Source organism: Fringilla coelebs (assembly GCF_963513975.1).
Source record: "Fringilla coelebs genome assembly, chromosome: 22".
Lineage (NCBI taxonomy): Eukaryota > Metazoa > Chordata > Aves > Passeriformes > Fringillidae > Fringilla > Fringilla coelebs.
In genome coordinates this window covers 4,064,009-4,543,270 of record NC_140048.1, presented here as the reverse complement: position 1 = coordinate 4,543,270, position 479,262 = coordinate 4,064,009, and the positions used below count along the sequence as shown (strand labels likewise).

The window sequence follows — 479,262 nt, the reverse complement described above, 5'->3', positions numbered from 1 at the left end:
TTTGCTGTGCCTGGGGCCACGTGCAGCCTTGCAACAGCTGTAGGGTGGAGCCTGGGGACCAGGAGGCTTCAGCCCAGAGGATCCTGCTTGGCTTTCTTCAGATAGTCAACCTGCAAGGAGCCATTGGAGGAAAGCCAGCAATGGGCAAAGAACAGCAGCAAGAGATTGATTAACTCAGCTTCCAGCAGTGTGACTAAATCACAATATCCAAGGAAACCTCAGGTTGTCTACCCTTGTATTTTTCAAGGGGCTCCATTTGCCACCTTTGGTGAAGTATTGTGGATCTGCTGTTTGCTGAAATAACTCCTACTTCTTTAAACGCTGCTGTAGGGATGCTGACTGTGGAAAGCTTTGTCATGTGGCACCAGCTTCTCTTTCTCATTTCCAGCTGCTAAATTGTGCTGAAACGGCAACAGGAATAAAAGCAGCTCCCACTCCATTCAGTCCTTTCCATAGGGGAATTTGTCCAAGTTGCTGGCCCAGCTGCAGGGATGGATATGCTGTGGCTACAAATGGGAAAGAGGGGAGTAGGCATGGGGAAGGCAATAGATGCTGCTGGTTGGGAAATGTCAGTGTTACTGAGTGAGGGGAGAGAAAGCACTAAAGCTCTTGGCTGTGCTATTGCAGCGCCCTGCAAGAATTAATGGCAGATGTTACCATAAGGCAGAGTTTTACTAAGCTCCCAGGGTACAAAGCATTAGTGAAGGGAGCAGAACCCTGTTAGAAGTGGTTTATCACAGCATTTTGGAGAACAGCTGGAAAGGAGCTGCAAAGATCATCTTGGCAGGTGCAGCTGGTGCATTCAGGTCTCACCTGTGAAGGGAAATGGGTCATTTCAGCACGCAGGGTGAGCTGTTCTGAAGTAACACCTAGTACAAATGCTCTGTGACATTACAGATGGCATGAAGTGAATAATCCATTGGCCCTGGCCACTGCCCACTCATGTGAGAGTGCAGGGAATCACTCCTATGAAGGGAGCAGGCACTGAGCACCACCACTGCATCAATTTATGGACAGGGACTGAGTTCACAGCTCTGTCCCAGACAGGGTGTTCTCTTACACCAGGATCATAAACACAGAGAATTTGACTCATCTCTGCAAAACAGGATTTGAGTGTTTTATCTGTTCTCCAAGGAGATGCATCTGATTCTCCAGGCCTCCTGCAGCATCACAAGGTGGATGTTCTGAGCAGGAGCTTGAGCTGCAGCTGAGACATCTCAAAGAAAAGCCAATTGACAGGATTTTCCACAGAGCAACAAGTGAGCCAGCTCTAGAGCTCTTCCAGCAAGAGCCATCACCAAAAAAGCTTTAAATTCCTGTTCAGTTGTCTTCACAGCAAGACTCACAAGCATGGCACTGCTCTCATACACCACAGAGGCCGGAGTCCAGCCAGACTACTTATGGTAGGGGAGCGAGTGCACATTAGGCAGCCAAAAGAGCTTTTGTGGCTGCAAAACTATTCCAGCCAGGAGGTCTGGCAGCAAGTTACTGCCTGCCCAGGTGAGGGGAGCAGCCCCTGCGTGCAGCTCACTGGTTTTCATCCAAAACGCTGTTTGGTTCAGAGTTAAGGAAATTCCCGCTGCCAGATCTCTTACCTGTGGGGATATGTGGCTTTGGGAGAGCTGTCCCTGTGTGCAGTGTTGACTTTGTGGTCTTCAGCTGCTCTTTGCTTAGTGGAGGTGTCACTTCATGTGCCTGCTTTGGGTAAAATTACTGTAATGCCAAAAGTGGTGTAGAAAAAGAATCACAACTTCCAGCCCCTGGTCCTCCAGTGATGACAGCACCCGCCTCGTTAGCACTTGGGATCTGTTTCAAATTAGGGTGTTTCCAGAAAAGCAGCAGCCTGTGGAGGCTGCTCAGTCCATAACATTTTCCTGCTCCAAATTCCTGTTGGCTCCAGTGGTGTTTCTATTCTACACTTGAACCAGAACAAAACCAGCTTTGGTATATTTAAGTGCATTTTTATTCACTTGCTAGATCTGATGTAAAAAAAGGGTTGTTTGGTTTGAAAGTGCATAGAGAAATGGGATACCCCTTGGAAAGGGGGAAATGTTTGAAAAGATAAGAAAGTAGAACCTTAAGGGTGTGAGAGGGGCAGCTAGGGAGATCAGCTGGGAGATGGTGTCAAGTGACACTGGGAAAAATACGGAGAACTAATTATTAGGAAGCTGATAAGGAATAAAGAAATCAAAAGTGATATCTTGAAAGCCATGAAGAGGCAGAGAATATGCATTTTGGGCTTGAAAGCAGAAAAAGAGTGATTTTTGCATAGAATTAAAGGAGCTGCAGGGATGACAGTAAGACTCTGCAGCTGAAAAAAAGTAAAGATGAATTGGAAGAGAATTGTGAGTTGTTCTGTTGGTCATTAGAGATGTCTTCGGTGAAGTGAACCAGCAACAAATGCCATTTAAAGGACTAAAAGTCCCTATTTCTACAAGACATGTAAAAGGGAGGAAAATCCCTTAATAAGTAAAGTAGAAGAACTAAAAAAGCAGTTCAGGCATAAAGACAAGGATTATGTGTGTGTCTGCAGGAAGGGCAGCACCACCACGTAACAGCTCCTTGTGGAATGCTTACTTTACTGTGGGCAGAAAGCCTCTGGAAGTTTTTGTGTGGCTCAACAAGTGAGAGACCCACATGAATTAAATGTTTGGTTCAGTGATGGTTCTGGGATTGCTGTGCTTGGCATCACTCCCTGTGCAGATACACAGGGTCAAGCTGAAGAGAGCAGTGCCCATCCCCTCATGGCTGGGCACACAACCAAAACAGCCCCCTTGGATACATATTCAGGGATTATGAGATCTGAAGGTAAAGACTTTCTCAGGGAATACTGAATTATGTGTATATTATTATATATGATACTAGATTGCTTTTTCAAAGCACAAGAAGCTGAAGAAGCAGCAGTAGAATATGGAGTTTTAGGGATGAAAGAGCAGAGTGACAGGGAAGAGCTTCCCAGTCTGGTAATGACTAGACATGGGCTGGGCTGGGCTGGGCTGGGCTGGGCTGGGCTGGGCTGGGCTGGGCTGGAAAAAAGGCTGAAATTCCCCCTGAGCCAGGTGGGACTGCAGGTTAGAAGGGGATAAAAGGCCTTCGAATATAAATGTAAAAGCTGAGGTAAAAGTGAAAAAGGAGAAAATGGACAAAAACTCGGGGTCACAACACCAGAGGCAAGGCCTGAATGTATTCAGAACTGAACTTTGGAGCTGCAGGTCAATGTAGAAACAGCATTTGGCAACAGAGATGCAGCAGGATTGAGAATGTATGGGGAGTAGATGATTTCAGCAGGTGCACAGTCTGACAGAGGTAATAAAAAAAGGTAATAATGTGGCAGATAGCTATTAAGCCTCACAGAAGGGTGCTTATTAAATTCAAAAGTGTTCACTTTAAAGAAAATATGTGGTAAACTGGGGAAAATGTGAGTTGGTGTAGGGTAAGAAAATCAACAAAATAACCCCTGGAATGGAGTTTCCATGGGCAGATTTAAAACCTAATTCTAAGCTGTATCTAAACCAGAAACACAAGAGGTTCTGTGTTTGTAGGAGAAGAACAACACTGTGGCATTGCTCTGGACACTGGGTGGAAACAGTGAAACCCTTGACTGCAAATTGTGCAGTGACTCTTTGGGAACAAAAGCCACGTGTCTGGATGATCTGCGAGCAGCACAGCCAAAGCTCAAAGCTGTGGGGAGGCTCAGGAGAGCTCTAAGGGACAGCAAGGTGGAATCACATGGAATTATTTTCAGGGGAAAAAACAGTTGGAATCTTACTAGTCCATGGCACCTGGGGGCAGGAAAGGTATTGAGAAGGCTTAGTACTTATTAACAGTGCTTAGTACTTACTAAAAGTGTTTAATACTTATTAGAAGTATTTCTGACTGTGATAGTGCTTGACACCATCACAAATAACTCTGGCAGCAGCTCCCTGCTGCAGTCTGATTCCCTGGCCATGGATTTCCCTGTGCCTTCCTCCTGTGTTGGCTCTGATCTTCCCACAGCTTCATTCCTGTGGGAACAGGAAGAGGGACACAAATGACACAAACCTGCCCAAAAAGTTGAGCAGAAGAGAGAGCAGTGGGTGGTGATCCTGCAGTGTAAGGAATGTGAAGGGTCTGCTCTTCCCCTCTGGGATGGATTTTAAGGTAAAACTAGAGAAGGAGACAACAACAGCTTTTCTCCTCCACTTGTAGCTCTGTGGCTCAGCCAACACAGGTGCTGGGGCACATCCTTGCAGTGGGCAAAGGGAGAGCTGCTGGTCTGATTCCATCTTTTCCTTCTTGGTGTCTTAAAACTCAGTAGTAAAGGAGCACACACTGCCTCTTCTTCCCCTCTGCTCCACCTTCCCCTCCTGCCAGAGAGGCACCGCAGGGGGAAAAAAAGCCAAAGAACACATTTTTCTGCAGTTGCACAGGGTTTGTTTCACACTCACAGGCAAGACAGGAATGTTCAGCAAAGTGGAGCCATCTGTCTGCAGTGCTCTCAGGGCTGCTCAGCTCCACATCACGGGGATCCTCTGGAGTGGAGACTGAACGGGGCCAGGCTTTAGAAGGTGACGTTCTCAGGGGTAGCAAACTTAGAGTAGTCACCTACAAAGGAAAGAGTGGGAGAAGCTTGAACAAGAAACAGACAAGAAATAAGACACCTCTGCAGTGCTTTGAATGGTGTAAATGCTTCTAAATGTGCTCGCAGAGGGGTTTCCCATCACAGCAGGGACAAAAGTGCCCAAATAAATGGGTAAGTGCCCATATGGTCTTCAGATCGTAAAAACACAGATGGGGAGAGAGGCTGGCAGGAGGTGGGTAAAGATTATGTGCAGAAAACAAAAATGAGAAAACTGCTCGGACAAGAGACAGCGGATGAAATTGCTGTGGTGTGCTAGGAGTCACCATCCCTGGAGCTGATCAAAATGTGTGGATGTGGCACTCGAGAACGTGGTTTAGTGGTGGCCTTGGCAGTGCCATGGGAAAGGCTGGACTCAATGATCTTAATGTTTTTTCCAATTTTAATGATTCTGTGATTCTAAGCATGCTTATGGCAGAAAATAAGAATAGGTAGGGAATTGAGGAATTCTACCTTAAACTCAAGGTTAGGTAAAGCAGTGGGTTTTGAAGGAAGGGGGATAAAAAAGAACATCCATGGGTCTAGCTAAATAAAGTAAACTTGGAGCAAAACTGTAGCAAGAGGTACACAAGAGAAGCTCGGTTTTTACCTCTCAGTGTATCTGCACAGCTGAGATTACTGTGGCAGTGAAGATACAACTGTGGGTCACACCTCAGCTCTGCCTCGCCTTGATAATCCTCACCCTGAGCAGTGGAGGCACAGGTAAAAACTGCCTGAAACAGCAAAACATCATCAGGAAAGGGATCCTTCCCACATGGGAGAACTTGTGAGCGTGTTGTGACAGAAAATTCCCAGCTTGCAGCCAGACCTCAGCGCTGGGACTGGTGTAATTGCGGCAGGCAATAATTACACAGCTAATGAGGGATGAGGCGAAGGGAAAGCGGCACTGGGGATACCGCAAAGGGTGAGAAGAGCACGCGGCGAGAGGCTGGAGGTGAGATACAGGCTGGAGTGCTCCGGAACGGGAATTCACGGGTACGCACAGAATAGCTGGGGTTGGAAGGGGCCTCTGGAGAAGATCCAGTTCAAACCCCTGCTTAGGCAGGCCACCTGCAGTAGGTGACACAGGAATACGTACACACGGTTCTGGCAGAGCTGAGGAGGCGGCGGCGTGATCGCAGCCTGGGGGGGTGTGGTGAGGATCCAGCGGGGCTGAGCTGAGGGCCCGGGGCCGCCTCTGGCCCCTCAGCGACCCCGCCCGGCGGGAATCGCCTCAGCGCCGTAGTGGCGGGAAGCGCGCGCAGCCCCTCCCCGCGCCCGCGCGCGCTCTCGCGCGACGTGGAAAGGAGGGGAGGGGGGAAAGGGGGCGGCATTCGAAAAATGCCCGCGGCCTCCCATTGGCCAGCGGCACCACCCGGCCACACCCCCCCGCCGCGCGCCCGCGGCCCCGCCTCCCCCGCTCAGTCCCGCCCTTCGGCCGCCCCCCCCCCCCGGTCCCGCCGCCGCCGCCGCCGCCATTGGAGGCGCCGCCGCTTTGTGTCCGCCGGGCCCGGTGAGTCCCGGCCCCGCCCGCCCCCGGCGCCGCGCCGGGCGGGACACGGGGCAGCGCCCGGGAGGCTGCGGGTGCTGCGCGCGAGGCGCGGGGGCGGCCTGGCGGCGCCGCCGAAGGGGCCCCGGAACTGCCCTCAGCGCGTCCCCCCCGCCCTCCCTGCCCTGACAGGCCTGGGGGAGCGGGGGTGTCGTGACGGGGAGTCGTGACAGGCTGCGCGGGCACGGCTCGATGTCGCGGTGGACTCGGCCCGGCACAGGCCCGAGGAGGCGGCCCCGGGCCTCGGGTGTCCGCGGCCCCGGCGGGGCCTGGCGGGTGCGGGCCCGCGGGCCCTCACAAAGGAGCTGCGGGTCTCAAACACGCCTCAAGCACGCCTCCCCTGTCCCGCCGACACAGGGCGAGCCCCGGGGAAGGTCAGAGGCGGAAGGGGCTGGCAGGGCCGCGACACAATAAATAATCGCTATTTATAAACTTAGGGAGCGCCTTGGCTCCCGCCGCGGCCTTCCCGCCTTCGGCCGCTCGGCTGTGCGGTTGTTTGGGGTTTTGCCTGCCCTAAGTCGCTTCCTTAACGCCCGTCAAGTGCCACCGCTCGAGGGGAACCTCAGTCTGGCTCCGCTCTGCTCCGCTTCCTAAAAGAGGTCCCTAACCGCCCCCGGCGCTGATAGCGATGGATAGAGCCCTACGTGTGAGGCTCCCGGCACCTCCGGGTGCCTCCCTGCGCCCAGGTGCTCGCTGCCTGCTCAAGGAATGTTAACCACCCTCCTCCCCACGGTGCACAGGTTCTTTATGTAGAGAAAGCTCTTCAATTCCACTCTGGAGCGGGGCTGTTCCAGGCAGGTTTCTGGTCCTGAGTCGTTGTCCTTCTTGCCGCTCGAGGTTGTGGGGTGTTTTTGGGTAAAACATCGCAAAGATTTAAGGCGTGAAGGAACAGTTTCTGGGGTGGCTCTTGCCAGGTCATGGGGCCCCATCATCTTACCTGCTCCACCCGAGGACAGCTCCAGACTGGGAACACTGTTCAGAATAAATCCTTACCACGTGTATTCAAATTGTTTTCCTACTAGCCAGTGTCTGCAAATCACTGGGGAACTGCCCAGCCTGTGCTGCAGACGAAAAGTTGGATTATGTGAGATTGTGGGTGTGATCGGTCCTTTATACAGTGTAGCAGACACTGATCGCTTGGCTAGTTTGTTTATAAGTGTGGTATTTCTCAGATACTCGGGTATTTCTCACTTCTTAGGAGCCCTACGGAATTATTTCTGGGTTAGTAAGTGTGTCACTTCCCAATTCTTAACTAACTGTTAAGTGTTGCACTGATTTCCCAGCACGTGACTTTTGTTTGCTTTGACCATAAATAGTATTTTTAGCATCTTCAAGAAAGAGTTGGCTAGCAATCTTTGGCAGGCAGCTCCCATTGAGGCGGGAAAGGTTGGAAGTGCTTGTGTTTGTAAACAGCGTCCCTTCTCCGTGAGAGCAGAGGGACGGGAGTTCAGTTCAGGAGGAGAGCTGTTTGATGGACTGGGCAGGAGAGCACAGACCTTCCTCAGGTGACACTTCAAAAGATTGTTGGCTAGAGTGGGAGATCCTTGGAAATCAGGAATGAATAGATTAAAAAAAAAAAAAAAAAAAAAAAAAAAAAAACCAACACCAAAAACCCACCACATCATTCTTGTTGGAGGGAAGAACCCCCAACAAGGTATAAATACCTTGAAAAAAGGTGGCTTTTGGAGCTTTCTCTTGTTTACCTGTGTGAGCTTGCTAATTAATGATCTTCTCAATTCATCATGCACGTTGGTCAGGGAGAAGCTCCTTGAACTGTTTTTATCTTCAGAATATATTTTCCTGCATTTTGTCCCTTTCAGCAGAAAAGGATGTAAATCTCATCTTTTCGGCAGAAAGATGTAAATCTCTTGGCAGCGTTTTGTTACAAGTGACCTGGGGTCCTCAGAGGATTTAAACTTCTGTGAGAGGGAATAAAAGTGTTACATTGATGGACTATAATGGGAAGTGTGGGTAGGTTTCTTACAGACTGCAATGAAATAATGGCTTTTATCATGTATAGTTTTGTCTGTAGAATAATAAGTGATAGCTGAATAAGTAGTAGTTGGGAGGAGTGTTTATACTGTTGTTTTAAATTTAATCTATCTAGGCAAGGAGGAGATGGCCTATAAAGGGTTCAAACCCTGGTATGTAACACTTGCAGCCTAAATTTTCATTCAAGTGTCAGCAGTTTGTCAAAATTCATGAAGTTGGATCCTGAATGAAGATATTTTATCTGAGGCTATGAAAACTTTCAGCAGGGGATTTTCATGTTGGAGTTGTTTTAACTTTGTGACCTGAACTTGTTTTAAACTTAAAGCTAAACCCTGTGCAAGCAAATGGGGGTGATTTCATTCCTCAGTGGCCATGTGGCATAGACAGAGTGTGGAGAATTTGGATCAAGGGCCATTCTAGCCAAAAACTGTTCAAAACTTGTAACTGTTCCTCAGAGCTTGTCACCATCCATGATCAGTGTGGAGATGGATTATTTTCAGACAGCCATGCAGGCAGAAATTCTGCTTCATATTAATCCCTTGGCTGAAGTTTCTGTCAGTTTTAGGTATGATGGTGTAATTTAAGCTGCTTGTTGACTGTGGCTGTTTGGGGACATGAGGAAAAACGCCTGGGTGTAGAAATGGAAAATAATCCAGGCAATGGAAACGATCTGTTCCTACTGCCTTCTGTGCAGGTCAGAGATTGCTGGAGAGAGAATCAGAACCTGTAGTGGTTTTCTGTTGAGCTGGTGTTCTTTGTGTGGAGAACAGGGGAGGTGAGCCACTGGGTGGTTACTTCTGTTTTAATAAGCACATGTGGGGATTGAGCTGGCTTGGGGCTGCTGGTGTTGGATCCTAACAGAGACAAGTGCTGAGCTCAGCCCTGGGTGGGAGCATCAGTCTTACTCTACTAATGTATCAAGTTGGGTTTTTTGGTTGGTTTGGTTTTTTATTTTGTTTTGGGTTTTTTGAGTTTTTTTTTTTTTTCTTCAGTGAAAGGAGCATCTGTGTGCACAGAAGGGCAGGGTTTAATTTTTGCTGTGCTCTGTAAAACTCGGGACAGGCAAGGTGCAAGTTGGGTTGCATTTGTGGCATTTGGAGTCAGAGGCTCAAATTCAACGCTGAATGAAAATGTTTTCAAGTGGAAATACATTTTTAGGCTTAAAAACCCCTCCTTTGGGTCTCTGAGTGTAGGAATTCCTGTGGTTGGATGCCAGAAGTGTGAAGGATTTTTTGCTGTGTTGCCCTGAACCCTGAGGTACATGGGGTTTGTTGTTCCCCCATACCCCATGCAGGGAAGAAGGGGGTGGAAATGGACACTGTAACACAATTCCTCAGTTCCACTGAGGAATTGCTGCCTGGCAAGTGGGGAGCTCTGGGGTGTGTGTGCTGGACCCTGCTCCTGCTTAATTGAAACAAGCTGCTTCGTGCAGGGCTCAGGTAGCCTGGAGCAGCCCTGGGAGCCTCCACTGCAGGAGAGCTGCAAATGCAGAGCTTGGAGCTGAATCAGGGGGAAATTCCAGGGAGCTGGGACACCTCCTGGGGAATGGTGGCCCTAAGGACCGGGACAAAACTTGTTGGATGCAGCAGGAGTGGGAATGCCAGCTGTGCTCAGCACATGCGGGGAGTTTCCAAGTGGGTTGACCAATAAGGATCAAAAGTTGGAAGTAACTTTGTATTCTTTATTCAGCAACATATTTTATTAATCTGAAGAACTTTAGGCTGGTTTCAATGACTAAGTACTCCTGGGCTGACTTAGCCAAGACCACAGGCAGCTCCATGAGCTGGAAAAGCCAAAGGCAGAGGGGCTGAAGCACCTCAGTGCCCAGGGAGCAGCAGCCCCAGCTGGGAACTACTGACAGACACATTTGTATCTGAGATGTTGCTGGGTGATATACTGTGACCATGTAGATACTGAGGGTTTGACAAAGTGACCATGTAGATACTGAGGGTTTGACAAAGTATCTGCTGCTGCCTGGGCTGGGCTTTTAGGGAACAGCTTGGAGGATTTAAGGAGCACAAAGCCTTAAAGAGTTGTGCAGCTTACAATTTAGAAGGTGATGCATTTTGGCATGTTTGGATTTGCAGAAGTATTAACATTTCCTGTGCTTTTTTCTGCAGTTTCCAAGTCATTAAAATACCCTTGTGTATTTCAGAGTAGTAAATAATTGTCAATAATCTCTAGCCTGGTTTTTAAACCCAGTTTTACTTTGCTTTCTAAGGCTTTTGGATAACAAACAGCTGTTCTTGCTTGCATCACCTGTCAGGTTGTTGGATTTGTACCCCTTGACGCTCTGCCTTCTAACCTGCAAGTGCATAAAACCTTTTTTTAGCCTTTTTTTGACCTTATTTCTAGGCCAGTGTCGTGTGCTTTGTACCCAGTCACATCTAAGTGCATCAATCACCTGTAGGTGTCGTGTGGCAGTAAGGGGACACCCCACTGGCCCAGGATTGGGCACACTTCCTCATTTTTCCATTGCATATTTGTTTTCAGCCTGCTCACCCTACCCTGAGTCCCTGTCACTCAGAGTTTCTGCCAGCCTGACACTTGGATTGCCACATTCAAAACCTAATTTATCCTGAAGCATTTTCTCTCAAAGGAGATTGAAGGCTGAGATAACTTTAAAATCTTACAGCCAGCAGAATTTTTTTCTTTTTTTAATTCTTATTTTTCTTAAATTAGTGGAGGGACTCCACGCTTTGGAAATATTATCAAATATGTGTCTCACCTGAAGCCTCTCTTTAATTATCCCTAACAGTGTGGTAGTTCAGGAGGAAATTGCTATGGGTGGTTCAGAGTAGCTCCTGAAAAATTCTCTGTACTTTTGGATTTTCCATTGGCAGCTACTCCCTGAGCTGGGAGAGTGAACACCTGCTCATCAGAAATCCAGGAGTTTGGGGGGGCTTATTGCTTATCAGCTCCTTGCTGGATTGCCTGCTTTGGAATAGCCAGTTCATTATAGTCTGGGAGCCTGTGAACCTGCAGTTTTCCTGTAGAAAAAGAGGTGTAATTCTGTGAGGAGTGACTTTCTGTACTTGGGTGAAGGTTAGTATCCTGGTGGTGTTTTCACTGCTGATGTGATTATATTTTTCTGACAGTTGATCAGATTTAAACATTCATTAAAATCACCCAACAACCACCTTGAAAACTGCATTCTCAGCTAGTGGCCTCTATCTCCTTTCAAGGCAGTGTTTGTTTGGTGTTTGTGTAAATGCAAAACACAGTTGTTACTTTCATTTTTTTATTGAGTGATGGTTGTGATTGTAGCTGTGGTTCCCGTTTTAAGCTGTCTTTTGAAATAATGTATCCAGGTAACAGTTGGTTTGGGTGATTTGATTTCCCCTTTACACAGATCTGGTTTATTTGGAGAGAGGAACGAGGTTTTCTACATTGTCATTGCAAAACTTTTTCCTTTTTTTGCTGTATCTTATTGATGAACTGAACTCAGGGCTGTTTGTGGTTGGTACTTCACACTCAGTGCAGAAAACCACTTTTGATGCCCCTGTGGAAAGAACTGGGCTGAGCAGGCACAGTCCCTGCAAGGATGCTCTCACAAGGTGGGGCTTCTGACCTTGACCCTGGAGATCAGTGCCTTGCAGTTGGGAGGGGATTGTCCTCCTACCCTTTTGATTCCCTGGGAGATGATCCATGCCTGGGAATACAGAGGCAATCAACAAGCCTGAATTTCTGCTGGATCCCAGTTTGTTTGCATGTATTGTAGGCACAGAAGTGAGGAATTGTGCTAAGCTGTACTCTTGAGAGCAAAGTCTCCAGTGCTTTATACACTCATCTAAACAAAAGGGTTTCCAGAACCTGGGGAGTTTTAACTCAAAGCTGGGAGTACTGTTTTCATGCATGTGTCATGCAAGTCACACAACTTAAAAATAACTAAGCCCCAGGATCATGTCAGCCACAGTGTGACTTGTGTGTGTTTTTTAATCCCAGGGAATGCATCTTTTGTAGCCCCCAACTGATTTCCCTGAGGGGAAATCTGTAGTTGGTTATTTTAAGACTCACTTCAAATTTCTGGCATTTCCTTAAAGGGCTTTAGACTCTGCTTGCTAGAAGAAACGCTGGATATTGAGCTGGAGCCTGGTGAAAATTTTCATTTCTTTTTCCTTTCACTCTCCACACATGAGGAAGAAAGATTCCTTAAAACAGGCCAAATTTTTTTTTAAGTGCTGTATTCTGTATATTCTAGTTGGCAATTAGTATATTTTCACATCCTGACATTTCACAAGAAAACTTCATGCATCTCATTTTTTTGTTTTGTTGGCATGTGCTGTATTTTGATCTTTCTGTTTTGTCTCAGAAGAAAACATCCAGTGCCGTTGGGCTTTGCTTTCCCTGGGGCTGGGGCAGGACCAGTTCCAGAGTGGCTGTTCAGTTCCTGTCAGAAGTGCCTCTGACTGATTAGGGATCCCCACTGCTGAGTAATGACAGGACTGTATTTTTGGGCAAGAAAATGTTGGTGTGATACAGAGCTGTGCAATGGGGAGAGCAGTACTGAAACTGTGCTGAAAGTCAGCTTGAAAGCAGGGCTGGGGCTGATGCTGGGTCTGTTCAAAAGGAAAACAGGCTGGAGAAATACCTATTGAAAGAGAAAGTTTAGGGTAAGTGCCTGCCTTCTGAGCAAAAGGAGACCCCCAGAGGAGGTGAAAACAGAGCATTTGGTTGTCTGTCTGTCAGGAGGGGAGGAGGGCAGGCTGAGCTTGATCTTTGGATGCAACAGGGACAGGTGCAGCCGGGGTTTGCTGGAAGTGAGGCTTTGCCTCTGAGGTTTTTAAAGGAGATGCTGAGAGGAAGTGAATGAGCCAATGAATCCCAGTTTTGTGATGGAATTAGTGGAGCCCCTCTCCTTAGGAGAGGCCAGTGCAGGCAGGTGGCCAGCAGGTAAGAAAGGCTGTAAAAGCATAAGAGTGGTAGGGGGTGACACTTGATGAGGGTTAAACTAAGCTTAAAACATTTTTTGTCCACAACAGTGCATGTGTTTGGAGCAGAGCTTTGGCAAGCTTATGTTCTCTGGTAGAAGGCATGGAGACTGCACTTCTGATTGTCTTTTTTTTTTTTTTTTTTGTCAAAAGATTCCTTAATTTCTTTAAATTGCATGGGGTTTAGTTTGAGGGGGCATGGCCTGTGTTCCCAATGCTTGTATCTTCTGCCTGACAGATGTAATAGTGTAATGCTTTAGCTCCAAGTGCCAGCTCCTGCTTTGACCCAGAGTCACTGAGTGACCACTTCCCTCACTCAGGGCACAGTGCAATGGCATCAATGCTTGCCCTTAACTTAAAGAGCTTTTTATCTTTCAGCCATCTTCTGATGGAGCAGGTCTGGCTTGCACCTTCCCCATTTCTGTTCCACCCATAGCTCACCAGTTTGCATACATGTTTTAGCACCTTTGTTGAATGCAAGTGCTGCTTGTCAGTTGTGTTAGTCATGAGCTGTAAGTCATTTATCCTTTTCTTTTTAATCTTTAATTTGATAGATACGTGGACGTAGATGTTTTTGTTTTGTTAATTTTCACACCACATCTTTTCTGTACTTTAGGTTGACTCCTCACTGCACTGTGAAAACCATTAGGAAAAAGTCCTTGGGGTTAAAACCTGGGGCTCCACAGTTACCTGAACTTGGGTCTAGAAATTAATTTAAATGTCGACTGATCTGTCTGAAGCTGAACCCGTGCATCATAAGGCGCTTCCACTCTTAACGGGAGCTCAGCTGATCCACACGGACAAGTTAAGTGAGGTAGGGGCTGGCCCTTTCTCCAAGCTTGCCCTTGGATCAGTCCTTGACTTCCAGTCCTGCTCAAGGTTACTCAGTACTCTTTCTCCCCTGCTTCTAGGAAACTCGACTGGGAGTCTAACAAACTCTGTTTCCCCTTCCCTGCTTTCCCTGAGATGATGTGTCTGTCAAAATCCTCAAATGCTCATCTCATTTAATTTGGAATTGAAATTATTTCTTTTTTAACTATAAAATGTGGAACTATCTTCTTCTAGTATGCTTTGAAGAAGCTGGTTTGAGGGCTACTGTCTTTTAACATCCTAAAAAATCCAAACCAGAATATTTCTACCTATGCTGCTTTGATTTACTTTAATCCCATTTCAAAACTTTCCAATTCTTTCCAGCATCTGTGCTGATTTTCACGTGCTTTTTGTAGAAAGTGGAAGACGACACGATGCCAATCCGCCGCTCGGTGAACGCTTCTTCCCGAGAAACTCCTCCCAAAAGCAAACCTGCCGAAGGGGAAGAGGTCAAAGCAGGTACAGTCATGCTTCTAGAGGGGGTTCCTGGATATCCAAACACAGGCTGGCTCTGAAACCCCTGGAAACCCTACAGCCAGGATGAAAATATTATTAATGTTTGGCTCCCTGTCACAGGCTTTTCCAGGAGTTGTGTTTTGCAGAGATTGTTTTTAGTCTTGTTTTGTCTTTTATACCCTGTGTCACTCCAGACATGAAAATATGGCTAAATATTGTCCCTTTTAAGTTTGCACATCCTTTAGGGTAAAGAAATTATGAAATTTCAGTAGCATCAGAAAGATGGTTTGAGATCAAAAGGTTCAGTTAATGAATGGAAAAACAGAGAATTCAATTTTTTTCTCAATTTTTCTGAGCAAAAATGTTTTACCACAACGTGTCATGCAATCTGATATTAACATGACTGCTCTTAGCAGCTTGGCCTCAGTTGTCCCAGAATGTGTCTTTTCACTACTACAGTCAGTTGGTTCCACTGACTTTGTCCTCTTTGCTGTCACAAGTAAAAAAACTACCTACAAAACTGACTCTTAATTCACTGTGTATTTTAAAGGCCTTCATGGGAAAACTGCACAGGAATGTATCAGAAATTCTTAAGCTGCTCAGAGCAGCATTGGTGGGCAGTTATTTATCCAAAGAGTGTAGAATTTCAGTTTATATGCATTTTATCTAGTAGGCAGCCCAATCTTTAAGGCCTGTTTTCAGCTAAATGTACTTTTATGGAATTTTTTATTTCCTTGGTAAGTTGATTTCTGACTGGATTTGATCCTTCTGATATACAAGTTATACAAGTGCTCCTGCCAATGCATGTGCCACCTAAAGCTTTGCCAAGTTTGGGAAAATGTGATGGAATTGTAATTATCCTTCAGGTGCTTTTGTTTTTTTGAAAACAATTGGGTCATAAGCAAGGCTAATTCTTAGGATCCCAGGCCTGTCTGCAACAGCAACTTGTGGCGTTAAGAGGAGAGCACTGCTGGAACTGGTTATTTGTGAAAATGTTGCATGATGTTGTTTGCAGTTATTCTGGTATTTGAGGGCTGATTGCACCTTTGTTGAATCTCTTTTCAGTACTTCACTTTTTTAATTGGTTTTAAATAACACATTTAAGTTCGTGAAAATAAATTGTTGGGAAATAATTAATGGGGTGTGTTCTTAAGTTTGGCTTTTGTTCCCTCTATCTTCCTAAAGAATAAAAGCTGGGTTTGGATGGTAATTTGATGCTTTTTTACATTTTCTAGATGCAGAAGTCACCTCTGAGGAATCTGCCTCTGTTGGAGAGGAGCAAGAGACTGAAACCCTGCCTGCTGCATCCAGTGAACCAGAACAGCCAAAGGAACCTGAGAATGAAGGGAAGGAGGAAACAAAGTCCTCAGAAGAAACCAAAAAGGAGTAAGGTTTACTTGATGCTGAATTTGGGGAATTGGGTAGGATTCTGAAGGAAGTCAGGCTCTACAGAGAGAAAAGGATAATGAGTGCCTTAAGGTGCCTCTCCTTAAGATGCTTCCAAGGAAAAGGCTCCTGATCATGTGGAGCTGCTGTTCTCAAACATGTGAAGCTGAATACCAATACAAGGTCTCTCTTTTACTAATAGAAACATCAAAGTAGTCCTTAAGCTACATTAAATAATGTCAGATATTCTGGGCTTTTTATTGTTGTCGTTGTTCTTGTCCTGCTTGTTGGCTTGTTTTAGTGCATTTTGTCTTACTATTGCTCTGTGTTTTCTCTAAGGGAAAAGGATCAGACTAAGGAGAAGGAGAAGAAGGTGAAGAAGACCATCCCTGCGTGGGCCACGCTCTCTGCCAGCCAGCTGGCTCGGGCACAGAAGCAGACTCAGATGGCAGCCACCTCCCGGCCCAAAATGGATGCCATCTTAACTGAGGCCATCAAGGTGGGCAGGACACTAATGGGGTTTTTATTCCATTTGTGTTCTAAACCACACAATTTCAGCTTGCTGAGGTGCAAGTGACGGGGCTGTGTGTTAGCAGAAAGCTGAGTGTGTAAGATGGGTGTGCTTGTCCTGGAAGCCTGACATGTGAGTCCATGAGGATGATGAGGGGCCCTGTAGCTGATTTCTTTGTTTAGAATTTGTTTCCCTTCCTAATTACATTATGAGGAACAGCTAGGATGGCGTAACCTGGTTGATTGCTGTCATAATTTTGTTTGCTGTGCCTCCTAGCCACATTTAACTTTGTTTACCTGGATTCATCCATCTATTTGATGCATGTGCTTTCTTTTAGCATTAACTTACTCTAACTCAGTACAGACAGAGGTACTGTAAACCTGCATTCCAAAGTCTTGGTTTTCTTGGTCTTGGTTTACTCAATCCCTCCTGTCTGTAAGAGGAGATCTCTGCTGTTGCAGCTGTGCTGCTGCTCTCCCCGCAAGACCCCTTGGTCACTTGCTTCAGAGGAGGCCTGGACCCACCAGCCTTAATTGCAAGATGGCCTTTCCATCTATCTTCAAAAGATAAACTTCACCTAGGTTTTGCTAGTTTACTGATGTCAATCCTCCATCTTAAAAAAAAAACCAACAATTGGCATGTTGTTCTGACTTAATGATTACTCAGTCTGGCATTAATAAAGTGTTAGTAAATCAGTTGTGCAGTGTTGCCAAAAGGAGACTATTTTGTATTTTAAGCCATTCTATGTGAGGGCTTCAGAGCAGGGCAGTAGTAGATATGTTCTTGCTGTGCTGCTTTTGGGTTGTTTGTGTTGCTCTTTAGCTCAGAAGAGAAAAGTTAAGTATTTTGTTAGTCATGTTTTATACTTGATTCACAGTGGGGAAAAGGCCAGCCCTGGCATCCTGTGGTGCCCTGTGTGCAATCTCTGTTCTTCCACCCCACTCAGGATAATCCCAGTGTGGGTGGTTTCTAATGTTTTGTGTCTGTTTCAGGCCTGCTTTCAGAAGAGCGGTGCCTCGGTGGTTGCAATACGGAAATACATCATCCACAAATACCCTTCCCTGGAGCTGGAGAGGAGGGGATACCTCCTGAAGCAAGCACTGAAAAGGGAGCTGGAGAGGGGAATCATTAGGCAGGTAAGAGCTGCTTTGTGGAGCAGCACTGGAGATGGCATTGCTGAAAAGGGACTATTTCCAAGGGCCTGGAGTGCCAGGACAAGAGGGAATGGCTTCAGAGTTCCAGAGAACAGAGTTAGATGAGGTATTGGAAAATGATCCTTCCCTGGGAGGGTGGGCAGGCCCTGGCACAGGGTGCCCAGAGCAGCTGTGGCTGCCCCTGGGTCCCTGGCAATGTTCAAGGCCAGGTTGGACAGGCTTGGAGCACCCTGGGATAGTGGAAGATGTCCCTGCCATGGCAGGGGTAGAACTGGGTGATCTTTGAGATCCTCTTCAGCCAAAACAATTCCATGATTCTGGGAACTGCATAGGAATTCCTTAACTCCATTAGAAGGTCTGTGGAATGAGCATGTTCTCCCTCATGGAGGTTCCTCAACCTCTGTCACTGCTTTGTTGGACACTGGCAGGATTTCAGCACTGTTGTGTCAGTTGCATGCTTGGCACTGTTGGTTTTTGTGCAATTCCTGCCATTTGTGGGTGTTGTGTCACACAGCATTGCAGCAGCACGTGAGTCCAGTGCCACTTCTGCAGCAGTGTGGGTTTTAACACTGTAATTTTTGACTGTGTTATCTGTGAGGATCTCCTGGTCAGCACAGCAGAATATGTCCTAATGTCTGGCTGCAGTTTCTGATCTTACTGAAGTTTCAGTGGGTTCAAGTCAGGCCTCTGCTGTAAAAACCCACTGCAGGGTGACAGTGCATTCAAAATCTGCATCATGATGAGTTCTTCTCAGGTTGTTAATATTCTGAGTTACTCTGTTAAGGACTGAAATTTACTTTCTCTTGAACCAGGTGAAAGGAAAGGGAGCTTCTGGGAGCTTTGTGGTGGTGTCTAATGCAGGAAAAACTGTTCCAAAATCCAGAGACAGAAAGGTAAGATGGATCATTTTAAACAACACTCTGAAATGTACTGCACTGAAACACGTGTACCTTACCCCACGTTCTCAACCCAGTGTTCTCCTCCTTCCTGTGCTTTTTCTCTCCAAGTACACCAGTTAAGACACCCATGCCACTGGTATCAGAAAGCTTCTGTGAGAAATTAAACCCAAGTCAAATGATCAAAATCTCAGTTTTAAAATGTTTACATTAACTCCCTAGGCTTTGATTCAGAGACAGAAAACTGAATAACAATGAAACTCTTCTTCTGTCTTTACTGGGCAGAGAGAAGTTCCTCTCAGGTATTGGAAGAAAGTTTTATGCTACTGCTGTGTGTGTTTATCTGTTGTGTGGATAAAGGGAAGACTCCAGTCTTTAAAGACTGAGGGGGATGTTTTCCCATCAGCTGTGAGGTCAGAGGGAGGAAGAAGAAAATATCCTAAGGCTTCTGGAAGAAAGCTGCTGATGCTCAGTGTTGTTGGGGAAGGGGATGATTTATTGAGCTTCACAGTTAGCTGTGGTTCCAGCACTTCTGATCTCCACTCCATGCTGTGTTGGGTGTGGGAAACACATTCCTAACGCTGCAGTTACAAAATGTTTAGCTGGAATTGCCAATCCCTTGGGATTAAACAGTTGACATTAGACATGTAACACCTTGGTGGTCATCTCCTGCCTCCTGGGGAGACCAAAAGCCCTAAAACTGAACTTGGAGTAGGGCCCTGGAGGAAACTGGCTCCACAAGAAGTGTGAGCAAGGCAGCCAATACCTGCTGACACATCACCTCTCTCTGCAGCACATGGGTGTCTTTGTTTCCAGTTACTTTCTCTACAGCAAAACAAATGTTTTGGATTAATTTGGCTGGCAGGGGAGCAGCTCCCTCTCCCATTGCACTGTTTGCAGAGCTGCTGTTCAGCATCAAATCACTGAACTTCAGCACATTTTCTGCATAAAGAACAGATCATTTTTCCCTGATTGTCCCCTCTCATAGTAACAAAAGTGGTGGAGGAAAACTCAGAATGGAATGTTGGCTTCAATCAAGATTTTATTGTGTTATTTCAAAAAAAAAAAAAAAAAAAAGGACTCCTGTTTAGCTGTTCATTTTGGGGAAGGGGAAGATTTGATTTGATTTGTGTAAACAGGTTCTGTCTTTGATGAGTTTTAAGTTTTGTGTCAGCATGTATCATCACCTTCACAGAAAGGGTTGTAAAGCATTGGCACAGGGGATCCAGGGGGTCACCATCCCTGGAAGTCTTCAAAAAACCTGTAGACGTGGCACTCTGGGACATGGTCTGGTGGTGAATATGTCAGTGCTGGGTTAATGTTTGGACTTGATGATCTTGGAAGGCTTTTGCAGACTGAATAATTCTGTGATTCTATGATTTTTCTTCTGTCTCACTGAAGTGTGGCAGAGGAAAATGTCCATAGGAAGAAGAAGGAAATAAAATACAGATGTTAGGTACTCAGCAATTTTTATTTGTAAAGCCGTTCTAAAACTCCTATGAAAATTCAGACATATTTTCTGTATATCTCTTAAGCTGCAAACTGGTTTAAGTTGTTAAAGAGCTGCATTACAGCTCCTGAGTTTCCAGCTCAGCAGCCAGTGTCAGGAGCACTTATCCTCACATTGCTGGTTCAGAAACCCAGAGTTTTAGGCCCTGCTGATGCATGCAAATCCCTGTGTTCCAGAAAAGCACTTCGGCCCCGAGCGCAGAGCAGCAGGTGAAGCTGGAGGACGTCCTGCCACTGGCCTTCACCCGCCTGTGTGAGCCCAAGGAAGCTTCTTACAGCCTGATCAAGAAATACGTGTCTCAGTATTACCCCAAACTCAAAGTAGATATAAGGTAAGTGCTGGAGTTGCTTTAGCAAGCAGAGGACTGGGGAAACTGGGCCTTCCTCTGGTTCTATCTCGCTTCTCCATGATTCAGTCTGGTATTTAAGCCAGCTGCTGCTCTGAGTTGCAGGGTCTGTGGGAAAGCTTGAGGAAAAGCTGTGCCTTTTCTTGTGTCCCTGACACCACCAGCAGTGCTGCTCTGTACACCTTAACCATACCCACATCCCTTTACTGCCTGGATGTGAAGGGCTCTCCTCAGGGTCTCATGCCCCTTGGATCTGGATGCTTTAGCCAGCACATACGTACAGCCATCTCTGAGCTGATCTGTATGGAGCAAGTTGAGACTTGACAAGCAAAACTAGGAAAACCCTGAGTGTCATCTCTATCAGAATTTTGTCAGCCCTTGTTTGCCTGTGAGCTGAGTGCCCACCACGTCCAAATGTGCTGCTCAAGGTGAGTGGGTTCTTGCCAGGGCCACGTGCCTGGAGCTGCCGTGACACCGAGCCCGTGCCGCCGCTCTGCTCCCAGCGTGGTGCCACCTTCTGCCCGGGCAATGAGCCTCGCTGACAGGTCTCCATTTAAAGTGTCTGCATGTAGGCAGACACTCTAAGTGCTGCTCTGCTCACATGCTGCAAGTGCTGTTTCTCTGTTTGTTTTTGGAGCTGTCAGTGTGTGTCAGTAAAGCTTTCTCCTCCTGTGTTTCAGACCCCAGCTGCTGAAGAACGCCCTGCAGAGAGCTGTAGAGAAGGGCCAGTTAGAGCAGATCACAGGGAAGGGAGCATCTGGGACATTCCAGGTCAGAGACTGGGTTCATCCTTGTTGACCACAAGCCTCGGATGTCAGTTACTACGCCCTGTCCCCTGGTTTCCCTTCAGCAGTCTGGCATGCTCAGCACTTGTCCAGCTGTGAAGCAGTAGGACTCTTGTTCTCCTCTTGGTCTCCGTCTCAGGAGCAGACCCCTGTTCCCTTGCTGAGCGTGCTGCATGCACTGCTCAGCTCTGACTCACCAGCACAGTAGGGAGCTGGTGGGGTAAGCTTTCCTTTCCATCCCTCACTGGAAGTGCAGCAGGTACCCCAGATGCCTGCAACATCTTTTACTCATGTGTGTGCCACGGAAGTCTCTTGAGTACATTTGGTCCGTGGGATGGAGGGAGATGTGATTTATTTTGCTTTTCCTCCCCTGAGCAATAGGCCCTTAGACTGCCACATCCTTGTAGTGTATTTGGGGGCTGGGGTGAGGTGTTGCTGATAAAGCCCCCCAGGCCAGCTGACTGACTAGGCCTGTCCTCCCACCTACAGCTGGGAGAGCAGCGTTCCCTGTGCAGTGTTTTAATATTAAACGTATCTGTGCTAATGCAGGAGCGCCGACCCACCTGGTGCAGAGGAGCTTGTCCTGACCTGGTTTGGGAGAATTTTGTCTTGATGCTTTTCTCTTCCTCCTTGGAAAATAGCTGAAGAAATCAGGGGAGAAGCCCCTGCTGGGTGGGACTCTGATGGAAGATGCCATCCTGTCTGCTATTGCGGCCATGAACGAACCGAAGACCTGCTCCACCACAGCGCTGAAGAAGTATATCCTGGAAAATTACCCAGGGACCAACTCCAACTTGCAGGGTAAAGTACTGATCCCAGTACCACTTCTATTCTGCATGCTGAGAGAGTCCTGCAGCTGCAGATGTGCCTGTGCAGCACCTTTAAACTGCTCTGTTGAGCTTGCAGGGAGCTGCAGCTGCTCAGCTCTTTGTGCTGCAGAGATGTTCTGGGATTTTAGTTCCCATCAGTCGCTTTCAAGCCAGTTCCTGAGACAAAATGCATGATTCTCTTGTCTATAGCCAGGAAGGGGGAATAGTATTTAAGTACTTTACTGTTCTTAAATCACCAAGTTGATTTTGTATCTCTCTGCTTTGAAAGGGACAGCAGCTTGGTATCAATGCAGTTCCTAATTGCTTTTTATTGAGATAACTTGTGTAGTTTGACTTCTTTAAAAAATTCACTAACACCCCTCTTACTGATTTGTTTGAGGCCCTACTTTGCGTCTGATTTTTAAAAGGTCAAGCAAATAAGGAGAAAAGCCAATTGTATTTTATTTGGAAGGGAGATTTGGCATGTCTTTGTTCCCAGGAGTGACACTAATGTCTGGTTTGACTTTTGCCTGAGCAGAGGCTTTCAAGCTGATGTTCTGGTGGCTTATTTGGGTTATTTGGGCTGAGGGCCCATGCAGTTGGTTGGTACTGGAGGTCTGTAGGGACAGGCTGAGGTCCCAGTGGTCTCTGCTCAACCCTGAACATTGATCAGTTTTTTCCTGTGGTGTCACCGAGCTGGTGCTGTTCCTCAGGAGCAGAGAGGAGATTTCTGATCCCACAGTCTTTACCTGGAGCTGGAGCACAGCATCAGCACAGCTGTTTGGTGCAGGGTTACTGACACACAGCACAGGTTCCAGGACTGAAGAAGCTGCCCTGAGCCCTTCTGCCAATTAGAAATTGATGCTGAGTGAGACTTCTTAATCTCAGGGCAGGGAAAAGAGGTTCCAGGCTTCCTAAGCCCTTGCATGGTTTATTTTCAGGACCATTGGAAATGTCCCTGGTCCTTAGGTCCTGTGCTGAGCCAGCCTCCAGTGCTTGTCGCTCCTGCAAGGCCGATAAGGAAATCTCAGCTTGCAATCTGTTGTTTTCTTTCTCCTTCTGTTACATAAAAGGAATTTTGATGATCTCTGCTTTGTTCTGAGAGAACCGGAGGAAGATCTGGTGAGATGTGAAAAGCAGGCGGGTACACACTGCAGAGCAGAGCTCTGCTCTCCTCCCCAGTTTATGGCTCATTGCAGAACTGGAGTTGACTGGAGTCAAATCCCTTACGTGCTGTTTTTGACCTTTGACACCCAGAGTGAAACCAGCCTTGTGGTCATAAAAACTTTGGAACGTGCTAGAGACTGAACCTTGTTTTTTCCTGGGAGTTCAATATGTTAATGGCCCCTCTAATTCAAGCTGAAAATGGTTCTGAACTGACTAAACAACCCAAGCCCTTTGAAGGAGACAAAGATCCCCTGTACTTGCACAGTCTGAGGTTCAGTTCTTACACAGTACACAATAGAATGGCTGGAATAAAAGTCTGGAATAGAAGACTGGAATAAGAACTTCATTTGTTGTATTTCTAGACTAAATATTTTACCCTTTAAAGAACAAAACAAAAAGCAAACCACAGTATGGGTAAAGATGCAGCACATACAACATTTAGAACATGAGGAGATCAAAACCAGGGTAAAAGGCTTGTTTTAAAACACACTTTAGAGGACAATCTGAGACCTGGCTAAATTTGGACAGAGGTAGTTTCACAGTGCTCTTGAATGACTTATGAAGGAGCATCCCATGATCAGGACATCAGAAACATTCAATGTTCTCAACTCCTTCCTTTGGAGAGTTTAAAGCCACTCTTACCAGGTGCTCAGGAACAATATTTTGTATCTTCCTCAAACTGACTGAGAGGATTTCCCATCTTGACTCTAGCTCTGATTTCAGAGGGCACAGTAGAGAGCAGTAAGATCAGACAAGAGGATAAAGATAGTAACACAACCTTTCTCTGATTTCTTTTTCACAGTGCATCTACTGAAGAGAACCCTGCAGAAATGTGAGAAGAATGGCTGGATGGAGCAAATTTCTGGGAAGGGCTTCAGTGGAACCTTTCAGCTTTGCTTCCCTTATTATCCCAGGTAAAGAGCTTGTCTGTAAAATGATGTTCAGGAGTTTTGCACAGCTCAGGTATCAGGGCTGGAGTTCATGAGCAAACCTCCTATTTACAGGGAGGTTGTGAAGGGTTTACTCACTAGTGAACTGCCACATTGTCACCCATGCTCTGGATAATGGCATGACTTGGGTGAACAGAAAGCTGACTTCATTAGCAAGGGAAGCTTCTAAGGGTGGTAGAAACACTGGGCTCCCTGTTCTCAGGTAGTCTGTTGTGCTGCTTTTGTTGCAGGCTGGGCTATTTGGGTGTTCTGTGCTAAAACCAATTCACCTGAGCAGGGAGCGGGGTGGGTTCTCCATGCCAGGATGCTCCTAAGGAGCAGGACCCAGCTGTTCCTTCCTTAAGGGAAGAGAGGAGGGAGGATGACCTAGATTAGCTGCTCTGAGTCTAAACCAGCCTTTCTTCTCCTGCTGTGAGCTGATACTGTGCTGGGCCATGTGGAGCCCTGGGATGAGGCCTTGGTGTCCCAGGAAGAGCCAAATGGCAGCACAGTCATTGAAGTGTCTGCTCCCCAGCTCCCTTTATTGCACAGGTGAGCCCCCACAGCTTCAGCCATGCTTAGCTGTTGGAGTCCAGTCCTGCCCCATTGCTGATCCTCTCCCTGGGTTTGCAGGGATAGGAAAAATAGGGAAATGGAGAAGAGACAGCTTAGGGCTGGTACATTCTCAGGCTGTCATGTTTCTGCCATTGCAGAGACTAAATAACCTTGGTTTGGGACAGCAGCAATCACAGAATTCCTGGGGGTATTTCTGGATTGGGCTAAAGCTGTAACCTTAGGGGGAAGCTGTAGTGCCAGAGGAGAGCCAGGGTCACCCAAGGCTTGCCTACCCTGGAGTTGTACCTTAGAAGCAAATCGTGCTCTGACCAGACCACTCTTGTAGCCCAGATGTGCTCTATCCAGAGAAGCAGCAGGATGAGGATTCTGAGGAATCTGATGAGGAAGAAGAGGAGGAATCTGAGGAGGAAGAAGAATCTGAAGAGGAAGAGTCTGAGGAGGAAGAGCCACCACCAAAGAAGAGGTATGGCAGCATGAAAGATGAGTGGGCTCCTTTGGATGAAATAAGTGTCTGTCACAGCTGTAGAGTGCTCAGGTGTGTCTCTTGCTGTGGTCACCTATCCACAGGGCTGTTGCTCACAGGTGTTGGCAGAAGTTTCTAGTCATTCCTTATTCCAGAGATACTGACCTCCCCCATTCCATAATTTGAATTTTCTCCTCCAGATGAAAGAGAGCCTGTGTTTATTCTTTGTGTTGCCTTTAGTCTCCTGCTTTAGAAAGTGTGATGTTTCACATGAAACTTTTTGTATTTATTGTTTCCTTCAAAGAATTCTTCCCTGCAGTAATTATTTGCAGCTCTGTAGCCAGATATGGGACCTGCCTCACTCAGAATTTGGACTTAATATGAGTGTTTGTTAAGTAATAAAATCCCATTTAGAGAGGAGAGATAGTGCTTAAGGTTCTTAATTGTTCTGACAGCTGACTGATTCACTGTCATTATTTATATGTTTATTTGCCTAACAAAGGGGTTGGAAGCTGGCAGCTCTGTGGGGATAGGAAGTGCTCAGTGTAGAGCTACCAGAGGAGCTCTTGTTCTTTGGGATTTAGCTCATGGAATGTGCTGGCAAAGGACAGGGGTGCCAAGATGTGCTTCATTTATGCAAATTGCTGACAGCTGCTCTGCTCTGGGTACCGTTTGTGCCTCCACTGAGCTCCTGTGCTGTCTTTTCCTGACAGGATGCAGAAGAGACCACCCCCCAAATCCCGGAGCAGGGCCCCTCCCATGAAGCGAAGAGAGTCCAAACCCAAGCCAAGGAAAACCCCCACCGCCCGCCGGGGCAAAGCAAAGCCCCCTCCCAAGGTGAAAACCCCTGCTAAGAAAGCCAAACCAGCAGCCCCAGCCATCAAGAAAGCCTCCAGTGGCAGCTCTTCCAAGAAACCAGCAGCCAGTGGGAGGAAGGAAGTGAAACCCTCTGCCAAGGGCAAATCCACCATGAGGAAATCTCTCCGGGCAAAAAAGTAAAATGTTTCCAATGTCAGGGAATCCCATGGTCAAATCCACAATCTTGTTTTATAAGTCAACGTGCATTTGTATTTTAGTTCTGATGCTTAAACACTTCTTTAATTTTTTTTTAATTTTTTTTTTCTTGAATGATGGGGAAAAGCTGAAAACTAAATCAAACCAACCCAAGCATTCGTTAGATCTCGATGCTGTGCCTCGTGCCTGCCCCCCCCCCGGAACGAGTCATCTTTACTTTCTGCAATAATTTTAGGACTTTTCTAGGACATCTCTAATCTGTACATTTATGGTATTCCACGTGGGTTTCAGGGGGGGAGGGTTGGCTTTTAAAACAATTCTTCAGAGAAGACCTTTATACCTTTAGACAGCAGGAACAGGATGATCAGGGGAATGAGATTCTTTACTGAGAAGGTGGCAGAGGAGTCCTCCCTAGATCCCTGCATGCCGAGGTCCTTGGTGCTCCCGTGAGGGAGCTGTGTACAGACAGCACTTGCACTGAGCCCCGAGGTGCTGTTCTCCTCAGCCACAGGCCCAGGGCTGGCTGCTCAGTCGGATCCTTGGCGACTCCTGAGGGTCTGGTGCCAGAGGGGCTCCAAAAGGGGCAGCTCTCGGTTAGGCGGGTGATTTGAATTAGTGTTTCCACACCACATCTGTTACCTTAAAACCAAAATATATCAAAGTCTTCTTGAATCCAACTTTCAAATGTTTTTAAGAGATGAAAAGCCTGAGTTTGTCACCTCTTGTTTACCCTTTTTTAAAGAGAAGTTGGAGAGCTATACAATTGCTAATGTAGAGATGTTGATAAGTGAAGAACATGCGGTTTGCTAAAATAAAATGAAACTAGATTCCAGGCCTGCCCTCTGTGTCCATTCTCTCCTTGCCCCAGCTTCTCCTCCTAGAAAGGTAGAGAGGAGGGAATGTCACCATGGATGGCTGCAGAGGCAGGTCTTTGGTCAAAGCCAGTGTGGTTTAGCCCGAGCCACTGCCAAGCTCTGTAGTTGGACCAACTCCTGACCTTTTTCTTCCCTGGTTTCTCTGGAGACAAAGGTGAGTGGGAAAAAAAGCTCTGTTGGAACCTCCTGCTGATCCTCTTCTCCCCTTGTCAGTGATCAGTGAGGACAAAAATCCCAGCTGAAACCTTCTCCCCTGGCCCTGCTTCCCATAGCAGCACCTGCCTTCACAGCTCGCCACCTCTCCACTCTGCCGTGCCCAGGACAGCGATGCCAATGGGACCTGACAGTCTCCAACGTGCTGCTGCAAAGAGCTGTGAGGAGGGGAGTCACACAGAAAGGGAGGAAACAGCTTCATTGAATTTATTCTTTTCAGCTGCTGTCTTAGTGTGTTACCTCTAGCTGGGAGTTAAAAAATTCATATAGAAATGGCCTAAATTGTTCCAAACCCTGTTAGAAGGGTACAAACAGCAGGTTAGAAATCACAGCTGATGGGAAACAGAGTGAAAGCTCTGATCAAAGAATGATCCACGGGGAGGTAAAGCAATTAGAAACATTAGTTAATGGCTTGTTCCTGGGGCTGCTTGTACCGAAGCCGTGGGGTTTGTTGGCGTTGTGGTGAGATGAATTGGAGAAACTCAGTGCTGGCTTATTTATGGGGACAAGGAGTCTTCACCCAGGTGCTGGGCATTTTTCAACCTCCCTCCTCCCAATGGCATCCCCACACCAACAATCCCATGGGTATTCATTAAAACACTGCTCTGGATGACGCAGATTTCTCACATCTGAGCAGGAGCACCTGGAATTAAGAGTTGTGCCAAAACCTTGGTCATTGCCAGACTCTGGCTGTGGTTTGAATTAAGTGAACCAAAAAAATTGAACCAAAAAAAAAGTCACAGGGTAGGTTGTATTTAATCCAAGGGAGTGGTGGAGCAGTGACTGGGATTGAATGGGTGAATCTTCACTGCCAGCAGAGCAAACGCCTTCTGGGGCGTTTGTGCCGGCTCTGCCCCTCGCTCTTCCCTGGTCTCTGCTTCCTGGCCAGACTGGGCTCCGTTCTGTTGTTTCTTCAGCCCCATCTGTCCCTTTTTTTTTCTTTTCTTCCACGGTTTCTCCTCTATCCATGATGGGGTGGCTCTGCCATCACAGCTCATGGTGTCTTGAAGCAGCTGGTGCTGGCAGTGACCCAAGGGCTGAATGGTGCTGGTGGGACCCTTTTCCTCACACCCTCGGGGTTGCTGGGGCATGAGACAGGGGTGTTTGGGTGCAGTGCCGAGGGTTAGACCCCATCTCCTCCCCAAACTGCTGCTTTCCCATTCCGGGAGCCAAGCTGGTCCCTGGGACTGGGGGCAGCTTCCTGGGGAGGGTGTGAGGGAGGCTCTGGGTTATGTGGTTGCTCTGCAGTGAGGCCAGAGCCACCCCTCTTCATTTTTATTCCAGCAAAAGCAGGCAGCAGTGGGCAAAACTCCACAGGGCATGTAGAAATTGGGGTGAAAAGGGTCTGAGCATCAGGGCAGGGGGTGGCGAGCGAGCAACCACGTGTGTACGTGTCAGGGTTAGAAATCGCTGCTCCGCTGGGCACGCCGGAGGAGACGGGAAAAGACGCAGAGAAAATCAGTTGCCGCCGCGTTTTCCAAAATCCCGAGCGAGCGTTCCTGCTCGCCGTCGCTTCCAAGAAACGGAGAGAACCGAGGAGGAAAATTGCGGTGATTCATCGCGGGCAGATCGGAGGCAGGAAATGAGAGTTTGCTGCCTGCCCCGTGCCCGGCGTGGGCTCCGTGGGCTCGGGCTCGCAGGGGCCTGGCTGGCGGCGAGGGCCTGACACCCACGGGTCGAGCATCCCTGCGCCGCGGCCGGAGCTGCCGGAGGAGCCACCGGCGAGGGAAAAACAACCGGCGGAGGCCGAGAGCCGGAGCAGCGGGAATTTTTCACCTGCGTTTCTCCGGAGCCATCCAAGCGAGAGCTGCCCGTGAGCCGGGGGGGGGGTCCAGCGGGATGCGGGTCCCAGGGGATGCTTGGTGCCTGGTGTCACGCATCACCTAAATTTGGGGTGGGGGCAGCATGCTTCCTTGGGAACCGGCAGGGTGGTCGGTGGGCTGGGGGCTCCATTGAGAAATGAAGCGTGGGAAAAGGGGGGCGGGGCTTGGGGGCTGCCTGTCCGCGGATTGGCTGGGGGAGGGGGGAGACCCCCAAATTGTGCCGGGAAGGAGAGGGGCCAAGCTGCGCTTGTGACGGGGAGACGGCACCGCAGGGACCCCCCCACACCGCCAGGATGCGATCGGGGCAGCCGGACCCCCTCCCCCCCTCCCGCGTTTGCAGCAGGCGGCTGCGGCGGGGCCTCGGTGACACGAGCGGCGCCGGTCCCAGCCCCGCCGAGGGCTGCGCAGCACCAACCCACTCTGGGTGGCCGGAGAAAGGTCCGGCGCACTCCTCCATGGCTACTCTGGACCGAAAAGCACCCCCAAATCTGCTGCCTTCGTCGCGGGTGTTTGGTTATCACCCCTGGAGAGCCCCGGGGGTCTCGGTGCTGCTGCGTGGCCGGCGGGAAGTGGGATGGAGGATGGGAGGGGGAGGATGTGGGGGGACCCCAAAACCTTGCTGGAGTTCGGGATGTGAGACTGCATGCACCTCACTTGGGGTCCAGAGTGTATGTTCGGCATGCCGGGACTGCCTGGGTTTCATTTGGGGATGGAATATGGGCACTGCATCCGTCACGTTTGGGGTAAGGATTTGGGGACCCTCACATCACTGTCAGGATCGGGACATGGGGGACTGCCTGCATGCTGCTTAGAGTGGGGACATGGCAGCCTGGACTGAACCTCAGGAGCAGAGGATGGGGACCCTCACATCACCCGTGTGATCAGGAGGCTGGAACCCTTGTGCTGGGGTTGGGACCATTTTACTGGGGCCGGGACCTGAGGACATCTGCATTGGCCTCAGGACTTGGGGAGCTCCGTGCAGGGGCCGCAGCACCTTCCCAGGGCTCAGCGGGCTGGAAACAGGGGACAGTGGGGGTAGGTCGTGTCTGTCCCCTCCCTCCTCGCAGGGACAGTGACCGGGGACCGGACCCAGGCTCCGCGTGCTTGCTCCAGCCCCATCACCCTGGAGGGCTCCGGATAATTCAGATGTGGCATCGGAGTTGCTTGTCCCCCTCCTGACCCGGCCTTCACCCGCAATCCCCGCTGCCATGAAGAGGAAGCCGGGGAATGGGCGGGGGCCGGACCCTGCAGCTCCCCAGCAGCGAGCCCGCTCTGTCACCAAGCCAGCAGAGGTGACTTACCCATGGCGGGGGGCGACACCCCGAGATGAGATTTGGGTGCTCATGACTCCCCAAACCATCATCTCAGTGGGGGCCTGTTGCCCTGGGCGGGGGGGGGGGGCACCGTGGGGGGCTGTAGCTGACCCGGGTGGGGTTTTTGCCCCCCAGTACGTGGGATCCTTCATGGTGGAGGAGCTGGACCTGCAGCAGCAAGCGGGGCGGGTGGAGGAGCAGCTGCGGGCACTGAAGGTCGGGATCGACCACTGCTCCCCTTGCTGGGAAACACAGGGGACCCCAAATAATCGGGGCACCCACAGGGGCACAGCCCAGCCCCCAGTGCCACCTCTCCCCCGGACAGGATTGTCCCCGGAGGAGGTCGGTGGTGCTGAGGTTCAGCTTGCAGGGGCTGAAGATCTACGGCGCTGATGGGGAGGTAGGGGGCTGGGGGGGATCAAGGGGGATGGCAAGGGGTGCTGGGGCTCGGGGGGGGTGAGTAGGGGCGTCAGGGGGTTGCGGGGCTGTTGGGAGAGTCGGGGTGCTGGGGAGGGGAGTCAGGGATGCTGGGAGGGGTCAGGGGTGTTGGGGGGCTGGCGAGGGGGCCAGGGGTGTTGGGGAGACAGGTGGGGGTCTGAGCAGTCAGGGTTGATGGGGTTGGAAGGTCACGGGTGCTGGGGAGGGGAGTCAGGAATGCGGGGAGGAGGGGTCAGAGGTGCTGAGGGGGCCAGGGATGCTGGGGAGGTGTCAGTGTTTAGGGGGGCCGTACCTCTCTGAGCTCTGCTTTTCTCTCGAGAAGCTGTTTTGTGTGTGCAAGCGGGGGTACCCCTGGGCGGGGGGGGCGGGGGTCTGGGTGCCCCTGACCCCCTCCCCGTCCCGCAGACGCTGCTGATGGCACACGCGCTGCGCCGCATCCTGTACAGCACCTGGAGGCTCCCCGACCGCCAGTTCGCCTTCGTGGCCCGCAACCCCCACAGTCCCCCCAGCACCCTCTTCTGCCACCTCTTCGTGGGGCTCCCGGGAGAGGTAGTGGCCCAACCCCCCCCCCCCCCCCCCCCCAAAAAAAAACCCACCTTCATTATTATTTTTTTTAATATTTGCACACTGCATCTTTCACCTCCCCCAGGTCCAGACCCTGCACCTCCTGCTCTGCCGCTCCTTCCAGCTCGGCTACCTCCTGGCGCACCCCGAGGAGCAGGCGGGCGAGGGGGAGCTCCCGGGGCCGGGGGTGCTGCGGGAGCCCCTCAACCCCGAGGAGGTGTCACGAAATGTCAACGCCCTCGTGTCCTTCCGGCGCCTGCCCGCGCCCGGCAGCCTCGGCCCGCTGGGCACCGGGGTAGGTGTCCCTGCCCTGCCCTGCCCTGCCCTGCCCTGCTGCTGCTCACACCTGGGATTCTCACACCTGGGGCTCTCACACCTGCGATTCTCACACCCAGGGGTCTCACACTCGGGGTTTTCACACGGCGTTTCCTGGCTCGGGGCTTTGGCACAGCCCGTTTGTGCGTGGGGTCTCGCGGAGCTTTTCCCCCGCACGGCATTTCCCAGAACATTCTGGGCTGGAAAGGACCCACAGGGATGATCAAGTCCAGCTCCTGGCCCTGCACAGGACAGCCCCGTTTCTCTCACAGCACTCTGTGTACGGTGCTTTAGCACAGGGGCGTTTGCACAGCTCCCAGGCAGCTCTTGCGTGGCCTTTTCTCGCATTTTGAGCAGCCCCACACACGCTGTCACTCCACACATCATTACCTGGTGCCTTGCATGGTTCCCTTGCATTTCCTCTTTGTGCAGCCTTTCCTTGCACAGTGCTGTGTGCACAGTGTTCTGCACAACCTTTTCTTTCGAGGGTCGCAGGGCCCATCCTGCATGGCCCGGCCCCGCACGCTGCTCTGCTCAGCCTGCTTGAAACCTCCTTTCCCTGAGGGCTCTTCCTGCCGTCGTCCACTTTGCACATCTATTTCTTGCACAGCGATTTTTGCAGGAGGTTTTACAGCACATTTTTCCCTTGGCGTTTTTGCACAGCACTTTCTTTCCTTGATATGTTTTTGTAAACTTTTTTTACACAGCATTATTTTGTATAACTTTTTTTTTACATGGCACTTTTTGCACAGTGGTTTGCATGGCTGTTTTGGCGTGGCATTTCTTGCAGAAATGTCTACACAGTAAAAATGCTCTTCACAGCTCTTTTGGCACTGTGGTTTTGCACAGCGCGGTGATTTTTTGCATGGAATTGTTCCACGGTGTTCTGCATGGAATTTCTTATGCACATCATGTTTTGCACAGCATTTTTTGCACTGCATTTTCTGTACTGCATTTTCCCCACGGTGCTTTGCACAATTTTTTTTTTTTTTTTTTTTTTTTGGTGGTGTTTTGCAAAGCTTTTTCGGTGCTGGATCCTTTGAGCAGCATTTTTCCACGTGGTGTTTCACCTGACATTCCCCACTGCCAGAGCCCCCAGGCCACTCTCACAGCCTGTCCATCCCCCAGGACCGGCGGCTGGAGGCAGAGGGCAGAGCCTGGCGCCCGGGGAACCCCTACTGCTCGCCGGTGCTGGTGCGCAAGAAAGCCATTCGGAGCAAAGTGCTGCGCTCGGGAGCCTACCGGGACTGCGGGGGGGAGGGACAGCCCCACCAGCAGCCCCGCGACGCCGGTGAGTGCCGGGGGGAAACTGAGGCACGGGACACACGGTACCACGAGTGTTTGGGGGCGAAGAGGGGATTAATGGGCTCCCGCAGCGGCGGCGGGAGGGGAAAACAAAGGGGCGAGGAGCTTGGCCTTCCTGCCCGAGAACGAGAGCGTCCTCGCCGAGAGCGTGTGGGCCTTCGCCGGCATCGCCAGGTGAGCGCGTGTGTGCGAGCACCTGATCCTCGGCACGCACAGCCCTGCCCCACCCCGGGCCCTGCTCATCCCCGGCCCCTGCCCCAGCCCCAATCCTCGGTCCTGCCCCACCGCGGGCCCTGCTCATCCCCGGCTCTGCCCCATCCCCAGCCCTGCCCCTCTCCCGGCTCTGCCCCAGCCCCATCCCCGGCCCGATTCCTGGGTCCTGCCCCATCCTCAGCCCTACCCCATCCCCAGCCCGGCCCCATCCCCGGCTCTGCCCCATCCCCAGCCCTGTCCCATCCCCAACCCTGCCCCATCCCCAGCCCTGCCTCATCCCCGGCTCTGCCCCATCCCCAGCCCTGCCCCACTCCCGGCCCCATCCCCAGCCCTGCCCCACTCCCGGCCCTTGCCCCAGCCCCAGCCCCATCCCCATCCCCGGCCCGATTCCTGGGTCCTGCCCCATCCCCAGCCCTGCCCCATTCCTGGCTCTGCCCCATCCCGATCCCCAGCCCTGCCCCATCCCCAGCCCTGCCCCACCGCCGCCTCGCCCGCAGGGCCGCCGGGGTCGCGCTGCTGCGGCGGGACGTGCCCGGCTCCTTCCTGCTGCGCGCCGAGCCCGGGCTGCCCAAGCGCTGGTGCCTGTGGGTGCGGGCGCCCTGCGGCGTGGTGTGCTACGGCGTGCTGCGGACACAGCACGGCCGCTTCTGCGTGGAGGTGAGCCCGGGCTGCGCGGGGGCGTTCGGTGCGTGCGGGCTGCGCGGGGGAGGCGCAGCGGGTGCGGGTGCAGCGGGGTGCAGGCGCTCCGGTCCGCCCCTGCACCGCTGCGGCGCGCCTCGGTGCATGGGTGTGCCCATGCACGGATGCGCCGGGGCTGTAAATGCATTTGTGCCTCGCTGCGCTGGTGTTGGTGCACCAGGACAGGGATGCGCTGCTGTGTGCATGAACCTAATGCACGCTCTAAGTGCACTTGCTGTGCTTGTGCATGGCTGCACTGGCGCCTTGGTGCAGGAATGCACCAAGGTGGGCTCGGGTGCAGGTGTGGGTGCACACAGGGGTGTGGGTGGTGGGCACATCGATCTACAGGTGCCTCGGGGCACAGGTGCATCTGGGCACAGCACACAGGTATCCCTGGGTATGGGCGCACTGGCCCATCCACCCTTGGCCATTTAACACACCTGAGTTTTGGGTGCACTAACGCCCAGGTATGTGATGTACGAGTGCCCTGGTGTGTATGTGGTCCCCCAGCCAGGCCAGGGCGCTCTGGTCTGTGGATGTACCTGGGCATACCTGGCACACACAGTGCCCCAGCCCACGCAGGGCATGCACGGCTGTGTGGCACTCATGCCCTCACCTGTGCCTGCTGCGTGGGTGCCGTGGCTCCGTGGGTGCCTGCTGCAGAGCCCAGGGTGTGTGAGGTGCGGTGGTGTGCTGGCACTCGGGCACGCCGGGATTTGCTGCGTGGGCACTCGGTGCAGGGGTGTGGGGGGGCACAGCCTGAGCGGGGGGCTCACCTCTCCCTCTCCCCTCTTTCCCCACGGCAGCACTCCAACGCCGAGTTCGCCAGCATGGCCGCCCTCCTGGCACACTACTCCGGGCCACCGGGGGGCTGCTTCTGCCGCCTGGCCCCCGGCCGACGCAACCCCGGCTACGAGGAGCGGGACCCCGGCGGCGGGGCCAGCGCCGGACCGGGGGAGGCCGCCTGGGCCCCCGCCGCCCCCACCGGGGTGCAGCACGAGCGGGGGTAGGCTCGGCCCCCCCCGCACGGCTGTCCCCGACACCCCCGGCTTTCACTCGCTGCCTGCCTTATCCCCCGGCCGGGCTGGCCGCGCCTCCCGCAATAAAGGCTCTCGTGCATCGGAGCGGGGCTCGGCTGGCTGCTCACACGCGCCGCACGCCGGTGTGCTCACACCTGCGGACTCACACCTGTCTGCTCACACCTCTCGGCTCACACGCTCTCAGGCCCAGGCACCGCACTAACTCGCACTCACAGGACTGCACCGTGCGTTCGGGCTCCTGCTCCTGCACGCTGCAGTGCTGCTGCGGAGCTGCACTGGCGCTCACGGGAGGTTGCACGGGTGGGGCAGGACCGACGTGTTCACTCACCCTCGCCTGCACACGCAGAGGCCACAGCTGGGCGCCGGTGCACGCACAGTCTGCGCCCTCCTGCACCTCCCCTTGCACACCTGTCCTCGTGCACACCTCCCCTTGCACACCTGTCCTCGCGCACACCCCCCCTTGCACACCTGTCCTCGCGCACACCGCCTGCACACGTGCGCGACAGTCACGTGATGCGGTGGGCGGGGCCTCTCTCCCGGTGCGGCCCCGGTCGCTCTGGCGACCGCGCGTGGCCGCTCGCGCATGCGCGTGGCCGCCTCCCGCCGCCTCAGCGCCGCCGTGCCCTCGGGGTCGGCGCGCGCCTCCGGCCAGCGCGGCACCGGCGGCGTCACCGCAGGTTTTCCCTTGCTCAGTCCCCTTTGGGTGTGTCTCGGCTCCCAAAAGTTACTTCAGGGTTCCTTACCCTTGGGTTTCCCGCCCTTCAGCTTCCCCCAGGGTTTCCCTCACAAACCCTTCCCCCTTCAGGTTTCCTCCCCGCGACCTGCCCTAATTCCCCCTCAGACCTGTTCCCAGCTTCCCCCTTTCCCTGCGTTCCTCCCCAGCTCTTTTTCTCAATACTTTCCCCTTCTCTCCAGCCTCCCTCGCTCGGGGGTCCTTTCTCTGCGTGCCCCCAGTGAGGGGTAAGGGCTTCCCTCCCACAGGGGGTGCAGATGTGTAGGATTAGGCTTGCCCCCGCCTCTTCCCAGCCCCCGGTGCCCCCCAGTCCCGCCGAGTGAGCTGTGGGGCTGGTCTGGATGGGTGGGGTGACCTGTGGGGGCAGTCGCACCCAAGTGTGTGGGGCTGACCCCGGTGTGTGTCGCTGACCCCCATGTGTGAGGCTGATTGGGTGTGTGTGGGGCTGACCCCATGTGTGTGTGTCACTAACCGCCTATGTGGGACTGACCCCGGTGTGCGAGGCTGACCCCTGTGTGTGTGTGTCACTAACCCCCGTGTGTGGGACTGACCCCTGTGTCTGTCACTGACCCTGGTGATTGTCACTGACCCCCGTGTTTGGGGCTGACCCCAGTGTGTGTCACTGATCCCCATGTCTGTCACTGACCCTGGTGATTGTCACTGACCCCCGTGTCTGTCACTGACCCCTGTGTGTGGGGCTGACTCCAGTGTGTCTGTCACTGACTGACCCATGTGCCTCTCACTGACCCCCGTGTCTGTCACTGATCCCCGTGTCTGTCACTGACCCCTATGTCTGTCACTAACCCGCTGTGCGGTGGCCGGGGCAATGACTGCAGAGGCGGTGAAGGTGGCCGAGCGCTGCCAGCCACTGAGCACTGAGCAGGCACGAGGCGGCCCTGGGCCACCGGGCCATCGTCGGTGTGGACAGCGCGCGGGGCCGGTGCCTGGTGCGGAACCCTGCTGCCCCCGCCGAGCCCCCCCAGCAGTTCTCCTTTGACGGGGAGCACAGCACCGAGCACCTGTACAACGAGATCGCCTGCCTGCTGGTGGAGGTCAGTGGGCACCCAGGGCAGCCCACACAGCCCGGGGCCATGGTGGTTTTGGGCGCCACAATGGAAGAAGGAGTTCCAGAAGCGTTTGGACAATGCTCTCAGGCACAGGGTGGGATTGTTGGGGTGTCCATGCAGGGCCAGGAGTTGGACTGTGATCCTTGTGGGTCCCTTGCAGCTGAGCATATTCTGTGAACACATAGCTTGGTACAGGGGCTGAGGGGTTTTACAGGTGATCCCTAAGCCAAGCAGGATCCACTTGACCTTCCCCACGCTGGAAGGTGTCCCTGCCCGTGGTAGAGTGGTGGAACAAGATGAACTTTAAGGTCCTTCCCAACCCAAACCATTTGGGATTCCTGATTTATGGTCAGAAAGCCCTGTCCACTGCTTCAAGAGGCTTAGCTACAAGCCTGGGCAGCAGAGGAGAGCAGACAGTGTCCCAGCAACAGTCTGAGAAATTGGGAAGAAACAAAACTTTGTTAGCAGCCAGCAGGGCACCAAGGAGAGAGTTACATTTAATTGTTTTAGGTGGATGTTTATATCATAGAATCCCAGAATGGTTTGGGTGGGAAGGGACCTCATCCCGTCCCACCCCCTGCCATGGACAGAGACACTTTCCAGGCTGCTCCAAGCCCTGTCCAGCCTGGCCTTGGACACTGCCAGCTGCTGGGTATAAAACTGAGGATTTTAGGGACATTTTTACTGTCAAGTGAGAAACCTTAGAGAAGATGGGGAACCTCAGCCTGGATTAGTCTGGCAAAAGGATAGGGGATCCCTTTGTTTCCTCATTAGCAGATCAGAACAGGAAACAGCTGAGGTGAGAAATGAACCTGTTAAGCAAAAAAAGACCAACCTCCCCCTCAAACTTCTTTTGTTAGAAGAATTAACATAGATTAAATGGCTCATGATGGTTTTAAGATGGAAGTTCCTAATCATGAGAAGAAGCAGGGCTAGAAACAGTAGATATTAGAATAATAGTTAATTTTTTTTCTTATTTAAACCTTAAGAAATCCAGTTATTTTTTCTTCCTACCAGACTTCTCTGAAACAGGGACAAGTGACAGTGAGCAGTTTGCCAAGCAAAAATTATTCAAAGCTAGAGACCATCCCCTTGGCCACCCCACAACCAACTATTGTTCTAGTTGTCTCTTTGAATCTCATAAGATTTTTGTGCCCTATGGCAAAAATATTATAGTTTGCCAAGTGTTAGTGTTGTCAACTGCTCTTCAACACCTGCACCGCTTCAGGATTCCTTGTTTTGAGAGAAAAACATTGATTTGTATGCTAATTTTGTAATTGCTATACTCTGATGGCGTGTGAAGATTAAGCAGCCATTTGATGTTTACTTCCAGCTCTTCCTTTAAAACACCTTTTGGGGGGTGGGAATGAATGTGGATTTCCAGTTAGGCAAAAATGATGGCTGTTTTCTCTGCTGTTCCCCCATTTCCAGGGTGTGATGGAAGGCTACAATGGCACCATTTTTGCCTATGGTCAGACTGGCAGTGGGAGGTCCTTCACCATGCAGGGAGTTGCAGATTCTTCCTCACAGAAAGGGATCATTCCCAGGGCATTTGAACACATCTTTGAGAGTGTACAGGTGGGTGTGAAAGAGATCCTGGTAAAGTTTTGCTAGAAAGACTTTGGTGTCCTGTGCCAAGAAGTGAGTGCTTTGGGGTGCACTGCTTTGCAGTATTGTCAGGCACCCCAGCGAGGGGAGAGAAATGATGCATCTGAGTCCATTGATATCAGAAGGCTAATTAATTACTTATTATACTACATTATTCTATACTATGTTACATTGCATCTAAACTGAATCTGCCAAGCACTCAACTCTGCACACACTGCCCTGAATCTCGTGACTGTCACCTGACATCCTGACACACACACACACACCTGGCCCTGACAGGCCAAGGAAACAAAACACATCACTGTGGGTAAACAATCTCCATATTGCATTCTACTTTGGCACAAACACAGGCACAGCAAATGATGAGAATTGTGTTTCCTTTCTCTGAGGTTCAGAGAATGTGAAACCCAGAAATATTCTTGGGAAGAATTGTGCCTTGCTTTTCCCTGTGAAGAGAAATGTGGCTACACTGCTCCTTGTCCTTAAGCTGAGGCCTGTGCACAGTCAGATGAACTGCCTCCTCATGCCAGGTGACACTGTGAGCTTGAGGTGGGGAAGGACCAGGAGTCCTGTGCAGTGTGTGCTGAGTGGTTCCACCTGGAGTGAATGGCCAGGGGGTTTGGATGAGGTGCTGAAGGGTGGGGGGCACCCAGCTGTGGGAGGGGCTCCCTGGGCTGCGTGTGCCGTGCGGCCTCACCCCCAATCCCCCCTGGCTCTGCAGTGTGCTGAGAACACCAAGCTCCTGCTGAGAGCCTCCTACCTGGAGATCTACCACGAGGACATACGAGACCTTCTAGGAGCTGACACCAAGCAGAAGCTGGAGGTGAGGTGGGCTCAATGTGCCTTAATTAAGTGCTTTAATTAGCTCAGTGTTACCATGTGTTACCGTGACTTACAGAAGTGCAGCAAAGGTCTGTGCCAGAATATGAAGTTACATATGAAAACTAAGAGGGACTTTTGAGGGATTTTAGTGAAAGTTTAGGAGCAGGATGCAGTTGGAGACATGTCCAATGTATCCCATGTGATAGTGGCTGGTAGCTCAGCAGCAGCTCTGTGAAAATCCTTCACTGGACAAGCATGGAATAAAGTGCTCATGGGGCAATTTCTCCCTCATCCTCTTCATCTCTATAGCAAGAGGATTCTGGGCCTTATAAATGTTTAATCTGATCTAGTGGAGCCATGGATGATCTCTTTATCTGCCTAAACAAAAAAGGCTGATCCTTTTTGAGGGCACACAGCAGATATTACTCCCCATGCAAACACCTGTGACATTTACAGGACCATAGGAGGGTAAACTTTCCCAAAATCCTAACCAGGGGGCTGATCTTTATAAAATTTACCTCCTGGTGGCTTTGCAGATCCTTTTGTATGTATTCCTGGAGGGAGCTAGAAATCTCCTGTCCCAATTTACCTCCTTGCAGGACTGCCCTGGTGTATAAAGCCAAGTCAGTAGCCCCTTGCAACACTCTGGGATGGCAACAGACCCAAACTGCCTTACAGGACAGGTATTTCTGACAGATTTCTGGCTTTAAGGCAGGCAAACCCATCTCTGCTCCGTGTTCCAAGCGTGCTTTGCCTGTCTCCTGCAGAGGGAGAGTGGGAGAAGGGGACTTCTTGCCGCAGTTTCTCTTCCTTTGTTCCACACCGGCGGTGACAGGGGTTTCCATGGCGATGCGGTTGGCACTGGGCGGGCAGGAGCTGGGCAGAGCAGTTTCCAGGGTAACTCTGTCACGCTGCCTGTTGCTGCCTCCACCGAGTACTTGAGGGAGTGTGTCCTGTGGAAACAAATCCCAGGCTGCCCCACTGCACACCTCTGGGTCCCCCAGTTCCCTTAGAATCCCAGTTTTGTTCATTCCTTTGCCTTTCACCTCAGTGGCTACAGCCATGTCTTTGGTCAGGTGTTCCTCAGGGACTCTGCAACACCCCCAGACAGAGCCAGGCCAGTCCTGGGGTTCTCAGCAACACAGACCAGTCACAGTGTATGAAGACTGCCTGTGACTGTACCTGGATTCATCCCAGGCATCGTGGCTTTGGAACAAGGATAAATCCCACCCAGTTAAGTGTTCAGCCACTTCTGCTCTGTTCTGTGGGATTTTTTTAACAGCAAACGCTGTTTTACATCATTTCTTGTGAACGTCACTGAGGTATCTGAGCCTCCTCTTTGGAAGTTGCAGTGCCAAATGTGGTCTCCGTTGCTCTATCATGACAACCATATCTTGATATCCCAGCTGACATGATAAAGATAGTTTTGGTGATGAACTTAGCAGATGTGGGGTGTAGCGGAGCTGTGGAAAATTAATTTAGCTCATTTAAAATTCCCAGTGTGGAGGGGGCTGGTGTAGGAGTGCAGGGATCTCTGGATTATTTTGTATTTTTTATGTAGGTTTGATGGGTAACTCAAAATTTTGGATAAATTTCCATTGCTTATTAACATTCTGTATGAAACTTTTCATCTGTGCAATTGATAATTGCTGAGAAGATGCTATTGGGTATTTAATGCTCTGTCTCAACGCAGAGTCCCAAATAGGACTTTTGTTCATTTAAAATTAATTAATCTAGAGAAAAATGGTGACAGTTCACCTCTGTGTGATGGGTGGTACTTTGGGAATGTTGTCAGTGAGCTCAAGCCACCCACTCAGAGCAGAGAGTTCAGCAAAGCACTGGGAACAATATCTGGGAATATTGTATCTATGCTTTGATATTAAAAAAAGCTTCCTATGGCTGAGGAGATCTTACAGCCTTTGCCATAATAGGTGAGATGTATTTTGATTCTTGTTTAAAATATGCAGCTTAATAATAGAGAAGGTGGAGGGTGGATAGAAGCCGGGTTCCTCATGGCCTGGGGGATGTCTGAATCAATCAGCAACTTTTAGCTTGAATTCTCTGAGCCATGAAAGGGGTTGGTTCCCTCTTTTCCTGTGGTTTTTTTCCTCCTTCAGAAATCAGGCTTTCTGGTAGCAGTCAGATGTGTTTTTCTCATACTGCAGTTTAATTTCACATAGCCCTCAAGGTTCTGGGCCATTCCCAGTGTAATTTTCCCTGGTTTCAGTGCCCCTTGTTGTGACCTGGCTTGCATTGTCCTGTTGGCAGCTGAGGAAGCACCCGGAGCAGGGGGTGTATGTGCAGGGGCTGTCCCTGCACGCTGTGCACAGCGTGGCCCAGTGTGAGCAGCTGAGGGACACGGGCTGCAGGAACAGAGCAGTGGCCTTCACCCTCCTGAGCTCCTCCTGCTCCCACTCCATCTCACTGTCTGCGTGGAAATCTGCGCTCTTGGTGTGTACCCGAAGGCCCTGGCAGGGCACAGGGTCTGTGAGGCCACTCATCATCCCACAGCTACCCTTAGATCCCAAGTGATGGTAGGTGCACCAGAAAAATCCTCTTCCCTGGCACAGGGTGCCCAGAGCAGCTGTGGCTGCCCCTGGATCCCTGGAAGTGCCCAAAGCCAGGCTGGAGATGGCTTGGAGCAGCCTGGGATAGGGGAAGTGTCCCTGCTGTAAAATAGAACTCTGACTCCTTTCAAGGCCAGGATTTGTAGAAGTCTGCCTTGAAAAGGGTGGATTCAGTTAAAATCTCAGTTCTTGCTTTCTGTACTTGGAATGCTAAAGGAGCTCTTCCCTTGAATTTGGGTTGCAATTTCATGGAATATTTGGGATGTGGACATCCAAGAGTGTGGTCCAGCACTTAGGACAGCAGGAATGTGTGTCCAACTCTGCTGTGTATGAGGGTGGGAATGGTAAGGAGCCACTGAAAGTGCAGGGCTCCTAAAGGAACCAGATGCACTCCTTCTTCCTCACAGGGACCCTGTGCCATCACACTGTTCCAGCCTCAAATGCAGACCAGGAAGAAGGTATTCCATGTGTGAGGTATTCCATGTGTAAGGTGTGTGTCCAGGCAGCTGGGCAGCCTCAGCTCAATCTGCTCCTGCCTTAAAGTGATGGGAATGGCACCAGCTCTCTGGGTTCGACTCCTCACCAGGCTCCATCTCCTCATCTGGGGGGTTTGGGCCATGGGCAGGGACACCTTCCACTATCCCAGGCTGCTCCAAGCCCTGTCCAGCCTGGCCTTGGACACTTCCCAGGATCCAAGGACAGCCACAGCTTCTCTGGGCCAGGGCCTCCTCACCCTCACAAGGAAGGATTTCTATACATCTCATCTAAATTTCCCCTCATGAAACAAAGTGAGGAGGAAAAAAAAGTTGTATAAACTCATGCTCTGATCATGTTACTTGTAGAGGACTTTGGCAGAATCTGTAAATACTGTTGAAATATGTGGAGGGTGTGTGTGTGTGTGTGTGTGTGTGTGTGTTCAGAGCTCACTGAGAGAGCAAGAACAGACATGAATTTTTACTGTGGATCCTGTTGAGAAAAGCACTAAACTGTGCAGTGTTTAGATTAAATTGATATTTACTTACTTCAGGGAGTCAGAGCCCAAAACAGACAAAGAGCAGGGCTGGAACAGGACATAGTGCCAAAACAGTCCTGGTTCTTGACTGTTGAGATGCTTCCTCCTAAGAGCTGACTGGGAATTGTTTCTGTGCAGATGACCAAGGGCAGCATCACCTCAGGGCTGCTAAACTCAGCTTGGTGGATCTGGCAGGAAGTGAGAGACAGGCAAGGACTGGTGCCACAGGGGAGAGGCTTAAAGAGGCCACCAAAATCAACCTTGCCCTGTCTGCCCTGGGCAAAGTCATCTTGGCCCTGGCGGATGGCAGGTGCAGACACATTCCCTACCGAGACTCCAAGCTGACCAGGCTGCTCCAGGATTCTCTGGGGGACAGCACCAGGACCCTGATGGTGGCATGTGTGTCCCCAGCTGATGACAGCCACGAGGAAAGCCTCAGCACCCTGTGCTACGCAAGTCGAGCCACAAACATCAGGAACAAGCCCTGCACCAACGAGGACCCCAAGGACACCCTGCTGAGGGAGTACCAGGAGGAGATTAAGCAGCTGAAGGCCATTCTGGCTGAACAGATGGGCACGAGTGACTTGTCAGGTAGGAGAGCCTTTACTGGCTGTGGAGATGGCAAAAAAGGGAGTTTTACACATAAAATGTTGGCTAAATTTTACCTCAACCTTTCCTTTACCTATTGGAGAAAGAGTCCTCCACTCTGGTTACAGACTTTTCCTTCACTGCTGCCAAATTGACCTTATTCTACTGAGATGGCAAAGACCATCTCAATAATCCAGTGTTCTCAGTAGTGGCAAATTCTGTTAGAAAAGGCTGACATGATTCAAATCCTTGGTTATTTTTGGTGAATGTGGCTAGAATTTGGTCAGTTGCAGAAGAGGGGTTTCAGCAGGAAGAACAAAAATGAGCTGCAAAAGAAATAAAACTGTAAAATTCTTTTTTGAATATATATATGTATGTTTTCAAAGTAAGCATTCAGCCCCTTTTCTCCTACAATGTATATTTTTGACACTACAAGAGAAGTTTTGCTCTCCTTAGGGCAGTGCCTGAGGACTCCGCCCAGCCTCTGTCCTCTAGAGCAGGAATAGGAAATGTAGGAACAAATGTAGGGAAGAGCAGTCTTTAGGGAGCTGATCACCTTTGGAAAATTAACCCCTAAAAAAGGGCAATTTTCAGCACGGGAATAAGGCTTTAGGATGACTGTTCCCCCCCTTCCTGCCCTCTTTTGGAAATAGCTGTGAACAAAGAAGGCAATTTCCTTGCACTTTTCATCTTCTCGGTGTCTTTTATCTCCCAAATCTGTAGCTGTTTTTCTTTGAAAGAGATACTTGTATGTATAAATACCACACAATTACATTCACTTCCATTTTTCCCTGAAGCTGGAACCTCTCCCTCTCTCCCCACACCTCTGGAGCCCCAGGCTGGTGGTGTTTTGGCAGAGAGTGCTGTTTGAAGGAGAACAGGGTTGCCATGTTCTTTCCTGGCACCCAGCTTCTTTGTTCTCTCTCCAGGAATTCTGTAGACAATCCCACCCTGTGACTGTGAGTGATTTTTATTTCTACTTTGCTTTGTAGAGCTTCTACCTGCTGAGGCTGCTCACCTGGAAGCAAATCCAACTCCCTGCTTCAAACCCCAGGTGGATCTGGAAGCAGTGGGCAGCCATTCTCCCTTGTCCTGGCACTCCAGCCTCTTGTCCAAAGTCCCTCTCCAGCTTTCCTGGAGCCCCTTTAGGCACCAGGAGAGGCTCTAAGGTCTGCCTGGAGCCTTCTCTCCTCCAGGCTGTTGTTACCCCAAAACTAACTTTGCCCTTTTTGGGTGGATGAAGAGCTGTTCCCTGCAGTGCTTAGTGAGGCTGAGTGCCAGAATTATGAGAGAAAAATGGAGATGTTCAAGTCAGCAAACATGGATGCCAAAAAGTGTTCCTGGTAACAAATCCTGCCTGGAGCTGCAGGCAGGGGAGCCTTAAGTGCCCACACAGGTTATGGAGATGCCTCCTTTTCCTATTGAAAGAGTGCTTTGAAGGGCACTTGGAGCCCTCTCATGTCTTACAGGTAAGGCAGCAGCTGTCCTCTGGCTCATGGATAGACTCTTCCCATCACTGAGGCCACTTTTGCCTCCAGCTCATGCATTTCACGGTGTTTGCAGCACATCATCCACAGCTAACAGCAAAATTTCCCAATAATCCTATTTCAGGGGCACTGTCAGGGCCTGGAGGACAGGGCTGGGATATGAGGGATGCAGGTTTGGATGCTCAGCCCAAATCAAAATCAACCTGGCTTAAGGTTTTCTCTGTGTGAGAGCCCAGAGTACACCACCACATACTAAAGCAGCATGGTGGCTTGGGCTGCTCCAAAAATACATGATTGAAGCAAATTCTTCTGATTTTTCACTTACTCCATTGTGTGGAACTATATACAATTAGAAAAGCTCAAGCCAGGATATGCTGTGACAGTCTGATTCTGAACAGTTCTGTGGGTTTTAACCAGTCCTTCTGTGGGTTTTAACCAGTCTTTCAGCTTCCCTGTGGTGTGTGCTCACTCTGTTGGGTCTCTCCTGGCTCAAAAAGGAGCTGCTATGAAATGCAGAACAGCAGTGTCTGTAATTTGTGGGCAATTCTGTCTGTTAAGGGAGAGATCTCCAAAGAAACCCTTCATTTGGATTTGATATCAAATGTTAGTGGTCCTATTGCAAGAATGAATCCTATTCCTTTTGTGGCAAACAAGGGAAAATGCCCTTCTAATCACATTGTTAAATCCAGGTTCTGTGCAGATTGGGCAGGAGGGATTGGTTCCACAGGTGTGGGGATTTCAAAGCCACCTGCTCAAGCTTTACACATCAGGGCAGCTCAGCAGAGCAAGGATTGAATCCTTGGATTCAGTGTGTGTTAAGCAAAGGAAAGGGAAGGTCACCTGGCAGGAGCAGTGCAGCAGAATAGCAGGTCAGTTCTGGGGAGAATGAGCCATTTCACAGGGTTTGGAGATAATTAGGAGGCTTTTATCAGTAAATGGGTTACCAGCCAATTTGAGACAGTGCTGGCCAACCTGAGCTAGACGAAGGAATAGTTCTGGAGCATGGCTTTATTTTCATGCCAGAGCATGGTTTCAGACATAGGCCTGTGCAAGTGCTGCATTAACAATGCTGAGGTGACACAAATCATGGCTGATACTGCCCCAAAATGGAAACCATACTGTGGCTTTCACATCTAACACTCCCACATCCACCAGTTAAAATAATTCTCTGTGTGATTTTGGCACCTTTTGTGCATCCTTGAAAAAAACATATATTCGATGTTTATTTAAATAAGAATTTAAATATAAAGTACACAAAACAAGGGTTTTAAAGATAATTTTGTGAGCTTAGATATGGATTTCTGGACATCCTTGTTGTCAGAGGTGCTTGGAGTAACACATGTTTTGCCTTTGTGGAATATTTTGCCCAGAGAAGCTGTGGCTGCCCCATGATCCCTGGAAGTGTCCAAGGCCATGTTGGACAGGGTTGGAGCAACCTGGGAGAGCGGGAGGTGGCCCTGCCCATGGCGGGGGGCGGGGGCAGTGAGATGCCCTTTAAGGTCCTTCCCAGCCCAAACCACTCTGGGATTCTGGGATTCTTTCTATGACAGAAAGTGTTAATAATAAGTAGAATCTGCTACGATTACTCAGGGCAGAAAATCTTATCATAACTCCCAATTTCCTGTCTTCCCAAATGTCACTGGTGGAAGGATGTGCCTCCTCCACGCTTGTGAAGCTGGTTCTTGAGCTCAGCGTTCCCTTCTGCAGGCTGCAGGTGCTGCAGCAGCAGGTGCTCAGGGGGGAGCAGGCTCAGAAGGACCTGAAGGAAAAGCACAAACGCCAGAAGAAGCACGCGGATGAGCGGAGGCTGCAGCTGGTGGCCGCCCTGCAGGAATCCAGCGAGGACAGCAGCGAGCAGGTTCTCCTCAAGGTCTGTGACTCCATCCAGGAGGAGGTTCGAGCCAAGAGCAAGGTGCAGGAGAAGGTGAGGGAGCAGCTCCTTCTCCTCCACATCCTCATTTTTTGTGTTACAGGGCTGTGGGTTTAGAGAATGACTCTGGTTGTGTCAGTATTTCATACACCACATTGTGCATGTGAGCTTTTATGAAATCCCTCAGGTGGGGGATTAAGCTTTTGAAGCCCAAACCCCTCCAGTTGTAAAGGCTCAGTGTGTGACACTTGGAGGGAGGAGCACGTGTTGGGATGGGAGGGGATGCGACTCCCTCTGCCGACCTACAGATCTGCTGCAGCTGCTGCCAGTTCTGAGCTCGCTTTCTGGGGCAAGAAAAAAAACATAAAAGTAATGCTTTTAAATTTTACGTTTAATATCTTAGTTTTCAAAACACTTGAAAATCAGTTTTGCTCTGATATTTTGTGGTAGAATCAGAGGGTCTGCAAAAAAATTGATATTTGTGTGTACAGTCCTAGACCTGCACATGAAGGACTTGCTTTATTTGGGTATTTAGGTTATCAAAGAAATATTGCACATTTTTAACCAAAGTTAGGAAATTCCAGGAGTTCTAAGACCACATCAGTGAGATTAACTTCAGGTTCATTCAAAAATCATCCCTGTGGAGAAACATGAGAAGACTTTCTTTAAAACAGACATGGAATAATCTCTCCCTTGGGCAGGAACACCTTCCACTATCCCAGGCTGCTCCAAGCCCCAATGTCCAGCCTGGCCTTGGACACTGCCAGGGATCCAGGGGCAGCCATAGCTGCTCTGGATTTATTTAATCTTGCTCTGAATTAATTTAATTTATTTAATTTAAATCCTAATTTGTACCTAAATTAGAAAACTTTCCAAATATTGAAGCTTTCCTGAGTGTCTTTCTCTGCCTGGCAAATTCCTGTACTCATGCTATCCATCGGTCTCTCTGCCTTGGAACCCTGGTGTTTTGTGTGCAGCTCCGAGCTGCCAAGACCGAGATCCAAGACCTGCAGTTGGAGTTTGGGCAAGCCAGCCAGATCCGATCCTTCAGCTGGACCAAGGTAATCCCCTTTTCCCAGATATCGCCAGCACTCTTCGTTTTCCTCCTTTTTCTTGAGAAATCAAAAGGCGACCCACCCAGGATCAATTCTGCCTTAACCTCTTGACCTCTCAGGGTTTTTTCGCAGGACGCAGCCGCATTTTGGGGTCCTGCACTGACCCACCACACCCCTTTCCTCTCCTCTTGCAGCTCCCGCGGGCTCCGAGGGGTCTGCGGGCCGCACCGTGCCCCAGGCCCGGCCCTTCCGCCTGCACTCCCTGGCCCTGTCGCCCAGCGCCGACACCAAGCGCAGGAAGGGCAACGCCAGCTCCAGCGCCCGCCGCTTCTGACCCACCGTGGGCATTGGCGGCCCGGGCCGCCGCCGCGCAGGAGGGAGGGGACGGCGGCGGGGCCCTCCCTCCTCCGCGGCGATGGCGGCCGTGCTGAGTCGCGACAGCGCTGTCGCGACACCGGCCGCGACGGGGCACGACGGCGCTTGCGCTGCGTCCTAGCGTCGCGGATCTGTCTGTCGCTGATTGGCTGGAGGTCTCTCAACGCTGGCGCTGATTGGCTGGAGGCCGCTCGGCGCTGGCGCTAATTGGCTGGAGGCTGCCCGCCTCTGGGGTAGTTCGGCGACTGGGAGCAAGATGGCGGCGGCCGCTGTGGCTGTGTGTGGGCTCCTGGCGGTGCTGGCGGCGGGCGCTGAGGGCGGGCCCCGCACGCTGGTGCTGCTGGAGAACGGGAACCTGCGCGACACGCACTCGATGTTCTTCCGGAGCCTCGCGGGTACCGAGCGGGCCGCGGCGGGATCCCGGGAGGGGTTGGATGGGGCGGGGGGAGCGGGGTTGTGGACCCAGGGTCAGGATGGGGGAGGAGGTTGGGCTTACCTGAGGGAAAAGGGGATGTTTGGGGTCTTCGGGTCAGGCTGAGGGAGGAGATTGGAGTCCCCTGGCCGGGCTGAGGGCGCAGCCAGGGGTCCCTTGCTGGAAGGGGCTGTGTCAGGACGGGGGAGAGATGAGGGTCCCCTAGGGGAGAGGCGGGTGTTGGGGCTCACTGCTCAGGATGAGGGAGGAGATTTGGGATGCTGCAGAGGGTGGAAATTAAGGATTCCAGGCGAAAAAGGGGGGTGTTTTGGGTTCCCATGTCAGGGTGGAGGAGGAGATTTGGGTTCCCTGTCAGGCTGAGGAAGCAGATCGGGGTCCCCTGAAGGAGAATGGGGGGTTTGAGGTGACCTGGTCAGTCTGTGGGAGGTGATGGGGATGCTGCACTTGGATGAGAGAGGAGATTGGGTTCCTCATGTCAGAATGGGGGAGGAGATCAGGATCCCCTGATCAGGCAGAAAAGGAGACTGGTGTTGCCAGGAAGAGGGGGTTATTTGGGTTCTCCTGGTCAGAATGAAGATTTGTGTCCCTTTGTCAGGCTGAAGGAGGAGATTGTAAGGGAGGTGCTGTTGGAGTTCCCTGGGCAGGCCGAGTGAGAAGGAGACCCCAAGCCAAGAGAGGAGATTGGGATTCCCTGGTGTAGGGGGAGGTGCTGGGGGTCCCCTGGCCAGGCAGAGGGAGAGGATTGGGAACCCTTTGCCAGTCTGAGGGAGGAGATTGGGGTTCCCTGGAGGAGGGGGGTGAGTGTTTGGGCTCTTCTGGTCAGAATGAGGCAGGAGATGGGGATTGTTTTCCTAGCTGTACCTGTGTTGCGGTCCCCTGCAGCCTCAGTCCCTGTTTGATGGGTGAGAGTGAGGCATCCTTTGACATCAGGGCTCTTCAGGGGATCCACTCTTTGGGTTTATTTGGGAAGTCTCAGGTGCTGCTCTTAAAAAGCCCCTGCTCGTAAAAAGCAGTGTTTCCAAACTGCTCCTTCACTGGGGAAATAAACCTCTGGCTCCTGCTGCAGTTGTGCTGCTCCATGTGTGGTTTCATGGCATGCAGAAGTTGTCCCTTTTGTGTCCTGGCTGCAGACAGGGGCTTTGACCTCACCTTCCGGACAGCAGATGACGCCGGCCTGTCCCTGATAAAGTACGGGGAGTTCCTGTACGACAACCTCATCATCTTCTCCCCATCCATAGAAGGTAAAGGCGGAAGGGAAACCTATGGAGCTTGATGATATCTTTGGAAGGGCATTTCCAGCTCTTCTGTGAATTTTAAGTCCTGTGCTTTGGATGTACTCAGTAGCAAACTGCAGCTCTGTCCAAGCCTTTATTGGTTGTTCTTCCATTGATTTGGTGATTTGTCATGGTTTAATGCTCTGGGGGGTTATTTCTGAGCTCTAGCCATGAATTCCTGCTGTTTGCTTTCAGACTTTGGTGGGAACATCAATGTGGAGACAATCACCGCGTTCATCGACGGCGGCGGCAGCGTCCTCGTCGCTGCCAGCTCAGACATCGGTGAGCGCAGCTGTTCCTGCAGAGAATTAATTCACTGCAGCAAAGCCAGCTGCTCCTTGTCACCTCAGGGCTTGCTCCAGGAGGAAGTGTGGGATTCATGCCTTTAGTAACATGTTCAGTGGGAACTCAGCAGGGAGGTCATGTTGTTCCCTGGGGTATGGCTCATCTCTCAGCTGAATTTACTGTTGAGTTCCTGTGTCATGTGACAGAGGATCCACTGTCCCTGCAGGTGACCCCCTGCGAGAGCTGGGCAGCGAGTGTGGCATCGAGTTCGATGAGGAGAGGACAGCGGTCATCGACCACCACAACTATGACATCTCTGACCCCGGCCAGGTAAGGGCCTTGCCTGCTCCTTCTGGCTGCTGGGGTGGGTGCAGAGCTTGAGGGGTGAATCTTCTATCCTTGTGCTCCTGTTTTCCCTCTATCCTTTCTCTCCCCCGCTCCTCCCAGGACAGTGGGAAATAATCCCTGTTGCAGCATTCAGTTCTGCTGCTGTCAGGATGCTTCAGGCTCTGGTTTCAGATGGTCACCGTGTGCAGGCAGTGGGGCTGTGATTAATGCTGGCTCTGGATCCCTCTGAAGCTTGGCGGGGGGGATTTCACCTGAGGGTGAAGCATGTAAGACACCAAGTGCAACACTTCAGATGTGGGAAGGGAAAATTTCAGTCCCAGATTTTCAGATCAGTATAGAAACACACTAACATTTCTACAATTGTGCCTGCCTGGTGTAATTCAGCATTTTAAAATTAAAACATGTATTAAAGTCTGAACTAAATATACTCTGGTAATGTTTAAGGTAAGCTGTTGAAGCCGTACATACGTGCATGTTGTCCTGGTTTGAGGATGAAGGTTGCTAAATGCAGGGAAATAAAACACTGGAGGTGTTGCTCTTCATCAAGTGGAAGTTTGTATTTCCTTGAAGATCAGTATTAACCTAATTTGATCATAAACACAAAAATACTGTTGTTTTGCTTTTTAATTGAACTACAACGTTCACCCAACAGTTGTAATTGTCTGTAAAATAAACTTCTAACTGAGAAGCTGTTGTTTGTCATTACACCCCGACTCACCTCACACGGATCTCTCTTGTTTCCCTAGCACACGCTGATCGTGGCCGACACTGAGAACCTCCTGAAGGCCCCCACCATTGTGGGCAAGGCAGCACTGAACCCCATCCTGTTCCGAGGAGTTGGGTGAGCAGCAGGGGTGAGGTGGGGGAAGAGCAGTTGAACTTGTGGTGTTGCTGTGAGGTGAGTGTGGGGTCAGCCCCTGGGGCTCTTAACATGAGCTTAACAAATCTCTCTTGATTTCAAACAAAAGTAGAAGGAAATCCTCCAAGGTAGTTTAGATGTTGACTTAGGAAGGGTTCCTAACAAAATAGTGGAAGAAATATTTAGTTTCTCAGCAGGTAGAAGGGTGAGAAGGTCCATGGGGTTGAGCAGGTGGCCCCATGTTCCTTTGGGTGTGGGGACCCTGGGCGTGTTCGTGCTGCTCACTGTGGCTTTCCCTGCAAGGATGGTGGCTGATCCCGACAACCCGCTGGTGCTGGATATCCTCACTGGCTCTTCCACTTCCTACTCCTTTTTCCCAGATAAGCCCATCACTCAGGTACGCTCCCTTCCTTTCTCTCCTGTTCTGAGCTGTGCTTCTGCAATTTAGTCCCCGTGTCTGCTTGGGAAAATCCTGGAGTGTTTGATCTCCTGATTGATTTTTGGGCTGTTGGCTGCTTCCTGATGTTGCCTTCCTCTGCTTTCTGAGGAGGAGGTGTTCAGCGTGAGGGACACATGTCCTCCATGCTCTGGAGGAGAGGCCAGCCTAGATCAAAGCATCTCTTCCATTCCATCCCAGCTGGAGTGATACCAGAATCCTATTCCTGCTTTCTCTGAGCTTCATGGTTACTGCTTAACTGCAGCTGGTGCTATACAGCCAGCCTGTCCCACCGCACAGCAAACTGCTGTGGTGCATCCCCGGTGGGCTGAGCCCTGTGCCCGTTGCTCTGCAGTACCCGCACGCCGTGGGGAAGAACACGCTGCTGATCGCGGGGCTGCAGGCGCGCAACAACGCCCGCGTCGTCTTCAGCGGCTCCCTCGACTTCTTCAGCGACGCCTTCTTCAATTCTGCCGTGCAGAAAGCGACTCCTGGCTCCAAAAGGTGTGTTGGCTTCCCTGGCTGAGGAACGCTTGGGGAGCCCTTTGAGGACAAAACTCCTGGGAAACAGGCAACAAATGTTTATGCTTTGGGAAGGAGCAGAAAGCTTGAATTGAATTGGGGTGACACATCCTTTACCGTGGCAGAACAAAGCACTTTGGAAAGCAGCTCCTTCCTTTAACCTCAGCTCAGTTTGTGTTGCTTTTACCTCAGTTTGGTTTGGGTGTGGGCCATGGGATATTTTCTCGGCTGTCTCAGCCTCCCTTGTTGCACAGGTACTCCCAGACAGGTAACTACGAGCTGGCCGTGGCCCTGTCCCGCTGGGTGTTCAAGGAGGAGGGCGTTCTGCGCGTGGGCGCCGTGTCCCACCACCGCGTCGGGGAGCTGGCGCCGCCCAACGCCTACACCGTCACCGACCTCGTGGTGAGGCTGCCGGCCGGGCGGGGCGGGGCACGCAGGAGCCGTCCGGGGGAGGAGTTGGGCAGCGCTGGGGCTCAGAGTGGGCCGGCGCTGGTTTTCAGGCATTGCTGGTTAATTTGTCCCAGGAGTACAGCATCGTGATCGAGAAGCTCGCTGACGGAAAGTGGGTGCCCTTTGACGGGGACGACATCCAGCTGGAGTTCGTGCGCATCGACCCCTTCGTGCGCACCTTCCTCAAGAGGAACGGTAGGTCCTCCTGTCAGGAGTAATGGGAGCTTCCCCTCTAGAGGAACAGCAGGTCCCCCTCAAGAGGAACAGGGTGTCCTCATCGCTGCCCTGGCCCCACACTAGGGGTGTTTTCACCTTCCACAGCTTCTCATGTCCCCTCAGTGTCACCCCTGTCTCTCCCTCAGGTGGCAAATACAGCGTGCAGTTCAAGCTGCCAGACGTTTATGGTGTGTTCCAGTTCAAAGTGGATTACAACCGGCTGGGATACACCCACCTCTACTCTTCCACACAGGTAAGCGTGGGGGAGTGAATCCCCACTGTCCTGGGAGGAAAGGCTGCCCCGGGCTGCTGGACTGCAAGGGCTGCTCTGTCCCCTGCCAGGTGTCTGTGCGTCCCCTCCAGCACACGCAGTACGAGCGGTTCATCCCCTCGGCGTATCCCTACTACGCCGGCGCCTTCTCCATGATGGTCGGCCTCTTCATGTTCAGCATTGTCTTCCTGCACATGAAGGAGAAGGAGAAATCCGACTGAGCTCCCTGTGGGAGCCTTTTCCCAGCGCCAGGAGGGCCGGGCAGTGTCAAAGCCTCCCGTGTATCCGTGTCAGGACTGGTGGGTGCCAGATGCGCTGTGGGGCTGTGTTTGATCTTTTTTATTTTTACACCTGGGGGGTTATTGAGAATGACAATTAAATTTCGGGGGGTGAATCTGTTTCCAAAGTGTCTGCAAAGCCAGGACCAGGATGCTTCCAGTTTTTACTGATGAGTCGCAATGTTTGCTCACTCCACTGTTGGAATGATTGGGGTTGGGGTTGGGCTGGAATGATTGGGGTTGGAGTTGGGCTGGAATGATTGGGGTTGGGCTGGAATGATTTGGATTGCAGATTAACTGACTCCCAGTTCAAAATAAAGTCTCATTCCTCTCACCCTGGATGGGAGTGAGGTGAGTTCATGGCCTGTGGCATTTGGATGCAATCCGAGAACTGAGGGCTGTGTCCCCACCTCGCCTGCTCCAGGCATTCCCTACGGTGGGAGAGCAGGGAGCAGTCGGGTGGTGCTGAGGCTGGAGAATGCTGAGAGGCAAAAGGGGGAGTCTGGGGCGCACAGGGGGACTTGGGACACCCCAAAAGCACAACAAAGGGTCTGGGGTGTCACCAAAGGCACCAAAGGTGGAGGAGGACATGGCATGTCAAAACCCCCTCTGTGCCCCATAATGCAAGCGGGTGAGTTGAGGGACACACCGAAGGCTCAGCAAGGGCCAGGGATTGCCCCCAATGCACACTGAAGGGTCTAGGGGGAAAAAAACCAGCTGGAAGATGTGATCCCAAGAAAACCAGAGTGAAGTGGAGGAGCTGAAGGGGGGGCAGAGGTGTAAGATGGAGTGAGTGGCTCTGGGGGTGTGCACCTGGGCTGTTTTGAGAGGGCAGGTGGGGAAATGACAGTAGGAGTGATGGGGTCAGAGGAACCAGTGAATTCAAGGATGAAGGTGATGGGGCCTTGGGGGGCAGCGGGTGAGGCACAGGGACCCATGGGGATCCTTGGGACACAGGGACCGCCAGGGCACAGGGACACCCAGGGCGGGGCACATGCCGGAGGTCACCTAGGGACAGCAGGGACCGCCAGGGGCACAGAAGTCCCTGGGGAGACAGGAGAGGTTGGAGGACATCTGGGGACAGCGGTACCGCCGGTGACACGGGAATCGCCGGTGAGCTGTGACGCCCGGGACACAGGGCCCCTAGAGGAGCCCCGGGGTCACGGGGAGCCTGGCGGCGCCCTGGGGACTCGGGGACCGGCGGTGACACCCGGGCGCCTCCGGCCCCGCCCCCGTGCCGGCGCAGGGAGGGGGCGGGGCCTCCCGCTCGGCGCTCTCTGATTGGTCGGGTGGTCCCGATTGACGTGGGCGCCTGACCGGCGGGGCGGGCGCTTTGCGACGGCGGCGCTTGACGGCGGTGGCGGCGGCGGGTGCGGGTCCGGGCGGGGGCGGCCATGCTGCTCACCGTGTTCTGCCTGCGCCGCGACCGCTCCGAGATCACCTTCAACCTGCAGGTGGACGCCGACTTCGAGCTGCAGAACTTCCGCGCCCTTTGCGAGCTGGAGTCCGGCATCCCGGCGGCCGAGAGCCAGGTCAGGGCCTGCCCCCGCCCCGAGCGCCGGGAAGGGCCCGGCCGGATCCCCCGGGCTGGGAGCGGCCGTGCCCCTTCTCCCGCAGGGTCGGCGTCTCCCGGGCTGGGAGCGGCCGTGTCCCCCCCGCCCCACGGGGCCGGGTCCCGGGATCCGCCCCGGCCATCCGGAGTTTGGGGTTGTTTGGGGCGGTGAGTCCCTCCCGGTCCCTCCCCTCGCGGACCTTTGGGGTTTGGGGAGAATCACCTCGCTTTTCCCTCAAAATCCGCTCGGGAGAGGGCTCCGAGCCCCCGGTGACTGAGGGTGGTCTCCCCGCGAAAGGCTCTGTCTGCGCCCGCCGCGCAGCTGAAAGAGAGAAGCTAATGTGGGTTTGTTTTGGTTTGGTATGTTGAGGTTTCGGAGGAATTTGATGCTTCAACGGGGCAGGAATTGGAGCGAGGGGAACAGGAGTCAGGGCGCGGGGAAGGTGAGGGCCCGTGGTATCCTCAAACCCCGGGAAACGGGGCTGAAACGTTCGGGAAAGGGTTTATTTATCGCATCGAACCCCTGCCCGGTCTGGGGCGGAAAGGGCACATTGAGTCTTTTCCTCCCTTTTTTCCACACAGGTGTGGGGACCGAACAGGCACGTCCGTGTAGTTTTCCCAGCAAATATCCCCCTCCAGCCCGGATTCAGGACTCGCTCGTGTGCCAAAACACGGGGGAGGCTGCGTGTGGGGGCGGCTCTGGGCCATCTGTCTGGGCTTTGCTCATGTTTTGGGTTCAGTCCCGCGTGTTTGGCCGTTCCTCCCCGTTTGTCCTGGGCAGGGCGGTGTCGGCTCCTTTTCTCAGCGCCGGCCGTGCCTGGCAGAGTTTGTGGAGTTTAGCGGTGGTGGCTTTTGCTTCCCGAGCCTTTTCCCGGTCTAAATTAACAAAGTGTTTCTCCAGCCAAGCCAAGATTAGTCAGCGCTGGAAGAGCTGGTGCACGGGCAGCCCTGGGGCTGTGGTGTCCCTCACCCAGCAGGTTCCCGACGTTTGGCTTTCCCTCTGCCGTGGGAGAGCCTTGTTTTCTGGAATGGGAGGTTGGTGGTGACAGAGAAACAGTCTCAGAGCAGGGGCAGGAAATCCAGGTAGGGTGGATTCTCTTTTAGGAAAAACCTCTTGATTTTGGGTAGGTGTAAGGGAGAACTCACCTCAGACAAAGGTTCCCAGCAACACTCCCGTGGCTGTCACAGCCACCAGTGAGCTCCCAGGTCTAGGGACAACCCCTGCATGGGGGACTCTGCTGTGGCTTCAACATCTCCAGGCATGAACCGGAGCATAAACTCCTCACTGTCACCTTTGTCCCTTGTGTCATGGTGACCTGCAGCTCCGGGTCGGTTTAGGGTAACAAGGAGTCACTTCTCTGTGTATTTTTTGTCAGGAGTTCCCTTGTTTGAGTTTTTCCAGCCCAGCTGACCTCTGTGAGGTTTGGGTGCTGCCAGCCCCAGGCGAGGGGAGCAGCACTGCGCTTTTGTAGCCACCTCTGCTTCCTTCTGCTCATCCATCTGCCACCCGTGCATCATCCTGAGCCGCGTCGTGCCGTGCTTGCCAGGCTGTTATTTGTCACTCCTCTCTCTTCTTTTACTGTCTGGTGTTTGTGAGGTGTTTTGAGGACCTTCAGTGGGGAGAACACGTTAGGCATCAGGAGGAATTTCTTCACGGGAGAAGGGTGGTCAGGCCTTGGCAGGGCCTGCCCTGGGAGGTTTGGAGGGCCCATCCCTGGAGGTGTCCAAGGAAAGCCTGGACGTGGCGCTCAGTGCTCTGTGCTGGGGACACGGTGAGGATTGCACCTGATGATCTTGGAGGGCTTTTCCAGCCTCAGTGATTGTATGAGAAAGTTATAAAGATACAAGTTATCAGAGCAGCAGCTCCTTGTGTGGAAGGATTTTGCATTTTTAAATCACAAATAAGCAGTTTTACATTTACCAAGCTTGGCTGTTTTCTGCCCTTTTTCCTCAGCCAAGGTAAATGTTGCATTGAAGGTGCTGTGTTGGCACTAGAGAAGATGAATTTCAGTGTAAGGGTCATGCAGGATGGCATAAACCACTCAGTATTTGGAGGAGGGTTAATCCCAGCCTTGTTCTCTGCTGGTTTGGGCAGTGAATTCCAGGTGCTGCAGTTTGGGGTGGGGCAGGGAGCTGTGGGGTGTCCAAGGGACGCTGTGGGCACAGGTCTGAGATAACAGAGGTAGCTGGTGGTGGCTGTGGTGATAAGAGGAGCTGGGCGAGGCAAGTGGAAATAATCTGACTTTCCAGTCTCCTCCACACGCCAAGGCCATGGCTTTCTGGGAGAGGGGACAGGAGGCTCTCATCAGAGCCACGCTCTTCATTCCTTCCCCTCATTTATTTTCTCTGCGTGCCCTCCGTCTGTGCCATGCTCAGGAATATTTGATGGGCCCAGGAGTTGGCTTGATTGATGGCTGCAGGTGGTATCCAGCACTCCTGGCTGGGGTTCCCTGCTCCACAGGAAGGTTCTACCCTCTGGCATTGTGCACAATGAATCCATTGGTGCCTGCATCCCTGTCTGAGTCACCTCCAGAAGAACCCGTGTCTGGTGCCTGCCTGCCAGCAGAACTGCCACCAACCAGACAATCAAAAGGCACCAAAATCCAATCAGTTTGTTTTAAGAGTGGGGCAGAATGGGTCAGGAGTGGATTAATCTGTGCTGCTAATGGACGTGGCGGGTGCCAGGCGCTTAATTCATTGTCTGGGATGTAAGGCTGAACGCTCATAAATCCAATCCCAGCAAGATGACAGAGGTAAAGCCTCACTTAAACTGATTAACTCGTCTCTTCCAGAGTGTCTGCGCAGGGAATGTGCCATTCCAGATTTGGGTGTGCAGCTGGGATTTATGACACGCTGGCTGTGCTGCAGCGGCACCGCCTCAGGCCCGTAACGTGAGAGGCTGTGCCGGGCTCTGCCAGCACCAGCTGACCTCGGTGGTGCCTTGTGGGGTGTGGGGTGGAAGCCACTCACTTTGAAATCACTGCCCATGGGCCCTGGGAGGGACCTGGGGTGTGAGGCAGCGCTGAGGCTGCGCACTGGTGGAGGGGAGGAGGCAGGAAGCTCGTGCCTGGTTCCATCGTGTGCATTTCCCTGAATCTCTGATTGCTGCCCCACGAGGTTCTGGTCATTTGTGTTCTTCCCGCCTTGTCTTGCCTTGCACTGCTGCTGCTGATGGGTCTCCACTGCTGAGTGCCGCAGGGAGAGTCTGTGTAAGATGTTGGAGTTGCTGGAGTGAAGCAGTGAAAGTCTGTAGTGTCAGCCAACCTGAAGACAGGTAGTGATTGGGTTTTTGGACCTTGTTGGATCTGCTCGCTGTGATAGCATCAGGCAGAGCCGCAGCCCATCCCTGCCAGGACTGCGAAAGCTGCTCCCACGTGGCTCAGCCAGCCCCAACCTGTGGCAAACGTGTTGTTGCTGAACTGGCCTTTACCAGCCCCAAAGAGACTGAGGTTTGACTAAACAAGGTGGTATTTGTGAAATTTGATCGGGTGCCTCGGGGGTTTAGGCCAAGTTCTCCATACTCTGGGCTGCTTCCAGGGCAGGAGGTGGCTGGGCTGATGTTCCTGGTCTTGCTGTGCACCAGTGATGGCACAGAAACCTTAGTGTGATGGCACAGAAACCTTTGTGTTGCCAGATATCGTTTCTGGGAATTTCTCTTCCAGCTTTATGTTACATTTTGGGCTTTCCCACAACTTAGGGCTTCTGTAGGTATTACAGATCTGATGTTCATGGAAATGTTCCTTGGGGATTATTCACCTTTATCTCAGTGTTTTCATGTTTATTCTATGGACCCCTTGTTAAACCAGGTTATCAAAGTAGAAATGGATGTGACTTAGTGTTTTGTAGTCACAAGAAGTTAATTTCCTGCATGGACTGATGGCAGTGTTGGGAGCAGAGCCTTTGAGTGCTCTGGGTCTGGAGAGTTGCATCACTGGAGTGAACTGAGCTAATAAATAAGGTCCCTGTAAAACTGGTTATTCTGGGGAGCTGTGTTGTGGCAAGAGGCAGAATGATGGATGTTGGGCTGGATCTACCTGGGTTGGTGCTGCTGGCATGTCTGCAGTTGTCCAGGGTCAGTGGGCGCTGACTTGGGGCAGGGAACGCTGCAGAAAATGCCTGTGGTTAGTGTAATCATGGAGTTTGGAGTTTGGTAATGTGGACAGACAGTCCTGGTCAAGACTTGCTTCCCTCTAATGATCTTGGCCTCTGATCAGGGGAGACTGGCCCTTCTCCATGGTGCCACAGCTGGATTTTGGCAAGACCAAGCCCGTGTTGTCCAGGCAGGAATGTGTCGAGGCCCTACTGTGCCTGAGGCCAGGCCCATGAGGACATCACACCTTCCCTTCTGAAGCTTGAGATGGATCTGCAGGATTTATCAGAATGTGTTTTTTTTCTTATCCTATAACAAAATAACATCTTGCTTTTTGTTTTAACTTCTCTGCCTGGGGTGCTGGTGGCTCTCCTGGCACAGATCGTTTATGCCGAGCGGCCGCTGACCGACAACAACAGGTCCTTGGCCTCCTATGGCTTGAAGGACGGGGACGTGGTGATCCTGCGCCAGAAGGAGACGGTGGAGCCACGGCCTTCCATGCGCTTCCCAGGTGAGACAGGCTCCATGCCAGCTCTGCCTGAGCCTCAGGGATTCATCAACACCTACCCAACACCAGCTCTGTCAGTGTTCTTTAGCACCTTCTGCACAAAGTGCTGTGGCTGGGGTGAGTCGGGGGGCTTGTAAATGACCCAGAGGGCTTCTGATTCAGTGTTTTATTCTGAGGAAGCCAGCACCATTTTACTGTTCCTCTGGGGAAGAGTGGAGGCAGTGAGGAGGTGCCTGGTTCAGAACAGGCTTGGTAAAGGTGTGTGAGTTTCCTACAACCGCCGGTTCCCTTCCTGCTGGATGTGATGGCACTGACGTGCATGGTTCAGACCCAGGAACAGCCTTTATGCATGTGTGTCCTGAAACGTGTCCTGTGGCCGATTCCCTGAGAAGCCACATCTTGCCAAACCCCATGGCTTAATCATGTGTGCATGCCAAAGGCTCCTCTGGGAATGCCTGAGTGGAGCCTTGTGCCTCTGTCCTCCCTTCCACAGCCGTTCCTAGCAAATCCCTGACATAAAATATCCCTAGGAAAGGTGCCACAGGCTGAGAAGGGCGTGGGAGCATTGCTGAGGTCCTCATCCTGCCTCAGCTGGAGGATGGGTACCTGCAATGCAGGTCTGCAGGAATGTTACTACTTTTTTTTCCCCCTGCTTTTATTTAACCCAGGAGACTCTGAAGTGCCTCAGAGCCACTGGGTTTAGCCCTGTAGTCCTTCCATGAGGAATTCACATTTGTGAAGCTGGGAATAACTAGTCAGCAAGTGCATTTCAGGGGATTAGAAATGGGGCAGACCGACGAGACCAGTTACATAAATGCGCCAGCGTTGCTAACCCAGTAACCCGGGGACGTGGCTGTGCTTCCATCAGGAACTGCTGCTCGGGAATCTCGTGCGGCATTGAGGGCAGCTCTTCCTTCCCGTGCTTTTCCCAGCAGAACTGCAACCATGAAGCACCGACACCTGTGCCCTTCCTTTCAGGTCTGCCCAGGATCGATTTCAGCAGCATCGCAGTTCCCGGGACATCCACGCAGCAGCCGCCGCCCCCGGCGCAGCGGCCGCGCCCCTCGCCCCCGGACGGGCCCTCGTTCCCTCAGGGCCTCGACAACCCGGCGCTGCTGCGGGAGATGCTGCTGGCCAACCCCCACGAGCTGTCCCTGCTCAAGGAGCGAAACCCGCCCCTGGCCGAGGCCTTGCTGAGCGGGGACCTCGGTGAGCTGGGCTTGGGGCTGGGCGGGGTCAGGGGCAGCCCCGGGTGTTTAAGGAGCTGGGATGTGCTGTGCATTCCTTGATGGTGCAGATAAAAGGTGCCAGTTGGGAGCACTCAAGGCACAGGTCCTCCATTTCTGGGTGTATTTCTCCTGCTTGGCATTTTTAATATCCTCTTTAATATCTCCTACTCAGAAATATCAGAGGCACAGACAATTTGGATGTCTGTGAACACAAGTGACTCAGCTCCTGATTTTTACACTAAGATACTCCTTACTGCACATTTTCCAATAAAGGTGGTGTGTTTGCTGCATCCCAGCGGGACTCAGCAGAGAGCAGCACACTCCAAACCCAGCTCTGTCCATAGTGACCTTGTGCTGTGGAAGTGAACTGCAGAAAGGGAGAGGGGAAAGAACAAGGAAATGGTATCTTTTAGGAACTTTCTCAATAGAAATGGTCATAAATGTGTACGTTTCTGTTAATCTTGGAAGTGTCTGTGTGTTTTGGGCACAGTTGAAACCTCGTCCTTCACTTCCTTGGTAGCTGATGTTGGTCCCTTCTTCTTCCTGTGTTGAAAGATTTGAACTCTGGTGTCCTTTAGGTGTGAAAAGAGAGGAGTTTTGGGCTGCAGCAGATGAGCTCCTGAACCTCTGCAGGATGTTTAGTTGGGAAATAAATCATGTTGAGTGTGGCAAAATAAATAAATAGAAGGAGCTTCTAGCAGGAGATTTTATCCACTCTCAGGGTTAACTCTGAGTGATTTCTCTCTGTTAGAGGAAACCAGAGAGGAACTTCCATGGACGTTGTCAGCCTGTTCTGTTTTTAGCTCTGCCTTTAGTTCATATCCAGAGCTGAAGCTTTCTTTGTACTCTCAGGCTTTTTCATGCATCTTGCTGGGAGCTTTTCCCATCACCTTAAGCAGGGGTGCTGCTCTTGGCACAGGAAACCAAGGTTAAGCCCAAGACACCCAGAACTGGCTGCTCTGCCTGGTCCATGGACATCAAGCTTTGACCCAGTTATGCATTTTCAGTCCCAAATTGCCGCATTGGGCTGTCAGGGGGAAGTGGTTTGGGCTGGTTTTCCCTTGCCGTGCTGCACTGCTGCTACTGGCAGTGTTTGGGCACAGATCCAGCTCAGCTCCAGCTTGGATTCCCAAATATCTGCATAGATCCGTGCCCTGTGGCTGTGCTGGATGAAGGCACCTGCTGTTCAGAAGCCTGATTTCAAAAATCCAACAGTCAGATATACCCAACGCCTCCCTGAGCACATAACAGCCTTTGAGCCAGAGCTGCTTCCTGGGAACGGCATCTCTGGAAGCAAACCCAAACCTTCCCTGTGTGCAGACCTGCATGGGCTGCCAAGGCCTTTTGGGGACGTAGGTGATCCCATTCAAGTAGTAAAACATGGCCAGAGGCCATCTGGAAAGTGGGAATCTAAAAACTGTGATCTTCAAATGTGCATTTAGACCTCCTGGTTCCAGTGGTAGGCATTCAGCTTTAGGGATTGTGATCTCTGGTTTTGCCATGTTCCTTGGCTTTGAAAGGAGTTTTGTCATTAGCCTTTGTGTGGTTTTAAATTTTTTTTTCCCCTATAAAAACGTATGTGCCAGGAAATTTAGCTTGATTGTGCAGTGTTTGGGTAGGAACATGAGGAGAGCAAGCTCTGTCCAGTTGCTTTTCATCTCGGCAGGTTCCCAAGTTTGCCACTGATCCTCTGAGGTCCTTCCACGCTGCCCTCAGAGGAAGCTTTTTTCTGTGTGCTGCTGAATCGATTCCTCAGCTGGCATCAAAAATAGCATTTGCTGTGCCAGAATTTGATTTGCAAGAGTAATTTCCAGTAAAAAGCATTTCTTTATCTCCCCGTTCCCGCAGAGAAATTCACCAGGGTGTTGCTGGAGCAACAGCAGGACCGAGCCCGGCGTGAGCAGGAGAGGATCCGGCTCTATTCTGCTGACCCCTTTGATCTCGAGGCACAGGCCAAGATAGAAGAAGACATAAGGTAACAAACCAAAGTGGCTTGTATGCATTGGGGTCCTCTCTGGGGAGAAAAAACTGCTCTGGGGTTCCATCCAGAGAAGGCAGAATCTAAGCACATTCCTTGTACCAAGGAGTTTGTTTGCAGGGCAGTGCTTTGGGCCACCTTTGCACATGAGGAGGTTGGGATTTGGGAACATGGAGGTGCACCCCATCCTTGAGATGTGTCCCACTGAGATTGTGGAGTGTTGTTCCCTGTGAGGATGGGAAGGCCCTGGCAGAGGCTGCCCAGAGAAGCTGTCACTGCCCCTGGATCCCTGGAAGTGTTCAGGGTTGGACAGGGCTTGGAGCAGCCTGGGACAGTGGAAGGTGTCCCTGCCCATGGCAGGGGATGGCACTGGGTGGGCTTTAAGGTTTCTCCCAGCCCAAACCATTCTGGGACTGTGTGATAGGAGGTGACAGCACTGTTGTCTGTGCTGTGTGTGCCTGTCTGTCTGTGTGTGTGGTGTCTTGGAGCTGCCTGAGCTACTTCATTCTTGAGACTGGAGCACTTGTGGAAAGCACATCTCCTCTTGAGGCCGGTGCCTGGGGCGTGCTTTGAACCCAAGAGCTGGTGCTGTCTCCCAGCTGAGCTCTGCACAGCAACGCGGCATTGTTCCTCCCAGCTGCCCTCGAGATTTGGTTTTGCATCCTGCTAATTGTTCCATGTCTGGCTAATTCACTGATGAGAGGCTCTGCAGAAATGCATCCTGCTCATCAGCTCGCACCCTCTTGCTGTCTTCCAGATGTAATTGTGTTGGGCTGAGGCTTGATTTCTTCAGCTGAGTGGTAAATCCTGGAGTCGGTTCATGGCTGGTGGTTTTCCCCTGAAAACAAAATGTCTGTCTGCTACAGACCCATTGTTGGTCAGAACCAGAATTCACTGCTGCTAGGAATGCTCTCACATTGCAACTGACAAGGTGTTGGTGCCAGATAAACACCCAGAAATGCAGAAAATAGATATTTGTAGGTAGTGAAACATTGCTCAGAGGCACAGGAACGCTTCCCTTCTTCCTTAGATGAGGGACAGATAAAGGGGATGTGCCTAAGGTTCTGCAGCTGCTTGGGCTGAGCCGTCCCCAGATTTCACACCCCACTCTGCAAAATGAAATGGCATCAGAATTGAAGCCTTTTCCCCTTTTTTTGGGAGATAAAGCAGTTTTGGATGCAGTCACTACAGATCCCCATCACTTCCAAGATTATTCTGGGGCTGTGAAGGATTTCTTGAAGAGCATTTTTTCTGTCGGCTTGAATTTGCACCAAGGGCTGGTGCTCGTGGTGGTGTTCTTTCTGCTATTTTGCTCACCTCCCTCCTTTCCTATGCCTGGAAAAGGAAAGATACCAGGGAAACCTGAGGATTTTAATGTTCAGCTGCTGTGTGGGATTCCAATGATGTAGCTATTGGCAACACCTCCATGTACCCTCAGCATGACTAATGAATCCACAGGTTTTTTGCTCTGAGTTCTCCAGGTTAACATGGACGTGGGGTTCCTGTTGGCAACACAAGGCTGTCAGGAGCTGAGGTGTGAGTTAGGCAGGGGTTGAAGGGGCAGTGGCTTCTGGGGAGTGACTCACTGTCTCTGGACTCAGCTGAGATCATTCCTAGCAATCTTCAGCTCCCAAGTCTGTGTTTCACTAAAGAAGCAGCCTTTGCTGTGGTTTAAATGTGTGTTTGTAAGGTGAGCAGCAGCAGGTGGGATTTCCAGGTCTGTCTGTGAATCAGAGGGATGTTACAAGGTCTGGGTAACAGAGATTTTGGTCTTTCTCTCTCTTCTCCACAAAATTTAGGCAACAAAACATTGAAGAGAACATGACGATAGCGATGGAAGAGGCACCCGAGAGCTTTGGGCAGGTGGTGATGCTCTACATCAACTGCAAAGTCAATGGACACCCTGTGAAAGCCTTTGTGGACTCAGGTGCTTTCTCCACACTCTCCATCGCTGAGGGCCACAGTAAACATTCCAGTAGTTTTCCCAAAAGATCCTACCATAAAGCAATGCATGACAAGATTTTGGAGCACTTTACTGAACCATGAGCACAGCCTGGGCAAGCAGAGCAGATTGTTGGGAGAAGCAGTGTGGGAACACCCTGGATTAGGGCTCCTGGGAGAGTTTCTGGGACTTCCATGCCTGGAAGGTCTCTGCCATGTGCATGTGTCTTATCTTATTTTACATACAGGGGGATTTCACACGCCTTTAACGTGGTAGTTCCCATCCACATCCTGCAAGGAGAAGTTCTTGGGGTTGTTCCATCCCTACAGTAATGGTCAGTGCTGACCCATGTATGGGCAGCCAGGTCAGCACGGTGGGATTCACAGGAAGCCTTTATGCCCTGGGGCAGGTGGGTTGGTTTCCCAGCCACTGAGTGCCAGATCTTAAGCTCTTCCAGGAGAAAATAAAAGTTTGTGCTGAGCTATCAGGATTTAACACGAGTTCTGTTGCTGGTAGGTGCCCAGATGACCATCATGAGCCAAGCCTGTGCTGAAAGGTGCAACATCATGAGGCTGGTGGATCGGCGGTGGGCTGGCATTGCTAAGGGTGTGGGGACACAGAAAATCATTGGCAGAGTGCACTTAGGTAAGTACTGGCATTTTTGGGGCAGCTTTAGCAGGGGTTTGACTGCATTTCCTGCAATCTTGGCACTGAGGATTGGTGCTGTAATTGCTAGGAGCTCCTGCAGTGTAAAATCAAAGTGCATCTGCAATGTGTTTGTTTGGCTTGGGCACAGAATTCTGTCTCATTTAATGCTGTAACACTTGGAGGCGAGGGAGTCCCAGCTCCTGCACACGTAGAGGACACGTTCTCTGTGGGCAGAACCCAAAGTGAACGTGAAACACCACAACCTTCCCTGTTTCAGGTGGCACTGCTGGGCAGGGTGAGCTACTCAGGAAGGGTTCCCACACAGTGCAGTGTTTGCTGTTCCTTTGGAAAGAAAAGCCTCTGTGCTCTTGTGCTGCTTTTCTAGATGGAGGACACTGCCCTTATTACCAAAAAATCGATTCTGTTTGCTGTTGCTGCTACTTAGACTTGTGCTCTAATAAACTGTTTGCAGCCCTCAAGCTTGGAGGGTCAGAGAAGCAGGACAGGAGGTTCTCAGGCACATCAGCTTTTAAAATAATTACTCTGGGACTATGGCAGGCCTGGCAGTCCTGGGGCTTGCACAGGCCAGACTTTCTGTGACCAAAACAGTGCATCAATGCTGGTTTCAGATTCTCCCAGACCTTTCCTTTCCCAGATGGAAGAGCAGAAATCAGATTGTTGTGCTGTAGTGGGAACTTCTCTGCCTTGTGTTTCAGCTCAGGTGCAGATCGAAGGGGATTTCCTGGCGTGCTCCTTCTCAATCCTTGAAGAGCAGCCCATGGACATGCTCCTAGGACTGGATATGCTTAAGAGGCATCAGGTATCAAAACCTCTTTTGAAACAGTTACCTGGCTTTTGCAGGTTTAGTGAGAAGTGCAACATAAATGCCTGGCCTGTGAATTCATAGGATTTTCCTGGGGAGAGTTGATGGTGGATTATCTTCCAGCCTGGAAGCACATCCATCACGGACAGCTCTAGGGTATCTGGCTGCTGCCTGGAGCTTTTTGCTCTGATCAGAGATGCTCAGAGCTTTCCAACGGAATGATTTATTACAAATTGAGTCAGACTGGGCCCTTTGGTGAGAGCTGATACTCCTGGCCCACCCTTACCTGCTGCAAGCCGTTCCCTTGGAGATGGATTGCCCGACCTCGTGTCTCTCTTTTTCCCTGGGAGCCGCCTGGCTCTCCGCAGGCCCTGACGTGTGGATGCTCTCTTGCAGTGCTCCATTGATCTCAAGAAGAACGTGCTGGTGATCGGCACCACGGGCTCGCAGACCTCGTTCCTGCCCGAGGGCGAGCTGCCCGAGTGCGCGCGGCTGGCCTACGGCGCGGGCCGCGACGACGTGCGGCCCGAGGACATCGCCGACCAGGAGCTCGCAGAGGCAATACAGAAATCCGTAGAGGAAGCAGGTACCAGCAGGAGCCCGCTTGAAACAGGAATCTGTGCATTTTTTTCTGCTGCATGTCAGGATGTCTGTGAGCAGTTCCCCTTCCGGCTCCCGGGAGCAGCACCAGCCAGTAAAGGGTGGAGAGAAGGGGCTTTATTCTTGCTTGTGGCCTCTGAGTTCACTTCTCTCTTCCTTTCTGGGCTGCAAAACCTGCATGGAGGCATTCAGGGCTGTTAGCTGTTTATTTGGTGCTCTCCCTGCAGCTTCCCACCTGCTCTGGTTTCCTGGCCTTCAAGCTGTGGAGGGTGATGGTTGTCTGCGGCCGGGATCACGTTGTAGCGCCCGGCAGGGACGTTGCTCAGCTGTGCTGCTGCTGCAGCCTCGTGTGAGCACAGCTTTGGGGAGGCTCCCAAAACCCTGCTCTTATTGGCTGCACCACATAAAAATAGAGCAGCTGTAGCAGTGACAAAAGTTCATGACAATTTTTAGAATTTGCACTATTTCAGCATTTTTCCCTGGAATGGTGCTCGCGCCCTTGGAGGGGGAATTGCCTTCTTGCAGTTGCTCAGAAGTTCAAAAGCTGAATTCACATCCTCAGCTTTAAATATGACCTGCAAAGAGAACTTTCACCCTCCTGCAGTTTTGTTCCCAGTGTCCCTAGAATCCAAATGCTGCACAGATGGCCACATGGAGTTTTGGTGGCTGCAGAATTGAGTGAAGCGATTTTATTTTCAGCCAAATGGCTGAAAGCTGAACTGTGAGCCAAAACCAGTCTGAAACTCGGTTTTTCTGTTCAACTCCTCCATTAGTTCAGCTATTAGGTGAAGGGGAAATTCATTATTTTTTCCCTGCTGTTCCAGAGAAGCTGTGAATACCTCAGGGTGTATTCCTTAAGCCTTTTCCAAAACTTTAAAGATAACATTTTATATCCGAGAGCTCTCTAGAGACCTTTGAATTTTACTGCTCATTTTTCCTCTGAAAGAACACAGTAAATTCTGCTTCCTACACACATGTAGAACTCTTTGCTGGGTCAGGTTTAAGCTGATCAAGTTTCAACATTTTTCTTGCTAATTTTTGAAGACTCTAGCGTGCCCATATTTAAAATTGAAATGAGAAAAAAAGATTTAACCATATATTATATGTTTACTTATATATCTATTAGATACTAAAATTAATATATATTTAACTATATACATGTATCTATATCTATCTAGTTGAAATGCACTGAAATTTTTCTTTAACGCCTCCCAGTTACTGTTTGACAATCCAAAGAGTAAGCAGTTGGTTAGAAATAACAAAGTTGATAACATTAAGGAGAGCACAGGACTGCACTTATTGCTCCCTTTGGCCAATTTTCTTCCATCCTAGGAATATAAGTTTTCCAGAAATGTAAAAAACCTCAGAAGGAAGGTCTGGCTTTAATGAATCATCAGTATGAAATAGTTTCCATGTGTGACTTTTCTAGCCAAATTTGAATGTTTATTAACTGAACTTGCAGCCAGCAGAGAGAAACACAAACATGGGCTTAACCTTGTGTTGGGGTTTTGATGTCGCTAAAGGTCAGGCTCAGGAGCTTGGGCTTTGTCTGTTCCCACAGCCTGGCAGGTGTAAATATTAGTTCTTTTCCTGTGAATATTTGGAGCCTGGTGGAGCCTGGGTTAGCTTTCAGAATGTATTTCTGCTTTGGATGAGGCTTTGCAGATATTATGGTTGGTTAAATTTAGTTCTCAGTTGAAAGAGAACTAAATAACAAGCAAACCTCAGCCCAAACGATGAGTCTTTACAATAAAAGTATTTTAGATAAGTTTTTTAAACAGAAAAGTGCCTGAAATTACTTAAATCCAAGCTGCTTATGTTACCACATATGCTTCTAAGGACCATGAGGCTTTGTTGGGGCTAGTCAGCACTCGGGCACTTTCTGTTGATGTTGAGCCCTAGAGGAATGTAAAAGATTTATGGGAATAGGAAATCCATTTTGTGTGTTCACTTAGTGCCCATAGAACACCGAGGCACAGATTGACTGTGACAGTCCTGACAGTTCTAGATACAGTACTAGCCTCTGGCCCATAGGCTTTTGTTGGCTATATCCTAAAATGTCAGCACATTCCTTTTTTCTCTCTTCTAAAACTTGAGTTGCTGCTAGGTGGTACCAAGAAAACCAGGAAAGGAAAAAACAGAAAACGGAAGAAGGACAGAAAGAAAACGTGATGCAGCCCCAAAGAAGCTCAGCTCCCCACAACACGTGTGTTCTCTTATAACTGGAGAAATTTTTGCTGGCTTCCAGGAGATGATACAACACAAATGGCTGCCTGCACCTGGAGGCTATTAAAGTGCTTGTTTTGAATGCACCTGGATTATCCTTGAGCTTTATTTAATCCCCTGAAGTCCACTTTAGGGAGCCTCATGATTTCTGTCAGCTGCTTTGCTGATGGTTCAGCATTTATGGAAGGCAGCTGAGGTGGTGGTGGAGTGCTGGTGGGGTTCACTGAGATCCAGGACCTCCATGTCTTTATTTATTTATGAGGGCTTGATGCTCTGTTGTGCCAGTTTCCCATCACTGGGGAACTTGGTGATCACGGAGGATTTACAAACCTGGCAGCAAAACTGGAGCTGTTTTGCTGAGGAAGTGTAGCCAGGCAGTTCATCCCACACACACCTTTTCATCCAGGCAGCCTCAGTCCAAGTCACTGCCACCACAAACAGCTCAGGCTGTTCCTGGTACAGAGAGGAATTTAGCCCTAATGGTGCACTTTGTGGGGAAGAGTTTGTTCCTGGTTTTAGCTGGATCAATATCCCTGGTGGGGCTGGGACTCAGCTCCTGTGCCTGCCCCAGGAGAAGGATGGCACTGAGGAAAGCTTGGTGGAAAACCAACTCCTGCTGCTACCTAGATGCAAATCCCTGATGTGTCTGATCATACCCTAATTAGTGATCCAGCAGGTCAAAAGACAGTTGTGCTTCCTCCCTGAAGGGTTGGTTTGGAGCAGAGACATGAATGTAATCATTCCACATAGAAACAGAAAGGATCCCTCTGGTTTTTTCATCCATATCCTATGTCACAAAGCTCTTTGCCACCCTGAGGAAAGATGAGCAGTGGGGTGGTGTCACAGCAGGTCCTGCACTGGTTTTAGTTAACAGAGAATAAAAGGCTGAGGCCAGAAAGGCAGATTTCTGTCATGTTGTGGAATTTAAAGGGAATTGTGGCTAGAGGTGTAGGTATGGAAAGCTGTGCCCCAGTACTCCTGTAAAAAGAGACTCCAGGCAAACCAGCAGTTGTGTTTAAGACCACTGAGTTTGGGAAGGGAAAGGGCAGCAAATCACAGAGCACAGAGCCTGGGTGTGTGATCCTGGGCTGTGGGGTCAGGATAGGAACTCCTGCAAAGGTCGTGTGAGTGATTTAACGAGCGCAAGAGCGCTGATACATCAGCGAGATCAGACTGTCAGCAAGATAAGGTCACTTAATCTCCCCTGATAACCACAGCCAGTGTTCAGTGCTTCTGATAGAGATCTGCAATTCATCTACTCTCTGTGAGGACAAGGAAGCAGCAAGCTGGGCTTGACTTTTGGGTGTTTCTCCTTTGGTTTGCACTTCTCAGCCTTGGGCAGCAGTTCTTTCAGGGGTTTTCTTTCCCTCTACAATCTGTATGCTTCCCTTTTGCAGCCAGCTGGTGTTTGGACACCTTTTCTCAGGTCTGATGGCACTGCTAGGAGCACAACCCAAGAATTGTGTTGCCATCTCAGTTCCCATATCCCTGAAATGTGTCTCCTGAGTATCGCCAGCCAAAGGCAGAACAAATGAGTATGGCACTAGACACGTGTGTTATATTGTGTAGAGTTTACCAAGGGTCTAGTATCACCCACAGACTGCTCTGTGGCATAGACAGTAGAGAACAGCCTTTATTTTAAATAGAGTTATTCTTGCCTTGATGTGCCAGATTTGCCAGGCAGAATCTTTCTGGGAGGCAGGAGCTCCTGCAGCCTCCATGCTGTTGTGCCGGACAGTCAGGAGGGGAGCTGTGCAGGACTGTTCCCGTGCATGGTGTGTGCTCTGAATGCTAACACGAGTTTGGTGTGTTTGTTTCCTAATCCAAACAGAACGTCGGAAGCCTTGATGCATGTAGTGTGTGTTTACTGCAGCTGGAGTGGGCCACAGACCAGGTATTTAGAGCCACCCAATCCAGTTTGTGCTGCCATGGTGCTTCTGCTGTGTCCTGACTGCTCCTTTCCTTCTGTCTTCCATAGAGAATAGTGACAAAGAAACTACCTCACTGGAAATGCCCTCATTACCAGCTTCTGATGGGTTTCAAAATCCAGTCCAGTCTTCAGGACTAAATTCCAAGATCTCTAATCCCACAAATCAGTTACTTGATCGTTCTGTCTCTGCCCCTGCTTCAATTTGCTCATCCGAATCCAGCCTTGCAGAGCCCATTGATCCTAGAGCCGTCAAGACTTCTGACTCTTCACCTGAACAGCAGATAACCCCAGAAAAAGAACATGCTCTGGTATTACAGCATCATTCCAATAGCTCTTCCCTGGCAAATAATGACCCCTCTCCGCACACCAGAGATGGAACCTGCTCCAGTCCAGCTTGCCTTTCACAGAAGACACTCAAAGAAACATTTAGTGCTGACATTTTAAAGGAATGTAATGCTAAAGAACAAGACCATGGTCAGGAACATCCTCTGGAAGTGACAAAAGTCCATTTGGATGACACTGCTACCAAGCACAGGCAGAATAAAGATGTCTATCTGTCTTCAAAGCAGGAGCAAAAACATGAGCTTCCCACAGACCATCAGATGTGCAAAGAGCCAGAAAAGGAACATCTTGAGGAGCAAACTGAGACAACTGACCCAGAACCTCCTTGCTGTGTTGGTGGGGTTGAGAAATCTGCTGTGGCAGAAGCCAAACAGCCAGAAAATCCTCCCATGGCAATGAGAGATGGACTGGAAAGAGCAGGTCTTTCCTGTGTGAAAGGGAGTATCCAACTGCTAGCCTCCTGTAGCCATGTACACATGGAAGCCTCCATGGAAATAGATGCAGTGGAGCAGGCTGCAGCTGAAGCACAGAGCTCAGCAAGGCAGCAGAAGCAGCAGACTGAGAACAGAGGTATTTCCAACCCGAACTCAGAGGCCTTCTCCATGGAGGTGGAGTTGCTCAAGTCTCCGTCCTCCTTGAGTGATCCACTTTCCACCAGTGATGTCCTGCAGTCTAAAAGCACTAGTGAAATTCCTGCAGAGTATCACAAGTTGGCTAATTTGGCAGCAGACAGCTCTTCCCCCTCCAGCACCCAACAACTGGACACAGATGCAGGAAGACCTTCAGAAGAGCCATGTTTCCCTCTAGCATCAGCCTTGAAAGAGCTTCACGAACTCTTGGTTATCAGTCGGAAAGGAGAATGCAAGATCCTTGCCTCGGAAGAAGTCTCACAGCTGGAAATTGTTCAGAGAGAGCCAGCAGTGCAGCAGAAGGGACTTCCTGAAGGTGAGCAAAAAGGCTTAGATCCAGCCAGCCAGGAACAGAGCTGTTCTTTCCCTGAGACGAGGTCTGAGGGTGGAGAAGCAGAGGGGAGCCAGCCTTGTGATTCTGGCAGAGAGCACATCAGCACTGGGCCTGTCAGTGCTGGGCAGCCTGTGCTTGGGGGAGGTGCTTCAGAGAGGCAGAAGGGTTCAGGTAAGAGTGATGTGGCCGTGCTGAGTTCTGCAGCCACCCCTGGCCAGCAGCAGAGCCCAGAGCAGAGGGAGGTTTTGGCAGGAGCTTCTCAGAGTGCACCTAGTCCAACTTTGGAGCCGAGCACGCCTGTTTCCTCCACACCTGCTTTGGGTGGAGAAACACCACAGGATACTCAGTGCCTGTCCACAGGAGCACCTGGGAGAAGTGGCAGTGCTGCTCCTGCAGGTCCATGGCCGCTGGGTGGGAGTGAGGAACCACTGCTGAGCCCCCCAGCTGCCTATACAGGACTGACTGAAGCAGGGGCTTCTTCACCCCCTGCTTTCCCTGTGGCTGATGTCGACCGGATCCTTGGTGCTGGTTTTACCCCACAGGAAGCTCTCCAGGCCTTGGAACAAGCGGGTGGAAACGCAGATCTTGCTCTTCTCATTTTGTTAGCCAAGAGCATCGTTGTTCCCACATAACTGTGGAATAGGGAGCTGACTGGGGGATCTTTTCTTGTACAGGAGTATCTCAATTACACACCACAATGGACAAGCAGAACGTTGAGCCAGATTTTTTTAATTATTTGCAGCCAAAGTAATACATCTCTTCTGTTTCAGTCATTAGATTTGGGCTTTGAAAGGAAAGAAAACGTCCTTGCATTGTGTGGACAGGATAGCTTTTAATCATGCATACTGGATTAAAACTACTGGCTTTATTTAAATGTACGATTTTAGAATAACCTCCAATGCTACGAATAAAAAGCAGCAGCCACTGCGCTCACTGCCCTGTCCGGCACAAAGCAATTTGTGATGGGAATTGGCCGCACGTGCACAGGAGGGGAGGTGCACACTGAGTCCAGTGTGGACTCTGGATGTGTTGCAGCTCCTTGGAACCCAACATCCAGCTGTTGAAATTATTCTGGCAGCTACTAAAGGTGTGTAGATGTTCCTGGATGTGTAAGGCTTTTGCCAGAGGAGCGAGGGGGTTTTTTGGGAGCGTGGATTTTCGTGTGTGCATGGGGAAGGCCGATGCTTATTTTTGCCAAATCCTTTTATGCTTTGATTCAGAGTTGGACTCAATGATCCTTGTGTGTCCCTTCCAACTCAGAATATTCTGTGATGCTCTTGGGCCAGTGTGTTCCAGTTTACAACATGGGGATAGAAGAAGGGAAGGGATAGAATTTGGTGCTACCAAAACTTATAAGATATGTTTAACTTATTTGGAGATGTGCTGGTATTAACTGTAGGGACAGGGGTGGGGGGGAGGGAAAAGGAGTATTTACATTTTTTTCTAGCCTTGCCCATATCATGTTTTTCCTCATGCAAAAAGAACAAGCTCAACCAGTTTAAGGCTAAACCTTAATGATGAATTTGTTTAACAAACCAACTGTGTGTTACGGCTCTAAATCTCCCTGTGCCCAGGGAGGAATGAGCTTCATCTCAGTGGCTCCAAGCAGGGCTGTGATTGGAAGAAGGAACAATCTGCTTTGTTGTGGTTTGTCTGGATGTCTGGGGTTGGTCAGCCTCGTGGCTGTGAATGCCGTGGCTGGGGGTGCTGATCTGACAGCTCCTCTAGAGCGAGGGCTCCCCAGCAGGGGTCACGGAACAAATGCACTGATGTGGCTTCTGCGTTACAACCATCGTGGCCTTCTGGGATATCTGGTGAGTCACCTGAGCGGTGAGGCCTCACCGAGGCTGTGCTGTAGATGCTTTTTTGAGGGGGAAGAACTCCTTTACAATGCTCTGCAAAGCCCCAAAACTCTCTCAGGGCTGGGGAAGGGAAAGGAAAGGCGTGGCTGAAACAAAATTTTAAGTAGGAGCTTTGATTCAGTCCCACTTACAAATCTCAGAAGTGGCTTTGTGTTTGGTGTTTGTCTTGAACTTGACACGTTGAGCTAAACCTGGAGTGACGGCTCGCAGCACCACACACACTTTTGTTCATGGCTTCCATGTGGTCTTGTGGTTGTCTCAGGCCTGTCCTGGTGTTTGTGTTCCCTGTTGCTTGAGCAGGTCTCCTATGTGTGTGCTGGGCTGTTTTTATGCAGGTGGCATTTAAAAACAACACCGATTTGGTTTCATCTGTCACCTCACAGGAGTTTGTGCTGTCATTGAGTGCTGGTGTCAGATTTGCCTCAGACACTTGGGCAGCCAGGAGATCCTTTGGAGTAATAAAGGGCTTTAAGGCATGCTGCTGTCAAATGGAGTTTCTCCATGAGCTGGGACGGTACCATCCAGACCTGGAGCTCCCAGACAGGTTTGGCTTACATCCCTCTGCTTGTGATGCCAGCAGCAGGCACTGCTCCATGTGGGAAGCAGTGCTTGGCTCTCTGGAGCAGCATTCAGTGATTCACTTGAGGCTCTGCTCAAAATGAGTTACAGGGGCCAGACTGCAGCTTTCTCATCTTTGCCAGGCAGGTGGTAGAGGTACCCCTGCTGAAGGTTTGGTTTAATACTCTCCTTCCAATGAGCACCTCACATCAGCAGAAGCCCCTCTGTGAAGGGCAAGCTTGGGCTGGTACAGGAGTACAGTGTCAGCAGGTCTCCTTAGAAGCCTTAGAAAATAGGATCTATCAGACCCATTCCTGTCTGCTGGCTTCCAGATCCAGAGCAACTTCAGATGGCTGAATCTGCTCCTGATTCACACTGCAGGGCTCGGTGAGGTGGCCCTGGGAGCAAAGCAACACAGGAGGGCAGGGGCAGGTCGGCTCTCTTGGACACAGGAGAGCTGAACCTGCATCCTTTGCCTATGGGTGGATGTACTGCCAGCTGCTTGGAGCAGCAGATGTTGGCTACTCAGTGTTGGCCACTCAGTGTTGGCTACTCAGTGTTAGCCCCCTTGTATCACTCTCTCTGTTTCAGAAGCCGTTGCTCAGCTGGCCCAAGTGGTGCTGCTCTGCACCAAGCTGGTGACAGGCTCTGCTCTCACGGCCACGCTGACTTAGGCTGCGCATACAGAATTTATGCTATAAAAGCTTTAGAGCATCAGCCAATCTGCTTCAGTGCTCACTTTTATTCCTTGTCAAATATAAGTTTTGAATCCCGCCCTTCTGCCAAAGCTGTATGGAAGCATTTATCCATAGTGCTAGAATTCCGTGGGTAACTCTCCCCAAACTGCTAGAAACAAACCCTGACCCCCAACTGATAAATATTTCTAAAACTCTTTTTATCAAGTAGGCCCAAGCCTGGTGATTTAAATCTCTTCATTTCTAAGCCTTGCTTTGAGTGAATGGCTATGTGCTGCTAAATTAGTGAATAATTTTTTTAGGAGCAAGATCTAGTATAAAATTGGGGCAGTGGTGAGTACTTCAGGTCAAAATAAAATGTAATAGAATGTGTGTTTAGCCAACGCTGTCTGAAAGTTGTCTTTGTTTCAATGTGTATCCTCTCTGCTGCATGCACACGCACATCCTCTGTTCAGCCTCCGGCAGTCCCTTCGCTGCTCCCTGTGCTGACCTGGCCCACAGAGTGGGAGTATTTATAGGAAAGGAGGGATGGCAGAGTGCTGTGGCTTACTGGCTACAGCAGGGGATAGAGGTACCACCAACAGCTGTTCAGGTTTCCAAGGAGCCAGGTGTTCCGGCCTAAAATCAGGCACTTTGTTCTTTTCTCTTCTGCCTCCTCATTAACCACTGCTGCAGTATCCTAAAGTCACATCACTTAACAAAGGGATTTCACCACAGCAGTCCAGCTCTAGAGAGTAAAGCAGTGCTCTGAAGCTGATTTGTAAAGCTGCCAGCACCTGTGGGGACCCATGTGGGTCTGTAGAGCTTCTTTCTGGGTGTGCCCTAGAACCACTCCTGGTCTCTGAGATTTACTTTTTTCCTTAAATATTCTGAAGGAATTCACTTGGCCTCTTGGTGACTGCGTGTTTGTGTACACAAGGCCACAGGTGAACACAGGGGTGATGTTTAGTGGAATTCCAATATATGGAAGTTTCTGGGCATGGGTAATTCTTACAAGAGGGAATATTCCTGGTGACTGTCCCTGGCACATTTACCTGCTGCAGGACAGAGCTGAGCTATGCTGTTACCGTGACCATCTCTGCCTCCTTGCTGTGTATGTTTAACTTTCTATGTAGACACTCGGTCTCCAGGACTGTTAACCTTGTATGTCCTCCATGTTCCCCTCTTCTGTGTCTCCCTCTTCTCAAAAGTAGCAATATTTAAGTGTACTTGCTGAATGCTCAACTTCAGATCAGTTTTCTGTAAAACTATGCCATTGATGAACAAAAGGAGGAGGAAGTCCTAGAGGTTTCTTCACCAGACTTGGACTTCCCGCCAAACGGCTACCCAGATCTCTAACAGAAATTCAAAGAGGAGAAATCCAGAGGTATTTCTGCCTGCCTCTCTCGGAAGTCAGCTTGGGAAACGAGGTCAGTTTCATGTACATCATTCCCCTCTGAGCGCTTGAGATTTCTTCCTGCACTGTGTAGATGAGGCTTAGTCCGTGATCCAAAGCGCAGCGGTTTGGGTCACACTTTGACTGATGCTTCAGAGTTTTACAGACTCACTTAGGCAACTTGAGGGAATCAATACTCAGGAATCCTAAAGCTGGTTGCGTTTTGTGTCATTGACTCTTGTGGGCTGAACACGCTGCGGCCTCGCAGGCGGCTGAAGAGAGGAGCGGGTGTGTCATCAATGGGATGTGGTTCTGCCCAAAGTAATACACACTTGATTCTTTTTTTGATTTTTTTTTTAATATTGGGGGACTGTTTATCAACAAATTATGTGTAAAAAAATTTGATATTTAAAAATAAAAAAGAATAAACACTTTATCATAATGTTGCTTGGTTGGTCTGTCTGAATTTCTGAGGTTGGCAGCTCTGCACTCAAATCTTTCACGGCCTTTTTTCCCAAAGCCAATGGATTTTCCGTAACATAAATGCTGCCATTTTGAACAGAATGAGTAGAAATCTGTGGGTAAAATTATTAAGATTGGGAGGGCCTGAGAACAGACTTGAGAAATTCCTGTATTCCCTTTCTTTGGGATGGACCATTGGGTCCTTCATGGAGGACTTAGAAAAGCATCAGAGTAAACATAAAATGTAGCACTTGGCCATGGCACTGTCTGCTGGGAAAGTGAACTGGACACTCCTTGTCTCCTACCTGAATACCTCACTTCCAACCCAGTAAGCAGATGGAGATTTTTCTGGAGGTGGAAGCTAATTTCTTGGGACATTAAAAAAAATTGGCATTTAAAGCCCTGGAAAGCTCATTAGAGTTTTAGTTAGAAATAGCTTTTTTGAAGTCCCATTCTCTTAGTGTCATGTAGTAGAACAGGTTTTGGTAGGGAGGTGTAGAGGATATTCCTCCTCTGAAACTGGGGGCATAGTCACTAACCCTAAGGTCCTCTCATGGAGGAACGGTTCCTTTTTCAGACCTAGAAAAACTTCCACTTTTCCTTGTCACAGCACTGAGGTTTTGGCCATTTTAAATCCCTGCAAACCAGAGCTGTGGGTGCTGGTGCCAGGTGAGAGACACAAACACAATGGGTTATGATTCAGTGACCGTGACAAACTGGGCAGTGGTTTCCTCCTCACATGTTCAGAGCTCTGCATGTGATGCTGGTGTCTCTGTTAGAGCTGAGTGAGGTCATTAATTATCATGCAAACCTGCATTTTGAATGCAGCTCTCAGGGTGGGAAAAGGGAAGGTTTGATGTGTGGGCTGCTACAGGCTCATCATACATTGGCCAAAGGGTTGCTGCGATTTCTTCTGCTGGGAGATGATTTAAGGATTGAATGCTCTGGTTCAAAACTACTTTAAGCTCTTGGGTTTTGTCTGTTCTGCTTGATGAAGATGGTTTATTTTGGTAATGTGTGAAAATTATGATTAATGGCACAGTTGTATTCATGTTTAGGATTGTCCTGATGTCCTGAAGCTTAACAGGGTTAGGTTGTGGCAGCCCCTGGATCCCTGGAAGTGTCCAAGGCCAGGCTGGACAGGGCTTGGAGCAGCCTGGGACAGTGGAAAATGTCCCTGCCCATGGCAGGTGGCAGAATGTGATGAGCTTTAAGGTCCCTCCACCCAAACCATTCTGGGATTCCATGAATGGGGGCATTAGCACCCTGAAATCTGCAGCCTTTATACAGCCAAGAGAGGGTCAGGTCCCGTGCAAGAAATGTGCACTCCAAGTTGGTGTTTTCCTTGGTTATCTTTTGTGGGCCTTTAGGAGTAGAGGTCTCCTAAAAACTACCTGCAGAATCCTGGAGTTTAACAATAACAGCTGAAGGTTCTTTGAGCAGTCACGTGGATGCAGCGCTGCATTAAGAGCAGGAGTGGCATGCAGAGAGAGGTGAGTGTTCTTCATGCAATTTCCTGCCTCAGAACAGTTCAAGGAATGGTCAGCAGAAGGAACATGACTGAGCCATTGCTGAGGAATTCTGCAGTGCCTCCATCAGCCCCTGTCTGAGCACGTGCCCAGTGTGGCTTTGCCAAGGTAAGTAAGCACTTTTTGGGCCAGTTTGTCACCAAAATGGGATTTGGGAAATACTGCTGACCCACCTGGCTTTTGAGTCACTGTGACCTTACATTGATTATCTGCTGTGCCTCATTCCCTGGGGGTATGCTCGGGGTGCTGGGACCCCCGGAACTGTAACCACTAGACTGTGACATAATTACCTCCAGCAACCACGTGTGCTAATTACAAGGTGCTGTGTGCTTGCCCATAAAGCACTGAGTCAAACACAAGGATGTGATTGGTTGGTGACTGAAATCCCTCCCAACAGCCACTGCCAAAGGAATGTCTGGTTCCCAATCTCTTTCTTAACAAATGGAAATGGGAAGGAGTTTAAAACCAAACCACTTGTGCCTGTGGAAATGGAGGTGTGCTCACAGGGCTTACCGTTGACTTAGCCTTATAACCTAGCAGTTTCTTCCGTGGTTTTCCTAATACTATTTTTTTTTCCCTCCTCGAATCCATATTGCAATTCCTGAAGTGTTTCTTGTGCCTCTTCAGTTTCCCCCCACATCACTGGCAGCATTACTGAGGTGTCCTACAACTGTGCTGCATGGGGTGGTATCTTGGGAGTATCTTGCAGGTAACACACCTTGCTGCAGGGGGTGATTCCCCTCAGTGACTCACTCTGTGCTTCCTCTCTCTCCATCCATGACAAGCACCTGATGGCTCTTCTCCTTGGGGATCATGTTCTCCATGCCAACTTCAGGCTGCAAATATTGAACAAAAACTTGGGAAGAGGGTGGGAGTGAGATGGATCCTCCCAAGCTTTTTTAAGGAGAAGGGGAGCTGTCTAAATACTGGGAGCAGGGAATTTTCCATGTAAATCCATAATTGTGTGGTGGGTGCTTTAAGGGATTATAACCAACTCGTTTTACTTGAAGTAAAACAAATACTTGGGGCATTCAAAACATTCAGGAAAACAGCAGGACACCAGGAAGTCTGTTCTACCATAGAATCCCAGAGTGGTTTGGGTTGGAAGGGACCTTAATGCTCCCTCCAACCCCCATGGGATTATACAGGTATAAATGCTGCACCAGGTGCCTCCAGAGCAAGGAGGAATGCAAATGGATGCACCAACCTGCTGGTGCTGTACAGCTCGTTTGCCTTATACTTTATGCTTTAAATCCTAAAATTCACCAGAAAAGCAAGAACTGGTGTGTGGGATCTGTTGGGCTGCTTTACAAGCAGCTGACTTTAGTCTTTCCAGGGAGTTGTGGAGATCAGGCTTGGGTGTTTCAGGATTTGCTCCATCCCCCCCTCCCCCCCAACTTCAGCAGGAGAGAGTTACCTTCCTTCCCACATGCCAAGACAAGCTCTGATCCTTGTGATCCCCTTTAATGCAATATTTCTGCATCTCCAGAGGCTGGTGGGGAGCTGGGATAAGTTTTTTGTTTGGCTCAGTTTTAACACATGCTTCCCTTCCCTTCCCTTCCCTTCCCTTCCCTTCCCTTCCCTTCCCTTCCCTTCCCTTCCCTTCCCTTCCCTTCCCTTCCCTTCCCTTCCCTTCCCTTCCCTTCCCTTCCCTTCCCTTCCCTTCCCTTCCCTTCCCTTCCCTTCCCTTCCCTTCCCTTCCCTTCCCTTCCCTTCCCTTCCCTTCCCTTCCCTTCCCCCATGGTTTCCAAAGCTGTTAAACTGGCTGGGCAATTCCTGCAGGGAAAGAGCAGGCTTGGCCTGGCGTGGTTTTTCCATCTAAGCCCGTGCTCAGCCCTGTCCTTCCCTGCCAGCAGGTTATTTATGGAGGAAGGGGTGGGAATGGCAGGGAATGTGCTCCTGGAAGCTGCTGGCTTTTACATTTTTAATTGCTTTTACTTTCAGTTCCATTTTCAGTTACCAGGGTTGGGTGATGCAGGCGCTAGGCCAGCCCCAAGTCACAACCCCTCACCTCAGCCTCAGGTTTTATTTGTAATTTATCTTAAGTCTTTTCATCAACTCCTCTCTCTGTCCTGTGACAGCAAATGGGGCTTGTACTTGAGGTTTTTCGGAACTGTTCCCACCAGTGGAGGGTTGGGCTGGAACAATGTGGCCCATTTTTGGATCCATGGTGCCACCAGTACAGGGACCCCAGCTAAGAGCTGGAACCCCCATTTTGGGTTGCTGGAGCAGAACTGAAGGAAGCACTGCTGAAGCCTGAGGTGGTGGGGTGCCATATGGGGTGCCATTTTTCCCTGCCCACTGATAATTTCCTTTGAAGCCAGCACCCCAAAGTGCAGCAAAGCTGCAGGCTGGGCCCTGGCTTGGAGGGCTGGGTGGCTGGTGAGCACCTCATGTCCCCAAACCCACTGTGTGTCCACTCAGCAGGCACCCAACAGCACTGTCCCCTCCTGTCCCCCTGGGCTGTGAGGGAACCAACTCCCCTTATCCCACTCACATCCCTCCTTGCTGAGAAAGAACCAAGGCCACCTTCTCTTGTGTCCCCTCACTGTGTCACGGCAGTCTCCCAAATGCCATCTCCTCTCACTGAGGTCAGACCCAAGGCCATCTCCCCTCATGCCCCTCAGTCCCCAGTGCCATCTCCCCGCACATCCCCTCATTAATCCCAGGGCTGTGAGCGAGCCAGTGCCACCTCCCTCTATGCCCTCAGTGTCTTCAGCATCATCTTCAACATCACTGAGCGGCGGGCTGAGAGGGACCCAGTCCCACCTTCCCTCACTGTCCGCACTGGCACATCGCCTCGCGTCCCCTCACTATCCTCTCCCATCCCTTCAGCTGTCTCCAACGCCATCTCCCCTCAGGGGCTCATGAGGGATCCACCGCCATCTCCCCTCACGGTCCCCTCGCGGGCTCACGAGGGCTCCCCCGCCGCCGCCGCGGGCGCCATTCGGGGCGGGCTGGGTTCGACCCGGCTGGGTTCGGCTGGGTTCGGCTCCACTCGGCTCCATTCGGCCGGGGTGGGCTCCGTTCGGCCCTGTTCGGCTCGGCTCGGCCCCGTTCGGCTCGCCCGGGCTGCGCCGGGCCCTCATTCCCGGGCGGGGCGGTGCCGTTGCCGGCCCAGGGCGGTGCCGTTGCCGGCCCGGGGCGGGCAGCGCCGCTCGCTCCCTCCCTCCGTCCCTCCCTCCTTTCCCGTGACCTCAGTTCTCGGCGGAGCGCGGCCCCAGCGCGGCTCGGCTCAGCTGTGCTCCCGCGGGGTCCGCTCGCCCCCGCGCCCGGCCATGGCGCGCTGAGCGCCGCGGAGCCGCCAGCCCGGGGCCGGCCGGGGCAGCCGGCAGGACGGAGCCGGCAGGACGGAGCGGGCCCGGCGGGCGGGACGGCGCTCGGCCTGCGCCGGGCGGGCGCGGCGGGCGGCGGCGGCGGGCGGAGGCGCCATGGAGCCGGCGGAGGTGAAGGACCGCATCCTGGAGAACATCTCTCTCTCCGTCAAGAAGGTGGGAGCGGGAGCACGGCGAGGGCTGCGGACATCGACCCGCGGTGCTGAAAGGACTGGGCCTGGAGACACCCCTGGGCTGCGGGGGTTGGGGACAGCCCTGGGGAACCCCAATGCCGGGGCTGCGGAACTGGGGACTGCCCTGGGGACCTCGCTCTGCAAGCGCTCTGGGCCTCGAGACATCCTTGGGGACCCCCCTCAGCTGGTGCTGGGGACAGCTCTGGGACCCCTGACTGATCTGTGGCTGAGGGTGGGGCTGTGGGCCTGGGGACCACTCCAGGGGTCTGTGGCCCTGGGGACTCCCCTCTGCCCAGGGGTGCCCGTGGGGGCTGTGTCTGCAGAGGTGCAGGGCTGGCGGACACTCCTGGGGACCCCCCCAGACACACACCACTGCCGTGGATGTAGGGTTGAAGGACGGGTCCCTATGGACCTTCTGCCTGAGGCTTGGGGCTGGGGGACAACCCTACAGACCCCCACAGCCAAGAAACATCCCAGGGATACTGATGAACACTGGGACAGGAGGGTGGGGTCACGGGCACACAGAATCCCCTTTGCCAGAGGTAGACACTTTCAGGAGTGTCCTTGGAGACTCCCTATGCTGACGGTATGATGTTGGACACAGCTCTTCTGGTGGTGGGGGTGGCACATCTGGGATGTGGAGTCACCCTGCCAAAGGGACACTGCCAGGGTCCCCCCCTGGGCCCTCTGTTTTAGCTGGCTGGGATATACTGGGATTCTGCCTGGGATTCCCCGTTTCAAAGGACAGGATTGGGGGGACCTTTTTTCCTGGGGCTCTATTCAGGAGGGATTTGGAGTCCAGCCTAAAACCATCTTTGTAGAGGTTCTCTCTCCAGCCAGGCGTGTCCTGCAGGGGGCACAGGATAGAGGGACATTCTCCCCACGGATACAGGGAATGTGTGGTTCATTCCTGTGCCCTGCTCTGTGCCCTCAAAGCAGTGCTCTGAACATGTGTTCTCTCACCTTCTCCTTGCCCCTTGTTTCTCCTTGGGTGGTTCCTTAAAGCCCATCCTGGTGGTGGAAACGTCCATGAGCTGGCACAGAGGGCACCGGGATGCTGAAATCTTTGGGAAGGCCAAAGGAGAGAGTTGTAAGGACATGCTGGAAGTTTTGGTTTGGCCCACACATGAGCTCCAGCCAACCTGGAAAAAGAACCCCTGCTCCATTTGAGGAGGCAACAGGAGTTTCATTTGTGTTTGTCCCAAGCTTTGGGGCAAAGGCTGTCTGGACTTGCTGTTGTTTCTACAGTGGTTGGGTTTCCTCTGTCTTATGGAATAGGAGTTTTCCTGTGCTCTGGAGTGTGTCCTGACACAGATTCATCCATGAAAACTTGTTTTATGAAGACCAGCACGAGCGAATTCCTGGTGCTATTAAGAAAGGGATGGCTTGGACACTGCCTCTGGGATGTAGGATGGATGTGCAAACCTCTCCCAGCTTTTTTCTTCCATGGATGACCCTGATCTCTGGTCTCTTGCCTTTTTAGCCTCTGAAAATTAAGGATAATCTTATATCTATCTGGAAATCAGTGGATGTTCAGCCCGCTCTGAGCTCTGTCACAATGCTCTGCAATGCTCCTGCCTCAGTTTACCCATATATATAAGGAATACAACTTCCCACACAGGATTGGTTGGACCTAATTTATTTGCATTCAGAAAATCCTTGGAAGATCACGTTTGGAAATGCTAAAAAATCAACATGTTTATTTTAATTACTGTTGTGATTGAAGAGGGCTCTTTAGCTCCAGCTCTGCCAGCACACCTTGGCCTTCCCAATCCCTGCCAACTCCTGTCTTGGTCCAGCAGTGAAAATTTTGGGATTTTCTAATCCTGCCTGTTCATCCTTGCTCAGAGCAAAACTCAGGGAAGTGTAGGAGCCTACTTCAGGCTGATGGATTAATTTCTACCGTCCCAGTGAAACCAAACTCAGGCCTTGGTGAAATTCCACTCTGCTTTTTTACCCCCAGGATGCAGTTCTCCTTCCTCAAGGAAATCACTATGGAGCTGCTAATTTTTCCTGATGCTTACCTCTTCCACTTCAGCCTGAAATCCCTGATTTTCTTTTTCCCTGTGAGTGGCAAGAGTGAAGTACTAGGTTAAGGGAGCAAGTGGCTTTGTGCTGGGAAATCCTACTCTCCGTCACCCTCGTCTTGAGTAACTCCTTGGCACTGGAATTGTGTCATGGGGCTTGGAGGAGTTTTCCAAGCATCCTGCCTCTGATTTCAGAAGCTTCCTCACGGTGTGGGTTGCTCACTCCTTGCTTTCAGCACCAGTGCAGGTGTTCAGTGGAGGATTTGGATGTGTCTGTGGGGATGGTGGGGGTTTTCTTTTCCCAGCTGCAGACCCAAAGGGAAGGAAACAATGCCTTATTTTCATGGAGCTGCCCAGGGAAGAGCACCTTGTGCTTGGCAGCCTCGGATGGGGAAGGAGAGGAGCAGTAGCACAGCCCTGGGAAGGGTTTGACACTCAGGGCTGGGACTGTAGCTGGCTGTGATTTCAGTTTTTGCCAGGTGCTGCTGGATTTTAGGGGTGAGGGATCGGTGCATGTTGGAACCCTGGCTGATGAGAATTTTAGATTTTCTGTGCTGGCAGGCACTGATCCCTAAGAGAACACTGCATTTGACTTGAGGTTGTGGAGAAGGCTTCTAAAATTGTATGATACAACTGGGATTATGGGTGTGTGGATTCTGTACAAATCCACAGCAAAAAAAATGCTTCGATTCCAAGCAAATCCCTCAAACCTCAGTGAACAGGTCTGTTTCTCTTATTTTCCTAGAAAGACTTGAGGGATAGAGCACAGATGGAAAAGTGGAACATGTGCTTGGAGAAGGTAATTCCAGCCTGTGGGGTTCTCTGTGTGGTTCCCAGGTACCAGGGGTGAAGATCAGTGATAGCTCTGCTGTGGGTTTCAGAGGTGTGAGGTTGGAGGTGTGAAGTCAGCCTCCACTGAAAAAGTGAGGCAAAACACCTAACTTAGACAAAACAGACTTCTCTAACCAGAGACATGTCAGGAAGTTTCTGCTTTTGGCTTCAGGAGAGGCTGGGAAAGCCCAGCACTGGGGAGCTGGGTCCCTGCTTCAGTTCCAAGGGAATTGGGAGCGTGGTTTTGATTTCCCATCTACAGCTTGTCCTCTGTGTCCTCCCTGGGAGCTGTAGATTAATTCACAGTGTGATGCTTTCTGCACACATGGACAGTATTGTGACTGTTTAATTTCCCTTTTCCCACTCAGTTCCCCTTCTGCTAAGAGGGCTGTGCTCCAGCTCAAATTACTGCACAGATTGCTGCCTAACCCTTGTTTTTTTGTGAAGATTTAGGGCTTTTTTGGGGCAGAAGGCTGGGGATAGTCATGTTATGGCTCAGGGTGCAGGCTCTTGTTCACTCAAGTGGTTGTTTCCTTCTAGGAGATGCTGCTGTGTAGGGTAGCAGTGGGATGAGGGCAGCTTCCTGCTCCTGCCCAGGTGAGCTCTAAACATACCAGAAATGCCAGCAACTTCAAATCCATCCTTGGCCAAGCATCTCCTGGTAGCCAGGAGCTGTCACAGGTTCCCTGGTCCATGAAGCTGGTGGTTTGTGTTCTCTTGGGTTTCCCTGAATATTCCCTGGGCTCAGGAGGGGTTCAGTGCTCTCCTACCTGGGATTAAGTGGTGAAAATGCAGTCCTTAAATAGTGTTATTGTTGACAATTCCAAGAGCTGAATGTAAAATCAGAAAAGAGGTTAGAATCCTAGATTTTGGGACTCCTCTCTGGTTTTCAGGCAATTCTGCTGCCTTTGAAGGACACACATTGCTATGAACTCTGGAGCAGCCGATCCTTGGTGCATGTCAATCAGGTGGAGCAGTGGGTTTTGCTGACATTGCAGGAGTTCTTGCCAAAAGCTCTGGCTCTGTTCCGTTTCTGCATGACTTTGGGAAGGTTTCCACTGCCCTCACAGCAAGTTAATGCTGAGCCTTTGCTGCCTGTCTCCAGGTTGGATTTTTAGCCCTGTACCTTGGAAATGCCTTTGCAGTCTCTTAAGCTGCTGAGCTCTGCCTTGTGACACCTCTGCTTCTCCTGCATGGTGAGGGAGGGTGGGTTTGGGCATGGATTAGAGCCCCTGTGTCCTGGAGAGGAGCAGGGAGTGCTGGAGTGGAGCATCCCTACTCAAATCACGTAGGGAATGTGCTTATCTCTGCCTGGCTGAATTTATTTAGCCCAGCACAGAGGCAGCAGCTCTGGAGATGTGAACACAGCCAAACAATCTCTTGCCTTCTGCTCCCTTTTGAGAGGCACCTCTCTGGCTGAAAGACCACAGGGGTTTTATCTCTGCCAGGGTCTTTCCTCTCCTTCACTCTCACCTCCCCAGGCCACATCTGTTGCTGCTGCAGGAACCACATGAAGAGGGTAGCCCTGCATGTTCCTTTGCCATGTGTACCAGGTTTGCCAGCTGCCAAAAGCCTGTGGGTGAAGTAGCAGCAATCTCATGAAGCTCCTGAGTTTCCATGAAGACAAGACACATGGTCACTCAGGTGCTTTCAACAAGTCCACAGGTGTGCCTTGGTGGGCCTCCAAGGGCTTTGTCTCTGTGGTTCTGCTCTCATCACAGCTGTGTATTGCTTGGGTTGCTTGAGTATTTCAAGGTTTGTCTCTTTAGAAATTCCTCTTGCCTCATCCCATTGATCAGGAAACTTCCCTGCCTGGCCATCCAGGAGCCACTCTGGTAGTCACACTCACACCACCACAGGGCTGGTGGTGATCCAGAGTTTGTCATCCACAATTTCAAGGGGATTGGGTTCTGCGGGTACCTAAACTGATGTTTGCCCTCCATAACACCCAAAATCAGCTCTGGAGCTGAGGGTGGACAAGCCTGTGGTAACATTTCAGGAATTAAAAAATCCCATTTGTTCTCTCTCTAGCACAAAGCATTTTGCTGGGGGAGCAGCTGGTTTAGGAGGGTGAATTTGGCTGTGGTTTTCCCAAGGAGCTAAAGGAAAGCCTCCAAGCCTCTCTGCTTCTGGTTGCACAATTTTGGTGGCTCTTGAGTGATTGCAGCTTTCCCCACTTCTGGTGAACTGGTCCAAGAGGTTTAACTGAATTAAGCAGGGGCTGGAGGCCGTGGGTGGTGGGGAGGGACTTGGAGCCATGGGACCCAGCGTGTGAGGGAGCAGCACTTTGCTTCCTTCTGGTCTGTTTGCCACTGGACTTGTTTTTTTTTTTTCCCCATAAAATCTATTTTTTCTGTTATGTTGAGCCTGTGACCTTCCCACCTGCCTTGGTTAGCTCAGGGACCCTGTTCTGCTGCAGCCAATTCTGTGCTCAGCCCCTGCTCTGCTCGCTGTGATAGAGGAACAGGATGCTCCCTAAAAATTCCCACTGGAAAAAAACCTGTCCTCGTCTGAGTCACACATGGGTCCAGGCTGGTGTAAGCTGGTGTAAGCTGGTGAAGGAAAGCCCCAGAAAAGCCTTGGGGGGTGTGAGCTGAGAAATGTATGTGTCCCAGGAGGTGGCAATCTTGCTGGCATTGGATTGGGAATGCTTCAAAGCTCAGTGTTTCCAGCAAGGAGCAACTTTGCTGTGGGTTTCAGCTTCACCTGAGTTAGGTTCCCATCTCTCCACATCTCCAGGTTGATCCAGTGGCACTCGTGGTGTCTTCCAGGTGCTGATGCTCTGAATGTGCCTGGTGTGTTTTTTCTGGAAAAACCCCCAAGATCCAGGCAAGGTGCACAAAGGGGGAAGCTGAGCACTGAGGCCAGTGCTGGTTTGTAAGAAGTGTTGAGTCAGATCATGTGTGTGACCTCCAAAATGTCCTGCCAGAAGCTGGAGTTTTAGGGCTTTACTAGTGCCCCTGCCATGGCATTCAGCCTGCTTTTATGGATGGTATGGAAAACCAGGAGTTTTCCAGGCACAGGAGTTCAGCCTCCTCTTTATCCATTTGCCATTGCATGTCTGTACCCCCTGAGCAGGTGTGAAGGTGAGTTCTGAAGTGTCTGTCCTGGCCCTTCCCATGTGTCTTCCCATGGCACTGAGCTGTCATTGCCTGGGACAAGGTCAGTTGCCCTTTCTTGCGCTCCCTGGAGCTCCAGGATTGCTCCTGAGGGTGCTCAGCTCTCCATGCAGGGAAAACCCCTCACCTCACTCCATGTGCTGTGAGTGGGAATGAGGGTTTTGAAGCACCTTTCCAATCCCAATTAAGGAGCTGAGGAATGCAAAGGGTGTTTGTTGTTCTTCCGCTGTGTTTGTCCTGCCAGGAAAATACCAAGCAGAGCAAGTGAAATGGAATTGATGTTGGAAAGCTGCTGTGAAACATCTGCAGGGCAGATTTACAGAGGGGAGATGTGGACTCAGTTGGGTTGAGGCCAGCCCTGAACAGGTCAGGAGACTATTTCAGTATTCCAGTGAGGTTTTAGAATTACTGAAGGGATTTCACAACCACCACAAGAATGATTAGATTTGGGAATGGGCTTTCCAGAACACCTCCCTGATTATTTGTTGGCTTCCCTTGCAACAGAGAAGCTCTGCAGATCAGCCTGGAAATCTTCACACTCATTGAGAACCACTGCAGTAACAGGTTATAAAATTGTGCAAGGAAGAGCCTCTCTCATGTGTGCCAGCGTGGGGTGGGGTGTGTCACTGCTAGAAAATGAACTTGTGATTGATAAACAGCAATTAAATCCTCCTCCTCCTCCTCAGTGGGGACTAGGTGTGAGTTTCCCAGTGGCAGCCAGGTCTCTGCTCCTGTTGGACAAACTCCCTTCTGCTCCAGGCTCTCCCTGGTGCTCAGACCTGGCCAGGGCTGCAGAGTGGTCCCCATGGCTGGATGGCTGGGATGCCTTCTGCATGCCAGCAGGGCTTCTTTTGGCCACAGGAATGTCTATAAATAGCCCTAGGTCAGGGCTCCAGGCATTGCTGTGCCCCTCAGGAGCATAAGCCCTCCATCCGAGCCAGCCATCAGCCCTTCCTTCTGGATTTGGGGCGCAGAGGAGGTGAGGGGAAGAGCATCTCTCCAGAAATCCAGGGATGGTGTTTTTAACCCAATTATTTGCCTCCTTCCTGATCTCCCTGGCTCCAGCCCAGCTCACTGCCCAGCTGTGTTAGGGAGCTGCTTTGTGGATGCCTCATGAAGTTGGTCACCACTTCCCTGACAGGTCTGACTGCAGGAGGAGAGGCTGGTTCAATTATCCACGTGTGTTTTATAATGACTTACAGAAGACTTCATATAAACACTCTATAAAATGCCATTTTGGGGGCAGTGCCACATCACTGCTGCCATCACCACATGGATGCTGGGATCATCCTTCATGATGCTCATGATTGTAATTCCTACAAATTTTCAGCTAGGCACTGAATCTTTGAGAAACGGCACAGCTGGACTTTGTTCCCCAGTTGGGAAAGCTGTTTCATCCTAACTTTTCTCCTTGTGTCTTCACCCTTCTTCCCAAGCCAGAAACACCTCCCCATCAGCTTTTGCAAGTCCTTCCCCACCCTGGCTGGAGGGATGACTCCACCCAGGAGATCCCGAGGCTTGCTGTGTCTTGTTTCCTCCCTGGTCAGGGTGGCTGGGCAGGGATTCACCTGGCTGGTCTCTTGTGGGAATTGTGCTCCAGTGAGCCGTGCCTGCCCTTGGCTGCGTGCTGGAAGCCTTTGGCCATGTTTATTTTGGAGGGATGCTGGGAGTGGCACCATCCCTGGGTGCAGTGCTGTATGGGAGCTGTGCACTGGCTGCAGGAAGGAGCGTGACAAAGTTCTGGGTTATTCTGGGAGAAAGGAGAAAAGAAAAAAGAGGAAATACTTCTTATTTCCTCATCTCTTTTGCTGCCCAGGCTTGGAGTGTCTCTGTCACGAGGAATTCCTCCAGTCAGAGGCACAGACAGGCTCCAAGTTCCCTCCAAACTGACCTCCCCAAGCTGTGTCTCCTTTTTTTCAGTGGTGAGCTAATGAAATGCCTGATTTATTCTTGTTCCCCCCAGCTGTCCCCCACAGCTGCATTTCCCCAATGCAGCACAGAGCCTGCAGAAATACCCAGAACATCCTCCAAGGGTGCCCCAACTCCCTGCAGAACCCACAGTGTGGCTGGGACAAGTTGGGAATTTCTGCCTTGGAGTGCTGGCTCGTGTCTGTGAGATCTTTGCCTCAATTTTCCCAAAAATGGGATATTTTAGTGAGCTCCAGCTCTTGGACATCATCCCCATGACTCCATTTATCCATCACCTGAAGGATATGGCTCTAAATTATAGGTTTGTTTCTTCCTCTGATTTCCTTGCTGCAGCTTCAAACACTAGCTGCAAGTACCTCCTGAAATTTTTCTTAAATAGTGGTATTTTAGGACATTTTCCTCTCTGCTTCAGTCTGGGCTGCCTACAAAGAGTGGGAATCTTCTGGAAAAGCTTCCTCCCAAAAATGGATAGGAGCTGTTGAGCTGAAATGCTCCAGGTCTCACCTGGTTGTTGTGAAAGCCCCTGAGGATCTCCAGAACACTCACAGGTGCCCCTGCAATCACCACCTGGTTGTGCATCTGCTTCTGCAGGGGCCTCACCTGCTGGGACAGGGACAGGCAGAGCAGGGCTGTGCCATCGTCAGGGGAGCTCTGGCTGCCATTCTCCACGCTCAGCAGTTTTCTCTCACCTAAGGGCTGGGACCAGCTCCATGCAGGAGCATGCCTGGCTCTGCCATCTTACCTAAGAGCTCCAGAGGGATTCAAGGTCTTTGAGCTAGGAGGGTGTTGGAGCTCAGTATGTTCATATTCCTAAGAGTGTTCCCAGGGGCCCTGAGGTGTTTTCTGAGCCCTGGGTAACTGCACATCAAGACTGGATGATTTTTCCAAAAGGAGCTTCTCTAGAAATAATTCTGGAGGAAAAACCTGTTTTGGGGGACAGGTCAGATTTGACAAGCACACTAATGTCAAGTTCTTGGGTTTTACACATCTGTCATCTAGTGAGGTTTGGCAAAGAGATGTCAGGTCACTAAAATAACATATATATTGTCTCTAATATTGTTGTGGCTCAGCTGAGCTGTTCTTGCACATTGCCAGCAAACAGCCATGGCCTGTCCAGCTGAGATTACAACCCGGGAGAGTAATCTCCCTGCCTGGATGCCAAGGGTGTGTGAGACAGGACCTAAATAGATCCCTAAGCTCTGGGGCCAGGAGGAGGCCTGTGGGTCAGCTGGGAAGGGATAGAGGATTTGGGTGCAAGGGGATTTCTAGGATTTCTAGCAAAAATTAGGAGAGGCCTCATCCATGTCAGACCCAGAAGCAGAGCAGAGCTGGGGTTTATTTCTGCTCTGAACCCTTTTGTGGTGTCTGCAGAGGAGCCACCAGACCCTGCTGTAATGTTGGCTGGAAGAGGCTGCTCACCATCGGGGAACTTGTCTGTGCATCCACCACGGCACTGCTGGGCTGTGAGATGTGGGGACCCTGGCAAGGTTCTCCCTGTAGTTACTGCCTTTAGGGTCCCCTCAAAACCATCAGCTACACCCCTTAAGTAAAACCTGCAACAGGGTTTAGCAAGCTGAGAGATCACAAAAAGCTGTCAATGCTGAATATGAGTGTTTTGGCACCTCCACCTGCTCCTTGTGGGCTGGAGAAGCTGGAGAAGGGCATTCAAGCCATCCTATGTCTTCTTTTTGCAGCTGCAGAGCTACTTTGCTGCCTGTGAAGATGAGACACCAGCCATCAGAAACCACGACAAGGTCCTGCAGCGGCTCTGTGAGCACCTGGACCACGCTCTGCTCTACGGGTGAGCCTGGAGCCCCCTCTGGGGTGCTGCTTTCCCCATGGAAGAAGCCTGGTGTGGAGCCTCAGTGTGGTATTTTGGGGGTCCTCCATCATGGGGAGGAAAGATGATGAATCTGACTCCATGTTCTTAGAAGGCTAATATATTATTTTACTATACTATACTAAAACTATGCTAAAGAATAGAGAAAGGATACTTACAGAAGGCTTAACAAGATACTAATGAAAAACTCAACACCTTCTCCAGAGTCTTGACACAGCCTGACTGTGATTGCTCATTAAGTTAAAACAATTCACATGAAACCAATCAAACAACCACCTGTTGGATAAACAATCTCCAAACCACATTCCAAAGCAGCAAAACACAGGAGAATCAAATGAGATAATATTGTTTTCCTTTTTCTCTGAGGCTTCTCAGCTTCCCAGGAGAAGAATCCTGGGCAAGGGGATTTTCCCAGAAAATATGACAGTGACACCTTAGCATGGGGAAAACATCTAGGCAGGCATTGGGGTGGAGCTTTTGCTTAATTTTCCTCTGGGATTTTTCTTCCTCCAGACTGCAAGATCTTTCTTCAGGGTACTGGGTGCTGGTGGTTCACTTCACACGTCGGGAAGCCATCAAACAGATCGAGGTGCTGCAGCACGTGGCCACCAACCTGGGACGCAGTGAGTATTCAGTGTCCCCAACTCTTGGTTTGGGGACACCTGGGGAGGCCCAGGTTGTGCTGAGGAGTTGGGGCTGCTGGTGGATCAAGGGAGCCATTGGGATCCAGGTCCCAGGCAAAGGAATCGCAGAATTGTTAAAGTTGGAAAGGACCTCTGAGATTATTGAGTCCTACCATTAGCCCAGCACTGCCATGTCCACCGCCAAGCCACGTCCCCAAGTGCCACATCCACATGTAGTTTGAACATTTCCAGGGATGGTGATTCCACTGCTTCCCTGGGCAGCCTGTGCCAAGGAGGTGGGAGTCCTGCCATAACCTTGTGAGGTCTCTGGAAATAATGTCACTGTGCCTCGGGGTCAGGTGCTGAGGTGTAGCCTGGCTTCTGCTGCCCTGGAAGCCAAGAGGCTGTACCCTCAGGAAGGGTTTCAGACAGATGGGAGTCCTGTGGGGCCATGACCTCAGGAAGAGTTCCTGGCAGAGGGTAGCACTTGGGAAGGATGGAGTCCTGCAGGGACCCTTGGGAAGGACTGGCAGATGGGAATCCTGCAGGGCCATGCCCTTGGGAAGGGTTCCTGGCAGATGGGAATCCTGCAGGGGCATGCCCTTGGGAAGGGTTCCTGGCAGATGGGAGCATCCCCTCTCACCCCACATCTTGCTGTAGCAGTCATGTGTGTGATTCTGCATTTTCCCTGCTCCGAGTTGTCCATAGCAGATGTTTGGGACCATCGAGGCCACTTTTGATGCAAGACCGTGCCCAGATCCTCTGTGCCTGCTTATCCAAACACTTGCCTTGTCCTGGGCCTGTACTGGTGAGAGCAGAGCTGAGCACAGGCTCTACTGTCACCTCTCTCTGTGCCAGAATTTGTGTCAAATCTCACCTGGGCTGATTCATGGCAATTCTCCCTCTGCCTCTCCCGTCTCCACACATTTCTGGCAGGGCTCCCATCTTGCTGGAGAGACACAGTTGTGTGGCTACTTCTTCACCTGTCTCTCACCAATATTTCTTCAAATAATGAATCTCTCACTGGCATTTCCCCCTCCCCCCCACCCCAATTTCCCTCACAGTTACTCCCCTCAAATGATACAAATGAATGATCTGAGGGGTTTTAACTAATTTGTGACTATTTCTAGGCTTGTGTCACTTCTCAGGTGTTTCCAGGTAAATCTCTCTGCTATTCTGTTTCCAGGCCGGGCCTGGCTATACCTTGCCCTCAATGAAAATTCCTTGGAGAGCTACTTGAGGCTGTTCCAGGAGAACCTCAGCCTGCTGCACAAGTACTATGTCAAGTGAGTATCCCAGCTCCTTCTTTGGGCAACGTTTGACATCCCTCCTGGTCAGAAGCCAGCCTGAATTTGCCAGTGGGGAACAAGCAGTTGATCAGGGTTTGATTTTTTTCCTTGTGGGATTTACGTGGTTAATTTAAGGGTCCTAGATGTGAATGCAGCATCCTCTTATTTCTATGAGGCCCTGCAAGCATGTCTCCTAGTTCCTGCTTTTACTCTGCAGTCCCCTTTATATTTTTCCATGATTTCCAAGGAGCTGCTGAGCTCCTGTCCAGGCACCAAGCTTTGCTGGACACCTGGAAATGTGGCTGTAGCTCAGTTTGGGGACAGCATGCAGTGACTGCCCACAGAGGCAAGGAGTGGGCTGCCAGCTCCAGGGCCGATCTGTGGCAGCTCGGAGACGCCCCCAAAGAAACAGAAGGGCCCTTGTAGCTGCTCCTCCTCTTTCCCTCATCTGTAAAGCTCTTTTGTTCCTCCCTGTGGCAGGAACGCCCTGGTCTGCAGTCACGACCATCTGACCTTGTTCTTAACCCTGGTGTCTGGACTGGAGTTTATCCGCTTTGACTTGGACCTGGTGAGTGTTTGATCTGTTCTCCCGGCTCTGGGAGAGTGGGAATGTGGAGCAGGGGAATTCCAGGGTGGGACAGATCCCTCCACTTGGTCCAGAGTGGACTTTCAGCTGAAAATGTGACACTGATGATTTTGGGAAAGATTTCTTTGGGGATCCAACAATGGGATTTATTCCTGTTGCTCAGTTCTTCACTGCTTGGAGGAGGAACAAGGCAGCTGCAGGGCAGATCCATGGGGATAAAGGAGCTGAGCTCTGCAAGTGTGTTACAAAACCCTGGTGTCCCTCCAGAAAACACAAATCCACTGGATAACCCTTGGTAAAACCACTGGGTTTCCTCTGAGATGGACACTGAGAAGGGACCTTCAAGGGGCAGTCCCACCGTTTAGATGGGTGGCATTTCCCCCCAGCTGTGCCGGTAACAGTGACTGCAGCCTGACTCTGAGCGCTCCCTGCCCTGCAGGATGCTCCATACCTGGATCTGGCCCCGTACATGCCGGATTACTACAAACCTCAGCACCTGCTGGACTTCGAGGAGCGCCTGCCCAGCTCCGTGCACGGCTCTGACAGCCTCTCCCTCAACTCCTTCAACTCTGTCACCTCCACCAACCTGGAATGGGACGACAGTGCCATTGCTCCATCCAGCGAGGGTCAGTGGGGTTTGGGCGCAGTGTGGGCAGGGCTGTGTTCTTCCCACATTCCCTTCACATAAGGCAGCAGATTTTAGACTGGAAGAGACCAAAGCAGGAGACCCAGCAGCCAGGCTGGGAGACTCTCCTGTCTTACATCCTTGGGAGACAGGACAAGGGGGAATGGGTTTAACCTAAGAATTTTAAACAAAAAGATGGGAAATTTAGATAAGATATTACAAAGAAATTCTTCCCTGTGAGGGTGGTGAGGCCCCGGCACAGGCTGCCCAGAGAAGCTGTGGCTGCCCCAGGATCCCTGGCAGTGTCCAAGGCCAGGCTGGATGGGGCTTGGAGCAGCCTGGGACAGTGGAAGGTGTCCCTGCCATGGCAGGGGGTGGAATTAGCTCAACTTTAAGGTCCCTTCCAACCCAAACCATTCTGTGCTGATTCTATGCCCCAGACTGGGAGAGAAGGACATTCCCTGCAGGTACCCCAGGCCACATTCCCATCCTGAGGGTTTTAGCAGGAATTGGAGGGCTCTTCTCACAGAGTAAAGGCTGTGCCTGTATCTGAATGTGTCTTCCAGGTCAGCAGGGACACAGGGCTGCAGGGGAGGTTTTTAACTGTGTGTTTGGCAGTCCAGAGACCCACATGTGCTGGCCCTGGAGGGGAGTAGTTTCCAGAGTCTTCTCTGTGTCTTCAGTCTGGGAGAAGGGCAGCCAGTAGTCTCAGAGGTGTCGGTTTTTCCCCTTGATACATCTTGAACAGCCTGACAAATTGTCCTACCAACCCCCTTATCCCTTCAGAGAGGCTGGGTGCTGTTCCTGATGAACTGGGCAGACACATACCTTGTGTCTGCTGCAGCCAGAGCAGGGAGCTCCTGTCCTGCACCCACCATGTTCACATCAAGCAGCAGCTCTGCTGATGCTGTTCCTAATCCCAAATGCATTGGTCCTGTCCTGGTTTTTATGTCAGTTTGAGCAAAAGGGATTGTGGAATAGAGTTGGAATGGAATGAACTGTTAGATGGATGCAGAGAGTTTGGGCCTGAGCCCACACATAGGTGAGTTTCCTCAAGACAAGGGTCACCAGGTGCCTTTTATGAGCAAGACAGAAGCAGCCTGGGATGGGCATTGGAGTTGTTTTAACAAAAGACTTGGAAGCACAGCACTGGTTTGGGCTCACCACATGTGCACTCAGGGAAGGGTTTGATTTTAGGGACTTGCTCCTGCCAAATCTCCAGCGTCCCAGGGAAGTTGGAGACAGCACGAGGAGCCTAGAAATAAAAATCACAGAGGAAAGTTCTCTGTCCCCAGAGGTTTGGCATCAGCAGTTGTTGTGCTGCACCCCTGGGTTTGCATTCCTGCTTCTCCCACAGCAGAGCATGGCTTGTGCCAGACATCTCCTGCCTGTCCCTACCACTGGGTGTCCCTGGCCTTCTGGTGGGTGGCTGCTTAAAGCTTGAGAGAAGAGGGCTTTGGAGTAAAGATCCAGGAGATTTTGGAGATGGATTTGGGGTTTGGCATCATCTCAGCCTATTCCATCTGTCCAGGCAGTGGCTGTGCTCTGTGTCTCAGTCTCCCTGTGCACAGAGGGATTTGGTGCTGATGTAGGAATGCTGGACCAGGCCCCAGGAGGGCAGGAATTGCTGCTGCTCCTCTGGTGTGGAGGAATTTAACTTTTCCCTGTAACTATTACCCTGCTCATCATTTCAACAGGAGCATGTCTCTACCCTGAGGGTGTAGGTGGATCTGGGGATTGTAGGATCAGAGGACAAGTTTTCCCCTTTAATCAGATCCCTGGCTTTGCAAACACTTATGAGTCAAACATCACAGTATCTATGGGAGGTAAGTGTGAAGTGGGGAAACTGAGGCACAGAGAGATTAAATTGCTCCCCAGTGAGGATCAAGCCCTAGGTGACACTGTTTATCTGGTTTAGCTTCCCAGCAGCTTGAATAATGGGGCCTGCACCCTTCCCTGGTGCCTTTGTAGCTCCCATAACACTGGGTGTTCCAGAAGGAACAACCACTAGTGCAGCTGGTTTCCATTCACATCCACATTCCCTATTTTCTCATGTGTTTCAGATACCAGTGGGCAATTGTTTTGTTTCTCCCCATTCCCATCTCCCTCCCCAAATCCCCTTCACACTCTCCCCTCTCCCCATTTCCCTCTCCACTACCTGTATTTCTAATCCTGAGTTTTATCCCTCATTCTTGTAGATTATGATTTTGGAGATGTCTTTCCAGCAATGCAGACCATGCCCAGCAGAGACTGGGAAGGTGGGACACGCTCATCTCTTACAGCATTTTTGTTTTCTGTCTGCATTGCTGCCCCCTGAGCTTGCTGCATGTTCCCATGTTTGTTTCTTTAACAATCAACTGCCCTGTCCTGATGGAATTCTGTACAGGCCCAAAATGTGGGATGTGCCAGCTGCCCTCATGCCATGGATTTCCTCTTTGGGGTAAAGCACACAGCGTGCTGACTGAAAAATTGATCCACCATCATTGGTTTCCTGAAAGCCCTGGAAAACAGCTGAACTAATTCTGCTGCCTTTAATTTTGGGCATTTTGCAGGGATTTATTTGGGAGGTTTTGTTTTCCCTGGATCATCCTGTCCTGTGTCAAAACTACTCCCATGAAGCCACAATATCCAGCACATGGGTCAATTTGGGGTCACTACATTTGTTACTTTTATTAATTTTACCACTTTTTAAACCCACTTACCAGCTACCTCTGGTCTTTATGGCCAAGAGCACTTGCCCAGATTAAAGGAATTTATTCTTCTTCCACATGCAGCCCCTGTGCATATCCTGCACTGGAGCAGCATCCTCTCTGCTTCACCCCCAGAGGAAACACACCACACTCCATCCTTTGCACATCAAAGCTGGATGGAGCCTGATGGGACCACCTGAATATTTGGGGACTATTTGGACAAATCTGCCTGAATTCCATGTGGATTGCTCTCAGGCTCTAACACGCTCCCTCTTACCTTCTTTCTTACCCCACACACAGGGATGTCACAGAGGTGGTTTAACCTGTCCCTGGAGGGTACAAACCAGATTTCCAGACCCAGGGTGCAGCCAACAGCTCCAGTGGGGGTGTTGGGTGGAGGCTGAAGCCCAGGGATGCTGGGGGAAGGCAGATCCCTCTGGATTTGAGAATATAAAACCCGATTGACTTCCCTGGCAGAGCTCACACTGACTCTCCCTGCTCCAGGGCAGCTTTTTCAGGGAGAACAAAGTGGAGTTTTGGAATCATCCAGCAAAAACTGCCTGGATTAGAGTTTTACAAGAGGTTTCATTTTCCTCCTCAAATCCTACACCCAAAATCAGTCTGCCAGGACTGGGTTCTCTTCCCAAGGGGTCTTTTTAGCTGGCTGTGGAAAGGAATCAGAATCATGGAATGGTTTGGGTTGGAAGGGACCTTAAAGATCATCTTGTTCCAATCCCTTATCATGGGCAGGGACACCTTCTACTAGACCAGGAATGGTGCTGGAGAAGAGAAAGGCATGGATAACTTTCCTTTAACCATGATTTTGGATGGACAATAGATAAGAATAATCCAAGCATGACTCCTGCAGCCCTTCTCCTCTGCTCTTTTTCCCTCTGAAGACTAACACGGGCCCAGCTGTTTGTGCTCTGCCCCGTCTGTGCCGCCTGCTGAATGCTGTGTCCCCTCTCCAGCACACTCCAGCCCCCACATGTGTCTCATGTGAGCAGAGGAGAGCAGCCAGCTCTGTCAGGATTGCTGCTCCATGGGCTGGCTCTTTGTCTGCCCTTCCAGCTGAGCAGGCACCTTCCCACAGCCACGGCAGGGGAGAAGCAGCAGCCTCATGGCTCGCTGCCACCTTGCTCAGGAGCAATGGCCCCAGGACCCCTCAGCACCTCCCACAGACACCACCTCTGCTCTCCATCTGGCTGCTGGCTCCTGGGTGACTGAGCTGCTGCACGCAGGCATTCTCTGAACTGCAGAGAGGGTGCAGGGTCTCACGCTGGCCTCCCTGTCCATCCTCCCCAGGAGCTGCTGGCAGTGCCAGCGGCGCGGTGCCCACACAGCGCCCCGAGCCCCCGGCCTGTGGCTTGGCTTTGATCTGGCTGCATCCAGGAGCCCGAGCCGGGGCTGATCCGCTCTCCCTCCCTGTCCTGCAGACGGGGACCTGACGGACACGCTCAGCTGCCCACGCTCGGCTGCCTCGGAGCCCAACGGCGGCAGGGCCGCGGCGAGGAGCCCCACGCAGCGCCACAACCCCTTCAACCAGGACAGGGCCGAGGCGCCGTCCTCTGCCGACACCACGCCGGTGCACGCGGCTTCCCGGGACAGGGCAGAGGCCACCCCCGAGGGAACGGACCAGTCCGAGAGCTGCACCGAGCTGGAGGTCATCAGGTAGGGACACAGCTGCTGGCCTCGGAGAGTGGCAGATGTTGAGGATGTGCCACCTCTTCTGTCCCAGCGAGGACAGGCTGTGCTGCAGCCTTTATTCAACCCTGTGGGGCTGGGCTGGGTCCCTTGGGCTGATTCCACATCACCCCCTTCCCCTGTCAGTGTGTGTCAGAGGGTTCAGAGTAATCTATGAGCATTTACTTGGAGCTCTCTCCAGCTGGTGGCAGCTTTGCAGCACCTCTGGGGCTTGGATCTTGTCTCCCATCCTGTTTCTCCTCCTGTTTGTCAGTGAGCTGTGGCCAAACCTGTCGTGGGAGATGCCTCTGCAGAGCTCCTGGTGGGGTTTGGGTGTTTGATTCCTGCAGGGGAGATCCCCAAGGGATCCCTCAGAGCCCTCAATCCAGACAAAGAGCTCAAGGCTCTGTCTGCTCACACCCAGCCATGGGGACTCCCCAAACCCGCCCAGCAGGGCTGTGCTGGAGCAGAGGAGCTGGGTTTTACACATCATCCCACATGGGAGACACAGGGAAGGGGAGCACTGGGCTCGCTTCCCAAACAGGGCTGACCTGGCAGCAGTTTGGGTTCTGTGGATGCCAGAACACTTCCGCAGCACATCCTGGTGTGCTCCAACCTGCATTTCCCTCTCCTGGCAGGTGGGGACACGGCATTGCCACCTCCAGAAGCCTCCTCCCTTCCCAGCTTCTTGATCTCAACCAGGGATTTCTCCCACGTCACTTCAGCGCCACAACCATTTGTGATCCCTTTACAGCTGAAAGAAAGCCCAAGGTGCTGTGTCAGCAGTGACACCTCTTTTTGGGATAGGTAGGAGAAAGTGCCCATAGCTTGTCTCATGAAAACTGGCACAGACATGGGGGCTCTACATGGCTGCACACTGAGCAACGTTCCTGATTAGAAGGATTTCTCTGCAGTAGGGAAAATTGCGAAGGAATGTTGTTGGACCCCCGTGGGTATTGCAGAGTCTAAGCAGGCACAGTGGGTGACGTTCTTCTCTCCCACAGGTTAGCCAAGAAGAAGAAGACAGGCAAGAAGAAGAAGGTGAAGCCTGAGGAGGCAGTGAACAGCCCGGCGCCCGCCGCGCCCGAGGCCAGCGGGGACAGCGGCGTCAACGGGCTCAGCGACAGGGAGGAGCCACCGAGGGACGGGGAGGGGGACAGGGAGGAGCCGCCAAGGGACGAGGGCTCCGCTGCCCCGGGCGGGCCGGAGGAGGGCGGGGAGCGCGCTGCCCTTGGCCCGCTGGCCCTGCGCATCCCCGAGATGAAGGACACGTCCATGGAGAGCGTGGGGCAGCCCCTGAGCAAGGTCATGGACAGGCTCAACGGGCAGCTGGACCCCGGGGGCTGGAACGCCGCCCTGGAGCCCCCCGGGCAGCCCTTTCGGACCGGCACGCCAGGGGAGACCCCGGATGGATCGTCCTCTGGCGACTTTAGCGAGGGGATTTCAGCCCCCATGGACTTCTACCGATTTACCATTGAGAGTCCAAACGCTGCTGCACCAAGTGGTGGCCACCATGACCCTCCAGGGCCTGGCCAACCGCCACATGTTTCTGGTAGCTCTGAGGCTCCTGAAGAAGAAGAAGAAAACAGAGAGAGAGAAGCAGCTGGGGCAGTAGAGGAGTCTGAAAGGGCGAGTGATGAACCTCGAACTAGCCAGACAGAAACCACCAACCCACAGGCTCCCTCTGAGCCCAAGAAGGAGCAGCCCAGCCCTTCCCTGAGCAGCGCTGAGGACTCTGGGGTGGAGGAAGGGCAGGGCAGCCCCTCGGAGCTGACCCATCCCTCTGAGTTCAGGTGAGGATGGGTTTGCAGGGAGAGCATCTTCAAAACAAAAGTTGACGCCTTTCCCTTTGTCCTCGGTTTGGGGGGCAAAGCCCATCCTTTTCCCGGATGAAGAAGAGTCACAAAGGGTCAGGAAGAGAAGGTCTTGGGGAGCTAACAAGTGCCCAAATCATGGATATGTTCAACAACGAAGGGGATTGCCCTTCCTGGATTCACCAAGCCTCGCATCTGTGTCCATCCTCTGCTGTCTCTCTCCACAGGGTGGATAACAACCATCTCCTCCTGCTGATGATCCACGTCTTTCGGGAGAATGAGGAGCAGTTGTTCAGGGTAAGGGGTCTCCATCAATTAAAGATCAGCTCTGTGCCTCCATCAGCCCAGGGCTGAGAGCTCCTTTCTTTCCATGCAGATGATCCGAATGAGCACGGGGCACATGGAAGGGAACCTGCAGCTGATCTACGTCCTGCTGACAGATTGCTACGTGTACCTGATCCGGAAAGGTATCTCATCCCGACAGCCTCTGGGCTCAGTGGCGGGGAGGGAGGCTCCATCCATGGCCTGTCTATGGATTAGGCCATCATTGCCTTCACTGTCAGTTCCCTTGAGTCCCCTGGTCACAGCAGGGAGCTCAGATTGACTTGTCCCCCAGGAGCCCTGGGACGTGTGTCCCGTGGCTCTGTGCTGCCTGGGCCATGGCTCGGTTTGCAGGTGTGTCGCTGCTGCTGCTGCAGAGGGGGTGCAGTGCCCCCCTTCACGTGGCTCTCTCTGTCTGTGCCAGGGGCAGCGGAGAAGCCGTACATGGTGGAGGAAGCTGTGTCCTACAATGAGCTGGATTACATCTCGGTGAGCCTGGCCAGGGGGGCAGCTCTCATCTGTCCAGGGGTGAGGGTGTGTTTGTGTCCATGGGGAGTGTTCTGGGCAGTGAACTGGGAGAGTTGGCAGTGATGCCCCTTCCAGTTCCACCTCTGTAGGTGCCCATGTCTTTGCATGAGCAGCAGTGACCACTGACCCTCTCCCTGGGGCCAGAAGCCCAGTCAGCCCTGCTCTGTTGCCCCTCATCCTGTGCCTGGCTTCCCTAACCATTGCTGTGTGGCACAGGTTGGGCTGGATCAACAGACAGTGACCCTGGTGTGCACCAACCGGAGGAAGCAGTTCCTGCTGGACACTGCCGACGTGGCTCTCACCGAGTGAGTGGGGAACTGGAGTGCAGAACTCCGGAGTTCTTGGGCTTGGGGATAGTGGGAGACTCCAGAGACAGCCCTTCATGACAGTCCTGCCACCTGTGAGGGGGCTGGGGGCTGTTGGGGGCTGGTTTGATGCCACTGGCTGAAGCCATCTGACAGCTGGAAATACCTCAGGCGTGGATACAGCCAAAGTATCTTCCCTGGATCAAGAGTTACTCCATCCTTCAGTCTGAGCTTTGGGACTCTGGGCAATGCAGACCATGTGTCATTTGTGTCACTTGGCATGAATAGAGATGAGCTCCAAGACATGTCCCAAGTCTCTGTGTGTGCTGGCAGCTCAGGGAGGTGACCATCAAGACATACTGGGATCTGTGCTGGGATGAGTGACCACCTCCAGGTGTCACCTGTCTCCTTTCTGGAGTTCAGACTTTGCAGCCTCCCATTACCTTTGGTGTGGAGGTTGATTTTGCAACTCTTTGGTCTGGAAGACCAGAGGTTCATGGTTAAGGGGAGCCCCTTGGGCACCAGAGTGTATGGGGGAGACGAGGGGCTGTTTGCCCCAGATTTGTCAGAGATGTCTGCCTCCCTCTCAGGTTCTTCCTGGTCTCCTTGAAGTCAGCCATGATCAAAGGGTGCCGGGAGCCCCCTTATCCCAGTATCCTCACAGATGCCACCATGGAGAAACTGGCACTTGCCAAGTTTGTGGCACAGGAGTCCAAGTGTGAGGTGAGTTTGGATATCACCACCATCACTGCAGGTGACGAAGGCTCACAAGGAGACTCCCTTGACTTCTCCTGGTTCTTACAGGCCTGCAATGTGGTTGTGCGTTTCTACGGCCTTGTTCACTGGGAGGACCCCATGGATGAGGCGCTGGGACCCTCCAGCAGCAGCTGCTCCTCTGCAGAACACGCCATCACCAAGGATGGCATGCTGCACTACAAGGCAGGCACCTCCTACCTGGGCAAGGAGCAGTGGAAGCCCTGCTTCGTGGTGCTCAGGTGGGCACTGTGGCTGTGGGGCAGGGCTGGGGTCAGACAGGGCTCTTGGGAGAAGGTGCTGGGAGCAGTTTGCTGCCCAAGAGCTGCCTGGGAGGTGGAGAGGACTCATCTTGCCACCTAAAGGGGCCAAGCCACTGGGTTGGTGGCTAAAAGCCACAGTTTGTGGGTGCCCATCAGCGGGAATGTGACCCCACAGGGCTGCATGGGTGGAGGGCAGGGCAGAGGTGGCTGTGGGACCAAAGGCAGGGGATACCAGAGCTGGGCTGATTTCAGTTACCCCCTCTCTCATCTTCCCAAACGGCAGCAACGGGATCTTGTACCAGTACCCAGATCGCACAGATGTCACCCCTCTGCTCTCCATCAACATGGGGTGAGTGGCTGGTAGGATATGGCAACGAAAATCCATGGGGATCTGGGGAGCAGGAGCTACTTGGGATGTCTAGGAGGGGTTCCAGGCTGGATCATGGCCTGGTCCATGCTGCAGGAATCCCAGCTTCTCCTGCCTGGGGGCAGGTGCCCGTTTGTTTTGGCTCCAGTGCATGCCACTGGAAATGGGCCCATTTCCTTCCTTGGAAGGGGCCATGGCCTCTGAAGGGTGATGCATCCCTCCAAGAGCCCTGCTGGTAGACCCACTGTGCTCAGCTCCAGCTTTCCGGTAATGTGAAGAGCCTGGAGATGGTCCTTGGAGCAATCCCAGGGGATGTCACGGATGGGGAATGAGTTTGTTGGGAACAGGGATGAGGTGTTGCCCAGGGTGGGCAGTCGGAGGCTGTTCTCAGGCTCGTGCTGGCCCATCCATCCCGCTCATCTCCATCCTCCCCCTCTCTCCCAGTGGCGAGCAGTGTGGGGGATGCCGGCGTTCCAACACCACCGACCGGCCCCACTCCTTCCAGGTGATCCTGACGGACCGGCCCTCCCTGGAGCTGAGCGCCGAGAATGAGGAGGACATGGCAGACTGGATGCAGTACTTCTGCCAGGCTGTCTCCAAAGGGGTGAGCTGGGGATCGGCCCCAAGCGTGGGTGCTTCGGCCCCCTCCTTTGCCCAGAGCCCCTTTGGTGCTGCTGAAGGGAGCAGGAATGTCTGTCAGGATGGAGCAGGCAGCTTTATCCTGAGCCAGGAGGGTTTCCCCACAGGGCACCCCATGGAGATGGGGCTCCTTCATGCCAGGTTTTACACCCCTTCCCCACCCCACACAGGTGATCCCCCAGGGTGTTGCCCCAACGCCGTGCGTTCCCTGCTGCCTGGTGCTGACAGACGAGAAGGCTTTCACGTGCCACGAGGACTGCCAGACCAGCTTCTTCCGCTCGCTGGGCACCGCGGAGCTGACCGATGTCACTGCCGTCTCCACGGAGGCCGGCAAGGAGTACTGCATCCTGGTGAGGGCAGGGCTCTGAGACCCGCTGGCCTGGGGCTGGGAGAGCACCCAGTGCTGACACCTGACTTCTCTCTCGGTGTTTAGGAGTTTGCTCAGGACAGCAAGGAGTTCCTGCCCCCCTGGGTCCTTTATTTTAGTTGCACTACAGAACTGGAGAGGTTCCTGTCAGCTCTGAATGTCGCGTGGAGGAACATCTACCAGGTGAGCATGTGGGGCTGCCTCACACCCTTATCGAATGAGGGAGAGCAGAGGGATGAATTTGTCCCTTGAGGATGAACCCAGATTTCCCACAAAGGGCAGGAAAGCCAGGGAGCTCCTTTAGCTGCATATAATCCCAGGATGTGGGATTTAGAGACCAGCAAGACAAGCCATGAGCACCCAGTGCTGGCAAGGGGAGTGGGAGGGATGTGGGTCAGCCGCACTGGCAGCATATCCGTGACACAGGCAGCCTGCCCATGTGGGTTGAGGTGGTTTTACAGTGAGAGGGAGAAGATACTGTTGTCTGTTCCTCTCCTGCCACCCCACACCTGTGTTTCAGGTCGATCTCCAGCACAAGGCCATTCTGGATGCTGCTGTGAAGAAGAAGTGTGAGGATGCCCAGAGCCTCATCGACAGCGCCTGGCAGCGCAGTGACAGCCTCTGCCGGGGCCGGGCCGAGCGGGACCCCTGGTGTTAACCCTGCCCAGGGGAGGACAGCTCACGGGGGCCCATTTTTGGGGATCAGGGCCTGTATCTGGGCAGCTGGCACCCCAAACCCTCCTGCCATCACTTGGTCCCCATCAGGGTCGTGCCTGCAGCGTGGACCCCGCACTCTCCACCGAGCCAGGGACATCCGGCGTGGTTTGGGGAGCAGCCAGATGCTTCACCACCTGCACCTTCCTCCTTGTCCAGCTGCCACGGGGCAAATAATTTGCCTTTCACGGAATAATGTCCCAGTAGTAGTGAGGGAGAGGGTGGGAGCGGGGCGGGCTGGGACAAGCATCCCCGTTCTGGTGGTGAGCAGGACTGAGGACTTGCTCATTTTCGAGCAGGGTCAGGGCAAGGTGGGAACACTCAGTCGCTACCGTGCATGTTTTGTTGCTCATACAATCACTGCTGTGTTGGGAGGAGGAGTCGGCACCGCCCCGCCTCCTCCTCCTGGAGAGCTCGCCCGGGGCCTCCGGACTCTACTGAACCACTCAGCCTGTCCAGAAGATTTGAGGCTAAGGAAGAAGGAACAAGGCCAAATATTTGGCTTAAACATGATTTTAGGAGATCTCAGCAGCTAGTTTGTGGTTTTAATGCTGACCATGTGCACTGGGGGGGAAGAGATGGAGTCCCACGTTCTTAAGGTGTCCTGAGGGACATTGTCATGTGGCTGCCACCAAACATGTCCCCATCTCCTCAGCTCACTGCATCTGAGGCCAGCGAGGACCCATCGCCACTTGCGCTCCACAATGAGCACTTTGGGGCACAACCCCAGCTTTTAAATAATATTAATAATAATAATAATAACCTTGAGACCTTCTCATGTAATATAAGTTCATGGGGCCTTTTTCTGGGAGGAAACATACGTGACTGAATGTATATGTACATACATTTGCTTCCTTTCCCCCCTCCCCAAATAAATAGACCTTGGTAACTCAGCCTTGGCTCCACACCCGATTCTGCCACTGGGGCTGCTGCTCCTCCTGCCGTCACTTTGGAGCCTGTGGGATGGCTCTGGGCAGGCAGAAGGGGGGATTTGGAGGAAAGAGGGGAGGACTTGCACCTGGAGCTCCTCAACAGCGTTTGCCCTGCGGTAGGACACATTTGTGGCTTCAACTGGGACTTAGCCATCAGGACACAGAGTCTTCATGCTTTGTCCTTGCTTATCCCTGGATCCAGGAGATATTCCCAGTCCCCTGGATCCAGGAGATTTAGTCGAGTCTAGAAAAGAAAGAAACAGCCATGGGGCCAGCCCCCAGCATCACCCACTGTCCCCGTAAACCCTCCTTGACTTCTGACATCGAAACCAAAGTGTTGGGGGATACTGGGACAGCCACTGACTGGCAGGGGAAGAGTCTGGGATATGGGGGGGGGGGGGGGGGGGGCGCAGTGCCTCGGCCGTGGGGGTAGCAGGGAGTCACTGCGCGGACCTAAAATTAGGAGTCCACGGCGGGGGGCGGGACACCGACATCCCCACCCCGCGCAGCCTTTTTCCGCGGGAAGCTCCAATTTCAAACCACAGGGAGAGGTGGGCGAGACCCTCTGCCAGTCCCCCCCCGCACCGCGGCCACAAGCGCAGCGAGTTTTCCAGTCCTCATCCTTCTCCCCAGACTGGCTGGGGCGGGGGGGTGACTGCGTGCGCCCCCAAAATTCCTCTCTCTCCGTTTCTATGTCAATGTTACCCGCCCTTTTTTTTTTGCCTGCTTTTCCCTATTTGCGCCGGGGCAGCACCATCACGTGAGACCGGGCCCGGCTGGACGCGGCTGCCGGGGGCGCGCCGGTGTCGGGGGGGGGCCGGACACGCACCCCCAGGCCCGACCTTTGCCCCACATCCCTTCCCCAAATTGGGGGCTGGATTTGGGGGGGGTTGTTTGCAGGAGGCGGCGCTCGCTCGCTCTCGCTCCCCTCGGATTTTTTTCCCTGCGGTTGTTCGGGGAGGTGGAGCCTGGGGCCACCCCCGCGGGCAGGTGCCGGATGGCGGCGGGGACTCTCGCCCCCCGCCCTCCCGACTCCCTGCAGGAATTCCAGTACCCCCCCCAAAACAGCCCCCCGGCCGGGGGGGTGCCCCCGGCCACCGACCTGGTGCTGGGGGCCACGGCCGGCTGCTTGGCCTGCTTCCTCACCAACCCGCTGGAGGTGGTGAAGACGCGGCTGCAGCTGCAGGGCGAGCTGCAGCCCCCGGGCACGTACCCCCGGCCCTACCGCGGGGTGCTGCGGGCGGCCGTGGCCGTGTGCCGGGCGGACGGGCTGCGGGGGCTGCAGAAGGGGCTGGCGGCCGGGCTGCTCTACCAGGGGCTCATGAACGGCGTCCGCTTCTACTGCTATTCCCACGCCGAGGACGCCGGCTGGACCGGGTATCCCGGCGGGACCGTGGCCGCCGGGGCCGTGGCCGGGGCGGTGGGAGCCATCGTGGGCAGCCCCGCGTACCTGGTGAGTGCTGCTCCGTCCCAAAGGCCGTGGGGTGTGGAGGGGGTTGTTTTGGGGACCCCCCCAAAAGGTTCGGCATCTCGGCTGCATCTTATAAACACTGGCTTGGTGCATTCTCTCTTGCCCTGCTTTGCTTCATCCCCCCCCCACCCCAAAATGTGGGGCTGTGCTGTGCATGCTCTCCCCCTGCTTTCTCCCCCAAATCCCCCTCAGGAAACCAGCAGAGAACTCCCTCATAAGGAAATGACCCCAAAAGAAATTGCAGAGGTTTCCCCCCCCGCCTCCCATCTCAGAGGGTTTCCCTGGTTTTTTGGGGTTGCAGAGCTCCAGCAGTGGGAGTTTGTAGGGTCCCTTTGCCCTGGGAGAGAGGGGTAAAAGGAATGGGAATTAAAGTCTGGAGTTATCACTTGGCTACTCAGCTGTGTCCCCCAGTCTGTCGGAGGGGCTGAAACTTCCCCTCAAAATCTGCCAAGAAAATGAGGGGACCACAGCTGGTCCCAGTGGGGCCATTGGAGGGTTTTGTCACCTGGCATTGTCCCCCCCAAGGTCAAGACCCACCTCCAAGCCCAGACACTGTCGGCCATGGCCGTGGGCCACCAGCACAACCATGAGGTGAGTGGGGACAGGGCTGGGGGGGGGACACAGAGGGTTTGGTGGCACTTTGTCCGTGCACGCTCTGGGCCCCAGCGGGGGCCATGCTATTTTGGTCAGCAGGAATTTAAAGCTGTTGTTTGGCTGCTTGGCCCTGTAATGATGCTAAAAATAACAGTGCGAGAACAGAGGGGGTGTGACAGGCACGTGGGGCTGCGATACCAAATCCGGAGAATCCAGACCCCCTGAGATCTCTCCAAAGCCAGTAGTGGCTTTGTGCCACCAAGGACCAGCAAGGGTGGGATATTTTGCCAGGTGGGATGCACCATTCCCGTTTTTCCCATTTTCCCCAATTTCCTCTCTTCCTCAGAGCATCTCCGGCGCTTTCAAGAGCATCTACCAGCAGCACGGGGTGGTGGGGCTGTGGCGGGGGGTGACGGGCGCCGTGCCCCGCGTGGCCGTGGGCTCGGCCGTGCAGCTCGCCACCTTCGCCTCCGCCAAGGACTGGGTCTGCGAGCGCCAGGTGAGCGGGACGTGTGCCGGATCCGGCCGCCACCGGCCCCCCCGTGCTCCCCTCATTGTTGGGAAGAGCTGATGCCGGCGCTTCCCGCAGTGGTTCAGGAAGGGCAGCTGGGCGGCGGTGCTGGCGGGGGGCATGGTGAGTGGTGTGGCTGTGGCTGTGACAATGACACCTTTTGACGTGATCAGCACTCGTCTCTACAACCAGCCGGTGGACGCCGACGGCACGGTAAGGCCAGTCCGGGTACAGCATGGGGACACACGGCTTTTCCCATCCCACAGGGGTGCAGAGCTGGCTCCTCTCTCCCCAGGGCAAGCTCTACCGAGGTTTTTTGGATTGTATCATGCAAATCTCCAGCAAAGAGGGGCTGCTGGGCTTGTACAAGGGCATTGGCGCTGTCTACCTCCGCCTTGGCCCCCACACTGTGCTCAGCCTCTTCTTTTGGGACAAGCTCAGGAACATGGTTCAGCACTAGCAGCCCCCAGGGCTGTAGGACAGACTCCTGCCACCACCACTGATGTTAATAAAGAGGTTTTTCTATTTTTGGTGTTGTCTTGGGGTCTTTGGGGTGGTGCAGATGGGGGGGCAGGACCTGAAAGCTGCGATGCCTCAGGGTGGAGAGGAGAATGGCAATGCCGGCGTGGGGGGAGGTTAAAGGTGCTGGTGGTTCCTGAGCCCTTCCATGTGCAGCACATCCCTCTTCTCCTAATTTTCACCTCCATGGGGCAGCTGGAGCTCATCTCATCTGGCCAGGGCTCCAGCTGCCCTGGCTTGCCCCAGTAATGATTTACTAGCCGGGGAAGCCACTCCCCACCTCCACCCCACGGACCTTGGAGCCAGGGCCAGGCTACGCTGTGGCTCCTCTCCATAGAAAATGTTTTCCCTGGGGTCCTGGCTCCCGGCGTTGCCCGGGCTGGCGTGGGGCTGGTCTCTGCTGGATGCACTCCTGCAAGGTGAGATCCCCGAGGGTGGCCTGGGGACAGCCCAGGGGACACCAGTGACCCACTGCTGCCTTTCCCCACAGGGCTGGTGGGTGCCTGCGCCGTCTCTGTGCTCTGCAGCCTCCTGAAGGTTTATCTCTACATCCAGTGTGCGAAGTAAGCGCCAGCCCTTTGTCCCCTCTGAGGGGGAAGGTTGCTTTTGGGAATCTGGTTTTGGGATCTGCTGTTGGGCCGTGGCTCTTGGCACCGAGGGGTGCAGGGCAGGGGCTGCAGCCTCTGCTGCACAGCACAGAGGGGGATGTCACTAAGGCTTGTCACCCCATTTTGGGTGACATGCCCCCTGCTGTCCCCAGTAACCCCGAGAGGCAGGCGGAGAAGGAGGCGATGGCGGCGCGGCGGCCGCTGCTGGAGCCGCTGCACGTGCTGGTGCTGACCGCTGTCCTGGCCCTGGTGGGCTCCCGCGTGGCCGCGCTGGTGGTGCTGGAGTTCTCCCTGCGCGCCGTCTCCACCGTCCTTTCCCTCGGCAAGGTGAGACGGCATGGGGGAAACTGAGGCACTGTGCGCTACGGTGTGGGTGGAACTGGGAAACCGGGTGCTTGTTCAGCACCCACGGGGGATGGAGGGGCTATGGGTGCAGGGGGCCATGGGTCCCTCTGCACCTCAGCCAGGTGTCCCCAGGTGGGTGAGAGGCTGATGGCCCCTGGCTGGTCCCTGTATGGGCACAGGCCCAGAGCAGTGCCTGTCCCATGTGCTGGCACTGCTGGGACATCTGCAGTTCTGGGATAGTTCTGGGGCCTCTGTGGCGAGGATACTGAGGGGCTGGAGCATGTCCAGATGGAAACAGAGCTGGGGAAGGGACTGGAGCACCAGGAGGGGCTGAGGAGCTGGAAAGGGGCTCAGCCTGGAGAAAAGGAGGCTCAAGGGGGCCCTTCTGGCTCTGCACAACTCCTGACAGGAGGGGACAGCTGGGGGGGTCGGGCTCTGCTCCCAGGAAACAGGGACAGGAGCAGAGGGAATGGCCCCAGGCTGAGCCAGGGAACATTTAGATTGGATATTGTGAAAAATCCTTCATGGGAAGGGTGCTCAGGCACTGGCACAGGCTACCTAGGGCAGTGCTGGAGTTATGGTCCCGGGAGGAGGTCAACAAGTGTTTGGATGAGTCACTTGGGGACATGATGAGAGGTGAACTTGGCAGTGCTGGGGGAACGGTTGGGCTTGTTATCTTGGAAGTCTTTTCCAGCATCACCAATTCTATGATTCCATGACTCCCCCTCTGCTTTGCAGGGCGCCCACAGCAGCCAGCTCTACCTGCTGTGCCAGTACTCGCTGGGCTGCGGGGTGTCCTGCGGCCTCAGCTTCCTGCTGGAGGGGGCTCCGCACCGCACCTGGAACCTGGTGCTGGCGGCGGGGCTGGCGGGGCTGCTGGCGCTGCACGCCCGGCGCCTGGCCCGGCACGTCTGCGCCCTGTACGAGCTGCACAGCCGGCAGCGCTACTGCGGCGTCTGCATCCTGCTGCTGGCCGCGGGGCACGGCATCCCGCGCCTGCTGCGCAACGCCCTGGCCATCACCTTCGCCGTGGCCGACCTGGCCGCCGTGGAGCTCATCAACCGCGACTTCCTCTCCACGGGCGAGGCCGTGCGCTTCTGGACCCCGCTGACCATCTGCTACACCCTGCTGGTCGTCTACATGCAGGGTGGGTGGGGCTGCCCCAGCACGGGGGGCTCTGAGGGGCGTGTGGGGTGTGTTGGGGGTGCAGTGGGGGTGTGTGGGGCCACTAGGGGCCACCTGGGGCTGTACAGGGGCAGATAGGGGGTCCTGGGGGTATATGCAGGGTGTCCTGAGGCTGTATAGGTGGTATGTATGGTTCAGGCTAGGGGTGTATAGGGGTATGTGGGGTGTCTGGGGGTCTGTAGGGGGTATATGGTACATTCTGGGGGGGTACAGGGGTATGTGGGGTGTCCGGGGGTCTGTAGAGGGTATATGGTACATTCTGGGGATGTACAGGGGTATGTGGGGTGTCCGGGGGTCTGTAGGGGGTGTGTATATATATATCCTGGGGGTACACAGAGGGTACTGGGGTGTACACAGAGTATATGGGATGTCCTGGGGTGCCCTGGGACTGTATAGGAGGTACATGGGATGTGCTGGGGGTGTATAGGGGCTACATGGGCTATACGTGAAGCCACGGCATGCTTGGTGTCCCCGTTGTGGGGCTGAGGAGGTCCCAGTGTCCCCGTGGTGGCTCCCCAATGCCGTGTCCTCGCAGAGGAGTCCCGGCAGAGCACAGGCAGGGGGCCGGCGTTCCGGACCGTGGTGGTGCGGATGGGCGGCCTCTTCATCCTCCTCCTCACCGTGGGCCGATGGACCGACATCCTGCACGTCTTCTTGTCGCTGCTGGGGGAGTTCTGGTGCCTGCTCCGCTCCGGGGTGCTGCTGGAGTCCTGCTGCAGGCAGGTGAGAGGGGGACACCGCCGTGCCACGCAGGGTGAGGGCTGGTGACAGCCCCGGGGCCATGCTGAGAGGTCTTTGGGCTCCTCTCTTCCATCCCACACAGGATTTTGCCCAGCAGCCTCGCGGGGATCGTCCGACGGGATCCGGATCGGAGGAGACGTCCCAATGAGCTGCGGGGTGGAAGCGGACGGCAGAAACTCAGGGTGGCATCGCTGGGCACCCCAGAATCCCCCACCACAGATCCCCCGTGGGGACTAAGGAAAAAAGGGCTCCTGGAAGGCGTCCAACCCCATCCCGTGGGGTGGAGGAGGTCGGGGGGAAGGCTCACATTGCCCCTGGTTTTTGGGGGCACTCTGCGAGGTTGCAGCACTGCTGGGGTTTGTCCTCTGGTCTCAGTGGGATTGCAGGCTGCTGACGGATGTCCCATCGTTGCTGGCAGCTGGGCCACACTGTCAGGGGCCTCCAGGGGTTCTAAATCTCAGAAAATAAAGGTGCTTTTTCCCAGAAAAATCCAGGGCAGAGCAAGCTGGGTTCCCATTGTGCTGGAAAGTGGTGCAGTGGCGGTGCAGCTTGGTGGCGGTGCAGCTTTTTGAGGGAGGTGGGTGGAATTCCTCCTTAGGAAGGGAAACTGAGGCACAGAGTGGGGTGATCCTCTGGCTGGGAGGTGCCCCTGTGCCTCAGTTTCCCCCTGCCTGCAGCCTGCTGTGCTGTGACAGGGGACAACAAGCCCTATGAAGGTGGGGTGCAGTTTGGGGAGGGGGGGTTCTGGCTGCCTGGGCATGGACCCCCAATGCGGGGGGGAACAGGAGGGGGTCCGGAGGTGTTCGGAGCACGGGGGTTCTGTAGGGGTTTATGGGGCCTGCTGGGGCTCTAGGGGGGCACATGGGTGTCCTGGGGGTGCGCAGAAGAAATATGGGACATTTTGGGCATGGAGCTGAATGGGGTTAACTGGGGCTGTGTTGGAGGAGAGGGGTTATCCTGGGGGTATATGGAGATATTACAGCTGTCTTGGGGTACACAGGCACCCCGGGGGTGTATGGGGGGCTCACGGGGCACCCCTTGCGGTTGGGTGCCCTGAGGGTGTGTGGGGCTCTCAGGGGTCCATGGGAAAACCTGGGAGGGGGCAATCCCAAGCATATAGGGCACCCATGGGGCGCCCATGAAGCACTTTGGGGTGCTTGGGGCAGTCGGGGGGTGAATGGGGCACCCTAAGGACATGTGCCCCCCTCTTCCTCCGCCCGGGGCTGTGGGGCAGGCAGGGGGGAGGAGGAAGAGAGGTGGAAGAGGAGGAGGAGGAGGGAGGAAGGGGCGGTGATGCCGGGCGGCTCTGCCTTCCCGCTGCCCCCGCCGCGCCCGCGGAGCGCACGGAGGGACCCGCACCGGCTCCCCAGGTAGGGGACAGGGACGGGGACAGGGTCACCCCCCGAGAGGCTGCAGGGCCACCTCCGGGCAGGCCGACACCCCTCTCCCCGGCAGAGAACCTCGCCCGCAAGGTACGACCCCCCCAGGTAGGGAACAGGGGCCACCCTCAGGTAGGGACCACCCCAGGTGTGGGAGTGGGACCCCCCCCAGGAGGGGACAGGGGACACCCCAATATGGGACACGTGATGGGAAAAGTCGTCCTGGGATGAGACAAGGGGACCAAGAGCCACCCCCAAGGAGGGGACTGGGGCCTCTCCCAGGGAGGGAATGGGGGCTCCCAGGCAGGGGGACACGGTGGGGCCACCGCTCCATAGGGGACAGGGCACTGCCAGGTAGGGGACTGGGAGCGGTGGGGCTGCACGGTGGGACACAGGGGATGCCGGGGGGGCTGCAAGGCCACCCCCCAGGTGAGGGACAAGGGGACAGTGGGACCACTCGGGGTGGGGGAAGATGGGACACCAAGCGTTGTGTACCCCCATCCTATCCCTTTTGCCTTGGGCGTCCTCGGAGCACCTCTGAGAGGTCCTGGGACAGGGGACAGAGTTGAGGTGCAGTTCTAGAGGGCTGTGTCCCATCCCAGTTTTGGGGGTTGTGGGGATACCCCGTAAGTGGCCTTATCCCCTCAATCCCACCTGAGCTTTCATCCCAGGAGATTTCAGGGAAACCGGGGGGGTTCCTTTCCAGTGTGGCCTCGGCCACCCCAAACCAGGATGGAGCTGCATGGGGAGGGGGGAGCCCCGTTAATGCACCCCTCGAGCCTCGGCCACCCCGCCGGCCCCGGGCCGGGGGCTCTGGGGGGTGCCGCCATGGGGCCGCCGGGATCCCGTCAGCCCCGGCACAAAGAGGAATGCGATGAGCACATGGTTCCCATTAACCCCGGAGATTTTTTTTTTCTTCTTTTTTAGGTTGTTTTTTCCTTTTTTTTTTTTTTTTTTTCTTTTTTTTTTTTTTTTTTAATGATTGTTCCTTTCTTTTCTCCCCAGTTTTCCGCGGCTCTGCTGGGGAGGAGGAAAAGCGGCGGCTGCGGCGGGTGAGGAGCTGGGCACGGCCGGTAGCGCCGGTAGCCGGCGGGGAGGGAGGGAAAGACGGAGCTAAGTGCTTCGGGTTCTTTTTCCTCTTTAATCCCTTCCCTGCTTGAGTCAGAGGCTGAAGTCACCGGCACCTCGAAGCTTTTCACCCACCTCGGGGAGTCTGTCTGCCCCTCAAAGGATGTGCTGACCCCCGTGAGTGGGATTTTGCGGGACCAGAGCCGCATGAGACCGGGAACTCATCACACAGGTATTTTTTTAAGCTGCTGATTCACCTCAGGAATGAATTCTGCTTCACTCACACAGCACCCTGACTAAAGCTGCAGGGTTCCCCCCTGCAATCTATTCCATTTAGGAAGGGGAAGCTTCGCCCCAGCTGCTTTTCCCCTTGGGAAGTTGGATAAACAGCCCTTTTCCTTCCTGAGCAGGGTTTCTCGGGGTCGGGTGCATCCTGCCTGTGCTGCTGGGTGCTGCTCAGGGGATGTGTTAGTGTCAGGGACGTGGTAATTCACAGCACTGCACCTCAGTTTTCCCACCTGGAAAAATAAAAGGGGGGATGTGCAGAGCTGGTGATTGGTAGGGAATTGGGGGTAAGGAGAGAGGGAGTGGGGATGTAGAAAGATTTCAAAAAAGGGGTTGCAAAAGCAAAATCCTATAGCAGCTCTGTTTTTTAAAAGGAAAGGTGGGTATTTCCTGCTGCCCATGGGGAGTTTAGTCCCAGGTGGGTGGGAGCAATAAGAGGAAATACAGGAGATGCAAATGCTTATGAGAAGGTGGGATTTGGCCACAGAAGTGTGAAAATGGGAACTATCAGCTGCTGCCTCACCAGGACTCTGTACCCTGTGTCCTCCCAGGCATGAGACCATTTATTGCTGTGACGTGGGACGGGACGCTCGTTCCTTCTCTTTTTCCGGGAGGAGGGAGGGAGTTGATGCCGAAGGGCAGCACGGCTGCAGGAGCTGCCAGTGTGCCTGCAAGTTTTACTCACTTTCTTTCTTATTTTCCCTAGAATCAACCCCCGATCCGGCCCTTCCATGGCTTCAGCGATGTCGCCAGGGAAAGCAGAGAAAAGAATCACTTCATCCATCTTCATCACCCTCGTGCCACCGCGGAGGGACGTGGCCACCAAGGAGAAAACGCAAGGGGAGCCGCAGCCAGGTGCTGCCGAGGTCCCTGGCACCCACCAGCCCCAGATCCTGCTGTCACCCCCCCCATTGCCCAACGGAGGTGAGGGGCATCCATGGGGGGCTGGAGTGGTGTGGAAGGATGGTGATGGGGCTGAGGAGGCTGTGGAGATGCTTTGCTAAAGGATGCACGTGCGGAAGGGATGTGGGGGTATTTTATGGGGGGCTATTCCCCAAATCCCTGCACGCATCCCAGCATGGATCCGGCTCCTGGGGACGGGCTCTGTTTGCTCTCCATTGCCGGGTGCTTATCGGTGCTGTTTGTCCCTCCTGCTTCGATGGCGTTTGCTTTTGGGGCAGGTCAGTGAGCGCTGCTGCAAAGCTGTTGGGGTGTTATTGTGACAGGGTGTTATTGTGATGGGGTGTTACTGGACATTATTGATCCCCTTAACCCCCACATCTGTCTGTTGCTGCAGAAACCCACACGGTGGCCCCTGTACATGCATCCCCATCAGTCCTGCCCCTCTCTGATGTGCCCCAGCCCTTGTCTGTGGAGCCACTGGGTCTGGCACTGCAGCAACTGGACCTTGCAGCACCCACCACGCTCCAGGTGAGGATAACAGAGTGCAGTCCCCCCAGTGCCTCAGTTTCCCCACCTGCAGGGTATAACTAAAATGGCTTTGCCCCTCCCCACTTGCCAGGCCTCTTCCACCTTCCCTGCAGAATTGAAGCCACCCACATTTTCCCAGGAGCACGCAGGCAAGCGGCAATGGCAAGATGTGAATGGGGACCTGGGGAGGGACAGCTCCAGAGGTAAGGGAGACCCAGCTGTGCATGGGCTCATCCCCACTTAGGGAAACTGAGGCACATAGCTCCCAGCTGCTCTCCCTGCTTCTTGCAGACATCTGTGCCTTCTGCCACAAAGCGCTGGGGCCCCAGGAGCCGACGGTGGAGGCGATGCGGAAGCAGTACCACCCTGACTGCTTCACCTGCCGCACGTGCCACCGACTCCTGGCTGGGCAGCGCTACTTCCAGAGAGACGGGTGCCCCATATGTGACATCTGCTTCCAGGTACCCATCCTCCTTCAGGGAAAACCGGCACCTTCAGAACATCCCTCGGGGCATGGACTAGTGTCTCATGGCATGTGTTTCCTAAATTCCAGGCCACGCTGGAGAAATGTGCCAAGTGCCAGGGGCTGATCACGGAGCACATTGTCCGTGCCCTGGGCAAGGGCTACCACCCCAGCTGCTTCTCCTGCGCTGCCTGCGGCCGAGCCATCGGCACTGAGAGCTTTGCCCTGGACGAGCAGGGTGACGTGTACTGTGTGCCCGACTACTACAGGTTGGCCAAGGGGGAGGGTCTCCCACACTGGGAGCTGGGTTTTGTCCCCCCCGTCACCCCACAGGGCTCACGCCACCCCCCTTGGCTCCCATCAGGAAATACGCCGTGGTGTGCAGTGCCTGCGAGCGCCCCATTGTCCCCCGTGAGGATGAGGACACCTACAAGATCGAGTGCCTGGGCCGCAGCTTCCACGAGAGCTGCTACCGCTGCGAGGTACAGCCCCTGGGGATGGGGGGCCCCAAAGCCAAGGGGGTGGCACTGAACCTTAGCTGAGCATGGACACAGGGATGGCAGCACCCACAGCTGGTTTTTAGCCCCCAGTTTATCTTACAGGTCATGGGGAGGGGGAAAATAAATAAATTGGGTGGTGGTGATGATGAAGATGTGTCTGGAGAACTTCAGAACTTCAGCTTTGCGTGCTTTTGATGTAGTTTATCACTTTTTCGGAGTGCTGGTGGGTTTTGCAGGGAAAATAGGATGTAACACACACAGTGACCCCTAAAAGGTGGCTTCCTTTTCCCCTCTTGCCCCCAGAGCTGCAGGATGCCCCTGTCACCGGAGCTGACAGAGAACGGGTGCTACCCCCTGGACGACCACCTCCTCTGCAAGTCCTGCCACATCCACTGGCGCAACGAATCATCCTGCTGAGACCCTGCAGCTCATCAACCCCTTCTAGTGCCAGGCACCAAAAAGGGGGTGCCCTCCGTGGAATGTGTCCCATGGCTGATCCCGGGTGCCTGATGCATGCCCAGATTACTGCAGAACTGGGTTTTTATCACCAAAATGTCTCCAGGACCCTGATCTGGTGGGTTGGAGGGGTGGAGAATTGTGGGTATGTCCCAGCACAGCTCTGCGCTCATGATGATTATAAAATGCCCTGACAGAGCAGCAATGAGGAATGGAGGTTTTATTCCTTATTTCTTTTTTTAAACTCCTTTTTCCAAAGGCCAGTTTGGTTTTCTCGGGTGGTGTTTCTTTCTTTTCAAGCTTCCTTGGGGTTTCACTGAAATGTTTCTCTCTGTGGAGAGTGGGCACTGATTTAGTTACTCGCAGTTAAATAAAACCCCAAGTTTAAAAACTCTCATTCCTTTCATCCACCCTGCATTCCAAACCTGTCAAATCCTAGTTTAAAAATAAGGAAGAAAAGCCGGTTTTGGATTTTCTAGGCATGGCAAGAGTTGGTGCATAAAAGTTGATTTTAGTGCGTAGCAATGTGGCAGATGCTGCTGTCACCTGGGGGAGAGCCGAGTGTTGTTTTTTGGGGTGGATATGGGATCTGGTGATGTTTCGTGGTGTTGATAAAAGGGGTTTTGGTGTGGTTTGGGGTTTTTTTGCTGACTATCTGTCCCGGAGCCGGCAGAGGGCAGCCGGAGCACAGTTTCCTTCATCAGGCAGCAAAACTCCAGCTAAAAGAATCCCGCAGGGCCGGGACGCTGGGAAAGACGGACAGCCCCCTTTCTGCATATTATCCAAGATTATATCGCTCTCCCAGTGGAAGCTTTTCGATCTCCTCTCAGTCCAGGCCTCAAACCAGCAGAAATTAGACCATTTCTCTGCGTGCCCAACATCTGCACAACCGATGTTGCCGGTGCTTAGTGGTTTTGTTTGCGAGGGCGTTGCAAACCAGGCGGAGAAACTTTTTAACTTTCTTTTTAACGGAAAGTGTTTAAAAAGCCACAAATCAAGAGCAGAAAATAGCAAGAGCATGTGAGATGCTTAATGCTTTCCTGATGGAAAATGGGAGCTGTAAACAAAGAAAGCAACCACCAGACCAAAAGCTCCTGGATCACATATAACGTCTCTGGTGTGTGCTGTGTTCATGAGTGAAGGGGTTAATGATGGTTAATTAATCACATCAATAACTATTTCCTGATGACTCTTCCCTGTCTACAAAGCTGATTACTCAGTGTTTGTTAATGAGCATCTCCGGGCCATCAATCAGGTCACAACTTGCTTTAAAGGTACTTATTTGTAAGTTGTGGTTTGTCCCAGTCACGTAAGTTGGTGGCTTTGGGTCCAGTTGGGTGGGAACTCCTTGTCCCATGCCAAGGAATTCCTGTGCTCCAAGTCAGCTCTCACTTTCCAAAGCTTCTTGCACTGTGAGGGAAATCTGGCATCAAAATGATGCTAAAAAAGTAAAAGGATGTGGCAGTGGCCAAAGGGAGCAGGAAAAAGCAGGCCCAGAGGGCAAAGGGCTGCTTGCTTTTTGTAATACGGATATTTTTCCACTCGAGGTTTTTGGGGAGGACGGAAGTGCAATGCTGAGTGGTGTTTTGGATCTGTTATTGCAAGTTGCACTACCCTTTCACAAAGGAATGGTGGGAAGGAGTTGGGTATTTCCCCCTTGGAGCGTTCCAGGATGGGCTGTTGGCACTGGGACTGCAGAATTTTTGGCTGGAGACAGGCAGGGAAATGCTTTTATTTACAGGCAGCCTTGGAGAAGGTCCTGGAAAGCAAGGAGAAAGAAAAGGCACCACTGGAGAGTTTGGCAGCACGGTGAAGGGATGTGGTGTGGTCAGATTTGACGTGATATTTCAGGAGTGGAGGGTGACAAGGGACAGGGATACATGGACACAGGTAAGAGGACAGAAAGGCTGATTTAAGGCATCTTCTTCCCAGATAAAGGGAGAAGCACTACGAGCTGAGGCGTGGGGAGCATTGTGCCTGGAAAGCACAGCCCCGTGTTTTCCCTTGGGAGGAGCTCGAGGAATTCTGAGCCGCATGCAGGAGATCCTGCAAGAGCTGGATCCTGTCCCACTGCCGAGCAAACCCAGATTGGCTGCAGTGGCTCAGCCTGTCCTTGGGCTCCTCACCCTGTCACAAGCACTTCTGCAAGCACCCAGGTCTGCAGAAATAACCAACCACACATCCTGCCTTCAACAATAACATTTTGGGGGGCTGGGCCCACCTCGGGCCACCCAGGTGTAAACCCCTCTCCAAGTGCCTCCTCTTGTCCCTGTGGCAGTGGCAAAGGGCAGAGAGGATGGCAGCGCTCCGGATGGCTCCAGCCCTTCCCTTGGCTGCCGCAATCGGCTCTTGCAATCCCTCTTGGCAGGCTGAGGAGAGCGGGAAGGACCTGGCTGCCTTCCAAGGAGCAGCAAATGCAAATATTTCCTCACTTCAGGCTGGGTGCGGCCCGCGGATAAAATTTCCTTGGGCTTTCCCAGCGAAGGCATCTGATCTCTCCCTCTGCTGCGAGGCCAGCTTGCTCCCAGGAATACAGCCGTGTGTCCCATAAAAAAAGCCTAAAGGTCATCTTTTCACAACTCAAAGAACTGCCTGATTTTTAAAAAGAGGTTTTAAATTGAAGGAGGAGCTGCCAGGCACAGCTTGTAGTGGTTTTGAATCAGTGGTTAAAGTGTTGCTTCATGGAAAAAAAAAAAAAAAAACACAAAAAACCAACCTTTTTGCAGGTTTCTTTGGAAAATTGAAGATTTGTAATGTGGTGCAAGGAAAGTGGGATGATAAAGGGGGCAGGAAAAGGAGCTGGGAGCAAGGTTGGGTGCTGGCAATGGTTTTTCTCAAATAAGATAAAAAGAGCTGCAGGAAAACTGGGGTGTTTTTTGCTTTCGATCCCAGGTTAATGGCAGTCACATCCCAGCCAGCTCCCTGCAGCGTTTTTCTTCCCCACAGAGTATTCAGACCTATTTTCTACACGTTCCTTTGAGACAGCCTAAAAAAAAAAATTATGTTTCTTAAATGAAAAGTGGTCTGAGCCTGCTGATTCTGGAAGACGCAAAAACCAGCAGGGATTATACAAGGAACAGCCCAAAGCGCGGATTTCTCCAGGTCATGCAACACAGGTGAGATATATATTAAAAAAAAAAAAAAAAAAGCTGTATGCTAATATTCTCATTTATCCCCAATTTTCCTGGCAAAACTGAACCACCCACTGCCACAGCATAGTTTGAAAACACATTGATTTTGATAGCATGAGGGGAAAGGGATGAGGCGAGTGCGCAAGCGCGTTACCAGGCTGCGAGTGCTATACTGGCTTCTTTATAAAATAAAGGATAATAAGCCCAACCCACCCTATTTCTGTGAACAGACACACAGCACACACCTGCGAGCTGGGTTTTGCTATTTCATATCCCAGATTTCCTTAATTGTATCAGTGATTACAGCATCCTGAAGCCCTAGTTCCTGAAAATCACCAATTTTCACCCAGATTTGGCTTTGAGTGGTTTAAGTTATATGTTTATTTTGATGAAATGTCCAGTAAAGCAGTGTGAGGTGTTTTATTGAAATAAAAACATGGATATTTTTGGAAGAGGTTATCCCCTTTGTCAAGAGGGATTATTGACATCAGGGATTTATCACTGGGGGGAAAAAAGTGGAGAAGGAAGGGGAATAAATATGTATATAATAATATATACCTTAATTCTCCGTGCTGCTAAACTTCTCCTCACAGCCAAGCTGGGGAATATGCTTTACTCTCATTTATTGGACTGCTTCATCTGACTATGTTGGTTTTTTATTTTATTGTTTTTTTTTTTTACTGAAGCGATGGGGCTCCAGGCGGGGAGTTAAGCACGAAGTGTTTCGTGAGGAAAAAGAGAAACCCCTGAAGAGAAAAAAAAATATAAAATGAGGGTTTGGGGTGACAAAAGGCGGCGCCGGCCGGGGCTGCCCCTCACGGCCCCTCAGGCGCTGCCCCCCGCGCTCGCTTCACAAAATGGCCGCCCGGCGGGGCCGCGGGAGCGGCTCTGAGGCGACAAAATGGCGGCGGGCGGAGAGCGGTGTGGGCACAGCGGAGGGCTCTGATCCTGTGGGAATCCCCTCCGGGCGGGCGGCGAAAGCGCTGCGGGTGAAACCTGACCTTCTTCTTATCCTCCCCCCCCCGCCCTTTTCTTCTCGCCGCCTTTGCGAAAGGATGTGAAAATAGCCAGAAATGCGAATTTTTATTCGGCCATGGCGGAGCCCCCGGTTTCTCCCTTCACCTCATCTCCCCCCCCCCCCCCAATCCCCGCTCCCCCAGTTATACCCCTAAAATGTTATGTTATTTTTCCCCCTCTCAGCTGAGGGGTTTTGGCCCTGTATTGCGCTTTCCACATGCCCGCCACCCCTCCCTTCATCATCACCACACACACCCCCAAGGTGGGTAGTTTTATGCCTAATTCTTCGCTTTTCCACCGCTTTTCTCCTTCGCAGGGGTTGAAGCCGCCATCTCCCGGTCTCCTCACGGCATGGAAAATCCCCAAAAGTGCTTAAGGAAAAAAAAAAAACAAAACAACACAAGAAAAAAAAAAGTCCCAAACGCACGAGGATTGATTTATCATCGGAGCCGGAGCGGTATGGGAAGAAGCCATCGCTGCTCGCCTGCTCCACACGACAGCTCGCCCGCCATTTGCTTAATTAAAATCATATATTGGTGTGATCAGACGTGGTAATACCATTAAAAAAACCCAAATCCCGTAACATCCACACGCTCGTTGTTGGAGGCTGTAGCCAAGGTACTATGCGCTTTTTTTTTTTTTTTTTTTTTGGTTTGGGTTTTCTTTTTGTTGTTTTAAATACTCTTTTAATGTTGCCTTACCCTTTTTTTCCTGCATCAGTGTTACAGGCTATAATATTGCCTCTTAATTCTTAAAAGCTACGTACCTGAAAATACTATTTTTTTCCCATAGAATTGCAGATTTTGGCCCATACAGATGCTCTTTTATTTCTACGGATACAGAAATACTTCTATATGTTTATTAAATATAATATATACATACTGCTATATATTTAACATTTTTACATATATTACCTTTTCCCAGGGGGTACTTAAAATATAAAATAAGCACACACACCTAAAAACTATAATTTAATTATATATAATCACTATAACTTTGGCCCAATATATCTTTGATTTTATATATATATATATTACCTTTGTTTTCCTCCATGGGTTTCCTACTACAATGTGTCCTAAAAGCAGGAGAAAAAAATGCCATCAAAAATAAAAATAATAGAAGAAAAAATAACAAAAACCAACCCATCTCTTTTTTTACAGTCCATGATGGAAGTTTGTGCCTGAATGTTTTATTTGTTCCACAGAGATGTAGATTTTCCTTGGGAGATTTGGGAAGGATTATTTTTTTAATGAAAAAGAGGAAAAAAATACACCCAGAAAAAAAAAAAAAAAAAAAAACCAAACAAACCAAAACAAACAATGAAAAAGAAACAAAAAGGAAAAAAAGCACAGCAGAACCAAACCGCAGTAAGTGAAGCTGCAAAGGCAACCCAATAGTCCGGATCAGACAATTCACTGCACAAAAAAAGGATAAATGGAACTGCAATGGCCGGCTTTGCTGTAGATCCAGGAGGAGGGATCAGCTCCTTTATCCCACCATCTCGCGCTACAAACACCACCATTTTTTTTTCCTCTTTTTTTTTTTAAATACGCTTTGTTGGGGCGTTTTGTTTCCAGCCGAGGCGGCTGCACCACCCCCTGAGCCGGGGCTGCCGGAGCCGCTCGGGGGCTTCACTTTTACAGAGATCTCTTATTTTCCCCCGGCCTTGTGCAATCCTCTCCCTTTTATTACACGGGTTTGGTTGTTTTGGTTTTGTTTTTTTTTTTTCCTCTCCCCTCTGCGGGTAGAAAGGTTTCTCTCCTCTCTCCAGCTTGGCTGCTTGTTCCAGAAGTTTCCACGGGGGCGGGGAGCCCCCACTGCGGCGCCTTTGCCGCAGCGCCGGGCAGGAGGAGGAGGAGGAGGATGCGGATGATGCGCCACCTCTCCCTGGCTGGGAGCCTCATTCCAAGCCGCTCCCCCTTGCTCCGTTCCCCAGCCTTGAAAACAGCGCTGGGAGGTGTTTGCGACTTGGTGGAGGGGTTTGGGGATTTTTTTTGCGGGTTTGTTTTTTTTTTTCTTTTTTTCCCCTCTAAATAAATGGAAAGCAGAGCTGTCGCTGATGGAGATGGATGGGGCAGGGTTGGCAGCGCCGCAGCTCTGCTCCGGCGTGGCCATGGCACCGATGGCATAAGTGACCTTTCCCAGGCGGTGGGAGAGGGGATTCCCCCTCCGCCCCAGCATGCTCCTGCTCGGAATTCATTTTAAATAGCAGGAGTATTATTTTTTATTTTCCTTCCCCCCTCCCATTTCTCCTTCACTGTTTTGTTTTGGTTTTGTTGTTTGGTTTTATTTTTTTTTTCCCGAAGCTTCCTCATGATCTTTTATTTTTTTCCTCTGTGTGTTTTGAATTGCATTTTAAAATTGCCCAGCTGGAGACAAGGCTTGATTAGAGCTGGAACAATAGCTCCCTTTTATTAATAACGGGAAGGATTTACAATCGTACAGCACCTTCCTTGGAAAGCTTTCCAAACCATTTGCAAACACTCACAAATTTGAGATTGTGCAGCCCTTGGCTGTGAGGTGGGTAAGTATTTAATGGTGCCACCACCCAAACTCACTTTGGTGGCAAACCTCAATTTCTGAGTGCTTAAAAAGATGACAAATTTGGTTGGCTTTTTTTTTTTTTTTTTTTGGTGGGGGTGGTGAGTGGGATGGGGTGGGGTGTGGAGCTGGCTAAAAGCTGTAACCTAAATCCGTACATGCAGAGTATTTGCTGCGTCCTGGGAACTGGGCTGTTCTCCCTCCAGCCACGCAGCTTTCCAGAGCCGAGCTGTGGATTTGCTGTATGTCAGTAAACATCTGCTGATGGATTTTTCTAATTTTTTTTTTTTTAATCCATCCCCTTTTTGCAGTCCCTAAGTGACCTCCTGCAGTGCTGCCTCCACTGCGGTTCCAGCACAGCCTTGCACTGGAGCACGAATGTGTGTCCCTGTGGGCCAGAGTGACCTTGCTGGGGGGACTGGGCCCACCCAGCGATTCAGGTGCTCTGCTTTCATCCCAAATCCCTGCACCCCGTTTGTTTCCAGCACCCAGGGAGATGCTGCAGTTATGGGTTAAAGCTGTTTCATGCCTTATTTTTTTCCTCTGTTTTGTTTGTTCGTTTATTTTTCCAAGGGAAACAATGTATTGTTTATGAAACCCTTCTCCACAGCAGATCCCTGCAAACCATGCAGGGATCCATGAGTCACCCAGGCAGTGGGATCTGGCCTCGCCAGAAACATGAGGGACAAGGCTCCAGCCATGTCCGCGTGTGTCACACACGGGCCAGACAAACCCACAGTGTTCCTGCGGTTACTTCTCTCTGCAGAGCATGAGTGGGTCCCAGGGCTTCCCTTTCCCACTGCTTGCTGGTTCACAAAGGCTGATGCTTCTGGAAAAAGCTCTGCCTTGTGGCCTTTAAAATAAATAAATAAAGCAGCGCTGCTGTGGATTAGTCATCCTTATTTTTGAAGGAAGCTGTTTGCCAGCACTGTCCGAATCACGCATGTGCGTGTGAGATGGGAACTCCAGAAGGCTGCTAACGTGCTCTGCTCGCTGCTCCTTGGAGCTCAGCCACTCGGCCTTCGTTGAGCTGCTCCTGGCAGGTGGAAAAACTGACAGTCCAGCTTTCCAGACCTTTCCCTCCTTTTTTTTTTTCAGTGCTGGAATCTGCATTGGCAGGTGTGCAAATGTGGAGACTGTAACAGGCAAGTGAGGATGGATGAGCTGTTTTCTGGGGTCACATCCAACTCCAGAGAAGAAACCCTGGTGATTTATAATTTTTTTCTTGTCTCTGGTAGATTTTATTCTGAGCTCCACTGTATCTTGTGAGAAGACTAAGTTTGACCCTTTTGGCTACTAAAAATGGTTCTGTTTTTAAACCTTGGTACTTTTTCCCTTCCCTGTGGTCATGCAGAAGAGCAAGCAGTGCAATTAAACAGTACAGCAAAGGGCAGCTCCCTCCCCCTTTCCCTTTCAAAAAATCCAGAGTTGTGTGTCTTGAACTGCTGCATAGGCAGAAAACATACAAAGCCCTTGTCAGCATTGTGCTGATGTGTGGCACGTTAAAAAAAATACACACAAAAGGGGTGGGGAGAGCGGGTGCCTCCAGGGAGCAAAACTGTGGGGCCCCTTTCCCTCCAAGCCCACAGACCTACGTGGGATAGTCTATTCCTCCTAATTTTGCTCAGGCAAAGGCAGTGGAGGTCGGAGGGAGTGTTGAACATCTTAAATGGTGTTGATGAAGATCAGGGTCCCTTTGAGTTACATTTTTTTTCTCTGTGAACTTGCTCCTGTGAGATGCAGCTGGTTTATTACTCCATTCCTCAGAGTCCTGCTCGCTCACCGGGAAGGAGGGCAACGCTTCCTTGCTGGGTGTCCTTTCTTTTGTTGTGTTGCAAAGGTAATAACCAGAGACCTGGTGCTGGTCTCTGCCAGGTCACACATGGCTCGGAGGCGCTGCTTCCCGCAGTCATTAGTGCACAGGGAGTGCTGGGGGTCGTTAGCCACTCTTAATGAGAATATCGCATCGGGATTCCATGCATGCCGCTGGCTGACCCGGCCCTGGAGAAGCCCCTGAGGAGAAATTATTTCACTGACTGGTTGCTGCAGGGATTTCTAGCACAGCTATGGCTTTATCCTTGTTTTTGGCCAAAATTAAATTTGGGTGGGGATGAGGTGGCCAGGCCAGATTTCATACCCTGCTCTCTGTGGTAGGTGTGTGAACAGTGTGCCTAAAGCCTTGCTTGGAACAAGGCAGTGTGGACAGGGATTTGGATTTTATTCCCTCGTAGGGCTGTGCCGGTTTGGAGATACACCTTGTACTCTTCATAGGTCTTTGCTGGCAGGGAGGTTCAGAGAAGCAAGAAGCTGCCTGTTGGGATGATTCCACATTTTTCAGGCTGGCACACCCTGTGGGACTCTAAATTACTTTCCTTTGGCAGTTTAGGATAAACGACTGAGAATTGCCTTGTGAGCACTGAACTTTTACCACCCTGAAGAGTTACTCGAGCTACCTCCATGATATTTCCAAGCTAAACAAAACCTGAATTTCCAGTGCCAAAAAGCGATACAAACCTCCACTCCTCTGTTCAGGAGAAAACCACAGTCTTTCAAGCTTTGCTCTTAGCCCAAGGAGTTAAAAAGCTGCACTGTGAGATCTGCAGAGGTGAAAATAAAAGCCAAAGGCAGACGAGGAACTTCTCCCATGCCGTGTTGGAGGAGAGACTTTAGAGTGCAGCAGGTGTTGATGCACAAATATTTCTCTTTGTGCTTTCTCTGGAGTGAAGGAGTGGTAACTCCACAGACATGGGGTCACTCCTCTTCATTTAAACACCCTCACGTTGCTGTGGTATCAAAATGGTGTTTGATGAAACCAAAGCTCAGATGGTGGTAGCTCGGAGTTTATTTTGTGCTGGCTGTGCTGCTCAATCCAATATGGAATGTGGGAAGAGCAGCCTGTAGCTTGCAGGTTTGGACTGTGGGGATTGTGTTAAAGCCTTGTCCTGTAACATCTCCAGTGTAATTTCTGAGATTTTTTTTTTCTTTCTGGGCATTGCACACAGGTAAAAATCACATTTGGATGTAGAGTTAATACAACAATTTGGTGTTAAAAATGGCAAAGTATAGGATTCGGTGATCTAACCAGTCCTAGGGGATTTATATCATTTGTGGTTGTCCTGTTTGGGTATCAAATCACATAGAGCTGTCTTTTTTACATTTGTTTTCTTTGGTTTTCCCTTAAAATATGATCTTTTGCAGCCTGGATGGCCATAGTCCTGTCTAATGATGAAAGCCCTGTGTTTGGGGAGAACCCTTGTGAGGTGAGCAGACAGAGCTCTCTGGCACGTGGTTGCATAGGACTTTGGGGGCAAGGGGAAGCAGGGCAGAAGCTGGCACTGTGATATTCCTGTGATTTCTTTTTCCCAACAACAGGATAAAAAACGGGATGTTCTTTCTAATGTATCTACCACACCATAAGCAAGAGTAAACTCCTATGCAGTCCTGTGTTGGCATGTAGGTTTTGATTGCGTGGCTTAACCATCACACTGGGTTCTGCTGCTGAAGAAACCTCTGGTTCTTTGTAGAGGGAATTTTAAAAAGAGAAATGTGCTTTTCTACAGAGATAAAAGGGGGTTCAATGTCAACTGAAGTCCAGGGGTGTGGCTGGTGCTAAGCCACTGGCTAAAATGGTGGCATTTTGTGGTAGCTCCCATCCCTGGCGCCGTGGATAAGAACACCACAGGGAAGAGCATCAGAAAATAAATTACTAAATGTTGCATTTCAAAAACATGAAGGGAGTTTTCTGCACAGAGTTGTCTCATCAGGAAGATTTGGAGCACTAACCCTCAAAAAGAACCAAAATCAAGAGCTTTATTAATATAAATCCTGTGCTTTGTGTTGCTAAGGCTCCAGAACCTGGGTCTGTGCTCCAAGTGTTTTCAGCCCCTAAGCCCATAGCCTCAGTCTTGGCAACAAATGGGCCTAAAAATCAAACAGCATCAATTCTTTCTTGAAGAAAATGAGCATAAAGCAGAATGGGTAAACTATAAAATTAGGCCAATAATTCAGGCTGGCTCAAAAAGGAGATAAAAGCCTAGCTGGGAATTTGATATTCAGCTGTCATAGTGTTCTTTTAATAAATTCTATCAATGAGCAAGGAAGACATGTAAATATCCTGACAAGATGGTGGCTGGAGCTGGCTGGCTCAAACAAAGGAAGTGAGTGTTTCTTGGGGCTCTTTGCTTTGAAACCTCCTGCTTTTTTACAGAAAGTAAAGGAACTGGCTGTGCACTGGTGGTGGGGAGAACTCTCACATTCCTGCTCAAACCCCCTTGAATCCCAGCTGATGTAGCCAGGGAGAGGTGCAGTGTCCCCCCGTCCCAGCACACCACACAGAGATGTTGCTGAGCCAGACCTGAGGGTCGGCAGTTACAGTCTGAGCCAACAGAGTCCTGGTTGCTGTCCTTGTTCAGTATCTAATCTTTACTTTTTCAAGCGTTTGGTGAGCAGTCTCAGCGATGCGTGGCAGCTCTGCCGCTCGGGAAGGGCGCCGTGTTCAAAATGGATAAACCTGCCTTTTGAAGCATTGTGTCTGCCCACTTCTATTTATTGTTTTTTCCTCCTCAAAGAGAGGCTGTTGTGTGGACCCCAAGGATGTTTTCCGCTTCTCCTGCCTTTTTTTTTTCCTTCAAACTGGAGAGCTGCTAACTTTATTAGCTCCTTATATGGCAGCCCCATTTTCTCACGCCTTTAATGGCTCTCTTTTGATCTGTCCTGTTCTTGCCTTGCTTTTCCTGACATGAACGTGGTGTTCAAGCTGAGATGGGTTTATAACCTGCTCCCTCACTAATAAATGGCCTGGCACTTTAATCCTCTCCAAGCACTGATAAGAAACATCCAAATGTTTTAACTGTGGGGCTGGCAGAGTTGTCCGGAGATAGCCGGGCTCTCAGCTACACCCTCCCAGGAGTAATTTAAATTGTTCCTTGCAGTGTGTATCCCAAAGGCCTAGGGTCATGGAGAGAGCAGCTTAACTCCCCTTGTCCTCAGCTGTTTGGCCCCAGGGAAGGGCAGCACACAGGGCAGTGCAGCCATGTCTCACCCCTGGGTGCTCCTCACGCTGTTGCTCATGGCAGGACACTGGGCTGGCACAAATGTGTGTCTGTTCTGCAGAGACAAAGATGGTGTTGGTCTTTCATCACAGCCCCTCTGGCCTGCTGAGGGGAGGGTTATACCTGCTCTGTGTCTGTGGGTCTGTGTTCTTTAAAATCTTCGACTGAGCTGGGGGGATCTGGTTACAGCTGCATGGCTGGTGTGGTTGCAACTAGGAAGAGCTTCCCTGCAAAGCATTTGAAGAGTATCACCATGGTCCAGAGCTTTGTTTTGTGTCACCACCCGAGCTTTGTGCTGCTCTTCCAGCTGGCTGTTGTGTAAATGGAACCCTCCTGGCACTCGTCTCAACCCTCTCCTGTCAACAGAGTAGATGGCTTTGTTTGTGACAGCTCCCAGCCCCTGCATGTCCCGTGAGATGGCCGGGTGACAGCAGCGACTGCGTGTGAGATTCTCTGGAAGGACCTGGTGTGGTTTCCTTGTGTCCCTTGGACATGCCACCCCAGCAGGGAGAAAGAACAGTTGGGATTGCAGTTGCAGCAAGTGTACTCCATCAGAGAGGGAGAATTTGTCATGGAAAAGCTGTTTGATTTTTTGGCAGTTTTGGTTTGGACTCTCTGAAATGGAGAGCCTCTTAAAGGTAGAGATATGTACAAACTGCTCCTTGGGCTTCCCATCAGGTAAAAAAATGGAGAGCTGAGCCCAGTTCCACACTGGAAGCGCCGGTGGAGCGTGTTGGCAGCGCATTTTCTTGTGTGCACGTGGCTCCATCACACGTTTTGAATAATAGATGGTTTGCGTGCAAGGAGTTGTTGGGGCTTTTAATTAATCAGTAGATCCCAGTTTGGCAGAGCCCATCATCACTGGGGAAACTGAGGCACGGGGCTGTCAAAGGATGGGCTTGCAGTCCCTGGAGTCGGGGATAAGGCTCGGGGCCACCACAGATCGAGTCCATGTGCGTCAGAGATGTGATTAAATCAGGAGATTTGCATGTTTGTTAAGCCACTACAGCTCGGTGACTTTGACCAGTAGCAAGGTGGACTTGTTGCCGGAAGGTTACGGTGTCCGGCTGGACTGGGTGGCAAGAGGCAGCTCTGACAAATAAAACATGGCTTTGATCAATACCAAAACGTCATCAGCAGACTTTGGCCATGGAAAATAATGAAATACAGGTTTGCTCTGTGGTGAAAGCAGCGAAGGCTTTAAACACCAACACTCCTGGCTGTGGGTGTGTTTTATCCTGACCTCAAGCTGCTCATGGTCTCACAATGGGATCTAATTTTCATTTTGGGTCATAGAAATAGGTGTCTTATCAGTGCAGTGGCATATTTTGGTGGAAACGAAGATCTTGTGGGTTAAAAAATGTCTAGTTGTACGTTGCAGAGTTGGGGTGTGACATGTCAGGCAACTAGAGATGGGTGATACTGGCAACGGGCAATTTCTTCACCTCCTGTTAATTAAGGAGCTGTGCAAGTCCCTGTGGGGGAGCGGGAGGTGAATCCTTCCCACAGTGGGAGTCTCTCCTGTGTGGTTTTCAGGGCAGCCTGGTCTCCCTTCTGTTGGAGGAAGTACAACTCAGGACACCCTGCTTTGGTGGAGGGAGTGTCTCAGGGTGACACCTTGTCCCTGCGTCAGTGCAGGGGAGCATGTGGAGCAGCCAAGGGGGTTTGGGGATCCCCCTACAGCCACACCGGGATTCCTGCTGCTCTGGCCTTTGGAGCCATTAGACACCAGAGCCAGGACACCATGGGGCTGTCTCTGCCATCACCTCAATTAACTTTTTACCTGTCTGCCCAGTGGCCACGGCTGGGTGTGTACTCACCTGGGGATGAAGGTAGGTAGCTTGTGCCCCAGGATTTTGGAATCCTTATGGGATTAGGGGGAGCTGTAGGTTTGGGGGTCAGCAGGGCCCCCTGGCTGGGTGAAGCCCCTTTGAGCTGTGCCAGCAGGATCTTGCCCTTGCAGTGCAACCCGTTCTGTCTCTCACAGCTCCCCGTTCCAACTCTCCCAGCCCCTTTTCTCACAGCCCCATCACGACTCCCAGAGCCCCCAAACATTTCTCACAGCCCCTCACTACAATTCTTGCAGAGCCTGTTACATCTCTCACAGCCCCATTACAATTTTCAAAACCCCTGTAATGATCCTCACAGCCCCCAATAAGAATCTCAGAGCCCCCTGTTTTACAACCCCCCATTGTGTCTGATTCTCCCACTGTTTCACAATCCTAATTCTCTCATCCCTGTTTCCCGCACCCCCACCCCAATTCTCTCATCCCCCCAATTCTCTCACACCCCCCACCCCAATTCTCCCGTCCCCCCGTTTCTCACCCCCCACCCCAATTCTCCCGTCCCCCCGTTTCTCACCCCCCACCCCAATTCTCCCGTCTCCCCAATTCTCTCACACTCCCGTCCCCCCGTTTCTCACCCCCCACCCCAATTCTCCCGTCCCCCCAATTCTCTCACACCCCCCACCCCAATTCTCCCGTCCCCCCAATTCTCTCACACCCCCCACCCCAATTCTCCCGTCCCTCCGTTTCTCACCCCCCCACCCCAATTCTCCCGTCCCCCCGTTTCTCACCCCCCACACCAATTCTCCCGTCCCTCCGTTTCTCACCCCCCACCCCAATTCTCCCGTCCCTCCGTTTCTCACCCCCCACCCCAATTCTCCCGTCCCCCCGTTTCTCATACCCCCACTGCCCCCGCCCGCTCCGCGCACGCGCAGTCCCGCTCACCCCCCCCCCCGCGCGGGGCGGTGCGCGCTCTCGCCCCGCCCCCCCGCCAACCCCGCGGCGCGCGCCCCGGGGCGCAGTGCGCCTGCGCGGGGGCCCCCGTGTGGCGCTGCGCGAGGCGCGGGCAAGGGAAGGGAAAAGGGAAGGGGAGGGGGGGCGAGCGAGCGAGCGCGGCCGGGCCGGCGGAGCAGCGGGAGCGCGGGGGGGAAGGAGGAGGAGGCGGCGGCGGGGGCGCCGCGCTGCCGCTGCCGGAGGAGGAGCAGGAGGAGGCAGCGGGAGCGAGCGAGCGGGCGGCGCGGCGGGGGGAGCCGGCGAGGGAGCGCAGCCGCGGCGGAGAGCGAGCCCGGCGCCCGGCAGCCGGCCCGGCGGGCAGGGGGCCCCCCCGGCGGGGATGGTGCGGTCCGGCGGCCGGTGGCGCTGAGGGCGGCCGGGCCCCGCGGCGGAAGGGGCGGAGGGCGAGGCGGAGGCGGCGGCGGGCGGCGAGCGGCGGCCGGCGGCGCGGCGCGGGGGCAGGCGGCGGCCGGGAGCCGGGGCACGGGCGGCGGGCTCGCCCCGCGCCGCGCAGCATGGTCCGGGAAACCAGGCACCTCTGGGTGGGCAACCTGCCGGAGAACGTGCGCGAGGAGAAGATCATCGAGCATTTCAAGCGGTGAGTGGGGAGCGGCGACGGGGCCCCGTCCGGCCCGACCCGCGGTGTGGGGAAAAACGAGGGGAAAAACGTGGGAAAGGGGGGGAGGAGTGCGCGGGGACGGCGGTTCCCGTGGAGAGGAGGAGGAAAACAGCGCTGTAAATAACCCGCGCCATGGCGGGATCGGCGGCGCGGCCGGAGCGGGGAAATACAAAAATGGCTAAAAATGGACCCGAAACGACGGAGCAGCAGCGAGTGGGGCTCGGAGGTCGGCACGGAGCGGCTCCCATGCCGAGGATGTCGGGAGGCAGCGCTGAGCCTGGCCGACTTGTTTTCCATTCCGTTTTTGGTTTTTTTTTTTTTTTCCCTAAAATATTCAACGCTCGGACTTTTTTTCTATTTATTTTCGCCTATTTCACTGCGTTTCCCTCCCACCTGGAGCCGTGGAGGATGCCCCCCGAGGTGCAGCGAGCTGTGGGAACCGAAGCGCCTGCAGCTGCGAAAACGTGACTCTGGGGGAAAAAAAAAAATCACACAAACCCACGGAGAAAACACGGGATCCTGCACGCGGGAAGCACTCTGGACTCCTTATATCGTGCTGGGTTGTTTTTTTCCTAGTGTTTTTTTTTTTTTTTTTAATTGCATAGGTTAATCCCGCTCATAAGGAAGTAGTAGCTGTTTGCATGGTTGGGTTTTTTTTCCTCCTCCCTCCGTCTTTCCCTGCGAGGAGGAGGAGGAAGAGACTTCTTCCCCACCGCCTTTGCAACACCTTTTTCCTGTGGAAATGCTCTCAAGTTGATGCACCCTGCGCTGGAAGCTGGTTTTAAGGAAGAAAAAGAGTAACAAGCCCTGCTCAGCTCATGGCCCCTCCAGGCGCTTTGCTTTAATCCCACCAGCAGCAGAAAAAAATGGATTTTGAAGCTTCCTTTAATCTTCCTGTGCTGGAAAAATGACGGAGCGTCCTTAATAATGAGTCACCATGGGAAAAATAGATGCGGTGACACCGAGGGGGAGAAAGGAAGGTCCCAGCGCTTCTTCCCTGGTTTCTGGTCGTCTGTTGTGGAAGGACTGGGGGTCTGACATCCCCCTCCATCCTCCTGGCCTCAGCTGCTGCAGCAGCCAGCCCCTATCTCTGCATTCTCATCGCTCGGAAATTGCCCTGTTTTAATCAAGCTTCACCTTTTTTCACCTTTATTATCCCCCTGAACCAAGAAGTCGGCGCTTGGTGAAGGCGCGGGATGGTGGATGTGTATTCAGGGTGGCTTGTCGTGTCCCTCAAGTCCAGGTTACGTGACCCGGTGCTGTTTACAAAGCCAGGTTTGGGGGGGAAAAGGCTCGCTCTAGAGTTATTTGGTTAATTCCAGCCATAACTAGCTGAGGGAATAGGCGCTCCACAGTGCAAATCTGACATTCCTCGGTTTTATTTTGTCCAGTCCTCCTCCTTTTATAGAATGTATTAAAGGAGGGAAAAAGTTGCCATGGTACTGTTGCTTGGAGATGGATGGGAAAAATGGCAGGCGCTGAATTAATTACCTTTTTTTGGTTGTTTTTACCTCCGCAAATTGCGATTGGAGGTTTGGGAAGGAGCTTTGTAGCCAGGCATTTCTCCCTGTTTTTCCGAAGTGATTTTTGCCAAGGATTTGTGTGTTTGGATGAGGCTGATCTCACGGCAGTAAACAGTTAAAACACGCTTCAGCCCTTTGGCTGCAGGTACTAAAGCAGGGGGAGGGAATGACACGCCGCCTCCGAATGCTAGTGGGATGTACCCACTGGAATATTTGTGGCTGGAAAAGGGGCGAGGGGGTGAGCGGGGAGCCGGCTCCGAGGCTCGGTGTGTAGGTGCTGTAGGTGGACAATGGAGCAAGGCTTCCTTTGTATGCCCGTGCTCGCCTGGGGGAAGGGACAGGCGCTGCACAAAGCTTGCACGGCGCGGTGGGTTTCTCCAGAGGGAAGGGAAGCGGCTACCCGGCCGTGGAGGTGGCAAGGGGAAGGCTCCCTCCTTGGAAAGAACGCTGTAGTCGGGAGAGAAAGTCTTTTCGGAGGGAGCGGGGCTTGGCAGAGCCCGGTTCCCACCCATCCCCCAGCCTGGGAATAGGGCGAAGCGCGTGCGGGGAGGCTGAGCCATGGGAGCCCTGGGAGCGGGGCGAGGTTTGGGGCAAAACCGCCGAAAACCTCGACTGGGCTGCGAACGGGAATCGCCTTACCCCCGCAGCCTCCGAGCAGCTCACCCGAGTGTTTGTTTTTCCACTGGGCTTGGGAAATGCTGTCCTTCCCAGATGGAAGCCCGTTGGCTGGGCTGTTGTGCGGTCCCTGTTTGAGAAACAACCATCTTGTTTCCAAAGAAGCAAAAATTCAGGGAAAACTCCTAAAACTTAGAGCTCGGCAGGAGTATGGAGGGTTTGCTGCTTCTCCTCCCCCACTTCACGTTACCATCTACTGTGGGAACCTTGCTGGGATTTGCAGCCTCACAAGGGATTCTATAAAGAGATGAATTAAGAATTTCGAAGAAATACATGTTTTTATTCTTTTTCCCCAAATGCTCCTGATTGGTTTGTTTAGTTTACTGAGGTGAATGGAAATAACACTCCCTGCTGTGAATTCTTCTCTCAAATTAGAGAATACTGAAGCTGGTCTCAAGAAGCACTGGCTTACATGAGCAGTGCTGTTTTTTTCCTCAGAAGCCCTTTTAAAAATCTGTTTCCTTGGTATTAAAGGGGATTGCAAACGAGAGATTCTCCATGCATTTAAATACATTGAAATTGTCTTTCAGTTTCTTACCCAAATACTCCCCTTTCAAAAACCAATGCTCTGTATTTCCTTTCAGCTGAGCTATTAAGGCACCCTGAAATAGAAACGCAGCCGGTGCCAGGATTGGAGATCCACTGTTCAGGTGAAATAAGTAGCAAATCCAAGTTATGATCTGGGAGATGTGAGCTTGGGGAAGTGGTGGGAGCAGTGGTTTGGGTTCACCTAATTAATGCTGGAAAAAACCCGTCGTTCACCATCACTGAAACAGATGCTCAGCAGCTTGCAGAACAAGGCGACTAAATATAGTAACAGTTGTCCCCAACACAAGTGCTGCCCTTCCATATTTTTTTTCCTCCCTGTGTTTTCTTCCAGTTATCTGAAAGAGCATGGTTTTGTCCCTTTACTGGTGTTTTAAAGGGCAAAGAGGAGTAAAAGCCTCTTAATGATGGACCATGTGACTGTTGTGTGCAATCTCCTGTGCTGGGGGAGAATTAAGACATTCACAGTGGCAACCAAGTCCAAGAGAAACCCTGGATTTCAGGAAACAAAGGTGCTCCTTGAAAATCAATAGAATACACTGCAGATCAGGGCAATCTTGGAGAAAATAAATAATTTAAGGGTTTTTTTGGGGTGGGAAATGGGCTTTGTTTGGCTTCACTGTGTTTCGGTGTCTGTCTCGCAGGAGATGCTTTGGATTGCTCCTGGAGAAGCAGTTGGCATTTTAAACATAACTGCAAAAAACCTGCCCTGACCGTGAGTGTCTGTTTTCAGTAATTCCTAGAGAATATTTGGCCAGTTTGTGAGTAAATGTTTTGTCTTGATGGCTTGGAGTGTTATTTTGGCCTGGGAGGGTGAAATTTGTGCCTTCTGCTCTGTGTCACTGCTGTGGACTGAGGTGGTGTAGAGGAATTTTGGTAGCTCTGGTGCAGGCTGTGACCTGGGGAGAATGGTGACAGCCACTGCTGGGGTTGAACACTTGGAGGAAAAACTCCTCTTGTCAGACACTGGCAGGTCTTGCAGTGCCTTTCCACACGAACTGGCTTGAGTCAGAAGAAACAGTGCTCCTGGTTTTCTAGTAAAGCTCTTAAATGTGTTCCCTGGCTTTTTTTGGTGATCACTGATCAGTAAGTCCTTGGATATCACTTGGGATGGTTATCCTAACTCAGCTCAGCCCATACAGATCTTTATCCAGGTGTACTTTTATTGTAGGAAAACACAGAAGTAAGGCCACATAACTATTCCTGTTTCATCACTCTGTATCACTTTAGGCATTTTCACAGATGAGGTACTGCCTTTTCCAGCCTGGAGCTGTGAAGGAGGGGAGGGTACAGTTTACACCTGTGTTTTACTGGAGTGATGTCTGGAGTAATGGGCAGCACCAGAACTACTTGGTGCTGGTTTTACAAACACTTCCAGTAATGTAATCCAGAGACCATAGTAGGATGTTTGGTTGGCAGACTGGGCAGGGGATTAAAATAATTGCCCAGACTCAGAAGGGGAGTACCTGAGGCAAGTTCTTTTGGTGGGTTCCAGTGGGTGTCAGCCTCGCACGGAGTGTGGGCTCATTGGTCAGTCAGGTGGCTCATTGGGGTGATGGTGGCACTGGCTCTGGTGCCTTCAGATCTTTAATAATTCTGTTCCTGGTACTGATCCCAGGTGCCCTAAAGCAGCACAGGCACCACCTCGGTGGCAGTCCGGCTTGTTGCCCAGCAGTGTCTGCCTGCAGCTGCCTCCTGGTTCCCCCAGGCTGAGTCCAGAGGGTGGCTCCTGAGCAGGCTGAGATCCACGGCTGCCCTGGATTCTGTTCTGTGCCTGCACTTGAGGTGGCAGCTGGTTGACGCCACACTGGCCAAGACTGGGTAATTATTTCAAAGAAACTTAATGAAAAGCCACAAAGAGTGTAGATTTGGACTAAGCTTCTATTAAGTGGTTTTATATGCTGAGCCGTGGTAGAAAGATAAGTTGATGACACTTGGTCACAAAATTCTGTCATCTGCTGAGCCTGGCTGGCATTGTTTCTTCTCTGAAGTTTCTTCAAAGGTCCAGGCTGTGTTTAGTTGTGATTATTTGTATCAGCAGCTTCTGTTGTTGCTGAGCTGTCCAAGAACCATGTTGGCTTTTGGTATTTCTTGCCCTTACTGTAAATTTGTTTGGTACAACAGTAAAATAATCCCTGCAGAGTACAAGAAAACAGATTCCCATGTTGAGAACTTACCAGTCCAGTGAGGCATACAAAGGTATTAAATCCATTCATCAGGTCAAAACAGGAGATGAATAAAGGCTTAAATTCATTTTGTGATAGGCTTGTTTACTGGTTTTTTATTCCTCCTTGCTTTTCATAGGCCAGAAAGTCATGCCAAGTTCCCTGGCAGATGACCTTATTGACGTCTTAAGGTGTGTCCAAAATTAGGTCCTTGTCTTCACTGAGGGCAAGGAGGCACTCACTGGCTTTCCATAAAAAAGGAAGTAAATATCCAAATGAGTGGAAGGCAGATACTGAATGGGGTGATGAGTCAGGGTGGACCTGGGGCTCCTCAGGAGCTTTGTTTTTGTGAGCTGATTTGTCACAACTGCAGCTTGTCTTGCTGTTGTGGTGGTTTCACGCTGTTGTTGGGTTGCGAGGAAAGGGAGGAGATGCCCTTTTGCATGTGAAGTGTGAAAAGGCACCTGGGAAATAACAACACCAAAACTGTTCTCTGAGGATGTCTGCAAAGGGGCAGAACTGAGGGTTACTCCTCTTGGCTGCTTTTAGGCTGCTGGAGGTTTCGGGAGAGTTGCAGTTGGGTGTGAGTTGTGGAGCTGCCAGTGGGTTGGATACACTCTGGATTTGTAGCTACCAAAAATAAGAACCAGTGAGATATTTCACTTGTGTTTTTTATTAAGATCATTGAACTTGCTGAGGTCTGAGAACGCCCTGAAACCAAAGACTGCAAGGACAAACATTCCTAAACAATGAATTGAGGAATAAACTAGAAAAATGATTGCTCTCCATAATAAGATTCTGAGTTTAGCTGCATCTTTGGCATGCGGATTTAGGAATCTTGTGGGAGGAACAGGAGCCTGAGGATGGAAATTCACAGCATACAACCAGCCTTGCTGCTTTCCTTTTCTCAAGTTTTTGTGGTGTTCTGAAGATTCCTTGGACAGTTAATGAAAATCAGACAGAAGTTGCTTTTTTCATCGCCCAGACTAGAAGTCAACAGTGTTTCTCACCTGGTGATTGTACACATGCAGTTCTTTGGAGGTTTCACCTTATTGCCTGGGGAGTAATGGCAGCTCAGATCTCCTGAAACCCATCTTCACCACTGTTCTGCAGCAGCACATTCAGAGGTGATGAAGGCTCCTGGACCATGAGTAAAACACAGCAAGTGCTTTGGTTTGTGCATTTCAGTAGTTACTGTTTAACCTGCTGTAATCGTCTCCTGCAATCTGTAAAATCCTGCAGTGTGAAGATAACATCCTTCAGTAAAAGAACAAACATTGTTCCAGGCTTTTTATAAATACACCAGATACATCCCAGAGCCTGCTGCAGCCTGGTCTGTCAGCAGGAAAGATTGAAGGCAGCACCTTTGAATTTGGTAGAAACAACGTCCTTCCTGGGATGGATTTTTTGGAAATGTGTTTTGTAGCTGTTGGCGTGTGGCTGGCTCTGGATTAGAGTTTGTGTGTCTTTGCCTTGTGCAAGGTGCAGATGTTGGGGGTGACTTGGGTGAGAAGGAGCAGAGTTTGGATGTGAAAGGAACATCAGTTTTCTGCTCAGACAAACTGATGGTGGGAGGAGAGCAGCAGTCTTTCGAAACAGCGGTGTTCTGGTTAGAGGCTCGGACATCTTTAAGAACAAGAGGGAGTGTTTTTAGCTTCCTTTCTCTTCCCCTTTTTAATCAGGCTCAACAACTTAAAACTGAAAGGGCTTTTTTTGTGTAAGCACACTTTGTGAGCTTTCTGGTGCGTGAGCTTCCTCATCTGATCAGAATGCCCTGAGAGTGCTCTCATCTCTCCACTGAGAAGCCAGAGAAATCCAGATATCTCTGGAAGGAGGGTGAATGGATGATCTTCAGGGCTGTCTGTTGGATACTGCTGGTGAGGTAGTTCTGACCTGTGTGTGTTCCTCTTGGCTGCCCCTCTGTTCAAATGGAGGAGCTTCCATGTATTTTATTATTCCCAGTGTGGTAGGAAATGAGAGCTGTGTTCAGACCACGTTTCTGTCACGAAGGTGGTCAGGTACCCAGTCAGAACTGGATTTGAAACCATCTTTCAGCTCAACACAAAGAGCAGCCAGACTGGAAATGATTTTATTTAAGCAAGTAGCGAATCACCTACAGTTTTTCTCCAGGAAGAAAACTGACCTGGTTGTGTTTGCTCTCCATGAAATTCATTGAGAATAACCTGGTGTTCCTGTCACAGCTTTCCCTGTGTCTTCGCTGAGGTGTTCACAGCTTCCGCACGGCACAAAGCTCCGCGCCGCGGTCCATCTGCTCCTGCTGCCGGGTGAATACCTCCTGTCCTCATTAACAGTGATGGCTGCCAAAGAGATCACAGAGGCTCCTTTAAATGTCCCTCTTTAGGCTCTCTGTGGCAGCTGTGGGTGACCTGTAATAGTTAATAGGGCAAAATAAGAAAAATAAATTGCCAAGTTGTATGTTTAAAGAAGTCATCTTTGGAAGGGAAAGAAGTCTTCCGGCCTCATTAGCATTCTTACTGTGAGGGGAATAAAAGCTCAGGGTGGATGAGTATCTCCCTTGTATATGTAATCAACATCTGATTTAGTTTCATGGGGTCTGTGAGATGCTGCTCTTAGGAAGGCAGCTGGATATGTATCCAGACAGCCAATGGCCAGCACAGTCACTGCCTTGTAGTCAAAGTCTCAGTAAACCTTTGGTCTTTTTCTTAACTCTGAAAAAACTTATTGGAAGAATTAGTAGCAGAGAATCTTTGCCACATTTAAAAAATAGAAGTGGCTTCAAGATTGATGTTGTAAATGATAACACTGGTTGTGGGTATGGTGAGATACACCATTTTTGGCAGAGTTGAGCTCAGGAAGCATCTCATTGTCTGCATCCTTTCAGAGTTTACAGCCCCTGGGTTGGCTGCAGTTAATGCTCTTGCCTGGCTTGTGTCAGTCTGATTTTGCAGCTCAAAGGTGAAGTACATCACTGAAACAGCATAACATGAGGGACCAGTTTTCCCAGCAGTTGTATTGGTGAATCCTTGAATCCTAGGAGGAGCCCTCTTGGTCAGGTAGTACGTGTTCACCTCCAGATACAGCTCTGCTCAAGTCTTTGGTGTGGGGAGGCCTCCTTTAAGTCAGCTCATAAAGCCGAGGTGTGAAACCTCGCCTGTTGTTGCGATGAAACTCAAGCTTCCAGCTCAGCTTTGCAAAACCTCGAGTTTGAGTTGCACTAGAAGGAAAGCCATTAAAGTCTGGCTGGTTCAGGAGCTCAGCTCTGGAAAGTACCAGGCTCTTGCCTGTGGAGAAAGTGCCTGGAGCGCAGGTAGTCACTGCAGACAAAACACACCCGAGTGTGTGCCAGGCTCTTGCCGGGTGCTTGTCAGTGGGGAATATTATTTTCCTTGGGCTGACACCTGGCTCACGCCAAGGACTCTGCTGCCAGTTGGTTTAGTCACAGGGACAAGCACTTTCTCCAGGGCGATGGAAGCGGTGAGTCATGAAGCAACGAAATAACATTTGCCCATCTGTGTTTGGTGACTGGCTGGTGTGGCAGAGCGGGAGTGGCTGGACTGGCTGGGAACTGGCTGGATTTCCTCCCTAATTCAAGATCATAACCTCTTAGCATTGGTGAGCTTTTGTGATTGGGGATTTGACTGAGTGTCCTTGGATCCATGGCTGATTTCTGTCAGAAATGAATTTCAAGTTGTCAAACCTGTGGGCTGAACTGATGCCAGTCACTAGTTCAAACACAGTTGAAGTTTGAGGGGGGAGAAGAGTTCCATCACTTGAGGTGGTCTCAGGGACTGCAGACAGATAAACATTTTTTTCCTTCTGAAGTATAATTTTCTGGAAAGGATACAAAACCTTGGAGAAGAGGTTGTAAATGTCTGTTGCTGGAGAAGTCTGTACCAGTGGGACCAAGACTTCCAAACTTCAAGATGATCCACATCTCAAGTGCTCTGCAGCATGGCAGGGAGACCATAATGTTGTGACTCTGCATTTTCCTCCATCTGCTGCTGAATACATGCAAAGCAGAGCTTGGAGAAGCAAAAGTGAGATGGGGAATTACCCTTTCATGTAAGAATGAAAAAAACTCGATTAATCAAGAGATTCCCCTACAGTTGCAGTGCAGCGCATTCTTAACATCAAATCCAAACAAATCCTAAAATCAGTCACGCAAAAGAACAGGCTTGAGCAATTCCCCTGCAGAAAGTGTTGAACGTAGGCTATCACCACTGGTGTTTTTGAAGCAAATCTGCAGATTATGCTTTAAGCTGGAAGAAAAAAAATGCCCTGGAGATGGAATTCGGCGGCTCTGTGTCTGGCGTGTAGGAACGTGACGGTACGCATCTGTGTAGGTTGGGGATAAAGAATCACAGCTCTTCGTGCTTGAGACAACACAGCTGAACATGCAGAGTTCCTACATATTTCTGTAACCTTTCTGTGCTTCTGCAAATGGTGATATTTATTCTGATCTGCTTGGAGAGCAAGACTGAAGTATTCCTGCCATGTGTATATATATCTTCCCTAATCAATTTTGAACCCATTTGCCAGTATCAGCTAAACCTGAGGGCGAAGGGGATATTCAGTCTCAGAGACATGACGTTCCTTTGAGTTTTGTGAAAACAAGCGGTTTTAATAGAGGAGAGAGACCTGATTAGCGACCCCATGGAGAGAAAAGCTGCAGTGAGAGCACAGCCCTTATTAGACATTAAAGAATCCACATGGGAGAGAGGTGTTCCTGACCGTGGGAAAAGCTGCAGTGGGAACTGGCAGTTATTGGACGCCAGAGAATTCGACCTCAAGACATGCATCCGTAAGAAATGAGTCTTCATTAGTTCTGCTCACAAAGCTGCTTTGATTTTTTTTTTTTTTTTAATAATATATATACCAATAAGCTATGGGTGCTTCTGTGCTTTTCCTTGATTGTTCCAAAGAAACAATGGGGAAAAGTGCCTTAGTAAGAGACTTTCTCTGTCCTGGCTGGCTGAGGTGGTTGTGCCTCGTCTGGTTACCCTGGCAGCTGTAAGTGGCTGATGTTGTGTCAAGCCCTTCTCTCCAGCGCGGTGGAGCTCTGGCTGGGCTGATGCAATGCTGGGTTCTCCTGCACTGCCGGCAGCAGAACTGCTGACTGGGGTGGGGAGGATATTAAATGTAGCCCAGTGAGATGTTGCATGGAGTGCTGAGAGGCATTTTTATTCATCCAGCTTCGTGTAATCCCCATGTCCAAAGCATGGGTTTGGCTCCCCCGCCCTCCTCTTCGCCCTGGTTTGAAAGGTTGCTGGGACTGCTCCTTGGGGCTGTTCCGTGTCCTGGGGGTTTTGCAGTGGAACTGGTCTGTGTTTTAAGGAATGGATGCGCCTATATTCAGATGTGACCTGATGTGTGTTGGCTGCAACAGCTGATGTATTGCAGAACTGGCTGTTGTGGGGGTTGCAGCAAAATTTCTTGGTGTGTTGACTCTTGGTTGAAATCCTTGCTACTGAAAGTGGGAGCTATGAAAAAACAGGTTTAAATATTCTGTTTCTTCCCTCTATGGTACATAATAATATCATTTGTATATTAATACTTTAGCAGTATCCAAAAGGTCACTTTGCAGTAAAGACATAAATAAAATGTCTTCATTAGGAATCACTCTTACTTGGGGTCTTAAAATGGAGCATTTGGCTGAGCTATAAAGAAAGAGGCGAGCACTTGTTCCAGCATGGCATTATCTCCGGACTGTCTGATCTGTTGAGCGTTTTGCTCCTAAATACCAGAAGTATCAGGAGTATCAGTGAATGTGCCTGTGCTAGCTTTTTAATTTCCTACTTTGTCATCTCTTAGGGAGGGATTACGAGTGCAGACAAAGCCCTGGCTGTTTTCTGTGCGTGGCAGGAACACGTGCTGTATCTCATTAACAAAACCCCCGTTTGTAGTCAGGAGTTGGGAGATTTCCCATTGAATGCTGCTGGGGGCCAGAGGGAGCTGCAAAGTCCAGGGGGGTCCGGGTTTGAGTGCTTTGGGTGTTGGGGCAGGAGTATAGAAGTATGAGAGTTGTGCTCAGGATTCATCCCAGGATTGTCTGGCTGAGCTCTGTAACCTGGGTGATTGTTTCTGTTCCTGGATTTTGACATTTCCCTGAAGATCTTTATTACTAGAAGAAGAGCTGCAGAGAATGCCCTGAAGAACGTTGTTTTTCTCCCCCCAAAGGTCACAGAGCCAATAAAGATCACTCTAAACAGGTTTTAAAGCATCTCATATTGTAATCTAGAAAATGATGGGAGCTTGGTAATTAGGGCATGTTTCTGAATCATTGCTGTCACAAGGGCTGTTCGTGGTGTGGCTCGAAAACCAGAGCTTCTTGTGATATAAGGAGCTTTTATTTTGCTTGGCACTGGGAAGGTGAAGGATTTCAAAGCTGCACATCTCCTGGATTTATCAGTCATGGATGAGCTTTCCTACTTGTGATGGTCTGGAGTGCTGTCCCAGCCACTCGCTGTGTCTTATCTTTACAGACACGGCAACTGATCTGCACCAGTGCCCCCAGCACAGGTGAGAAACAGGAGGAGCTGGAAACCATTGCACAGCAGGAGATGATGGTATGAGTTGCCATTATGGAATCATGGTGGGGATGGCTGACGCTTCTGGAGTTCTGCAGTAAATGGCTATGACTTCTTCAAAAGGAATTGGCAAGGAAGGAGAGGTGGTGGGGTAGCCCTGTGTGTTAGGAAGTGTTTGGATTGTCTAGAGGTTAATGATAGTGGTGACAGGGTTCAGTGTTTATGGGAAATAATGGTGGGAAGGCTAACAAGGGAAATATCCCAGTAGGAGTCTGTTCTAAACCACCCAGCCAGGAGACCAGTTTCATATAAAGAGATAGATGAAATATGCTCTAAGCAGCTGGGAGAAGTCTCATGATCACTCTTGTTCTTGTGGGGGACTTAAACCTACCACATATCTGCTGGAAACATAGCAGAGAGGAAGCAGTCTGGGAGGTTTGTGGAGTGTGTGAAGGACACAATTGGTGAGGGAGCCAACCAGGACTTGATACCGAGTTGTCCATAGTAGATACTGCTCCTGGTCTGCCCTGAGTGCAGCTGCTGGCCCAGGCATTCCTACCAAATGAAGTGATTGTAGCTCAACAGGTGACAGTTCCCCACATTTGTTAGACTTAAAATTAAGTGTAGTTTTCCAGGATGGTGGAATTCTCCTTGTTTGTATCAAGATATGTCTCAATGAAGTGGAATGATTTTCATCCCAGTCCTGTGCGCACTCTTCTCAATGGTCTGTCCCTGACTTTGGTGTCTGCTGCACATTAGTTACTGTATTTATGAAACAGTCAGTGCAATTTTGAGTGGTTTTTGTTTAGATGTCTTGATTTTTCTGTGTCTCTCTGACCTCAAGTCTCCTTCCATGCCAGGCATGTGATGATACTGTCAAATTTTGAGTAATGCTCTGCATTACTTGAGGCACAGTTTGATTCCAAAGACATGTACTGCTCAGGTCTGAAGATGGTGAAATACAGTCTTATATCACTCTACATATGAAATTGCCTTTCTAAAAAAAAAAAAAGTGTGTATATAAATTTTATGGCAGTAAAACAGGTGGCTATAGTGGCTATAATGTATATGAAGCTTGGAAGATGGTGGAATGTCATTTTCTTAGGATAAGTGTGTTGGAACTGCTGTGTATTTCATTTATTGTATCACTGCCCTCGTTGAGATCAGTTGTAGTGCCGTAATCTTTGCAAACGCCCGTGTAGAGACACAAGTTCCCTTTGTGTTGCTGGCTCAGGAACTCTCTCAGTGGTGAATATTAAACACCTTTTGTGAGCAGTGCGGGCGGGAGACGCTCACTGTGCGATTCCTGCTGGGAGCTGGTGGTACTGGAGGCTGGTGCTCAACTCCAAACAGGATTTCTGCAGGATAGCTGTCCCTGTTGCTCGGTGTCCTGCTGCTGGTAAGATCCCAGTGTGGTTGGTGCTGCTATTTGCTGTGTTATTTTGTGTATTCTATGGCTGGGAAGTGGCTGAACGTGCCGTTGTGGTGGGCCAAGTCTCTCAGGCTGTGAAATGAGCATCCATGATAGCAGAAGCCCTAGAACTAATGTTCAAGGACTCAACAGACATCCATTAGCCTGGCTAAAAACCCCCATGGAGGGTGATGGCATCTTGCTTTATGGTGGTTAGTAGCTGCACATCCTGGATTTCCTGTATCTCGAGCAGACCTGCTTTGTGCAGGGCTGAAGTATCCCTAGTGTGGGGTATTTGGACTGATTTGGCGTTAGGAGTAAGGAGAAGAGGCACAAACATCTGGTGAAGTATTATTTCAGGACACATTATTTTGTTATGAAATAACAACAAAGCCAGAGGAATGTGATTGGCCAAGGAAAGCTTCAAGCTGTGCGAGCGTTTTACTGAATAATGCAGGCTGGGGCTTGCTGGGGTTATATAATCACAGAGGAGGAAGGAGTTTGAGTGTGGTACAGCAAAATCAGCCGAGCTTTTCAGATGGCTAAAGATACCTGACTGCAGTCAAAGGGAACCCGAGTGAATACAAAACACTGGGATGTTCTGCTGTATCGGAGCAGCTTGTCAAATCATGCTTGTAATGGGTGGTGCAGAAACACACAGAAAAAGCTCCTGTGTTATTCTGGGTCTTGCAGTGTCTGTTACATTTAGTAGTGGAATGGAGCATGGCACCAGCTTCTAAATGAAAATGCAGTGAAGTTTCTTGGGCTGGAATGTAGCTGACCTCCAAAATTCTGCAGTGATGAAAATGGTGGGTATGAAGGGTCTTCACAAACCTGTGAGAAGCACAGCAAGAGAAATAGGAGGATACTGCGATTTAGGGTGGAATTTGGTTTATATTAAAAAAAATCTCCCTCACTTCAACTGACCTCTTCTTATCATGTCCAGATCTTCCTATAAAGATCCTAATCAGTTTATAGAATATTGCAACTAAACAGTAAGGTTTGCTCACTGCACAGTTACTGGCTGGCATTCTCATAGCCCATGCTTTGTTTAGAATGCTTCTGCTTGGAGCAGCAGGGACCGTGCAGGAAGAATATTCAGAGTGAGCAGCCATGCTGAAATGGTTTATTAGAGCTGGAAAGTCGAGGTGCCGATCCCCGGGGTAGGGAAGGCTGTAGGGTGTGGGATGACTTTGGCTGTGCCTGGGTGACACGTCGCTCCTGGGGAGGAGGAACCAGCCCGGCCCTGCATTGGCAGAGGCTGCGCCTCCCAACCTGGCTGTGCTGTCTCCTGGTTTGGGAGGAAGAGCTGAGGAGGAGGAAGGGCTGCAGAGCGAGGGAAACATGCTGAGCAGCTGTGCCAAGAGCCCAGAGACATTTCAGCTGCTTGAATATAGAGGTGCTTTGATCTACAGTGAATAAACCGATAATGCTTAAATTATGAATTCCTTTTCTTTGTCTGAAAAGCTGGATTAGTGTGGCTTTGTTCGAGCAGTGATTATTGGGCAACTTTTTTTCTGCAAGGGCTGCTTGGTGTGTGTTTACAGCCGGGTGCTTTGGTCCTGCTGTGCTGGTGGAGGGGCTTGGTGACATAACAGCTCCCCACGTCCTTGTCTCCGCTTCAGGTTGAACTGTAAACCCCGCCGAAAACACGGCCTCGGCCGCCTTCTTTACGATGTGGAGCTAATGATTAATCTGCAGGCGTTGTGGACGGGAAGAGGCACTAAAAGGCCTTGTTTTCATTCCAGTCTGCAGAGTGGGAGCCGAGCGAAGGCACCTCTTTGTTTCTGTTGGACTGGCAGCGATTGCAAAACGCAGCCTTGGGAAGGGCTGACGCACAGGTGTAGCGATATGAGATGAAGGTTGAGAGGAGCTGTTCTGCCAGCGCTACCAAAGGTCGTGGCCATGCCTCCCCTGGCCTTTTGTCCCCTCTTCCCAGCCCTCTGCCTGGACAAAGGTTACTCCTCGGAGCATGTTCACCTCCATCTTGCCTAGCTTCGGTGTAAGGAAGCGCAGTGCTCTCGCCGTCTCTCCTCCCCCGGCCCTTCAGAAAGTGTCGTGGTTTTTTCCTTGTAGCGTTTCTGTGCTGCAGTGAAGCCGTGTGGTGATGCAGCACTGCAGATCTCCCTCCTCTCCCCCGGTCTCCTCCCGGCAGCATCTGCCAAGACAGGAGCAGCTCGGAGAGGCGCCAATGGGTGCGGCCGGGCCGGATCACTCGGCACATTGATCCTGGTGGTGGGGACCGAAGGATGTCTGCAGTCACAGGACTGAGGCAAACCTTCCTCTTCCAGCAGCTCCCCTGCAATACTCAGGGCTCTCTCCTCCTCAGTTTTCTTTCATCCCCCGCTTCTGCTCCCTTTCTCCTCCTCCTGCCTGCCTCCCTCGCTTTCAGCAAAGGCGATTGCCACAGATTATCCTCAGGGCCTGTCAAGGGTACGGGGCAGGACACCGAAGCACAGCGTATATTTATGTATCTGGATAACGGGGGATTAACAGGCGCCGTCTCGGAGTGGAGTGATTTACCATCATGGCTGCAGTGCAATACAGTAGTAGCCTCCCCCATACATTTCTTATTTAGGAAAAAAAAATTAATAGCTGAAGTACACTTCTTCCAATATAAAAATTCATATTGGGAGGAGTCACACCTTTGCTAGGCGGGCTTTGTGGTAGATGGGGACCTTATTACACCGGTGTTTCGTATCCTGTCTGCTTTCTGGGCAGCGTGAGCTCAGATATTTGAACATTTTAAATACATTCTGCATCTTCTACAGCAAAAGAATGACAGTTCTGACTGTGTATGTATAATAATCTGTACGTGTTAGGATTTCAGAATTAGGCAGTAATTGTCAAGGTGGGGAGCAGGCAGTTGTTCAGAGCCCAGCTCTGATGTCACTGGCAGGCAGTGCTTCATGTGAGGTGGGCCGTGGTGGCTGCAGTCAAAGGACAGCTAGGATTTTAGGGATATTGATACCATTATCAACAGTATCTTAATCCTGTTCCCCCCTGAAGATTGAAGGCAAATACAGGCTCATGTTGCCAGAAACTGAATATGTAAACACAGTGAGCAAAAGGAAAGCGTGTGTTCTAACCAGTCAGTTTGGGAGGTACATGGTTTAGGTAGGAGGATTGGAGTCCATCTTTGTTTGCAGAGGACTGACACTGAAACCTGTTAAAGGGTGATCCTAACTAGGATTCCTAATTACTATCCACATTTTTTGTCACATTCATTCATGGCACATATCTCAAATATGGCACATTTCTCATGGCACATTTCTCAAACATTTTCTCAAATAGGCTTTTTCCTGTTTTCCTTCCCTCTTCTTCCTTTCCTGTTTCTTCTCCTGCTCTCTCTACATCTGCCACATCCAATTAGGACATTTTTTTTCTCACACAGATTTTATTAACCATCTCCTCTACTCTTCTGGGCTTTCTAAATCTTACTTGCGTGGCAAGATAACCAAATCCAGCTTCCAAAGAGAGCATACTTTGAGAAGCAGCTTTCCTGCAGTTCCATTTGCCATTATTTGAAGCTTTTAATTAAATAAAATACAAAGAAACAATAAAAAAATAACCAGAGCATTACAGATTAGGAAACTCCCAAGAATTAACACAGGGCACAAAGGTGACAAGCTCAGCCCTGGACAGCTGAGAGGCAGGAACGTGTCTTGCGTGTGACTGTGTCTCTTTATGCCCAACAAGGCGTTTATTTTTTTCTTGGAAGATGTCCTTGTTTGTGCGTACAGCCGTGTTCAGTGGAATATAAACCAGGGAAGAAAGGGCTCTAAATCCAAACCAGGTTATATATGTGTAGTAGGTCAGGCTGGAATGAGAAGGCACCAGTCAGTGAGGCAGGTTTTCAGATCGTATTTAAGGATTAGTCATCCAACAACAATGATGAAATTGTAAGGTGTAGGAAAAGCCAGGCATGAAACCAAGGCAGCTCGGGGATCTGACAGCGTGTGTTCCTCAGCCTGGTGGTTGTATTCCCTTCTCCTTGTGTGTGTGGCTGAGAACAGTTTTGCCTGTTTAAGGTCTGTTTACATCTGCCCGGCTTTGTGCTGCCTTTGTGCATAGAAATTTTTTCGCAATAATTCTTCATGGAGTTTACAAATACTTCCTGATTAGGTTTTTTATTTGTGCGTCCCTTTCCTCTCTGTCGGCACATTCAGAAATACACTTTCTGCCTTTTCTTGTCCTGGATTACCAGCTGCAGTTCAAAGCTTTTCCCTGGTTTGCTCAGAATCTTTTGGCAGAGAGAACTGAGCACCCAAACCCTGCAGTTGCTGGCTGTTAAAATGTCACTGTGCTCATCCCGCCCAGCTTGTCCTTTCTACTGTGAGTGGATGCAAGTTATTTAAATATGTTTTTACATCTTGTTTCCTTGTGTACACAAACATGTTTGGGTTTATTTTTATTTTGCATAGACATTTACTCATCCATAAGTGCCAGTGTTGCAGTTACTTAACATACATTACGTAGGGTGGTGTCACATTCCCTCCAGCATTTCTCAGCTCCTGTTGGGCAGCTGGGTCTGCAGTGGGGCTGGGAGGCTGAACCCCAGCAGCACCTGGGTCTGGGGGTCCGTGTGTCCTGCCAGGTGTGGAAGGAAACGGGTTTGGGATCAGGAGTGAGGATCACAGTGAAGACTCCGGATTAAATACAGATCGAAGTAGTGGAATTGCTGTGTCAAGGTCGTTTGTCTCCTAAGAAAAATGTTGGCTGTCTGTATTTTTCCTCGTGACACAGTTTTGTTTTAATTGTGCCTCTTTAATTGTGTCAGACTAACGATGTGCAGGGTGCTCTGGTTGTGAACACCTTTCAATTTCTTCAGCTGCTGCTCTGTTGCTATTAAAAGGGTGGTCCCATGGTAGGCTCCCCACACTTCCAGAAAAGAGTTTAAATGTAACCATGGAAAGTTTAAATGGCTTTTTTCTCTTTCCAAATGGCTTTTCCCCTCCTGGTGTCTCCCAATGATTGATTTTCCTGGCACAGGGGAAGGGTGAAGGGTTGGGTGTTGATTTTGCAGGAGGCAATGTTATTAAACGTGGTCTCTTCCCACCAGCACTAATGTGTGTGCTCTGCTTTGCTTCTCTTCCAGATATGGACGTGTCGAAAGTGTCAAAATCCTCCCTAAGAGGGGGTCGGAAGGCGGAGTGGCAGCGTTTGTGGATTTTGTGGACATCAAAAGTGCCCAGAAGGCACACAACTCTGTCAACAAAATGGGAGATAGAGACCTACGGACGGATTATAATGAGCCAGGAACCATTCCCAGTGCTGCGCGGGGATTGGATGATACAGTTTCCATAGCATCTCGTAGTAGAGAGGTTTCTGGGTTCAGAGGAGGTGGTGGGGGGCCCACTTATGGCCCCCCACCATCACTTCATGCACGGGAAGGACGTTATGAGCGGAGACTTGATGGGTAAGTTCCAAGGTTTCTCTAGGCAGGTATTTGTATTTGATATGGTGAGAAACACAAACTCGTATCTAGGGCCCCCAGATGGATTTAAAATTTTGGGAATTATCTATGTTTCCTATTTTGGGTTGGAAACGGAAGTGATTTCTATCCCAGTGGCTGGTACCTTGTGGATCCATAGAGGATGTGTCCTGCAGCTGGTTGGATATCTACCTACACTTGAAATAAGGTGGTTTTAAGATGGAAGATTTCCTTTGGCCAGCATCGATGTTGGAGTTACTCTTTTCTAGAAGTAGCGATCCCATTTCTTGGATAATATTAAGGCCTTGCTGGATGTATCCCTGCTGCCAGATGGAGCTATCTCTTACTCTACAACATGTGGTGAAGTTCTCTGTGGAGTATCTTCGGAATACTAGAACCTAGAATTCGGTGAAAGCTTGATGCCTAGCTCTCAGTTCTCACTATTCGCAGCGGGTATGTTAATTGGATTGTCACCACAAAATTCAGAGTAGACTTTAATGATGCGGCCCCTTGGATTCTACCGACAACTGTTAGCCATGGAAATAACGCTTGGATGGAGAAGACCGAAGGCAGCTTGTGATGGTTCCATTTTGGATCTACATCATTTCCAAGTTATTGGGATTATTCTTTCTGATGGTATTGGCAAAAAGAGATGGCGGACATTACTAAATTTTGGAAATTATAGTTTTTTTTTTTAAAGCTGGGATAAGAACTACTGCCTTGAATTTATTGGATGGTATACAGTCAAGACGCCAGTAGCCATGGGGAGTGGATTACTATCTATTCTCTTAAAAAGCTCTGCTGCTCCACATTAAACATACTTTAGCTTTAAGGACGTGGTGCTAATACCCGTTTGTGGATACACCAGTGAGAAGTGACTGGGCTGGATGGTTACCAAGGCGGCCAGAGGATGTCTGCTGGCAGCAGCGTGAGGGCCCTCGGGCCTCGGGGGATCTTCTACCAGCTGCTTGATTCAGACTTAGGGCTGGAAATTAAAATTATGGATCTATTTAAGTGCCTTCTGTCTCAAGAAAGAAGTCTGGGGGTTTGAGAGTTACAGTTTCAGTCTGGGACTACTTCCGTCCAGTGGAATTTTTTTTTTGTGTCTTGTCACTAAGATTTTTTTTTTTCTTGTTGGTTCATCTAAAATATCATTTGACACCCTTGCCCATTAAGAAGGTGGATTACCCCTGTAAGAGGGGCCAAAATTGGGGAAGTTATGTTCACAATTCTCTCCCTAGATTTAATTGGGAATATAGGTCGTGTTTCCACACTTGGAAAAGGTTGGTATGTCCTGCCCTGTGTATATTAGCCCCTCTCCTAACCCAAGTCAAACCCTCTCTTTCCACTAACTCCAGTAGCACTTAGTACTAATAGATAAATGAAGAAAGCTCTGTAGCCAGTAGCTGTTCAGCTCTGCTTCCTCTGTCTGTCTTCTGTGTCCTTCTCATGGATAAGGATTTGTTCTTTCTGTCAGCTCTGTAGCAGTAACCTGCTAGAAGATACTGCTTTTTCTCTGACCTCATTAAATCAGCTCTCACTGATTAACACCTTGTAGGATGCTAAATGCAATCGTTTGTAAAATTGTTGATCTTGGTCCTTCAAAAGGGGGAAAAAAGAACCAAAACAGAGACACATTTCTGTGCCAGATTCTGAAATAGCTTTCAAAATTCCATTGTTGCGAGCAAGAGGTAATGGAAATAGAAACGCAACAATGAATTTCAAGCAGATGTAGAAGATAATGACATTCTCTTGCACTGGTTAAATAGTTTTTTATATCATTTCAGAGAAAAAAATGCAGGCAAGATGTGAGGGAGCCCTATAGAAAGCTTGATATGAGTTACAATTTAACAACAGAGAGTGAATATATTGAGGGGATTAAGGATCTAGTGATTCATTGGAGAAGGAATGGAAGGAACTTCCTGAGATGCTAATCAAAAAAAGATTCAAATCCCATTTTCAGTTTATAAAAGATCCCTGAAATATTTATGCCATTCGAACTAGAGCTGTGATGCAGGAGAGGAGGAGGAGGCACAAGGCAGAATTGGGTTATCAGGATTCAGGAGACTGAAGTGACTCATAGCACATTCTAAAGGCAGAATCTGAGAGAGAAGGCTGAAAAAAAAGGTTTAAATGTCCTTTGTAAGATGGATAATTAATTTTTAAATTAATTTTGGCTACCCTAACATATAAGATATTTAGAATTTTAGAAGTATTTTTTAAATGTTCAAAGTAACCATTCTGGATCTTCCATTTTGTAGATGTAACTAAGATGTATCATCCTGGTACTTGTCTAAATTGGAATATTCAACTATTTGTAGTGTTGTTTATCTGTCAGTCTCTTTATTTGAGAGATCACACTAACTCAGAACACCAGCGAGCCTTTCTCAATTTAAAATGTTCAAAACACTGAAGTGAACTGGACTGTAGCTGCTGGAAAGCAGCAGCTTGTGCAGACAGAAATTCTGTGATTGCGCAGTCCAGACAAAAACACTGCCTAAAAACTGGATTCTCAGTCCATGTGTAGGGTCTTAGTATGTTCTGGGGACCTGCATCCTTGCAGTTCCAGCATTAGTAATGGAGATGTTTCTTTAGCATCTATAACTTTTACAATGAATGATTGTAGCAATCTGGTCAAAGCAAAAATTCCCTCTAAGAGGGTAAAATATTTTAGAGCAGCAACAAGAAAGCCCCTAATTTTCTGGGAAGTCTCTATGGGTTATGCCACCCCTTTTGAAAGCAGCTTTTTACCTTTGGGTCATGCTTTGCATGGAGGCTTTCATGGCTACAGCCCAATTTGTGATGCCATTTTTGCAGAAGGATAATTACAAGAGCTCCAGCAATTACCAAATTTTGAAAAAAAATTTTTTTGAAGCTCTTAAGCAAAAATGGAGAGAAAAAGAAGAAGTTAATGATGATGTCCACAACCATGAAGTTTTTCTTGTTTAAAGAATTTAAAAGAAAAAGAACAATTGAAATGAGGATTCTGCATGGGAAAGCAGAATTTTTTTTTCTTGTGCAGGCAAGTTGCTGGTCATGAAAGCCCCATATTGTGATTAAACCAAAATGATTGCTCAGCTTGATTGTATACAAATATAACTTGGGAGTCAAGTAAAATGTTTTGAAGTTTGTCATTGTTTGCTTGATAGGTTATTGCTGGTTAGTGCAGAAGCAGTCGCAACAATAAGTCGAGTGCTGCCATGAATGTTTGCATGATTTGCTTTGGGTTGTGCCTGCCCCGTTCTGATGTGATATTTTTCCCCCTTCCCAAATGCAGGGCTTCAGATAACAGGGAGCGTGCTTATGAACATAGTGCCTATGGACACCATGAGCGGGGGACGGGCGGATTTGATCGGACGAGACATTACGATCAGGATTACTATAGAGACCCTCGGGAGCGGACCTTACAACACGGGCTCTATTACACTTCTCGGAGCCGAAGCCCAAACCGCTTTGACGCTCACGACCCCCGATACGAACCTAGGGCCCGGGAGCAGTTTACATTGCCCAGTGTGGTACACAGGGATATCTACAGGGATGACATTACACGGGAGGTACGAGGCAGAAGGCCGGAGCGGAACTACCAGCACAGCCGGAGCCGCTCGCCGCACTCGTCGCAGTCCAGGACGCAGTCCCCGCAGCGCCTGGCCAGCCAGGCCGCCCGGCCCGCCCGCTCCCCCAGCGGCAGCGGCTCCCGGAGCAGATCCTCCAGCAGCGACTCCCTCAGCAGCAGCAGCAGTACCAGCAGCGACAGGTAGGTCTCTGTGCCGGGGGCTGTGTGGGTTGTTTCCTGCGGTGTGAGCCCGAGGAGTTGTTCCATGGCGAAGCTGTGGTCGCTGAGGTAGAAGTGAAATGTCAAAAAGCTCAGTTGGCACCAAGGGTTCCAAGGGGAATGCTGGTGCTGTTGTTTTCCATGGTGGATCCATGCAGCATCTGTAAGATGGTGGCTGGGCAGAGCAGGGATGTACAGGCACAACACCTCGCTGCCTGTGTGTCCGGAGAATGGGGTCACTTTTATTTGCTTCAGTGAGAGAAAAAGCAAATTTTAAGGTCAGCTATTTTACAGACCACACTTCAACATACTTTGGGAAATGATGAGTGGTATTGTTCTGTTTCTTCTTGTTCACTGACACTGCTGACGTTCACAAGGTTGATTTGTCGCCTTCTCATTTCTCGCCGTGCTGCCTCACAGCAAAATTTGTAGACTTGGAAGAATTAAAAGAAAATAATCCAAGTTTGCAATTCTTGGGGATGCGTTTCCTTGGTTCTGCAATAGCTCTGTATTTGCATGGCTTTACAAAATACCTATGGGGGAGAAAAGAAGATGTTAGAAAATCACTGATTTCTTTCAATGATTTTAAAATTCATGTTGAAGTGCTGCTCTGATATTTGGTCTTTTAAGAGTGAATTCACACTAAGAGTGGAAGCCACAAAGCTATCGTTGCACCCATAAATATTTTATGCTCTTTGGCTAAGAGCTCTGCTCTTCAGGAGGGTTTGCAGAATTGGCAGTGTTTCCTTTGCATACCAGGTCTTTTCTAAAACTGAAAATATTCATTAAGTAAATAAGTGTATCAGTAGAGTGTTCGATTTTGCAAACGCCTGGCGTGACAGAACAAGGGGGAATGGCTTCCCACTGCCAGAGGGCAGGGTTAGCTGGGATATGGGGAAGGAATTCCTCCCTGTGAGGGTGGGCAGGCCCTGGCACAGCATGCCCAGAGCAGCTGTGGCTGCCCCTGGATCCCTGGAGGTGTCCAAGGCCAGGCTCAACTTCGGGGCTTGGAGAAGCCTGGGATGGTGGAAGGTGTCCCTGCCCAAGGCAGGGTGTGGAATTAGGTGAACTAAATTTAAGTTCCCTTCCAAACTGTTCTAGGAGTCTGTGTTTATCACTGTGAATGGAATTTTACCACTGTCAGAACTCTCTGGCCAAGGGGATTATTCTCACAAAGTCTTACCTTGAATGTTGAACCTTTTGGAAGGGTGAGATGGGCTGACACCCACGGAGAGTGTACAGAAGATGAGGAAATCAATGTCTCCTCTTCTGATTGCCCCACCCCCTCATGTCTAAAGAATCATGCAAGGATTTATTTACTTCTTTTAATTATTGTTTTCTCCTCTTGGATTTAGAAATCCAGGTCCTGTCTCAGCTGGAGAGCAGGTGAAGATTTAAGACATATTTCAGGCTGCTTTTAAGCACTTGTTTATTTCCAACACCTCTCTCAAAGAGAGCTTAATGCTCGAATAAAGACAATCCTTTGTCAAAGATGTTTCACACTTATTACAGCTCAGAAAAATCTGTGAGACTTCCAGAGGTCTCAAAAAAAATCTTAGAGAAAATGGATTGAATGGAGGACTGGTTACAGTTAAGGTTTTAAAAAAAAAGCTTGAGAAGGGGTAGAAGAAAAAATCTCTACTTGTGCTTCTCTGCTCCTTGTGGAATGAGAAAGGCGTCCAAGAAACTCGTAATATTTATAAAATGTCATTGTTGGGATGTCGAGGCAGGATGAAATCCTGTTCTGAATTTGAGAGGACTAAATATGATCCCACTGGAACCAAGTTTTAAGATTTAATGAGAAGAAAAGCAGCGTCTGCTGTGCTTGAGCATTTCATTTTCTTGGCAATTTCTAGTTGTAGTAATGGAAAAATAGATGATACTCTGGGAGGAAATAAAACATTTTTTTCTTATTAATACAATAAAATCAAACTCAGTCGAGCAAGTAATAGAATCTGGTGGATTGTATATTTAATTTTGAAGGATCAGAAAAGAGTTTTACATGTTTCATAGCAATCAGATAATAATAAACATTTAACCCTCTCTTTACTTTGGGAAGCATAACCCCACCTGGCCTTGAAGTCTTTCAAAGCACAAGTGTTTAATTTTCAACACAGTTGAAATGTAGCCATGTAAATATTAACTCATACACTGTTGGTGAGCGAAAGCTGCCTCACCCCCTTTTCCCTGGTTCCCTGGCTCCCACTTGCTGTGTGATATATCCAGTTTCTTTTGTCTGGAGAATAATTATTGGCTGCAGTTTCCATGGTCTCGAGGATTTCAGCAAGCCAGAGATTCTCTTACGGCTTTTTTATAAGTGGAAATGGCCAATTTTGAGGGGCCATGGTATTATTAAGGTCTTTATGACACTGCATTCTTCTGAAATTTAAGAATTTGGTCACTCAAGTCTCGTCCTGTTGGTCTCAGCTGGCAGAGTTGTGTTCCCTGCCCTGGAGGGTGTTTGGGGCACATGGTGGGTGTTCAGCACTGCTGGGAACTTTGTGCTGGGCACGTCCTTCAGGAGCTGTGAAAAAGCAGAAAGGTGGTGAAGGAGAAGTCTGGATTTGCTTGCTTCTCATTTTCAAGAATTGTGTGAAGTACATAACGCTGATTAAATGGAGCTGATTTTCCTTGACAATACTGAAGAAACACTGCTTGCTTAAAAATTAAAAAACAACCCCAAAAAGCCTTTATCATGTCAAGCTTCAGAGTTTGTTGTGTTGGATTACTAAACATTGCTTTAAATTGCTATTTGGAGGCCTTTGCAGGTAATGGTGCTGCAAGGAATAATTTAGAAACTAAAACCAGAAAGAACACATTAAAAATAACCAGTATTCTCTGAAGCCAGGCTTTATTTGGGGTGTTTTGTGGCCTCTCAGAAGCTGCCCGCTGAAGTGAGGAAGCTGGTGGATGTGGATGGTTCCTGCTTGGATTTGAGGAGAAATTTGTGTTTTGAAGTCTTCTTAGTGTAAGATTGCTCATTCCCCACCTATATAGTGGAAAAGGGTTGGTAGAATTTTTTTATCACCTTGAAAGAATAAAAAAGCCCTTGAAAATGATAATTTGCCACCACCAGAAGCTTCATTGTCTCCATTCTGGTGATTCAGACACACACCACAAATGATACATTAGCAAACATATTTTCTGTACTGTGTCATGGAAGAAGCTGGCTCTGGATGGAAGCTGGGTGATCCCACAGGAAGCAAACAAGATTTTGTTTGTGCCCTGCCCAACCTCCTGGAAACATCCTCCCTGCTTTTAGGTTTTTTTCTTTTGTAGCAAAAGCTCTTTTCTAGGCTGCTTGTTGAGGTGCTCTAATGCACTAAAAATAATTTCTGGGCTTTTTGATTCAGTTTTGTAACGTCAGATGGCCTGACACGTCTCTTGCTGCTCCATGTGTTAGTGATTATTCTTAAAGCTTTGCTGCAGCAGTGTGCTGAACCACCCAGTGCTGAGAGCAGAGCGTTTCGCTCCTAAAATCCTTGTTGGGATGGAGTTTGAATTCATTTACAAAAACCCAGGCAGAAGTGTTTGATTTCCTGTAGGTGATGTTCAGGCTGTGAAAGTGTGAACACCCCATGTGTTCCATCTGTAGATAAGCGACCTGAGGTTTCCCTTGGCCTTTAATTTATTTTTTAAGAGTGTTTATTCAGTTATCTGATGTGGAGGATGCTGGGGGATTTACCAGTTAAATGAATAATTTCCTATAATGTGTAATGTAGTCACCTTTAATTTATTTTTAAGAGTGTTTATTTGGTTGTCTCATCTCCAGGATGCTGGAGTTCGATGAAAAATTACTTAGATGACTATTTCTCTATAGCTTGTAATATGAAATAGATATTGGGAAATGAAAAGAGCATTTTCAGCTTAGATACAACACTGGTTTTATATTCACTGAGATCTATGTGAGTTACTCCAGTGTTCCTGAAATCAGGAAACGGGAAGAAGTTGCACTTTCAGATATTTGAAAAGGGAAATTTTTTTTGTAATTCTGATAGTTGTATATTTAAAGTTCTCGTGACAAGTGGGCAAGGCATAAGGTAATTAGAGATTGGTTTTAATTTTAGATTTCTCTGTGATGAAATTCTTTCTGGAGCAAGGAATTACCATTGGAATGGAATATGTGTGTGTCTTAATATTGAAATAAACTGATGAAAAATACTGCCAAGAGAATTTTAATCATGGGAAAAACAGGCTCTCTGAAACCTCCTGTGTATTTTATTTAGTCAGGGACTTTCCTACCCTGTTTCAACAACTGAAGTGAAAGTAGAAAAAAGTGAGTTTTAGTTTCATTACATAATGCAAACCTTTCTCTACCATTGTCTTCATCTCCTCCTTCCCATGTCGTTTGCTGCCAGAAGTGATGAATCACTGATTTAGCTGAGATTTGGGATTTTTAGTGGGTTTGGAGATGCCTGTGTTGAGGACAGATGAAAAATCAGGACGAGTGAGGTTAAATGTAGCTGTTTAGTCTTCATTGAAGCATCTGTGAGATGGCTTTTGTTGAGGTTAAATAATTTCACATACATTTGGTACTGTTGAGATGATCTGAAATTTTTTAATCTCTTCTGGTAGAACGACAGGGTTGAGCAGGCTCATTGTTGGTATGGGAAAAAAATTAGGTTAAAATTTATAAAAGAAAATTAGATAATTTCTTAGAGTAGGAGGCCTTTTCCATTACACAAAGGCAACAGTAAGTCCTGTCAAGAGTCAGGTGAAACACCTCATCCTTACCTTTTGTTCACATAAACCCGTGTGCTGCTTTAATGTTCTCTCTGCGCGGCAAAATGTGAATTAGGGAAAGGAAAATTTAGAAAAAAAATTCCACCTCAGATACTCGCAGGTTTTTGTTAACAACTGTCGAGAGTTTTCACTTTGTTCTTCCTTGCGTTTCTGCTCGTGTCAGCCTGTGCTGCTGCTCAGCTAAATATAACCGAGACCCTCCTTTAAACGTTGCTTTTTTTACCCTTGGGACTGTATCGAGTTTCTTGAGATTGAGCAGAGGCAGAACGTTTTCAGATGGCTTTGGAGAGATTATAATACAGAAAGCAAAGCTTTATACTCGAGATATGCCAAAAAAGACGTACCTGTGCATGTGTAATCACATAAATAGATCCTTCTGGGGAAAGAAAAAAAAAACAAACAAAAAAACAACGTGATATATCAAAGTTCTCCTCACGGATGGTGAAGAAATGGTGCCTCGGCGCCCTTGGCAGGGAGCGGCCGCAGCCCGCTTGTCCCTCAGCCTCTCGCCCCAGCTGCTGACAGCCCGCATTACCTCAGCCCTGGACTCGGCAATAATCTATTAAAAATGTGCGTTGCATAATAAGATTTTTATCTCGCTCCGAAACCCCGCCGCTTTCTCTCGCCTCACAGCCGGCGGAGCGCGCCCGCCGCTGTAATGGCGGCGCGGCCGCGGAGTCGCCTCACCCAGTTGTTTCGGGGGGGGCAGGGAGAGCGGGTGTTCCTGAGGGAGAAGCGGGTGTTCCTGAGGGAGAAGCGGGTGTTTGGTGGGGGGAAAGCGGGTGTTTCTGGAGGAGAAGCGGGGGTTCGCCGCCGCGGTGCCCCGGCGGGCGGGGGGCGGTTGTTTGCGCTGAGAACCGGTCTGAGCCGGCGGGAGCCGGCCGGGGCTGCTGCGCCGCCCCCGGGGCGGGGCCGCCCGAGCCCCGCGGAAAAACACCGCCATTGCCACAAAAAAAAAAAGGCTTTTAAATTAAAAGAAATATATCGAATCCCTCCCCCACCTTAGCACTAGAGCAGCTCTCGCTCCTGCGTGAAGGTTTTCCCTTCACACAGCGCAGAGAAATGAAGTAGCAGCGGCTGTGTCAGAGCCGGCGCTGAGGAGGGAGAACCACCCTCTTTCCCTCTCAGCCTATTTTAGGTTGTTTATTTATTTGTTTTAAACCTTAAATGCTCTGCTCGCTCTAGAAGTTAAGCACTGGTTTCCTAGCTGGAGGAATCAGCCTCCAAAATCCCCCCAAAAGGGCAATTTTGGAGCCTACCCCAACATCCTAATACCACCTCTGCCGTGATTTGACATAATTTCAAAATTAAATAGAAATTCTATCTTTGTTGGCCCCTCTGGGAGAACCCACCCCCACCTCTCCCCCCCTTACCTATAAATAGACAATAAAATACTTTAAAACGTTATAACAAAGAGGGGTTTTAATTTCTTTTTTATTTAGTGTTTAATTTTCTTGGCATGAGCTGCCCAAAAAGAGTGGACATTTGGCTGCAATTAATACCCCCCACCACCGCGCACTCCCAGTAATAGTTGGTAATTGCTGGCTCTAAGTGACAAAGCAATTAAGCCTCTTCCTAAATGTGCAGAAGTAGGTGTTTATCTAAATCTGGGCTGTCAGCCTTTGTTTCTGTGTCAGGGCCCAGAAGCTCAACTGCTGCTTTCTCAAAGTGCATTTGATTCTTTACAGTCAGAGGAAAAAAAATATTTCGAATTAATTTCAGGAAAGGAGTCTTAAAAATATATCATGTTGTGGATGGGTGAAGTGGAAATTACCCTAGAAAAATATTTCTGTTTTATTACTATGATAACTATTTTGATTATTTCAAACGACTTTATTGTTGTTAAAGAGATTATTATTATTATTATTTCAATGCTTTAAAGGTTTCTTGCAATGAGGTCAGAATCTTTGCTGGACTGTATGAGGATTTGTGGCAGCTGATTCTAGACCCTTGGGTGAATTTGCCTTTTCCTCAGCTGGGGGAGAAAGAGCTGGGTGTGTGGAAGGATGTGTGTTAAAAATGATATTTTTAAGTCACTCCTGGACAGCTGTAGGTCTGTGGGAGCCAGTGTCTGGTGTGAGAATTCGCAATTTCATGTCTTCTTAACTCCTTTTTTAGGAATAGTGGGAAAAACCTGAGCTATGTGGACAGCACTTCTCCCACCAGCATTGTGGGAGACTTTGGGCTGTTCCTTAAGTCCATGGGAGCTGCTAAAAATTGCTGTTTTCCCAAAGGTCAGGTGCTGTTGGATTGGGTTTGACTTTGGGGTTATGCGTGTGCGTATTAACAAAATGGTCACTTCTAATTGCATTTTTAAGGCTTTGATTTCCTTCCAAGTATTTTGCTTAATCATCTTGAGTAGGCTGAGGGAAGGAAAGAATTAGCTGAGGTCAGGGAAGTTGAAGCTGCCCGTGTTACTGCTCAGAAGCCAGGCTTAGTCTTAGGGATCCTGGAGGCAGGAAGAGAAATGTGTTCTCTTCCTGCTGCACGCTGGGAGAGCAAGGGGAAACCAGCCCCGAGAAAGCCAAGGAAAACAGGGAAACGTGTGGTGCCGTGGGCTGTGGTGGCTGCCTCCCTCTGCACAAGCAGTCCAGATTCGCCTTTCTTTGGGAGACACACAGCTCGGATGTGAATCATGGCTAAAATAGATTAGAGGATCGTAGCCTGGAAGTGCTTATCTGCAGCGGTGGTGGAGTCAGACAGCTCAGATGGAGACACAGGCACCAGAGCTGGGGGAGAGCATCCCCGTCGCACAGACCTTTGGAATAAAGGGCAGTTTAATAATTTCTGATGAATATTCACATGGAGGGATGAATAGCAGAAGAGGAAGGCTGTATTGAACGCTTCTTGAAAAAATGCCATTCATTACAGTGATCAAAGGAAAAATCCAGCCACTGCCTGGGCTCAGCCATACGTGTTCCAATTAAAGCCTAGACACCACATCCCTTCAAACTTGCAAATACAGCGATTTGTAGGTTTTGTTTTGGTTTTTTTTTTTCCCCCAAAGAGGATGTTTCTGCCTCTGCCAGAGGCATGGATAAGAAGGAGAACCTTCCCTGTAAAACCTTAGGGCTGGGAGAGCCGGTCTCCTCCAGGCGTAGCAATGCGACTTGGGCGTTAACTTTACAAACAGTCTCAGGTGGAACATGTTGTACCTAAATAAGGTTACAGGGATGGGAATTAGTAGTAAATAAGCCTTATTGGGGAAAAAATAAAAAATAGTATCATCCCCTAATCTTTGCTTGTTGAAGTAACCATGTACCTGATGCGCTTAGCTTTGCCCTCATCGTTCCAGCATCGAGCGCAGTCTGGCTGTGACGTCGCGAGTGCCGAAACCACTAATGATGGCATCAAGGGTTTAAGTGCAAAAGCTTCTTAGCAGGAGATTAGGGATCCCACTGCAGATCCTTGCGGTCAGCTCCTAATGCTGCTCAGAGAGGAGAAGGCAGCGTGGCTCTTGAGTGGAAAATCATGGGCTCGGGAGAGAGGTGAGGGCTTCGATGTGTTCTGTAGAGGAAAAAAAAATTATATATGTTGGGATGTGGTCCAGATTTTCTTTAAATCTTGAAGGGAAGCTGAGTTTCCAAAAGGAGGAGCAGGGAGACATGCATTGTGTAGATGCCATGTGAATAAAGTCTTTGCGTGATTATTCATTAAGTGCCTAATATATGAACAAAAATAGCTTTGGCATTAAGAAACAGGACTTCTCTGTGATCTCTCCTTGCAAGTGGCCCATAACAAAGGTAGGGGACCTGTTCCTTTGTTTCCTGGTCCTTCCAGCCATGAGTGTACTCTGCTGTCTGGAGAAGCGAGACGTGGAGCCTTTTAATTCCTTCTCTTTGAGAAATGTCTGGGCTTCAGTGCTCAGTTGCTTTATTTAGCTCAAAGCGATGGTTTTGGCTAGAAGACACTTGGAAATCCAGGATGGCAGGAAAAGTACCTCTTAGAAAATCCTTTCCACAAGAGGGAAGTGGTTTTCAGGCCTGTATCCTCATTTCTTCCATGGCTGTGGGGTGTTCTCTGCAGATGTCCAGAAATTATCAGTTTTATACCTGGGCAAAAATGTGAGAACCTCATAAAACAGTTTAAAAATTGAGAATAATTAAGACACATCTCCAGCAGATCCCAGCTCTAAGGGCATTCATGTATTTATTATCTTTCATCCGTTTGAGAGCAGAGAGCTTTTCTGGCGTGACAGCACATAAAAGAAAGGCACTGTTCTCCTGAAAGTGAATTCCCAAGAATGCCCGGCCCCAGGTCCCTGTGGACACACGGTGCCGGGCTGGGCAGAGTGAGATGCAGAGTGTCCTACTTACCGTGGCTGCTACAGGTCTGACCTCCTTGGATCATCTGACACCTCGTTGGGTAAGAGGTTGCTGCAAGATCTCAAACCCTCAAATTATGTAAGATTTACACACTTGCTTTGAAGTTAGTCCCTCCCTTCCATGTTTGTTTACTGGCTGGTGTGTCCTGTTGGATTGTGAAGGATGAATAGTCGCAGAAAGGAAGCTGTCGGGTTAGTACAGATTTTCTGTTCCTCTTGGTTTTCTAAACGCGCACGGAGCTGTGCTTATCCTGGTTCCGGAGTCTGGGAATACGCCGAGGACGTCCTGCGCTGGTTGGGCCTTTGCTGGGTGAAATTTTCAGTTTGTTTGTTTGTTTCTGAGATGGAGAGAGGGAGGAGAAAGGCTCATTGTGTTGCTAGAGGAGAAACAGGGATGGTATCTAACAGCTGTCTCAGGAGTTGATGTTTGGCTTGCTTTTTAATATACAGTTTCTCTTGAACTTGGAGAAATCACATGGAAAAAAGGAAGGTGCTTAATTACCCTGTACATGTGGCTGCCATGGTTTGGGGGTTTGAAAGCACTGGCTCCCATAAGGGAAGCACACAGGCTTTGCCTGTGAGAATTCCTCAGAGGACTTTTCTTCTGTCCAGTCCTCTCACTGTGCCAGCGGGATTGCCTCGTGCTGCTCCTCCTTCCCCAGCCGCTGCCATGCGGGGTGGAGGCCCGGGCTGTACTCGGTCCGGGGAGGTGTAAGGCATTTTCTTCTGGTTTTTCCCCTACTTATGCATTTTTCTCACAAATTAAGTTCTCACCCATGCTTTGTGATCCCTGGTAAGTGCGATTGAACTGGCCCAGGCTTTTGAGAAAGAGAATCCCTGGACTTCTGACCATGTGTGGAGATGTAATCACTAAATTGTAACAAACAAATTCCATGGAATTAAATTACAGCAAGGTGCTTTCTCAGAAGTTACTCTTAAATGGCAAACACTGTCATATGATATGGGTTTTGCTGGGTTGGTTTGGAGTTGTTTTTCTCTCAAATTGGCTCTTTAAGCCGTGCATTGTTTTCCATAGTTGTTCAACAAGGTAGAATCACATTGTCTCCCCTGGCCTACTGCAGATCCACAAGAGGTGCTCTGGCACTTTACCTGTTTCATACAGACATTTTCTTTTTGGGTTTATTTTCATTAGTTCAGTGTTTTCTACCCATGTGAAAGCTTACAAAAAGTTCTACTTTTAGTTGTATTTTTATTTGCATGTGGGCAGCGAAATGAAGTAATTCCCAAATATAGTCCTAGCCAAGAGATCCATCTGTTCCCTGCATTTTTAAATGGCAAATTAATCCTTAGCATAGAACTCATCAAATGTCTTCTCTCTATAATTTATGCTGCCTGAGATCACAGAAATGACTTTTTTTTTTCCCAGGCCTTCCATTTTAAGTAGTCCTTTACTCCAGAACAGCAGCTCCCATTCTGGTTTTACAGAGCTCTCCTGTGATTCCTCCAGTCACTGTTGTCGGTCTAAAAGGGGGCATTAAAAAAAAAAAGCCTCCAAAATTATTCTTCCCTTCATCTCTTTGGTGTTTCTTTGAAAGGCTGTAGAAGATTCTATTAGAATCTTAGATCAGAAGGAGTATTTTATGATTCTAAGATGTAAAGGAATAGAAATTCTCTTTGAAAAACACCCTTGATAAATGGATTTATTTTGAATGGAGAGCTAGGGTTGCTCTGACCATTTCCATTTGGATTTCTGTCTTTGGACAATAGTGACCATTTTTAGAAGTACTGAACTTCCATGGCGTTATCTGCCATAAAGGGAATTTCTATATTAAGCTTTGCATGTTCCCAAATTTACTTAAGCGGCATTGTAGCTCAGCTGTGTATCTTGGCATGCCTTCCATTGCAGCTCCCATCCCAGGAACAATTCTGTTTATAGGAGAGGATGCACCATTTCAAAACTGCTCCAAATCAGGAATTTCAACAAATGGTGTTTTGTGTATTGCTAAAAAAACCCCATGCCTTGGGTTGGGAGGAGGCAGTGCATGCAAATAGTGCCTGGCTTGGTTTTTTTAAGGCAAGGTGTGATGCTTTTCTAAAACATGAAGACAGAATTAATTCTATGGGGCTGTTTGCCATGATCTTCTGGCAGCTTTATGTTAAAAAGTGACTGCAGTAACCTGGAGGTGAATCAGTGCTAGGGTTTTTTTTTGGTTCTAGCATATGTCTGAAAAAGGCTTTTCTTCTGAAAGATGCCCAGCGCTCAACACTAAGTCAATGCCAAATGGTTTTAAAATTGTACTTAGAAGCGTTTATTCCCAGGAATTCATTTGACAGAGCTCTTAAGGCAAAAGAGGTTATTTTTTGCTCCTTGAGTAAATGTGTAGTAGCCTACTTGGATGCAGTGGTGGTTGCATTTTCAATGGCATTTGACTCTCCTGGCTCATAGGCAGCACTGGGAGTGGAGTTAGGTGTTTTTTCCTTGGATGCCGAGTAGGTCCCTTCATGAAAGCAGTGCTGTTGTTGAGGAAACTGCCTTTAAATATTGGGCTTGATGATCATGGAGCTCTCTTTCAGCTTAAATGATTCTGTGCTGCTGTCTTGGTATTTTGAAATGGCTTGGCCACCCGTGAGCCAGGAGATCAAATTCCTCAGGCTGTTCCCTCTGTGATTCATGGAATGACCTTGGGCAAAGCCTTGGCCTCTTCATACCTTCCTTTTCTATCTGCAGTGAACCTTAAGACAGCCTCCTATGAACCTGGTACTGAAATACAGCTTTTGTCCAAAGATTTCATGTGCTCTGAAGTGTCAGTTACAAAATACTAATTTAGATCATCAGCAGATAGGTGGCAAAAGCTCTTCCCTTTATCACAGTTACTCTGCTTTTGGCCAGCTTTTGCCTGATCCACGCCTGGAGCAGCAGCTCTTCCTCAGGCATGTGCTGGCAGTGCTTGGAATAATTTGGAGCATGGCTGGAGGAGATGGGAGTTCTGGGTGGCTGCAGCAGGACTTCTCACGAGGGATCTTGACCTAAGGCTTCACTCTGTGAAGGTGATGTTAAACAGAGGCTCATCCTGCTCACCCATTCTCACACCCACCCTCTTTCTTCCCTCTTTGCATCGGTGGAAGTTTAATTGTGGGAAAGCAGAGCTGAAGAGCTGCTTTGTACTTCACCCTCAAGGCCTCGATGACTTTTATCTTTCCCAGCGCCGAGCTCTGTCACCGTGGCCGTTTGCTGAGAAAGCATTTCCTTCAGCTTCCCAGGGTTTCTTTTGGAGCATGAGCAATCCCACTGTTCCCAGGGAGCATCCATGGTTCAAAGAGGCATTGGCTGGGCAGGCAGGTAACTCCAGCTGCTCGCAAATTCAACACCAAACCCATCCACCTCCACCCGCCAGCGTAGGGAACACGGGGATTGAGCAGCTTCTTCCCAGCAGTGAGAGGCTGTTGTTGTCAGTGCTGAGTCAGCTCTTTGCTCCAGAGATAGGCCAGTGTGTTTGTAACCAACACTTGTTTTCCCCCGGGTTAGTGTTTTTAATTCTTGGTGCATGAAGTTCAAGGCCAAGGACAGGGGGACACAGGTCAAGGAGCGAGGTGGCAACACTGACTGTGGGTTGGGCACAGTGTCCTCAGCCAGACAGAGATTAATATAAACATACATATTTTTAGCAGTCATAATGGGTTATTTAGTTGCAGGGAAGAATTAAAAGGAGCCCAAGGCTGTCTGGAAACTCTGAGGGCTGCAGGGGAAGGTGGTTCTGGGGGTGGGAGTAGTCCATCCTTCTGGGCAACATCTCCCATCTTCTCCATGATTCATTTCAGACTTTCATCAAAGATCAAGTGTCAGACATCAGGATAAAATAACTGACGTAAATATATTTGTATATATTTATACATGGCCTGTCACAGAAATGCAAATGGAATGTTAATAAGCCACTCACTTGGCTTAGGATAAATATGTGGTAAATAGTACCTGGAGGCTCTGTCTTCAAAAACTTGCTGGTCAGAGACTGAAATAAATACAGCAGCAGTGTGTGTTAGTTGGCGATGTAAAGGACATTGAGTTGTCACAGTTGTGTTGCTTTCCCATGGCCCTTAAACGTCGTTTAATTTCATTTCTTTGGATTTAGGATTCCAGCCCAGCAGGAGATCATTGTAGTCTTCTCTCTGGGCGTGGTAAAGCAGAAAAAGTTAAGGGAAGGAGGATGTCCTTGTTTCATTAGTCTGCAGTATTTAATGATCTCTCTTTAGAGTTGTAAATGCTGTTTTTTTCTGTTGCATGCTGTTTGTGGCTGTTTCTGTTTCCGTGCAGCACTGGCCTTTCCCCCCTCTCGGTGGATTGTTGTATCATAGCTGAGTGCTGCTAAATACTGCAGAGTGTGTGACATGCACAAACCAGAGTTCCTTGGGTGGCAAGTTCTCAGTGGCTTGAACGGGTGCCAAGAATGTCACGGAATCACATCCCGGCAAGCTTTGCTCCAGAGGGGCTGAGGCCGGGGTGATGGGCACAGAGTAATTACATTGAGGGAATGTTTAGGTGGCTTTCTCTGCCCTTCCTCTTATATCCATATTTCCAGTGGAAAGCCTTGTTTGCACATGGAGGAAAGGGGTTCAGGTTCTTCGTGGTTTCCCTGTGTGGGCTGAGCCCCTTCAGTACTCGCCTGCAATTGGCAAAATGCGGCGACGGCTCGTTTCCTCTTGATCTCTTCATACAAACCAACCTCAGAGGTTGGACTGGGTTTTCTGACGTCTTCAACTTCAGGTTCAACAACTCCTTTGAAGGAGGGAAAAACCCCTCGTATTTATTTCCGCAAGTGTGTGAAATGTTTTTTTTCCCATACAAATGCCCTGGCGTGGGACGTGTCATGTGTACAGAACAACTGCCTGCTGCTTGCTTGGATATTTAGGTCAGTGTTGGAGTCAGCTCTGATAAGGAGTTAAGGTCGGTGTGCCCAGACCTCTGTAATTTTCATTGTGGTTGTTCCTGCCCGTGGCAGGGTGTTGGAATGAGATGATCTCTAGGGTCCCCTTCTGGGATTCTATGATTGCTGCTTGAGTGTGGCAGAACAGCCACCTGGATTGTTGGATTAACAGGGTGGTGTCCAGAGTTTTGTGGGAATGGTCTACTGCAATCCTTAGGAAGGAAAGTGTGATTTGATGTGCATTTTTGACTTATGTGTGTGCAGAGAACAGGGGAAATTCTGGTTAAATATCTTCATAGGTTCATGTAGTAGTTACCAGTAGGTCAGAAATACGTCTGTAATAGCCTTGTGCATATATTGCTCCAGTGTATAATTTTCCATCCAGAAGTCAAAATGTTTTATAGGTGAAGATCCTTTAGTCCATTGCTAGAATGGAATACAGTGCATTTTTTAAGCTTTTATTTTAAGCAGTTACCATCAATTTTTTGTGGGTGTTGGCTGGCAGTAATCAGGTCTTTTTAATTCTTTTTATTCCCAAACAACACACCAGTACATTCAGGAAACTTGGAGCAATTTTCTAGTGCTGTTTTCCCAGGCTGAGGAAATCTAACCAGCAGGTTTTTTTTCCAAAGCCTATAAAGTGTCCCGAGGATTTGTGCCTTCTGGATAGAGCTGATCATACAGCACTGCCACTGCTGATGTTCTGTTCATGGAGATCATCTGTGGTGACTTAACTTGGATCTGGAAAGGGAGGGACAGGGAGAAACCCAAGGGTTCCTGTTCTTCCGTTCAGAGATGACTGTACGTTAACTTTGGATTTCCTGACCCGGCTTGGGAATCTGGTGCTGACATCAGCCGTGAGAATAACCTGCCATCAGCAGGAATGGGGCCTGGTCTCAGTAGATCTTTCTGGGAGATAATCTTCACTCGGAGATTATTCTGACAGGGTGTTGAGTCGAGCTGAGCCAGGCAGAGTTCCTGATTTCAAGTTAATTTTGGCAGGGAAAAAGTGATCGTTCTGCATATTTCCTGTAAAAATAAAAAAAAAATCCTGGATGCTTCAGCAGGTCTGGTGAAACAGTTTTTGAAGGCAGCTATAAAAAAAATTTAAAGTATTAATTTTTACATTTTTCACAGCTGAAATTTGGCATGAAAAATGTGAAGGTTTTAAACTGGTTTTAGGTGGCTTTGTTTTTACCTTGCTCCAGCTGTAGAGGTTGGAATCATGGAATGACAGAATCTTGGAATGGTTTGGGTTGGAAGGCACCTTAAAACCCATCTCATTCCACCCCTGCCTCAGGTTACTCCAAGCCCTGTCCCACCTGGCCTTGGACCCTTCAAGGGCCTGGGCAGTCACAGCTTTCCTGGGCAACAGCAGGTTGGTTTTGTTTTGCTTTTTTAAACCCACATTGGCAGCTCAGCACCCACAGGATGTTAAAGCTTCCCTCTGCTTTATCCTCCACGGCGGCTGCCGTGTTTCCAGCCGTGTTTCCAGCTTTGTTTCCCGCCTGCCGCTCGTGGGGAGTCCCCAGCCTGCAGCTGACTCACCGCTCTCAAATAAATCAACAGGCAGAAATGACAATTGTGCCACATTTTAAAATTGCAGGAGGGTGCAGGGCAGGTTGTGAGATCCCTTGATTCAGCGCCGCTGCCATTGACGGGAAGCAGCGGGTCTCCCGTTCCATCCAGGGGCTTGGAGCCTCTCTTTTATCTCCTTTTGTGGGAACAAAGGACAGCTGGCTTTGTGTTCTCCGCTCAGTGCTTTCATTTCTCACACGTAAACCCAGCGTAACTTCATCGCCACTAGGCCTGCAAACTGTAATTGCCTGAAAATGAGAAATTTCTCTGGAAACGAGGAGTGGTTTGTGGGATACCAGGATTTGAAATGTCATCTTTGCATTTAGAACTGAGCAAAGGAAAATTCTGTGTGCTAAATGAGCTGCAATGTACTGAGACTAGGAATGGGGCCCCATCATCCTTGTGGGTCCCTTCCAACACAGGATATTCCATGAAACCAGATGTATTTGAGTCTGAATCTCATGGCTGGATTATAACATGTTGAGTCTTTGGGAATTAGTCCATGTGGATAAAATCTAGATTGGATTATGAACAAATTTAATCTTGATGAATGGAAAATAGATACATAGATAAATATTGTAAGTTATTAATAGATTTTATCATGATTGATAAAAATGGACAGATAAATAGTGTGAGTAAAAACACACATCTTTATATACTCATAGGTAATTATGGAATGCTGATAAGTGTAAGTGCATGTGTAAGAGAAAGATTTTATATCCACCTTTTCTTTAATTAAGAACAATCTCTCTTATTGCTCAATTTTCCCGTCTGATTTTGCCGACAGTAAAATGCAAAAATAATTTTTTTTCAACGCTGTGATGCTGTAGACTGAAACTGATTTTACAAGTATCTGGGCTGGACAAAAGAACATCAGAAATGCTGGTTAAGTGCTCAGACCGTTCCCCAGCGATGCCACGTTCCGGGAGGAGCGTTGGCTCCCAGCTCCCTCCCGGCGCCGCGCGTGTGTTGTGACAGCTCCGGAGATTAGTTCCTCGGCGTGCTGGCATTCTGCTCCGCTGACTTCACAGCGATGTGGAAGAGCAGGTTCTCCCGTGTTGGGAAAAGGCTGAGTGCCAGAGCACGCTCTGCTTCTGGAAAAAATCACACCGGGTTTAATGCTGCTAGCGGAAGCCCAAAATGAAGTTATAGAGCTATTTTTGTGCCATTTTTGACCTGCCCCAAAACCTATTGATGCTTGGAATACTTTTAAGGAGGAGATTATCAGAGCTGGTTTTTTATCCTATTATGTTCCCGTGTTAAAATTTCCCTAGCTCATTCTAAAAGCTTTATGAACCCACTTTTGCCAGAAGAATTTTTAATAACTTATTTTCTGTGTTGGCAACGGGTGGTTGTTTTCAAAATTACTCACAGGGAAAAGCAAAGCCATATTCTCATTTTAATATTCTGGGAACTTGTCCTTGAGCAGCTTTCAGGCTTCAGATCTGTATATTTTTAAAGCTGAAAAAGAGTTGTATTTTGCTGCTCAAGACTCCACATAATTCCCTGTCAGATGCTTTATTTTGATTGTGCTGTGAGCTATAACTGGGTGACACAGCAGCTATAATTAACTCTTCCATCATTCTCCCATTCACAGAACATCAAACCTTTGACTTACTTTTGAATTATTATATCCATGTTTCTTCAGTTGGAAAAGTGATGGGGATTTCCCTAAAGAAAGGGGGGATTGTTCTTGCAATCATTTTTTCTTCTTGTCTAAAAATAGTCAGGAAATAATGACTTTTTGTTGTTTTTTTTTTTTTCTAGAATAAGTCTTGCTTTGCTAAGGGACACATATCCTTAAAACTCCCTGGGGAAATGGAAGTTACCAGAATGATCCTTGTTTCCCAAAGCTGCACAGAATTCAGGCTCCTTTGTAGAATTTATTACCCTGTTGCACTGCTGTGTCATCACTCGGATATCTAATGGTATTATCCCAAGATAATATTTTTTCTCTAGTGGAATGCTGTGATTTTAACAGTATGCTCCATATTTTTAATATCCTCATAAAAAAACCCCCAAACTGTAAAAATAGCCTGTCTCCATTCTAAAGCACTGCTCAAATCAAGCACTGCCTCTTGCTTGAGAGATACAATCTCAGCACACTGGAATTCTAAGGGCTTTGGGATCATCAAGATGTGAGAAGGGAAAGTGGAAATGGGCACAGGGCAAGAGGGTTCTGCAGCCCTGAAGTCCTATTTTTGCCTTTCCCAGGGGCTTCTGAACCACATGGAGCTGCTGTCAGCTTGGCAATTATTTTCAGTTTCTCCTCACACACATTCTCTGCCCTGTATTTGTGTTTAAAGAAGTTTCTCTATTATTTACCAATTTATTTGCCAGTAGCAGGTGATGGCTGCTGTTACCCTTGGAGAACACTGAGGGCCTGTTCGTGTGGGATTGGGTTTGTTTTTCTCCCAAAATGCTGTAGAGAAGAACTTCAGTCTGGTGATTTAGTGGAATGGCAGAGGGAATGGAATAAAGATGAGGAAGAAATGCTCCACTCTTCAATGTCAGTGATTAAATAGTTCCTTGATGAAGAGGGCACAAAAGGAGGGTGCACAGGTGAGACAGAAATAAAGGCAGTTTACCAATTTAGCAGAAAAATGAGGCTGTGAAAGGACATCTTGATGGTGGGAGATTCGTTGCTAGAAAGCACAAGGAGCTGTCGCTGGGAAGGGAAATGTTATTTATTACCCATGAAGTGAGAGGTTGGGTGGTGCAGGGCAGCTGCCCTGTGGAAGAGCAGGGCAGGGGGAAGGGCTCAGTTTTTCACTCCATTCCTGGCATGGCTTTATTTTCACTCCTCTCCCAAAGTGATGCTGAACTTCCTCCTCCGGGGCCAGAGGAGTAGGAGGAGAATGTGTGGGAAAGGCACCAACGTGTGAAGTGGCTGGATGGGATGGGCGGGTTGTAATGAGAGGGTGAGACCGGCAGCAGAGTTTCTCATGTTTATTATTACTTCTGCATTTTTGACCCTTTTTGTTGTGTTTCATTTTGGTCTGGCCTGTTTTTATATCCTTCTGGATTGTTTGTAAGTATTTTGGGACAGAGATTGTCTTCCCTTCTGCGCCTCCAAATATAATGGGGACAGAGCTCAAGGGCTTTTGGGAGCGTGCCATGGTGCTCATTACACCAGGATGTTCAGAAAGAAAACCATTTTTTTTTAACATTTGAAGAAAAACACCCACAAAAAAAGCAGTGGAAGAGCTCACAAAATCAAATCTTGGAAATTACTAGAAGGCTGAAATGGTTTCTCTGAGAAAAGAAATGGAAAAGTTAAGTGGTTTAATGGCAAGAAGGTTTGTAAGAAGGGTATGAAATATTTAAGATAAGGAAAAGATAAACTTGCGTATCGTTTTTCTAATGCGATGTGGAGAGGAATATAAAAATTCAATCAAGCAGCAAATTTCAGACTGACAGGGTTATTTTAGTACGTGGCACATCTCCCCCCCTCCAGCCTCCGAGTTAAAATTCCAGCAGAATTTTTTCGAAGGCTGCTCGTGTAATGGAGAATGAAAGTCTCCGGGGTTATGTCAGACAAAATTATTTTTAGCGCTGTTCTGAGCCCTCGTGCCTCGGGGAAGAAATGAGCCACTGAAGCAGGATGACGTGTCCCCACTGGGCAAGCTTTAATAACATTATATTCTCTGTATTTCTGCCTCTCCTCGAAGCATCGAATGATCCTGAGTCTGTGGGTTAGATTGACTCCCTCTGTGATCTAATATGCAAATCCTCTTCCGCTGTAATTATTGTTTATAAGAGGTGTTCTTGGGTCTGAATTCTTCATGGCTGGAGTTGGAGATTGAGGCTGAGCCTGGAAATAGTGTTTGCTGGTTCATAGAGAATCCTAGAATGGTTTGAGCTGGAAGGGATCTTAAAGATCATCTTGTTCCGCCCTGGGCTGTGGGCTGGGACAGGGACATGGACATCCCGACCTATCCAGGTTGTTCCCAAGCAGTTGACCAAAATGCTTGCCGTGATTTTCACACGTGGTCTCTTTGGAGTACAGATCTTTTCAGGGAAGATGCCTGAGAGCACAGTAATATTTCTTTCCTGTACATGAGAGTGCTGGGAGGGGTTTTGAGGCATTGTCAGACCTGTACATCCTCCCTCTATTTCTCCACTCTTACTTCACAGCTCCTGAGCTGGTCCAACATTGCATTACACTTAATTAAGTTTCCACCATTGTCAGCGTGGGTGACAGGATCTCGCTGACATTTTACTCACACTCTACTTCCCTGCCTCTCTCCTCTGGGGGCTTTGGAGGGAGATATTGGTAGGAAGACACTTAAATCCGTGTGAACAGCAGGCAGCAGCAAAGAAACAGAACCAGGCACAAAAGGGAGGAAGGCCTGTGGATGAGCAGAAATTCTGGAATTTTGCTTTTTAAATAAGATAACCATTTCCTGGGTGACTTTGCCCCGTGCACTCACCTGTCCTTCCTCCGTGCCGTTGCCAGCAGTGACTCCAGCAGCAGCTCGAGCGACGAGTCCCCGGCGCGCTCGGTGCAGTCGACAGCCGTGCCCGCGCCCGCGTCCCAGCTGCTCCCGTCGCTGGAGAAGGATGAGCCCAGGAAGAGTTTTGGGATCAAGGTGCAAAATCTTCCAGTGCGCTCAACAGGTAAATTCACTCAGGAAAGGAGAACGGGAAAAGGGAGTGGGACTGGTGGGATAACCTGTACTGAGTCTTTGACACACGGCATTCATGTGCTGCCTCCAAGGATGGGATCCTCTCCCTGCTTCTGCCTCTGTTCTTGTGTGACAGTGGGAAAATTGCTTAATTAGTGACCATCTGTGAGAAACCCTGCTGGTCCCAGCTCCAAGTACTGGGCATTTCCAGCTCCTGGAACTGGTGCTTCCAACAGTAGTGTGGGTACTTTTCCAGGGAAAAAACTGACACATCCCCATTTTTAACTTAAAACTTAATTGTTTTATCTCATCCTGCTTCAATTTATTTTTTAATCCAAAAAGTCAAGAGTTTTCTGTTGCAGTTTGAGTGCTTTAAAACACCCCTGAGCATATTTGTAAAGGCAATGTGTATTGCATGGAAAAGAAGCCAGGAAACCACGTGCTGAGGAGTGCCCATGATTGCTCCCTGTTCCCTGTGCTGAGCACAGGAGAGATCCCACAGGAAAAACCAGCATGGCATCAGTTGTGAAACAGTTTTAACAGAATTCATGGATGCAGAAGCTGAGCTAAAATAATATCTGTTAATCTTGTGAGCAGAGTACCTCCCGTGTTGGTATCTTCCTATAGATTTAATGCCTGTCATATTCCCTGAAAGGACACAAAGCTGAGGTCAATATCCCACGGATCCCAGACAGATTGTGTGGGGCTGAGTCAGATTCTGCAAAATCTGATGAATCTGCCCAGTTATATTTCTGAATTGACTGAACTGAACGCTGTGTGATTCCAGCCTCCACTCCAGACACCTCATCCCAGCTGTGCACAGTATTCCTGTGGGATTTTTAATTGAGTATCCCTGTTATTTCTTCTTTGCCTGGAGCTGGGTGTCTCTTAGAAGCAAAAACCATCTACTGCCAGCTTTAGCCATGTAAAACCTCATGTGTGTAGTTTCTTGGGTTTAAAAGAGAAAGATCAGCAAGAAACTTTGGACACTGTCAAAATTAGCATCCCAAATTGGAAAGGGCAGTCGTGTGAGCACAGAGTTAAGTGGGATGAAGTCACATTTCAGAAAGACAGTCAGAGTTCTTCATGTCTTTTATGGTGCTGCTGAGCTGAGAGAAGTGACGTTTCTGCAGTATTAATGTTTATTTGTTGGTTTAGATACAAGCCTTAAAGATGGACTTTTCCACGAATTCAAGAAGTACGGGAAGGTGACGTCGGTGCAGATCCACGGCGCGTCCGAGGAGCGCTATGGGCTCGTGTTCTTCCGGCAGCAGGAGGACCAGGAGAAAGCACTAAATGCCTCCAAAGGAAAGCTCTTCTTTGGCATGCAGATTGAAGTCACAGCCTGGATAGGACCAGGTAAGGTCCATGCCCTTCTCCCATGGGACTCTGGGTGTGTTTAGGAGCTGTTGTAAAGAGGGTGAATAGAAGTAGGAAACATACTTTAAAGAAACTGGGGATAATGCCATGATAAACTCTGGAGCAAAAAGAGTGGATGCTCTTGGATCAAACAGCAAGAGAGAAGGAAAGCTGCCATCCTCCCAAACAGTGGGATCTGCTGGAAGGAACGATCTCATCTGCCACGTCTCGGAGGAGCAGCTGCCAGTGGGTGGTGTGAGCACAGCACTGAGTCCTCCCAGCCTCGTTTCGTCTCCTTTTAATTAAAACAGCCAACGAGTGCTGCGTTTTGAGGCTGTGGCAGCACAGCCCACGTGACCAACCAGTGAGAGCTGCAGCCCTGAGCATGTGGTGAAGTTCTCAGACTGCACTTCAATGGCTTCTTTAAAAATTGATTCCTGAAAACAAACTCCTGCCACGTGCTCTTCCCCAAGCACAGGGAAGCCTTACTGGAATTCATGCACTCAAGCATTGATACTTGGTAAATTTCCAGAGAAGCAGTTGAAAGGTGCAGCTTCCTTTCACCTGAGGATGCTCAGATTCCTCCGTGGAATATAAAGATTCCCAATCCCACATAAATAACAAGTCATGGGTGCAGTACTGGGTGTTTTTCTCAAAGACAGTGGTTATTTTTGTTCAGATCAAGAAGGAGGCCTGAATAAACCAACATGAACCAAATCTCCAGTCATTACAATCCTGCTCTCTTTTATCCTAGAAACCGAAAGTGAGAATGAATTTCGTCCTTTGGATGAAAGGATAGATGAGTTTCACCCAAAGGCAACGAGAACTCTGTTCATTGGCAACCTGGAGAAAACCACCACCTACCACGACCTTCGCAACATCTTCCAGCGCTTTGGGGGAATAGTGGTACGTGAGTGGTGTCCTGTGTGGGGTGGCACTGCCCCCCTTTCTGTATAGACCTGTGAAATGCTGTGAGTGGTACTAAATCTGTCAACGATAGATAATTCAGTCTTTCAGTAATAATCTGAGTCACTCATCTTGCTGGAATATACCTGAAAGCTTTTCTTTGTATTTGGAGTTCAGCATCTGAATGTTGAGGGGTAGCTTAGCAGGAAAAACAGTGCTAGGAGTGTTTACAGCAAATGTCTCTCCTGGTAATTCTCTCCTGGTAATTCTCTCCTAGTAGCTCCAAAGCTGAGTGGGTATTTGGGATGTGAATGTGCCAGGTGATGTTCTCACCTTGACTCCTGCAACTGTGTGAATCTGAGTTCCCTGTTGATTCCTGGAACCAAGGGGCTTGGTCAGTATGTGTGGAAGGAGCCCCGTGCCCAGGCAGAGGGGATTGGAGTAGAGGGATCGGTGATGGCACATGAGGGATTTGGGTTTTCAGGTGAGGGGGAGTATCCAGACGAGGTAGAGCAGCCCCCTCTTCTCTGCTCATGACTTTCTATCAATTCCCATCAATGTTATATTTAAGGGAAATTTTCCACTAAAGTTTTGCAACTACCCTACTTAATTAACTTTCACATGGGCTTGGAGTGACAGGACAAGCCTTAAGCTGAAGGGAGAGCAGAGTTAGGCAGGATATTGGGAAGGAATTCTTCCCCAGGAGGGTGGGGAGGCCATAGCACAGGTTGCCCAGAGCAGCTGTGCCTGCCTCATTCCTGGAGGTGTCCAAGGCCAGGTTGGATGGGTTTGGAACAGCCTGGGACAGTGGAAGGTGTCCCTGCCCATGGCAGGAGGTAGAACTGGATGAGCTGTAAGGACCCTTCCAACCCAAGCTATTCTGGGATTAATTCTGTGATTCCTGTTGAGTCTGGGCTTCACTTCTCCCTGTCATTTGTGGGTGCTTGTGAATGTGCTGTGCCTCCTTCATTCTGCTCTGACATGTCTATTGCAGCTGAGGAATCAGTCACACATTCCAGGAGCCCCATCCCTGCTACTCCCCAAAAGAAGAGGAAGTTGCTTCCATGTACAATGTATATGAACAAATGAAAAAATATAAAATCCCTATTTTATGATGTCTGGCAGCCCTTGTGTATGCAGACTCTGCTGTATCCTTGACATCAATAGTGATTTATGAATTCGTGCTGTGTCTGTGGCTTGAACCCTTTTCCAGTGTTAGAGCAGCAGAGCTCTCCTGATAAAGATGCTTATCAGTGCTAGTGTAAATTGGCTTTTGTGTGCCGTGGTGCTCCCTGTCAGCATTATTAATGGCTCAGAATTGGGAGGCAGCGCTGCCTCGCCGTTTCCAGGAAAACTTGCAAGCTCAGGTGCAGAAGGGACCAGCTTTATAACCTTTCTGAGGGGTAATGAGCACAATAATGATACTTTATTTGCCTGTCACAAGGAATTGCTTGCCCAGGGTGAGTGGTCAAGTATAATTTGCGTGGTTGCAGTTGTGCTACTTCAGACACTTGAAAATGTAGTTTTCTATTAATATTTCACTTAAATCATTAGGCCAGGGCTGTAGGAGTCTAATAATTGTGTAAATCTCCCTGTTTACTTCTCTTTTCCCAGATAAAGAGCTCTTGGGTGAGGCTGTGTCAAACCGCTGCCTTGTCCCTAAATTTATTAACCATGAAATTAGCCTGTCCTAGATGTTGGAACATTTGTGCTTAGATCCATATGTGGCTCACAAAGGCAGCTCCTGCTATTCCAACATATAAAGCCAAACTCTCCACCTCCTATTTTCAGCTTGGAATGAATCATAGTATCATGAGTTTGTTCAGAGGCTTTGGGTACATTTCCAGTGCTGGTGCTGAGCTTGTTTCTTAACCAAATATCAGCTCCTGGCTTGCTGGGCTTTTTTTTCGATTAAAATCAGCCTTTATTTGGCTTTGTGAGCCTCTGGCTGTACTTGTGAATGGGCCTGTGGTGACTTGGTTTTAAAGAGCAACAGCAACCAAAGTTGAGACTCTTTTTGCCTTTGCTATGAGTCAGACTGGTTCAAGAGATGAGTCCAGCATCACTTTGTGTTTCTAGGAACAGGATGGATCATGATTATTTGAAAAAGAAGCCCGGCTTGGCTCAGAGATGAGGATCGGAGCAGGTTGTTTTCTCGTGAGCCTTTGTGAGCAAAAATTAATCTGTATTTCTTTGATCCTGAATTGTCTCTTCTTGATATAGTATTAACAGCCTAAAGCTGGTGTTTGTTGATCAGGTCAGGCTTAGTTCTGCAGGCTTGGATTTTAAATCTGTGGGATAAAGAGCTTTCCCTGCTCAGTAAGGATTTGGTTTTGAGATGCAGCAGAACAGCAAAGTTTTAACTGTCTACTATTGTTTAAATCCTCCCTCTGAAGAAAATATTAATTAAAGAGCTTGCTGTGCCACGTGTCCCTGAAAAAAAACAAGTGCTCTTAGATGGGATTGACTGCTGACTGTGGGCTGTTGTGTTTTGTGCTTGTCCCCAGGACATCGACATTAAGAAGGTGAACGGTGTCCCTCAGTACGCCTTCCTGCAGTACTGCGACATCGCCAGCGTCTGCAAAGCCATTAAGAAGATGGATGGGGAATATCTTGGAAATAACCGGCTCAAGGTAAAGAAATCCTCCCCTGGACTGTATCCTTCTCGTGTCTCCCGCTGCCGCATCGTGGGATGTTTCGCAGCGAGGTAGTTTATGGAAGTAAGATGGTTTTTAATGCGAGATCATATCAGAATGTGATGGTTTCAGCCACCACCCAATTGGGATTAATCAGCATTTTTGTTGGCTCTGTGCACCCGCAGTCCTGGGATTGAGCACTCAGAGACTGACATTCCCTGGCCTGGAAGGGCCATGTCTGGCAGGGCTGTGTTGGGAATCCATTCCACTCCCCATGGCAAACGGGGCCTGTCAGGCCCCAGAGCTGTCAACCTGTCACTTCTCAGACATTCAAACTGTAGAAGAACCCACTGTTGTCAAACACTATATTTGTTTAAACAAGCAGAATTATTTTCATTAATTGCTCTTTGATTTTTGTCTTGCACCTGCACCGGATGCTAATTTTAGAAAACCCATACAAACAACAGCTTTCTCCAGATTAGTCTTTCATCAAGTAGGCTCTGATCAGTGAGTTTAACCCTTGTGCACTGTACTGATGGAAGTTTTGCCCTTTTGTGTCCAGCTGGGTTTTGGGAAGAGCATGCCTACAAACTGCGTGTGGTTAGATGGGCTTTCCACAAACGTTACGGATCAGTATCTGACCCGACATTTCTGCCGATACGGGCCTGTGGTGAAGGTAGGTGGGAGGCTTTGGCATGTGCTTCCAAGTCGTTACTGTCTTCCTTTCTTCCCATCCTGTCCTTTCAACCCCACTGTCCAGGGCTTTATAGCTCAGGTAGAAAAAATTCTCTCTGGGGTGGAATTTGGCTGACAGGGCTCTGTCAACATAGACAGCAACCAAAAAGAAGTATTTTGAGTGAGCCGAGATGTTGAGCATTGGAAACCATTTGTTGCTCTTGTGCAGTACAGTCTCTCCCCAGCAAAACTTCTTAAATGTTAGTTGGAAGAACAGCAGTCTAATTACGTAATTACCCATACTTGCTAATTACATAATTAGACATAACTATGTTTTTTCATCAGACCGAGAAAAAAAAGACTTTTTAAAAGCAGTCAGGACAATCACAGTGCCAAAAGTACATGGAAGAAGAGAGAAAGTCAACAATGGTGCAACACACCCCTGTCATGCAGTGGGAGCCTGTCCCATGCAAGTGATTTATCACGTGCTTAAACTTCAGTGTGGGAGTTGTCCTTTGTGTTTTTATTGGACATGGATGTGCTTAAAATTAAGCAACGTGTGTAAATCTTTGCGGGATCAGGGTCTGGCCTCCCCAAAGGATTTTTGTGGGTTTGTGTTGCAGCTTTGACATTCTTTATTGTAGCTGTTGTTGCTTGAATAATACATTTATGCTGCTAAAGGAAGGCAGTATTGGAAATTGGGTGTTTAACAACTGGCGAGTGGTACTGCAGACTGATAACAGAAGCTGGTTCCACTTTGTGATTAAATGTTTCCTTTACCTTTTTTCCCCCCTAAAGCACATTGGAAATTAAAAAAAAAACCACACACAAAAAAAAACCTTAACAAAGAAATTATACAAAACTCAGTCAACAAAGAAAAAATATTCAAAGTAAAATACAGAAAAACAAAATAAAGGCATAATATACCTCAAGCCACAATATCCACAATTCAAAGCAGTCCCGTGTCCTTTTATTGTCTCTTCATTCCAATATGCCTCATCAGAAAAGCCTGGAAATTCACCTTGCTAAAAATTATTTCCTTCCTGGTATCCTCATGACTTAGGATTTTGTTGGGACTGACATTAAGTCCTGTGGATGAGGCTCTTATTTGGTTTTTGTTTTGTTTTTTTGTTTTTTACAGGTGGTGTTTGACCGCTTAAAAGGCATGGCCCTGGTTCTCTACAATGAGATTGAATATGCACAAGCAGCTGTAAAAGAGACCAAGGGGAGGAAAATCGGTGGGAATAAAATTAAGGTGTGCAGAATGACCTCCAAACCAAAGCAAAACAGGCAAAAAAAAAGAGGAACAAATTGTGTTTAGGCCTTCCCCCTTAAATGCTGGCAGTGCAGACTGCCAGGCTCAAGGAATACTTGGCGGGACACACATGTCCCACATATCAAAGGCTTAAATTATATTTTTATGCTCGGCTTATCAAGATGTCAGGGAATCCTGAACTGTTACTTATAAAGCCTTTTCCAGTATTCTGCTGTTTGTTTCGCTGAACTTGTCTCTCTGAGCTCCTGAGTGTTGGTGTCCGTGTCACTGCCTCGTTTACCCCAATCCAAGGCACACTTTTGTCTGGTTTTGTGTTAAAAAAAGGAAATCTGAAGGTGTGAGTTCCTCCAGGAAAACACATGGCTGCATCCAGCTGCCCCATGGCTGATGTCCAGGCTCTGGGGTACACTAACCTCAACACGCAGCCATGGAATCATGGAATGGTTTGGGTTGGAAAAGACCTTAAGATCATCTTGTCCTTCCTTGCAACACATTTTAAACAATAATTGAAAACATTACTTTAAAAAAACACACAGAAAATATATTTCTTCCTGGAGCAACACTTGACATGTACAGGGATATCTTGGATTTGGGTGAATGTGGTGATACCTGTTCTGACTGTCCCATCAGTCCCACTAACTGGGGACGTGAGGTGTCAGCCAAACCTTTGAATTATCTTCCTGTTCCTCCTTTCTCCTCTCCTAAAGAGTGGGCAGTGATGTCAGGTGTGGTCTCAGCAGCTTCCCACCTCACCCAGGGCTGGGAGTTGGCTATTCTGTAATTTCTGAGAGTGATGTTGGCTATCAGCCATCTTCCAGTGCAGGAGACCGTGTGGTTCCTTAAAAGTTTCTCAATTTGTGTGGTCTCGTTGCTTAATGACTTTGGAATAAGCAACACCCCCAGTGTGGGCCTGTGCTCCATTGCTGTGGTTGCACTCAAGACTGGGTTGATTCAAAAAATAACAGGAACTAGAATGTTAAAAATATTCCATTATGTGGCATACACATCATGAAATCTGTTGTAATCCTTGATTTTTTTTCACTATGCCATTAGCTTCTAAGCACTATAAAACACCAGTTTTTGGAGCATCTGGCACAGGAAGCTGCAGTTCAGGAGCCTTGGTTCTTTCCCTGCTCTATAACCCAGGGCAAACACCATGGAGTCCAGAATGGATTTGTAATCCTGACCCTCTGTAGCACTGCCCTGAGATAAAAGGGACTTTGGAACCATCCTGGCATTAAAAACATCAATACCACAATAATAATGTGTATTTTTCCTGCTGCTTTGCCCAACAGAAGCCTCTGGGATGGCAGCTTACAACAACATAGTAAGGAGGTGGTTACACAGCTCCACTGAGAAATGTCTTTATTCCTGGGGATGTGCAGGGCCAGAATTGGGAAGTGTTTGACATTTTTAATTAAATTTTAACCCCATTTTCAGTTCTGCTCCCACCTTCAGCAGACAGGGAAATATTGGCAGAGTGAGATGTTTCTGTGACTGAATGTGATTTCCCCTTTCTTTTTCAGGTGGACTTTGCTAATCGGGAGAGTCAATTGGCATTTTATCATTCCATGGAGAAAACGGGTCAAGATATCAGAGACTTCTATGAAATGCTGGCAGAAAGAAGGTATGTATCAATATTTTTATTCAGTTTCTTGTTCTCCAGCATCACCTTACACAATCCTTTTACAATCATTGTCCTCCACATCATACAATCAAACTTTCTTCAGGCCACAATTCTTAAAAAAGTTTTTTTCCCTCCCAACTTAATCCTTATTTTTGAAGTTTTATTAAAAATACCTCTGCATTTTAGGTTTTTTTTTTACCCCTTCTCTATTTTTAAAATTAAATTTAGGCAATCAAACTTAAACTGTGCAGATTAGAGCAGGCAGGCTCTCACACATCCAAGGCGTAGCCAGTTAGTGGAATTCCTGCTGAGGTGGAGGTTTCAGTTGTCTGCATGATCCATATTTAAGTATCCTGTTTCTCTGGTGGGTCACCAGGACGCAGTTGGGAGTCATTCATCACGTCTTAGGAATGCAAAGAGCAGCTTATCTGTAACAGAGAAATGTGTGTGTTAGTGGGTGTACATAAAGTCTGATAAACTGCTGCTCAGCCCTTGAGCAGAGAGGAAAATCTGATCCTCCACTTCCCTTTTCCCAACAGTTTTTTTTGTAACTTGATAAAAAAATACATTTTGAATAAGGATGCATTTTTATTTTGAATAAAGCCGTGTCCTCTGTGGCTGCCCCTTGGCAGCAGCTGGCACCACATGCTGCACAGCCACTTATTTGTCCATGAAGACCTGGCACATAAACACTCCACATTTTGGGCTTTTTTACCTTCACTGACTGAAAAAACAGCTGTTTTTTATTCTCTCTAGAGCCTGGCTCATGGTTAGGGCTCTGCCTGCCCAGGAGTCAGTGCAGCATGATGCTGGGTGTATCTGGGAGCTGAATAAACCCAACAGTTTCTTGCAGCAAAATAGATTGGTCTGACAATGCAAAATGAACAGATTTAAAAGCGAGCAGAGTTTGGAAATTGGTGATCAGAATTTGCATAATGGAAGTACAAGTGTGCCTTCCCCAGGCCTTGCCAGATGTTGTGATGTGCCAGCAATAAGCATTTCCTCAGAACTGCACTGGATTCAGGCAAGACAAGGGCATTTTTTGGTGTTTTTTAGCATGCGGGACTCAGGTGGGCTTGTCTTTGCTGTGGAGTAATGCTGAGCAGGACCCTGGTTTCTGGTGTTTGGGCACACATTAGTCTGGTTTTTCCTTCTCTGTCACTCTGTTCACTCAGTCATTAGGAGATCCATAGGGATAATGGATCATTCTGCAGTGATTCCTGTAATTTTGCAGCTTCTGGTGCCCCTCCAGGCACCTTGCAGGGGTGCTGAGATCTGCACAAACCACGTCCTCCTGAAGCCAGTCTAAATAGAACCCAAGGGAAAAAAAACAAACACATGAAAAAACAAACAAAATCCCTGATCAATATTTTTAACTTTATAGCTGCTTTTCACAACATCCCACTTCACTTGGAGGATGAGGTTTTAGTGGTCTGTGTTTTGTCCCCTTTTCAATTTCGTACTTTTCTTAAAGGGTGGAAGTTGCAAGTTGCCACTTTTAACATAAAACATAAACTCTGAAGCCAAATAAACCTATGAGGAGTCCCAGAATCATTTAGGTTGGGAAGGACCCCCAAGGTCATTGAGTCCAACCTTGATCCCCTCCCCTCCTTGTCCCCAGCCCAAAGCACTGTGTGCCACATCCAGGCCTTCCTTGGACACCTCCAGGGATGGGGACTCCAAACCTCCCTGGGCAGCCCCTTCCATTTCCTGACCACCCTCTCCATGGGGAAATTCCTCCTGATGTCCAACCTGAGCCTCCCCTGGCCCAGCCTGGGGCTGTTCCCTCTCCTGGTGTCCCTGTTCCCTGGGAGCAGAGCCTGACCCCACCTTAGTACAGTGTGAAAAACACTCTGTAATGGTGAGGAATTGGAACTCCAGCTTTATTCTACCTCCCTACCATGTTCAGTCTTACAAATGACTTATTTTTGCTGCTTGGAGGTATTGAAATAACAACATTAATTGCTTGACTTGCTTTGCTGAATGAATTCACCTGATCTTATAAACAGCCTGATATTTGTTGACTTGGTTTTACTGTAAACAGTAACGCCAGCAATGCCAGCAAGTCACATGCAGTGAAAGAGCTAATTTGGGAATTAAAATATCACTTGCAGGGCTTAGGATTTTTAAAGAAATCTTACCATCACTTTGCTACTTAGTAATGGAGAGATTCCTTGCCTGAATTTTGATTTGACTCATGTTTTCAGAGTCAAAATGAATGTCTCAGGTTCTGGATAAGGGGGTGTCTTCATCCTGCCAGCCTTGTGTGAGCGGACAGGTGCTGTTCGTTTTTCCTTCATTTCATGCAAGCTTTGAATTTGACAAAAACAAAGGAGCGAGGGTGGTGAAACAATGCTTGGAAGAGCTGTTGTGACATTACCCATGAAGTACATTTGGTATTTGATAAGTTAACAAAAGTATTTAGTCCACTGCACACAGATGCCTTGCCAAACCTCTGTGTGCAGCTGCCTTGATGCACGGAGGAAAAATACCAGAAAATTGTTTCTTTACATAGCAAAAAACTGTGGTAACAGTACATTGGTTGAGAAGGAGAACTAGAATCTGTTTATTCTTATGTTTAGCAGAGACGAGCGAAGAGGATCCTATGAATACGCCCCTGACCGTACTTACTATGAGACTGTTCGGACCCCAGGGACGTATCCCGAAGATCCTCGGCGGGAATACCCAGCTCGGGGCAGGGAATTCTACGCCGAGTGGGATCCCTACCAAGGAGACTACTACGACCCACGATACTACGACGACCCTCGCGAGTACCGGGATTACCGGGGAGATCCGTACGAGCAGGACATCAGGGAGTACAGCTACAGGCAACGGGAGAGGGAGAGGGAGAGGGAACGGTTCGAATCCGATCGGGACAGAGACCACGAGCGGAGGCCGATCGAGCGGAGCCAGAGCCCGACGCACTCGCGGCGCCCGCAGAGCCCCGGAGCGTCCCCCTCGCAGTCGGAACGGCTGCAGAGCGACTCGGAGAGGAGGATTTACAGCAGGTCCTCAGATCGCAGCGGCAGCTGCAGCTCGCTGTCCCCTCCGCGATACGACAAGCTCGACAAAGCCCGCGTGGAGCGATACGCAAAAAACGAGAAAGTGGAGAAAGAGCGCGTTTTCGAGCAGGAGAGGGTGGACAAGGAGAAGCGCTTGGTGAGGAAGGAAAAGCTGGAAAAAATAGAAAAGGAGAAAACAGACAAGCAGAAACGAAAAGCAAAAATCCATTCACCCAGCTCTCAGTCCTCGGAAACAGATCAGGAGAATGAGAGAGAGCCCAGCCCAGAAAAACTGAAGGGCAACAGTAAACAAAGCAAAGAAAGGGGTGACAAAGAAGGGACAGCAAAGAACCGCCTGGAACTGATGCCCTGTGTTGTGCTGACCCGTGTGAAGGAAAAGGAGGGGAAGGTGATCGATCAGCCTGCACTGGAGAAACTGAGGGCAAAGCTGGATAACGACACTCTGAAATCCCCACTGCTCGAACAGAAAACCCAGACGTCCCAGGCTGAGCAAGCCAAGTCGGAGCAGTCTAAACTAGAACCTGTCAGAACCAAGGTACAGAAGGAAAAAGCCCTTGCCAGTCACATCGAAGTGGTGGACAAGGAGGGAAAAATGAAACCCAAAAAGCACTTGAAGACAGAGCAAACTTCTGAGGGGGCCAACGCAGTGGATTTAGACAAGTTGGAGGCTCGTAAAAGGCGTTTTGCCGATGCGAATCCAAAACCCGACAGGCAAAAACTGGATGTAAAACGGAGCAGCCAAGATGAGGAGGATGCACGCATGGTTTTGAAAAAGCAGCTTGATGCCACACCGTCGTCTAGAGAAGCACCAGTGTTAAGGGAAGGAGAATTGGAGAGAAAACCCCTGAGGAAGGAGATGCTTAAAAGGGAATCTAAAAAACTCAAACTGGAAAGACTTGTTCCTGTTACTAGTCCCAAAGAAATTCAGGACACTCTTAATGTTGGTGGGATTGGCATGCGTCCCACCCTGGATCTGCAGGCGAGGCTCGTGGACGCACCCGAGGAACCTGTGGAAGTTCAGGAGCTCCCTCCTAAAAAACTGAACCCAGTAAAACCCCAGCATAAACAGGTACAGCTGCTGGACGAGCAGGGAACAGAGAGAGAGGACACAAGGAAGAACTACTCCAGCCTTCCTGAAGAAACACCAGACCATAAACTCGGCCAAGAGAAGCCTCAGTCGGCTGACACGGAGGAGAAAATCAGCATCGACATTGACCACACGCAGAGCTACCGGAAACAGATGGAGCAAAGTCGCAGGTTGAAACAGCAGCTGGAAATGGAGATAGCAAAGTCGGAGAAGTTCGGCAGTCCAAAGAAAGAGGTGGATGAATATGAAAAGCGGAGTCTGGTTCACGAGGTGGGAAAGCCTCCACAAGACGTCACCGATGACTCTCCACCAAGTAAAAGGAAAAAGACTGACCAGTTTGACTTTGAAATCAGCACTAAGAGAGAAAGGAACTACAGAAGTTCTCGTCAGGTGAGTGAGGACTCTGAAAGGATGTCATGTTCCCCAAGCATCAGGCACTTCCCGTTCCATGAGGATGACGACACCCTCGATTCTCCAAGGTTAATGCCATTGAAGGAAACCAAAGAGTCACCTAAAATAGAAGAAAAAGGTCTTTCATTCTCCAACATGACTGTGAGGGAGGACTCACTGAAATTCAATCCTTATGATTCCAGCAGAAGGGAACAGATGGCAGAAATGGCTAAAATAAAACTCTCTGTGCTGAGTTCTGAGGAAGACTCAAGTAGGTGGGAAACTCAAGTGAAACAAGAGCCTGGGAGAGTTGATATCAGCTTTCCAAGCAGCATTGTGAAAAGAGACAGTATACGGAAACGGTCTGTCCGAGACCTGGAACCTGGGGAGGTGCCTTCAGATTCAGATGACGATGGTGAAAACAAGCCCCATTCCCCAAAAGCCTCGTCCTTGTTAGAGAGTTCCAGGTTGTCTTTTTTATTAAGGGACAGAGAAGAGAAGTTCCGTGAAAGAGAGGAAAGACTCCAGTCGGGTTCCTTAGAAAGAAACAAATTCTACTCTTTTGCGTTGGACAAGACAATCACACCTGACACAAAGGCCTTGCTTGAAAGGGCTAAATCCCTCTCCTCCTCCCGAGAGGAAAACTGGTCCTTTCTAGACTGGGATTCAAGATTTGCTAGTTTCAGAAACAATAAAGACAAAGAGAAGGTTGACTCAGCTCCAAGACCTATTCCATCCTGGTATATGAAAAAGAAAAAAATCAGAACTGATTCCGAAGGTGGAAAACTGGATGATAAGAAAGAAGATCATAAAGAGGAGGAACAAGAGCGGCAGGAACTGTTTGCTTCTCGGTTTTTGCACAGTTCAATCTTTGAACAGGACTCCAAACGCCTGCAGCATTTAGAGAGGAAGGATGATGATCTGGACTTTATCTCCGGAAGGCTATATGGGAGACAGTCCTCCTCCGATGGGACGAACAGCACAGCTGATCTGGTGCAAGAGCCCGTGGTTCTCTTCCACAGCAGATTTGTTGAGCTGACACGAATGCAGCAGAAAGAAAAGGAGAAAGATCAGAAACCAAAAGAAGCGGAGAAACAGGAAGATAAAGAAAACCGGCCAAAAACACCAGAAATGGTTCCTGATAGTAAAGAAACAGAACATAAGCCTTCCCCAGCTGTTGGTCCTTCTTCAGTCACCGTCCTCCCACAGGAACCAGCTCCCATCGCTCCTGAGAAAATAGTGAGCGAAAAGGTCCCGGTGGAACCATCTTCTGTCAAAGAAGAGAAACCTTCTGAACCTGCTGCTGCAGCAGAGGAACAAAAACCTTTTCCTGAACTTGCTGCTCCTGTCAAAATGGAACCTCCTGAGCAAACGGAACCTCCGCCAGTTGTAGAGGCGAGTAAAGAAATTGTTGCTACAACCCTGGCACCAGAGGAAGATGCTGTGGCAACAGAGCATCCTTCATACTTGGATACCAAACCTCCCACTCCTGGGGCCTCGTTTTCTGATGCAGACATCAGCGTAGATCCAGAACCTGAGGCTGCCCAGCTGCTTCCACCTCCACCCAAGCTAGTTCAGAAGTCAGATGAGGCTGCAGAACCTAAAGAGGAAAATCCTCCACCCTCTGCCAGCACCGATGCTGGTGTGAATCAAAAGGTGGAGGCAGCTGCTGAGGTCCTGCCGCCTGTTTCCGACAATGATATGGAAGTGGAACCTCAGGTTGTTGTAAAAGATAAAAAGTCCTACAAAAGTAAACGGTCCAAGACTCCCGTGCAGTCGGCTGCGGCTAATGTCACAGAAAAGCCTGTCACAAGGAAGAGCGAAAGAATTGACCGTGAGAAACTGAAAAGGTCAAGCTCTCCTCGCGGGGAGACCCAGAAGCTTTCTGAATTGAAAGTGGAAGCAGAAAAGGTTTCAAGGAATGCTGCTAAATCCCCAAGTTCTGCTGCAGAGCCAGAAAACGTGGAGCTGAGCTTGCCGATAGGCCGGACCAGGCGCAGAAACGTGAGGTCAGTCTATGCTACCACAGGGGACAATGAAGGCCCATCTCCAGTGAAGGACTCCATGGAGGTCACTAGATCCACCAGGAAGAGAGTGGAAAAGGAACCACAGGAAACAGTGACTACTGTTCCCACAACCCCGAGGAGGGGAAGACCTCCCAAAACCCGCCGTAAGCCAGAGGAAGACATCTCTCCAATAAAGACGGAACCGGTACAACAAGAGGTGGAGGAAGCTGAAACTAAAGATACTGTGGAAGCTCCTAAACCTGCAGAGGGTTGGAGGTCTCCTAGATCCCAGAAGCTCACTCACACGCACTCATCAGCTGCTGCCAGCCAACAGGGGAAGAAAGGGAAGAATGAACCAAAACCTGATACCACGGCTGAATCCGAAGATGCTGCTGAAAGAAGTGGTCAGGAATCGAGCATCAGTGACAACAGCAATAAAGCAAAAGCCGCTGAGAAAGAGCCAGCTGCAAGTGAGCAGAAACGTGATCGGAAGGAACTGGATGTGGAGAAAAATCAGCTAGAAATCCCCACAGTTGAGATCACTGAGAAGAAGCCAGTGCCAGAAAAGGTTACGAAATCCAAAAGGGGAAGGTACAAAAATACCAAAACCGTCGTTGATAAGGCATCCGTGTGTCTCAAAAATGTAGAAATACGCCTCAACGTCGATGAAGTCAAGGGTGCCTTGAGGCCCACTGAAGAGGAGGCAGAGCCGGTGGCAGTGTCACCACCCAAGATGAAGAGCCCTCCGAAAGAGGACATCCTGCCACCCCACTTCTCTAAGAATGAGGTAGAAGATTCATTCCCAGAAATGGAAAAGGAGGTGACACGGGAGCCCAAGCAGTCGCCTGAGGCTGCCCAGTTAGCAAAGCAGATTGAGCTTGAGCAGGCAGTGGAGAACATTGCAAAACTCACTGAAACTCCTCCAACAATTGCTGCCTACAAAGAGCCAACAACAGATGTGGCTGAAGTCCGTCAGGAGGAGGAGGCAGATAAACCTGCGCACCAGGCCAGTGAAACGGAGCTGGCAGCAGCCATTGGCTCCATCATCAATGATATTTCTGGGGAGACAGAAAGCTTCCCTGCACCACCGACATATCCTGCTGAGTCTGAGGCTGAGATTCCCACAGAGCCCTTGGTGTTGCAGTCCCCTCGGGAGGAGATGGAGCCTGAGACAGATCAGGCAGTGAACAATATCCTAGAAACCGAGGCTGCTGTCGAGCCTGTGGTGCAGCCGGTGCCCGGCTCTGTCCCGCCAGCATTGGAGACTGAGAGCAAGGAGTCTGAGGTCAGCTTCAGTGAATCTTCCAACTCTGCACAGGAGGCTGAGACCTTGCAGGAGGCTGAAGTTGCTCGGAAGGAGAAGAGCCGTCAGAAAACCACACGGCAGAGACGCAAGAAGAGCACAAGCAGGAAGGGCGACGCTGCCGAAGTCAACACCTTTGAGCCAGAGAGGGTGCAGACCAAATCACCCCCTGCCAACGAAGTAAAGACAAAACCTGAAGAAGCCTCAAAGGAGGAGAAGCAAATCAAACCCACAGCATCCATAGAGCCAAGTGCTCCCGATGTCACCAAGGCTGTGGCTGCTGACGTCGTGGCTGCACATGAGGCTGTCCCTGAGAGCAGCACCTCTCCAAAGGTGCCTGCTCCAGCTCCTCTGGACCTGGGTCCCCCACCAGTCCCCCTTGACGAGGGGAGTCAGAGCGGATTCAAGATCCGGTCGCCCCTGGAGAACGCTGCCATCACACCACCGAGTGCCCCGAACGCAGCCCTCCCTGCTGTCCCCGCGGCGGCGGCCAAGCTGCCCACCCCTGTGCCCACCACCATCGTCCCCCTTCACTCCGGTGCTGCCAAGGTGCCAGAGTGGATGGTCAGGCATGAGGAGCCCCGTGCCCGTTCCACACCCCCGCCCGCTCTCCCACCAGACACAAAGGCGTCGGATATCGACACAAACTCCAGCACTTTGAGAAAGATACTCATGGAGCCCAAATACGTCTCAGCAACGAGCATAACCTCCACGCACGTGACAACGACGCACACGGAGCCAGTGAGCGCACCGTGCCTGGAAGAGGCGCCTCTCCACCCTGCCGTGGAGGCCATCAAGCCGGTTTCCGAGGAGAAGCCGGCCGTTCCTGTCACCAACGCCCTGGACCCACCAGTGGCCGAAGCACCAGTGTTCAGCGAGAAGGAAAAGGTCAACACCGTGATTGCTCCCAAAGCCACTTCTGTCATCAGCAGGATGCCCCACAGTGTGGATCTGGAGGAGGCTCCAAGGATCACTTTGGTGAAACAAGCTCCCCAAACGCAGACCTGCCTCGTCAATGCTCCCTCGCCAAAATTTAAGCAGAGGTCAAGTGCAAATGATAACAGCAGGTTTCATCCAGGATCGATGTCTATTATCGAGGAGAGGCCTGTGGAGACTGGGTCCAGTCCAGGGCTGCGGGTGAACACCTCAGAAGGTGTGGTGCTCCTGAGTTACTCAGGGCAGAAGACAGAAGGTCCTCAGCGAATCAGTGCCAAGATCAGCCAGATTCCCCCAGCCAGCGCTGTGGACATCGAGTTCCAGCAGTCTGTATCCAAGTCTCAGATTAAACAGGAGCCCATTACGCCGTCCCAGCCGGCACCCAAAGGCTCCCAGACCTCAGCGGGCTATGGGACTGTTTCCACCCATTCTTCGTTGGTACTCGGAGCACAGCCCTACAACACCTCGCCCGTCATCTCCTCTGTCAAACAGGAGCGCGCCGCGCTGGACAAGCCCGACTCGTCCCACCTCGCTGTCCAGACCCCGGCGTCGCAGCCTGGCAAGGTCCTGACGCAGACCGTAAACACTCCACCCGTGCTGGTCCATAACCAGATGGTTGTGAACAAAAAACTGTCTGACCCAACTGCTCTGAAAGTGGAGACAAAGACTTTGCAACCCTCCAACCTGAGTCCTGGGGTTAGTCCTCACCACCCTTCCCTCTCTGGAAAGATGCACTCGGAAGCGAACCACGTCAGCTCGGGCCCCAGCACCCCGACCGACCGGGCCATCTCCCACCTGGGGGTCACCAAACAGGAGCCGCACTCGCCGCGTACCAGCGGGCACTCGCCGTCGCCGTTCCCCCGGGCCTGTCATCCCGGCAGTACCTCGTCTCCGGCTTTGTCCAGCAGCACCCCAGTCATGCTGGCGCCGGGAATTCCCGTTCCTCAGTACATATCCAGCATGCATCCCGAGCAATCTGTTATCATGCCCCCCCACAGCGTAACACAGACTGTGTCCTTGGGCCATCTATCCCAAGGTGAGGTGAGGATGAACACCCCTCCTCTCTCCGGCATTCCCTATGGCATCCGCCCGGAAGCGCTCCACTCCCCCCGAGCTGCTCTGCAACCCCAGATGGAGATGAAACCCCAGCGATCCAGCACGCCCCAGCCAGCACCCATCCGAGACATCGTCATGCCCCCGCTGTCCTCCCAGCATCCCCCCGAGGAGGAGCTGCACTTCCACCACACGGCGGTGTGCCGCGGGCCAGCCCCGGTGCAGTCCGACGTGCTGGTGATGCAGCCCGACTACCGCATGCACCCCGGCAGCCTGCGGCTGGAGCAGTACAACGTCCCGCGGGACGTCCGGATGATCATGCACCCGCACATGGCCGCCGTGGGCGAGCACCACTCGGAAACGCGACAATCCCGCACGCCCGAAGGGGCTGTCAAAACTCCCCCGGTCAGTAAGACCCCGCAGCCAGGGAAAGAGACTCCCAAATCTTCGGAAGGCAAGATGGCCCACTCTCCCCACAGCGAGCCGCGGCTGCTCAGCGTGCCCTCGGGCAGCCAGCTGCCCGGGCTGCCCCTGACGCAGCCCGTGGTGGTCCCACACGGGGTGCAGATCATGCATCCCGCCGGCAGCTCCTTCCACGATTACCGCTCCGTGTACGGCGACATGAGGAATTACCACACGGCACAGCTTGGGCATCCGCAGTTCCCAGGTGCCTCGCCCATTGGGCTGCCCTCCCGGAGCATGACCCCGTCCCAGGTGAGAAAAAAACCCTTTACCTGCCTCCCTGGCATCTGGAACTGTTTCTTATGGGAAATGGGGTTCAAATGCTGCTTAGCATCAGAGGAAGCTGAAACAGCCCATTTCCTGAACCCTTCTGGAGTTCCACCCAGGAGGGGAAAAGGTGTTGGGGAAGATGAAACAGGAAAGCTTTACAAATATGATTGCCTGGCAAAAGATTTTGAGAATATAGAAACTATAAGCAGGTTTCTGAATATGGTGTCAGGGGGAGAATTGTCAGTACCAAGTGCATGGGTCAGGCATCCTTGGTGTGACTAAGGATGGGCTTGGGGCAGGATTCAGGGAGTGGGGTTTCAGCTCAGATGGGCTTGGAAGTGGAAGACTGTCCCAGGTGCTGCCGCAGCAGGGCTGCTACTGTGACACAGATGTCTCTGCCAGGAATCTCCTGGTGTCCTGGCAGCCTTAAAATGGGGTTGAATACACCCTGGGCCTAAACATCTTTCCTCTTCCCCCCTGCCTGCTTCCCAGGGTCTGCCGGAGGGCGAGCACTCGCACCCCAGCCAGCCGGTCCGCAGCAAGACCCCTCAGATCCCACAGGATCCCAAGGGCCCGTCGGCAGCAGGGCCGGAGCAGAGTCACCACGCCCCTGTGAACAGGCACTCGGCACAGATGGACCCCCACGTCCACCTGCAGAGGGCACAAGGGGACACAAGCCAGACCTCCTACCCCTCGCCCGTCGCCATCTCCATGAAGCAGGAGCTTCCCTCGCCGCACCAGCCGCAGGCAGTTCCCAAGCAATCCATGTTTATCCCCACGACCTCGGGGCCACCCCTCAGCCGCCCAGAGCCCCAGTCCTCGCTCAAGCAGGAGCCATCCCCTCACCCTGTGTCCCAGAGACCTGTGGACATGGTCCAGCTGCTGACAGTGAGTATCATGCTCCTGATATGGGGGGAAATCACCTAGTTCTGTCTCAGCCATAGCACCAGATCTGACCTTTCTTGCATCAAAAACTTCAGATGCAGAAAAGGCATTGTTTGGGTTTTGGGTTGTTTTGTCCCTGATGGATTTTAGCTATGTTTACTGTTCCAAGTCAGTTTAACAAATCAGCATTTTCCTGGAAAGTGTTTCCTCATAGGCAGGGGAGAGAGTTGGTGTATTTCATTTAAATAAAAAGGAAAAACCACTCTATCAAGTGTAGAAAATGAGGAGGGAGGCAGTGAGGGACCGGTACCAGCAAGGAGCTGAGAGTTCTGTTTGGCACCAAATGTCTCCAATATAACCTCGAGCAGTTCTTCTGTAATTTCTCAATTTGCCCATTTGTAAAAGGGAACGCAGCATTCAGGAACAGCCTTGTGCTGGGTGGGCAGCAGAGGGATTGGGATGACGGGATCCACCCAGGCAGGCTGGCCAGCTGGAAGGAAAAGAACTGAATTCCTGATTTAGCAGGATGTAACCCAAGCCTGGCCTGCAGAGGGTTGATCTGGTGCTACATCTCTGCTGAGCCTTTAAACCTCCGATGGAAGTATCGGTGGCAGCCGAGCAGCTCAGCATTTCAGATCTCTCCCTCCTTGCTTTGTGTGTAATACTCTCTCCCTCTCTTCCCAGAAATACCCCATTGTCTGGCAGGGTCTGCTGGCTCTCAAGAACGACACGGCGGCCGTGCAGCTGCACTTTGTGTCCGGGAACAACGTGCTGGCGCACCGGTCGCTGCCGGCGCCCGAGGGAGGGCCCCCCCTGCGCATCGCGCAGCGCATGCGGCTCGAGGCCTCCCAGCTCGAGGGCGTCGCACGCAGGATGATGGTGAGGGCCTGGGCTGGACCAGGGAGGCACTTTGGGATCTCAGAGCCAGGCTGAGCTCACCAGCTGCGGGGTTGGAAACCACCAGGGCTCCCCAAAACGCGAGTTTCTGTCATGTGGGCTCCTCAGGGAATGGGCTCAGCCCCAAGGCTGCCAGAGCCCTGGGAGCGTTTGGACGCTGCTCTCAGGGATGCACAGGGAGGGATTGATGGGATCCTGTGCATGGCCTGGGGTTGGACTTGATGATCCCTGTGGATTCCTTCCAACCCAGGAGATCCCTATAATTCTGTTTTGGGATCCTGGTGTTCACACTGATTCCTTCAACCCAGGGAGTGTAACACGGATTTCAGATGATGAGCAATAGCTCTGACCCTGCACTTATGGAAAAGGCACCGAGAGCTGGGAAACCTTTAAATCACCCTGAGCCTGGGGACAAACTCCTGCTGGCTTCAGTGTGTCTGAGTAGGGTGGGAAAGGGAGTTCAGGTGGCCATGAAAATCCATTTTTAGTCTTTTCCACCTTGGCTGAGCTCTCAGCAAGTGTTGGAATCACAGAATCCCTGACTGGTTTGGGTTGGAGGGGCCTTAAAGCCCATCCCACCCACTGCCATGGGCAGGGACACCTTCCACTATCCCAGGTTGCTCCAAGCCCTGTCCAGCCTGGCCTTGGACACTTCTGGGGATGGGGCAGCCACAGCTGCTCTGGGGTACAAACTGTAACATCAAGGAGTTTAAAGTGAGGGTTTTCCCCCATGAATCGTTGGTGGATGGCTGGAAAACGTCCCGTCGTGCAGCATTTCCCTGAGCCTGTCCTTCCCTTGCAGGTGGAGAGCGATTACTGCCTGCTGCTGGCCCTGCCCTGCGGCCGGGACCAGGAGGACGTGGTCAGTCAGACGGAGTCGCTCAAGGCCGCCTTCATCAGCTACCTGCAGGCCAAGCAGGCTGCAGGCATCATCAACGTCCCCAACCCCGGCTCCAACCAGGTACAGGCACAGGCAGAGAGCCCCTGCAGTGCCACAGGGACACCAAACCAGGCCCTAATGGCACAGTCATGACACCCCTGCAGTGCCACAGGGACACCAAACCAGGCCCTAATGGCACAGGCAGCTTGGTTTTCTGCTGGGTCTGCCTGGGGTTATTGGTCAAACAACCCCCCCATTTTCATCACCCATCAAAGACATGGATGGGATCCATACATTTTTATGGGATCAATATAATCATTGATGGAATTGACAAAGCAACCCCAGAGCCAAAAAAAAGCCCCAAATGTATGTTTGGTGTATTCCCAGTTCATGATCTTGGGCTGAAAAGCATTTCCCAAATGTATTTCCCAGCTCTTTTATCTCTGAAGTAGAGTCCTGGTTTATTCCCCATATCCTGATTTTTCCAGGACAGCTGGTGTTTTCTTGCAGAATGCATTTGGTGCCGTGGAGGGTTTATTCCAGGTGTGTTGCTGCACTGATTGCAGTTTAACCTCTGTGTAATTTAATTCTGGGTATAAGGAGCCCAGAATGGGCCCAGCACTCAGAGCAAACACTGGAATTATGATTAATGGGATTTTTTCTGCCTTTCCCTGTGGTGTGGAAGTCAGCCTGTGGTGTGGAAAACTCCCCACCTTGGAAACAAAACCCATGGCTTCTTTCCATACATGATTTAGGGTCCTTTAAGCAACCAGAACATCACCAAAATGTCCCATTTTTAAACCTCTGTGGGTGTGGGTTGTCTCTGATCTGTGGTTTTCCCTCCCTGCAGCCTGCCTACGTTCTGCAGATCTTCCCACCCTGCGAGTTCTCGGAAAGCCACCTGTCCCGCCTGGCCCCAGACCTCCTCGCCAGCATCTCCAACATCTCTCCTCACCTGATGATTGTCATCGCGTCGGTATGAGCTGTTTACCAGTTACTGACTTTTTATTATTTTAATTTGAATTTTTTTTAATTTTTCCAAGGCCCTGCAGCAAAAAACAAACAACTACAACAACAACAAAAAAAAAAAACAGCTACAACAACAACAAAAAAAAAGCCCACAAAAAAACCACACAGAAAATTCATTTTAAAATAAAACTAATTCAAAAGAAGGAGAGAAGGTTATGAAACAAGAAATATGCTGCCAGAAACCAGCCTCCTGCCCGACCGGCCTTGATCAAACCTTGGATGTTTACATGTTGCTTTAGCTTATGGACAACTGATGCACTCAGCAGGTGGACTGGGCTTGGGTTCCCATGCCTCCTTTTTGGGGAAAAAAACACACAAAAAAGAAAAAAAAAGAGAAAAAAAAAAAGAGAAAAGGATGGCTTATTTTTTTTAACAAAAAAAAAAGGAAAAAAATAAAAAAGAACCTGAACTGCCTTTGCACTAAATTAGTGACTCGGACTTTGCACAGTTGGAGACGCTGTGACGTTCTGGATGTCTTGACACACATTGACCGCGCCGTGGACGTTCCGCAGGGACTCTGCTGAGATTTGTGGGTCAAGGAGCATTTCACAGTCATTTTTTATTTTATTGGTTGTTTCATTGGGTTTTTTGTTGGTTTTTTTTTTCCTTCTTTTGGGGTTGTTTATTTTTTTGGGGGGGGTTATTTTTTCCGGATGTGAACCTTCCTCTTCCTCCACCTGCCCCTGCTGCAGCCGTCTTCTCTTCATCTGGGATGTACAGTTTACACTGAAAAACAAGAGAATACAAAACAAACAACAAAACAAAAGGGAGAGCTTTTTTCCTTCCTGGTGGGATATGCAGAACTCAGTGGGTGTGTGTATATATAAATATATATATAATATATATAAATATATATAATACTGACTTTAAAAAAAAAAAATCAAATCCCCACAACATACATTTTTTTTTAATCTGTGCCAAAAATGTGTTTTCAGAGAAAAAAAATCTTATTTTCATACTCAGACTTTGTATTGTCACTCATTTGTAAGTGCGCTTCATTTAAACATCCCCTCGTCTCATCAGCTGTGGAAGTGTTATACACTTGTACAAAGACTCTGCCCCGGCCCCCCTCGCCTCCCCTAACACTTAATTAATTTATGGAACTTGGTTTTTGTTTTTGGTTTTTTTTTTTTTTTTTTTTTTGGTTTATTTTTGGTTTATTTTTTTTTCTCAGCGCAGTTTTGTTTTGTGTGTCCATTGGATTACGAACTTTATTAAAAAATACAAAACACGTCGGCGCCCCGACCTCGTCCCTCGGCGTGGGGAGGGGGAGCAGGGAAGGGGAGTTTGGGGCTGCCAGGGAGGGGTCACCCACCTCTCCCTCAAAAACAACCAGGAAAAAAGGTCATTTCATCACACCAAACCCAATTCCTCTTGATTTTCCCTCCTGTCTCATAAATACTTGTGAAAACTGAAATTGCAGGGTTTGCCCCCACTTTTAATCTCACCACACACCAACTCCTCGCCGAAAATTATCCCTGGGTTACTGATATTCATCATACTTGGAAATGTAAGAGCCAGACTTGATGTTTTTCACTGCTTTTCCACCCAAATCCTTGCCAGGTGCAAGTGGGAAGCCTAATCAAGGCTGGTGTAAATGGTTAAAATCAAGCAGATGTGGTAAAAAAGGAGGTTTAGGATAGAATTTGGGGGAGTGGCCTCCAAAACCAGGGGAGACCCTCCCCCTGCACCCCCAGGCTGAGGGCGGGGGACGGACCAGAGCCTGTTTTGGGGTAAAACCAGGACAAAAAGGGGCCGCTGGTGCCTCAGGGTGGAGCTGGGGTGTGGGGACCCAGGCCAGGGACACCCCACAGTTGACCCCCAAGTCCCAGTGGGAGGGTCAGGGTGGGACCTTGGACTCCCCCCACTCCCCCAGGGAGAGGGGAGAGAGGTGGGACCGACGGACAGACCCCAGACACGGATGGGGCTTGGACAGACGGACACGAGGATTACTGGGGCAGAGGAAAAGGGTCTGACCCTGCTGGTTTCTGAGTGGTGCCTTTGAGGTAAAAAGGGGCAGTTTTGGGCTGTTGTGCAAGGGCTGGAGGGCACTGCCTGTGTGTCCTGCCAGGTGTGAACTGTCCGTGTGTCCAGGTGTCTGTGTAATGTTCATCCACCCAGCTGGGCCTGGACCTGCCCGTCCATCCAGGCCCATCCCCTTCACTCACCCATCCCATGGATCTGTCAGATGGACAGAACAGGGGAGTGTCCAGCTGGACACACGGACATTGGACATCCAGATGGACACACAGGCTTGGACCAACAGGCAGATGGATGGATGGATAGATGGACGGACATCCAAATGGACAAATGTGTTTCCTTCTGGACAGCTGGACATGCACCTGCCCAGTCAGACACCTTCCTCCTCCACCCATGAGCATAAATGCCCCAAAAATGCACTTTTCACCCTAAAGGCCCCGCTCCAAAAACCAGCGATTTCACACCCCTGCCACGCCCCCCTCACACCCCCCTCACGCCCCTGCCCTGCCCCCACAGCCCTGTGTCCATCTGTCCGGGCCCATCCCTGCATCCATCTCCAGCCCAGGCTCTGAGGATGGGGGAAGGGTCTGATCCCAGCTCCAAACCCATGGACAGTGGGGGCGGGGCAGGGGCGGGGCAGGGGCAGGGCAGGGGTGTGAGGGGGGCGTGGCAGGGGCGTGAAATCGCTGCTTTTTGGAGCGGGGCCTTTGGGGTGAAAAGGGCATTTTTGGGGCATTTATGCTCATGGATGGAGGAGGAATGTGTCTGACTGGGCAGGTGCATGTCCAGCTGGACGTACAATGTCCATGTGTCCAGCTGGACGTACAATGTCCAACTGTCCAGCTGGACGTACAATGTCCATGTGTCCAGCTGGACGTACAATGTCCAACTGTCCATCTGGACGCACAATGTCCATGTGTCCGGCTGGATGTACAGTGTCCCTGTGTCCGGCTGCACGTAGAGTGTCCAGATGGATGGACAGCTGGACGGACAGGTTGACACACGCATGGCTGGACATGGAACTGGACAGACCAACAGGAGCACGTTCAGCTGGGAATGGGGGTGGTGAATGTGTCAGATGGACAGAAGAACAGGGGAGTGTCCAGCTGGACAATTGGACATTGTACATCCAGCTGGACAGATGGACATACGTCCAGTTGGACAGATGGACAATGTACGTCCAGCTGGACATTGTACATGCAGTTGGACAGTGTACATCCATCTAGACATTTGGACATTGTACGTCCAGTTGGACACACGGACAGTGTACATCCAAGTTGGACAGTTGGACGTTGTATGGACAGTTGGACACTGGACATCCAGATGGACACACGGACATTGTACGTCCAGCTGGAGAGCAGGACACCTGCTCAACCATACACCACCCCATGCATGAGCATAAATGCTCCAAAAATGCACTTTTCACCTCCAAGGCCCCGCTCCAAAAACCAGCGATTTCACACCCCTGCCACGCCCCCCTCACACCCCCCTCACGCCCCTGCCCTGCCCCCACAGCCCTGTGTCCGTCTGTCTGGGCCCATCCCTGTGTCCATCTCCAGCCCAGGGAAGGGTCTGATCCCAACTCCAAACCCATGGACAGTGGGAATGGGGTGGGGGCGGGGCAGGGGCGGGGCAGGGGTGTGAGGGGGGCGTGGCAGGGGCGTGAAATCGCTGCTTTTTGGAGCGGGGCCTTGGGGTGAAAAGGCATTTTTGGGGCATTTATGCTCATGGATGGAGGAGGAATGTGTCTGACTGAGCAGGTGTCTGTCCATCTGTCCGTACAATGTCCATCTGTCCAGCTGGACGCAAAAATGTCCACTTGTTCAGCTGTACGTACAATGTCCATCTGTCCAGCTGTACGTACAATGTCCATCTGTCCAGCTGTACGTACAATGTCCATCTGTCCAGCTGGACACTCCCCTGTTCTTCTGTCCATCTGACACATCCACCATCCCCACTCCCAGCTGAATGCACTTCTGTTGGTCTGTCCAGCTCCATGTCCATCCATCCCCACAGCCATGTGTGTGTCCATCTGTCCATCCAGCTGTCCGTCCATCTGGACATTGTACGTCCAGCCGGACACACGGACATTGTGCGTCCAGTTGGACACTTGGACATTGTATGTCCAGCTGGACATTGTACATGCAGCCGGACAGCTGGACATGCACCTGCCCAGTCAGACACATTCCTCCTCCATCCATGAGCATAAATGCCCCAAAAATGCCCTTTTCACCCCCAAGGCCCCGCTCCAAAAAGCAGCGATTTCACACCCCTGCCACGCCCCCCTCACACCCCTGCCCCACCCCTGCCCCGCCCCCACCCCATTCCCACTGTCCATGGGTTTGGAGTTGGGATCAGACCCTTCCCTGGGCTGGAGATGGACACAGGGATGTGCCTGGACAGATGGACATGGGGCTGTGGGGGCAGAGCAGGGGCGTGAGGGGGGTGTGAGGGGGGCATGGCAGGGGTGTGAAATCACTGGTTTTTGGAGCGGGGCCTTGGGGGTGAAAAGGGCATTTTTGGGGCATTTATGCTCATGGATGGAGGAGGAATGTGTCTGTCTGTACAACGTCCATGTGTCCATCTGGATGTACAATTGTCTGTCTGACTGGACTTGCAATGGTCCCTCTGAGTGTGAACATAGCCAGCCACGTGTCCACCCACAGAACTGTCTGTGTGTCCAGCTGGACATGACCCTGTCTGTGTCTGCCTGTCAATCCATCCCTGTGTACATCTGTCCGTCCATCCGTCTGTCCAGCCATTTCCAGTGAAGGTTCAACACCAAGAGCCCTGTCCATGTGTCTGGCTGGACAGCCCAGCCTGTCCTGAATCCTCCAACCCCCCCCGGCTGGGGAGCAGGGATGGGGACAGATGGACACGTGGACAAAGGTGGATGGACAGACATGTGTCCAGGTGTCCAACTGGAAATGGAACTGTGTCCAGACTGAAGGTGTCCATGTGTCTCTGCCACTGTCCAGCCATCCACAGAGCTTTCCACATGTCCAGCGGGACCTGCAGCCATCTCTGTGTCCATCTGTCCCGGCTGGACATGCTCCTGTCATTGTGTCTGTGCATGTCTTCCTTCCCTCCATGCCCCGGGGAGCTGGGGGCTCTGAGGGGACAGAGCAGGTGGAGGGAGTGTCCAGCTGGACACACGGACAGGGGCAGCTGCATGTACAGCTCCAGGGCCTGGGGGTCCTTTGTGGGTGTGCCCAGCTGAGCCCCAGACCCCGGGTGGGCAGGACAGGCTCCCGCCCCCCACCTCCATCCAGCAGCACCTTTTTTCTTCTTTTTACCCCCAAACAGGGGCATCTCCCTCCCTTCCACACCCCTCCCTCAGTGGGGGGTCAGCATGTGAGGGTCTTTTGGAGCTTTACCCCAAAAATCCCCCTCTGCTTTTCTGGGTGGGGTTGAAAACCTTAACCCACCCATTTTATCCTTTATCATCTCATCTATCCCTGCTCTCTATCCACATCACACTCTCAGCAGTGACTGGAGTATTTCAGTCCCCCCCAGTCGGCTCCAGCTGTGCAGGAACCCCAAAACATCCCCTGGAGGGGAAGCCACAGCCCCCTCCCCAAGCACCAACCCTTACAAAATACTGCATTTTATTCCATCTCTTTCCTTCCAGAAATACACTTTTTACACCATTTCCAAGCTGTCTCTTAAATAAAGGCTGGGCAGGGGCGGGGTCACTCGGGGGCTGGGGCCGGCCCCTCGGCCGGGGCAGCGGCCGGGGGCGGCTCGGGGCCGTCGCGGGGGCGGAAGAGGAGCTCCCCGGCGGGGATGACCTGCTCTGCCGGCCAGCCCGCGGCGCCGTAGGGCTGGTAGAAGTCGGGCTCCGCCTGGAACATGACGAGCGCCTGGGCCGTGTGGATGCGCACGTGCTGCGCCAGGCTGCTGGCATCCAGGAACTTCTCCCCGCAGGAATCGCAGGCGTAAAGGATCTGCGTGTTGGGGTCTGCCGGGGAGAGAGAGACACACACCAAAATGGGCGTGGTGCTGCGGTGGTGGGATGGTGTAGGAAATAGATTTGTAGAAAATTCTACAAATCTACATTCAAATTCTACAAGGATGGGAGCTGCCGGCCCGTGAGAGTATTCCCGAAGGTGCTGGGGTGGTGGGATGGGAGGAGCCAGCCCGGTATTTCCGGTATTCCCGGAGGTGCTGGGATGGTGGGATGGGAGGAGGCAGCCTGGTATTCCCGGTATGCCCGGTCTCACCTGCCTCCTGCACTTGCTTCACCGCTTTGGTGATCTCAGCTTTAAGTGCTTCGGTCTCGTCCGCTGTCACCGCGGCTGCCACGGGCACCACTGTGGGAAGAGGGGGGGACAGGGACATTAGGGGGGGACAGGGACATTAGGGGACCCGGCTGGGCAGGAATTCCCCCCTGGTCATGGCTGTGTGCATGCCCAGTGCTGAGGTTGGGAGTGGCTCCAGTGAGTTGTGAGGCTGCCCAGACTTGGGTGCTGTGCCCTTGGATAAATCTCCAGCGCCTTTGGGGACTCCAAGAACTCCAAGCTGCACCCCACAGAAAAGCCCAAACTGCCCCCCTACAAATGAATCTCCCTCCTGGGGTGACTCTTGGGCCCTTCAAACTGCACCTCATGGATAAACCTCCCTTTCAGGACCACCCCAAGGCACCCAAGCTGCTCCCTAGGGTTAAGCTTCCCCTCTGGAAGGGCTCCAGGGATCCCCCAGGCTGAGCCTCACAGAAAAATCTCATTTTCAGGGTGTCTCTTGGAACCCCAAGCTGCTCCCTGGAGATCTAGCTCCCTTTTAGGACAGTCCTGGGATGCCCAAGCTCTAGCCCATGGACAAGTTTCACTTTCACGGTGCCTCCTGGGATTTCTAAGTTGCACCTCCATAAATTAACCTCATCTTCATGACAGTTCCAGGCCCCTCCAACTACTCCCCACAGATAAGTTTTCCTTTTGGGGTGGCTCATGGAACACCCAAGCTCCTCTCCAGGGATAAAATCTCCCTTTTTGGGATGGCATCTGGGACCTCCAAGCTGCACCCCATGAATAAACCTCTTTTTCAGAACACCTCCAAGACCCCCAAGCTGCATTCCCATGGGTAAATTTCCCTTTTGGGATGCCTCCCAAGTCCCCTAAGCTGAAACCCCATAAACAAATCTCCCTCTTATCCATAGGGACAAGCCAGCTGCTCCCTATGGATAAGGTTCCATTTCAGGACAACGCCAGGACCTCCCAGCTGTACACCACCGCTAACCTTCTCTTCTGGACAGCTCCCAAGATGAACTCCCTTTGGGAACCCCATGGGCCCCAGCTCACCTGTGAGCTGTGTGACAGCAGTGGCAGCCAGCGCCTCGGTGGCCAATGTCACCATGTCATCGGACGCCACTGTAACAATGTTGACCTCGTCACCCTCCTCGGGCTCCAGGATTTTGATGCCAGCCTTGCCCTGATGCACGGTCTTCACGTGGGAGCGCAGGTTGTCCACGCGGTTGAAGCCACGCCCGCACTTGTCACACAGGAATGGCTTCTCCCCTGGGAGAGGACAGGGAATGGGGGTGGGTGAGGGGGTGATGCCCGGGGGCAGTGCAGGGCTCTGGGAGGTACCCACCTGTGTGGATGATGATGTGCTTGGACAGGTCGCCCACGTTGACGAAGGCTTTGTTGCAGACGGTGCATTTGTGGGGGCGGATGTTGTCGTGGTGACGGATGTGGTTGGCCAGCTGGCTCGACTGGACGAACCTTTGGGAATGAGACCACAGTCACCACAACCCCTGGTATCACCCTGGCACCTCCACCCTCCCTCCTGAGAATGGCACCTGGTCGGGAACAGCAAGTGGAGGTGCCCCCTGATATTCCACCACCACCGAAGTGCCCCTCCCAGTATTCCCAAGGGGAATCCTCACCTCTTCCCACACCGCTCGCACACGTAGGGCTTCTCCCCGGTGTGCTGGCGCACGTGGGCGATGAGGGAGCTCGCCTGGGTGAAGGCTTTCCCGCAGATCAAGCACTGGCACGGCTTCTCTCCTGGGGAAGCACAGGAGAAGGTGGGTGGGGAGCACGAGGGGAAGGAGAACCCTCGGGGGGCAGGAGCGTATCCGTACCGGTGTGGATGCGGACGTGGCGCTGCAGCGCGCCGGGGTCGGCGAACTGGCGCTGGCAGTGCACGCACACGTACGGCTTCTCCCCGCTGTGGATCCGCAGGTGCCGCTTCAGGTTACCTGGGAGCAGGGCAGGCTGAAGGACACTGGATCCTCCTCCCCCTTTTCCTCCTTCCCAGAGCCCCAGAAGCTCCCCTGGAAAAGCCTGGTGCTGTTCAGGTAACAGGGACTGTGCAAGGATCAAGGGAAGTTGGCTGCACCCTGCCTGGGATCAGGCAGTAACGTGAAAGTAGAGACAACCAGGACAAGCACCTGGTGTCTGAGGGGATAAAAATACTCCACTGGGATCATTCCAACCCTCTGGCCCTGCAGCAGGCTGAGAGAAGATGGGAGGAGACATCCACATCTCCTACATTTGGATGAGGATCTCATTTCCAGGGTGTAGCTCCATGGGGAAAACCAGGAATTCAGGCAGCACAACCGTGGCACCATAAAGCCGGGATGAAATCCTTCCTCTGGCTCTGATCCAGCCCCGGAATACTCCCTGCTCCCCCCAGACCATCTAAGTCCTGTTACTCAGCTCCTCAGCCCCCCTCCCCCGTGTTACCTGACGTGGTGAACTGCTTCCCGCACTCCCGGCACTTCAGGGGCCCATCTGCGATGTGGATCTTCAGGTGAGCCTTCAAATTCCCCACCTGGGGATGGAGAACAGGATGGAGAGAGCCCCAAACCACCTCATCTTCCTCTGGAGCAACCCGAATCCCTGTGGATCCCTTTTGGAGCGGCCTTTAGGACCTCCAAGTTTCACCCCATGGATAAACCACTCTTTCCAAGCTTCAAGACCCCGAAGCTGAATTACATGGATAATCCACCCTTTCAGGACTGCTCTGGGACCCCTAAATACCTCAAGGATACACCACCATCCCAGGACCACTCTGGGAACCCCAAACTGCATCCCATGAATAATCTACCCTTTCAGGACTGCCCCCAAACACACCTCATGGATACATCACCATCCCAGGACAGCTCTGGGACCCCTCAAACTGCATCTCATGGACAAATCTCCTTTCCAGGACCACGCTGGCCCAGCTTCCCTGCTCCCCAACGCACCTGGTTGAACTTCTTGTCGCAGTGGGGACACTTGTGCTCCTTGTCGGTGTCGTGCGTCTCCAGGTGGCGCATCTTGGAGGTGGGGTCGGAGAAGGAGCGCCCGCAGTAGTCGCACTGGTAGGGCTTCTCCCCGCTGTGCACCAGCTGGTGCCGCTTCAGGTTGCCCGAGGTGGTGAAGAGTTTGCCGCAGTCCTCGCAGCGGTAGCGGGCCTCGCCCGTGTGCCGCTTCTTGTGCAGGTTCAGCAGGCTGATGAGCCGGTAGCTCTTCCCGCACTCCTCGCAGCCGTAGGGCTTCAGCGGGCTGGGATGAGGGGGGAGTGTCACACCCAGCACCAGGGCCTTGCTGCCCCAGTCTGAGAGCCACCCCCAGCCAGACCCAGGAATCACGGAATGCTTGGGCTGGGAGGGACCTCCAAGCTCATCTTGTTCCACCAGACTCCACCTGCCACTAGACCAGGTTGTCCCAAGCCCCATCCAACCCTGAACACTTCCAGGGATGGAAGTCCATGAAACAACACAAATTTGGACAATGCTCTCAGACACAGGATGGGATTCTGATGGTGTCTGTGCAGGGCCAGGAGCTGGATTCGATCCCTGTGGATCCCTTCTAAGTCAGGACTATTCTGTGCCTTTGACAGAGCAGAAAGACAAATCTCCTCCCGGATACCCCAACACACCAGTGGATTTGCAAAGGATTTGCAAAGGATTCAAGCATTCCCAGCAAACCTCCCATTTTTAAGGTGTCTTTCCCTGGCTCCACCCATACCTGTGTGTCTTCTCGTGGGCCTTGCAGGCGGCCGGGTCGGAGAAGGCTTTGTTGCACTCCCTGCACGAGAAGGGCTTCTCTCCGGTGTGGATACGGATGTGCCGCTTGAAGTTCCCGGTGTGGGTGAACTCCTTCCCGCAGTCCTAGGAATGGAGGAACAGGCACTGTCACCCTGCCATCCCCGAGGCACCCGGTGGCACCCAGAGCTCTGCCCAGGAGCCCGGCCAGCCTCACCTCACACTTGTGTGTGACGGAGCCGTAGGCCTTGGACTCGGTGCGGTCACTGTAGGTGCTGGAGCGCAGCAGGCGTGGCTCCCCCGAGTTCTCCTGCCCAGAATCCGTGCTTCCTGACTCGTTATCCTCAGCGTTTTCCCCATTCTCCAGCTGGGGAGGCTCCTCCTTGGGGATTTTACCCTCATCTTCCTCCTCCACTATCATCTCCCCCTCTTCCTCCTTCCTTTCCAGCTTCATCTCTGCAGGACGGTAGAAAACAGGGGTGGTCAAATTTGGGAGTGGCAGCAGAGGCACAAATCTACCTGTATTTCCTAACCTAAGAAGACTGGGATTAGGCGTCCTCTGTCCCCAGAGAAATCACAGAAACATCTGAGTTGGAAGAGAAGTGAAAGCTCATCCATCATTGCCTTTGCCTGGAATCACTTTGAATTTGCAGGTGATTAGCCCTAAATTCCCAAAGCCTGTGCAGGCAGAGGAGAATTTTCCAAATCTCCTCACTATGCTCCAAAACAACTGCCCCCAGAGGATCCATGCCTCACAAAACTCACACAATTAATTCCACAGATAACGAGGGCTCAAGCCCTGCCCAGCTCAGTCCCAGCCCCACTCACCAACTGTCTCAGCGGTGTCTGTGGCTGCAAGGCTGCCGCTGCCCACCGCGCTCTCCGACGGCTGCGGGAGCCCAGGAACGTCGGCCTTGGGATCCTCCTGGACGGCAGCGCCTGGCCCTGTGAGCGCTGCAGTGTCAGGACAGGGTGTGCTGGGGGTGACAGCAGGACCCAGGCTGTCACCCCTTGCTGGTTCACCTTCCTGGCCAGCCGGCTGCTCCGCAGGCACCTCAGGCTGTGCCATGGCCTCCGGCTTCTCCTCCTTCCCCTCGCTGTCGCGAGCAGCTGCTTTGGCTTTGTCAGGCTTTGTCAGAGCTTCTGCCGCCACCGATGTCTTGTCATCAGCCGGCACCTTGTCGGCTTCTGCGAGGGAACAGGAGAAGCCATCCAGCTGGTGCTGCCAACAGGATTCCCAAATCCCACAAAATTCACAGGAGCAGCAATTTTTCAACTGCTGGTACTGCCCAAGAGGATCAAACGCCATCCAGGTGCACCAGATGCACCCGGGAACTGGGTTTGCAAGGTGGCCAAGGAGCATAAGTGGATAAATTTTGGACTGCATGAAGCACAAGTAGGTAAATCTTTACTTTGCCTGGGTGAAGGGAAGCCAGGAGGGTACGTACCGATCTCGGGGGGCTGCTGGGGATTTTCTGGGGGCACAGAGAGAGATTTGAGTGCATTGCAAGCACTGACGATCTCCTGCATCTGCAGGAAACCTGCCACGGCCAGCACATCCTCCACGTTGTCAGGGCTCAGGCTCAGCTTAGCCGTGTACATGAACTCCAGAACCTGGCCCAGGCCTGCAGGAGAGGTCACACAACCAGAAATGAGCCCTCATCCCCTCACTCCTTCATTTTGAAACACTCGAAATAACAACCTGAATAGCCTCCCTCGAAGCCTGGGCACAGAATTGTGTTGTTTAAAGAACTGGGAGGGATCCTGGACAAAAACCCCAGGCCTACCTGCAGCGTTGCTGATGTCGAGGTGCACCACGTCCTTCTGGTCCACGAAGAGCATGCGGAAGTAGTCGCTGCAGGCAGCCAACACGGCCTTGTGGGCCTTGAAGTCGATGCCATCCACCACAAAAGTGCAGTCGCAGAGCAGCCCCAGCTGCCGCTGCTGGTTCAGCTGCTCCAGCACCTGCTGGCTGTGCTGCGGGAAATCCATGGCTGTGGGAGGGAAAAAACACCACAGGGGTGGGGGTGAGGTGTATGGTGAAACCACTGAAGGGGTCGTGGAGGAGGAGAGATCACAAAACATGACCTGACTGCCCTCGCGCTTAAAAAAATGGCCCAAAAAGGTGAATTTCAGCTCCTCTCCTGGCTACATCCAACCCCAAACCCTCTCCTAGAAGAGCCAGGACTCCAACACAGGGCTAAAAGGAGTTGCTGGAACAGCCACGATGGTTTTAGCAACCATGACAATATTCAGAACACAGCTACTGCTCCTCAGCTGATCCAAGCAGCGAGCAGGATCCTTGTCACCTCTGCAGACACAAATGCCATCGTCCCTCCTCTGTGTCACAGCTCCTGCCAAGGCCACAGCACAGGAGTGTTCATCCAAACCTCCCAGCTGCTCATGTCATGATACTGAGGAATTTTTATATTTTATTATGTGTTTGGAGGGAGTTCTCCAAGCCTGGAGCACAGCTCTGCCTAAGGAATGCTGCAAATTGCTGGAAACGTGGCAAAATCCCAATTCTCCAGCAGGTCCTCGTCAGCAAAGTGCCACACTGTGGATTTCCTCCCGAGCTGCATCCGTAGGGTGAATGAAGGGCTTTCACTTGGCTTTGTCTTCCAACAATGATTCCGGTGCTGAAGGGATTTTATGAAGGGACTGGCAAGGAGGGGGGAGAAAGGAAACAGAGACTATCCAGTTATTGTTCATGCAGGAAGTCCCCAAAGCTCTGGACCCTGGAGCAGGAAGGTTACGGCTGGGGAAACACTCCTGGATTCCATGCTCGGTGTTTCTGAAAGTTTCCAGACCATGGAAGTTGTTTTTCCACTTCATCACCTCTTAAATCAGGAGTTTCCAGTCAGGAAGAAGGGAGAGGCTTGGATCCACAACACCAAGCACTTCCAGCTCCTGTTCCTTCCAGTGATCAGTAGTCAGAGGGAGCCTCCTCCTGTCAGCTGTGGGTGCCAGCAACACTCAGGGAAGGATCTTCCTCCCAGGGATTCACTCAGCTTCCACAGGCATTCCCTTCCAGTGTGGATGAGAGGCTAGGACCTCTCTGACACCATTGGATCACGCACAGAGAGAGGAAGTTCCACTCCATTTTGTCATTGCACTGAACTCCCTGCCCTGGCTTTACCCCAGCCCTCCAAACTCGCCCAGCCTGTCCCAAAATACATCCCTGACAGCCAGAAAAAACAGTACTTGGGTCAAGATACTGCACAGCATGGCCCAGTGTGGTTTGCAAAGCTCTGGAGAAAAGGGGGAGCATTTTCCCTGTAGGGTTAACAAGGCTGTGCTCTGTGCTTGCAGAGCTCTCTGCACAGCAGGACCTGAGGAATCCTGACAGTTCCGTGCACTAAAAGGATATTTTGGGGAATTTGTGGGAGGCACTTTGCATCTGAACGATGATTTTTAACGTTCCAGGATTGGACTTGTCTCAACTTTGCTCCCCAGCTTTGAGAAGGAAGTAAAAATCCAGGAAACTCAACTCCTCCCCAAAAAACCTTCCAATTTTCTGTAGCCTCCCCTGTAATGTCCCAGGCTCTCTAAACACACACAGCAGCCAATATCACCTTTACCCACTAAAACCCCTGACTCTGAGGTTTAACAATCCCAAACACCTGGACCCAACCCCCAAGAGTGGTGCCCGAGCTCACCCCTGTGCTGCAGGGAGCAGAGATACCCAGAGGATTGAGGGCCAGAGGGTTGAGTCTCTCCTCCAGAGATTTCCCCTTTCCAGATGTTCAGGTCAGTCTCTACGCAGCCATCCTGGGAAAAATATATGGAACAACTCAATTTTAAACCTCCAGTCTTGGGTGCTGAAGGTGCAAAATCCCTGATGCAGGACTGGGCATCCTCTGATTTCCCCTCAGGGGAGACAATTCCCCTCCTGACCTCTCCCCCACGAGGTTGTTGAGTCTCTCATTATCCAATTAATCATGCAGAAGTTCATTATGAGCCCACCCACACCCTCCACACAGATAAATACAGCAGCTGCAGTCCCAGGGAGCTTCCCACGCGAGCTCTGCTAAGCACTCTTGCTAATTAGCAACATTACCTCTCCCCTTCCCTGCCACATGAACACCTACTTATTAAAAACCCCCAAACCTCCCTGACTTGGAAAAAACAGTGAGTTAAACACTGCCTTTCCAGGCTGTCACCACCCAGCCATCCATGCTGGGAAGATGAAAGGGAAGAGGGGGTTTGTTTCCTACCCACCGTCATCTCCCGCCTCGTGCGTCAGCTCGGGGAACAACGCGGCCCCAGCCCTCGCTGCCTCTGCCCACAGGGCTCTGTCCTCATTTCCAGGAAGGGATCCTGCAACGGTTTTCACAAAAAAAGTGAAGTTTGGGGCTGATCTGAGCAGAGCAGCTCCATATCATGATAATAATAATACAGAACATGGAACAGGGAAGGGCTGCAGAGCTTGTGGTCGGAAGCGGAAGGCGAGCTGTGAGAGGGGAAATGATCACAAAGAGGAAAAAATGTGGTGAAAAGGAAAAAAATGAGAAAGACATGAGCAGAGGGACATCCTGGACCCCCCACAGGTAACAGACATCCTGAGGATGCCTTGGTTATTTGGATTTCAGGCTTATAGATGTGCTGGTGCTGCTCTGGACACCATGATATCACCTGAGCCTGAGATCTACCCTGAAATCCCTCCTGTGTCTGCAGCACCCAGGGATGACCACCCTTGTCTCCCTGGGGAAAAACACCCTTTGGAATGCTGGCTGAGGACTGGAATCTCGGGAGACACCTGATGCAGAAACAAAACTAAGGAAACGTGGCTGGTCCAGGCAATGTGTCACCCGTGCCGGCCCGCAGAGGGCATGGACAGCCAGGAGGGGCTGTCACCTCGCCAGAACGAGGGAAAATCCAGTTTTCCTCGCGGTTCTCCCCGTCCCTGAGGTGCGGGGTTGTGTCTGGTGCTGGCTCGGGCTGTGACCCCCATTCCCCAATATCGTGAGGATGTTTGCATGGCCCGAGGGGACGGTGATGCCCCAAGCCCGGGAGACACACGGCTTCGTCCATGGCCTGGCCCCGAGTCACCTCACGGCTGGGGGGTGACACAGCGAACAAGGACACCCCGGGCAGGGGATGCGGCCAGGAGCCCCTCGGTGCCCTCACGACAACCACGAGCTCCCTGCTCCTCTCACGACATCCACAAGCCCCATTCCCCTCACGACAGCCACCAACCCCCAATACCCTCATGACAACCATGAGCGCCCCGCTCCCCTCTCAGCAGCCAACAAGCCCTGACAATATCCGGGAGACTCTCATTCCTATCGCGACAACCCTCCGTTCCCCCCACGACGGCCGGCAGCGCCCCGTCTCCCAGGGCCCGCCAGCAGGAGCGCACCCTCCCGCAGCCTGCCCTCAAAGAACCGGGGCCGCACACCGGGGTGACCCCCAAAGCGACTCCGTTACCCCACAGGCAGTGAGCCAGGCCGCAGCCTCCTCCCCTCCCAGCGCCCGTGTCCTACTCAGCCCCCTCCCCAGCCCCTCCAGCGCTCTCCCGGGGCGCCCGTGCCGCACCTGCCATGCCGGGCCCGGCGGGGCCTCACCCGCGGCCCGCAGCCCTCACCGTGACACCGACCAGACAAAGGGCGCCGCCATCTTAGCGCCGGGCGGAAGCGGCGTCGCCCCGGCCCGCCCAGCGGCAGCTGCGTCACTGCGCATGCGCGTCGGGGCCCGGTCACCTTCCCGCCCCTTCCCGCCGCCGAGGCGCCGCCATGACAGTGGGGGGGGCGGGGCTGAGTGACCCAGAGGGGCCATGAGGGGAACCATGAGGGGCTGAGGGGGGCTATGAGGGACCGTGAGGGGCTGAGGGGAGCCATGAGGGGCTGAGGGGGGCTATGAGGGGCCGAGGGGGGCCATGAGGGACCATGAGGGGCTGAGGGGAGCCAAGAGGGGCTGAGGGGGGCCGAGGGGAGCCATGAGGGACCGAGGGGAGCCATGAGGGACCGACAGGGGCCATGAGAGGCCCAGAGGAGCCATGAGGGGCCGAGGGAGGCTGAGCGCAGCTGTGAGGCTCGAAGGTCCCAGTGCCAGCGCCGCCGCCGTGTTCTTTGCTAGCCGTGTTGCCAGCCACCACATCACCCCTGCTCAAACACCCCCAAGGTGGTGACTCTGCCGCTGTCCCACCCACTGACCACCCACCATGAAGGAATTCTCTATACCTAACATAAACCTCCCTTTCCACAACTTGATGCCGTTCCTCTTTTCCTGTCACTCGCTCTCTTGGCTCCATCCTTCTGTCAGGGAGAAGGTTCCCTGTTGTTGGAAATAATACAACTTTCCTACCTAATTTTTAATTAGTTGTTTTAATTAATTGTGAGCAGCACCCACTTTCGGCCAGTACTAGTTAAGTTTCTACACAGACTCTTGTTACTCAGATCACTAATCACCAAAACCTTAAGTTTGTTAAAACCAACCCTGACAAGCTTCAACAAAGCCAAAAGTATTCAAAGATTGGATGTCTGGGATCTTAAATTTATGGTCCTTCAAGGACATTGGAGTAACCAGAAAATACAGAGGACATTAAGGCCTGGAAAGCTGGAGAAGATGATAAAGGGACAATAGAAATCAATAACCAATAGAGGACAGCATGCTAATTAATGAAGAGAATTATGTGACCTAGAACCAACGAACCTTAATTTATTTGTTTGCTTAAAATGTATAAATAAGTGAAAAAGTTTTGCATGCCCAGATCATTAATAAAGAGTTTAAACACGTCCCAAAACCCTGTTTTTTCCCCCAGCTTTCCCGCCACGAACCAGCTGCTGTGGGGTGTGTTTGGGGCCGGGCTGAGCCGGCCCTGCGCTCACCTCCCCTGTCCCAAAGCCATTCGGGCAGAAATGGGGCGGTTTTCCCACATTTCCCTCCTTTCTCCGCACCTCCCTGGGCCAGGGCCACTAGATGGCAACCGGTGACCGCCGCTGGGCTCCGGGCGCCTTGGGGCCGGAGCCGCCGCGTCCCTGCCCGGGGCCCGCCGGGCGCTGCCCTCCCCGAGCCCTCACGGCCTCACCCATCGCTCCCAGCCCTTCGTGCCGCAGGGGCATTGCCCTGAGCGCCGGGCCTGGGCCGCTGCCAGGCTGCTGGAGGCGGTCACGAGTGGCCGGGGCTGCCCGGGCGGAGCAGCAACACGAGCCGGGCTGTGTAGCCATAAACAGGCGCTGCTGCCCCAGCGGGCGCCTCGCTGTTGTGGGTACACACAGGGACGCGCAGCCAGGCCCTTGCTCCCCCAGAACGAGCGCTTAGCTCTGGGGCCGGCATCCCGGCCTTGGGGCATCCCCAGGGTGCTGGGCGAGGGTGGGCGAGGGGAGGAGGAGGAGGGTTTGGTGCCCTTCCAGGTGGGTCGGCAGCCGGACAGCTGAGGGAATGGCTCTGAAATAGAGCTTCGGGGAAGAAATGAGTCACCCCGGGATGGAAATAAACAGGGCAGCGGGCGCCCGAGCGGCTCCTGGTGCGGGTTTTTGTGGGGATGGCAGAATATCCTTTACCGAGACACCCCTCGGGTCTGAGCCCCCACGCCTTTTTGAGGGTAAAGCTTCAGGGAAACGTCAAAAAACGGAGAAGGCGGCAGTCGGACGTTCTCAATAATTTATCCCAAGCTCTATATACAAAGACAAGCTCTGGCAGAGGGTTGGGAAGGGAACCTGGCTCCCTGCAGGACTCTTGGCATGCTGGATCTCCCCCCTCAACACGCGCCAGCTAAAAACAGCAGGAGCTGGGACTCCCCTCCGGAATTTCTCCGGTGGGTGACGGGATGCGTTCAGGACAGGTCTGACCCCGCTCTGGAGGGAGCCTTCCCATTCCCTACCCCACATCCCACCTCCTTCCCAAATCACCCATTTAATTAGCGAGGGAGGGAAAGGAGAGGGGGGGAAAGGAGCCCCCCGACCCCTCAGATCTTGATCTCAGTCCGGAAGGTTTGCTGGACGTGCTCGGAGTGCTTGGCCGGCCGGCGCTGAGCCCGGATGGTCAGCATCCCGTTGTCCCCCAGCGAGGACGACACGGACGTGGGGTCCACATCTTCAGGCAGCTGGCACTTGTGGGTGAAGGTGTTCATGACAGTCCCATCCGTGGCCAACTGGGAGAAAAATATGTGTGGAAAGAGGTGATTTTGGGGTGCAAGCGGAATGGGGACTCATTATTCCCCATTATTAATTAACAGTGAATTAAACCCCACTGGGGTTGTGGCCGCAGCTGTTTGGGAATTGGGTGGGAGCTGGGTGGTCCCCACACCCCCAGTGAGGATTTTGGGGTTCCCCGCTTTGGGGGTGAGCAGGGGAGGGAAGGAGCACCCACCTTCTCAGCGTGCACCTCGATCTGGTTGTTGGAGGTGGTGACGATGATGTCCTCGGGCGCGAAGTCGCTGACATCCACCGTGAACTGATAGGTGTTCCCCAGGGTCTTCACCACGCCCGTGTTACCGGGACGAGCTGCTGGGCAGGGTTTGGGGTGGGGGTCACAGCCACGGCTTGCCGAGAATCCCCCCCAGATGCCTCCCGGGTGCGCCCCAAACTCACCTGGGAACCCCAAGGTCTCCCCGTGGGGCCGGACAAAGCTCCCGAAAAGCTCCATGGTGCCGAGGATTTCACCTTCAGCCACCGCTTGCCCCCACCTGCGACCCCCAGCTCTCGCCGGGGAGAGCGGAACCCCCTTCCTCGCTCTCCTCCCGGCGAAGGCGACGCCGGATCGGTTATTTCGGGATATTTCGACTTGACGAGCTTTTTAAAGCCTCGTTAAGGCTCCCGGCCGCCTGCCAGACCTCTCGTAAAACCGGCTAAATTTAGGTCTTGCGCCGGAGACGGTGGAAATTTTTCCCCTCTCCGTTCCCCCCCCAGCTCAACGCCATGGAATGCGATGCCTATTATTAAAGAATAATCATAATAATTAATTAAAATACTTATTAAATCCTCCCCGCCGCGGGATGTACGTTGGGACTGGGAGCTGGAGGGTGGCGGAGGGGGGAGGAAACCCGGCTCGCTCCGGCCCGAGCGGGTCCGTCGGATTCGTCAAGGTCGTTTTTAATGAGCTCGTTTGCAAACTCAGTCGGGCAGCGGAGGCCGAGGCGGGAGGACGGGTGAGGGGTGCTACAAAAAAGGGGGTGCGGTCCACCTGAAACGTCCTCGGGATGGAGCGCCCTGTCCCCAGGGGGCTGCGGGGGGAGAAGGAAGAGGAGGAGGAGGAGGAGAGGGTGCTGGTGTCGGAGCACATGTGGAGACCCTGCCCCACCGCCCGGAGAAGGGTCCGAGGTGAGACTTCCACCCAAAAAGGGGATTTTGGGGACGGGGGTTTTTAGGGGGTCAGCACCTTGTTTCCCCCCTCGCAGGGTGCTTGGAATGGGTGAGGCGGCAGCTGTTCCGCGTCGGGGAGGATTGGTACTTCCTCTTCATCCTGGGTGTGCTCATGGCCACCATCAGCTTCACCACGGACATCATCATCGTCAGGCTCCACGCGGGTAAAAAAGAGGGGTGCCCCGGGGGGCTCCACCGGCGTTTGGGGGCTCACCGAGTATACGGGGGGGGGGGGGTCTTTCGGGGGGTGCAGCTCCCCTCCCGACACCTCTCCTCCAGCCCACATGTGGCTGTACCGAGAGATCGGGGACATCGAGGTGCTCAAGTACCTCTCGTGGACCCTGTTCCCCACGGCACTGGCCGCCTTCTCCACCGGCTTCTCCCAGAGCATCACTCCGTACTCCGGAGGTGAGCTGGCTACACCCCGACCTCCCTGGTTCCCTAAAATGCCCCCCTTGTTAATGGGGGACCCCTAAAATTTGGATCCTGCCCTCCCCCCTCTCGTCACCCACCCCAGGCTCTGGAATCCCGGAGCTGAAGACCATCCTGATGGGCGTGGTGCTGGAGGACTACCTGGCCATCCAGAACTTCGGAGCCAAGGTGGTGGGGCTGACCTGCACCCTGACGTGTGGCAGCACCGTTTTCCTTGGCAAATTGGTGAGGGATCCCCTTTTGAACCCCAAAATCCCTGGCGGTTTCAGCTGGTGCCGGGGTGGGGGGGCCGCTCAGCACTGTGTCCCCCCAGGGTCCCTATGTCCACCTCTCCGCCATGGCCGCAGCCTATCTGGGGAAGATGAGGACCACGGTCACGAGGGAATATGAGGTGGGGGTGCCACTGCCCAAAAAATGAATGGAGGGATTTGATTTTACCCCCAAGTTGGGGGTGTGCCTAACCCCCCTCACCTTACAGAACAAGTTCAAGCAGCACGAGATGCTGGTGGCAGCTCAAGCCGTCGGGGTGGCCACAGTCTTCGGGGCACCCATCAGCGGTGAGGACCCCCCCTAATCCCACACTGGGCACCCCTAAAACTCGCCCTGATTCCTTTCCCCATTTTTCCAGGGGTGCTTTTCAGCATTGAGGTGATGACCCCCCACTTTGCCGTGCGGGATTACTGGCGTGGCTTCTTCGCCGCTGCCTGTGGCGCCTTCATGTTTCGGCTCCTGGCCGTGTTCAACAGCGAGCAAGGCAAGGCAGGGTGGGCAGGATGCGCCCCCTCTTCCCCTTTACCCTCCCCCGGGACATTTTTGGGGTGCTCACCCCCAAACCCACGCCCTCATTCCTGTCCCCCCTCCCAGAAACCATCGCCGCTGTTTTTAAGAGTGACTTCAAGATTGATTTTCCCTTCGACCTCGTGGAGACCTTCTTTTTTCTGATTTTGGGGTACGGAGGGTCTGGTTTTGGGGTGCTGTCTGTGCTCTGCCTGTGCCCTACCTGCCCTCTCCTCACAGGACCATCTGTGGGACCGTGGCCTGTGCTTATCTCTTCTGCCAGCGCTGGATGATGGTGGCTGTCAGGAGGAACCGGCTGACAGCCAAGCTCTTGGCCACTGAGTCCGTACTGGGCGTCCGTCCATCTGTCTGTCTGCACCCTGTACCCACTGTGTCCGTGTGTTCGTGCCGTGCAGGCTCTGCATGTCCCTGTGCCCTTCCCATACACCCTGGCTCTCTCTGCGTGCCTCCCATGAAGCACCCTGGGTGTCCCCGTGTCCCCCGCCTTGTGCACCCTGGGTGTCCCTGTGTGCCCCTCCCCCGCACCCTGTCCACTCACTCTTAGTGTCCATATGTCCACCCTGTGCACCCTGGCCATCCATGCATGCACTCCATGTGCCCTCCACATCCACCCCATGCACCCTGAGTGTCCCTGTGTCCCCTCCCTGCACCCCAAGTGTCCCTATATGCCCCCCCATCCACCCTGGGTAGCCATGTGTCTACCCTGTGCATCCATATGTCCCCCCCACTGACCCTGGGTACCCCGATATCCCCCCATGCACCCTGCCCACTAACCCCATCCACCCTGGGTCCCTCCTGTATGTCTGTCTGTCCATCCCCACGTGCCCAGCCCCTGTGTCCCTCTGCAGCAAACCTGTGTACACGGTGCTGGTGGTGCTGCTCCTCGCCTCCATCACCTTCCCACCCGGGCTGGGGCAGTTCATGGCCTCCAGGGTGAGTGGGGGCATGTGGGGCTCCCTGGGGACCCCAAAACCTCCCAGTGGGAGCTCAGGGTGTCCATTTGTCCATCTGTCCAGCTCACCATGAAGGAATATCTCATCTCCTTCTTTGACAACCGCACTTGGGGCGTGCTGGCCGCCAACGCCTCGGGGGTGGCCAAGCCTGGGGGGCTCTGGCAGGAGTGGGACCATCCCTCTGCCACCATCTACGGCACCTTGACCTTCTTCCTGCTCATGAAGGTAACTGTGGCCCCCCAATCTTCAGGTGTGCCCCCCAACACAGTCTCTCCGTGGGGTGACTTCCTCATGTCCCCCCAGTTCTGGATGCTGATCCTGGCCACCACCCTGCCCCTGCCAGCCGGGTACTTCATGCCCATCTTCATCTATGGTGAGTCGGGGGCTGGGAGGACATGGGGGGACAGCCAGGCCGAGGGAGGGACAAGGGAGGGACAGCCAGACCAAGGAGGGACAGCCAGGTTGAGCTTGGACATGGGGGGACAGCCAGGCCAAGGGAGGGACAGCCAGGCCAAGGGAGGGACAGCCAGGTTGAGCTTGGACATGGGGGGGACAGCCAGGCTGGGGGGGGACATAGTGGGGACAGCCAGCCCAGGGGAGGGATGCAGGGGGTTCATTCAGCCCTTGAGTGGGATACTGGAGGTGTACCCAGCCCTGGAGGGGGGTACATCCAGTCTGGGGGGTACAGGGGAGGCATGCAGCTCTGGGACGGCTGCAGGAGGGTGGTCACCTCTACCTCCACCATTTTGGGGGGGCCTCCTGTGGTCTCCCCACCTTCCCCACTTTTAGGAGCAGCAATCGGGCGCCTGGTGGGGGAGGTGGTGGCCCTGCTCTTCCCACAGGGGCTCCATTCAGAAGGACCCCTACGGCCCATTATTCCTGCTGGCTATGCCCTGGCTGGTGAGTGAGTCTGGGGGTGGGGGACACCCCCATGGGCAGGGGACACCCACCCCCATCCCCTGACCCCCCTCCCCGCCAGGTGCAGCTGCATTTGCAGGCTCGGTGACCTACTCACTGTCCACGGCCCTGCTGGTGTGTGAGGCCACTGGGCACCTGGGCCACATCCTGCCCACCGTGCTGGCCGTGCTGGTGGCCAACGCCATCACCCAGAAGAACCAACCGTCCTTCTACGACGGCAGCATCATCGTCAATAAGCTGCCCTACCTGCCCCCCATCCGCAGCCGGCACATCGCGTAAGCCCCCGCCCCAAACCCCACAATTTGGGGGCATTCTCCAGGAAATTATGGAAATCTGGGAGGTTTTGTGTTCTCCAGCTCTTACCAAGTGGTGGTGGAGGAGTTCATGGAGCGCCAGGTGGTGGCCTTGGCCAAGGGGGATGGTTTCCAGGAGGTGCTGGTGGCCTTGGACGCCTCTGCCGATGCTGAGTACCCCGTGGTGGAGAGCACAGGTGGGATGTGGGACCTGGGGGGGGGGGTCACTGTCACCGTGGGGGTGGCCAGTGAGTCCCTGGCCCTGTGGTGGCCCTTCTGTGTCCCCTCATGCTGTCCCCATGGTGTCTCCCCAGTGTCCACTTGATATTCCCCTGCCATCTCCCTGCCTTGCCCATGCTGTCCCTATGGGCTGTCCCTGCAGTGTCCCCATACTGCTCTTGTGGTGTCCTTTGTTATTCCCAGGCTGTCCTGTTCCCATTGGTGTCCACATGTTGTGCCCTCAATATTGCCATGGCGCCATCTCAATATTCCCCTACTGTCCCCATGGTGTCCCCATGCCATTCCCATACCATCCCCAAGGTGTCCCTGTACTCTGTCTATGCTGTCCCCATCCCCTGCAGTGTCCCCGTGCTGTTCCCTCAATATTCCCATTCTGTCTCCATGGTGTCCCTGTGGGGTGTCCCCTTGATATTCCCATACTGTCCCCCTACCATCACCCTGCTGTCCCCGTGGGATGTGCCCTTGCTGCCCCCAGTACCTGCCCCTGTTATTCCCATACTGTTCCCTTGGTGTCCCCCTGGTACTCTCACACTGTCCCCATACTGTCCCCTCTCTCCAGGGTCCCCCACTCTGGTGGGCACCGTCAGCAGGTCCCAGCTGGTCACCTTCCTCCAGAGCCACAAGCACCCTCAGGCCCCCCAAGGGGAGAAGGTAAATGGGGTGGGGGCACCCTACCAAACCCAAAAAGCTGCTTTTCCACCCCAAAATTAACACCTCACCTTCCTCAAGCTGGCCACCGTGGGGACACTCGGGGACGACTGCACCATCGAGCCCATCATGCTCCAGTTCTCCCCGTGGACCTCCCTGCACCAGGTCTGGGGGTGTGAAATGTGTCCTGGGAGCCCCCCCGGTCTGTGTCACACTGAGGGAACACGGCGAGGGTGGCTTTGTCCCCACGTGTCCCTGTTGTCCCTTTCCCAGGCCCATCACCTCTTCCAGCTGCTGAAGCTGCAGCGAGTCTTTGTCACCCGCTCTGGGGAGCTGGTGGGAGCTGTGAGCAGGGCAGAGGTGAAAAGGGGGGGAAAAAAAAGGGGGGGGAAAAAAAAGGGGGGGGAAAAAAAGGGGGGGAAAAAGGGGGAGGGGGAAAAGGGGGGGGGGAAAGGGGGGGGGAAAAAAGGGGGGGGAAAAAGAGGGGGGGGGAAAAAGAGGGGGGGGGAAAAAGAGGGGGGGGAAAAAGAGGGGGGGGAAAAAGAGGGGGGGGAAAAAGAGGGGGGGGGAAAAAGAGGGGGGGGGAAAAAGAGGGGGGGGGAAAAGAGGGGGGGGGAAAAGAGGGGGGGGGAAAAGGGGGGGGGAAAAGAGGGGGGGGAAAAGAGGGGGGGGAAAAGAGGGGGGGGGAAAAAGGGGGGGGGGAAAAAGGGGGGGGAAAGGGAAAAGAAAACGGGGGAAATGTGGGGAGAAGGGGGTGAAAGGAGAAGGGAAAGTGGGGGGAGAGCCCCGCCCCACCTCCTCTGTCCCCTTCCAGCTGCGGAGAGCAATCGAGGACCTTGCCAAGCCCAAGTGATGACGTTTTGGGACCACAGGGGACCCCTCCTCACCGACATCCCCCATGAAAAGAGGGGGAGCCCTGACCCCCTCGGTGATGTGGGGGTTCTGGGCTGGGGGAGTCGGTTCTCCAGCAGAGTGTGTTGTGCATTAAACCATCGACCCATCAGTGCTTCCTCCCCCTCCTCCTCCTCCTCCTCCAGCCCTGCCGGTTTCTTTTGGGGCGTCACCCCCTCCCAAACCCAACAACAACACTTAAAACCGCCCAAATCACCCCAAAACTGCCCAGGATATGCACTGAATTGCCCCAGTCTCTGTGACAATCCCTGTGCCCCCCTTCTAAAATTATCAACACATAATTATCCTCATTTTAATTACTGCAATTTATCAGGGGGTGGGTGCTTAGTGACTCCGAAATCTGGGGGAAGTGGGGGCCCGAGTCCCCCCAGCTCTTCTGTTCCCCTGGATTGGGGTGCAGCGGGTTTCGGCGGCGCATCGGGCGCTAACGAAGCCGTAATTAAGCCTGGGGGGTTAATTAGGCGCGGCAGGGCAGGTTGGGCAGGGCGGGCATGCCCGGGCCCGGCGCAGGACGGGTGAAGCAGGGTCAGCGCCAGGGAGACACCCCAAAAGTGGGGCAGGAGCTGGGCTGGGCTCCGGGCTGGGCGCTGGGAGCGGGGCTGGGCTGCGGCACCCACGGGCGGAGCGAGGGGAGCAGGGGAGGGCTCCGCAGCCCCCCGATCGCCCGGAGGGGGTGGGTGGGTGGTCAGCGGGCAGCACCCCCAGCCCTGCCCGTCACCCTAAAAGCCCCGCTGTCACCGTGCCTCAGTTTCCCCAGCCCGTGGGCTCCTTGCCCGGCCCCGCCCTGGCACACAGCGACCGGGGGCTGCCAGGGCCAGCCCGGGGTGTCCCCCCCGATCCGGCCCAGCCCGGGGTGTCCCTCCCGATCCGGCCCAGCCCGGGGTGTCCCTCCCGATCCGGCCCCTCCCGGGCGCCGCCGGACTTTGAGCCGCGATCGGGGCCGGTGCCGGGGCTGAGCCCGACGGACTCGTGACACCCGCAGGCCAAAAGTGCCCCCAAACGGGGTGAAAATCCCCCAAACCCGCGGCTTTCGCAGCGCGATGTTGGTGCGCCCTCGCCTCCCACCCGACTCTTATTATGGTTTGGGGCAGAAAAAAAATGTCAAACCCCTTTTTCCGGAGTTTTCCTACCCAGTCATTTGCAGGCTCCGGGCAGCCGGCGCGGCCGGGCTTCGGCTTCGGGGGAGCGGCGGGGGATGGAAAGGCCAAATTCCTCCTGGGTTTTGCTGGGGAAAGGGGCCTCGGATGGGAAACGCTCTCGGAGCTGTGTGAAACCCCTTAAAATCCCTGATAACCCCCTAAAAACTGTAAACCCCTTAAAACACCCTCTTTAACTCATTTAAACACCCTTAAAAATCCTCTTTAACGCATTTAAAACACCATTAAACCCCCTAAGCCCCCTTTACTTTTAAAAACCCGTTAACCCCCCCCCAAAATCCCAAAATAAACCCCTTAAAAAACATTAAGCCTCCCTAAAAAAATAACTTTAAACCCCTTTAAAGTCCCTAACCCCCCTTACAAACCCTAATAACGCCTTGAAAAACCTTAAAATGCCTAAAACCCCCAAAACTTTAACCTCTTTAACTTCCCCTTAATGCCCCCCAAAACCTTTAAAAATCCTTAAAACACCTTAAAAAACCCTTTAAAACTCTCTCAGAATCCTTTAAACGCCCTTAAAACCCCTAAAATATAGGGGAAACTCCTCTCTCTTTACCCCCCAGATTCCCTCAATCTCTGTGAAGCAGTGGGAAAACACAATATTCTAGAAAACCAAAAAGCAATATTTTTATTCAAAACCCCACAAAATTCCCCATAAATCCATGAAAAACAGGGGGGAAAAAGCATCCAAGCTGAGTTTTTTTTAATTTCCCCCTTTTTTTCTCTCCCAAACCTGACACGACCTTTAATTCCTCGCAATAAATATACAAAAATAGAATAAATTAGATTAAAAATACAAGGCAACACTGGCAGATCAGCAATAAAGGGCAAAAAAAACCACCCAAAAACCCGGTGGGAGAGGAATAAATAGGGAGAAAAAAAGCAAAAATAAATCAGTTTTGGGACTGAGCCCCTTTTTTCTTGAAATGTGGGGGGAAAATAAGAAGAAAAATCCCTCCCCCAGTTCCAAACAAACTTGAAATTCCATTTTTTTAGGGGGGAGGGAAGGGGCAGCACCCGTTTCATCCCCAGGCATGGGGACAATATCAATAACACTATAAAAAAAACCCTTAATAATTACAGAAATAATAAATAAACCCCTCGGGGAGGAGGGGGGGTTCACGTGGAGTTCTGGGGGGGTGGGGTCAGCCCGGGGCCCCCCCAGCCCCCGCCTGCTCCTGCAGCCCCAGCAGGCTGTAGGCGATTCGCTTCTGGTGGCCCGGCAGCCGCACCCCGATCCGCTTGATGTCCCTGGGGAAGGGGAACACAGAGTCAGGAGTGGGGAATGGGGCTGGGAATGGGGCTGGAGCCACCACGGCCACACCCTGGGCTTGGGGGGACCCAGGAGCAGCATCCTCGGGGTGGGCATGGATGGGGGAGTGGGCACGGCTCATCCCGAGGGATGGATGGATGGATGGGATGGATGGGATGGATGGGATGGATGGGATGGATGGGATGGATGGGATGGATGGGATGGATAGACATGGCTCATCCTGAGAGATGGATGGACAGACACAGCTCATCCCAAGGAATGGATGGATAGATGGACACGGCTCATCTCAAGGGATGGATGGATGGATGGATATAGCTAACCCCAAGGGATGGATGGACATGGCTCATCCTGAGGGACGGATGGATGGATGGATGGATGGATGGATGGATGGATGGATGGATGGACATAGCTAAACCCAAAGGTATGGATGGACATGGCTTATTCTGGGGGATGGATGGATGGATGGATGGGATGGATGGGATGGATAGACATGGCTCATCCTGAGAGATGGATGGACAGACACAGCTCACCCCAAGGAATGGATGGATAGATGGACACGGCTCATCTCAAGGGATGGATGGATGGATATAGCGAACCCCAAGGGATGGACGGACATGGCTCATCCTGAGGGAGGGATGGATGGATGGATGGATGGATGGATGGATGGATGGATGGATGGATGGATGGATGGACATGGCTCATCTCAAGGGATGGATAGATGGACAGAGCTCATCCTGAGGGATGGAGGGATGGACATGGCTCATCCTGGGAGATGGACGGACACGGCTCATCCCGAGGGATGGACAGACTGACATGGCTCATCCTGAGGGATGGATGGATGGACATAGCTCATCCCAAGGAATGGATGGACACGGGCCATCTCAAGGGACAGACAGACGGATACAGATCATCCCGGCCTCTCAAGCCAAGGAACATCTAATTTTATCCTGTCCCTTGGGCCACCAAGGCCACGGAAGTGGTTTCCGTTCCCAGCACATCCCTGTCCCTCGGGAGTTGGGGGAGGAGGGTATGGGGACAGTGTGGGGACACATCCTAGGGACAGCAGGGGAGTGGTGTGGGGACAGTCTGAGAGTGTCAAGGGGACAGCATGGGGACAGTGACTCACTCAGGGGTCATCTGCAGGACCTTCTCGATGGTGCTGTAGCCCGAGGCCATGAAGGTCTCGGTGTACTGGGGCATGCGGATGGACTCCAGCCACTCCGGGACCGAGCGGAACGGGACGCCCTCGGAGCCGCTGGTGCTGGGCAGCCGGATGGACACCCTGAGGGAAAATGAGGCAAAAATAGAAAGATGCAAAAAAAGCGGTGCAGAAATGCAAGGCTGGAAAAGCAACGTGAAAACAGAAGGGTGCGAAAATGGTGCAGAGAGGAAACGACGCAAAAAACGGTGCAGGAATGGAGAGGTGTAAAAAAATAATGTGAAAATGGGAAGGTGCAAAAAACGACGCAGGAAGGTGAGGACACAAAAATATTGCAGAAATTAATGCAAAAAATGCTGCAGGAATGGAAAGGTGCAAAAATGGTGCAGGAATGAAAGGGTGGCAAATAGAGATGTGAAATGGAAGGATGGAAAAAAAACATGAGTTGAAAAGATGCAAAAAATAATGTGAAAATGGAAAGATGAGAAATTCTGGAAATGGAAAAAGGAAAAAAATAATGCCGAAAACTGGAAGGATGCAAAAATAGCACAGAAATGAAATGGTGCAAAAAGTGATGTGAAAGTGGAAGGTTAAAACAATTATGCAGAAATGGAAGGATGTGAAAAATTATATGATAATGGAAGGATGGAAAAGCAGTGCAGAAATGGGAAGATGCCAAAAAATAAAAGCAAAAATGAGATGATGAAATTGTGATGCAGAAAATGAGATGCTGCAAAAAGTGGAAATGTGAAAATGAGGAAATACCAAAAAATGATGCAGAAATGGAGATGCAAGAAGCAACGAGGGAGTGCAGAGATGCAAAACCCAACCCAAAAAAGCACCATGAGAGTGCAAAAAATTATGCACGAAATGCGAAGATGAAAACAAAATGATGCAAAAAATTATAGAAAACACAAAGATGTGCAAGAATCAGAGAATCCCAGACTGGTTTGGCTGGAAGGGACCTTAAAGCTCACCCCATTCCCCCCCTGCCATGAGCAGGGACATTTTCCACTATCCCAGGAGTCTCCAAGCCCTGTCCAGCCTGGCCTTGGACACTGACAGGAGTCCAGCAGCAGCCACAGCTGCTCTGGGCAACTGCTCCCCTCCCTCTTCTTGCCCCCCACCCCATCCTGGCGCTCCCTGCACTCACCGAGGGTCGAAATCTGCCAGTGCCTTGAGGGACTCGGGGGCGCGGATGAGTTTGTCGAGGATGCTGACGATGTCGGTGAATTTGGGGCGCCGGCAGCGCTCCTGCTGCCAGCACTGCATCATCAGCTGGTAGATGGCAGAGGGACAGTCCAGCGGCGCCGGGAGGCGGAAGCCCTCGTTGATGGCTTTCATCACCTACAAGGAGGAGGAAGAGGGTCAGGGATGGTGCCCCCAAAAAATGGTGTTCATTCACAGAATCCCAGAATGGTTTAGGTTGGAAGGACTTTAAAGCTCATCTCATTGCAGCCCCTGCCCTGGGCAGGGACACCTTCCACGGTCCCAGGCTGGTCCCAGCCTTGTCCCACCTGGCCTTGAATGACTCCCAAAACACTGGTGCTGGTGGAGGGTGGGCACTCACCTCATGGTTGGAGAGCTCCCAGTAGGGCCGCTCGCCGTAGGACATCACCTCCCACATGACGATGCCATAGCTCCAGACATCGCTGGCAGAGGTGAACTTGCGATAGGAGATGGCTTCGGGTGCTGTCCAACGGATCGGGATCTTTCCGCCCTGCAGCAACACTGAGGTCAACCCTGCACCCCCAAAAAACCCCCTCACCTTGTTCAACCACCCCAACATGGCCACCATGATGGACAATCACCCACCTTGGACAACCACCCTGACACAACCAACCACCCCTTCACCTTGGCCAGCCACCCTTCCATGGCCAGCCAGCCACCCCTCCCTGGCCACTGCCTCGCCACAGTGACACTCACGCTGGTGGTGTAGGTGGCTTCAGGGTCATCTTCCAGCACCCTTGAGAGTCCAAAATCAGACACTTTGCACACCAGGTTGCTGTTCACCAGGATGTTCCTGGCAGCCAGGTCCCGATGGACGTAGTTCATGCTGGCCAAATACTTCATACCGGCGGCGATGCCCCTCAACATCCCCACCAGCTGGATGATGCCAAATTCGCCTTCTTTTTCCTGGGAAAAGGGGAGAATCCAGCCTGGAATCCACCTATTGTCCCGCCTCCTTCGGTGGATGTTGGAGGTTCCACCACCCCATGCTTGTTGCCACCATCCATGTGTCACCTACCCTCAGGAATTTATCCAGCGCCCCATTCTCCATGTACTCTGTGATGATCATGAAGGGCTTGTCTGTGCAAAAGAAAGACCCCAAAATAGGTAAAAACATGGACACGGCTCATCCCAAGGGGTGGACAGGTGGACATGGCTTATTCTGGGGGATGGACAAAAATATCCCTCCAAGCCCCCCAAAAAGTCACACCCTAAAAATCTCTAAACCTCCCACAAGCCCTCCCAAAATCCTTAAACTCCCAAATGCCCAATGCTCCTCAAAAAACCCCAACCCCCCAAAACAACCCCAACCCCTCAAAAATTACAAAAAAACCCAACCACCTCCAAAAACCCAAACCCTACCAATTCTCCCCAAAAACTACAGACCCCCAACTACCCAAAAAGTCCTCTGTTAAACATTCCCAAAACAACAGTTTCAACACCCTTACAGACCCCAAAAAACCCCAACAGCCAAAACCCCAGAATAACTCCCCCAACTCCTGCAAAAATCCCTTAAGCTCCCCATAAAACCTCTCAAATAAACCTGAATTTCCTCCCCAGAAAAATCCCCAACCTCATCCCCCCAAAAGACTCAAGTCCCCCAAATTCCGCTTTGCACCGTTGCTCGAAACACCTTGTTTTTATATTGCTTTTCTGGGGGTGTTTTGCTGGGAAATTGGGGTGGTTTTTTGGTGGGGACAGGACAGAGAGGACACTCACACTTGGAGACAACGCCCTCGAGGCGGATGATGTTGTGGTGGCAGAACTGTCCCATGATGGTGGCCTCGCTCAGGAAGTCCACGCGCTGCTTCTCCGTGTACCCCACCTTCAACGTCTTGATGGCCACTGGCACCTCCTTCCTGCCACGCTTCAGGGTGCCCTTGTACACCTCCCCAAATTCACCTGCTCCAAAAAAGGGGGCACCCTTAGTCCTCCTGTCCCACCCCGATTTCGGGGTGTCTCTGGGGGGACAAAGCCACGCACCGGCACCGATGACCTTCTGGCGGGTGATGAAGGATGGAGGGATCTCGGTGGTGAACTTCAGCATGGCTTGGTTGGGGTCTTCGTAAGTGTGGGGGTCAACGTAGGTCTTGAGGGGCTTCAGCTGGTCTGGAGGAGTCAAGGAGGGGGTCAGCACCCCTGTCAACCCCTGCCCATCCCTCTTGTCCTCACTGTCCCTTGGCTCACCTGACTTGGAGAAGTAGACATCCTCAGCAGATTGGCGTGGCCGTGACCTCCTCCTCCTGTGTAAAGCAGCATTTTGTCCCAAAAGATCATCCCTTACCCACATTTGCTGGTGGGACAATGACATTTTGGGGTTTTTTGGGGTTTTTGGGGGGGATTTGTTCCCTTACCGCCGGAGGATGTAGAGGAGAGTGGCCAAGAGGAAGACGACGAAGGCGACACCGGCGACGCTGCCAGCGATGACGGTGGTTGATGCCATGGCCTCGGAACCTGTGGGGACCATCCAGGTGAGCCCTGCACCCCCTGGAGCCCCCACCCCCCCCCCCCGACCCCTCCAGCCCCTCCTCACCCTCGGGCAGGGTCTCAAACTCGTGCTGGGGGCTGAAGGCCCCTTGGCCGTCGGCAGTGAGAGCCTGGACTCGAACCACGTAGGCGGTGCCTGGGGACAGTTTGGGCAGGGTGACAGAGGTGCCCTCGCAGCGCAGCACTGAGTAGCTGTTCTCATCCACCTGGGGACACGGCAGGGTGACATTAGGGTGACACGCAGGGAGGGGTGGCACGGGTGGGGCAAAGATGAGATGATGTGGGGAACGTGACATGGATGGGGCAGGGATGGAGGTGACATGGACAGAGGGATGAACATGGGAGGGACACGGATGGAGGTAAGGATAGAGGTGATGTGGATGGGGAGGTGACAGGGATGGAGGGGTGACAGGGATCAGGGCAAGGATGGAGGGATGACATGGATGGAGATGTGGATGGAGATTGTATTGACAGAGGTGACACAGCTGGGGGCAAGGATGGAGGTGACACGGATGGAGGTGTCAGGCTGTGTCACCTTCTTGCTGTAGGTGACCTCGTACTTCCAGACCCGACTCTGCTGCCGCAGTGGCACCGTCCAGGACAGGACCAGGCTGGTGGCTGTCCGTCCATCCAGGCTCACTGATGTCACCCGGGGGGGCTCTGCAGTGGGGACACAAAGGGACGTCACTGAGGTGTTTCCATGGGGGACAGGGACACCACAGATGTGTCCCCACCATGGAGGGAAGGTGTGGGAGCTGCCAGTGTCCCCTCACCTGTCTGGTTGACGCTGATGGTGGCACTGGCCACGCTGCGCTGGTGGCTGGAGGGGGACACCCCATTGCGGGCCTCCACGGTGAAGGTGTAGTTGACGTGCGGCTCCAGGTCGGTGACAGTGACCTCGGTCCCCGTGAGCCCCTGGGGGGGCTGTGAGAACCGGACCCCCCCGTCGCAGGGCCGGCACTCGCCGCTTTCGGGCCAGCACTGCTCGCAGGTGATGCTGTAGGTGACGTCCTCGCGGCCACCGGGGTCGGCAGGGGGGACCCAGCGCAGCTGCACCGCGGCCCCCAGCCCCAGGGCTGTGACAGCCTGGGGGGGCGAGGGGGGACCTGCAGGAGACACAGGGCAGGGTCAGGGGACAGGCTGGTTCTGTGTCACCTCAGTGAAGTGACACCACTGTGTCCCCCCTCCGGAAGTGACTTACGGGTGCAGGGATGCTCCGGGGGGTCCTCAGGGGCCCGGAAAAATCCATCCTCGCATGGGCAGGCGGCGGCAGCGGCTGGGGCGGGCAGGGTGTGGGGGGGACAGGGCTGGCAGCCCCCCGAGGACACCGCAGCCTTGAAGGTGCCAGGGGGACAAGCTGGGGGGATACACACAAAGTGGCACCGGTGAGATCCCAAATCCTGCTCCCCATCCATGGGATCAGCACCTGGCATGTGGGAGGGGAAGCACCTCCCAAGCACTCAGAGAGGAGTTATGGGGATTTTGCCTCATTTTGCAGCTTCTTTATTATTGGGGAGCCCCCCCAAAACCACCCCCCTCCTGGCTGAGCCCTGCTGCACTCACTGCATTAGTGATGCTGCAGGGGAATGATCCAGGATGGGGAATCTTGGGTCCAGCATCTCATTTCTCCAGCTCAAATGGGGAGTTTTAGGATATTCAATCTTATTTTGCAGCTGCTACTTTATTTATTTTTTTGCTTTGTATTGCTACTTTAAAGTAGTAATTTAACAAAACATTGTATTGCTACTTTTAAGTATTGCTACTTTATTTTACTTTACTATTACTACTGGGATCCCCCCAGCCCACCCTTCACCTGTCTGAGCTCTACCTACAGTAGTGATGCTGAAAGATGAAAATCCAGGGCTGGGAATTTTGGAGCCAAAACGTCATTTCTCCAACTCTGATTCGGGAGTTTTTCAGGCATTTCACCTCATTTTTGCAGTCACTGCCCCACCCCTCTCTCAGCTAAACCCTTCCACAATCCACTCAAGGCTGAGGACCCGGGCTTGGGAATTTTGGGGCCAATCCTCTTCCCTCCCATCCCACCCCAGGCATGCACCAAGCTGGCCCACCCTGAGACCCCCCCCTCAGTTTAGCCCAGTCCATACCTTGGCAGGTGTCTCCCAGGCTCTGGAAGCCGGCCCGGCACAGGCACTCCCCGATGGGCACGAGCCACTCGCCGTCAGCGTTGCAGTGCAGGGCCGGCGCCTGCTCGGCCACCGCCTCGGCCACGCACGAGCCCCGCACCTCGGCCAAGGTCTGCGAGTCAGCGCCGGCCACGGTCTCGGGGAAGCGCGCCATGCCCCGCACCACGGCCGGGCACCGCTTGTAGTAGACGCGCACGGAGAGCAGCGCCACGCAGGCGCCCAGGTCCTGGAAGGCCAGGTAGAAACCCTTCCTGCGGAGCGGCCCCACCGACCGCACCTCCACGTTGAGCTTCACGTTGCGGGCGGCGAAATCCTCCTGCACGGTGATCTCGTCCGGAGCGATGGTGTCGATCTTCCTGAACTGGCGCTTCTGGAAGTTGGTGCCGTAATCCACGTCGGACTCGGCGTAGTAGAGGTTGAAGGTCTCCTTGCAGGAGCCGCCGCCGGCCGTGGGGAAGCTGTTGCAGTCGCGCACGGTGAACTGCAGCTCGATGAAGATGCGCTGGGCCACGCCGCGGTAGATCCAGTTGGTGCGGAGCCAGTTCTCCTGCTCGCCCTCCAGGACATTGCACACGGAGTACATGTAGATCAGGGAGTCGTTGAGGACGTTCTGCAGCTGGTCCCACTGTCCCCAGAGACAGAAATGGGGCTATGGAGGGGAACCGAGGCACTGTCCCCAGGGATGGGTTTGTCCTCGTCTCGTTCCCCCTGTCCCCATCCCCATGGAGGTCCCCAGATCCATCCCAGAGGTCTCCAACCCCGTGGATGTCCCCGTGTCCATCCCCATGGGTGTTCCTGGTCCCATGGAGGGCCGCAGCCCAATTCCAGTGGAGGTCTCCAACCCCATGGGTGTCCCTGTCCCTATGCCCATGGAGATCCTCATGACCGAGGGATGTTCCTGTGGAGGTCCCTCCCTTAGAGATGCTCCGGTTCCCATTGCCATGAATGCCCCCAGACCCATCCCCATGGATGTCTCTATTCCCATGGAGGTCCCCATTTGCCACCCCCATGGATGCCCTCATCCCCATTCCTGTGAAGGTCCCCAAAAGATGTCCTTGTCCCATCCTCATGGAGCTCCCCCCTGGCTGTCCCCATTCCCCATCCTGGTGCTGGCCAGCAGGGCCAGATGCCAAATCCATGGGTGCTCACCCCTTTTCCGTAGGGATGGGTGAGCCAGCCCAGCTCCCCGTGTGCCTTGGCGAAGTCCAGCAGCACCACTGTGGGAGAGGAGAGAGGACAGGGACATCAGCAGATGCCACCAGGACCTGCAGGTACCACCAATACACCCCTCTGGCCCTTGGATGTCTGTCCCCCAGGACCCAGGGATGTCCCCCAGGACACACAGACAACCCCATGGATGTCCCCAGGATGTGCAAACACTCCTGGGGATCCACAGATGTCCCCAAAATTCATGGATGTCCTGGGCACCCACAGATATCCCTGGGACCTGTGGATGCCATCAGGACCCATGGATATCCCACCAGGATCCCTGGATGTCCTGGGCACTCATAGATATCCCTGGAACCCGCAAATGCCAGGAGGTTCCATGGATGTCCTCAAGACCCCTGGATACTCCCAGGACCCACGGATCCACCCCAAGAGCCACAGATGTCCCCAGGACCCCCAACAGTCCCAGGCCCCAGAGGTGTCCCCTGGACCCACGGATCCCCCCGTTCCCGGCAGATTCCTCTGGAAGAAGCCCCCGGGGCCGCCCCCAGAGGCGGGGAAGCCGCGGAGCCCGGCGGGACCTGCCCTGGCACGCCGAGGGCGGCGGCCGGATCCAGAGCCGGGAGAGGAAGAGGAGGAAGAGGAGGCCGGGGAGGGAGCGGGGCCCCCCGGTGAATCACCCCCGAGGAATGTGCCCGGACGCCCGGGTTCAGCGGCGAGATGGGTCCGGCGGGACGGAACGATTTCGGGACGGATGTGCCCCCCAGCTCCCACGGCTGAGCACGGACGGACTCGCAGCGGGTCCCGGGAGGGTCAGGTCTGGGGGGGAACCCAAAACCTGCCTGGGGGGCAGCGCGGGTGGCTGCAGCGTCCCCCCCGCGCCGTGCCCGGGGTCAGGAAGGATGCCGGGGCGGATATCCCGGTTTTCCTGAGGCTGGAAATCCCCCCCGCGAGCCTCCGGAGAGCGGAAAGCTGCCGGAGCCAGAGCCGGAGCGGGCGGGGGTTCCCCACCGGTGCCCCCGGCGCTGGCTCTGGGGACAGTCCCGGGGCCGGGGCTGCTCCAGGAGCGCAGCAGCCGTGGGAGCTCCCGGGACAGAGCCGGGGCCGCAGCCCCGTCCCGGGAGTCACCTGTACCCACGGCCACCATCATCATCATCAAATTCTCCGTCGCCTTCGTCACCCGGCCACGGCCGCCCCCACCTCCAGTGCCACCGTGATGTGGCCACCAACCCTATGGCCACCTTCAGCGCCACCCCCGCGCTCCGGAGCGGCATCCCCGTCCCATTCTGGCTGCATCCTTGTCCCTGTCCCCTGACCTAACCCCGTCCCCATCCCAATCTTTGTCTGAATCCAAATTCCATTCCATTCCTAAAGTGAACCCCAATCCCGTCCCCTCTGCTCCCATTCCTGTCCCCATCCCAATCCCATCCCAGTCTCAACCTTAACAAGAATCCCAATCCCAAAATGAATCCCCATCCCATCCTCACCTCCTCCTCAATCTCAATCTGAACCCCAATCATAATCCCAAAATTGATCCCATCCCAGTCCCAATCCTGCTCCATTCCCTCCTCTTTAACCGCCTCCCCACCTCAGCTCACCCCAAATCCCACTGGACCTCACCGAGGGGAACCAATCCCCCCGAAATCTCCAAATCCCACCACTCTTCCACCACTTTCCCTTTCCCCCCACGCACTTTTAAAACCTCAAATCCCAGTATTCCCTCCTGGAAAACAGCACTTTGGGAACACACCCCAAATCCCCCCCCTGCCGCTGGATCACCTCCTCTGCTGTCCCCTCAGCACTTCCAAAAATCCTCATTTTAGGGTTTTTTACCCCATTTTTAGTTTTCAGGGAGTATTTTTCATCCCAGCCTCTGATTTATTTGCATTTGGGGCTGGATTTGTCCACCTTAGCCTCAAAAAATGACGGATTAAAGCCGTCAGGCAGAGTTTATAGAAACTCAATCCTAAAAAAATTCCAGGTATACACGAAAAAGTGAATTTCCCCCTTTTCTTTTGCCCAACCCTGCCAAACTAAGCCCCAAAATCACTGGGGGAAGGGTTGCGAGGTGGAGGCCGAGACGCTGCTTGTTTTTTCCCAGCAATTTTTTGGGATTTTCCTGACATTGTTTTCCAGCTCTCCGGCCGGATCCTACCCGACCCTGCACCACCCATGGGAAACGCTCCATTTTAAGGTGATTTTCCCCTTTTTGGGGGGTTTATTTTCTAATCTCCCCCACCTTTACCCCTGTGCCAGCCTCTTTTGGGGGCTCCCGGCAGGACCTGGCCCCGGCGCGTCGGTCGGACGCTCGTCATGGGAAAAGTTGCCCCAAACTCTTGGGTTTTGCCTCATTTTAGCCTTTTTTCGCCCCATTTAAATTTATTTCTCCTCTATTCTAGTTGTCCCCCCATTTTAGCTGCCCTCCCCTGTAGCTTTATCTCCCCACACACCTTTTTAACTTCCCCCCCTTACTTTAACTTTCACCCCTTAATCTAACTTTTCCCCTTTTAATTTAAACTACTCCGCCCTCATTTCAACTTTTCCCCTAATTTTAACCTTCCCCCCCGCCTCAAAGGCGCTCCGGCACCTGCAGATTCCCCACCGCACCCCAAACTGGTCGGAGGGAAGGAGGAACCCTCATCACTCTTTACTCTCAGATCGCTCCCCGACTCCTCAGCTCCCCCCAAACCACCCGAATTTACCCCAAAACCACCCCACCCTTGGGGGTGCCCGCAAAAAAGGAGTTTCGGGGTGCTCCCTCCCCCCCAAAAAAATGGGGGACTCACCTTCCTCGGCGGCCAGGGGGCTGAGGGCGGTGAGGAGGAGGAGGGTGAGGGCCGGCGGGGTGCCCGCCATGGCGGGGCGGTTTTGGGGGGTCCCGGGCGCGCCCCACGAGCGGCGGCCCCGCGGGGAGTGCGGGGGGTGTGGGGTGCGGGGCCGCGCGCCCGCTCCTGTTCATTCATGCCCCGCTGACGTCACCGGCCACGCCCGCTCTTAAAGGCGCCGGAGCCGCTCCCAGTACGCACCAGTATGGCACTGGGAGGGCGCGCGCCCCAGGGTGGAACGCGGCCGGGTGGAGGGGAGAGGGCTGTGGGAGCCCCCCCAAGGTGGGGCACGGCCCTGGAGGGGGTTCGGGGGTCCTGCGACCCCGCGGGGATCCCCCGGGCCCGGTCCCGAAGGGGTGAACGCGCCCCCCCTCCAGTCCCCCTCCCCTTTCATTCATGAATCGGCGTGGGAAGGGAGGGGGGGGCGGCAGCCAATGACAGCAGGGGGCGGGGCCACGCGGTTACTACCGGCCACGCCCCCCGGTCGTGTTCGATACTGGGGGTTTTGGGGGGGACCAGTCTGGGGGGGCTTCCCGGGACCCTCGGGGCCCAGCGCCCCAAATCCTCAGCAGCACCAAACTCATGGACCCGCAGCACCCCAAACCCCATCACCCACAGCACCCCAAATCCCACAGCACCCTAAATCCCATCACCCACAGCACCCCAAGTCCCACAGCACCCCAAATCCCACAGCACCCTAAATCCCATCACCCACAGCACCCCAAATCCCATCATCCACAGCACCCTAAATCCCACAGCACCCCAAATCCCATCACCCACAGCACCATAAATCCCACAGCACCCCAAACCCTGGATCATCTGTTGCACCCCAAATGCCATAGTGCCCTAATCCCATCAATTCCAGCACCTCAAATCCCTCAGCAGCCCTGTCCCCATGATCCTGCAGCACCTCAAATCCTGCATCTTCCACAGCACCCCAAATCCCACAGTACCCCCAATCTCTGCAGCACCCACAGCACCCCAGTCCCTTCACCTCTAGTGCCACAAATGCCCCAATACCCCAAAGCAACTCAAATCCCACAGCACTCTAAATCCTGCACCCCTGTTCCCTTTGCAGCCACATCCCTTAATACCCACAGAGCCCAAACCCGCCAGGGTCCACAACACCCCAAATCTGCCAATAGGCCCAGCACCCCATTCCATGATCCAACTGAACCCCAAACGCCCCAGGATCTGCAGCACCCCAAACCGTGCAGCACCCTCATCCCCAGAATCCCAGTGCACCCCACGTCCCCCAGGAACTGCAGCACCCCAAAATCCTGCAAGCACCCCCATTCCATGATCCCATTGAAATTCAAATCCCCCAGGATCTGCAGCACCCCAAATCCTACAGCACCCACCTCCTGATGATCCCACTGCACCTCACATCCCCCAGTACCCCCAAATCTTCATTACCCCAGCACCCCAAATCCCCAGTACCCCAAATCCCTCCAAACCCCCCCACCCCCCAAATCGGACAAGTCAGGCCACCCATGATCTTTTTCATAGAAAATAACTGATTTTAGAAAAAAGCACCTTTTTTCCCCTCCCACCCCCCCAAACCCACCCCAAGAGGGGGTTCAGGTGAGGGTGTCCCCCGTGTCCCCCGGGGTGATCCCGGCGGTCACTTGGTCACGCCGCCAGAGCTCCTCGACCAGGGCGTCCAGGACGGGGGCGACCCGGGCCAGCCCCGCCCGCGCCCCGCCGGTCCCCGCGGTCCCCCCCGCCCGCAGCACCCGCAGCCCCTGCGTCCCCTCGAAGGCCCGCACGTCCCCCTCCGTCACGGCGGCGTGCGGGGCCAGGTCGAATCTGAGGTGAGGAGGGGACACAGGGTCAAGGGAAACAGCAACGCCCCGGAAAATCCCCCCAGAAGCACCCGAGATTTATCGGTGTAACCAGGTGGGAGTGTTCTCTGCCTGCCCCGGCACTGAGTGGTTTGGAATCTGGGGGTGCAAACCTGATTGTGAGGGGGCAGGGGGTCAAGGAGACACCAACACCCTGGAAAATCCCCCCGAAACCACCTAAAGAGAAATGGGGATTGTGAGTCCATTGGTGTGCAATGAAGTGTTGCACGTTCTTGGCCTGCTGAGATAACAAGTGCTGGGAAATCTGAGGGTGCAAACCTGACTGGGGTGGGGACACAGGGCCAAGGGAGACCCAGAAAATCCCTCCAAAGCCCCCTGAAAATAAGTGGGAGTTGTGACCCAAAGAAACCCCTCCAAACCCCCTAAAAATCAATGGGGGTTGAGGACCCATGGGGGTAATGAGTGTTAGCCATTCTCAGCCTAACAAGGAATTGAGGAAATCTGGGGATGCAAACCTGACTGGTGGGGGGATATAGGGTCAAGGGAGACACCAACACCCCAAAAATCTCCTTTAGGGTGGCAAAACCCCCTAAAAATAAGCAGGAACTGTGAACCCATCGGTGTAACCATTTGTGCACATTCTCAGCCTGCTGAGATACCAAATGCTGAGAAATCTCGGGGTGCAAACCCATTTTGGGGTGGGGGTGGAGGTGAAGGAACACCTAAAAAACCCCAAAACCCCGTGAAAATCAGCAGGAGTCAGGAATCCATCGGTGTGCGGTTCTCAGCCCCTGTGATGCCAAGCGCTGAGAACCCCGGGGGTGCAATCCCCCCACCATGGGGTGACTTTTGAGGACCCCTCAAAAGGATACTTGGTGCCCACGACCACCCTGACGAGGTGGCGGTCCCCGGGGCCCAGCACGCGGCCCATGAGCGCCGGCAGCTCCTCGAAGGACGCGCGGTCCGTGAAGGAGAACAGGAACAGGGCGGCGTCCGCCTCCTCCTTACAGGCCTGGGCACGGGGACACGCTCACCGCGGGGTCCTGGCGGTGTCCCCCGCCCCAAAACGCGTCCCCCACCCCAAAACGCGTCCCCCGCTCACGGGCAGCAGGTGCTCGAACTTCCTGAGCGCTCCGTCCCCGCAGTCCCAGAGGTGCAGCTGGAACAGGACCGGGCGGCCGCTGCCGCGGGGCTTGGCCGGCCAGAACAGCGTGGTGGCCTCGATGCCTGCGGGGACAGCGGGACTGTCACCCCCGGGACACCCCGGGCCGTAGCCAGGGTTTGGGGTGGCCGGGGTGGCCTCGATGCCTGCGGGGACAGCGGGATTGTCACCCCCGGGACACCCCGGGCCATATCCAGGGTCTCGTAGTGGCCTCGATGCCTGCGGGGACAGCGGGATTGTCACCCCCGGACCCCCCCGGCCGTACCCAGGGTCTCGTGGTGGGCGGGGGGCGCGGGGGTCCCCCCCAGCCAGGCCACCAGCGCTGTCTTGCCGACGCCGCTCCTGCCCGCCAGGAAGAGTTTGTAGGTGACCGTGGGGACAGCCAGGGCGGGCGGCAGCGCCGGGCGCTCCAGCAGACCTGGGGAGGGGCTCAGGGTCAGTCTGGGGGCTGAGAGCCCGGCTGGGGGGCGCAGGGCGGGCACGCACCGAACACTCTCCGCTGGTTCTTGTGCAGGATGGAGTCCAGGTAGGGGCGGCCGGCGGGGGACAGGAGCCAGCCCGGCTCCAGCGCCCAGTCCTGCTCTGCCATGGGCCCCCAAACCTGGGGGACGGCGAAGAGCCCCGCTTCCCCCATGGGGTCACTGCATCCGCAGCTTTGGGGTCTCCTTCTGACCCCACCCCAGGATCCAGGCACCCTCCCCAGTGCCCCTAAATCCTTCATCGGGTCCCTAAAACACCCCCGTGTCCCAGCATCCTCCCCAAAACCACCCATGGGGTCCCTGACACCCCCCTGTGAGGTGTCTGCCCGCCTTCCATGGGGTCTGTGCCCTCTCTATGGAGTCCCTGCCCCCTCCCATGGGCTCCCTGACCCCTCTCTGGGGTCCCTGCACCCCCTACAGGGTCCCACCGCCTTCCCATGACTTTCCTGCCCCTCTCCGGTTACTCTGCCCCACTTTGGGGTCCCTGCCCCCCTCAGTGTCCCTCCACCCTCCCAGGGTGTCCCTCACAGCCCCACACGGGGTCCCTGCACTCTCACGAGGGGTTCCTGCCACCCCCGCGGGGTCTGTGCTGCCCCTAGCTGACCCCGTACCCCACAGCATTTAGGAAAGAGGGGGGACCCTGTCCCTGTCCCCTTCCCGGACCCGCTGCCCCCCAAATCCCCCTCGTGCCTCGTCCCCCACACCAATTTTCCCGCGCGGGCCCTTTAAGACGCGGCCCCGGCGCTCACCTGAAGCCGCTTCCGCCCGCAGTGACGTCACGAATATAGGCGGGGCGCTATGGAGACCACGCCCAGCCGCAGCCGCGCATGCGCGGTGAGTTGGGGGGACACGTGGAGTGACCCCGGCCCTGCGGATTTTGGGGGGGTCCCCATCCCAAGTTACTGACACTGGAATGATTTGGGGGTCCCCATCCCCACCTCCCAGCACTGCCGGGATTTGGGGTTCCCAACTGCCAGTGTTTCCAGGCTTTGGAGCCCTCCCTCAACCCTAATCACTGACACAGGAATGCTTTGGGCTCAAGCATCTCCCACATTGGCAGGACTTGGGGTCCCAATTTCCAGCCCCAGCAGGCTCTAGAACCCCCATCCCCAATTCCCATCTCCAACAGGCTGTGGGATCCCCAGTTCCCAGCACTGGCAGGATTTGGGGTCCTCATCACCAATTTTCAGCCCCAACTGGCTTTGGGGTCCCTATCCCAAATTTCCAGCCCCAACAGGTCTTGGGGTTCCCAATTCCCAGTGCTGGGAGGCTTTGACATCCCCAGTTACCATCTCCAGCAGTCTTTGGGATCCCTATTCCCAGTTTCCATCCCTAACAGGGTTTGGTGTCCCCCATTCCCAGTGCTCTGACAGCCTTTGGGTCCCTGTCCCTAATTTCCCAACCCTGGCAGGTTTTGGGATCCCATCCTAAACTTCCATCCCAAACAGGGTTTGGGACCCCTGAATTCCCAGCTCCAATAGGCTCTGGGATCTCCAGTTTCCAACCCCAACAGGCTTTGAAGTCCCCATCCCCAATGTCTGGCTCCAAGAAACTTCAGTGTCCCAAATTCTCTGTGTCCCCCTTTGCCTCCCTCCACTGCTCCAACATCCCCTGTACAAATATTTCCCTTCTCTTACACAAAGACCCCAAATCGCCCCTTTCACCCCCAAACTTACGGCAGCACAACAAGAAATTCCCCTCCAAGTCACTCCCACCCCTCCCCAAAAGCACCAACCATCCATTTCTTTTCCTTTTTATTTGTTAAACCACTAAAAATTCGTCGGGAAGGGGGGGAGGGACCCCCATGAACCCCCCCAAAATGTACACAAGATTTTAAATATCACCGGAATTGCTTCCCATTGCTGCGCTCGGCCCGGGAGTGACGGGGGGGACACCTGAGTCGCGGTGGGTGGGGGGGACACCTCGCTGACAGCACCAGCAGCTCCCGTGGGATTTGGGGACAGGGGCCCAGATTTGGGCTGAATCTCTCTGAAGGGCACAGAACATGCATTTCCCGGCGGGGAACCCCGGGAGGGGAACCCTGGGAGCGGGGCAGGATGTAAACTGGGAGGGCACCCCTGGAGGGATGCTCTGCAGGGAGAAGGACATCAAGGCGCCATCCATCCCCGGCTTTGACTCTTTTTTGGGGATGGATGACAAAAAACATGCAAAGGGGATGTGGGGATCGATGGCGAAGCCTCGACCGCCTTCCCCACCCCACGGCCACGCGCGGAGAAGGAAAATTCCAAAATTCCACAGCTCACCCAAGGTGCTCCTGAGGTCTGGAGATTTTTTGGAGGGGGAGAAATTGCATTTTGCTTTCCCTTAGGACAAATCAAATTGTTCTGGGATGTACAGGAGAGGTGGGATTCGATGAGGGGTTTATTTACAGAGGTGGAAACGCCGCGGGTGAAGCAAATCCCTCCCCATCCCCACGCGGCTGGGATGGGATTTAAGGCTCCGACCGGCAGAAAGCTCAGTGGGAATGGAGAAGAAAAATTTCAGGAAGAAGGGACCACGTCATGGCGCTGCCGGCTTGGGGAGGGCTCCCTGGTTTTAGGGTGCTGGAGGTTGTTGACCAAAACCTGGCAGAATCTGCCCCGTTTCCCCCCCTTGGAGGGGACAGGGAAGGAGGGGTTGTCCCAGAAGGACGCACAGGTTCAATCCCTTCGGATTTGGATTTAATCTTTGCGGAAGGAGGCACGTGCAAAGATGAGGTGAAGTTACTGCATCGAGGCTGCCCTCACATTTACCAGTATCTGTCCTCTTCCCTGGAAAACCCACCCTGCTCCTGGGCTCCAAGGGGCTGCTTCGGCCTTTAATGGGTTTGGGCCGTTGAATGAAATGAAACCTTGAAGTCTAGAAGAGAATTGGCAGCCAAATATCTCTGTCTGGGGAATAATGGGATTTTCAGAGTACTTTTGCTAGTCAGAGGGGATCAGAGCTGATCCCCAAGTCTGATCCAGCAGGGCAGGAGGAGGAGGGATGCTAACAATCAAGATTTTTGGCATTTTGACACAAAAAAATGTCCTTTCCTCCTTCTTTTGGTCCTGCCTGGAGGACAGAGACGAGGGCGGCAGGTGAGAGGCAAAATAAAAAGGCATCGTGTTTGTGTCGAGCAAAGGTTGGCAGCGCTGGGAGATTCCCAGAGGAATATTGCTGTTTTCCTGACGGAGTCGAGCATGGAATTAATCAAGCTAACAGCCTCCTGCCTGCTGCAATTTGGGTTATTCCTATAAAACCACTTCTATTCACAACCCATGAGGAATTTCGGAGAGACCGAGACTCACAAACACTTAGAGAATAAACCCAGGAGGATCCTGGCTGCAGCAGAGGAATTCCCTGGCTGCTCACCCCGAATCCTCGGATCCTCGGGTCCTTCCCCGCCTGTAAACACGACTCACTCGCCTGGGGTCTCACTGGGAACTGCCGGGGCAGTGCTGGAGGGTTTGCTTGGACTTTTATTGGTTTCCTGCTCCCTAATTCACAGTTTGAACGCCTGCGTGTCGGGAAGGGGCTGGGGAAGGAGGAGGAAGAGCCGCAGGGATGGAAGGACGGGCGGCGGGCGGGGGCCGCATTATCTTTTTGCTCGCACAAAGTACAAGGCATTTGTTTTGGGGTAATATTTGACGTTTTGTTTCTTGTCCATCAGGCCACCGAATATGATCAGCTCCCCTCGGCCTTGCACCACCGTGTGTAAACTGGTCTCGGGCGGCCCCACCACGGAGCTGCTGTTGAACACTTTCCACTTGACTCGTCCCTGCTCCTTGGTGTCCTTAATGTCCAGCACGTACATCTGCATGGGCTTGCAGTTCATGCTCTGGTACAGCGGCTTGCCCACGTTCAGCGACTGCGGCGGGTGGTGCCCGAGGCGCCGGGCGATGGGGGGCAGCGAGTGCCCCTCGCCCTGGGTGCCACTCGGCCGCACGGAGCCCGGCTCGGCGCCCGGGGACCCCGGGGACGAGGCCAGGGGAGGGCTCAGCGCGGCCGAGGCCGAGGTGGCTTTGGAGGAGAGGGCTTTGACGGCCTCGAGGCTGCGGCGGAGCGCGCCGGGGGACACGGCCCCGGGCAGGGCGGCGTGGGGCGGGGTGTGGATGCCGTTGGTGTGCTCCGGGGGGTTCCGCGTGCCCGCTGTCCTGCCCTCCGCGCCGTCCAGCTGGCACAGGAGGGACGTGGGCTTCTGCTCCCAGGCCAGCTCCACGGAGGCCAGGCGCAGATCCCTCTGCTCCGGCAGCGAGCCCCGGCGCGGCGCCAGGGCCGGCCCCACCTTGAGGTCGAATCCCTCGGCGGCCGAGGGGGTGCTGGGGGACAGGGCTTGCACGGGGCTGTCCAGGGAGGCCCCGCCGGGCGGCGCTGCTCCAGGTGACATGGTACCGCCGTTGAGCACCGGGGAACTGTCCCCTCTGGCCGGGGACAGGCTGCCCTCCCGCGAGCCCGACGGCGTCTGCCTGCGGGGCCGCAGGGTGCCCCAGCGGCCGTTGACGCAGGGAGCCTCGTCCGTGTTCCTGACGGGAGACTGGGAGCGGAATTCCCGCGTCTCGGGCACCAGGGCGGGCGGCGTGGCGCTGATGGGAGACGGGCGGGAGTTGAGGCTGGGGCTTAGCGGGGCTCTCCCGCTCGGAGCTTGGCTGAAGACCACGACGCACTGTCCCACCTGTGTGAGAGCAGGGAACAGACATCAGGAGGAGCCTTGGGGCTGGGGAGAAGCAGTTATGGAGCATTTTGGGCAGGGAATAAAGAGGGAGGGGTGTGTGTGAGGGCGCAGGGACCCCCCGTGTCCGTACCCTGCAGGCAGGATGGCACCACAGCTCCGGGGCTCCGTGGTCCTCGTTCTCCACCTTGAGAGGCTGCCACGTCCAGGGGTTGGCCTGCATGTGCAGCAACCAGGCGTCTTTGAACAGCTGGGGAGGGAAGGGTCACACATTCAGGAGCCCAGGCTGGGTTTTAGCCCAGTTTACTGCTGGGCTCAGCCCATCAGGGCCATGGTGGGAGCAGTGCTTTGCTGCTGCAGACAGATGATGCTGACCTAGAGCAGGAGCTAATGACCCATGAGTGACTACACCCCACTATTGCCAGGGATAAATCCCTTCATTGCCATCTGCTATCCCAGTACAAAGTCAGGGCTCATCCGGACAAGCCTCAGTGAACCCAGGGAGCTGTTCAGAGAGTGCCTGGGGTGATTTTTATTAATTAAAGCAGCTCCAGCAACAGCTAAACAGGTTCTCTGGAAAATCTACCAGTTGGGTGCCCAGACTTGAGGAATAAAATGCCACCAACGTGCAGAGTCCCCCCATCCCAAATCCAGCCCCCAGGTGCCAGGAGAATGGTGATGTCCCTGCTCCCCCAGGTACTCACTGCATTGGGACCCCCGCAGCCTCCCAGGATCAAAATGGTTTCGTTGTCTATCACGATCTGGAGGGGACAAAAGAGAGTTTCAGCCCGGGAAGGATTTTTGGCCAGGCCTCCAAGGGCAGACAGAGGCAGGTTCTCACTGCATGGGCGTTGCTGGGGTCTGTGCGCCCGGGATGAGGAGTGGAGCTGGGATGGAGCTGGTTTTGCCAGGCCCAGGACAGAGCGGGATGCAGGGCTCATCCCATCCCTTGTCCCAAACCAGTTCCTCTTTCTGAGGAGGGCAATTACCCTTCCCAAAGCTCCAGGGCTCCGACACCCCTCTGCAAAGGAGGGGAAGGTTGAAGGATTGTTTGGGAGGGCAGGTGCTGGCAGCAGTGTCTGATGAGTGCTGCTGCTGGATGAGGGATCCCTGTGGGCTCCCCTCCCAGGGCATGGAAGGCACATTCCAGCATGAGCCATCTGAGCCCTGCTGGGACCAGCCACACTCTGGGGATCACTGACCATCCCAGATGGGGACAGCTGCCTCAGGCCAGGGGACAGCCACGAGCTCCCTGCCCCGGCAGGTGCTGCTGGAGCTGTGCTCGGAGCGAGAGCAATCCCGAGTCAATCCCAGGATCGGGAGAGCGGAGCAGACACAAGGGCCTGGAGCCAAACCAGGCTGTGCTGCCTCTCCACTGATCTGAGGTGCCACGGGGCATGAGTGGGGTAAAGCAGGGATGTGTTCATTACAGCTCTGAGTCACTGGGGGAGAGGGCCTGGCGGGCAAGGGCCCCACAGATAACTTGGGAGGGAATGAATGAAGCTGTGGAGCGGGGAGCGAGGCTGTGCCTGGCTTCCTTCTGGCTGAGCTCACCTGGGACTGGCCCCCACGTGGGTGAGGGCTGGGCCCCGAGATGCTGGGCTTGGACCAAGCCCACTGCTCCAGATCGAGCACCCAGACGTCGTTGCTCCTGCAGGGATGAGACAACATGGGCTGAGGATACAACCAGGGACGTGGAACTCGGGTTCAGGGCTGGGTTTTACAGCAGAGTTGGGATTTTTGCAGGCTGGAGCCTTGGGATTTGCTGCGAGAGGTGAAGGGTGTCAGCAAGCAGACCCCAAAATCCTGCAGGAAATTCCTCATGGGTGACCCCAAGACCATTCCAAACCCCCCGTGGCTCACAGGGGCACTTGTCAGACACCCTGACCCCAAACTTACATCTGCCGGGATCCAAGGGAGCCCCCAAAAACGATCATTTTGTCTTTGATGACACAGGAGGAGTGTCCTGCCATGGGAGGGGGGCCGTGGGTGGTCATGATGCAGTTCCACCTGGGAAGAGAGGCAGGAACACATGACACAGTGAAGGAAAATGTTGGATGAAAGGCCAAATGAAAAATCCCAGTGGCCTGCAAAGTCCTCAAGAACATGTAATGGAGGAAAACCACAGGAAAAACCTCCAAATATCCAAATAGCAACTAAACTAATTAGAAATCCCAATGTGCTAAACATTTTTAAGGCATGACCAAGTCTCATGGCCAAGTTGGGAACATCTCCCCTTCCAATTAAGTCTGCCTCAAATTCTTTCCAAGAGAATTGGAAATCTTAATTACAGAGTTGTAATGACACTGCCCAAAGTGCACTGGATAATTGATACTTTGGAGGATGAAAAGTTCTCAGTGCAAGAGGAGCAGGAACCTTCTCTTTGATACAGCATTTTTCTTCTCACACACACCATCAGTGAGAAAGCTGGGTCTAAAATCAGCCAAATGGCATTTAAAGGGAGAAGGAAAATTCCTGCCAGCTCCATGGACACTGCTGGATGCTCCAGTCCCAGAGGTATAAAGGCAGAGGTTGAAATGATGGAGAAATCTGATTTATCACATCTCCCCGAGGGAGCTGAGTTTTGGATCATCACTGAAAACAAGACCTCCAGCACTTCAGGCTTATCTCAGAAACACCTCAGTGCTCCCAGCCAAAGTGATAAGGCATGTAAAACACCCAGGTTTCCCACCTGGATGGGAATGCTCAGGAAGCCTGGAATACTTAGGTACAAGTCCAGAACCATATGGAAGCAACAGCACCCACGAGCTGCTTGGCAGCACCCTGTCCTCAGCTCTGCTGTGCTTGTGTGGCTTTTTTTTGTTTCAGAAAGAGCATTAGAGACACACCTGGGAAACCAGGACCACGCACAGCTTCCCAGGCATTCCTCCAGCTGCATTCCAGAGCCATTTCTCCAGGATCAAAGCCTGCTCTTACCAGTTTTTGGAGGGGGAGTACGTGTGGATCTCATCGAAGAACCTCTCGGGCTGGTGCAGGGGGTAAGGGCTCGGCCGGGTCCACCCCCCAAAAAGCACCAGCAAGTCCTTGTAGACCACCAGCGTGGCCCCAGCCTTGGGAGAGGGGTAGGAACCTGGCAGGGAGGGAGGAGAAGTTAGGAAAACCATGTTTGAACACAAACTCTGCATCATTTCTTCAGTGTCACAACGTGGAGACTCCACCTTTCCAAAAAAATGAAAATAACAGAAAAGAAAAAAAAAAGAAAAAAAGGCAAAATTAGAGCTGGGAGCCTGGGAAGAAAACTCCTGCCAATTTGTGTCATGGTAATTAGTAGGAGCCTGAAAGCACATCTCAAACACAGCAAAACATCTGTCACTCACTGGCAGGAAATTGCCGGTTTTCCAGCGATCCCTCCAAATTATTGCTTTAGCACCGAATAAAAGCAATAATTACCTCCAAATACCTCCTAAGTCTCTCCCTGAGGAGGGAGGGAGAAGGGAGACAATTCCAAGGCACCTGGAGTGGCTGGTGTGGATGTGTGGGGGGCTCACAAGTGGCAGCACTCACTGAACCCTGGGTTTGAGAGGAAGCCCTGAATGCTCTGGCTGTGAATTACGTCATTCCTCAAGTCTGCAGGATGCAGTGCTACCCTAAAAATCATGGAAAACCTTTTTGTGTGGCCTGTTTGAGGTTCAAAGGGCTCTGCAGGGACCAGGGGCCTCCTGAACAGGACCTGCACAAGGACAAGGTGACCTCTTGGGCTCAGTGCGGTCAGGATTTGCTGTGCTCAGACAGTTCCATGGATCCTGAGAGCTTTCCTGAGCTCACCTCTCAACCTACAGCTGCTCCTGTGGACCCTGGCCACCATATCCCTCAGAAGCTGCAGCTGCTCCATCCCTGGAAGTGTCAAAGGCCAGGCTGGATGGGACTTGGAGCAACCTGGTCCAGTGGAAGATGTCCCTGCCCATGGGTGGAATGGGATGAGCTTTAAGGTCCCTTCCAACCCAAACCATTCTGGGATTCTGTGACTCCTGTGGAAGATGTCCCTGTCCATGGAAGGAGGGTGGAATTAGATGAGCTTTAAGCTCCTCCCAACCCCAACCATTCTAGGATTTTATGGTTCTTAACCTGCTCAGAGCAGGAGCAGCCTCAGTGCAAGAAACCTGTTGGCAAGGGCAACTATCAAACAATTTGATTCCTTTGAATTTATGTTGGGAAATCGGCTGCTGCAAAAAATCCCTGCCTGGCCCTGGTGCCAGAGGAGCTGTGTCTGTGTCAGCACCCTGCTGATGTGTGAAGTGCTGAGCTGCTTCCCAGGAACAGCAAAAGCCTCTGCAGCATGCCTGGCTCCAAGCATCCTCCTTCCCACGGTGGTCACCAGCACCTGGCACATTGCTCCACCTCCACAGCCACCCCTTGCAGCTCATCCTGGCACCCCCAGCCCCATGGCCCTGAGCCCGCAAGCAGGGCAGCTCAAGGACACGGCTGACATGTGGCCACCTCTCTGAACCAGCTGATGCTCCCACCTGGCCCCTGGCCCCTCCCGTGTCCCAGCAGGGTTCAGAGACACAATTTTAGCAGGGAATGACACCCAGAACAGACTATTTTTAAAAGAAACCGGAGCAGCTATTTTAGGATGTTGCAGCTGGGGGAAGCAATTCCATTGCGATGGGTTCCAGGTGCTGGGAGGGAAGAGCCCAGCAGAAATCAGCCCCTGGCCTGATGCAGAGATGGCCACGGCATCCCTGAGCCCTTCCCCAGGGACAGAGAGTTCTGCTGCCCTCAGCCTCATGGAGATGAGGGAAAAATGGGAATAAAGGTCTGCAGAAGCACTTAATGCAAGGTAATGTGTGGCCAGAGCTGTACCAAGGTCTCCGTGAGGACGAGATGCCAGTGAGGGTCACATTTGGTCACTCCTTGTTCCTGAATTCCAGTTTTCCTGGCTCGTTCTGTGTGTGGAATTCATTAACCCACACCAGCAGATTTCCAGCCTAAATAATTCCCTGGCTGTGCAGAAAGTTTTTCTCCTAAGCCTGGCATCACAATAAAATATTTGCACCAGAGTTTGTGAATCCCAGCTGGGTGATATCGCCAGGGATGCCACAAGGTGCTGGGGTTAAATTGGGTTATTTTTAAACTAAAAGGGGCAGCTAGAGTCATTCCAGGATGGAAAAACATTGGCACCTTGCTCAGAAAAGGAGCAGTGAGGAAAGTCACCCTCCCACTGCTGTAACCTGAAGGTCAACCCCAGCCTCAGCCAAGGAGACAATTCCCAAGTGAGTCAGTGCCGTGCAAACAGCCCAGAGCAGAGGCCAGCCCCGGTTTTTCAGGAAGCTTTGCCTGTTATTGGACATTGTACGGATGTAAATGAGCTGAGTTTCATTCTGCAATGCAGGAAAACTCTGCATTTTACAAGTCAAAGAAGTGCTGGCCTCTCAAAGCCTCTTCCAGCAGCAAAACTGGGATATCTGTGGGTGCTCTCCACAAATGAGATGCACCACAAGCATCTCCAGGATCTTGTGCTGGAGCAGGAATGTGTGGAAATCTGGAGAATTAATGCTGTTTATCCCTAAAGCAAGGGAGAGCTGCTGGGTGCATGGTCCTCAGGAAGGGCAGGAACATCCCGAGGGAGCTGCTGGAATGGGAAGGCAGCAGCAGCTCTGTGAGCTCAGGACTCAGGCATGCGGAGGAGCCCAGCACAGAGGGACATCAAAGGGACCGAGGACCTGCTCAAAGTCCAGCCCTATGGAGGATGTGGGAGGTGGGAGCGGCCCTTCAAAGACTCCCAGGAACACACGGGATCCTCTCTGGGATAGCACACGGATCGGGCTGAGGACCCATCAGGACTTCATTAATGAACTGCACTGGGTCCCACCAGTCCCACTGGGGAACCACTGCAATCCCAAGCTGCCCACCCCAGTAACACCACCCAGCCCAACATCCAGGTTATCCTTCAACAACACCACCCAGCCCAACAGCCAGGTTATCCCTGCATAACACCATCCAGCCCAAAATCCAGGAAGGATCCATCCAGCCCAACATCCAGGTTATCCCTGCATAACACCATCCAGTTTATCCCTCCATAACACCATCCAGCCCAACATCCAGGTTATCCTTCCACAACACCACCCAGCCCAAAATCCAGGAAGGATCCATCCAGCCCAACATCCAGGTTATGCTTCCACAACACCATCCAGCCCAAAATCCAGGTTATCCCTGCATAACACCATCCAGTTTATCCCTCCATAACACCATCCAGCCCAAAATCCAGGTTATCCTTCCACAACACCACCCAGCCCAACAGCCAGGTTATCCCTCCATAACACCACCCAGCCCAAAATCCAGGCTATCCTTCCACAACACCATCCAGCCCAACATCCAATTTATCCTTCCACAACAGCCCAGTATCCAGGTTATCCCTCCCTAAAACCATTCAGCCCAACATCCAGATTATCCTTGCTGGGGATAAAGGTTGGAGCAGGGTGAGGGTTGAGCACAGTTCACTCCTCCAAAGCACAGCAGGCTCCATCCCTGCCCAGCTGACGCTGTTCTCTCGGCTGGGATGAGGAGCTAAAAGCTGGGCTGAGCTATTTTTTTCCCAGCTGATGGATTTTCCTGGCTCGCAAAGCCAAAAAACCAACCAACCAAAGATCTCTGGCTTCCAGAGATGTTTGGAAAAGAAATGCCAGCCTCTGATCGCTCCCGACACGAGCTCTGGGTGTTTTATCTGTGTTGGATCTGTCCTTATAAGCAGTTTTTCAAGCCCAGTTATCCAGCCCTCTAAAGCCACGGAAGCCGCACACGCGTAGATAAACGGGAACAAAGGAAAAGCCTGGCTTGAAGGGCATGTGGGACACAGAGTGCCAGACCAGCCTTTTACCTCTGGAAGGGGCAGCCCTGAGAGACTTCAAAAATCATCTGGAGTGGGGAACAGCAATGGTCACCCCGTGGTTATCTGCTGGGATTGCCCAGGTGGAAGGATCAGCTCAGGTTGATCAGTGGGGTTTGGGGAATATTCCACAGGAGGGGCTGGAGTGGGTCTGCACTGACCCAGGGGGCAGGGAACAAACGGAAAGAGTTGTGTCAAGGGGATCAGTACTGAGGAGCTTTGAATCTGGAGAAGGGTGGGAGGGGAGCTGCAGCCAGGAGCTGTTTTTGCTGGACCTGGTGGATCCTGCAGGCAGCTGACATTGTGGTCGATTGGGTTTCCACGGAACACATGGATAACCAAAGCCATGTGTCCATCTCAAAGCTGAGAAATTAAAGGATGCTGCTCCAGCACCCCATGGATTTCAAGGTGCAAAGGAATTCAAGCTCCCAGCTTCAAAAACCACCTGCAATCTGCAATCCAGAGGTACAGGAAACCATCCCTGGGAAGGGCTCAGGGCTGTCCTTTCACAGGAATCCTGGAATGGTTTGGGTTTAAAAGGGACCTTAAAGTTCATCCCATTCCACCTCCTGCCATGGGCAGGGACACTTTCCACTATTCCAGGGTGCTCCCAGCCCTGTCCAGCCTGGCCTTGGACACTTCTTCCCAAGGCAGAATGATAGTGCCTGTTTAGCACTCTTTGAGTTATCCCAAACCGGATCCAACCCTGCCCACCACAAGCTTTCTGTTTCCATGCTCAGGCAGCAGAGCCACATCCAGGGGCTGGTTTTTTAGTCTGGCTGGACCTGGATTTTCAAATCCCTCTTTCCAGTCTGGAACCCTCATCCACTCCAGCTGAGGGACGTCCCTGACTACATCCCATCCCACAGAGTTCCATCCCAAACTCGTGTGACAGCACGAAATCCCCAAATCTTTCCCCTTCAACTGGAAGCAAAACCAGAGAAGGGAAAAACAAAAAATCCCTCTGCTTCCCAGGCCAGCTGGGATTTCTCCACAGCAGTCAGCAGATTCCCTGCCAGGTTTCCCAAAGGGAAGAGGACAAGCTGGTGAGCAGCAGTCCAGAGGCCAGAAGAGAATGAGCATCCCAGCACTAGCACTAGATTTGGGAGATGCCAAAGGAGCACTCCCATGGGAAGAACAGACATCCCTGTTGCACACCCACTCCTTCCCAAAGCCAAACCCACTGAACAATCTGCTCAGCTGCCTCAGATCCAGCATTTGATATTCACCTGTTTTTAATCCCAAAATGTCTAAAACAGAGCACTGGGATTACAAACACGTTCTAGACTAGTTCTGACCAGGCCTGCCTAAACCTTAGAGCCTCTAAAAGCCACAGAAGTATCATCTTCTCTTACCAAAACCACAGGCAATTTAGTGTTCCCTTCCAGAAAAACCCCAAATTCCATGCTAGGAAGCAGACAGGAATTTAGCCTTGCAGGAGTCTTAAGGAAAAACCGAACAAATCTGTGCTGATTTGCCTCCTCAGCAGAGAGACAAAACCTCTGCAGACACAAATAACCTCTTGGGAAGGAAGCGGGGGAATATCATTTATCTGCAGTTTTGGGGGGCAGGTCAGCAACCCCCTGATGTTGACAAGTAGACAGAATTCCCAGCGTGGGATTTCCACCCTGCAGAGACTCGGGACTGTGGTACAAGCCCAGTCAAACCCCGGCATGGAAGTGAAGTTTGGTTTCTCGCAATCCCTGGGAGGTGCAGGCAGAGGCCCCGGGGAGGATCAGTCACCTCCACACTGTTGCAAGATGCCCGTGGGTATTTTTTTAACCCCGGCATTCTGAGGTGCTGCCGCTGCGATAAAGCCACGGAGAAGGAGAGGCAGTGCCCTCTCAACCCCGTGCAATTGGATTTACTGAGTCACTCTGTGCTAATGCCTAGCAAAAATGTCCTCATGCAGCATTGAGCAAACAGTGCCGAGATAACCGTGCCAGAACGCCGCCGGCTCGGCCTCTTATCTCCCAACAGCCCCGGACGGGATCGCCGCAATTCCTGCCGCAATTCCCGCAGCTGCACTGCAGGAGAGGCTTTACTGGGATACACCCTGCCCCTCTCCCCGGCAGCAGTGCCCCGAGGTGCCGGGAGCTCCACGGGGTGAGGTCACCCTCCACAACCATCCTTTGGGAAAGGCGGATTTGGCCCCGCACGGGGAGCTGCTCTTGCAAAAGCCGCTGTTCCCTCTCTCCGTGGGTGGAATCCCCAGCATCCACCTCGCCCTGCTTCCACGCTGGTGTTTTTGTTCCCCCTGAAGTGACGCTGCCCCGCAGACTTCTCGGGTGATTTCACAGCCTGACACCTCCCCAGATCAGCTCCTGTGCAATTGAAGAGCTCAGCGCTCGCAGAAGGGCTGAACAGCTCCCTCCGCTCATGTTCCCTGCAGGAGACGAGGGAAGAGCTGGGAATTGTGCTCTGGCTCCCCAGCCCTGAGGAGGGGGTTCCTGCAGGGCAGTGGGGAGGTCGGGGTGGGACAGCGGGGCTGTGTCCAGCCCTGCTGAGCTCCGCACTTTTCGCTCCCCGATCGTTTCCCGCAGCGCGAGGGAGGCGCCCCAGCCTCGGAGAATCCCAAAATGAGTGGTGTTCCAGGAAATGGCTGCTGTGTAATTTGGTGAGGTTACAGCTACCACGGGGATCCAAACCTCAACTATCCTCTAAAGAGCACCCTGTAGGCACAGCTAGAGAATCTCAGGATGATTTGGGATGGAAGGGACCTTAAAGCTCATCCCATTCCACCCCCTGCCATGGGCAGGGACACTTTCCACTGGACCAGGTTGCTCTAAGCCTGTCCAGCCTGGCCTTGGACACTTTTGGGGACGGGGAATCCACAACCCTTCTGGATGCACTCAGAGGGAGGAAGTGCAAAAAGCCTGGGAAGAGCCAGGGCTTTGCTGTTCCCAGTATTTGCTGCAAGGACAAGTCATTCACTGAAACCCCAGCATCTTCCCACTGAAATTCCCAGCACAGGAAGAGAAATTCAGTGCAGCTCTCCGCACTCCCCTCCCTGACTGTCTCCCCTTCACTCCCATTTTCAACCCATCGGTTCCTGAACTTTGCTCCCTCCACGCCAGGGAAGCACTTTTCTCCTTCATTCCAGTAATTCCAGCCCGGAACGTCAAACTCCCTGAATATTTCATGGCAGGAACCAAAATCCACCTTTGGACAGCACTCAAGCATGAGCGAGGGCTCCATTCTTCCACGTGCCTGCCCCATTCTCAGGGAGTTTTACAGCAGATCCTTTAGGGAAAGATTAAAATCAGGCTACAGGGATGCTGAGAGGCTTGGAAGGCACACGGTGCTGTGTGTGGATTACACTGCCCCGGGAATGCTGCCTGCTTCATCCCAAGGATTACACACGTAATCCTGGTAGACTGAGTCCTCAAGGCAAAGGCTGGGCTGCTTGGAAGGAGCTCTTGCCGATAGATGTCAGCACAACCTGCCCGAATTTCCCAGGAGGATCCTTCCCTCCCAGCTGACAGTGCAGCCGTGGGATAGCGGGGTTTATCCCACTGACCCCACAACGGACAGGGAGGTACCTGCCCAGGAGACAAAGCCTGTCAGAGACCCAGGAAAGCGGAATAATTGTGTGTGAAACGAGCAGGGAATTTGTGTCCAGGGAAACCATCACCCCTGGGTGCCTCCCACGCCTCGGGAAGGAGGGATCGGCTCCCTCTGAGGCGCAACACATTAATGAGATGTGAGACACCACCAGTGTCAACAACCCTGTGTGTGGCTCCGGGGTTTTGAGCCTTTTTCCTGAAAAGGAAATAAATTGGAGATGCTTTGTCTGAGCCACGGTTTGCAAATTCCTTGGCTCCAACCAAACTAACACAAGAAAGTAAATTCTCTGCAGGGCTGGCAAACCAAAAGTCAGGAAAAAGGAAAAAAAAAAAAAATCCTGATAGAAAAAAACCCTCTTGGAAAATCCAGCCTAACTTCTGCCTAGGTTAAAGGGATGACAGTCCTGCACTTTGGGATCATTAAAATGCAAATTGTTCTCCAAGTGCTGCTTTCCAAGGTGGAGGAGGGAGTACCAGGTACTACTACTACTACTACTACTACTACTAGTACCTGCTACTACTACTAGGAGGGATTCCTGCTCAACCCTGGAAATGTCCAGGGCCAGTCTGGACAGGGCTTGAAGCACCCTGGGATAGTGGAAGGTGTCTCTGCCAGTAAAACAAGGTGAGACCCCAAATTTGTACTGAGGGAAGAAGAGGGATGCCAGAGGAACTGAGGGAAGAGGGAATCCAGATCCTCACTCCAGCACCCACTTCCCTCCGAGCTGCTCGCTCTGTTCCCTCCCCACAGGACTCCTGCCACGTCAGGCTGAGCTGTCTGGGCAGGGCAGGAGGGCATCCGCAGGCTGAGGGATCATTCCCTGAGGGAGAGCCACAGTGCCGCCGCCTCCCTGCCCTGCTGACCCGGGCAGCCCAGCCCCGCTCCGAGGAGCCCATTTCCCACAGCAGGGAATGCTTTTCCCCACCTTTTGCCCACCGATAAAACCTGGCTGAACTTCCAAGTCCTGCGGTGCACGGAGAGCATGGAATGGGAGAGGGGAAGTGCTTTGGGCTTCTGGGGTAAAACCCCAGTGCCAGCCCCGTGGCAGCTCCCCCGACTGAGCCAGCCCTGCTCCTGGGCACATTCCCACCTCCCTGGGCCGGTAATCCATGGCTCCTTCAAAGCCATTCCCGGCTGCCTCGGGCACCGCATTCCTGGAGGCCCAGGCACACCTCAGTGGAATTGCTGAGCTGCCTTTGCCCCCTCCCCGGGAGCCTCGGTGACCTTGGCGGATACCGGGAGCGTTGGAAAAGCCGTGGGAACACGGCAGTGATAAGGATAAGGCGCTGCCAGCTGGAGGGAGGGGCAGGATGCAGCCAGGTAGGGTCGGGGGGAGGGAGGAATGTGGGATTCCGGAGCAGGAGGCACAGGGATGTTTTCCCCTGGCGGTGATGGGTGATCCTCACCCATTCCCTATCCCACCGACCAGTCACCCTACCGGGCTCTCCCTTTGCTAGCAGGGAGCAGATCCCCAGGCAGGGAGGAATTCCAGACAGGGATCTTTTGGCTTTTCCTGCCTGGTTCAGGGACGGCCCCTGTGGGATAAATCCCTGCACACAGCTCACCACACGCTCAGTTTGCTTGTGGGTTTTGTACCCGCGGTCCCTGGGACTGGTGCATGCCAGGCACGGCAGGGTGGCCATCCAAGGATGGATGCCACTGGAATGTGGTTTGGATCCAGACAACAAAAACCTTCCAGAGGTTAAACACAGCCAGCAATGGCACGAGCTGGAGGAGGACAGAGCCTGGCAAATCAAAGGGAGAGGAGGTGTGTGCTGTAAACCTAAACCATGGATTAATCTCCTGGAAACCAGCAGCACCTTCCCAACCAGGTGGCAGCTGACACAGAAAAAAAAAAACCAAACAAAACCCTCCACTTGATTTGGGTCTTGCCCTTGAGATATTTCATATTGAACACCACAAATTACATTAGAGACATTCTGCAAAACCAGCCAGGCAAAGAGAGGAACAAATGAACGTCTGATGGATCCAGGGGCTGGGAACAGCCCTTCTCCCACCCTAGAGCTGCCAGTCTACCCTCTACAAGGGCAGAAATGAAGTCCAGACTCCATATCCAGGGATGCTGCTGGAGAGTTTGCTCATCAGAAGCTTGGCAGGAGTGGTCACTCACCTCCTTGTAAAGGTGGGAGTCCAAAAAAGGAGGAAAACAATCAATATGTTTAAACTGGAGAAAACAATTCCAAGCAATCTGTGCTGGGACAGCCTCTGCCCCAAAGGGCACGGGACAGAGCCTGGAAAGTCGTGGTTCTGTTCCAATAAGAGCAGAAATGAGGGGTGGGATAAGGAAGAAATTAATGTGTGTAAGGAGGAGTTTAGGCCTGTGATCAGGAGGAAGCTGGGTGTGTGAAAAGGAAGAAATCAGAGGCAGGATAGGGAAGCTCCAGGCACGAGGCTCACTGGTTTAAAGCTGAGCTTCTAAAGGTGTCAAGTCACTCCGAGCTTGAGGACTTCCAAGAGCCTTTGGGTGGTGGTGGAAAAACCATGGATTTTTGGAGGATAACACAGAATGTTTCAGCTCTGCAGAGACAGGAACGGGCCCTACTGCCACCAGACTCAAAGGGCAACAAGGAGAAAACCATCCAGATGAGGAAGAGCTGGAAAAAGCTTTCCTCTCTTCCAGGCTCACCAAGACCGCTCACAGCACAAGGGATTTCCATCCAGCCCATTAACCTGCTCCACTTTGGAGGCTCAGGCACTCAGCCATAATTAGAGAGGTTGTTCCTTGCCAAGAATCAGCTCCTGGATGCCCCAGGCTCCTGGGAGGCCAACAGGGACATATGGCTGGGGGGGGCTCAAGGTGATCCTGAGCCTTTCATAAAACCGAGCTTTGCCCTCAGTCACATGGGGCCGTGGGGCACCACGGGGAGCTCAGAGGCCAGGGGGACACCAAGGGTACACTGCAGACAGAGCTTTGGTCAGGTCAGGATTTTGGGGGGGTTTAATGCCCAAAGCAAGAGATCCCCTGTGAGGGAAGTGAGTGCAAGGGAACAGAGCTGCAGTTTGGGGTCAGGGCACCTCAGTTACTGCTTTGCAGAAAAAAGCATCCCAGAATCCTTGAGGCTGGAAAAGCCCCCAGGACCATCGAGTCCAACCTGTGCCCAATGCTCTCCTTGTCCCCAGCCCAGTGAGTGCCACATCCAGGCCTTCCTTGGACACCTCCAGGGATGGGCACTGCAAACCTCCCTGGGCAGCCCCTGCCAAGGCCTGACCACCCTTTCCATGCAGAAATTCCTGCTGATGTCTACCCTGAGCCTCCCCTGGCCCAGCCTGAGGCCGTTCCCTCTCCTCCTGTCCCTGTTCCCTGGGAGCAGAGCCCGGCCCCCCAGCTGTCCCCTCCTGTCAGGAGCTGTGCAGAGCCACAAGGGCCCCCCTGAGCCTCCTTTTCTCCAGGCTGAGCCCCTTCCCAGCTCCCTCAGCTGCTCCTGGGGTTCCAGACCCTTCCTTAGCTCTGTTCCCCTCCCTGGACACGCTCCAGCCCCTCCAGGTCCCTCCTGAACTGAGGGGTCCAGGACTGGACACAGCTGATGCAAAACACGACCCTGAACACAATCTGCAGTCACACAGGGTTTAAATCCCCACATGAGGAGCTCCCCACCATTCCCACACCTCTGATTACTCCTCAGATTCCCCTGAGCCCTTGGACAGCCCCTTTCCTGTCCCAGTGGGATTTATTCCTCGAGTGCTGGGGTAGCTCTGGTTTGTGGCTGTGCACAGCTGGATCCTGTGGGATCCTGTGAGGTCCAGTGGGATCCTGTGGGATCCAGCCCCACCCCTCTCCTCAGGAAGCCCACTCAGTCCTTCCACGTGTCTCCTTCAGCTCCACAAAGCTCCCAGAGCTGAGGAGATCCCAGCTGAGGAATTCAACACCGTGAAACTCCAGCGACTGTTTGGAAAATTGTTTTGAAAACTTGCTGCTGTTTTTTAGAAGGGGCAGATGAAAACAAGGCTGGGTTTTATTTAGCTCTGGGCAAGGTTTTTGCACAGCTTTGTCAAGGCCAAACTTCTCTGCTCCAGGAGCAACGGGGAGGTTTCTCCACTAGGACCACATCTGACACCAGGAGTCTCTGCCGAGCCTCTCCTGCCTCCTTCGGGCTGTTGCTTTTGTTGACACAACACCATCAAAGGCACCTTCCCTTCAGTCACAAAGGGAAACTGATCCTCCCACTCCCGGCATGGCATGCAGGCGGCTGGGGGAAGAGCTGAGCCAGGAGGAGCTGCGGGCACAGGGGTTTTACTGCGTCCTGCTAAGGCCACCCAGGAGGTTTAGGCACAAACTCCAGGCTGGAGCAGGAGGGAGGGATCAGCCATGGACTGACACTGAGGGCAGAGGGGATCAAAGCCTCATGGAGGAGCTCTGCCTCCAAGCCTGGTTTGATCCCCAAATCCTGAGGAAGATGAGCAGCTTTCCCACCTCCCCATCGTGACTGCAGGGTCAGGAAACAGCAGGAGAGAGGGAGAGAGGTCCTGGGGAGGTGCCTGTGCCAGGGCAGGGTGGCCCAAGGCAGCAGCAGCAGGAGCCTCCTCCCAGCAGCAGGGAAAGGGGAGCCTCAGGGCTCCTGACCCCCTGTGGGATCAGAGGGATATCCCGGCCTGGCAGAGGGAAAACACACAGGGACAGGAGGGCCAAGGCCCCTCCCAGCCCTCCTGCCTGCCCAGGTGGCAGCAGAACGGGGATGATAAAACAGAGTGAGAGGAGGATGTGCATATCCTACAGGAATGGCTCTCCCTGCAAAGCCCTGGTTGCTCCAGCACCATTCCTGGCTTCATAAACACAACAGGCTCAGTTTCAAAGGGAAAAGCTTTTCACCTCTGTGCCATGAGCCCCTGGGAGAGCAGAGCTCCTGGCCTTTGCTCCCTAATTCAAAAAGGCATTTTCTGGTGTGGTTCTGGCCGAGTGAGGCCAAGTGCAGGACTCTGAGGAACTGGAACCAAGGAGCCCAGGAGGGACAAAGCCTGCAGGGACACAGCCTGGAGCAGCCCAGGCAGGGCCGGAGGAGCCTGCCTGGGGACACTCCTCATTCTACCTGTGAGTTGTCCCTGCAGGACGTGTGGATGGGAGGTTCAGATGGTGCCAAAGCACCTGGGGCTCCTCTGTGAGCCTCCAGCAGCTTCCCCTGCACAGGGAGGGTGGGAGCTCGCCAGGAGGGTTCCACAGACCTGCATGGGAGCAGCACAAACACTGCTTGCCAGCAGGGCAGCAGATCCAGGGATGAATCCAGGCATCAGCAAAGGCCTCACCACAACCCCCTGCAGCTCCCATTGCATGAAGTCATGGAATCACGGAATGCTCTGGGTTGGAAGGGCCTTAAAGCCTACCCAGTCCCAGCCCCACCACGGGCAGGGACGCCTCCCACTGTCCCAGGGTGCTCCAAGCCCTGTCCAGCCTGGCCCTGGACACTTCCAATCTGTGCCAGGGCCTCATCCCCCTCACAGGGAACAATTCCTTCTCAATATCCCATCTGACCCTGCCCTCTGGCATTCCAGGCCCTTGTCCAAAGTCCATCTCCAGCATTCTTGGAGCCCCTCCAAGTACTGAATGTCCTGCAACTCTCAGCTTCGACTGGGGTTTGGTTTCTTTCCTGGCTGTTCAGCCCATTTTTGGGGAGCACCAGGGACTCTCACCACTGAAACCAGCATGCTCCAGCTGGACTCACAGGAGAGGGGCCTCACCCTGGCCTCCAGCTGGATAAACAGATTCCAGCATAAACCACCCCCAGTCCTCCACTAGGATGCCCTGAGCACAGATGGGCTCAAATTCCAACAACTGCCCAGGTTAACTGTGCAAGTGAGGGCAGGGAAAGCACCTCCCCCACGTGGAAAAGGTCTCCCTACCTGCCAGGGACCACCTACCCTGGGACAGCACTGCAGCATCCCACATGTGGGGCTGCTAATTATCCTGCTCCTGCTCCAGCAGATCCTGCGTGGGATGGGAAGGGTGGGAGCAGCTCCACAATGGCCAGGAGAGCTCCAGGGAGAAGAGCTTGGAGGCGCCTTCTGAAAATAGAGACCCTGCTGCCTGCCCCCTCCTTTCCAGAGCTTCCAACCCCACCAAAAGCTCTCCAGAAGAGCCAGGCACCAATTCTCTTGTGCTGCTCCAGCCCCATCAGTCACACGTCAAAGCCATTGTTTCACATCTAAGCAAAAAAATACTTTGAAACCTCAAAAATTAGGGTTTTTTGAAGTAATTATCTCCCTCCTCCGTCTCTGAGACAAAAGAAACCCAAGCCAATTATTTCTTTGAAGGCTAAATATTTACTCCCAGATGAAGCAGCTCAGGCTGGAGGGGAATTATCCAGCTCTGATGTCATCTCATGCCTGGGAGCCAAAAAACCCGGATGAAAACAGGTAGGAACAAACAGCAACAACAACAACAGGAGGGTGTCTTCTCCTGGAAAAGCGTCTTGGGAAGGGATGAAGTTGTGCCCAAGACATTGTGCTCCCATTCCCTGCCCAGGGCTCGTTGGAGAAGATGCTGAACGAGGGCACATGTGGAGTGTGGGGAAACCTCTCCGAGCAAGCCCTGGCCTTGGGGAAGAGCCAGGGTCTCATCCCAGACTTCTGGAGTCTGTGGGGCAGGTGTGGGAACTCCTCCACAGCAATTAGCCTGCACACACAATGAGTGGTGATCAATCAATGTCAACTCTTCGGTTTTTCTTTTAAAAAGCCCTCTCCTGCCTTATTTACATCCCAGCATTTCAAAGCTCTGCCCCCTCCAGGCTCTCCTTTCCCAGGCAGGCGGTGCCACCCCCAGGTTGGGGCACCCGAAGGAAGAGCGGGAGCTGTGGGATCCCACCGGGGCTGACTCATCCCTTTGGAAAAGCAGGAACCAGAGCGCTCGCCGGGCCCGGCCTCCAGTTTCAGCTGATCCCATCTCGCTCATGACAGCGTGCAGGAACATCTCCTCGGGGGATCTTCCCGTGGGACCCAGCCCCGCCACGCATTCCCACAGAGCCGCTCTCCGGGAGCGCCGCGACGGGCTCCGGGATGGGCTCCGGGATGGGCTCCAGGATGGGCTCTGCAGGGCACTGGGGACAGGGCAGGGATGGGCTCTGCAGGGCACTGGGGACAGGGCAGAGCTCCCCAGGCTGCAGGAATCCATGGCCTGGGGCAGAGCGAGCTCTGCAGAGCTCAGGAGCTGTGCATCCTCCCCTCTCCAGCCCCAGCAGCGCGGGACAGATGGCAGGAGCCCGTGTGGAGGACTGGGGTTTGTTTTCCCCCTGTTTAAATCCACAACACCCTAATTCTCCCCTGTGAGAGTCCCACAGGGGCTGTGTGACACAAAACCAGAACACCAAGGAAGTGTGGGTGGATGTCCAAGCACCAAGGGAGCTGCTCACAGCTGGAAATTCCCAGGTGACACCAGCGCTTGGGACATGTCTCCAGTCTCTCTCCAGCTCTCCTGGAGGCCCTTCAGGCACTGCAAGGGGCTCTGAGGTCACCCTGGATCCTTCTCCAGGTGAACGCCCCCAGCTTTCCCATCTCCCTCTATATCCATCTCCACCTCTGTCTCCTTATACACTGGATTTTGGAGGACTTCAAATGCCAGACAAGAAAACACTTTAAACAATATCTGAACAGTACACAACACCTGGGGCACTGACAGGGAATTCTGTGCCCAACAAGGAATGCTGGTGGATGCTGAGCTCCTTTTCTCCTTCCTCCTGCCAAAAAGCTGCTCTGACACTGATTTCTCCCTCTGCCCCAAGAGCTTTCCCCAATTCTTCTGCTTTCCTCAAAGTTATTTAGGTGGAATTCAGAAATTAAAAGGAAAAAACCAAACTGTTGTGGGTGACATTTCCAGCACAAAAACCAGTGTGGGAAATCATCTGTGGTGTTTTCCTGCCCTGCTGAGGGTGCCTGGACAGCAGGAATGAACCTGCTTTCCCACGCTCTCCCACCTGCACGGGCTTGTCTGCTCCACCCCCAAAATACCTGGAGTGGGAGCCACTGCAATGAGCAAAGAAAATCTCAGCTTTGGGACAATGACTCTCACCATGGAATCACGGAATGGGACCTTAAACACACCCAGTGCCACCCCCTGCCATGGGCAGGGACACCATCACTATCTCAGGGTGCTCCAGCCTGGCCTTGGACTCTCCCAGGGATCCAGGGGCAGCCACAGCTGCTCTGGGCACCCTGTGCCAGGGCCTGCCCACCCTCACAGGGAACAATTCCTGCCAATATCCCATCCAGCCCTGCCCTCTGGCAGTGGGAAACCATTCCCTGTGTCCTGTCCCTCCAGCCCTTGTCCAAAGCCCCTCTCCAGCTCTCCTGGAGCCCCTTTAGGCACTGGAAGGGGCTTTGAGGTCTCCCTGGAACCTTCTCCTCTCCAGGCTGAACAATCCAAATTTCTCAGCCTACTCCAGGCTGAACAATCATCACATCCTTCTCAGCCTACTGCAGCATGAACAATCCCAACTCAGCCCTCCCCAGGCTGCACAATCCCAACTCTCTCAGCCCTCCCCAGGCTGAACAATCCCAACTCTCTCAGCCTTCCCCAGGCTGAACAATCCTGATTTTCTCAGCCTCATCCCCGCAGGCTCTGGTGGCTGCAGGGAATGTCCCTTACCCTGCATGACAGGGACCAGCTACTCCCCAGAAACCCCCCAAGGCAGTGCTGAGGACTCAGACTCTGCCACAAACCCAACATTTCTCAAGGATGCAGCACAAACCCGGTGGGATAAGGCTCAGACACATCCAGAATCACGGAACCCAAGCCCTGGGGAGGAGGGAGGGGCATGGGGGAGCTGCAGGGCTCACCTGAGGCCAGGGGCCGGATCCACTCCTTGCTGTTGAGGTCCAATCTCCAGAGGTCGTTGAAGGCGGCGTTGCAGCTGCTCTGGGTGCAGCCCCCAAACACGTACATGGACTGGTTGGGGTCGTAGTAACACGCACCTGCAAGAGAGCACAGCCCTGTCACTGCTGTCCCCACAGCCCTGTCACTGCTGTCCCCACAGCCCTGTCACTACCCTGTTCCCCACAGCACTGTCACTGCTGTCCTCACAGCCCTGTCACTGCTGTCCTCACAGCGCTGTCACTGCTGATCTGTGTGACCACAGATCCTGTCACTGCTGTGTGCCCCCCAGCACTGCCACTGCTGTCCCCACAGCCCCTGTCACTGCCCTGTGTCCCACCCTCAGATCAGGCCCGTCCCTCCCTGGAGAACAGCAGCCAGGCTGCCCCAGCTCCCAGGAAGCACAGGGCATCCCTGAGCAGGGTGAAGCTCCAGCAAGAACCTTCCCAAGAGGATTATCCCTCAGGCAGAGCTGCTCCTCAAAGTGCAGAGAAAACTGCCTTAGAGGCCTGTAATTAATGAGCTTAGCTGTGATTAAGGCACTGAGCTCACTGACCTGCCCCGAGCCGGATCACACAGCTCACAGACCCCTCTGTGCACCCAGCCCTGGCCTTTGTTCTCTTTTCAGGATTTCACCCCATCTCATTTAAAGAACCCCATTAAAACACAGCACCACCCAGGGGCATTCCCTCTACTCCCTGCAGGAAAGGATGAGGCAGCCAGATGGGGAACAGGGAGGGAACACCATGTTTGACAATCACCCAGAGACAGCCAAGAGCTCTTGGCCCCAAAACAAGCTCTGCAGCAAAACAAATCCCATGGAAGGGTCTGCAGCACCCAGGTACCTCTGGCAAGAGGGAACTGAAAGATGGAGCAGGGATGGCTTGCTGCCTTGGAGTCTGGGCAGAATTCTGTGTTTCCCATAAAATTCCATGTGGAATAACCCCCCCACAGCAAAATCACTGAGATTGTGCTCTCCTACTTCTTTTTAGAGTCATTTTAAAAAGCTGAAGATAAGGAAGGCAGAGCAGCTTGAGGGAAAAAAAAAACAAACAGGGAAAACCAGGAAAAAGCAAGCACAATGAAAAACTGCAGTTTATTCCAGCCTGTGGGAATTGTACAGTGGGATTATTGGGGCTGCTCTGGACTCTGATGATTCTTGTGGATCCAGCTCAGGATATTCTGTGATGTTTATACATAGTTTATATCAGGTGTAGAATAAATCAGAGGGAAATTGTGCATGTCCCTGAGGGTTTTAGGATTTCTTTGGGTGAGAAACACTCAATGGATTTAGTTGGGGTTTTTTTATGTCCCAGCAAAATTCAGTGATTCCCAGAGTTTCAGCACTGCAGAAGTGGCTTATCTTTGGAAAGGAATCAGTGATTCTGATGCTTGAAGACACTGATGCTCAGGGAGAGCAGAGTTCTGGCTCTGAGCACACTCCTGACTGCCCTGCCCTAAGCAATGAACCATCAGAGATTTTCACCCACAGCAGCTGATAGCCAGAGCAGAGGTGACTGGGGAGGGAAATCAAATGGAAAGCACATTCCCTTCACCATCGTCAAAGAACATTGATTTCTGAACCTTGGAGAACATGAAATAAATTCACCCATCCCAGTTCAAGGGTTGTACTTCCCATTGGAGAGATGGGAAGGAGCTGGCTGGGCTGTAAATCCCATTCCCACATGGTTCTTGGGTTGGAGGGTGACAGCCCATGGTGTTGGACACTGCCAGGGATCCAGGGGCAGCCACCCTGTGCCAGGGCCTGCCCACCCTCACAGGGAACAATTCCTGCCAATATCCCATCCAGCCCTGCCCTCTGGCAGTGAGAAGCCATTCCCTGTGTCCTGTCCCTCCAGCCCTTGTCCAAAGCCCCTCTCCAGCTCTCCTGGAGCCCCTTTAGGCATTGGAAGGGGCTCTGAGGTCTCCCTGGAGCCTTCTCCAGGTGAACGCCCCCAGCTTTCCCATCTCCATCTATCTCCATCTCCACCTCTATCTCCTCACTCCCTAAAATGCCATTGTCCTGCTCCTTGTAGTGCAGAGCCTAGGTGCAACCAAAAATCTGGGGATATTGAGCAAGGCTGGGTGCTGGGAGGAGCTGCAGCTCTGCCCCGGGAGCAGCCCATCCTGTAAAACAAACATTCCAGCTCTCACCGCTCCCAAAGGGTTCGTCAAACCCACAAATTGCTGTAATTACTCATCCCGGTGGTGCCACCAACCCCAAGCTCCTTGGAAACAAAAACAATAAATCAGTGCTTAAAATTAGTCACTCCTCCAGCAAAGGATCAATATCCCTGGCACAACGGTCAGCATTCCTTTGCTGCTTTTCCGTTTCTGCATTCCTGAGCCTCCTGACATCTTTTTCCGACTTCGGGCAGTGATTTCACCCCGTGACTCATCGCCCTGCTGTGACCTCGCAGGTTCATACATAAAACAGCTCGATGACTCCTGCGAACATCACCCAAAAAACCCCAAACACCCAGCATTATTGATGTTTCATGTCCTGCAGCTCCAGTCAAACCCTCAGGAAGAGCAACAGCCTGTCCACAGTTTGTTCTCAGCGGTGTGATCCCTGCCAGGCACTCCCTCCCCACGGCAGAGCCTTCCATTCATTATTCCTTATCAAGCACTTCTGCCATTCCTCCCTTCAGGACTGAGAACAGACAGGTTGACCTCCAGCTGCTTAGAATTCCCCTCCTTGTCTGTTTGTGCTCCCTGTGAGAACTTCTGGGACAGTTCTAATAATTCCTGGAAGGGAGAGCGAGCCCCAGACACAGCTTTGATGGCAGCACTGACTCGTGCCTGGGCGGTGACGTCTTCCCACAAAAACCGGCAAATCACTCATCCCTCAAGAAGGGCTTTGTGAGTCCTGCCTGCTCCCTCTCCACTGCCCAAACTCCTGTTCCCTCCACCTCAGCTCACTGTCATCCTGTGGGATTTTAGGTGACAGTTCAGAGTTTGACTTTCGGAACTGACGATTTGTAGCTTGGCTTTAAGGCTGGAATCCCGCCCGCAGGCACGCAACGTTGCTGCAGGGAAAGCAGAGGCTGCAGATCTGGGCAGCTGCTCACAAACCAATCCGTTTAAGTCAGCAAACAAGTTAATCCAGATTAGCTTTGTGCCCACAAAGTGCATTAATAACGCTGCCGTGGCCACCGGGGCCGGGCAGAGCCGGGGCACTGTCACCGAGCGAGGCTAATACGGATTACACGCTCCGAGGGCAGTGGATTTAGGGAGACAACTCACTTTGCAGCCAGGAAGCCCGTGGCAGGCAGCAGGATAAAGGAAAGAGCACACAGTGCTCTTTAGGGCAACTCTGAACCTTTTCCAGGCAATTTCTAGCTGGCCTGAGCACTCAGAAGTTGCAAAAACGCTGTTAAAATTGAAGGGAAATACAGGCAAATGTGAAGTCGTTAATAAGCACTTGACTAAGGTTGCTAAAAATGAGCTGTGAACTGCGGAGCCTTTTCATCCTTCAGGAAGGCCAGGGTATCTCGGCAGAGCACAATGACTTCACCAGAGCTCCCCGCAGCGTCTCCCGGACTTGTCTTGGCAGGAGGCAGAGCAGCGGCTGCCTCATAAATTATTGCTTGGGAAGATGAAAATGTGATGCCTGCTGCTCTTGGAATGGCAGGGCTTGCACCGTGTTTATCTTGCCTCAGAAAAATGCAATTTGCTTCCTGGAAGAGCTTTCCCCAGAGGGCTCAGACCATGAGCTGAAGTCACAGGATGGAATTTTTGTTGTTTTTTTTTTTTTGTTGGAGCTGAGGCAGCTCAATGCTACTGCACTCCAAAGAACAGGGTTTATTTCAATACCTTTCCCTCAAAGACACTGTGTTTAGGCATCTTTTCTCTTCCTGTTCTTTTCCAGAATCTTGGAAGCAGGGGAAGAATTCACCCAAACATTGAGTGGTGCTGTTGACTGAATTGCTCCCTTTTGTCAGCAAATCCACCTGCAGCTCTGCTTGATTTGAGCCCAGCACATTGGAGAATTCCCAGTTTTCCTCACATTTGTAGAGGACCTGTGCCAGCAGCTGGTGCACATCCCTGAGTGCTGCACTTCCCAAAACCCACCAGCTTTGATGGCAATGACTCCAGGGGCTGAGGGAGGGGTTGCTGAGGAGGACACAAAGCTCTACCCCAGATCCTGGGGACAGCTCCGGGTCCTCAGGACCAGAAGGACATTGAGAGGCTGGAGCATGTCCAGAGATGGGAACAGAGCTGGGGAAGGGGCTGGAGCACCAGGAGGGGCTGAGAGAGCTGGGAAAGGGGCTCAGCCTGGAAAAAAGGAGGCTCAGGGGCACCTTGTAGTTCTGCACAAACTCCCTGACTGGAATGGACAGCCTGGGGGGTTGGGCTGCGCTCCCAGGAAACAGGGACAGGACAAGGGCAACAGCCCTTGCTGTGCCAGGGGAGATTTAGGTTGGATATTGTGAAAATCCCTTCATGGAATGAGGGTCAGGCACTGGCACAGACTGCCCAGGGCAGTGCTGGAGTCACCATCTATGGATGTGGGACATGTTTTGGTCAAGGGCTGACCCCATGATCTGGGAGAGTTTTCCAGCCTGGGAGCTGCAGAAAGATCCCTACACAACCAAAAAGCCACAATCCCACCCCCCTTCCACTCCATCAACACTTCCTAGGATCAATGAGCTCGCCACGACCAGCAGCTCCCAAATCCCTGCTCTTGTGCTGAGCATTGGCACAGCTGTGGGTTGAACACCAGTGGCGATGGGCATGTGTGGCACTGCCAGCCCCCAGGGAGGCACGTGTGGCACTGCCAACCCCCAGGGAGGCACCTGTGGCACTGCCAGCCCTGAGGGGGGCAGCTCCCATTGGGATTCCAAGGGATGGCACTGCCAGGTCCCAAGGGAGGCAGCTCCTAGGGGAATTCCAGGGCATGGCACTGCCCATGGGGACCCCAGGGGATGGCACTGCCAGGTTCCAAGGGAGGCAGCTCCTATGGGAATTCCAGGGCATGGCACTGCCCACGGGGACCCCAGGGGATGGCACTGCCAGCCAGCAGGGAGGCAGCTCCCATGGGGAGGCAGCTCCCAGGGCACTCCAGGGATACTCACTGTGTGAGAAGCGCTGGGTGATGGGGGTGCCAGGGTAGGGGTAAGTGCGGCTCTCCCACTGGATGTTCCCTTCCTGCACTGCCTTGATAAAGCCGTGGTAGCACTGATGGGCCACACCTGGGGAGAGAACAACACCGTCAGCAAAGCTGGGAACAAACTGTGCCTGCACGGTGACAGCAGCTGCAAACCCCCATGTTTGGGTTAGAAACACGCAGGGAATGTGAGGGATTAAAAGAATAAAGACAAGGGAACTCTGCAAATGTGGAAGTCAGCAGTGTGCACCGCCCGGGTCACGACATCCCAGCAGCTCCGGCTCGGGAAGCAGAGCCTTTGGAAAGGAAGGAAGCACTGGGGTGCTTTGGAGAGCTTGTGCTCAGCCCTCTGTGCTGCACCCTTGTTCCCTTAGCACACCCCGAGGGGCAGCTTCCCTTTCCTCGAGGAACCTCAGTGCAATAATCAACTTTTAAGAGCGTGAATGCAGCTACTGGCCAGGGATCTGAAAGAAATCGGAGAGGAGATACCAGTGATAAAAATCAGCAGGGATGCTCCAAGGGTGCCACTAATTCTGTGTGAGGGTGCTGGGAGGGGCCAGAGGCTGCTCCCTGAAGAGACAAAAGGGTCTGGAGAAGGTTTCTGGCAGCAGCAGCAGCTAAGCAGACACTTGGTGGCACCTGCACTGAGGATGCCATAACCTGCCAAGAGTTTTTCCCCAAGCCCTGTGCCAGGAACAGCCCCAGCAAGAAATCCCACTCTGGAATATAAAGCAGGAAGGGGTTTTTAAAATAAAAAAATAAAGCCTAGGGTCCTTGAGGAGCTGATCCCTGAGAGTCACACGGGAAAGGGAATGTAAGCTCCAGGAGTGCACAGCAGATGTATCCTGGCAAACAGGAAAAATTATCCAGGAGAGCACAAATCAATTGTTCACCTCGAGTGACTTCTCTGGGCACAGCTCGCAGGTGGTGGTTCCAGACCTTTTTTTGGCCAGAAGGGCCCAGCTGCCCAGCACCACTCGTCCCCTGAGAGGTGACACAGCCCAAAGCCATGCTGTGCCTCGGGCTGCTCATCCCTGGGCTCCAGGGATGTTTCCCACATCCCTCTGGGGTGAATCCCAGGTGTTTGTCCATCCACCCCAGCTGCATCCCTTGCAGGCCACTCCAGGAAACAGCCAAGCAGCCACTGGGGGCTGCAGCACTTGGAAAAGGCCCTTCCCCAGGGCTGGGGGCAGCTGCTGTCCCAAAAGGATGCACAAAAAAAGTGATTCTGGGCCATGGTCCCTGCTGGGGTAGCTGTGATTTTTTAAGCCCCAGCCTGTGCAGCTCTGGGCAAAGTGGGAAATGCCTGGGATCTTTCAGATGACAAGACCATAAATGAGCCATCACCTCACAGCCTGCCAGGGGCATTCCTCACCTGACACCCACTCCTGTTTTCCAGAAGGAGCATGTTTCCCTTGTGCAGCAACCTGTCCCATTTCCTAGGATTGAACTGCTCTCCTCTGAAACTCTTTGATTTGAAATGAAGCTCGTGATTAAAGTGTGCACCCAACAGAATGGTACCAGAAATCACCCAGTGTATTAAAACAAAATGAAGTAGAAGGTTCTGCTTGTATCCTTGTCCAAATTTTCCCTCCTTATTTGCTGTATCATACTTCTCCAGCATTAAAATACCCCCACAAGGCTCTGGAATGAGTGTACAGAGGCAAAGGAAGGATTTGTGTCTCTGGGCTACTCTTCCAGGAAGCTGGAATATGCACATCTCTACTCATGCAGATTTTATACTGCACTTATCTCCAGCAGAGCTGTAAGAACCAGAGCCAGGGCTGTTGAAAGCAGCAGCTTAGGGAATGTTAATTACTGAGCAAGACGCAAATGAAGTGCAATTAAAGCCCCATCAGCCATGGGACACTGACAGGGGCTCTGGGGAGGAGGCTGCCATCCAAGGTCACCGTGCAGCACTGGGAGCACCCAAAGGCAGCAAAGGAGCTGCTCTGTCCTGGGGCTTGGGTTTTGTTTTAGTTTGGGCTGGAAGGGACCTCAAAGCTCAACCAGCTCCAACCCCTGCCAAGGGTGGGACCTTCCACTTCCCCAGGGCACTCCAGGCCCTGTCCAGTCAGGCCTGGGACACTTCCAGGATGGGAATCCATGGCCTCTCTGGGTTTTCTACCCTGAGAGAGGATGAGGAGTTCAATTCTGCACAGGTACAGGCCCACTTTGAGCAAAGCCAGGGACCCCATGGCTGTTAGGATTTCTCTGGGATTTCACAGAAGTCAGATTTTAGAGTTTGAGGGGAAAACAAGAGGCAAAGGTAAAAGAGAGCTGGGTTCCAAACCCCACAATTAAAGAAATTGCTGCCATCACTTGTACCTTTGATCAGTCGATACCACTGTTTGCAGACAAGGGCAGCGGTTTTGTGCTCCTGGTAGGGAGAGAGGAAGGACAGGATGTATTCCAAAACCTCTTCTGGCAGCTCCAGCATCGATCTGGAGCTGGGCCTGGGCTCCTCCACCTCCAGCTCGGCGTGGGGCTCATCCTCCTGCTCCATCGTCCCTTCCACTGCGGCCTCCTCTGCATCCACGGCCATGAACCCGTCATCGTCACTGTCCGAGGAGCTGGCCATGGCATCCCACGTCACAGCTGGCAAAAGGGACAACAGGGAGGTCACAGGGAGCACCAGGAACACACCAAGAGCTGTGTGCCACACCAGAGGGCTGTGGCACAGCAATCACCGAGTGCAGGACGTGGTTTTGCAGTTTTGCAGTAGTTGAGGGTTTAGGAACGGCTTTCCCAGGTCACTCCATCTCTCCCCAACCTGCTGCTGCCTGCAGTGGGAAGCAGAGAGCCAGAGCCAAACCCCTGGAGCTGCTGCTCCCTCGCTGGGCACGAGGAGACATCGCCCTGCCCTGCCCTGCACCGTGGGGCCCAGCTGGGATGGGGAAAGGATCCCTGTGGAACCTCACCCGGGGTGAGACAGGATGACAGCGACATTTACAGTCCTTCCACCCTGTGGAACCTGTTCTGCCACCGAGGCTGTTTTACCCCAAACAACTCCTTGGGGGGGGAAAATGCCCTGCCCCCTTTTCACCACCCTTTTCCCTTTATTGTGAAATACCTGCACAGGGCCCTGGCTGGCAGTAGGTGAGGAAAGCAATTCCCCCCAGGATTTACTGCTGATGGAAGGCTGGGAGAGCAGAGGTTGTATCTCCAGCTATTCCCAACATCCTGAGTGTAAGGTGACACCTCGATGACAGAGTAAGTATCATGAAATAAATCCACCTTAACAAGTAGCTGTGTCCAGTTTGGGCAGCTGGCACCATGTGAGGTTAAATCCACGCCTGCCACTGCAAGACAAACAGCTAGTCTTGAGCAGAGCAGCAGCACTTTTCCCTTCCGAGGTGGCTGAGCGGAGACCAAGGGAGCAGCAGCTCCCTCATTGCTCTCGGATCCATAGGCCAAACCACAGTAACAGCTCCCAGGGATGACATGGGACTTTCTTTTCCAGAAATTCCCTTTTTATCCTTTCCTAGCATGAGGAAAGGACCAAACCAGGGCAAGCTCCCCGTTCTTCCATCGCCCAGCCTGGATTCCTCCCAAGTCCACAAGGTAGAGGCTGCCCAGCCTTCCCCCAGCCCTGAACTGACCAGGATTATTGGAGACAAATCCACACAGTCCATAGGGTAAATCAAACAGGAAGCAAACCAGCTCCTCAAGAGGGAAGACAAGACAGCTTTTCCCTAACATCCTCCAATATAAGAATATTATCATTATTTTTTCCAAATCCTAACTATCCCAGAAAATCTGGCTGGAAGGAATTGAAGTTATTGATGTCAGGGTTTAATGTGGGTTACCTAGCAGGATAAATATCCTGATACAGAAATACCCTGGTAACGAACCCCATGTTAAACCACACCAGCTTGGGTGATCGACCTGATTTATAAACGAGGTTTATTTCTCAGGAATAACCTGAGTTGCTGTCATCAATCCAGGGTTTTCCCATGCTCTGGAAATGGCAGGTGGTGGAGACACAGAGTGGGAAAGCTTTCCATGGCAACCAATTCATGCCCAGGAAAATGACAGGTGACAGCACCAGTCCCCACTGCTGTCAGGTTCCCTGATGAAGCAGCTTTGGAAAATGCACAGGGCTGTCAATCTGTGGGAGCAACCACGGCAGAACCCAGCACGTTTCCCATGTCAGAAATCCCTGCTGGAGTCACTGTTGTGGCAGGGGAGGCTGGAACCCAAACACTGTGACAAAGGCACTGCTGCTGCTGCTGCCAGGAACCCACCTCACACAGAACAGACATGAGTTCCCAGGGACTGAGGGAAAGGAAAAGTGGAGTTGTGCTAAAAAATATGAAAAAAGGGAGGGTTGGGCCTTCTCCAAGCAAAGGCATCTATGGCTGGGGAGTACCCGTGCCCCGGGCTGGGATGGGGCCGTGCTCCAGGCTGGGATGGGGCCGTGCCCCAGGCTGGGATGGGGCCGTGCTCCAGGCTGGGATGGGGCCGTGCTCCTGCTCAGGATGGGGCCATGCTCCTGCTCGGGATACAGAAGGGCAGGAGGGTCTGTCCCTCCCTCCCAGCCTGGGGTCATGGGGCAGCTCCCCACGAGGCAGAGGTTTCACATCCTCAAGCCCTGCCAGAACCCTGAGCAGGAGTTTTTGCCTCTGGCCCGGGGACAGTTGGACCCTGCAGATGGTGATGGACTGGGGGCTTGTCAGGACCTTGTGTGATCCCAACAACTTTTATCTGTGCTCTAAATAATGTCCAAATCCTGCTGGAGAGGGTCATGGGAAGTGCAGGAATGCACACCCACTAGAAAGAGGTGTTTTCTAGCTAGTAAATCCCAATTTGGATCCTCTGAAGCAGGCTCAGAAATAACCCAACACGGCAGGCTGATCCCAGGCACAAAACAACAAAAATCATCTTTAAGGCCGATTTTAGAACAGTGGGAGGAGCCTCAAATAGCATATCTGAGGATGGAGACGCTCCACTGAGTTTTGTCTGCTCTTCCCAAGCCACTTGATAATATTATAAATATTCCAAAGCATCTTCTTTGGTAAATCCTTGTTTCCTAAACGTTTGAACATAAGGAATAACCATCCTCAGAGTTTTCACACCCACGCTGTGTTCTTTTTTGGAAGAAAACAAGGCCAGCAATAAACCCAGCTCCCAAAAGGCAGCTCATTGTCAAAATAACCCTCCAAGCTTGACCTGCCACGGATGTGGATTTTGTTTGGAAGGGTGGGCTGGGAATAACCACCCCTGGAATGTAAAGCAAAGCCCTGTCCTAAAACCCTGCTCCAATACAGAAAAAGAACCCAGGCAGTTGGCAAGAAAGAGCTAAAGCATCCCAGCAGCTCCTGCTGCCAGTTATTCAGCAGATCCTTGACAGAAAATCCCACACCTGGGGTTTTACTGGTTATTCCAGGAGCAGAACTGAGTGTTCCTGCATTTTTGGGTGATGCAAGAGGTGCTTTCTCCCTCATCCTGCCTCTCCAGGTGCTCTCTGCTTGCATCATGCTGGGCTCCACTTTATACCTGGGCTAAAATGAATCTCTGAGTACTCAAAAAGCTGCAAGAGATTTAAGCAGTTGTGTCTCACCCCAAAGTAGCTGCAATCCAATTAACTCCAGGATTGGATCGAGCCCCCAAACATCCATGATATTCTGCCCTGCTGGTCCCAGAGAAATGCCTGTCTATCCCAGCACTAGGAAGGTTCTGGGGTGTTCAGGAATCAGCCTGGAGCTGGAGCAAGGAGGAATGGCAACTGCTCCAGCAGCCTGCAGGAAGTGCTGGAAGGGCAGTGGGAGCACAGCTCTGCCGGCGCCGATGGAATCTGCCTGCCCTTTCCTGAAAGCTGCGTCTCTGCCAGCTGGCAAAACATTTCATAATCCTTTTCCTCCTTTCAGAGCACTTCCATTTTCCCTCTCTCCCCTCCTGAAATTAGTTAAGAACCTGCTATTTATTCCTAAAGTAATTATCTGGAACAAACAGCTGAGGAATATTAAGTGCGGGCAAAAATAACCCCACTGGGTTGAAGCACTGTTCAAAACCTGCTCCTGCAAATCCCTTCTTGCTCCAAGGAGCCTTTCCTACCTGCAGGCCCCTCTCCTGGTCCCGTGGAGCCCAAAGCTCAGGCGTGGGTGGCACTGGTGACTCCCTCCCGAGCTGCCTCCTCTTCTCCACAGCTTCCAGCTGCTTCAGGAAGTGTTTGAACCTGCAGGTGTTTTGACTTGCCCTTTTCCCACCTCTTTTTATGGATTTTATGGAAAAAAGCCTCCAAGGGCAAGCTGTTGAACGGCAATGAGAAGCTGAGCACCACCAGTCCTGAACCAGAGCACTGCAGACACAGGGAATGTTCATTTCCACAGGCCACAGGGAATGCTCCCTCCAAACAGCAGTGGAGGAGCCGCTGCTCCTGCCGGGAACAAAACATTCCAGGTGTGTGAGAGGAGCCAGCCCGGCTGGCCCAGGGCTTGGGCTGCCAGGAGAGAGGGATTTCATTGCACCTGGCAATCAGGAGCCCTCGTGCTAATGTAGGGTTGGAAGGCAGCAACTGTCTCCAACCTGCTCCAGACTCTTCCTCATACTTTGGAATGGCTTCTTCCACGTGCCAGCGTCTCCAGGGGGACACTCTGGGGACAGCCACACTTCTGGCTGATTCTCTGCCCCAGTTCAAATAAAAATCCTCTTCCATCAGACAGAAACGGTTCATTTTTCCTTTTAAAAAAAATCTTATCTCTATGGAAAGGATTCTTTCAACATTTTTAGCATTTTTGTGTTTGACTCCCCAGCTGTGCCATCAAGGACTTCACCTGCAGCTTTCCCTGATCCTGGTTTTGCTCTAAAAGAAGCCCTGAGGCCTTTTCTGGGGTGAAAAGAGGAAAATCCAGCACTATTTCCAAGGACAAGCACTATGTTTTATAGAAGCAGCAGCACAGGGAGTGACAGGTCTGTGGGAACCACAGGATTCAGGATTGGGATAAACACCATCAAATAAAACAACATTTCCAGTCCTCCCTAACCTGCAGCAGCTGGAACTCATCCTTTTGGAAATCCACTGCTGGGCAAACTCAACAATGGGGGAAAAAACCAGAATTTAGTCCAAAAAAAGGAAATACAGCCTCTGGGAAGCTGTGGGATGAGCAATATCCTGTCTGTGCAGAGTGAGACCTCGGGAACACTGGCACCACGGACACTCCTTATCCCTGCAAACATGCAGTTCCAAGGGTTCTTTGAAGAACTGCTTTTCCTTTTTTTTTTTCCCCAACACAAAATTGTTTTTGTTTCATACAAGCCCCAGGAAATGGAAGGATTCTTAAATTCCACCTGCAAGGTTGAAAACTCTACCATTTCTCTATCAGTACAACCTCCCTGGGATGGTTTTGCCTGTTAGAACTGTGAGTTTAGGGACTTTGGGAAAAAAATCCAAATGACATTTTTACTACTACCCATTGTCCTAGAACTGCACCATTGCAGCTGAATTTTGGTTGATATTTTGGTAATAAAAAGGTAGCAAGATCCCAGGGATTCCTCCCAGCCCAGTGATGAGCTGATCCTTGGCTATTCCAGATTCCTGCTCATTTTTTCCAAGGTTTCAGTTCAAAAATAAGCAGCAGTGTGACATTACACAGCAGGATTTGTTGCACAAACAGCACAGCAACCTACAAATAAATCCTGCTGAATCTGTTTTCCCACAAAATGAATGCACTGAAACCCAGAATGAAAATGTGTGGTGTTATCCTGGATTTATTGGAGGAATACAAACCAGGGAGCTGGGGTTTGAGGGACTTTTTGGTGTGGGGTTCACAGGAAAAGGGGAAGCAAGAGTTTAATGACACCACACTTGAGGTGTACATAGGGAAATCATCATTATTATTATAAAATCTCATACATGGCTCCAAAGTGTAATAAAATATTAACAAATATGAAGTAATATGCAGGACATTTACAATGGAAGCACGAGGGAAACACTTCAACTGACCCAAAATCCAGCCTGGTTTTGCTCACATGAAAAATAAGTTTGAAAATACAATTCCTGGGAGTTGTGTATTTGCCTTTCCATACCAAAAAAAGACAAACCTTAAATAACCCTGCAGAAAGCCATGAAAAAAGCCAAAATCTCCACCATCCAACCCTTCCACTTGTTATGGATGTATGGATTTGGAGAATTTCCACGTTTTTGGACAATATTATTACCTTTGAAAGAGTTGGATTTGTTTCAAACCTGCCAAAATCTGCCTTGCCAAGCCCTGGCATCACAAGAGGAGCTGCTCGGGTGCAATAATCGGCTGTTCCCTTTTCCCGTGCTCCCGAAATCCCCTAAATTTAGTAGGAAATGAGGAGGATTTCGGGCTCACACACTCCCTCTGCTGGCCCCCGCCAAGCCCCGAATTCCAATTATCCTCACCTCAGCTTTTCCCAGCAAACAAATCCTGTTCCATCTGCAAACTGAACTCCCTGCAAGCCCCAAAACCCGGAATAACCCCTAACCAAGCAAACAGAAGCCTTCGAGGCTGGAAAATTGAGGTTTTTCCAAGGAAAAGGGCAGCTGCTCCTCCTAATGCAACATCCGCTGTAGGAGGATGAACTTTACAGGATAAAAACATTTATTCAAACCTGCTCAGGATGATTTACTGGCAAGAATTCCCAATCAAGAATGCCAAGCAAACCCACATTGGGAGATCCTGGGAATTGCTGTCACCCCTCCCTTCACCATGAGAGCACAGGAGCTCCTGGACAAGCTCTTGGAAAGCTGTGGAGAATTGTCTGGAGGACAGCCTGTGAGAATGTCACAGCATTTCCTGAGTCCTACAAGCCCTGACACCTCCCAAAGTCACCAAAACTGGTTCATCTGCACAAATGAAGAGAGTTTATAATGGAACCATGAGGAAAACACAGCCACCGACCTAAATCCAGCCCACTTCTGCTCATCTGAAAAACCAGCCTGAAAACACAATTCCTGCAAGTTCTGGGTTCCCATCCAGCCCAATGCCCAGTTCCAACTGCCCGAGCAGAACAACCAAATGACAAACGTGGAGATATCTTAGGAAAGGGTTTGTTAACAAAACACCCAAACATCCTGGATGCCTTCATTCCTGATTTTCTGACGGGCTGCATCAGGGGTTTGTGGGATTACCTTGTTAAAGTCTCTGCAGAGCAGCAGCGGGGGATGCTGGGGGCATCTCCCAGGGCTATTCCCAGGGAAGCCATGATCCCCAGGTGTCCCTCAGGAAAGGTGAGTGCCAGAGCTTCCTTAGCTGGGAGAACCCTGGAGCTCATCCACCTCCTGCAGCTCCTGCAGCCCCCAGGCAGTGGGGAGCAGGAAAATGGCATTTGCTACCCTGCACCACTTGGGATGGGGGCGTCAGGCCTGCTCCTCCTCTGTCTCCAGGATTTGGAGCTCTCTTGCCTTTGCTGAGGATGCTCCCAGTCCCTTTACATTCTAAGGGAACCTGGGGGCACTGAGGATCGTGGAATCATGGAATAGTTTTGGTTGGGACCTTAAAGCTCATCTTGTTCCAGACAGGGACACCTTCCACTATCCCAGGTGGCTCCAAGCCCCAATGTCCAGATTGGATATTGGGCACTGCCAAGGATCCAGGGGCAGCCACAGCTGCTCTGGGCATCCTGTGTCAGGGCCTGCCCACCCTCACAGGGAAGGATATCCCACCTGAACCTACTGGATCCTAGAGGCCTTCCTGCTCCTGTTGAACTAGGCAGAGGGGGCAGCAGGATCAGGAATCAGTGAGAGGGAAAGCAAAGTAAGCTTTGCTTCCAAAAATCCATCAAGGGCTGGACACAGGACTCCCTTCAGAAACCACCAGCACTTCCAGAAGCTGGGAACAACCAGGATTCCCACCTCACTGCTGTGCTGTCCACAGAACCCAGGCAATCTCTGGTGGGACAACCAGGCAGGATTCTGGGGTCCAACACTGCTGCAAACTCAGGTTGGATGCTTTGTGGTAGGAACGAAGGATGGAGTTTCAGGAAAATGAAGCCAAGCACAGCCAGGTCAAGGTCAGGGTTTTCCTGCTGTGTGTGCTCATACTCCAGCCTCTGGTTCTCCATCATGACATGGTCTTTGGAAGCACTCACACATCCATCATGGAATTATGGAATTGGTAAGGCTGGAAAAACCCTACATGATCACTGAGTCTGTTGTTCCCCCAGCACTAAACCATGTCCCCAAGTACCACATCCAGGGACCAGCCAAAGGCCATCAGCCTCTTGCCCACCTGGGCATACCTGGCTCCTGTCCAGCCCCAGGCAGTGGCAAAGGAAGACTTGAGGGGTGTAACAATTTTATTTTTGCAATAAACAAAGTTATTCTTCAGCCCAGAGTCACCAACCACAACCTTCCTCTCCCCACAAAAACACACAAGTCACGAACAGCCCCCAGACGTTGCACCCAAAGCAAAGATGAGCTCAAGGCTACTGACTTTCAAGCCATAAAAAGAGAAAGATATACTGTAAAAAACCCATTTTATTGCAGCCTGGCTGGCCAAGGTTTGATTGGAATCGATGCCCAGGGCTTTCAGATGCACTGCTGACTTGGCAGCACAGCTGATGCAATGTTTTTGTTAGCAAGCAGGACACGGACATCCACCACCACCTCCACATGCACATTACCAGGGATGAGCACCCCAAACTGCCCTCCCCTCCCGATCTGACCTCCTGGGACACAGCAGTGTGTCACACACACCCAAACACTGCTTTTGGGATGCCCACTGGCTGTGTCTCCCACCAAACCTGTCTGTGCTCCCCTTCACGCCCAGCCCTGCCATTCCCCAGGCGAGGCCTTTGATGGAAGCTCCCAAGCAGGGATTAACCATCCCCAGCAGTGCCCAGGAGCAGGGCTGGATCACACGAGGGGCTTTAAAGGCAGATCTGTTTGCTAAACACAGCAAAACAATATGGAAGGTATTTTCCCTCTCTCAGGTGGAACAAAATGAGTTTCCATCACAGACAGACAGACACCTGGTCTGACCACAGAGACACAACCTGAAACAATGCCTCCAACATTCCAGCCTTCCACATTCCACAGCTAACCCCATTCTGCAGGTAAAGGAACAAAAGCCACAAGAAGCTGGGGATAACAAAGCCTCTGCAGCAGGGGATTCAGGGAGCAGAGGTTTGCAGCTCCCTGTGCAGAGCTGCTGTCTCTCCAGAGTTCAGAGGGCTGTGCAGACAGCTGGGAACAGAAGAAAGCTGACAAGAAACACGGGAAGGGACTTTTTACCAGAGCCGGGGGCGCCAGGACAAGGGGAGTGGCTTCCCACTGAGAGAGGGGAGGTTCAGATGGGATATGGGGAAGAAATCCTTCCCTGAGAGAGTGGGGAGGTCCTAGCACAGGATGCTCAGAGAAGCTGTGGCTGCCCCTGGATCCCTGGAAGTGTCCAGGGCCAGGCTGGATGGGGCTTGGAGTAACCTGGGACAGTGGAAGGTGTCCCTGCCACGGCAGGGGTGGGACTGGGTGGGCTTTAAGGTCCCTCCCAACCCAAACCATTCCATGATTCTTTGCTGCCCTAATCAAAACCTAAAAAGGTGATGGGAAGTGTGATATTCCTGAAAAGCAAACAGTGTGTCCTTTAGCCCCATGGAGGTGGTGCTGGAGTGTGTGCAGTCCAAAGGTGCTGGAATTCATGGCTGGCTTTTTTAGCAGAAAATGTGAATTAGGGAGGGCAGACACCCACCAGACTCTGTAATTTCAGCCTGTGAAGCCCTTACTGTGCTGTGCAACGGGGATGGAGAGAAGAACCTACAAGCCTAAAGGTCCATGGTGAGATGGTGGTGTAGGCAAAGGGCAGCGCGAGGAAAAAGAAAAAGGCTGGGAAAGAGGGAAACACCGACTTCACCACAGGACTGACCTTGAGGCATCCCAGTTCCTTGCTCAGAACCCCAAGGAGCCAGCATGAGCTTGGTGCTTTGCAGCCAGACAGCATCCTTGGGATTCCCTGTCAGTGGAGCTGGGATCTGTTCTCCTGCAGCTCCACTCCTGGCAAACACACTGCACAGAACCATGGAGTGTCCTGAGCTGGAAGGGACTCACAGGGATCAAATCCAGCTCCTGGACTTTCACAGACACCCCAACAATCCCAGCCTCTCCAAACCCTCTGGAGCTCTGGCAGCCTCGGGGCAGGGACCATTCCCTGGGGAGCCTGGGCAGTGCCCAGCACCCTCTGGGGAAGAGCCTTTCCTGATCTCCAACCCAAACCCCCCTGGCCCAGCTCCAGCCCTTCCCTGGGTCCTGCCCCTGCTCACAGGCAGGGATCAGAGCTGCCCCTCCACATCTCCCCCAGCACCTCAGTGGGGGAAAATCCCAACCAGTTTCCAGCAAACAGCAGGCAATGAGCAACAGAGGTTTGCCTGAAATCTCTGAGGGGGTAAAGCAGATGGGAAGAGATGGATCTGAGGTGCAGACCAGCCCCAGGGTGGTGGCAGTGCAAACCTGTTATTACAGAACTGGAAGGATTGCTCTGCATGCACATGGAGCCCTGGCTTGTAAGGAGGGAGAAATGGAACCAAATGCACAGGGAATCTTGGCACAGAGAGGTGTGAGGGGCTGGGAACAGCATCCACTGACCTCCAGGCAAACCCCAACCACAGCTGAGCCAGGACCAGAAAATACAACCCAGGGATTCCACTTGGAACAGATTTCATCAGTCTGACCCACCCAATGGGCTGGAGGAGAATTTGCTGCAGTTTCCACTGATTTGAGCAGAATAAATAAGAGCATTGCATTTGTTCTTGTTTTGTACAAGATTTTCTTATTCCTCAGCTAACAGGAAAGGCAATGCAAGGGGAAGCAGAAGCACTGGATATTGGGGATGAGGAAAGCAGGAGCCATCCTTCCATCCTTTGTGCCATGCCTCTAGCCTGGGTTTAGGGAGGCTTAAATATAAAATACTAAGAAAGAGACAACAAAAAAGTGCAATCAGATCTATATTATGTTAATCAGCAAACAAAAATTCAGGGAATTTGTGCAAATTTCAAGTTCATCGCTACCATTCAATAACAAAACGAGCTCCCCAAGATGTACCTTTGTTATCAACCTGTCACCACAACAATCACCATTAAGCAGCACCATTCCAGCAGGAGAATGGGGCAAATCCCTGATCATCACACAGTGTGGAACCCTGGGATCTCAAAGCATCCAGGAGTCCTGCTCAGAGCAGGCTATAGCGTTCCCTGTGCCCCTCCTGAGACCCAAGGAGTCTGTGTCTGCAAAAACCCAAAAGTCTGGGAGCTTTCAGGAATTCCCAGCAGCTGCTGGGACTGGGAAAGGAAACGCCCGGCCCAAGAGCAGCTCTGGGAAGAGCAGCACGGATTAAAGGTGGCTGCTCAGAGGAACTGAAGGCAGGAATTCCACAGTGGTGTTGCTTCAGAGGGAGCTGCACCTGAAGGCTTCTCACAACTGCAAGGGTTCTCTCCTTCCAGGTGTTTTGGGCAGCTGGCAAAAGGCTCTGGTGTGCATCCAGCACCAGGGACAAGAAAAGACAGCAATTCCCACAGCCAGCCCCTCCTCTGGAAGCTCAGCGTGAGGATAATGGCACCCAAAGGGTTCATGAGTCTCTTTTAAAGCACAAATAAATCACACTGCAGGCTCTCCAGAGTGACAAAAACCCAGCTGGAATGATTAATCTGTGTCCCAGATTCCCTGATGTGAGAAGTTCGGGGATGGACAGTTCTTCCCACAGCCATCCTGACTTCACAGCAAGATTCTGACATTTCTGAGCTGCTTTTCATCCAGAAAACCCCAAATCACTTCTCAAATCAGAGATCTTTTTACCCAGAAAATCTCAAATCACTCCTCAAACCAGAGATGATCTTCTGCCCACTGAAACCTAATGGGAGTCAAAATCATGGAATGGTTCAGGTTAGAAAGGACCTTAAAGCTCATCCCATTCCCTGCCATGGACAGAGACACCTTCTAGATTTGCTCCAAGCCCCATCCAACCTGGCCTGGAAAGAGAAGCTCCAAATAAATAAAAGCAGCTCTGCCAACTTACCTTAAGCCTCCAAAACCCCAAATTATGATAAAATTGGCACAGGTACAAGACAAAATGAGGCAGGGAAATGCTTCCAAAGGAGTCTGGAGCCCAGGGAGAGATGCAGTGCATCGGAATTGCCAATTGCCAGTGCCTGAGCTGCATCCACGTTTCCCACGGGGGAAAAACGAGGATTCTCAGTCACGGAGGTTGCAGTGGGAGTTCAGCAAGCAAAGATAAATATTTAAATATTGCCATAGAAATGGGGGAGAGAACACAGTCCAGAACAGCTCCTGAAACAGCAAATTCCTGACAGGAAGAGCCCTGATTCCTGCAGGCTGCTCGACACGAGCCACGTTTTTCACGTGGATGTGTCACCCCTGCTTTGCTTTGATCCAGCAACGCAGGCGAGTTCAAAAGGAATTCTGACCTGGATTTCCCAACTCCATCACAAGCTGTGCTGGCTGCTCCTGGCAGCACAGCCTGCATGCTGCTGGGGAGAGCCCAGAGACGCTGGCGGCACCACTCGGGGCGGGAAACGCGCTCGGGAGGGAGCCCCTACCTGGAGAAACAGCCCTGGAGCACACCAGCACTTCCCAGAGGCCTCTTCCCAGCTTTTATCTGGATTTGGGCCAAACCTGAGCCTGCCTCCAGCTCCAACACCTTTCTTAAGCCCTCACAGCCGTCTCCAGGTGATGCTGCCTTTCCCGAGTCAAAGCCTGAAGCTTACCCACCTCCAGCCTTAGGAAAATCCTGACTGGATGTTTTCCAACAAAGCCTGCCCTGTCGGAACACACAGGGAAAAATCACTTCCCTTGGAGGCGCAGCTCTGTTTACACAGAGAGTGGGAAGCCTTTTCCAGCAGCCCTCACTCACATCCTGTGGAAGTGGCTGGGATGGAAGCGAGCTGTGCCCAAACCCAGTGCCTCCTGGAAGCCCTGGGAACAGAACTCCATGGATCTGGGAATGCACAGTCACACCATCCCTCAGCTGAGAATGCATAGCCACATCATCCCTGAGCTGGGAATGCACAGCCACACCATCCTTGAGTTGGGAATCCACAGCCACACCATTCCCAAACTGGGAATGTACAGCCACACCACCCCTGAACTGGGAACACACAGCCACACCACCCCTGAGTTGGGAATCCACAGCCACACCATCCCACAGCTGAGAATGCATAGCCACATCATCCCTGAACTGGGAATGCACAGCCACACCATTCCCAAACTGGGAATGCACAGCTACACCACCCTTGAACTGGGAACACACAGCCACACCACCCCTGAGTTGGGAATGCACAGCCACACCATTCCTGTGCTGGGAATGCACAGCCACACCATTCCCAAACTGGGAACACACAGCCACACCACCCCTGAACTGGGAACACACAGCCACACCACCCCTGAACTGGGAACACACAGCCACACCACCCCTGAACTGGGAACACACAGCCACACCACCCCTGAACTGGGAACACACAGCCACACCACCCCTGAGTTGGGAATCCACAGCCACACCATTCCCAAACTGGGAATGCACAGCCACACCATTCCTGTGCTGGGAATGCACAGCCACACCATTCCCAAACTGGGAACACACAGCCACACCATTCCCAAACTGGGAACACACAGCCACACCATTCCCAAACTGGGAACACACAGCCACACCATTCCCAAACTGGGAATCCACAGCCACACCACCCCTGAGTTGGGAATCCACAGCCATACCATCCCTCAGCTGAGAATGCACAGCCACACCATCCCTGAGCTCCCACTCCAAACCTGTCACTCCTGGCAGACGTGCAGACTGCTGTATGCACTGCATTTCGTGGGACTAAGGACAGGACAAGGAGCACATCCCAGGTCTCCCGGACAGCAAACACCTCTGCAGAAGGTGCCCGACGCAGTGGCTGGAATTCCCAAATCACAGGTCACCCACGTTCAGCAGTGGGAATAAACCAACCCCACCTTCATTCCAAGCCCAGGCAGGGCAGGAGCACGTGTACTGCAGGTGAGCTTCCCTCAGGGGCTGCTCCCACAGCCAAATGCAGGGAAAAACGGAGTCCAGAGAATAAAGGCTGGAGTAAACGCCAATTAAAATTGAAAATTGTACATGCTGCCTGCAAAAACCCACGAGACAGAATGGTAAAACTGTCTGGAGTCTTTCTGAACCCAAGAGCTTCACCTGCTTCACCTGGAAAAGCAATGCTGATGCTGCCTGGGTGGAGTCACCTGTCAGGGAACACTCTGGGGAGCACAGCAGGAAAAACACACACACAAACATCCCTGCCATGCCAAAACAACTACGGGATGTGGCTCTGCCACCGCCCGACACAGAACTCCAGGAGAACAGCACGGAGTCCAACACCATGGAACAACACAAGACAGGCACCACCCTGCCCTGGAAAAGTGTCCAGGCTGGACAGGGCTTGGAGAGACCTGGGAGAGGGGAAGGTGCTCCTGCCTGTGGCAGGATGGTCTGCAAAGCCCTTCCAAGCCAAACCCTTCTGGATTCAATGAAACAGCTGGAATTCTGCCCAAGATTTTGCTCTCTTCTCTACCTGTGACACCAAGGAAACACCAAGCCCAGGGGGACACAACCTGAGGGAAAAATGCCGGTTTTCAGTCTTTCTCTCGCATCAGCATACGGAAAAGGAAGGAGAGATGGTGGTGAGAACACCCAGGGCTGTGAGAAAGAGGAAACCTCCCACTCTGGCACTTGCTCTCCAGACAGGCTAAGCCCTGGCTGTGTGGCTATGTCGCGATAAAAAGCATTTTGTCATGACACCGCGGCACCGCCCCCGAGCCTCGGCTTCCCCGAGGCTCCGCTCCTGAAGGACAGGTGGGGAAAAGCCCCTTCCCACCCAGGGCGCGGATTGAGGTCAGCAGCTCCTCCACGGGAATTCACCGCAATTCCCGTCCCTTCCAGCCACGGGGAAGAGTTCCAGCTACTGACCCGAGCCGGCTCCCAGGGATGATTAAAGCCAGCCGAGCACAAACGACATTCCCGGCGATCCCGGGGTTATCTCCCATTCCCGACTCCCCTTTTGTTCCTGCCCCGAGCATTCCCTGGAGTTCGGATCATTAACAGCGAGACACCCCGGCCCTGCTCCCGCTCCTCCTGAGAGATGCCCGGCCCCAGTGACTGGGAAAGGCGGCTGGAAAAGCCGAGAGGCTGGGCAGGATGAGATAATGCAATGCTCCTGCCGAGCCCTGCAGCGCTGCTCAGCCCAGCCCAGCCCCGCCGTGACAAGAACACCAGCCCAAATCAATCCCGAACCACGTTCCCAAAGCCCCGAGCGGAGACCGCCAGCGGAGACAACGGGGAGCGACACCCCAAAGCCCCGGGCTGGGCACCTCGGCTGCTCCCCGACCGCGATGCCGTTCCCAAACCGGGGCACTGACACACGGCCGGCCCGCCGAGCGAGGGGAGAGGCGGCTTCACGCCGACAGCAAGCGGGGACTGAGCCTCACCTTTGTTTTCACACGAACACAACGCGAGCTGAGGTTCCGGGGACACCCCCCAGCCGTGCTTGCCCCCAAAGAGCCGCTGATCCCCCCCTAAAATCCATACTTGTCCCCAAAAAGCCGTAATTCCACCCCAAAAAAAGGTGTTTCCTCCCCGAAGAGCCATGTTCTCCCCCTAAAAGCCGTATTTCCCCCCAGAAATGCCATTTCCCCCCACCGCCGGCACTGCCAGCTTGTGCCTGGGCACTGCCCCGTGCCAGCACTGAATTTTGGGGAAACAGGGTTTTTAGGAGGAAAATGGGGCTTTTCTTTTATTTTTTTTCTGGGGGCGCAAACACGGCTTTTAGGAGGCAAACATGGCTTTCAGTAAGAAAATAGAGATCTTAGGAGAGAAACGTGACCTTTTTGGGGGAAACAGGAGGTTTTCTAGGGAATCGTGGCTTTTACGGAGAACATATGGCTTTTCTGAGGAAACGCGAGGTTTTTGGGGAAATGTCTTTTTTGGGGGGAAACATGTATTTTACGGGAGAAAACATGGCATATTGGGGAAGAAACACTGCTTTTAGGAGGGGAAGCTTGGCTTTTTGGGAAGGAAACACGGCTTTCAGGGGGCAACACGGCTTTTTTAGGGTCAAGCTTTGCTCTCTTCCCGTCCTGAGGGATCCCCCGGGGCCGCTTCCCCTCGCACCCCGGAGCTGCGAAGGGGCTTCCCTCTCCCAGAGAGGGCTACAGCCCCCAGTGGGCTCTGCCCTCCGCAGCGACTCCCAAAGCGCTGTGAGGGGCTGGCACAGGGGCTCCCTCCACCCTCAAATGTGGCCCCCTCCACACCAGGCCTGTCCCGCCCCGAGGGGCCCGTCCCGCCGCCCCGCTCCCCAGGGAAGGGCCCCGCCCGGGGAAGCCGCACCGCGGGGCCGCTCTCACCTGCCGCCGGGCCGGGCCGAGCCGGGCCGAGCCGGGCCGGGCCCTCAGGGCTGCGGGCGGCGGGGCCGCTGCGTCGCCCCGGTGACGGCTCCGACCGGCGCCGCCATCTTCCCTCCCCGCCCTCCCGCCGCTGCCCCGGCCGCGCCGGCCGCGCACTGCGCAGGCGCAGGACCGCCCCCTTGGTGGTCACGTGAAGATGGGGAGGGCATGGGGTGGTGCTATAGTGGCGCCATGATGGGAAGGTCAAATTTTTGCTTCGCGGCGCCGTGCGGGGGCCGCCATGTTGGGTCGGTCCCAGCGCCATGTTGGGCGAGGCGGGCGGGCGAGGCCGCCATGTTGGGGAGGTCGGCGCTGAGGCGGAGGTGCCAGGGCGGGTCCGTTCTCTGTCCTGCTCCCGCCCGGTTTCCCACCCTCATCCACAGCCCCGGGAGGCGCAGCTGGAGCACAGGGCCCCGCTCTGCCCTTACGGGCGCCTCTCAGCGCCTGCTGCAGCCCCGCCATGTCCCGGCGTACCCCTCAGAGACGTGGAGCGTCTGAGGGCTCGGCAGGGAGGCGGGATGTGAGCTGCGCCCGCAGGGCTGTGGTGCCCCTCTTCCCATGGAGGTGAGGAAGGGCAGGAGTGGAGCCCATTCCATGAGGGAACAGCCCTGTGCGGGGCAATGTTTTGCCATAAGATCCCGCTGGCGGGTTGTGTGGGGACATTATTCTCCGGGGAAAAGAAGATCACTGCCACAGTGATCCCACAGACCCGCACCCCGCCCGGAGGAGCCGGCTCAGCATCCCGGGCCCGCGCCCTGCCCGAGGGAGCGCTCCAGGAGCCTCATGGAGAGCTGGGATCCACGGCCAGGAGCCGCGGGATGGCCCAGGTGCTCTGTGGGATAACCCGGGAGGAGCCGCGGGACGACCCAGGACTGGGATAACCCGGGAGGAGCAGTGGGGTGGCCCAGGGGCTCTGTGGGATAACCCGGGAGGAGCCATGGGATGTGGCCCAGGGGCTCTGTGGGATAACCCGGGAGGAGCCGTGGGATGTGGCCCAGGTGCTCTGTGCAGGGCTGGGATAACCCAGGGACACACGTGGGGTTTGTCCCCCAGCAGGTGAGCTCCCCTGGGGTGTGACACCGCCATCAATGCCTCATTCCCAACGGATCCCGCCTGGTTTTTCGGGGTCAGACATGGCTGGGATGAGGATTTTTTACAGCAGGATGGAAGGAAATGTCCCAGGGGATGCTGCTGGAATGATGTAAAGGATCACGCCAACCGTGCCAGGCTCTGGCTGCTGGAAAACTCAGCTCCTGTCTCTCCTGGAAGAACCCCAGAGCACGGACAGGAACAGCCTCAGGCTGCTGCAACTTCTCAAGGGGAAACACCAAATCCCGCCTCTGTGAGCTGCCAAAGGAGCTGAAATCCAAGGATTTAATGCCCATGGAGCACTGCACAGCCCCCAAACCCCCTCCTACAGTTCCACCTTACATAAACAGCCCCCCAAAATCCACCTGCGGAGGTGTCTGGAGGTTCCCTGCCCAAATTTTGGGCTTGGCAGAGGAGCGGGAGACTCAGACTCAGGGGCACACCACAGGGATCAGGATTTGTTTTAGCTGGAGGATTATTAAGATATTTTCAGGAGTCCAGTCGCCATCTGCTGGCAAACTCTGGCTCTTGGGTGGGAATCTGGGGAAAAGTTCAGGATTTAAGGGCGGGTTCTCTAACTCCCTGTGTGAAAATCGTGGGTTTTTTAGGGTGCTGGAGGGGCAGTTAATTTTTGAGCGAGGAAAAAGAACCGCAAATCCCACCCCAAAAACCTTTGACTGGCTTGGAGTTCAAAGGAGAACATTGGAGTGGGGAATATTTTGGATATAAATGAGAAAGGTTTAAGAAATTATGGGGACTTGGGGAATTCTGGGTTTTTCTGAAGGCTGGAGCTGATCCTTGTGCTCCATGAGAGCAGCTTTAGGCTTAAATGAAGAGGCACGAATTGGATGGAAGGACACATGGACACCTGGATGCCTGCAGGAGGGACCAGAGGCTGGATTGTTGGCTGAAATAACCTAAATTTGGGGAGATATTTGTCCAATAACCCAAAATTAGGGGAGACCGCCTCAAAATTAAGAGAAAACACCCTGAAACTAAGAGAAGAGACTCAAAAGTTTAAGGGAAAACAAAACTATAGAAAAACAAATAAAAAGGCCCCAAAATTAAGAGAAAGCACACCAAAATCAAGGAAAACCACCTCAAATTTAAGGGAAAACTCCTCAAAACTGTGGAAAAACCCACCAAAATTAAGGGAAAGTATCTCAAAAGGAAAGCACAGCCAAACTGAGGGAAAACACCTCAAAACTTAAGGAAAACACAAAAATTAAAGGAAACCGCCTCAAACACCCGCCCTGAGCGCGGTCCTCCCGGCCGCTAGGGGGCGCTGTGGCGCCGCGCCCCGCCGCCGCTTCCCGCCCTTTCCGCGCGCTGCGCGTGCGTTGCCGGGCGCGGGCCGGCGGGCGGCGCGCGCATGCGCGGGCGCGCGGGCCCGGCGGCGGACGGGAATTAAAATGGAAGATGAGGAGGTCGCGGAGAGCTGGGAGGAGGCGGCCGACAGCGGGGTGAGGGCGGCGGCGCGGGCCGGCGCGGCGGGTCCGGGGCGCCGAGGGGGCGCGGGCGGACGGCGCGGCGCTGCTTGGGGAGGCGGCGGGATGCGTCTGGCGGCGCGGCGGCCCCGCGGCGTTGCTAGGCCTCTTAAAGAGACCGCGGCCTCGCTCGGCGCGGCGGGCTGCCGGTTGTCCCCGGCCCCGCTGCTCGCCGGTTCTTCAGTCCCGCTTCAGGTCCCTCCTCGGAGCAGCTCCCTGCCCGTCCTCCGGCCCCCCCGTGTGCTCCTCGGTGTCCAAACCCCCCTCGGCCCGGCGGGGCTGCGGCCGCGGGGGCTCAGCGGGGTCGCGGCCCAGCCCCGCACGAAGCTGCGCTGGCCGGGGGGTGAAGCAGAGGTGGCGAGGGGGGCGAGCAGAGCCAAAATGTGCGAGGCCGGCGTGGCGGTGACCCTGGCGGGGCTCTGGGGGCAGCGGGCGCACACCCGAAGGCCTTTCCCCCGATCGGAAGGTGCTCCGTCACTCGGGCAGAACGGGGGGAGTCCCAGCCCGGCCCCTGGAGCGGGGCCCCCGCTTCAGCAGCGGCTCCGGAGCTGAATTGGCACCGTGTGTGTCACGCTCGGGGACCCCGAGCGTCTGCGAGTGCTGTGCTTGCAGATCAGCCACTGCTTCAGCAGCAGTGTGGGCGGGCGCGCTGCGGGCTGCTCGCAGCGAGGGGAAACTCCGCCAGGCAAACTGTGCTTGTGGCGAGTTCCTCGGGGTCGTGGGGATCAGAGGGCAGAGGGACCTCCGGACGGGGCCTCGGCGAGGAGCCTGGACGCGACTGTGGGCAAGGGATTGGGTTACACCTGGCCAGAGCCAGGGGAGCAAAATAGAGCTTGTAATTGAATGCCCGAGAGGGGCCAGTGCCAGGCTGGCAGCGCAGCCGCTTGCCTGCCCCTCGTGCCCGGCTCAGAGGTAATTCCAGCGCTCCATGAAGGGACATGGCTGGAGCCTCCGGAGCCCATGACTGTGGCCTTGAGTAATGGTTTAAAATGGTCCTGATGCTCCAATCCTGCCATGGAGCGTTCTCCCAGTTTGTCCTTCCTGCTGGTACCTCCCAGGTGCTTTTCCTTAGAAGGAGAAATCCCTGTCACTTGTCCTTTCTCACACCCATTTCCAGTCCAAAGCCGTGCTCGTAACCTCAGGGAGAGCAGGGAAATTCCCTGGGGAATCACACAATCGTTGGGGTAGGAAAAGCCCTCCAGGCGAGTCCTCCCTGTGCCCAGTCCCCACCTTGTCCCCCAGCCCAGAGCACTGAGTGCCACCTCCAGACCTTCCTTGGACACCTCCAGGGATAGGAATCCCAAACCTCTCTAGGCAGCCCCTGCCAAGGCCTTTCCATGCAGAAATTCCTGCTGATGTCCACCCTGAGCCTCCCCTGGCCCAGCCTGAGGCCGTTCCCTCTCCTCCTGTCCCTGTTCCCTGGGAGCAGAGCCTGACCCCCCCGGCTGTCCCCTCCTGTCAGGAGTTGTGCAGAGCCACAAGGGCCCCCCTGAGCCTCCTTTTCTCCAGGCTGAGCCCCTTTCTAGCTCCCTCAGCTGCTCCTGTAGGCCTGGCAGGAGGAGCAGCTGCTGCAGCAGTTGTTGGGCTCTGGATGCCTGTGGAGCAGTTGGAAGGGTGTGGGAAGTGAGCTGCCTGTGCAGGCTGGGAGAGGGGCAGCTCTCCCGGGCCATCCCTGGGGTCAGGAAGGGGATTTCATTCTGTGCCTGGCAGGAAGGAGCCCTGGACCTGCTGGTGGCACCCGCAGGAAGTGGGATGCTGACAGGATGGAGCACAGGAGAGGCCAAATTCCCCTTGTCCCGTGGTTCTTGTGGTCCTGATGGATGCTGCTGCAGCTGGGGACATTCAGGTGTGCCAAAGTCACAGCCACAGGAGGCAGCAGGTGGGCACAGAGCAGCGAGGGCAGGAGGAGGCTCTACTGTAGCACCAGCAGCAACTGCAGCTCCTCCCGAGGGGCAGCTCTGATCCCTGCCTGTGAGCAGGGGCAGGACCCAGGGAAGGGCTGGAGCTGGGCCAGGGGGGTTTGGGTTGGAGATCAGGAAAGGCTCTTCCCCAGAGGGTGCTGGGCACTGCCCAGGCTCCTCAGGGAATGGCCCCAGCCCCGAGGCTGCCAGAGCTCCAGAGGGTTTGGAGAGGCTGGGATTGTTGGGGTGTCTGTGCAGGGCCAGGAGCTGGATTTGATCCCTGTGTGTCCCTTCCAGCTCAGGGCATTCCCTGGTGCTGTGATTTTCTTCCATCCAAGACAGCACGAGGTGGATCCCAGCATACAGGAATGGGGCTTGGCAGTCCTGGCTGGTGCTCAGGAGGAGGCTGCAGTAGAGCAGAGACACCAGGGAGCAGTTCCAAACACATCCTGTTGTGACAGTGCCAGGACACAGGGAATGGGCAGGGTTAGCTGGGATACTGGGCAGGAATTGTCCCTGGGAGGCTGGGCAGGCCTTGGCACAGGGTGCCCAGAGCAGCTGTGGCTGCCCCTGGATCCCTGGCAGTGCCCAAGGCCAGGTTGGACATTCAGGCTTGAAGCAGCTTGGGACAGTGGAAGGTGTCCCTGCCCATGGCAGGGGTGGGACTGGGTAGACTTTAAGGTCCCTTCCAACCCACACCGTTCCAGGATTCTGTGTTGCTGATACTTCCCGCTCTTAAGAGCCTGAGTTATTTAATGTTTTAGACCCTTCAGCACATGAGGGAACAGTAGAGACATAGCAGGAGATCCATGGTGGGTTTTATGGGATACATTATCTGTGTCCTAGCATGTAATTTTTTAATATTCCACCCACGGGGTGTTCCTTGGGAAAGCAAATACATCATATTTTCAGTTCTGGGGGTTTTTGTTTGTAGCTTTTGGTGAGGCTGAGAACTTCTGCTCAAGGCCTTAAAGAAGGTTTTTCTGCAAGACACAGCTCTGGGCCGAGCAGAGATCCCGTGGTCTCCTAATTAAAATTCACCTAATTTCTCTCTTGCTGCTCTCCCAAATCAGGCCCCAGGAAAATCTTATTAGGTGGAAGAAAACCCCCCAAAACCCGACCCAGCTCGGTTTGGTCACTCAGGGAGCTGTGAAACAAATCCTCTGGTGGTTGTTGGGGCATTCAACGTGGCCTCCGCTTGTCTCTTGCTCTTGTGCCATCAGAATTGCCCCAGAAACGGAGCAGCTCCTTGGGAATGTGCCATCCCTGAGTGACCATGGCAGGCAGTGCCCTCTGCTCTGGCAGTGGCCCCTGTCCCAGGGCCATAGGGTGCAGCAGAGCTCCGTGGGGCCTCTGGGTCCTTGTCACCTCCCAGTGTCTAATTAGAGCCCTGGAATGTCTGTGGAATGGGGAGTTACAGATGGAAAACCAGGCCGTGAGTAACGTCTGAGTTGTCTGCGTTAGGAGTAAGGGTGGGAAGGGCTTCAAAGGCCAGTCAGGGTCAGAAAACACTAATGAGCCTTAATTCCTGGTTTGTTTTTCTGTGGTGTTGTGTGGCCCAGCTGGCAAACACATGAGAGGTCAGTTGGTGACACTCAGGCCTGTTTACCTGGCTAAACCAATAATTAAATATTAGGTGGGAAGCTGGGCTCCAAAACTGGAGTGTATCCATGGTCATGGGTGATCCTCAGCTTGGAATTGGTTCTTGGCAGAGGGATTCATTAGTTATTCCTTTGCCAGGTAAAATTGGAGTGTGTCAGAGTCTTAATAACTGATTTCAGGTCAGGATCTCTTTCAGCTTCATCCCAAGGCGGGTGACAGCTCTGATCCCTGCCTGTGAGCAGGGGCAGGACCCAGGGAAGGGCTGGAGCTGGGCCAGGGGGGTTTGGGTTGGAGATCAGGAAAGGCTCTTCCCCAGAGGGTGCTGGGCACTGCCCAGGCCCCCCAGGGAATGGTCCCAGCCCCGAGGCTGCCAGAACTCCAGAGGGTTTGGAGAGGCTGGGATTGTTGGGGTGTCTGTGCAGGGCCAGGGGTTGGACTCTGATCCCTGTGGGTCACTTCCAGCTCAGGACATTCCATGGTTCCCTACAGGTCAAACATTACTCTGGCAATCCAAAACAGGTTAAAAGCCCCATGGAATTTACCTCCTTGTGTGTCTTTTTCACCCTGGAGTTTGCAGACTGAGCTCCCAGCTGCTGCCTGCAGCCCCCCCAGTGCCCCCAGCGATCCCAGCTGTGTCCCCAGGAGGGGAGAACCCATGTCTGGTGATCAGCCATTCCAGGAGGATGGCGCAGCCAAAGGCTGGGAATGCACTTTGGCCTGGCCTGGGAGCTGTCCCCAGTTTGTGTCACAGCACTCAGGGAGGACAGGGCACCCAAGGTGGCAGAATGTCTCCTGTCTGTCACACGTGAGGGTGGCGTGGGTGTCACCTGCCAGCAAAGGCTCCGGGTTGCTGGATCTGAAGGTGTCAGCTCCTGTCATTTGGAGGTGCTCAATGGGGTTAAGTCCAGCAGAGTCAGAAGGGAAATATTTTGGAGTGTGACACTGTGACCTCCCTCTGCTAATGACTGCTGTAGTCAGAGGCCACACTAACGAGATTGGGGTGTGCAGGAGCTGTGTCCGTGAGGAAAACTGGGTTTTGGGGTCAGGGCTGTGAGTGGCATGGAATCCCAGAGTGGTTTGGGTTGGAGGGACCTTAAAGCTCATCCCATTCCATGTCCTGCCACGGGCAGGGACACCTTCCACTGTCCCAAGTTTTCCAAGCCTGAATGTCCAGCCTGGCTTTGGACACTGCCAGGGATCCAGGGGTAGCCAGAGCTGCTCTGGGCACCCTGTGCCAGGGCCTGCCCACCCTCCCAGGGAGCAATTCCTAATTCCCAATCTCCCATCCATCCCTGCCCTCTGGCAGTAGAAGCCATTCCCTGTGTCCTGTCCCTCCATCCTTGTCCCCAGTCCCTCTCCAGCTCTCCTGGAGCCCCTTCAGGCCCTGCAAGGGGCTCTGAGCTCTCCCTGGAGCCTTCTCCCCTCCAGGTGAGCATTCCCAGCTCTCCCAGCCTTTCCTCCCAGCAGAGCTGCTCCATCCCTCTGATCCCCCTGGAGCCTCCTCTGGCCTGGCTCCAGCAGCTCCAGCTCCTCCCTGTGCTGGCCCAGGGCTGGGGCAGCTCTGCAGGTGCTGAGGGGCTCACCTGAGGGGCAGAGGGGCAGAATCCCCCCTCCCCTGCTGCCATCGTGCTGCCATGAACCCAGGATGGATTTAGACTTCCCACACCAAAAAGATTTGGGGCAAACTTTCACCAAATGTTTGCTTTAGGTGCTGTAACAGATCCAAAAATTCTTGAAACTGGTAATGGAAGTTTCTGTTTCTGCTGCTCGGTGTTGCTTGGGCAGAGGGAGGTTTTTTGGTAAGAAATGAGAGGTTTGGAGGTTGGGAGTGAACTGTGGGAATTGAGGATTGGTTTGGGGATACTGCATCAAGGGAGATGGAGCTGCTGCCCCACTGAGTGCTTCCCCCACCCCTAAACATCCGTGCTGGGGATGTCCTGTGGCACCACCAGGCTTGTTCCCAAAAATGTTCCATGTCCTCAATGCCTGGTGCTGAGGAGCAGGATCTGCCATGGAGACACAAACACCTGGGGCTGTCCTGGGCTGCCACTGCCAGGCCTGAGCATGGCAGAGCGACTGGGAGGACTAATTAATGCAGCAGGCTGATCCCCAGTAGCCTCAGGAATTGGAATGTTGCAGTAATTAGATTAATTTCTCTTTGGAGGAGAGAAATAGGTGGATAACGAGGAGATCAGGGACTGCCCACATCTGCTCTTTCCTCAGGGTGTTTTGGGGAAGCAGTTCCAGGTTCAGGTCCCCATCAACAGCTCTGGTGACCTCAGATCTTAAAACTTGTTTTTACTTCCTAAAGAAAGGAACATCAGCCAGCCTTTGAAGTTTGTCTCTGAAGGGGTTGCCACAGCATCCAGTGGCACTGTAAGGAGCAGACATGGCCGTGGCTTTGGGAGAATCCAGCTCCAGCTGAAATTCACTTTTTCTGGGGTTTGACATTCCATGTTACTGGGGTGAGAAGGGGTAGAAGGTTGTGCTGGGAGTAGATACAGCAGAGAATGTGGTTAATGGTTTTCCAGAGCTTTGGAATGTTTTCAGAGATCCAGGAGAGCACCGAGATTGCTGCCCTGTGCTTTGTAGGGATCTCCCTTGGATTTCTGCACAGGATTTTTGGAGGAAGAGGGGGGAATACCCACCCAGTGTAAGTGATTTACACAAAGTCTCTGCCTTCCTCACACCTTCAGTGGTGGTCACTCACTCACCTTGGGGTGAAAGGCAGCCAGGGGTAATCCTGTTATTCCTGCCCGGATCAGCCGGGCTGGGAGCTGCCGGTGTTTGCTGTGTTTGGAGAGTCCCTGCTGGCAGGGATGGGGGACAATGCTCTGTGTGTGTCCAGGGCACTGCACTGTTCCCAAAAGGTTCTCTGGCCAGCAGCGTGGCTGACTTGGGTCCCTGTGCTTCCCAATATTCTGTATTTGCCTGGGAATGTGCCTCCATCCCCTGGAGGCTCCTCAGGGAAGGATGCATTCCTGAGGTGCTGAGGGTCTCCAGCTGACCAGGAGCACCCCCAAGGTGTCAGCTTAATGGCTGGGTGGCTCTTTGGGATGCCAGGCCATGGGAATGTGGGATCTGAACAGCAGCTTCGTGCCTTAGGGTCTGTGTCTGCATTCCAAGGGGGGTTATGGATCCTCTTGGCTGTTTTCCTCAGGGTGGGGGTAGGAAGGGTGGCTGTGGTGGGGCTGGAGCTCAGTTTCCAGGACGTCCTTGTCCACAAATGCAGCCTAAATGTCAGAGAACAGAATCTTCAGGCTGTTTGTTTGGGTCCTGTTTGGCATCCACAAATAATAGCCCTAAAAATAGGCGGGTGAGATTCCTTCCTAATCTTTGGGGAGGGGGTTTTGCATGGGGATGTGAAGCAGGCTTGGTTTTAGGTGATGCAGATAAGTTTGTGTGGGAAGGGGGAGCTGGAAGAGCCCCTCAGGTGAAGGACACCTGGGGTCTGTCCATGGTGACCTGTCCAGGTCCTTGGATGCCACATCCAGCTGCCTCTGCAGACAGCTCATGCCTGTGGTGCTTGTAGTGCCTCTGGCACTTGCCCTTGGAGTCAGCTCCTAATTTTATCTCCTTACCCACACGGTGACAGCGTGACACAGCAGAGGAGAGGGGGTGACATCAGCAGACGGATGGATCCGTGCGGAGCAGCAGCAGGGATTTGATTTTAATTAAAAATGAGCAATGCCAAGGTGATTCTGCTTTTAAATTGGTGCAGTAATCCCTGTCACGAGCTGTGAGGCTGCTCAGGGCTGGGGCTGTGTCTGCACGTGGTGTTCAAACGCTCCATTCCTACAATTCCAAACATCCTAGTAATGAGCACTGAGCTTCCTGGAAAATGCAGAGTCAGTGCCTGTGTTTAGAAGAAAACACAATTTCTGACACACCAAGAGCTGTGTGAGGTGGGGAGCTGCTTTTGGCCATCTATTTAAGCACAAAGGGAGACTTTTCCTACCCAAAAGTTCAGTGGATGTCTGGAGGCAGCTGGAATCCCCTCAGCAGTGCCAGGAATTCTGTGGATCCTGCAGTGGTTGGGGTGGGTGGGAGGGGTTCTTGTGTGATTGGTGTCAGGGGTTGGTTTCTGTTATTCTGCCAAGGTCCCTACGTGTGGAGGAAGCCTTGTGTTCTGCAGAGAGCACAGTGCTCCCATCAGCTGCTGAGGCTGGAGTTTAGGGGATATTTTACTGCTCCTGGCTTTGCTCCTTGTGCCAGCCTGGTGTGGGCACAGACCCAGGGCAGAGCCTGGCCTTGTGTGGAGTCACCTCCAGTCCTGGGCCCTCATGGCAAGAGGGACCTGGAGGGGCTGGAGCGTGTCAAGGGATGGGAATGGAGCTTTGGAAGGGGCTGGAGCCCCAGGAGGGGCTGAGGGAGCTGGGAAGGGGCTCAGCCAGGAGAAAAGGAGGCTCAGGGGGGCCCTTGTGGCTCTGCACAGCTCCTGACAGGAGGGGACAGCCAGGGGGGCCAGGCTCTGCTCCCAGGAACAGGGACAGGAGGAGAGGGAACGGCCTCAGGCTGGGCCAGGGGAGGCTCAGGGTGGACATCAGCAGGAATTTCTGCATGGAAAGGGTGGTCAGGCCTTGGAGGGACTGCCCAGGGAGGTTTGGGGTGCCCATCCCTGGAGGTGGCACTCACCAGGCTGGGGACAGGGTGGGCTCAGTGATCCAAGGTCTTTTCCAGCCTCCCTGATCCTGTGTGATCCTGGTGAGGAGCTCCCCAAGCACAGAGTGCTGCTTTATGGTTCAGGACCACGTCTTTGCTCCCTGAGCACTGCAGCTTTGGGGGTTTGGAGACAGAAGAATTTTGCTGGAAGTGACTTGCTCCAGAGTGGGAAAAGAGAAACAGGCTTGTGAAGGAGTTGGGATGGTTTTGAAGGATTCCTTAGAAGAAGTTTTTGTGTTGAGCAGAGCTTCATTTTTCTGTGGCAGAGGAGGCCGCAGGTTGTGGTTGGAGTGTGTGGGGCTGTCTGGCAGCGCTGGGGCTTGGTGGCAATGCCATGAATCACCTGTTCTCAGGTGCTGAGGTGGAGGTGACACCCTGCCATTGCAGCATCTCCCAGTCAGACCATGGATGCAGCCCTGGGGCTCACCTCAGAGCCCCCAGCAGTGCAGAAACAGCCCCAGGGGCAGCAGCACTGCAGGAACAGCCCTGAGCTCACTCAGAGCCCCCAGCAGTGCAGGAACAGCCCCAGGGCTCAGCTCAGAGCCCCCAGCAGGGCAGGAACAGCCCCAGGGCTCAGCTCAGAGCCCCCAGCAGGGCAGGAATGTGACTTTTGCCAAGCCACCTCTCCTCTGCTGGGAAGGAGGCAGCAGAGTAGAGCCTTCCCCAGGGCTGCCATGTGGCTTGTGTCGGCTCTGTGCCCATGGTCCCAGCGGAGGGCTCAGCAGCCCCGTTTCTACTCGGTGTGAAATGGTTGGAGAAGCTCCTGAGTGTGTTTCCCCCTTTTCCACCTCATTTTGCTGTTGTCTCTCTCCCCTGTGTGCTGAAGTATTTATTGGGGATATTCCAGGAGGGCCTGGGTGAACTCCTGGAAGCTGAAAATGTGGTTTCAAGCCCACGATGTCACCTGGGCTGGCTGAGTGAGAAGCCAGCCCCTTCCCCTCATTTGGCTTCCATTGTTTCCCACCAGCTGCTCCACATCTCCATCCTCAGTGGGATATCCACTGCTCTCGGCAGGCAGGGGGCAGCTCTCACACATTCCCCTCCCTCCTGAGCAGCACTGGAATGGGATTTTCCTCCCCCCAGTCCCCTTGAAGAGGAAGGAAGCTGCCTGCAGGTGTTTGCCCTCCCTGGGAGGCTCTGGCTGAGACCTGCCTTGTGAAGCTCTGCCTGGTTTTGTTACCTCCCAGGACAGGGTTGGGTAGGAAACTCAACCTCCCACCCACCTTTTATCTTCCTGAAATGATTTATTCCCTTCTAGGTGGAGGCTGCCGTGGCCTGTATGACCAACAGCCAACACTGTGGTTTGGCATCTTGTAGTGACTTGTGCTCCTTCCCTGCTCGCAGGGGCAGGGAATTTCTGTCCAAACCCGTTCCTTTCCCGAGCTGTGCCCGCTGTGGTTCCTGCTGGCAGCAGGGGGAAGCAGCCAGGCCTCAAAGCAGAGCAGCTGCCTCCTGCCACAAGTTTGGAATTTACTTCTGTAGTGCCAGTTACCAGCTGGCTAAACTAGGACACTCTCAGGTAGCGTTTTCCCCTCTTCCTTTGTGATTAAATCAAACACAAAAAGCTGTTTCGGAGCCTCTTTTAACGGAGCTGTCGTGACGGTCTAAAAATACCGGCGGGGTTGGGGCAGGTCACCTGCAGGGGGGTTGAAACCTGGCTTCCTTCTCCTCCTTAGCCGAGTTTTCTCTGTAATTGCTCTGGTTGCAACACCTGGCCAGCTTGGCAGAGGTGTCTGCCAGCCTCGGGCAGAGCTGACACGCTCAGACCCGGCTCTGTCGGTGATGAACGCGTCTGTCTGCCCATGGGTGACTCCATGGGTGGAAAGGCAGGGAGCAGCCCAGGGAGGCTCCCTGGTGCGTGTGGGGCAGGGCAGGGCCTTCTCCTGGCAGGAATGTGGCCCTGCCGGCCAGCCCTGCCCCTGGCTCGGGGCTCTGGGCTTGGGGCTCAGCTTCCCCAGGATCTCCCCAGCTGTGGCCACTGCTGCTCCAATGCCCGGCGGGTTTGGCCTGATCCCTGCCTGGATCCACGAGTACCTTGCTGTGGAATTGCTGTGGAATCCGTGGGGTTTTACCCTCACAGGTGGTTTTTTGCCAGCTGAGGTGGTTAAAATGAGTGATGAGCACTCCGCACCGGATCCACGGCCTGCTGTGGGTGTGCTGCTGGTAACAGCAAAATACTCCTGGTGGTTTGATTTTCTCATGGGTTATCCATGGTGGCTTTGCTTTTCTCTGCCTCTTGATTCCCAAGTCATCCTCAGATGGAACCACACACTCCCTCCCCCCTTTACAGATCAATATTTGGAACACTGAAATTAAATATGTGCTCAGACAGGCTTGAACTCCAACCTCCAAACTGATATTGGTCTTCATTTTATTAAAAACTTTGTGGTTTTACTTTTCTCTCCTTCTTTTCAAGGAAATAGACAGACGGTTGGAAAAGAAGCTGAAGATCACACAGAAGGAAAGGTAAAATCCTGATTTTCCTGAGGTGCTGTTGGGCAACTGAGAGCCTGGGGAGTGGGAGCAGTGGGGAAACAGCTTCAAACTGAGTAGGGAGCGCTGGGCTGGGGTTGAGAATCAGAAAATCCCTGTCTCCGAGCCACTAGGTGGCCCTTTGGAGCCGCGGGATGGCAGCAGAAAGCTGAGAGTGCTGCGATCAGAGCCGGCTCCTCCAGACTGGATGAAGCTCCAGCTTGGGGGAAGCCATGTGAGAAAGAGGGGAAGAAATGAGTGAGTCAGGTAATCCCAGCTCCTGGCTCTGGACTGACTCGCTGTGTCTTACATCAGGGAGAATTTCTTTTCCTGCTTCCTTTGGGCCTGGGCAGGGCTGTGTTATTTTCTCCTACCAGAAACTTTTTTAATCACTGCTGACAAGTCCTTTGTTGTTGGGTTTTTTTCCCCTTTGATTATTAGAGAGTCATGGGATTTATCCTCTGGGAGTTCCATGCAGAAAAGGGACTGTAAAACATTCAAATGGTGAGCTGGGGCCGAGGCTGGCTCCGAGGAGTGAAATGGCAGGGTTGGAGTGATAGGCTGGGTGTCCTGGTGAGAGGGGCCCTAGAAATCCTTGCAGGGAATGAAATCAAGGTGCTTATACCAATATCTTCAACTAGAAAGGCTAAAGCTTTACCCAGTCTCTGTTCCCATTCCTTCAGCAGGGTTTAATGGTGTCACACACAGCAGGGACTGATTTTCCATCTCTTTCCGAGCTAATCCACTGCTCCTCTTTAGAGTTACAACTATAACGAGGCCTTTAACTATTCCAGAATGTTCTTAATCCCAGGAAGGCCATCTAAGCACGAGGGGCAGTGAACCTCCATGGCAAACAAGCACCAACCCCACGTTTTTCTTCCCAACAGCAGAAAGTCCAAATCTCCTCCCAAAGTGCCGATCGTGATCCAGGACGACAGCCTTCCCGCGGGGCCGCCGCCGCAGATCCGCATCCTCAAGCGGCCCACGAGCAACGGCGTGCTCAGCAGCCCGCACTCGGCCAGCCGCCCCGCCTTCCCCGTCAAATCGCTGGCACAGCGCGAGGCCGAGTACGCCGAGGCCAGGAAACGCATCCTGGGCAGCGCCAGCCCCGAGGAGGAGCAGGAGAAGCCCATCCTGGACAGGTGGGAGCAGACTCCCCGTGGGTTTGGGGAGTTCCTGCCTGGCGTTAGTGGGGGTGGGCTGCTCGGGGAGTGCAGCTGGGTCAGCAAAGAGAGGAGGGCTCTGTTAGAGCCTCAGCTGTGTGGGAGTGAGGGAAGTGCCTGGTAAGGCCATAAACCATGGAATCATTGAGGTTGGAAGAGCCCTCCAGGATCACAGAGCCCAGCCATTGACTGGCACTGCTGTGTTCCCCATTAAACGTGTCCCTGTGCCATGTCTGTGTGCCTTTGGAACACTTCCAGGGATCCAGGGGCACCCACAGCTTCTCTGGGAGACCTGTGCCAGGGAGGAATTCTTCCCAATATCCAATCCATCCCTACCCTCTGGCAGTGGGAATGCATTCCCCCAGGCTCTTGTCCAGAATCCTTCCATCTTTCCTGTTGGCCCCTTCAGGTGCTGAAAGGCCAAGTTAGGTCACCTCAGAGGTTCTCTGTTCTAGGCTGAACAATCCCAATTCCCCCAGCCTTTCCTCACAGCAGAGCTGCTCCATCCCTCTGATCACCTTGGCAGGCTCTTTTGGGTTTGTTCCATGTCCTTCCTGCTCTGGGGATCCCAGAGGATGTGACAGCATTCCCATGGTGCCTGGTGCCGGGGTTTCCCCAAGGTACTTGAAATTCCACACCTCATTCGGAATTCCACACCTCATTCACGTGTCCCTGCTCCCGTGTCCCTGCTCCCTCTGTCCCCGCAGGCTCAGTTGTGTCCCCGCAGGCTCAGCTTTGCTCCCTCTGTCCCCCCAGGCTCAGTTGTGTCCCTGCAGGCTCAGCTGTGTTCCCTCTGTCCCCCCAGGCTCAGTTGTGTCCCCACAGGCTCAGCTGTGTTCCCTCTGTCCCCCCAGGCTCAGTTGTGTCCCCACAGGCTCATCTGTGTTCCCTCTGTCCCCCCAGGCTCAGTTGTGTCCCCACAGGCTCAGCTGTGTTCCCTCTGTCCCCGCAGGCTCAGTTGTGTCCCTGCAGGCTCAGTTGTGTCCCCGCAGGCTCAGCTGTGTTCCCTCTGTCCCCGCAGGCTCAGTTGTGCTCCCTCTGTCCCCCTGTCCCCCCAGGCTCAGTTGTGTCCCTGCAGGCTCAGCTGTGCTCCCTCTGTCCCCCCAGGCTCAGTTGTGTCCCCGCAGGCTCAGCTGTGTTCCCTCTGTCCCCGCAGGCTCAGTTGTGTCCCCGCAGGCTCGGCTGTGTTCCCTCTGTCCCCCCAGGCTCAGTTGTGTCCCACAGGCTCAGCTGTGTTCCCTCTGTCCCCGCAGGCCGCCGCGGATCTCGCAGCCCGAGGACAGCCGGCAGCCCAACAATGTGATCCGGCAGCCGCTGGGCCCCGATGGCTCGCAGGGCTTCAAGCAGCGCAGATAGAGGCGGAGGCGCGGTTCCGCCGGCACGGACACACGGACCCGGGCCAGGGGACCTCCCGGGGTGATTTGCACTGTGACCCTTTTGCTCTGCCCACTGTGACCTTCAGCCCCACGCACTGTGACCTCCCCTCTCCACCCACTGTGAGTGGCCATCGCGGCAGGGCTGTCCCCGCGGCCGGGGGACACGAGGGGCCGTGCCGGACTCGGCCGGGCGCAGGGAGTCGTGCGTGTCCCACTCGGGTCGGAGCGAGCGCCAGCAATAACGTTTGTTGTACTCGAAACCTGGCATTTAAGGAAAAAAAAAAAAAGATGGGAAGCCTCCCCAGCCGCGCATGTTGTCCTCATCACTTCCAGAACGAGTTCTGTTTCCAAGGATTTTAGGTTCTTTTATTTGGTTTTCTGTTTGTTTTCTGTATCTTGGATCGGCGGAGTGCGTGGGAAGGGTTTGAGCCGTTTGTTTGAATCCAGAGAGGTAGCTGAGCGTTCCGAAGGGAATTCCAATGGATTTCTATGAATGTGATGGCTTGGGAATGACAAGCTCATGCTTCTCCTTCTCCATTTCCACTGCCATGGAAGCCAACTCCTGGATACCCCCAGGTACCTCGGAGTCGGACCCAGTTTGCATCCTGCTCCTGTTAAAGCTTGGCTCCAATTCCCTGCTGGCTTTGAGGAGAAGCTTAAAATACATCCTTTTTGGGTTCTTTTGTGTTTGGGGAGAAGGGAATGCAGAGTGACCCTGTGCAAATGCCTGCTGTCCGGCCACGGAGGGCCGGGTGGTGAAGAATTAGGGAGATGTGAGGAGGAGAAGGAGGAGGAGAGGCTCCGGCGCCGCTGCGGCTGTGACGTCGGGCAGTGGGATATCCCGAGGGGCTGGCCCTGCGACGGTACGAGCTCTCCTGGAATGGCAGACCTGGGAACCAGACCAGCCTTGGGGAAAGCCTGGATGATCCCCCCATCTCCCTGGAGGCAGCGAAGCGTCAGGGAAGGGATCGTCCTGCTCCGGCTCCCGGGAAGAGGATGGGGAGGCTGCTGCTCCCTAGGAAAGGAGATGTTCCCCCCTGGATGAAGCTGAGGATCACTCGATATCAAGGGATTGGATGAACACTAAATGCTTTTCCTGGAGGACAAGGACCTGGAGACCTGGGTGGTTCCCAACAGATTCCTGCATCCGGGTGCTGCCTTCAGTAGGTTCGAGGGGGAACGAGCCAATCTTGACGTGCACGAAAAGCCCTGTGTGGAAATGAGGCTGAAATCCCACAGAAACGGGGAAAATAGAAACTACCTGTGTATCCAACCCCCGGAATGAGCTCCTCACAGCTGCTTCCGGGTGGGGCGGGATTCCCCCAAGATTCCCCCTGGGATCCTGGGGCCTTTTGGGGGATCTCAGTCATCCCCCTCAGCCTGGGGGCCGGGATGAGCTCCGGGAGGGAGCGGGAGGGAGAAGGCCGTCAGCAATAACTGTAGTCACTGCGCCTTTCCTTAATTATTCCTAAAAATAGCATTGAATAGCCAAAAACCTCCCAAATCCGCCGGATTTCTGGTGCGGCCGGTCGGCGCCGCATCGCTGCCTCCTCCGTGGCCGGCACCGAGATCCCACCTCCAGCACCAAAATCCCCTTTTCCAGCACTGAAATCTCCTTCTCCGGCTGCTCCTGCTGCGTCCCGGCGCCAGGACACGGTGCCCAGGACACGTCCCGCCCGCGGGCAGGGCTCGGCGGCGTTCCTGTGGGAAGCGCCTTCATCCCGAGGAGGGGGAGGATGGACGCGGTACCCGCGTGTTTCCGCCCCAAAAAAAACAAAAAACAAAAAAAAAACGTGCGCCGGAAAGAAAACGTTTTATAAATTGTATTTTAAATAAATGTCTTTAAACTTTTCACGGCTTTATGGCTCCCTCCTTTTGTCCCCTGTCCACCTGCTTTGCGCTGGCAGGTGGAGTGTAAAAATCCACCAGGAAGGTAAAATCTGGGAGCTTTTGCCCGTAATTTCACCCAAAACCAGGGGATTTTACCCCGTTTTTAGGGTGGTTGAGAGGAGTGGTCCGAGGAGGGCGGGAAGGGCAATGCTCCAAGGGAAGATGTGGAACCCAAATGTGGAGGTGAGCGCTGCCTCTCCCTGGAGGAGAAAAGCAAATCAGTTAATTGAACTCTTTCAATTGAATGTGATTATTTTGTTGCTCCGTGCTGGGCTCTCCCTTGGGTATTCTGCTCCATAATGTCCAGAGAAGGTGCTGGAGCCTCCTGGGGTGAGGAATCCAGGAGCCCTGACAGCTCCCACAGCCTCCGGCTCCCTTGGAATTCTGATGATTTTTATCTATTTATAATAGAAATAATGCAAACACATAATATTAATATATAATATAGAAACTAGAAGAAACGTATCATAATTATATATATTATACAACCCAGTATCTAATACAAATATTTTACATATATATATATATTATAGAACATACAATACTATAATTATAGTATATAACACTATAATAGAAATAGATAGAAATAGTAGTCTCCACTATCTGATTTATAAAATTACCTGATTTATAAAACCACTGAAACCTGTGAGTTTGGTGGCTCGGAGCCCAGAGCCGGTTCCAGTTCCCGCGGCGAACTGGGACCAGTTCCCGCAGCGCCGTGCACCGGGTCCTCCCGCTCGCTAGGGGGCGCCGCGGGTGCGGAAGCGCCTCTCTCCGCCAGGCCCCGCCCCCTCCTGGGCGGCCTGAGGCACCACCGAGGCACCACCGAGGCGGCGGGGCAGAGCGGCGGCGGGGCCGCGATGGCGGCCGAGGAGGAGTACGAGTCGGTGCTGTGCGTGAAGCCGGCGGTGCTCGTGTACCGGGTACCGCCGCGGGCCTCCAACCGCGGCTACAGGTGGGGCCCGCGCCCGGCCGCGGGGTGTCAGCGCCTCCTGGCGTGAGGGGGCTCGCCCCCTCCCTGCGGGGTTTGTGGGGTCCCCTCCTCATGAGGTGTGTGGGGTTTGCGGCTCCCAGAGGTGTTCGGGGTCTCTCCCTCCTGGTGGGGCAGCAAGAAGTGCCCTCATGGGGTATCTCAGCCCTTCGGTGAGAAACCGCAGCCCCCGTGGGTTCCCTCAGGAGGTGTCTGTGCCCCCATGCCCACCCCACAGGGCTGTCTCCGTCCCCCCGTGTGTTTTGGGGTTCCCACCCCGTCAGTGACCCCCAGGCCAAGCCCGTCCTGGCACAGCTGCCTGTCCCTAACGCAACTTCGGCTCTGGAAACTCCGCGGAAAGGGAACCGAAACCTCCCGCGCAGCTCTTGCCTGCTCCCCGCCCAAACTCAGCTGCTGTTTTGGGGTGAAACGAGCCATCTTGTGACAGACGCCACTGTCCCCACCCTGACCCTGTCGGCAGGCAGGCAGAGGAGCTCCGTGGGTGCCCCGGGCAGCACAGGGGCTGTGGGCGGCACAGGGCACAGGGCTCAGGCTCCCCTCCTGCTCCCCAGGGCCGCGGAGTGGCAGCTGGACCAGCCGGCCTGGAGCGGCCGCCTGCGGATCACGGCCAAGGGCAGCACGGCCTTCATCAAGCTGGAGGACAAGACCTCGGGTGAGGGGGATCGCGGGGCTCCGGGGGAGCAGCGGTGCGGGCTGGGCCCGGCGTTACCCGGCCCCTTGCTGTCTTCCAGGAGAGCTCTTTGCCCAGGCTCCTGTGGAGCAGTTCCCCGGGATCGCTGTGGAGGGCGTGACGGACTCCAGCCGATACTTTGTCATCCGGATCGAAGATGGGAACGGTGCGTCCCGCACACCCGCGGACCCCGCAGAGCCCTCGCTGCTCCTGTTCGGGAAGGATTCCTGCTTCCCGTGGCGGAATGTTCCCTGCACGGGGGGCAGAGGGAGGAGCTGCCTCCCTCCCACGGCTCTGACCTTGGCCAGGAGCAAAAACATTTGGGTTTGGCTGCTGATCGTTGGCAGGAGGATGCAGAAACACACCCCTGCTGCCAGTTAATTAAAAAGCTATTTGTACTGAAGTTTAGATGCAGCCAATGAGGTCAAACACCTGGAGATGCTTTTGGAGAAGGGAAGGCCCTGGGATGACCTAATTGTGGCCTTCCAGTCCCTAAAGGAGCTCCAGGAGAGCTGGAGAGGGAGTGGGAATAAGGGCTGGAGGGACAGGACATAGGGAATGACTTCCCACTGCCAGAGGGCAGGGATGGATGGGGTGTTGGGAATTAGGAATTGTTCCCTGGGAGGGTGGGCAGGCCCTAGCACAGGGTGCCCAGAGCAGCTGTGGCTGCCCCTGGATCCCTGATGTAAAAAAACTCCTGATTTTTTACCCTGGCAGTGTCCAAGGTTGGAAGGGGCTTGGAACTACCTGGGATAGTGGAAGGTGTCCCTGGCCATGAATGGGATGGGATTTACAGTCCTTGCAACCCAAACCATTCTGGGATTCTGTGATCCCCAGTCCCGTGGCTCAGTCTCCAGTGTCCCAGCTCCCTCTGGAGGCAGCGACAGGCACGGGGCTGTACAGGATGGAGTATCCCATCCCCATTTCCATCCCCATCCCATTCCCATTTCCATCCCCATCCCATCCCATCCCATCCCATCCCATCCCATCCCATCCCATCCCATCCCATCCCAATGTCCTCCTCCCTGCCCAGGCCGCCGGGCGTTCATCGGGGTCGGCTTTGTGGACCGAGGGGATGCCTTTGACTTCAACGTGGCTCTCCAGGACCACTTCAAGTGAGTTTGTGCCTCTCCCTGTGTCCCCTCAGCTCTGTTTTTGACAGGTCTCCTCCAGGAGAGGTGGAGAAGTGGGAGCTGGGCTGGGCAGCTGTAGTGGGAAGAGGAGGGACCTCGCAGCTCTTCCTCTCCAGGATTTCCCAGCCTGGATCAGCAGTGTCCCAAACTGGGCTTCCCAAATTCAAAGCTGGGCATCCAAATTCCCACTCCAGATTCCCTAGTTTGCTTCTTCTGCTTCCTGTATCAGCTGTAAGGGGTTTGCATGAGGGGTTGCTCCAGCTGCTGGGGATGGTGGGGTTTTGGAATTTTGGGGTTTTGGGGAGGGATGTTTTGGGGTGGTGCTGGCTGGGGGCTCTGTGGGGCTCCGGCAGCTGCTGCTGGAATCATCCCCTGGGTGCTCCCTCAGATGAGGTCCCAGCTCACACCTTTGCAGAGCTGCTGCCACAGAGGGATGGTCCTGAGCAGGATTAATGTGTCTGGGGGAGCCTGGGGTGGGCTGTGTCTCCTTTTCCATGGATTTAATTCCCACAGGTGGGTGAGGCAGCAGAGTGAGCTGGCCCGGCAGGCCCAGGACCTGGAGCAGGGACCCAAGCTGGATCTGGGCTTCAAGGAGGGACAAACCATCAAACTCAACATCGCTGTGAGGGCCTTTCCCAGCTGATTCCAGCTTTTCCTTTGGGTGCCACAAGGAAGCAGCAGCTCCTCCCTGAAATCCCTGGGCATGGGCTCAGGGCAGAAACTGTGGGGATAACGCTGCCTCCAGGGATTTGCAGGGCTTGTGGTGCAATCAATTCCTGCTGCCAAAGCCAGGCCTGTGTGATCTGGGCTAAAATCCATCCCTGCTGTGACCCCTATGGATGAACCAGCAGTGGGACGTTGCAGCAGTGCAGGATTTTATTCCCAAATTAAAACAATTTGGCCTCCAGGGTTTTCACGCTCTGGCTCTGGATTTAAATGCGATCCCACCCAAACTTCCTACTCTCCTTCCAGAACATGAAGAAGAAAGAAGGAGGGACAGGGAGCACCAGGCCACGTCCTGCAGGGCCTGGGGGCCTGAGCTTGCTCCCACCACCCCCCGGAGGAAAATCCAGCTCTGGGGAGCGCCCGGCCCCGCTCTCCACACCTGCCCAGCTCCCAGGAACCCCCATCACAGGTCTGTGCTCACACAGGGCTCCTGAGGGGCTGCTCATCCATCAAAGGGGGGAGTCTGGGAATGAGGGTGGGAAATCACTCCTGCTGTTCTGTTTCCTCTATTCCTGACAGACTCCCTGTTGTCCTGGCCTCAGCCCACTGCTGCTCCTGCTGCTGATGTCTGGGGAGACTTTGCTAAAGCTTCAGGGTGAGCAGGAGAGGGATTTGGGGGGGATGTGGATGCCCCAAAACTGCCTGGTTTTGCTGGAAAACCCCGCTGGGGTGGGGGCACTGCTCCATCCAGTCCCAGCTTTGGGGTTCAGAAGCAGCTCTGCCTCTGTGCTGCTGAGTTTGGGTCCATGGGCACTTTTTGCTCTGCTGCTCCAGGAGAGTTTTGGGGTGCTCCTGGATGATCCATTTGCAGCCCAGTTTCCTCCCTGGATGCCTTTACCATCTCTAAACACCCTTTCCCCCCCTGTTTTTCCCTCTCTCTAGGTCAACTTCTAGCCAGGCTCAGGGGAATACTGGCTGGGTTCAGTTCTGATCCCACCTTGACCCACCTTTCCCTACATGGGTGCTGGGATCCTCAGGATTCTGTGGGACCAAAGAAGCAGCCTCAGGACACCTCACTTCTGCCCTTAAACCCACCCAGCGTGGGAATGCTGGAATAAGTGCTGGAAAGAAACAGCCACGTGCCTTAAAACACTCCACACCCAGAGCCTGGATCCTGGGAGACCTTGGAGGCTTCTCCTTTGGGAAAAACCATCAGGTCCCTCCCTCTCCTTGATAAGGAGGGAGAGCTTGGAGTCTCCTCAGAGATTCCTCTGCCTTCTGCTCGTGCTTTTGGGCTGGATCAATCCTTCCCTCGGCAAGGAGCATCCTCCTGGAGCCATCCCACCTCCCAGATCCACTCAAACCTTTCCCTGCCAGGATTCCAAGCACCACCTGGATTTTTTTCTGAGCACTTAGCCGGGATGTGGGGAGCCTGATCCCGGCGTTTCCATGCTGAAATTCCTTGTTTCTTACTCTGGGAAGTTTGTTTTTCTCTATTTTGAAGACAAGATTTTTTACTCATTTCCATGGACATTTTATTAAGGACAGAATGGAGTCAAGCTCTTGGACCGAGCTGGGCTTGAGATTCCTCTTGAAACAAATAAATATTTTCTTACCTATTTATATTAAGGCTTTTCTGAGTACGAAATCCCACTTATTTTTATCCAACCCTTTGGATTTTCCTTTCCATTTCCAACTGGATAATGGGCATTTTGCTTTCAGAGCTTTCCCCTGGGCCTGGCAGCGAACCCAGGTGAGAATGTAACGCTTCTGAGTGAACAATAAAACAGTTTTGATGCCAGACTGGAATTTTTTTCTTCCCCTGGGTGGGCTCGGAGCAGCCAGGATGATCTTTTGTGATTCCCATTCCTTGCCGGTGCCGAGGGAATGGGATTGGACACGGAGCACAACAGAACCTGTTGCTTAGCAGTGGTTTCTGTTGGGAAGGACACCGGGAGGGGAAGGTAAGAGAGGAAATGAGGGGAAAAGGAGGGGTTTTGGGACACAAGTGCTAGGGGGTGGAATTGGAGGCAGCTCCCGCCGGGCTGGAGGCATCCAAGACGCTGTAAATCCTCAATCCCATCTGCCTGCTCCCCGGCCCGGGTAATCTCCGGCTCTCCGGGGGAGAAAGGGCACTTTCCCTGCCGGGGGGGCGAGGGGAGGGCGGCCCGGCGAGCCCCTCCTGCCCGGAGCGTGGCTTGGGACCGGATCCATCCCTTGTTTCAGGGGCGGGGACGCCTCCAGCCCCCGACCTGGGGGATATGGGGCCCGGATTGGGGATTTATGCCGACTTTTCCCTACCAGGGTGGGGGCAGAAAGTCTTTAATTACGCGGGGGATAATTAAAGCTCCGACGGAGGGGATGATCCGGGGTCCCGGGGCCATCCCCGCATCCCGGGGGTGGTAAAGCCGCTTCACCCCTTGGCAACCCCGGCTCGCTCCACCCGGAGCTTTTCCTGCCGGAGCCAACTCCGGGGTTAATGAGCTTAAGGAGCGCGGGGCTCAAGGCCAGGGCCCTCCGGGAGCGCCGAGCGGCTCCGTCCCGGGTAAGGACCGCCCCACGCCCTCGGGGCACGGCCGGCGCCGGGGCTGGCATTTGCTTCTGTTTCCCTTCCTTTTCCTCGTTCTGCTCCCGCCCGGAGCCTCGGGGTGGGTTTGTCGGCAGAGCCCGGGAATGCCGCGGGATTGCTGGGGGAGGATGGGGCCGCGCCGCTCTCGGGACCTCCAGGAAGAGGAGGGTCCCCGCTCCCGCCGTCACACGGGGAGGGGACGCGGATTTCGGGCTAATCCCGGCCCCGCATCCGCTTCCCGCGGGCGGGCACCGAGCCCGAACCGCCCCAAATCCCGGGAAAAGGGGCCGGGGGACGAGGAGGCCGCGGCAAGGGGGTGCCGGGGCTCGGGAGATGCTCTCGGGGCTGAGGTGGGGACACCGGGTCCCCCCTGGCGCGGGGAGCGTGGGATGGGGACCGGGAATGGGAATGGGATTGGGGTCGGGAATGGGATGGGGACCGGGAATGGGAATGGGATTGGGGTCGGGAATGGGATGGGGACCGGGAATGGTATTGGGGTCGGGAATGGGATGGGGACCGGGATTGGGGTCGGGAATAGGATGGGGACCGGGAATGGGGTCGGGAATGGGATGGGGACCCGGAATGGGATCGGGACTGGCGCTGGGGCAGCGGGTTTGGGAGGGCAAAGGGGGTTTGTGGTGGGAAAATCGCAGATCGGGGCGGCTCCGTGATCCCAACGGAGATTCGGGGCGGGTCTGCCGCGAATGGAAAAGTGCCGCGGTTTGGGATCTTAAATGAGAATTTACGGTGGTTTGGGGATTGCAAATGCGATTTTATGGCGGTTTGGGGATCACAAATGCGAATCTACAGCGGTTTGGGGATCACAGCTGTGGATCTGCAGCAGGGTTTGGGATCACAAACACAAATTTTTAATGATTTTGTGGTTGCAATTGTAAATCTGCAGCAGTTTTGTTGTTGTAACTGGAAATCTGCAGCAGTTTTGGGATCACAAATGCAAGTTTGTGCCAGTTTTATGATTTCAACTGTCAATCAGCAGCGGTTTTGGGATCACAAACATGAATTTGCAGATGTTTTGGCATTACAAATACAAATTTTGTGTCAGTTTTGTGATTGCAGTTACAAATCTTCAGCATTTTTGTGATTGTTATTGGAAATCTGCAGCAGTTCTGGAATCAAACGTTAGTTTATAGCAGTTTTGGGATCACAAACATGAATTTGCAGCAGTTTTGGAAAACACAAACGAATTTACAGCAGTTTTGGGATCATAGACATGAATTTACACCGTGTTTGGGATCAACTATGAATTTACAACAGTTTGGGGATTGTGACTGGAAATCTGCAGCAGGTTTGGGATCACAGTCATGAATTTACAGCACTTTTGGGGTCACTTGGGATCAGTGGCAGTTTTATGACTGCAGCTGTAAATCTGCAGGGGTTTTGTGATCACAAACACAGATTTGCAGCAGTTTGGGGATCATAGCTGCAAATCTGCAGCAATTTTGCTCTTTCAGGTATAAACCTGCCATGATTTTGTGTTCCCAAGCACACATTTACAGAGGTTTTATGTTGCAGCTGCAAAATGAAGTGAGTTTGGATCACAGCCATTGATCTACAGCACTTTGTGATCCCAAACTCCAGATTTTGGCCATTTTGTGGTTGCAGCTGCAAATCTCTGGCAGTTTTGTGATTGTGAACGTGCATTTGAACATCCTTGCAGTCACAACTGTGGGCTTTTGACCACAACTGTGCATTTCCAGCAGCTCTTCCCTCACAAACAGCATTCCTTGGAATGTCTGAGTGTGGGAGGTGGCATTTCCAGCTGGGCCAGAGGGCAGAATGCTCCCCATAGGCTGGAGGAGACTCACATTTTGGGGTGGTGGGATTTTGGTGGAAATCCCCCTGTTTGTGACTTCTTATTAAAATCAAAGCAAATATCAGGGAAGGATCCCAAGGCAGGTTGTTGTTCCTATCCCTGAGGATCCTTTATCCAAATGCTGCACTCAGGGAGGGCTCAGCCCCTTCCCAAGGGGAGCAGAGCAGCTCATGGTGGCAAAGGATGCTCTGGCTGTGTCCTGGGCTGGATCCCATCCTGGATCCCATCCTGGACCCCAGATCCCATCCTGCCTCTCTCCATCCCATCCTGCAGGGGCCATGGCCTCGCTGCTGTCCCTGCAGGAGGAGAACAGGATCCTGCAGCAGGAGCTGTCCCGTGTCGAGGACCTGCTGGCCCAGAGCCGTGCCGAGCGCGATGAGCTGGCCATCAAGTACAACGCCCTCAGTGAGCGGGTGAGCCCCCAAATCCCCCTTTTTAACCCCAAAATCCGGAGCTGGCCATAAAGTACAATGCCCTCAGTGAGCGGGTGAGCTCCCTCAAATCCCCCTTTTTAACCCCAAAACTCAGAGGTGGCCATAAAGTACAACACCCTCAGCCAGCCCCCCCAATCCCCCTTTTCAGCCCCAAAATCCAGAGCTGGCCATAACGTACAACCCTCTCAGCCAGCCCCCACAAATCCCCCTTTTTAACCCCAAAATCCAGAGGTGGCCATCACATACAGCACCCTCAGCCAGCCCCCCCAAACCCCCTTTCCAGCCCCAAACTCCAGGTGGTGCCAGCTCCAGCCCTGGCATTCCCTGTGTGGGTCAGGGGAGCTGCGGTGTCCCCGTGGTGGGAATTGTCCAGACCAGTCCTGGCTTGCCAGGGCTTGTCCATCCCTCTTTCATTTGTCCTGCTGGATTTTGGGAAGGATCTCCCCCCTCCCTGTGGGAATCTTTCAGTTTTCCAGCACTTTGCCCTGGCAACCAGGAATTCCAAAAGGCTTTGGCCCTCCCAGTGCTGAGTGTGCCCCAAACTGGTGGGATACTGGAGGAATTCCTTGGTTTGTGCCTCAATATTAAACATAAAAGCAAATATCAGGAAAATATCCCCAGGCAAGTTTCCACTCCTGTACTCAAGGATCCTTTATCCATCAGCCACTCCGTGCAAACTAGGAAGGGGCTTTGCTGAACCCACAGACTGGAGGTTGAGTTATCCTTAAAAACACCCAGAAATTTCCCATTCATCCCCTCCCTGTGCATGGAGAAATGGGAGAATGTGGGAACTGGGGCATTTGGCTGGCTGGGATTTGCTGTGAAACCCCTGGAAGCGAGGCTGGGGGATGCCCAGGAATGTGGGGGTGCCAGCCTGGGCTGGGGTATGCCCAGGAGTGTGGGGGTGCCAGCCTGGGCTGGGGGATGCCCAGGAGTGTGGGGGTGCCAGCCTGGGCTGGGGGATGCCCAGGAGTGTGGGGGTGCCAGCCTGGGCTCCCCTGATCCCAGCTGGAGCAGAGCCTGCGGCTGGAGCCGGAGGAAGCAGCCGAGAGCCGGAGCCTGGCCCAGCACAACATCGAGCTCCGGAGGCTGCTGGAGGAGGAGCAGGCTGCCTACAAGAGGAAGCTCCAGGCCTACCAGGAGGGCCAGCAGCGCCAGGCCCAGCTGGTGCAGAAGCTCCAAGCCAAGGTAAATCCTTCCCCGGGGGGGACACTGGGATAATTTGGGGACACCCCCCCATGGGTGTCACCCCCGTTCCTCCTGCAGGTGTTGCAGTACAAGAAGAAATGTGGGGAAGTGGAGCAGCAGCTGCTGGAGAAGGCGACGGAGCTGGAGCAGGAGAGGCTGACGGTGAGGGAGGCTTTGGGCGTCCCCTGCCCCAAATCCCAAATCGGGGTGATGGCCAGCGGGGGGATGTTCCCACAGATCCAGCTGGATGCCAGCGGCTCCCAGCCCGAGGAGGAGAGCAGCAACGAGCTGGAGAACGCCCTGATCCGGCTGGAGGAGGAGCAGCAGAGGTGGGCAGGATCCCAGGGATGTGGGGATTCCTGGGGGATGCTGACCTCGGTGATCCCCTGGGATCGCAGGAGCGGCAGAGGTGGGTGGGAATGTGGGGATTCCCAGGGGAAGCTGACCCCAGCTATCCCCAGTCCCAGGAGCAGAAGAGGTGGGAGGGAATATGAGGATTCCCAGGGGATTCTGACCCCAGTGATCCCCAATCCCACGAGCAGCAGAGGTGGGTGGGAATATGAGGATTCCCAGGGAATTCTGACCCCAGTGATCCCCAGTCCCAGGAGCAGAAGAGGTGGGTGGGAATATGAGGATTCCTGGGGGATTTCTGACCCCAGTGATCCCCAATCCCACGAGCAGCAGAGGTGGGTGGGAATATGAGGATTCCTGGGGGATTTCTGACCCCAGTGATCCCCAATCCCACGAGCAGCAGAGGTGGGTGGGAATATGAGGATTCCCAGGGGATTCTGACCCCAGTGATCCCCAATCCCAGAAGCAGCAGAGATGAGCAGGACCCGGGGGCTGTGAGGATTCCCGGGGGATGCTGAGCTCGGTGATCCCCGATCCAAGGAGCAGCCAAGGTGGGCGGGATCCCAAGGGGAATGAGAGGATTCTCAGGGGGATTCTGACCTCGATGATCCCCGATCCCAGGAGCAGCAGCCTGGTGCAGGTGAACTCGATGCTGCGGGAGCAGCTGGAACAGGCCAACGTGGCCAACGCGGCGCTGAGCGAGGACATCCGGAAGCTCACGGCGGACTGGGCGCGGGCCCGGGACGAGCTGGAGCAGCGGGAGGCGGAGTGGAGGCGGGAGGAGGAGGTGGGGGACACCCGGGACACCCGGGAACAGCAGCGGGAAGAGGGGTGTGAGGCAGGGGGATGTGGGATCATGGAGAGAGGTGTGGGGTCGGGGGGGATGCTGCAAAGAGCAGAGTTTGGGGAGTATGGGGGGGGATGTGGTGGGAAGAGGATGTGAGGCAGAGGGCTACGGGATGTGGGGTCACTGAGGAGGGATGCAGGGCCGGTGGGATGTTCTGTGGGGAAGGATTTGGGATGGGAAATGGGGATGAGGCAGGTGGATGTGTCAGGGACAGTGCAGGGGATGTGGGGCCATGGTGATGTTCCGTGGGGAAGGATTTGGGGATGTGATATGGATGAGGGAGGGAGATGAGGCAGGGGGATGCATGGATGTGTCAGGGACAATTACACAGGACTCTGGTGGGGATGTGGGGCCGTAGGGGATGTTGCATGGAGAAGAATTTGGGGGTTTGGGGGATGTGATGGGAAGGGGATGTGAGGCACGAACGTGTCACCTCCCCACCCCTCTCCGTGCCTACAAGAACTGGGGTGGGGCTGTGGAGGCCTGTGGGGGTGATGGGTGTGGCCAGGAGGGATACCTGGGAATTTGGGGACCGTGGTGGATCCCTGATCCCGCTCCATCCCGCCCAGTCCTTCAACACGTACTTCAGCAACGAGCACAGCCGGCTCCTGACCCTCTGGCGGCAGCTGGTGGCCTTCAGGCGCCACTTCGGGGAGATGAAGGCCACCACCGAGAGGTCAGCGGCGCCCGGGGCGGGATCCCTCCCTCCGGAAATCCCTGGGGATCCCACCCTGCTCCTCCCGCCCGCACAGGGACCTGTCGGAGCTGGGCCACGAGGTGTCGCGGACGGGCCGCGCCGCGCACGCCGCCTGCCTGCACCTGGCCGCCAACCTGCGGCTGGCCGAGAGCCAGGCGGGCGCGGCCCGCGAGCGGCAGGAGCTGCGCCTGGAGCAGCTGCAGGAGCAGCTGGAGGCGCGGGCACGGGACGCCGAGCTGGAGAAAGCCACCCTGGCAGCCAGGTACGGGGCGCTGGGGGGCACCGGCTGGGCCAGGGGAGGATGGAAGTGCAGGGGGTGTGTGTGGTACAGGATGGGGAGGGAGTGAGTCAGAGGGATGGGATGCTGGAGTGCTAGGAGGGATGCAGGAGCACCAGGAGGGATGCAGGAGCACCAGGGGGTGCAGGAGCACCAGGAGGGATGCAGGAGCACCAGGGGGTGCAGGAGCACCAGGAGGGATGCGAGAGCACCATGGGATGCAGGAGCACCAGGAGGGATGCAAGAGCACCAGGAGGGATGCAGGAGCACCAGGGGGATGCAGGATCACCAGGGGGATGCAGGAGCACCAGGGGGATGCAGGAGCACCAGGAGGGTTGCAAGAGCACCAGGAGGGATGCAAGAGCACCAGGAGGGAAGCAGGAGCACCAGGGGGATGCAGGAGCACCAGGAGGGGTGCAGGAGCACCAGGAGGGATGCAGGAGCACCAGGGGGATGCAGGAGCACCAGGAGGGATGCAAGAGCACCAGGAGGGATGCAAGAGCACCAGGAGGGAAGCAGGAGCACCAGGGGGATGCAGGAGCACCAGGAGGGGTGCAGGAGCACCAGGAGGGATGCAGGAGCACCAGGGGGATGCAGGAGCACCAGGAGGGATGCAGGAGCACCAGGGGATGCAGGAGCACCAGGAGGGGTGCAGGAGCACCAGGAGGGATGCAGGAGCGCCAGGGAGATGCAGGAGCGCCAGGAGGGATGCAAGAGCACCAGGGGATGCAGGAGCACCACGGGGTGCAGGAGCACCAGGAAGGATGCAGGAGCACCAGGAGGGGTGCAGGAGGACCAGGAGGATGTTCCACAGGGAAGATTTTGGGGATGTGGCAGGATGGGAAGGGGATACGGGTCAGAGGGATGGGATGCAGGAGCACCAGGGGGTGCAGGAGCACCAGGATGGGGAGGATGCACCCCCATGGGGCCATAGGGGATGTTTTGTGGGGAAGGTTTTCAGGCTGAGGTAGGGATGCTGGATGCTGGTACTGGATGTTGGATGCTGGATGTTGGATGCTGGATGTTGGATGTCAGATGCTGGATGTTGGATGTCAGATGCTGGATGTTGGATGCTGGATGTCAGATGTTGGATGCTGAATGTTGGATGTTGGATGCTGGATGTCAGATGTTGGATGTTGGATGCTGGATGTTGGATGTCAGATGCTGGATGTTGGATGCTGGATGTCAGATGTTGGATGCTGGATGTCAGATGTTGGATGTTGGATGCCGGTTGTGTCCCGGCCAGGCTGGCAGAGCTGACAGCGGCCCTGGAGCGGCGCCGGAGCGAGGATGAGGAGAAGGAGCGGGCGGTGGAAGCGCTGACCCTGCAGCTGCGGGAGCTGGTGGGTGCAGGGTGTGGGGGTTTGGGGATGCAGGTCCGTCATTCCCGGCCTGATCCTGTTCTGGGGCTGCAGGAGGCCGCGCGCGCCCGGGAGCCGACGCCGGAGCAGGTGCAGGCTCTGCGCTCCGAGCTGGAGCTGCTGCGCAGGACGCTGCACGAGATCACCCAGGTGCTGGGACAGCCCGGGGCCACCCACAGCCAGGAGGGGCCTCTCCCTGCCTCAGTGTCCCCTGCCTTCCTCAGTGTCCCCTGCCTTCCTCAGTGTCCCCTCCCTGCCTCAGTGTCCCCTTCCTTGATTCATTTTTGTATTTCCTTATTCAGTTTCCCCTCTCCCTGATTCAGTTTTCCCCTCCCTGCCTCGGTTTCCCTTTCCCCCTTATTTGACTTGATTTCCCATTTCCCACCTCAGTTTCCTCTTCCCTGGACTCCATCTTCCCTTCTTCGCCTTGGTTCCCCCCTTCACTGACTTAATTCCCTTCCCTACCTCACTTTCCCCTGGATTTTCCCGGGAACAGGCGGTGCTGGCAGATGACCCCGAGCCCCCCACGCCCGCCGTGTCCCTCCCATGTCCCCCCGTGTCCCCTCCGTGTCCCGCCGTGTCCCCTCTCCGCAGCCTCTCTGCCAGCGCCGCCGCCGCTGCCGTCCACGCGGCCCTGAGCCGGCGCCAGCTCCAGCTGCAGGTGAGCTGGGAGGAGGAGGAGGTTGGGGATGGGATGGGGATGAGAAGGATGGGGTGAGGATGGGATCTGATCAAGGCTGGCCCGCAGGAGGCCCGGAGCCAGGTGGAGGCGGGCCGGGAGGTGGCCGGGAGCCTGCGGCGGGAGCTGGGGATGCTGGAGCAGCGGCTGGAGCAGCTGGGAGCCGAGGCCGGGAGCTGCCGGCGGGCACAGGAGGAGGCGCAGCGGGAGGGGCTTCAGCTGCGGGCCCAGGTCGAGGGGCTGCGCAGGTACCGCCCCTCTGTCTGTCCTGTGTGTCTAGCTGTCTGTCCCTGTGTGTTTGCCTGGCTGTCCCTGAATGTCCATCTGTCCCTGTGCATCCCTGTGTCCCTGTGCATCCGTGTGTCCCTGTGCCCGTGTGTCCATGTCCCTGTGTGTCCGTGTGCCTGTGTGCCCACGTGTCCGTGTTCCTGTGTCTGTGGGCCCATGCCCGTGTCCATGTGTCTGTGTGCCCATGTGTCCGTGTGTCCATGTGTCTGTCTGTCTGTGTGCCCATGCCTGTGTCCGTATACCCATATCAATGTGCCTGTGTGTCCATACGTCCGTGTGTCCAAATGTCCATGTGCCCATGTGCCCATGTGTCCGTGTGTCCATGTCCATATGTCCGTGTGCCCACGTGCCTGTGTGTCCATGTGCCTGTGTGCCCATGTGCCCGTGTGCCCATGTGTCCGTGTGTCCATGTGTCTGTGTGTCCATGTGTCCGTGTGTCCATGTGTCCATATGTCAGTGTGCCCGTGTGCCTGTGTGTCCATGTCCATGTGTCTGTGTGCCCATGTGTCCGTGTGTCCATATGTCAGTGTGTCCATGTGTCCACGTGTCTGTGTGCCCGTGTGTCCATATGTTCGTGTGCCCGTGTGCCCATGTGTCCGTGTGTCCATGTGCCCATGTGTCCATGTCCATGTGTCCATGTGCCCACGTGTCCGTGTGTCCATGTGTCCGTGTGTCCATGTGCCCGTGTGTCCATGTGTCCATGTGTCCGTGTGCCCATGTGTCCGTGTGTCCGTAGGGAGCTGTGCCACGCGGAGGCGGCGCTGGCGGAGGAGCAGCAGCGGGCGGGGGCCCTGCAGCAGGAGCGGGAGCAGCTGCGGTGCCGCAGCGAGGGCCTGCAGGACTCCCGGGACCAGGCTGCCCGTGAGGCCCAGGCTGCCCACGAGCAGCTGGAGCACAGGTGGGCATGGATGGGCACCCAGGTGTGCGCGGGGCCAGGGTGGGTGCAGGGTGGGTGGGGGTACAGGAGGGTTCAGATGAGCACAGGGGGGTGTAGGTGGGCACAGGTGGGTGGAGGTGGGCACAGGTGGGTGGAGGTGGGCACAGGTGAGTGTAGGTGGGTGCACGTGGGCTCAGGTGCATACAGGTGCACATAGGTAGGTGCTGGAGGGCACAGCACTCCCAGGACCTACCTATGGTGGATGCAGGTGGGCACAGGTGGGTGTGCAGGGAGGTACAGGAGGGTTCAGGTGGGTACAGAAGGGTTCAGGGGAGCACAGGTGGGTGCACAGGGGACACAGGCGGGCACAGGTGGGTGCACAGGGGACACAGACAGGCACAGGCAGGCTGTGCTGTCCCCGCACAGCCAGCAGCAGGTGCAGGAGCTGGAGGCGCAGCGGGCGCGGGCGCAGCGGGAGCTGCTGGAGGCGCGGGAGGAGCTGAGCCGGGCGCTGCTGGAGGCGGAGCTGGCCCGGGGCGAGCAGGAGGCGCTGGCTGAGGCCCTGGGCAAGGTGGGCACCCGGACCCGCCCCACAGTGGGGCCGGGCACGGATACAGGTGCATCCCCATGGGTACAGGTGAATCCCTGTGGATGTATCCCTGGGAGTGCCAGCCCTGCCCTGGGTGCAGCCCCATGGCCTGGTTCCACAGGTGTCCCCAAGTGCCTCCCACATGCCCCAGGTACTCCCCAAGCCCCAGGTGCCCCCCGTACCCCCAGATGCTCCCCAAGCCCCAGATGCCCCCTGTGCTCCCCAAGCCCCTGGTGCCCCCCGTACCCCCAGCTGCCCCCCGTGTCCCCCAAGCCCCAGGTGCCCCCTGTGCCCCCTGTGCCCCAGGTGCTCCCCAAGCCTCAGGTGCGCCCCAGGTGCCCCCCATGCCCCAGGTACTCCCCCTGCCCCTGGTGCCCCCGTGTCCCCCTGTCCCAGGTGCTCCCCCTGCCCCCATCACCCTGTCCCGCCGTGCCCCCGGTGCCAGCCGGTGCCCGCCCGCAGGCGCAGGGCAGCTGCGGGGAGCTGGCGGAGGCCCGGCGGGCGGCGGAGGCGGAGGAATCGCGGCTGCGGGACGCGCTGGCCAAGACCAGCGAGCTGGCGGCCGGGCTGGCCCGGGACAAGGCGGAGCTGGGCCGGCGGCTGGAGCGGCTGGAGCGGGAGCGGGAGCGGGGCCGGCTGCGCAGCCGGGAGCTGTGCCGGGAGCTGGCGCTGCTGCGGGCACGGCTGGAGAGCGGCCCCTGCCCCGGCAGCGAGCGGCGGGGCCTGGAGCAGCCACGGGCGGACCCCCGGGACGACGGGCGGGGGCTGCGGGAGGAGCTGCGGGAGCTGCGTGGGCTCCACGAGCGGCTGCGCCACAGCCTGGGCCAGGTGGGCACCGCGGGGGCAACTGCGAGGGTGCTGGGGCGACTGGGAGCGGTGGGCAGGGTGCCAGGGGTAACTGGGAGAGGTGGGATGGGGGCTTGGGGCCACTGGGAGGGTGTCAGGGATAAATGGGAGAGTGCCAGACACAACCGGGAGAAGTGGGGAGAGTGTGTGGGGTAACTGGGAGAGGTGAGGAGGGTGTCAAGGATAACTGGGAGGGGGCATGCGATAACTGGTGGTCCCTGAGCTGTCACTGGTGTCCCCGGGCTGTCCTCGGTGTGCCGCAGGCGGTGCAGGAGCAGAGCGCGGCGGGCGAGGCGCTGGCGCGGGCGCGGGCGGAGCAGGAGCGGCTCCGGGCGGAGCAGGAGCGGCTCGGCCGGACTCAGGCGGCGCTGGCCCAGGACGGGGCCGGACTGGCCGTGCAGCTCGCGGCTGCCCAGCGCCAGGAGCGGCACCGCCACCGCGAGGCCGCCGGGCTCAGGTGGGGGCCGGGCTCAGGTGGGGGCCGGGCTCAAGGAGGGCCGGGCTCAGGGGGTGCGGGGGCGGATCCGGCCCCGTGCCCAGCCCCGTGCCCGGTGTCCCGCAGGTCAGAGAAGGAGGGGCTGGAGAGCACCGTGTTCCAGCTGCAGCAGGAGCTGGCCCAGCTCCAGGCCCGCAATCAGCAGCTGGAGGCCCAAGGCCGGACACTGGCCCAGGCCAAGGAGGCGCTGGAGGGTGAGGGGTCCTGGCCACCCGTGCATCCCATCGGCTCAGCTCCTACCCATCCATCCCCGTCTCCACCATCCATACCCATCCATAGCATCTGCTGTATACATCTTCATCCTCGTCCATCTCCATCTATCCTCCCCATCCTCATCCCTGTCCATCCCAATCCTGATCCTCAGCTCCATCCCCTTTTCCCCATTGGCAGGGGTGTCTCCATGACTTGGGGGTGTCCCCATTGATGGGGGGCTGTCCCCATGACAGGGTGTCCTCATGACAAGGTGTCCCCATTGACTGGGGTTGTCCCTAGTGACTGGTGGGTCCCCATTAGCTCTGGGGTGTCCCCATGACTTAGGGATGTCCCACAGTGCGGTGTCCCCATGACTGGGATGTGCCCATGACCAGGGGTGTCTCAATGGCCTGGGATGTCCCTGTGACCGAGGCTGTCCCATGACTGGGCTGTCCCCGTGTTCCCCAGCGGAGCTGGGCGTGGCACGGCGGGAGCGGGCGCAGGAGCTGCGGGAGCGGCGCCAGGCGGTGGCGGTGGCCGAGGCGGCCGCGGTGACAGCGGCGCTGCAGAGCGCCCGCGACGCCCACCGGGAGCAGCTCGAGCAGCTCCAGCGCGAAAAGGTGCGCACGGGGCGGGGGGGGCAGGAGGGTTTGGGCTGCGGGAGGGATTTGGGGCACGGCGCTGGGATTTTGGGGTGCTGTGGTGGAGGTTTTTAGGGTGTGATGGTGATTTTGGGGGTTTTAAGGGTGATTGTTGAGGTACGATGTTGGTTATTGGGGAACAATGTTGATTTTTGGGGTGAAATGTGTTTTGGGGCTCAGTGGTGATTTTTGGGGTGAAATGTAGATTTTTGGGGTGCAGAGCTGATTTTTGATGCACGCACTGATTGTTGAGTGCACAGTGGTGATTTTTGGGGGGCGACCTTGATTTCTGACATTCCCACTGATTGGAGGGGCACGGTGCTCGGGGTGCAGGATTGTTTGGGTTCGCTGGTGATTTTTGGGGTCCGCTGGTGATTTTGGGGCTGGCAGGAGGAGCTGGAGGCAGAGCGGGGCCGGCTGCTGCAGGAGCACGAGGAGCTGGTGGCCGATCTGGCGGCAGCGCGACAGCAGCGCCACAGCGAGAAGCAGCAGGTGGTGGCCCTGATGTCCCCCCGTCCCTGTGCCAGCCCCTTGTCCCCCAGCCCTGTGCCACCCCCGATGTCCCCAGGCTCTGGCACTGCAGGAGGAGGAGCGGGTGGCCCTGGCGGGGACACTGGCGGGGCTCCAGCAGAGCCTGGATGAGGCCATGGCCGAGCTGGAGCAGCGGCGGCGGGAGGTCACGGGCCACCAGGAGAAGGAGCAGGTGGGTTTGGGGGGCTCCCAGACCCCCCCCCAGGGTGGCACAGAGCCCCACAGAGCCCCCACTTCCAGCCCCTGTGCCCTGGTGTCTCCCCTCTTTGCAACCCCCATTGCCAAAGTGTCCCCTGTCCCTGCAGCCTCCCGTGCCTGGGTGTCCCCCTTGTGACCCCCCCCAGTTCCTGGGCATCCCCCACTGCAGCCCCTCCTGTCTGAATATCCCCTGTGGGCCCCCCGCATTGCAGCCCCCCCCCCCATTGCATCCCCCCATTCCTGGGTACCCCCCCCCCTTTGCACCCCCCAGCTTGAGCCTCACCCCCACCATTGCAAGACCCCTCCAGTGTCCCCTTTTCTTGCAGCCCCCCAATTTCACCCCCCATCTCCTGCAGGAGTGGGGCTCAGCTGTGGTACCTGAGCCCCCTCACCCCATCCCTGCACCACCCCTACTGCCCTCCTCTCTCTGGGACCCCATCCCCACTGTCCCCCCCTTTCCACGACCGATTCCATTGCGCTCCCTCTTTCCCGGATCCCATCCCCATTGCACCCCTTCCCTCTGGGACCCAATCCCCACTGCCCACCCCACCTCCCCGGGATCCATCCCCACTGTGCCCCTCTCTCTGGGACCCCATCCCCACTGTCCTCCTGTCTCTGGGGCCCCAACCCCACTGACCCTCCTCTCTCTGCAACCCATCCCCATTACCCCCCGTCTCCGGGAGCCTTTCCCCCTTGTCCCCTCTCTCCGGGACCTCGCCGCCCCCCGGACCCCCGAGGGAGGGAGGGGGGTCTCATGGTGCCGTGCCCCCGCAGGCCTTGGCCGCGGAGCTGCGCTCGCTGCGGGCGCGGGCGGAGGAGGCGGCGCTGGGCCACGAGCGGGAGGCGAGGACGCTCCGGGACCAAGCGGCAGCGGCGGCCAAGCAGCGCGACAGCGCCCTGCGGGAGGTGAGCAGCCCCCCAAAACCCCTTCCCGGCCCCCTGAAATCCCCAAATCCCTGGAGTTTCTCCCTCCGGGCAGGCGGAGGAGGCGCGGGCGCAGCTGCGGGCGGGGGCCGAGGCGCGGGCGGCGGCGCGGCAGGAGCTGCTGGAGGCGCAGCGAGAGGCCCGGGACAGCCGCGAGGGCCGCGACACCGAGCGGCGGCGGGCGCAGGAGGCGCGGCGGGCGCTGGGCGATGCGGCCCGGGAGAAGGAGGCGCTGCAGCGCTCCAACGAGGAGCTGCGGGCGGCCCTGCGGCGCGCCGAGGGAGAGCGCATCAGGTCGGCAAGGCGGGATGGCCTCACCGGGGGGTGCAGGGCGCGGCTGCAGCGCCTTGGAGGGGCTGCTCGGGGCTGGGGGGATGCTCAGGGTTGGGGGGGATGCTAAGCTGGGAGATGGAGGAGTCGGAGTGATGGGTGGGACAAGGGGCTGCTTGAACTGGGAGATGCAGGAGTTGGGAGATGCTCGGGATGAGGGAAAGCCGGAGTTGGGAGTTACAGGGGTGATCCCCGCCTTGGAGGGCGATGCCTGGGGTGGGGGTGGTGTTGGGACGTTCAGAGGATGCTCAGGTTGGGATGGGGCGGTGCTTCATGTCAGGAGGACGCTCAGGACAAGATGATGGAAATTTGAGGCTGGGGGATGGGCGGAGCTGGGGCACGGCTGGGGCCGGGGGCATGCTGCCCCTCCCCGGGCGCTGCCAGCCCCCGCTGCCCGCAGCCTGAAGCGCTCCGGGGAGGACAAGGAGCAGCGGCTGGCGCTGCTGGAGGCGGCGCGGGCGGCGGCCGAGCGGGAGGTGTCGGAGCTGCGGGCGGCGCTGCGGGGGCTGGAGCGCGCCCGCCTGGAGAGCCGCCGGGAGCTGCAGGAGCTGCGCCGCCAGGTCAGGCACGGCCCGCTCGGGGCACAGCGGCTGGCACGGAGCCTCCCCGGCTCTCGGGCTGTCCCCGAACCGCTGTCCCCTCGCGGGCAGGTGAAGGAGCTGGACAGTGAGAACAGCCGGCGGGGCCGGGAGCTGGGGGAGCTGCAGGCGCGGGTGGCCCTGGAGGAGCAGCGGGAGCAGCGCAGCCGCCGCGAGGCCTCCGGCCTCAGGCAGAAGGTGGCCGAGAGCGAGGCCGGCACCGAGGCTGCCAGGAAGGAGGTGAGGCTGTCCCCAAAGGTCCCCAAGAACCCGCTTTGGGTGTCCCACATCCCAGAGTGTCCCTGTGCCCCTATATCCTGTGGGTCTGGAGGTGTCCCTGTCCCCAGTCATCACCATCACCGTGGTATCCTGTGTCCCTGGGTGTTCCCATCGCTCCATCCCCTGCATCCCTGGAGTTCCCATTGCCCCAGTGCTCCATCCCCTGCATCCCTGGGGTTCCCATTGCCCCAGTGCTCCATCCTCTGCATCTCTGGGGTTCCCATTGCCCCAGTGCTCCATCCCCTGCATCCCTGGAGTTCCCATTGCCCCAGTGCTCCATCCCCTGCATCCCTGGGGTTCCCATTGCCCCAGTGCTCCATCCTCTGCATCTCTGGGGTTCCCATTGCCCCAGTGCTCCATCCCCTGCATCTCTGGAGTTCCCATTGCCCCAATGCTCCATCCCCTCCATCTCTGGGGTTCCCTGCGACCCCACTGCTCTATCCTCCACCTCTCTGGGGTTCCCCATCACCCCACTGCTCCATCCCCCGTTCCCATCCCTCCCACCCACCCTTCCCCTCTCCCTGTCCCCCCCGCAGCTGCAGCAGCTGCAGCAGCGCCTGGCGGCGGCGGAGCAGGAGTTCCGGCGGCGGGAGCAGGAGCTGTCCCGCAGCCTGGAGGAGGCGCGGGGCAATGAGAAGAAGCTGCTGGCGGACGCGCGGAACCTGCAGCTCAAGGTGGAGGCGGCGCGGGCCGAGGTGGCCGAGCTGGGGCTGCGGCTGAGCGCGGCGCAGGGCCGGGCCCAGGGGCTGGAGGCGGAGCTGGCCCGCGGCGAGGAGCAGCGCCGGGCCACCGAGTCCCGCCTGGGCGGCCTCCAGGCCACCCTGCGCCGCACCGTGGCCGTGGCCAGGGCCAAGGGTGAGCGGCCCCGGGGCTGAGGGGCTCTGGAGGGGGCTGAGGGGAAGGGAAGTGGCGCCCCTTGATCCAGCCCTGGGCATCTCCGACACACTGGTGCTCCGGCTCCTGCATCCTGTGGGTCCCCCAAACCCCATTATTCCATCCCTGCATCCCTGGATCCTCCCAAACCCCGTTATTCCATCCCTGCATCCCTGGATGCTCCCAAACCCCGTTATTCCATCCCTGGATCTTCCCAAACCCCATTATTCCATCCCCTTCATCCCTGGATGCTCCCAAACCCTGTTATTCCATCCCTTTCTTCATCCCTGGATCTTCCCAAACCCCGTTATTCCATCCCTTTCATCCCTGGATCCTCCCAAACCCCGTTATTCCATCCCTTTCATCCCTGGATCTTCCCAAACCCCGTTATTCCATCCCTTTCATCCCTGGATCTTCCCAAACCCCCTTATTCCATCCCCTGCACCCCGGGGTCCCCTTCATTCCATCCCCTGCCTCCCCATATTTTCCTGTCCCCTGCCTCCCTGGTGTCCCCCGCTGCTCGGTACCCTTCCCCCAGGCCGGTGTCCCCCTCTCACCCCTCCTGTCCCCCCAGGAGGGGGCCCGGAGGGGCCGGGCAGCCCCGGCCCGCTCCCGGATCCCGAGGCCGATCCCGAGGCGCTGCGGGCGGCGCTGCGGGAATTCCTGCAGGAGCTGCAGGACGCGCAGCGGGAGCGGGTGCGTGGCCCTGTCCCTGCCGTCCCCGTTGTCCCCAAAGGGCCCTTCCCGGCCCCTTCCCAGCCCCTGTTCCCGGCAGGAGGAGCTCCGGGGGCAGCTGGGCAGCCTGGGCCGGCGCCTGGCGGAGGCGGAGGCGGAGCGGGACAGCGCCGGCGCCCGCGCACAGCGGCTCCAGAAACTGCTGGACGAGAGCGAGCAAGGTGATGGGGATTTTTGGGAACTGCGGGATTCGGGGTGGGCTGGTGGCTGCTGGAGCCGCCACAGCGAGCAGGAGCTCCGAGGGAAACTGAGGCACAGGGAGGGGGGGCGGTGCTGCCCAGAGCGGAGGATGCTCCCCGGGATTTCCTCCAAAATCCTGGTGGGAAACCTCCTAAATCCCTGTCAACCCCAGTAAAACCCGTCTCTGCCTCCTTTAAACACCAGTACAAAGTGGTAAAAAATTCCATATATCATTCTAACCCAAATAAAATGGGTAAAACCCCTCTGCATCCCCCACACATCCCAGTAAAACTGGTAAAACCCTCATGGGTGCCCATAAATCTAAATGCTAAACTCCCCTATGGATCCCATGTAAATACCAGTTAAACTGGTAAACTCCACAAAACCCAGCAAAACTGGTAAAACCCCCTGTGCAAACTCCATAAATCCCAATAAAGTGGGGCAGAACCTGTCTGCACCCCACATAAATCCCAGTAAAACTGGTAAATCCCCCGTGTATTTCCTGTAAACCTCAATAAAACAGCTGAAAAAACCCTGTGCAAACTGCAGAAATCCCAATAAAATTAAATTAAAGACCCCAAACATTAAAAATAGTAATAAAATATAACCCATTAAAAAAATTCCCCATAAACTGCAGTAAAACTGGTGAACTCCCTGTGCAGTCTCTGTAAATGCCAATAAAGGGTTAAAACTGCTGTGCATCCCTCTGAAACCCCAGTGAACCCAGTGACCCCTCCCAGCCTGTCCCCCATAAATTCCAATAAAACCCCAATAAAACCCCAATAAAACTGGTAACACCTCCCTGCATCCCATGACCACCCCAAGAAAACTGGGAAATGCCTTAAATCCCAATAAAGTGGGTAAAACCCCCCTGAATCTCCCAGAAACCCCAGTAAAATTGGGAACCTCCCATGCCTCCCCTGTAATTCCCAGTAAAACTTGGAACCCCATGTGCAAATTCTGTAAATCCCAATAAAATGGGTAAAACCCCTCAGCATCCCCATAAACCCCAGTAAAACCCCTCTGCATCCCCCAAAAACCCCAGCAGAACTGGGAGACTCTCCAGTGAATCTCCTGGAAACCCAGGAAAACTGGTCAAATTCCTGTGCATCCCCCTTAAATCCCAGTAACCCCCCCTGCAATCCCAGTAAACACCAGGCAACTCTGCAGCATCCCTTTAAACCCCAGTAACCCCCCCTAAACCCCAGTAAAACCCCTCTGCCCCCCCACAAATCCCAGCAAAACTCCAGTAAAACCCCCTTCCATCTCCATAAACCCCAATAAAAACCCTCTGCATCCCAACAAACCGCAATAAAACCCCTCTGCACCCCGAGAAACCCCAATAAAACACCTATGCACCCCAGCAAAACCCCAGTAAAACCCCCTTCCATCCCCACAAACCCCATGAAAACCCCCTTGCACCCCCTCAAACCCCATTAAAATCCCCTTGCACCACCGCAAACCCCATTAAAACCCCATTAAAATCCCCTTGCACCACCGCAAACCCCAGTAAAACCCCAGTAAAGCCTCCTTCCATCCCCACAAACCCCAATAAAACCCCAGTAAATGCCCTCTGCACCCCCACAAACCCCAGTAAAACCCCCTTGCACCCCCACAAACCCCAGTAAGACCCCAGTAAATCCCCTCTGCACCCCCATAAACCCCAGTAAGACCCCAGTAAAACCTCCTTCCATCCCCACAAACCCCAATAAAACCCCAGTAAATGCCCTCTGCACCCCCACAAACCCCAGTAAAACCCCCTTGCACCCCCACAAACCCCAGTAAGACCCCAGTAAATCCCCTCTGCACCCCTACAAACCCCAGTAAAACCCCAGTAAATCCCCTCTGCACCCCCACAAACCCCAGTAAGACCCCAGTAAATCCCCTCTGCACCCCCACAAACCCCAGTAAGACCCCAGTAAAACCCCCTTGCACCCCCACAAACCCCAGTAAATCCCCTCTGCACCCCCATAAACCCCAGTAAATCCCCTCTGCACCCCCGCAAACCCCAGTAAATCCCCTCTGCACCCCCACAAACCCCAGTAAATCCCCTCTGCATCCCCATAAACCCCAGTAAAACCCCTCTGCACCCCCACAAACCCCAGTAAATCCCCTCTGCACCCCCATAAACCCCAGTAAATCCCCTCTGCACCCCCACAAACCCCAGTAAATCCCCTCTGCACCCCCGCAAACCCCAGTAAATCCCTTTGCACCCCCGCAAACCCCGCAGGGCGGCGGGAGCTGAGCGGGGCCCGCGCCTCGCTGCTGCTGCAGGACGAGAGCCTGCGGCGCTCGCAGCGGGAATGCCGCGGGCTGCGGGAGCGCCTGAGCGCCCTGGAGAGCGGGATGCGCGCCGCCGAGAGGGAGCGGCGGGCCGGACAGGTGGGCACCGGGCCGGGAACGGGGCCGGGAACGGGGGAGTCCAGCTGGAAACGGGGCGGGGCAGTGCAGGTGGGAATGGGGGGAGTCGGGTGGGAATGGGGCCGGTGGGAATGGGGGAGTCCAGCTGGAAATTGGGGCACAGTCCAGGTGGGAATGGGGGGCAGCGCAGGTGGGAATGGGGATAATCCAGGTGGGAATGCCGGGCAGCCCCGTGGGCAGTGTCATGCAGCCCGGGTGGGAGCGCGGGGCGGTCCCGGTGGGCGCGGCGGCGTGCCCCGCACATCCCGGCTCCACGCCCGCATTCCCGCGGCTCCAGGAGAAGCTGGGTGAGCTGGAGGAGGCCCGGCAGAGGCTGGAGGTGTGCGAGAGCCGGAGCGCCCGGCTGGAGCTGCAGCGGCGGGCGCTGGAGGCGGAGCTGGGCCGGGCCCGGCGGGCGCTGGCCGAGCGGGACGCGGAGGTGCGGGAGGCGCGGGAGCGAGCGGAGCAGCTCCGCACGCAGGTACCGGCACCGCTCCCGCCGGATTCCAGGGGCTGAACTGGCTTTCCATGGATCCAGTCCCACAGTTCCCCCCTGAGTGCCCTCCCAGCGCCTCCTGAAGCACTTCCCAGCCCCACAGTTCCCGCTGAACCCACTCCCAGTTCCCCTGAATTCCCCCTAGATCCTGTCCCAGATGTTCCCAGTTCCCTCAAAACCCCTCTCAAGTCCCCCAGTTCTCCCCAAATCCCTTCCCAATTCCTCTGCTCCTGAACACCCATCCCATCCCCCCAGTTCCCCCTGTATCCCCTCCCAGTCCCCCCAGTTCCCCCTGTATCCCCTCCCAGTCCCCCCAGTTCCCCCTGTATCCCCTCCCAGTCCCCCCCAGTTCCCCACTCTCCGTTCCCAGCTGGCTCAGGCCGAGTCCCGCTCGGGGCCGTTCCCGGTGCCGCCCGGGAGCGGCTCCAAGGGGGAGGCTCGGGACGGGTCCCTGCTCCACGAGCGGCTCCTGCAGCTCCAGAACGCGCTGGCCGCCGGCGAGACGGACCGGAGGCTGCTCCAGGTGGGACCTTAACCCCTCCCAGTGCCCCCAGCTCCTCCCGAGCCCCTTCCCAGTCCCCTCATTCTCTGTGAACCCCCTCCCAACCCTCCAAGTTCTCCCTAAACCCCCTCCCGCTCCCCCCAGTTCCCTCTGAACCCTCCCAGTGCCCCCATTTGCCCTGAACCACTCCCGGTCCTCTCAGTTCCCACTGGAACTCCTCCCTCTTGTCCCTGAGCCCCCTCCCAGCTCCCCCAGTTCCCCTGAATCCTGTCCCAGTTCTCCCTGGACCCATTCCCAGCCCCCCTGGTGTCCCGGGGCTGTCCCGGGGCTGTCCCCGGGTGTCACGGGGCTTTCCCGCTGTCCCCCCGGTGTCCCAGGAGGGGCTGGAGGAGGCGCGGCGGGCGTTGGCGGAGGCACGGCGGGAGAAGGGAATGCTGCGGGAGCAGCTGCGGGAGCAGCGGGAGCTGGGGATGCTCCGGGAGCCGGGAATGCTCCGGGATCTGGGAATGCCGCGGGAGCCGGGAATGGTCCGGGATCTGGGAATGCCGCGGGAGCCGGGAATGCCGCCGGAACAGGGAATGCCGCCGGAGCCTTCCCAGGACCGGCAGCAGGAGGTGAGCGGGGCCACACCCCAAATTCGCTGACCATTGACCCCAGACTGTGGATCCCCTATAGAGCCCTGCACCCTTATGGGCTAATTAATTATCTAATTATCATCTCATACCTATATCATCATATCTAATTATCTGATACTTTATTAGATAATTGATCTATTGCCATATATATATATATATATATATATATATATATATATATATATATTAGTCTAATATATATTTGGGTTTATCTGTATTTTTCTGTCTATTACACATACTTTAATAAATATTTATCTGTGTGTCCGGGCAGGAGCGGGACCCTGCTGGCCGGGCTGGATCCGTGCAGCTCCCGGCGGGGCCGGATCTCCCGGCGGGGCCGGATCCCCCCGCGGGCTCGGCCGAGCGGGAGCTGGAGGAGGCTCGGAAACGCATCCAGGTGCTGCGGGTGGGTCCCTGCGCCGGGGCCGAGATGGGGCTGGGGCTGATCCTGATCCACTGGATGGGGCTGGGGCTGATCCTGATCCACGGGATGGGGCTGGGGCTGATCCCGATCCACGGGCTGGGGCTGATCCTGATCCATGGGATGGGACTGGGGCTGATCCAATCCATGGGATGGGGCTGGGGCTGATCCCGATCCATGGGATGGGGCTGATCCCGATCCATGGGATGGGGCTGGGGCTGATCCCGATCCATGGGATGGGGCTGGGGCTGATCCGATCCATGGGATGGGGCTGGGGCTGATCCTGATCCATGGGATGGGGCTGGGGCTGATCCTGATCCACTGGATGGGGCTGGGGCTGATCCCAATTCATGGGATGGGGCTGGGGCTGATCCTGATCCATGGGATGGGGCTGGGGCTGATCCGATCCACGAGATGGGGCTGGGGCTGATCCTGATCCATGGGATGGGGCTGGAGCTGATCCCAATCCATGGGATGGGGCTGGGGCTGATCCTGATCCATGGGATGGGGCTGCTCCATCGGGAGCTCATCCTGATGGGAATGAGCCTGGTGCTGGTGCTGGGATGGGGCTGGGCTCATCCCAATGGGAATGGTCCTGGTACTGGGAAGGGGCCGGGCTCATTCCAGGGGCGGGGAGGTGTTTGCACTGGCCACACCAGGGAGGTGTTGGTGTTGGTGTTGGTACTGCTGTTGGTGCTGGTGTTGGTGTTGGTGCTGGCGCTGGCTCCGGGCCGTTCTGGGGTGCCCGTGCAGGCGGTGCCCATCCCGGGGTGCCGGGCACCCCTCCCCGCAGGCGCAGGTGTCGGCGCTGGAGCTCCGGGCCCGGCCGCTCCCCGAGGCGCCCGCGGAGCTGCAGCGGGAGCTGGAGCGGCTCCGGCTCGGCCGCGGCAGCCTGGAGGAGCAGGTGAGGGGACACGGCCCGGGGGACACGGGGACAGCCCCGGGGGGACACGGCCCGGGGGGACATGGGGACAGCCCGGGGGGACACGGGGACAGCCCGCAGGGACACGGGGACCCGGCCCGGCCCCACAGCCTCTCCTCCCTCCTGCAGATCGCGCTGCTGAAGGAGCAGGAGCTGCAGCGACATCCCACCGGAACTTAGGGAATCCCGGGACGTCCGCAGGGACCGGCACAACTCCGGGATGGGCGGATCCGTCCCCATCCCCCATCCCAAAATCCACAGTGGCTCCGTTCAGGGGTCAGGGGGATCCAGCCCCGTCCCTGTGCTCCAATCCCGCAGTGATTTTTGTCTCCTCATTCCCTTTTCTCCAGGAAAAAGCTGCAGTTTTCCCACCAGCCAACAAAATTTGTCTATTTTTGATACAATCTGGGACCTCATGGATGGTTTACCCATTTTCCTGTTGCAGGCTTTAATGGAAAAATTGGGAATATTCCCTTGTTTTAGCCCCAGAAGACCCAACTGATTTATTCTCCTCCAGTCTTCCAGGCCCTGCCCTCACCCCATCCTAATTTTTCCCCTTTTTCTAACAAAAAACTCCCTGGATTTGTGTTTTTGAAGGGTTTTTTTTAGGAACTAGCAGGGTTTTTATATGGAATTTTTGGGAAGGGGGGTTTTTACTGGTGCTCCCGAGGGCGGGAAAGCCATGGGAAGGGAGGTGGTGGCTCTGACCCCCCCCAGTCCCAGCCGGAATAAACATGGAAAATCCAAACTGGGAGTTCTGAGGGATTTTTTTGGGGGGAAGTTGTCATTTTGGGAATGCCCAAATTTGGGCTGGGTTGAATGGCATCCCTAAATAATAATGAGTAATAAGAATAATGAACAATAAATAGAAATAAGCAAGAATTAAAACCCAATAATGATAATTAATAATGAAGAGTAGAAGATAAGAAATCATAATGAACAGCAAATAATGATGAGGATAAAGCTGCACCCTATAGATGAGAGAGAAGCTTTGGGGGAAAATTCACCCTATAGAGGGGAAATGCATCTTTCAGAGGGGAAATTCACCCTATAGAGGGGAAATTCATCCTATAGAGGGGAAATTCACTGTGAGACTCCACCCACCACCCTTCTGTAGGGGAACTGGGCAACACCCCAAACCCACCCCAAACCCCTTTATTGTCTGTAAGTGACCCAGACCTCACCCCAAACATTTCCATCCCGTGCACCTTCCTATAGGAACTGCCCCAAACTGAGCCCCCATCCCCCAACCACCACCCCAAAATCGACCATTTTACACCCCAAAGCCCCCTAAACACCCCAAATCATCGTGCACCCTGTGTGCAGCACTGGGAATTGTTCAAATTGTCAGAAACCGCCCCCAAAATCGGGAATAACCCCAAAGGAAGGAGCCAGGAGCCCAGAAATTGGGAATAACCCCAAAGGAAGGAGGCAGGAGCCCAGAAATCGGGAATAACCCCAAAGGAAGGAGCCGGGAGTCCAAAAACCGGGAATAATCCCAAAGGAAGGAGCCAGGAGCCCGAAATTGGGAATAACCCCAAAGGAAGGAGCCAGGAGCCCAGAAATCGGGAATAACCCCAAAGGAGGGAGCCAGGAGCCCAAAAATCGGGAATAACCCCAAAGGAAGGAGCCAGGAGCCCAAAAATCGGGAATAACCCCAAAGGAGGGAGCCGGGAGCCGCAGGGCCCCTCCTCTCTGCCGGACCCTGCCGGGCTGCCCCTCCCGCGGAACAGAGAAAGGCACAGCAATACCAAACCCCCCCGATTTAATTATTATGTGCACAAAGGAAAGGGGAGTCCCGGCGTTGCGGGGAGCTGCTCGTTCATGCACGGGAGCGGCGGCGGCGCGGGGCGGGTCCGGAGCGGGGCCGGGGCTCAGCAGCCGCCGCAGCTGCGGGCGCAGGACGCGCCCACGGTCTGGCACAGCCCGCTCGTGGCCATCACCCCGCACTTGGAGAACTTGTCCCGGCACAGGTCGGCTGCGGGGAGCGAGGGATTATCCCTGGATCATCGGGACAACTCCGGGAGAGCAGCGAGGGAAGGCCCCCAGCCCCACCGCACAGCGCGACCCCGCTCTGCTCCGGGGGTCTCTGGGCCCGAGGGATTTTCCCTCCCCGGAATTACGGGAAAAGCGCGACCGGGATGGGGACGGTCCCGGTTCCTCCCTCACCTCGCAGCAGCTCCTCGTGGGCGCACACGGTGCGGACGCAGATCTCCTTGTTGATGACGTAAACCCGGCGGAGGCTGGAATTTTTGGGATAGAAAGGACAGGGATGTAAAGCGGAGGGGTTCCCAAAAGCCCGGATCGGGGGGATCAGGGGATGTTTCCCTTCCATCACGCACCTGTAGAAGCAGATCTCGTTCAGGCACTGCTTGCAGGGCTTGTGCACGGAGTAGAGCCGGGTGCAGGGGTACTGCTCCTCCCGGCAGTCTGCGGAACCGGCAGTTCCCGGGAATTCCTCACCCCCGCCCCGATTGTCGCCTCCCCCCGCCCCGGCTGTCCTCCCCCGGGAGCACAGCCCGGCTCCGGGCGGGAGCGGCCGGACCCCGGCGCAGGGAACGGGAATGGGATCGGCACTCACCGAGCGGTCCCGGCTCCGTGGGCTCCGTCTCGGGCACAGCAGCTGAGGGGGACAGGGGGACAAAGGAAAGGGGGACAGGGGGACAGGGGAGGGAATTTCAGGATGGGGCAGAAGCATCTCCCTGCCCCTTCCCTGGATTTTAGGGCTGGAGCGCCCTTGGCACCCACCGGCTGCTCTGGGGGGGCACAGCTGGGCTGGGGGGCAGGGAAGGGACAGAGAGACCTGGGGCTGGGGGGTTGGGGGCCTGTCACCCCCCTGGGGCTGTCACCCACCCCGGGGGCTGTCACCCACCTGGGGTCGGGGCTGGCACGGTTTCCTGCTGGGATTGCTGCTGGGATTGGTACCGGAACTGCTCCTCCGGGGCTCGGGGGGTGACATCTGCAGGGAGAGACCCAGTGCAGGGACACCCCCAAATCCTGATCCCCCCCTCCCCGGCATCCCACAGGGAAACACTCACCGTGGTAGTCGTAGTAATCCTGAATTTCTGGGGATAAAACAGAAACAGGCTGAGGGAGGGGTTGGGAGAGAGCTCATCCCGTGGGGAGTGGGAAATGGGACACCCGTGACTCTGCAGTGGGTTGGGAAAACTCCCTCCAGCTCCTCCAGGGATGAGCTGGGGCCACTTCCCACAGGTGGGGACTGGGGATGGATCAAGGTGCAAAAAATAATTGGATAAAGTTCTAATAAATGGTTGGAGAAAGGTTTAATAAAGAATTGGATAAGGGGTTAATAAAGTATTAGATAAAGGGTTAATAAAGAATTGGATAAAGGGTTAATAAAGAATAAAGAATTGGATAAAGGTTTAACAAGGAATTGGATAAAAGTTTAATAAGGAATTGGACAAAGGTTTAATAAAGAATTGGAAAAGGGGTTAATAAAGTATTAGACAAAGGGTTAATAAAGAATTGGAAAAGGGGAAATAAAGAATTGGATAAAGGTTTAACAAGGAATTGGATAAATGTTTAATAAAGTATTTGATATAAGTTTAATAAGGAATTGGATAAAGGCTTAATAAGGAATTGGATAAAGGGTCAATAAAGGATAAAGGTTTTAAAAGGAAATGGATAAAAGTTTAATAAGGAATTGGACAAAGGTTTAATAAAGAATTGGATAAAGGGTTAATACGGAATTGGAAAAAGGGTTAATAAAGAATTGGATAAAGGGTTAATAAGGAATTGGATAAAGGGTTAATAAGGAATTGGATAAAGGGTTAATAAAGAATTGGATAAAGGTTTAATAAAGAATTGGATCAATGTTTAATAAAGAACTAGATAAAGGTTTAACAAGGAATTGGATAAATGTTTAATGAAGTATTTGATAAAAGTTTAATAAGGAATTGGATAAAGGTTTAATAAATAATTGGATAAAGGGTTAATAAGGAATTGGATAAAGGGTTAATAAATAATTGGATAAAGGTTAATAAAGAATTGGATAAAGGTTTAATAAATAACTGGATAAAAGGTTAATAAGGAATTGGATAAAGGTTTAATAAAGAATTGTCAGTGAGAGCAGAGGGAGGAGCTGGGAAGGCTGGGAATTCCAGGGGCGGAGGAAAAGAAGGGAGCACAAGAGGGAGGGATCAGAGGGATGGGATGGGATGGGATGGGATGGGATGGGATGGGATGGGATGGGATGGGATGGGATGGGTGTCTGTCTCACCTGCCTGCTGGTCGTACTGGGAGTACTGGACGGGCTCGGGGTAGGTGATGCCCTCGAACCGGCTGAACTGTCCCTGCACCAGGAGCGCTGCGGGACAGGGCAGGGGTCAGCGGGGCGCGGAGCCCAGCCCGGGATCGGGGATTCCCACGGACACACCAAGCCAGGATTCGGGATTCCAACAGACACCCCCTGCCCAGGATTTGGGGTTCCCTGCTCCCACCATCCCCCCCAGTCCCACAGACGCCCCCTGTTCAGGATTTGGGGTTCCCATGAGCAGCCCCAGCCTGACCCCTGCCCCCACCGTCCCCAATCCCGCCCCTCTGTCCTCAGGAGGGCGGGAGAAGGATTTGGGATGCTCAGGGATGCAGGATCAGCCCTGCCCGGGGTCCCTGCAGCATCCAGGTGACCCCAGAGGTGACCCCAGAGGTGACCCCAGAGGATCCCGGCTGCCCCGGCCCCACTGCCCCCGGGATGCTCCCAGCCCCTCCATCCCCTGGGAGCTCATCCTGCCGCGGATCCGGGGGGAAACGGCTCCAAATCCAGCATGGAAGAGTAGGGGGGACCGGAATCCCCGGGAAAGGACTGGAATCCCCAGGAAGGGACTGGAATCCTGGGAAGGGACTGGAATCCCGGGAAGGGACTGGAATCCCTGGGAAGGGACCGGAATCCCAGGAAGGGATGGGAATCCCCGGGAAGAGATTTGAATCCTGGGAAAGAACTGGAATCCCCAGGAAGGTACTGGAATCCTGGGAAGGGACTGGAATCCCGGGAAGGGACTGGAATCCCTGGGAAGGGACTGGAATCCCTGGGAAGGGACCGGAATCCCAGGAAGGGATGGGAATCCCCGGGAAGAGATTTGAATCCTGGGAAAGAACTGGAATCCCCAGGAAGGGACCGGAATCCCCAGGAAGGGATTGGAATCCTGGGAAGGGATTGGAATCCCCAGGAAGGGGGCTCAGCTCAGCCCACGCTCTGTGCCTCTGCTCCATCCCTCTGTCCCGGGACAGGAGCTCTCCCGGGCTGGGAATGCTGCCGGGACAGGGTTTGAGGCTCCAGCCCCTCCCTCTCCCCGGGTGTTTCCCTGTGTGTCCCCCCCACTTCCACCCAAACCCCCCACTGGTTCCAGCTCCGTCCCCTCCCCTCTGCCAGCCCCCCAGGGCTATAAAATCCCATTTCCCCGGATTTTGTCCCAGTTTTGTGCCACCTCCCTGTCCCAACTGGATTGGAACCGCGTGGCCCCGGCTCAGAGCCGTTCCCAGCCTAAAGCTGAGCCCAAAGTGGGATTTGGGGGAATTCTGGGGAGCAACAGGGAATGAGTGATGGTGCAGCCACCCAAAGGTCACTGGGAGTTGTGGCCACCTCTTGATCATCCCTCCAGTGATGCTTTAGTGACAAAAAATAACACTTTGCACCCTAAAAATGCATTTTTGGAGGCGTTGATCCCAAGAATGAGATTCTGGAGGGTAAATGTGAGGCTTTGGGCCAAAACAATGAGTATTTGGGTCGATAAACAAGACTTTGGCCTCTAAATCAGAGGCTTTGGATTTTTGAAACCAAACTTTTGGCCTTAAAAATGAGATTTTGGGCATTAAGATGAACCTTTAGACCTCCAAAAGGGCAGTTGGGACTTAGAAATGAGGGTTTGCACCATAAAAAATGAGGTTTTCAACCACAGAATCAGTGTTTTTGGCTCCAAAAGTGAAGATTTGGGACCTAAAACTGAGGTTTAGGGATGTTAAATTGAGGTTTTAGGACAAAAAAAATGAGGGTTTGGGATCTAAAAGTGAGGGTTTGGCAGCTAAAAATTAGGATTTGGAAGATAAAAATGAAGTTTTGGGATGCAAAAAAAGGCTTGGGGGCACAAAAAAATTAGGTTTTTGTCTCTAGAAATGGGGTTTAGACCCTGAAAATGAGAGTTTGGACCCAACAGTTGTGTCTTGGGGTTTAAAAATGAGGAAAACCGGTGAGAGTGGATCTAGAAAATGTGGATTGGGATGATCCAAACGGCGCTGGGGGCTCGGGGGCGGCACCTGGGGCTGGGGACACTCACCTGGCAGACACAGCACCAGGAGCTCCGCCGCTCTCATCCTGCTGGAATGACGGGAAAGGGCGGGAGCGCGGCCGGGATGCAGCCGAGGAGTCTGGATGTGAGCAGAGGGAATTCAGGGGGAGGGGACACTCAGGGACACGCGGGGACACTCAGGGACACTGTCCTACCCCGGGTGTCGCCGGGAGCTGGCTCCAAAAACATCCCCCCCCTCGCAGTCCTCAGAAATCAAAGAATTTCCCCAAAAATGCTTCCCGCCCATTCCCAGGGGATTTGCAAGGACCAAACCCCGGAAAATCCCCGCGGGGAGAGCAGGGAGGAGAAATCCCGCCGGGATGCGGGATCGCTCCCGGCATCATTCCTGGGATGTCGGGATTCCTCCTGGGGAGTCGGGATCGCTGCCAGGATCATTCCCGGGATGTTGGGATCGCCCTCAGGATGTCGGGATCACTCCCGGGATGTCGGGATCGCTCCCGGGGTGTGGGAAGAGAGACCCAGACCTCCCGGAGTGGAAATTCGGGGCTCCTTTCCCGAGGTTTCCAATTCCTTGGGTGAGGAATTGTTTCGGGGGGTTGCCGCATTTGCTGGGACGTCCCCTAAATCCAAAGGAACGTGAGGATTTGAGGAGAAAATCCCGGATTTTGAGAGGAATCCCGTGGGGTTTGGCGGTCTCGGGCGCTTCCCGGCGTTTTCCAAGCCTGCTGCTCCCGGCGGGACGAGGGGCCAAGGCCGGGAGCCGCCAGGAATGCCGGCCGCCCTTCCCCCATCCCCAGCCAGCTCCAGGGGAAAAATCAGAGGAAAAAGAGAAATTCTCCCCCAAAACTCTTCTGAAATCCGGGGGAAGGGGTTTGAGGATGAATCCTGCCGGCATTCGGGGTGGGGGGGATCCTCCCTGGGCTCTCCCGGCTCTGCTGCCAGAGAGGGGAAACTGAGGCACGGGGGAGAGGAGCCCTTTGGAACCTAATCCCTGTGGAGCGGGAGCATCAACCCCCCGTGCTGGGAGAGCTTCCCAAGGAGATCCCAGGGGAATGCGGCTCCAGCCCCACAACACCCGGGAAGGGGCAGTGGGACCGGCCCCAGCGGCTCGGGAGCGTGGGATCCTCCAGGGATCCCATCCTGCGCCAGAATTTGGGATCCTCCAGGGATCACATCCTGAACCTTCCAGGGATCCCATCCTGCACCATCCAGGGATCACATCCTGCACCAGAATTTGGGATCTTCCAGGGATCCCATCCTGAACCTTCCAGGGATCCCATTCTGCACCAGCTCCGAACTGTGGGATCCTCCAGAGATCCCATCCTGCACCAGCATTTGGGATGCTCCAGGGATCCCATCCCGCACCAGCTCTGGACTGTGGGATCCTCCAGGGATCCCATCCTGAACCTTTCAGGGATCCCATTCAGCACCATCTCTAGAGTGTGGGATCCTCCAGAGATCCCATCCTGCACCAGCATTTGGGATGCTCCAGGGATCCCATCCTGCACCAGCTCCAGACAGTGGGATCTTCCAGGGATCCCATCCCACACCAGCCCCACCCACTGTGGGATCCTCCAGGGATCCCACCCTACACCTTCCAGGAATCCCATCCTGAACCTTCCAGGGATCCCATCCCACACCAGCCCCAGTGTGGCAATCCTCCAGGGATCCCATTCCGCACCATCTCTAGAGTGTGGCATCCTCCAGGGATCCCATCCTGCACCAGAATTTGGGATCCTCCAGGGATCCCATCCTGAACCTTCCAGGGATCCCATCCCACACCAGCCCCGGTGTGGGATCTTCCAGGGATCCCATCCTGCACCAGAATTTGGGATCCTCCAGGGATCCCACCCTGCTCTGTCCCCACAGTCCCGTTTCCCAGTCCCCCCCAGTCACTGCAGGCACCTTCCAGGGCCCCTGTCCTGCACCAAACCCAGCGTGTGGCACCCTCTGGTCCCCAGGTCCTCTCCAGCACCATCACCCTCAGGACCCCGTCCTGCAGCCCCAGCAGACAAAGCCCCTTCCCCACAGAGCTCATCCCACGGGAATCTCCTCCCCATTCCAGGATGGAGCTGCTGGAGGCGCTGACTCCAGACCCTCCCAGCTTTGGGAATCCCCGGAGCCAGTCCCAGCCTGGGCTGGATCAGCACGCTCAGCCCCAGCTGTGCCTCCCTGGGACAGGCCCAGGAGCCGGCCTGGAACACCCCGGGATGAAAGGGACTGGGATGAACCGGAGCAGCGGCGCCTCCGGAGGCTTTGCCAGGCTGGCAGACCTGGGGTCAGGGACAGCACCTGGGGCCTGGCTGGGGGTCTGGGTGGGCTGGGGCGGGGTGGGTGGGCCCATCCCGAGCTCTGCTGGTTCTGCAGGTGCTGGGATCCCGTGGGACAGCAGAGCTGGCACCCTGTGGATCCAAATCGTCCAGGTTCAGTGTCTGGATCCAGCAGGGAGGGATGGATGGATGGATGGATGGGTGGGTGGGTGAGTGGATGGATGGATGGATGGATGGATGGATGGATGGATGGATGGATGGATGGATGGATGGATGGATCCATGGAGTGGATGGATGGATGGATGGATGGATGGATGGATGGATGGATGGATGGATGGATGGATGGATGGATGGATGGATGGATCCATGGAGTGGATGGATGGATAGATGGATGTATGCATGCATGGAGGGATGGATGGGTGGATGATGGTTGGGTGGATGATGGATGGATGGATGGATGATGGATGGATGGATGGATGGATGGATACATGCATGGATGGATGGGTGGATGATGGATGGATGGATGGATGGATGGATGGATGGATGGATGGATGGATGAAGGACAGATGGATGCATGCATGCATGGAGGGATGGATGGATGATGGATGGATGGATGGATGGATGGATGGATGGATGGATGGATGGATGGATGGATGGATGGAGGGACAGACACCACCTCTGGAGCCATCCCCTGCCATCCCCCCGCCCTCCCATGGACACGGCTCTGCAGTGCCCTCTTTGCCAGCCCTGCTTCCAGCCTGCACAGCCTCTCCCGAGCTCCAATTCCCTGAATTTCCCCCAATCTTGGCCGGAGCTCGCAGGGTTTGGCCGCGGGACGGGGACAGTCGGGTCACGTCTGCCCCGACGGCGACGCCAGCGGCTGCTCCCGACGGAGACCCCGGAGCGACGCCCACGATGTCCCCACGACATCCCCACGACATCCCCACGATGTCCCCACGACATCCCCCTTCCCCAGGGCCGCCGAGGAGGGGATGAAGCCGCCTCCAGCCTCGTCCCCCCGTCCTCCCCCGGCCCGGCCGCTCCCCGCCGGGAGGGCCCCGCTGTTCCCCCTTCCCTTCCCCAGGCTCCGCTCCCTCCGTGCAGGGGTCCGGCGGCTCCGACCGCGCCAGATGTTTTTGCAACTGCACATCTGGGAACAATCAACCCCGGAGAAAGAACACCACAGTCCCTTTCATTCTGCTAAACCCCACCTTCCCCCAGCCTTTCCCCCCTCCCTCAACTTTTTTTTTTCTTCCCATTTTCCTTTCTTTTCTTTTCCTTTTTTTTCCTTTCTTTCTTTTCTTTTCTTTCTTTCTTTTTTTTTTTTTGAGCTCTCCCGTTGCCAGAGAGTGGGAGAACAAAGGGAATATTAAAGGATTCCAATTTTTTTGGCCCCCGACCAGAGGCAAGGAACTTGGTGCCCCCATCCCTGTTTTCACATCACCTTTTCCTCGGGGGCCCGTCCCCCAAAAATAAATTGGAATAAAAGATCCCTTTTCTACAATCTCTTTCCAGGATGGAAAAGAAAAAAAAAAAAAAACCACGACCAACAAACCCACGGCTTCCTCCAGGCTTTAGGGTATTTTTAGACTTTTTGGAAGTGGTTAAAAATCTCCAGTAACTGTCAGGCCTCAAGGCAGGGCCCCCTCCCCCCCGGCTGCCGTTCCTTCAGCCCCCCAAAAATCAAGGGGGTTTGGCTTTGTGAGGTTAAAAAGCTGAAAACAACTTTTCCAAGCTCTTAACCGATGGAGTTTTAAAGGTGATTTCACAAAGTCCCCAAAATGGGGGTTCAGCCCCGTTTGCTGCTGTGGGGAAAGGTCCCCGGAATTCCTGGGAATTAGGGGGGTTTCCCTCGCCTGGTCCTTACCAGTGAGTGCCGGCTCTGCCCTCGCCTCGGTCTCCTCTCTCTGCTTCCCCAAAACTCTTGAAATGAGAGTCAGAAAAAACAAAAAACCCAAAAAACCTCCTACCTCCAGCACGGGGGATCCGCTGGGTCCTAAAGCCACACCTGAGCCGGCCCCTTCCTCCTCCCGCGCTGCCTGGGAGGGGGAAAGCCGGGAAAACCCACAAATAACCCCAAATAACCATCCGTGAGAACGCACCGCTGCCGGGGGCGCCGGGGACGGGGTGCACTGTTGGTTTTGGGGTTTTTTTTCCCGGCGGGATGAGTTTTAAATCAAACTTTGGAAAAGTTTGAGGAGGGGGGAGGATCCCGCGCGGAGCGGGCCGGGGCTTGTGAGGCTGCAGGGAGGGAGGGATGGAAGGAGCAGCTCCGGGAATTTTTCTGCCACCTCGTCAGCTCTTGGGAAAAAATCACCGCACCCCCAAAATCTGGGATCCTGGGATCACAGCAGCTCTCCCGATCTAGGGGTGGATTCCGATTCCCCCCGCAGCAGCGAGGATGCTGCAGCCCCGCGGGGGATTTGTCCCGGGATGGGGCGGGAAAAGGTCCCAGATCACCCAAATCCCGCTTTCCCCAGCCGGGCCGGGGCTGCCGGAGGCTCTGCAGCCCCCGGTGCCGGCGTGGGGCCCCTTTCCCCGCTCCTGGAGGAGGATCCCGGCGGGACCGGGATGATCCCAAACCGCCCGAGCTCGGCAGGGACACAGAGCCGGAGCTGGGGGTGAATCCCGCAGGTTTGGGGTAAAAAAAAACAGGAAAGGAGCGGAGGGAGGCACTGGGGTGGAGGGAGGAGGTCTCTGGAGACAGGAATGGGGGCGAGCAGAGATTTTTCTCCCGTGGGACTGGATTCCCAGCAGCCCACGCTGGATTGTGCCGAGGGCTGAGCACCAGGACAGGCTCTGAGAGCTGCAAAATGCAGGAAAAAAGGGATTTTCAGAGCAGGATGAGAGGCAGATGGGGTTGGAAGGTGCTCCCATCTCCTCTCCGGTTTTCCTGGCTGAAGGATGGATAAAACCACCCAAAAGGACCCCAAAACCACCTCAGTTGCCAGGCTGAGGGATGGGTAAAACCACCCAAAAGGACCCCAAAACCACCTCGGCTGCTCCACCGAGCTGCAGCGTTATCCTCATCCCAGCCCTGTTCAGCTCCATCGGGGGCAGGAGCTGCCTGTCAATAATTAAATGAGCTTTCCCACCCCCGGGGCCGGGAACACCCTCCGGGCCCATCCCAGCCAAACTCCCCGGAGCGCGCGGAAATTCCAAGGGGAAGCGGCTCCCGGGTGCCTCTGCCTCGGATGCTGCCAGGAACGGGCAGACCCGCCGAGGGCTCGGAGCGGGGAGGGATTTTCCAGGCTCGGGAAGCCTGGGTTAACAACCGCAGCCTTGGCCGGGCCTTCAGGAAACCTCTTACCTCTGCTTGTGCCTCATTTCCTGACCTAATCCCAGCTCCCCAGGGCAGAGAGGCGCCGCCGGCGCTCGGAGGGGGCTCAGACTTTCCGTGGAAGCGAATCCCTGCAGGAAGCAGCCCGGGATCCTGGGAGGCAGCTGGGAAAGCCCGGGAGGAGCACAGACCCTCGGGGAGCTGCTCCTTCCCTGTGGGATGCAGCGTCTCTGCTTCCCGGCTTTTCCTCGGTGGAAGGAGCGAGGATTCGGAGTCTCAGCCAGGACACCTGGGTTTTTCCAGCGATTATTGTTATTTTCTAGGAAATTCCAGCTGGAGAGAGGTTGTTGAGCCCAGTTTGGGCTGCAGGAATCCCAGCGGTGTCATCCCTGGCTCCAGGCCCTGCTTTCGAGCATTGAGCCGAGTGTTTCCCAGCCTGCCTGGGAACGAGGTGACCCCAACACCTCCTCCTGCTCCAGGGATACTCACCCGTGCCATCCCAAACCCACTCCCAGCAGGCAGCACGGACGAGCAGCCAAGAAAATAAGTGTTAATTTATTGGACAAGACCCGTGACAGCCCCGTCCAGAACCCGCGAGTGGCGCCGTCGCCTTCCCGCCGGGGAAGAGTTAAAAAATAGAGAATTTGTGGGGTCTGTAATGCTACAGAGGTCCCATCCCCAAGCAGAGGGGCTCTGCCCGAGCATTCCAAGTGGAGAAGGGGCCCAGGCGCTGGGGATGGAGCAGCAGCCTCGGCAAGCTGGGAATGGGGACTGTAAACTCCCTACACATCTAGAGGGGACTGGGGCTTCACAGTGACACAGCTGGGGGTGCTGGGGACATCAGGGACCCCCTTCCTGGCAGCCTGGGCAGGCCATGAGGGGCTCAACTGGCCCCGGTGGCCAGCGTGGGAGTGGGGGAGTCCTGCAGGAAGAGCCATGCTGGATCCTCCTCCTCCTCTGGATCTTCTTGCCCATTCCTCCTCCACCTCCTGCTCCTCTGGGCTGCAGCCATGGGATCAGCGTGGCCATGGGATCAGGGTGGCCATGGGATCAGTGGGGCTGTGGGGTCAGAGATCAGCGTGGCCACGGGATCAGCACTGCCCTGGGATCAGCGTGGCCATGGGATCACCATGGCTGTGGGCTCAGTGGGGCTGTGGGATCAGAGATCAGTGTGGCCACAGGATCAGCACTGCCCTGGGATCAGTATGGCCATGGGACCACCATGGCTGTGGGCTCAGTGTGCCCATGGCACTCCCATCTGCGATGCTGAGGGATCCCGCCCGCTGCATCCCTGCTTTTCCTGGGATAAATAAATTAAGGAAGTGTCAGAGGGCTGGGGCAGAGGCACAGCTGGCACTGCTATCTCACAGCCAGGGACATCCTGGGTGTGGCGAACAGGGGCTGGTCCAGGGGTGGCCAGGCCAGCTGCTGCTGGCTCAGCTCCTTCTCCAGCCTCTTGAAAAGCTTCTTGGAGGCTTTTTTCCGGCGCAGCCTTCGGAAGCAGCCGAGCAAGCCGTGATCCAGGGCGGTCTGGGGCCAGAACGGGAGGGAAATGGGGTTGGGGGAGGACAGGTGAACCCCGTGCCCACCTGGGGAAGCTCCAGGGGGATGCCCCGTCCCAAAGCCCCCCTGACCCACCTCCAGCACAAAGGCAGCAAAGAAGTTGAGCGTGGCGATGCCCACGAGGAGCAGCTTGAAACTGAAATCCTCGATGGGCTGGAGCTTCAGCAGGGATTTGGGGAAGCCCAGCGGGTACAGGGTCAGCCAGATCATCAGGCCAAAGAGCAGGATGAGGACGAGCAGGAAGAGCACTGGGGGCGAGAGGGGGCGGGGTGAGGAGCAGGGAAGAATGGACTGGTGGCTCTTGGTGTCCCCGTGGGTGTCTCCATGGGTATCCCGTGGGTGTCCCCGTGTCCCCCTGGGTGTCCCCGTGGGTGTCCCTGTGTGGGTGACCCCTGGGTGTCCTGTGGGTATCCCTGTGTGGGTATACCTGCGTGGGTGCCCCCGTGGGTGTCCCCATGGGTGTCCCTGAGTGGGTGTCCCCATGGGTGTCCCTGAGTGGGCGTCCCCATGGGTGTCCCGTGGATATCCCTGAGTGGGTGTCCCCCTGGGTGTCCCTGTGTGGGGTGTCCCGTGGGTATCCCTGTGTGGGTGTTCCCCTGGGTGTCCCATGGGTATCCCTGTGTGGGTGTCCCCCTGGATGTCCCCTGGGTATCCCTGTGTGGGTGTCCCTGTGTGGGTGTCCCCCTAGATGTCCCCTGGGTGTCCCTGTGTAGGTGTCCCCCTGGGTGTTCCCCTGGGTGTCCCGTGGATATCCCTGTGTGGGTGTCCCCCTGGGTGTCCCCCCGGGTGTCCCTGAGTGGGTGTCCCTCTGGGTGTCCTCCTGGGTGTCCCTCTGGGTGTCCTCCTGGGTGTCCCTCTGGGTGTTCCCCCGGGTGTCCCTCTGAGTGTCCCCCTGGGTGTCCCCCTGGGTGTCCCCGTGTCCTCACCGTTGGTGTAGAGTGGCTCCCGGAAGGGGTAGCCCTTGGACATGGCCACGGCCAGGATGAGGTACTGGAAGCCGGTGACACAGAACAGGACAGTGTTCTCGTAGTTGGGCAGGTTCTGGGGCGCTGTCACCGTGCTGTTCAGGGGGACGTACCTGGGCCGGGGGACAGGGGACAGGGTCAGCAGAGAAGCCAAGGGGGGCTGGACACCACCCCTTGCTCTCCATCAGTTACAACTTTGGGAAGAGCAGGGGCAGCTCCAACCTCTGCTCTGGGACCAGGGATAGATCCCTTGGGAATGGGAGCTGGGCCAGGGGGGTTTGGGTGGGAGATCAGGAAAGGCTCTTCCCAAGGGTGCTGGGCACTGCCCAGGCTCCCCAGGGAATGGTCCCAGCCCTGGGGCTGCCAGAGCTCTAGGACAGGCTGGAATTGCTGAGGTGTCTGGGCAGGGCCAGGGGTTGGACTGGATGATCCCTTCCAGCTGAGGACATTCCATGGTTCCCTGTCTGCTGCCAGATCCCAAATCACAGGACACACCCTGGGCTCTGCCACAACCTCGGTGCTGTCCCCATCAGCAAACCCTCAGGAAACCAGGGCAGGTTCAGGTGGGATATTGGGAAAGATTTCCTTATGGGAAGGGCTGCAAAGCACTGAAACAGCCTGTTCAGGGGAGGATGGAATCACACCCCTGGAAGTGTCCAAAAACCCCGTGGACCTGGCACAGGTCTTAGTGTCAAACAGGGCCTGGCAGCTGGACTCAAGGACCTTTTCCAACCCCGAATCCCACGATTCCCGGATTTGGGGCCCTCACCAGCTCTGTGAGACGGTGATGAAGTAGCTGAGGACCTGCACGGTGATGAGCAGGGCTGTCTGCAGCAGGAGGCTGCCCAGCACCAGCCCGCTGATCAGGGCTCCCTGCGGCCGCCGCACGCCCAGCGCCGGCGCCGGCCCCGTGCGCCCCATCAGCACGGCCACCGTGGTGGTGATCACCAGGTCGAAGAACAGGAACTGGAAATCACTCAGGTTGGTGTTGATCTGGGGAGGAGGGAAGGGACAGGCTCAGACTCAGTGGGGCTGATGTTTTAGGGTTTTAGCTTTTGTATTTTCCACTTATTTGTGACCCTGCAGCTCTTTGGTGTAGAACTCCAAACTCCACAGGCAGTGCCAGCTGCTGTTCTCCCGTTTGGGCAGACACAACAATTCCTCTCCAGGCCTGGCACTCCAGGACACCCCACTGCCTCAGGCCTGAGAGATTAAACAAAAGGGGGAGCAAACCTGGGGTAAATGACTTCATTAGCTGAAGCTGTAATGGGAGGATTAACCCCCAATATACAAATGGACCAAAGTGATAAAAGTGTGAAAACCCGTGACCCCTGATCCATTTTTGGATGTGGCCCCTGGGGGAGTTTGAGTTTTGTCTGCCCAAAATGTACCTGAGGGCCCTTCAATAAATACACCCGCTCTTTATTCCCTTAATTTTGTCTGGCTCTGCTTTTAGGCAGCCCCAAAAGGCATCGGTGCCCCAGGAATTGTGAGAAAAGCAGGGATTTGGGGTGGGACTCACGGTGTAGAGCAGGAGCACGGACACGAACTGGACCAGGCTGTACAGGGCCATGTACTTGAAGACCCCGAAGGAAGTGACCAAGGAGCACCGGCCCTCCCTGGGGGGGGACACGGCGTCACCACCGGCTTCAGCATTCCCGGGATTCCCCCGCATCCCCGGGATTCCCCCGCTCACCGGATGACCCTGGGCACGCACTCGATGGTGGCCACGCGGGAGGTGAAGGGCGAGGCCACCGACGCCTCGGCCTCGGACAGGGAGATGCCGACGTCGGCCGCCCGCAGCGCCCCGCAGTCGTTGGCACCGTCCCCGCACATCCCCACGCAGTAACTGCGGGAAAGGGAGCCCACATTCCTCAGGGAATGAGGAAAGGGAGCCCACATTCTTCAGGGAATACGAAAGGGAGCCCACATTCCTCAGGGAATGGGAAATGGAGCCCACATTCCTCAGGGAATGAGGAAAGGGAGCCCACATTCCTCAGGGAAACACAGGAAAGGGAGCCCACATTCCTCAGGGAATGGGAAAGGGAGCCCACATTCCTCAGGGTATGAGCAAAGGGAGCCCTCATTCCTCAGGGAACGAGGAAAGGGAACCCACATTCCTCAGGGAATGGGGGAATGGAGCCCACATTCCTCAGGGAATGGGAAAGGGAGCCCAAATTCCTCAGGGAATGGGAAAGGGAGCCCACATTCCTCAGGGAATAGGAAAGGGAGCCCTCATTCCTCAGGGAGTGGGAAAAGAGAGCCCACATTCCTCAGGGAATGGGAAAGGGAGCCCACATTCCCCAGGGAATGGGGGAATGGAGCCCTCATTCCCCAGGGAATGGGAAAGGGATCACACATTCCTCAGGGGATGGGAAATGGAGCCCAAATTCCTCAGGGAATGGGAAAACGGAGCCCATATTCCTCAGGGAATGGGAAATGGAGCCCACATTCCTCAGGGAATGGGGAAAGGGACTCCACATTCCTCAGGGAATGGGGAAAGGGACTCCACATTCCTCAGGGAATGGGAAAGGGAGCCCACATTCCTCAGGGAATGAGGAAAGGGAGCCCACATTCCTCAGGGAATGGGGAAAATCCCTGGCTCAGCCCAGAGAAGCTGTGCAGACCCCGTTCCAGGCTGGACCTGGTGAAGTGTCCCTGCCCATGGCACGGGTGCCACCAGGTGATGTTTGAGGAGTCTCCCAACGCCGCCCACCCTGTAATTCTAGGATCCATCCCCTGGGATCCAGCCCCCGGGATCCAGCCCCTGGGATCCATCCCCTGGGATCCAGCCCCTGGGCCTTACTTGAGCTCCTGCAGGCTGCACACCAGCTGGGTCTTCTGTTCAGGCAGCATGCGGGCGAACACGGTGGCGCGGAGCAGGATCTGCCAGCAGGGAGGATCCGTCAGCATTCCCGGCGGGCAGGGAACTGGGAATGTCCAGCTGGGCACTGGGAATGTCCAGCTGGGAGCTGGGAATGTCCAGCAGGGCGCTGGGAATGTCCAGCAGGGCGCTGGGAATGTCCAACAGGGAACTGGGAATGTCCAGTAGGGCACTGGGAATGTCCAGCAAGGCACTGGGAATGTCTAGCAGGGAACTGGGAATGTCCAGCAAGGCACTGGGAATGTCCAACAGGGAACTGGGAATGTCCAGCAGGTCATTGGGAATATCTAGCAGGGCACTGGGAATGTCCAGCAAGGCACTGGGAATGTCCAACAGGGAACTGGGGTTGTCCAGCTGGGCACTGGGAATGTCCAGCAGTGAACAAGGTTCTCAGCAGCACTGGAAGATTCCCAGCAGCACTGGAAGGTTTCCAATGGCATTGGAGGGTTCCCACTGGCACTGGAAGGTTCCCCAAGGCACTGGAAGGTTCCCCAAGGCACTGGAAGGTTCCCCAAGGCCCCTGGAGGCTTCCTGCCCGACTCACCCTGGGCAGCAGCTCGGAGAAGTGCTCGCAGACCACCTGGAAGGATTTCCCGTTGAGGGCGAAGTGGCAGTGCCGGGCTGGGAGGGAGGAGCTGTCCCGCTGCTGCAGGCCCTGCCAGGAAACAGCTCCAGCTCCAGCCCCAACCCCTGCAAGGCCCCTGGGCTGAGCCAGGACCCACCTGGAGCAGCAGGAATGGCTCCCAAAATCCCAATTCCTAGTGAGGCTGTTTGGGGTGCAGAGCTGGGCAGACCCAGCCCTCTACACCCAGCTTGGAGCAGTGGGAATGACTCCCCAAAATCCCAATTCCCAGTGGGGCTGTCTGGGGCACAAGGCTGGGCTGACCCAGCCATCCAAGCCTAGCCTGGAGCAGCTGGGAATGACTCCCCAAAATCCCAATTCCCAGTGGGGCTCTCTGGGGCACAAGGCTGGGCTGACCCAGCCATCCAAGCCTAGCCTGGAGCAGCTGGGAATGACTCCCCAAAATCCCAATTCCCAGTGGAGCTCTCTGGGGCACAAGGCTGGGCTGACCCAGCCATCCAAGCCTAGCCTGGAGCAGCTGGGAATGACTCCCCAGAATCCCAGCTCTCAATGGTGCTGTTTGGAGTGCAGGATTGGGCTGACCAAGGTCCCCATGCCAGACCCAGAGCAGTGGGAAAGGCTCCCTGAAATCCCAATTCCAGGCACACCAGTGGGGCTGTTGGGGGCGCAGCCCAGCATCCACGCCCAGCTGGGAGCAGGATCCAGCAGCATCCACGGGCAGGTGTTTGGAGCTGCCATTCCAGCCTGGATCCCTGGATGTGCTCCAGGAAAGGCAGGAGCAGCTGAACCTCTCCTGAAGGATGGGTTTATGAGGAGCAAGATCACAGCCTTAATTGTCTCCAAGGATAATGATAATGGAAAACCCCTTCCCTTCCCTGGGAGGGCTCAGGGCCAGGCTGGAGCACCCTGGGATAGTGGAAGGTATCCCTGCCCATGGAATGGGACAAACTTTGAGGTCCCTTCCAACCCAGCCCATCCCATTCTGGGATTCCAGGATTCCCAGGACTGCCGAGAAAGCCAGATTTGAAGGACTCCATTTCTTAGATATTGGGAAGAAATTCCTCCCTGTGAGGGTGGGGAGGCCCTGGCACAGGGGGCCCAGAGCAGCTGTGGCTGCCCCTGGATCTCTGGAAGTGTCCAAGGCCAGGCTGGACAGGGCTTGGAGCACCCTGGGATGGTGGAAATTGTCCCTGCCCGTGAGATGGGACGAGCTCAAAGGTCCCTCCAACCCAAACCACGCTGGAATTCTGTGATTCCATGAAAAACTGAGCCCTGGAGGGTGCCTGGGCAGCTTGGGCTCCCAAAAGGTGTCCTGGGCTCTCACCTCGGGCTGCTCCTCGCCCTGGGAATGCTCGGCCAGGACGAACTTGAGGGTGGCGGGTTTGTCGTGGCCGGGCGGCGAGGCTGTGACGAAGATCACGCCCTCCCTGGGCTCCACCATGCGGCACCCCCGCGCCACGTTCATGGCTGTCAGCATGTTGTCCCCTGCCAGGGACACGTGGGCCATCAGCAAGGAGGTTTTGGGATGTCCAGGCCAAGAGGAGCAGCTCCAAGCTGCCATGTCCCCTCTCCCAGCCCCCGCAGCCATGTGGTGGCTTTGCTTCCCTCTCCTTTCCTCCAAAACCTCCTGCCTGTCCTGCCCCAAAGAAATGTGGATTCAACCCCTGTTCTTCTGCCTGGAAAACACCCAGAGGTGACCCTACACCCCCTGCATTAGGCATGGAATTTGGGATTTTAAACACAGCAATATTTAGGGGATGGCAGCAGAACAATGAGTTCTTCCACCCAAAACACATCCACGCCCTGAGTCCCGCAGTGGATCGTGCATCCCGAGGGCAGGAATGCACAGAGCCAGGACCCAGGAGAACTCGTGGTGTCCCCACAGCTGCTTCAGGCACAGATTCCTGCTGGGGTCATGCTGGGGTTCCTGCTGGAATCCCTGGTGAGGTTCCTGCTGGGGTTCCTGGGGTGGGGTTCCTGGTGAGGTTCCTGGGGTGGGGTTCCTGGTGGGATTCCTCGGGTGGGGTTCCTGGTAGAGTTTCTGGGGTGTGGTTGCTGCTGGAGTTCCTGGGGTGGGGTTCCTGGTGGGAAATCCCTTTCCCCCACACACTGCCCAGGACTGTCTGTGTGCTGTCCCTCCCTGAGCCCCCTGTGCTGGTCCCTCCAGGGTCACCTGTCACCATGACGGGGCGGATGTTGGCGCTCCTCAGCAGCTGGATCACCGGGGCAGACTCTGGCTTCAGGACGTTCTTCATGACCAGGAACCCCAGGAAGTTCAGGCTGCTCTCCACGGAGTCCCTGGTGGGAGACAAGGAGCCTTTCATCACCTCCAAAACCAGCACAGAGGATCAAGGGGTGTGAGCAGCTAAAATCCATCTGGGAACCAGTCAGGAATTCCCTTCGTATGGATTAGGGATGAATTCCCTGCAGGGCATCCCAGGAAATGCTGGGAGAGAGTGAGGAGATGCAGAGAGGGAGTGCTGGCACCGACCTGGGAAGCTGCAGGGCCTCCTCAAAGGTGGCCACCGTGCCCAGGGCTTTGCAGGCCAGAGCCAGGACCCGGAACCCATCGGTGGTGTAGTGCCGGAGCATCTGGGAGAAATCCGGGGGCACTGGAAAAGCGAGGCCAGAACAGCTCCTGAGGGAACCCTGGCTCTGGGAGGGGACACGGAGCTCTGGGGTTTGGGTGCTCACGAGCAGCTGCTCCTCAGGGAGCCTGGAGATGCCATACTGGGCTGGGGGAAGCTCTCCCCACCCCAAGGAGCCTGGAGATGCCATACTGGGCTGGGGGAAGCTGTCCCCACTCCAAGGAGCCTGGAGATGCCATACTGGGCTGGGGGAAGCTCTCCCCACCCAAAGGAGCCTGGAAATGCTATACTGGGCTGGGGGAAGCTGCACCCACCCCAAGGAGCCTGGAGATGCCATACTGGGCTGGGGGAAGCTCTCCCCACTCCAAGGAGCCTGGAGATCCCATACTGGGCTGGAGGAAGCTCTCCCCACCCCAAGGAGCCTGGTGATCCCAGCATGGGCTGGAGGAAGCCCCCCACCCCATTCCCCATCTTCTGGCTCCTGTTTCCTTTCCCTCCTGTGGCTGGAGCCACCCCAAAGCCTTTGGGAGCTGCCCCACAGCCTTCCTGAGGGTAATTCCCTGGGGGATGAGCCGCAGGGATGCAGCCAGCGGGACTGGGGGTGAGCCCACCTCCCAGTACCAACCAGTTTCCTTCCTGCACAGACTGGCCACCATCTCCGGGGCGCCCTTGACGTAGGCGTGGGCCGAGGCCTCCCCGGGCAGCTTGACCAGGACGCTCATCCTCTGGAGGGAGGAGGAGAACGGGAAACGCCGCAGGATCCCCAGGGGGGCCTGGTGCCTCTGTGGAGAGTGGATGGGATCAGGGCTGGGCAGGAACTCCTCCAGGAGGCAGGAGGGTGGGGAGCCGTTCCATGGGGTTACCCTGTCCCGAGGTTGCTCCTCCTCTGGCGGAGGTTTCACCACAGCCAAGACCTTCATCTCAAACTGCTGGAATGCCGGGAGTTCCCCTTCCTCCTCCTCCTCCATCATCTCCAGGCGCTGAAACCGAGCAGGCAAAACCCTGCCGAGCTCATCCACCCACAGAGGGTCCAGAACCGCCGAGATTCCCAACACCTCCCTCTCCGGCCCCGCAGCCCCCGCCTCACCCAGCCGGTGGATTCCAGCATTTTGATGTCCACGGGGTCCCCGACGAGCTGTCCCCGCAGAGGTGACACGGTGTGGCAGCTGGCCAGGGCATAGAGCAGGGCGCCGGCGGGCAGGCAGCGGGGCTCGTGCACGATGGGCAGGAAGCGCTGCTGCTCCAGGGGCACCACGCCCCACACGTCCAGCCCCTCCTGGGTCAGCGTCCCGGTCTGCGGGCACAGCGCGGTGGGTCCGGGCAGCCCCGGCGCCCGCCCGGCCCGCCCGCCCGGCCCGCCTCACCTTGTCGAAGCACACCAGGCGGATCTTCCCGCACAGGTTGATCCGTGGGGGGCTGATGCAGAAGATTCCCTGTTTTTTCAGCCGGTTCTGAGCGTAGATGGTGCCCACGGTCATGGCGGCCGGCAGCGCTGGCGGCACGATGACGGTGACCAGGTCCAGGGCGCGGATGATGATTTGTCCCACCGGGACCTGGGTGGGGAGGAGGAGGAACAGGGGTGGGCATCCCTCCACCAAGGGATCCCTGCGGGCTCTCCCGCTCGCTCCACCAGCCCTACCTGGTTCCTAACCAGGATGAGGATGCTGTACAAAGTGCCGATGAGAGCTGTGCAGGGGCAGAAGTGGCTCGGTTACAAAGCAGGGCACAGCGGGGAGCTGGAATGGAATTCCATTCCAAGGAATCTGGCTGCTCCAGGATGCGCCTCCGCGCCCAGACCTACCCAGGATGGCGAGGAACAGCACAAACTTCACTGCGTCCTTGTAGAACTTGAAGCTCACAGGTTTGGGGTACAGGATGGAGCTGATCAGGTCCCCCTTGGCCGTGCAGAACCCTGGGGGACAGGCAGGAGGTCACCACGGCACGGCTGCCAAGGGCACGGATTTAACTTGGCATTCATCCTGGATTACCCCCCATGCCCTCACCTGTGCGGGTGACCACGGCCAGCACCTCCCCGCCCACGTAGGCCTTGGCCTGGATGACCTGTGTCCCACAGAACAGCGTGTGCCGCCGGTGCTCCTCAGGGCAGTACGCGGCTCCGCCCGCCGGCAGCGGCGTCTTCATCACCGGCACGCTCTCCCCTGCCCAGAACAGGTATTCTCACCCCAGAGGGACCAGGGGCCAGCCAGGTGGGGTGGGAAGGTAGCTCTGAATGAATCCCATGGGAATGTGATGCCTTAGGATTTCAGCTTTTCTATTTTTCAGACCCTGTGCTGCATTAGTGCCTAACTCCAAACCCCACACAGCGCCAGCTGCTCTCCTCCCGTTCTGGTCAGACACGACAATTCCTCTGGGCCTGAAACTCCAGCACACCCTCCAGCCTCAGGGCCCAAAAAGTATAGACAAAATGAGTTGGTGGGCAGCAAAGCTGGGGTAAATGACTTCATCACCTGAAGCTGTAATTGGAGTAATAACCCTTGATATGTAAATGGGGTTAAAAATTAATAATTGTCTGAGAAACTCGTGACCATTGTTCATTTTGGGTGTAGCCTCAGAGGTTTCTGACTGCCCAAGGTGTACCCATGGAAGGCCTTCAATAAATACCCACTTTATCCTCTTAACCCTGACAGCCTCTGCTGTGCTCCAGTGTGTAGGGAGGGCTCTCACCGGTCAGCAGGCTCTCGTTGACCATGCACTCCCCGGTCAGCAGCGCCGCGTCGCACGGCAGCAGCGCCCCGGCCGCCGGCAGCCGGATGCAGTCCCCAGGCACCAGCTCTGCTGAGCTGACCACCAGCTCCTCTGGAAAACAACCCTGCTCAGGGCCTTGGGAACGGGGCACTCAGCTGCTGACACCTGGAGAACACACTCAGGGCCTGGGGAACGGGGCACTCAGCTCCTGATACCTGGAGAACCCACTTGGGGATTGGGGAATGGGGCACTCAGCTCCTGACACCTGGAGAACACACTCAGGGCCTGGGGAACGGGGCACTCAGCTCCTGACACCTGGAGAACACACTTGGGGATTGGGGAATGGGGGTCACTCATCTCCAGGCACCTGGAGAACCCACTCAGGGCCTGGGGAACGGGGCACTCAGCTCCTGACACCTGGAGAACCCACTCAGGGATTGGGGAATGGGGCACTCAGCTCCTGACACCTGGAGGACACACTCAGGGATTGGGGAATGGGGCACTCAGCTCCTGACACCCGGAGAACCCACTCAGGGATTGGGGAATGGGGCACTCAGCTCCTGACACCCGGAGAACCTGCTCAGGGATTGGGGAATGGGGCACTCAGCTCCCACACATCCCAACATTACTCTGGTGTCTCATAACATCATTCCCACATACAATAACGTTATTCTGGTGTGTCCCAACGTGATTCCCACCTATCCCAACACTACTTTGGTGCAGAACCAGGATCCCAAAGGACACGCCATCCCAACCACCATCCCAAAAATCCTCCCTCTCACCTCCTCCAGGCCGCCGGACCCGCACCCCCATGGACATCCTGGCCATGTTCCGCAGCGTGGTGCTTTGCTGGGAGGGAGGCAGAGGTCAAAATCCACCCAAAACACGGGAAACCATCCCTAAAAACGACCTGGGAGGGCTGGAGGCAGGGACAGAGGACAGGGAGAGGGCTGTCCCCACCCGGAGCGGGGCTGTGGCCCCAGAGGAGCTGCCCCCACCCACCTTGCGTGTCTCGTAGAGGGACAGCCCCAGCGAGAAGGTGGAGATGAGGAAGATGCAGGCGGCGTAGTAGTAGTAGGCATCACACACCCAGAGCACCATGCTGAGCACTTGGAACAGGTAGAAGGGGTTGAGCACCTGCAACAAGGAGAAAAAACAGGTCTGGGAGCTCACTGAGAGACCTCCTTGGGGTGGGAGAACCCCCCACCAGCCCATCATGGGATTTCCAGGATCCTGGAAATAGGAGAGAGCTTTCATCAGCCCATCATGGGATTTCCAGGATCCTGGAAATGGGGGAGAGCTTTCATCAGCCCATCACGGGATTTCCAGAATCCTGGAAAGGGGAGAGAGCTTCCTCCAGCCCAGTAGGGGATTTCCAGGTTCCCCAGGGTGGCAGAACCCCCCCCAGGCCATCAAGGGATTTCCAGGATCCTGGAAATGGAGGAGAGCTTCCTTCAGCCCAGTATAGGATTTCCAGGTTCTGTGGAAATGAGGAGAGTTTCCTCCATCCCACTATGGGATTTCCAGGCTGCTGGAAGTGGGGAGAGCTTCCTCCATCCCAATATGCGATTTCCAGGCTCCTGGAAATGGGCAGAGCTTTCTCCATCCCAGTATGGGATTTCCAGGCTCCTGGAAATGGGCAGAGCGCCCTCCATCCCAGTATGGGATTTCCAGGCTCCTTGGGATGAGGAGAGCTTCCCCCAGCCCATGATGTGATTTCCAGGCTCCTGGAAGTGGGAAGAACTTCCTCCATCCCAGTATGGGATTTCCAGGCTCCTGGAAATGGGCAGAGCGCCCTCCATCCCAGTATGGGATTTCCAGGCTCCTTGGGATGGGGAGAGATTCCTCCAGCCCAGTATGGGATTTCCAGGTGGGAGGAATTTCTCCAGGCTCCTTGGGGGAAGAAAAGCTTCCTCCAGCCCATCATGAGCCTTCCAGGCTTCTGGATGCAGAGGAGAACCCAGCCCTTCCCTGGGGCTGGCAGCCCCCAAACCCTCCATCCCCCCTGGAATTCCCTACGGATGCTGCTCCCAAGGATGCTCAGTCCCTCCTCAACCCCTGGGGGCTGCTCCTGTCTGTGCCCAGAGGGTCAGGAAAGGTCCCCTCCACAGCTCTGCCTTCTCCCAATTCCTCTCCTCCCTTCCCAAGGACCAGGGGAGGGACAGGGACAGGGAGCAGGAGAGGGATCTGTCCTGGGAAAATCCGCTTGGGAAGCCCAGCCCAGAACCCACCTCCTCCACCAGGAGCCTGGCGTAGGACTTGACGGGCACCTCGATGAGGTTGGGGCCGTAGATCTTCCTCCTGAGGGGGGGAAGGACAGCGAGGGAATTTTATCCTTGGGAAGGAGAGGGAAGGAGTTCTACCCTTGGGAAAGGAGAGGGAAAGAGCTCTATCCTTGGGAAAGGAAAGGGAAGGAGCTCTATCCTTGGGAAAGGAGAGGGAAGGAGTTCTATCCTTGGGAAAGAAGAGGGAAAGAGTTCTATCCTTGGGAAGAGAGAAGGAGTTTGATCCTTGGAAAAAGAAGGAAGGAATTTGATCCTTGGGAAAGGAGAATTTGATCCTTGGGAAAAGAGAGAAGGAATTTTATCCTTGGGAAAAGAAAGGGAAGGAATTTCACCCTTGGGAAAAGAGAGAAGGAGTTTGATCCTTGAGAAAAGAGGGAAGGAGTTTCACCCCTGGGAGAAGGGAGGGAAGGAATTTCATCCTTGGGAAAAGAGGGAAGGAGTTCGATCCTTGGGAAAAGAGGGAAGGAGTTTCACCTTTGGGAAAAGAGGGAAGGAGTTTCACCCTTGGGAAAAGAGGGAAGGAGTTTCACCCTTGGGAAAAGAGGGAAGGAGTTTCACCCTTGGGAAAAGAGGGAAGGAGTTCGATCCTTGGGAAAAGAGGGAAGGAGTTTCACCTTTGGGAAAAGAGGGAAGGAGTTTCACCCTTGGGAAAAGAGGGAAGGAGTTTCACCCTTGGGAAAAGAGGGAAGGAATTTCACCCTTGGGAAAAGAGGGAAGGAGTTTCACCCTTGGGAAAAGAGGGAAGGAGTTTCACCCTTGGGAAAAGAGGGAAGGAGTTTCACCCTTGGGAAAAGAGGGAAGGAGTTTCACCCTTGGGAAAAGCTGCATTTCCAGCCCAAGGGCCCCTCGTGCTGCCCGGACCCCCACAAGGAGCCGGGTTATGCGGAGATGCCAATCCCAGGAATTCCATCCCGCCCAGCACTTTGGGGTCTGACCCTCTGGGATTTCCTGCTCCCTGGAGAAGCCCAGGAAGCTGCCAGCCCCCACCTGGCGCCGTGCTCCTGCTGGTCCAGCCCGGCCTGGCACAGGTGCAGCTCTGCGCAGGTCCAGCCCTCGTCCAGGACGCTGGGCAGCAAAGAACAACAGGGAGAGAGTCAGAGCCAGCAGGGAGGGCAGAACAAACAGCACGGCCAAGGGCTCAGGACAAACCCACCCCTTTGGAAAGGGACAGTGCCCTGTTCCTTGGCCTCTCTGCAGCCCACGGCTGCCAAGGGAAGGCAACAGAAGGGGCACAGTGCGAGAGAGAGCCGGCAGCGTCCGGCCCTGCCAAACAACCCTGGCTGGGAGCACCCCGAGGGCACCAGGGATGGCTCCTGAGGCCTGGGAGTGCTGAGGGTGATGCCTCAGGATTTGAGATTTTGTATTTTCTGTGTGTTTGTGACCCTGCAGCTCTTTGGTGTGGAGCTCCAAACTCCACAGGCAGTGCCAGCTGCTGTTCTCCCGTTTGGGCAGACACAACAATTCCTCTCCAGGCCTGGCACTCAAGGACACCCCACTGCCTCAGAGAGATTAAACAAAAGGGGGAGCAAACCTGGGGTGAATGACTTCATTAGCTGAGGCTGTAATGGGAGGATTAATCCCCAATATGCAAATGGACCAAAGTGATAAAAGTGTGAAACCCCGAGAGCCGTGAGCCATTTTTGGGTGCAGCTTCTGACTGCCCAAGGTGCCTCGACTGAAGGCCTTCAGAAAACAAAAGTGACTTTATTCCCTTAATTTGGCCTGGCCTCTGTTTTTAGGGAGCCCCAAAAAGGCAACAAGGGACAAGAGATACTGGGGATGCAAGGGCAGGAGGGTCCTGAGGGCGGTGAGGGAGCTGGGAATGCCTGGATCCAGGAGGGTCCTGAGGGAGCTGGGAATGCCGGGATCCAGGAGGGTCCTGAGGGAGCTGGGAATGCTGGGATCCAGGAGGATCCTGAGGGAGCTGGGAATGCCTGGATCCAGGAGGGTCCTGAGGGAGCTGGGAATGCTGGGATCCAGGAGGGTCCTGAGGGAGCTGGGAATGCCAGGATCCAGGACAATCCTGAGGGAGATGGGAATGCCGGGATCCAGGAGGATCCTGAGGGAGCTCAGGAATGCCAGGATCCAGAAGGATCCTGAGGGAGCTGAGGGAGCCCAGGAAGTGGTAATGCCAGGATCCAGGAGTTTCCTGACAAAGCGGAGGGAGCCAGGACTGCTGGGATCCAGGAGGATCCAGGAGGGTCCTGAGGGAGCTGGGAATGGCAGACAGGATCCAGGAGGATCCTGGGGGAGCTGAGGGAGCAGGAATGCCGGGATCCAGGAGGATCCAGGAAGGTCCTGGGGAAGCTGAGGGAGCAGGAATGCTGGGATCCAGGAGGATCCAGGAGGGTCCTGGGGAGCAGGAATGCCGGGATCCAGGAGGGTCCAGGAGAAACCAGGAAGGTCCTGAGGGAGCAGGAATGCCAGGATCCAGGAGGATCCAGGAGGGTCCTGAGGGAGCAGGAATGCCAGGATCCAGGAGGATCCAGGAGGGTCCTGAGGGAGCTGGGAATGGCAGACAGGATCCAGGAGGATCCTGGGGGAGCTGAGGGAGCAGGAATGCCGGGATCCAGGAGGATCCAGGAAGGTCCTGGGGAAGCTGAGGGAGCAGGAATGCTGGGATCCAGGAGGATCCAGGAGGGTCCTGGGGGAGCAGGAATGCCGGGATCCAGGAGGGTCCAGGAGAAACCAGGAAGGTCCTGAGGGAGCAGGAATGCCAGGATCCAGGAGGATCCAGGAGGATCCAGGAGGGTCCTGAGGGAGCAGGAATGCCAGGATCCAGGAGGATCCAGGAGGGTCCTGAGGGAGCTGGGAATGGCAGATAGGATCCAGGAGGATCCTGGGGGAGCTGAGGGAGCAGGAATGCTGGGATCCAGGTGGATCCAGGAGGGTCCTGAGCGAGCTGGGAATGCCAGATAGGATCCAGGAAGGTCCTGAGGGAGCTGAGGGAGCAGGAATGCCGGGATCCAGGAGGATCCAGGAGGATCCAGGAGGATCCAGGAAGATCCAGGAGGATCCAGGAGGATCCTGGGGGAGCAGGAACGCCGGGCTCTGGCAGTACCTGACCCTGCAGAAGGCCTGCCGCCGCTCCAGCCACACGTAGCGCATTCCCTGGAACAGGTAATACCTCAGGAGGTTCTTCTGCTGGGAAGGGATGGGAAGGAGGCGTGAGCGGGGTGTGCAGGGACAGGGAGCCAGCCCGGGGGTGGGGAAGGGCCGGTGCCACCTCGTCCTTGTCGTGCAGCCGCACGGTGTCACGGCTCTCCTCCTCGTCCGGCACCGCCACGGCCACGCTGCTCCTGCGCCCCGGCCGGGCCCCGGGGAGCTGCTCCAGGCTGCGGGGAACGGGGCTCAGCCTCGGCCTGCCACCCTCCCTCGGGGACACCTGGGTCAGCCTCAGCCTGCCACCCTCCCTCGGGGACATCAGGGTCAGCCTCGGCCTGCCACCCTCCCTCGGGGACACCTGGGCTCAGCCTCGGCCTGCCACCCTCCCTCGGGGACACCTGGGCTCAGCCTCGGCCTGCCACCCTCCCTTGGGGACACCTGGGCTCAGTCACCCTCCATCAGGGACACCGGGGCTCAGTCACCCTCCCTGGGGACACCCAGGCTCAGTCACCCTCCCTCAGGGACACCCAGGCTCAGTCACCCTCCCTGGGGACACTGTGGCTCTGTCACCATCCCTTGAGGACACCCAGGCTCAGTCACCCTCCCTGGGGACACCGGGGCTCAGTCACCCTCCATCAGGGACACTGGGGCTCAGCCACCCGCCCTTGGGGACACCCAGGCTCAGTCACCCTCCCTGGGGACACCAAGGCTCAGTCACCCTCCATCAGGGACACCCAGGCTCAGTCACCCTCCTTGGGGACACCCAGGCTCAGTCACCCTCCCTGGGGACACCGGGGCTCAGTCACCCTCCCTTGGGGACACCCAGGCTCAGTCACCCTCCCTTGGGGACACTGTGGCTCAGTCACCCTCCATCAGGGACACCCAGGCTCAGTCACCCTCCCTGGGGACACTGTGGCTCTGTCACCCTCCCTTGAGGACACCCAGGCTCAGTCACCCTCCCTTGGGGACACCGGGGCTCAGTCACCCTCCATCAGGGACACTGTGGCTCAGTCACCCTTCCTTGGGGACACCCAGGCTCAGTCACCCTCCTTGGGGACACCAAGGCTCAGTCACCCTCCCTGGGGACACCCAGGCTCAGTCACCCTCCATCAGGGACACTGGGGCTCAGTCACCCTCCCTCGGGGACACTGGGGCTCAGTCACCCTCCCTTGGGGACACTGGGGCTCAGTCACCCTTCCTTGGGGACACCCAGGCTCAGTCACCCTCCTTGGGGACACCAAGGCTCAGTCACCCTCCCTGGGGACACCCAGGCTCAGTCACCCTCCATCAGGGACACTGGGGCTCAGTCACCCTCCATCAGGGACACTGGGGCTCAGTCACCCTCCCTTGGGGACACCCAGGCTCAGTCACCCTCCCTGGTGACACCCAGGCTCAGTCCCCCTCCCCAGAGGCAGGAGTGGCTCCGGAGCCCGCAGGGACAGAGCCTGGCTCACCTGGCCTCGCCCAGCGGCTCCGTCAGCACCTTGGTGGTGAAGCACTGCCCAAAATGGTCCTGAAACACAGGGATGGGGACTGGGAATGCCCGGGGTGTTCCCAGCTCCTTCCAGAACCCGGGAAAGCCCCGGCCACCCATCCCAAGTGGGGGATGAGATCTGGGGACAATGAAGAGGAGTTCCAAGGTGGGCAGGCTGGGATGGAAGGGGGAAATGTGGAGTTATTTTAGGAATAATGATGATTCCTGGAATGGGACAGTTCTAGGAATTCCAATGATAATAAATTCCTGGATAATCTGGTGTTGAGGAAAGGAGATGCCAGACACAGGCAGGAGGACAAGGAGAGAGAACATTGACAGGGTCCTGTTGGGAACCTGGGGCAGAGTCCAACCCTGCATCAAACTCCCAGTCCACAGAATCCAACCCCAGAATCCAACCCTGGATCTACAGAATCCAACCCCAGAATCCAACCAGGGATCTACAGAATCCAACCCCCGGCCCACAGAACCGAACCCCAGACCCACAGAGCCCAACCCCAGACCCACAGAGCCCAACCCCAGACCCACAGAGCTCAAGCCCAGACCCACAAAACTCAACACTGTATCGACAGAGCCCAACCCTGGATCCACAGAATCCAACTCTGGATCCACAGAATCCAACCACAGACCCATGGAATCAAATTCCCAAACCAGAGAATCCAACCCCAGACTCACAGAATCCAACCCCAGATCCACAGAAACCAATCCTGGACCCAGAGAATCCATCCTCAGATCCCCAAAAACCAACCCCAGGTCTACAGAATCACACTCCCAATCCACAGAATCAACCTGGGATCCACAGAATCTAACCCCAGACCCACAGAATCAACCTGGGATCTGCAGAATCCAATTCCCAATCCACAGAATCCAACCCCAGACCCACAGAGCCCAACCCAAGACCCAAAGAATCAACCCAGGATCTGCAGAATCCAATTCCCAATCCGCAGAATCTATCCCCAGACCCACAGAATCCAACTCCAGACTCTCAGAATCAAACCCCAGACCCACAGAATCCAGCCCCAGACCCACAGAACGCCACCCCAGACCCACAGAACCTCACCCCAGACCCACAGAATGCAACCCTGGACCCACAGCATCCAACCTCAGATCCACAAAATCCAACCCTGGATCCACAGAATCTAACCCCAGACCCACAGAATGCAACCCCAGACCCACAGAATCAACCTGGGATCTGCAGAATCCAATTCCCAATCCACAGAATCCAACCCCAGACCCACAGAGCCCAACCCAAGACCCAAAGAATCAACCCAGGATCTGCAGAATCCAATTCCCAATCCACAGAATCCAGCCCCAGACCCACAGAGCCCAACCCCAGACCCACAGAATCAACCTGGGATCTGCAGAATCCAATTCCCAATCCGCAGAATCCAGCCCCAGACCCACAGAATCCAACCCAAGACCCACAGAATCCACCCAGGATCTGCAGAATCCAACCCCAGACCCACAGAATCCAGCCCCAGACCCACAGAATCCAGTCACAGACCCACAGAACCTCACCCCAGACCCACAGAACACCACCCCAGACCCACAGAACGCCACCCCAGACCCACAGAGCCCAACCCCAGACCCGCAGAACCCCACCCCAGACCCACAAAGCCCAACCCCAGACCCACAGAGCCCAACCCCAGACTCAGTCCCAGACTCCCGGGCCGGGAAGCCGGCCGGGTCCCGCGGCACTCACCCTGATGATGAGCCAGTCGGCCTGGCCCAGGGCGCAGGGCTGGCACTTGGCCTGCACCTCCAGGCTGGGCTTCCAGTGGAAGAGCAGCAGGAGCAGCCCCGCGCTCAGCACCGAGCCCGCGTGGCACAGCAGCACCCGCCACGGCCGGCGCTGGTAGCCCGTCACCTCCTGCGGAGAGGGACCACCGGGATCGACCACTGGGAAGTGATCTCTGGGAATCACCCGGGATGAATCACCGGGAATGAATCACTGGGAACTGGTCTCTGGGAATCACCAGGGATGAATCACTGGGAATGAATCACTGGGAACTGATCTCTGGGAATCAACGGGGACCACTGGGAATGAATCACTGGGAACTGATCCCTGGGAATCAACGGGGATCACTGGGAATGAATCACCCGGGATCACTGGGAATGAATCACTGGGAACTGATCTCTGGGAATCACCCGGGATGAATCACTGGGAATGATTCACTGGGAACTGATCTCTGGGAATCAACGGGAATCACTGGGAATGATTCACTGGGGATCACTGGGAATGAATCACTGGGGACCACCGGGATCAACCACTGGGAACTGATCTCTGGGAATCAATGGGAATCACTGGGAATGAATCACTGGGAACTGATCTCTGGGAATCAACGGGGATCTCTGGGAATCAACGGGATGAATCACCGGGAATGAATCACTGGGGATCACTGGGATCGACCACTGGGAACTGATCTCTGGGAATCACCAGGGATGAATCACTGGGAATGAATCACTGGGAACTGATCTCTGGGAATCAACGGGGACCACTGGGAATGAATCAACGGGAATCACTGGGAATGAATCACTGGGGACCACCGGGATCAACCACTGGGAACTGATCTCTGGGAATCAACAGGAATCACTGGGAATGAATCACTGGGAATTGATCTCTGGGAATCACCCGGGATCACTGGGAATGAATCACTGGGAATTGATCTCTGGGAATCACCCGGGATCACTGGGAATGAATCACTGGGAATTGATCTGTGGGAATCACCTGGGATCACTGGGAATGAATCACTGGGAATGAATCACTAGGGATCACTGGGGATGGATCACTGGGAATCAATCACTAGGAATTGATCACTGGGAATCACTGGGGATCACTGGGAATGAATCACTGGGAATTGATCACTTGGAATCAATCGCTGGGAATTGATCTGTGGGAATCACTGGGAATCAGTCACTGGGAATGAATCACTGGGTTCACTGGGAATCAATCACTGGGAATTGATCTCTGGGAATCACTGGGGATCACTGGGAATCAGTCACTGGGAATTGATCTCTGGGAATCACCAGGGATGAATCACTGGGAATCAGTCACTGGGAATTGACCACCGGGAATCACTGGGAATGAATCACTGGGAATCACCAGGAATCAATCACTGGGAATCACCAGGAATCAATCACTGGGGATCAATCACCTGCGCCTGGCTGCTCAGACATAAAATCAGCTAAAATCCATTACCAACCATTAAACCACGAACTCCCAAAATCCCAGCCTGACCAAGCCCCAGCAGGGAAAACCAAAGGGCTGGAGAAGCAGCACCTGGGGGTGTGGGAAGCCCTGGGATGGGTGTGGGAGCCCCCCCAGGCCAGACCTACCATGTGGGCCGGGTCCGTGTCCGGCTGCAGCGTCCCGTAGCCCGGGCGCCGGGCCCCCAGCAGCCGGCTGCTGTCTGCAAATCCACCAGAAACACGGAGAGGGGTCAGCAGAGGGGCTGGCCAGCCCGGGGCTGTGCTCCCAGAGATGCCAGCTCCGGGAGGAGGTGGTGGCTCCCGGCCCATCCAGCCGGGATCGCTGCCCCCTCATCCTCCCGGGCACGTGACGGTCACGGGGACGACGCCGGAGCAGCCCCGGGATTTCTGGCGTTATCCCAGGAGCTCAGCGGGCACGGGAAGGGAGCAGGGCTGGGCCAGAGCCAGGCCAGCTCGCTCTGACACTTTCCCAGCTTGTTTGTTCCTTGTTTGCTCTCTGGGTTTGCTCCTGCTCGCCAAAAAATTGGCATTTCCCAGTTTTAACCATGCTCCAATTCCTGTCGGGCTCTGCTGAACCCCAAAGCCCAGCCTTGGAAACTGGGATCAGGGGTCATCCCTGGGATCCCCCCAGGTGGGATCTCAACCATCACCTTTTGTGCCTGAAGCTGAACCTGCTCATTCCCTAAATCCAGGATGGATCACAAGTCACTGAACCTGCTCATTCCCTAAATCCAGGATGGATCACGAATCACTGAACCTGCTCATTCCCTAAATCCAGGATGGATCACAAGTCACTGAACCTGCTCATTCCCTAAATCCAGGATGGATCACGAATCACTGAACCTGCTCATTCCCTAAATCCAGGATGGATCATGAGTCACTGAACCTGCTCATTCCCTAAATCCAGGATGGATCACGAGTCACTGAACCTGCTCATTCCCTAAATCCAGGATGGATCATGATCACAGCATTCCCAAGGCCGGGATCTCAGAGCAGCAGTGGGGAGGCAGCACGTGGCACAAGCACGGAGCTGGAAGCTGTTCCCGCTCCTGGAACACGTGGATATTTCCTGCCTGAGCCAGGGTTGGGTTTCCAGGAGGGCACAAAGACCAGCTCAGGGATTTACACTGGAAAAACCGCCCCGGCTGGATTCCTGCTGCTCCCTGTCCACCCCAAAGCTCCTCTGCAGGGGATAGAAGCCATTCATTAAAACCATTCCCTGGTTTTGGTGATCCCGGTGGGGGGGATCCATCTCCAGCTCCTGCAACTGGTGCTGCCCCACGGGATAAATTTGGAGGGGGGGAATTGGGGGATGAGCCCGAGGGACGGTTCAATAAAACAAAAGCTGTCCCAGGAGCCAAAAAAAGGAAGGGAGGGGTCAGCTGTCCCCAGTGCCAGCATCAAATTCTTCAAAAAGCAGGAATTCCAGCTGCAGGGACACGGGGAGTGCTGCCCTTCCCAAGGGCGGGGGGGTCATGCACAAGGGCTTTTCTGGTATCTGCAGGAGCGGGGGAAAGCATCCAAACAACCCGAAATCAGCCCGGTTCCCTTCCCGGAGCCCCTGGGCAATGGGAAGCCCGGCCTGCCCCTCTCCTGAACGGAACTATCCCGGATTTTCTCGATCCTAAAGCAATAAATCCTCGGCAGGAACCAAGCAGCTCCACGCAGCCCCGTTCCGGGGGATTCCATTCCTCCCCTCCCGCTCCCATCCCGGCCGTTCCCAAAGCTCGGCAGGTGAGGAGGAGCCCCGGCACAGACTCACCCCGCCTCATCCTGCCGGGAGCGCCAGCGGAGCCGCGCCCGGTCGGGGTGGGATCGGTCAGGATGAGGTCGGGAAGGGTGGGATGGGCCGGGCCATCCCCGGTGCCGCCGCGGCCGGGCAGATGCCGAGCGGAGCGGCCGCCGCAATGCCGGCACCGAGGCCACTCCTCGTCGGCAAACACGGCGCGGGGGCTCCTGGATGTCCCTTCTCCGCCTCCGGATCCCGGGGATTTCCCCGGAGCCCTGCACAGAGCTCTGCTCTCTGCTTCCCTCTCCGCCGCTAAACAGGGATTAGGAGGGGGATAAGGGCCAGGAGAGGCTGGAATCCCGGAGAGGGGTCAGGATGCACCGGCCCGGCTGGTCCGGGGAAGGCAGGAGCGAAGATCCCGCACTGATGATGGACGTGCACCGCCAAAATCCCACCTGGAGTTCCCTGCAGCTGCCTGGCTCCGAGTCCAGGCCCTGCCCTGTCCTTTCGGGTGGAAATTTGGGAAGAGGCTGCTCTGGATGCTCCCACAGCCACTGCACATCCTGGCAGGGGGGGTGAACCCTCGACTCTGGAGCGCAGAGACGGAAGCCAGGATGGGATCGGGATCCAAGACCTGGCAGGGGATCAGCTGGGAATGCCAGGTCCTTGTCCCAGGATCTGGATCCAAGTCACAGCCCCCTCCCCAGTGGAGGTGCACATGGAAAACAGACGGATGCTGCTCCCGGAGACTTCTCCATCAGCTTCCTTGGGCAGCCCTGGCCCTTCCCAAGCTCCTTTCAGGAAGCAAAGAAACCCCAAGGAGGCCTGGAGACCTCCTGCTGCTCCCATGGATCCTGCTGGATGGTCCCTGGGCAGCACCATCCGTCTGTCTGTCCATCCATCCATGGATCCATGTCTTCATCCATGCCTCAAGTTTCTGTTCCAACCACTGAGGTTGATGGGATGGGGTTGGCAAGGCCAAACTGGGGAGATGGGGATATGGAAAAACAGGATAAGGCAAAATCTGGGAAGGAGAGACAACGTGGAAGTGTTTGGGTCACGGAGGGTGAGACTGAACGCAGGAGGATCTTCCAGAGCTTTTGGCTCCAGGATGGGAGATCCCACGGCTGAGGGCAGGGTTGGGCTGAGATCCTGGTGATTCTCCTGCCCTTCCATGGATCCCACAGGAACTCATCCCAGCCAGACAGGGACACACTGCCCTTCCCATGGATCCCACACACCAAACCCAGCTGGACAGGGATGTGCTGCCCTTCCCATGGATCCCACACACCAAACCCAGCTGGACAGGGACACGCTGCCCTTCCCATGGATCCTACACATGGAACCCAGCTGGACAGGGATGTGCTGCCCTTCCCATGGATCCCACACACCGATCCCGTGCTGCTGGAGCAAACCCATCTGACCACCAGGTCAGGGAAAAACAGCCCAAGACTGGAGGAACAAAGGCTGAGACGGGTCTGATCCAAGGTGGGGACGTGGAAAACCAGGATTTGGACTCCCCAGTGCTGGTTAATCCATGCTCAGGCAACAAACCCCTGAGACAGCTGAGGAACAAATTCCTGGGAATTCCCAGCAGCCCCACAGCCTGCACCAGCTGTGGTTTGGGTTTTTGGAGAGCTCCCCTGTGAGGAGCGGGGCTGTGCCGGTGACATCCCGGCATTCCAACCCTGCTGGCACAGGGGGATCCTCCCTGGCACCCAAACCCAGCTGCCAATCTGGAGGGAAGTGCCAGGAACATCCCGGCGTGGGGAACACCGTGGTGTGAGTGGGAAAACAGCAGGTTCACACCCCAACCCCACATTTCCCCCAATTCCAGGTACATGAGGGCTCCTCCCTCCCTTAGGAAGAGGGGCTGCACTCCCAGCATTCCTGATGGGAAGTGAGGAACCGGGGGGGAACATCTCCAGCAACCTTTAAATTGGAACTCAGGGAAAAAAGGGGGAGCTTTGACCCCCGAGCGCCGCTTGGCTGCGGATCGGGACTGGGATTGGGATTGGGATTGGCAAGGGGGATCCCAGGGGATGTGAGTGGGATCACCAGAGGGATGGAACTCCCAGAGCACCCAGGGATGTCCCCCCTGCCCTTCCCGGCCCTCCCACTCTGCCTGCAGGCACATCCCGGCAGGAAAGGGGCGAAAGTCGCTCCTGCATTCCTGGGAACGGGAATCCCGGCCGGGAGCCCCGGAAGGATCCGGAATCCTGGGTGCCCTTTTCCCACCCTGCACCACATTCCATCGTTCATCCATGAAAAAAAACCTGGGATTGCTCCAGGATGGGATCCGAGGGGACCCCAACCCCCAGCCCGTTGTCCACGACCCCCACAGGAGAGGAATGGGAGCATTCCCGAATTTTGGGGAGATCCACCCCCGGGAAGTGGCTCTGGGAGAGCCCGGGGATCCAGGGTGGGGTTTGGGGCTGGGGGAATTGGGGTTTGAGGGATTTGGGGTTTGGGGGGCTTGGGGTTTGAAGGATTTGGATGGTTTGAGGGGTTTTGGGGTTCGGAGGATCTGGATGGTTTGGGGTTTGGAGGCTTTGGGGGGTAGGAGGGTTGGGGGTTTTGGGGTCTGGAGAGTGTGGGGTTTGGGGATTTTGGGGGGTTAGGGGGTCTGGAGAGTTTGGGGGGATTGAAGGCTTTGGAGAGTTTGGGGGGTTTGTAGAGTTTGGGATTTGGAGGGCTTAGGGGTTTTGGGGTTTAAAGAGTTCCATGAGGTTGGGGTTTAAGGATTTGGACAGTTTAGGGTTTGAGGAGTTTGGGATTTGGAGAGTTTGGGGGGTTTGGAGGGCTTGAGGGTTTTGGAGAGTTTGGGGTTTAGGGATTTTGGGGGGTTAGGGGTCTGGGGGGTTTGGGGTTTGGGGGGATTGGAGGCTTTGGAGAGTTTGGGGGGTTTGGAGGGCTTAGGGGTTTTGGGGTTTTAAAGAGTTCCGTGAGTTTGGGGTTTAGAGAGTTTGGGGTTTAAGGATTTGGAGAGTTTGGGGTTTGAGGGGTTTGGGATTTGGAGAGTTTGGGGGCTTTAGGGGGTTTGGAGGGCTTGAGGGTTTTGGGGTTTCAGGAGTTTGGGGTCTGGAGAGTTTGGGGTTTGGGGGGTTTGGAGGGCTTGAGGGTTTGGGGGTTTCGGGAGTTTGGGGTTTGGAGGGTTTGGAAGCTTTGGAGAGTTTGGGGTTCGAGAGGTTTGGGACTTGGAGGGCTTAAGGGTTTTGGGGTTCAAAGTGTTTCGTGAGTTTGGGGTTTGGAGAGTTTGGGGTTTAAGGATTTTGGGGGGGTTAGGGGTCTGGAGAGTTTGGGGTTTGGGGAGTTTGGAGGCTTTGGAGAGTTTGGGGGGTTTGGAGAGTTTGGGGTTTGAGGGCTTTGGAGAGTTTGGGGGTTTTGGGGTTTAAAGAGTTTTGTGAGTTTGGGGTTTGAAGGATTTGGATGGTTTGGGGTTTGAGATTTGGAGAGTTTGGGGGCTTTGAGGGGTTTGGGATTTGGAGGGCTTAGGGGTTTTGGGGTTTAAAGAATTCCATAAGTTTGGGATTTGGAGAGTTTGGGGGGTTTGGGATTTGGAGGGCTTGAGGGTTTTGGGGTTTCAGGAGTTTGGGGTTTGGGAGTTTGGGGTTTGGAGGGTTTGGAGCAGCCCACAGCCCTTCCCACTATTCCTTCCCCTCGGATCCTTGGCTGCGCTCCCAGGGCCGGAATTCCCGAGGGATGCAGAGCCAGGAGGTCCCAGGCTGGGAGAGGGGCCGGGAAAGAAACTGGGATAAAAATGGGAAATAATGCGAAATAAAATGCGGAAATAAAGCGAAATAAAAAGGGAAGTGAAGCAAAATAAAAAAGGGAAGTGGAGCCCAATAAAGCGAAATAAAAGAGAAACGGAACAAAATAAAAAAGCAAAATAAAGTGAAATAAAAGAGAAATGGGATTATAAAAGTGAAATAAAACAAAAGATAAAAAGCAAAATGAATTGGAGTAAAAAAAGGAGAAAAACGAAAATTAAAAAAAAACAAAAGAAAGGAAAATAATAAAGAGAAATGAAGTGAAAAAACAAAGCAAAGGAAAAAAGCAAAATAAAGCACAAATACAAAGCACAAAAACAAAGCTAGGAAACAAAACTACAGCAGAATAACGATGCCAAATGTAAAATTAAAAAGTGAAGGTAAAAAAAGAAGCCACAAAAGAAAGCAAAACAAGGAAGCAAAAAAGCAAAATAAAATTAAGTCAAATAAAGCAGAATAATGAAGAGAATTAAAGCAAAATAAAACAGTAAAATAAAACTGCAGAATAAAACAAAAAGTAACAGAATAAAGCAAAATTAAAAAATAAATAAAGCATAATAAGGCAAATTAAAAAAGCAAAAATTTTGAAGAAAGGCAAAATAATAAAGGGAAATTAACGGGAATAAATGGAAATACACGGAAATAAATAGGAATAAACGGGAATAAATGGGAACACATAGGAATACGTGGGAATAAATGGGGATACATGGGAATAAACGGGAATAAATGGGAATAAATGGGAATAAATGGCACTGGGGCCGCACCGGTCCCGCCCCCCGGGCTGGGCTGGGGCGGCCCCGGGAGCCCCCGGCGGCGCTTTGGGGGCCCGGGGCGCTCCGGGCACTCGGGGAGCCCCGGTCCCTGACCCCGACCCCTCATCCCATCCCATTCCCGATCCCGATCCCGCCCCCATTCCCCGGTCCCGGTCCCGGTGCCGGTTCCTGACCTGAGCTCATGGCGCGGCCCCGCGGCCCCGCGCGCCGCCGGAAAGGGCGGGGCCAGAGCGGCGGGGGATGCTGGGAATTGGAGTCCGCACCCCCAAACCCAGGTGTGACACCCGGGGGATGCTGGGAATTGGAGTCTGCGCCCCAAAACCAGGTGTGACACCCCGGGGGATGCTGGGAATTGGAGTCCGCACCCCCAAAACAGGTGTGACACCCCGGGGGGTGCCGGGAATTGGAGTCCACACCTCTAACGCAGGTGTGACACCCCGGGGGATGCTGGGAATTGGAGTCTACACCTCTAACGCAGGTGTGACACCCCGGGGGATGCTGGGAATTGGAGTCCACACCCCAAAACCAGGTGTGGAATCCCGGGGGATGCTGGGAATTGGAGTCCACACCCCAAACCCAGGTGTGATGCCCCGGGGGATGCCGGGAATTGGAGTCCACACCCCAAAACCAGGTGTGGCACCCTGGGGGATGCTGGGAATTGGAGTCTACACCCCAATACCAGGTGTGATGCCCCAAGGGATGCTGGGAATTGGAGTCTGCACCCCCAAACCCAGGTGTGATGTCCCAGGGGATGCCGGGAATTGTAGTTCACACCCCAAAACCAGAGTGTGACGCTCCAGGAGTGGCGTCCCTGTGACCTCACAGCAGCAGCCTCCCATTTCTGGGAGGTTTGAGTAATTCAGGCCAAAATGACGAATTCACCTTTGAGCAAAGCTGGAGCAGCTCCTTCCCCTCAGCCCCAGGAGCTGCTCCAAACATCCCAAACTGGAGAAAGCTGCAGGGAAAAAAGGAAGAACCACCCCTAAAAAAATCCTATTTTCTGAGGATTTGGAGTAGAACTCAGGAATACAAACCAGGGTCCCACAGGTTGGGAACAGAACACCTCGCTCCTGGTGGATCTGGAGGTAAAAACATCAGAGAGAAGAAGATTCGACCCTAAACCCTCAGTTTTATTAGGATTTGGACTAAAAATCAGGAATACAAACCAGGGTGGGACAGGACACCTTGCTCCTGGGAGAATGGGATCTGGAGGTAAAAAAAATGCACTTGTTTCAGAGAAAAGAGAAAGATCCACCCCTAAAATATCCAATTTTCCTGGGATTTGGAGTAGAACTCAGGAATCAAACCAGGGTCCCACAGGCTGGGAAGAGAACACCTTGATCCTGGTGGATCTGGGGGTAAAAATATCACAGAGAAGAAAAGGATTCATCCCTAAAAAAACCCCATTTTCTTGGGATTTGGAATAAAAATCAGGAATACAAACCAGGGTCCCATGGGGTGGGAAGAGAACACCTTGCTCCTGGTGGATCTGGAGGTAAAAAAAATACACTTGTTTTGCAGAAAAGAGGAAGATCCACCCTAAAAAAAAAATCCATTTTCTTAGGATTTGGAGAAGAAATCAGGAACACAAACCAGACTTGCTCCTGGTGGATCTGTCCCATCCTGCCTCCAGGGAGCTCCAAACCCTCAAGTTTTGGGATTGCAGGCTCAGGATCCTCCCCCAATTCCCTGTTCCCAGTCAAACCCAGGACTCCCAGCTGCTCCCAGCCCTGTGAGCTCTGGGCTGGCAAAACATTCCACAAAGGGAATGAATAAATGAATAATAACTGAATAATAAATGAATAACAAATGAATAATAAAGGATGGAGCCTGAGCTGTTCTTTACAGCCTTTATTGCAAGTGCACAGGTAACCCTGGCACAGGTGTGAGGGTCACTCTGGGGTCACCCTGGGGTCACTCTGGGGTCACCCCGGGGTCACTCAGCCCTCAGGCAGTCGCTGCCTTCTGCTTGTAGGTGGCCATCATCTTCTTGATCTCAGCGATGGCTTTGCCGGGGTTCAGCCCCTGTGGGAGGGGCTGGTCAGAGCCTGGGGGGGCTGCAGCACCTCCCTCCCCTCCCTCCTTCCTCCCTCCCCTCCCTCCTCCCTCCCCTCCCTCCTTCCTCCCTCCCCTCCCTCCTCCTCATCCCAGCCCCACTGAACTCCCAAACCTGCTCCTGTTCCCCCTTTTTTTCCCCCCAAAAACCTGGAACTTGGCTGGTGCTCTCCTTCCATGCTGGGCTGTGCCCCATGTCCTGTGTCCCCTCCATGCCAGGTGGTGACACTGCCCCAGTGACCCATGTCCCTCCATGCCAACCTGTGCCCCATGTCCCTCCATGCCAGCCCACACCCTGTGTCCCTCCATACCAGCCCATGTCCCTGTGTCCCCGTGTGCCAGCCCATGTCCCTGTGTCCCAGCCCACGCCCCGTGTCCCTCCATGCCAGCCCATGTCCCCCGTGTCCCTCCATGCCAGCCCACACCCTGTGTCCCTCCATGCCAGCCCATGTCCCCGTGTCCCAGCCCGTGTCCCCGTGTCCCCCTGTGCCAGCCCATGACCCCGTGTCCCCGTGTGCCAACCCGTCTCCCCGTGTCCCCCCATGCCAGCCCGTGTTCCCCGTGTCCCCGCCTGTGTGCCAGCCTGTGTCCCAGTGTCCCCCCATGCCAGCCCATGTCCCCGTGTCCCTGTGTCCCCGTGTGCCAGCCCGTGTCCCCGTGTCCCCATGTCCCCGTGTCCCAGCCCATGTCCCCCCGTGTCCCAGCCCATGACCCCGTGTCCCAGCCCGTGTCCCCCTGTGCCAGCCCGTGTCCCCCTGTGCCAGCCCCTGTCCCCGTGTCCCGGTACCTTGGGGCAGGTGCGGGTGCAGTTCATGATGGTGTGGCAGCGGTACAGTGAGAACGGGTCCTGCAGCTGCGCCAGGCGCTCCTCCGTGAACTCATCGCGGGAATCGATCATCCAGCGGTACGCCTGGGGAGGGGACACGGAGGGGACACTGCTGGGACAGGGACAGTGCTGGGACAGTGCTGGGGACACTGCTGGGACTGGGACACTGCTGGGACACTGCTGGGACACTGCTGGGACTGGAACACTGCTGGGACACTGCTGGGACACGGCTGGGACGGGGACACTGCTGGGACTGGGACACTGCTGGGACTGGGACACTGCTGGGGACACTGCTGGGACACTGCTGGGACAGGGACACTGCTGGGGCACTGCTGGGACTGGGACACTGCTGGGACTGGGACACTGCTGGGACTGGGACACTGCTGGGACACTGCTGGGGACACTGCTGGGACACTGCTGGGGACACTGCTGGGACTGGGACACTGCTGGGGACACTGCTGGGACACTGCTGGGACTGGAACACTGCTGGGACACTGCTGGGACACTGCTGGGAACACTGCTGGGAACACTGCTGGGACACTGCTGGGGACACTGCTGGGAGGGGGACACTGCTGGGGACACTGCTGGGACAGGGACACTGCTGGGGACACACACACACACCACTGGGGACAGGGACACTGCTGGGACACTGCTGGGGACACCCACACTGCTGGGGACAGGGACACTGCTGGGGACACCCACCCTGCTGGGGACACCCACCCTGCTGGGGACACCCACCCTGCTGGCACCAGCTGGGGATCCCACGGTGACACCCACCCAGGAGTGCCAGGCCAGGCTGGTGACACGGATGCCTGAGGATTTTATATTCTCCATTTTTCAGACCCTGTGCTGCATTAGTGCCAACTCCAAACCCCACACAGTGCCAGCTGCTCTCCTCCCATTCTGGTCAGACACAACAACTCCTCTGGGCCTGAAACTCCAGAACACCCTCCAGCCTCAGGGCCCAAAAAGTATCAACAAAATGAGTTGGTGGGCAGCAAAGCTGGGGTAAATGACTTCACCACCTGAAGCTGTAATTGGAGCATTAACCCCTGATATGTAAATGGGGTTAAAAATTTGTAATTGTCTGAGAAACTCGTGACCATTGTTCATTTTGGGTGTAGCCTCGGAGGGTTCTGACTGCCCAAGGTGTGTCTGCTGAAGGCCTTCAATGAATACCCACTTTATCCTCTTAACCCTGTCAGCCTCTGCTCCAGGAGCCACTCCAGGCACCCACACCGGCCAGGTGACACTGGCAGGTGACACTGGCAGGTGACAGAGTGTCAGTCCTCACCTGCATGAGCACGGCAGGGCCCAGGTACTTGTCCCCGTTCCACCAGTAGCTGGGACAGCTGGTGCTGCAGCAGGCACACAGGATGCACTCGTAGAGCCCGTCCTGCGAGGGAGGGGACACAGCAGGCTGTCACCACAGGGCTGGTGACACAGGGATCCGCCCCTGTCCCCACAGAGCAGCTCCTGTGTGAGGCAGCAATTCCTGAGGAGGGGAACAATCCCAACCCTCCCAGACCAGGGCCAGGAGCTGCCCCCCATGGTCCTTGTGTCCCCCCCATGGTCCTTGTGTCCCCCTCCACAGTCCTTGTGTCCCCCCCATGATCCTTGTGTCCCCCCCATGGTCCTCATAGACCCCTCATGGTCCTTGTCCCCTCCATGGTCCTTGTGTCCACCCCTTGGTCCTTGTGTCCCCTCCATGGTCCTTGTGGACCCCCCCATGATCCTTGTGTCCCCCCCATGGTCCTCATAGACCCCTCCATGGTCCTTGTGTCCCCCACACTGTCCTTGGGTCCACCCTTTGGTCCTTGCGTCCTCTCCATGGTCCTTGTGGCCCCTCCATGGTCCTTGTGTCCCCCCCTTGGTCCTTGTGTCCCCCTTCCAGCCCAGGGAATTCATTCCACGGTTCCAGGAGCCCCACAATGAACCAGGCTCTGGGGCAGCAGGGGAAGGGCACGGCCTGGAGAGGAAGGGGGAGAGTCTGGGCTCTCCTGCCCCCCCTGCCTTGGGTTCCTGCACTCCCACCTCAGCTCTCCTGCACCCCCACCTCAGCTCCCTGCACTCCCACCTTGACTCTCCTGCACTCCCAGCTCATCTCCTGCACTCCCAGCTCCCTGCACTCCCACCTCAGCTCTCTGCACTCCCACCTCGGCTCCCTGCACTCCCACCTTGCCTCCCCTGCACTCCCACCTTGGGCTCTTGCATTCCCACCTCAGCTCTCCTGCACTCCCACCTCAGCTCTCCTGCACTCCCAGCCCGGCTCCCCTGCACTCCCACCTCGGCTCTCCTGCACTCCCAGCTCTCCTGCACTCCCACCTCAGCTCTCCTGCACTCCCACCTCAGCTCTCCTGCACTCCCAGCCCGGCTCCCCTGCACTCCCACCTCGGCTCCCCTGCACTCCCAGCTCTCCTGCACTCCCACCTCAGCCCTCCTGCACCCCCACCTCAGCTCTCCTGCACTCCCACCTTGGCTCCCTGCACTCCCAGCCCATCCCAGCCCAGGCAGGGGTCTGTCCCCAGCGGACAACCCCAGGTGTGCTCAGCAGGAAGGAAGGGCAGAGTCTGCCTGGCAGTTCCGGGCTCAGCCTGTCCTTGAGGGCACCCTGGCACGGAACAGCTCAGCTCCTGGATCACTTCCCCCCTGGATCACTTCCCTGTTTTTATGGGCAGGTTTTTTTCCAGGCACAGGAGCAGTTCAGTTCTATCTGGAGGTGATCCAGGCAGCTCTGCTCACTCCTGCTGGAATGAGGAGCTGATTCCTCATCCTGGACAGGAAACTGAGGAGCTCGGGCTCCCCTGAGCCTCCCTGTGGCCCAGCAACTTCTCCCAGACAGAGACAGAGCCCAGCCTGGCTTAATTCACATTCCTGAACATTATTTTGGGATAAAAGTTTGAGCTCAGGGAGATTCCTGGTGCCAGAATTCCCAGCAGCTCCAAACAAGCCTTAGGGAAGAGCTGCCAGCCCCGAGGGCAGAGCTCCCTCTCCTCACTGCAAATCTCATTTTTAACTGCACCACTCCAAAGGATCAAGGATTTAAAGGAATTTTCCCACCAAATCCAAGTTTCTCCTGCACACAGGCTGATCCCAAAGGGAGAGGAATTCCAGCATAGGGATCAAGAGTCATTTTCCAGGGGTGACTTTTGGGTTTCCTTGTTCCCACCTGGCTGAGAAGGGGACTCCCAGGGCAGGGAAACTCCCTTCAGAGCTCTGAGGGATCAGAGAAGCTGGAATTGCTGCCTCTGGACAGAGATTCCTACAGCCTGTCCAGCCCTGGGGCTGCTCAGGTGTCACACCAGGGGCTATTATGGGATGTCAGCTTGCAGACACCCAGGGCACACCTGCAGTGTTTCCCTGCACCCCCTCTGCTCAGCCTCCCTTCCTGCTGCTCACATCCACCCCTCCCTCCCAAAATGGAGATTTGGTGCCTCCCCAGCGGAGCAGGGGCAGGCTGAGCTCGGAATCCTGGAATGATGGGTCCATCCTGGCAGCTCAGAGGAAAAACCCTTCCTGATCTGCTGCTAATCCCTGTGGCAGCCATGGAAATCCACCCCAAACCTGGGCCACACATCGGCCTTGTAAAGAGCTGATCTTCATCCACCCTCAAAAAACTTCCCTCAAAATCCCCCCTGCTCAAGACAGACACCCCAAATCTCGCACTTGAGCTGTTCCCAGGAGCTTTTCCAGGCTGGGAGCACAGCCAGACACCCTCTCCCCACTGGAATGCTCCAGCCTGGAACCTGCTGGCAGCAGCAGGAATTCCGCAGGGGAGTGGGATGAGGGGCAATGGGATCAGAGCCCCCCTGATCAGGCCAGCCCAGCTCCCTGCCCCGAGCCAGCAGCCCCAGCTGGCTCAGTGGGATGGGGTGTGGGACTGGGAAGGGGCTGGGGGCTCAGCTGTGACCCTGGGCTGCTCTGGGAGGGGTTTCAAGGCTGAAATTGCAGAGACCAGTTTCTGGCGGTCCTCTATGGACTGCAGGTACTGCTGCTTGCCCTCCTTGGACTCGTCCTTCTTCTTCAGGTAGGGCTCGATGGATTTGTACTGGGCGTAGAAGTTACTCAGGTCCTGGGGGCAGGAAAGCACAGGGATCAGGTGATGGGGCTGAGGAGAATCAGGGAATATCCCCAGCTGCATCCAGCCCAAATCCCATCCCTGCTGTCCCCACCGTGGGGCCCTGACCCCTCCCTTCAGCCCCACCCTTGTGGGGGCAGCGCCTCTTCCCAAAATCCCCCCTAAATCCCCTCCTGGCACAGCTTCACCTCAAATTCACACCTGAGCACCCGACCAGGAGGTGCCATCCCCTCCCCAAGCCTGACACATTCCAGGCCAGCACACATTGAGTCACGGGGAGCCACCCAAGGGACAGGCCAGCCCTGACCCCGGTGGCAGCTGCCACGCCCTGCTCCCAGCCCGGGCTGTCCCTGCCAGCCCTGCACTCACCGGAACCAGGTCCTTCACCACGTACATGTGGGGCAGGGGGTAGATTTTGGTGACTTTGCTGAGGTCACTGTCGATTTTTTTGATGCAGGCCAGGGTGTTGCCCCCGGCGATGTTCATGGCACAGGAGCCGCAGATCCCTGAGGGAGGGGGAAAAGCAGAGCCAGGTGTGGGATTCTCCCTCCTGAACCCAAAAATCCCCCTGGGCTGTCCTGGGGAAACTCTGCTCGGCTCTTCCCAGCCCACCAGGATCCCAAAAGAACTCCTCCCAACCCAACAGGGTCTTGGAAAACCTCTTCCAACCCACCAGGATCCCAAAAACTCCTCCCAACCCAACAGGGTCCTGGAAAACCCCTTCCCAACCCACCAGGATCCCAAAAGAACTCCTCCCAACCCAACAGGGTCCTGGAAAACCCCTTCCCAACCCACCAGGATCCTCACCTGTCCCAGAAAACATCTGGAAAGGTTTTTCCCAACCTTCTGGGATCCTCATCCATCCCAAAAAATCTCTTCTCGCCACACCAGGGTCCTCACCCATCCCACAGAACCTCATCACAGGTTCTGGAAAAGCCTCCTGCTGCTCCTCCAGAGGCCTTACCCATCCCCAAAAAAACCCTTCTTGTTCTATCATTGTCCTCACCTCTCCTGGAAAACCTCTTCCCAACCTGCCAGGGTCCCAAAAAATCCACCACATTCCTAAAAAACTCCTCCCACTCCACCAGGGTCTTCATCCATCCCACGAATGCCCCAAAGGAGAAGAAGGCCGGAATTCACCACTGGGGCTGGAAGTGTTTTAACTTCAGCAAGAATCAAACACAGGAGCTGCTTTCATCAGCACTAAAACCCCTTTTTCCATGGGGCAGCTCCCTCCCCAGCAGCAGATGAGGGGGCTTGGGTGTGATTTGGGGAGGGGAGAACATCCAGCCCGGCCCTTGGGTTTGGGGAACGAGGTGGGAGCCAAGGGAGGCATAAAATAAATAAAAAATAAAAAACACACCAAAAAAAATGGCATTAAAACATGGAGAACTGCTGCAGCCTCCTCAGGCTGGCAGGGATGGAAGGGACTCCTGGGAATCATCCAGTCCAACCCTGGAGCAGGTGGCACTGGAATGTGTCCAGGGGGGTTTGGGACCTCCCTGGGCTCTGTCCAACCCTTTTTGCCCCTAAAAGCCCCAACTGAGCCTGGTTTTGTCCTTCCTTTCTGTGCTGGGATGTCACAGGATGGATCCAAGCTGGAGTAAACCAACTGCTCATGGGATTGGCAGTCAGAGGAGGTGCTCAGTACCCCTTTTTTCCCCAAAACCTGGAATCCAGGCTGACACTGCCCTTCATTTCACACCCTTGGAGGTCACAGGATGGGTCCAAGTGACAGCAAACTCACAAACCCTCACAAACCTCACTCGACCCTTTTTCCCTCTAAAAGCTGGAGCTGGAGTTCCACTCCAGGAAAAGAACTTTTTTCCAAAGGTTCAGCTGGAATTTTTATGTTTTAATGGAATTTTAGTGCTTTAATTTGTGGCTGCTGCTCCTTGTCCTGTCTCTGGGCACCACTGGGAAGGCTCTGGCACCATTCCCTGGAAATATTTGTAAGGACTGATGGGATCCCCTCTCGGCCTCCCCATCTCTGGAACAGGCCCAGCTCCCACAGAAGGGGAATAAAATGCCCCAAATCACCCCCAAAATTCAGGAATGTAACCCCATTCCCCCCAGGCAGGAGCCCCCTCCCCTCGTGCTCATTCCCAGGGCACAAACTGCCCTCCCAAAGGTGACAGGAGGCAGCAGGGGCACAAAAATAGCCCAACAGAGGGATGAAATGACTCCTCTGAGGGTGTTCCCAGCCCCTGGAGAGCCACAAGGTTCCTCCCACTGCAGAAAGGCTCTCAAGCATTTTCCAGCCAGCTGGGAGGGGAGCAGGGCCTGCAGCAGGAATGTGGGACTGGGGGAGCCACAGAGGGGCAGGATGGAACCAGCTCGGCCTGAAAACCCGTCCTGGCCAGGGAAAATATTCAGGGTAAAAGTTATGGCTGTCTGGGAGCCCCAGCCTGTGCAGAATTCCTGCCCTGCCGTGCAGATTCCAGAGGAAAAGGTGCCTCGGGAGTGCTGATCTCCATTCCCACCCCAGACAAAACATCCCCGGGGAATGCCTGCCCTGAGACTGCCCCTGCCTGCAGACCCACCTCAGCAATGCAGAGTCATTCCAGCCAGGAATGCAACCCCACTGCTCAGCATGTCCCTAAATCCAGAGTCATTCCAGCCAGGAATGCAACCCCACTGCTCAGCATGTCCCTAAATCCAGAGTCATTCCAGCCAGGAATGCAACCCCACTGCTCAGCATGTCCCTAAATCCAGAGTCATTCCAGCCAGGAATGCAACCCCACTGCTCAGCATGTCCCTAAATCCAGAGTCATTCCAGCCAGGAATGCAATCCCACTGCTCAGCATGACACTAATGCAGAGTCATTCCAGTCAGGAATGCAATCCCACTGCTCAGCAGAACCCGAAATCCAGAGTCATTCCAGCCAGGAATGCTCTCCCACAGCCCAGCACAACCTTAAACCAGAGCCATTCCAGCCAGGAATGCACTCCCACAGCCTAGCACGACCCTAATCCAGAGCCATTCAAGGATGCAACCCCACTGCTCAGCATGACCCTAACCCAGAGCCATTCCAGCCTGGAATGCACTCACACAGCCCAGTGTGACCCTAATGCAGAGTCATTCCAGCCAGGAATGCACTCCTACTACTCAGCAGAACCCCAAATCCAGAGTCACTCCAGCCTGGAATGCACTCCCACAGCTCAGCAAGCCCCCTAAATCCAGAGCCATTCCAGCCTGGAATGCACTCCCACAGCCCAGCACGACCCTAACCCAGAGCCATTCCAGCCTGGAATGCACTCACACAGCCCAGTGTGACCCTAATCCAGAGCCATTCCAGGATGCAATCCCACTGCTCAGCACAACCCAAAATCCAGAGCCATTCCAGCCTGGAATGCACTCCCACAGCCCAGCACAACCCTAAACCAGAGCCATTCCAGCCTGGAATGCACTCACACAACTCAGCAAGCCCCCTAAATCCAGAGCCATTCCAGCCAGGAATGCACTCCCACAGCCCAGCACGACCCTAACCCAGAGCCATTCCAGCCTGGAATGCTCTCCCACAGCTCAGCACAACCCAAAATCCAGAGCCATTCCAGCCTGGAATGCACTCCCACAGCTCAGCATGACCCTAATCCAGAGTCATTCCAGGATGCACTCCCACAGCCCAGCACGACCCAAATCCAGAGCCATTCCAGCCTGAAATGCACTCACACAACTCAGCATGACCCTAATGCAGAGTCATTCCAGCCTGGAATGCGCTCACACAGCTCAGCATGACCCTAATCCAGAGTCATTCCCAGGATGCAATCCCACTGCTCAGCACAACCTGAAATCCAGAGCCATTCCAGCCTGGAATGCACTCCCACAGCCCAGCAAGCCCCTAATCCAGAGCCATTCCAGCCTGGAATGCACTCCCACAGCCCAGCCTGACCCGTGACTCAGGAGTTTTTCCCAGGGCAAGTCTGAGAGCAGCCCCAAACCAGATTTGGGAGCAGCCACAAGCCCAAACCACCAGTGCCCTTTTCCTCAACCCACCCCTGCCCTCGGCCAAAGGGCCAAGGAGAAGATTCCTGCAGCTGTTCCTCGAAGTCCTGAGTGCTCTCTCCCAGTTCACCCAGTCTGACTCCCAGAGCAGCACTGGCACAGCCCCCACTGCTCCCACTCCAGCCCTGCCCTCTCAGCCTCGCCGCTGGAATCTCTCCCTGACCTCCCCACGCACTGGGAGGCGGCAGAGGAACCAGACTGGGAGAGAAACTGGAACAACTGGGAGCTGTGGAAGGAATTACTGGAGCTGGCAGCTCAGAACTGTGTCATTACACCCTGGGAGCACCAACTCCAGCTTTACTCCCTGGTTCATCTGGGTGCTTTATCCCCACGGGTGGGAGGAGGGAGTTCTGAGCATTTCTACTCCCTGGGTCACTCGGATGTTTTATCCCCAAAAGTGGGAGGAGAGGGGCTCTGAGCAGTTTTACTCCCTGGTTCATTTGGGTGTTTTATCCCCAGATGTGGGAGAGGAGGGGTTCTGAGGAATTTCACTCCCTGGTTCATTTGGGTGTTTTATCCCCACGGGTGGGAGGAGGGAGTTCTGAGCATTTCTACTCCCTGGGTCACTTGGATGTTTTATCCCCAAAAGTGACAGGAGAGGGGCTCTGAGCAGTTTGACTCCTTAGCTCGCTTGGTTTTACCCCCACGGGTGGAGGAGAGTTTTAATCCTTGGGTCATTTGTGTGTTTTATCCCCAGATGTAGGAGGGGAGGGATTCTGAGCAGTTTTACTCCTGGGTTCACTCAGGTGTTTCATCCCCATGGGTGGGAGCGGAGAGGTTTTCAAGAGTTTTACTCCCTGGTTCCTTTGGGTGTTTTATCCCCATGGGTAGGAGAGGTTCTGAGCAGTCTTACTCCCTGGTTTATTTGAGAGTTTTATCCCCATGGGTGGAGGAGAGGGGTTCTGAGCAGCTTTACTCCCTGGCTCACTCAGGTGTTTTATCCCCAGGGGTATGAGAGGAGGGGTTCTGAGGAGTTTTACTCCTTGGTGTTTTATCCCCAGAGATGGGAGGAGAGGGGCTCTGAGCAGTTTTACTCCTTAGTTCACTCAGGTGTTTTATCCCCATGGGTAGGAAAGGAGAGGTTCTGAGCAGTTTTCCTCCCTGGTTCATTTGGGTGTTTTATCCCCATGGTTGGAGGAGAGGGGTTCTGAGCTCCCTGGGGCTCCCACAGCCAGCACCCACAGCATGCCAAGGCCGTTCCAGGTGGGAATGTGCTGTCCTTACCCTCCCTGCAGGACCTGCGGAAGGTCAGCGTGGAGTCCATCTCGTTCTTGATCTTGATCAGGGCATCGAGCACCATGGGCCCACACCTGTGCACAAACCCCAAATCTCAGACCCTGCAGAGCCCCCAGGCACGGGGCCTGACCCCTGCACCCACACTCAGCAGCACCTGAAAGGGTTTTTAACCATTCCCATGAATTGTGTGAACCCCAGGGGTCAAACAGGGATCTCTGAGCAGCAGGGCAGCCCAGGGGCAGGGTGGGTTGGACTCCTGTGACCACTGAGGGCTTGGCCAAGCCAAACCCCAGTGACCTGTGCTGGCCCCTTGTCCCCTCTCGGGGTCAGGCTGTGACAGCCCTGCCCGGCCCCGTGAGTCACGAGGGACACGGGACAGACAGGGGGGACAATTTGTGTCATTTTACACCCAGGGCACCACCCAGGGATGGCTCACTGGGGCAAAGCCACCCCAAAACCAGAGCTGTGGCTCCTGTGGGGTTTGAGTAGGGCTGGGTGGCAGTGGGAGCTCCTGGAAGGGATTGGGGTGGATCCCTCTGGAAGGTTTTGGGGTGGGCTCCACTGGAGGAGCTCCTGGAAGAGTTTGGGGTGGATCCCTCTGGAAGAGTCTGGGGTGGGTTACACTGGAGGAGCTCCTAGGAAGGGCCTGGGGTGGATCCCTCTGGAAGGTTTTGGGGTGGGCTCCACTGGAGGAGCACCTTGGGAAGGGTTTGGGGTGGATCCCTCTGGAAGGGATTGGGGTGGGCTCCACTGGAGGAGCTCCTGGGAAGGGTTTGGGGGTGGATCCCTCTGGAGGAGCTCCTGGGAAGGGTCTGGGGTGGATCCTTCTGGAAGGTTTTGGGGTGGGCTCCACTGAACCCCTCCTGGGAAGGGTTTGGGGTGGGCTCCACTGGAGGAGCTTCTGGGAAGGGTCTGGGGTGGATCCCTCTGGAAGGTTTTGGGGTGGGCTCCACTGGAGGAGCTCCTGGGAAGGGTTTGGGGTGGATCCCTCTGGAGGAGTCCTTGGGAAGGGTTTGGGGTGGATTCCTCTGGAAGGGTTTGGGGTGGATCCCTCTGGAGGAGCTCAGGGAAATCCAGGCCCAGCATCCACAGGGAGGTTTCTCAGCCCCCTCCCAGGATCCCAGGCAAGCAGGAGCTGCTCTGGGATGCCACAGCCCTGGGAAGGGTGGATAGAGCTCCCACCTTCTCCCCTTTGGAATCCTGAGCTGCACATGGAATTCCCTTCTGGAATGCACAATCCCAGAAGGGGCTGGGCTGGAGGGACCTTCCCATCCCATCCCATTCCCAGGGGCAGGGACACCTTCCTCTACCCCAGGCGGATCCAAGCCCCATCCAGTCTGGCCTGGGACACTTCCACAGCTTCTCTGGGAACTCTGTGCCAGTCTCATGGGGAATTCCTTCCCAATATCCCATCTAAACCTCACCTAAGGAAGAATTCCTTCCCAGTATCCCCCCCAAACCTCTCTTCTTTCAGTTCAAACCCTGTCCCCTGTCACTGCTCCTGACACCTGCCAGGCCACCACCAGGCCTTGGGAAAAGCTGCTCTCCCTCTTCTTTGGCAGCCCCCAAGCTTTCCAAATAAATCAAGTCTATTAAAGCCACCAGCACCTCCTTAACCCATCCCAGGGATGGTCCAGAAATGTGGAAAACCTGCTTTTTTCCTGTGGAAAATCTGCATTTTCCTGTGGAAATTTGCTTAAATCTGCTTTTTCCTGGGACAACACCCACAGTTCCTGTGGAAAACCTGCTAAAATCCGCTTTTTCCTGGGCTGACACCCACGGGACTGTGCCCACAGAGAGCTGCTCTGTGCCAGAGGCGAGCAGCCCCTTCCCAGCCATTCCCTGGAGCTGGGATTGCTCCCCAGCCCCATTCCCAAGGGACACCCACTTGTTCAGGTCCACCTCGTAGGTCTGCATGCGGGGTTTGTCCCCGGCCTTGTCGGGGTCCCATCTGTAGATGGCAAATTTCTTCAGCCGCGGCGCCGCTGCCGCCGTCTGCGCCTGCCGGAGCACCTGGATCCAGGGAAAAACAGCCTCAGATCCAGGGAAAAACAGCCTCAGATTCAGGGAAAAACAGCCTCAGATCCAGGGAAAAACAGCCTCAGATCCAGGGAAAAACAGCCTCAGATCCAGGGAAAAACAGCCTCAGATCGCACCCAGATCCAGGGAAAAACAGCCTCAGATCCCACCCAGATCCAGGGAAAAACAGCCTCAGATCCCAGGAAAAATAGCCTCAGATCCCGGGAAAAACAGCCTCAGATCCAGGGAAAAACAGCCTCAGATCCCACCCAGATCCAGAGAAAAACAGCCTCAGATCCCAGGAAAAATAGCCTCAGATCCCAGGAAAAACAGCCTCAGATCTCGGGAAAACCAGCCTCAGATCCCACCCAGACCCAGGCAAAAACAGCCTCAGATCCAGGGAAAAACAGCCTCAGATCCCACCCCAGATCCAGGGAAAACCAGCCTCAGATCCCACCCCAGATCCAGGGAAAAACAGCCTCAGATCCCACCCTGGATCCAGGGAAAAACAGCCTCAGATCCCACCCAGATCCAGGGAAAAACAGCCTCAGATCCCACCCAGATCCCGGGAAAAACAGCCTCAGATCCCACCCTGGATCCAGGGAAAAACAGCCTCAGATCCCGGGAAAAACAGCCTCAGATCCCACCCCAGATCCAGGGAAAAACAGCCTCAGATCCAGGGAAAAACAGCCTCAGATCCCACCCAGATCCCGGGAAAAACAGCCTCAGATCCCACCCAGATCCAGGGAAAAACAGCCTCAGATCCCACCCAGATCCAGGGAAAACCAGCCTGAGATCCAGGGAAAACCAGCCTCAGATCCCACCCAGATCCAGGGAAAAACAGCCTGAGATCCAGGGAAAAACAGCCTCAGATCCCATCATGGATCCAGGGAAAACCAGCCTCAGATCCAGGGAAAAACAGCCTCAGATCCCACCCAGATCCCGGGAAAAACAGCCTCAGATCCAGGGAAAAACAGCCTCAAATCCAGGGAAAAACAGCCTCAAATCCCACCCAGATCCAGGGAAAAACAGCCTCAAATCCCACCCAGATCCAGGGAAAAACAGCCTCAGATGCAGGGAAAAACAGCCTCAGATCCCATCACAGATCCAGGGAAAAACAGCCCCAGATCCAGGGAAAAACAGCCTCAGATCCCACCCAGATCCAGGGAAAAACAGCCTCAGATCCTACCCTGGATCCAGGGAAAAACAGCCTCAGATCCAGGGAAAACCAGCCTCAGATCCCGGGAAAAACAGCCTCAGATCCACCCCAGATCCAGGGAAAAACAGCCTCAGATCCCACCCAGATCCAGGGAAAAACAGCCTCAGATCCCATCATGGATCCAGGGAAAACCAGCCCCAGATCCCATCCAGATCCAGGGAAAAACAACAGCCCCAGATCCCACCAGGAGGGATCCAGGAGGAGATACAGAGATGGATATGTCTGCATATATTTAAAAACATATTAAATAAATAAATATATACAAAGATGTATAAAGGTAACAACTACCTATATATTTACACACACACCTATATATACATAAATGCTATATATGTTTGGAATTACATGTGGATATATATGTGTATGCTGCATTAATCCACATTATTATTATTATATTGTGTTTACTTATAAATTATATATTTTATTACATAGATTATATAACAGATTGTATATCATATGTATTTATATACATATGTATATATAGGCACAAACATGCATTTATGCACATTGTTTATGGTGTACTTTATTTATAAATTATATGTACATGTTTATAAATTATATGTATGTATTTGTATATTCTACTGACTGTCATGATAATGACATAATTACATGTTTACTTTATTTATATAGTGTGTTTAAAAATATAGTCTATGTATTTATATATTGTATGTATTTATACAGTGTAGATTACATGTTATATAGAACACATCATATTTGCATTTATATATATGTACACATACACTTATATATGTACATATCAGTATACAATGCATTTTATATGGAATAAATTCATATATTCTATGTTTGTTTATAAATTACGTGTATTTATAGAGGTGTTTGTAAATTATAAGTATTTGAATATTGTGTTGTAAGTGTAATTACAATAATATAATTATGTTTTACATCTATATATCTTTATGCATGTGTTTTATATACATTACTTATATATAAGTAATATAAAATCACCCTCGGCCCTGCTCCCCCTGTTCTTCCCAACCTTTTCCTGGAATGTTCTCCCTGCTCTTCCCAACCTTTTCCTGGAGTGTTCCCACTGCTCTTCCCAGCCTTTTCCAGGGCTCCACTTCCCATCCCTGTTCTTCCCAACCTTTTCCTGAACCACTCCCCAAATTTCCTGTTGTCCTTTATCTCCCCCAAACCCCTCCCAGACCCTTCCAGCCGCTCTCTGCTCCCAGCCCCTCCTCAGCCCCCCTTTTCCCAGCCATTCTTCCCATATTTCCCCTCCTCCTGGATCTCTGCTGCCCCCAGCCCCTCCTGTCCCCTCCCTCCATCCCCTTCTCCTGCTCCTCCTTCCCTCTCCCAAATCCCACACACCCCTCCAGTCCCTCTGCCACTGACCCTGTTCCTTCCCAAATCCCACATCCCCTCTGCCACTGGCCCTATTCCCAAATCCCAGGGACCCCATTCCCTCGCACCCCACCCCATTTTCCCATCCACTCTTCCCAGATTTTACCTCATCCCAGTCCCACTCCAGCCCCCCCAAAACTGTTCCCCCGGCCCACCCCAATTCCCGCACAGCCCCTTCCACACCCCACAGACCCTCCCTTTCTCTTTCCCTCCGCAATTCCCCCTTCCACACCCCACAGACCCTCTCTCCCACTCTTTCCCTCCCCAATTCCCCCTTCCAGACCCTCCCTCTTTCTCTTTCCCTCCGCAATTCCCCCTTCCAGATCCCACAGACCATCTCCCCCACTCTTTCCCTCCCCAATTCCGCCTTCCAGACCCCACAGACCCTCTCTCCCACCCTTTCCCTCATGTCCATCCCCAGTTTCCCTTTCCAGACCCCACAGATCCTCTCTCCCTTTTTTCCCTTCATGTCTATCCCCAATTTCTCTTTCCAAACTCCACAGACCCTCTCTCCCACTCTTTCCCTCCCCAATTCCCCCTTCCACACCCCACAGACCCTCTCTCCCACTTTTTCTTCCCCAATTCCCCCTTCCAGACCCCACAGACCCTCTCTCCCACCTTTTCCCTCATGTCTATCCCCAATTTCCTTTTCCAGACCCCACAGACCCTCTCTCCCACCTTTTCCCTCATGTCTACCCCCAATTTCCTTTTCCAGACCCCACAGACCCTCTCTCCCACCTTTTCCCTCATGTCTACCCCCAATTTCCTTTTCCAGACCCCACAGACCCTCTCTCCCACTCTTTCCCTCCCCAATTCCGCCTTTTACACCCCACAGACCCTCTCTCCCATCCTTTCCCTCTCCAATTCCCCCTTCCAGACCCCACAGACCCTCTCTCCCACCCTTTCCCTCATGTCCATCCCCAATTCCCCCTTCCAGACCCCACAGACCCTCTCTCCCACTCTCTCCATCCCCAGTTCCCCCTTCCAGACCCCACAGGCCCTCTCCAGCCCCCTCCCCACAGCTCCTTCCCCCTCTTTCCTCACCTCCTCCTGCCCCCAGCCCCTTCCCCAGCCCTGCCCTCCTGTCCGCCCCTGATTCCCCCACAATCCACTCCAGCCCCCACACTCCAATTCCAGCCCCGTCCCCACAGCTCCCTCTCCCCCTCAGCTCACCGCCCTTCTCTTCCCCCCCATCCCGGACCCCTGCAGCCCCCGGCCGCCTCTGCCCCGCCTCCCCCCGCTCCATTGCCAGCCCCCGCGGCCGTCCCGGCCCCTCACCGTCCGCGGCCCAGCCCGCAGGAGCCGCCCGGGGACTCCGCTCCTCAAGGAGACTCTGATCGCGGCCGCCGCCATCTTGGCTCTGCGCAGTTCCGCCCGCCCCGGAAGCGCTCCCGCCGCCGCCATGTCCCTGCGCTGACGGGAAGGCGCGCCCGCCATTTTGAGTGTGGCTGCGCCCTCAGGAGGGCACCATGTTGGGTGCGGCGCGCCCTGTGGGACGGGAGCAGGACGTCCAAAACCCCCTTTTTCTTTCCGAATTTCCCCTTTTCCTTTCCTAAATCCCCCTTGTTTTCTTTCCATTCATTCCCAGCATCTTTGTTTTGCATGGAGGTACCTGTGCTGCTACCCCCCGCCTCAAGGGGACCTGCCCCGACACCAATGGGGCAAATGGTGGGCGCTGGGGAGCAAAGAGTCCCAGAGATATTAAGGTGGGAAAAGCCCTCCAAGGTCCCTCCAGGACCTTCAAGTCCAAGCTGTGGCTGATCCCCACCTTGTCCCCAGCCCAGGGCACTGAGTTCCACATCCAGGCCTTCCTTGGACACCTCCAGGGATGGGCACTCCAAACCTCCCTGGGCAGCCCCTGCCATAAAAAACCCCTGTTGGAAATGATGTAACTTTCCTAATTAGTTTTTAATTAATCATTATAATTGCTTGTAAGCAGTGCCCACTTTTAGCCAGCACAATTTAAAACTTCTTCGCGGGCTCATACTTCTGTTTTGATCATTAAATCACTGAAACCTTGTGTTTGTTAAAGCTAACCCTGACAAGCTTCAATAAAGCCAAAGGGCTGTGAAGACTGGACATCTGGGATCTCAAATTTATGGACCTTTAAGGACACTGGAGGAATAAGAAGGTGCAGAGGAGATTGAAGCCTGGAAATCTGGGGATTCCCAATTGAAAAAGACCAATCAAGGATGATAAAAGAGCTGAGGAATGTGGCCCAGCTCAGCATGAAGAGCGAGAAATCAATAACCAATAGTGGACAGAATGCTAATCAATGAAGAGCATTATTAGAACCCATGACCACTAATTTCTTTGTTAAAGATGCGTAGATAAATGAAAACATTTTGTATTGATGTGGACGCTGGAGCTCTGTCAGCCCCACACAAACCCTGGCTGAGTTTAAATAAAGTGACACCTGACTCGCCAACACCACAAAAGCAGTGGTAGAGACAATTTTGGAGGATTTTGGTAACTCCCCCACCTCTCTGAGTGCTCCCTCTCTTTCCCTCCCAGTTATTCCCGACGGAATTATTAATTCATTATTAATTATTCAGTTATTTAATCCCCCAGCTTCTTCCTCACAGCAAATTCATTTTATTAAGGGAATCGCAAGCAACACACGCTGGGGGCAAAGGTGGAGGGAGAAGGAGGAGGAGGAGGAGTGAGAGGAGGAAGAGGATGAAGAAGAAGCCCGGCTATGGCGTGAAGTGCCACCACTGGAAGGCGAAGGGCCGGCGCTGGACGCTGGTGCCGCAGCGCACCTCGCCCAGGCTGCCGTGGTACGAGGCCACGTCCTCCAGGAAGCGGCAGCACAGCCCCAGCGGCTCCAGCAGCGCGCGGATCCGCCGCTCCAGGCAGCACTCGCCGCCCGCCACCGGGCCAAACGGCTTGGGGATGCCCAGGTCCCGGGCCAGCACGATCATGGTGACCTGCAGGTGACACAGGGGACAGCAGTGTCAGAGTGGGTGATGGCAAAGGGCTGGGGGATGCGATGCCTAGGTCAGTCATGGTGAACTGCAGGTGACACAGGGGACAGCAGTGTCAGAATGGGTGACACTGAAGGGCTTGGGGATGCCCAGGTCCCTGGCCAGCACGATCATGGTGACCTGCAGGTGACACCAGGGGACATTGGCATCAGAATGGGTGACACTGAAGGGCTTGGGGATGCCCGGGTCCCTGGCCAGCACGATCATGGTGACCTGCAGGGGGACACCAGGGGACAGCAGTGTCAGAATGGGTGGTGCCAAAGGGCTTGGGGATGCCCAGGTCAATCATGGTGACCTGCAGGGTGACACCAGGGGACAGCAGTATCAGAATGGGTGACACTGAAGGGCTTGGGGATGCCCAGGTCCCTGGCCAGCACGATCATGGTGACCTGCAGGTGACACCAGGGGACATTGGCATCACAATGGGTGATGGCAAAGAGCTGGGGGATGCCCAAGTCAATCATGGTGACCTGTGGGGTGACACCAGAGGATGCTGGCATCAGAATGGGTGATGGCAAAGGGCTGGGGGATGCCCAGGTCAATCATGGTGACCTGCAGGTGACACCAGGGGACATTGGCATCACAATGGGTGATGGCAAAGGGCTTGGGGATGCCCAGGTTCCTGGCCAGCACGATCACGGTGACCTGCAGGCTGACACCAGCAGTGTCGGGACAGATGAAGCCAAAGGAAAGATGCTGATCATCCTCCTCCACCCTCCTCACCACCATTTTTGCAGCTGCCCTCTCTCAGGATTCCAAATCCAACAGAATTCCCCCTATTTTATCATTTAAACATGCCTCACCACTTGCAATTTCACTACTTTTTTTTAAAAAACCCCACTGCAAGCACCACAAAGCCACCAAGCTGTGTTATACCTACATTTATCCATGCCTGCCTGGATATATTTCCTTTTGCTAGAAAGCTGGGGGAAAAGATTGGGAAAACTTAGGGGAAAACGTGCCTCTGAGTTTGCAATTTCACTGCTTTGAAAGGGTTTTGCCTCAAAACCCCAAAGCCCCTAAGCTGTGTTAGACCCGTGTTTATCCTGGAGATATTTCCCTTTTCTAGACAACTGATTTTTCTTTTTCAGGAAAAGTTTGGCCACTCATCCTGGGGCTGTTTTTTGGGGAGGAGACCAGGGTGGGAACCCGCCCCGTACCGTGTTGGGGAAGTAGGGAACGGCTTTTCCCTGCTTGTCCAGCTTGAAGAGGGCCGGCAGGTCAATGATGTCCTCCTCCAGCAAGCCCAGCTCCTTCTTGAGGATATCCCTGTTCCAGTCGATGCAGCGCTGCAGGGGACGGAGCAGAGCAGAGAGGGGCCCAAATTCCACCACTCCCCGCGGGGTTTGTGCCACCGGGGTGGCCCCTGCCAGAAATGGGGACCCAGAGCGTGGGGATTACCTGCACGTACTGGTTCTGCTGCGCCAGGACATCGTTGGACAGCACCTTGTTGATGGTGACGCGCTTGGTGTCTGTCCCCGAGTACCCTAAACACGCAAAATGCCCTCAAAATGAAGCAGGAGCCTGGCTTGAGGTGGGGTATAGAGATGGAGAAAGACCAAAAAGCCAAAAAAAAGCCCCAAAAACCCCAAATCCCAATTTCCTAAGGTTGGGATGAAAGCTTGGGAAGCTGATGGGAGGAAATCTCTGCCCGTTGGGAAGAGCATTGGAAAAGTCCTGTCATCCATCCTCCTGCCCAGGGGAATCCAGTGGATTTCTCCCCCTCCATGGGGTCACCCCTGGTCTGGGGACAGCCAGGCTCCCAGCAGAAGAACCCTTGGAGATATGGAGACCTTCTCCCAAACCTGCCGTGGATCAAAACCACAATGAAAGGGAAAAAACCTGGTTCTAATCTAAGGTGACACGAGAGCTGCCAGCTGTCCTGCTCTGTGCTGGAGCTCCATATCCTTGGAGATATGGTTCTAATCTAGGGTGACACAAGAGCTGCCAGTTGTTTTGCTCTGTGCTGGAGCTCCATAACCTTGGAGATATGGAGACCTTCTCCCAGCCCCGTCAAGGATCAAAACCACAATGAAAGGGAAAAAACCTGGTTCTAATCTAAGGTGACACAAGAGCTGCCAGTTGTCCTGCTCTGTGCTGGAGCTCCATATCCTTGGAGATATGGAGACCTTCTCCCAGCCCCATCAGGGATCCAAACCACAATGAAATGGAAAAAATCCAGTTATAATCTGGGCAGGAGAGCTGCCAGCTGTCCTGCTCCGTGCTGGAGCTCCATATCCTTGGAGATACAGAGACCTTCTCCCAACCCCGTCAGGGATCAAAATCACAATGGTGCTAATCTGGGGGGGGACACGAGAGCTGCCAGTTGTCCTGCTCCGTGCTGGAGCTCCGCTGGCATTTCCAGAGGCTCCATCCCTGGCAGCAAACATCCCCTCTATGCGGAGGCCCTTATCCCTCCCATCCCACTCGCTTTCCCGAAATAGGGCCGGAGGAGGCTGGGGGCGGCGGGCAGGCATCCCGCTGAAGGACACCCAGCGGGGAAACGTCCCCGCGTGGCCCCGGCCGTGCCACCGAGCGCTGTCCCCTTGCCTTTGAACATGGTGGCTTCTCCCTGTCCCTCCTTCTGCTTCTCGCGGAAGAGCCGGTAGCAGGCGGCCGGGCTGGCCAGCAGCATGCGGAATCGCTGCGGGAACACGGCCGGGTCAGCTGCAGCCCTGCAGCGCCCCAGGACTCACTTCTGCAAAATCCAGGGCTGAAACTCTTAAAATCAGGGAGGCTTTGTTGTTAGCTAGTGCCTCGTTTAACCCACGGGGGTTTTGTGGGCCTAAATATTCCTTTTTTGAGCCGTGCAGGTCAAGGTTCAGTTTCCCTGCGGGAAAAGTTTGTGTGAGAAGCAGCCAAAGCCATGATAGAGTGGAGAGAAATGATCTGAGAACATGTGGGCATAAATGTTCCTTTTTTTTTGAGCCATCTTGGTCAAGGCTTGGTTTCCCTGAGGGAAAAATCCGCGTTAGAATCAGGGAAAACCATGATAGAGGGAAGAGAAGTGTTCTGAAAACGTGGGCATAAATATTCCTTTTGGTTTTTGGAATCATCCTGGTCAAGGATCGGTTTCCCTGAGTGAAAATTCCATGTCAGAAGCAGGAAAGGCCACAAGGGAGGGAAGAGAAATATTCTGAAAACCTCTGGGAGATGCTGAGCCACTGCAAACCCCCGGGAATCTTAAGGCTGGAATTTCTTGGATACCTTTGCAGGCCTCTTTTCCCTTCTATTTGCATTCATTAATAGCCCAGCAAATCCCTTTTATTTTGGGCTCAGATTCCTCACTTTGGGGTGGGGAATGAAACCCAAGCAAACACTGGCTGGGGGTGCCAAAGGAAGGAGCTGTGAGGTTTTCCCAGTGGGATCGGTGTCCCGGAGGAGGAACCCTGGGGCAGCACGGGGGGTCTGGGGGTACCTTTTTGTCGGAGGTGGGGACAAAGTTGACAAACTCGTTGACATTGCCCACGGCCAGCCAGTCAGAGTAGAGCTCCACGGGGGCCTGGACGCGCTGGGCGTAGAGGAAATCCCGCACCAGCCTGGTCATCCTGCGGCCGGCGGATCTGGGGGAGAATTCCCATCAACATCTGCCCGGATATTTGGATTGGCGGGTATTCCCATCAACATCTGCCCGGGCATTTGGATTGGCGGGTATTCCCATCAACATCTGCCTGGGCATTTGGATTGGCAGGTATTCCCATCAACATCTGCCTGGGCATTTGGATTGGTGGGTATTCCCATCAACATCTGCCTGGGCATTTGGATTGGTTGCTATTCCCATCAACATCTGCCTGGGCATTTGGATTGGTGGGTATTCCCATCAACATCTGCCCGGGCATTTGGATTGGTGGGTATTCCCATCAACATCTGCCTGGACACTGGGATTGGTGGGTATTCCCATCAACATCTGCCTGGATATTAATTTCCTCTGAGGTGGAGGAGCTGGGAGCCCCCACCCTGCTCAGGCAGTGTCTGATTGACCCAGTTACCCCGATTTTGGTGGTATTTCAGGGCTCTTGTTGAGGCTCTGCTCCCAAATCCATGTTTTCCCCAAATCTGCATTTCCCCCTCCCTTACGCGGGGAAGCTGCTGCCGATGAGGATCCTTCCCAAGGGATACTCCTTGCCAGCCACGGACACGGGCGGGCTGACCTCCACGTTCCCGAAGGAGTCCAGGCTGGCCGTGGCCTCGAAGAGGGGCTCCTTGTGCACGTAGCCGAAATCGGGGCCCTGGGAAAAGGAAATGCCCTGAATCCCCACTGCTCCCGTGGTGTCATGCTCCTGTGGGGAGAGCGAGGACAGTGACGGCGAGGGGACAGGAAAGGGGACAGGAGAAAGGTCTCGGGATCACGGAACTGCAGGAATAATTGGGACAATCCAGGAGCAGAGCCCAGGCCTGGAGCCAGGTCCAGGTCGCCTCTCATTCCACAGCCAAGATTTAAATGTCCACATTAAGCAAGACCAGATCTCCTCTGTTCTCTCACAGCCAAGGTTTAAATGTCCACATTAAAACAAGGTTTAAATGTCCACATTAAGCAGGACCAGATCTCTTCTGTTCTCTCCAGCCAAGGTTTAAATGTCCACATTAAAACAAGGTTTAAATGTCCACATTAAGCCAAGGTTTAATTGTTCACATGGAGCAGGACCAGATCTCCTCTGTTCTTCCCAGCCAAGGTTTAAGTGTCTGCATTAAGCCAAGGTTTAAGTGTCCACATTAAGCAGGACCAGATCTCCTCTGTTCTTCCCAGCCAAGTTTTAAGTGTCTACATTAAGCCAGGCCAGATCTCCTCTGTTCTCCCCAGCCAAGGTTTAAATGTTCACATTAAGCCAAGGTTTAAGTGTCCACATTAAGCTAATTAAGCAGCCCTGAGCCAAGTTCCTGGCTGGCTCTGGGAGGGAGGTGAACTCCAGCCCCTGAGGGTGACTCTTCCCTGGGCTAAGAGCCACCCCAAGGGCTGCACGGCACTTAAATCCCACTTAAGGCCTGATTTCCAGGATTTACCTTATCTGGGATTGGAGGAGCTGTGCGTTAAGGGGTAATTAGTGCCGGGCCCTGTGTGCCAAAGCCCGAGGGAGCATTAAAAACGGGGCAAAACTGGCAGGGATGGGACCAAAATCCCACTTTGCCCGCTCTCCGGTTGGAGCCGACGCGGGCCGGAGCGCACGGCAGCCCCTGGGATGAGATCAGGTGTCTGTGAGGTTTGAGTTAAATCCCAGTCACTTATCAGGGCTGGGTTTCCATGGGGATAACCCAAATATACAGGTCAGGAAAAGTGAGCAGGGAGAGCTGGGGGTGCTTCCGCACAGAAATTCCCTTTTTAAACCCAGGGTGTTTGGAGACGCTGGGGTGGAGGCAGCACAGCTTTCCCTGAGGCTCCCTGTGCGGTTTTGGGGTGGATTTTTGGGGGATGGCCGTGATCAGACCCCTTTTTCTCTGGGTTCTAAGGGAGAGCCTGAGCACCCACCACCTGCTCCTGACTAATTTCAGTTTAATAAAACCACGGAGCCCGCCCGGTTTCAACTGTCAGGGCTCTGGTTCATCCCAGGTTTGCGGGTCACATCCAAGTCCTATCAGTTCCACGCTGATTTTGAGGGGATAATTCCCTCCCGTCTCCTTTTTCCCTGGCATGGGCTTCCAGGGGCTCAGGGCTTGACCCGTGCCCGTGGTGTCGGGCTAAGTATTCCTAGCTGGAAAATGAGATTGGAAAGGTCGGGCTGGGGATTAGGGCAGGCTTCAAAGCAGAAACTGGAGGATAATGTGTTAGCAGCTCCCAAGGCTGAAATTGCTGCCCTAAATACGAGGCAGGGCAATTCCTAAAGAGGGCAGATCCACGCGGCCGCCCGGCGGATTCGCTGGATGAATCCGGGACTGGATGTTCCCATAGCAGGCATGAGAAGTGATGGATTTCAGCGCTCCCCAAAGCCCCCAGCCTTCTCCAAAGGGACAAAAACTGGGATTTTTCCCTGTCTCCTGTTCCTGCCAGGGCTGGGAGCTGGGGACTCTGTGACTGCCTGGGGTGTTCTGCCCTTCCCCCGTGGGGTATCTCCAAGGGATCGCCCAATCCAGCTTTTTTCTATGCTGGACTCTCCCAAAATCACAGAATCACTGAATTTTAGGTTGGAAGAGACCTTTAAGATCATCGAGTCCAACCCATGTTCTAACACCAAGTGCCACATCCAGCCTCTTTTTAAACAGATCCAGAGATGGTGAATCCACCACCTCCCTGGGCAGTTGATTCCAGTATTTGACCACTCTTTCTGTGAAAAACCTCCTCCTTAATTCTAGCCTGTATCTCCCTTGGCCTATCCCAGACTTGCCCTGGCCCTTTTCCTTGGCCAAGGAGCCCACAGGGATGTTCCTGGTGCTGGCTGCATCCCGTTCTCCTCCGAGGAAGTCAACTGACCCTCACCTGCTTCCCATCCCTCTCCTGCTCGGCAGGTGCTGGATATTCCAGGCATGGAGGAGGAAAGGAAAGAGCAGCCTGTCCTGGGATGCTCGAGGGGCAGAAATCCCATCCCAGAGCTTGGCTGGAGCCTCTCCCTCCCAGGGGTGCCGGCTCCTCCTTTCCCCCTGGGTCAGAGGTTTCCCGGAGGGCTGGGATTGGGTGAGGCTGGATGAGGAATGAGGGGGCGAGGCTGGAGCTGGGTGGGAGAGAATCTCCACGAGGAGCTGTTCTGCTCTCGTTTTCCAGGCAATTCCATGCACGGAGCCGAGGGCAAGGAGGATTTGGGAAATGGGAACGTGGGCTGGGCGTGACCCTGGGAGCTGCTCCACAGGGAACACCGGGAAAGCAGGGAACCTTCTCTCACCAGCAGCTCCTTGACTGGGAGTTGCTCCATCCCTCTCTCTCGAGGGGAGTCCAGCACCACTGGGAAGCTCTTGTGAGGAGCCTGGGTGTAGCCGAGCTCGATCTCATCCTGAGGAAGGGAGGAAATCCCACCTGGGACACCGGCTGGGAAGGGTTTTCCCAGTTTTTGGAGCCCCCCTACCTGCATCCAGCGGTCCCCGCGGTTGATGTAGCCGAAGCAAACCTTCAGCTTGCAGCCAGCCTTGGCCACCAGGCTCTGGATCTCCTTGGTGAACAGGTAGTTGTCCTTCATGCTGGAGGAAAGGATGGAGAGGATGGAAATTCCCTGTTCCCAGCCTGGCCCCAGGGCGTGTGGGGCTGAGGAAGCACCGCCTGTACCTGCACACCAAGAGGTTCACCGGGGCCAGGGTGTTGGGGGTCATAATCCACGGGGCCACCCGAAACACCACAGTGTCCGTGAAGATTGGCGAGTGCGGGATGCCCTGAGGGAGCCAAGCAGCAATCAGGGACATTCCCACACTATTCCCCCCAGACAGCCTCCCCTGAGGCCGTTTTTGGGATGGGTTAATGGGATCACCCTCCGTTCAGGCACTATCCCGATCTGCTGGGTGCAGCCTCCCATCTGCCCCATTCCCAGGAATTCCCAGAGCTCCTGACCTCGGCCAGTGGCTCCAGGAGGCTGACACGGAAGGACACCAGCCCGGAGAAGGTCTCGTCGGGGAAGCGCAGCCCCTCCACGAAGAAGTGGAGCTCGGCGGCGCCGCCGGGGTAGGGCACGGCGTGGAAGAGCTTCCTGCGGCCCAGCACCTGCACGTAGCGCTGCCCGAAGAAGGGATCTGCGGGAAAACAGGAAAGCTCCAGTTTACCAGGATTCCTGCCTGTTTCCTTGGGATTCCCGCCTGTTTCCTCGGGATTCCCGCCTGTTTCCTCAGGATTCCCGCCTGTTTCCTCGGGATTCCCGCCTGTTTCCTTAAGATTCCTGCCTGTTTCCTTAAGATTCCTGCCTGTTTCCTCAGGATTCTCGCCCGTTTCCTTAAGATTCCCGCCTGTTTCCTCGGGATTCCCGCCTGTTTCCTCGGGATTCCCGCCTGTTTCCTTAAGATTCCTGCCTGTTTCCTCGGGATTCCCGCCTGTTTCCTCGGGATTCCCGCCTGTTTCCTTAAGATTCCCACCTGTTTCCTCGGGATTCCCGCCTGTTTCCTCGGGATTCCCACCTGTTTCCTTAAGATTCCCGCCTGTTTCCTCGAGATTCCTGCCTGTTTCCTCGGGATTCCCGCCTGTTTCCTCGGGATTCCTGCCTGTTTGTTTCCTCAGGATTCCAGCTTATTTCCTCAGGATTCCCACCTATTTCCTCGGGATTCCCGCCTGTTTCCTCAGGATTCCCTCCTGTTTGTTTCCTTGGGCAAGGAGCTCCCACACTCCTGCCCTGCCCGAGGAAATGGGGTTGGGTTTCCATAGGGATAACCCCAATACACACATCGGGAAAAGCGAGCTTTTTTCTGCTTCCCCTCAGAAATTCCTTTTTAAACCGAGGCTGTTTGGAGACACTGGGGTAGGGGGAGCACAGCTTTCCCTGAGGCTCCCCGGGCATTTCTGGGGGATGGCTGGGATCAGATCCCTCAGATCTCAGAGGAGATGTGAAGGCACCTTGAAGCAGGAGTTGAGGGGCTTGGAATTTTGTCACGGACAAGAGGGATGAGGGGAAATGTCTCAGCCTTTCCTTGGGTGGAGCAGCCTTGGGAAGAGTTCTCGTGGAGTTTCTGCTCCTCCACAGGAGGACAGTGCTCCAAACTCCCCCTGCACAGAGGGACAAGCCCGAGCTCCACCAAGGCACTTCCCTGGCTGGGTGATGGATTTCATTCCCAGAAAATAAATCCTGGAGCCACAGCGAGGAATGAGGACAGGGAGTGCTCTGGAGCGTGCTGCCAGCATGGATAAAGCAGCTGGGAGACCCCCAGTTTAACACCCCAGCTCTGCTGGCAATGGGAATTATTCAATTTTCTGGAAACATCCCAATTTATCTCTTTACCCTCTCTTTGTTTAACCCACCAGGAGAAAGAAACACTAGGGAAGCAGGAACCAAAAAGAAATAATTTAAAAACAGAGAAAAAAAGAAAGAAACCACATGAAGTTTGTGGCAGTGGGCTCTGTTTCCCAGCACTTCCTGAGATTTATTCTCCCTCTTTTTACCCCAAAACAGAGCCAGCAGCTGGAGCTGCCTGGGCAAGGATGGCCTCACACCTCTGGGCTCTGGGAGATGGAGCTGAACTCACCCAGTGGGAGGAAAATGAGCCAAAAGCAGCTTCTCTTTCACCATTTTCACTTCCCGCCTCCTGCAGCTGAGGATTTCGGTTCTCAGGTAGCCAAACAAATGTTATTTATATTTAAATCCTCCTTTTCTTAAAACCACACTGGGCTGCTCGCTGCCACCCCTTTGCTGTGTGGCTTTGTGTCCCCCTCCCTCTACTTTTTCAGGGGTTTTCCACAGGATGGAAAAGAGGAAAAAATGAGGGGAAAATGGGGAAGGGGCACTGGGGGCATGGTCTGAGGGGCGTGGAGAGGACAAGGTCAGAGATGGGAAGGGAAGGGCTTGTGGGGACCTCAAAATCATCAGGGAGGAAGGGGAAGACAAAGCAGGGGAAAAGGAGGAAAAGGAAGAGGAGGAAAGGAAGGAAGAGGAAGGGGAAGAGGGGAAGAGGAAGAAGGGGAAAAGGAGAAAAGGAGAAAGGGGAGAAGGAGAAGAGGAGAAAAGGAAAACGGAAGATCGGGCAGAGGAAGAACAGGAAGAGGAGGAAGGGGCAGAAAAGTAAGGGGAGAGAAAGAAGGGGAAGAGGAGAAAGAGGAAGAGGAAGAAGAGGAAAAGGAGAAAGGGGAACAGGAGGAAGGGGGAGAGGAATGGGCCGAGCAGGAAGAGGCAGAGCAGGGAGTCAGGAAGGCCTTACTCTGCACATGGAAGACCCCAACTTTGTCGGCGTCACTGACAGAAACGGAGAGGACGATTTCATAGCCCCGGGGCAGGCGCTGGGGCCCCTCTGTCCTCAGCACCATCTGAGCCATGTCCAGCAAATCTGGGGGAAAACGAAGAAAATTGGGTGGGGGGTTCTCCCTGTTCCCTCCTGGCGTTTGGATCTCCTTCCAGAGACACCTGCCTTTCCCTCGCCGCCAGCCCGGGCACCCTGGCGAGGCAGAGCTGGTTCATTGTGGGCTGTGACCCAAATGCCCTTTTCCCACCCCTTCTCCCTGCCCTCCCTGGCACGGCCGGGCCGTGACCTCGGAGCGCCGCCGGGCCCGGCTCCGCGTGGGTTGGGTTTTCCAGGAACGGGTGGGTGGATTCCTGGCTGCCGGCCCCGCGCCTCACCCCGCGCTCCTCTCACCTGCGTGGAGCATCCCTGGCCTGCGCCGTGCCAGCCCTGGAACCTCAGCCCTTCCCCGGGCTGGCTGCCGTGCCCTGCCTGGCTCCAGTGGGTTGGCGTGGCATTAATTCCACAGAAATTCCCACGTGGGAAGCTTGCTCAGCAGCTGGTGGGGAGCAGCTGAGTCCTGGGCTGTGTCCTGGGCTGGGTCCCTCTCAGGAAAGGTCACAGAGAGGGGATGATGGGGATTTTGGGGACAGGGCATTTGGGGAGCCTTTACCTTCCCTGTTGAACACCTGCTCGCTGTCGCAGTCAGAGGGCGGGATGAAGGGGAACTCCTTGTCACAGCTGACCAGCAGGATGGCCCCGTGCCCCTCTGGTCCCCAGGCCCAGCTCGCCTAAAGCACCCCTGGGGCTCAGCGGGCTCAGGACCCACCGAGCCCGAGGATTTTCCGTGGGTGGGGAGGCTGGGTACCTTGTTGGGGCTGTTCTTTTCCACCACTCCATCCCGATCCGCGTCCACATCCAGGGAGATCCCTGCAGGGACAGAGCTGCCTCACCCCCGGGCACGGTGAGGGTATCGGGTGCCAAACCCCCAGAGCCCCCAGACTTTGCTGTCTCCATCCCTGCCCCTGCTCCAGGCACGAGGGGACACAGCTGGACTCCCGGACCTCCGGACTCACCGACACCGGTGAGGAACACCCCGGCTTGGTTGATGGGCTTCCCTCCCTCTGCGTAAAAGCTGACGGTGACCTGCAAACCCCAAACCCCACAGTGGGGCAGGACGTCCTCCCTGGGTGGAGGTCCCGCTCCCGGGATCCCACTCCTCACCTTGTTGTCGTTGACCTCGGAGCTGGCCCGGCTCATGCTGAACCTCAGCACCGTCCCCTCATCCAGCGGCCACCGCGTGCCGGGGCCGGACACGGCCTCGGGCTCGGCGCGGCCGCGGAACAGCACGTCCACGCTGACCCCCTCCGTGTGCTTCACGCCAAAGGCCACGGCCCCGGCGGGGGCCGCCCTGCCAGAAACACCCGGAATTCTCAGGGATGTGCAGGGCCAGCGTGGCGTTCCCACCGGGATTCCTTCCACTGCCCCGAGCGCGGCCAAGACCAGGCACGCCGGCGTCTCCACGCTCACCGCCGGCACCTTCCTGCCCTGCTCCTGCCTGGGAACTGGAATTTACCTAGGTTTAGGCCCGGCTTAGCCCCGTGAGGGTTCGCAGCCATCGCTGTGGATAAGGATCTGTAATAATCCCGACCAGCCTGGGTTCTCACTTCCATGGAGAAATCCCGGTTCATTTTCCAGCATGGTGTTTAACAGCTCCTCAAAACACCGTGGCCATCCCCTGAGAGGCTCTTCCATGGGAAACTCTCATTTTGGGGGGATTTTATCCAGCCCCAAAGCTGCCAGTGCTGCCCTGCTCCCAGTCCGGTGTGCCCTTGCTCTTCCCCTCCCCTTTTCCTGAATTTCCCTGCCTTTCCAGGTTATTATTTTTGGGCTCTTTGCCCCGACACCCGAGACCTCGCGTTGCTCAGGTTTCTCGGATGCCGCCGGTCCCACCAAACCCGCAGCCTCGGCGAGGGGGGAGGAAATCCAAGCTCTCCTTTGCTCCCGCCTGGGTGTTCCTTAAATCCTTCAATTGCTTTTAATTACACATGGAAAAACTGGTTTGGTTTCCTGGTTTCTTGGATCTGGGGATCCCGCTGGGAAGAGATTTGGCCTGGAGAGGTGCCAGGGGAGCTGGAGCTGCGCAGCTTGGCTTGAATATCGAGGCTGGGATTTGCAACGGCAGCACCGACCAGAATCGAGCCTGGAATGAGCTTTTCACCTTCCTTTTCCCTTGGGGGGAACGATTATCCCAAAGTTCAGTGTTGGGTTTGTTTTAGGGAAGCGGGGTTGGCGCTGTGGGGATTTCCCACTTTTCCAAGGTTTTGGTCAAGAGGTTTGGTGTTCTCCCCTTACTTTGCAGTCCCTGCCCTGCTCGTCCCTCTGCTCTCCTCACCTCCCTGAGGTGCCCCTGGATCTGCCGAGCCCAGCGGGTCAGACCCACCCTGGGCTGGGGTAAATACAGGGGTGTTCAAACCTTTCCAGAGATTTGTGCAGCTCTGCAAAGCCCAGGAAGGGTTTTCCCCGCAGATTGCATCAAAACGGTGTTGGGGCTGTGGGGTTTGGGAAAGCAGGAGGAAAAAACGAAGAGCAGGGATTCCCAGAGGGATAAACGGGAGGGAAAGGTGAGGAGGAAGGTGAAAGTGGAGGAGGAGAAGAAGTTTTGGGGGTCCCACTCATCTGTGGGCATCGGTGTGGATGTGGCTGCCTGGAAGCTCTGGGGTTTGGGAAAGCAGGAGGAAAAAGGAGGAGCAGGGATTTGTAGGAGGGAAAATGAGGAGCAGGGATTTTCAAAAGGAAAAATGAAGAGCAGGGATTTCCAGAGGGAAAAAACAGGGTTGAAAGGTGGAGGAGGAAGGTGAAGGTGGAGGAGGAGAAGAAGTTTTGGGGGTCCCACTCATCTGTGGGCATCAGTGTGGATGTGGCTGCCCAGAAGCTCTGGGGTTTGGGAAAGCAGGAGGAAAAAGGAGGAGCAGGGATTTGTAGGAGGGAAAACGAGGAGCAGGGATTCTCAGAAAGGAAAATGAGGAGCAGGGATTTGCAGAAGGAAAAACGAGGAGCAGGGATTTCCAGAGGGGAAAAACAGGGTTGAAAGGTGGGCAGAAAGGTGGAGGAGGAGGAAAGGAGGTTTTGTGGGGGCCCCTCTCACCATGGACATGGGTGTGGATGTGGCTGCCCAGCAGCTCTGGGATTTGGGAAAGAGGAGGAGAAACGAGGATTTGTAGGAGGGAAAATGAGGAGCAACGATTTGCAGAAGGAAAAGCCGGGGGGAAGGTGGAGCAGGAGGAGGAGGAGGAGGAAGGGAAGTTTTGGGGTCCCTCTCACCCAAAGACGTCGGCACGGACGTGGCCGCCCAGCACGCACAGGGCCTCGATGCGGTTCCCGTGCTGCAGCTGCAGCGTGCGGGGCTCCCCCGGCATCTCCCCGGCCATGGGCACCGGCACCGGCACCGGGAGCTGCCCTGCGGAGCCCACACGGCCGCGGCTGCTCCTTCCCCCGGCCCGGCCGCCCTCCTCCTCCTGGCGGGGCTGGCGGGGCTGGGATGGCAATGGGAGCGAGGGGGCGGCTGGGCTGGACCTGTGACACCTCTGAAAGCGATCCGGGGGAGGGAGGGACGGGGATGGACGGACAGAGATGGGCAGGGTTGGACAGGGATGGACAGGGATGGATGGACAGAGATGGACAGGGAGGGAGGGATGGACAGAGATGGACAGCGAGGGATGGACAGCGAGGGAGGGAGAGCAGCTGGCCTCAGCCCTGGGCAAGGAGCTCCCCCAGCTGTCCCCAGCTCCCGGTCCCTCCTCACCTCCCCGATCCCAGCCTGGGATGTCCAACGCGGATTTGTGGCATTTTGAGACCTGGCCGCATCCCTGGGATGCATTTCACCCTCTCCTTCTGCTCTCTAGGGAAAATCCCTGCCTGCTCCCGCTTTCCCAGCCCCGAGGCAAGAGCAGAACTCTCCTTTTTTAAATCCTGCTCATTTTCAAAGGGAAGCTGGGGAGCAGTGGCTGCTGAAGGGAGCTCGGAGCTGGTTTTGTCCCCCCGGGCCGCTCCGGAGCGCGTCAGGAGCGGTTCCCACCCACGCGGGGTTTGCATCGTTTATGAACACCCAGCTAAATATTCATTTTCCAGCCCAAACTGCTGCCCCAGATTCTGGAAGCCACAAGCAATTAGCGAGCAGCAGCAGAGCTCAGGAGGATGTTCCTGCTTTCCATCCCTCTCGGGCTTCCCTTTTCCAGCCCTGGTTTCCCTCTGTGGCGATGGAAGTCCCTGGGATTTATAGGGTTCATCCCCACGCTGCCATTCCCCCATGGAAAACCGGGGAATGGGGTGGGAATTAAAGCCCTTCTAGCCCAAATCATTCCGGGATTGTGCTGGGGAATATCCTGGATGGATATCCAGGCCAGGAGCTGGGACGTTCAGGGCTGGTTCCACGTGGGAATCTGAACTAAACTGAGATCATTTCCACTGCACCCGAGGGGTGGGAAGGGCTGGGGAATGGATATTCCGGAATTTTTTAGGGATCATTCTCCCCCTGGAATCCTCCTATAGAAAGAGGGGGAATAGGGTGGGATTTAAAGCCCTTCCAGCCCAAATATTTCCGGGGTTGTGCTGAGGAATATCCCGGATGAGCATCCCAGCCAGGAGCTGGGAAAACAGGGAATCTGAGTTAATCGGGACCATTTCCACTGGATTCGGGATCATTTCATTGGACTTCGGTTTTTCCATGGATCTGTCCCGCGGCTGTGCCGGGACCCGGAGGGATCCCGGTTTGTTCCGGGATCTGTCTTGCGATTTCCCGGTGAATCTGAGCCGCTCCGAGGATTCCCGGGGGTTTTTAACGCCCTTACCGGACCGGGAGCTGCTCTGCCCGAATTCCCAAAAGCTGGGAGCAGATCCCAGCCTGGAGCTTGGGAGCAGCCCCCGCGCTCTATTCCCGACGTTTTCCCGGAGCTGGAACTCAGGGATTTGCTCTCTCCGGGCGCCCGCTCGGGGCTCCGGGGGTCGTTCGGGCTCCGCGCTCCGGCTCGGAATTCCGGGGGTGGGAGGGGAATGTTCCCCGGAGCGCTCCGGGCTGACCTTTCGCCTTCAGGAGGTGCCAACAGGTGCCCGTGCCCGGCCGGGCGCTGCCCGTTCCTGCCCGGGATTCGGGAATTCGGGATGGAGGCGCTGGGGCAGAGCCGGGGCTGTGCTGGGGCAGAGCGGGAGATCTGTGGGGCAGGGCGGGCGATGTGTGGGGCAGAGCTGGGGCCCGGCTCCAGCCGCAGGGAAAATCGCTGCTCTGCTTTTCCGGGACGCTTCCCTCTGGGATCAGCAGCTCCGGAGCCTCCCTGCGGGCAGCGCCTTTCTTTGGGGCAGGGGAAGGGACCGAGCGGGTTTTGGGGTGCTTGGGCAGTCCGGGTGTTTTCCACGCTCCGCACCAACCCAAATTCTGGGTTTTCCCAGAATTTTTTCCCGCCCCGAACCTGCCGCCTGCTCTTCTTCCCTGGCTCCCAGGTGGGATGGGGGATAACAGTCGTCCCTGCCTGCCTGGGATGCTGTAGCCAAAATAACCCCTAAAGAACTCTAAAGAAAAACTCAAGAAACCCTTCAGGAGCCCCAAGCCCTGCCGAGCCCGGCGGGGTTTGATAACTGGTTCGATGTCTCGCCCTGCTCAGGTAATTAGGCTGACACGGCTCGTAAAGGTTCCTGCCTGCAATTCGGCATGCGGGGTAATTAACCAGATGTAATTAACAAGCTGTAATTATCGGCTTAGAGAGATTATCGAACTTTCCTTGGCAGAGTGGTGCTGCAGGATGGGCGAGGAGCAACGCCCCGGAGGGATCCTGCTGTTCCTGGTGTTCCTGGGGGCGTTCGGGGGGCTTGGGACGGGCTGGGATAGGGGAAGAGAGGCTGGGATTGGGGAAAGAAAGAGTCTGGGATTGGGGGAAAGCCAAAGGCACCCCCAGAGCAAGCTGCCCGAGCTCCCTGGGGTGATGGACAGGCGGGATCCGTCTGTCATGTGCCACTTTCCCAGGACAGGCTGTAATTAGGGAGAAGCGCTGAGCTCCGGCCGGGCAGGGTGGCTCCGAACCCTCCCGTCCCCGAGCACGGCCGGGCCGGGCGGCTCCGAACCCTCCTGTCCCCGAGCACGGCACTGTCAGAGCCGGTGGCAGCTGCAGGAGGAAGAGGAGGGAGCGCAGGTTCCACCCAAAACCTGCCGGTGCTTGGGGCTGGGTGAGATCCGCAGCGACTCAGAACGGGCTGGGACTGAGCTGCAAAACCCACCCGGCCCTGGAAGGTTTGGGTCCTCTGTGCCCAGGGATGTGATCCCGCTGGATTTTGGGGAGCACTGAGGTCCCAGCTCCCGCTGAGCTCCCCTCCCTGCCGATCACAGAGCGCCCCAATCCCGCTGTCCCGGCCCCAGGTGCGCTCCATTCCCGGCCCCAGGTGCGCTCCATTCCCGGCCCCAGGTGCGCTCCAGTCCCGGCCCCAGGTGCGCTCCAGTCCCGGCCCCAGGTGCGCTCCAGTCCCGGCCCCAGGTGCGCTCCAGTCCCGGCCCCAGGTGCGCTCCAGTCCCGGCCCCAGGTGCGCTCCAGTCCCGGCCCCAGGTGCGCTCCAGTCCCGGCCCCAGGTGTGCTCCAGTCCCGGCCCCAGGTGTGCTCCTGTCCCGGCCCCAGGTGTGCTCCTGTCCCGGCCCCAGGTGTGCTCCAGTCCCGGCCCCAGGTGCGCTCCTGTCCCAGCCCCAGGTGTGCTCCTGTCCATCCCTCGGCCCAAACCAGCCGAGCAGGCTCAGGGCACAGCCCCAGCCCCTGCCCAGTACAAACCAGTGCAACCAGCAGCCTCCAGTGGGGAGCCCGGCCCTCTGGGGCTGCTCCACCATTCCAGCTCCCAGTCCAGGCATCCACCAGGGTCTGTGCTTCCAGGAAGGCCTGGAGAGCCAACACCATTCCCAGCAGGAGTTTGGGTGGTGCTGGGCTGTGGAAAATGGGTTCTTATCAAAAATCTCCAGCGGGTGAGGCCTGGGAGAGCCTGGAAATGCCATCAGCATTCCCTGCTGGAGCATCCTGGCTGCTCCTCCGGGCTCCTGCAATTCCTGAAGCTGTTCTGGGGTACGAGACACGGAGCTGGGGGTGGTTGCTGCAGTCAAAGTGGGAGGGAGCCCTGTCCCGGATCCCTGTCCCGGATCCCTGTCCCGGATCCCTTTCTCAGATCCCTTTCCCAGATCCCTTTCCTGGAGCCCTTTCCTGGATCCCGGCTGGGCTCATCCCAGCAGTTTGATCCCACAGGGAATTCCCTGCTCCGGCAGCTGAGGATGTGCAGCTGGGTGCAGTGCTGGCTCTGGCTCCTCTGAGCCCTGCCCAGCTCCCCTGGGCCTTTTCTTGCTGCTCCCCGCAGGGGTTTGGCCCTTCCCAGCCCTCTCCTTCCCATTCCCTGTCCCCCTGAGCACATCCCACCCCATTCCCGTGAGGTGTTGGAATTCTAGATGCTGAGAACTTTCGACTTTTGTACTAACAAACCCTAACTCAAGAAAACACTGCATTTAACCTAAAGCTGTAAAGAAAGCTTCCAAAATTGATTATTAACACAAAGATTATGAGTGTGTAGTTAATGTGTGTAATATCACAGAGTAGAAAACTTAATTAAAAGTTTTTAAATATAGTAATATGCATAAAGTAAAATAAAAGGGACCCTCTGGAGCTGCTCCCTCCATCCCCAGCAGGCAGGGCTCCCTCCCTCCCACTCCAGCCAGGTTTCCCCGCTCCCAGGCAGGCAAATCCTCCGGGATGGGATGGCCCGGAGAGCGATGGATATCTGCAGTACAGCTCCCAGCAGAGGGGATCCTTCCTGTAGGATTTCAGCCTGCAGACCCTCCATGCCCCTGAAGCTCGAGGTCCCAGTGAGACACAGAGGAGGCTGAGTTTCCTTGGGAAGCCTCTGGTTGTTGGCTGTTGGTGTTTTCCCCTTCCCCGCCTGCCCCATAACCAGTTCTCCCTGCCGGTCCCTCCCGTCCTTGGGATGGCTGGGATGGGAAGGACCGGCCTGAGCAAACATTTCCTTTTGTTCAGCTGTACTCAGGCATGGCCCTGCTGCTGCAGCCGGGGCTGTGACTCACCCGGCCCGGAGAGGCCGGCTGGAAAATTTGGGGTGTTTTAAAGAAAATGCCCGGTTTTAATGACAGCATTGTAATAACCCCAAACAACCACCCTGCGCTGCCGGGGGAGTGAGAATGTTTAATGCATGAGCTGCGGGGCTTGAGATGGAGCTGGGGAGGAACAAAAAGGAGGGAATAAACCCAAACCCCCGCCGAGGAGCATCCAGCAGGGCTGGCTGTCACCTGGCGTTCCCCCTGGAGCCGCCCCAGGGCTGCCCTATCAGCTCCATCTCGGGATGGAGGTGGAACCAGGGTCCCCCGGCCGAACCCCGTCATCCTGGGAAGGAGGAGTTACCTTCCCCAGCCTTTTAATCCAGTCGTGCTGGTTTCCCGGCACAGCCGGCGGAGCTCCCTGCCCATGCGGCCGTGCCCGGCTCACCATGGCCCCGCGTCACATCGTGCCCATGTCCACCAGCCAGGCCGCCCGCGGCGTCTGCGTGCTGGGCACCGAGGTCTTGCTGGACACGCGCCGGTAAGGCCGGGCACGGGCAGCCCGGAGGGTTCCACGGAGCGTCTGGGGTTTGGGATGGGCTTGGGGCATCCTGGACTGGGATTTGGGATGGGTTTGGGGCATCCTGGGCTGGGATTTGGGATGGGTTTGATCAGCGCTGGGGCATCCTGGGCTGGGATTTGGGATGGGTTTGATCAGCATTGGGGTATTCTGGGCTGGGATTTGGGATGGTTTTGGGGCATCCAGGGCTGGGATTTGGGATGGGTTTGATTGGGATTGGGGCATCCAGGGCTGGGATTTGGGATGGGCTTGGGGCATCCAGGGCTGGGATTTGGGATGGGTTTGGGGCATCCTGGACTGGGATTTGGGATGGGTTTGGGGCATCCTGGGATAGGGATTTGGGATGGGTTTGATCAGCATTGGGGTATTCTGGGCTGGGATTTGGGATGGTTTGATCAGGATTGGGGCATCCTGGGCTATGGATTTGGGATGGCTTTGATCAGGATTGGGGCATTCTGGTCTGGGATTTGGGATGGTTTGATCAGGATTGGGGCATCCTGGGCTAGGGATTTGGGATGGGTTTGGGGCATCCTGGGCAACAGATTTGGGATAGCTTTGATCAGGATTGGGGCATCCTGGGCTAGGGATTTGGGATGGGTTTGGGGCATCCTGGGCAACAGATTTGGGATTGGTTTGATCAGGATTGGGGCATCCCAGCCAGGGATTTGGAATGGGTTGGCTTGGCATCAGGGCATGCCAGCCAGGGATTTGGGATGGGTTTGATTGGGATGGGGGCATCCTGGAGTGTTCCATGGAGCCACCAGGATTTGGGATGGGTTTGCCCAGCATCATGGCATCCTGGCACATTCCACAGAGCTGCAGGGCTTTGGGATGGGTTTGGAGGAGGAACGGGTGGTGAGGGACTCGGATCTGGTCAGGAGTTCACCCAAGGGTGTGGAGGGACAGGTCCCTCCAGAGCTGGGTGTGCTTCAGGGGACGATGTCCATGGGGACCTCATCCAAGGTTTTTCTTTAGGGGATGATATCCCACTGTGTGTGTTTTAGGGGATGATGTCCTATGAGGACCCCACCCCAAAACTCTGGTTTTGTGGATGATATCCCACAGGGAGCTCACTTTTGGGGATGATGTCCCACAGGGAGCTCATTTTTGGGGACAATATCCTACAGGGAGCTCATCCAAAGGTGGAATGTTGGCTTGAGGCATTGCAGCAGAGCCGGGCCAGGAGGGTTTGGAGGCAAAGCCCGAGAACACCGTGGCTAAGCCCAGGTCTATTTCTGGCTCTAAGAACATTGGGCAAGAGCAATTCAAGATGTGCAACTCCGAGCTAAAACGGGAGGAGGAATAAAATGCGTGGCTCAGGCAGAAAAAATTTATCAGTGGCCGTGCACGAGCAGCGTCAGGAAAAGGGATTTTTGCAGAATTAAATACGGGGTGGCTTTATTGGGCAGATAGGCAGCTGTCCCTGCCCTGCTGCCACAGTGTCATTATTTAATAAATCACATTTATAATGACAGAGAACGCAGGCCTGCGTTGCCGGTCAGCATTGCATCCGGGCAATTATTGGGATGGAGCGCTGGAGCTGGGCCAGGATGTGCCACCGTCCCCTCAGAGAGCTCTGGCTGCCCTAAAACAGCCTCGTTCCCCCCCTCATGCAGATGGGAATGTAGAAAACCCATTATCTGCAATTTTTTGTCCTGCTTTTGGACTCAAAACCCTCTCAGTCCTTTTTAAACCTATGGAGCCCAAATGGGGTAATTTGGCTTCTTGGTAAGAAATTTGAGCCGTGGTCCCAAACAGCAGATGATGGAGGCTCTTCCAGCTGAAATATGGGATAATTTCATTCCTGGGGACCACTTGCTGGGGGGAATTTAGTGATGGAGGCATCAGTTTTGGGCTGTTTGGGGCAGAATGTGGAGTTCATTGAGAATTGGGCTGAGGTGGGAGAGCCGTAAAACCCACAGCAAACAGCCCCAAATCTGCGGGATCCCAGCATCCCCTGGATCCACGGCTTTGTGGGGTGTTGGGATGGGATCCAGCATCCCTCTGGATCCACAGATTTGTGGGGTGTTCTGGCTGGGATCCAGCATCCCCCGGATCCACGGCTTTGTGGGGTGTTGGGATGGGATCCAGCATCCCCCGGATCCACAGCTTTGTGGGGTGTTGGGATGGGATCCAGCATCCCTCTGGATCCACAGCCTCATGGGGTGCTCCAGGTGGGGATGCCAAGCCCATGGAATGCCTTCATCTCCTCACAAGCTGCTGGAGGCACCGGGGATGCCGTGCCAAGAGCAACACCAGGGATAAATCCGTGGCGGGGTTTTGATGTTGTGGTTTTCATGTTCTGGCTGCCAAAGTTCCCTCCTGGTTCCCCCTGGGACGCAGCCAGGGGAGCGGGAGCAGGTCAGGGCTGCCGGGATGGAGCGGCCGGGGCTGTAATGAGCAGGGAGCAGCACTTCAAAGGCTCCCGAGGATGTCACGGAGCCGGGCGCGGGCGCTGCGTGCCCGGATCCAGGCTCGGCTCCAGCCCCAGCATCCCTCAGGTCACGGGATGGTCTCACAACACCCAGCTCCACGCTTGGCTGGCGTGAAAATCATCCTGGCTCTTCCCCGGCTGGGGTTTTGTCACGGGACGCTGAAATTCAGGGAATTTCTCGTGGTTGCAGAGGGAGGTTGGATGTGGGATAAACCACGGCCGGACGTGCCGGAGCTGCAGCGGCAGCTGGGCTTGCCCAACACCGCCACAGAGGCCCCACGTGTGGAACTCCAGGGACCATTTCATCACCCAGGGATGGTCTCAGGGCCCCTCCCGCCCAATCGTGGCTGGGTTTAATTCCAGGTTTGGGGACTTGGCTCCCGTGGTCTCTGAGCCGAGGTTGCTCCATTCCAGGTCCACCCCGAGAGGCGCTGTGTCCTTTGACGTGCACGCCACGCCGGCGGTGACGGTGCACGTGATCCACAGCCCCGCCACAAAGCCCAGCCTGGACGCCCGGTGGCCCCTGGATCCCGACATCGAGGTGGTGGTGACCATCGATGTCACCAGCAGGACTGTCGATGACAACCAGGTCAGGCGCTGTTCCTGTGGCCAAACTGGGGGGAATAAGTGACATTTCCTAGGAAAACTCGAAGATTTCTGAGTTATGCTGACACCAGGGTGGTTTGTCATGGGGGAAGCTCCAGCAGAGTTGTGTAATTGGCACTGACGAGAAACGAAACCCAGAAGGAGAAGGTGCCACTTGGTGCCCCAACAAGGACATCACAGTAGTTGCAAAAGTCGCTGCCAGGCAGCAAAAAATGCCCCAAGTCTGACTTTTCCATGCCTGATTTTGTGCTGAAGGTGGCACAGAGGGTTCCAAAGAACTGTGATTAGTGGAGAACAGCTGGGATGGACCTTGCGGGGCTGGGTGGGCAGGCAGGGGTTGGAGGGTGATCCTTGTGGGGCCCTTCCCAGCTCATTCCATGATCCCAGGAGGGTATGGACATCCCACCAGCCTGGTGGGGTGTGGGTCACGGTGTGGGGATGGAGATGCCACCAGCCCAGTGGGGTGTGGGTCACAGTGTGGGGATGGAGGTCCTGTCAGCCCAGCAGGGTGTGGGTCATGGTGTGGGGCTGGAGATCCCACCAGCCTGGTGAGATGTGGGTCACGGTGTGGGGATGGAGATCCCACCAGGTTGGTGAGATGTGGGTCACGGTGTGGGGATGGAGATCCCACCAGCCTGGTGAGATGTGGGTCACGGTGTGGGGATGGAGATCCCGCCAGCCTGGTGAGATGTGGGTCACGGTGTGGGGATGGAGATCCCACCAGCCCAATGGGGTGTGGGTCATGGTGTGGGGATGGAGATCCCACCAGGCTGGCGGGGTGTGGGTCACGGTGTGGGGATGGAGATCCCACCAGCCCAGCAGGGTGTGGGTCACGGTGTGGGGATGGAGATCCCACCAGGCCAGCAGGGTGTGGGTCACAGTGGGGGGATGGAGATCCCACCAGCCCAGCAGGGTGTGGGTCACGGTGTGGGGATGGAGATCACACCAGGCTGGCGGGGTGTGGGTCACGGTGTGGGGATGGAGATCCCACCAGGCTGGTGAGATGTGGGTCACGGTGTGGGGATGGAGATCCCACCAGGTTGGTGAGATGTGGGTCACGGTGTGGGGATGGAGATCCCACCAGCCTGGTGAGATGTGGGTCACGGTGTGGGGATGGAGATCCCACCAGCCCGGTGAGATGTGGGTCACGGTGTGGGGATGGAGATCCCACCAGCCCGGTGAGATGTGGGTCACGGTGTGGGGATGGAGATCCCACCAGCCTGGTGAGATGTGGGTCACGGTGTGGGGATGTCTCTGCAGGTGAAGATCTCCTACTACGACCGCGAGGGCCACGAGCTGGCGGTGGCCTGGCTGTATCTCACCTGTGTCGGTAGGTGCCCACCGAGGCTCCAGGAATTCCTGGTCTCTTGGGATCTGGCTGGATCCACAAGGCCAGAATTCCTTGGGGGCTATAGGCAATAAAGGTTTGGGTGTTCACCCTCCCGGGATCACAGAATGATGCTGACGAGCAAGAGGGAAATAATTAAACCATGATTAATTAAACATTGCCTTATATGGTGTGGGAGAGACGGAGGCTGGGCCGTGTCCCCACCCAGGAGCATCCTCCTGTGCTGGCTGAGGTGGTTCCTCGGGAGAAGAGGATCCAGGGGAGATCTCCTCACCTGGCTCCCCAGCAGCGAGGGGAGAGGGATCGGCACCGAAGCGGTGCCTGACCTATTTCAGGAGTTTAGGGCGAGGTGAATCATCCCCTCCAAACGCCTGCTCTCCCCTGCTGACTACAAAGGGAGTCTAGACAACCGGTCTGGGTGCAGAAGTCTCCACTTGGATGGATTAATTACCCTAAATTTGGGATTTTCTGAAGCGTTCACATGACAGTCTGACCCGCGTCCTCGAGTTGTGCCGACGCCTCCCAGAATTGCCCCTGGAGAGGCTGAAGAATTCCCATGTCCCATGGCCAGTGGGCACCGATGGAGCCAACTGGGGCCACCACTGGCCACAGGGATTTTTCCTTCTGAATGTTCTTCTCTTGGTTGGATTTAGAGTTTCCCTGCCGGCTTTTCCACGCCGTCCTCTCTGCCCCAAGGAGAACAATCTCTGACTCAATCCCTGTGTTTCCCACACTTTGTATGTCCCAATTGGAGGAGTTTTTGGGTTAGGATTGAGGTGGGGTTTGGATGAGGTCACCAGGAAATGTCTGCAGCAGAGGCAGAAATTTGGGGAAAGAAGAGGAGATGTCACTTTTCCTCCAAATGTGAGGAAAAGTCCTCAGATTTCCTAGAAATTATTTGGAGGTTTGCTCAACCCCAGTGACAACACATCTTTGTGCCTACACTGTGCTTGGGCTTCGTGGAAAACAGGACAGTCAATAGGAAAGGGGTGAAAATGTAAAAAATGCCATGGAAGCATAAAATCTGCCATGAAAACATAAAAAATGGCATGAAAACAAAATCTGCCATGAAAAAATGCAATGAAAAGGTAAAATCTGCCATGAAAACATAAAAAATGGCATGAAAACAAAACCTGCCATGAAAAAATGCAATGAAAACGTAAAATCTGCCATGAAAACGTAAAAATCTGACACGAAAACATAAAAAACGCTATGAAAACATAAAATCTGCCATGAAGTGAGGATGCCCCTGCTGGGGGGAACCAAAATGAGAGGAGACAGCTGGAGATCAAAGAGGGAAAGTCATGGCAGAGCCGTTGGGTTGGATTTTCTTCTGTTCCGTTGGGTCTGGAGCAGCTTCGGGGGGGATGAGGTGGGCTTGGTGTGGGGTTGTGGTGCCAAGGGGGAGCCCAAAATGGCCCTGAGAGCTCATCCCCTGCCATCCTTCTGTTCCAGAGGTGTCCCTGGATGTGGACTGGAGCCGCAGTGGCCGAGTGAAGAGCAGGGGCAAGGACAAGGACAAGGTGAGGAGAGCGTCCTGGGAGGGCAGATCCGTCGCCGGCCTCTTCCTGGAAAATCTCCGGGGGAACAGGGGCATGGGTGGTGTCCCCGTGAGGGCAAACAGCCCGGCAGATCCTCAGCCTACTAATTGAGCAGGAAAAGGATTTATTTCCCTGTTCCACGCCAAAATCACCTGCAGCTACAGCCTGGCTGTGAGGATCCTGTAGGAGAAAACTCTCGGCTTTTTCTTCCTTCCTCTTGCCTTTCTCTTCCCTTTTTTCTCCCTTTTTCCTCCCTTTTCCCTCCCTTTTTTCCTCCATTTCTCTTCCATTTTTCCTCCCTTTTTTTCCTCCATTTCTCTTCCCTTTTTCCTCCCATTTCCCTCCCTTTTTCCTCCCTTTTCCCTCCTTTTTCTCCTCCATTTCTCTTCCCTTTTTCCTCCCTTTTTCCTCCCTTTTCCCTCCCTTTTTCCTCCATTTCTCTTCCCTTTTCCCTCCCTTTTCCCTCCTTTTTCTCCTCCATTTCTCTTCCCTTTTTCCTCCCTTTTCCCTCCTTTTTCTCCTCCATTTCTCTTCCCTTTTTTCTCCCTTTTTCCTCCCTTTTCCCTCCCTTTTCCCTCCCTTTTTTCCTCCATTTCTCTTCCCTTTTTCCTCCCTTTTTCTTCCCTTTTCCCTCCCTTTTTCCTCCATTTCTCTTCCCTTTTTCCTCCCCTTTCCCTCCTTTTTCTCCTCCATTTCTCTTCCCTTTTTCCTCCCTTTTCCCTCCTTTTTCTCCTCCATTTCTCTTCCCTTTTTTCTCCCATTTTCCTCCCTTTTCCCTCCCTTTTTTCCTCCATTTCTCTTCCCTTTTTTCTCCCTTTTTCCTCCCATTTCCCTCCCTTTTTCCTCCCTTTCTCTTCCACCTCCTTTCTCTTTTTCTTTTCCTTTTTGGGCCCCAAAGGTGCCGCTGGATGACTTGAGCAAACAGCAGATTTCCCCCTTTGGCCACACATCTGCCTGTGCCCAGGCCCTCAAGCCAGGCTCATTAACCACAGATCAGCTGGGCTAATTAACCACAGCCTGATCGGCGGCGCAAATTGGTATCAAGATGGGCCGAGCTTCCAGAAGCGCTGCAGCCGTGTCCAGGCGAGGCTGGAGGCGCTTCCAGCCTGGCTGAGAGATGGAATCTCGAGCAGTCTGTGCTGGAGCTGCCGTTGGGGTGGGGCGGTTCGAGCGGCGCTGGTGCTGCCTCGCGGCTCTGTCGGGTTCTCCTCCGAGCCTGCAGCTTTCCTCAGCCCAGGATGGGGGAAATCCCGCTCCTGTCCCCTCTTGGTGCTTCTCCTCCAGGCCAAGTGGACGTGGGGCCCGGACGGACAAGGGGCCGTGCTGTTGGTCAACTGTGACCGGGACAGCCCCGGCGCGGGGGGCACGGACAGCGGCCAGGCGGACGTACGGACCCCGGCAGGTGGGCTGTGACCCCGAGGGGCTCCCTGGGGGTGTCCCCGCTGCCATCCCCTCCCTCCGTGTCCCCTGTGTCCCCCAGACCTGCAGGACATGTCGGTGATGCTGCTGCGGACCGAGGGCCCCAGTGCCATCTTCGCCGAGTACCCGGTGGTGCTGCACGTCCCCGAGAGCGACGCGGACAAAGTGCGGGTGTTCCACGCCGTCCGTGAGTGCCTCTGCCTTCCCCCGCCCCAAGGCCAGCCAGCCCCACAGGATTTATTCATTGGGGCACCCCTATTTGCTGTGATCACCCTTTTGCCCCCAAAGCTCTTCTGCTGTTGCACGGGGTGGGGTTATATGGGAAAAACCAAGGGGGAGAAGGCTCCAAAGAGGCTTTCCCCAATGAGGGCTGGAATTTTGACATTCCCATGATGTTGGAACCCCCACGTGGCTCCTGGCACTGTTTGGGCTCGGGCAGGGAGCCAAGCAGCCAAGCAGCCCATCCCGTTGGGCAGCGCCCTTCGCCTTTGAACAGTTGGATCCCCGGCAGCTCCGCGCTGAAAATCAGGTCCGGGGAGCCAAGGGTGTCATTAGATCCTCAGCCGGAGCCACGCACCTTGAAAGGGCTGGACCCGAGGGGACGGAGCCCTCTTTGTCCTGGGAAGATCAAGAGTGTTCCCCAGGAAGGAGGAGGAGGAGGAGGAGGAGGCTCTTCTGCCCCCCTTGGGCACCAGCCACCTCCTCCTCCTTCTGGCGTGTCCCCCTGTGGGCAGGCTGTGTCAATCTGGGGTTCTCCAGGCTGAGCTCAGGGTGGGAATCTGGGGTTCTCCAGGCTGAGCTCAGGGTGGGAATCTGGGGTTCTCCAGGCTGAGTTCAGGGTGGGAATCTGGGCTTCTCCAGGCTGAGTTCAGGGTGGGAATCTGGGGTTCTCCAGGCTGAGTTCAGGGTGGGGAATCTGGGCTTCTCCAGGCTGAGCTCAGGGTGGGAATCTGGGGTTCTCCAGGCTGAGTTCAGGGTGGGAATCTGGGGTTCTGCAGGCTGAGTTCAGGGTGGGGAATCTGGGGTTCTCCAGGCTGAGTTCAGGGTGGGAATCTGGGGTTCTCCAGGTTGAGTTCAGGGTGGGAATCTGGGGTTCTCCAGGCTGAGTTCAGCATGGGGAATCTGGGGTTCTGCAGGCTGAGTTCAGGGTGGGAATCTGGGGTTCTCCAAGCTGAGCTCAGGGTGGGAATCTGGCATTCTCCAGGCTGAGCTCAGGGTGGGAATCTGGGGTTCTCCAGGTTGAGCTCAGGGTGGGAATCTGGGGTTCTCCAGGCTGAGTTCAGGGTGGGGAATCTGGGGTTCTCCAGGCTGAGTTCAGGGTGGGAATCTGGGGTTCTCCAGGCTGAGTTCAGGGTGGGAGTCTGGGGTTCTTCAGGCTGAGTTCAGGGTGGGAATGTGGGGTTCTCCAGGCCGAGTTCAGGATGGGAATCTGGGGTTCTCCAGGCTGAGTTCAGGGTGGGGAATCTGGGGTTCTCCAGGCTGCTGACTTTGGGGTTCTCCAGGTGGGGATGCCTACCCGCTCTACAAGCCCGTGCTGGGCCCAGACAAGCTCTCCTACGTGCTGGACCACGCTGGCCACGGGGACAGCACCTTCTACGTGGAGGGGCTGGCGTTCCCCGACAGGGGCTTCACTGGCCTGGTGTCCTTCAGCGCCAGCCTGCTGGAGGTGCCCCACAAGGTACGGGGGGGTCGGCCCCACCCCTCCCCTAGCGACCCCCGCCGTGGTGGAGGTGCCAGACTCCGTTTTGGCTCCGCCAGGACTCGCCGGGCACGCCGATCTTCACGGACACCGTGGTGTTCCGCGTGGCGCCCTGGATCATGACGCCCAACACCCAGCAGCCCCTGGAGGTGTTTGTCTGCAGGTAGGAGGGTGTCCCTGCCGTGGACAGGGGTGTCCCCTGCCCCGGGGCACTCTCCAGGGAGGAGTTCCCGACCCTTCCTGGCTGTGTAGAGCCCCACGTGAGCCAGGTTTAGGCGTTCCTGACTGGGAATGTTTGGGAAGGGAGCCAGCTGCTGCTGTGGGAGTGATTTCCATCCCAAGGAGAAGGGCTGGAGTTCCCTCTCCAGGTCCATTCCCATGCAGGAATGTTGCCCAGGGTGTTTAAATCCCAAGGAGAAATGCTGGAAGACCTTCTCCAGGTCCAATTCCATGCAGGAATGCTGCCCGGGGTGTTTAAATCCCAAGGAGAAATGCTGGAGTTCCCTCTCCAGGTCCAATTCCATGCAGGAATGCTGCCCAGGGTGTTTAAATCCCAAGGAGAAATGCTGGAGTTCGCTCTCCAGGTCCAATTCCATGCAGGAATGCTGCCCAGGGTGTTTAAATCCCAAGGAGAAATGCTGGAGTTTGCTCTCCAGGTCCATTCCCATGCAGGAATGTTGCCCAGGGTGTTCAGGATTGAGGAACGAGCTGCAGGGTCGGGGTTTCGGGGGCTCCCCGCGATCCCCCCCGCAGCCCCAGCCCCTCGCTGTCCCCCCAGCATCAAGCAGGGCTCGGATTCCAACGAGGCCTTCCTGGAGGGGCTGCGGACGCTGCTGCGGAAAGCCAACTGCAAACTGACCGTGTGCTCGGAGCAGGACTCGCGCAGCGACCGCTGGATCCAGGTCAGCCCGCCCGGCCGGGCCCCCCCGGGACAGGAGAGCCCCCCGGGGCTTGGACAGCTCCTGGAATGACAGGGAATGGGAGCGGACACTGGGGCACTGGGACAGCTCCTGGAGTGCCAGGGAACGGGCCAGGGAGTGGGCACTGGGACAGCTTGGACAGCTCCTGGAGTGCCAGGGGATGGGAGCAGGCACTGGGGCACTGGGACAGCTCCTGGAGTGCCAGGGAACAGGCCAGGGAGCGGGCATTGGGACAGCTTGGACAGCTCCTGGAATGCCAGGGGATGGGCCAGGGAGCGGGCATTGGGGCGCTGGGACAGCTTGGACAGCTGCTGGAATGCCAGGGCATGGGAGCAGGCACTGGGGCACTGGGATAGTTTGGACAGCCCCTGGAGTGCCAGGGGATGGGAGCAGGCACTGGGGCACTGGGACAGCTTGGACAGTTCCTGGAATGCCAGGGGATGGGAGCAGGCACTGGGGCACTGGGATAGTTTGGACAGCTCCTGGAATGCCAGGGGATGGGCCAGGGAGTGGGGCACTGGGATAGTTTGGACAGCTCCTGGAATGCCAAGGGATGGGCCAGGGAGTGGGCACTGGGACAGCTTGGACAGCCCCTGGAATGCCAGGGCATGGGAGCGGGCACTGGGGCACAGGGACAGCTCCTGGAATGCCAGGGGATGGGAGCAGGCACTGGGGCACTAGGACAGTTCCTGGAATGCCAGGGGATGGCCCAGGGAGTGGGCACTGAGGGCACTGGGGCACAGGGACAGTTCCTGGAATGCCAGGGGAGGGGAGCGGGCACTGGGATAGCTTGGACAGCTCCTGGAATGCCAGGGGATGAGCCACGGAGTGGGCACTGAGGGACACAGAGACAGCTCCTGGAATGCCAGGGGACAGGCCAGGGAGCGGGCACTGAGAGGGGCACAGGGAATGCTGCCGGGGTGGCATGGACAGGGACAATGGCCAGGGAGCCCGGCCTGGCCCCAGGGACACAGAGGGACACCGGGAAAGGGACCCCATGGGGCCATGCAGGAGGGTCCCAGTGCCAGGGGACCCCAGGGGGACACCGTGGCTGTGGTGTCACCCCATGGGGCTGTGCAGGAGGGTCCCAGTGCCAGGGGACCCCAGGGGGACACCGTGGCTGTGGTGTCACCCCAGGAGGGCTGGGCAGGAGCCTCCCCAGTGGTTTAGGCTTGGCTTTGCCAGGCTCGCCCCATTTCCTGCCCCACCCTCCCCACATCCCTGTGGGAGATTCCTATCACCCCCGAGAGCCTTCCTCCTCCTCCTCCTCCTCCTTGTCTCTTTCCCATAGGATGAGCTGGAGTTTGGCTACGTGGAAGCTCCACACAAAACCTTCCCCGTGGTCTTCGACTCTCCCAGGAACAGAGGCCTGAAGGATTTCGCTTTTAAGAAGATCCTGGTGTGTCCTTGCATTGAAATCCCCTTTTTTCTCCCCAAAATCCCCTCACGGGAGGTCCTTGGCACCTCTTCCCTCTTTCCCAGGGCCCGGATTTTGGCTACGTGACCCGGGAGCCCCCCGGGAAGAGCGTGACCAGCCTGGATTCCTTCGGGAACCTGGACGTGAGCCCGCCGGTGACGGTGCGGGGCAAGGAGTACCCGCTGGGGCGGATCCTCATCGGCAGCCCCCTGCCCTGGTGAGACCCCAAACCCTCCCTCGGGGGACCCCAAAACCCTCCCTCAGGAACTTCTTGGAGAAAAAACCTGGTTCTGATGCCCATAAAATCCCAGATTTTGCAAGCAAACCCCACAGCCGCTCCTACGACCCTCAGAAATCCCGACTGCTGTTCTCCCATTTCCCCATTTTCCCATTTTCCCATTTTCCCATTTTCCCATTTTCCCATTTTCCCTTTTCCCCATTTTCCCATTTCCCCCTTTTCCCCTTTTCCCGTTTTTCCTGTTTCCACCCCTTTTTCCCCAATCCCGCACAACCGGTCTGGGTTTGTTCTTTGGGAGCGGAGCAGGGGAGCCCAGGAGAGGGTGAAATCCTGAATAACCGGGGGATGTTGTGCCCATTAATTCCCAAATAACCGGGAATTGTTCCCATGAATTCCCGAATCACCGAGGGTTGTTGTTCCCATGAATTCCCGAATAACCGGGGGTTGTTGCTCCCATGAATTCCCGAATAACGGAGGGTTGTTTCCATGAATTCCCGAATAACCGGGGGTTGTTCCCATGAAATCCCAAATAACTGGGGTTGTTGTTTCCATGAAATCCCGAATCACCGGGGTTGTTGTTCCCATGAATTCCTGAATAACCGAGGGTTGTTGTTCCCATGAATTCCCGAATAACCGAGGGTTGTTGTTCCCATGAATTCCCGAATAACCGAGGGTTATTGTGCCCATGAAATCCCGAATAACCGGGGGTTGTTCCCATGAAATCCCAAATAACCGGGGGTTGCTCCCATTAATTCCCGAATAACCGGAGGTTGCTCCCGTGAAATCCCAAATAACCAGGAATTGTTCCCATGAATTCCCGAATCACCGGGGTTGTTGTTCCCATGAATTCCCAAATAACCGGGAATTGTTCCCGTGAATTCCCAAATAACCGGGAATTGTTCCCATGAATTCCCGAATCACCGGGGGTTGTTGTTCCCATGAATTCCTAAATAACCGGGAATTGTTCCCATGAATTCCCGAATCACCGGGGCTGTCGTGCCCGGGGCGGGCGGTGCTCCCAGCGAACAAAGCTCCCTGCACAGCCTCCACAAAGGAAGGCATTTTCCGGGAACAACACCACCGATCCCGATCCCGCCTGCTCCATCCCTAAAAACCACGGGACACTCCGGTCCCTCCCGAGGAAAGGAATTGCCGGGAAATGGGATTTTCCCAGCCCCACTGGGGCCTGAATTGTCCCTCATTAGCAGGAATTTAATTAAGGTCTTCCCAGCCCGTTCTGTCTGAGAAAACTTGGCCCTCGCAGCCAAGCGAGGCGGGATTTGGGAATTGCAGGGATGGGAAAAGCTCATCCCAGAGGGGCCCGAGCAGAACCGGGCATGGAATGATCCCATCCCTGCGGATGGATCCGGCCGGGAGAGGCGTTGATGGAAAATGAGGGGATATATCCACGTATTTATCCAAAATACAGCGACACACACCGATATATTTATGGAATATTGGGGATCTAGTGAGATATATTTGTACTGATATATTTATAGGGATATAGCAATATATATTTATATATTTATATATAACATATAATATATATTTTTATATATAATATAGGGATATATCGATGTATTTACCTAAAATACAGGGAGACACCTTGTTATATTAAAGTAATATTAGGGATCTAGTAATATGTATTTATGTAAGATAGGGATTTGTTAATATATATTTATATAATATTTGCATTTAGCAGTACAAGTTTATATAACATATATATTAACACACTTTATATATAATATAGGGATATATTGATGTATTTATCTAAAATACAGGGAGACACGTTGTTATATTTAAGTAATATTAGGGATCTAGTAATATATATTTATATATTATAGGAATTTAGCAATATATATTTATATAATATATTGATTAAATAATATATTTAAATAATATAGGGATTTAGCAGTATATACTTCTATGACATCTATATTAACATATATATAATATATAGGGATATATTGATGTATTTATCTAAAATACAGGGAGGCATATTGATATATTTAAGTGATATTCGGGTTTTAGGAATATATATTTATATATTATAGGAATTTAGCAATATATATTTATATAATATATTGATTAAATAATATCTATACATTTAAATAATATAGGGATTTAGCAGTATATACTTCTATGACATCTATATTAACATATATATAAAATATAGGGATATAGTGATGTATTTAAAATACAGGGAGACACATTGATATATTTAAATAATATTAGGGATTTAGTAATATATATTTATATATTATAGGAAATTAGCAATAGATATTTATATAATATATTGATTAAATAATATATATATTTAATATAGGGATTTAGTAATATATATTAATATATTATAAGAATTTAGCAATAGATATTTATATAATATAGAGATTTAGCAGTATATATTTATATAGCATGTATATACTAAGACTATATATAATATAGTGATATATTGATGTATTTATCTAAAACAGGGAGTTGTGTTGATATATTTCTATAATATAGGGATCTAGTAATAAATATTTCTATAATATAGGGATGTAGTAATGTATATTTATATTGATGTATTTATATAAGATAGGGATTTAGTGATATATATTTATATAATATAGGGATCTAGTAATAAATATTTCTATAATATAGGGATGTAGTAATGTATATTTCTATAATATAGGGATGTAGTAATGTATATTTATATTGATGTATTTATATAAGATAGGGATTTAGTGATATATATTTATATAATATAGGGATCTAGTAATGAATAATAATATTGGTATATTTATATAACATAGTGATTTAGCAATATATATTTTTATATATTGTATTACCACACCCTATGTATAACACAGGACTATATTAATTTATAACAGACATAATGACACATAATTGGGCCATTAGGCAGATCAATCTTTATGAAAGTAGAACAATCTATAATTTCTATTATCACATGTATTTACACACGTGGATGTCCATAATGCAGCTTGGGCCGTTTTCCCTGAAAAACAGGAAAAAATGAGCCTGGGGGTGATCGGGGGGGTTTGGGGAGAGGGTTTTGGGGACGGATTTGGGGAGGGGGTTTGGAGAGGGATTTGGGGAGAGGGTTTTGGGGAGGGGGTTTGGGGAGGGGGTTTGGGGAGGGGATTTAGAGGAGGGGGTTTAGGGGAGGGGGTTTTGGGGAGGGGATTTAGGGGAGGGGGTTCTGGGGAGGGATTTGGGGAGAGGGTTTTAGGGAGGGGGTTTTGGGGAGGGATTTGGGGAGAGGGTTTAGGGGAGCAGGTTTTGGGGAGCAGGTTTTGGGGAGAGGGTTTTGGGGAGAGGGTTTTGGGCCAGGGAGTGGGTTTTGGAGAGGGTTTTGGGGAGGGGGTTTAGGGGAGCGGGTTTTGGGGAGAGGGTTTTGGGGAGGGGGTTTTGGGCCGGGGAGTGGGTTTTGGAGAGGGATTTGGGGAGTGGGTTTTGGGGAGAGGGATTTGGGGAGAGGGTTTTGGGGAAGGGGTTTTGGAGAGGGATTTGGGGAGGGGGTTTTGGAGAGGGTTTTGGGGAGAGGGATTTGGGGAGGGGCTTTTAGGGAGGGGGTTTTGGGGAGGGGATTTAGGGGAGGGGGTTTTGGAGAGGGATTTAGGGAGAGGGTTTTGGGGAGGGATTTGGGGAGGGGGTTTTGGGGAGGGATTTGGGGAGGGGGTTTTGGGGAGGGGGTTTAGGGCAGCAGGTTTTGGGCTGGGGAGTGGGTTTTGGGGAGGGGGTTTTGGGGAGGGCAGGGGGTTGTGGGGCGAGGAGCAGGTTTTATGGAGGGGGAGCAGGTTTTGGGGTGGGGAGGGAATTTTGGGGAGCAAGTTTTAGGGAGAAACGTGAGTTTTGGGGTGGGGAGTGGGTTTTGGGGCAGGGAGGGGATTTTGGGGAGTTGGTTTTGGGGCAGGGAGGGGGTTTTAGGATGAGGGTTTTGGGGAGGGGAGCAGGTTTTTGGGAGGGGAGAGGATTTTGGGGCAGGGGTTGCGGGGCAGGGAGCAGGTTTTGGGGAGGGAGCAGGTTTGTGGCAGGGGTTTTGGGGCAGGAGCAGGTTTTGGGGAGGGAGCAGGTTTTGGGGCAGGAAGAAGGTTTTGGGGCAGGAGCAGGTTTGGGGCAGGTTTTGGGGCAGAGGTTTTGGGGCGGGGGTTTTGGGGTGGGGGTTGTGGGGCGGGAGCAGGTTTTGGGGCGGAGGTTTTGGGGCAGGTTTTGGGGCTGGAGCAGGTTTGGGGCAGGTTTTGGGGCAGGAGCAGGTTTGGGGCAGGGGTTTTGGGGTGGAGGTTTTGGGGCAGGTTTTGGGGCAGGAGCAGGTTTTGGGCAGAGGTTTTGGGACAGGGGTTTTGGGGCAGGGGTTTTGGGGCAGGTTTTTGGGTGGGAGGAGGTTTTGGGCAGGTTTTGGGGCAGGGGTTTTGGGGTGGAGGTTTTGGGGCAGGGGTTTTGGGGCGGAAGCAGGTTTTGGGCAGGGGTTTTGGGGCAGAGGTTTTGGGGCAGGAGCAGGTTTGGGGCAGGTTTTGGGGCAGGAGCAGGTTTTGGGGCAGGGGTTTTGGTGAAGGAGCAGGTTTTGGGCAGGGGTTTTGGGGCAGGGGTTTTGGGGCAGGGGTTTTGGGGCGGAGGTTTTGGGGCGGGGGTTTTGGGGTGGGGGTTTTGGGGCAGGAGCAGCTTTGGGGCAGGTTTTAGGGCGGGAGTTTTGGGGCAGGAGCGGTGCCCAGCCCGGCTGTCCCGCAGGATGGCCGGCCGCAGGATGTGCCGCGCCGTGCGGGATTTCCTCTTCGCGCAGACGGTGCAGGCGCCGCTCGAGGTCTACTCGGAGTGGCTCAGCGTGGGCCACGTGGACGAGTTCCTCACCTTCGTCCCTGCCCTGGACAGGAAGGTGCCGACCCCAGAGCCTGCCCAGGGCTCTTCACAGCACCCCAAAAACCCCCTTTGCCGGCTGTTTGTCCTTCTGGGGGCTCTGGGGCATGGAGCCCCTTTGGGGCAGCCCAGGAGGATGGGTTTGGGATTGGCATGAGCATCCCATGGCCTTGGGGATAGATTTGGGATTGGAATGGGCATCTCATGGCCCCAGGGATGGATTTGGGATTGGAATGGGCATCTCATGGCCCCAGGGATGGATTTGGGATCTCTGTGGCCATCCCATGGCCCTGGGCCTGGGTTTGGGATAGGCATGAGCATCTCATAGCCCCAGGGATGGATTTGGGATTGCTGTGGGCATCCCATGGCCCTGAGGCTGGGTTTGGGATTGGCATGGGCATCTCATGGCCCCAGGGGTGGATTTGGGTTTGGAATGGGCATCCCATGGCCCCAGGGATGGGTTTGGGATGGCTGTGGTGCCTCCCAGCCAGGCTCTGGGGTGTTTCATCCCCCACACCGGGGTGACCCCTGGGCTCTGTCCCGCAGGGATTCCGGCTGCTCCTGGCCAGTCCCAATGCCTGCTACAAACTCTTCAAGGAGAAGCAGCAGCAGGGCCACGGGGAGGCCACGCAGTTCATCGGTGAGGCCATCCCTAGGGAGCAGCATTCCTTCCCGCTGTCCCTTCGGGCTGTCCCTTCCAAGTATCCATTCCCAGTGTCCATCCCGCTGTCCACCCCACTGTCTATCCCTCTGTCTATCCCTCTGTCCATCCCACTGTCCATCCCAGTGCCCATCTGTATGTCCATCCCAGTGTCCATCCCTCTGTCCATTCCCAGTGTTCATCCCAGTGTCCATCCCTCTGTCCATCCCAGTGTCCATTCCACTGTCCATCCCGCTGTCCATCCCTCTGTCCATCCCACTGTCCATCCCTCTGTCCATCTTGCTGTCCATCCCCCGTCCATCTTGCTGTCCATCCCACTGTCCATCCCACTGTCCATCCCGGTGTCCATCCCAGTGTCCATCCCTCTCTCCGTCCCTCGTCCATCTTGCTGTCCATCCCGGTGTCCATCCCAGTGTCCATCCCAGTGTCCATCCCAGTGTCCATCCCCCGTCCATCCCCCGTCCGTCCCTCTGTCCGTCCGTCTGTCCCTGACCGCTCCCCCGCCCCAGGGCTGAAGGGCCGTGAGCAGAAGAGCATTGACGAGATCCTGGCCGACGAGTCCCTGCGCAGCGACAACCGCCACGTGCAGGTGGGGCCGGGGATCCCCCTCCCCATTCGGGGCTCCGGGGGGCAGGGACGGGATTTGGGGGTCTGGGGAATGGCCGGAGTGCCTGGAGGGGGCGAGGAGAGGGAGGTGACCCAAGGGACACGGAGGTGGCAGAGGAAGGGAAAGAGGGGATGGGATGGGGTGGGGTGGGATGGATGGGATGGGATGGGATGGGATGGGATGGGATGGGATGGGATGGGATGGGATGGGATAGGATGGATGGGATGGGATGGGATGGGATGGGATGGGATGGGATGGGATGGGATGGGATGGGATGGGATGGGATGGGATGGATGGGATGGGATGGGATGGGATGGGATGGGATGGGATGGGATGGGATGGGATGGGATGGGATGGGATGGGATGGGATGGGATGGGATGGATGGGATAGGATGGATGGGATGGGATAGGATGGATGGGATGGGATGGGATGGGATGGGATGGGATGGGATGGGATGGGATGGGATGGGATGGGATGGATGGGATGGATGGGATGGGATGGATGGGATAGGATGGATGGGATGGGATGGGATGGATGGTGTCCACAGGGATGGGATGGGGTGGGATGGGATGGGATGGGATCCATGGGATGGGATGGGATGCGATGGGATGGGATGGGATGGGATGGGATGGGATGGGATGGGATGGGATGGGATGGGATGGATGGTGTCCACAGGGATGGGATGGGGTGGGATGGGATGGGACGGGATGGGATGGATTGGATGGGACAGGATGGAATGGGAGGTGTCCACAGGGATGGAATGGGATGGATTGGATGGGACGGGACGGGACGGGACGGGACGGGACGGGATAGGAGGTGTCCACAGGGATGGGATGGGAGGTTGGGATGGGGATGGGGTGGCAGGTTGTGCACAGGGACAGGGTGGGAGGTTGTGCCCAGGGATGGGGTGGCATCCAGGCAGGATCCAGCGGGCCCCGTGGGTGGGATGTGGAGGGCTGGGATGGCAGTTCCAGGTGCTCCCCGCAGCGCTGCATCGACTGGAACCGCGACCTGCTGAAGCAGGAGCTGGGGCTGAGCGAGCAGGACATCGTGGACATCCCGCAGCTCTTCATCCTGACCAACTCCCGCGCCGACGCGCTGTTCCCCGACATGGTGAGACCCCGCCCCGCAACCCCCAACCCCGCCCCGATCCCGCTCCCCCGGGATCGATCCCTGCTGGACTCCCGGTGCCGCTGCAGGTGAACATGCTGGTGCTGGGCCGGCACCTGGGCATCCCCAAGCCCTTCGGGCCCGTGGTGGGCGGGCGCTGCTGCCTGGAGCAGCGGGTGCGGGAGCTGCTGGAGCCGCTGGGCCTCTCCTGCACCTTCATCGACGACTTCTTCTCCTACCACGTCCTGTCGGGGGACGTGCACTGCGGCACCAACGTGCGCCGCAAGCCCTTCGCCTTCAAGTGGTGGCACGTGGTGCCCTGACCGCCCTGGGCCGAGCCCTGCAGGGGAAGGTGCATTTCCTGCAGCCCGGGGCAAGGTGCATTTCCTGCAGCCCGGGGGAAGGTGCATTTCCTGCGCAGGAAAAGCACCGACAGGTCGGGTTTGGCCAATAAAGCTTCACGGACACCGAGGGGGCAGCGCTGCCCCGTTTCTCGTCCTTCCTTCCTCCGCTCCCGGTGTGAAGATGTCGTTTGAAGCCTGGTTTTGGGCACGGGGGTTTGGTTTGGGGCTGGTGGGGATAGCGGGGTGGGGAGGCTGCTCTGGGGGTGCAGGCCACATCCCACGGCCGCGGAGTCACGGAGACCCCGCCCGTGGCTTTGAAGCTGATGACACCCCCAAAATTCCCTGTTTTGGCCAAAAAATCTCTTCCTGCTGGGGAACCCGGTTCTCAGGCTGCAGGAACCCTTCCTGCCCTCCTCCTCGGGACCTTTTCACCCCTTCTCCAGGAAGGAATTTCCTCCGCTCTTCATCTCCACCGGAGCGCGACACTTCCCTGTGCCCGCCTGGCACCCGCCTGGCACCGCCTGGCACCGCTCCGGGAACCGAAACCCGCCCAGTGTCCCCGGCGCGGCCCGGCCCTGCACAGCCCCGCTGCTGTTCTGGGGCCGGACACGCTTATTTTGGGCAATTTGCTCTCCTGGCAGCGTTTCTGAGGTGCGGCTGCACCTGCGGCTCGAACTCCTCCGGCGCTGGAGAACCGGCGACGGGATGCTCCCCCACATCCCGCACCCCCGCCCTCCTTTTGCCCCAAAAACGGATTTCTGAGCCCATTTCCAACCCCACTCCCTGGGGCTGTGTCCCTGCTGATATTCCCGGGCCCCGAGGAGCGACATTAAATCCGGGCCGCGCGTGATCGCGGGGAGGGGGTTTGGGAACAGCTGCAGGGACAAAGGGCTCTCCGCTCCCACGCGCAGCCCAGCCTTTAATTAAAACAAAGGCGATTAAAGCCGCCGGGGGTCCGCTGTCCCCAGCGCAGGTGACAGCCCCCGGCAGAGCCCCGCGGAGCCGGGCGAGCGCCCTCCCCGCCCCTCCGGCCCTCCCCGCAGGGAGAATTCCAGCGCTTTGTCCGGGCCGAACAAATGAAACCTTTCAGCAGAAGGAGAAATCAAACCCGGCCGGGCCCGGCGCTGGCGCGGGCCCAGCGCGGCTCGGGTGTCGCGGTGAATATTTCATGGCGTGGGACGGACGGGGACCGCTCCCCCCGCGTCCCTCGGTGCTGGCCGCAGCCCGGACCCCCCGGACCCCCCCGGAGCCCCCCGGAGCCCCCCGGAACCCCGAAAATCCCGTGGGCGTCCCGGGCCGCTTCCCCCCGCTCCGATCGCCGGGAGCGCGGCTGGACCCGCGCACACCCAGCCCGGAGGTGGGATTAGGCCGGGCTTTGGCTGATCCCCTCCCAGCAGCCCGGCTTTATAAATCCCCCGCGGCCGCCGGGCGCGGCACCCGAGGGTGCCCGGGGCGGCCGCGATGGCGCAGCAGCGCCGTGTCCAGCTGTCCACGCAGCGCCCCGGCAGCACCGTGTGCGTGCTGGGCACCGAGCTGGCCCTGGACGTGTGCGGGTGAGCGCGGGGCACAAATCCGCTTTTCCCCCTTGATCCCATTAAGCAAAGCCCGAAAATAGCGCGCGGTGGGGCGGGGGCGGTGCTGCTGCTCCGGGGGCTTTTCCCAGGGGATGCTGTCCCGGGACGGGGTGAGGGGTGAGGGGTGAGGGGTGGGATTCCCGGTGCCCCTTCCCAGTGTGCATCCCCATTGTCCCTTCCCGCTGTCCATCCCTACTGTCCCTTCCCAGTGTCCATTCCCTCTGTCCATCCCCTCTGTCCATCCCTCTGTCCATCCCAGTGTCCATCCCTCTGTCCATCCCCGCTGTCCATCTCTCCATCCCGCTGTCCATTCCTCTGTCCATTCCCTCTGTCCATCCCCGCTGTCCATCTCTCCATCCCGCTGTCCATTCCTCTGTCCATCCCCTCTGTCCGTCTCTCCATCCCCACTGTCCATCCCTCTGTCCCTCACGGACACTCTGAACATCCCCGCACCAGCCCGACCGCAACATTCCCAGCGGGATTTCACCACTTTTGGGGTGCCACAAGCCCTTTTTTTGGGGTTTTAACGCTGCGCCCCACATCCCGGCGGGATGAGATAAGAAATATTTCCCACCTTCGGGGGCGGGCAGCGAGCGAACCCCCGGCCCGGCTCCGGCTCCCGCTCCGCAGCAGCTCCGGGGTTTTGCTCCCCGCTCCGGCCGGGGCTCGCTGCCCGTCCCCTCGGCTGCCCCGGCCGGGGATTTTCCCGTTCCCGGGCACGGAGCCGCGTTTCCTTCTCCCGGCTCCGCATCCGCTCCGGGCCCGTCGCCCGCGGCCTCCCGAGCGGGGCGGGGCGGGACGGGCTCCGGCCTGCCCGGCGGCGCCCGGGAACGCCGATTTGGGGAGATCCGTGCCCGAACCACCCCCGGGCAGCGCCGGCATCGATGGCATCGCGGCCGGGGCCCGTCCCCGCCGCCCTCGGGAGGCTCGCGCGTTTTACTCCAAGATTTGGGGCGTTTCGGAGCGATTCCTGCCGTTATTTTTGTGGGATTGATTCCCGTTTATTCCCGTTTCCCGTGGTGGGACGGGGCGCGCTTTGCTCCGGGGGTATCCCCGGATTTGGGGCATTTCCGAGCGATTCCTGCCGTTCTTTCCGCGGGATTCATTCCCGCCTATTCCCGTTTATTCCCAGGTGCTCTTTGCACCCGGAATATCCCTGGATTTGGGGTTTTTTTAGGGATTCCTGCCGCGGGGTTGGCGCCGCCGCCTTGCCCCGGGTTCGCAGCCTCGGGCGGGATTTAATCGCTTTAATCGCCTTTGGGGATTTGCGGGAATTGCCTCTTCCAGGAGCGGCTGCCCGCACGTTTTGGGGGATTTGTGCCTATCCAGGGAATCGATGCAATCCCAGGATTTGTTCATACCCAGGGAATCGAAGCAATCCCAGGATTTGTGCCCATCCAGGGAATCGATGCCCTCCCAGCTTGCGGGATTTTTTCCACTGTGAATGATTTTCCCCCGTTTCATCTTGCAGCGCTGGCTGCAGTTGCGTTTTTCAGGATTAATTCCCTTTTTCAGGATTAATTCCCTTTTCCCGGACCTGTTGCTGTTCTGAATTTCAGGGTTGGTTTCTATGAAAGGATTTCTCAGAGTTTCGCATCTCCGCACTCGTTGCCTTCGCCTTTTCCAGCATTATTTGCATTTTCGATGATTTTTTGCTGTTCTAAATCGCAGGATTTTTTCCCCATTGAAGGATTTATCCCAATTTCATATCTCAGCCCTTGCTGAAATGGCATTTTCCAGGAATATTTGAATTTTCCAGGAATATTTGAATTTTCCATGACTCGCTGATATTCCAAACCCCAGGATTCATTTCCCATTGAAGGATTTACCCCCATTCCACATCCCAGCCCTTGCTGAAATTGCATTTCCCAGGGATATTTTCACTTACAGAACTCTTTGATATTTAGAATTCCAGGATTTTTCCCATATTGAAGGATTTAACCAGGATTTCACATCTCAGCACTTGCTGAAATTGCATTTTCCAGGAACACTTGAATTTCCCAGGGCTCATTGACATTCCTAACTCCAGGATTTATTCCCATTGATGTTTTTACCCCAATTCCACAAGGCAGGACCTGTTGAAATCACATTTTTTGGGATTTGTTGCATTTTGCACCACCAGTTGCAATTCCAAATTGCAGGGATTTTTTCACATTGAAGGTTTTATCCTAATTCCACATCCCAGCCCTTGCTGAGGTGGCATTTTCCAGGAATATTTGAATTTTCTGGGAATATTTGAATTTTCCATGACTCGCTGATATTCCAAACCCTGGGATTTGTTCCCATTTGAAGATTTCACCTAAATTCCACATCCCAGCCCTTGCTGAGGTTGCATTTTCCAGGAATATTTGAATTTTCTGGGAATGTTTGAATTTCCCATGACTCGCTGATATTCCAAATCCCAGCATTTGTTCTCTTTTGAAGGTTTCACCCCAATTCCACATCCCAGCCCTGGCTGAGGTTGCATTTTCCAGGAATATTTGAATTTTCCGGGATTATTTGAATTTTCTATGACTTGCTGATATTCCAAACCCCAGGATTCATTCCCCATTGAAGGATTTACTCCCATTCCACATCCCAGTCCTTGCTGAAATTGCATTTCCCAGGAATATTTAAATTTTCCATGACTCGCTGATATTCCAAACCCCAGGATTTGTTCCCATTTGAAGATTTCACCCCAATTCCACATCCCAGCCCTTGCTGAGGTTTCATTTTCCAGGAATATTTGAATTTTCTGGAAAAATTCGATTTTCCCATGACCCCCTGATATTCCAACCCCAGGATTTGTTCCCTATGGAAAGTTTCGCCCCAATTCCACACCCCAGCCCTTGCTGAGGTGGCGTTTCCCAGGAATATTTGATTTTTCCAGGAATACTTGAATTCTCCAGGAATATTTGAATCTTCCAGGAATGTTTGAATTTCCCATGACTCGCTGATATTCCAAACCCCAGGATTTCTTCCCTTTGGAAAGTTTCACCCCAGTTCCACACCCCAGTCCTTACTGAGGTGGAGTTTCCCAGGAATATTTGAATTTTCTGGGAATACTTAAATCTTCCATGAATGTTTGACTTTCCCATGACTTGCTGATATTCCAACCCCAGAGTTTCTTCCCTTTGGAAAGTTTCACCCCAATTCCACATCCCAGCCCTTGCAGAGGTGGCGTTTCCCAGGAATATTTGAATTTTCCAGAAATACTTGAATTTTCCAGGAATACTTGAATTTTCTGGGAATATTTGAATCTTCCATGAATGTTTGAATTTCCCATGACTCCCTGATATTCCAACCCCAGCATTTGTTCCCTATGGAAAGTTTCCCCCCAGTTCCACACCCCAGCCCTTGCCGAGGCGGCGTTTCCCGGGAATATTTGAATTCAGCCCCGCTCCCGGCGGCATTCCCGTGTCCTGACCCCGTTCCCCGCTCCCCGCTCCCCGTTCCAGCTCGGCCCCGTTCAGCCCCGCTCCCGGCGGCATTCCCGTGTCCTGACCCCTCTCCCCGTTCCCCGTTCCCCGTTCCAGTTTGGCCCCGTTCAGCCCCGCTCCCGGCGGCATTCCCGTGTCCTGACCCCGTTCCCCGTTCCCCATTCCAGCTCAGCCCCGTTCAGCCCCGCTCCCGGCGGCATTCCCGTGTCCTGACCCCTCTCCCCGTTCCCCGTTCCAGCTCGGCCCCGTTCAGCCCTGCTCCCGGCGGCATTCCCGTGTCCTGACCCTGCTCCCCATTCCCCGTTCCCCGTTCCAGCTCGCCCCGTTCAGCCCCGTTCCTGGTGGCATTCCCGTGTCCTGACCCCGCTCCCCGTTCCCTGTTCCCTGTTCCCTGTTCCCTGTTCCCTGTTCCAGCTCGGCCCCGTTCAGCCCCGCTCCCGGCGGCATTCCCGTGTCCTGACCCCGTTCCCTGTTCCCCGCTCCCCGTTCCAGCTCGGCCCCGTTCAGCCCCTCTCCCAGCAGCATTCCCGTATCCTGACCCCGTTCCCCGTTCCCCGTTCCCGTTCCAGCTCGGCCCCGCTCGGTGCCGCCTCGTTCCAGGCCCAGGCCTCCCCGGGGGTGAAGCTGTGGGTGCTGCACGAGGCCCGGAGCGTGAAGCTGCCCTCGAGCGTCGGCCGCTGGCCCCTGGGCGCGCGCCCCGAGCTGCTGCTGGCCATGGAGCAGCCCAGCAAGGACGTGGGCGACGAGAAGGTGCCGGGGGATCCGCTTGGTGCCGGGATCGGGGACGGGATTCCCGCTGGGTCCTGGGATCCTGATGGGTGTGGGGATTCCCGCTGGATTCTATAATTCCTGATGGGTGTTGGGATTCCCACTGGATCCCGCTGGGTGTTGGGATTCCCGCTGGATCCTGCTGGGTGTTGGGATTCCAACTGGATCCTGCTGGGTGTTGGGATTCCAACTGGATCCCTCTGGGTGTTGGGATTCCAACTGGATCCCGCTGGGTGTTGGGATTCCAACTGGATCCTGCTGGGTGTTGGGATTCCAACTGGATCCTGGGATCCTGCTGGGTGTTGGGATTACCACTGGATCCTGTAATTCCTGCTGGGTGTTGGGATTCCTGCTGGATCCTGCTGGGTGTTGGGATTCCTGCTGGATCCTGCTGGGTGTTGGGATTCCTGCTGGATCCTGCTGGGTGTTGGGATTCCTGCTGGATCCTGCTGGGTGTTGGGATTCCCGACAGATCCCGGGATCCTGCTGGGTGTTGGGATTCCCGCTGGATCCTGCTGGGTGTTGGGATTCTGTCCAGATCCTGGGATCCTTCTAGGCATTGGGATTCCTGCTGGATCCCAGGATTCCTGCTGGGTGTTGGGATGCCCGCTGGATCCCAGGATCCTGCTGGGTGTGGGGATTCCTGCTGGGTCCCAGGATTCCTGCTGGGTGTTGGGATTCCCGCTGGATCCTACTGGGTGTTGGGATTCCTGCTGGATCTTGGGATCCTGCTGGGGGCTGGGATTCCCATGGGGTGTTGGGATCTCCTCTGGGTCCCGGGATCCCACCTGATCCTGCAGTAGGGGCTGGGATCCTCACTGGGTGTTGGGATGGGTGATGGGATTCCCACTGGATCCTGGGATTTCTGCTGGGTGTTGGGAGTCCTGAGGATCGCAGGATTCCTGCTGGATCCCAGGATTCCCACTGGATCCTGGGATTCCTGCTGGGTGCTGGGATGGGCACTGGGATTCCCAAGGATCCCGGGGTCTGGCTCGGTGCCAGCCCCGCTCCTCCTTGCAGGTCAGGATTTCCTATTTCCGTGAGGATGGCGCCGTTCCCGTGGGCCGGGCCCTGCTCTACCTCACCTGCGTGGGTAAGGGGGGACGGCCCCAACCCCATTCCCAACCCCATTCCCAACCCCCATTCCTCGAACCCCCATTCCCAAACCCCATTCCCAAACCCCCATTCCCGAACCCCAATTCCACTACCACCATTCCTGAATCCCCGTTCCCAACCCCCATTCCCAATCCCCATTCCCCAATCCCCCATTCCCAACCCCCATTCCCAACCTCCATTCCCCAAACCCCCGTTCCCAATCCCCCATTCCCCAACCCCCATTCCCAAATCCCCATTCCCAATCCCCCATTTTCCAAACCCCCATTCCCAACCCCCATTCCCCAATCCCCCATTCCCCAAACCCCATTCCTGAACCCCAATTCCACTACCACCATTCCTGAATCTCCATTTCCCAACCCCCCATTCTCCACCCCCCATTTCCCAACCCCCTTCCCAAACCCCCATTCCCAGGATTTCCCCTTCCCAAACCCCCATTCCTGGGATTTCCCCTTCCCAAACCCCCATTCAGGGATTTCCCCTTCCCGGACCCCCATTCCCGGGATTTCCCCTTCCCGAACCCCCATTCCCGGGATTTCCCCCTTTCCCACCTCATCCCTGTCCCACAGAGGTGTCACTGGACGCTGACGTCACCCGCAGCGGGGCCGTGAGCCGGACACTGCTGGACAAGGTATCCAGAGGGGCTGGGAGCGCTGCGGGATTGGGAATTCCCGTCTGAACCCCAGATCCCAATGGGACTGGGAATTCCTGGATGAGCCCCCAGGCCCTGATTGGATTGGGAATTCCTGGATGAGCCCCCAGATCCCAGTGGGACTGGGAATTCCTGAATGAGCCCCAGAACCCAATGGGACTGGGAATTCCTGGATGAGCCCCAGACCCGGATGGGATTGGAAATTCCTGGATGAGCCAAGATCCCGATGGGATTGGGAATTCCTGGATGAGGCCCAGATCCCAATGGGATTGGGAATACCGAGTTGACCCCTAGATCCCAATGGGATTGGGAATTCCTGGATGAGGCCCAGATCCCATTGGGATTGGGAATTCCTGGATGAGCCCCCGACCCTGATGGGATTGGGAATTCCTGGATGAGCCCCAGACCCTGATGGGATTGGGAATTCCTGGATGAGCCCCTAGGCCCTGACAGAATTGGGAATTAGTGGATGAGCCTCAAACCCCTATGGGACTGGGAATTCCTGAATGAGCCCCAGACCCTGATGGGATTGGGAATTCCTGGATGAGCCCCCAGGTCCTGACAGAATTGAGAATTCATGGATGAGCCTCAAACTCCTATGGGACTGGGAATTCCTGGATGAGCCCCAGACCACAATGGGATTGGGAATTCCTGGTTGAGCCCCAGATCCCGATGGGATTGGGAATTCCTGGATGAGCCGAGATCCCGATGGGATTGGGAATACCCAGCTGACCCCTAGATCCCAATGGGATTGGGAATTCCTGGATGAGCCCCAGACCACAATGGGATTGGGAATTCCTGGATGAGCCCCCAGGCCACGATGGGATTGGGAATTCCTGGATGAGCCCCCAGGCCACGATGGGATTGGGAATTCCCGGCTGACCCCGGAATTCCCGTCTGACCCCGCTGGTGTCCCCAGGCCAGCTGGACGTGGGGCCCCGAGGGTCACGGCGCCGTGCTCCTCGTCAACTGCGACCGCGACGACCCCGGCGCCGAGGGCCTGGACAACGAGGACAGCGCCGTGCGCTCCTACAACGGTCCCGACAGCCCCCGAATCCCGCTCTTCCCTCCCCTTTCCCACTTTTCCCTCCCTTTTCCCTTAATTTTCCCCACTTTCTCCTCAACTTTCCTTTCCTAATGTGGCCCAGAGCCCAGATTTTCCCACTTTCCCCTCAATTTCCCCTTTCTTCCAAAGCCCGGCTGTTTTTCCCACTTTCCCCTCAATTTTCACCTCCTACCACAGCCCAGGACCCCCATTCCCTCACTTTCCCCTCAATTTTCTCCCATTTCTCCCCCACTTTTCTCCCTTTTCCCTCAGTTTTCCCCTTTCCCTTCAGTTTCCCCCTTTTCCCTAGTTTCCCTCTTTTCCCCAGGTTTTCCCCTTTTCCTCCAATTTTCCCCTTTTCCCTCAGTTTTCCCCTTTCCCCTCAGTTTTTCCCTTTTCCCTCAGTTTTCCACTTTTCCCTGGGTTTCCCCCTTTCCCCCCAATTTTCCCCTTTTTCCCTCAGTTTTCCCCTTTTCCTCCAATTTTGCCCCTTTTCCCTCAGTTTTCCACTTTTCCCCAGGTTTCCCCTTTTCCCTGAGTTTCCCCCTTTTCCCCTGGTTTTCCCCTTTCCCCTCAGTTCCCCCTTTCCCCCAATTTCCCCCTTTTCCCTCAGTTTCTCCCTTTTCCTTCAGTTTTCCCCTTTTCCCTCAATTTTCCCCTTTTCCCTCAGTTTTTCCCTTTTCCCCCAATTTTCCCCTTTTCCCTCAGTTTCCTCCTTTTCTTTCAGTTTTCCCCTTTTCCCTCGGTTTCCCTCTTCTCCCTCAGTTTTCCCCAGGTTTTCCCCTTTTCCCTGGTTTCCCCCTTTTCCCCCCAATTTCCCCTTTTCCCTCAGTTTTCCCCTTTTCCCTGGGTTTCCCCTTTTCCCCAGGTCTCCCCAGGTTTTCCGCAGGTTTTCCCCTTTTCCCCAGGTTTTCCCCCAGTTTCCCCCGGTTTCCCCCTTTTTTCCCCCTTTTCCCTGAGCCGTGCCCGCTCCCCAGACCTGCAGGACATGGCGCAGTTGGTGCTGAGGACGCGCGGGCCCCGCGCCACCTTCGCCGGGCACCGCCTGCTGCTGCACCTGGACTGCGGCGCCGCCGGCAGGATCCGCGTCTTCTACGGGGGCAGTGAGCGCCGGCTTTGGGGTTTGGAGGGATTGGGGGGATTTTGGGGGGATTTGGGGGGATATTGGGGGCACAGAGCCCCCGGCTCGCTGGGATCAACCCCAAATCCTTTCGCTGCTTCTCCGACACCCCGGGAGAGCCCCAGACCCCGAGGGTTTGGGAATTCCTGGATGAGCCCCAGGCCCTGATGGGATTGGGGATTCCCAGCTGAGCCCCTGATCCCGATGGGATTGGGAATTCCCAGCTGAGCCCCAGGCCCTGATGGGATTGGGGATTCCCAGCTGAGCCCCCGATCCCGATGGGATTGGGAATTCCTCTCCAACCCCCAGACCCCAATGGGATTGAGAATTCTTCTCCGACCCTAAGACCCCGATGGGATTGGGGATTCCTGCATGAGCCTCCAGGCCCTGATGGGATTGGGAATTCCCAGCTGAGCCCCAGCCCCTGATGGGATTGGAGATTCCTGGATGAGCCCCCAGACCCCAATGGGATTGGGAATTCCCAGCTGAGCCCCAGATCCCGATAGGATTGGGAATTCCTCTCCGACCCCCAGACCCCGATGGGATTGGGAATTCCCAGCTGAGCCCCAGACTGCAATGGGATTGGGAATTCTCAGCTGAGCCCCAGACCCCAATGGGATTGGGAATTCCCAGCTGAGCCCCAGACCACGATGGGATTGGGGATTCCTGGATGAGCCCCCAGACCCCGATGGGATTGGGAATTCCCAGCTGAGGCCCCGATCCTGATGGGATTGGGAATTCCTCTTGGACCCCAGACCCCAATGGGATTGGGAATTCCCAGCTGAGCCCCAGCTCCCGATGGAGTTGAGAATTCCCAGCTGAGCCCCCAATCTCGATGGGACTGGGAATTCTCAGCTGAGTCCCAGACCCTGATGGGATTTGGAATTCCCAGCTGAGCCCCAGATCCCAATGGGACTGGGAATTCCTCTCCAACCCCCAGACCTTGATGGGATTGGGAATTCCCAGCTGAGTCCCAGACCCCGATGGGATTGGGGATTCCTCTCTGACCCCCAGACCCCAATGGGATTGGGAATTCCTGGATGAGCCCCCAATTTTGATGGGATTGGGAATTCCCAGCTGACCCCCAGACCCTGATGGGAGCTGGTCCGGGCGGGGTTTGCTCCCCGCGGGGTTTGGGGCAGCTTTAGGGACCAAGGGGGAATGCTGCAGGAACGGGGCTGGGGTTTGGGGTTTGGGGTGTGAGGTGCCGGTGCCCCGCAGACAGCGCGGAGCCGGAGATGTTCCAGCCGGTCCTGGGGGGCTCCAGGCTGTCCTACACCGTGCGGCCGAGCCGGCACCACCACGAGAGCGTCTTCTACGTGGAGGGGCTGGCCTTCCCCGACGTGGACTTCCCGGGCCTCGTGTCCCTGCACGTCACCCTGCTGGAGAGCCCTGAAAAGGTCTGGCCGGGGGGCACCGGGGGTGGGACAGCAGGGACAGATCCCAAACTCCATCCTGCCATGCCTGAGGGGGTGGGACAGCGGGGACAGACCCCAAACTCCGTCCCTGCCATTGCAGGGTGGGCTGCGATAGTGGGGACTGATCCCAAACTCCATCCCTGCCATACCTGAGGGGGTTGGAATGCGGGGACAGATCCCAAACTCCATCCCTGCCATGCCTGAGGGGGTGGGACAGCAGGGACAGATCCCAAACTTCACCCCTGCCATCCCAGAGGGAGTTGGACAGCAGGGTCAGATCCCAAACTCCATCCCTGCCACCCCAGGGGGGGCTGGGACAGTGAAGACTGATCCCAAACTCCATCCTGCCATCCCAGAGCGGGTGGGACAGCAGGGACAGATCCCAAATTCCGTCCCTGCCATCCCAGGGTGGGCTGGGACAGTGGGGATAGATCCCAAACTCCATCCCTGCCATCCCAGAACCCCCCTTTTCCCCTCAATTTTCCCTTTCTACCACCACCCAGAACTCCCATTCTCCTACTTTTCCTTCCTGGGGGGCTGGGACAGCGGGGACTGATCCCAAACTCCATCCCTGCCATCCCAGGGGGAGTTGGACAGCAGGGGCAGATCCCAAACTCCATCCCCACCATCCTGGGGGCATTGGGACAGCGAGGACAGATCCCAAACTCCATCCCCGCCATCCCAGGGTGGGTTGGGACAGGGAGGGCAGATCCCAAACTCCATCCCTGCCATCCCAGGGTGGGTTGGGACAGGGAGGGCAGATCCCAAACTCCATCCCCGCCACCCCAGGGCCTCCTGGAGGCGCCGATCTTCACGGACTCCGTGGTGTTCCGCGTGGCTCCCTGGATCATGACGCCCAACACGGCGGCGCCGCTCGAGGTCTTTGTCTGCAGGTGGGTGGGTGCTGCTGGGAGCTCCCCGCCGCACGCCGCCGGATCCGCTCCCAAATCCCGATTTCCCCGATTTTCCCGATGTTTTTTCCCCCCAGCGTGGAGAAGAACGAGGAGTTTGTGGCGGCCGTGGGCGCGCTGGCCGAGCGGGCGCAGTGCCCGCTGACCGTGTGCCCGCCGCAGCAGAACCGCCAGGACCGCTGGATCCAGGTGGGAGCGGGGCACGCCCGGCCCCTCCTCGCCGCAGCGGCGCTGGGAGGGGCGGTCCCGAAATTCTCCATCCCTCCTCCAGGATGAGATGGAGTTCGGATACATCCAAGCCCCCCACAAGACCCTGCCCGTGGTTTTTGACTCACCCCGGGACCTCGGCCTGAAGGATTTTCCTGTCAGGAGCATCCTGGTATCCAGCCCCTTCCTCCTGCCTTGCCCAGCTTGGCAACCCCTAAAAACTGGGATAAATCCCTTAAAAAACTGGGATCAATCCCTTTAAAAACTGGGATCAATGCCCTAAAAACTGGGATAAATCCCTTTAAAAACTGGGATCAATCCCTTCAAAAACTGGGATCAATCCCTTCAAAAACTGGGATGAATCCCTTTAAAAACTGGGATAAACCCCCTAAAAACTGGGATTAATCCCTTTAAAAACTGGGACAAATCCCTTTAAAAACTGGGATCAATCCCTTTAAAAACTGGGATCAATCCCTTCAAAAACTGGGATCAATCCCTTTAGAAACTGGGATAAAACCCCTAAAAACTGGGATAAATCCCTTTAAAAACTGGGACAAATCCCTTTAAAAACTGGGATCAATCCCTTTAAAAACTGGGATAGATCCCTAAACACTGGGATCAATGCCTTTAAAAACTGGGATCAATCCCCTAAAAACTGGGATGAATCCCCTAAAAACTGGGATCAATCCCTTCAAAAACTGGGACAAATCCCCTAAAAACTGGGATAAATCCCTTAAAAACTGGGATAAACCCCCTAAAAACTGGGATAAACCCCCTAAAAACTGGGATAAATCCCCTAAAAACTGGGATCAATCCCTTCAAAAACTGGGATGAATCCCCTAAAAACTGGGATCAATCCCTTCAAAAACCGGGATAAATCCCCTAAAAACTGGGATCAATCATTTCAAAAACTGGGATAAATCCTCTAAAAACTGGGATCAATCCCTTTAAAAACTGGGATAAATCCCTTAAAAACTCGGATAAATCCCCTAAAAACTGGGATCAATCCCTTTATCTCCTGCATTTTTGGGGTGGGATGCTCCAGCACACAGGATTTGGCACTGACAGCTCCATTTTTTTTAACCATTTCCCCCCATTTTCCCACCGCCCAGGGCCCCGATTTTGGCTACGTGGCCCGGCCGGCTCCAGAGGGCTCTTCCAGCCTGGATTCCTTCGGCAATTTGGAGGTCAGCCCGCCCGTGACGGTGCAGGGCAAGGAGTACCCGCTGGGGCGCATCCTGATCGGCAGCAGCTTCCCCAGGTGAGCCGGCAGCAGGACAATCCCCAATCCCCGGAATTCCCGGCCCCGGCCGGGATCAGATCCGAGCTCCTGGCCCAACCCGCGGCGCTCGGCAGGGCGGGCGGCCGCAGGATGGCCAAGGCCGTGCGGGATTTCCTGGTGGCCCAGAAGGTGCAGGCGCCCGTGGAGCTCTTCTCGGACTGGCTCAGCGTCGGGCACGTCGACGAGTTCCTGAGCTTCGTGCCCGCGCCCGACCGCAAGGTAACGATCCCGGGAGTGGGGAAAAAGTGGGGTGGGACCCTCGGAGCCTTCCCCGATCTCCTCCTCCTCCTCCTCGCCCGCAGGGATTCCGGCTGCTCCTGGCCAGCCCCAGCGCCTGCTACCAGCTGCTGAAGGAGAAGCAGGAGGAGGGGTTTGGCGAGGCCGTGATGTTCCAGGGTAGGGCAGGGTGGGCAAGGGGGATCCAGGGGTTTGTTTCCCTTTTTTCCTGAAAAATGTGATGGGGGAGGTGGATGGACCCTGATGGATGATGGACCCTGAAAGCCAGCTGGGAAGTGGGGGCAGAATGGAGGAGAATTGAATAATCAATTAATTAATTAATTAATAAAAGCTGCAAGGGTTGGACTGCTGGGTTGGGATGGAGCTCCAGGTGGCCGAGCTGGGGCAGAATTCCAGCCTGGCTCCCTCTGGGCAGGGCTGGACAGGGTGCTCAAGCCAACCATAAACGAGATCCTGGCGGACGAGGAGCTCCGCAAGTTCAATGACTACGCCCAGGTGAGGACGGGGAGCGGGAGGCTCCCACCCATCGCTCCCTCCGTGTCCTTTCGTCCCCCCATCCCTCCTTCCTCCCTTCCATCCCTCCACCCATCCTCCACCACCTCCCTCCTCTCCATCCATCTCCCCACCGCTCTGTCCCTCCTTCTGTCTGTTCTTCCCTCTGTCCAATCTTCCATCTCTCCCTCCATCCATGGATCCCTCCCTCCATCATCCATCCATCCATCCATCCTCCATCCATCCATCCATCCATCCATCCATCCATCCATCCATCCATCCATCATCCATCCATCATCCATCCATCCATCCATCCATCCATCCATCCATCATCCATCCATCCATCCATCCATCCATCCATCCATCCATCCATCTCTCTGCCCACCCTTCTGTCCATCCCTCCCTCCAGCCGCCTGCCCATCCTGACGTCCATCCCTCTGTCCCTCCCTTTGTCCCTCCATCTCCCCATTCCTCTCTCCCCATCCCATTATCCATCCCCTTGTCCCTCCATCCCTTTTCCCCCGCTTTGTCCCATCCTTTGTCCATCCTTCTGTCCCTCCATCCCTCCCTGGTGGCTCCCAGAGCTGCATCAGCTGGAACCGGGACATCCTGAAGCGCTCGCTGGGCCTGGCCGAGCCGGACATCCTGGACATCCCGCAGCTCTTCCAGGGAAACGACGCCTCGCAGGCCGACGCCTTCTTCCCAGACATGGTAGGGGCACCTCCCCCGGGTGGGATCGGGATGTTCCCTGATGGGATTGGGATTTCCTGGGCCAGGATGGGGCTGGGATCGGGATCGGGATGTTCCCTGATGGGATCGGGATTTCCTGGGCCAGGAGGGGGCTGGGATCGGGATGTTCCTTGATGGGATCGGGGTTGCCCTGGGGCAGGATGGGGCTGGGATCGGGATGTTCCCTGATGGGATTGGGATGTTCCCTAGGCCAGAATGGGGCTGGGATGCTCCCTGGGGTGGGATCGGGATCGGGATGTTCCCTGATGGGATCGGGGTTTCCCTGGGCCAGGATGGGGCTGGGATGCTCCCTGGGGTGGGATTGGGATCGGGATGTTCCCTGATGGGATCGGGATTTCCTGGGCCAGGATGGGGCTGGGATCGGGATCGGGATGTCCCCTGATGGGATCGGGGTCTCCCTGGGCCAGGATGGGGCTGGGATCGGGATGTTCCCTGATGGGATCGGGGTTTCCCTGGGCCAGGATGGGGCTGGGATGCTCCCCAGGATGGGGCTGGGATGTCCCTGGAGTGGGATCGGGATGTTCCCTGATGGGATCGGGGTTTCCCTGGGCCAGGATGGTGTTGGGATGCTCCCCAGGGTGGCATCAGGATCGGGATTGGGATGTTCCCTGATGGGATCGGGGATTCCCTGGGCCAGGATGGGGCTGGGATGCTCCCCAGGATGGGATTGGGATGCTCTCTGGAGTGGGATCAGGATGTTCCCTGATGGGATCGGGGTTTCCCTAGGCCAGGATGGGGCTGGGATGCTCCCCAGGGTGGGATCGGGATCGGGATGTTCCCTGATGGGATTGGAGCTTCCCTGGGCCAGGATGGGGCTGGGATGCTCCCCAGGATGGGATCGGGATGTTCCCTGATGGGATTGGAGCTTCCCTGGGCCAGGATGGGGCTGGGATCAGGATCGGGATGTTCCCTGATGGGGTTGGGGTTTCCCTGGGCCAGGATGGGGCTGGGATGCTCCCTGGGGTGGGATCGGGATCGGGATGTTCCCTGATGGGATCGGGGTTTCCCTGGGCCAGGATGGGGCTGGGATGCTCCCCAGGGTGGGATCGGGATGTTCCCTGATGGGATCGGGGTTTCCCTGGGCCAGGATGGGGCTGGGATGCTCCCCAGGATGGGATCGGGATGTTCCCTGATGGGATCGGGGTTTCCCTGGGCCAGGATGGGGCTGGGATGCTCCCCAGGGTGGGATCGGGGCCAGGATCGGGGCTGGCGTGTTTCCTAATGGGATCAGGGTTGGGGCTGGGATGTTCCCTGATGGGATCGAGGTTTCACCAGGGTGGGATCAGGGCTGGGATGTCCCGATGGAATCAGAGCTGGGGTGTCCCTGGGGTGGGATGGGGGCTGGGATATTCCCTGGGCCAGGATGCTCCCTAGGGTGCAATGGGGGCCGGGATGTGCCCTGATGGGATCGGAGCTGGGATGTGTCCTGGCCAGGATGAGGCTGGGATGCTCCCTGGGGTGGGATCGGGATCGGGATGTCCCTGGGCTGGGATGTGCCTTGATGGGATCAGGATGTGCCCTTATGGGATTGGGATGTGCCCTGATGGGATTGGGGCTGGGATGTGCTGTGCTGGGATTGGGATGTCCCGGGTCCAGGATGTGCCCTGCTGGGATTGGGATGTCCCTGGGGCAGGATGTGCCCTGATGGGATTGGGATGTGCCCTGCTGGGATTGGGATGTGCCCTGCTGGGATTGGGATGTCCCTGGGGCAGGATGTGCCCTGATGGGATTGGGATGTGCCCTGCTGGGATTGGGATGTGCCCTGATGGGATGGGGGTCCCTGGGCTGGAATGTGCCCTGCTGGGATTGGGATGTGCCCTGATGGGATTGGGGCCGGGATGTGCCCCGATGGGATGGGGATGTCCCAGGCTGGGGTGTGACCTGCTGGGATGGGGATGTCCCCGGGCCGGGATGGGGACGTCCCCGGGATCGCTCCCTGCCGGACTCCCGGTGCCGCTGCAGGTGAACATGCTGGTGCTGGGCCGGCACCTGGGCATCCCCAAGCCCTTCGGGCCCGTGGTGGGCGGGCGCTGCTGCCTGGAGCAGCGGGTGCGGGAGCTGCTGGAGCCGCTGGGCCTCTCCTGCACCTTCATCGACGACTTCTTCTCCTACCACGTCCTGTCGGGGGACGTGCACTGCGGCACCAACGTGCGCCGCAAGCCCTTCGCCTTCAAGTGGTGGCACGTGGTGCCCTGAGGCGGCTCCGTGTCCCCTCCGTGTCCCCTCCGTGTCCCCGCCCTGTCCCTGCCAAGTGCCTTCGGCGGTGGAAATAAATCCAGGCTGCGGCCTCTCCCGGCACTGGGAGAACGCTGGACTGGTGAAACTGGTGGGGAATGGGGTGGGGCTCTGGAACTGCGGTCCCGTGCTTAAATTCACATGGGATCAGGGAATTAGGGAATCATGGGATCAGGGAAACGCGGATTTATGGAATCTTGGGACCTTCAAGCTCATCCAGTCCCAGGGGCGGGGACACCTCCCACTGTCCCAGGCGGCTCCAAGCCCCATGTCCAGCCTGGGCATGTCCAGGGATCCAGGGGCAGCCAGAGCTGCTCTGGGAATTCCATCCCAGCCCCTTCCCAGCCTCACAGCGAAAGATTTATCTCCAACACCCCAAGACAAACTGTCCCTCTGGCAGTGGGAGCCATTCCCTGTGTCCTGTCCCTCCATCCTTGTCCCCAGTCCCTCTCCAGCTCTCCTGGAGCCCCTCCAGGCCCTGCAAGGGGCTCTGAGCTCTCCCTGGAGCCTTCTCCCCCCCCAGAGCATTCCCAGCTCTCCCAGCCTTTCCTCCCAGCAGAGCTGCTCCATCCCTCTGATCCCCCTGGAGCCTCCTCTGGCCTGGCTCCAGCAGCTCCCGCGGCCCCTCCTGGAGCCTTCCCGAGCTGGGAATTCCTCGGGAATGCAGGAATGACCCTCAGGAATGCGGGAATAGCACCCCCAGATCCTTCCCGAGCTGGGAATTCCTTGGGAATGGCCCCATGGGAATGCGGGAATGACACCCAAGGATCCTTCCTGAGCTGAGAATTCCCCGGGAATGACCCCTCTGGAATGTGGGAATGACACCCAAGGATCCTTCCTGAGCTGAGAATTCCCTGGGAATGGCCCCATGGGAATGCAGGAATGACACCCAAGAATCCTTCCTGAGCTGAGATTCCCTGGGAATGGCCCCATGGGAATGCAGGAATGACACCCAAGGATCCTTCCTGAGCTGAGAATTACCTGGGAATGACCCCTCTGGAATGTGGGAATGACACCCAAGGATCCTTCCTGAGCTGAGAATTCCCTGGGAATGACCCCTCTGGAATGTGGGAATGACACCCAAGGATCCTTCCTGAGCTGAGAATTCCCTGGGAATGCAGGAATGACCCTTGGGAACGCAGGAATGAGCCTCCTGTATCCTTCCCGAATCTGGGAATTCCTCAGGAATGGCCCCTCTGGAATGTGGGAATGACACCCCCCCCCCTCCCCCCAGCTTTTGGGGCTCCAAGTGGAGTTTTGGCGATTCCCCACCCCCAAATCCCAAGCACTGCTAAAAAAGCGGGATTTAGGATTTTCCTGCTGCCCCCGGCCGGGATCTCCCCTCTCCAAACCCCCTGGAAAACGACCCCCGATCCCAAAGATTGACCAAAACCCATTTGTTTTTTACTGCAAACTCCCCGAGCGCTGCCCCGGGGGAGATGGGAAGGAGCAAAAATCCATGGAAAAATCCAGGAGAATCCCTAAAAACGGCCCGAAGGGAGCGGGAATGGCGCGGGGCAGAGCCGGGCTCTGCTCCTGAAGGCACCTCGAGATTCCAGCACAGTGACCTGGCACGGAGGGAACGGGGAATGCGGGAATTCCGGCTGATCCCGGGCCAAACCATCCGCCAGAAGGAAAAAAAACCCCGAATTCCCGGGAAAAAAATTCCTTTGGGACTCCCCTCGTGATCCCTGAGATGTCCCCGGGGTGGGCGAGGGCGGGGAGCCCGGGAATGCTGCTGGGATGGGACCCAGGAATGCTGCTGGGATGGGATCCAGGACCCCTGTGGATGCTGGAGGGGTGGGAGGGGGGAAATCCCAAAAACTGTAGCACCCAGAGTAGGGAAAACCAGCAAAAAAATGGGAATATTGGGGAGGAAAAAAATGGGAATAGAGGGGAAAAACCAGGTGTTGGCAGCTGCTCTTTAGGGATCCCAGATCCCTAAAGGGATCCCAAGCCGGGATCAGATCCCCAAAGTGATCCCGAGCCGGCAGCCGCGGAGATCCGGGGCTGGAAAAACGGGAAACAGTAAAAAAAAGCGGCGGAAAAATACAAATAAAATAAAAAATAATTCAAGGGCAGACCCTACAAAACCCGGGGCGGGAGGTGCCGGAAGGCCCGGCTGCGGTGGGGAATTCCAAAAGCCGGGAATGGGGGCGGGAATGGCCGCCCCGAGGGCGGGGAGGGCGGGAACGGGGAGCGGGCAGGACGGAGAAGCGGGAGCGGGGTCGGGAGCGGGGCCCCTCAGAGGGTGCGCGGGTTGTACTCCGGCAGCTTCCGCAGCCTCTCCTGCTCCGCCTCCGACTCGTCCCGGGCAATCACCAGCGAGTGGGAGTAGCCCATGGCCACCTGGAACGGGAGTGGGAACGGGAATGGGAGTGGGAACGGGAGTGGAAATAGCCCATGGCCACCTGGAACGGGAGTGGGAACGGGAATGGGAACAGGAATAGCCCATGGGCACCTGGAACGGGAATGGGAACGGGAATGGGAGTGGGAACGGGAGTGGGAATAGCCCATGGCCACCTGGAATGGGAATGGGAACAGGAATGGGAATGGGAGTGGGAATAGCCCATGGCCACCTGGGACGGGAATGGGAACGGGAATGGGAATAGCCCATGGGCACCTGGAACGGGAATGGGAACGGGAATGGGAATAGCCCATGGGCACCTGGAACGGGAGTGGGAACGGGAATGGGAATAGCCCATGGGCACCTGGAACGGGAGTGGGAACGGGAATGGGAGTGGGAATAGCCCATGGGCACCTGGAATGGGAATGGCAATGGGAATAGCCCATGGCCACATGGAACGGGAATGGGAACAGGAATGGGAATAGCCCATGGGCACCTGGAATGGGAGTGGCAACAGGAATGGGAACGGGAATGGGAACAGGAATAGCCCATGGTCACACGGAATGGGAATGGGAACGGGAACAGGAATGGGAATAGCCCATGGCCACCTGGAATGGGAACAGGAATGGGAGTGCCAATAGCCCATGGTCACATGGAATGGGAATGGGAATGGGAACGGGAATGGGAGTGGGAGTGGGAATAACCCATGGCAACCTGGAACAGGAATGGGAACAGGAACGGGAACAGGAATGGCAGTGGGAATAGCCCATGGCCATGTGGAATGGGAATAGCCCGTGGAACTGGGAATGGGTCTGGGAAGGGTCACCCAGGAGTGGACACTGCACATGGAAAAGGGAATGGGGATCCGGAGCCCTCCCAGGGATCCCTCCCCCCTGCTGGGATCCAGGCCGGTCTGGAGCATCCCAAGGGATTTTTAGGGAAGGGCCCTGCACCCCCTGCACGGGTGTCACGAGCTGGGCACAGCCTCAGCCCTGGGACTCGGCCTCCCACCTCACCCACGGGTGCCATGGGCTGGGCACAGCATCCGTGTCCCTGGGTTCATTTAAATCACACACAGCACCCATGGGTGCCATGGGCTGGGCACAGCATCCGTGTCCCTGGGTTTATTCAAAGGGGGATTCACACACAGCACCCATGGGTGCCATGGGCTGTGCACAGCCTCAGTTTCCCTGGGTTCATTTACAGGGGGATTCCCTGGGTTCATTTAAATCACACACAGCACCCATGGGTGCCAAGGGCTGGGCACAGCCTCAGCCCCTGGGTTCATTTACAGGGGTATTCACACACAGCACCCATGGGTGCCATGGGCTGTGCATGGCCTCAGTTTCCCTGGGTTCATTTACAGGGGGATTCACACACAGCACCCATGGGTGCCATGAGCTGGGCACAGCATCCGTGTCCCTGCTCATTTTGGGGAATGGATCCTGGTGCCATGGGATTCACACACAGCACCCATGGGTGCCATGGGCTGGGCACAGCCTCAGTTTCCCTGGGTTTATTCAAAGGGGGATTCACACACAGCACCCATGGGTGCCATGGGCTGGGCACGGCCTCAGTGTCCCTGTTCATTTTGGGGAATGGATCCTGGTGCCATGGGATTCACACACAGCACCCATGGGTGCCATGGGCTGGGCACAGCCTCAGCCCCTGGATTTATTTACAGGGGTATTCACACACAGCACCCATGGGTGCCATGGGCTGTGCACAGCCTCAGTTTCCCTGGGTTTATTTACAGGGGGATTCACACACAGCACCCATGGGTGCCATGGGTTGGGCACAGCCTCAGTTTCCCTCTGTTTATTTACAGGGGAATTCACACACAGCACCCATGGGTGCCACGGGCTGGGCACAGCCTCAGTTTCCCTGTTTATTTTCGGGGAGGGCCCCATGGATGTGCTGAGCTGAGCACAGCCTCAGTTTCCCTGTTTATTTTGGGGAACAGCCCCTGGTGTCCTCCCTCCATCACCCCACAGGTGTGACGAGCTGGGCACGGCCTCAGCCGCCCTGTTTGCTTTAGGGGAGGGCCCCAGGGGCGTCACGAGCTGGGCACGGCCTCAGCTTCCCTGTTTATTTTAGGGAATAACCTCCATTTCCCTGTTTATTTTAGGGAATGGCCTCAGCTTCCCTGTTTATTTTAGGGAATAACCTCCATTTCCCTGTTTATTTTAGGGAACAGCCTCAGTTTCCCTGTTTATTTTAGGGAATGGCCTCAGCTTCCCTGTTTATTTTAGGGAACAGCTCCATGTGCCCTCTCCATGACCCCAGGTATGCGATGAGTTGTGTATGGCCTCAGCTTCCCTGTTTATTTTAGGGAATAACCTCCATTTCCCTGTTTATTTTAGGGAATAACCTCCATTTCCCTGTTTATTTTAGGGAATGGCCTCAGCTTCCCTGTTTATTTTAGGGAATGGCCTCAGCTTCCCTGTTTATTTTAGGAAACGGCCTCAGCTTCCCTGTTCATTTTAGGAAACGGCCTCAGTTTCCCTGTTTATTTTAGGGGAAGGGCCCCACAGGTCTGATGAGCTCACACAGCCTCAGCCACCCCAAATTATTTTAGGGAAATGCAGGGGCCCCTCTCTACCACCCCACAGGTGTGATGAGCTGTGTAGGGTCTCAGTGTCCCTGTTCATTTTAGGGGAAAAGCCCCACAGGTGTGATGGGCTGGGCACAGCCTCAGCCACCCCAAATTATTTAAGGGAAATGCAGGTGTCCCTCTCTACCACCCCACAGGTGTGATGAGCTGTGTAGGGTCTCGGTGTCCCTGTTCATTTTAGGGGAAAAGCCCCACAGGTGTGATGGGCTGGGCACAGCCTCAGCCACCCCAAATTATTTAAAGGAAATGCAGGTGTCCCTCAGCCACCCCAAATGTCCCCCATGGCCCCACAGGTGGGATGAGCCCCCACCCCAAGCCCTGTGGGGTGCCCTCACCTGCTCGGTGTAGATCCCATCCAGGGTTTTCACCTCCTGCGCCGCCGTGGACGATTTGGGTTTGTGGTCCCCGTATCCCTGTGGGAACATCCCGGGGACAGGGAACACTCAGTGGGGTTTGGGGTTGTCCCTTTGAGGGATTTGGGTTTGTGGTCCCCATATCCCTGTAGAACATCCCATGGACAGGGAAGAGTCGGTTTGGGGGATTTGGGGGTGTCCCTTTGGGGGGTTTGGGTTGTCCCTTTGGGGGATTTGGGTTTGTGGTCCCCATTTCCCTGTGGTCTCTATCCCATGGACAGGGAACGCTCAGTGGGGTTTGGGGGTTTTGGGGTGTCCCTTTGGGGGATTTGGGTTTGTGGTCCCCATATCACTGTGGTCCCTATCCCATGGACAGGGAACGCTCAGTGGGGTTTGGGGGATTTGGGTTTGTGGTCCTCATATCCCTGTGGGAACATCCCGGGAACAGGGAACGCTCAGTGGGGTTAGGGGGTTTTGGGGTGTCCCTTTGGGGATCTGGGTTTGTGGGAACATCCCGTGGACAGGGAACGTTCAGTGGGGCCAGAGGGGCCGGGCCCCAGAGTTTGGGGGTTTTGGGGTGTCCCTTTGGGATTTTGGGTTTGTGGTCCCCATATCCCTGTGGTCCCTATCCCATGGACAGGGAACACTCAGTGGGATTTGGGGGTTTTGGGGTGTCCCTTTGGGGATTTGGGTTTGTGGGAACATCCCGTGGACAGGGAAGAGTCAGTGGGGGCAGAGGGGCTGGGCCCCAGAGTTTGGGGGGTTTGGGGTGTCTGTCCGGGGTTCCCAGGGGGATTTGAGGTGACTGTTTGGGGTATTTAAGGTGTCATTTGGGGTTTTGGGGTGTTGGAACCAGCTCCCCAAAGGTGGGCGAGGGCCCCCAGCTGATGGTGGGTTTGGGGTGTCAGTTTGGGGTGTCATATGGAGTTATTGGCGTGGCTTTTGGGGTTTTATTTGGGGTGTCATTCAGTACCAGCTCACCAAAGGTGGGTGAGGGCCCCCAGCTGATGGTGGGTTTGGGGTGTCAGTTTGGGGGATTTGGGGTGTCACTTTGGGGTTCCTTGGGGTATTTAGGGTGTCACTTTGGGGGATTTGGGGTTTTATTTGGGGTTTTTGGGGTGTTGGTACCTGATTCCCAAAGGTGGGCAAGGGTCCCGAGCTGATGGTGGGATTGGGGTGTCAGTTTGGGGGATTTGGGGTATTTTCTGGGGTTTTTGGGGTTTTATTTGGGGTTTTATTTGGGGTTTTTGAGGTGTCATTTGGGGTTTTATTTGGGGTTTTATTTGGGGTTTTATTTGGGGTTTTTGGGGCATCATTTGGGGTTTTATTTGGGGTTTTATTTGGGGTTTTATTTGGGGTTTTTGGGGTATCATTTGGGGCGTCATTTGGGGTTTTATTTGGGGTTTTATTTGGGGTTTTTGGGGCATCATTTGGGGTTTTATTTGGGGTTTTTGGGGCATCATTTGGGGTTTTATTTGGGGTTTTTGGGGTATCATTTGGGGCGTCATTTGGGGTTTTATTTGGGGTTTTATTTGGGGTTTTTGGGGTATTATTTGGGCTTTTTTTTGGGGTGTCGTTCAGTACCAGCTCCCTGAAGGTGGGCGAGAGCCCCCAGCTGATGGTGGGTATGGGGTGTCAGTTTGGGGGTTTATTTGGGGGATTTAGGGTTTTTTTTGGGGTGTCATTCAGTACCAGCTCCCCGAAGGTGGGCGAGGGCCCCCAGCTGATGGTGCTCTCGTCGGCCGCCACGATGACGGAGCTCTTCCTGCAAGGGAGGCGATCCCTGATCCCTGATCCCTGATCCCCGGGTGTCCCGGCGCCCCGAATCCCGGGATGGGGCCGGGAATTCCCGGAGCCGCACTCACCCGCAGGCCAGGCTGCGGATCTTCCAGCCGCACAGGTCCTGCACGGCCTTGGGGTACATGGTGGACTCGCGGGAGGTGTTGGTGGCGCCCCAGAAGAACAATCCCCCTGCAAGGCAGCCAGTCAGGGCATGGATCCTGGAATTCCCAAATCCTGGGAATTCCCCCTGTCAGGGCATGGATCCCAGAATTCCCAAACCCCGAGAATCCCACCTGTCAGGGGACGGATCCCGGAATTCCCAAATCCCAGGTTCCCACCTATCTCGCTGCCGGCCCATCCCCAGCATTCCCAAATCCCAAATTCCCACCTGTCTCACTGACAGCGCCCCCAGCATTCCCAAATCCCACATCCCTACCTGTCCTGCTCCCATCCCCCCCAGCATTCCCAGCATTCCAACATCCTGGATCACCACCCGTCTTGCTGCTATCCCCCCCAACATTTCCGTATCCTGGGTCCCAAATCCCACCTGTCTCACTGCCATCCCCCCCAGCATTCCCAAATCCCAAATGTCTCGCTGCCATCCCCCCCAGCATTCCCATATCCCATATCCTGTATCACAAACCCCACCTGTCTCACTGCCAGTCCCCCCAGCATTCCCAAATCCCAAATCCTGAATCCCGGATCTCCACCTGTTTTGCTTCCATCCCCACCCCGGCATTCCCGAATCCCGGATCCCCACCCGTCTTGCTTCCATCCCCCCAGCACTCCCAAATCCCAAATCCCGAATCCCAGATCCCCACCTGTTTCACTTCCATCCCCCCCAGCATTCCCAAATCCTGAATCCCAGATCACCCCCCAGAATTCCCAAATCCCAGATCCCCCTGCCCCAGCATCCCCAGATCCCAGATCCCCCCCCGGCATTCCTGAATCCCGAATCCCAGATCCCCCCCGGCATTCCCAAATCCCAGATCCCCCCCCCCAGAATTCCCAAATCCCAGATCCCCCCGCCCCGGCATCCCCGGATCCCAGATCCCCCCGGCATTCCTGAATCCCAAATCCCAGATCCCCCCCCGGCATTCCCGAATCCCAGATCCCCCCCCGGCATTCCCGAATCCTAGATCCCCCCCAGCATTCCCAAATCCCAGATCCCCCCTGGCATTCCCAGATCCTGGATCCCCCCGGCATTCCCAGATCCCGGATCCGCCCCCCAGCATTCCTGGATCCCAGATCCCCCCCCAGCATTCCCGGATCCCAGATCCCCCCCAGCATTCCTGAATCCCAGATCCCCCCCTGGCATTCCCAGATCCCGGATCCCAGATCCCCCCCCGGCATTCCCGGATCCCGGATCCCCCCCCTCCAGCATTCCTGGATCCCAGATCCCCCCCGGCATTCCCGGATCCCAGATCCCCCCTGGCATTCCTGAATCCCAGATCCCAGATCCCCCCGGCATTCCCGGATCCCGTGTCCCACCCATCTTGCTTCCATCCCCCCCCCAGCATTCCCAAATCCCGAATCCCAGATCCCCCCCCCAGCATTCCCAGATCCCGGATCCCAGATCCCCCCCTGGCATTCCCGGATCCCAGATCCCCCCTGGCATTCCCGGATCCCGCCGGCATTCCCGGATCCCCCCCGGCATTCCCGGATCCCCCCCCGCATCCCCGGATCCCCCCCGGCATTCCCGGATCCCGGATCCCCCCCGGCATCCCCGGATCCCGCCGGCATTCCCGGCATTCCCGGCGGCGGTGCCGCACCGGTCTCGCTGACGGCGAAGGAGCAGGTGTATCCCGCGTAGATCTGGGCGGCGCCGCGCCCCGGGAAGTCGAAGAGCTTCACCAGCCTGGGAACCATCTCGTCCTTCTGCTCCGCGTGGCCCAGGCGCCCGTAGCCCCCGAAGCCCCAGGAGAAAACACGCTTCTGGGAATCCAGCACCAGCTGGGAAAGAGGGAACACAGCTCAGGGATCCCAAATCCCAAATCCCAGATCCCAGGGGAACACGCGCTTCTGGGAATCCAGCACCAACTGGGAAACAGGGAACACAGCCTCAGATCCCAGATCCCAAATCCCAGATCCCAGGGGAACACGCGCTTCTGGGAATCCAGCACCAGCTGGGAAACAGGGAAAACAGCCTCAGATCCCAAATCCCAAATCCCAGGGGAACACGCGCTTCTGGGAATCCAGCACCAGCTGGGAAAGAGGGAACACAGCTCAGGGATCCCAAATCCCAGATCCCAGAGGAACACGCGCTTCTGGGAATCCAGCACCAGCTGGGAAAGAGGGAACACAGCTCAGGGATCCCAGATCCCAGGGGAACACGCGCTTCTGGGAATCCAGCACCAGCTGGGAAAGAGGGAAAACAACTCAGGGATCCCAGATCCCAGATCCCAAATCCCAGGAGAAGACGCGCTTCTGGGAGTCCAGCACCAGCTGGGAAAGAGGGAACACGGCTCAGGGATCCCAGATCCCAAATCCCAAATCCCAGGAGAAGACGCGCTTCTGGGAGTCCAGCACCAGCTGGGAGAGAGGGAAAACAGCTCAGAGATCCCAGATCCCAAATCCCAGGAGAACACGCGCTTCTGGGAATCCAGCACCAGCTGGGATGGGAAAACAGCTCAGATATCCCAGATCCCAGATCCCAGGAAAAGACATGCTTCTGGGAATCCAGCACCAGTTGGGATGGAGGGAGGGAGCAGACGTTCAGAGACAACAAATCCCAAATCCCAGGAAAAGACATTCCTGGAAATGCAGCCCCAGCTGGGATGGGGGGAGCAGGGTTTGAGAGCTGCCCTCTCCCATTCCTGTCCGTTCTCCCTCTCCCGTTCCCATTCCTGCTCTCTCATTCCCATTCCCCACTCTCCCATTCCCGCACCCAATCCCATTATCCTGTTCCCACATTCCCGATCCCATATTCCCACATTCCTGATCCCATATCCCTGTATCGTGTGGTTGGCCCCATAGGCCACGTCCCTGACCCACTCCCATTATCCCACATTCCCATGTTCCCATACCGTGTGGCTGGCCCTGCAGGCCATGTCCCCGACCCATTCCCATTATCCCGATCCTATTATCCCATTCCCACATTCCCGTACCGTGTGGCTGTCCCTGCAGGCCACGTCCCTGACCCATTCCCATTATCCCAATCCCATTATCCCATTCCCATGTTCCCATACCATGTGGTTGGCCCCGCAGGCCACATCCCTGACCCATTCCCGTTATCCCAATCCCAGTATCCCATTCCCACATTCCCATACTGTGTGGCTGTCCCTGCAGGCCACGTCCCTGACTCATTCCCGTTATCCCGATCCCATTATCCCATATTCCCACATTCCCACATTCCCGTACCGTGTGGTTGGCCCCTGCAGGCAATGTCCCTGACCCATTCCCATATTCCTAATCCCATATTCCACATTCCCACATTCCCATACCATGTGGTTGGCCCTGCAGGCCATGTCCCTGACCCATTCCCGTTATCCTGATCCCATTATCCCATTATTCCATTATCCCATACCATGTGGCCGGCCCCGCAGGCCACGTGCCTGACCCATTCCCATATTCCCACATTCCCATGTTCCCGTACTGTGTGGCTGGCCCAGCAGGCCACGTCCCTGACCCATTCCCGTTATCCCGATCCCATTATCCCATTATCCCATACCATGTGGCTGGCCCCGCAGGCCATGTCCCTGACCCATTCCCATTATCCCGATCCCATTATCCCACGTTCCCACATTCCCATACCATGTGGCTGGCGCCGCAGGCCATGTCCCTGACCCATTCCCGTTATCCCGATCCCATTATCCCATTCCTGTACCGTGTGGTTGGCCCTGCAGCCCACGTCCCTGACCCATTCCCGTTATCCCATTATCCCATTATCCCATTCCCGTACCGTGTGGTTGGCCCCGCAGGCCACGTCCCTGACCCATTCTCGTTATCCCATATTCCCACATTCCCACGTTCCCACACTGTGTGGCTGGCCCTGCAGGCCACGTCCCTGACCCATTTCCGCTATCCCATTATCCCATTATCCCATTATCCCGTTCCCGTACCGTGTGGTTGGCCCCGCAGGCCACGTCCCTGACCACGACGTTGGGCACGGGCAGCACCTGCCCGTCCTTGGTGCGCTCCACGAAGAGCGCCACGCGCCGCGGCAGCAGCTCGCAGTCGTACTCGATGCGCTGCGCCCGCGCGATGAACTTCCCGTCGGAATTGTGGCCTGCAACGGGAACGGGAACGGGGCACAGCCCGCCTCAGCGTCCTGCGGGGTCATCCCAAACTGCCCCGGTCCCATGGGGTCATCCTGAACTGCCCCGACCCCACAGGATCATCCCAAACCTGCCCCAATCCCACGGGGTCATCCCAAACTACCCCGACCTCACAGGGTGATCCCGAACCGCTCCAATCCCACAGGGTCATCCCAAACTGCCCCGGTCCCATGGGGTGATCCTGAACTGCCCCAACCCCACAGGGTGATCCCGAACTGCCCCAATCCCATGGAGTCATCCTGAACTGCCCCGACCCCACAGGGTCATCCCAAACCTGCCCCAATCCCATGGGGTCATTCCAAAACCTGCCCCAATCCCATGGGGTGATCCCAAACTGCCCCAATCCAGTGGGGTCATCCTGAACTGCCCCAATCCCATGGGGTCATCCCAAACCTGCCCCGATCCTATGGGGTCATCCTGAACCGCTCCAATCCCACAGGGTCATCTCGAAGTGCCCCAATCCCATGGGGTGATCCTGAACTGCCCCAACCCCACAGGGTGATCCTGAACCTGCCCCAATCCCATGGGGTCATCCTGAACTGCCCCGATCCCATGGGATGACCTGAACCATCCCGATCCCGTGGGATCGTCTCAAACTGCCCCCACTCCACAGGATGATCCCAAACCAGGCCTGAATCCATGGAATGATCCCAAACAGCCCCAATCCCATGGGATGATCCCAGATCCCATTCCCATGGGGTGATCCCAGATCCCATCCCCACAGGGTGATCCCAGATCCCGTACCCAGCTGGCCGTACTCGGGACACCCGAAGGAATACAGGTTCCCCTGGGGTGATCCCATGGGATGATCCCAGATCCCATTCCCATGGGGTGATCCCATAGATCCCAGATCCCATACCCAGCTGGCCATACTTGGGACACCCAAAGGAATACAGGTTCCCCTCGGTGATCCCATGGGATGATCCCATTCCCACGGGGTGATCCCAAATCCCATTCCTATGGGGTGATAGATCCCAAATCCCATTCCCATGGGGTGATAGATCCCAGATCCCATTCCCATGGGGTGATAGATCCCAGATCCCATTCCCATGGGGTGATAGATCCCAAATCCCATTCCCATGGGGTGATAGATCCCAAATCCCATTCCCATGGGATGATCCCAGATCCCGTACCCAGCTGGCCGTACTCGGGACACCCGAAGGAATACAGGTTCCCCTGGGGTGATCCCATGGGATGATCCCAGATCCCACGGGGCGATCCCAAATCCCATTCCCATGGGATGATCCCAAATCCCGTACCCAGCTGGCGGTACTCGGGACACCCGAAGGAATACATGTTCCCCTGGGTGATCCCAAATCCCATTCCCACAGGGTGATCCCAAATCCATACCCAGCTGGCCGTACTCGGGACACCCGAAGGAATACAGGTTCCCCTCGGTGATCCCATGGGATGATCCCATTCCCACGGGGCGATCCCAAATCCATACCCAGCTGGCCGTACTCGGGACACCCGAAGGAATACAGGTTCCCCTTGCAGTCCATGACCATGCTGAACTCGGCCCCGCAGCCCAGCTTGGAGATCGGCTGCCCGTTGTACAGGATCTGGGAAAAACCAGGAATGGGGTCAGGAAATCCGGGAAAATGGGAAAAGGGGATCAGAAAAACCGGGAAAATGGGAAAAGGGGATCAGAAAAACTGGGAAAATGGGATCAGAAACACGGGAGAAGGGGAAAAACGGGGATCAGAAACACGGGAAAAGATGGGAAAATGAGGATCAGAAAAGCCAGGGAAAATGGGGTTCAGAAACTGAGGAAAAGCTGGAAAAATGGGATCAGAAAAACCTGGAAAAAGGGGAAAATGGGATCAGAAACATGGGAAAAGCTGGGAAAATGGGATCCAAAAAACTGAGAAAAATGGGGATCAGAAACGCAGGAAAAGCCGGAAAAATGGGATCCGAAAAACCTGGGAAAAGGGGAAAATGGGGATCAGAAACTGAGGAAAAGCTGGGAAAATGGTATCAGAAAAGTCAGGAAAAATGGGGATCAGAGACACAGGAAAAGCCAGAAGAATGGTATCAGAAAAACCTGGAAAGGGGAAAATTTGGATCAGAAATTTGGGGAGATCCAGAAAAAAGGGATCAGAAAAACTGAGAAAAATGGGGATCAGAAATGCAGGAAAAGCTGGAAAAATGGGATCAGAAAGGCCAGGAAAAAGGGAAAAACTGGGAATTTCCATGGGAAATCCCTGATGGGCAGGAAAAATGGGATCAAGGACATGGAAAGAGCAGGTAAAAAGGGATCAGAAAAACATGAAAAAAACAGGAAAAACAGGATCAGAGAAATGCGGGAAAAGAGGGGAATTTCCATGGGAAATCCTTGATCTGCAGGAAAAGCAGGAAAAAAGGGATCAGAAAACACAGGGAAAAGGAAAAAAAGGGGAATTTTCCATGGGAAATCCCTGACCTGCAGGAAAAGCTGGAAAAACAGGATCAAAAAATTTGGGAAACAGGGGGAAAAAAAAAAAGGAACTTCCATCAGAAAATCCCAAAAATCCATTCCCAAATCCTGGTTTTTCCTCTCCCCACTGCAGCCGGGAATGGCTCCAAGAGGTTTTTAGGGAATTTGTCACTAAAAGCCCCAAAATGCCCGGATTTCCCCCAGATTTGGGGTCGGTACCTGGGTGGGGCTGGGCACGGCGTCCGTCTGGTTCCCCAGCCCCAGCTGGCCCAGCTTGTTCTCCCCGAAGGCGAACACCGAGCCGCTCTCTGCCGGGAAAACAGGAATTTTGGGGGAAAAAACCAGGATTTTGGGACTGTTCTTGCAGAATTTGGGGGCCACAGGGGCAGATTTGGGGGAAAAAGGGGGTGGGTTTTGAAGGAAAAGGGGTAGATTTAGGGGAAAAAGGGGAGTATTTTGGGGCAGTTTTCCCAGAATTTGGGGCAGAAGGGGCAGATTTAGGGATAGTTTTCCCAGATTTTTGGGGAAAAGGGGTGTATTTGGGGCTAAAGAGGAGGATTTTGGACAAAAAGGGTGGATTTTGGGGGTGAAAGGGGTGGATTTGGGGCAGTTTTCCCAGGATTTTGGGGGTGAAATGGGTGGATTTGTGGCACTTTTCCTGGGATTTTGGGGGTGAAAGGGGTGGATTTCGGGCACTTTTCCTGGGATTTAGGGGGTGAAAGGGGTGGAATTGGGGCACTTTTCCTGGGATTTAGGGGGTGAAAGGGGTGGATTTGGGGCAGTTTTTCTGGGATTTAGGGGGTGAAAGGGGTGGATTTGGGGCACTTTTCCCAGGATTTTGGGGGTGAAAGGGGTGGAATTGGGGCACTTTTCCTGGGATTTAGGGGGTGAAAGGGGTGGAATTGGGGCACTTTTTCCGGGATTTTGGGGGTGAAATGGGGGGATTTGGGGCACTTTTCCTGGGATTTTGGGGTTGAAATGGGGGGATTTGGGGCACTTTTCCTGGGATTTTGGGGGTGAAAGGGGTGGATTTGGTGGAGCTTTCCCAGGATAAGGGCAGTTTCCTGGGATGGGGCCGTTTCCCAGGATCCAGGGCTATTTCTGGCATCCAGTTCCGTTTCCCAGGATGTAGGGTCATTTCCCAGGATCCAGCTCCGTTTCCTGGCATCCAGGGCTCCATGTCCCAGGATCAGCCCCGCGTCCCAGAATCCAGCCCCGCATCCCGGGATCTAGCCCCACATCCCAGGATCCAGCCCCGCCTCCCAGGATCCAGCCCCGCATCCCGGGATCCAGCCCCGCGTCCCGGGATCCAGCCCCGCGTCCTGGGATCCAGCCCTGCCTCCCGGGACCAGCCCCTCCTCCTGGGACCAGCCCCTCCTCCCGGGATCCAGCCCTGCCTCCCGGGATCCAGCCCCACATCGCAGGATCCAGCCCCGGTTCCGGGACCAGCTCCTTGTCCCAGGATCCAGCCCTTTGTCCCGGGACCATCCCCGGTCCCAGGATCCAGCCCCGGTCCCGGGATCCAGCCCCTTGTCCCAGGATCCAGCCCCTTGTCCCAGGATCCAGCCCCGGTCCCAGGATCCAGCCCCGCCTCCCGGGATCCAGCCCCAATCCCGGGATCCAGCCCCGCCTCCCAGGATCCAGCCCCGCCTCCCGGGATCCATCCCCGGTCCCAGGATCCATCCCCGGTCCCAGGATCCAGCCCCAATCCCAGGATCCATCCCCGTTCCCAGGATCCATCCCCGTTCCCAGGATCCATCCCCTTGTCCCAGGATCCATCCCCGTTCCCAGGATCCATCCCCGTTCCCAGGATCCATCCCCGGTCCCAGGATCCAGCCCCAATCCAAGTATCCATCCCCGGTCCCAGGATCCATCCCCGGTCCCAGGATCCATCCCCGGTCCCAGGATCCATCCCCGTTCCCAGGATCCATCCCCGTTCCCAGGATCCATCCCCGTTCCCAGGATCCATCCCCGATCCCAGGATCCATCCCCGTTCCCAGGATCCATCCCCGGTCCCAGGATCCATCCCCTTGTCCCAGGATCCATCCCCGGTCCCAGGATCCAGCCCCGTTCCCAGGATCCATCCCCGTTCCCGTCGCCCGGTACCGGTCAGTGCCAGGGTGTGGTTCCGGCCGCAGGCGGCCGCCACGATGGCCTCGCTGCCCAGGGCCTCGATCGGCCGCGGCGCCTCCACGCGCTTCGTGTCGCCGTGGCCCAGCTGCCCCTTCTCGTTCCGCCCTGCGCGCCCCAAAAACACGGGGTCACAAAAATCCGCCTGATCCCGGGATCCCAGGGGGTCCCTCTAATCCCATTAACCCAAGGGTCTCTGGGATGGATCCCGCTATCCCAGGGGCTTCCAGCTGATCCCAGAATCCCAGGGGTTCCCAGCTGATCCCAGAATCCCAGGGGTTTCCTCTGATCCCGGAATCCCAGGGGTTTCCAGCTCATCCTGTTATCCCAGGGGTTCCCTCTGATCCCAGGGCTTTCTGGGATGGATCCCCCTATCCCAGGGGTTCCCACTGATCCCATTATCCCAGGGGTTCCCACTGATCCCATTAACCCAGGGGTTTCTGAGATGGATCCCGCTATCCCAGGGGTTCCCACTGATCCCATTAACCCAGGGGTTTCTGGGATGGATCCTGCTATCCCAGGGGTTCCCCCTGATCCTGGGATTCCAGGGGTGTCTGGGATGGATCCCCTATCCCAGGGGTTCCCTCTGATCCCATTATCCCAGGGGTTTCCAGCTGATCCTGCTATCCCAGGGGTTTCTGGGATGGATCCCCCTATCCCAGGGGTTCCCACTGATCCCAATATCCCAGGGGTTTCCAGCTGCTCCTGCTATCCCAGGGGTTCCCAATGACCCCACTCTCCCAGGGGGGTTCCCCAGGATGGATCCCATTATCCCAGCCTGGTTCCCAGGATAGATCCCGCTCTCCCAGGGGGGGTTCCCAGGATGGATCCCGCTATCCTAGGGAGGTTCCCCAGCTGACCCCACAATCCCACAGGGAGTTTCTGGGATGGATCCTGCTCTCCTGGGGGGTTCCCTGGATGGATCCCATTATCCCAGCTGGGCTCCCCAGATGGATCCTGCTCTCCTTGGGGGAGGTTCCCTGGATGGATCCCATTATCCCAGCTGGGTTCCTGATATGTATCCTGCTCTCCTAGCAGGGGGTTCCCAGGATGGATCCCGCTATCCCAGCTGGGTTCCTGGGATGGATCCCATTATCCCAGCTGGGTTCCCTGGATGGATCCCATTATCCCAGCTGGGTTCCCGGGATGGATCCCATTATCCCAGCTGGGTTCCCGGGATGGATCCTGCTCTCCTGGGGGTTCCCCAGATGGATCTCATTATCCCAGATGGGTTCCCCGGACGGATCCTGCTCTCCTTGGGGGCGGTTCCCAGGATGGATCCCGCTATCCCAGCTGTGTTCCCCGGATGGATCCCGCTATCCCAGGGGGGGGGTCCCCGGATGGATCCCGCTATCCCAGCTGGGTTCCCCGGATGGATCCCATTATCCCAGCTGGGTTCCCAGGATGGTTCCCGCTCTCCCAGGGGGGTTCCCTGGACGGATCCCGCTCTCCCAGCAGTGTTCCCGGAAGGGATCCCACTCTCCCAGGGGGGGTTCCCCGGATGGATCCCATTATCCCAGCTGTGTTCCCCGGACGGATCCCGCTATCCCAGCTGAGTTCCCAGGATGGTTCCCGCTCTCCCAGGGGGGTTCCCTGGACGGATCCCGCTCTCCCAGCTGTGTTCCCCGGATGGATCCCGTTATCCCAGCTGTGTTCCCGGGAGGGATCCTGCTCTCCTTGGGGGTGGTTTCCTGGATGGATCCCGTTATCCCAGCTGTGTTCCCCGGACGGATCCCGCTCTCCCAGCCTGGTTCCCGGATGGATCCCGCTCTCCCAGCCTAGTTCCCGAGGTGGATCCCGCTATCCCAGGGGGGGTTCCCCGGATGGATCCCGCTATCCCAGCTGTGTTCCCGAGGTGGATCCCGCTCTCCCAGCTGTGTTCCCGAGGTGGATCCCGCTATCCCAGGGGGGGTTCCCCGGATGGATCCCACTCTCCCAGCCTAGTTCCCGAGGTGGATCCCGCTCTCCCAGCGGTGTTCCCGGGCCGGTCCCTGCTCACCCCAGCTCCAGAGCTTGCCCTCGGCCGTGATCAGCAGGCTGTGGGCGGCGCAGGGCCCCGACACCACCGAGCGCACGCGCAGCCCCCCCAGGCTGCCGTAGCGGTGCGGCCCCCACAGGTTCTGGCCCAGGTTCCGGTACGCCGCTGGAAAACACCGGGAACGGGAACGGCGCCGTCAGACCGGACACACGGCCGGGAAGGGGAAACAGCAGGGAAAACAGCCCAGAAATAACACGGGGAAACCCGGGACAATCATCGGGGAAAATACAGGAAAATAGTACGGGAAAATCGGGGAAAATTATCCTGGAAAATCCAGGATAATAATACAGGAAAATGTGGGAAAATTATCCTGGAAAATCCAGGAAAATAATGCAGGGAAATGTGGGAAAATTATCCTGGAAAATCCAGGTAAATAATACAGGGAAATCTGGGAAAATTATCCTAGAAAATTCAGGAAAATAGTACAGGAAAATTGGAGAAAATTATTCTGGAAAATCCAGGAAAATAATACAGGAAAATCTGGGAAAATTATCCTGGAAAATTATCCTGGAAAATCCAGGAAAATAATATGGGAAAATCATCTAGGAAAATCTGGGAAAATTATCCTGGAAAATCTGGGAAAATAATACAGGAAAATCATCGGGGAAAATCCAGGAAAATAATACAGGAAAATCTGGGAAAATTATCCTGGAAAATCATCAGGGAAAATATAGGAAAATCATCCTGGAAAATCATCAGGGAAAATATAGGAAAATCATCCTGGAAAATCATCGGGGAAAATATAGGAAAATAATACAGGAAAATCTGGAAAAATTATCCTGGAAAATCCAGGAAAATAATGCAGGAAAATCTGGAAAATCCACGAAAATAATACAGGGAAATCTGGGAAAATTATTCTGGAAAATTCAGGAAAATCTGGGAAAATTATCCTGGAAAATCCAGGAAAATAATATGGGAAAATCATCCTGGAAAATCCCGGACAATCATCCAGGAAAATAATCCAGGAAACCCCAGAATATTCTGGGAAAATAATCCAGGAAAATCAACCAGGAAAATCATCTGGGAATACTGGGAAAATCCAGGAAAATCATTCTGGGAAATCTGGGAAAATCATCCAGGAAAACGATGCAGGAAAACCCAGGAAAATCCTCTGGGAAAATCGCCGGGAAAATCCCCAGGATTCCCTCAGGGATTGAGGGGGGATTTGGGGACAGAGCTGGGAAATGGGGGCGCCCCAATCCTGCCCCAATGAGCGTGTCCAGCCCCGGCTGCTGCCCCAATTAACGAGTTATTATTAATTAACGATCCCATTACACTCAGAGCAGACGCGTTAACGAACTTTCCACGCATCCCTAACGAGCAGGGGCTCCCCAGCTGAGCTGGCACCCCCAAATCCTGGCTCAAATTAAAACCTAAAACTGCGACTCCTCCCCCAGCTCGTTAATTTTAAACACTAATTAATTTAAATACTAATTTTTAATGTTAATTAAATATATCCCCTAAAAAGAAGGATGTAATTAATGAACTAAAAATGAAGCAGAGGTTTAATTTGGCAGAGCTGGTGCCCTTCAAACCTGCCCCAATTAAGGGGTGAAACTGCGGTTCCTCCCCGGTAATTAATGAAAATAATTAATTAGAAATAGATAAAAATAATCAGGGAAAGGAATGGACTATAAAAGCATTCCAGCTAAACTGAGTCTTCATTTTGCTTTGCCACAGGTCTGGTGCACCCCAAATTATCGCATCCAACTGCGTCTCCTCCTTAATTAACCAGCTTTAAAATTAATTAGATATTAATACTGATTTAATATAAACACATGAGAAGAAGGAGATCAATTGGTGAACTATAAATGCATCCAAAATAAGCAAAATTTGGCTTTGCAGCAGAGCTGGTGCCCCCTCAAACCTGCCCCAATTAAGGGGTGAAACTGAGGCTCCTCCCCCAGTTAATTGATTGATTAACTAATTAGAACTGCATAAAAACAATCAGTAAAATTAACGAACTATAAACGCATCAGAAATAAACAAAGCCCTGATTTGGCTCTGCTGGAGACCCAGTGCACCCCAAATTGAGGGATAAACCTGTGACTCCCTCCCCAGTTAATTAATTAATTAATTAATTAGGTAGAAGCATAGAAAATAGGAAAATTAATGAACTATAAATCCATTAAAACCAAGGTCTGGCTCTGCTGGACACCCAGTGCCCCCCAAATTCTGGCCCAAAGTACAGGACGCCACTTGAAGTCATTAATTACAAATTAACACCAATTAATCACACCTCCACTAATGAGGGCTCTGCTCTGCCCCAATACATAATTAATAGCAATAATCACGCCTTAATGAGGCCTTACCCTGCCCCAAAACATTCACTGATTACTAATTAGTACCAATTAATCACAGCCATTAGTGAGCCCCTCTCCTGTCCCAAAATGTTCATTGATTACTAATTAATACCAATTAATTAATTGATTGATCAGCCATTAACAAGCCCCTCTCCTGTCCCAAAATGTTCACTGATTACTAATTAATACCAGTTAATCACAGCCATTGTGAGCCCCTACCCTGCCCTAAACCCTTCATTGATTACTAATTGATACCAATTAATTAATCATCTATTAAGGACCTCTACCCTGCCCCAAAACATTTATCAATTACTAATTAACCTCAAATCAATGCCAATTAATCCCAGCCATTAATGTGGCCCTACCCTGCCCCAAACCGTTCACTGATTACTAATTAACCCAAACTAATCAGCTATTAACGAGCCCCTGCCCCAAATCATTCATTGATTACTAATTAATACCAATTAATTAATGAGCCATTAATGGGCCCCTACCCTGCCCCAAACCATTCATTAATTACTAATTATCAGCAGGTAATTAAGCAGCCCTATCCTGCCCCGCATGATTCATTAATGACTAATTAACAGCCGTTAATTAGCAGCCCTATCCTGCCCCGCAGGGCTCATTAATGAGTAATTAACAGGGCAATTAGCAGCCCTACCCTGCTGCTTGGGCACCTCCTTGCGGCCGATCAGGTCCCAGTTGGTGGCACCGAAGATCAGGAGCTGCCCCCGGCTCTTGGAGCCCTCCAGCTTCTGTGGGGACACGGGGACAGCGGGGACATCAGGGACAGCAGGGGACATCAGGGACAGCAGGGGACATTGGGGACATCAGGGACATTGGGGACAGCAGGGACATCGGGGACATTGGGGACAGCAGGGACATCGGGGACATTGGGAACAGCAGGGGACACTGGGCACATTGGGGCACATTGGGGCACATTGGGGCCATCAGGGACATCAGGGGACATTGGGGACATCAGGGGACATGGGGCACACTGGGGACATCGGGGACATGGGGCACATCGGGGACATTGGGGATATGGGGCACATTGGGGCACATTGGGGACATCGGGGGACATGGGGATATCAGGGGACATCAGGGGACATGGGGACATTGGGGACATGGGGCACATTGGGGACATCAGGGACATGGGGACATCAGGGGACATGGGGCACATTGGGGACATCAGGGACATGGGGACATCAGGAACATGGGGCACATTGGGGACATCAGAGACACGGGGACATCGGGGACATGGGGAATGGGGGACATCAGGGACACTGGGGACATTGGGGACATCAGGGACATGGGGACACTGGGCACATTGGGGACATCAGGGGACATGGGGACACTGGGCACATTGGGGACATCGGGGACATCGGGGACATCGGGGACATTGGGGACATCAGGGACATTGGGGACATCAGGGACATTGGGCACATTGGGGACATCGGGGACATTGGGGACATCAGGGACAGCAGGGGACATGGGGCACATCGGGGACATCAGGGACATCAGAGACACGGGGACATTGGGGACATCAAGGGCATGGGGACATCAGGAACATGGGGACATTGGGGACATCAGGGGCATGGGGACATCAGGGACATTGGGGCACATTGGGAACATCAGGGGACTTGGGGATATCAGGGGACATTGGGGACATCAGGGACATGGGGACATGGGGGACATCAGGGACATGGGGACATCATGGGACATTGGGGACATCAGGGACACTGGGGACATGGGCACATCTGGGACATCGGGGACATTGGGGCACATTGGGGACATCAGGGACATGGGGACATCAGGGGACATAGGGGACATCAGGGACATTAGGGACATGGGGTACATTGGGGACATCAGAGACACAGGGACATCAGGGACATGGGGACACTGGGCACATCGGGGACATCGAGGACATCAGGGACATGGGGACATCAGGGATACGGGGACATTGGGGACATCAGGGATATGGGGACATCAGGGACATGGGGACACTGGGCACATGGGGGACAGCGGGGACATCAGGGACATCAGGGAACATGGGGCGTCAGGGGACATGGGGCACATTGGGGACATGGGGCACATTGGGGACATCAGGGGACATGGGGAACATTGGGGACATCAGGGGACATGGGGCACATTGGGGACATCAGAGACATGGGGACATCAGGGACATCAGAGACACTGTCATCAGGGACATGGGAGGACACGGAAGACTTTGGCGGTGAGTGGCATGCTGGGGGACATTGGGGACATCAGGGCTATGGGGGAAAACAGGGGACATTGTGGGACATCAGGGATGTGGGGGACATGGGGCACTGGGGACATTGTGGGGGATACTGGGGACATCAGGGCTATGGGGGACACAGGGGACATTGTGGGACCTCAGGGATGTGGGGGACATGGGGCACTGGGGACATTGTGGGGGATATTGGGGACATCAGGGATGTGGGGGACATGGGGACATCATGGGACACAGGGGAGGTGAGGGACACAGGACATTGGGGACATGGGGGATGGGACACAGGACATGGGGGACATCAGGAAGGGGGGAAGGTGTGGGGAATGTCAGGGACCTTGGGGACTGCTGGGATAGGGATGTGGGGACAGAAGGGGCAGTGGAGATGGGGAGAACATGGGGACATTGGGGGTGTGGGGGACACAGGGGACATTGGGGTGTGGGGGACACAGGGGACATTGGGGGTGTGGGGGACACGGGGGACACTGGGGGTGTGGGGGACACGGGGGACATGGCATTGTGGGGGACACAGGGGACATTGGGGGTGTGGGGGACACAGGGGATGTTGGGGGTGTGGGGGACACAGGGTACATGGCATTGTGGGGGACACAGGGGACACTGGGAGTGTGGGGGACACGGGGGACATGGCATTGTGGGGGACACGGGGGACATTGGGGGTGTGGGGGACACAGGAGACATGGCAATGTGGGGGACACTGGGGGTGTGGGGGACACGGGGGACATTGGGGGTGCAGAGGGGATGTGGGGGACACTGGGGACAGAGCCAGCAGGGACATGGGGGCAGCAGAGACACGGGGCAATGACGGGGTGCTGGAAGGGCTGCAGTGGGGTGGGGTGGGGGTCAGGGGGTGCAGTGGGGTGGAATTTGGGGTGCAGTGGGATGGGGGTCAGGGGGTGCAGTGGGGTTTGGGGTGCAGTGGGGCGGAATTTGGGGTGCCATGGGGTGGGGTGGGGGTCAGGGGGTGCAGTGGGGTTTGGGGTATATTGGGGTGGAACAGTAGGTACAAGGGGGTGGTGTGGGGGTGTGAAATGGGGGCACACGAGGGGCACACTGGGGGTGTGCAATGGGGCACAAGGGGGACACTGGGGGTGTCTCATGGGGCACATTGGGGGCACTGGGGGTGTGCAATGGGGCTCACTGGGGGCACACTGGGGGTGTCTCATGGGGAACAATGGGGACACACTGGGGGCACACTGGGGGTACACCAGGGCTGTCTTATGGGGCACACTGGGAGCACACTGGGGGTGTGCAATGGGGCACACTGGGGGTGTCTCATGGGGCAGACTGGGGGCACACTGGGGGTGTCTCCTGGGGCACACTGGGGGTGTCTCATGGGGAACAATGGGGTTGTCTCATGGGGCACTACAGTGACACACTGGGGGTGTGCAATGGGGCACATTGGGGACACACTGGGGGTGTCTCATGGGGCACACCGGGGGCACACTGGGGATGTCTCATGGGGCACTACAGTGACACATTGGGGGTGTCTCATGGGGCACACTGGGGGCACACCGGGGGTGTCTCCTGGGGCACACCGGGGGCACATCGGGGGTGTCTCCTGGGGCACACTGGGGGTGTCTCATGGGGCACTACAGTGACACACCGGGGGTGTCTCATGGGGCACACCGGGGGCACACCGGGGGTGTCTCATGGGGCACACTGGGGGCACACTGGGGGTGTCTCATGGGGCACACTGGGGGTGTCTCATGGGGCACTACAGTGACACACTGGGGGTGTCTCATGGGGCACACTGGGGGCACACTGGGGGTGTCTCATGGGGCACACTGGGGGTGTCTCATGGGGCACTACAGTGACACACTGGGGGTGTCTCCTGGGGCACACTGGGGGTGTCTCCTGGGGCACAATGGGGCACGGGGGGTACACCAGGGTCCCCGGGGTGCTGCCGCCCTCCCCCCCGAGCTCACGATGCGCTCCTTGCTGTGCTCGGGCTCGCAGATCACCACGCTCTGCCCGCGGGCCCCGGGGCCTCCGGGCCCCGCCGCCGCCGCCGCCGCCGCCGCCCCGCCGGGCCTGCCGGGCCTGCGGGCCCCGGGGCTGCCGTCCCGCGGCCGCCGCTCCCGGGGCGCCTCCTCCTCGCTGCTGCCGCCGCTGCTGCCGCCGCTGGGCCGGGGCCGCCGCCGCCCGCCGCCCTGAGGGCCCGGCCGCCGCCGCCCGCCGCCCTGAGGGCCCGGGCCCGCAGCGTCCCAGGGCGGCCCCGCCGCCTTCCTGCGGGGCATGGCTGCGGGAGCGCGTCAGCCGCCGCACCGACAGCGACACAGACACACAGACAGACAGACAGACAGACAGACAGACAGACAGACACCGCGCCACGCGGTGAGGGGAGATGGGGACACCACGTCAGGGGGGGCACAGGGAGGGGAGATGGGGACAGAGAGGGAAAATGGGGGATGTGGGGTGAGGGGGAAATGGGGACAGAGGGGAAATGGGGTGAGGGGGACACAGTGAGGGGGAAATGGGGAGAGAGGGGGAAATGGGGTGAGGGGACACAGTGAGGGGAGATGGGGACACAGGAGGAAATGGGGGATGTGGGGTGAGGGGGAAATGGGGACAGAGAGAGGAAATGGGGTGAGGGGGGACAGTGAGGGGAGATGGGGACAGAGAGGGGAAATGGGGTGAGTGGGACACGGTGAGGGGGAAATGGGGACAGAGAGGGAAATGGGGGATGTGGGGTGAGAGGAAAATAGGGTGAGGGGACACAGTGAGGGGAGATGGGGACAGAGAGGGAGCGTGGAGGGGATGAGAGGGGACACGGGGTGAGAGGACACGGGGGACATGGGGTATGGGGAGATGGGGGACATGGGGTGAGGGAAGATGGGGGAGCAGGGGGACACGGTGTGGGGACAGAAGGGAGCCCAGCTGAGGGGAGAAGGGGGATACAGGCTGAGGGGAAAAGGGGGAGCCACCGTGGTGGCCATAAGGGGATAAGAGTGTCCCCAGTGAGGGGGACAGAGCAGGGATATGGGGGAGAAATGGGGGAGCCGCTGTGGGGGTGATATGGGGGGACCTGGGATTGGGACAGAGAGGGGCTCAGGGGGGACTCCCAGTGTAGGGAAACTGGGGGGATGTGGGGACAAGGGTGACCCACAGCCAGGGGACATGGGGGGTTTGGGGGACATGGGTGACCCCCAGCCAGGGGACAAGGGGACAAGGGTGACCCACAGCCAGGGGACATGGGGGGTTTGGGGGACATGGGTGACCCCCAGCCAGGGGACAAGGGGACAAGGGTGACCCACAGCCAGGGGACATGGGGGGTTTGGGGGACATGGGTGACCCCCAGCCAGGGGACATGGGGACAAGGGTGACCCACAGCCAGGGGACATGGGGACATGGGTGACCCCCAGCCAGGGGACATGGGAAGGGTTTTGGGGAGACACAGGTGACCTCCAGTCAGGGGACATGGGGGATTTGGGGGGACACAGGTGACCTCCAGCTGGGGGGACATGAGGGGTTTGGGGGAATTTGGGGACATGGGTGACCCACAGCCAGGGGACATGGGGGATTTGGGGGGACATGGGTGACCCCCAGCCAGGGGACATGGGGGATTTGGGGGGACATGGGTGACCCCCAGCCAGGGGACATGGGAAGGGTTTTGGGGGTGACATGGGGACACAGGTGACCCACAGCCAGGGGACATGGGGGGGATTTGGGGGAATATGGGGTGGGGAAAAGGAGGGGATCTGGGTGACATGGGATGGGACAGATGTGATTTGGGGACACGGGAGGGGGAAAATGAGATCTGGGGGACATGGGATGAGGGCACACGGGGGGATTTGGGGGACAGAGGATGGGGGGGACACGGGGGGATCTGGGGTGAGAAGGGACCCCCGGGCTGGGGGGAGAGGAGGGGGCCGGAAAGGGGGGTCTGGAAAAGGGGTCTGGAAAGGGGGTCAGGAAGAGGGGGAGCTGGAAAAGGGGGAGCTGGAAAAGGGGGGTGCAAGGAGGGGGTGCAAAGAGGAGCACACGGGGGTCGCGGGGAGATTTGGGGGTGCACAGGAGGGTCCCGCGGCTTTTGGGGTGCGGGGGGGTTCCCAAAGCGGATCCGGGGCAGGAAAAGAGCCCGGAGACAAAGGGGATGGCGGGGCAAGGGGAGCACCGGGGGGGTTTTGGGGTCCCCCCTCCTTTATCCCCACCCCAAACCGCCCGGAACCCCCAAAACCCCAAAGCCGCGGCGCTCTCGGGGCGCTGCCGCTGGATTTTGGGGTGGGGGCGATTTTGTGGATTGGGGAAGGGGCAGGGCCCCCCCGGGGGTCTCCCCCGTGTCCATCCCGCCGCCCCCCCGCGCTCCCATTCCCAGATTTCCCTGGAACAATGGGATCTCTGTCTGCCCCCCTCGCACCACGTGGATCCGCCTTTTTTTTTTTTCGCTTTTTTTTTTTTTAAACCATTTTTTCCGCCCCCCCCGTCCCTCCCCGAATCCCTCTCCCCCTCCCCCCAAATCCCACTTTTTGAGCCCCCCCAAATTCCAAACCTGATTTTAGGGCGAGAGGTGCAGCATAAAGAAAGCGGCAGCGCGGGGCCTTCGCACTATTTTTGGTGGCGGTTCCTGTTGCAGGAAAAGAGAGAAGAAAAAAAAAAAAAAAAAAAAAGGTAATTTTGGGTGCTTTTTTTTTTTTTTTAATCCCCTCCTCCTCGGTTTGTTGTTTTTTTTTTTTTTTTCCCCCTCTCCCCCTTTTCCCCTTTTCTCTTTTTCCTCCTCAAATCCCACCCACCGAATCCCCTGGAAGCGGGAGTGCGGGCGAGCGGGACAATACAAAACAGAACCACATGGATGGGCAGGAAAAGGGGGAAAGGCAGAGGAGCCCGGATCCCGGCGGCCGCAGGGAGCGGCCCCGAGCCGAGCAGCTCCATCTTTAGGGCTGGAAGACTCCGGGCCGGCCCCGGATCCCGGCATCCTTCCCTTTTTTTGGGAATGGGGAATCCCGGGGGTTTGGGGGTTTAGCGGAGGGAAAGGCTTGGGGAGAAGGGGAATGGGATTTTTTAAATTTTTTTTTTAATTTAATTTTTTCTCGAGGAAAAGTGGGTGTAAGGGGGGAACAAACCATGGGGTTTGTCACCCCCCAAAAAACCATAAATGTAAGGATTCCGTGGGGTTTGTTCGCAAAAAATAATAAATGCAGATTCCATAGGGTTTCTACCCCCCCCAAAAATTAATAAATGCACGGATTCCATAGGATTTCTACCCAAAAAATAAGAAATAATAAATTCGCGGATTCCATGGGGTTTGTTCCCCCCCCAAAAAAATCATAAATGTAAGGATTCCGTGGGGTTTCTACCCCCAAAAAATCATAAATAATAAATGAACGGATTCCATAGGGTTTGTTCCCCCCCAAAAAAAATCATAAATGTAAGGATTCCGTGGGGTTTGAGCCAAAAAAATCATAAATGCAGATTCCATAGGGTTTGTTCCCCCCAAAAAATCATAAATGTAAGGATTCCGTGGGGTGGGTTTCCAAAAAAATAATAAATGCATGGATTCCATAGGGTTTCTACCCCAAAAAATCATAAATAATAAATGAACGGATTCCGTAGTGTTTCTACCCCCCCCAAAAATAAAACAAATGCATGGATTCCATGGAGTTTGTTCCCCAAAAATCATAAATGTAAGGATTCCGTCGGGTTTCTACCCCCAAAAAATCATAAATAATAAATGAACGGATTCCATGGGGTTTGTTCCCAAAAAATCATAAATGCACAGATTCCATAGGGTTTCTACCCTAAAAAATCATAAATAATAAATGAACAGATTCCATGGGGTTTGTTCCCCCCCCCAAAAAAAATCATAAATGTAAGGATTCCGTGGGGTTTGTTCCCCAAAAAATCATAAATGCATGGATTCCACAGGGTTTCCTCCCAAAAAATAAATGTGTGTTTATCCAAGGATTTTTTTTTCCTCCTCGGAATTAAATTCACTTATTCCAATGGATTCATCCCTCAAAAAAAAAAAAAAATTAAATTCATTTATTGCAATGGATTCATCCCTCAAAAATAAATTAAATTCACTTATTGCAATGGATTTTTCCCCAAAAATTAAATTCAGTCATTACAAATAGATTTCCCCCCCCCAAAAATAAATGCACATATTTCAAAGGGATTTTTCCCCCAAATAATTAAATTCACTCATGCCCAGGACTTTTTATTTTTCCCCCAAAATATAACTCACATTTAACCAAGGGTATTTCCCCCCCACAACAAAAGAACATCTTGCAAATATTCCCCAATAAATCAATTTATTGCCTTATTCCAAAGGTTTTTCCCACTCCAAAAAGAAATGTGCATGTCAAAAAAATGGATTTTTTTCAGGAAATAAATGGAAATATTCTCTTTATTCCAGGTGGGTTTGTTTTTTTTTCTCACTCCTCTTATTCCAGTTTTTTTTAATAACTAGGAGAAAATTTCCTTGATAGCAAGGATGGGAATTTGTGGCACCTTGGGAATTTGGGATAAATTTGGAATATTTGGGATAAAGTTGGGATATTTTACTGGGGTGAATTTGGAATGTTTTGATGGAATTAATTTGGGATATTTGGGATAAATTTGGAATATTTCGCTGGGGTAAATTTGGGATAATTGGGACTAGATTTGGAACATTTGGGATATTTCAGTGGGATAAATTTGGAATATTTGGGATAAATTTGGGATATTTTACTGGGATGAATTTGGAATGTTTTGATGGAATAAATTTGGGATATTTGGGATAAATTTGGAATATTTCATTGGGGTAAATTTGGGATAATTGGGATTAAATTTGGAAAATTTGGGATATATTTGGGATATTTCACTGGGATAAATTTGGGATAAATTTGGGATGTTTCACTGGGATAAATTTGGGATAAATTTGGGATATTTCACTGGGATAAATTTGGGATAAATTTGGGATAAATTTGGGATGTTTCACTGGGATAAATTTGGGAAATTTGGGATAAATTTGGGATATTTCACTGGGATAAATTTGGGATATTTCACTGGGATAATTTGGGATGTTTCACTGGGATAAATTTGGGAAATTTGGGATAAATTTGGGATGTTTCACTGGGATAAATTTGGGATAAATTTGGGATAAATTTGGGATGTTTCACTGGAATAAATTTGGGATATTCCTCAATTTATTGTAATTTTTGGGATGGGCCCCGAGCTCGCGGAATTCCGATGGAAAAGCCCCAAAATCCCCCAAAAAGCCTCGGAATGAAGGAAGGGAAAAGGGTTCCACCCCCCCAGGGGAATTCCTTACTCACGGAATTATCCCGGGAGCGCTCCGAGGGAAGCGGGGCCGGCTCAGGGATTTTCCAGCCTTTCCATGGGAACGGGATCCCTAAAAAGGGGATTTTGCCCCAAAAGGCCCGGCCGGGATTTATAGGGAGCCGGGAATGTCGGGGCAGGCCGGGACAGGCCGGCTGGAACCGGTCTGGCTGGGAGACGGAAAAACTGGAATTGCTGCGGCTGCCAGGGAGCGGGAACGGCTGACCCGGGATAACCCCGGAGCGGCCCGCTGGGATCGGGATAGCCAGGGGGGTGGGATTGGGATAGCCGTGGGGTTGGGATAGCCATGGGACTGGGATTGGGATAGCCGTGGGATTGGGATCTGGGATAGCCATGGGACTGGGATCTGGGATAGCCGTGGGATTGGGATATCCATGGGACTGGGATCTGGGATAGCCGTGGGATTGGGATAGCCATGGGATTGGGATCTGGGATAGCCGTGGGATCTGGGATAGCCATGGGATTGGGATCTGGGATAGCCATGGGATTGGGATAGCCATGGGATTGGGATAGCCATGGGACTGGGATTGGGATAGCCATGGGATTGGGATAGCCATGGGATTGGGATATCCATGGGATTGGGATCTGGGATAGCCATGGGATTGGGACAGCCGTGGGATTGGGATCTGGGATAGCCATGGGACTGGGATTGGGATAGCCATGGGATTGGGATAGCCATGGGACTGGGATTGGGATAGCCATGGGATTGGGATCTGGGATAGCCGTGGGATTGGGATAGCCATGGGATTGGGATCTGGGATAGCCGTGGGATTCAGGGATCTGGGATAGGGCATTTGGGATATCCATGGGATTGGGACCTCTGGGATAGCCGTGGGATTGGGATCTGTGGGATATCCATGGGATTGGGATAGCCATGGGATTGGGATCTGGGATAGCCATGGGATTGGGATATCCATGGGATTGGGATCTGGGATAGCCGTGGGATCTGGGATAGCCATGGGATTGGGATCTCTGGGATTCAGGGATTTGGGATATCCATGGGATTGGGACCTCTGGGATATCCATGGGATTGCGATCTGGGATATCCATGGGATTGGGATCTCTGGGATTCGGGGATCTGGGACACCCATAGGATTGGGATCTCTGGGAAAGGGGATTTGGGATCTCTGAGATTCAGGGATTCAGGGACATCCATGGGATTGGGATTTGGGATATCCATGGGATTGGGATATCCATGGGATTGGGATCTCTGGGAAAGGGGATTTGGGATATCCATAGGATTGGGACCTCTGGGATATCCATGGGATTTGGGATACCCATGGGATTGGGATTTCTGGGATTCAGGGATCTGGGATATCCATGGGATTGGGATCCCTGGGATTCAGGGATTTGGGATATCCATGGGACTGGGATCTCTGGGATATCCATGGGATTGGGATCTCTGGGATTCAGGGATTTGGGATCTCTGGGATTCAGGAATCTGGGACACCCATAGGATTGGGATCTCTGGGAAAGGGGATTTGTGATCTCTGAGATTCAGGGATTTGGGATATCCATGGGATTGGGATCTCTGGGATTCAGGGATTGGCATGCCCAGGGCTGGGATTCTTTGGGAAAGGGGGATTTGCAGCAGCACCCTGTGTGGAAATCTCAGGAAAACGGAAACCTTGGGAGCAGCCGGGGAGTGGGGATGGGATCGGGATGGGATCGGGAGCAGGACCTGTGGGATTCAGGGATGGGATCTGTGGGATCTGTGGGATTCAGGAATGGGATCTGTGGGATTCAGGGATGGGATCTGTGGGATGGGATCTGTGGGATTCAGGGATCTGTGGGATTCAGGGATGGGATCCGTGGGATCTGTGGGATTCAGGGATGGGATCTGTGGGATTCAGGGATGGGATCTGTGGGATTCAGGGATGGGATTCAGGGATCTGTGGGATTCAGGGGTGGGATCTGTGGGATTCAGGGATGGGATCCGTGGGATCTGTGGGATTCAGGGATGGGATTCATGGATCTGTGGGATTCAGGGATGGGATCCATGCCAGGCCCTTCCCAGGCGCCTTTTCCAGCCTGGCCGCAGCTCCAGAGGTTTTCCAGGAGCTGCGGAGGCTCTGGGTGGGATTTTCCCGGGATTTAGTCTGGGATGGAGCGGATCCAAGGCCTGGCTGGGAATTGGCTGGGGGATTGTTGGGATTTGCTGGGAACTTGCTGGGAATTTCTTTGGAAGGAGCAAGGGCTGAGAATTCCGGATCCACACAACTCCCGAGGGATTTGGGAGATTTGGGGCTGGAAAAGCGGGATCGGGAATCAGGGATCAGGGATCGGGGATCGGGGATCAGGGATTGGGAATCAGGGATCAGGGATCGGGGATCGGGAATCAGGGATCAGGAATCAGGGATCAGGGATCAGGGATTGGGAATCATGGATCAGGGATCAGGCCCGGCCCCGCCCCTCTCCTGCCTCCCACGGATCCCAGGGATCCATCCCAGATTCCCTCCAGGCTGAGAATTCCCAGGGAGCAGATCCCAGGCGTTCCATGGGAGCCATTCCCAAAAAACCCCTTGGGAAAGGGGCTCTGGGGATTTCCAGGGAATGATGGAGGGAAGGGGGGCTCCATGGCCAAATTCCAGGTGTTCAGTGTCCCAAAATCCTTTGGAAAAGCTGGGATATTCCTTGGGAAAGGTGGGAATGATATCAGAATTCCATTGATTTCTGTCCAATCCAGGTGTTTAATCGAAAAACACTCCCAAATCCTTTGGAAAAATTGGGATATTCCTTGGGAAGGGTGAGAATGATGCCAGAATTCCATGGATTTCTGTCCAAATCCTGGTGTTCAATTCAAAAACACTCCCAAACCCCTTTGGAAAAATTGGGATATTCCTTGGGAATGATGGGAACGATGCCAATAAAGCCCCCGAATTCCAGGGATTTCTGTGAAAATCCCGGTGTTTAGCTGGAGAAAAATCCCAAACCCCCTGGAAAAACTGGGATATTCCTTGGGAAGGGTGAGAATGATGCCACAATTCCATGGATTTCTGTCCAAATCCAGGTGTTTAATTCAAAACACTCCCAAAACCCTTGGGAAAAGTTGGGATATTCCTGGGAAAGGTGGGAATGATGCACTTAAAGTCCCAGAATTCCATGGATTTCTGAAAATCCTGGTGTTTAGCTGGAGAATAATCCCAAACCCCCTGGAAAAACTGGGATATTCCTTGGGAAGGGGATCCAGCAGGGGGCAGCCTCCCGTGCTGGGAATCCCGGGAAAATCCCGGAATTTCTGGGAATGGAGACCACTCCGTGCCTCATTAACACGGGTAATTAGTGTTAATAAATGTGCCATGGAAAGTTCTGGATGGGTTGGAAGGGTTAATTAAAATGGGTATTTAAATGAGGAAATTTGAATATTGACATATTTAAATTTATATATAAGTGTAGAAATAGACATTTTTAAATAAATGTAAAGGTGTAAACATAAATTTAAAAAGAAATAGAAATGTG

General features: G+C 54.3%; 26 protein-coding genes across 44 annotated transcripts; 16 read left to right on the top strand and 10 right to left on the bottom strand.

Moving 5' to 3' along the window:
• Positions 1–6,044: 6,044 nt before the first annotated feature.
• On the top strand, positions 6,045–26,786 carry HP1BP3 (heterochromatin protein 1 binding protein 3). 2 transcript variants are annotated; one of them, XM_084220047.1, is made up of 13 exons: positions 6,045–6,110; positions 13,686–13,883; positions 14,296–14,398; positions 15,631–15,781; positions 16,121–16,280; positions 17,285–17,428; positions 18,259–18,339; positions 20,029–20,183; positions 20,879–20,969; positions 21,625–21,784; positions 23,762–23,873; positions 24,790–24,927; positions 25,641–26,786. In XM_084220047.1, the coding sequence occupies exons 2-13, from the start codon at positions 13,788–13,790 to the stop codon at positions 25,924–25,926; spliced, it is 1,677 nt and encodes a 558-aa protein (XP_084076173.1). In that variant the 5' UTR covers positions 6,045–6,110; positions 13,686–13,787; the 3' UTR covers positions 25,927–26,786. The 2 variants fall into 2 exon arrangements, with proteins under 2 accessions (XP_084076173.1, XP_084076174.1); XM_084220048.1 differs by lacking the exon at positions 13,686–13,883 and having other exon boundaries at positions 6,075–6,110.
• A 3,274-nt stretch (positions 26,787–30,060) lies between these two features.
• On the top strand, positions 30,061–34,688 carry SH2D5 (SH2 domain containing 5; the record flags this gene model as incomplete). The annotated part of the gene is made up of 9 exons (XM_084220131.1): positions 30,061–30,144; positions 30,301–30,381; positions 30,491–30,565; positions 31,009–31,152; positions 31,253–31,462; positions 32,611–32,773; positions 32,859–32,961; positions 33,498–33,657; positions 34,485–34,688. The coding sequence occupies 9 exons, from the start codon at positions 30,061–30,063 to the stop codon at positions 34,686–34,688; spliced, it is 1,224 nt and encodes a 407-aa protein (XP_084076257.1).
• Positions 34,689–35,301: 613 nt separating this feature from the next.
• On the top strand, positions 35,302–48,109 carry KIF17 (kinesin family member 17; the record flags this gene model as incomplete). The annotated part of the gene is given in 13 exon segments (XM_084220389.1): positions 35,302–35,421; positions 35,700–35,770; positions 36,335–36,503; positions 37,950–38,096; positions 38,848–38,949; positions 41,217–41,367; positions 41,370–41,399; positions 42,666–43,118; positions 44,108–44,184; positions 45,161–45,291; positions 46,310–46,526; positions 47,450–47,533; positions 47,807–48,109. Coding segments are annotated over 13 exon segments (2,055 nt in total).
• A 39-nt stretch (positions 48,110–48,148) lies between these two features.
• DDOST (dolichyl-diphosphooligosaccharide--protein glycosyltransferase non-catalytic subunit) lies at positions 48,149–53,554 on the top strand. Its single transcript, XM_084220349.1, has 11 exons — positions 48,149–48,297; positions 49,466–49,576; positions 49,805–49,891; positions 50,121–50,224; positions 50,989–51,083; positions 51,405–51,498; positions 51,893–52,041; positions 52,314–52,461; positions 52,584–52,704; positions 52,872–52,978; positions 53,068–53,554. Exons 1-11 carry the CDS (start codon positions 48,159–48,161, stop codon positions 53,215–53,217), a joined length of 1,305 nt encoding a protein of 434 aa, XP_084076475.1. The 5' UTR covers positions 48,149–48,158; the 3' UTR covers positions 53,218–53,554.
• Positions 53,555–54,660: 1,106 nt separating this feature from the next.
• On the top strand, positions 54,661–73,487 carry DDI2 (DNA damage inducible 1 homolog 2). 3 transcript variants are annotated; one of them, XM_084220292.1, is made up of 9 exons: positions 54,661–54,806; positions 59,298–59,427; positions 60,403–60,633; positions 62,502–62,628; positions 64,431–64,558; positions 65,090–65,218; positions 65,938–66,041; positions 66,441–66,630; positions 70,849–73,487. In XM_084220292.1, the coding sequence occupies exons 1-9, from the start codon at positions 54,669–54,671 to the stop codon at positions 72,735–72,737; spliced, it is 3,066 nt and encodes a 1,021-aa protein (XP_084076418.1). In that variant the 5' UTR covers positions 54,661–54,668; the 3' UTR covers positions 72,738–73,487. The 3 variants fall into 3 exon arrangements, with proteins under 3 accessions (XP_084076418.1, XP_084076420.1, XP_084076419.1); XM_084220294.1 differs by lacking the exon at positions 70,849–73,487 and adding an exon at positions 68,752–68,921; XM_084220293.1 differs by lacking the exon at positions 70,849–73,487 and adding an exon at positions 68,742–68,921.
• An 8,426-nt stretch (positions 73,488–81,913) lies between these two features.
• Positions 81,914–106,279, top strand: PLEKHM2 (pleckstrin homology and RUN domain containing M2). 3 transcript variants are annotated; one of them, XM_084220420.1, is made up of 20 exons: positions 81,914–82,077; positions 91,695–91,801; positions 92,354–92,463; positions 93,650–93,749; positions 94,233–94,320; positions 94,778–94,964; positions 97,162–97,221; positions 99,090–99,324; positions 100,341–101,129; positions 101,378–101,447; positions 101,527–101,617; positions 101,896–101,960; positions 102,216–102,304; positions 102,895–103,027; positions 103,109–103,299; positions 103,604–103,669; positions 104,132–104,291; positions 104,497–104,676; positions 104,760–104,876; positions 105,214–106,279. In XM_084220420.1, exons 1-20 carry the CDS (start codon positions 82,018–82,020, stop codon positions 105,349–105,351), a joined length of 3,036 nt encoding a protein of 1,011 aa, XP_084076546.1. In that variant the 5' UTR covers positions 81,914–82,017; the 3' UTR covers positions 105,352–106,279. The 3 variants fall into 3 exon arrangements, with proteins under 3 accessions (XP_084076546.1, XP_084076547.1, XP_084076548.1); XM_084220421.1 differs by lacking the exon at positions 97,162–97,221; XM_084220422.1 differs by lacking the exons at positions 104,497–104,676; positions 104,760–104,876; positions 105,214–106,279 and having other exon boundaries at positions 104,193–104,284.
• Positions 106,280–107,101: 822 nt separating this feature from the next.
• On the top strand, positions 107,102–109,760 carry SLC25A34 (solute carrier family 25 member 34). Of its 2 annotated transcripts, none has more exons than XM_084220049.1 (5): positions 107,102–107,792; positions 108,336–108,401; positions 108,751–108,903; positions 109,089–109,128; positions 109,211–109,760. In XM_084220049.1, exons 1-5 carry the CDS (start codon positions 107,337–107,339, stop codon positions 109,681–109,683), a joined length of 1,188 nt encoding a protein of 395 aa, XP_084076175.1. In that variant the 5' UTR covers positions 107,102–107,336; the 3' UTR covers positions 109,684–109,760. The 2 variants fall into 2 exon arrangements, with proteins under 2 accessions (XP_084076175.1, XP_084076176.1); XM_084220050.1 differs by having other exon boundaries at positions 107,112–107,792; positions 108,994–109,128; positions 109,211–109,442.
• On the top strand, positions 109,402–112,802 carry TMEM82 (transmembrane protein 82). Of its 2 annotated transcripts, none has more exons than XM_084220052.1 (6): positions 109,402–109,431; positions 109,925–109,997; positions 110,195–110,369; positions 111,126–111,534; positions 112,108–112,295; positions 112,396–112,802. In XM_084220052.1, exons 3-6 carry the CDS (start codon positions 110,226–110,228, stop codon positions 112,459–112,461), a joined length of 807 nt encoding a protein of 268 aa, XP_084076178.1. In that variant the 5' UTR covers positions 109,402–109,431; positions 109,925–109,997; positions 110,195–110,225; the 3' UTR covers positions 112,462–112,802. The 2 variants fall into 2 exon arrangements, with proteins under 2 accessions (XP_084076178.1, XP_084076177.1); XM_084220051.1 differs by lacking the exon at positions 109,402–109,431 and adding an exon at positions 109,650–109,853.
• Positions 112,803–114,139: 1,337 nt separating this feature from the next.
• On the top strand, positions 114,140–118,239 carry FBLIM1 (filamin binding LIM protein 1). 2 transcript variants are annotated; one of them, XM_084220087.1, is made up of 9 exons: positions 114,140–114,744; positions 114,858–114,992; positions 115,752–115,969; positions 116,343–116,476; positions 116,568–116,679; positions 116,768–116,937; positions 117,030–117,208; positions 117,304–117,421; positions 117,743–118,239. In XM_084220087.1, exons 3-9 carry the CDS (start codon positions 115,777–115,779, stop codon positions 117,854–117,856), a joined length of 1,020 nt encoding a protein of 339 aa, XP_084076213.1. In that variant the 5' UTR covers positions 114,140–114,744; positions 114,858–114,992; positions 115,752–115,776; the 3' UTR covers positions 117,857–118,239. The 2 variants fall into 2 exon arrangements, with proteins under 2 accessions (XP_084076213.1, XP_084076212.1); XM_084220086.1 differs by having other exon boundaries at positions 114,140–114,992.
• A 14,640-nt stretch (positions 118,240–132,879) lies between these two features.
• SPEN (spen family transcriptional repressor) lies at positions 132,880–199,229 on the top strand. Of its 4 annotated transcripts, none has more exons than XM_084220370.1 (15): positions 132,880–133,010; positions 150,959–151,279; positions 154,572–155,048; positions 175,054–175,211; positions 176,378–176,578; positions 177,333–177,484; positions 179,992–180,117; positions 180,683–180,796; positions 181,937–182,050; positions 183,598–183,698; positions 186,281–194,210; positions 194,721–195,116; positions 195,798–195,992; positions 196,813–196,971; positions 197,741–199,229. In XM_084220370.1, exons 1-15 carry the CDS (start codon positions 132,928–132,930, stop codon positions 197,870–197,872), a joined length of 10,659 nt encoding a protein of 3,552 aa, XP_084076496.1. In that variant the 5' UTR covers positions 132,880–132,927; the 3' UTR covers positions 197,873–199,229. The 4 variants fall into 4 exon arrangements, with proteins under 4 accessions (XP_084076496.1, XP_084076495.1, XP_084076494.1 ...); XM_084220369.1 differs by having other exon boundaries at positions 175,051–175,211; positions 186,284–194,210; XM_084220368.1 differs by having other exon boundaries at positions 175,051–175,211.
• A 4,277-nt stretch (positions 199,230–203,506) lies between these two features.
• ZBTB17 (zinc finger and BTB domain containing 17) lies at positions 203,507–213,523 on the bottom strand. 2 transcript variants are annotated; one of them, XM_084220057.1, is made up of 17 exons: positions 213,410–213,523; positions 212,093–212,191; positions 211,531–211,642; positions 209,659–209,865; positions 209,320–209,496; positions 208,895–209,059; positions 208,700–208,816; positions 208,089–208,327; positions 207,855–207,997; positions 207,089–207,389; positions 206,586–206,673; positions 205,982–206,098; positions 205,784–205,904; positions 205,489–205,619; positions 205,197–205,412; positions 204,123–204,212; positions 203,507–203,860 (listed from the first exon to the last, which is right to left on the bottom strand). In XM_084220057.1, exons 2-17 carry the CDS (start codon positions 212,096–212,098, stop codon positions 203,592–203,594), a joined length of 2,499 nt encoding a protein of 832 aa, XP_084076183.1. In that variant the 5' UTR covers positions 212,099–212,191; positions 213,410–213,523; the 3' UTR covers positions 203,507–203,591. The 2 variants fall into 2 exon arrangements, with proteins under 2 accessions (XP_084076183.1, XP_084076182.1); XM_084220056.1 differs by having other exon boundaries at positions 208,700–209,059.
• Positions 213,524–215,462: 1,939 nt separating this feature from the next.
• HSPB7 (heat shock protein family B (small) member 7) lies at positions 215,463–216,590 on the bottom strand. 2 transcript variants are annotated; one of them, XM_084220005.1, is made up of 3 exons: positions 216,406–216,590; positions 216,185–216,321; positions 215,463–215,966 (listed from the first exon to the last, which is right to left on the bottom strand). In XM_084220005.1, the coding sequence occupies exons 1-3, from the start codon at positions 216,458–216,460 to the stop codon at positions 215,781–215,783; spliced, it is 378 nt and encodes a 125-aa protein (XP_084076131.1). In that variant the 5' UTR covers positions 216,461–216,590; the 3' UTR covers positions 215,463–215,780. The 2 variants fall into 2 exon arrangements, with proteins under 2 accessions (XP_084076131.1, XP_084076132.1); XM_084220006.1 differs by having other exon boundaries at positions 216,185–216,318; positions 216,406–216,588.
• A 354-nt stretch (positions 216,591–216,944) lies between these two features.
• On the top strand, positions 216,945–222,633 carry LOC311161957 (chloride channel protein ClC-Kb-like). Of its 3 annotated transcripts, XM_084220002.1 has the most exons (19): positions 216,945–217,134; positions 217,212–217,340; positions 217,456–217,584; positions 217,694–217,833; positions 217,922–217,999; positions 218,087–218,165; positions 218,237–218,362; positions 218,473–218,557; positions 218,626–218,727; positions 219,255–219,339; positions 219,423–219,584; positions 219,663–219,732; positions 220,149–220,259; positions 220,339–220,552; positions 220,634–220,767; positions 221,370–221,461; positions 221,540–221,623; positions 221,732–221,818; positions 222,273–222,633. In XM_084220002.1, the coding sequence occupies exons 1-19, from the start codon at positions 217,014–217,016 to the stop codon at positions 222,309–222,311; spliced, it is 2,067 nt and encodes a 688-aa protein (XP_084076128.1). In that variant the 5' UTR covers positions 216,945–217,013; the 3' UTR covers positions 222,312–222,633. The 3 variants fall into 3 exon arrangements, with proteins under 3 accessions (XP_084076128.1, XP_084076129.1, XP_084076130.1); XM_084220003.1 differs by lacking the exon at positions 218,626–218,727; XM_084220004.1 differs by lacking the exon at positions 220,149–220,259 and having other exon boundaries at positions 220,357–220,552.
• Positions 222,634–224,129: 1,496 nt separating this feature from the next.
• On the bottom strand, positions 224,130–235,953 carry EPHA2 (EPH receptor A2; the record flags this gene model as incomplete). Its single annotated transcript, XM_084220096.1, is given in 18 exon segments — positions 224,130–224,778; positions 225,927–226,082; positions 227,113–227,306; positions 227,530–227,679; positions 227,886–228,095; positions 228,208–228,269; positions 228,909–229,091; positions 229,173–229,298; positions 229,377–229,432; positions 229,544–229,643; positions 229,723–229,882; positions 230,212–230,336; positions 230,450–230,782; positions 230,878–231,033; positions 231,785–232,448; positions 232,973–233,040; positions 235,777–235,909; positions 235,912–235,953. Coding segments are annotated over 18 exon segments (3,024 nt in total). The 3' UTR covers positions 224,130–224,672.
• Positions 235,954–237,395: 1,442 nt separating this feature from the next.
• On the bottom strand, positions 237,396–239,730 carry CPLANE2 (ciliogenesis and planar polarity effector complex subunit 2; the record flags this gene model as incomplete). Its single annotated transcript, XM_084220281.1, is given in 6 exon segments — positions 237,396–237,624; positions 238,493–238,632; positions 238,723–238,847; positions 239,048–239,200; positions 239,269–239,523; positions 239,526–239,730. Coding segments are annotated over 6 exon segments (1,077 nt in total). The 5' UTR covers positions 239,701–239,730.
• A 1,306-nt stretch (positions 239,731–241,036) lies between these two features.
• FBXO42 (F-box protein 42) lies at positions 241,037–286,726 on the bottom strand. The gene is made up of 10 exons (XM_084220035.1): positions 286,595–286,726; positions 270,580–270,849; positions 268,220–268,336; positions 263,108–263,242; positions 246,850–247,003; positions 245,812–245,922; positions 245,467–245,563; positions 244,617–244,673; positions 244,046–244,162; positions 241,037–243,915 (listed from the first exon to the last, which is right to left on the bottom strand). The coding sequence occupies exons 2-10, from the start codon at positions 270,830–270,832 to the stop codon at positions 242,839–242,841; spliced, it is 2,118 nt and encodes a 705-aa protein (XP_084076161.1). The 5' UTR covers positions 270,833–270,849; positions 286,595–286,726; the 3' UTR covers positions 241,037–242,838.
• A 2,350-nt stretch (positions 286,727–289,076) lies between these two features.
• On the top strand, positions 289,077–304,236 carry SZRD1 (SUZ RNA binding domain containing 1). 2 transcript variants are annotated; one of them, XM_084220144.1, is made up of 4 exons: positions 289,077–289,185; positions 299,791–299,840; positions 300,737–300,988; positions 302,263–304,236. In XM_084220144.1, exons 1-4 carry the CDS (start codon positions 289,135–289,137, stop codon positions 302,363–302,365), a joined length of 456 nt encoding a protein of 151 aa, XP_084076270.1. In that variant the 5' UTR covers positions 289,077–289,134; the 3' UTR covers positions 302,366–304,236. The 2 variants fall into 2 exon arrangements, with proteins under 2 accessions (XP_084076270.1, XP_084076269.1); XM_084220143.1 differs by having other exon boundaries at positions 300,734–300,988.
• Positions 304,237–305,082: 846 nt separating this feature from the next.
• Positions 305,083–309,360, top strand: NECAP2 (NECAP endocytosis associated 2). Its single transcript, XM_084220067.1, has 8 exons — positions 305,083–305,230; positions 305,818–305,918; positions 305,998–306,102; positions 306,970–307,051; positions 307,583–307,691; positions 308,042–308,204; positions 308,315–308,390; positions 308,678–309,360. Exons 1-8 carry the CDS (start codon positions 305,136–305,138, stop codon positions 308,724–308,726), a joined length of 780 nt encoding a protein of 259 aa, XP_084076193.1. The 5' UTR covers positions 305,083–305,135; the 3' UTR covers positions 308,727–309,360.
• Positions 309,361–309,813: 453 nt separating this feature from the next.
• On the top strand, positions 309,814–332,523 carry CROCC (ciliary rootlet coiled-coil, rootletin). The gene is made up of 34 exons (XM_084220124.1): positions 309,814–309,838; positions 312,412–312,551; positions 313,581–313,760; positions 313,839–313,922; positions 313,998–314,089; positions 314,733–314,898; positions 315,528–315,634; positions 315,711–315,917; positions 317,179–317,275; positions 317,348–317,443; positions 317,790–317,954; positions 318,042–318,220; positions 318,997–319,158; positions 319,564–319,708; positions 320,189–320,554; positions 320,836–321,029; positions 321,135–321,262; positions 321,729–321,880; positions 322,292–322,393; positions 322,470–322,604; positions 323,405–323,536; positions 323,610–323,848; positions 324,285–324,444; positions 324,535–324,702; positions 325,278–325,596; positions 326,189–326,310; positions 326,390–326,510; positions 328,760–328,911; positions 329,228–329,410; positions 329,796–329,948; positions 330,305–330,541; positions 330,834–330,968; positions 331,777–331,887; positions 332,035–332,523. Exons 2-34 carry the CDS (start codon positions 312,417–312,419, stop codon positions 332,083–332,085), a joined length of 5,175 nt encoding a protein of 1,724 aa, XP_084076250.1. The 5' UTR covers positions 309,814–309,838; positions 312,412–312,416; the 3' UTR covers positions 332,086–332,523.
• A 1,256-nt stretch (positions 332,524–333,779) lies between these two features.
• Positions 333,780–338,232, bottom strand: MFAP2 (microfibril associated protein 2; the record flags this gene model as incomplete). The annotated part of the gene is made up of 8 exons (XM_084220232.1): positions 333,780–333,883; positions 334,075–334,148; positions 334,248–334,335; positions 334,487–334,528; positions 334,778–334,864; positions 334,944–334,970; positions 336,146–336,232; positions 338,196–338,232. 8 exons carry the CDS (start codon positions 338,230–338,232, stop codon positions 333,780–333,782), a joined length of 546 nt encoding a protein of 181 aa, XP_084076358.1.
• A 6,091-nt stretch (positions 338,233–344,323) lies between these two features.
• Positions 344,324–365,318, bottom strand: ATP13A2 (ATPase cation transporting 13A2). Of its 3 annotated transcripts, none has more exons than XM_084219995.1 (28): positions 365,226–365,318; positions 363,592–363,759; positions 361,852–361,910; positions 360,519–360,627; positions 360,354–360,436; positions 358,280–358,357; positions 357,239–357,308; positions 356,010–356,144; positions 355,790–355,856; positions 354,987–355,118; positions 354,305–354,460; positions 354,103–354,213; positions 353,941–353,987; positions 353,666–353,854; positions 353,389–353,595; positions 353,165–353,281; positions 352,927–353,083; positions 352,205–352,325; positions 351,887–352,011; positions 351,038–351,198; positions 349,675–349,785; positions 349,053–349,132; positions 347,943–348,095; positions 347,769–347,865; positions 347,016–347,239; positions 346,208–346,359; positions 345,357–345,529; positions 344,324–345,248 (listed from the first exon to the last, which is right to left on the bottom strand). In XM_084219995.1, the coding sequence occupies exons 1-28, from the start codon at positions 365,226–365,228 to the stop codon at positions 345,078–345,080; spliced, it is 3,456 nt and encodes a 1,151-aa protein (XP_084076121.1). In that variant the 5' UTR covers positions 365,229–365,318; the 3' UTR covers positions 344,324–345,077. The 3 variants fall into 3 exon arrangements, with proteins under 3 accessions (XP_084076121.1, XP_084076123.1, XP_084076122.1); XM_084219997.1 differs by having other exon boundaries at positions 352,927–353,026; XM_084219996.1 differs by having other exon boundaries at positions 360,354–360,433.
• Positions 365,319–373,207: 7,889 nt separating this feature from the next.
• On the bottom strand, positions 373,208–389,543 carry SDHB (succinate dehydrogenase complex iron sulfur subunit B). Its single transcript, XM_084220147.1, has 8 exons — positions 389,453–389,543; positions 385,460–385,584; positions 383,560–383,645; positions 378,700–378,836; positions 378,208–378,324; positions 375,547–375,648; positions 374,214–374,336; positions 373,208–373,396 (listed from the first exon to the last, which is right to left on the bottom strand). Exons 1-8 carry the CDS (start codon positions 389,525–389,527, stop codon positions 373,319–373,321), a joined length of 843 nt encoding a protein of 280 aa, XP_084076273.1. The 5' UTR covers positions 389,528–389,543; the 3' UTR covers positions 373,208–373,318.
• Positions 389,544–390,870: 1,327 nt separating this feature from the next.
• LOC311162025 (protein-arginine deiminase type-2-like) lies at positions 390,871–404,348 on the bottom strand (the record flags this gene model as incomplete). The annotated part of the gene is made up of 16 exons (XM_084220128.1): positions 390,871–391,104; positions 392,322–392,450; positions 392,563–392,648; positions 393,712–393,805; positions 394,580–394,724; positions 395,239–395,390; positions 397,971–398,078; positions 398,151–398,262; positions 398,348–398,451; positions 398,627–398,805; positions 400,912–401,037; positions 401,603–401,720; positions 401,798–401,859; positions 402,006–402,075; positions 402,154–402,340; positions 404,254–404,348. 16 exons carry the CDS (start codon positions 404,346–404,348, stop codon positions 390,871–390,873), a joined length of 2,001 nt encoding a protein of 666 aa, XP_084076254.1.
• Positions 404,349–409,443: 5,095 nt separating this feature from the next.
• Positions 409,444–428,752, top strand: LOC311162181 (protein-arginine deiminase type-1-like; the record flags this gene model as incomplete). Its single annotated transcript, XM_084220388.1, has 16 exons — positions 409,444–409,535; positions 412,423–412,597; positions 413,875–413,944; positions 415,418–415,485; positions 416,788–416,905; positions 416,984–417,109; positions 418,425–418,600; positions 418,681–418,784; positions 419,400–419,523; positions 420,833–420,940; positions 421,024–421,175; positions 425,925–426,069; positions 426,597–426,690; positions 427,221–427,300; positions 428,307–428,432; positions 428,519–428,752. The coding sequence occupies 16 exons, from the start codon at positions 409,444–409,446 to the stop codon at positions 428,750–428,752; spliced, it is 1,992 nt and encodes a 663-aa protein (XP_084076514.1).
• A 1,482-nt stretch (positions 428,753–430,234) lies between these two features.
• On the top strand, positions 430,235–445,967 carry LOC311162023 (protein-arginine deiminase type-3-like; the record flags this gene model as incomplete). Its single annotated transcript, XM_084220126.1, has 16 exons — positions 430,235–430,326; positions 434,336–434,516; positions 435,555–435,627; positions 436,217–436,278; positions 437,219–437,336; positions 438,322–438,447; positions 439,686–439,864; positions 440,672–440,775; positions 440,871–440,982; positions 441,065–441,172; positions 442,113–442,261; positions 442,357–442,501; positions 442,585–442,678; positions 442,935–443,014; positions 443,594–443,722; positions 445,724–445,967. The coding sequence occupies 16 exons, from the start codon at positions 430,235–430,237 to the stop codon at positions 445,955–445,957; spliced, it is 1,986 nt and encodes a 661-aa protein (XP_084076252.1). The 3' UTR covers positions 445,958–445,967.
• A 2,124-nt stretch (positions 445,968–448,091) lies between these two features.
• Positions 448,092–473,645, bottom strand: RCC2 (regulator of chromosome condensation 2). The gene is made up of 14 exons (XM_084220316.1): positions 473,256–473,645; positions 473,015–473,089; positions 470,451–470,764; positions 466,918–467,011; positions 463,915–464,058; positions 461,892–462,023; positions 460,005–460,093; positions 458,817–458,931; positions 457,154–457,320; positions 454,865–455,045; positions 453,176–453,281; positions 453,003–453,075; positions 451,293–451,370; positions 448,092–448,345 (listed from the first exon to the last, which is right to left on the bottom strand). Exons 1-14 carry the CDS (start codon positions 473,392–473,394, stop codon positions 448,241–448,243), a joined length of 1,812 nt encoding a protein of 603 aa, XP_084076442.1. The 5' UTR covers positions 473,395–473,645; the 3' UTR covers positions 448,092–448,240.
• Positions 473,646–479,262: the final 5,617 nt, after the last annotated feature.

Bases quoted from the DNA above. Each gene is read 5' to 3' on its own strand.
- FBXO42 (XM_084220035.1), bottom strand. From the start codon at position 270,832: ATGGCCAGCTCCTCGGACAGTGACGATGACGGGTTCATGGCCGTGGAT. The intron at 263,243-268,219 runs GTGAGTATCCCT...GCTCTCTTGCAG, and splicing joins CACCCAGCGCTTCTCACACA to GTGCGTGTTACTACGACCCC. The intron at 244,163-244,616 runs GTGAGTACCTGG...TTCCCTCCCCAG, and splicing joins GCTGCGGGGGTCCCAATGCA to CTGTTCAAAGACGCCTGGTT.
- RCC2 (XM_084220316.1), bottom strand. From the start codon at position 473,394: ATGGAGCTGCTCGGCTCGGGGCCGCTCCCTGCGGCCGCCGGGATCCGG. The intron at 470,765-473,014 runs GTTTGGAATTTG...GCGCTCCCGCAG, and splicing joins ACCTCTCGCCCTAAAATCAG to CCATGCCCCGCAGGAAGGCG. The intron at 453,282-454,864 runs GTGCGGCACCGC...GCTGCCTTGCAG, and splicing joins CTTCGCCGTCAGCGAGACCG to GGGGATTGTTCTTCTGGGGC.
- TMEM82 (XM_084220051.1), top strand. From the start codon at position 109,775: ATGTTTTCCCTGGGGTCCTGGCTCCCGGCGTTGCCCGGGCTGGCGTGG. The intron at 109,854-109,924 runs GTGAGATCCCCG...CTTTCCCCACAG, and splicing joins GCTGGATGCACTCCTGCAAG to GGCTGGTGGGTGCCTGCGCC. The intron at 111,535-112,107 runs GTGGGTGGGGCT...GTGTCCTCGCAG, and splicing joins GCTGGTCGTCTACATGCAGG to AGGAGTCCCGGCAGAGCACA.
- SPEN (XM_084220368.1), top strand. From the start codon at position 132,928: ATGGTCCGGGAAACCAGGCACCTCTGGGTGGGCAACCTGCCGGAGAAC. The intron at 133,011-150,958 runs GTGAGTGGGGAG...CTTCTCTTCCAG, and splicing joins ATCATCGAGCATTTCAAGCG to ATATGGACGTGTCGAAAGTG. The intron at 183,699-186,280 runs GTATGTATCAAT...TCTTATGTTTAG, and splicing joins GAAATGCTGGCAGAAAGAAG to CAGAGACGAGCGAAGAGGAT.
- SLC25A34 (XM_084220049.1), top strand. From the start codon at position 107,337: ATGGCGGCGGGGACTCTCGCCCCCCGCCCTCCCGACTCCCTGCAGGAA. The intron at 108,402-108,750 runs GTGAGTGGGGAC...TCTCTTCCTCAG, and splicing joins GCCACCAGCACAACCATGAG to AGCATCTCCGGCGCTTTCAA. The intron at 108,904-109,088 runs GTGAGCGGGACG...TGACGTGATCAG, and splicing joins ACTGGGTCTGCGAGCGCCAG to CACTCGTCTCTACAACCAGC.
- FBLIM1 (XM_084220087.1), top strand. From the start codon at position 115,777: ATGGCTTCAGCGATGTCGCCAGGGAAAGCAGAGAAAAGAATCACTTCA. The intron at 116,938-117,029 runs GTACCCATCCTC...CCTAAATTCCAG, and splicing joins TATGTGACATCTGCTTCCAG to GCCACGCTGGAGAAATGTGC. The intron at 117,209-117,303 runs GTTGGCCAAGGG...GGCTCCCATCAG, and splicing joins TGTGTGCCCGACTACTACAG to GAAATACGCCGTGGTGTGCA.
- ZBTB17 (XM_084220056.1), bottom strand. The intron at 207,390-207,854 runs GTATGGGTGGAG...CCCTCATCCCAG, and splicing joins GCCCACGAGAAGACACACAG to CCCGCTGAAGCCCTACGGCT. The intron at 204,213-205,196 runs GTGAGCTGGGGC...CTCTTCCCACAG, and splicing joins TGCTGTCACACAGCTCACAG to TGGTGCCCGTGGCAGCCGCG.
- SZRD1 (XM_084220143.1), top strand. From the start codon at position 289,135: ATGGAAGATGAGGAGGTCGCGGAGAGCTGGGAGGAGGCGGCCGACAGC. The intron at 289,186-299,790 runs GTGAGGGCGGCG...CTTCTTTTCAAG, and splicing joins AGGAGGCGGCCGACAGCGGG to GAAATAGACAGACGGTTGGA. The intron at 300,989-302,262 runs GTGGGAGCAGAC...CTGTCCCCGCAG, and splicing joins GAGAAGCCCATCCTGGACAG to GCCGCCGCGGATCTCGCAGC.
- CROCC (XM_084220124.1), top strand. From the start codon at position 312,417: ATGGCCTCGCTGCTGTCCCTGCAGGAGGAGAACAGGATCCTGCAGCAG. The intron at 313,761-313,838 runs GTAAATCCTTCC...TTCCTCCTGCAG, and splicing joins TGCAGAAGCTCCAAGCCAAG to GTGTTGCAGTACAAGAAGAA. The intron at 322,605-323,404 runs GTGGGTTTGGGG...GTGCCCCCGCAG, and splicing joins GCCACCAGGAGAAGGAGCAG to GCCTTGGCCGCGGAGCTGCG.
- PLEKHM2 (XM_084220420.1), top strand. From the start codon at position 82,018: ATGGAGCCGGCGGAGGTGAAGGACCGCATCCTGGAGAACATCTCTCTC. The intron at 93,750-94,232 runs GTGAGTATCCCA...TCCCTGTGGCAG, and splicing joins CTGCACAAGTACTATGTCAA to GAACGCCCTGGTCTGCAGTC. The intron at 99,325-100,340 runs GTAGGGACACAG...TCTCTCCCACAG, and splicing joins ACCGAGCTGGAGGTCATCAG to GTTAGCCAAGAAGAAGAAGA.
- DDOST (XM_084220349.1), top strand. From the start codon at position 48,159: ATGGCGGCGGCCGCTGTGGCTGTGTGTGGGCTCCTGGCGGTGCTGGCG. The intron at 49,892-50,120 runs GTGAGCGCAGCT...CTGTCCCTGCAG, and splicing joins CGCTGCCAGCTCAGACATCG to GTGACCCCCTGCGAGAGCTG. The intron at 52,979-53,067 runs GTAAGCGTGGGG...GTCCCCTGCCAG, and splicing joins ACCTCTACTCTTCCACACAG to GTGTCTGTGCGTCCCCTCCA.
- NECAP2 (XM_084220067.1), top strand. From the start codon at position 305,136: ATGGCGGCCGAGGAGGAGTACGAGTCGGTGCTGTGCGTGAAGCCGGCG. The intron at 307,052-307,582 runs GTGAGTTTGTGC...TAATTCCCACAG, and splicing joins GCTCTCCAGGACCACTTCAA to GTGGGTGAGGCAGCAGAGTG. The intron at 308,205-308,314 runs GTCTGTGCTCAC...TATTCCTGACAG, and splicing joins CCCAGGAACCCCCATCACAG to ACTCCCTGTTGTCCTGGCCT.
- LOC311161957 (XM_084220002.1), top strand. From the start codon at position 217,014: ATGGAGCGCCCTGTCCCCAGGGGGCTGCGGGGGGAGAAGGAAGAGGAG. The intron at 218,363-218,472 runs GCAAGGCAGGGT...CCCCCCTCCCAG, and splicing joins CGTGTTCAACAGCGAGCAAG to AAACCATCGCCGCTGTTTTT. The intron at 221,462-221,539 runs GTAAATGGGGTG...ACCTTCCTCAAG, and splicing joins AGGCCCCCCAAGGGGAGAAG to CTGGCCACCGTGGGGACACT.
- HP1BP3 (XM_084220047.1), top strand. From the start codon at position 13,788: ATGTCGACTGATCTGTCTGAAGCTGAACCCGTGCATCATAAGGCGCTT. The intron at 17,429-18,258 runs GTAAGAGCTGCT...CTCTTGAACCAG, and splicing joins AGAGGGGAATCATTAGGCAG to GTGAAAGGAAAGGGAGCTTC. The intron at 21,785-23,761 runs GTAAAGTACTGA...TCTTTTTCACAG, and splicing joins GACCAACTCCAACTTGCAGG to TGCATCTACTGAAGAGAACC.
- SDHB (XM_084220147.1), bottom strand. From the start codon at position 389,527: ATGGCGGCGGCCGCGATCAGAGTCTCCTTGAGGAGCGGAGTCCCCGGG. The intron at 378,837-383,559 runs GTAAGGACAGCA...CCCCTCCCTCAG, and splicing joins CCGCAGGTCCTGCAGGGAGG to GGATCTGCGGCTCCTGTGCC. The intron at 375,649-378,207 runs GTCTCTGCAATT...CCTCCCTCGCAG, and splicing joins TAGAGGACCGCCAGAAACTG to GACGGGCTCTACGAGTGCAT.
- HSPB7 (XM_084220005.1), bottom strand. From the start codon at position 216,460: ATGGAGCTTTTCGGGAGCTTTGTCCGGCCCCACGGGGAGACCTTGGGG. The intron at 216,322-216,405 runs GTGAGTTTGGGG...AACCCTGCCCAG, and splicing joins GGAGACCTTGGGGTTCCCAG to CAGCTCGTCCCGGTAACACG. The intron at 215,967-216,184 runs GTGGGTGCTCCT...TTTTTCTCCCAG, and splicing joins TCGAGGTGCACGCTGAGAAG to TTGGCCACGGATGGGACTGT.
- ATP13A2 (XM_084219995.1), bottom strand. The intron at 351,199-351,886 runs GTGACCCTGGAG...TGTCCCTGGCAG, and splicing joins CCGCCCCGTCATGGTGACAG to GGGACAACATGCTGACAGCC. The intron at 347,240-347,768 runs GTGAGTCCCACC...CCTCCTCCCCAG, and splicing joins CCGTGCTCCTGCTCTACACC to ATCAACACCAACCTGAGTGA.
- DDI2 (XM_084220292.1), top strand. From the start codon at position 54,669: ATGCTGCTCACCGTGTTCTGCCTGCGCCGCGACCGCTCCGAGATCACC. The intron at 60,634-62,501 runs GTGAGCTGGGCT...CCGTTCCCGCAG, and splicing joins CTTGCTGAGCGGGGACCTCG to AGAAATTCACCAGGGTGTTG. The intron at 62,629-64,430 runs GTAACAAACCAA...CACAAAATTTAG, and splicing joins AAGATAGAAGAAGACATAAG to GCAACAAAACATTGAAGAGA.